At 38.9% G+C, this 564,120-nt stretch overlaps 30 protein-coding genes, 6 long non-coding RNA genes and 2 pseudogenes across 59 annotated transcripts; 18 read left to right on the forward strand and 20 right to left on the reverse strand.

Moving 5' to 3' along the window:
- Positions 1–16,682: 16,682 nt before the first annotated feature.
- Positions 16,683–18,019, reverse strand: LOC144641835 (trace amine-associated receptor 7f-like; annotated as a pseudogene).
- Positions 18,020–22,195: 4,176 nt separating this feature from the next.
- On the forward strand, positions 22,196–25,073 carry LOC144641836 (trace amine-associated receptor 7f-like). Its single transcript, XM_078500855.1, has one exon. The coding sequence runs from the start codon at positions 22,244–22,246 to the stop codon at positions 23,207–23,209; it is 966 nt and encodes a 321-aa protein (XP_078356981.1). The 5' UTR covers positions 22,196–22,243; the 3' UTR covers positions 23,210–25,073.
- A 983-nt stretch (positions 25,074–26,056) lies between these two features.
- Positions 26,057–27,084, forward strand: LOC144641837 (adenosine receptor A3-like). Its single transcript, XM_078500856.1, has one exon. It carries the CDS (start codon positions 26,057–26,059, stop codon positions 27,071–27,073), a length of 1,017 nt encoding a protein of 338 aa, XP_078356982.1. The 3' UTR covers positions 27,074–27,084.
- Positions 27,085–37,434: 10,350 nt separating this feature from the next.
- On the forward strand, positions 37,435–42,279 carry LOC144641838 (C-type lectin-like). 2 transcript variants are annotated; one of them, XM_078500857.1, is made up of 4 exons: positions 37,435–37,609; positions 37,702–37,744; positions 39,622–40,005; positions 40,882–42,279. In XM_078500857.1, exons 1-4 carry the CDS (start codon positions 37,586–37,588, stop codon positions 41,136–41,138), a joined length of 708 nt encoding a protein of 235 aa, XP_078356983.1. In that variant the 5' UTR covers positions 37,435–37,585; the 3' UTR covers positions 41,139–42,279. The 2 variants fall into 2 exon arrangements, with proteins under 2 accessions (XP_078356983.1, XP_078356984.1); XM_078500858.1 differs by having other exon boundaries at positions 39,622–39,921.
- Positions 42,280–43,237: 958 nt separating this feature from the next.
- On the reverse strand, positions 43,238–92,401 carry LOC144643432 (huntingtin-like). The gene is made up of 67 exons (XM_078502686.1): positions 92,207–92,401; positions 91,645–91,728; positions 90,231–90,351; positions 89,667–89,726; positions 88,262–88,341; positions 88,100–88,166; positions 87,071–87,142; positions 86,695–86,836; positions 86,150–86,358; positions 85,724–85,892; positions 83,787–84,675; positions 83,253–83,302; positions 83,054–83,148; positions 82,179–82,280; positions 82,023–82,060; positions 80,538–80,601; positions 80,144–80,244; positions 79,086–79,162; positions 78,512–78,636; positions 78,021–78,281; positions 77,601–77,773; positions 77,115–77,175; positions 76,289–76,639; positions 75,647–75,754; positions 75,462–75,539; positions 74,792–75,039; positions 74,127–74,202; positions 73,447–73,611; positions 71,770–71,825; positions 71,336–71,499; positions 70,616–70,752; positions 70,117–70,230; positions 69,450–69,569; positions 68,082–68,243; positions 64,212–64,374; positions 63,528–63,731; positions 62,953–63,056; positions 62,503–62,606; positions 61,644–61,728; positions 60,795–60,971; positions 60,079–60,155; positions 59,356–59,473; positions 57,972–58,115; positions 57,449–57,535; positions 56,892–57,033; positions 56,061–56,272; positions 54,848–54,925; positions 54,101–54,197; positions 53,153–53,224; positions 52,754–53,068; positions 52,370–52,461; positions 51,621–51,775; positions 51,072–51,140; positions 50,244–50,436; positions 49,432–49,656; positions 48,651–48,806; positions 48,269–48,340; positions 47,442–47,557; positions 47,133–47,247; positions 46,817–46,962; positions 46,490–46,557; positions 45,931–46,042; positions 45,559–45,721; positions 45,389–45,471; positions 44,797–44,874; positions 44,094–44,184; positions 43,238–43,659 (listed from the first exon to the last, which is right to left on the reverse strand). The coding sequence occupies exons 1-67, from the start codon at positions 92,302–92,304 to the stop codon at positions 43,552–43,554; spliced, it is 9,138 nt and encodes a 3,045-aa protein (XP_078358812.1). The 5' UTR covers positions 92,305–92,401; the 3' UTR covers positions 43,238–43,551.
- A 77-nt stretch (positions 92,402–92,478) lies between these two features.
- LOC144643423 (uncharacterized) lies at positions 92,479–99,458 on the forward strand (annotated as a pseudogene). Its single transcript, XR_013568903.1, has 6 exons — positions 92,479–92,572; positions 92,751–92,823; positions 93,294–93,343; positions 94,016–94,272; positions 95,263–95,426; positions 96,135–99,458. The product of XR_013568903.1 is annotated as an uncharacterized LOC144643423 (transcript).
- A 2,411-nt stretch (positions 99,459–101,869) lies between these two features.
- LOC144642214 (protein D2-like) lies at positions 101,870–104,083 on the forward strand. Its single transcript, XM_078501195.1, has 4 exons — positions 101,870–102,064; positions 102,567–102,671; positions 103,431–103,479; positions 103,860–104,083. The coding sequence occupies exons 1-4, from the start codon at positions 101,870–101,872 to the stop codon at positions 104,081–104,083; spliced, it is 573 nt and encodes a 190-aa protein (XP_078357321.1).
- Positions 104,084–106,847: 2,764 nt separating this feature from the next.
- LOC144643424 (uncharacterized) lies at positions 106,848–111,772 on the reverse strand. Its single transcript, XR_013568904.1, has 3 exons — positions 111,324–111,772; positions 110,864–110,989; positions 106,848–107,713 (listed from the first exon to the last, which is right to left on the reverse strand). It is a non-coding gene; the product is annotated as an uncharacterized LOC144643424 (long non-coding RNA).
- Positions 111,773–112,849: 1,077 nt separating this feature from the next.
- Positions 112,850–137,041, forward strand: LOC144643442 (protein D2-like). The gene is made up of 4 exons (XM_078502698.1): positions 112,850–113,189; positions 134,900–135,004; positions 135,804–135,849; positions 136,533–137,041. The coding sequence occupies exons 1-4, from the start codon at positions 112,926–112,928 to the stop codon at positions 136,721–136,723; spliced, it is 606 nt and encodes a 201-aa protein (XP_078358824.1). The 5' UTR covers positions 112,850–112,925; the 3' UTR covers positions 136,724–137,041.
- A 2,490-nt stretch (positions 137,042–139,531) lies between these two features.
- On the reverse strand, positions 139,532–142,877 carry LOC144643425 (E3 ubiquitin-protein ligase RNF103-like). Its single transcript, XM_078502678.1, has one exon. The coding sequence runs from the start codon at positions 142,875–142,877 to the stop codon at positions 140,952–140,954; it is 1,926 nt and encodes a 641-aa protein (XP_078358804.1). The 3' UTR covers positions 139,532–140,951.
- Positions 142,878–145,406: 2,529 nt separating this feature from the next.
- Positions 145,407–161,389, reverse strand: LOC144643426 (uncharacterized). Of its 2 annotated transcripts, none has more exons than XM_078502680.1 (2): positions 161,245–161,389; positions 145,407–147,385 (listed from the first exon to the last, which is right to left on the reverse strand). In XM_078502680.1, the coding sequence occupies exons 1-2, from the start codon at positions 161,282–161,284 to the stop codon at positions 146,265–146,267; spliced, it is 1,161 nt and encodes a 386-aa protein (XP_078358806.1). In that variant the 5' UTR covers positions 161,285–161,389; the 3' UTR covers positions 145,407–146,264. The 2 variants fall into 2 exon arrangements, with proteins under 2 accessions (XP_078358806.1, XP_078358805.1); XM_078502679.1 differs by lacking the exon at positions 161,245–161,389 and adding an exon at positions 147,874–148,303.
- On the forward strand, positions 153,498–169,676 carry LOC144643427 (uncharacterized). Its single transcript, XR_013568905.1, has 4 exons — positions 153,498–154,341; positions 154,429–154,572; positions 156,279–156,323; positions 169,603–169,676. It is a non-coding gene; the product is annotated as an uncharacterized LOC144643427 (long non-coding RNA).
- Positions 169,677–169,713: 37 nt separating this feature from the next.
- Positions 169,714–177,137, forward strand: LOC144643428 (uncharacterized). Of its 3 annotated transcripts, XR_013568906.1 has the most exons (4): positions 169,714–169,864; positions 171,925–172,638; positions 173,929–174,472; positions 174,548–177,137. XR_013568906.1 is itself a non-coding variant. In XM_078502681.1 (3 exons), the coding sequence occupies exons 2-3, from the start codon at positions 171,993–171,995 to the stop codon at positions 174,006–174,008; spliced, it is 726 nt and encodes a 241-aa protein (XP_078358807.1). In that variant the 5' UTR covers positions 169,714–169,864; positions 171,925–171,992; the 3' UTR covers positions 174,009–174,478. The 3 variants fall into 3 exon arrangements, 2 of the variants coding, with proteins under 2 accessions (XP_078358807.1, XP_078358809.1); XM_078502681.1 differs by lacking the exon at positions 174,548–177,137 and having other exon boundaries at positions 173,929–174,478; XM_078502683.1 differs by lacking the exon at positions 174,548–177,137 and having other exon boundaries at positions 169,721–169,864; positions 171,948–172,638; positions 173,929–174,478.
- On the reverse strand, positions 174,333–178,357 carry LOC144643429 (uncharacterized). The gene is made up of 2 exons (XR_013568907.1): positions 177,131–178,357; positions 174,333–176,035 (listed from the first exon to the last, which is right to left on the reverse strand). It is a non-coding gene; the product is annotated as an uncharacterized LOC144643429 (long non-coding RNA).
- Positions 178,358–178,411: 54 nt separating this feature from the next.
- Positions 178,412–185,489, reverse strand: LOC144643430 (kelch-like protein 3). Its single transcript, XM_078502684.1, has 3 exons — positions 184,312–185,489; positions 180,770–181,000; positions 178,412–179,291 (listed from the first exon to the last, which is right to left on the reverse strand). Exons 1-3 carry the CDS (start codon positions 185,192–185,194, stop codon positions 178,675–178,677), a joined length of 1,731 nt encoding a protein of 576 aa, XP_078358810.1. The 5' UTR covers positions 185,195–185,489; the 3' UTR covers positions 178,412–178,674.
- Positions 185,490–189,310: 3,821 nt separating this feature from the next.
- Positions 189,311–208,112, forward strand: LOC144643501 (mediator of RNA polymerase II transcription subunit 24-like). Its single transcript, XM_078502773.1, has 30 exons — positions 189,311–189,440; positions 190,019–190,101; positions 190,538–190,576; positions 190,864–190,937; positions 191,300–191,405; positions 192,496–192,631; positions 192,822–192,945; positions 193,525–193,615; positions 193,724–193,792; positions 194,343–194,459; positions 194,994–195,142; positions 195,837–195,926; positions 196,648–196,727; positions 196,822–196,847; positions 197,199–197,332; positions 197,833–197,876; positions 199,162–199,244; positions 199,708–199,889; positions 200,386–200,491; positions 201,641–201,753; positions 201,933–201,995; positions 202,106–202,161; positions 203,128–203,180; positions 203,441–203,563; positions 203,892–203,934; positions 204,289–204,410; positions 205,166–205,266; positions 205,884–205,960; positions 206,235–206,380; positions 207,311–208,112. The coding sequence occupies exons 1-30, from the start codon at positions 189,320–189,322 to the stop codon at positions 207,434–207,436; spliced, it is 2,877 nt and encodes a 958-aa protein (XP_078358899.1). The 5' UTR covers positions 189,311–189,319; the 3' UTR covers positions 207,437–208,112.
- Positions 208,113–209,148: 1,036 nt separating this feature from the next.
- On the forward strand, positions 209,149–210,655 carry LOC144641839 (rhodopsin, GQ-coupled-like). The gene has a single exon (XM_078500859.1). The coding sequence runs from the start codon at positions 209,183–209,185 to the stop codon at positions 210,185–210,187; it is 1,005 nt and encodes a 334-aa protein (XP_078356985.1). The 5' UTR covers positions 209,149–209,182; the 3' UTR covers positions 210,188–210,655.
- A 1,152-nt stretch (positions 210,656–211,807) lies between these two features.
- LOC144643448 (uncharacterized) lies at positions 211,808–225,089 on the reverse strand. The gene is made up of 7 exons (XM_078502703.1): positions 224,207–225,089; positions 222,292–223,012; positions 220,695–221,440; positions 219,841–219,986; positions 218,222–218,927; positions 214,959–217,435; positions 211,808–213,172 (listed from the first exon to the last, which is right to left on the reverse strand). Exons 1-7 carry the CDS (start codon positions 225,087–225,089, stop codon positions 212,894–212,896), a joined length of 5,958 nt encoding a protein of 1,985 aa, XP_078358829.1. The 3' UTR covers positions 211,808–212,893.
- Positions 225,042–236,616, forward strand: LOC144643450 (succinate--CoA ligase [ADP/GDP-forming] subunit alpha, mitochondrial-like). Its single transcript, XM_078502706.1, has 11 exons — positions 225,042–225,184; positions 226,349–226,458; positions 226,903–227,019; positions 227,438–227,650; positions 227,837–227,894; positions 228,188–228,271; positions 228,609–228,686; positions 233,575–233,715; positions 234,368–234,417; positions 235,041–235,112; positions 236,044–236,616. Exons 1-11 carry the CDS (start codon positions 225,154–225,156, stop codon positions 236,077–236,079), a joined length of 990 nt encoding a protein of 329 aa, XP_078358832.1. The 5' UTR covers positions 225,042–225,153; the 3' UTR covers positions 236,080–236,616.
- A 650-nt stretch (positions 236,617–237,266) lies between these two features.
- Positions 237,267–268,140, reverse strand: LOC144643449 (vacuolar protein sorting-associated protein 51 homolog). 2 transcript variants are annotated; one of them, XM_078502705.1, is made up of 25 exons: positions 268,083–268,140; positions 267,108–267,323; positions 266,560–266,645; positions 265,717–265,872; positions 265,499–265,572; positions 265,255–265,387; positions 264,402–264,490; positions 264,125–264,213; positions 263,680–263,735; positions 263,079–263,182; positions 262,835–262,949; positions 262,118–262,218; positions 261,733–261,812; positions 260,848–260,981; positions 260,504–260,626; positions 259,983–260,075; positions 259,547–259,651; positions 258,936–258,983; positions 258,391–258,547; positions 258,098–258,164; positions 257,414–257,540; positions 257,019–257,131; positions 256,561–256,639; positions 255,139–255,663; positions 237,267–237,525 (listed from the first exon to the last, which is right to left on the reverse strand). In XM_078502705.1, the coding sequence occupies exons 1-24, from the start codon at positions 268,099–268,101 to the stop codon at positions 255,634–255,636; spliced, it is 2,394 nt and encodes a 797-aa protein (XP_078358831.1). In that variant the 5' UTR covers positions 268,102–268,140; the 3' UTR covers positions 237,267–237,525; positions 255,139–255,633. The 2 variants fall into 2 exon arrangements, with proteins under 2 accessions (XP_078358831.1, XP_078358830.1); XM_078502704.1 differs by having other exon boundaries at positions 263,680–263,720; positions 264,107–264,213.
- A 4,588-nt stretch (positions 268,141–272,728) lies between these two features.
- Positions 272,729–278,059, forward strand: LOC144641841 (uncharacterized). Its single transcript, XM_078500860.1, has 5 exons — positions 272,729–272,885; positions 273,145–273,300; positions 276,026–276,130; positions 276,502–276,709; positions 277,807–278,059. The coding sequence occupies exons 1-5, from the start codon at positions 272,826–272,828 to the stop codon at positions 277,917–277,919; spliced, it is 642 nt and encodes a 213-aa protein (XP_078356986.1). The 5' UTR covers positions 272,729–272,825; the 3' UTR covers positions 277,920–278,059.
- Positions 278,060–282,508: 4,449 nt separating this feature from the next.
- LOC144641843 (uncharacterized) lies at positions 282,509–284,610 on the forward strand. Its single transcript, XR_013568636.1, has 2 exons — positions 282,509–282,645; positions 283,409–284,610. It is a non-coding gene; the product is annotated as an uncharacterized LOC144641843 (long non-coding RNA).
- Positions 282,621–286,320, reverse strand: LOC144641842 (uncharacterized). Its single transcript, XM_078500861.1, has 5 exons — positions 286,068–286,320; positions 284,785–284,940; positions 283,719–283,820; positions 283,400–283,622; positions 282,621–282,763 (listed from the first exon to the last, which is right to left on the reverse strand). Exons 1-5 carry the CDS (start codon positions 286,140–286,142, stop codon positions 282,621–282,623), a joined length of 699 nt encoding a protein of 232 aa, XP_078356987.1. The 5' UTR covers positions 286,143–286,320.
- An 8,004-nt stretch (positions 286,321–294,324) lies between these two features.
- LOC144643497 (dynactin subunit 1-like) lies at positions 294,325–320,408 on the forward strand. Of its 4 annotated transcripts, XR_013568914.1 has the most exons (37): positions 294,326–294,631; positions 296,202–296,380; positions 297,777–298,004; positions 298,825–298,947; positions 300,079–300,150; positions 301,135–301,242; positions 302,300–302,396; positions 302,930–303,008; positions 303,250–303,373; positions 303,479–303,514; positions 303,676–303,780; positions 304,246–304,347; positions 304,856–304,945; positions 305,111–305,233; positions 307,123–307,222; positions 307,313–307,398; positions 307,661–307,788; positions 308,034–308,148; positions 308,733–308,786; positions 309,268–309,399; positions 309,472–309,555; positions 309,706–309,759; positions 310,175–310,277; positions 310,558–310,657; positions 310,928–311,021; positions 311,825–311,953; positions 312,595–312,666; positions 313,932–314,002; positions 314,561–314,724; positions 315,453–315,562; positions 316,160–316,231; positions 316,744–316,905; positions 317,071–317,128; positions 317,600–317,691; positions 319,021–319,116; positions 319,551–319,977; positions 320,029–320,408. XR_013568914.1 is itself a non-coding variant. In XM_078502766.1 (36 exons), the coding sequence occupies exons 1-36, from the start codon at positions 294,478–294,480 to the stop codon at positions 319,686–319,688; spliced, it is 3,834 nt and encodes a 1,277-aa protein (XP_078358892.1). In that variant the 5' UTR covers positions 294,326–294,477; the 3' UTR covers positions 319,689–320,408. The 4 variants fall into 4 exon arrangements, 3 of the variants coding, with proteins under 3 accessions (XP_078358893.1, XP_078358892.1, XP_078358894.1); XM_078502766.1 differs by having other exon boundaries at positions 319,551–320,408; XM_078502767.1 differs by lacking the exons at positions 319,021–319,116; positions 319,551–319,977; positions 320,029–320,408 and adding an exon at positions 318,610–318,984 and having other exon boundaries at positions 294,325–294,631; positions 317,600–317,710.
- A 4,146-nt stretch (positions 320,409–324,554) lies between these two features.
- Positions 324,555–329,041, forward strand: LOC144643555 (putative alpha-ketoglutarate-dependent hypophosphite dioxygenase). Its single transcript, XM_078502856.1, has 5 exons — positions 324,555–324,845; positions 325,710–325,801; positions 326,986–327,145; positions 327,753–327,918; positions 328,599–329,041. The coding sequence occupies exons 1-5, from the start codon at positions 324,681–324,683 to the stop codon at positions 329,039–329,041; spliced, it is 1,026 nt and encodes a 341-aa protein (XP_078358982.1). The 5' UTR covers positions 324,555–324,680.
- Positions 328,078–335,742, reverse strand: LOC144643559 (protein FRA10AC1-like). Its single transcript, XM_078502861.1, has 15 exons — positions 335,701–335,742; positions 335,551–335,606; positions 335,355–335,460; positions 335,199–335,240; positions 334,361–334,437; positions 333,887–333,931; positions 333,406–333,444; positions 332,818–332,902; positions 331,917–331,962; positions 331,468–331,526; positions 331,317–331,371; positions 331,138–331,180; positions 330,326–330,483; positions 329,617–329,722; positions 328,078–329,268 (listed from the first exon to the last, which is right to left on the reverse strand). Exons 1-15 carry the CDS (start codon positions 335,728–335,730, stop codon positions 329,226–329,228), a joined length of 990 nt encoding a protein of 329 aa, XP_078358987.1. The 5' UTR covers positions 335,731–335,742; the 3' UTR covers positions 328,078–329,225.
- On the forward strand, positions 335,616–339,052 carry LOC144643576 (uncharacterized). The gene is made up of 3 exons (XM_078502884.1): positions 335,616–335,754; positions 335,812–336,353; positions 337,861–339,052. Exons 2-3 carry the CDS (start codon positions 336,020–336,022, stop codon positions 338,202–338,204), a joined length of 678 nt encoding a protein of 225 aa, XP_078359010.1. The 5' UTR covers positions 335,616–335,754; positions 335,812–336,019; the 3' UTR covers positions 338,205–339,052.
- LOC144643516 (cytosolic purine 5'-nucleotidase-like) lies at positions 339,047–360,671 on the reverse strand. 3 transcript variants are annotated; one of them, XM_078502798.1, is made up of 26 exons: positions 360,612–360,671; positions 358,343–358,470; positions 358,084–358,154; positions 356,496–356,575; positions 356,167–356,207; positions 355,834–355,873; positions 354,713–354,768; positions 354,530–354,569; positions 353,657–353,705; positions 353,464–353,521; positions 352,584–352,680; positions 351,715–351,768; positions 351,165–351,190; positions 350,646–350,706; positions 350,495–350,530; positions 349,976–350,057; positions 349,716–349,741; positions 349,333–349,399; positions 348,915–348,958; positions 348,753–348,820; positions 348,461–348,519; positions 348,203–348,254; positions 347,793–347,853; positions 347,446–347,503; positions 342,035–342,153; positions 339,047–341,390 (listed from the first exon to the last, which is right to left on the reverse strand). In XM_078502798.1, the coding sequence occupies exons 2-26, from the start codon at positions 358,429–358,431 to the stop codon at positions 341,073–341,075; spliced, it is 1,752 nt and encodes a 583-aa protein (XP_078358924.1). In that variant the 5' UTR covers positions 358,432–358,470; positions 360,612–360,671; the 3' UTR covers positions 339,047–341,072. The 3 variants fall into 3 exon arrangements, with proteins under 3 accessions (XP_078358924.1, XP_078358922.1, XP_078358921.1); XM_078502796.1 differs by having other exon boundaries at positions 360,547–360,642; XM_078502795.1 differs by lacking the exon at positions 360,612–360,671 and adding an exon at positions 359,987–360,538.
- Positions 344,402–346,811, reverse strand: LOC144643564 (uncharacterized). The gene has a single exon (XM_078502871.1). It carries the CDS (start codon positions 345,614–345,616, stop codon positions 344,723–344,725), a length of 894 nt encoding a protein of 297 aa, XP_078358997.1. The 5' UTR covers positions 345,617–346,811; the 3' UTR covers positions 344,402–344,722.
- A 125-nt stretch (positions 360,672–360,796) lies between the features above and the next one.
- On the forward strand, positions 360,797–376,067 carry LOC144643583 (uncharacterized). The gene is made up of 4 exons (XR_013568922.1): positions 360,797–361,605; positions 365,532–365,607; positions 374,507–374,598; positions 375,931–376,067. It is a non-coding gene; the product is annotated as an uncharacterized LOC144643583 (long non-coding RNA).
- On the reverse strand, positions 363,758–379,489 carry LOC144643514 (fibroblast growth factor receptor 3-like). The gene is made up of 13 exons (XM_078502794.1): positions 378,674–379,489; positions 378,391–378,468; positions 376,138–376,524; positions 374,425–374,796; positions 373,678–373,845; positions 372,256–372,366; positions 369,953–370,134; positions 369,472–369,594; positions 368,867–368,937; positions 368,230–368,270; positions 367,951–368,047; positions 367,587–367,692; positions 363,758–365,601 (listed from the first exon to the last, which is right to left on the reverse strand). The coding sequence occupies exons 1-13, from the start codon at positions 378,741–378,743 to the stop codon at positions 365,485–365,487; spliced, it is 1,923 nt and encodes a 640-aa protein (XP_078358920.1). The 5' UTR covers positions 378,744–379,489; the 3' UTR covers positions 363,758–365,484.
- On the forward strand, positions 376,121–383,609 carry LOC144643584 (uncharacterized). Of its 2 annotated transcripts, none has more exons than XR_013568923.1 (3): positions 376,121–376,255; positions 376,915–377,034; positions 381,701–383,609. It is a non-coding gene; the product is annotated as an uncharacterized LOC144643584 (long non-coding RNA). The 2 variants fall into 2 exon arrangements; XR_013568924.1 differs by lacking the exon at positions 381,701–383,609 and adding an exon at positions 377,451–377,611.
- An 18,609-nt stretch (positions 383,610–402,218) lies between these two features.
- On the reverse strand, positions 402,219–436,924 carry LOC144643505 (fibroblast growth factor receptor 2-like). Of its 6 annotated transcripts, none has more exons than XM_078502777.1 (16): positions 436,770–436,924; positions 429,717–430,001; positions 429,175–429,249; positions 428,869–428,943; positions 428,395–428,427; positions 409,529–409,816; positions 408,981–409,358; positions 407,917–408,393; positions 407,507–407,671; positions 406,638–406,748; positions 406,119–406,303; positions 405,663–405,785; positions 405,378–405,489; positions 404,913–405,009; positions 403,965–404,070; positions 402,219–403,419 (listed from the first exon to the last, which is right to left on the reverse strand). In XM_078502777.1, exons 1-16 carry the CDS (start codon positions 436,837–436,839, stop codon positions 403,306–403,308), a joined length of 2,694 nt encoding a protein of 897 aa, XP_078358903.1. In that variant the 5' UTR covers positions 436,840–436,924; the 3' UTR covers positions 402,219–403,305. The 6 variants fall into 6 exon arrangements, with proteins under 6 accessions (XP_078358903.1, XP_078358905.1, XP_078358904.1 ...); XM_078502779.1 differs by lacking the exons at positions 428,395–428,427; positions 428,869–428,943; positions 429,175–429,249; positions 429,717–430,001; positions 436,770–436,924 and adding exons at positions 410,076–410,108; positions 410,645–410,719; positions 411,193–411,477; positions 414,795–414,949; positions 416,322–416,913; XM_078502778.1 differs by lacking the exons at positions 428,395–428,427; positions 428,869–428,943; positions 429,175–429,249; positions 429,717–430,001; positions 436,770–436,924 and adding exons at positions 410,076–410,108; positions 410,645–410,719; positions 411,193–411,477; positions 414,795–414,949; positions 415,977–416,284.
- Positions 436,925–445,887: 8,963 nt separating this feature from the next.
- On the reverse strand, positions 445,888–493,947 carry LOC144643494 (hemicentin-1-like). Of its 5 annotated transcripts, XM_078502759.1 has the most exons (38): positions 493,793–493,947; positions 485,423–485,707; positions 484,881–484,955; positions 484,373–484,405; positions 483,781–484,068; positions 483,146–483,523; positions 482,133–482,192; positions 470,078–470,362; positions 469,653–469,685; positions 469,106–469,393; positions 468,469–468,846; positions 467,481–467,540; positions 466,285–466,569; positions 465,852–465,884; positions 465,298–465,585; positions 464,661–465,038; positions 463,674–463,733; positions 462,478–462,762; positions 462,045–462,077; positions 461,491–461,778; positions 460,854–461,231; positions 459,867–459,926; positions 458,671–458,955; positions 458,238–458,270; positions 457,684–457,971; positions 457,047–457,424; positions 456,059–456,118; positions 454,863–455,147; positions 454,430–454,462; positions 453,876–454,163; positions 453,239–453,616; positions 452,252–452,311; positions 451,056–451,340; positions 450,623–450,655; positions 450,069–450,356; positions 449,432–449,809; positions 448,445–448,504; positions 445,889–447,324 (listed from the first exon to the last, which is right to left on the reverse strand). In XM_078502759.1, the coding sequence occupies exons 1-38, from the start codon at positions 493,860–493,862 to the stop codon at positions 447,236–447,238; spliced, it is 7,542 nt and encodes a 2,513-aa protein (XP_078358885.1). In that variant the 5' UTR covers positions 493,863–493,947; the 3' UTR covers positions 445,889–447,235. The 5 variants fall into 5 exon arrangements, with proteins under 5 accessions (XP_078358888.1, XP_078358885.1, XP_078358886.1 ...); XM_078502760.1 differs by lacking the exon at positions 484,373–484,405; XM_078502762.1 differs by lacking the exons at positions 449,432–449,809; positions 450,069–450,356; positions 450,623–450,655; positions 451,056–451,340; positions 452,252–452,311 and having other exon boundaries at positions 445,888–447,324.
- A 931-nt stretch (positions 493,948–494,878) lies between these two features.
- LOC144643533 (fibroblast growth factor receptor-like 1) lies at positions 494,879–503,006 on the reverse strand. The gene is made up of 8 exons (XM_078502825.1): positions 502,630–503,006; positions 499,449–499,733; positions 498,906–498,980; positions 498,395–498,427; positions 497,803–498,090; positions 497,192–497,569; positions 496,248–496,307; positions 494,879–495,645 (listed from the first exon to the last, which is right to left on the reverse strand). The coding sequence occupies exons 1-8, from the start codon at positions 502,697–502,699 to the stop codon at positions 495,410–495,412; spliced, it is 1,425 nt and encodes a 474-aa protein (XP_078358951.1). The 5' UTR covers positions 502,700–503,006; the 3' UTR covers positions 494,879–495,409.
- A 1,998-nt stretch (positions 503,007–505,004) lies between these two features.
- Positions 505,005–515,809, reverse strand: LOC144643546 (fibroblast growth factor receptor-like 1). Its single transcript, XM_078502846.1, has 6 exons — positions 515,609–515,809; positions 514,094–514,144; positions 513,164–513,451; positions 511,444–511,827; positions 509,860–509,919; positions 505,005–509,280 (listed from the first exon to the last, which is right to left on the reverse strand). The coding sequence occupies exons 1-6, from the start codon at positions 515,676–515,678 to the stop codon at positions 509,045–509,047; spliced, it is 1,089 nt and encodes a 362-aa protein (XP_078358972.1). The 5' UTR covers positions 515,679–515,809; the 3' UTR covers positions 505,005–509,044.
- A 3,806-nt stretch (positions 515,810–519,615) lies between these two features.
- Positions 519,616–521,700, reverse strand: LOC144642215 (uncharacterized). Its single transcript, XM_078501197.1, has one exon. It carries the CDS (start codon positions 521,698–521,700, stop codon positions 519,616–519,618), a length of 2,085 nt encoding a protein of 694 aa, XP_078357323.1.
- A 24,917-nt stretch (positions 521,701–546,617) lies between these two features.
- Positions 546,618–560,361, reverse strand: LOC144643544 (fibroblast growth factor receptor-like 1). Of its 3 annotated transcripts, none has more exons than XM_078502844.1 (7): positions 560,255–560,361; positions 554,650–555,099; positions 551,660–551,734; positions 550,585–550,872; positions 549,521–549,895; positions 547,722–547,802; positions 546,618–547,069 (listed from the first exon to the last, which is right to left on the reverse strand). In XM_078502844.1, the coding sequence occupies exons 2-7, from the start codon at positions 554,732–554,734 to the stop codon at positions 546,882–546,884; spliced, it is 1,092 nt and encodes a 363-aa protein (XP_078358970.1). In that variant the 5' UTR covers positions 554,735–555,099; positions 560,255–560,361; the 3' UTR covers positions 546,618–546,881. The 3 variants fall into 3 exon arrangements, with proteins under 3 accessions (XP_078358970.1, XP_078358969.1, XP_078358971.1); XM_078502843.1 differs by lacking the exon at positions 560,255–560,361 and adding an exon at positions 555,201–555,629; XM_078502845.1 differs by lacking the exons at positions 554,650–555,099; positions 560,255–560,361 and adding an exon at positions 552,198–552,334.
- Positions 560,362–564,120: the final 3,759 nt, after the last annotated feature.

Below are 564,120 nucleotides of genomic sequence, written 5' to 3' on the forward strand. Positions count from 1 at the left end.
TGATTTCAACACTTGCCTTTGTATCTTAAAGGTGACTGGAAGTTCTGGAACGGTCATTACTACAACTACCAAGGAAAATCAGGCGCGAATTCCTGGTTTTCAGCCGAGGGTGTTTGTCGAGACCATGGCGAAACTGTTCATTTGACTTCAATTCACAGTCAGCAAGAAAACGACTTTATTAATTCCCTCTCCTCTGGTGAAGAGGAGCAATGGATAGGTCTCACTAATCATAATAGTGGAGCATTTAAATGGATTGATAGGTCTGCCATTGGAAAGTTTAAGCATTGGGCAGCGGGAGAACCAAACCAGGCAACAGTAGATGAAGACTGCGGTGCAATGAAACCAGATGGAACATGGATAGATGTGGCTTGTAGAAAGCAAAGGCTTGGCGGTGACACACCCTTCGACAGGAGGGCATTTACATGTAAAGCGTCTGGTAAGTATACCTATCGTACCACGTAACACATGTTGGCTGTAGGTTAACGTACAGTGTACACAGGTAATCTAGAGAACGGCCGTAGAAAAGCCACCCACTTAAATCCAGGGAACAACAAGACTAGTTATCGCTTTGGAATGAATGTCGGATATACATGTAGCCATGGACTGCGGTATTTGTAAGCCCAACCAAAACCATTAAAGCTCAGTGAAGAATAATTTTTTTAGATTTTCTAACACTCCGTAATTTATACTTAAAACTTTTAGCAGTTTTTTAATTTGTTTTAATTGAGCGTGAAAGTTCTAGAAAAAAATCCAATTTAACCCCCTTGTCTATGTTAACCCGATAGTTTGACGCCATAGACTAAATTTAACTGCGTAAAAAAACATAGGCGACAAAAATGACCCAGGATTAACCATGTATAACAGACTCTAGTATGTGTACTATAAGTGCTGCTAATTCAAGCGTTAATATTAATGAACTCTATGACAGAAAGGTGTAAAAACTTAATTCCCATGTACATCCGCAGCTTAGCTTGCTCACCAGTGAGGTGTTATTTTGTAAGAACTAACCGTGAGCTTTAAAAGGGCGTATTGAAAATACATTGAGACATAAATCTACAGATTTTATATCACATAATGTCTTATGTTTTCCCCAGGAAACAGAGTGAGTCATGGAAGCTCAACTTCCTCAAGAAGAAAAGTAGGTTTTTACTGTTAAAATACGTTGCATATTAAATGGTAATTCTTTGGTAAATTGTTAATTCAAAATTGTTTGCTGAATCTTTTTTTTAACTTTTTTGTTCTGTAGTTTAATATGTTTGTTAATCAATAATGCGGTCTCGACAAACTAAACAAGGCAAAGACACACATAAGTTTGTTTTTTTGTTTGTTTGTTTGTTTGTTTGTCTGCTTATTCGCCTCTCCGCTTTTGAAATAAGAATGTTAACAGCCAAACAATATTACACTGATTAGCTAATGTTTTCGTTCCTTGTTCATCAAACAGGTAAAAGAATTTCACCAACCTGCGATCTCGGTTGTTGACGTTTATTCAGGTGGCAAATCCACTTATGTCACCTTCTTCACTGGTCTCCACATTATCGCTCCAAATGGCAAGTTTACATCCACAGCTGACAAAGTTAAATATGGCGCCCTCTTGAAATTCGGTGGTTATGTAGACATGACTTCAGGTCATTTGGAACCTTTGCATTCTCAACGACGCCGTGATGTGCCAAACGACATGTCTGGTACAGAAAATGATCAAGACAACGACCTTAGCGGAGTAGCAGATCTGGATGGAGTTGTTGACAAAATCGAAATTCCTCACTATTCAGATATGAGCACAATGGGTTCAACAAGTTCACCTGGATTTTCTATTGAATTCTGGATAAGGCCACGGCGTATGCCTGTCGACTCAACTCCAATGGCCTTGTTTCACAAATCGTCTCGATCAACTGGTTACATCAGTTTAAATTTGCACTTAGATGGTTCGCTTACGTTCAAAGCGCGTCACGATAGGGAAACTAAGTTTTCTTGCACAACAAACATTAAGGACGACACTCACAAAGTTAAAGCTTTAAACTTTAATCACATAGCGATAACTGGGAAGGTTGGTAGCTCACTAACGATAACAGTGAAGGGAGAAATTGCTTGTCAGACGAACAGTTGGCACGGTGTTGTCACTCTACCTGCTTCAAGCGAGGGAACACTGGTGTTTGGGGATAACAGTCACTCCCCAAGTCGGTTGAAAAAGTTCAATGGACAAATAAGCAATATCCAGCTCTTCAATACAGAACGAACAAAGAATCAGATTGCTAACAGCATTAGAAATCCAGATCCAAAAGGTGCTGGTAGTATTGGTTTCTGGTCCCTGAGACAATCAGACGAGATAAACGTGGTTAATTATGTCATTTCTTACTCTCAAGCCGTTTCCCAATTGAAGGTTTTGGAGGACTATGACCCCCCACTGACTGGCCATCCACTGGAAGCAATTGTTCGAAATCAAAGAATTTACATCTTTCGTTTGACAAAAGAAGGCCACATCGTAGTTAAGAAGGTTACACTTAGTTCCAATAAAAGAACAATTGTACCCGTTCCTGGCAATCAAAGAATAATAACATCTACCAAAGCAGAAAAAGGCTGTATAGCAGCAACTCGAGACCATAGTCGAGATCGCTTCATCCTAATAGAATGCTTCCCAGAAGACCAAACTCCCGGAGCTTTGCGTTTTAAATGGAATATATTTAACATAAATAAGCAAGGACAACTAACAGCTTCGACGAAAGCTGGGGTTCGTGGTTCTCTACTTGTAAATGGCATTGGCAGTCTTGATACGCGGCTTTCCGCCAAGGTTGTCGATAACCACCTGTTGCTTACGGCGGGTACAACTTCGAGTGCTTCCATTTTCTTTCTTGACGTTACAATGAGTTCAGATGGTTTCCCATCGACTTCAGTTGACAAACTCACGGCACAAATGGTTGGCCCTGAGATAGCGGATAACGGTGCTACTTACTACGCATACCTTTATAAGGAAAGCAGCGCCTCCTCAAAGCCATTTCTACGACGACTCCGTCCACAGAATGGTCACGTATCGACAAGCTACACAATAGACGTAGAGAACACTAACCCTAGCAACCTCGTAGCAAATGCAATAAGCAGTGACATGCCTGACAACGACTGGTTTTGGTTCTTATTTAAAATCAGCACATTAAATGGTGGAATTGCCATTCAGAGTGGCGAGAGAATTAACATCCAAACGCCAGATAGCAATCCCAAAAATGACAAAGGCTGGAGCTTCGTTAAAAGCAACTGCGATTCCCTGCAAGCAGATCAACATCATGAACAATTGAACTTCTGGATATTTAAAACAAAATCATGCGATCCAGGAAAGGGTGGATATTCAGCTGTATCTGGTGAAATTGGCCCGAATGACTGTATTTTACTTTGGCCAAAAACAGAGCAATTTGAACCTGGATACTACCGACACATTCTTGCACTTCCAACACAAAGAGAAATTGAAAGTACCAAAGTAAGGTTTGGATCATGGTTTGGCCCATGGCGTCTCATGATTCCAACCCAATCTTCACCGGTGCGTCCAATACCAGTGCCAGCTGGCTCGCCCTCAAATTCACCAAGAAACGTTTATCAAGGTAACAAGTACTCTCTTCTTCATTTTGGCAAAGGTATCTCGCTTATAACACCTTCACCGCGCTTAGGAGTAAGGGGTGGTCTTCTTCGGTTTGCTAAAACTACAGTAACACCAACCATAGTATCAAACAACGGAAACCCAGCATCAATTAAACTCATCTTCAGAGGTAATGGGGGATCTTTTCCCCTTGCATCATTTCCTCACGACGAAAGAGCTAAACTTGATGTTATATTCACAACTGTTTATAAAGAAGGAAGCTACGCCCAAAGAAGAATGACTTCAGGACTATTTTACAGTATTGCATATAATCCACCTTCCGATTCTTCATCAGCAGGAGAATTTAAAAATCTTGCAAGAATTGGCGGTCTTGAAAGCCTTGAATATCCAAATCCTCCAACGTCATTCGTTTGGCTGATTCCACCTCCCTTTAAGGTTACCGGGATGTGTGCAGCAATTTCGACAATCTTTCAATTTAATTCTGATGCAGTGAACAACAACTCAGTCGCATCTTTGACCGGGGTAGTCACTAACGCTGTTGGTCCAGGTAGTTTTGGAGAGGGACTGTTTAAGCCATTCCTTTCCGTGCATTTTGACGTTACCATACTGAATGAGATTGGTGAGCGGATACATGCATCGTTTATGCGCAAGATAAGCGAACGTTTTCCTAAACCACCCCCTGCCCGCCCCACGAAAAGACCAGCTAGTGGCAAGCACAGCTGGCAAGAACTTGGCGATTTAGAAGCCTGCGTATCGTTATCTAACTCATCATTTTGGGCGAATAAAGTACAAAATCAAAAAGTTAAAGATAGACTAACACAAGTCTTGCAGTCCAAATGGATGAACAACGAAATTTTCAAGATACGTCAAGAAGTGGCACCGGACTTTCTTCGCAACGCTTCCGCTAAGTACTCGGCATATGGTGGAATAGCGGTCTTAATTGCAACCAGACTTAGAAGTCCTGAGTTTTTGGAAGAATTACTGACCAACGACCAATCGTATATACAGCCTATATTGGATTCACACCTAAAAATCTTAGACTTTATTCGACCAGACTTGGGGATAGCAGTGAGAGAAGACATAATGAGCGCACTCCTGGCGAAAGAAATAGTTGCGAAGGTTTGTTTCACAACGATAAAATACTAAACTATCGACTCAATCCTCCACTAGGAGATGTAGAAAGAAATTTTCCATAATTATAAGGATTATACAAAGGTCTGAGTTTATAAAACGATAAAACATTAAGATAGTTAGAGAGAACATAGGCGGCGGAGCAGGGGGCAGGGGGGCTGTAGCCCCCCTCCCCCAAACGAAAATTTAGGGAGGGCTAAGCTCCCCCCCCCCCCCCCCCCCCCCCCACGTTTTGGTGCTGAAATATCGCGAGCGATGCGTAAAATTGGTTGTCTAGATATTCCGACTCGTGGGAGAGTTCAAATATCTTCGAAACTTTCTTGGACGTCTTCGGGAAACTTCGTTTATCTTCTGAAAAGTTAGAAAAATGATCGCAAACGTTCGTATGGCCTTCGAACAACAATCGGAGAATCTTCGGAAATCTTCGGTCTAGAAACTGCTCGAGAAAACAAAAAGTTGCAAGAATGGAAAAGGGTTGCTTCAAATATGAAAATCCACCGAGTTTTTTTGGGACTGTCTTAGCGCCGCCATGTTCCAAAACGCTCTACCGCCTCTGGAGGAAGCCACATTAGCCACTAAAAATCATCATGTGCAATGGCATGTTCTAACACTGAGGTTACGTCGCTCGGCCTTACCACGAGGTTTCTGAAATACACGTTCAGTAAGGCTGAATATTAATTTTTGTTAGTATGCCCGATTGGCTACTCAGAATCCAGATATCTTCTGCCATTAAAGCTCATTAAACTCCCATCAGAACAAAATTGATTTCCTTTTTGCTAAGGTGACAATTTTCTCAGTAAACGTAGTTACACGACGATTTTACGGTATAAAAGGTTTTGCGAATTTGGAGCCGTAAAGTGCGGTGCTGTTTCTAACGCTTCCCAGTCCAAATAACTTGAAACCACATATCCTTCCTGAGTTCTAAAGGCAACAATGGCGTTAGTTAGAAAGCGCAGTTTTGTCTTCACCTTGACTTATCTAGGTCTCATTACATTCTCTACACCGTCTTCCTTTAACAGTCAGTTTCTAGCGTCATTTAACTACTATAATTTTAACCTTCATTGTCCTTACTCAGCCTTGGACAATACTGCAGTCACTGGACAGAGAAAAACAAAGGGAGGCTATAAGTGCGGCGATTACGGCAATATATGAAGGGCCGAGACCAAAAGAAGAGAAAGCTAAATTGGAAGACGTCATTGATGGAGTACTCAATATCTTTCTTTATCCCCTTACAAGCACGCAACTCGGAGTCTTAAGCAATTTCATTGACATGAGAAAGCTCGACGTCTTATCGGCGGTTGACGCTCGTGCTCTCGAGTTCAAGGAGAACTTTCTGGATATTTTCGTTCAAGAACACTCTGCCGATATTACCGAGATTAACCAAGCAAAACAAGAAAGACGTGAGGCAGTTGAAAACTTCGACTCCCTGCTTGAAAACCCCTGGGAAGACAACCACGAAGAATGGGTGAAAAATTGGAGAAAATTTGAGAAACTTCCTAAGATGAGACAAAAAAGGTATAAACTGCGCGACCTATTTAGTTACCAGCTGGGAAAAGCAGGCCCTTCTCTTACCGAGCTACCGTCCAGTATTCTCCACCAGATAATGCGGAACAATCCTCGTTTTGTCGCGGGAATGTCTCATACGTTTAACTTTATAGGAGCAGTTGGTGCCACAATAAGCATATTCAAAGAAGTGCTTAATCCAGACAGTGGATTTCGTCAAGGTAACGTGACAGATGTCATGTCTGTTGTAGCAACGGCTATCGGTGGCGTAGGATCCGTTAGAGGAACCTATGAATTAGCCAAAGTAGTGAAAGAAAAATTATTTAAAACGCGTCGACCTGCAGACACAGGCTTTACTGACGGTTACAGAACGCCCGAGGAATTAGCTACATTTGAAGAAGAGCTAGCAACAGAAGTTAGTGTAGACCTGAATAACATGGAGAGACAGGCTAGCAGGCTGGCTCGTATGGCGAAGACCAAAACAATAGGACGCGTTTTTACAGCTTTTGGGGTTGTTGCTGACACCATTCTCCTTGGTGTAAGCATCTATGACCTGTACGTGGATTTCAACTCGTCAACCAAGGATTATTGGAAAATAGCAGACGACTTTGCGTTAGCGGCTTCCGCTGGCGTTGGAGCTGGTCTTGGTAAGTGGCGGCAATGAATAGCTATTTTTTGATCGGCCGTATTTCCGTACCAAATGTTTTTTTTAACTGAATTTACTACCGGATGCAATTATTCATTGCAGTTCTTTTCTCATTTACTCCACTAGTTTGACTTCTGTCAGTAGAATACGGTCGTGCGCCCATTTGTGAAAACTTAATTATAAGCAAAACATCGCTCCTCATCTCTATATATACGATTAATAGACTTCTATTTATTTATTTTTAGGTATAGCCGCGTTTATTGGCGTTACAGGTGCTGCGGCAGCAGCTACTGGCATTGGGGCTGTGTTTGTACTTGCGGTCGGGCTATTCGCTTTAATTAGCGAGGCGATAAGAGAGCGGGTCAAAAAAGATCGAGAAAGAAACACACAATGCAATAAATGGAAACAATGGTGTTCTTGGAGCAAAGGCATTTTCGACCATCATGGATTTCTGTACGTTGTTACATTTTCCTACATTTTCCCGTAGTGATAAAATCAGGTCGTTATGTTTCACCCAACGAAAGTTTGAATCTTTTCAAGAGTGTTACAAATGTTTGTCCCGATTTTAATTATCTGAGGGTAAATCATATTCTAAAAATTATTTACCGTAAAGTTCCGTGTACTTTTGATAGGTGCATATGTGCATTTTCGTATATTTCCAGAATATTGCAGATTTCGTTTTTGAGTTGTAGTTATCAGGTGTTATATCTTGTATTGAAATTTTGCTTCATATTTTATCTTGTATTTTTATCGTATTAATGTGCACCGCTCTCTCACTTAGCCTAAGCGCAAACAGGAGAAAGGCTGTTTTGCGCTTTTAACATAAGCGCAATGAAATATGATCTCAATTTCAACTGACTATTGCCCCTAGTGTTCTAAACATTTAAGGGAACATATTGTAGAATTAAGTACAGGACAAACAATCTTTATCACTTGTATACTCTACAGGAAAGATAGTGACGCAGATCCTTGCAGCAAATGCCCGACAAAAAAGCATCACATCTTGCGAATCATACGTTTAAATCCGGGTCTTTTCCCCTCTGCTCTAAAGAGGGCGTTGATCAATGGACTGGATTCTGGAAAAGACGTCAAAGGCCTGGTTCCAAGTTTGGGGAAAATTGAAAAGAAAAGTAGGTTTGGTAAAGTTGTTGTTGATGATGGAGAAAGAAACCCGTTTAACTATCGGTGCCCACCATCATCGACTTTTAACACTTAATCAAGAAAATGATTATGAGAATTAGTAAAATTATCGCCAAAGTGAAATTGCAGCATACAAGCTCTGTGCACATTCCCTCAAGTGGCCGCGGACACTTTAAGGGATGACGATTAAGAAACATTTCAGTGTTAACAGAAACCTAAACATAATGGCCCAGGTTTGTTAAAGATTGCCCCCCAGCGTACTAAAACTGTCGACGAGTGTCTCTGGCCATAGATGGAAAGGGTCGAAATGAATTACAACTTGACAAAGCTTAGGTTAACTTTTTTTAAGTTCTCGCATTTTTGTTTCCAAAATGCGCTAGAAACGATCGTAATTTTTTCATCTTTCGAAAATTAGGTTGATCTCTTGGTGTTCTAGAATTATTTTCTAATTAACTAGAGGTATTATAGCAGATGTATGTACATTTCGCCGATACAAAATATATTAAAAATAAGGTTACAAGCTGTTAAATAACGTTCTCGATCAATATGATCATCTTCAGAATGATGATTTCTGATGATTATATTGATTTAAACAGCTTTTAACCTTATTTTAAAATATTATAGCAGAGTTTCGACGAAAAACAATCAAAATCCCGTAAGTGACACGACCCACAAGGAACTTATCCTCTAAATCTTGTTTTAATCAAGCAACTTCACATCACTGGTCTTTTCACTTGCATGTCCATTTTCATGCAAAGCAAATGCAAATCAAATGGTTGAATGGTTTTGCGCGAGAACTCGTTTTGAAAATGAGGCAAAACGCAATTAACTCGGAATGGGCTAACGTGAGAAAAGAAGGACATTTCCAGTGATGTTTTAGTATCGTTTCTTTACGTTAATTAAAGTTGTTTGAAAATGATCGAGTTTGATTACAATTTTAAATGGCTTTGCTTTTATTTATAAGCTTATTTGCTAAAAATTGTGCGTTTCTCCATAAACTAACGAGTTCACACTTGGACTTGGACTTATCCAAGAATTATTTTTGAGATTAAATATTATGTCTCTTTATTCTTCAGCATATATCTTTCAAAATCGCTTTAATCAATTTTTTTAGAAATTCAAAACTCTTTAATTTTCTGCTTGATCGTGTGAATTTTAACAATAAATTAAATTATGGTTTCTCTTCTCATTCTGCAGCTTGTCCTGCTTGGTTACGCCACGTTTTTAAACGTCAAGGTGAGTCTTATTGTGAAAATATGGTGCGTTTGATTTTCCTTGTTCGGTATAAAAATATATTCTGTATTATTTGTATTTTTTTAGGATCTTACGTCAATAATTTCAAGAATTTTTCCCAAATATGTCAATTGTGTGCATGTCATGGCACAACTCTCCCCATTCCTTTGGAAATTAAACTCGTTAGTTTTCCATAATTTTAACCCACCATAAATAAAGGGGCGTGTTAGATTAAGATTTTTATTCTCGGGTTTTTCTTCTGTTATAGAAAAACGTCGTTGAGATTATTACACGGGAATACAGGGAGATAGAAAACACACCGAAGAAGACCTCTATCAACAAAGCAAACAGTATTTACAGCAATCATTATCCAACGTTCTTAGTTATCTAACATAAATTATTAACTAAACCCATAGACCTTTTTAATCGTTAAGCATTTAATCTGGAATTTAGATGTAATCCTATTTTACCCCTTTCTGCATGATCCAATAGCACAAGAAAACCATTTCAAGGTTGAGTGTCAGTTAAAACTCGCAATAACAATACTAAAATACAGCATTTTTTTTTTTTTTTTTTTTTTTTTTTTTTTTAATATCTTTATTGCCATTTTAACATTGTACAAATGTTACAGTGTAAGAAAAAAAAAAAAGAGCAGACGTAAGTTACAATTAAGTTACGTAGTTTATAAACTGTTACAATTTACATATGAAAATAAAGGTACAGGTACATAGGAAACTAAAGTAAATGAAAAAATATAAAATAAATAAACAAGGAAATAAGCTTACATAAAGTCTTTCCACTTTAATTCGAAATTGTTAATAGTTTTATTTCTAACTGCAATATGTTGTAGAGTATCCAATCTGTTTTTTAGAAAAGGAGGAAAGCCGTCAAAAGGTACATCATCGCAGTCTTGGGTCGTACAAAAGATATAATACTTAGCTACAAGTGATATGTAATTTAAAATATCTTTTGTTTGTATGGCGTTGTCATGCCAGCCGTAAAGGATATCGCGTTCTGAAAGAGTAATTGTATTTTGTTGTTTTTCGGACCACCACTTTTGAAATGCAGTCCAGAAATTAGAAATTTTTGGACATCGGTAGAGTAGATGAGGCAATGTTTGCGGCTGCGTTTTACATAAATGACAAGTTTCAGAGTCGCATAAATTCATACGAAAAAGCGAATACCTGGTAGGAAGTATATTATGGATGATTTTATATTGAAAGATTTGAAGCTTTGTTTCGATCGTAATTGCAAAAGGGAAGTTGTAAACATTTTTTAGGCTTTCTTGGGAGAAACCATACCGTAGAAGTCTTTGTTCAGCAGTTGGAGGTTGGAAGTAATGATCCGTAATAGCTGCATAAACAGAACGGGTGTTAATAATATTGCGTAAAGGAGATTCTTGCGACGCATTTTCGTTTTCAAATTGGTCTTTTGCTGCTTTGATTTCGCATCTCCAGCTTGGTGGAATTGCGTTTATTAGACCATAATAAGTTGTGAACGGGATTTTCAGCTGAAAAGTTTGTTGAAATGTGGTATGCGATAAGAAACCAAAATCATCATCAAGCAAGTCGCTAATAAAGGTAATGCCGCTTTGGTGCCATTGTTTTAAATAGATCATGTGTTTGATTATTAAGATGTTTTTATTATTCCATATAATTTCATTTTGCCGTTTAATATTGTCTTCTGAGATAATATGTTTGTTTTCCTGCCAATGCTTTAATATCACTTGGTAAAAGGGTGGTGCATTGTTTAGATCAAGTTGCCTTGAATTGTATCTGCAGTTTAATAGGAAAGAAAGGCCGCCATGTTGCCTAAAGAAATGTTCAATGAGAATTTTCCAGGAGGAGGAAGAGTTTTGGTGTATCCTGTTAATCCATGAGATTTTTAAAGCGGTTTCCATTACCTTAAAGTCAATCATTTTTAGGCCGCCTTTGTTTTTTTGTCCTATGACTGTAGTTTTCTTTATTTTGGGAGGTTTACCTTCCCAAATAAAATTAAAAATCATGTTGTTGATCGTGTCAGGCAAGTCCTTTGGTAAACTGAGGTTAGAGCTGTTGAAAATTAATTTGGATAAGGCTAGAGTTTTAACGATATTTATTCTGCCAATTAAAGTCAGTTTCCTATTTTTCCAATTATTCAAAACTTTTTCCATACTTCGCAACTTTTCGTCGAAGTTAAGCTTATCCGCTTTTGTGGTGTCGTAGGAAAAGAAGAGAATAAAAAAATACAGCATAATTTTACCCTAATTCTAATGCTTAGATGTATATGCCTGTTATGAGAAACGGCTTATTCGCTTTCTGTTCACATTCAAGCATTTGAATTGTGAAAACAACGCATAATCACGTTATGCGCCATCAACTAGAATGCGTACGGTTCAGGTAAAACAACATCATACAGTGTGTGGCCCACATTTCAACCGGAGAGGACACAAAAGATCGATCTTTTCAAAGATGACCAGAAATGATGTAACCTTTCATTGATTAATTTTCACTTGATTTAATTAAGGCTCGCCGGAATTCATTACGTGTACGTATACCACTGAAATAAGCTACGTAGTGCAAGAAATGGCGGAAACCTCTCGTACAAGTTTCCTTGAACGTTTGATGAACTCGTGCTCAAAAATAGAAATGAAATTTTATTTAAATTTCTGATAGTAAATTCCTACATAAGATAGCATATTTGATGCGACACCGTTCATTCCATGCATTTCGCACTCAACATTAACGATAACGCACTCAAAGAGAGGACTTCTCAGTCTAGACATGTAATTGGAATTGAAGCACTAAAAATGAACAATTATCACTTAGCAAAATTCACTTACCTTTAATTGTGTCATCTCTAATGAGCTTTCTTTTCGACATGCATGAGCTATAAATGCGAAGGAAATATTTAAATAAACCTCGGTAAGTAATCATTTTAAAAGATCAGGTGACAAAAAGACGGGATTTCGAGCTGGTTGGAATTGGGGCCATACACTGTTGAAACTACTAATTCTGTCAGATATTTTGGTTATATAATGATAACCAAGCTTCACAAATAAATGAACCCCATAAATTAGTAAATTAACCCACCGTAAGGAAAAACGTGGCTGCTGTACATTTTACTGCAATACATTTAATACGAACCTAACACAGCATATAGGCACAAAGGAATATTGTGTATGCCAGGTTTGAACTTTTGAGAACTTTCCTGTGCAAGTTTTGTGCGTTGAACAAAAGGTAAATGTTCCAGTCGCCATGTTTTTTTCTACGGAGGGTTAAGTATGTTATATTAGAAGATGTTATATTTAAATCAGAATAGTCGAATCTCTATTATATGGATACCAAAGGAAAAATGCAGTGTGTCGGAAAAATCGGGGGGTTTCGTCTTATAAAGGAAAAGATATAACGATTTCTGGTTCTTTGGGACCAAATAAACTGTCTGTAATATCAGAAGCGGTGTCCATATCATGGAGGTGTCGGAAAGGAGTTATTAGCGACCTTCAGATTGGACCACGAGTACGAGATTGAGTACGAGTACGAGTTTTCAAACCAAATTCGTGTGCCTCCTATAATCACTTAACACACCAATCTTATCCCTAACGTTTATTTATGTGTTAGTCAGCAACAGGGAGGAGTTATAGTTTGGGGGATACAATTGTGTCGAAATTCCAAAGTCGTACTCGTACTCGATCTCGTACTCGTAGTCAAATCTGAAGGTCGCTATTTTTAGCAACGACGACGGCGACGCCGAGGAAAACGCCAGAGGTTTTCAGTGTATCTATTGGTTTAGGAACTAGCTGCAGCTGAATATGTAAAGAAAGCTTTCATTCCCGGATAGAAATACGGAAATTTAGCTGTCATTGTTCACATTCTCCAATATAGGCAAAACTTGGTCATTTCACGTTGTTTTTTTTCGCAGAGAACGGCAAGGAAATGTACCAGGATTTAAAGCGCACGTGCAGAGCTATTATTCGGCTCATTAAACCTTTTTGTTTGGTGACGTTCTCGTTCACGTTGCCGTCGTGGTTTGCTAAAGCTCCCTAATTAACAAATAGAGGCAAGCTCGAGGTTTTAAAAAGGCTGATAGTTAGCAGGAGGCGAAGCCCCGAGCCAGCTATCAAAAGTCAATAGAAACCGAGAATTAGCCGTCTAATTGTTTGTAACCCAGGGACCGATCTATTTTGTGATTTTGGCAATTTTATTTGCGCGCGCTTCCAAGGCAGTCTATCAAACCTTAGACTGCTCTTCGATGCCAATCATATTGCGAGTTTACCTTATAGCAGGTCACTGGGTTATGCTAAATAAAATAATCTTTATTTTGCCAGGAGAGGATGGGAAGAGGAAGGGGCCAGGCTAATAATATCCAACTTCTGTAACTTCAAAAGTGTACAAGCGATTTAAACTTTGTGACTTTTCGTTAAGAGACATTTTGGAGCATTTCGATCTTTTATCTTTTCGTTTAAATACGTTGTTTTTTTATTTTAAATTCTGCAGGTTCGATGTTCGATCTTGTTAATGTTTTTTTTTTTTTGCTTCTAAAGACAAATATTTTTTGCGTCTTTCAAATTTAATTTTTTTCGATTTTTACAAATTTTCTGGCAAGGAGACAGAATTTATTAATTTCAAAGTAGCGTTATGTGGTGGTAATATGACATCAGAACTGGCACAACTGACCACCTCTAATGTAAGACATTGAAATGCTCTTACACACCTCACTAAATTCATTAGCAAAGCTTAACACTTTTGGAGATACATGACCCACGAACGATCTAAACTTTGTTTACTCTTAGACATTGAGTTGACAATACGATAAACAATAGGAGAACGTTTGTTTACAATATTTGCCTCATTAGCATAAGCTTCAGTTTTGCATCGAGGTACAAAAATATAAATTCTTTAGTTTGAAAGTACATGGCACGATTAATTTTCGCTAAAATTTGATGGCCCTGATAGAAAACTCAAAATTTTACAAAAAAAAATGCATGGGCTCATTTGCCCTTTTACCACAAAAATTTTGCAGTTTGAACGCTAATATCCCCTGGAAAAGTGCGTATTTGGGTGTTGGTTTGTGGGGGGGCGGGGGGGAAGAAGAATCAATACACGCAAAAAGCTGAAAATTTATGCTATTAGAGCGACTTGGGTGCTTTGGGCGTCACCGATTATTAAGTTTCACATCTGGAGTCAATTCGTATATAGCACGATACCTTCTCTTCACAGTCATATGCTAATGGGGCAAAATGTAAACAATGTCGTCAGCAACGATCGTCCTATTGCAAAAAGGTGCATGTCGGCCCCATAACCGTGCACGAAAAAAAAATTAAACCTGATATGATATCAGTGAACAAAAATATTTTACGTTAACTAATAAATTGATTTAAGGAGTCGTATAGTGCTACAAAACAAAATTCTTAAAGCAATTATAGAGCAATTATAGATTGCGTACCATTAAACCAAAACCAAAGTAATAACTTTGACCAATCACAAAGGACAGAAACAACCGTTTAAAACCTCATGACAGCACGGACGGCGCAAAGCGCGGCAAAACGTACGTAAGCGAGTCACGAATGGTTTTGGTTTAACTTCTTGTTGGTTGAGAACGTACCGCAGTTTCATAATCATAAAGGGTTGTGATGACAAACTCCAACAAGCTTAAATTACTTTCAAACGTCAAGTGAAAACCGCTCTATATAGCCATATATTATTATACTAGTTATGCAACGCTTTCGAGTGGTACTATGGAACTTAAAGTCTCTTGTATTTTTTCTTAGGTATACACACTAGCCTTTAGGCGAGTGTGTATACCATGAAAATACAAGTGACAAGTGGGATATTCTATATTATTAAAAACTAGCAATGGTATATTGCAATTCCTAAGTTTTGATTGGTTAACAGGCAATGGTATATGAGCTCATATACCACTGACCGCTAATGTGGTAGCCGATACACGTCAACGAAAACAGCTGGGAATCTCAAATATTGCAATTTTTTGGGCGTTTTTAATAAAACAATTATTCCACTCGCGCTTGTTGGATATAAGATCATTATAGCCAACTCGGTGCGTAGTGCCATCTCATATCCAACGCGCCCTTTGTGGAATAATTCTTAAGTGTTGTGTAACTATTTTGTACGATGCCATAGAAAATACGCTTACTAAATTTCGTTGAGAGTAACATCGCAGCGCACGATGCTGTATTTTATATGGCATGGAATAAGATGCTAATAAACTGATCACCATAGTTTCATAAGCGGAAAGTACAATGATAAAATCTTAAGTAGCCTACAAATGCGAAACTAATTTAGTTGGTAGAACGACACCTAAAAGGTGCATACCCGATATTAAATACTTCCCGTAAGTGAAATTGTTATGTAATGATGATAAACTAAGAGCCTGGACATGATCTTTATAAAACACTAATAAGTGTTAAACAAAAAAGCCTTATTATTCATTACGGGGAAGGAAAAAAAAAACAAAAAATGTGATTTTTAAAATGTGATTGAAAATATGATTAAAAAGAAATTAAAAATAGCAAAAATATATTAAGAATAAAAATTGGCGATAATAACTTCAAATGGCGTTTCGATGAATCGTTCATCATTTCCAAATTCTAAAAGTCAGATTCTCTACATTCCACATTGAAGCTTTATAGAGTCTTTAATCATATGCAACGAGACTTTCGCACGCATTCTCAATATATAAAGAACTCATAAGAATCTGACTTTTAGAATTTGAAAATGACGAACGATTCATTGAAACGTCATTGGAAATTATTATCGCTGATTTTTATTCTTAATTGTTTGTCGAAAGCCTCCGTTACTCCGTTATTAAAACAAAAATGTAGCATAAAAACTTGTATCACAATCAATAAAATGGATTTGAAAATCAATCTAAAGGCTCATTCTCTGACACTTCTCTGATACACCCCTAAAGCAGATACATCGTTTTACAATGTTATTTTTTTACAAGATTACACGAGTTTTAAATGTAAGATAAATACGATGGGAAATCGACAGTGGTACAAACTGCGTTACGATGAGGTTGTCACTCTAGCTTTATATACAATTGCCACGATAAGACCGATCTAGAATGAGTTTAAGAGGAATTAGTTAGTTGCATGTTGCAATGGTTATTATACAGAAAATGCCGAAGTAGGTTTAGAGCTGTTTTGTTTGTTAACAGGTCTATGATGTTCGTTGAGGCGGTCTTTCGTTCTACATATGGTTACTCTCATGTCCTTTTTGTGACAACGGTTGCACTGTACCATGTATATAATGGAAAATATAGACGGCAAACTGATCCTGACGGCTAAAGGGGAAAAAAATAAAAAAAGAAAATAAAAAAAAAAAAAAAAAATATAGGATAAATTTATTTATATGTATATAACGTGTTTGGAATTACAGTCAATGTGATGATGATGATGATGATGATGATGATGATGATGATGATGATGATGATGATGATGATATTATTAACAAATCTTGTGTCGCCGATAGAATGAAATGTACAGTCCAGTTGTTACCGACCATGTAATCAATCTTCTAACATCACGCGCCTCCTTTCTCATGACTTGAATTAAGGTATAAAATTCTTCAAATTTCCCCTTCAGTTCGAGAGCAACTTATTAGAGTAACTTTTCTTCAAAATGTCAAGACAACTTGTAGGTCACGAGAGTAACACAAGCGGCAAGTCGTCTTTCAAATTCTTCTTCACTTAAATATACTTGAAAGGACAGTCTGGGTGTTGATTATGAGTCGTTATTTCCTAGCTCTTCCCCATTCAGCGTTCTTTGCTTAAGGAAAATTTCCGGCCTCTTCCTTACCGCACAGTCATGTTAGCTATTCTCTGACTGAACGCGTCTCGTTTCTCTTGAGTCGCCACATTTCAAAGTTCTTTTTATCGCCAGTCGAATCTCTCCAATGCGCCAAAAATAAACCAAAGGATTAAGAGACGAGTTCATGAAACGTAATCGTTCCTGTATATTGCAAGGCAATATATTTGGTAAGACTGGGGCCAGTTAGTTGAATAATACCAGCTGTACAGACATACGGAAAAAAGCAAAGGAAAAGAATAAGGCAAACGTAAAACGTGTTCATGGCCGACTTAGTGGAACGAGCGAAACACAGCTGCGAAGACGCTCTATGTTCAGCTCCGACCTGAGCTTGAGATTGTATTTGATTCCGATGACGCCTCACAACACGATAAATTTTACAATACATTAGCAAAATGACTGAAAATGAGATGACGAAAGCAAATACTGCGATAAAGTAATACGCTTTAGTACTTTGCGTCCATATAAATCCGAACAAACTTGAAAATAACCATGAAAAGGCAATGATCGCCATGGCTTTTTCATTGGTGACGATGACTTGATATCTCATATGAAGATAAAATACCAAATACCTGTCTATACTTATGGCAGTCGCCGTTATGAAAGACGCCCCTGTTAATATAACTGAAAGAACATCAAACGTGCTTAGTAGAGCGAGCGGTCCATCTTCTTTGGAGACAAGGTAAATAACGCTAGAGGCGACCATAAGAGGTTGAGTCACCAAACCGACGAAAAAATCGGTCAACGCAAGTCCAAAAAGCAAAGTGCTTGATGGCGAATGTAAAGATGGCGTCCTCCAAATTACGAATAAAACGATTCCATTTCCGAAAGCTGCAACTGGGGAAAGGAACCCGTTTAGAACGCAGTTTACAAGTTTGAAGTTTCTCAATGTCGCGAGGTTGTCTTTGGTGATAGTAGTTGAATTGTTGTTAACGGGGGAAGTTTGACTGAGGTGGTTGTGAAATTCGTCCATCATAACACTTACTCGTCTTTCATATAGTTCTACATATAACTTTTCACAAACCAATTAACATAAACATAGCAAGCAAACATTATCGAAGTGAAAGTCACAATTGTAAATAGCAGATGAAATTAATGGATTATTTAAATTTTCTTGATGGATTAATTAGGATCACATTGCAATTGTCTTTTTCTTTAAATTTATTTACCCCTAACGGCGTTTTCTGTAATGGAAATCCAAACGTATCTGTTGCTGAATTGTCTTCTAAAAACAATTATTGAGAAAAGTGGTTAGCTCGTATAAACGTCTCTTTTTTTAAATACATTCGTGAAATAAGCGGATGTTGACCATTTAGTTTTAAATGTCAAGATGTCCCTCCAGTGTCATACAATTGAAAAGCACTTATTTATGAGCACTTTAATTTCTTTCATCTATTTACGCGAAGCAAAATTCACATCAACGGAATCCTGTAGAGTTAAAAAGAGTATTAGATAGGAATATACAAAAGAAAAACAGAATCGTTGTTATTAATTTTGTTCATATAATGTTTGGTAAGCTGTCGATAGCGGGCGCCTATTTTTCTCAAATAAAATGCTAATTTTTGTTTTTAAGGCAGGTGGGTAATAAGTCTCTTGCATGCAGGTGTGCGTCATCACACCTATGGCCGCGAAAGGACTGGACAAAATACCAAAGCAGCTTATTCCCAAAAAGATGACATACAACGCAGCCTTTTTATTTATTAACGACGGAGATCAATTACCTGCAGTTCTTCGACTTCGCTTCTTGCTTGGGACCTGAACATCAGGTGAAGAGAAAAATGCTGAATGATTTTCATCTTCCTTTCAGTTTTAACTTAAAAGACCAACGTCTGGAAACCGAGTAAAGTCTTGATTTCGTGGTTGAAGTTAAAAAATCTATTTCTTTAATTTTTGGCTTATAAATGGCTATTAGGTAGGAGAGAAATCGCATGTAGTTTGTTTCCGCAGGAGAAACATATAATTTTTTTAGCTCCGAATTGCAAATTGGCTTAGTTTTTAAACCAACATTTGCTGTCATAAACACTCCTTGCGTTCGCAATTCAGACCGAACAGTGACCGCACAGAGACGTATGATCTGAGGCTGTTTTTTTTATATCATATATCGCTCAAAACAGTCAGATGAGCATCTTCAAACTCAGAGACAAGAAGGACAGTGCAGACTGCAATACGCCAATCAATTGACAGTATGATAACATTTTGTCGTGCCCCAGGTCATGCTCTCGCCACGGTCTGCTGAACACGTCAAACGATCACTCAAGTATGAAGCCAAGTGAAGATTTCTTTTAAGAAATGTCGGAACCGTCACGAAAGCGTGTTCGAACACTAAAGAGTTTTTTCGCTTCCACACGACGCCCCTCTCAGGCAGTTTTAAAAAGGGAAGTTAGTTCAACCGATGGACAACAAAACAAAGGAAAGGAAGTGACGGATGTAACGTGTTACTTTTGTTTTTCTCTTAGATCGCTCAGGAAGTTCTTGCTGCAAAATTGTTACCCTCAAGGCATTATCACGTACAACGTTAACGATGTTTTGAACAGACACAAAAACAAGCCAGACACCCCTGTTGCGACAGTTCCTAAAAAAGACGTCATAATCCTGTTACCCTACTTAGGACTTCTGAGCATCCAAATCACTAAACGCCTTAAATCCTGTGTATCCAACTTCTACTCTTTCGTCAACGTCAAGATCATTTTTCAGAACATTACACACGCCGCATCAAATCCTTCTTTCCGTACAAAGACCGCCTCAACCGTTCTCAACGATCTAAGGTCATCTTCAACGCTAGCTGCTGGGACTGTGACGATGTTTACATAGGAAAAACAAAACGACGACTTCATGACAGAAAAACTGAACACTGTAAGGCGCTCACTAAATGCGACCATCCATCAGCTATTGCTGATCACATATAAACCACAGGCCATAACATCAAATAGGATCATTTTGAAATCCTTGCGTCAGGCAAAACTGACCTCCACTGTAAAATTAAGGAGACCTTATACATTCAAGAACTACAACCATCTTTAAATGCCAATGTCGGCCAACCGTTCCTTTGAAATCAAGGACCTTGTTCCCTATGTGAGTTTCTTTTCTGGATGAGGGCAGAGCCAGGCCTAGGTTTAAAGGAGAAGAGGACCCCGTGTCCGTAGATGTGATAATAGAGTACAAGTATTTTACCGTGGCAGAAAACAGGTACAGATTCGAGTTTTTCTGCCCATTTCAGTTATAGACTATTATATTTGTAATTGTCTTTAAAACTTTGAAGCAGACTAACATGCATACACTCTGGGTATATAAAAAACTTTGTTCATTATGGAAAGGTGACACTGCAAGGTTAAAATTTGGAGTCGTACGTTAGTTCGCCTGGCCTGGAGATTGTTATAACGTTGCTGAACATTTTGTGCTTCAGTCCATTAGCGTTCATAGGTAACTGAAATGGTCTTAAAGATAGCAAGACTACAACATTACAGCTGTCTGCATATTAATGTTGGAAAGGTACATTATCAATTGCAGTTTGCATAATTATCATAGCTGGCCACTTTGGACGGTAGTATATAAAACATGGACAAATAATAAAATTTGTTTCTGTCATCTTTAAAGATGGCTGTGGATTACAGTGCGAATACTCGAACCGGGACAGTTTGAACAAAGTTAACCAATCGCAGCGATAATTGATAACAATGGATGGCGACCTTTTTCGTTAGCGGACCAATGACGTTTAAGAATTGAAACAGTAAGTTTACGACAAAATTTGAAAACTCAGCAACGTTGCAAATAGATGCGGACCTCTCAGGAAACCCTTCTTTCTTTTGATTGGTTAGTTTCGATCCTAAATTTTTAAGAACATCTGAAGGTTCTTACGGTGGTCTTCGAGCTTTAATTTCGAGTTACATCTAAATTGTTAGGGCTTAAAAATAATTTTCCGCCTTGATCAAGTTCGGTCTTGTGACGAAAATATAGATGAGGCGTTAGCATATAAATTCGAATAAAACAAACCTTTATTGACCTTCACTTTTACAACATTATATGGCTCTAACCAAACTCTGCGTTGTGAAAATCGACTAAACTGCAACGCCTTCTAATAATTTTCGCAGTAAGCCTTTTCGCTCTACTTATGCTGGGCTTACATAGTTTCTCAATTTCGAAATGTTCAACAACAGCTCCGACCATTTTTAATCGTGGAGGTGTTGCTCACCTTCTGGGCATAGACGAATTGTTCAAATCATAATCCCTCAAAACGTTTCGAACAAAGTGCCGGCTACTCTTGACCTCAGTCGCGATTAACTGTTGATTCATTCCGGTGTGTTGCAGGTCTAAAACCCGCTCTCGTAACAACTGCGAAGGTCGGCGATCATTGTCATATATTCCCCCTTCACGATTCAATCTGAGTTGAATATTTTTGACAAAAGCCATTTTACGGAATATTTTTGCACTCGAAATGAAAACTTTTTTACCGTTTCGAAACAAAACTAAAAATCATTTCAAATTTGGGATCGAAACTAACCAATCAAAAGAAAGAAGGGTTCCCTGAGAGGTCCGCATCAATTTGCAGCGTTGCTGAGTGTTCAAATTTTGTTGTAAACTTATTGTTTCAATTCTTAAACGTCATTGGTCCGCTAACGAAAAAAGGTCGCCATCCATTGTTATCAATTATCGCTGCGATTGGTTAACTTTGTTCAAACTGTCCCGGTTGGAGTATTCGCACTGTAAACATATAAAATATTACACACATTTGTGTCAGTTCAGTTTAGATAGACGAAGAGAGAGAAAAACAACTTGACAGATATACTAAATTTGGGAGATTATACATTTGTCTGCCATTGGTCCGACATTCCCTGTTTTGTCAGCTGTCAACAAAAACTATTAGCAGAAAATGAATCTCCGCTACTTAAACTGTGTCTCGATAGTCTCCTTATAATCTCATCCATTCTCTGCAGAAAATGATTAAGGAAACAAATAATAATTTAGGCTAAAAACGCAAGCTCATTTACAATAGCTTTTACTAGTTTTGAAATTATACAAAGTCTAAGTTAGTTGCGTTTAAGCGTCACCTGAATAAAGGAAATTTGCCTTATCACTCTGATAGTTTACAGTTTTCTTTATTTATGTTGACATAACTTTAACGTTGATTGGTCTGCGAGAAAGTGTATGAAATGTATGAGGATCGCGTGGTATATTTGTTCCAACCGTGCTTTATGTAAGTGCTCTAATGGAAGACTTTCACTATCACCTCGGACAAACTTATCCCATCAATAATAATTCAACTATAAACGGAGACAACTTCGCTGCATTGAGAACTTTCAAACTCGTCAACTGCGTTCTTAACGCGTTATGCTCATTTACAGCAGCATTGGGAAATGGAATAATACTTTTCGTTATTTGGAGGACGCCATCTTTGCATTTGCCCTCGAAAACTTTACTGTTTGGCCTCGCGTTGACCGATTTCTTCGTCGGTTTGGTGACTCAACCTCTAAAGGTCGCCTCCAGCGTTATCTACCTTGCCTACGAAGAAGATAGTCCACTCGTTCTAAGAGACGTGTTCGATGTTCTTTCGATTATATTAACAGGAGCGTCTTTCACTACGGCGGCAGCAATAAGTATAGACAGGTATCTGGTCTTTTATCTGCATATGAGATATCAAGTCATCGTCACCAACAAAAAAGCCATAGGGGTCATTGCCTTTTCATGGTTATTTTCAAGTTTGTTCGGATTTATATGGACTCAGAGCACTAAAGCGTATTACCTTATTGGAATCCTTGCGTTTGTCATTTCGTTTTCAATCATTATGCTGATGTATTATAAAATTTATCGTGTTGTAAGGCGTCATCGAACTCAAATACAATCTCAAGCTCAGGTGGGAGCTGAAAATAGAACTTCTTCGCAGCTGTGTTTCGCTCGTTCTACAAAGTCGGCCATGAACACGTTTTACGTTTGTGTTATTCTTTTCTTTTGCTTTTTTCCGTATGCCTGTACAGCTGGTATTATTCAACTAACTGGCCCCAGTAGTACCAAATATATTACCTTGCAATATACAGGAACGATTACGTTTATGAACTCGTCTCTTAACCCATTAGTTTATTTTTGGCGCATTGGAGAGATTCGAATGGCGATAAAAAGAACTTTGAAATGTCGCAACTCAAGAGAAACGAGAGGCGTGCAGTCAGAGGATAGCTGACGTGATTGTGCGGCAAAGAAGAGGCCGAAAATTTCATTTAAGCGTGATACGCCAAGTAGTACAGAGTTATGAAATAGCGATTCGTACACCTTGCTTTACATCAGGCTAGGAGTTGAAAGACGACTTGCTTCCTCGTCCTTACGACAGACATGTTATAGGTCACTCTCGAAACTGAGGGAGATATATATCTTGAAGATTTTATACTTTAAACTTAATCGTATATATCAATTTAAAGTGAAAAAGACAGAAAAAGTATATTCATAGTTTCAGAAAATTTCCGAATTCGCAACAAACTGTAGACTTCAGATCGCAATGATCAAGATAAGTAATTGCAATACAGAAAATCGATGACCAAAGAATAGTTCAGAGCTTTGACTTTCAGTACACAGGACTAAACATCTAGCTGATTTTCGTATACAGCTTTCAAATAATTAATCACTGAGAGTTGGTTGGTTTTAGGCACATAAAAATTTTAAAGAACGGTAAAATAAACAGCACGCTTATTTAAGCTTTGGTTTGAATGGAGTATTATGCGAATGCGAAATGTTAGTTCGAAGCTTTACGAATAAAAAATTTAATTTGCTGTAGGTTAAATTCTAAATATATTTAAAGTAAAGCTTAATGTTATTAACTTTTTCATTTTTAGCTTTCGAAAATCGCAGCCAGGTAACAAACTCGTTGCTTTTAAAATATTCAGTCGCCGCACTTTAACTAGAATTGTCGCCTTTCTTATTTGCCTTGGCGAAGGACTTGCATGTTAAACAGTCAGCCGCCAAATTTAATTAATAAGCGGCTTTAATTTTGTCCCAAAACTTTTTTTGCTGTATAGAAGACCTTTATGATGCAAATAGTGTTTATCCATTTCTACTTCTCGGCAAAGATCTGTTTTACAGTTTAACCAAGATAACCAAGAGGAAATATATTTGAAAAGAATTGAGAAAGACCTTAAATTTGATTGCGTAAAAGCGCGCGTTTGCTATCGCTGAGGGTTGGCTTTGAGTCAATAGTGAGAAGTGCTCCATTGTTGTTGCTATGACAACTTGCTCCTAATATCAATACTTATCGAAAATAGACAGGTGCAAAGAGAAAGAAAATCGGTAACAGGAGAACATGTCTTGATGAATCACCAAATTTTCAGAACTGCCTCTAAACATTTTTCTAGAACTACCTCTAAAATGAACGGTAAATGTATTTTGACCTTAGCTTGCACTGCAACCTGTTGTATATTTTTATTTCTCTTTACCCTAAAATGCAAAATAACTGCTAAACAATTTATAAATTATCTCCGTAAAGCATATCAGATATTGCTCTTTCCGGCTTCTCTATTAATTACATTCTTAATGGGGGGTTCATTTCCCGCAAAATAACATTTCATGCCAAAAGGCTAATAAACATTTATGCCGCAGTTATTAAAAAAATAGCGAAAATGGCTAGAATATTCCAGTTGATAAAAGGCATAAAATTAATAAGAATAAGAAATATCTCGAGAAAAGCTCTATTACTTTGATTGCTTGTGGCAACTTTCTTACGTTGGCAGTAAAGTCATTTCTCTTGAAGACCTTGTTGGATAGTCATATTTATCTCAGTGTTATCTCAGAATAAAATGGACTTTGATCCAGTTCTTAAACGGATAATCAAGTTAAGTTATGATGTTCGTTCTGCAAAACGATTTTGACAACTCGATCCGCAGAAAATAAAACGTTTTACAGAACATTTATTTTAATTTTACGATATTAAACAGCGTGAAGGATTAAAGTAGATGCTAGAAGAAATTTCTGTTCTTATCTTTTAAAAGGATTTTAATTTCCGTTTTATGCAATCTTATTTGTCATCACCTATTATTTGTAATGATTACTCTACGCATTGGCAGAGTTGTTAGTATAATAATAACAATGTTATATTGATAACATAATATTATTTAAAATGACCTTGTCGGCATTAAAAATATTGTTTTATATTTTGAACGAATAAAACATATGTCAATCTGACAACAAGAGGTAAGTTTTTATAATATTAAATCTCTTTAGAGTGGTTAAATTTACGCGGTCGAAACATTGAATTCAATTTAATCGATCGCAAAGGCCGCACGTGTACAAGAAAGACCAAGGGTGTTATTCTCCCAAGTCGGTCAAGAGCTATTAAGTGACCATTGATTATAGTGGAGGGGGACAGGGGGGGGAGCCGGGAGAAAAGGGGCGGGAACCGGGATTAAACGAGTAAAATTTCGTAACATTTCATTATATTTCGCAATGGACATGGAACAAACAGGAGAGAACAGCTACGGAAAGGGACAGGAGGCGGGAGTAAAAGGTACGGGAGGCGGGAGGTTCAGACCCCCCTGCCCCCCCCCCCCCCCATTATATGACTCTCCTCGACATTGTTGCCGTGCTGTTTGTTTGTTGTTGTTGTTGTTTGTTTGTTTTTCCAGCTGGGCATATTAACAATGCTCATAATGCCCATGGGCATCACGCGAAGATTCGACCCTGGCTATTAGCCAATCACAGCACACGCGCGTCATATCTTAACAAGCTCTAGCTCTAGCTTGTGTTTATGAAAAAAAGAAGAATTACAAATTGCATGAAACCAACATGACTAAGAAAAATTGAATGAAGACGCCATTAGGCAGCTTAAAACCTTTAAACCCTTCCCTCTATTGTGGCCTACCGGCAATTATTGATTTTTGATCATGATTGATTTCTTGGGTGATTTCCGAAATATGCCTCAGAGGGTTTAATTTGACAAGATAAGCTAACTACCTCAGTCCGTCAGAAGATTACTAATGATTGCATAGCATATAAAGAGAGAAAATAACACGAAAATTCAAATTCCTGTTTCAAAGGTCGAGTGATGGAAGAATTCAACTACTTGGGTCATGATCATCACAATTCAACGATCACGGAAGAAAAATTCGCCTACTTAAGAACCCCTTTACTTGTAAACTGCGTTCTAAACGCGATATGTTCGTTTATAGCGGCCGCTGGAAACGGAGTGATTCTACTAGTTATATGGAAAACGCGATCGTTGCACACGCCTTCAAATAGTCTGCTGTTTGGCCTTGCCTTGACCGACTTCTTTGTTGGTCTGCTGACTCAACCGCTATACGTCACTACCAGGCTGGTTTACGTTATTTCCAAGAAAAACACCCCACTCGCTCTGAGCAACGCGTTCGATGTTCTTTCCAGCGTGTTATCAGGGGCGTCTTTTTCGACGGCAACAGTAATCAGCATCGAAAGGTATCTTGTATTCCGTTTGCACATGAGATATCATGCAATTGTCACTACCAAGAAAGTCAAGGCAATCATTGCAGTTGTTTGGTTGCTATCATGTGTATGGGGATTCGTGTGGATCTACGACCGTCAAGTATTTTATTATTCAGGATTTGTCCTAACCATTGTCTGTGTCATTGTGTTAACTGCGATGTATTTTAAAATCTACCAGATTGTGAGGCGTCATCAGACACAAATCCTGGCACAAGTTCGTGGGGGTGGATCCCGGCAGACAAAGTTTTTATCCCAGTTCTTTTTCTCCCGTTGGAAGCGGTCAGCGGTAAACACGTTTTATGTTTGCTTCTTGATTTTCCTTTGCACTTTTCCGTATCATTGCATGGCAGGTGTCATTCAACTAACTGGACACAGTCTTACCAAGCAGATTGTTCTAGAATTTGCTGGGTCGATTACGTTCATCAACTCCTCGCTCAATCCTTTGTTTTATTATTGGCGGGTAACAGAGATTCGGGAAGCCATTAAGAGGACATTAAAGCGTCGATTTCCCAGAAACAGGACACTGGCACAAGCCCAGTCAACACAGAAATGCGCGAGGCGTAAAAAACGAGTCTCTTCATGGAGACGTACAACGGTAGTTTGACCTTTAGCGCAGCTGTAGCTTTTTGTGTTCCGAGTCCACATACTGCTATTTTTCCCATGTTGCGACGAGTTCAGCTAAACAAGAGTCTAGAAACCCCACTGGTCTTTTCACGAAAGTTTTCCGGTGTTCTTTACGGCACCCATTTTTTTTTCCTTCGAAAACCTAGCCGGCAGCGCGCTAGGGAACTGGATATCAGTAATCGCCTACGGGGTCGGAGGGTTTTGATATGAAAACAACCTCAGTATTATCTGATCCCTTTAAACAGCTGCCATGTTTTCGTGCACACTCCTAAAGGGCACCACGACTCCGTGAACACCTTAACTCCACTGCATCTGTTGTTCCTCGACAAACTGTCTCAGGGGCGACATTTCCCATTTTTTTAATACTACGTTTACCAATTTACGTTATCCATATATCTGTGTGAAAAACCTGCAGATGAATTTGGACAAAAAATGTATGGAAAGCTGAAAACAGCCGTAAAATTTAATAAGTTTTTTTAACGCAGTATTCTATAGTTTGTGATTCATAAATACTGCGCCTTTTTGCACCTGGTTCCAGTTGACAGCGTAGTTAGGTTTGTGAAAGAACAACCATAGACTGATGCTTTGTTTCGGAGAAAAATGCACACGTACTGCCAAATACCTAAACGGTTCGGGCGCGTCTACGCAAGGTATAGGAAGAGAAAAAAAATAACTACGTGTTCGTAAGTTATCTTGGGGTCTCTGGGTGCATGTTCCTCCAAAAGTGGAAATGCGTCATAATGGCAAAACCCATTTTGAAATTTTATTATTTACACGGATTACACATTCAAGCATCAAATGCATTATGGCTGGCGTATCTCCTGCATGAAATTCATACTATACGATGAAATAAATGGCTTCAAATCTGATACTCCATCCTGACATACCTTAACTGAGTGATCTCCCTGACATACCTTAACTCAGATCATCTCGAAATCAAGTGACCCCCAAAATCCTCCGATCCCCCTTAGTCGATAAATAATAAATAGTCCCTTTGTATTTTTCCTTCGGCTCAGTTCAGATTTTGAGAAAAATGTTCCAAGATGAATGAGATGAACAAATTGTTCTCTTCTACCTTCTGGAGTTTAGTTTTAAAACTTCGGAGAAATCTTGTTTATACCATGCCATAGAAAATACAGCCAATCAGAATACAGGAAAGCCGTTGTATATTCGACGGTATTCAACCCAACCTTCCCATCGTACGCTGCGATCTTATTCTCGATGAAATTTAGTAAGCGTATTTTCTATGGCATGGTATAAAATAGTTACACAACACTTTCTCGTGGTATACTATGGAATATCCCACTTGTCACTTGTAGTAAATAATAAAGATGGTAAATTTTAAGCTCGGTAATAAATAATGAAGATGAAGTGTTCAACATGACACGAGCATGGGACAAAGAAAAAATCTGAGTCCCCGACGGGAATCGAACCCATGGCCTCCCAGATACCGGTTGGGCGCTCTAACCAACTGAGCTACGAGAGACTCGTTGTGAGCTGGGCCATTTTACTAGGTTGATAAGTGACACGCGTCCTGCATACTGCTAGGATCAGCAATGTCGAATTCATCAAGTTTGTTCCTCGCGAAGCGAGGCGAGGCCGAGCGTAGCGGGGGTATAATTTTGTCCCTCAAAGGGCTCAGGCGGGATGAAATCTCGTGTGGAGTTTACGGTCATGTATATATATATATATATATTTGTGAGCTTGGTGTCTGGCGGAAATGACGTCACACGGCCGCCGCGCGCTGGTGGCCTAATGGTAAGGCGTGAACGATCAGATCTTCGGGACTGAGGGCGCGGGTTCGAATCCGGCTAGGGTTTTTTTTTTTTTCCTTTTTTTTTTGTGGGTTCGAATCCTGAGCCTTTCATTTTTATCGTTTTTCTTTTCGGATTAAAATAACACTGATTTCCACATAATACTCCCTCAACGCCTATTCAGGCTATAAACCTTTCATCGCCATCAGGGGCGCGCGGGCGGAGGTTCGAATCCTCCTGCCGTTCGTTCTTCTTTTTTTAATGCCCTCAAATAAATGTCCAAACTGCGACTATCCAATAATTGTCGATGATTTTGAAAATAGCCTGCGCTTCCCAACGCTTTATACCTCTTTACGAACCTGAAAGAGCCGCCATCTTCAAAGCGGAGTAGACCCTGGGAACGAGGGTGTCGCGGCCATGCCCGTTACTAATTTTTAACAAATATATCTTCCTGCCTACTGTGGAAAATTGAATATGTACAATGTTCAACTTCAAATAATCCACTCCTTATTTATAACACCACCCCCCCCCCCCCCCGCCTCCCCAACCCAGAGCTTCGCGAGGCCCTGCGAGTCACGTATTACTAGTAGTAAATAATAAAGATGGTAAATTTTAAGCTCGGTAATAAATAATGAAGATGAAGTGTTCAACATGACACGAGCATGGGACAAAGAAAAATTTGTCCCCGCGGGACCGCCCCGTGACACTTCGTATTTTTTTTTTTTTTTAATGAACTTTATTTGACAACACACAAACTTTACAAAAAGAAATAAATACACAGAAAAAGGAGAGGAAAAAAAAAGAAAAAAAGGGTAGTTGCTAAAATTACAATATATTACTTACAGATTTTTTTTTACATACAATTAAGATATTCTACTGCTAATAACTGCTTATACATATTACACAAATTATTCCAAAAAAGTAGTTTACTTGAATTACAATTGACAAATTTAATTACAAACATTCTTATAATAACGGGTCTGAGAAAGAGAAGCCTTTTCTCCTCTCAAGTTGGAAATTAAAGAAGATTTTCAAGTCGAAGTTTGAAGAGTAGTTTAGTAGTGAATTCATTAAAGTTACATTGCTTTAAATTACACTTTTGGCGGTATAAGAAAAATTTGGAAAATAATAAGCAATAATTAAATTTGGATAGCGTTTTATCGTTTCCGCTATTCCAGATTCCAAAGAGAATTTCAGCTACTGTTGGTGAAAATTCCGAAAAGTTTGTGTTATTGAACCATGAAATAACTTTGTCAAAGAAGGACTTTGATACGGGGGGACCGAGAAGTGACGGGGATGCCGCGTCCGCGGGGGAAACGGACGGCGCGGGGCGGGACGCCCGCCAAGCAGGCCGGGACACCGGAAACCAACCCACGGGGGGGGGCGGCCCCCAGAGGCGGGGCACGACGAGCATCCCCGCCGCAAGGGAGTCCCCCCCCCGGGCTTTGATACTTCACACTCGACAAAAGAATGTAGAATGGAGTCGGGTCTATTGCAATAAATGCATTTGCTGTCCTTTTCAATTCCATAAGTATATAGTTCCTTTTTTGTAACAATTGTTCTATGAAGTAGTTTATAATTAAATTCTCTAAGTTTTGTTTCTTTTGAAGTTTTACTTATCTGAGTAAAAGCCAGATCCCACCTAAAATTTTCCAGTTTAAGTTCTGTCTGCCATTTCTTTTGGCCGGTAGGTTCGACATCGGTCGCATTGATATAGAGCCAGTAATAATCTTTACATTTCATTTTGGCTAAGTCTTTAACAGTAGAGTTAGACAGTTGATACAAAGTGTTGCCAGAGAAACTACGCTTGTCAACATGAGGTGCGGTCCTCGCCTTTTCAAGTAGATATTTTGGTATCGCTGAGAGGATTTGAAAAAACTTTAAAAAACAACATTTAATGTTGTATTTTTGTTGAAACACTTGAAAAGAAAGAAACTTTCTATTGTGATCCAGAAGATCTTGGATTGATAGGACTCCTTTTTCTACCCATTCAGGGTAGAATATTGAGTTGCTATCAATTTTTATTTCCTTGTTATTGAACAAAAGCAGGTCTGAACCGTTGTTGGATTGGTATAAGTTCTTAAGTTCTAAAAAATTCACCATGATTTGTCTGTAGAACAGCGGCAGTCCGGATTTCTCTAAAAACATTTTGTCATAGTTACAGCGGAGAAGAAAACCGAGACCACCATACTTTTTAAAGAAGTGGTTCGGAATTGATTTCCAAGTTTCGGACGAGAATGGATCTTCAGTCAGAAGTCTTTGGATCCAAGCTAAATTTAAGGACTTAAACAATATATCGATGTTCGGGGCGCGTAAACCACCCTTAGGATAATCTTGGTACATGACATCTCTTTTTATTTTATCTCGTTTGTTATTCCAGATAAACTTGAAGATGGCATCCTTAATCGTGGGAACATAGGTGTTTGGCATTGAAAGCATCGACGCGGAATAAATCAAGTTAGGAATACCCAAACACTTTACCACAAGGCATTTGCCAAGGAGGGACAGGCATCGGGCCCTCCAAATGTCTAATTTTGTTGTCATGTTGTCAATTTTCCGATCAATATTTTTTTTATTGTTTTCTTTTACATCATAAGAAATGAAGATACCCAGAGCTCTTGCTGGGTCTGAAGTCCACTTTAAGCCTAACGGCTTGGAACTGTTAAATCTCCAAGGGCCTAACCATAGAGCCTTTGTTTTTTCCATGTTTAAAGTTTGTATATAATGTTTTAACCCAATGTCTTAAACAAGATCCAAAATTAAAGGGCTTTAAGGTTTGTTGAATGAAGCCCCATTCTATTGTATCGAAAGCTTTCCTAAAATCCAATAAGAGAAGTATACCAGGGATACCCTGGAGTTCCGTTTGTTCCATGATGTCGTTTATTAATCTAATATTTTGCCCAATATACCTGCCTTTCATGAATCCAGTCTGATTGCTGTTGATTAAAAGTGGAAGAAATTTTTCTATTCTTGTGGCTATAGCTTTGGATGCAATTTTATAATCTACATTTAACAATGTAATAGGTCGCCAGTTCGATAGCTCACGTGGGTCGGAGTTCTCTTTTGGAATCACTGTTATTACTCCCCTGCGTTGGGAGATAGACATCTCGCCATTTTCATATGCTGCATTTAAGCTATTCAATAAATCGTTACCTAAAAGGTCGAAAAAACACCTATAGAACTCGACGGTAAATCCGTCTTCACCAGGAGACTTCCCAGTCCCCATCGATTTCAGGGCTGCCCAGCATTCATCTAAGGTTAATACTCCTTCAATTTCATTACACTGATCTTGTGATAGCATTGGAATATGTTGACTTATGGAGTCAGTAAACTCTTGGAAGACCTCATTTGTAGCATTTTTGGATGAACCGTATAAGTTCTCGTAGAATGATTTTATTTCCTCCATTATTTTTTTCTCGTCGTTAGTTACATAACCCTCTGTGATTGCAATTTCTGATATGACTTTTTTGTTGAAGTTTCTCCTTTCCATATTAAAGAAGTAATTTGTTGGTTTTTCCCCTTCTTGGATCCAGCGGACTTTGGAGCGAAAAATTGCTCCCTCAGCTCTTTTCTCATGAATATTACGAAGTTCAGTTTTCAAATGCTCGTGTTCTTTCTGCTCGGCATCCGTGGTACACTCGCCAGAATCATAACGGTTGGTGAATCTTCGAATTTCCATTTTGATGAGTTCCCATTTCAGTTTTGGATTTTCTAAATCAGAATATTTTTTGATAATATCAGGATAGATGAATGTTATTAAGTTGACAAAATTGTCATCTTTCAATAGCAAGTTATTAAATTTCCATAGGCCTGGACCTCGCTTGATGTTTGCGAGGTTGATTCTTAATTTAACAGCTTTGTGATCCGGCGCTATTGAAGTTTTTGTGCCCACTTCAGCGACTTGACAGGCAATAGACTTCGCAACAAGAAAAAAATCAATCCGTGATTTTAAATTTCGTGCGGCAGACGCGTAAGTTAAACTCTTCTTGTTTGGATGCATTTTTCTAAAAACATCAGACAGATCCAATTCTTCCATCATAGCGATAATTTGATGGCGGTAGGCAGTTGGCCTCCAATGGATACCGCCTTGTTTATCGATGGCCTGAAGTGAGACATTCCAGTCACCTCCTATAATCAAATTCGACAACGATGATTTCGACATTAATACTTCTTTCAAAGTTTTGACGAAATTTTGCTGACTTGTTAAAGCATTCGGTGCATAAATATTACAGATGGAAAGGTTTATTGTCTTGAAGCAGATATTAGTTAACACGATCCTCCCTTTGGGATCACAATAGGAACTTTCTATTTGAATGTCGGACAAAGGATTGAATAAAGTACAAACGCCTTTTTCGTGATTAGTTCCATGCAAGAAAAACATGACACCTCTCCATTCTGTTTTCTAAATTAATTCATCTCGCGGTTCAGAGAACGTTTCTTGAAGTAAATAAACATCGCATTTTTGGTCCTTGAGAAAAGAGAAGATGCTTCGTCTTTTCCGTTGGTTTTTTAAGCCTCTAACGTTAAGCGATATAAATTTAAACGTGATCATTAGAATATATAACACATTTTACAAGATAGCATATTTAACGGTATAAGCGATTTAAAAAATATTGAGAAAATGTAAGCAAACAAAAATAATTTGGTCGTGCGCAACCGAAGATAGTATAAAATATATACAAAGCGGATAAATAGGGGACAAAATCAAATAAAAAAAGTAACATACAAAAAACACACTTGACTGTAGAACTAAGGAGTACACATACGTCATCCAGGGGCAAAGTAGGTGTTGCAGGTATTTTTGGGTTCGTATGCCCTTTCTTCCCTTTCCTAAATGTCATTAGTAAATAAAAGCAAAACGTTATTTAGAAGCTTACTGCTTAAAGTTCTTTAATTTCCTCAATCGAGTGCATTAATCTTGGGTTCCCCATTGGGGCAGTCTTGATAAAGATTTTTCCATTGAGGGACCAAAAGCTAACGATCTTACCGTTATTTCGCTTTTCTCTCGCAGTCTTCATCATTTCCTTTCGGTACTGAGTCAGGTTCTCGTTTATGAAGATCTTAGGTTGACGGTTGTCTTCAGTAGTAAATGAGACACAGTCGGGAAAAATACTGGAAATAGTTGTGCTTCTCAGTTGAGTGCGAGCCTTGTAGACCTTAGACTTTATTTTGTGGTTGCAGAATTTGGCTAAAATCGGCTTGTTACCGTGTTTCGTCTTGATACGATGGGAAATTTCGATGTCATCTTCTTTAATCTCGACGCCAATCGCTTGTGCTATCTTGCACACGGCCTGATCGGTGGACATGTTGATGTCGTCAGGAACACCACAGAACTCTAAAGAATTCTTTCTGGAATACTGCTCCAAGTTGTCGAGGTTAATCTGGATGTCGGTAATATCTTCTGAATGGTCTTGTACGGTTTCGTTTACTTTATTGAGTTTTTTTCGAGTTGAGTTTTTTTCGTATACACACTCGCCTAAAGGCTCGTGTGTATACCAAGAAAATACAAATTACTCGTGGGATATTCCATAGTATACCACTCGAAAGCGTTGCATAACTAGTATTTATCTTACCTTGTTAATTACTTTCTGACCGTCATATTGAATTAAATTCTTATTACAAAAGGAATGAAATTAAATGTCTCTCATTCCTTTCCATGAATAAGAACTGTTCAGTTCCACAAGCGCTCAAGTCTCTTATGATACAAGAAAGAGGAGAAAAAAATCAACGAAACCGAGATCAATGCATAATGTGGCGAGAAATGGTATATTTGACGAAGTTATTTTTCCTCCACTTGCTCTAATTTCGGTAGTTTTTATCGACCTTGCTAGCCATTTGAGACGATAAAAAACCCTATTTTTTTTAAAAAAATAAACTGTCTTCACAGACACTGGTTGGATGTTATGACCCGTGTCTGCGTATATAATCAAATAGTTACAACTTTTAAGTTCTGTATGAAAGATATATATGGAATTTATGTGGCACAGTTCAATGTTGACATCAGGGGTTTATTGGTTTTGCTCTACAGTTTTTAGTTACCTTATTTCACACTCGTCTTTAAAAAGGGAGAGGCGTACTCCTTCTTTATATACATCACTTATATTAAGGTGATTCCACTGAATTGCATTGCGCATCCTTGCTGTGCATAAGTTTTGGCGTCATTTAGCACGCTTACACAGAACACTAGGAGATTCCCTTCAGGCTAAGGTCCGTAGGGAAGTAAATGGTCGTTTTCTCTTAAACGAGCACGGTGAACCCATTTTTTAATGCATTAATTTAAATGTCATACAGTTGTCTACAATATATCGAGATTTAAAGGAAAGTTTAAAATTCTACATCGAGATATTTTAATTTTGATGCCGTAAAAAACACGTTTTTAGGTAGTGCCGTTGTCGTGCGCACGAAGCAAAATCTTTAATTTCTTTCATTATCTTAATTCCTGTACAATAAGAATAGTTTTTAATATAAGATCAAGGTCTATTTTGTTGAGCTAGACTAATTTTTTTACGCAATAATGATTTTTTTCTAGAAACAATAGTTTCCCATTCGGATTACTGGGGTTCCTAATATATACCTTGCGGGTCGTATATTTATTATAATGCCCATCCATTTTACACAAAAAATAGCGCGGTGACATAACATAATTGTAACCTGGACCAAGTTTCAGAAATTTTTTAATACTCCTTCTATTTCAGTGGAATCACCTTAACTTAACTCAACTTTCATTTTATGACAACATTTTTAACACTTTTATTTTATGATAACGCTTTGTATACGAAACACCTCAACACATTTTGCATCTCGATTTTTATCTCATTTTATAAACAGGCCCTAAGATTTTCTTACATGTAAAATGAGATCAGTTGACTATTATCGGCGACACTAACGAAAAACCATAAACGTGCTTAAGGTATCACGGAAGGAAAATTGGCGTTTTCGTTCCAAGTCAAGTTGTGTGCAAACCGTCAATGGGAACCCCAATAAAGTATATATTTTCTGAAAGCTTATTGAATAAAGATTCTAATGAGGGATTTTGTTTTGGTCATATAGACCATAATAAGCAACGTCAGCATTTCGTTTGCAATTATGATGTTGCGCAACATTAGGTTTATTCGAGAACACATTTGAACACATTGGGTAAGGTTTTCTAATTTTCTTTCTTTTCAGCAATCATCATGTGGAACCACGCAAACCGACCGCGATCGCCAGACATTACGCCCATGACTTTAACAGGTGCTCAATTGCAAAGCTGTCATTTGAATGCATGGTACCTTCCTTTCTTCTTAGGTGCTTCCTTCTCTTGATTTTGCGTTGGCTCACAGAAAAAAAAAATCCTCAAAAAGGTGTTTGGCTTCACTTTAGTTAAACTGTATTTTAGCATTTGATGTTCCGCAATGTTAGTAAAAGAGTTGAAAAAAAGTTCGATTCCTTACTATTAATGTTTTGCATGTCATGTTTGCGTCTGCATAATTCATTCCTAATCTGTTTCTTCCTTCAATATAAAAGTCGGCAAACATGGCAAATGCAAGCAAGCCCGCAGTTTTTCGTTCTCTTCCGGACAGAAACATAACCGGCATTAACATTCAAAATTTGGCGGGTAATGTGGCTCACAACCAGGGGTAAAGTCATTGAAGCCTGTAAGAAACCGTTTCACTTGCTGACTTGACACTTATTAACAAGCGTCATGACAGACCTATACACTTTTTCCAACTGTAAGTAAATGTCCCGAGAACAATAGGCATTCTACGTTATGCTGGCTTACTTCGTTTCGCCCCGACTAACTGCCCCTAGGTTTTCAAATATCCATTTATACGGGCGTACTACCCCGAAGTGGTACGAAGCGAGCAGGCGCAATTAGCCATGTTCAAAACGAGCAGGGGACTGGGTACGAATATTCAATATCGATTGCACTGAAAAACTGTGCCCATCATCTGAAAGAGCATCCAAAAATTAGTAACTCGACCAAATTTGAGAGTTATTGGTTTAAACGCAAAGGCATGGAACTCTTTTAAAAATCGTTAAAATAAGAGAGCTTAGTATGGCTGGATGGACAGCTGTCCCTCCAATCCATACTAAGCTCTCTTATTTTAGCAATTTCTAAAAGTGAACCATACCTATGCGTTTGAACCAATAACTCTCAAATTTGGTTGAGTTACTAATTTTTGGATGCTCTTTCAGATGACGGGCCCAGTTTTTCAGTGCAATCGATATTGAATATTCGTACCCAGTCCCCTGCTCGTTTTGAACATGGCTAATTGATGTATGTGACATCACGCGAGCACCTCACACATCCCTCGCACGATTTATTCAAACATCAAACCTTGTAGTTCCCAGAGATAGCTGACAGGTGGGGAAGCGAACGCTCTGGTAACGACATTAACACGAATCACCACCGACAAACACTACAAGTTATACACAGAAGCCCTTCACTGAATACACAATGACCACCGTGGAAACGGTCGTCATCTCAATTTTCATTTTTAGAAAAGAATATTTGACATGCTAGCTGACAAGTTGTCACTGATTTGTCTTTACACTGTCAAGCTGTGTATACGTAATAAGAAACCCGGAACAGGGTAAAGAAAAATTGCCAATCCTGATTACTTTATGGTAAATCACCTTTTTAACGGCAGCTGCATGCCCTGATAAAAAGAAATATTGTTAAGAACAGAGCTGACAACCAAAGAACCCTGATAGGACGCAGTAACACAATATAAAATATAGAAAGCCCCGAAAGGATGTTAGCCTTATTTCTTTGTATGGTAAGTGCTAAATGCTCATGAAAAACGTTTGAAACATGCATTCGGCAAATTGTAATCTGAGTTCTATTTTTCATTTCTTTCCACTTGAATAGTTCTATTTGTCTTCACCGGTATTGGCTGAAGTTTTAACAGAAGGTGAGAATAATTAAAAATGGTTTTACTTCTGTTAGCATAAATTTTTGAGAGCAATACGAGATTCGGCCAAATCAAGAATACACATGAACGCCTTAACAGATTATCTTATTTACAATGTCCTTTCGTTATAGGTGTATACAGTAGATATAGATGTAAAAAGTAGATAAAAATTGCTACTCAAAAAGCAGTACACACGTTTTTTTATTTGCTTCTCAGACCTAGCAGTAGGACTAAAATTCCTATAAAAGTCGCGCTTTTGTCAGCTTTACTTTCATATAGAAATATATTTCTCCAAACAAATATTAGTTTATTACGCCTCGCTTATTTGTTTCTCAGTGATCTAGCGGCAGCACTGAAATTCATTAAAAAGGCCCTTAAAGATGCACGCTTTTGTCAGCCTCCAGTTCAGGAAAAAGAAAATTTCCTAATGCTAAATGACTGACTAAACTAACTGACTTAAATGACTTTCTTTACCTGAGGAAAGAAGCCAATTGCCACAACATATTTAAAAAGCTAAAAATGTCTAAAAATAATCAAGCAAATTTATCGAAATCAAAACGCCGCATTTTCGCTTTTTTTTTGCACACGACTTGGCGATTTCAGTTATGTTGCCCTCGTCGTAATTAAATGTCATCTTGTCAAATATCAGGTTTTGTTTTTAACGCATTTTATTTAACTTAGTGAGATTAATATTCTTTTTAGTCGACTCTTTTACTGAAATGTTGGGCTATTTTTTCTCATACACTGACTGCCACTAGGCATGTAATAACAAAGAGATGGACTGCGAAAACCTTGAATTTCTAATTTCATTAAATGCAGGAGGTGTATTATTCAAGGAGTAGATACCACATTTTAAATATTTCAAACCCTTAAACTGCTAACCACGTCAATGAAGCCAATTTTGTTTTATAACTGAAACGCACGGCGATAAAGCTTCACTATTCAATTTCTGTGATGAAATTGACTGCATTTTTCATCAAATTGATTATCACATTTTGTCGTAACAGACGAAAAGCATCTGTCGCTCTGTTAATTGACCACTTTGCCATACATTGACATTAACTTTCTTTGTCTAAAAAAATAACTGCCCACACGCTGACTGTCTAAAGAAATGGTTGAGACGTTGAGAGTTTTCTGCTGCCTGCCTCATTTTTATTTCCAACTCTTGAATGTGGCTTTAGTAGTAGGGGTCATGAATGGTCCCTCAAAATTAGTAGTTTCAGACGCTGGGGAGCGAAATTCTGACTTCAGTGAAGTGGAGAAAATTCACTTCATATCCCAAAAATCGGCCATCTCGGAATCCCCATTATGGTTTCACTAAATTGTAACTCCAACCGGTCGTGGGTTCCCTTTAAGTGAAGCAACGAATTTATTATTGAAAGAAAAAGGATTTTATCGGTAGTCGTTTAAAAACTTCCACTTATCAAATGAAAAGACTTTAATATTCAAAATGGGGCTCGATCCCAATTTCAAATGTTAATTGGTTTCGTGTCTGGCTTTCGAGCAAAGTAAATAAAAATTTACCGATATTCGTACAATTATGGCCTCCAATATGGAAGGTCACCCGCGGCACTTTCTCCGCGTTATCATTGTGCCACTTGCTTTTCGAAAACTAATGGCCACAACCCAAAAAATCGAAAACGCGTTTGGATTTAGAGATGGTTGAAAAAAGGAGGTGGCGAAGAGAAACAAACACATTTTTTTTCACTGAGGGGCGATTAACTTATATTAGCTTATATTTGCATAATTGTGGCATTATCCACATCGCTCACATGCCATTTTATCATGTCAAGCTCTCCTTTTACCTATCTTCCCTGTGTTAGAAATTTCAATAGCTGAACTCTCACTTGCATTGGGAACACAATCTCCTCAAACAGGTCTGACTTGTCCTGCTTACTGGCTGTACCTGAATGGTTCCTGCTATCGAGCTTACAGCACGGATCAGTCATGGTTTGATGCGGAGAAACTTTGTCGAGAAAATCAAGGAGAACTGCTCAGCATCAACTCTGAAGCAGAACAACGCCTTGTTTACCAACACATGGCCATCAATAAAACACTATGGATCGGCTTGGTCAAGGATCGAAGTTTGGGGAGTTTCCGCTGGTCGAACGGAGAGAGGCTAACTTACGAGAACTGGATACCAGGAGAAGGGAACGTGTCCGGCTCTGAGGACTGCGGTGAGATGACAGACTATAGTATATTTCACGGCCAATGGAACGACAAGACCTGCTCTGAAAAACAGTCATACATCTGCGAGAAAGGTGATGTTTAATCTTTTTTATCCTTTCAAGCAGTACGAAGCTTTTTCGAAAGCTAATCCAGTTTAACACAAATTCTCCCACTACAGAGGAACCTCGGTCGGGAGCACGAGGAGTCATCCCTTAATAGAGTTGCTCCAGAAGAATGAGGTTTGGTTGGTGTCGAATTACCTTTGCAAAAATACTTGTTTTCTTAACTTGGAATGCGGCCATTAATTTAAACAGCTATAAAATGCATGACTTTTTGGAGAGTAAATTAGATATCATTAACTTGGTGCAAATGTGATAACTGGCTCCCTCACACCAACAGAATAATTATGTTTTGTCTATGCGTGAAGGTGAAGTAAGTGTGCAACTATGACTGTGTGGTGGCAAAATATTTCCGAAGTGTTGGTGACACTATCATTTTACAAGGAATGTTCATTGTTTGAATCAAAATTAAAGAGCCAGTGTCGCGAGAATTTTTCTAAGTTTTTGTGTGAACTATGAGGAATTCTAGAATTATGAGGGTGCTCTTACTGATCAACAAAATGACCTTTAGCAACAAAAAAAAGGAAATTCGTTCTCCAAGATGTGAATTAACCGCTTTTAAGAAATTTTCTTTCAGAAAAAACTGTCAAACTTGAAAATGTCGGCCCGACTTCTTCAAGTTTTAGGCCACTTCTTTCCTGCCAGTCCGTAACCACTTTTTAACAATTTCCTGACTAGCACAATACATTTTAGCAAAGCCAGGCCACGTCCTTTTTCCGGGTGAAGCAAAGATTGTAAAAAAAAAAAAAAAAAAAAAAATTGGAATACGAGTCGTCCGCATGTAGTCTAACAGCCGGGAGAAATGTAGCCTTCAAAAAATTAATAACGTGGCGATTTTTTCCAAAACAGACGCGCTTAGTGGACGATATTTCAAGAGGTTACCAAGGACACGGCTGACTGGGCACGTGATAAGTCAGGTGAACCCATCAAGTGACATGGAATGCTTGCTTTGGTGTTATCGTAATAAAAAATGTACGTCCGTCAATAACAGACCCGGGGACTCACGATCTACAAACCTGTGCGAGTTAAATGCTGCCACTGCTGAGGACTTTCCTGGAGATCTCACTGATAGCGGTGAGTTTGACTATTACGAGTACATAGTATAGAAACTGGACCAACCCTTGACTCAGCGTGGGGATAAGTACGGAGGAATGAATGGGCTGCACTCATACAGGATATTACAACCAAGTAGAACGCATACATTAAACAGGCGTGGCCTGGAAATAGTATGCAGTTTCTTCATCAAGAAAATTTAAACCCAATACCGCCATAAAAACAAGCATGACAACGTATGTTAAACGTAGACAGAATTGGTATACCGCTGGTTAGCCAAGGGGAGCCCACCAACATAGAAGCACGAAAATTCCGATTCACTTTAATAATAGAAATTCTTTCCTTTCTGAATCTCTTAGTACTTTGTTTTTTAATTAATAGTTATATTTATCACAACGAAGGCCGTGAATAAAGTGACAACATGCAAGTTAAATAGCATATCAGACGTTTGAAGCGCTCGGAATCTGGTTCTGTACGATAGAAGAGAAGTCTTATACAGTAAATTAGGAGACAGAAGAAATTTAAAATATAACTAGTCGTTATTGTAGAAGTTAAACTTTCATCAAAAACCAAGCCGTATCCTACTAGGTGGTCTTTTATGCCTTCAATCACATCGTCACAATACTAGTTAAAAACATACGTTTAATTTTGGATTATTGCCGTTCGGATGAAAAAGGAGACAACAGTAAAGGTTAGAAATAGTAAAATTATAAATGTGGGCATAAAGTTGGTGGGCTCAAATGTTGGATATCGGTAGCTTTTCAAAGCTACATTGGTTCACAATAGTCAGTGGATGTTTATACTAGGTAGTCAGTTTACAGATCCTTACATTCTCTAATTTTCTAGAGAACGCGCAAGCAAAATGTAAACCGCGGGGAATTTGAACGAGCGCGAACGCTTGCTAAGACAAAGAAAAATAGAACCTTTGTGGACGGACTAATAATCAGGCTTAATGGAAGTTATTCTCTGATTGGTGTTTTGGGTCATGCGCTGGTAGCTACGTTGGTTGCTTCTGTGAAACCAACGTGGTAATCTTCATGGGCAACTTTTGGAAAATTTCAATTTTAACTTTTTCGAGAAGAATTGCAGCGAATAATAATAAGGGATGTAGTAAAGGAATGCTCCATATCGATACTGATACCTTCTGAGAGCAAAAAAAACAACACCTCAAACACATTTTGAGGAGAATGTAAATAAGCAAATAAAATAGTTGAACAACCAGGAAATTCTTGTACACCCACTATTGTAAAAGCTGCAAAATAAAGATCGTCTTGAGAAGAAGTTTTGAATGCATTACCAAAACCCGTACTACTTCTGTTTTGACACAAACTTCTTTGTTTGATGTATGTATTGTAAATAAGTGTTGTTTTTGTGACTGTATATATTTATATTCACAATTAGATTTAGGTAAACAAAGTAAGGCTTTTTACCAACCCTTTGCCTTGTAAATTAAACGCTACTTAAACACAAAACTGTAGTACATGGTGGAATGCTTTCTTGGAGCATAAGGGGTAAATGAGCTATGCCTTACGATGAAAAACGAAAGATCAGCAAAGATATTCAACCCCAGTCTTGTCGATGAGGTCAATATGGTATGAAAGCTCACCATGATGCTAAAGATGTTGTTAATCACACTTATAATAGTATAAAATTGTCTTTTATTATCTTAGATCTTTTGTAATATTTATATCTGATAATAAGAAAATATTTGCTAATACTCATTTTCATTCCAATTAAAATTGACTGATTGAACCTTTGCACTACAACCGTACTTAAAACCATCACGCAAGTGATTTTTACCCTCCCAACCGTTGCGTGATGTCGAGCGATGCGTCACACAACACGCATAGATATTTTTAACCTAGTATTATAAATATTCGTGACACGGCAAAATGCAGCTATTTCCAGCCCAGCCACACTGCATCAAATTGCCATCAAACGAATTTACATGATGGAGTAATTATCCACGATCCATTGATTGAGGTACAGTAAAAACCCGCGAGTAAGAATATTTTTTTAAGATTAGATTTAGCCTAAAATTATTTTAAAATTAAATTTTAAAAAAAAAAAAAAAAAAATATTTTAAAAAAAAAAAAAAAAAAAAAAAAAAAAAAAAAAAGAAAAAAAAAAAAAAAAAAAAAAAAAAAAGTAGTTGCAAACATGAATCACACAACAAGAAAAACATTCTTGTTATAGAACTAGGTAGAATTTCCATCTGGAAGCCAGAATCTCCACCGACAAGAAATTGCAAGGTTACTGAAAGCTTCATCAATCAAATCTGTCCCAGAGCTGACAAACCAGTCGTTCTGGACAAGGCCCCGCTTTGCTCGTTGGATAATAATCCTCTCTCGCGAGCAAGGAGTATCATATGTGTGTTGGGCAGCTACCACCTTCATACTCCCAATTTTAGATTGGTCTTTTACCTTTGTAAGGTAAAATGCCAGATGACTCGATCTGTTGCTGAGTTTATCTCTCAGACTGACAGCACAGTATTAGTTCTCTGTAAGGTGCACTCATTTGAGCGGCGTTTCTAAACGTCGATATCAGGGTCTCTTTGTGAGTCGAATCAAGATTCTGTGGAAAGAAAAACACTGATCAAAGCTAGCTGAGCATGCCGTAAAGAAGGATAACTTAAAAGTATACAATTTTTTTAATTCCAAATTCGAGGACAACATTTTTTCTAACCCACATGAAATGTATTCTAAAAGCAAACTGAAAAAAATGAAGATGAATTGCTCAACAATGACACGAGCATGGGACAAAGAATTACCGGTTGGGCGCTCTAACCAACTGAGCTACGAGAGACTCGTGGTGAGCTGGGCCATTTACTAGGTTGATATGTGACACGCGTCCTGCACACTGCTAGGATCAGCAATGTCGAAATCATCAAGTGTGTAGTAAATAGTAATACACTTTGAAACCTTTTCGAAAAAGACGCTTAGAACGATCCATAATTTAACAAAAAGCTAAAAATGCCAGTGGAAAACAGCCAGTGGAAAATGTCTCACCTGCGTTCTGTAGAAGTCCATGGCTGCCGCACAAAATAATTTAACGTCGATGCTTTCAAGTTTTCCCATTCTTCCCACGATATAAGAAAAGCTAAGCTCATAGTTAAGGCTATTCTCCAAGTACGGGATTGATATGAAAAAGTCCTAACAGTTCATAGCTTGTTAACTGTAGTTTACCCAATCGTTTCCAATTACTGATCACGAACTGCATTGAGTACCCTCGTGCAGAGAATGGACGTTTGATCGGCCAGGGAAAGGGAAATAAGGGGAGATTTCGGGGGGGGGGGCGGGGCCTGTGGATGGGGAGGGTTTCAAAGTACACTACGATTTTATTTAATGTTGCGTAAATGGCCACTGGGGAAATTTATAAATAATAATTGTTTTTAGGTTGGTAAATACCAAGAGGATACTTATTACTAACAGAATGGGTAGAATTAAAATTTCGAAATGGATTATAAATCCACAAATGAAATTCCATTTTATATAAGTGGTCCCAAAGCCCGCGAATAGGGTAAACCCACCAATGCATGCAAAAGTGTTTCTTCTTCAGGCCATAGATTTCTTCTTTTTTTTAGTTTTAACTTAATTTTTTCTTTCCTTTTACGTGAGCCGTTTCTTATGAACATAAAAACACTGAGGTAAAGACGTCATACGAGTTGACACTCTAAAGTAACAATGTACAAATAGAAATGTTTCAGGATACAGGGCTCGAATCCAATTGTTGTTAGAAGCGCTGACAAAAAAGCAAGTGAGACTCCACACAGCCATCGACAGAGGCGTCCTGTTACAAGAAAGAGTCACAAAATATTAGGTCAGTTTTGAATGAAGTAGAATTGTAGCTCATTTTAGTCTTCGCGTTGTTCTTTTTTTGCGTCTAGGGTTAATACTGATCCCTGATAAATGAATATCTACTTCGTTAGTGAAACTTGATTTCTTGCAATGGCAATATCAGTGACTTTTCTACAGAAACGATATTACAGTGCTAAAAAAAATCCATATAATGTATATTACTTTATTGGAAGGAATGAATGCCGTTTTCGTAAACCATTGGAAACTTCCGATTCCAATTAACTACAAATAAGTTCGGATTAATCAATCACAAAACCGCATGTTTGCCGCACGTTGTCACCTCCGTTTACAGGAAAACAACGCTTCTGCCACAGAGCGAAAAGTAACCTGTGTAAGGCAACCCACCCTCCTAAAAAAACGGAGGAAGGGCCTCCCAGACTTTTATGAAAGCGAGAGGCTGTACATCAACTAGCAAAAAAAAAAAAAAAAAAAAAACAATAACATACTGCTGAATAAAACTTCCAAGTGACAGAAGAACCCAGTCTCTCACTTCCGTTTGCTGGCCTTGACTGTGAAGACCCTCGAACACCTGATGAGTAAACCATAAAATGTAACAAGTTTAATCATAAGTATGTTAAATTAAGTTGAATTACACCAACGGCAGCAACTTGTGTACCTTAAACAGAACTTGAGCCATAAGCTCAGGATGAGGCTGCTGACTGGAGAGAAACTCTCCGATCACTTTGTTCATGATTTCCTGCGCGGGGAAGAAGTCAAGTAACAGAGGAGGCAGAACTCTGGCCACAACTCTTGCCTCAGATGGGACACCTTTTCGTATCCTGCACAAAAAAAAAGAATATCTTGAAATTTGTGAAGTGAAAGAGAATTTGATTAAAGAAGAATGAAAAAATTTTAAAAAATTTGTGTTTTTGGTTTGTTTTTATTTTTTGGAAAAGAGACAGCCATATTTTTCGTAGCATAGAAGGCTCTGTCCCTGGTTCATGAACAATAGGTTTGACTGTTAAAAATATAATCATTATAACCCCACCTATCAAAAAGGACCGTAACACGCTCCATGGCAATGAGGAGTATGTCTTCTGTTGGAAACTCAACAGTGTCAGGCTGAGGGTAGATTCCACTCGGTCGGTCCCCAATCTTGCCTGTAAAAACCAATAAATCGTCAACACTTCAAGAAGGCAAGAATTCTTATTTGTGAACTGGAAACATTTTGCATTATTAACTTTTTATTGGCTGACCAATCGACCGATCGATCGATCGATCGAATATTAAATTTAACAAGAAGCTGCCAACAGCTTTTACTCGGGCCATCTTAAATGCAGAGAGCGTTTCGTATACTTTTCCAAGTTTGGCGACGATTATTTCACCCACTAGGCGACCTACAGTTTGCTTGTCGGAATATAACTGATATTACCAGACGATCGGTGCTGGACCGGAACACGTATGATATCGAATATTTGGAATCGAGGCCATCCTTATCAGGACCATCAGGACACAAAAACTAAGAACGCGACCGAATTCTTGACTCGGGGCTACTGCCGAGTAATTATGTCAGTAACCTAAAAATCTTAAAACGGGTTTTACTTTACCTGTGTACATGCACGTGATCAGTAAACTCAATGCAGATATGGCTCTTTGAGGGTTTTGCATGGACAATCTGTAATAAAAAAACGTGTTACTTACCATTGGATTACATTTGAAGAACTAAAAAAACATTTTTGCCTCTAAAAGGACAATTGCAAGGCCTTCGGTAGCTAATGTCTGAATTCAATTGATTCATCTAAAAAGTTAAAAGTGTGACAGATTCTCGTTTTGAACTTGACGTTTGTCTCTTTGAGTATCGTCACTCCGGCTTCTGTTTTTGACACACGATCAAGAAGACCCGATAAAGACAGAGACGCCTGTGAACAAGATACCTGTCAACACTGAGTTTCACCAGGGAATCAGACTCGGCACTTGACAAAGCAAAAGACACCACCAGCCTCTCCAGTCCTCTCATGATGGTGTGATAAACACAGGTCGGTGTGCTATCCTCGTTCGATGACGCGATACGAACAGCACTCTGCAAATGAAACAAGAAAAAAAAAACAATAGGACAATATTAACAATGTGATAATGTATGATAGTTGACATCTTGTGTCACGGCGTTTGACCTCTCCGTTCCCCTGGAAGAATAGGTTTTGTTTCAAAATAAAAACAAGTGGTAAAGAGACCATCATAAGAGCACTGTACCTTCAGGAGATTAGCCTTCAGTTCTTGGTCACTGATTTCATCAGCGTACCTCTCCAGCAAGTAAAATGCAGAAGACCACATGACCAACAAGTGATGCTCCGCTAAAGACACCGCCCTGAAAGAGAACATTGGATGAAAAAGGGATTTAGTGAAGTGCTGCAGTGCAGAGATTAGGAAATGTTGTTTGGAATGACACAATACTGAGCAGATGGATGGGGCTTGCGTTAAACTGAGCTCATCAAGAACTTTCCAAGTACACGTAAATAATTTACGGAGCAAGCGAAGGAAATGTAAGTATTTTTTTCTCACCCTGTCAAAGCAGTTAGCTTCTTGCTAAGAAAGTCGGTCAGGACTGGCAACAACACAGCACTGACAGAGGCCACGTGAAACTCCAGCAGATACATTGCACCATACAAAGCGGAGATCTGCAGAAAACAAACACGTAGAAGTTAACTAACAGAGTGGACATGCAGGTGTAAAAACTACTCCACGATCAACCTTGTTCCCAGGGTAAGAAAGCCTCTGGGAATAAGGTTGTAGTACAGTAATACAGTAAACTGTTAAATAAGCAAAGCCACGGATAGCACATGTTGAATTATTAAGCCTTAAATAATTAAGTTTGATATTCCTTCTTTCAGTATCCAGAACAATTTTACCCATACTTGTTTCTCTTTGCTTTATTACTACATATTAGGATATTTGTTTAAGTTGCACAAGTGCACCTTAAAGATGAATTACAGTCCGTTCTGTGCAATCTCGGCTGCAATGTTTATGTGAGCCTCACAAACAAAGCAAAACTAAAAATTACGTGACAAACTTACCTGTTTCTTCATTATTAACGCCAGAATCCTGCAGAACAAATAATAACGAGAGAAGAACCTTGACGCTATTTCAAACCGACGTTTCAGCTCATCGGAATCTGAACGATGCGAACTGTAATGGCGGACTAAAAACTTCATGTATGCTGTCAACGAAGTGTAACGTTTCAACGAATTCAAAACAAAAACGAAAACAAACCCCGAGACTGCGCAGTACGGACTGGAAATCAGCTTTAAGTGCACCCCAAAAACGTTTTGGCTTAAGCAAGTTCTAGTATTTTGCTGAATATTTTTGCGCAGAAATACTAAGTTACTTACTTGTAGAGGGACGTGCGGACTTCTCAGTGACGATTCTAAAATCTTGCAAACTCTGTCAGCAGTGACACCTTCCTGAAGAGGAATACAAAGGAAGCTGACATCATACTCATACATCATGTTATATTTGACTGGATCAAACCGTGAGTGTTGATAGACTGAACGAATTTAGCATTTTCTAGCGAAAAGACATAATATCGTGGTTTGACCGTACACCATCAGGAAGGCAGTGTCAACAATAAATAAAATCTTCAAACAGAGACTACTGCCTTGATGTCCAAACAAATTCTTATAACTAACATTACAAAAAATGTATGGCAGTTTAGTAGGAGAATTAAAATTCTGAGCTAATGCCGGAGCGGTCCACAGGTCGCGTGCTTCTTACCGTCTTAAGGAATGCTAGTGCTTTACAGAGTGTCGGCAACAGGTATTGTATCAACAGATCATCTTCCGTGGAATGATTGTGATGTAACTCAAGAAGAGTATCCTGAACCCATTCAAAATGCGTTCCATCCACGAACAGGTCAGACAACACCAGAAGCTACAATAAGAAAATAAAAACAAACATCACTAAGATCAAAAAGCATTAAGATTGAAGTTTAAACAATGATAATTTATTTTACTTAATTACATATAAAGCCCAAATTCCACAAAACGTAGGGTGTCTCTAAGGAGGGGGGAGGGGAATGATGGTTCATGTTGTTAGTGCTTGTGCCTCCAATCAGACTGAAATCAGAATGCACAAGCACTTCGAAAGTTGTCCCGTTATGAGGGCACGCCATTTTGCTTAGCAACCTCACGTAAAACTCTGGCTAAGCAACTTATAATGGCGTTTATTCCCCTTACTGTAAAAGAAAACGTGCCTAGCTCCAATTACACGATTTAAGTGCACACCCAATAAACTTAAAAGAGCCGACCAACAGCCTCTACCAAAAAAAAGGTTGTCGATATTTTTAGGTCCTCTCTTATTTCAGCGTAACCGAGTAAGCATCGTAAACTGCGCTGGGTAAAATCATGCGCACAGCTTAACTCCTCATTCTTGCCTCCACCTCACACTTCATGTTCTAAGATCTAGATCATTCTCTTTTGACAAGAATAAGATAACTTTACAATAGTCACTACTCGCATAGCACCCATCCACCACCCCGAATGAAAAAATAACTCACCGCTTTAGTTGCCTCAGATAAGAGAGCCAGAGGAGTCTTGGGTTGGATATACGGTGACATCCACTGTTCAAAGAGCTCGAGAAGAAACTGCTCGCAGGATTTGATGTCAAGTTTTTCAGGTTGAGGCATGCGCGGAAGGGACACTACAACAGCAGTATCATCTTCGCTGTCGTACCTTTCTTGGAGTTCGTTCTGGGCCTGACTGTGAAGAGCGCCCACAGAGATCTAGTAAACACAAACAAACAATGAAAAACAACACGAAGACACAATAGTTTGTACTTTCTACTCAGGGAACCTAATCATGCAAGCTTTTGTGGGATTGGCTCAACGCAAAGCAGGAATGTTCAAAAGAAAACTGATAGACAAGAGTGTTACAGAAAAACCAAGACTTTTGTCTCGATTTCTAAACTCGTCACCATAAGGAAACCAATATGTGAAGTGGGTCTTAGACCTTTCAAGTAAAATCGAGAAACACAACAGTTCTCTAGCCGCGACATTTTATTTTGGAAATAAAATAAAATAGTACACCGGGACGCCATCTTGTTGTCAGTCAACGATTACAGAGATCTAAGCTCGCTATAAGCTGGTGCTTAGTCTCCCTAGATTTTCTGGATTAGAAATTATAATTGAGCCTGTTGTCAAGTGTACTATTATTGGTTGACAGTGTTAGAATGGCCCAAATTGGATTCCAAATATCTTGTTTACACATAACTTTGTACGTAAATCACTTACGAACGTGGTTAGAATAGAGAGGTGTCTCAATTGAGCAGAGATGATCTCAAGAAAGAACTATGATGAGTACTTTATGTTACCTGTCCTAAAGTGTAATTATGGAAGCCCAGCACGCGATCAATGTTAAGTCCGTAGAGCGGGTGATCAAACAGCATTCGATTGGTTATCCACATGCCGCATGAGCTGTTTAAACACTGGAAATTATTTGATCGATGAATACTGGCGGAACGCTCTGGCCTCAATTCCTCGTCGGAGATAAACACCCTGCCAGTTCTAAATACAAAGATTCGCATTAGTACGACGTGCTTGCATTGTAGATGTACGGATACTTTGGGCAAACAAGTGACTTAAGTACAAGAAGACTACTATAGACTGTGATTAACAGTTCTTCTGCCTCTGGATAATGTTCGAAAATCTCATCGATATGCTGACTATAAAAATCACTGAGCAAAATCTATTCGAGAATGATTCTCACAATAAGAAACGTAAACTAAAACATAATTCATAAGCGGATTTTGATGAGTTTTGAATGAGTTAAATCGCATTCTCCGTGAGGAAACAGTACTTAATCTGTAACAGCGCGAGTTGCATTCAACAACATAGAGTGGCATATATAATGAAGATCTTCAGGCAGATTAATTCTAACGGTCGCCGCTAATCATGCACCTAATATTAACGATATACGGCAAGATTTTATCAGAATAGGCCATTTTACAGTTGTCTGCTCAGTTACCTGGCCTGAATGAGAGTGAGGGAAGGTGACTGGATACAGACCTCATGCTTTTGTTGTGTAAATCATGTTGTTCTGATGCTAACTAGTTTGGATACAAAAAGCAGAGAGGTGTATCAATGCAAGGTCACCCCAGCCTCCACAAAGGCCAGGCAGAGGAAGTAGAATGGACTATTACCCTGTACAGCACATAGCAACAAATTCTTCCTCCACCATGCCTCTAACAAAAGTTAGTTTCTTCCCTGCCCTAAATGTGAGAAAAGAACGACCACATCAAGTAAAACATAAACACAGAAGAACGGATAATCCAAATTTTAAAGGACCTATGTGACATATGGCGCATCTCGACGAATCCTGTTCGTCATTCACAATCGGTTTTAATCTATACCAATCTTAGTCATCCTTGTTTCTTTTTGGTTTATTATTGTTTCTTTAGCAAACTATTATTTTGACATTTCGTTCGATTAAAAAGTAAGTTTGCTCATTGTTAAACATAATTTAGTATGTGGTGAGCTTCTTTAAACCTGATGGCTAGTGATATTACTAGTACCACTGCTGCTAGTGATAACCGAAATTAAATTTTCAAGTTGTTGAATTCTTTGTGACCCACACTGGCATTCTTAACAAGAAAGCAACAGCAAGTAAAAACTCTAATTTAATGATCTATTCCTTTCCTAAACTAACTCAAGTTAATATTTCAACCAACGGAGGAATTTAGTATTCACACCTGCTTCCAAGGAAAGGCAGGTCCCTGTGCCTCGGTCTATGAAGATAAGCACTAGTGGTTGGGTTGCCTGGGACTGGGTATAAGGTTGTCTGAAGCAGCAGTTCTGAGATACAGCGGACTGCCAAGCAGCAAGAATGCGTGGACTCCATATCCTCCTGGAATGCAGTAAGAAAAAAAAACAACGCTACATTTCAATCTCTTCGTCAAGAAAAATGCTACAGTTCTATAGGAATTTGTTCATCACAAACAACTAAGGTTATCCAAAACTGTTGAAATAGCGCTGACGAGGACGCTAACACGCAAAACGCTAGACGCTGAACTATTTAACAGGTGACAATATTTGTTTCCATCAACCTCCACACACCTAACTTGTAAAGTGTCTTGCCCAAGAACACAACACAATGACCCAAGCCAGGGCTCGAACCTGGACCTTTCCATCCTGAGTCGGTGCGCTAACCATTAGACCAACACGCCCAACAAGCCCCCCCACCCCCACCCCCAACAAATTAATTTGTACAGAAGGTAAATCAACAGGTTTTGGACAAAATCCCATTAAGCTGGGTAACATGCGAAATCTTCATAGTAAGAAGCTGATGCGACATTGCAGGTGAAAAGTGATATTATCTAATTGCATAATGAGAATTGGAAAACGTTTCCTGTTTGTCTGCAAGGGTCTGCCAAAAACCATTTTGTTCTTATACGGAGAGTGAAGGTAAAGGAAACTGAGGAAAGACTTTGTTGCTACAAACCTCTGTGGAGACTGTATCAGGCAATGGCGGTGAACTGATTACGCCGAGAAGAGCAGCCCATGTTTCTTCAAACTGCTGCCTAGACGTCCAGCCTAAAATGAATTATATAGATACACTTTTAGAGTTCTTTTCTTTTCTGTTCGGTAGTCGAGCCCGGCGACATCTCGTGCGAATATCATGTTTAGTGTAATCTGGGAAGAGACCACACCTGAAGCGTGGCTAGTTTGGAACTCTCGTACTCAGATTCCTCTGGTGGCTTTTACAACCAAACAGTAAAAATGTCCTTTGTCTAACCTATCAGAGTTGAGTGATTTTTTTCTTTTTTGTTATAAAATCTTCACACTGGTCTACAGCAGATAGGATATTGCTTGACAAAGTGCTCACCAATAAAGTTTACTCTTCTCACAAATTCATCTAGCACGTCTTTTTCTTTTAATATCTCTATTGGTAGAGGCGGAAGCTCTGTTTTAAGTGGGCCCTCGGGGATTGGTGACCAACCCATTTTCCACACCAAAGGCAAGGTGCGTGCATAGCTGTTGACCAGCGGTTGTCTCGCCAATCCTACTATTACATCACGAAACGGGCCAATCAGGAATGGAGGGAGAGAGGATTTCCTGCCAGAGCCTGGTTTTACGTTGCCAAGGAGGCGGTGGATCAGCAGTGAGATTTCACCACAAGCTTTTCTGGCGATTTGAATTCCTGCAAAGCACAACAGGAGATTTAAGTAAGCAGCTAGAAAAGGAAGGAATAAAATCGATGGCACAAACTTAGAATCTTCCTTACCATCATCAGTTATATCAATTTCAGCTTCACCCGTGTAAGCGCACTCTTCGTGAGTGTCAGCGCCGCCATCAACTAAAGAAACGAACAGACAAACATAATGATTTGCATTAAACGGCGACCATAAACTCAAAAGTGACGTTTATCAGTCATGCCAAACAAAATTCGAAACCCTGCGCAGCGTAGGTGCTAAACTCGGTCTACCGCAACAACAATTGTACAAAAATTGCTAGACAGAGAGGGGAAGAAGATTGGAATTACAACCTTCAGTTAGGAAGTCACTTTTAAAAAGCTAATGGATCTACATGTCTGTCACGAATTATTAATTTATGTTTGCGATGTACAAAATTCTCTTTGCAGAAAAGAATCGAAAACCTGAAAATGACAGCTAAAGGAACTGTGTCACGGATTTTAGCCACATTTAGATCTGGAAAATGGCAACCAAATTGTGTGAAATATAAAAATAACCACTTAGGACAGTGAAGAAACATTTCAATAACACAGCAAATACAAAAGAAAGTACGGATGGACAAAAACTGAAGAAGATTGAGACGGATTGCGATATAGATTATTAAAATACTGTTAGGCTGAACAGGTTTCAAAGTTGTAGTCTCGGTTGTTTGTAACTTTAAATTCTAATGCCCTGGAGAAATTCTTGGTTGAAATAAAGCTATGATTTTGTTATTTAGATCCATAGAAGTAATTTCTTCGCAGATATTAAGTTTCCAAGCAAGCAATAGACTAAATTCAGCGGTGACACAGTCCCTTTAATTGAGGTAAAAAACAAACAAACAAACAAACAAAAATCACAAAACAAAAGGAAACAAAGATGATGAAGGCCGGCTGGGGAACATTCAATTAAGACAGATTGCTAACCACATTGCTCGACGATCTAAAGAGCGATTACCGACAGTCAAACATGAACTTGCCTCCAACTGTTTTCCCCCTCACCTGCATTTAACAGCACACGCACGTGACTGATGGCAGAGCAAACCAGCGGAAAGAACTCCAGATCTCCGATGCTTTTAGAGCAATCAAGATTAAGGAACTGTAATTCACACGAAAGTTACACCAAGTAAATTAGTCATTTTTACAAGTTTCAAGTAAGCAAGACAAAACCTTGAATTTTAATCTTGTGTGACCGGGTCCTGAGCGCCTTGCCTAGAGTCTTCATTAAGGAAACTGGGAGTGTTGTCGCTTTAGACTAGACAAGATATCAGTGGTGAAAAAACTCTAATGCAAAACTACGCACGATCAATAAAATCCCACATTTTCTGTACATAAGTACTATACCAAAGTACGGGAAAAAGAAAACATTGTAGACCAGCTACTTATCAAAAGAACCATGTGGTTTAAATATTTCTCTCATTTCATCAAGTTTGCAGTACGTTTACCAGTTGAGAGGACAAAGTTTCCAGGTATAGTTCATTAGTTTCTTCATCTCAGCCATATGTCTTGAAGAAAAAAATATTTCTTTGAAACAACTTTATGCATGTAGAATTGGCACAAATTGGTTAAGAATGGACTTCAGTTTCGTTAACCACTGCAAATAATTTCTTGCAGTGTACAGGCCAAACCTGGAGTGCGAATTTCTCTCGAAGGTGCTACAGACAAAAGTTCTCGGCCAGTAATAATAGAACGTGCTAATCAATATATCATTGACAAAAGTCGGCCCTGATTCGTTTGACACCGGATTACCTTTGCAAGGCATTCAAGGTGAGACTTGAGTTCTGAAGAACATGGGCGCTTTCCATTCATAAAGTTGCAGTGTATCATCTGCCAACAAGATAAAAAATATACTCTGAATGTACTCTAACGGCTTACTGAATTTCTCAATAAACGGTTAATAGTCTAATAATAATTGCAATTTGTTTACTTTGAGCTCCTATTTAACCAAGTAACTTGCTGAGGGTCTGTTTATGTGGTGAAATGTTGTCCTGGCGGGAGGGTTACAGTCACTCACCACACCGAGCCACCCTGACCGAGTGAACTTGTCGTACACTTCTTAAAAAATTGCAGCGAGCTCTGTGTTCATGAGAAATCGCAAAACTGGCTTGGGGCAGGGTATCCATGGGTGAAGGGTCACTGGCCTTGAAGGTAGGGTGACTCTGGTCCAAGCCAACATTTTTCCATGTAAACACTTGCCACAGTTCTCGGGGAAGGGAAACTATCCAACTAGGGACGTTTCTCCATATAAACAGGCCTGTAGGCGAAACAACCTTATTAACAATTCAAGTGTATCTTTCACAGGTTGGAGATCCAGCACAGATTGGATAACACAGCGCACGCTCAGTCAATTGGTACTGCCATAGCATGCCGCATCACCATGTTACACGACGCAATTCTTCCTGCAACTTGAAACGCAACGTTTGTTGCGTTGCAAGTTACGAAAAAAATGCACGTGTAACACCCCGTCTTCGCAACCTGCAATGCAACAAAATATTGCGTTGCAAGTTGCAGAAAAAGTTGAACTATCCTCTACTTTTCGCAGCGTTGCTTGTTAACATATCACGCGCAACCTGCAACGCAATTGTGTTGGAATCAGTCAATCGGAGCGCTCAGAGCCAATCGTTGCCACTGAGATTTTAATTATTCAGCAGGCGCGTTGCAAGTTGCGAACAAAAATTGCGCGTATGTGACACCTCCTCTGCAACTTGCAAAATGTTTTTAGTCGTCATCGTTGCGTTGCAAGTTGCAGGAAAAATTGCGTCGTGTAACATGGCCTTAACAAAAATATACGTGTAATCAGCTCTGCAATACCAGAACATTTTTCTCACACGATAATTTTATCAGTAAATTAAACCCTTACAAATAGCCAATATATGGTCACTACATACAGAGTACACGTGATAAAAGTTCCAATTCACAGCCTTATTTTAGAAGAAAAAATAAAGTGCAAACAATTTCTCACCGCCAGTGGAACAAAGATAAACTGAAAAATCATTTCTTGTCCAGACTCAGGAATTTTACAATGTTTGGGAAGCGTAGGAATGGCACTAGCAAAGGCCACAAGAGCCCTAGCGAGGCACGTGACATTCTTGCACCAATCTGTGTCATTACAGAGAGCTGACAGTCGGTCAGAGGCCAGAGTGAAGCATTGTATTTTAGAGGAATTTTCACTGTCTGGAATTAGAACAAAACTGTTAGTACCCTTGCAGCCCCAGGATCAAAATAGTAATCATCGTAACTGACTGCTACAGCTTTCTTTTTATGCTGTTTTTGAACATTTTCTAGTATATTATGACAATATCCTCTTGTTGACGGTTGTTTTACTTCTAGTCACCCGGCCGAACTGAACCAAGAAGACCTGACAATCAACACTTAGTGCCCCAAAAGGCCCCTTGTACGACGCAGTCACATGGTACAAACTCAGCCATGGGACATCCAAAACAAAGGAAGGTGAAGCTTGACTGGTGCGAGTCGCTATGCTCTGAATGTCCCACTGCGAGTTTTGCAGTCCAGCATGACTGATTTTGAACCATATGACCGGATCGTACAAAGTGCTCCAGTTAGTTTTACCAACTTAATAGTTCCTTTGACGTTAAAATAAAGCTATGTGTACATTCATTTACTTGCATGGCTACAGACAGCATTAGACTCTACTCGGTCTTCAACCATTACTAACCAGATCTGCCATGTTTATGACAATAAGGATGGCTAGCGTGGCAACTCTTGGGGTACACGTGCTAATTCTGATTGCATAAATAAGAATAAGGACTGAAAAAAACGTGACACTAATTACCTCTGAAAGTTCGAATTCTAATGATGTCCTTGGCAATATGTTCAACTTGGGAGAATAGAGTGTGTTTGGACACCAGCAATAAATGATCGATGTCCGTGTTCTCAAAGTGTTCTGTATTGCCGTATAAATCACTCGCTGCTTCCTAATAAGATAAAAGAGTAACAAATAAGTTTTGCTTTTGCACTGTTTGTATTCTATAGCTTGCAGCTTGTGGGATCATGATGGACGACCAAGCAACAAATCAAAGGAAACTTTTTTGCACTGTTTGTAATCTAAAGCTTGCAGTTTGTAGGGTAGAGCCCATGAAACAAATACTTATTTTATTGGTCATAGTAGCCCAGTATTAACAAAGAATTTCTTTTGATGCAACGATTACCACCTATTTGGACGAGTACAGCTTTAAATAGCAAACAAGACAAAGTAAAGGACTGATTGACATGATCATTGCAAAGAGAGGCCTTTTAAAGAGAGCTAAAGTAAGAGAGATGGACGATCATCCAGTTTGCGGATGCAGACTAAAGATCTACCCCGAGGAATCTACCCCGCATATCACCTACCTCTGTATTTTGTCTTCTTGCAGTCATCACTAGTGTTCTTTCTATACCACGTAATATGCATTCTTCAAGAAGTGAGAAGTCAAAGTCCTTGGATCGAGAAAGAAAAGTATGTCATTAAATACGTTACAAATTATGTTAAAGAATAGGATCCATGACCACGTGGTTCACCATGAATTTGTTAATTGGAGGTTTTTTACTTCAGTGAAGTTTCTTTAATTCAGTAAGGTGATACCTCATCATCATCATCATCATCATCATCATCATCATCAAAACCTTTATTTACACACGATAGGGTTTAAAGCACAATGCTTGTGGGGTCGTGTATTATACTTAATACCTAGGATAGAAACACCAGGAAGTTTCATTCTGGGCATCCTGGCTCGGGAGAATAAACAATAGTTTGTAATATGCTCGCAACAAAATCGCGACGTGGATCTCACAAAATATCCACACGTGTTAGGGTATATGTTAAACCATCAAAAAAGGTGTATTTATCTTCTATCTCCCACGTAAGGACACCAACCTTATGATTTACAATGTCAGAGACTTCCTTAACATTCAATACACTGAGCATCTGAATCGCTTCGTGTGGGATGTTGGCTTTTGTCTTCTGGTCCTTTGGATGACCAGCGAAACAGCATTGCTGAGCTAGACGACAAAACCATTCCTGTTATCGGCAAAAAAATTGATAAGTCCATTTTCAAAACAAATGAGGTAGTTAGATTTAGATATATAGATTTTATTAGTAAACTCATCGCAGCCGCCGGGGCGGCTGAATTACGAACTACTTTACAAAACTATTTAAAGAGCAGATACTAGTCACATCTTTTTTTTTTTTTTTCATTTCATCTGGGTAACCTGCTTTAAAGGTCAATCTACTTGCTGCTGTTCTTGCCAGATCTCGAAACACGCGAATCGTGATGGTATGTAACCAGGGCTACGACTGCCAGAATATCGAGCAATTCCCGACACAAATTTACAAACCAGAGTGAAGCAGAGAGTCCGTGAGAAGAAAGTGACTTTCACAAGAATACAACAGAAGGACATCTGTCTGGATCGATCTTCCGACATCAAGTTGTCCAGTCCAGTGCACAACATAAGGCTCAATTAGATATCTGTCACTGATGGCCATCTTTTTTAAATTAAGCACAAATATTTCAAGCTTGTCCACCGTAAACAATCTTCCTCAATCTCCTTCAATCCCAAACATCTTTGTTTGGTTTAGTTTAAATTTACCTCTTTGGTATTTCTTATCAAACTATTTCAACATTGGAATCCCGATATCTCGAGCCTTTCAGGGAAACGAAAATTGGTTTGAGAAATCTGGAGGTTCCCGAAATCGGTGAAAAAAAATTGCAGTGTTCGATTGAGGGAAGCAAATCAAAGGGAAATTTACTGATGACGGATTCCGCTGAAAGTTCTAGCAATGAGTGCAAAAATTAGGTACCAAAAATCTACTCCTAGTACGGTAACATTTTGATACTGTTTAAAAGATCTTATTGAAATTCATTTGTCTTAGTGACCCAGTGATTTAACTATAAAGCATTCTCGAGAAAATTAAAGTCAAACCACGTAAAAATGTTCAAAACGCGCGCCACTTTGTTTTGAACTGCCGTGAAACGTCTGTTAATGAAATGTAGATGATTTCAAATCCATTTTTCTCTCGCGGGGTCAACTAGAATGCTAAATTTTTGGCAGGTTTTTGTTAGCTGTACTTAACATGTTACCATGCTAAAAGGTCTTTTTGGTAACTTTATTTTTTCCTTTATTGCTCGAATGTTGGGCGGAAACCATCTTATTTGGCGAGAACGAAGGCTCGGAACTTGGATTCCACTGTATCTTTATTTTTCTTTTAATTTTGCAAGTGTATCATTGTAAAGTAAGAAGTATGGAAAGTAGGCAGTCACCCGATCTATGGTGTAGTTGTTCATGGATGATGCTAGATCTTCACTGCAAGGCATTTCTCTTTCAATCGGTGACCTGGAGGGAAGAACTTTGTTCACCATCGACAACAGGGTTGAATTCCTAAAAAAAAAAATAAACTTAAATAAATAAAGAAAAGTTTTTTTTTTTTATCAAAAAATGTACTAAGTATAAGTAGAAAACAATTTTTGAAGCGAGACAAAAATATTTGTTGGTTGTTTTGGTTTGGGCCCACCATTGTTTTCTTTTTTTTTTAAAAAATGCAATTGAATAAAATGAAACATCCACTTTACGCTGTACAGGTAAAGAAAAGCACCTTTTTACATGTAGCTAACAGGCTACTTTAAAAATACCCAGAGTGAATTGCCAAAACGCAGTCGATAATGTCGGTAACTGCAATTTTAGATAATTAAAAAAAATAGCTGTTCGAGCATTCGCCTTTTGCGGAAAGAAACCTTTTACAATTTCTTTCCCAAGAATATTCGGGGGTTCTCTGGATACAAGTGGTTGATTTGCAGTTCATTAAGGCAGGTGTGCTGTTTTCAAAAAAAAGCAACTGCACTTTCCTTCGGAAAAGAGCTCCATGCACAGACTTGATTCAATCAATTTAGAAACAATCTTTTAAAATTGTAATGCTAAAGACGAAGTACGAGAGATTGGCGCTGATTGTGATCATAGGCAACTGGTAAACGCATTGAAGACTTTACCACTTTACTGCCTTCTTTGATGCAATCATCTGAAAAACAGATCTCAACTCATCTTCCATGAAATCTTGGGAGGGTCCCTAACAAAAATAACAGCACGTCAGTCTCTTTATCTAAGAAAACCACAAGAATCATTCAAGAACTGAACTGTTTCCTAACTTAAATGTTCCGAAGTTGTCCAATTTACCGCCCTTCTTAAGGACTTGTGTGACAGTGTTTATTCTACACTCCCAAGACCTAAAGAAGAACAGTGAAACTGCTCGAAACCTAGGCTGATTTCCAGCCGTTTGGGGGGGGGGGGGGTCCGGTATGTCATCCTCTTCCCAACGAACACAGGCTCACAAAACGGCTGGAAATCGGGCAACTCGAAACCATGCCAACATTAAAATTGGATAACCTCGGAAAAATTACCCTTAACTTCTCAGCAGATACACGACTACTTTGAGGAGATAAAGAGCTATTTTTATACATCATCATACGTCTCGCTAAATTTTAATTTAGCGCATTGCATTCTAAAAAAAAAATTACAATCGCTCGCAGATAATATTCTTTAACTGAATCTCATCTTACTGCAATCTGCAGAAAAGGGCACTTCTCTTGACTTTCTTAATGTTAGTTGGGCTAAAATGTTACTTTAAGCAGCAAAGAAACAAGCTACCACTACAAGCAAAAATCGAACGAAAAGAAACTAAGAAACCGAAGCGGGGCCAATTATTTACCCCTTTCTGTTCATCAATGCACATCTCCAGCTTCTTGCAAATCAGACGTTCTGCCATCCTTATAACAGATTGATGAGTAGAGTTCAGAAAACACTCTGCCAGTATCTTTAAAAGGTAAAGGGATTGTGACTGGTGTACTCCGTTTAGACAGCGAAGTACATCCTTCATCAGGCTGGGCTGAAAGAAAAAAGATACTAGTAAACTTGTTATTAATAAGTTACTCAAGGAATTTTCCCGAGTATTAGTTGCTCTAGAAGACAAAAAAAATAATAAATGGGTGGCTATATCCTTGTGTCTTTGTCATTAAATCTACTGTTTATTTTATAAGCACAAACAATTACTCTATTCCTTATTATTTTTGGGTTTGTAATTCTATTTTAAAAACCGGGTGTTTGAGCTTTCCGATATTTTTACACGGTTTACAAAGAACAGATTCATGGCAAGAAAGGAAAACTACAAAAAAAAAACGTGCAAGTTCCAAAAGAGTTGTAGTTTTAATGTGAAAAAATTCGGCAATATGGAAAAGCAATCAACACCAAATCAAAGTAATTTTCAGTTACTTTAATTTTAATTGACACTCTACGATTTTATACACAGAACTGAAACTTAAACTTGAAAGTACTGTTCAATAGAATTCACTTGATCTGTCGCCCACCAGGGTTTTTACCCAAAAGTTAGAATCACCTTGTACATCATAATAAACAATGCTACATGAAAACACTGATCATTCCAACAGCATTCATTGGAATAATCTCACATCTGACAATGATGTAACCGGCTTACGTCAAGAAAACAGTGTAAAATCCCAGGGCTGTATTACCCTTACACGCATTTCCAAGCTGCAGTTACCTGTTTCATGGTATCATAAAGGGTTCTTGAAGAACTAAAAGAGTCCAACAGGAGCTTGCTTCCTTCTTGGGTGCTGTACAAAATGCTGAAATAAAATGATATCGAATTCAAGTTTAAACAAAGTTATAGAAAGATACAATCCTCGCACGCGAAAGCCACTGGTCGCCCCGCCAGGGGATTACCTTGATGTTCAAAAAATGTTCCTCTGTCAGTGGCAGCCGAAACAGCAACCGAAGCAAGTGCGACCACAAAAAGCAACAACCAAGACGCCAGCAGTCCCTCGACAAAGTCGGAACGCGAAAGCAAGCGAGCTGAAACGAGCAGCGGAGTCCCGCCCACCGGGCCGCGCCGAATGGGCCGCTCGTGTGTTGTCCCCACGGACAACAAAAGACCTGGACTTCTCGCAGTACAACAAAGTTACATAGTTACCATGTTTGAAAACCATACAAGCCACAATGTCAAAATAATTGCTTTTCCTTAGAAATAAACTTCCCTGGACAGCCCAGTTTGTGTCTTCAGAGGCAAATTGCTGTATTTATGTTTTTGACAAAATTTGTCACGAACTTGCACACTATGCTGGGTTGTTATGTAATCAGGTGAGTAACGGCGACGTACACTGTGTGCACTAATAGAGCTGTAATGAACTGAACCTGGCCAATCACAGTGCGTGACGCAAATCTCCGTTATTTTATAAAATGTAAAAACAAATAGGTCATGGCAATCATCTGACTGACTAAACACTAAATTCCCTCATTTTATGTGAATTACAGAAAGTGCATGAAATTCAGAGCAGCATTCATGTTCTAATATGGAATGGAATTTCAACTGCCCATATAAATGAATCAAGATAACTGTTAACCTTAAAAATCCTTGTATGGGTGGTTCCTCTGTCATTTGCACTAGGTCCTCAAGGGACATCCTCAGTAGAGTCCCTGCTTGAGAGAGGTCTAATGATCCTTGCTCCTGTTGGGTACAAAAATAGCTTTTGAGATATTTCACCAATGTCCTGTTTGTCTTTGTTTCATCTGTGAAAAAGATGCAAGGTAGTTAAAAATGAGGTCTCCTGACTTAAACGTTCCCAAAATGAAACGACAATGAAAACTAAGAGCTTAGTTTAACTCTGTTTTAACAAGATTGCAGTTTTCATTCACTGATTTTCAGTGTTCGTTGCTTGTATAAAGGGGCATAAGTTGTAAGTTTAAAAAAAAATACTCATTTACAGCTGTGAAAAATTCTCATTAAAATGTCATTCAATCTTATTCAAATGATAAAGAAGTGCCTTCCAGAGTTATATCAATAATGCACATACCATGTGCTGTGTTATGAGAAGATCACAGTACATCAGTAGCACTCCCACTCGAGTTACATCTTTGTTCATCGTTGGACCTTCCATTTCAACATCACCACCAGAAGCTACAACAAAAAATGGCGAGAAAGTACCATAAGTTAAGCTTTGAGAGTTTTTGAAATTATCAGGGATAGAGTAGTTCTCGATCAACTGTTGGTACAGTTGGCTGTCTATTAAAAATTTAGCTTAGCAGTAATAATCCAGATAGTTATAAGGATCTTCATGCTTAAAGGACGAAATTGTCAGAAATGGTTGATCCATTGGTGAAAAGGAACTGACCCTGCCTTTAGATAGTTCATATTATTCCGACAAACTTTGATTCATGTTACAAAATAATCCACAGACGCTTCTTTTCTTTTTAGCTGGCAAGCACGTGAGAGTAAGAGCAAAGCCACCACCCAGACCCTTGCATTCGCGATCGTTCAAATCCCCTGCAGTATTTTTGCTTGGGCGCCGACAAGCCAGAGAAAATAGGGGGCGTGATCAGACTAGTGCAAAAATGAATACTCATTGAATACCACTTATGCTATTTCTACCGGTGCTCAAACGTGATCCTGTGTCAAGAAATCCACACCAGAAGTGTGCGTCCATGTACTTCAATTGTCTTAACACTTGACACCACTGCAGAACTAGAACTGGGTGGGTGTCCACAAGATGAGACACACTTTCATTGACGAAGTCCACAGATGGCTGAATGATGGGAGACGAGGACGCTACCTGGGACACTTTCTTGAAGTTTGCTATAAAAAAAAGAACAAGAAAAAGGTTCTGTCTTACTCTTACTAATAACTTTGCACTATTCAGGAGCATAGGCCTGGTTCAAACACCGATCTATGCATGCGTCTTTGGAGCAACTAGGAGGCGCAGTGGTCTGTGATGGGTTTGAGCCATAGCCAAGATCATTGCGTTGTGTTCTTAGGGCAAGCAAGTCACTTAAGTTTTTTAGCTTTAATTATTTATTGTAAATGTATGTGTACTTGTGTTATGTTGTGTTGTTGTACTTCCACGTTGCCTCTCTCCAACCACAGATGTATAAATGGGTACTGGTAAATTAAATGATGGGGACTAGCATCCCATACAGGGAGGAGTAGAAATACTCCTAGTCGCTGTATAATTGCTACAGAAAGCGGAGACTTTTAACTTTAAAGCAACAGTTGATTAACATTCAGATAGCGTAGTTAATTTGTTATAATACTATTACTATTGATACAATAACAAACCTGATTTTAACAGATGTGTCAGGCATTTTAACATGCAACCAAACAGCTTTAACAAGAAGACCTCATCGCTTGGTGAATCCAAATTCACAAAGGAACTTCTTGTTACCGTATTAACACGGCTGGCAGTCATTTCAACAACGTGAAAGAGGAACTTAACAAAAACCTGAAAAATGAAAAGAGATATGTGTGAGCCTTTATTTGTACTGAAAATGGCATGCAAAATGTTATTGAATGACTGTGTACCTCAAACAACTACAAAATATAGAACAAATGTTAAATTTGTGCGTTTTTAAGGAAATGAGGATAGGCAGGGAAAACAAGTCAGGATTCACACATGTTTATCAAGAGAGACGCCCTGGCTTTTCCACTGCCTGTGACTAATTAAGGTAAATTCATTTTAACAGTTAATAAAAAATCTTATCTTTTTTGTCCATTTCTTTACACTTGGCTTCCACTTATCCTTTTGTAAAAGTTTCATTATGCTTGTCAAGCATACCAAAAAAGTTGGGTTATTGATTTGTTTTTCTTTTACAAATCCCAAAGCAACCTTGAAACACTCTTTAAGTGGACTTTTTCATGTATTGAGTAGAATTTCTGATTTGATTCAACAATCCTTTGACTATATGAATAAAACTATTCTTAGTGTTTTTCTTCATGTCAGAACCCCTTGAAGTGCCAATCGGCACATAGTGTCATAACTTGGTCAATAATTCTCCAATTTATTTGAATATTTGACACCAAATTTGTCTTCAAAAGACCTGCATTTTGAAAGCATAAAATTGTACCTTCCCCTATTTGTGGCATGATTGAACACCCCTATAACTTTTAAACGTTTTTAATTGACACATAGGTGATGTGCAACATTACTGAAATTAAAAATTGAACTGCAACCAGGATGAGACATATTAAAATGTAAAATAGCGTTCTCTGGTTTAAAAAGTTAAGAAAAAATATGAGCTTTCGGCTATTTTACTATAGCTTTGACGAATGTAAAAAAGATAAAGCGCGTGGTTGGAAATATATGCAAAAAAAATATATGTAAAAAAGCAAATCAAAAGCCCTCTGGGCTTATGTCTCGTTCACTTTTCAGAGTTTATTTAAAAAAGAGATCGCTTTTCACGTCTATTTATTGCTTGCAAAGATATCGAAAATTGAAAAGCGTGTATGTAACATAAAAAATAAAATTCAAATACACTCAGCATCTGGCCGTTGAACAGTTATAGGACCCAAAACAGCAGAAAAAGATGACAGACAGATACTAGCTGTCGAAAAACGCTGTATTGCACTTTGGTCACTAAGCATTCATTCACTGTACACCTATGACTTCCATGTGCTTTCTTCACGATATGAAGTATCGTTTGGTGGTTTATTCGTGACCGCTTAGCTAGCCTGTGTGGATGACATCGATGTATGATTTTGTTAATTCTTATAACCTCTCTCCTGATTAGTAATGAGAGAAATTATTCACGAGCCGGTCTAATTTTTTGTAACGCCAGCTACAACAGCGGAACGGTAATACAGTCTTTTTCGCTTTTTCGGCCGGCCCGCGCAGACTCTGGCCTGCTATGAGAAATCACTAATGAAATTTTGCTAGGTTAAATTTTTAGTTGCCGAATGCGATCACAGATTAAAAAAAAGTGCTCACTGACTTGCGTTTATTTTTAGGTTTTGTTTGTTTTCTTAGTGATAAAAGCGATCACACGAGATTCCCACCATTCTAGTCATATTAGTCAATCAGATAATAGCTACCATTTCGTGAGAACAATTATATTTTGTCATACAGAAAGGGGAAAGCATGTCTAAACAGGACGCCGTACAGAACTGTAGGTATTCGACCGACAATATTCAGGAAAACCTTTTTTGCCTTTCCATTTATTAGATCCGATAATGTATAGACCGATAGTCGAACCAGTTGCCCACTTAGTTCATTATTGACTAGCTAGCTGGGAAGTAAATTGTGTGATAAACTAGTTCAAAACAACTTCCTTCTAACCAGACCGTGCTTTCTTCACGCTATATGAAGTATCGCTTGGGTGTTTATTCGTGACCGCTTAGCCTGTGTGTGATAATGAAGGAGTGTATGATTTTTTAATTCTTATAACCCTCTCCGAATAAAGTGAGGAAAATGTCACTCAGCCGGTCAATGTTTTTGTAACGCCAAAGCTACAACAGCGAAGAACGTATTTTCTCGCTATTTTCGGCCGGCCCGCGGACTGGCAGAGAAATAGAACTGATCGCAGTCGTAAAAGGAAAGATTGTTTGACACGTGATCGCGCCGCAAAAAATATTACTCAAAACGAATCTCACTTAGAGACCGAGCGGCCCGACCGACCTGACGACATCCCGAACCGCCAACTAATGAACTCCCTACCCCGAGAAATAAGATCGACCGCCACGCGAAAAAGCGCGAGCAACATAAAAGGCTTCGATAAAAGTATTGTAGCGTGAAGAGATGACACATTATTAACGTCAAAAAAAACTCGAGACCTCCCAAACCACAAAACCCCCGACGACAGCAAGAGAGACGGGAATGTTGACGCCCAAACCAGGGGAAACAAACGCCACAGTGACAAAGAGCAAAAATTTCTTCACGTCCTTAATTTTTATTGTGCCACAAGGTCACCCCCAAGTAAGGCCGACCAAAGAAAGACACACAGCCAGGAAATAAAGAAAACACGAACAAGAAATCACACTCGACGCGGCGAACACTCCCAAACCGCAAAAAGACGCGCGACGCGACCGGATTCCACCCGCTCAGGCGTCAAGGCCCGCCCCGGCAAGTAGATGCCGTTCACCCCCACCCACGAACCCGCCATGCTCGTCCCAGACGAGCGCACGAACAGTACTCTCTGCTCCTGAGTCAGGTGCCCTCCGGTAGACAGCCAGCGAAGGACGGGTCTGTCCTTGCTGACACTAAAATGCTTCAAGCAGAAAACGTCATCTCTGCGTGCGGCCACTCCTAACCACAGTGATAAACCAGCGGAGTGCGACGTAAAAAAACCGGCGGCGACACAAAGAGGAGGGAACGCGCCCGAGCGCGGCGGCAGCCCCCGGAAAGGAAAGCGAGACACCCAGAGCGCAAACCCGCCCGCCCGCCAGCGAGAAATGAGGAGATCAGGGGCGGGAGAGGATTTTTGGGTGGTGTTTGCTAAGGGGAGAGGCGGGGGAGGGAAGGGATTGTAGATGGATCGGAGAAGAATGGCGGAGGAGTTGTCGGGGCTGACTCTTTTTAATAAAATTAAAAAATTAATTAAATTTAATTAAATAAATAAAATAAAAAAGTCAGCCCGACAACTCCCCCGAATGTGTCATGCAAATGGCTCTCTGAACCCTGTTCGATTCACCACTTCTATTGTTTTTGTTTTTATTCTTTTCACACCCTCCTTGATATATTTCCAACCACGCGCTTTATCTTTTTACATTCGTCAAGGCTAAGTAAATGCCGAAGCTCATATTTTTTCTTACTTTTTAAACCAGAGAACGCTATTTTACACTTTTAATATTACTGAAATTAACCAGCAAACTGAGTTCTGCATAATGACATATAGTTTAGGGGTATACCTACTATAAATGGAAAAACTCATTTTTTGATTTTTTTTTAAATTTTAACCCATTTCTTTCAAAGCTATAACTCTCTTCTTATTTCTTTATTTGTTTTATGAAATTTTCTGATCAACACCTTTCAAATGGTGTATCAAAGTTTGGTCCAAAAAAATTTTTGGACAAAAGTAGCCCTCTGAAGGTATTGTGTAACCTTAATTTACGAAAAAAAAAGACCATTTGCCTTAGGGGCCGGGATAAAGGGTTAATGTCAAAACCCCATGGTAAAGAAGGTCGTGAAGATAACTGCTTGAGAGACATCACACCTACCTCTATGGGTAACAGAGGTTTGTCAATCATGTTGACACACTTGGGTCTAAATCCCGATTGGTCAATTCTTGACAACAGTATATCTTCTGTAACTTGTGCCATGAGAGTTTGTAACACAACAAGTATGGTAGCCAACCAACGACTGAATGCTGCCGGCTCAGTCTAAAAAAGAGTAGATGGACAGCAAAAAGGCAAAAATAATTAATATTATGTTTACCACAAACTAAATGGTTTGAACGGTTAATAAGCAGTTATTTGTCTGGTGTAATCGTCCGGCTCAGTGAGGGTAGTTCAGAAAATGGCATTACAGTGGAACCCCGATATAACGATCCTCGATATAACGATATTCTCGATATAACGATGAAAATTCTATGTCCCAGCAAAAGTTACAGTAAAATGTATGGGACGGGCCCGATATAACGATCTTCGATATAACGATATTCCCGATATAACGATGAGAATTTAGCGGACCGAACGATCCCCCGATATAACGATATTATCAGTACACAGTCACTTTTATTTGCAAAACATCAAATTAATGCAGTAACATACGGTACGAGTCATCTCTCGTTAAAAACAGCTTTGTACGATGATAAACGAAAACGATACTTGTTCTCCCATCAAAATTTTCTCTTTATCCTCCCATCAATAAAAAGTACTTGTTAGGTTTACCCCGATATAACGATAGTTTAGGATATCATATCGGGAGCGATATACGATTCTTCGATATAACGATTTTTACTGCTCCCTGGCATATCGTTATATCGGGGTTCCACTGTATTTGGTGACTGACCTTTCAATGACCTGAGCGTCAGGTCAAGACTTCTAAAGACTTGACTTTAGAGTCAAGAAAAAGTTGTTTGTCAGTCACTGATGTTTAATGTCTGGTTCTTCAAAACTGATTGGTCAGTTTTGAGGTGATGTTATTCGATGTTGAGACTTGTGTTGTCACTGATAACGAACTATGCACGAGTGTTATAAAATTACGTCATTGCATAATCACATAACATCACAAAATGACCAATCCGTTTCAAGGACCACATTACTTCTAAAGTGGTACAGACTGGCAGATGCGTGTGGTATCCCGCCATCTTTCTTCACAAGAAAAACACTTTCAAATAAATTTCAAGAAACGAGAGTTAACTTAAAAGGCTATGGCAGCATGTAACAAACAATGCAAACAAGTCATTCATAGACTAAGAAACCTCGTTTTGAAAGCTAAATTTAACTTAAAATAATAATTAAACTAAAATTAACGATAACTGTGCACAAGTCTTACCACCTGTCAGCTGGAAGGAAAAAACTGTCCAAAGAACCAGGCTTAACTGTCTCAATATGTCAGTCCATGCCTTTCTTTTCGAAACTTACCTGATCTATACTGGAAAACAACACTCTCAGCAGCACGTCTATGGGCCATAATGATCCAGGAGCAACAGCAGCAAACACAGCTTGAAGCATCTCAATACCATACTCTGATTCCACATGGACCTACAGAATTACAACGTAAATTATTAAAAACTAGCAATGGTACATTGCAATTCCTGAGTTTTGATTGGTTAACAGGCAATGGTATATGAGCTCATACACCATTGACCACAAATATGATAGCCGATACGCGTCAACAAAAACAGCAGGGGAGCTCAAATATTGCAAAGTTTTGGGAGTTTTATAAACAATTAATCATTCCACTCACGCTTGTTGGATTTTAGATCGTTATAGCCAACTCGCGCTACCGTGCCTCATTGGCTATCTACCATCTCATATCCAACACACGCTCGTGGAATAATTGTTAATTATAACCATCTGGTCAAACGTACCACTCCAAGCCTGGCTGTTTAAAACCGGTCTTATCTGCTTGTTTGTTTGTTTGTTTGTTTAAAATTGTGTCACTGTGCACTTCAAAGCTCAATTCTACGTTATTAAAACTGGCGATATTTTAACTCAAGTTACCGGTACAGACGCATCAAAGTTATAAAAGAAGAAACAATGTCAGTCATCATTTACAATTAGAAGTTCTAAAAATTAACGTTTTTACCTTTTGATTTGCAAGAAGAGGAATAAGTAGACCTATAACTTGTCCCGACATGTTTTTCCACTTGACTTCCGCTCTCTGGTAGCAGTTAAGAACAGTAACCAACATCTCCAGCACCTATATATGGCAATATCCATGTCAAATAAAAGACTGTTAACAGTCGTGCGTTGATCAGTACTTATTTATATTATCTTTGAATAACACTGAACATCTGACTCACTGACAAAGGGAATGAGAAACTGATTGAGTGACTGTCTGTCTGTCTGTCCGTCCGTCCGTCCGTCCGTCCGTCTGTCTGTCTGTCTGTCTCTCTGTCTGTCTACCTGTCTGTCTGACAGTCTGCCTGTCTGTCTGACAGTCTGCCTGTCTGTCTCTCTGTCAGCTTTTCCTTGTAAGGTGGATTGACTGACTGACTGACTGCGACTGACTGACTGACTGACTGACTGACTGACTGACTGACTGACTGACTGACTGACTGACTGACTGACTGACTGAATCCTACCTCGGGATAATGAACCAGACGAAGTAGCATAGACACCACAACTTCTCGTTGAGTTTCCAGATCTTCTCCAATGTCACTTTTACCAGCAGCTCGCAATACAAACAAGTCGTGGATTATTGGTTGTAAAGCTGGAATACCTACAAAGATAATAAACCCCATTTTTAGAGTCTCAGTAAATTGGATTTTTGAGAAGTAAAGAGTTAAAGGTAAAACTTTCAAAAGTCCATTCAAGTAGTCTTTAAAACCCAAATGATGATGCTCAGACTTAAAAGGGACTGTTTTCACAATAAAGATCGCTATTTTAAAGAAGAGTTCCAAAATTGCTCTTTAAAAATATCTGGTTTGTAGCCAGGCATATTGATTTTTAATTTTTTTTGATAAAATTTGCCTGTTTAAAATTTTTTAGTTTCTCCCCTTTTTTTATATATATATAAAACGGCGCCCTGTTTATTAGAATACAAAAAAAAATATATAAAAAAAAAAAAATTGTAAAAAAAAAGGGGGGTGAAAATAAAAAAAAAAAATAAAAAAAATAAAATAAGGGGGGGCAAGCAAAAAAAAAAATATAAGCTCCTTCCTAACTTGCAAACTGCTGGGTCGTCTTTTGAGAGGAAAAGTTTTAGAGATGAGTTATGGGTTGGACCTATGTGCCTATCACTTCAGTACCTGGAGGATCTCAAAGAAAGTGGTGGTGAAACACAGAAGAGTATGTGATCATACCATGCGTTTGAGCTGGTTGCCCTCCTGCCATAATTCCATCACAAAGCTGAATGATTCTTGGCATTCCCACGATGGCTTTAGCTTGATTGAACTTGGGCTGAAAGCACTCGTATGACAATAACACAAGAAACTGGAAGATATGTGGAAGGAATGTGTCACAGGATCTGTTGGAAAAAATAAAAAGAGAGGTGCTTTGAGTTATGACAGTAAATCAAAATCAATAAGTTATCTCAATTCACTGAAGACTTTACAAGATACCTTCAGTCTATTAAATACTTGTCAAGAGCACAGTCTATAACTGGATGTTTAATGTTTGCAAGTCAAAATATTTAAATGGCAATCTGGAAGAAGTGCCCTATCATATCAACAATTTGAAATGTTGCAATTTTAATGAAAATTATTTTTATCAATGAAATTATGGGAAGAATACTCACTTGATCTGTCCTGCGTCAATATATTCAAACTGTTTCTGAACATAGCTGATGAACACCTGTGTAAATCAAACCACCAGCTACTAATTTAATACTTGAATATCAATATACAAATTCCCATTACTGGTTTTTATACATTTCATCTAGTATTTGTTGGAAAAATAACTCAGTTTAAAATATATTTATTTAAATTTTTAACTAGAAATATGTGTGTTGCAGAACTTTGCAAATGAGAAGCTTTCAATTCTGCTAACAGTCTGTCACTATGGATATTTTCAAATAATCTCAGGATTGCTAATCCGTTTTATCAGTCATATTCACTTTCTGTCCGTTTTCTGTCTTCAGAATATATTCAGTTTGTCAAAGTCTGTAACGGCAAAAAGGAAAACACCTGGAGGAATTAAATGAAGGCCCTAAATGTTGGGGATTCATTAAGATTTTCAGTAGGACGGCAAAAGGTTAGTGCACCTAGGCAATAAAGTATCTATATAACGTCCCGTGGTAGAGATCGTGAAAGCAGACAGGCAAAGTTCTGTTCACAGAAGGTCAACTTCCTCAGTGCCTGGCCATTAATGAAACCCCTGTAAATCATTTTTTTGTGTGCAGTCTTAGCTGGATTTCCAGTGACGCGTATTTTTTACGTGCGTTTACGTGCGTGAAAAAATTAGAGAAAGTATGAACGACTTGCGTACGCATTTACACAAGTCGCAACATCTCTAACTTTTCACGCACGTAAACGCACGTAAAAATCTCGATGATTTGGTAAGTGCAGAATGCAATATGGAACAATTGAAAGTATGATGTTTTATATATGTTCGTGTTTATTTGCTTTATTTTACTTTCGGAAAAACTGTTCACAGGCTACTTGTATTCTTTCCCAGGTGTTCCTTACACTAATCTTTGCAAACGTAACACGAACTTTTTTCGTTTTAACAAATCTTTTTCTTCTTAAAATGCGATAACATGAAACTTTTGTTTTTTTTTTTTTGTTCGATACATTTGTTTAATTTAATTAAGTTACGGTTTAGACTGCACGAAAGACGATTCTCAAAAACTAAAGAAACAAATCTAATCAAAAAACATATTTTTCGACAGGTTTTTAAAACGCAGTTCAGCTAGGATATTTGTTTCCTGGTTATCAGGTGTTCACGTCGAAAATCCCGGTGCAAGTTTTTGCATACCTAATTACGAAAACGCTGTGAAAGTCTCAAAATCTAATTTAATTAATTTGCGGTTTTTACTTGGCGCCAAGAAGTCTGCGGGAAGCCTACCGCAAACACGCAATACAAGCGATGTTCATGATAGTTCCAGAAAACAACGTAGACTAATCTGCGCATGCGTTTGGTGTAAATTACGTTGAGTAGTACCACAAGGAGAGCAAAGGGTTTTCTGAAACAAATATATACGTTTGAGATCTTCATATGAAAGTAACGTAGATGTGCTCCAGGTTTTACCTAGGGGTACGGTCAGGTGCTCCCCACCCCCACCCCCTTCACAAGGAATAATTAATTAATTGATATTAATTAATTAATTGACTATTAAAGTTTACACCATAGCGCTTTAGGGGATTAGGGGTTTAGGGGTTTAGCGGACGACAGCCCCAACAAACCATCACAATAGTGCATTCTGCACTAAAAAGCGTCAGTGGATATCCACCTTTAAAACATGTTTTCATCTCACCTGATCAGCATCCAGTAACGAGTAGTTAACTCTGAGTTTTATGAGCTGAGCCAGCAGACTCAACACCTGCTGTTGTAAGATGACATTACTGGACATGGTGTACTCCTTCAAGGCACGGATCACTAGCGGCTCAAACCAGCGGATGAATGAATGAATAGGAGATTGCTATATGGAAAAGAACAATATAAAATTATTACACTGTCCAAAGGAAAGTCTTGAATCACTGATGGTGAATCCAGAACAACTTGGCCAACTCCCAGGCTTTTTTTTTTTCAAATTCATCACTTGTAATCTATTTCAACGACCGCAATCGTTGATGCTTTTCTGCCTTCTTCCTTTAGTTGACAGTTAATAAGCTCTCATTTTCAGGTTTCCTTTGGTTGAAAGGTCATTTTGTACACTGTTTAAATTTCTATTTAATCTTCCCCTTACGTTATACAGTTGCATGTCTGGTTTACTAAGTCAGTTTGCAAAAAACAGTAATGGGAAAGGGATGGAAACAAAGGCGGATTAAATAACATACATGGGACAGAAAATGTGAAAATATCATGGAAACTTTCTTGCCTACTATAAAAACGTTTCCGAGCACAGGGCAGATAGGCATGGGTTCTAAAAAGACAAAATAATGATAAGTAGATCCATTTTACCTCTTTCTTTTTTTTTTTTTTTTTTTTAACTACCTTGTCCAGTTTGACAGCTGGTCGAACAGTAGTAACAGCTTTTTTCCTGAGCTTTTTAATAAACACTCCAATACCTCTACAGAAAAAAAAAAAAAAAAAAAAAAAATTAATGAACTTTGTTAAACACGTATACAAGGCAATGCCAGTGGCTGTGGTGACTATCGTGCTTACTGTCAGAAACACGGGGCGACTTATGGAACACCATAACAAGCTGGTGATGATTAAGGTGCTGAATATAACGACATTATTGATTCATAGATGAGTTTTGTGTATGACCAATGGCCGTTTTCACACGAGGAGACGGACAAATCGTCCAGACGGACAAGTTGTCTGGCGATTTGTTCGTCTAGTGTGAATTTAAGACGGCTTTTAGATGACTTGTCCGTCCACACGACCAAGTCGTCCTCAAAAAATCGTCTTCCTAGACGGCCAAATTGACGGACAAATTTAGACGACTTTTACGTCCAAAAACTGTCCGTCCCGTTTTCACACTAAGATGATTTGTCCGTCTCAGACAATTTGTCCGTCTAGACGATTTGTCCGTCTCAGACGATTTGTCCGTCTCAGACGATTTTTCTGTCTGCGATTTCCCCGTCTCTAGTGTGAAAACAGCCAAAGATTTGATCTTACAGGAAAAACAATTTAGTGAAAAAAAAATCATTTACCCCAAAGCTTCTGATTCTTTTCCTTTTTCTTTAACCTCTTCCTTGAGTTTCAACTTCTCTAGGGTCTGTGTAATAAGCGCCAATGGATGAACAAAGCAGGAGTGGTAAAGGCTTTCATGCAAGGTCTGTAACTGATCAGTTTGCTCTGGCACTGTCACGTGACTATCAGCCAAGCAGGGAGGCACCAAGGGACTCTGGATCAGCTCTGGTTGGCTTAGGGCATTGATACCAAACATTGCACGCAAAAGCTGTAAAAGACATAAAGACTCAATAAGGGCATGATGTAACCTTATTTGCAGTAAGAGTGAAACTAAGAATTTGCCACAAATAAAACTCGAATATAAAATGTAGTTTACAAACTATTTAGGTCCTTACAGCCCCCACTTCGCTGTTTGTAAAATTGGGCAATCTGATACCCGCCATACATTTTGTACAAGTGATGTGTTTTGTCCAATAAGAGTGCACAGAAAATAATCAGTGGCTTATAATAAGTACTATTTCCAAAGGATGGGATGTTTGTTACCTCGATTGTAAAAGTACTGCTATATATATTTGGGTATAAAAGCCCACTGTGAGACAGTGCAAAGTGCTTTCCCAAAAACAAAATACAAGGTTATTGGCCAACTCTCATTGAACAACTAATGCTAAAATTAATAGCTTATATGTATACCTGTTGCACACATAAGAACGTCTTTCTTGCGTCCAATTTTACACAAACTTGTAAATAGCCAAGTATTTCTTCCACATGCTGAAACAAAAAAGCATCCTCATTACAAGGGACTAAGCAACAACAAAACAAAACAAAACCAAAAGCAATACCCACTGGATTTTAATCGTCTCACTCAAATGACAAACCTTTCCAATATCCGCAAATGCAGTGACTTCAAGAAGAAGAGATAAAGCATCCAAAGTTGCCCCTAAGAACTGACAAAACTTGTCCTGAGCTGGATCCATCAGGGTTACCTATTGAAGATAATTTGTATTGCAAATGTGCGCGTCAGTTTAGTAGATAAATGATGTTGTTGTTGACAACGAAAGAAATGCAACAATAAATTAGATAAAGTAGAAAGACCCACTTGTAAATAACTTGAAGAATAAAATTGTGGGTTTCTTTTTAAAATTTTGAAAAAGCACCTCAGATGTGCCAAGCATGGCAAACAAAATTGATACATGCTTATTAAAATGGGCCGTAATTAGCTAGACAGCGACTAACCTATACATACATGCACATATCACAAATTAGGTTGATAACAGGGAAATTATTTTAGAACGTTTTGTCAGTAAACTGGTGGATAGTTCAATGTCTGTGTGAGTGAATTCGTCCAAGCATGCAAGCATCCATTCATAGCTGAGTACATGCCTATGTATGTGCATGCATTTGCTTGGCATACATGCATGCTGACTTATCAAGTTAAGATTATTTGTTTCTTCACTAGCATTACATAAAATAATGTCAAATAAAATTAATGGTGACACATTGTACAGTTTGACTTTTACCTGATTGTTGGCATAAGCTCCTTTGATGATCTCATATAATTTCATATAGTGAGGCAAATGGTGAAACATGCCAATGCTGCTCTTGGGAGGTGGGCTCTGGGTGTTTTGCTCAGACTCTGTAGGTTGTGCACCACCCCCTTGGGTCTTAGATGGTGATACAGGTTTTTCTGATGAAGTGGCTTGATGCAGATCCGCTTCAGAGAGAGCCCGCTTACTCTTGGTCAGCAGTCTCTTAGGAACAGCTGTAGCAGAACTGGAGCCAAGGGTGGAGGGAGGAGGGGTCTGGGGAGCAGCCACACCGGGAATGGCAGCTGATTGCTGTTTGTCTTTATTCTGGCCTGGGAACGAGATCTGCAATAGAACAAACATGCAAACAGAAAAGAAGCTAGTTAATACAGTGTAAGGATGTGGAAATAAGTCGCCTGCATAGGAAGTATTTTGGCCAAAATGCAGGAACACTTGCTATGGAGGCTTGGGAATAAGTAAAATCACCAAACACCAGAAAGACTTCAAAATCCTTTACTGAAATTTGGCATTTGACATTTTGTTTTGACCTTCTAGACATCTTGAAGCCTTAATACAATTTTAACAAGACTCTTAAGGGAGATGCTTCCAGTTTGTTTGTTAGAAAGGTTTCTAACATACAGATACGCTTTTTGCACATGTTTGTTACATTGTGAAGTCCTTCAAGAGTTTTAAATCACAGCCAAATTTGAGGAGTCGTGTGACCAGAACAGAAAAGACATAGCTCTTATTTTGATACAGTCTAGTAATCTTATGTAACATGGATGTTAAAAAATTTAATTATAGTTGCTATTTACTGTACCTTAAAGGAATGAGCACCAGGGGTTGTGTTCTCAACAACATGAGAACAAATGTTCAATAACCTAAAAATTTCAAAGATAAAAAATTAAATATTTTATCTTGTCTAAAAACTAAAACACGCAGCTGTAGTGTGCTGTACAGTGCCTACTGGTTTGTGTGCTGGAGGTCAGACTTAGAAGTCCGGCATTCGAGCCCTGGCTATTGTGTGTTCTACACGTGATAACAATTATGTGATTACAATGTGTGTCTGGAAAAATAACACATGGCAGAATGACTGCCTTTGTCCCAATGGACATGTTAAATCGAGAACATAACGTAAGTCCTCTCCTGTCCAGATGTACTTGCCTCTTGCCCTCCTGCCCACAATCGCTGAAACCCCTGATATCAACATACAAATTCTTCTTTAAGGTCTCCACACACTTATTTAACCCTTGGTTTGGAGATTAAGAGGAATACACTGCTAGTGCTGAGAAGTAGAGAGCCTAACCTTGCCAAATGAAGTACTAATTTTTCTGCCTGAGGTGCTAAGGCACTATCAGTGAATACACTCCAGTGTTCGGCAGAACTGATAGGCTCATCCGAGGGACCTTGCTCAGAATGCACCTTGAGTGAAACCTGGACACCACTGCAGCCTGCACCAAACAAGATGTTCCCTGCAATCTGTGTGAAATATAGCATGAATAATTCGCACTTTACATGTTGTACACCACTATTTTTTTGTGTGTCTTGGTGTTATGCTCACAAGTTTTAGAAACACTTATAGAGTGCAGGGCTCACTTTGTTCAAAGGGTGGTTAATGCTATCCGCTGGATAAATCGCTACCCAGTGGAGTAGCATGTTTCGTTAGCAGTAATTTTATCCACTGTAATTGTAATTTACCTGACACAAACTTGTCACTGAAACTTACTTGTAGTAACTGCTGATGTGCAAAAAGATCATAAGCCAGCCATGAGGATGTCATACTGCCCACTGCAACTGACAATGGCCCTCCTCCCCCTGTACAAGCAGCACTGGGACTAGAAGGTCTGGAGGGTGCACTGAATGGCCCTATGGGGTGGGTGGGTAGAGGACTTCTACAGGAAAGCAACACACTACAGCTCCAAGCACCAGGGTAGTTTGCAACAGGGAATGTCTCTGTCAATAGTGATAGAACATGAATGCATCCAAGCTGTTGAGATATAAAGAACTTCACGTCAACTAACCAGGCTTATAAGGCAGGGCTTCTACCAAACATATAGAGCTTTGCTTTAACAGAACCTGGGTACCACAGGTGACTTACTTTTGTCTTTCTGCAACTTGTATAACTTTGCAATCATTAAAAGCTTTTAAGAGCTGGGCAATTTCCTGGTGCTTAGTCAACTACATTTTTAAACAAGTGCTAAATAGATACTACCGTACCATACATGTCCGTGATGTTGCGTGATTAAGCTTGGCTGTGATGAGTGACACAGCTCTTGAAAGGTTAGCGTCAATAAGTGACTGGGTATAGGCCTTACACTGGGATTCTTGAATATAGAGACCATCTGGAATATAAAGTAACACCGGCAAATTAATAATTATTATTAAATGCATTGATAACATATGCACTTTAAGGCTTGTGGCATATATTTAGTCACTTTGTTTTTTATTATAGAGAAAATTTTCTTCAAGTCAAAGGAAATCTTACTCGTCTTTTACAAAGGTAATATTATTTCCTAAACCAAACAGGAAAGAGGATTGTGCAGACAAAAAAGATGGACAACGGGTGATATAATTGAAAAAAAAAATTGAGGTAATTCTCCCCAGATTCACAAACTGTGAGACATAGCTTCTACAAAATTATTAATAATGTTTCAATTTCAAGAAGATCAAACCAAGATACAATGTGTACAAGTAACAACCTCAGACAAATAACACAGGTCCTGTTACAATAAGAAGAACTCACTAGTATTAAGAATCAACCATTGACAATTACAGCATATAAGAAACTTACTGATTTGACTCAGAGCAGCAGAAATGACTACGGCTTGTTTGTCATTGTTCAGTGAATAAAAGAGTTGTGGAACCATACTAGAGAATAAAGACAAGGTATTCTTAAAACAACTAGCAAATCACATGAATGCCTTCAGTTCAGTAACTTTTTTTGTCCTCAAGGGTATTCAATACCCCACTTTTTCACTCCAATACCCTGATACCCCCAGCCCCCAGTTTGTCCTAATGCACATGTATGGTGGTGTTCTACTCTCACCCCCACATCTTACATTCTGTCTTATCACATCCAGCACCTGTAAAATTGACCAGTTCTACCTCCTCCAGCCTGTAGATCTTATTTCAGGGAAATATCATAGCATAAGGGTCCACTGCTTGTTTTTCTTTTCAAAATATTTTGTTTATAAGTTGTCTGCATCTTGAATAAATTCATGTTACGTTTGGGTTATGTTACGTAATGTTACATTCTCTTTACATTATGTTATGTAATGTTACATAGTAGTACTAGTACTTCCTACTCCATGACCTACTGTCTTAATTTAGGAGTCTGTATGGGCTCAAGCATGACCAGGTTCCTGCCTCACCCCATCCAGACCCTGGTTATTCAAAGGATGGACATTTGCTACTCATGGAATAAATCACTAGCTCTTTTTGTCCACAGCGGATAGTGTTAACCATCACTTGAACTAAAGGTAGGTAAATGGGTGCTGACAAATTGCTGGGACAGCCTGCAGAAAAAGGGCGGGATAACCTGCAATGCACAAGCATCCCATTGAGGGGGAGTTGCAATCCTTCTAACCATTCCTTATTATATGAATTTTTTTTTTTTAATGGTTTATTGCAAACAAAAAAGGAAAAGAAAAAGACGGCTACATACAATGTTGTTACTTACAGAACTGAAACTTAAAATACAATACAGATACTTAATAAAATAACAGTTACGGTACTTACTTATATATATGGAATGGTATCAGGTTTGACCTTCCCCTTCTCTAAGGATTGCAATTGACTTAAGAATGTTTTTCACCCTCTTTTTCTAATACATGTCCATTTCAGCCATACCTGGCAAAACACTTGGCAGCTGCCTGTCTTACTCGTGAGTCATCATCTTCCAGCAAGTGTAGCACCACATTGTTTACCAGATCTTCTTGTAAATTAGTTTTCTGTAAATGCAACATTTGTAACAAAAGAAGTCAGTCTACTAAACAAAGTAAAACTGACAAGTCATTACTTCTAAGCTAAACTTATAATTATTTTTCAACTTTTAGAAACTATACCCAGTAACTGAGAACCTTATTATAATTAATGAGAAGTAAATGATTGTATAAAAATTCCTCATTTTGATTTAAGGAATTTTGATTTCTTTATTAATATTTTATGTATAAATTCTTTTCTGAACTGTTTATAAGAGTTAATTTATCTTTATAAAAAATATAGCAAATTACATTTAACTTACAAACAATCTTTGCAACCCAGAATCCTGGTGGTGTTCAAACTTGTTTCTTAAAAATGTCAAGAGCCTGAAAAGAGATACACGAAATAAATCATCACTGCTGAAGGTGGCTCAACATTTGGTTAGCACATTGTACTCCCAATCAAGCAGCCTGGGCACAGGGTAATGTCTCACACACAGGAGTATAAATTGTCAGGTAAGGAAAGCCAAGGTAAAGTCTACGTTTGAGCCTACATGTAGTGGCCCATTAGGCCAGAGCTTATCCCAATTTCTATAACTTGAAGAGACTAAAAGTATTTCTACTCCCCCTTAGATGAGATGCTAGTCCATCACAGGGTTTACCCAGCTTTAAATTCACCAGTATCCATTTATACACCTGGCTGGAGAGAGGCAATATGAATAAAGTTCCTTGCCCAAGAACACAGTGTAGTGACTCTGGCTCTAGCCTGGACTGCTTGATCCAGAGTCCAGCGCACTAACCATAATGACAACACACCTCCCAGGGCAACCCGACAACATGCTGAGATTAACACTGTGCTGGACTAAGACAGCAACCCATCCAATAAGAGAAGTAGTACTCTTACATAAAGTTGCTTCATTATTTAGAAACTGAGCTAGTTAAAATCTTAACCTTCTGGCTTTATCCAAAGTTGTAAGCATTGTGGGTTTTAACATTGTGAGGGGTATCAAATGGTCTTTGCGAGCATTTGCGAGCATGCGAGCAGAGCGTTTTCTTTGCGAGCACGAGCATTGACAAAAGTAAGCCTTGCGAACAACGAGTACTATTCAAAAAGCTGCCTCCACTAAAACCGAGCATGCGAGCAATTGTAAAAATATGCGACCTCAAGCAAACGAGCACCCACTAAAATTTTGCGAGCATTCCGAGCAGAGGCCTAATTTTGCGAGCACTGCAAAATTCTGAGGGACCATTCATGACCCCTATTGTGTAAATAAGCAAGGGGGGTAGCCTAATGGTTGGTGCGCTGGACTCAAGTGAGTGGTCCAGGTTTGAGTCTTGGCCGGGGCACTGCATTGTAGTCAAGGGCAAGACATTTTACTCTCATAGTGCCTCCATTTGGATACCAGCAAATTTTACTGGTGGGGGTAACCCATCCGGGGGAGAAGAAATACACCTTGTCACTTCACGCTACAGAAACAAGGATAAGCTCCGGCCTAATGAGCCACTTGGCTCAAATGCAGACTTTACCCTTTACTTTACGAAATAAATCATAGTGCTGAAATGCTCTAAGTGGCTTCACACATGTAGCTCAGTTAGTTTTGTAACTGGCAAAAGCAACACACAGGTTAACATGAAAGTGGTCAATTCTTTTTCTGGGTAAGCTTTTTAACCAATACATGCAAGCTGCTTCAAAAATGTGAAGTTCACTTTCACTTGCCAAGTTGTCTCACACTGTACATTAAAACATGTCAAACAATGACATAATCAAAACTAAACATAAGTTAATTTATTGTGAGTTGGGTTCATACCTGAAGTCCACTTCTTCCAATATGTCGAGTAATTCAACCTATATTTAGATTGAACAAAATTAACCATACCAAAGACTTTTACAGACTGAAGAACATATGTACAACAATCATATTCCTCAGTAGATTGCAAGGCGTACATTCAATTACTATTCATACCTTTACAAGCCAATATGAGTTGTTTTTCAGATTTAAAATTACTTTCAGCAGGTCCAGAGCAACCTTGGAGTGCTTGCTACAGCACAGCAAAGAGAAACAGCTCTGAAAAAATAAAATAATAATCCAGCAGAAAAGAGTGTAAGCCACACTTTTAACTATTATTTTTTCTGCATAGCATGCATAGCATAAAAAGTTGATCAGTCTCAAAACCTACTGACTGCATTATTTCAAAGCTGTATTTTAACAAGAGAATTGAAGGATATTCTGGTCGGTAGTAATTAAGTTTGATATCATTACTGTTAATGAATTCTTATACATGTACAGCATTAACTGATACATGGCCAGGGCCAAAATAATTTTTGGAACGACCGTGACCGCAATGCTCGCATGTCTCGACGAAAAATGAATACTGAAGCAAAGCCACTGCAGCCAGCCCAAGAAGGCAGCAAATAAGGAAGAGACCCGAAGATGACGGAGGACCCCGGCCGATGATGGGGGGGGGAGAGGGGGGGGGGGGTAGGAGGGAGGGGGGCTTTAGTGTTGGCCGAGTGGTGAGGGGGGGCGAGGTTTGGAGGGGCGGTGACCGGCCGTTATTTTGAGCCCTGCATGGCAATGTTAAACCATCATCATATTCCCACGATTCAAAAAGGACTGTCACTTTAACAGCATAGATTATCAGAAATAGGGTTTCATGTGGTAACTTATAAATTTGCCAAAACTTGGCCAGTTAATTTTAGCTGAGGCAAATGGATTATCATATTTTAGACTGGCTGATCTGAGTGCTGTCCCATACTATTTGATAAAATAAATATAGACTGGGTTCATTTCTATAAACCAAATGTTAAATTATATTTTTGCTTAAAAGCTTTTTCTACCTTAAGAGAAATACAAGCTTGTCTTATAGCAACAGGAGAGTCATCCTGAAGAACAGACTTCAGCACTGGCATCAGGTCTTCAAGTGCTAAGGGAACTGAAAAACGAAACTAAGTGTCAGCCATTGTGTGATTAAATTTGCACTTCAATTCAACTTGAAGCTCTGGCAATAAAATAATTAAAACGAAAATCCCAAGTTACCTGTCTCCATTTCCTGACAAGTGTCAATACACCATGTGTCAAAATCAAGCCTAAGGATTAATTCATATAAAAAATCGGTAAGTTACCGGTAAGACTTCCGGTAAACAAATTTAGTTTAAAAAATATAATATAAAAAATAGTTAATGTGTGATTATACATGTATTAACCCAGTTAACTAAAATCGTGACTTCTTCAAGTAACTTGGGTTGTTTGATCACCATTGATTCTTTGTTAACTGAGCCTAAGGCAACCCAAGTTCTCATACAGTCACGTTTTTCTATGCTTTCCAATACTAGGCTGGTGCCCGTTATTGCAAGGAAAATGACCGGTTATAAATTAAGAGTTTAGTTTTAAGGCATTTTAATTTTCCTAATACTTGTTCTTTTTAGTGCAGAATTAAATTCTTTCACTCCCCCTCAAGTGTTTATGTTTATTATCACAGGTCCTGTCTTCAGTGCATGGACAGAATCTGTCTGGTATGTAGTCAAAATAAACAAATGATTAGGGAAATTCTGGCAAAGTTACATTACTTACCGTCCCTTCTCAAGTCCTGTTCTTATAACATTTCCAATCACAGTAGCCAGACTTCCCCGCAGCTGTGGATCTCCATGACCACTGAAAAGAAGAATATCACGAACAAGCTGGGGACTTGAGCTATGTGATACCTCCTCATCTGACTCCTCAGACGACTCAGGCAATATGCGAACTAAAAAAGCTTCAGGGTGCAGCTTAACTGCTTGGGCAATGCAAGAAAGAGCCAGTGATTTCACACTGACACGTACACTGGAGTCTGATAGCATTTCACCAGGGTTTCCAGACAAAAGAAACGAGCACATCAGACGGACACAGTGAATAAGAGGGACTCCTGTGCAGGCCACAGCATCAATCTGAAAACTTCTTTCAACAAGAAGTCTTACTTCCTGGGTTGAAATCGACTCTGTCCTTATGGTGTCGTCATCAGTGGATGACAGTTCACGTTCCAAGCCATCACTGTCTTTGTGCGTGACATAATCAAATGTACCTTGTGACGTTTGAGTCTCATTCCACATCGCACTATCAGTGGTATTGTCATCTGTCTCCACAGCATGACCAGGATCTGATAATGACCTGATCACTCGTCTATTTCCTGTGTTACCTGCAGCGACCTGGTCTGACATGGGATTGAAAACATCTCCCCCTTCCTCCACTGCTTCTCTCACTTGATCATCATCAGGTGCCGAACTACCATGAAAACGCAGGTGATCCAACTCTGCTGACCTCAGCATTTCATCAGCTGTTGCTTGCTCTGTATCCAAATCAGTAGCAACAGAGCTACCAATACCAGTGTCTACAGTACTAGCAGTACTCTCAGCAATGGATGTTGTTTCAAGTTCACCCATCACTGAGCCACCCTCAGATGCTGTCTCTTCAAGAAAATCCAAGTCTTAGGAAAGATGTAGAATGATAGGTTAGAGCTGACGTTAGTGCTTGAATAAACTTAATAAATTATTATTAACAGCTACATTGTCATTAACATGAGAGCACATTTCAATATACAATTAAGTACAAAAATAAGCGAAAATAAGCCACGACGTTTCAAACTCATCTTGAGTTCATTATCTTTTAAAATATTCTAATATACTCTATCACCTCTATTTGCATTTAAACTTAAGTCGACCGTTATTTTACTCTTATCTACTTGATAATGAACTCAAGATGAGTTCGAAACGTCGTGGCTTATTTTCGCTTATTTTTATACTTAATTGTCATTAAAGATGTGAATATTGTTCATCGTGGTGTAAGATATTAGGAAGATACTAAGATAAGCACTGTAAGATACTAGCAGTATTGCAGTCAAAACCTAGTGATAATCATCTCAAAGTGATTTTATTGTGAGACAAATGAATAAACGTTCATTCCTAACATATGTACATTGTAGTTTGTACAGTTGAATGGCTTACAAACAGAGAAAACACTCACTTTGCAAATTTTAAAGGTGGTCACAGCTGTTCACAAGAATGGTTAAACTTACGGGAGCATTTGAATCACAAAGATTCCCTGAGAGTATAAACAGCGTTTCTGAGGGTGGTCACAGAGGAAAGGAAATCAAGGATGGTAACAGAATAAGCTTCTTCCACTACCAACATGCACATTACAGGGCTGCGGTGGCCTAATGGCTAGTACTCTGGTTTCTTTATCAAGTGGTCCACCAACAGGTTCAAGCCCTGCCTGGAGACAATGTGCTGTGTTCTTGACACTTTAAACTCTCACAATGCCTCTTTCCACCCAAGTGTATAAATTAATACCAGTAAATTTAATGCTGACAGTAACCCTGCAATGGACTAGCATACCATCCAGAGAGGAGTGGAGATAATCCTTGTTTCTTAATGCTATGAAAACCAGGATAAGCTCTTGTCTGATCGGCCACTAGGCCTAAATGCACGACTTATCTTGACAGCCTATTATTACATGTAGCACAAAAACTAGCTTACCTTTGTTGAGTATATCTGGACCCACACTTGGTGTTATTCCATCACTTGATAGGAGAAGTGACAGAAGAGCAGGAGGTGGGGTGCGCAGAAGCTGAAGTAGTGTTTCTAGAGAAGCCGTCACAACGTTGTGATTTGAGTGCTTTGTACAGTACATGATCACTTCATAAGCCTTAAAAAAACAACAAAAAAATCAGCGTTCTTGATAAGTTTCATGCACAGTGCACATTAATCATGCTGAAATATAAAATTATTATTAAACTCAAATTTAGTTCCCCCTGAAAAATGTTGGCTGCCCCTTCCCCAAAGCTAGTTAACTGTTGCCCTTTGAGTTACCAAGAATATTTAACAAGTACCAGGTCCCATAATCACATAATTCAGTTCCACTAATGCTGAAAAACATGAAAACATAATTATATCACTGTCAACCTGCAAAAGTTGATTGCTTTGGATCTGTTCATTGCCAGGTACTCCATCCCCAGAATACGATCGCTGAGAACCAAAGCTGCCTCTCAAGCCTTTCATGCCATGTTCACTCGAGGAAGAGTTATCCAAGTTTGGGATCATGTGCCGTAAACACATCAGTACACCAAGATAAACAGTTGAGTCTTTGTCTTCATGAAATGGTAACACCATACCTAGCAAAAAAACAGAAAAGTAAAAGATCATGGCTCCTACAATTACACCGTTCACCGTTCCGGCATAATACATTTCTCTTGGGATTTACAATGGCGTATAATCATCCCCAGAGACAATTGAAAACAATGCTTATCCAAAAATTTTGGGGGTAAACATTTGGCGAGAGATATTAGTTCTCCTGGGGGTTTTCTTATGGAATCGGGAAAAAAGCGAATTAACAAAGTATGCTGCGCAAACCAGCAGCTCCCTACAATCTAATTATTAGGAGCTTTCTGGTTGGAGTGTAGTTATCAATGGCATATTGTGTTGCATACATTATTTTCTGAGTTTCTCACCTAACAGAATGTTTAGTAACCATTCGTAGAAGAAGGTTGGTTTACGTGAACATCGACAAATAACGACAAGGCTACTTGCTGCTGTACGTCTAGCTGTTGCAGATGAGGATCGCAGGTTTGGCAGAAATGTCTTCAGTAGTTGCTGTTTATAAAAAATAAACACAACATTAATCAACTTGAAGACCTTCGTCTGCAAAATAGCTGTTTGCAAAGCACTTTTAATAATATTTAAAATCAATTTGGGCAGTTAAACATTTTATCCTCAATAATAATTTATTTGAGTAAGTACTGGTAATAAGGACCAGGTGTGGTGGTTTTTTTCTATAATTACAATGTTAAGTTTTTAAGACTTTATCAAAACATAGATAAAACCTACCTTCACTTCAGTGTCGCTAGTAAAACTACCCAGAACATTCATGATCTTCTGCATGGCAATGGCCAGTGTTTCCTAAAATGGAAAATTGAGTTTATTTATAAGTTTTTATTCACATTAAAGATAAAATCAGTTGTCCAGTTTAGAAAAGTCAGTGAATGAAGTCTGTGAACAAGCTCCCTCAATAGACCTTTCCCAAATTTTGCTTCAAGCTGGTGACTGCCTGATCGAGTTCCACCGGCTACTTAATTGTATGTCGCCGGTTACTCTGGTCATAGCAATCAGCTCACGACAAACCAGCTTGGCTTGTCACAGTCTTCTCTTCCAGTTGCTGACACCTACTTCAAAACATTTTGAAACCCCTGGAACAGTGGTGTCAAAGTGAGTCTTGGGTGGGCAATTTTAATACAATGACTGCATTTTTGTCTTGAAACCATTGCTCATAGTGATTGAAGCGAATAGAGAAAAGGTCTGTTGAGGTACGTGGGACAAAAAAGGGGCGCGAGTGCCTAGCCTGCTACTGGTCTTGGCTGGCACCACTCATGGTAGACCACACCCACTTACAGTTTTCTTTTCCAAACCTTTAAATGGACCTAAATCAGGAGCCTGTTAACAGGCTAAGCCAGATGGTTCATAGATGCCAGTACTACACCCTGGTTTCCATAACAACAATGAATATTGCTACAACACCAGGATAGATACTAATCTAAAGTTAATTATCCTCTGCAATCTTTTTTCAACTTGCCTTGCAGCTAACATATCACTAGTATGTACCCATTTATACTCCCTGATGGATGGAGGCACTGTGAAAGGTAAGGGTCTTGCCTAAGAGTATTAAATAATCTAATAACCATTAAGCAACCATGTGTGGCCTTTTTATGGGGTAAATAATTACAACTAGTCAATATAAAAGTGCCAAGAACAAGCATCAATACACAGCATATTACATGTTTACTGATCAGGCTTTTAAATTCAAATTCCAGTTGTCTGGCTTTTATTGCAAATTAAAACAACTGTTTTTAGTTTTCGTACCTGGATTGTGTCCTCTGTGCGTATGCTGATACGAGCTATACATGGTAACAAATTAGCAATGAATGGTCTGAAATAAACAAATCGGAATCAAACAAATTATAAATAATTCACAAAACAAATTTTGGCAAGGGTGATAAACAAACAATTATCTCTGAGACCTACCTGCATTTCTGTGGTCTTATTAAATGGCACAGTTCACCAAACCGTGACAAAGCAGCTCTCAAACTTCTGGCAGCACCATTCTAGCATAAGAAAAAATATATTTAATGATTAGATTATGAGGTTGTGATTTCTAGAGGTGATAGTCAAATTGAGGCCTAAGACCAAATCAACTATCACTCAAAGAAATCAAGAGCCAATAATAGTAATTGTTTTTAAATTCTAACTCATGTTCCTTCATATCTAATCAAATTATTTCTTTACATATGAACTAGTATTGATTAAAAGTACTTTGCACTTTAGCAAAATCGTGTGTGGACTGAATTGTCATTTGATACACAGGCACCTCCGTTTATTGATCAATTTTGACATTTTAAACTTGGGAATTGAATTATCCAGTGATATTTAATAAGTTTTTGAACTTCCTTTAAAACTCTAGTAAGAGAAACAAGAAAATGTCGCAATTCTGTAGACGACCTTAATTTTAGCCACTGGACACTGGCTGATAGTGTGTGATAGTGTATGATAGCTCCGCCAATCAGATCACAACATTTGCATAAGTATACTACAGGTAGTAAAATTCTATATTTAATAATAACATTTTATGACCCCTTTTAGTCCAATGCTCAAAAATATAAAATTTTCCCCTCACCGATTGTCATATAATATTATATTTGATCAAAGACAGCATCAACTTGTTGATGATTTCCTTTATTCTCATTACCTAACTGCTTAACATAGTATTGATATGTATGTAAATAAAGGATGGTAACAGGTATATGTTAAGCTTAGACAAAGACAATGAGAAAAATATTATTCAGTCAAAACTACTCAAGCTACTCAGAAAAACATTCTGATTTCTCTCAACAGGAGTGGAAGCTATACACCCTTTTCCGAAATGGCGGAAAATACATTTATTTATTCTTTTGTCTTCATGTTAGGTTTGACTCCTTTTTAGGAGAACTAGGAATTTTCTCTGAGTAGCTTGTGCACTTACTGAATACTAACTTTCTCAGAGTATTGATAATGTGAGGAGAAATAAGAAGCTGATTAACAGGTTAGAAGAAAGTCAATAAAATCATAACTCAAAGTGTGATTACAAGAAAGGTGTTAATCAGTCAGTGACACAAGCTTCTCAGAACAGTAGTCAGACTATGAACTTCCGATCTACTGCATGCTTACTTAATTTAAATATTTAATACCAAATTGATAATTAAATGCACAAATATAGCTATTTTTTATAACTGAAAAATACGGCAAAAACTGAAATCAAAATTCACGTTTATCCAGAGCTAAACCACATACATTAAATGTATCATATTTTTCCCATCAAGAAACATTTTCCGCAAAAATTATGTTTAGTTGTTTGCAACAAATAACTACAGTTAAACACAATGCCATTAAATACCTTCTTGATTTCCTTGTAAAGCTCAACATGTATTCGTCCAAGGTAAGTATCCATTAATCCCTGTAAAGAAAAAACAATAAAAATTAATATGATTGGCCTTGTAAAGACTTATTCTGTTTACAATACTTTAAGGTCAACCTATTTTTTAAGAAAATGTTTTAAGTCCTTTAGATAATCTGGAGATAATTCAACATAACTATCTTTCTTCACTTGCCTATATATGTTACAGATCAAATTTAAATTCAGGTTAAATTTTTTTAACCTACTTTATTTTTTTTTAAACTAGATTTTTTACTAGGTTATTTTTTTCAAACTAGGTAAATTGTTGTATTAACCTAAAATATTTTTTTTCAAACTGGGTTGAATTTGATGGTAGGAGAGGTTAAATACATGTAGAAAATTGTGGAGGGGGATCCAGAGGCAGTGAGGGAGGGGAGGTGTTTTAATTTTAATTTTCCACTTATTATAATATTAACCTATATTATGCAAAAATGATCATTAGATAATCAGTTGATGTTTCTGGTAACACACATCTGGTAACATGTAGCTGAAAACAGTATCTACCTTGATGAGTTTGTTAAGAGATTCACCAGCAACCAAACGAACATCAGACTCCTGGTCATCACAGCTGCTTAACAAAGAGTCTGCTGCTATGGCTAAGATCTTAGGAAATTCTGCCAGACTCCTTATAGAACAAAAAGCAAAACAAAATGTTATCAAACAAATAGTCATACATGTCGTGTAGACAATCAGAATACTCACTACAAAATTTACTGTATATCTACCTTAAAATTACTGTATATCAACTAGGGGTGACTTTTGCCTATTGCGATAGTATTGTGATCTAGTCCAATTACTATTGCAATAGTAGTGACACTTATTGCGATACTACAGGGGTGTCGCTCAGGGCAGGCTGCCAGCTAATTTAACAGGCTGAAGTACATGTAGAACCTAAATCCAGCTGAACTTTCACATGAAAACGAAGACTTAGGTAAACTTTTATAGCTGCTAAGGCCGGAAAAGCCAGCCGGGGTTGTTAAGCCAGCTAAGTGTTTTCTTAGCTACATCCCTGTACTATTGCGATAGTATTGTAGTTAGTGACTTTGTAGCGTTGTAATCATATCTTTCTCCTAGAGGGGGCTGGAGTTAATATTCGAACCATCATTTTGAACGCAGATAGGGTCCTGGAGATGAGCGAAATCCGTGAAATTTCCTTTTATGGCTTGTTATACAGTACAAATTCTGAAACAACGAACAGAAAGCCAAGAAATGATGGCAGAAGGCATTTTTCAATAAAGGAAAAAAGTACTACAGGACACCATTTGAAAAACTATAATCGTAACTATCGATAATTAAATAAATGAAACTATCATGATTGTTATCGATAGTTGAATTTGCGATCAATGCATCACTATTGGAGCACTCCAAATCGAGATACATTAATAGTTCGATGTTTTGTTACACCCCTAATATTACACTATTGTATATCTACCCCTACTGTATATCTACCCTACCCTACCCTAGGATGGCCTATTCCCGTCTCTGGGATGGGACTGAGACAACAGTTTTCATCCTGAACTTGCTAAGCATCTTATCTTATTCCGGCTAACCAGAGTGCTATTCAGTTTAACCAGAGTGTTATTCAGGCTAACCAGACTGAGAGTGACTGTCTGCAAGTCTGCAGTCTGCGTTTGTCACACACCATCTAATGGGCCATTCCATTTAATATTTGCACCCCCCCCCCTATTGAGGGTTAAGGAAATCCTAGGGGGAGGGGGTCTCCAGCAGTTATTAGGGGGTATTTTTCTGAAGGGGGGTATGTGTCAGCACTTTCATCAATAAACATCTGGAGGGGTCTTCAAATGAAATTTCCGATGGGGTTGGGACCAAAAACCCTCAATAAGGGGGGTGCAGATATTAAATGGAATGGCCCAATAACAACCCTGACGGTTCCATCTCTAATTTGCATGATACCAACCTTATAGCTGAGGAGCATATCAGCTCTGGTATGCTGTTTAGATGTGATATTCGTTCTTTTTTAGACAGAAGGCTTTCTTTTTTCCTACAAAAATGTAAATTTTTCAAGCAAAATTGTTCATTAAAGAAAATAAATATGAAACCATTGAGAGCTATTGTACTAAAAACTGTTCTAACTTCCTGCATTGGAATTTATGTTTTTAGAATATACGTGGTACAAATTCAGCAGACAAGAAATTCTTCTGGGGTGCACCAATCAAGTCTTTAGGGTTTTACCTAACATTCTATAGTAGTCTTCTGATTACTTTGATTATTTTGGGGTCCCAAGAAAACTAAATTCTCAACAGGGGAGTGCAGAGATATTACAGTATAATTGCCTACGTTAAAATTTGTTTTATTTGATTTCATTATATTGGTAAGAACTTGGTTTCAAACCAAACCTAACTTCTCGATTTACTTTTTCTGATAAATTCAACTACCGGTAAATATCATAAACAATTAGATTAAATGTGCATTTTATAATAAGACGTGTTATTATTCAAAACAGTGGAGAAAAACCTCACTTTGCCAAGGGATTGGGGTCTGGCACCGGAATTCCTTCTCTAAAATTCTTCAACGAGTCAAAAATCTTGAGCAGCTTATCTGCTGCTGCCAAAGACATCTTGTACAGTTTGTATGCTCCGTTTACAGCTCCTAAATCTACTCTCAAGTGTCATCGACTTTCCACCCCAAAACAGCCGCCATCTTGAAATTCATAAGGCCTCGCTTTCAAGCGACAGGTGACCTCGACCCAGATCTCCAAAAGACTCGAACAACGCCCTTTCTTTTCTTTCATTCTCACATTTCAACTTGCATGCATGCGGTGTTTCCTTTCCTTCTTCTCTCGCTAAAAACGAGAAAATGGAAAGTTCCCAGGATGCCCGCACAGGGTAAGTAATGTGTGCACTAAGTGAAGAAGTGATCGCTCGTTTCTTTGATCGATGATTCGTTCGAATTGGCACTGTTTGTTGCCGGTTGATCGATTAGTGTTGCATCGATTGAGCCACAAAACGAAGGTTAAATTTTGATCTATTATTTCTTATAAGCTTTTACTCCTTTTCTTCCAAGAAGAGAAGAAAACCTTCATTCGATCATTTCCAAGATAGCAGACGGTACAGATAACATTCCTGAATCAGGTTTGGTAAGTGATTAATGGAATATTCATCCGTTTCTCTAGCTTGGTTGATGACTTGTGAAGCTGAATTTTTGGTTCGAATCTTCGATGCACGGCCTGCGCATGCAAGCGACTTTCGTTAGATGACGCTCTATTAACGGTTGACCTTAGCCTTTCATATAGCTATTTGATTAATCAAGTCTACTATAAACTCCTAGAAACTATATTTCGCTCTTGTCGTTTCCTAGAAAGTATGGAGCTTTATGGAATCGTGGAGTGGTACACTTTCTCTCGTTCAACGTCTTTTTACGTGACTCGAATTTCTGAAGCGTTGCGTGACAGGTTGTTGTTGTTGTTGCCACTGTTGATGGTGGTGGTTGCAGGTATAATAAAGTATGATTTTTATTAGTCAGCATAAAGAAGTTACTTTTATCATTATTATAATTTTTTTTTAAATAAAATTGTTATGTACAGTATACATATTTTATCTTCCAAAGGTCGACAGTGACTTTCTTATTGTTGAAACTGAACATGGGAGTTTTAAAAGGTAAATAAACTCAATCTTGACAATTCGTGTTGTAACCCAAAAGTAAGTGTTGTAGATTTTATATAGGCAGAAGGGTAAAGGCACGCAGTTCCAAGACTGCTTATTATTATTTTTCACTGAAAGAACTTACCGTATGTCCAGCTTAGTTTTTTTTTTTTTTTTTTTTTTTTTAATGAATTTGCCAACCCTACTTACAACACTGAGGCTAAATACAGTTCATTACAACACACTACTTATAATACAAATGTTATACAACACAGCTACTTGCACTACAATACAGTTACCTTACTTAAATTACAATACTAAAGTCCAGCTTAGTGACCTTTTTGCCTAGACAAAACAAAAATGTTGTTGGACATGACGTACCGTTGAACTTTATTAAGTTATATTGTCGCAGCTTAAAAGTTCATTTCAAGAGAAGCAGCATTTAATCAAATTATTATCCTGTTCAAGGTAGGTAAAGGTATAGTCTGCATTCAAACCTAGTGTTCCATCAGGCCAGAGCTTATCCCAGCTTCAGTAGCATGAAGCAACTAGGAGTATTTCTGTAGACTGCTAAACAAAAACAAATCTCCCAAAATTCCAGGCAGAGCACACTATAAATTAAGGGAAATAACCATCTTTACAGTATAATAACTGATCAGTTATTTTTGTCTGTGTACACATTTGAAGGAAACCTGAACAGAATGAAGAAGTCAGAAAAATTCCCAAGGATGACATGGAGCCAGGGGTTAAATTTATCAGTGAGGAGATCAAACCAGACATTGACAGTATGGCAGTACAGATTTTTACTGATCTGCCTGAGGACAATCCTTTCCAGCTTACAGACCCTGCAGATGAAGGAGTTCTTGTTCATCAACAAACAGGACCTGTTTATCAGCAGTTAACAGTAGAAGATGCACGCAGTGATGTTGCACAGGCATTGGAAGGTATGTTTGTTAAATACCGTAAAATTCCGGTTATAAGCCCCCCCGGTTATAGGCCCATCAACCTGGAAACAAAAAAATACATCCGGTTATAAGCCCCCCCGGATATAAGCCCCCCTCTACCGGATGACAGTACTGAACAGGGCTAAATGTTGCTTTTTTGTGCGTTTTTAACTTAAAAACGTATTTCGATCAACACTCCCGAGGCTCATTTCGAAACGTTTTTTAGTCCGCTTATAAGCCCTCCCGAATATAAGCCCCTCCGCTTATAAGCCCACCCAAAAACCCTTACGAAGTTGTATAAGCCACGGGCTTATAACAGGAATTCTACAGTATTTAACAATTATTCCCACAGCAATATGGTACATTTGACAATATTTTCAAATGTAGCAAACCAGCGATTACCCCGGTATTTTTAAATGGTATGAAGGTTCTACTGTAAGTAATGCAACTACAGTGGAACCTACATGTAGTTAATCCAGTCACCAACAGGCCACAAAAATCTGGCAGTTGTAAGAGGGTCATTGTATTAAAAAGGTTCTTTAATGAAGAAAAATGACTGACTAAGCTTTTGTTTAGGCCAGAATAAAGTGGTCATTATACCGAGGTCTGTTTTAACAGGTTGCCGTATGGCAGGGTTCCACTGTAAGTTGTTAGGCAAAACCCTTCTAACTGTTAGCACAATATTCAAAATTAAGTTCTCAGGTGAACAAATATGTAATGATGCAACATATTATCCTGTGTGAAAATATGCAGGTATCTTCAAGCAATGTTTTGGGAGCAAATCTTATACCTACACATAGTTAAAACAGACCGCGGACAGGTTCAATTGAGGAGGTCAAGAAGCAGAACATCCACAGTACTTACATCTAATTTTTAGATGTTTTTCCTTTTTCCTTCAGAATGAACTTTGTATTTCTATAGCAACCTAGGAATTAAGGAAAGGTAACCAACTTTCATGTCATTCTTTTTTTCTTTTTTGTCTGTTTTCAGATTCCCTGAATAATGTACAAGTGACTGCCAGCAGCCCTGTCATACCAATGCCTCAGATGGCTCTGGGATTGATCCCCACGACCCATGTTGCACCTCCTGAGCCAGTGTCCGCTGAAAAGATCAATCTGCAATTTCAAAAGAAACTTGAAGACCTGGAACAACAAGTAAGGGGATCAAAACAGTCATTTGTTCTGCCAGAACAATGTGTTGTTCCATACCCTGCCCACGGAAGGTTTTTTGGTTTGAATCCCCCACCCCTCTGAAATTCCAATTAAGCCCCATACTTTGCTTTAATAAAAGCTTTGGCTTTCGAGACCCCCCCCCCCCACCCCCTCGGTATTTCCAATAACCTCCTGTGGGGTGGGTATGGATATTTCTGGAACTGTACAATTTCTGAGGATTGTTGAGGGTGTCAGTTCTCCTGGAGATTTCCAATAATAGCCAGTTGATTTCTGAACATAACCCGAATGTTTCACTTTTCAATTAGCGTGATTTGCGTTGAATTTTCATATTTTGAGTTCCATCAAGTGTACACACTTCTGGAAAGTGGTTTATTTTATGACAGGCAACAGCTTTCTTGTATTTATGTTGTGGTATTTTGTGATTTCTATAAACTGTTGTAACGTGACTGAGGCACTTTGTTAAGCGAATTGATCATTTTCGTATTCTCAATATTGGACTGAAACTAGCATGCAATGGAGGCTAATGCGGGGGAATATCTTTACAAAGAGGGTCGTGCAATTTGTATTTGAAAAGATTAAAGGTTTTTACGGTACTCGCATTATCCTCCACTGCAAGCTAATTCCAGTCCAATACCGAGAATACAAAGATGGTCTATTGTGATATCATAGTATCGTCTTTTCGTCTTTCAGGTCAAGGTTCTTCAAAACCGAAATCTTGCCTTAGAGGAGTCCTACAAGAAGCTCTCAGACCTGGTGGAAGCGCAGAACCATTTACTGGCCAGTGGAGGACCATTCATCCAACGCTTAGCACCCACCACGCCCCAGGAAACCTCCGTTGACACCACTGCAAAGACAGAACCTTCAGAAACACCTACCACGCCCAGAACGCCCATTGTAAGCGGGAAGCCTTTGTTTGTCAATTCACAGCAGCCACTAAGAAGCGGTCTGCGCACTTACGAACTTCCAAGGAGAGTGTCGGCCAAAGAAGTGCTCAACTTGTGGGAACATGGCTGTGATGAGTTTCCACCCTTGAAAGATTGGACTCCTACTCAGAAGCTCAAGCAGCAGAGCAAGATTTCTCGCTGGAAAAAGCTCGTGGACATCTTCAAGGCTGACTATGGTGGTGACATGAAGAGTTTTGAAGAGAGCTTCTCGGACGCCAGAGGAGAAATTCTGCCCGTGACGACCATCTTGTCCTTGTACGAAACCCAGCAGACCCCGGCGTTCCTTGGGAAAACCAAGTCAGACGTCGAGGAAGGTGTTCCTGCTGTAAGTGGAGAAAACATTCACGATACAGACGAAGACGAAAAGAAGGCGGCTGTATCTAAGTCTTTAGATTCTGAAGCCGAAGATGCAGAGGAGGCTGAAGTTCACACTGATTCCAAGTTAGAGAAGGCTGTGGACAGTTGCGTGACACAGCCATCGGCTGAAGTGCGTTACTACCTCCCGAGAAAAGTAACGCCAAATGACATTGTTCGCCTTTGGGAGGAAGGCTGCGAAGAATTCCCTCCGGTGTGTCAGTGGTCACGCGCCCAGAAAATCGGTCAAGAGACTAAAATTTTCCGATGGCGTAAAATCGTGGAGATCTTTAACAAAGATTGTAACAGGAGCTGGGACACCTTCTTCGCAAAGTACGCAAACGACCGCGGTCATCTTCTGGCTATTTCGTCGATCATTGCAAAGTACGATGCTGAAAACGCAACTACGGGACCCATTTTTGACATACCCGAAGCTCGAAGCCGTTTGAGTACGGCAAGTGACGATCAAGATGACAGTTTCGTAGGTGAAACTTCACCCAATGCAGCCGCCTTCAATGGCGTAGGGGGTCAAGGTTGAAGGTTCGAGCCCAGGGGAAGGAAGCAGCCATATTTTGCCTCGCAAGGTCACAGCCAAGGACATCATCAGATTGTGGGAGACAGGGTACGGGGATCTACCCCCGCTTCATCGGTGGACACCCGCACAGAAGGCGGGACAGCGGAGCAAGTTTTCACGCTGGACCAAAATATACGACATCTACAAATATCACTGCAAAGGAGATATGAGCTTGTTTGAATCGAAATTCTCTGACGAGCGTGGCGAGATGTACCCCGTCACCACCATCGTCGCCATGTTTGATGCGTGGGATTCACCGTCGAGCTTGTCCAGTCCTTTCACAGGCGGGCCCGGTCAGAAAACAGGAGAAGGGCCTGAGAGTGAGATCTATCAGCTCCCGCGCAAAGTCACTGCCAAGGACGTGGTGCAACTCTGGGAGGAAGGCTGCGAGCTTTTTCCACCAGTCAGCAAATGGCCTAAAATCCACAAAGTAGGACATGAAACAAAACTTTTCCGCTGGAAGAAAATCGTAGACATATTTCGCAAGGATTGCGGCAGTAGTTGGGAGAAGTTCGAGGAAAGGTTTTCCAACGCCAAGGGGGAACTGTTGCCCATTTCCGCCATTTTGTCCAAATACGATTTGGAAAATGAGCCTCCGTCGTATTTGCCCAAAAGTTTCGTGTCCAGTCTGAATGGTTCAAGCATCGCACAGAAAGACGAGATTGGCGAACAAAGCGATCAGGTACAAGAGCAAGACCAAGATAAAGAGGACGGTAGTGACTCTGAAATGATAGAAGACGATGGAACTTCTCCTGGCAGAAAAGGCGGAGAATTTATTCTCCCGAAGAAGGTCACAGCGCTTGATGTTATCTACTTGTGGGAGAACGGCCTGGGAGATATGCCGCCGCTGTGTCAATGGACTCCGACTCAAAAGGCCAGTCAGAGGAGCAAGATTTCGCGCTGGAATAAGATTGTGGATATTTTCAAATACGAGTGCGGCAGCGACATAAGAAAATTCGAGGAAAAATATAGAGACGAGAAAGGTGAATTGTTGCCGATTACCAACATTTTGAATCTTCACGATGCGCAGGATAAGCCTTTGTGAGTCCAATGCAGAAATACTTGCAGATATTGACATAGTCGTCCAGAGAAATAGGCCATTTCCGAGTTACCCTTTGCCTCTGTTTCAAAACGTGTCTACGTGTGAAACCATTCATATGAAAATGAGTTTTACCTACAGGTCTATTTTTCATGCATATCAAGCTAATTTTCATTTGAATGGTTTCGCAAGGAGACTCGTTTTAAAACATAGGCAAAGGGTCACTCGGAAATGGCCTATCACGAGACCCTTGAGGGAAATGCGCCTGGTGGTGCATACCTCGTAATGTGGGGTCTCTCTGGCAACAAAGTTGCTCAGACGATTGTTTAAGATACCATGCTCCCAGCATGTTGTTTGGCGCTCTTTGAGTACAAATGTTTACTTGAATTCCAGCTGCTTCAACAAGTCGTTCTTATTTACCCCTATCACGAACTGATCTGAAGTCGTTTTTATGCTATATTGAAGATTAGTTCTTAAGGAATCTTCAAAGTAATAGTTTTCTGAAGTAGAAAAACAGCAATAGGGTAAGAGGAAACTATATTAGGTTAAGAATGGTCACGACTAGGGAAGTTTGATACGGATTGGCTTTCACACTGTGAAGTACTGGAGCAGCTAAAGTTTAGCTTCCTTTTGATTGTTTGTTGCTCTTTATTGGCAAAGTTTAACATCGTTCAACGACAACTAGCAACTATTTGCCTTAGTCTTCCCTTTATTCAGTGCGCTGCCAGAGTAACAGGGCGTGTTCAGTAAAATCCTAAAATGAAGACGCTTGCGTGATAGACAAAACTGTTGGATAACAAGTGTCACACAATCGACTTTAAAGAGAAAGGCAGCTAGCACGTGTCGCACAGTAGTGTACAGGCCCGCAAATGATCCCGGCCCGCAAATGATCCCGGGACAGCAAATGATCCCAAATCGGACCGCAAATGATCCCAGTACCGGAAATGATTCGTGTGAATGTGACAACAAAATTTTTGGAATGGTGTGGACTTTATTAATAGTCTATGGATGTAACGATAAACGCAACGATAAAAAGCGGTGAAAATACCGCGCGAAATAACAAAATAAACATGTAACTATTTAAGTTTTTCGTTAAGAAAACGCACCTCAAAAATAAACATGTATCTTCGAAGATGCCTCTGCTGTCCAATTAACCACTTAGAATTTTTTTCCTGTAGACACGAGTTTCCTTTTCCACTTAAAATTTTTTAACTTAACCACTTAGAATTTTTTTCCTGTAGACACGAGTTTCCTTTTCCTTGGAAGCGCACATGATTTGTACGTGCGAATATCGGAGATTATGACACATTTGTAGTTTATTTTAAAACCATTATTTTAAACACATTTTCCTTTCATAATTCGCTCTTGCAAATATTAAATGAAACACAGTAAACGATTAGGTTACCACAGCGTCTCTGGGTAGATTTATTTGCATACCGCACGCATAGAGCTGTCACTTCTGCACGTGCAAATTTCTCACCGTCAATAATCTCCGCCTCTGTACTGAAAGCTACGCGAAAATGTAGTCAGTGTTTTAGAGAATTTTCGGTTGCCTTTAAGATCCAGAACATTGTGAAAATTCTGTGTCAGAATGTTTTTCAGTGACCTGATAAAGACATTCAAAGAAAAAAAAAAGCTACTGATTTTGAAAGAGAGTAGCTCGAGAACAAGAGGCGGAAATGATTGAAATTTATTCTAGACTTTTTGTCTAGACATACATACATACATACATAAACTTTATTTAAGTGTCAATGGTATTTTCATTTTCGCTATGAACGCTGCATGACTGCCTGTGAATGAATGGCTATCAGCTAAAAGCATTTCGCCGTAAATAGATCATCCCTTGATTGGGGGGAGGTCCTAGAGGAGATAGTTTCTGTCGGTTGGGACGTTAAACTTTATTCCGCGTCTTAGGTTAATAATCATTGCATATTTAGCAGCTATATCAATATTTTTAAAGTTATGGTTTTGAATTTAAATTGTTTAAATATTCTCTTGCGTTAATTGTTTTTGTAACTGTTGTATTATAAAGAAAAAAATGGATTAAACAAATTTAAATCCCCTGTCCAAATTCGTTAGTCCACGCATATCCATCGTTTACGGTAAGGCGACCGTTTCCGGTCGGGGGATCATTTCCGGTACAATCTGGGGATCATTTCCAGTCCTGGGATCATTTGCGGTCCAATTTGGGGATCATTTGCGGTCCCGGGATCATTTGCGGGCCGGGATCATTTGCGGGCCTGTACAGTAGTTTTAGTGGTGGTAAACAAGCATCACTCGCAAATCATAATTATTTTGTAGGAGCCTCCATCATAGTGCCACTTTTGGAAGCATTGTACATACATAATTTAGTACTGAGATGCGTACCTTTTTGGGTCAGTCCAGGCATCGCAGTGTTGTAAATTTTACTGATTTTTGTCAGTGTTGATTAACTTGCGTTATATTAATTCATCAGCGTGTACATTACATTGTAATTTTTTTAAAAAAAATTAAGTATTTTTCATTAAAAATTAAACCATTTCGTGGACATGTGTTACTGTACAATGCAATGTTTTACTTAGGCCGGTAAAACTACTCCCTTCCTAGAAATTGTGCACTTATTGGAAAATACAGTCAGTCAGTTTTTAAAACGTCAATGAAAAGCGCGTTTAAAATGAACATCGGTGCACTCTTCGCAGCCCTCCCGTTTCAGGTCGTATGTGGCAGAGACATTGCATTACGACCCAAACAGTCTCCAAAGTTCGCAGACGATCCTTTGCTCGTCAGGCAATCTTTTGGGAAGATTGCGTTATGAGCCCAAAATAAGTCGAAAAAGAGAGATTTATTTTCCTCGAATTCTCTCATAATCGCATTTCAAGAAATCGCCCTCTCTCCACCCAGACACATTTTTCAAGTCAGTGTCTACCGCTTCATAAAACATTACTGTTCGAGAGTCCGCCATAAATTACGAGCTGTTTCAGAAGCGAAAGAAAACCGAGAAAAAGAAATCACTGCGTAGAAACTTTGGTCGCTAATCTTTCCGTGTGTCTCGCCTCAGTTTCAGCACGGTCATTATCCGTTTCCCTTTGGTCACGTGGTGCAACATCACGGCGTCTGTCCTCCCCTGATTACAATTTTGCTGAAGAATTTTCAGGAATGGACACACGTGCAACTTAATGAGAAATTGCACGTATTTTAATTAATATCGTGCGCCCTATTGCACCTTGTGTCCAAGCTTAGTGGCTACTCATGGCCTCTTCACCACCAAAGTGTAGCAAATAAACACCTGTAACAGGAGTGTGCATTTACAATGAAACTGTAAGGACTACTCCGCCACCCATTTTTTTTTTTAACGCGGTGGTCACCTACTGCATTCCCGCGGGCTGATTTTACTACTTTCGCGGCACGTGCGCAAGAAAAACATTTTAATTTGAATATTTTAATTTGAATATTTATCCCAGACCGCAAGTGTCACTACAGAGAAAAAATGGTTTCTTTCTGTGTTTTCCTCGTCGCATTTACCTTTGTTACGGCCATGAAGGCTTCTTTACTTCCTGACGATAGGTATTTTAACGAGGCAGACCCGTGTGATGATTTTCGTTACGACGGGCGAAGACTGCCATTTGCTGAAGTAGTTGTTGGCGAGAGGTTGTTTGACTCAAAAAACTGTGGTATGGTGGTACCAATAGATGAGGTGAACACGGAGATTCCAATAGTGAGGTTTTCAGAGGTACGTACTCTGGCTTTTTTTTGTACTGTTGTACTTCTTGTAGTCGTCTTTTCGCGCTCTAAAGCTTGGTTCGCACCGTCCATCATTGGCGTCAGTCACGACCTCCACGACACACTTTACCTTAGACATGTAAAACCGAGATTTATGACGGTATGAACGGACAGTTTGTTTAGACAATAAAGGAATAATAACAACAAAAAGAAAGACTACAGTTTTCTTGCTTTTTGGTCCTTTTGCTAGTTTATTTTTCTTCCTTGTTGAGGTTCATTAACATAAGTTATGATTAATATGCGCTTGAAATTTTTTCATTTACCGTTATACTTAGCAAATACTTATGCCAAAATTAAAAACCAGCTTGTCAAAATTTGGAAACATACGTCTATACTGACTGGTCTACATAAAAAAGCAGTATTTGTTGATTTGTCTGGTTGTAAAAGAACTAAATATAATTATTGTGTATTGTTGAAATTGGTCAACTACCACTTGTGTATGTTTTTTTCAGGACAATGACACGATGTACTTGGTTGCAATGTTGGACCCTGACACACCCTCATTCGACAATCCTCTCTGTCGCCATTGGGTTCACTTTATTTTCGGCAATGTTAAGGTAAGACAAGAGAGGAGAAAGGCTAAGAGAGTGAATCCCCCATATGAGCCTTATTCCTAAGGTAATCCCTTGTTAAGTTGTTTTTAGACATGGTTCACAGTACAACCGCGGATGTAAACGTGCGTTGCGTGGATGTTCTCGCGCGTTTTCGTAGAGAATGCAAAGGCTAAAACATGGTGGTCGGCGGAGTGGAGATTCTGGTCGTACACTGTGAAAATGCGCGGCAACATCCACCCAACGCGCGTTAACTTCCGCGTAAGTACTGGGTACCATGTTTAAAAATAAATAGTCTAAGAGGAATTACCTTTAGAATAAGGCCTGTATAGGGGATACAATCTCTTACCCTTTATCCTCTCTTGGGTAAGACTTTTCCTTGGTCGGGTGTATCACGGCAGAGATCTTTCATACCCTACCAAACCCACGCTGCGCGATCTGGGTACGAGAAACTGCTCACTTTGAGTGCTAAGTTTTGAATATTCGACAGAGGATGTTCGAAACTCGGGCCAATAAAACTGATGAAGCACCAGCTGTCTCTGATTGGTTTTTAAACCCGATTAACCAATCAGAGACAACGAAAAACTGGAATACTTAGATGCACAAAATGCGACCCCTATCTCAGAAAGCAGTGTTGAAACCCCTACAAGCAGAAAATAGTTGCCGATAGCTTGTCGACGTTATCAAAGCCAGTTTCAGATTACTAAACATTTATAATGGAATACCAATAAATTCGAAAAACTTGTTTGTTTTAAAACCTTCTAGGGAAAGCATCTGGCCTTTGGCAGGATTCGAGGAGGAAATATCTATGGAGGTCAGTATATATAATCATTCTGAACCCCAAATAATCTTTTACATGATCTGAAGCGGTCTAGCAAAGCTAAAAAGCGTGACCCGATGGAGCAAATGTTCCCGCGGGATGCTCGCTTGTTTGTCGCCTCGACCAATGTATCTTCTCGTTGTTCAATTTGACTTGGACTTTAGGCACAGTGAATTTAGAAGCGGTGCAAAAAATAATTTAGAAAAGAGGTCCCCCTGTTCGCGGGAAGACAAAAGATTCTAGGAAAGAGGTCTGGGAAAGAGGTTTGAATGGGGGTCGAGGGACTAGACTATTCACTACCTACTCGCTCTCTTGTTCTCGTGAAATAAGGACTTTGATTAAGATTGATAATTTTTCTTTCTCTTTCCCGCTAGAATACAACCCACCCAACCCTCAGCCAGGACAAGGGCTTCATCGCTTTTATTTCTTCGTGTTCGAGCAGAAAGAAAGGCTCGTGGATGGAATTCACATTGCCAATCGGTGCGGTTTTAACGTTGACGGTTTCATGAAAGACTTTGATCTCAAGCCAGTGGCCATGAATATGTTTAGGTCGGAATACCAGCATATGGTTGTGATAAGCGAGCTTATTTTGACATAAGGAAAATATGAACAACTTCAGTCTTGTTATTACGGTAGCCATGTTGGAAAATCTTAATGTGTGTATTAATTAAAAAGGCGGACTGAGTCACATTGTGAACTTTTAGCCTGCGTGGCTGGCGGGATTTGCGAATGCGCGTGCCGCGGCTCCGCGGTTCCCTCTCTCTCTCTCTCCCTCTCTCTCTCCCTGCCAGTATTCACGCGCACTCGACCGCGAATCCCCCAGCTACGCAGGCTAGTGAACTTTGAGAACTAATACCTTCTTCAAAAATGGAACTCAGTAACTAGTTTGTTAAAAAAACTAGTTTGTAGTAAATAATAAAGCTGGTAAATTTTAAGCTCGGTAATAAATAATGAAGATGAAGTATTCAACATGACACGAGCATGGGACAAAGAAAAATTCTGAGTCCCCGACGGGAATCGAACCAATGGCCTCCCAGATACCGGTTGGGCGCTCTAACCAACTGAGCTACGCGAGACTCGTTGTGAGCTGGGCCATTTACTAGGTTGATAAGTGACACGCGTCCTGCATACTGCTAGGATCAGCAATGTCGAATTCATCAAGTTTGTAGTAAATAAGAAAGATGGTAAATTGTCCCATGCTCGTGTCATGTTGAATACTTCATCTTCATTATTTATTACCGAGCTTAAAATTTACCATCTTTATTATTTACTACAAACTTGATGAATTCGACATTGCTGATCCCAAGGCAGGGTAAACAGTTCTTTCGTGTTCTGAATGATTTACTGGGTTGTTAGTCATGCCAGTTGGTCAGCTGTGATTGGTTTTGGATTGAAAACTCCTTTAGCAAACCCTTCAGATTAAGCTTATCAAGGCAAAGCTATGCAGGTGGAAAGCGGGAAAAATGAAGTCGGTGTTGAATGCGGAATGGCTAAAAACACGACGTTTAAGCGGCTCTGATTGGCCAGGCCACGTTGTACAGGTTTTCCTATCCATTTACAACGCTCAGTATACGCTGCAAACTATGGAAAGTTTTTTGAAAGATCCGAGTGCGTGACATGACAGTGGAGATTGGTGCGAAGGTTAGCCCCTTCTTGCTCCAGTAAGAAAAGGTAGCAAACATTATGCCCACGGCTGGTCACTGTACATGAAAGTTTGTCACGGATAGAATGTCTAAAAAATTGGCCATTTTTGTTGATCGCAGTCTGTCTTGTTAATCTTTGCCAATCAATATACCATCGTTGTTCCCTACTTGGGTGTTTTTCTTGTTCTTTTGGGTAACTATTATTTTGAGATTTTTTTTTTCTCCCATGGCAGAGCTGCTTTGCTAAGAAATTATCAAAGAAAGATCCTTGGCTATTTTTGTCATTGATCCTTATATATTCCTTACCACCAGTATATACTGTTCTAAAAGTAAATAAGTACGATAATATATAGATTTAGGCAAGCCTAAAAGCGGAGCTCCCCAGTTAATTATTTTGCACTTTATTGAAACCTGAATTCAAGCCATTGTACAATTTTAAGGCTAAGAATATAATATTCGTTTTATTTTTTTTTTTTATAAATTTTAATATTGTTACTTACTTTTTTTTACCGTGTCCCGGGGGGGGGGGGGGGGGAAGAGGTACTCCCCAAAATTTACTCAAGGGGTGTGCCACTGAGTCGCTGAGACTCTGGACCTGTTCCAGAGAAAAACGGCTCAATTTGCGACCCTGTTCCAGACAAACAGTGCAAAATAGGTACCCTGTTCCAGACAATATCCACAATGAAAAATATATGAAGATAGATATAAAAACACTAGCGTACATCACAAAGCGCTCACTTGACTTTGTCTGTGGCTTGGAGAAAAACCAATGAGAGGAGCGGATTTTCATAGCTAAACTTGATAGTGTTCCACAGTCAAAAGAGTGATTTGTATACCCTGTTTCAGAGTCAGAGAGGCAAAAGGCACACCCTGTTGAGCAGCACATACCCGTATAGCCCTTATATGGGAGTACCGTATACAGCAACACCAAATAAGCCGAGAACAAACAAAATCAATCAAAACGTTTTAATTCCACCGACAGCATTATGATCCAGAAGTCTGGATGGGAAATTATGCTGCAAAACGGGTAATTATGTAACCTTCGAAGATAAGGAGGGGGTAGTAGGGCTGCATGTTGGGGTAGATAGGCATATCACGTGGTAAATTAGCAAAGCACTTAACATTTAGAGTATATAGGAAATAATATACATCTACTTTAAGAATATGGTTAATTTTCTTTTTTTTTTTCATTCATTTGTTTTTATTTTCACTATTTGCCTATATTTTAATTTTGAATGGAAATGGCAGAGGTCATACATGTAGCAAAGGGTTTACAGCATATTGCCATGAGCTAATGCCAAGCAAACCGGAGTGAAAGCTAACCACAAGCAAACTAGAGTGAAAGCTAATCCCAAGCACACCGGATGAATAAAGCTAACTGCGAGCAAACAGGGGTGAACCTAACTACAAGCAAACCGGAGTGAAACTAACTGGAAGCAAAGAAGGGACATTCTGTAACCCCATCCCACCCCCCTCGCCCCCCCCAAAAAAAAGGATGATAGCACCTTTTTTACTTTTACATGTCTTTTTGAGTCCCCTTCCTCTTAAGGGGTTTCACTTCACTTACAGAAATAAAAAAAACAAAAATTCTGGGAAGATAGAATATTGTTTGTGTGTCTCAAACTCAGTTTTGTTCTTTGATTACGCAGAAAAAATAGAATCATGTTTGCTTGTGTATAAAACTATGCAAGAAAAAAAGCATCAATACTTTGACTGCTCTTTTAAAAATTTGTATGCTTTATTGTACACATTTTTGTGGAGTCATGTTGCCCATTCGTCATGAAGTTCACAAAGTAAGCAAATGAGTCACAATTTGGTTGCTTCATGGTACCTAATGGATACTGCAAATTTAATCTGGCTTTAGAATATTTCACTAATTTTAACATTATAGCTGTTCTTATAAATTGTACGCAGCATACAACACATAAGAATGAAATTGGTATTGCATATTGCTTGCAATCACGATTTTAACCTCTATACTTAAGAATTACACCAGTTTCAGCATTACCAATCCAAATTCAAATTATTACATTGCTTTTTAACTCCACTACCTCCCCCAAGGTCAACCAAAGATCTTATGATATACAGTAATTAGACAACTACATGTAAGTCCTGTGTAGTCGAGGGCTCAAAATATTTGGACACTTACAGGTCATGTTAACCGGCCAAAGAGATTTTAGCTTGGTCACATGTGGTTTCTTACCAGCCAAAACATTGAAAATAGCAATTTTAAACTCCCATTCATTTCTGCTGTTACTGTTTTGGCTGCATAAATTATTCTTAAAAAGATCACTTCATAATGCCCTTGTTACATCTAAAAAGATGTGAAAGAGACAGGTCAATCAAGAAGTTGTTTTCTGAAGTACACTGTAAATACGTTAACATTTAAAATATAAACTTTGCTCATTTGCAGCTTTTCTTGATTTCAATTTACATGTAATTTACTAGTCTCTTGAAAATGGCATCATGAAGACACCCAAACATCAAGCTGGATAATCTTAATCCTTCCTGTTTTCTTTTGATGTCCTTGTCCACATTCTGTTTTTGTGTCTGTGGCTCTGCAAATTCTGAAATTCATGTTAACCCTGAAAAAAGTCAAATGCCACAGATTAAATTAAAATTGATTAATTGGTATGAAAATCAATAATTTATAAAACAAAACACTTAACGCAAGCTTGTATAAAGTGAAGCAAAACTACTGGATGCGAAAGGATACCTTATATATTTAACAGAGATGTATCAGCACAAACTATTTTTTTTTACTGATAACTGCGAAGTCAACTACAGAAAAAAAACCCGGTAACTCGAACTCGGATAACTCGAACAACCTTGCTAACTCAAACTCACTTCCATTTCCCTTGGATTTGACCCCACTTTTCAGTCATTTTTACTCGGTTAAATTCGAACTCTGATAACTCGAAAACCCCGCTAACTCGAACTAAATTTTGTTTCCCTTGAACAAAATTTGGGTCAAACTTTTTACCCTGATAACTCGAATTCCAGAACTTGCAACTCGCAACGGTTGCCCATTGATTATAGCAATGAACAGATCATGTATTTGACAGTCATTTTCCACTCTTAACAAAAGAATGTGTGGTCGCTTTAGAGTTTCTGGCAAGATAAGTTCAATTTGCACAGTACTGTATACTGAAGTGCTTAAAAATCAGTAAACTATCAATTATTAACTTGGCAAATAAAATATTCAATCAACCCCGCTAACTCGAAAAACCCCGCTAACTCGAACTCATTTTCGTTTCCCTTCAGAGTTCGAGTTAGCAGGGTTCTACTGTAAATATTTCAGGACCTGAACAATCGATGAAAATCGATGATCGGAAAATCAATCGATCAATCGACATAGGCGTACGAGGCGGGGGGGGGCGAGGGGGGCTGCAGCCCCCCCAGTGCCAAAATGTTTCGGGCAAAATGCTAAGAATTCGGGCAACAAGCCTAAAAAAAAAATAGAAAATAAGCCGAAAAGTCTAGTCAACATTACATAAAAAACGAATTACATCAACAAGAAAAGTATTGGAAATATACCGAACTTTGAGGTTCAAAAGTCCAAATTTCTAATTCATCTGCGTTCGTTTCCTCTCGCAAATTGCTATAATAATGTTCGACTTTTCTCGCAAATTCTGCGTGACCCCTCAGTTTGATTCAGTTGCAATCAGCTTTTCCAAAGCTTGGGCGCGCACGGTGGATTTAGTAGAAGACCTTGAAACAAAGCTGTTATAAATGTGATGAAGCTAATGCATTCGACTCAAACATTTAGTTCTCAGGGCTAGCTTAAAACTTTCAACGAAATGTTTCAAATCCCATTCTTCCGTAAATGTTTTTGACGCTTTTGTTTTACTTTCCAATGGGGGAAAAAAATTTAAATTGGCTCCCCAAAATTAATTTAATTTTTGCTGAATTAGAGTGAATAAATAAAATATTTTCGAAAAAGAATTTAGTGCATTGACACCTTCCGACAACGCCACAAAATTGATTAAAGAACTTAAGCAAGCAGGCGAAATTTGTACACAAATATATCAATGCACGTTTTTCCATTTTATATGCCCCTTTATTCGGCTTTCAACCCATGCCATTTTTCGACACTTTTTTTCGGGCAAAAGAGTCTCCGCCCCCCCAGGACCGAAGGTGCCCGTACGCCTATGTCAATCGATGACAATCGATTAATTACTGTTGATTGGCATCGATTGGCATCGGCCAATCGATGATCAATCGATAATCACACTTTGGTGGTCGCGAACTTCATCGATTGCCATCGATTGGCATTAAACACACAATCAATCCGAAGCATGAAGTAAATACTTACATATGTTGTTTTGTAAAAAAAAATAATAAAGCTCCTTTCCATTGAGATGAAGTTTACATCATAAGCTTTAATGTTTCTGTTTTTCATTCGAGTTTCCTACTGTTTGCTAGCGCTAGAATTCCAAAGACACTTCGTTATTCGTGACCGAGTCAAAAATGGCGGACGTGACAGGCGAAACTCATCACCAGACTCCCACTGTTGTCTCGTTTTCGTTCCGACGTACGGACGACGTATTTTTGAGTTCTCTCTGCTACTGTTTGATTTGAAATATTTCGGACGAGCGAGAAAATGTTTATGGACTACAAGACAGAGTTTTAGAAAAATTACATTGTACTTAGACAGCGAGGAATTCTGTAAGTTGCGATTTCTATTTACTTTGCCAGGAGTTGGTTCGAAAGCAAACCAGACCGAAAAGGGTACGCTTCGTTGATGGAGGCGAATAAGACTTAAGCTCAAAACGTTTGTTTTAAATAATTATTGCCTTATTACTGTTAAGTTAGTAAGTTTCTCGTTGTATTGACATTTTTTGGAAAGGTTATCATTGTTGTTGCTAATAAAATATAACATACAAGAGAGACCGTGTGTTTTAAAGTAAACATATTTATCAAATACTAGTCAAATAAAAAACGATGGCAGTTAAATGATCGATTGAATTGGTAATCGATGATATTGATAATCGATGAAAATCGATGTTAGTTAATTGATCGATTGTCATCGATTATCGATGAAATGGATAATCGATGACAATCGATAATCACAAAAACTTTAGCGATCGATTGTTCATCGATTATCAATATCAATCGATTAATTGATATCGATTGTCATCGATTGTTATCGATTGCCATCGATTATCGATTCCATCGATTGTTCAGGTCCTGATATTTTAATAAACTCAAAGCATCACTGCAAACCCTTACACTCCCTCTTTAAAAGGTTTGACCTTTAAATACTCCCCCTCCCCTCTACCCCTATATATACATGTACATGCATAGGAAAAACATTGCCACATCTTAAAAGCTTTTCTCTTAACAGTAATACTAAGATTTTTAAAGATACACATTTAATTAATAATAAGTTTGCATGCACAGCTGCATACAGTGTCTAAAATGGCATGAATTTACTCACAAAGATTCCAGTTTTCCAGTAGTCATTAACCTTTGTTGTGTGCATTTTCCAAATTCCACAACAAGATTGTGATTTTTTTATGACAAATATAACATTTACTGTTGACATTCTGAATGAAACCAGCAAAACAGACCTCAAAATCTCAAAATTGTTGACATTGTTATGTAATCCACATGAACGCTCAATAGTGAACAGAACTACATGACAAGTGGATTATTTAATATATTTGGGAACGAAAGAGCTAAGTAATGAAGCTGAAGTTTATTTACTCTGACTAAATGAACAGTAATTTTACCTCCATCATGAATATCAATAAACTGCATACACTGAATCGATCTATTTCACTCGGAGTTAACGAAATTCCAGGTGCTTCGTGCAAACTGACATCACTTTCATTCTCATCTCAGCTGCTCTTCCAGCACTGTAAAACAAAATAATCATATCACAAGCATTTAAAAATCGTAAGCTTAATTTTCTTCGAGATGTGTTGAAGTGATATTCTTTGTGAATTCGTTCCTCGAAGGCCCAACAATTATTTGTTTACATAATCAAATCCTCCTATTTGATCAGTAAAACCTGGTAAAACTGAATTTTAACGAATAGTATTTTTCAACATTGTTCATGTCACAAGCAAATGCTTAGTGGCGAAAGCAAGTAAAATGTGCCGTCAATATAAGCTTACTTTGCGTATAAAGTAAGCTTAAGACAAAACGTAGAGATATTAAATGACGGAAACACTGCAGTTTTGTACTCACCAGTTGGCCGCAGTAGGTACACTCGTCTGCTCGTTTTATCTCCGTTCCCTTGTTCTCCGCTATTTCTTTGCCTGTTTCCTCGGCACCTCTCTTGCTATTTTAGTCGCTTTTCTTCGCTACTTTGCTACCAGGTTCGACAGGCGCTTTGCTATACTTTTTCGCCTGCTTTCTGTCCGGGTTTTCTGGATCTCTCGCGATCTCTTTCCCGTCGCAAATCGCTTAAACCCTGTTTCCTCGAAGTTAAGTTTACCCTGCTCTCGTTTGTAGTCATCGGCATAACAAGGAGCCAAAATAAATGTGTTTGTCTCAAGTTCTAACTTTCAGACTAGCTGTTTAGACCTCACACTGCAAAATTATTTCGCGCCAGTACTGCGCGAGTTGTCAAGACCTTTCAAGATCCCGGATGTGCGCAACACCGTACGTACGCCGCCGTACGCGCCCGCGAGTCATGCCGCTAGCCATGATGACCATGAAAACTCGGATGCAGAGGTTTCCTATTTTATTTCATGTGTTTTTTTTTTTTTTTCATGTGTTTTTTTTTATGGGTATGGTGCTCCGCTCTGCGGCCCTTACGGGCCGCTAAGGAGCTCCGCTATAAAAGGACTAAAAGTAATAGCAAAAGGTACACAAAAAGACAAGCGATCAACTGTTTCTCCAAGATGGCGCCGTTTCAAAAAGTAGTCGACTGGAAATAAGTTGGGTATATGATATGAATTTTATGAGTCGTTAATGGTCTCAATGGTTATAAAGTAAAAAACCCACCTCGAACCCTCGACATGTTTGACGGTAAATAAAATAATTCTGTGTAATAAAACGACAGAAAAAATTGTCACCGGCTTAAAGAAATTATTCAAACTCGATCTGGACACTTCTGTGCCATATGACGGTCTTCTTTTGATAGCTTTTCTGGCAGTGACAAAATTTACCTTTTCTTTCGTTTTAAAAATGGTTACTTTACTATTACATTTTCAAAAATCAATAAAAAAAACACCTTTATAATTTACGGTGTTCGTAACTCTAAAAAATGCAGGTTTTGACGCTTGTACAAGTTGAAAATAATCGCATTACCTCGTCGCAGATCGATGCCGTTAAATTAATTTTTAAAACGGACCGTCCAAACTGAATACAAAAGCTTTATTTCTCACATGATAACACGTTTCGAAAAGATATTTGAATAAAATATAAATAAAGTAAGGGTTCGTGTGAATGTAGTTCAGCTTAAAAAAATCTCATTCTTGTCTAAACGTTAGGGGTTGTTAGGAGATTTCGGTGTTCTCGAATTACGTAGCCTGTAATTTAAAATTATTTTTATCAGGGCATATAAAGTTTCGTGCGCAAAATAACGTAGAAGAGGGTCACGTAGCGAAACAATCTGTCAAGCCGAAACACGAAACTTCAATATATCGAATTAATTTTGCGAAACACGTAATTCAAAGTACGCAACTGGACGAAAATCCTGCGCAACAGATGGCACTATGACGTCATGGCAGATTGAGAGGAAGTGCACAAGTATATACAGGGAACAAGGAAACCTGGGAACGAGAAATTTTTTGTTCAACCGAGGGGAGGCTCGAGAATCGTTTGTCTTCTTGTCACGTGGTTATGTTTGAAGAAAAGATGGCGTTTTGTGGACGTGTGGTGTTTATCCAGGTGTTTATCGTTTTGGTTTTGGGGCTCTCGTATGTTAAATCGGATCTCTCTTTGATTTTGGAAACATGCGAGGAATGGGAGCGTGATTCAGCCCCTGACAGTTTCGAGGATGTGAATTTTGGTGGGAAATATTTACTCACGAAGTCTGACTGTGGTCAAGAAGTTGAGTTAGACAAATTCACAGACGATGTTCCCACTGTAAAATATCCAAAAGCGGTAAGGATTTTACCTTAAACTTGATTAGGAGTTGTAAGCTTATGTAAAGCTGAAAGCTACAACGGCTGAAAGGTCCTTTTCCAACATTAAACTCGATTTAATTTGTTTCCAGTCTAAACGTATAAACTTAAAAAACAAAATTTTTTGTTTAGAATTGTTGTATAAAATAGCTAAATTGTAGTTCCTTTTTATTGTAAATAGCCAAAATTTAAGGGCGTTTATTAATTTTATAATTTATTTTTATTAACTTTATTAGAGGGCTTGATTGATAGACCTTATGGGGCTTTGCATGAGGGCAAGTTGGCAAGATTGTGGAGGGGGTGGGGTGGGGTTACAGTAAATTATAAGCAAAAAATAAATAATCAATAAAAAAACAGGGTGAATTAGGGCCTGTTTACATGGAGGGAGGGTGCCCCGGCTAACCGAGTTACCCGGCTAGAAGGGATGAAACATAGCCCGCCTTTACATGCAGAATTCACAACCCTTCTACCCGAGATGAGACAGCGTCATTGAAGCGTGACACGGCGTGGGAAAACAATGCAGCTCCAAAAGATTGAAGAAAAATATGACTTTTAGTCTTCAAACTTATTTTAATTTGATGTACAAGTTCTCAGAAATTTACTGCGTTCATTTTTGACGAAATTCAATCGAAATTCAACAGTATTTGGCCGCCAAATTGAAATTAAATTTGTTGTTTCGTGAATTAGGATAATCATTCCCACGAAAATTTCGAACTAATTAGCAGTTGCTCAAAGAAATATTTCCAGCCGACTGATAAAACTAATTTTGATCAAATAGCACTGTTTGGGTCCAGAATTTATACGTTTTATGCCATTAACTTCAAATTTAGTTTAAAAACACGCGCGAAAACTTATCCCGGCAAGCCGGGATAGCTCGGGCATAACCGTTTACATGGCAAAAAGCTTTCCCGCCCAGAAGGGTGCCCCGGGCAAGTAGACCGAGTGCCCTGGCAAGGCGGGTTACCCTTCTAGCATGTAAAGGCTTCAATACATTTTCTTAGGAAACGTATGAAAAGTTGGCTCGCCCAGGGTAGCTCGGTTAGCCGGGTAACTCGGTTAGCCGGGGCACCCGCCTTCCGTGTAAACAGGCCCTTACTGGGGGGATGTGACATTTTTCCTTACCAAGGAAGGGGGTTGGGTAATGTTTAAAAGCCACTCCAAGTGATTTTGCTGCACTTGTAAATAAAAGCCCCCTTATCGTGGTTTTATACGATGTCATCTTGATGGGAAGCAGGGCCTGAACAATCGATGACAATCAATGAAAATCAATGTCAATTAATCAATAGTTGATATTAGTTAATTAATATTAATAATTAATGGACAATTAATTGCACAGGTTAGTTTTATCCAGTTCATCGATAATCAATGAGAATCGATCGATTAAACAACACTGATTTTCAATGATTACCAATACAGTAAAAACCCACGAGTAAGAACCTAACATTTAAGAACATGTTAGGATAATATTTGCAAATTAGACGCCCTTTTTTCGACTTTTTTTGCTTGTTTACAAGTGAAAGTAGGAGAATAGCAGTTATGTGGGGCAAAATTTGGAACCACATTCCTGTTAACTTTTAATTTCTCAAGGGATTTCTTTCCGCTGTGGGTGATCACTTGCGATCTCGTGGAAAAAACGTGACTTGTCACATTTACAAACGTTATATAACAATTTTAAAAGTGACATGTCAGCTTTCTTATCTCAACGCACGTGTGTCTGAAAGGCGATCTATAAAAAGCGTCGCACAAACAATGGATTGCGTAACTAACGCTAAAACACGAATAAATAATCACTAGCACTTACATCGTTTAATCAAAGATCTCTTCGAGATATCGACTTTTTTTGCATGAAGTTAGTATGAGTAGAAGGTTTATCCTGGGCATTGTTGTTCGAACATATCATGGAAGAATTCAAACGTCTTTCAGTTCAAGCATTTTTTTATTTTCGCGGAGTAAATGCTGTACTTGTCAGTCGCGACGGCTGGGTGCTTTGCGACTCATATACTTTGGCTTGGTAAAAAAGGTAAACTTTGACGTTTGCCTTTAACATGTTTAACCGAAATAGTTGTTTCCTTTCGAGTTAGAAAAAATTCTACTCGGCTTAATGCAAAAAAATAACGCCTGATCGCAGGTTAGGTTACGCACGACAGAGTTACCTTTTGTCTCGTCACGCAATCTTAACCCCACATTGAGAAGTAAATTTTCGTTTGGATATTACCAAAAGCCGCTTCTCCTCGTTATTCTTTACCTTACGGCTACACATCCCATTTCTAACGACTACATTTCCAGCAAAACAGTTGCTGTTTATTTTTCTAATGGCGATGCATTAACTTCTGAACGGAAGAAACGTTTAACGTTTACTGCTTCCACCGGAAGTAATTTCACAACAGGCTACAAAACCGACACTTAAAAGAAGACCACCAGCTGCAAGTCTACAATGTACAAGACCAGTTTCCTGTTTTAAAGAAATGCCGCACGAAGTTGGACTGTTTAATTTACAAAATGCTCTTTATTAGAAACATAAAGCCGAAACTTAACACGCAATCAGATTCCGTGCGTGCTAAACTGTTTATTTAAAATCTTAATAAGCTAATATATTATCACACCCTAGATCACTATATAAGCCTGAACTCCGTATTATAATTTTAACTTGATAATGATGACATGGCGTCATCGAAACGTCATTCTATTTTCCTATCGCTTATTTTTCTTCTCAAATGTTTCACAAAACATTTTGTTATTCGAAAGCTACAAAAACACTTATAAATATCACTTAACACATTTAATGATGTTGCAATTAGCGAAGCGCACTAATGACGTCACAGAATTTGACCCCCGGTGTGAGTCAAAATTCGGACAAACAAACCGCTCTGTAAGAGCAATGTCCCGGGGGGGGGACTCCCATATGAAACGGACGGGGATGCTCGTCGGAAATTTTGAAAAGAACCCCTAAAAGAGACCAATCTGGGTGTGGCTCAAGCCTTTCTTGACCCCTAAAAGATACCAAAAACTAAGAATGGAGTTTATATTTGTATATTTCTTCGTGTGTAACCCTAAACGAGACCATTATGGCTAAAAATACTGGCGTTTTGGGCGTTTTTCCCGGAACACCCTAAGCGAGACCAAAAGTCCGAAATTTACACCCCTAAGCGAGACGACGAGCATCCCTGTCACTTTCATATGCGAGTCCCCCCCCCCCCCCCCCGGGAGCAATGTATGGTTGGCGGGCACTTTGGAGGCATATTTAGCGATTGTTTCACAAAACCATGGCCAGATTGGCTCGAACTTCGGAAAGCCTTACCTGTGCAACGTAGAAAGCTCAAACCGTGGTTTGAAACAAAAGGTTTGTCAAACAGAGCGATTATTCAATAAATGTGTAAAATGTTTTACTCTCAGTTATTGAATGGATTATAAAGGCCCAATTTGCTGCCGGGATTTGCTGAAAGAAAACATTTATTTTTATGAGAAATGCAAAACGTTTACACTGTTCTTAGTGGCACATTTTGCAACACAACAGAGCTAACCTCAGATTTATGCCACCACAAAATTACACAAAGAAACGCTCGTCCGATCGGTCCCCTTGCCTGACCCGAATATTTAAAGAGGTCAATTTCGTTACACAATTGTCGCGGCAAATACTATTTAATATACACTGTTCGAGCTAGGCAGCTGTAGCACACACATGAGAGTTACCGGTTGTGGCACAACTTGCAAAAAAAACCGCTCGGGCTCGCCTGGCTCGCTGGCTCGCCAGTCTCGCCTCGCTATTTTTTGCAAGTTGTGTCCACAACCGGTAACTCTCATGTGTGTGGGGTCGCAATGCCAAAACTCTCATGTGTGTGGGGCCCGCAAGGCCAGCCCTCTTGTGTGCGGGGCTCGCAAGGCCAACCCTGTGCTAGGAATAAATATCAATTGAACAAATATTTTTAAGGTATATACACCGAAAAATGGCTGCCGCAAGATATTCGTCAGAAGTTTTGCAAGCTATGATGGAGGAAAACCTCCGTGAATTTCAAGAAAACCCCCAAAGAAATTTAACTTTTTTATTGGCCCACACCGATTTTAACGAATGGCTCCGTGTATGGAAAATGAACATACCGGAAGCTAACGAAAACAACAAAGATCTTTACACTTTTGCAAGAAAAAACAAAAAAAAGTTTTATGAGCTTTTGGTAAGCGAAATTGATGACTTACAAAATTTAAAAGCAAGCTTTGGACTTGAAGTCAAATTTTCAAAACAAATAGACGGTGAGACGCAACACATGGAACACTATTTCAGAGAAAGTGAACCACACCTTTTTTTAAAAAACGACAAAGACCAAATAAAAAAAGAGTTTGACAAATTTATTGACAAAGCAAAGGGAGAAATTGAGGGTTGGTCAGAGAACGGCTCTGGGTGGGCCATTGAAAGAATAACAAATGCGTACATCAACGTTGCGCGTTATCAGCCATTGAGAGGAGGAACTTATTTGCCTTTGCCCCCAAAGTTGGCAAACAAGAAAGCAATTATTAACGTGCAAAACAGGGATAACGAATGTTTGAAATGGGCTTTGAGAGCTGCATTATTTCCGCCAAGAGATGGGAAAAATCCGCAAAGAACAAGCAGATACCCAGTTGACGACGGAATAAACTACAATGGAATCGATTTTCCAACGCCACTAAAGCAGATTGACAGGCTTGAGGCGCAAAATAAAAACCTTGCAATAAATGTGCTTGGGTGGGACTCAGAAGACGAATGTGTGATACCTTTAAGATTAAGCGAAAAAGAAAATAGCATTCCCCGTATATTTCTTATGTTGATTGAGTCAGGATTAACACAGCACTACTGTTTTATAAAAAGAGTAAGTGCTTTGTTACATGACCAAACCGGAGATCAGCATAAAAAACACTTTTGCATGATGTGCTTGACAGGTTTTACAAGAGAAGACTTGCTCGAAAAGCACAAAAAATATTGCAATGGCGCTAAAGGCAGACCAACAAGAATCGAAATGCCGGAGAAGGGGAAAAACACTCTTTCTTTTAAAAACTACCACAAACAAATGAAAGCGCCTTACCAAATTTACGCCGACTTGGAAGCACTGCTAAGGCCAATAGAAGGGTGTAAACGTGAAACGGCCGAGGAGCGCCAGAAAAGAAAAGACCTTGGTGAAGAAGTGAAAGACATGAAGCCGAGTTACACAGACAAAACAGAACAGCACGAGGCATGCGGATTTGCTTACACAGTTGTAAGGAGTGATGGTGAACACGAAAAAACATTTGTGTACAGAGGACAAAACGCCGTTGAAGTATTTTTGAACTGTCTTTTAAGTGAAGAAAGAAAAATAAGATATGAATTGTCAAAGCCAAAACCTCTTGTGATGACGGCAAAAGACTGGGTAAACTTCAAAAATGCAACCAATTGCCACATTTGCGAAGAAACGCTAATGAAACAAAACTTTTTGGACTCTTTGCCAGTTTGGATTGGAAACAAAAACGAGCTTAATTACTTTGGGCAGATGCACAAAAAATGTTATTACAGAAAGGAAAAAGAGGTAAAAAACCTGGATACCGAAACCCACTATAAGCTAAAAAAGCTTGAAAAAGAAACACACAAATTAGCAGCGAAAAACCAAAAAAACTGCTTAGCGTGCCACAAGCCGCTTATCCAGCCGAACTACAAGGATGTGGTAAAAGACCATTGCCACATAACAGGCAAGTTTCGAGGAGCCGCACACAACATTTGTAACTTTATGATGCGATTAGATCCGAAAAAGGTCCAAATACCAGTTGCATTTCACAACCTGAGGGGTTATGATGCGCACCATTTAATGCAGTCAATTTCAAAGATTTCAAAAGAGGCACAGAAAGAAGTAAAATGTGTTGCAAACAACATGGAAAAATACATCACATTTTCACTTGGCAAACTGCGTTTTATAGACAGCTTAAACTTTCTTAAAGGAAGTCTTGATTCACTTGTAAAAGCGATGCCGAAGGAGGAATTAAATATAACAAAATCTAATTCAACACAGTCGTCTGATGAAAGTTTTGAACTTCTTTGCAAAAAGGGAATCTATCCTTACGAATACATGGACTCATGGGAAAGATTTAGCGAAACAAGTTTGCCTGAAAAAGAAAAGTTTTACAGCAAACTTAATGATGAGAACATAACGGATAAAGAGTACGAACACGCGCAAAACGTGTGGGAAACCTTTGGCTGCCAGACCCTGGGCGACTACCACGATTTGTACGTTAAGACTGACGTGACCCTGTTAGCCGACGTCTTTGAAAGCTTCCGAAAACTCTGTCTTGAGAAGTACGGGTTGGATCCCGCGAATTATTACACGACGCCAGGCCTTGCTTGGGACGCACTCTTGAAAAAGACAGGCGTGGAGCTTGAGTTACTTACAGACTATGAAATGCATCTTTTTGTCGAAAGGGGAATAAGAGGCGGGATTTCGATGGTAAGCAAGAGGTATGCAAAGGCGAACAACCCTTATGTTGAGGGATTTGACCCGAGCCAGCCAAAAAAATACATAACGTACCTCGATGCGAATAACCTTTACGGGTGGGCAATGAGCAAGCCGCTTCCAAAAAGTGGATTTAGATGGAAAAAGGTTATGCCAACAGAAAAAGAAATAACGACAAAAAAAGAGTATGCAAAAGCTGGATGGATTTTAGAGGTGGACTTGGAATACCCGAAAGAGCTGCATGACGCCCACAACAGCTATCCATTAGCACCAGAGAAAAAGAAAATAAACAAAGAAATGTTTTCGCCTTACCAAAACAAAACAATAAAAAATCTTGATTTGCACCCGCCAGACACCGAAAAGCTTGTTTTAACTCTTGAAGACAAAACCAATTACGTCGTGCATTACCGAAACTTGCAGTTTTATCTAAAACAGGGAATGAAACTCAAAAAAGTGCACAGGGTCTTAGAGTTTGAACAAGAGGCGTGGATGGAGCCGTACATCCGGATGAACACAGAATTCCGAAAAGAAGCGAAAAGCGTCTTTGAAAAGAACTTTTACAAGCTAATGAATAACTCAGTTTTTGGAAAAACAATGGAAAACTTGAGAAACCGTGTAGACATAAGAATAGTGCGCAGTGACGAAAAAAAGAAAATAAGAAAATTAGTTGCAAGCCCATTGTATTCAAGGCATGTGATGTTTTCAAACGATCTGGTTGGAATAGACATGCGAAAAAGTAAGCTTTTTCTTAATAAACCGGTCTACACAGGCATGACCATCCTTGACGTAAGCAAGCTATGCATGTATGACTTCTTTTACAACCATCTGAAAAAGGAGTACGGAGAGCGTTGCGAGCTTTTGTATACAGACACAGACAGCCTTTTGCTTGAGATAGAAACAGAAGACGTTTACGCGGACATGGCAAAAAACATTGACAAGTACGACACAAGCGACTACCCAGAAGAGCATTCACTTCATTCAAACGAAAACAAAAAGGTGTTGGGAAAAATGAAAGACGAATGCGCAGGAAAACTAATTTCAGAGTGTGTTTGTTTGAGGCCAAAAATGTATTCAATAATGACAGAAGACAAAAAAAATATAAAAAAAGCAAAGGGGGTAAAAGAGTGTGTGACAAAGAATAAGATAGATCATGAAAACTTCAAAGATACACTTTTTCAAAACAAGGAAAGCTTTCACGAAATGCACATGCTAAGAAGCTATGCCCACGAGTTGTGTTCGATAGTGGTGAACAAAAAATCGCTATCCTCCTTTGACTCAAAGCGATGGATAGCGGATGATGGGATACATACAAATGCTTACGGGTATAAGTTTTGCGAAACAAAGCCTACATAAACATAACGTTTATAGCTTTTCTGAGCCCAAGGGGCTCAAGCACTAAGTGCTTGGTGGTAACTGTGTATTTGGAGGAATAACAAGCAATTCTTCACGCACGAAGCCGCGCTTTGGACCATCGTGCAAGTAATAAAGAACTGGCTGATTAGGTTTAGTAACAGACCTTTCAATGCTGTAGACTTTTAATGACCAAATCGGATCTGTGGCCCTTTTTACGCCGCCTTCCAGCTCGCCAGGTTGGTAGAGAAAGCGCACATTAACGAGAGAGGGGAGTTTTTTTTTCTTTTTTGCCAACAGGTCTTGTATATTTTGAGGACGGTTTTGACGAAACAGCCTTTTCTTTGATTGCAGTAGCAGGTTTCTTACCAGTAAGACTGGTTACTTCGTTGTTCAGAGCGGCAACAACTTCGGGAAGCCTTTTTACCCACGCTGTCGACCGCTGGCCAGATGGCAGGGTCATCTCGACACCGTACTGATAACCAAACAGGCGCCCTGCCAGTGTTTGATTAAAACGTTCAACAATAGCTTGATCTCTGTGAATGTTAACACGCCCGCGTCTAATATAGGTTTTGTGATTTTCCATTTCTTTAGTAACAGATCCCATGAATTCGCGACCAGGGTCAACTTGCAGCATCTGTGGCCATTTTAGTGCACTTCGCCTGTAAATTGTCTGAAAACCTTTTGCAACCTCAGTTGAATCTTTGGAGGTCAAAGGCTCGGCCTCTTTGAAACGGCTGGCAACGTCAACAACAGTCAGCGCGTATTTGTAAACTTTTCGCCCTCGCGGCAGTTTGTCGTGTGGCAGAAAAAGAAGGTCCGCCTGGTGGACCGCGTTTGGAGAAGAAACATCGAATTCTGGGCGAGGAACGTATCGTGGTGCCGGAAGGTAGATCTGCCAAAGCGCCTGCTTAACTAGCCACTTTTTTGCGGCATCTTCGGAAACCTTGGCAGCCTCGGCTAATTTTTTTATCGCAGCAATTCCCTTCCAGTAGCCCTGGGGGCTATAGTAGACTTTCGAGATTTTCTTCGAAAAGTTTTGCTCCGCAAAAATCTTTGCATCCATGCGTATACAAGAAAAAAAAAGAAACGTTTAAAGAAACCGAAAGGCAGCGTACCCAAGAGCAAGAGCGCCTGCGCCAACAAACATCAGTTCACCTTGTTTCTGCTGCTCGCTTGGCTGATAAAAATCAGAGAACTTGGGTTCTTTCGGAGGAATCATTTGTTTGTCAGGATGTGCCTGGTTGTAGAGTTTGAAAGCGTAGTCTGTGTTCGTAAAGTTTTGTTTCGCTTGCTGTTTGATCTCATTGTTGGTTTCGATCCAGTCGAGAAGCTTCGTGCGGTCGCGAGAGTACTTCGCGTAAGCTGCCTGGTAAGCCTCGAGAGCTTTGTCGTGTCTTTCTTTTTCTTTCAAAGCGGCGTCATCTCCGCCACCCAAAGCTCGAGCAAGATAGTTGCCGCCAATGAAAGCAGCAGCGTTCAAGATAGCTCCGCCAGCCATAATCGCGACGCTTGCCATTTTGTTATTATACTATTCTAATTTTTTTTTAATTGGTTGGGAGAATTTTCTGGTCCTCGAGATACTGTTTAAGTGCAACGCTGCCAGCCATGACGGCTGTGAACTTTACATAGTTCATAAAACTGCTGCTTGGGTCGGATGTGAAGTTTTCTTTTACAACTTTTTTTGCAGCCCAGCCGATTCCGGCGGCGAGACCTGTAATGGTGGCGGCATCCATGAGCGTTTTCACGAGCTTGTTGTCGGACATGGCGGTTCAGTATAAAATAATAAAAAATATTCAATTGAAAAATTTTTTTGTTTATTCTTCACCGTTTTGCGAAGCAAAGTTTGCAACTTCTTCACCAGATTCAACTTCTTTTGTTTTTTTTATACCTCTTTTAAAAATTGTATCCTCATCCTTTTGCACCCGAATAGCGGTTTTAACGCAAGTTTTGGAAAATTCAAACCAAAGTAATGCAATACCAGCCATAGCTGCACCTTTAACAAGGTTGTCAAGAATAAAACCAAGGGACATTGTCGGTATAATAAATGAAAAATAAATGTTCAAAAGAAATTTTTTAATCCATCGGACGGATTCCTCTTTGTTTGCGAGGTCTAATGGCATTTTGGATTGTCGAAGGCGTGTCTGAAGAACGCGTTGCAACCCTTCCAATACTTTCTGCTGTAACTGGTGTGTCATCAGTTATAAGAGTTGGCGGAGCTTTAAATGTTGGACTTCTTTTTTCGTTTATAAAGCCTTTTATGTCTTCGCGTTTCACATAAGTTGTAACGATTGCACCGCCGATACCAAGCAAAGATATCCATTGATTTGTGGTGAGACCGCTTGATTGCGGCTGAGCCTCGGGCGGAGCTGGTTACGTTACGTCCGGTGGTGTTGCATTTCGCTTTGCAGCAGCAGATTTCTTTTCCTTTTCTTTTGCAATTATTGCAGCAGCCTCGACAGCAGCTTTTTTCTGTGCTTCACGAGCCTGTTTTGTTTTTTCAGCTGCAAGCTTGCCAGCAGCCACTCGCTTTGGATTTTTGGCAGGCTTTGTTGCTGGAGTTGTTGAAGTAACTTGTTTCTGTTCTTCTTGAGCGATCGGAGTTTGTTCGAGCTCGGCCATTTATAATAAAAAAAAATAATATTTAAATAGAAAATTGCTCAGCAAGATTTTTTGCTAAGCAATTGCTAAGCATTGTTCAGTAATTACTTAGCATTTTCTTAGCATTGCTCAGAAAAATCTTCAGTAGTGTTTGTGTCCGCATCTTTGGAAGCACCTTCGGTTTCGCACAGCGAAGTGTGCGACTTTGTAGCTTCGTTTAAAACAATGTGCTTTGTTGTGATGAGCGCAGCATTTGCAACGGCAAGAAAGCGGCCGCATTTCAAAGCCAGACCGCCTGCCAAAGTGGACAGCTCTTTGCTGATGATGTAGTCGTTTTTGAGTTCCTTCTGATAATCATTGACGTCCTTGATATTTACGGCCATACCAACGACTTTAGTAACAAGAAAAATAAAGCTGTCAATCAAGCTGTCGGTTGTTTTGGATCCAACGTATGCCTCATATCTCTTTAAGTACTTTTCAACTTCTTTATCTGTCAAGCGCTTCACCTGCTCGTGTGTCAGTTGCACACCGATTGCTTCTTTGGCTTTTCCTGTTGAAACAAGGATTGCAAGCTGTTCACGCAAAGCAGGAATGTCAGGGCCTTGAATGAGTGCCATAGCGCTTTCTGTACTTTCTGGTTCAGCTCCTAGCAGTTCCATTACGGAAGCTAATTCTTGTTCACTTGCAGCGCCCTTGACGCTCTCGGGAGGAGAAGTTGCGAATGGGTCAGCCATTTATTACTCTAAAAAATATGTTCAATAAGAAAATTTTGTGCCGTAAGGGTGGCGATGAGAAATGACAAGATGCGAAAACTTATTTTTTTTTAGCTTTAAAATGATTTCTTTGTAATCCTCATGGGCAAGTTCGCCAGCGTAATCCTCAAAGATTGCCTTCGTGGTCTTGGCAGAGGGGGTGTAAAAGAAAACGATTGCCGCAACATTTTCGCGGAATGAGGATGTTATGCTTGTCAATTTTTGAGTTAACACCCATATGCTCAAGCCTGCGTGGCGAGCAGAGAAAGCAAGATTCACCAACTCCCCTGTTCTTCCTTTTACATCTTTCGAAGCAGCACAGTCGTCGAGGATGATAAGCGTGTTCGTACCCTCAAAAAGAAATCTTGAAAGCCTTAACCAAGATTCCACCTCGTGCTGCTCGCAAATGAAAACAAAAAATCGAATATCTTCCTCAGCAAAGCGATAATAAGTCTTGTTGTGCTCGAAAGTCGGGCAGATGAGCACGATGTAGTCAAACTTGCCTCGGAAAGGGCCACAAAGCTGATTGACCACGTATCTTGTTTTTCCTGAGTTCGTTGGTCCCACAATGAGGGCGTTGAAGGGTATATTGGCAGGATCCATCTTCGTTCGTATATGTACCTAAGGTACACTTTTTCAAAGAAAAAATTATAAAAGCACAGATTCTAACTGCCTGCCAAGTATATTCATTTGGGCGTCGCTGATTACGTAAATGTGGCAGTTCAAATTACCTGAGCCGCTTGCTTTCCTCTCTAGCTCAAGCTGGACACCGTCCTTGGTGTTCACAAGGCGCGTGCCGCTTCCGTGCATCGAGTGGTCAGCCATGGAACGCAGATCAATAAGAAGGCCAAACTTGTCTTCTGTGTAAAACTTTTGCAGAGTCATGTGCTGCGTTTTATTTTTTTCTTTCATGTAGAATCTTTTAACTTCTCCCCAAATGTCCATTCCTTCGATGCCGTTGTTGTACAGCATGTTTGGCGAGCCGTTGACAGTGATGCTTACTTTTGTAAGGTCCGGGTTAATGTACTTTTCCGAGCTCCTTGCACCTTTGTTATATTGCTCAATAAATAGGAGCAAGATACCTTTCATGGACCTCCTCTGCGGGTTGACCCTTAGATTCAGACGTGTGTCGGAGCCTTTTGCAAAAGTCACCACTTTAACACGCTGGATGTGGTCGTAAGCGAACTCTTTGCCGCCCGAATAAGCGCTGAACGCTTCATCTGCAATTTCCTCGCTTCTTATCATCTCGTACTCCAGCTGGATGTTTGTCAACTTGTATTTTAGTTTTGTTGTATCTGAGCCTCTGACCACATGTTCGGCTGCCGCGAGCTTCAGTTCGAACACAAGATCGTTGTATAGTGCCTGAGGATAAAATGCCCCATGGTCAGTTAAAATCTGGTGATCCAGGCGGATGCGGTATTTATTTCCATATATCTCATTCAGCTTTTTTTCTGCGTCCACACCTGAAGTTTTCTTATCGCCAGCATTTGAGCGAATTTTGTTAAGGTCCTCGCTCTGAATGCCCTCTGGCACCCTGTCGTCGCGCTCCTCCTGCGAAAGGAAAAAATCCTCAAATATTTTGTAGATGTCATAGCCAACCGTGTCCTGCACGACGGTGCCTTCGTACTTTACAACAAAATCGTCGACCAGAGCTCGGCTGACGTTGTCAACCAGAAAGTTGTTGGCATGGCCTCCGCTCAAGTCGATGTTGAAGCGCAGCGCCAGCGAGCCGGGCACAATGACCTCGTTTTCGTTCAGCTTGGGCACTGAAACATACAACGTTTCCTCTGGATTGGCTTCTGTGCGGTCAAAAGTGATTCGTTTTACAGCGCGCTCGGCTTTCAGTGCGCCGAGTATTTTCTCTGTGCGTCCCGGTCGAAGGTTTTCTTGAACAGCAGCCATCTCTCGATTGGTTTTATTGTTAAATTGAAAAGTTTAATTTGAAAATATATATAAATTACGTGATGGCGGAAGGTGGTGGTGAGTTTGGATACGAGGACCATGATTTGGACCGAGATCTTGACCACAACAGTGATAACGATGATGAAGAGGAACAAGAGGTCGACACAACCCGACCATTTCAGCCCGGGGAGGCATCCACACCCTACCATGGGGGTGAACAACATGAAATGCAAACGATGCAGCACGAACAGAGCGGGCTGCCAGACACATCCTACGAAGAAACACCTTTTTTGGGAAGCTTTATTCATCAAGATGACAAACCGGCAATGATTGACAGAGCTAAAGATTTTATCAAAAGAAAATTCCCCAAAGTGAACTTCGCAAAATTAGGCCCAATAGGTTTTAGCAAAAAGAGTGGCAATGAAACTACAATTGTATCCTTTGGATCAAAAGGTGGCGAGACCGAAATTTTCAAAAAAGACGGAACTGGCCTTCTCAAAAAATTCACAAACAAGTTTAAAGCCCCCCTTGGGCCAGAAGCGGAATCTCTGATTGCTCAAGACAATGAAGAAATAAGAGAAATGAGACCAAGATTAAGAGAAGCTGAAAGTCAAATACAACAGGCAGAAACAATTGACATGCAGAAAGAAAAAGCCACCCAAGAAGTAGAAGATTTCAGAATAAGAATCGAGCGAATAGATGCCAAGATGGAACAACTTGGGTCAAATGTTGAAAATGAATCAGAATTGCGCAGACTTAAGCAACTGAAAAAAAATCTTGAAAAGGATTTTGAAAACAAAAAAAAAGAAGTTGCTGCTCTTGAAAAACAAGTTAAGCAAATAGCAAAAGAAAAAACACGAGTCGACCAACTAAGGGCAGGCATCGCTGCCAAAGAGAGCGAAAGAAACACTTTGCAAGAAAGGCTCAACGACACAAGAGCGTTGGATGATCTTAAAGAGCAAGAAGATGAGCTCAAGCGCCAAAACGAGGAAGATCAAGCTGTTATAGAGGATGAGAATGCATCCCCCACTAACAAACAAGCTGCGGAAGAAAGAGTTGCAGAAAGAACCGAGGAGCTCGGGCGTTTGCAAACGCAGATTGCAGAAAGAGAAAGGGCGCTTCCACTTCGTGAGAGGATCAAAGAGATCTTCAAAAAATATGGCGTGACAGTAACAGCAATACTTCTTGCTGCTGGTGTCACGATTGGTTCTGTAATTGGTGCCATTACAAACTCTTTGAAGGCCACCGGCAAAGCGTTGGGGAAAGGCCTAAGTGATATTGGCTCAAAGGTAGCATCAGCTCTGCCTGGTCTCATTGGCTCGATTGCGAAATTTCTTTTCAAAACCGCTGGTCAAGTAATTGGATTTCTTGCAGAGCACACCTGGCTGCTTATCCTTGCTGTGGTTGCTTTTCTTGTTGAAAAATACATCAAAAAGAGACGTTAGCGCATAAGGGTGTAGAGCAAAGCTGCTGCTCCAACCGCGCCAACAGCGACAGTTGCTTTGTTTATTTCGTGTGAATCATTGGCTACGGCCTTCGTAGGTTTAGCGCTTTGCGCGTTGCCGTCCTTTGGACGGGGACCGTAAAGGTCCCTAGCTGGTGTTTCAGCAGCGCTTGCGGCGGGTGCCCAATTTTTTTTTGCTGTGGCGCTCTTGTGTATAGGATTTGAAGGGTGGCTGTTTGGTGGGTTGATTTTTGATTTTCCTCCGGCCATCAGTTTAAGAGCTGCTTTTTTTGTAGCTTTATTAACCTCATCATTCACTCCTAATTTCATCCCAACAACAGCCTGCTTAAGCTGGTTATTGTAACCAACAACGCTTTCTGTGTTTATCACCATACGAGCGGGCATCAGCCAGGCACCTGGGCAGACTGCAAGGTTAAGCCGAACCTTAGCTTCGTCGATGGCTAGTTGGTATCTTTGGACCGACTTTGCCAGATCAGGTTGCCTTATAGCGTCTTCAACCAACACGAGGAACTCACTTTGCGCTTCCTTTGCACGGCCGCCTGTTCCAAGTATGCTACTTCGAACGTTCACCTGCGAACCGAGAATACAGTAGACAAAAGCCTCTATCGACTGGTTTACTCTCGACAAACCTGCCTGAGTAAGCCCTTCAGTGCCGTTAGGACAAAACCAGTCTGCCTGTGCATATGCAGCGTCGTCTGGCTCGATGTATTGAATCAAGTTACCTTTGCTTGCAGTTCCACCTTCATCCGAAAATTTATCGTAATCGGGGTATTTTGCTCCAGTTTTGTTTGGTCCAATGTTAGTAATCCAGATATAAACGTTACCAAGTCCGTGGTTTGCGCCTGTTGTGAAACGGAAATCGCTTGACGGGTCGACACCGAACTCAGCGCATATTCTTTTGTAAGAAGCCACGTCGTACTTGTTGTCGAACTGGCTAAAAGTGGGGTCGCCTGGCAAGGCGCTTACGCTCTGAATTCCCCCCATCTGAAACAATATTCGCCTTATCGTGAAATAAACGTGAAAAAGATAAAAATTACGCACAATCGGTGGCAAGCTAAGAGCTGAGTGCTCTTCATCGAAAATATCTCGACTTATACCGCAGCCTGTTGTCGCGCACCATACCGCAAAGTTAAGTTGCTGTGGCCAATAGCCCATATTTTGGCTAGCAAGCCACCTTTTTGACTCTTTTCCTGATGTATGCTTCAGTTTTGTTTTTTGAAAAATCTCTCTTAATTTCGTTGTGAAATATTGGTCTGGTGTGACGTAGATGTTGATTTTGCTGTTAAATATTTTTTTCAAACTCGGTGCGGCTTCGTGAAATCCAACCGCGGGAATTGGCAAAGATGAGCCTTTTGCGCCGCTTGGTGACAGCTGTTGTGGAAAACCGCCTGAAATTTGATTCACCCCCAGTGCTTTTTTCATCTCTGGGCTCCAATATTTGCTGTCAGAGCCAAAAACATTTATCAAATGGCCTTGCCCTGCCTTGTAATAAATGTCTGCCGTTGCTGTGTGGTTGTACGCGAACTCAACCTGTGCAACAAATTTTGTTCGGTCAGCGTTTGGATATTTTGCAAGAAAAGGTTTCCATGCATTGTCTTTTGCCGCTTTAGAAATTGTAGTTGCTTCTGGGGTTTTCATCCACTTCATAAAACCTCTTGTTTTTGCATCCATGGTCCTCTTTTATATTAAACATTTTTTATTTTTATTTAATATAAAAATGGTTGTGCTGACTGTTACCACAAAAGAAAATCCGAACACTGTTTATTTTGACCAGCCTATTCCAAAACCAAGCTATATCCGGCTTTTAAGTTGTTCTCTTTACAACAGCTGGAATAGTTTGGAAAAGGATGGAATAGTTTTTTATAAACAAGTGAACAAGGAAGAGAAGGCGCGTTATATACGGCAAGGAAACTTCTCACTCGATGACATTGGGAGTATTTTTGAAAAAGGATTTCCAGAGAAAAACATGTTTTCTGTAACAAAAGGCATTGCAGGTCGTTCATTGATAATAAAAGCAAAAGAGCCCAATTTAAAAGCTTTTGGACTGAACGAAAGTCTTATTAAGTTCTTTAATTTGCCTGGGTTTGAGAATTACGCAAGTATTGAAAAGGAATTTTTTGAAACAATTGAGGTAAATAATGTTTCAAATCCTAAAAATTACTTCATCAACTGTGACCTTATCGACAAGCAACAAAGCTTGCTAAATGGTAAGCCATCAAGCCTTTTAGCGTTTTTTGACATACGTGGAAAACCGTATGAAAAAGTTTATTACCAAAATACACATTTTAACGTCTTGCGCGACGTTTCTGCTGAAGAAAATGTATCATCTCTGACTCTTTCGATTAGAGATGAGAATGGAAAGCCATTCGATTTTAACGGCACAAATCTTACATATGAGTTGGAATTGAATTAAATTAAATACAAAAATAACTTTTATGTATACGAGACCATGTCATCTGCTAATGTTCTCCCGAGTGCCCCTGCTTATGGTGATCGCGAAGAAACACAACTTTATCCAAGCCTCCCAACAAATGCCGAGAATTTTCGGCTGACTGAAATAAGTAAAATTGAAAAAGAAATATCCGCTGAAGCTGAGCATTACAGGCTTGTGTTAAAAAAATATAAAAAAGTCCGGAAAGTTATTCACTATTCCGTGGTCTGTCTTGGCGCCGTGACGGCAGCTCTGTCTTCTGGAGCTGTTGCGACTTCACTTACTGGTGTTGGAATTGTTATCGGCGTGCCTGTTGCAGCAGTAGCAGGTATATCTGGCGCAGCTTCCACTGGCCTGTCAGTTATCAACAAAAAGCTTGAACGTAAAGTTAATAAGCACTCAAGAATCCTCGCTCTGGCTGTTGCAAAACATGACTCGATAAACAGCTCTGTCTCACAAGCTCTGAATGATAATCTTGTTTCTGACAAAGAGTTTCAACTGATCACACGAGAAATGCAAAATTATCGCCAACTTAAAGATACTTTACGCTCAAACTTTGCAAAAAAACAAACAAATTCACTCCAGCCAGACATCGGAAAAATTCGGGAAGAAATCAAGAGAGAAGAACGCAAAAGATTGGAAAAAAAACTTCTCGAAAGTGCCACCGACATTTCGAAATAAAATTTCAGTCCAATAAAACATTTTTTCATTTTATAAAAGAATGATTGTCTGCGCTCATCTTGTCTTTTACTTTGTGTTTGAATATTTCACGCCCGAGTGTCAAAAAAATATTCGATACATAACCCGCGATGTTGTTAATTGCCTGAACGAGGCAAAATAAAAGGTTACAGCGCACTTAAAGTGACTTTCAGCCGAGTCGAAAGGATTAAATCTGAGTGTGCAAAAAATACAATTAAGTTGAAGCGAACAGCGAGAAATTGCGTGACCCACAGCGGCATGCAAATTTTTTTGTGTGTTTGCGTGCGTGGGTGTACAAAGTCGGCCCGAGCGGTTTTTTTTGCAAGTTGTGCCACAACCGGTAACTCTCATGTGTGTGTAGCTGCAGTCTGTAATAGTAATGGGGATAAATAATAGCTTTATTTAAATCAAACCCGCCCTCAATTCCATTAGAAAGGCGTTTGAATAGCATAATATTTTCGCCCTCTATCTATCATGTGTCGAAACAGATCGGATGGCCGGCGATCAGTGCCGTCAAATTCGGGAAGAATTCTGAACTTCTTGCAACCGACGATCTTTCCGGTGCCTGAATGAAGCAAACATACAAGTGCTATCCTTCGCAATTATATAATTCGATAGTAATTCGCATTCGGCAGCCTGGATAATTTTGCAGTGGAAATCAAGGTGTCATTACCGGATCTTCGACTAATAAATTCAATTTTGGGCCATTTTTTGGATACCTTCAATCTGTTTTTCACTTACTAAAGCAAAAATGTTTGAAATCTATCATTTTTCGAGCCTTTCGAGAATCTCGGCCTCAAATTGTGCCTTTCTCGCCCTTTTTTTCTTGTCAAGAATGCGTCCCCTCCATACAAAACCTTTGCCAAAACTAAAATTGTTGTCCGACTCACGACTCACTGTGGTGAAATCTATTTTTAGTAATTAGTGCGCTTTGCTAGATGATGTTGCAATTCTTAAATTGTGCAACTCAGCAGAAATAATCAATTGTCACGAAATGAGTTCCCTTTGGTTAACTATTAGCAACGTTTTAGTGTGTTCGTACAGATCGTGCGGGTAATGTTTGACCTCCTGACCTCTTTCAGTGCTTTGGCTAAATTAAAGGCACGGCGCCGCACAGTAAAATCTTTAGAAAAGCAGTCACTTGAGAAACACACAAGTCGTGTTTGCGTTAGTCACGGAACGAACGTGACTTGAAATTTCCTTTACCACGTCATCTTTTGCTTTTCAAAACCACAAGCCTAGCCGGAAAAATGCCTGCTTACGCATGCGAATATTTATTTTGTTCCGAATGTTCAATAAAATAACCCAAACCAGTTCATTTAAAAGAAAGCCAAATCACGCCAAAATAAAGAGTAGACTATAAAGGCTATCCCATTGTGTTTCTCCGTTTAGCGTCTTCCGACAAGCTTTTGGTAATTCCCCTGGCGCGATGACCTGTATCCCGTGCTTTGACACATTCTTGCTGAGCTTGCAACTTACGTTTCGATAACGTTTCGATTCTCAAAATACCGTAAACTCAAAACAAAAATTGGGATATCCAGAAAATAAGTCGTTGTTTTGCAATATTTAACACGTTCCGGGTAAATTGTACGACTTGTACTCGCTCCGAGCCAAACGCTTGAGTAAGGACCTGTTTACAAGGAGGCGGGTAACCCTAGCACATAGGGTTACCCTAGCACCTAGGGTTACCCTAGCGCTCCCACATTTCTTCTTTTTTTCATCGACGAGTTTACAAGGCGCTAGGGTTACCCTAGCAGCTAGGGTAACCCTAGCTGAGTGCTAGGGTTACCCTAGCTGCTAGGGTAACCTTAGCGCCTTGTAAACGCTCTGCTAGGGATAACTCGCCTACCCCGGGACAACTTTATTTTGGCTCCAAAAAGCTAAATATGTTTAAAAATACCGACAAAAACAGCGAATTGTGACCAAGAAACATCGTGTTCATTCACAATTTGTCGTACTTTTGCACTGGAACGGAATTATTTTCGAATAACAGTTTCTAACGACAAAATTTTACAAGGTTAACTGAAGCGTAACCGGTGTAAGTTGACCCGGGTAAGTAGGGTTACACTACCTGCGAATTTTGCTTGTAAACCCGGGCTATCTTCTAACCCTCTTGCTAGGGTAACCCTAGCACCTAGGGTTACCCTACCTGCTTGTAAACAGGCCCTAACACAACAATAAATATTTCACACAAACAGAGCGCAGAATATTCAAACTGAAAATAGGTGAATGATTATTTATAGCTACAAGCGAGAGATCAGGTGACATGGGTCTGACGTAGTGGTAGTTTTAAATAGCTTGGACATGTCCAAGTGGTCTTTGTTTTCGCTATGTGATTTTAGGTTAAATTAATATTAGCGCCTAAAGACTTGTACTAGTAAAAATTGCGTTCTTAATCGTTTTAAACTTCGCTGCCTTCGAGCGCTGAACCCCTTACATTCTTAATTGGTTATGTGACGTAAGATTTGGGCTACTCACGTTTTTGATTCTTATATAATGTTTGTAAATTTGACAAGTCACGTTTTTTCTACAAGAACGGAAGTGCTGAAGCACAACTATAGAGTGACACTTTACAAGTCACGCGCTTTGATCACCCACAGCGGAAAGTATTCCCTTGAGAAATTAAAACAGTCCCTTGAGAGTTAACAAGAATGCAATCCCTTCCGGTTTAGATTTTAGCCTATGTAAACGCTATTCTCCTACTTTTTGCTTGTAAACAAGCAAAAAAAGTCGAAAAAAATTAGAAACGCCAAAAATAAACCATACCAAAAAACTCGCTCTTTTTAAAGATATTATTGAAGTTAAAACAAATGCAAGAGATTGGGGTTTCTTTTAGCTTAGGAGCGGTTAAAAATTAGGCCAAATTTGGTCGCTACAAGCGCCATTCTATTTCTTCATCAGCCTAGGTCGTTAGGGACGTGACCTCGCGTTGACAGCAATGTTGCATGAATCAGCTTTACAACATGCGATCGTGTCTACGCAGTTTGAGTGGAATTTCAGTCAAAGACAGCAAAATTCTTTCGTATTTCATCTTCAAATATAATTCGAAAGCATTCACTGTATATATGGCTTTTGTTTAATCCTTCTTAAGCCCACAAAGAAGCTGTCTTGATATCCGACCCTCGCAGAGCCCAGACAAAACGCAGCTTGAGTGTATTGATTTGTTTACGCCGCAATTATATGCCCAATGTTTTCTCCGACAGTAGTCGGAAATATCCGTATTTTTTTCGTGCTTTTTCGTGGAGCAATCGTAATGATACGGCCTTCAACACATTGAACAGTGGTCTACCTATAACAATTCAAATATGGCGTCACAAAAACAAAGCGTCAAACGCATATTTTGCTGTTTCATTTGCTAATTTCGCTGCCGTAATCGACTGCCTAAAAGGTCCTTGCAGATCTCGGTGAAATGTGCACTGTTTATTTGTGTAATGTTGAGGAATATGTGTATAAATACCTGGTGCGGACGAGCCATTTTTGACAAAATTATATGGCTGCATTTCCTCCGCAAAGTTAGGAAATTGTTAACTGAACTAAACTTCAAAGCAACTGTAATGATAAGTTCGAAGAACAATGCTCAGGATCAACCTTCGACTCATACTTCATGCAAAAAAGTCGGTATCTCGAAGAGACTTTGATTATAAGAACGTATTTAGCCTCAAAATTGATTTAGCAACAGGTTCTTTGCGGGTTTTTAAGTGAATCCATAACAGTCATATGGAGCAGTTTTCCATTCAGATGATAGTTTCTTCAAGCTCTGAAGCAGTCTTTAAGTAGTCGCCAGGGTGGCAACTTGTTCTACAATTTAGTCACCAGCTCCAGAGTTTTAGTTGCCATGGTGACTAAAATGGTTGCAACTTGGAGGGTTGTGACATGACAACAAAGTGAAATTATTTCCTCAGTATCTTCCCAGTAAAAACAATGTCTCTCTTTCTCTCATGGTTGGGATGAAAAATCCTTGCTGATGTATAGAGGTCATGACAAATGAAGGATCGACTGTATTGTTTTAAATAAATTTTCATTTGTATTTTTTAAAATTCATTTAAGGAATCTGGTAAGAAGTATTTAATAGCAATGGTGGACCCTGATGCACCCTCTAAAGACAACGCAAAGTGTCGAAGTTGGCTGCATTGGATTGTTGGCAACATCAAAGTTAGTGAAGTTATTGTATCAATAATGAAAGACTAATCTACCATAAAAAAATGTTGTCTTCCTAGAATAGAACATATCGATCATATTTTTCAATACTGGACTGGAACAAGCTTTCAATGGACACTAATGTGGAGGAATATCATTTAAAAGAGCTTCTCATTTGCATTTAAAAGGAATTTTGCATTAGCTTCCATTGCAAGTTAGCTATAGTCCAATACAGAGGTTTAATACAAATATAGTGCTCTTAAGACTGTAGGGGGTCCCTTTCAAAATTCACTCAAAATGCCATGAGTATACTACCTATCTTGAAAGATTACATGACTGTACAAAATACAGAGTATCTCTTAAGTCAGTCAAATTGCTATGTATTATAAAACCTCTTGTAAATGACCAGGTTTTTTAGGCAACCGTGACCTCTTGCTTGCTTGTGTTTACATGAGTGTTTACATTTTCCCTCATTTTAAACCTCTAGTAAGTGATTGCTCCATACCATATTCAAGTTATTGGCTGCAAGTTCACTGTTTTTTTTTTTTTAAATTAAAATCTTTAAATAACTTTACTCAACACGAGAGGGTTGTCCATTGCCATCATCAAAAGCATCCTCAAGTTTGGCGTATAACATAGAAATCCTGCTATATTCATTGTTTTTTGGTTCAGAACTCTCAGATCAACCTCGATTCTTTTCAAAAACTTTGTGATCATAATTATTTTTTTACTGCAGAAAGGGGGGTACTGGCTAAAGACTACATTTAACTGTAAGTTTTGTCGTTGTTAACAATGCGGTGTTATTTTGCTTCAGGGAGATGACCTGGAAGAAGGAAATAACTCTGGTGATACTTTTACAGGTAGACCTGATAGAGGGTCCCCAATAGGTTTTTCGGGATCCGGGATTTGGCTTATTCAAAGGTCGAGATCTGGGATCTAAGATGGATAGAGAGCAAGATTCAGGATTGAAATTATGAACAGTTCACATGAATTGGTGATTTTATGAGGTGGAATTCGGGAAATATTACTTAAAAGAATCAAGATCAGGAAAGTCCCTTGAAAGTTACTTGTATAGAAAATCAAGTTGTTATCTTCGTTAACGCCGCATAAAGCTGCACAAAGTGTTTTATTATGACTTACATGAGTCACCTGGTTTTCCACGTGCCAGTTACATGGAAAGAAAGATATAAGCTTATTGTTGGAGATGAATAGGCTTCAAAAGATTCGAGGGAAAATTTTAGCCGAGATGGCGGGATCCGAAAACCCAATTAGGGACCCTCATGATACATATGTATGGGGGGGGGGGGGGGGGTGGTACTCATGTGTAATAGTGACAGGGAGGGCAAAGGACTTTATCCATGGGGTTTGAAATTTTGTGGTGACTTTTTTCTGATTGACAGATTTTGGTTAAGGACTTTTTTTGGTTTGGCAAAACCAATATAATGGGATTTTATGAAATGAATTGGTATTTAAAGTCGACTGCCAGTATTTGAAATATTGGTAACTTGTTTTGGCTGAAAAAGTGTTACATATCTTTTTGCAGATTACAATCCACCGACTCCACCAGAAGGGTCTGGTCCCCACAGGTACTTCTTGTTTGTCTTTGAACAAGATCAAGAGTTGGACAGTGATGCCAAAGTGGACAAACGTTGCCACTTTTCGATTGATGATTATAAAGAGAAATATGGGTTGAAACAGGTGGCTATGAACATGTTTAAAACAGAAAATAAGTGAAATTAAGAAAAAAAAATGTCAACAAGTAGAATGATATTTTGTAAACGTAGGGTAAAAAAGTACTAGGGAGATGGCCTGGTTAAAAAGTTTCACTATAAGTGGAAGAAAGAAGGTATAATGCATAATATATTAATAAAAGTTGGTTGTGAATATGTCATAAAGCCAGAGGAATGACTTGTCCACTAAGTGGATTTAACTTAATTTTGTAAATTTTTGTCAGGAGATGCATGTACATGTATTTTCCCTAGAAAAAGTTTTGACATGTATCTGTATGCAATACGTGTTATTCCATGAAATAAAAATATATTTTAGATTATACTGAGTTGTCCAACATATTCTTGAGGTATTCTTCTTATTAATGTACAGTCAACTCTCACCTTGCGGACACCCCGCCATTGCGGACACTTGCTATTACAGACAAAATCCAGATTCACTGGACAGTGATTTATTCCATGGACAGTGTCATCCACCTTTTGAAAAACTGGTACCTGAAGTTGGAATCGCCTTACAGTATCAGATTACTAACATACTGCTTAGTAGCTTTTGAATGGCCACACACTCTACTGGTATAGCCATACCAGCAGGGTTTGTACTCATTTGAGGTTTTGAAATTCCATGACTTTCCATGTCTTTTTCCATGACTTTTCAAAGTGTTCCATTGCTTTTTTCACGATCCCATAATACACTTTTTTTACCCCCAAAAAATTTTGCATAAGCATTGTTTTCAAGTTCTCTTGGTATGATTGGACGTCATTGTAAATCCCAAGAGAAATTGAAAACAATGCATATGACCATCAAATTTGTTGAAATATAAAAATAACCTCTTACAACAGCGAAGGAACAATTCAAGTACACACCAAATACAAAAGAAGGTCAGATGGCTAAAAGCGACGAAGATTAAAACAGATTCCGATATGGGGTTTTGAGATATTAGGGACTTTAAGATACCTGGACGGCTGACCTCGAGGACGGTAGAATTTCGCGAGGAGGACTGGGCCGATGTCGACGTTCTTGGCGGGAACTTTCAACGTTAAGAGCCGGCGTGTGTGAACGGAGGACGGCTTCGTTAGTGGATCAATAATTCCTTAGCCCAAAACATGCGAAGAAAAAAATGTGGCGCTTCTAGCCCAAAGTCTGGGACCAGAAAGCACTATTTTCCTTCACAGGGTACAAATTCCAAGTGAAATTTTTGTAGAAACACAAGCAAGAAAGTTCATAATTTCACGCATGTGGCTTCGCCATCAGCGTTTATGCAAAGCACTGCAAATATATTCGCAACCGCAAATAAAACTTGACTTCTTAACTTTTTATCAGCACCAAACCAAGAATACCATGAAGGACCACCTAACAAAGTAACAGAATTAAAAACTGAGATTTTTAAACAAAATCATACAAAAAGCACTCCAGTTCACTGGTGGACGGCAAAACTCTACTTCTCACGTCCTCGACAACAGCTGGACGGAGCTGGACGGCAATGTGCGTGGAGCGGGCATGCGCAATATAGGCTACATGCGAAAAATTATTTCCGGTCAGTCGTCCTCAAGGTCAGCCGTCCAGGTATCTTAAAGTCCCTATTGTTGGGCTGAACAGTTTTCAGTTTATCTTATTTGCTTGTAACTTTAAATTATAACATCCAGGAGACACATTTGGTTGCAGTGAACATATGGATTTGTCATTTAGGTCCATAGAAGTAATTTATTGCAATTAAAATAAGCATTTGGCAAAACTTAATAAAATAAACGTAACTCAGCCGTGACACAGTCCCTTTAACAAGATGTATTATGGGAACAGTGAAAACAGCAAATGACCTAAATTTGACCATTTTGGAAACTTTCAAAAATTATCTTAATTTTGGGTAGGTTTTTACCTTTTTCTTCACAAAAAATAACCTGCCTAATTATTTTGTACAATCAATACCTCTTTCCATGACCCATACTGAAATTCCATGACTTTCCAGGCCTAGAAAATAAAATTCTAAAATTCCATGACTTTCCAGGTTTTCCATGACCCGTACAAACCCTGTTACCATCCATGGCACTGCCTAGGCTACCACAGACTTAACAGTTAGAACTACCACAAGAAAATTTGAATTTAATAGATTTTATTTGAATGGGCTTTATCCAAAGTCTTCAACAAGACAGAACATAGTAATTCAACTACTGGAATAACTTCCTTAAGCTTAAGGTTGACAATGCAACAGTCCCATTCCTATTTTATTAATTTGGAAACTTCACCCAAAATTAACTTTGGTTGAAAAAGTGGTTGCTCCCAAACAAACACAATCTTAGATGCTATCTATACACCTCATATTTCCAGAGTTATTTTGACTGTGCAGAACACACCATCCTGTCTTGAAATTTTATAGTCTTATGTAGTCTCCCTTCAGGTGCCTCACTCCCTCAATTCCCATGTGAACCACCTGGGATTCAAACTAGAGAATTCAATTTTTGATCATGATGTACATTACAACCAATCAGACACTAAATAGTCTGCTTTGTGATCAATATGGAATTTTTCAACTTGAGCTCATGAGCATGCTAACCTTTGGCAACACAAAAGGAAGGCAATGCAAAAAGGAACAGAAAGGCTAGGGCAGGAAAATGCTCCCCCTTATTCACCCTGATTCCTTCACGGCTATTTTTAAACACTTATTATTTCCCCACAATCTTCGAGCCTGAACCAGGCTGGATTACCCCTGTATTTTGCAACACAAACTTCTAACAATAACTAACAGTAAATTAAGTACTTTTTAAACCTAGTGACTATAATCTGGAGTAATTTAGTACCCGGGGGGGGGGGGGGGGGGGTACTCCCATAAATTTCAGATAGGGGTGTGCCGCTAAGGTTCTTAAACCCTGACCCTATTTAAGGATAAAGAAAGCGAAAATTGATACCCTTTTTAAGGCCCAAAACCGAAAAATGACACCCTATTTAAGGGGAGGAGAAACGTTCCGTGACGACCCAAATAACGGCTAACCGCGCACGGCAAGACACAAATCTTTATAAAATCGCTTTTCTAATACCTGAACTGAAAATTCAGTTTTCAGATATCTTTTTCTCGTTTAGCTGGGCGTTTATTTTAGCTGATAGAATTTAGGTACCCTATCTAAGGATCACAGCGGGAACACATTGCCAAAAGGAGCAAAAATGATACCCTATTTAAGGACCGAGAACCTCAAAAACCATACCCTATCGGGCGGCACATACCTATATAGGCCACATATGGGAGTACCCCCCCCCCCCCGGGTTTAGTACTCCCTGTAGACACTCTATTAATAGACTAATATCCCAACCTTCCTAGCCTAGTCCCTTTTAATGTGCTCACGTCTAGTCTTCCTCCAAAACAAATCTGAAGGTGAGAATGCTAGGGAACTAGAATGTACTGTGCCCAATAAAACAACAACAACGGCCAGTGCTATTAAGGGACGGGCCATAATTTTCCTGGAAGGGGGGGGGGTGGGTATGAAAAATATTGAAAAAATTGTTAGGGGCTAAAAAGACAAAATAAATTGCTTGCAAACATGATATGTATGAAAAAATTGTTGCAATAAATTTGTTCGAAAAAAAATGTTTGCAGAGGTGCATAAATTAAAAAAAAGTTTGCCAAGGAAAATTTATCATATTCCCCCTCCAGGAAAATAATGGTCCTCCCCTAAAGCCTGACCTCTTGATGGGAAGTCCAACCTGCTACTGTAACTATTACTGAAAAGGCTATTATGACTCTGCCACTCAAATTTACAGAGCAAACTTATCTGAAAAGAAATGGTTTACACTGTACAATGCTAGTTCCACAAAAAGGAATCATTCAAATGCACTGTAACCTATCCAATCACTAAAAATATAAAATGACACCTGCATAGGCCGTTTTACGGATACGGCATTTTGCCCCCTTCGCATCCTATAATGCTTATTAAAATGATTTATTCTTTTATTGTGATAATTCCGCAATTACCATAATAAAAGAAAAAATATATGTTATAGGATGCGAAGGGGGCAAAGTCAATATCCGTAAAACGGCCTATGTAAGCTAGGCACTCTCAAAATACTTTTCCTGTCGAATAGCAAATAAAATAGGCTTGTAAGCAATCAGGTTTAAACAGTCAAATCCAAGCATCCATCCCCACCTCCCACCAGTGCTAGCATACCCTCAGCATCTGAGAAGATGGTTGCTCCTGGCTGATACATAACAACTAAAAACAGTTTAGTGATAAGTTGCTTTGCAGAAAATTCAGTTAGATGATGTCTCTTGTGATTCATCCGTTGGGAGATTTGCTCCCAGTGCTAGTGGCTTGCGCTTGTAAGCTGGCCAACGACAAACAGGGCAGCAGTAATGACCACTGGTATGTCCTCCACAAAGCCACACCTCAATGCACTTTTGATGGTAGCAGTGACCACAGGGAAGACCAAGTAACAAGCATCCACTTTTGAAATCCTCCAAACATATTGCACAGTCATGTGCCACCAGCATTCCAGCTGGTTTCGGAGATTCTTGGCGACAGGTACTATGCTTTTTGTGCTTTTTTGAGCAGTGCTCTTGTTCAGAGTCACAGCACTGGTTTACCTGGGAACAACAGAATTTCCACACTGGAAGGTTGTTGATGTACTCAGTGGGAATTAACGGACGCAGCCACAGTTCAGGGACTGCAAGGCGTCGTACCAGGAGCTCAAATCCATCTTCAAGACCAGAAGTACTGTAGTCAACTCGTGGCTGCCCTAGGGATGGAAATGTTTGAACAACATTTGTAAGGTAGTGTAGATCTTGAGTAAACCATTCAGTTATAGAAGTTACATTGTTATTTTCATCCTCGAGGCCAAAGTAGCCATTGATTCTCACTCGAATCCATCGTATGAGCATTCCATAGATGACATATCCTCCAAATACAAGCCCCTTGTGTTGTAACACCAAACATATGAAATCTCTCATTACTGCTGCAGCATCAGATGTCATGGCATATCTGCAGTATTTGAGAGCCAAATCGAGAACTGGCATCATAAATGGCAGTTGGAATAGTGTAAGAACTGGCAGGCATAAGATTATTAGGCTAGTGTTATAGAATATCAGTAGCCATGCATAGTGGATTATTCTTTTCAATATCCCTCCATTCATTAAAAACAATCCCATGAAACAGCTCATGTTCACAACTAGCAAAACTGTAACAAAAACATCATTTACTTCTGGATGAATTGTTCTTAAAAATAGTTCCACCGGGCGGTATTTTATCCATTCTCCTTTTCTGTGACCATATGTCAAATTCCCTTCTGGTGTAAATATCTTAAGGCTAGGAAAATTATCGACGTTATATTTTTTAAATTTATCTCGTTTTGTCGTCCAATCGTGTATCCGTACGTGTCCAAATCGAACCCTTCCCGTGAAGTGAACAGACAGTGAACCAAGATACAAGGGGGGTTGTGGTAAGGTGGAAAATAAGACCACATAAACGGGATTTTCCTTCAAACTTGCTTTAAACGTGTCAGTAAATTTCTCGACACTGTCAAACGTTGTTATCTTGGATGACAGCTGTGTGTTTATCCACCTAAACACAAGTTCAACCGACGGTTTCGAATGATATGTTTCTAAGATGACGTTACCCTTTGGTTGATTTCCCTGGGGCATGGATATTACAAGGGATGGCTCATGCCAGCCGTATTTTATGCACAGTCTAGGGTCGTTTTCGCAATTAAACGTTCCTATCCGAATGCCAAATCGAGAGATCTTTCTTTTAAGTGACAACCATTGCTTTCTGCGGAGCAGGGATGTATGACCTTGAGGTATGACATCAACCAGCCAAGTTCCTGCTTTGGTGTCTTCTACTTCTTCGAAGAAGTGAGAAGCTCCAGTAAACTGCAACTCGTCGCTTTCTCCGTTGTCTTCTCCGGAATTTTCGCTGACAACTGAGCAGTTTTCAGCCTCAGTCACCGCTCCACAAGCCTCAACCAACTCGGCAAGTTCTTTCTTCTCTACCAAGCCTGTGTAACTCACGCCCCGTTGTTCCAAAATTGCCTTCAGTTTTCTCACGCTCAGAGCGAACGGATTCAAAAGCTGAGTGGCTAAACACCCCGCTTTTAACCATGTCGATGAAATTTCGAAGATTCGAGCAGCAAGAAAGACAAACAGAAGATAACTTAACAGCACTACAAACAGCTTTGCCAACATGGCGATCGCAGCATAATAACAAACATGCATCGGATCAGGTGTTATATTTGGCGGCAAATTCGCAAAGTTTTCTGTGATTTGATTGGCTGCTTCAAACACGAGTCGCGGCGGTGACAAGCGACTCATGAGCTCAACTGCGCAAACTGATCCAGTGAGGAAGCAAGCAAATTTTATTTTATTTCTTCCGACATTTACAACGTTTTAAAGTTTATAATCGCCTTAAATATTGTTCAGATCAACGGGTTATCATGTTTTAACGATGGAAGTCGAAGAATGGGACAGGATGGACATGAATATTTAAAAAAGTAAGCAGTATAAAGATCTTGACAGCCAAACCGCCTTCAACTTTTCTGAAGCGCTTATAGATGCTTATGTTAGGAAGATTTTTCCCAAGCTTGTCAATTTTGTTTTATCCTTTCTTCAATTTTGCTTTTGCTTTGTGGTAAACTTTAAATTAAGCTCCAATAATTGAGAATTCACTAAAAGCATAAAATCTGTTTGTGTAATTGTTGGTTGATCAGATCATTCAGCCACAAAGTGTGCCGCCATTTTGAATCTCATGAAATCAAAATTGGGATTTACCTTGGTGTGGTGTGAGAACCTCTTGGAGCTATAGTTTTCCTGTTCTTTATTTTTTTAGTTTTGTTTTCTTGGTCTTTTGTTTAATCTTGTACAGTTTTTACACAAAGGACGAGCTTTACATTGTTGCCTCTTTTTCCCTTCCTTGACTTCCTTCCTTTCTTCTTTCCTTCAATTTGTTGTTAGGACCTTGGCTTGAACCAGTGGGTCCCATTTTTAGATAGGCAAATTAAAACATGTTGGAAATAACAGTGTTTGTATGGGAATGCAAATATGTCAAATAATTTCTGCAAAAACACAATTCTGAAAATTAATTATTATCTTTTAGTGCGAGAGATATAGTTGCATCAGAAAACAGGCACTCAAGTTTTATTTTTTCCATATTAATTTGTCACTAATGTAACACAGTGTGACCCTTTTCAACACTGTAATTTTACAAAGTCAGTATTTGACTACCTGAAAAAAATGGTGCCCAAAACAGGATGAGGTGTTAAGAATTTTGACTGAGGTTTAATGACATTGTCACTGTGGAGTCATGGCCCAGTGTATAAGAAAAATCAAGCAAGCAAGAGGGTGCAATTGTGTCTTAATTAAACAATGTGAAAAATGAAGTGCAATGTACAACACTGACATAATAGAAAAATTAAAATAGCATCAAGTGGAAAAATCTCATTGGTTCCTGATGGTCCGGGGGGGGGGGGGGGCATTTATTTTTTGGGGGGGGGGGGATAAAAAAATCTAATTAAATAAAAAAAAAAAAAATTTTTACCCCCCCCTTGATGGGCTGGTAATATATTTTATATGTGATATACTTTTTCTTGTCTTTAGTGTCCACCTTTCCATTTAAAGAAAAGGTAACTGGAATCCTAAACTAACACTGTAGAATGGTAAGTCCCTTGATTTTCTTCTTTCCACATTGTTAGTGTACTGGCTGCTTGCTTGCTTGCTTGCTTGCTTGTTTGGTGCTATCCAGACCCTTGGTACATATCAACCTCATTCCTAGGGTCTCTCTCTTCCCGCCCTCTGGGAGTAAGGCTGGGTACATATAACTTTATGTCATAGCAAGCTATTATTTTTAACTACCAACTCCATATATCCCATACTATTTTCTATAACATAAGGCCACAAGCAAGGTACCCAACCAGAGAAATGAACTCACACTCCCTGTAATGAAAATTATAAATTAGTATCATAGCAACCCTGGATGGGCTTTTGAGCAGCAGGGAGCATATTACAGATATATTTCCGTAAACAGCTTTGACTGTAGCCTATTCAAGGCTGTCAGGTTTTGAAGAAAATGCAAAAGGATGGGTGACTGAAGGAAAAGAAAAACAGGGTAACAGGCTCTTGTCGTACTTGTCTGGCCAGTTCACCCTCATTACTTTTTTTCCTTTCCTTGCCTGTCTTTTCGTCTCTTCTCCACTAACTGATAGCCTGAAACAGGCTACCCTGTCTGTTCCAAGCTCGTTAATTAGGGAACAGCATGAATAAAAACACTGATATACATTGGATTGGACCAGAGGGGGCACTCATCTGTACTGGCAAGATGGGCCATTTGAAAAAAGGGATGAGTTGCAGCTAATGATACATGAACGCGGTACCATTAGCATTATGCACTGGCACTTTGTATGTTGTGAGTGTCCTCCTCTCCAGGGATAAATCACAAGGCAGCTTACCACAGAACATGATTATTCCTGGCTTAATTTGTTCCTTGCTGGGTTTCGGGGAATTTGAGCTCTGTCAAGACAATATTTCTCTGCTGTGTTCATTTCCTTGCTTCTGGATAATTTGAGTGGTTGAATTTTGGGAATTGGCTTATGCCGAGGCAAGGGCTTTAACGTTTTGGAAGTAATGTTTACCTTCACTCTATAATGGCTGTGGGAAAGATTACAAGACTGCTTGTCTGAGTGTATACGTTGTTGGAGTGGACACAAAGAACAGTATTAGAAGTGTTTCAAATTTTTCAACTTTTATTTTTTATCATCTTGTAGTGACCAGCACTGAGTTTATATAGTCAATAACCAGCTTGACTTTACTTTGTTTGTAATATTCTCTGACATTTGAAAAAATTATTCTCCTTGATAAACAGTTGTAAAATCTATAAATGTTTATACAACTGGGTTTAACCCATATGTGAGTACATGTAAATATTAAAAAAAGTTTTCCTTTTTTGTAAATTGATTTCCTATTATGAAAAAAATTATATATAATAATTATATTATCTACTGTACCAAGGAGAACAATTTGACAAAGCGTAACATCTTTACACAAAATATCTTAGATTAATAATTGTATACAGAAACCAGCTGTATCTTTTGTCTGTAAGTTTCATTGTATGAAAAATAGGTCCCTTTGAGTCCCACTGGGACACTGAGTGCCTAAAAACATCTGCACATGAAAATATGTACAATAGGACCAGCCTAATTCTTAATTTCCTCAACTTATAAATACAACTAGCTTTACATAAAGTGTACCAATGAGCACTTGTTCTCGAAGCATTAGCATCATTCTCTAAAACAGAAAACTGTGTTTAGGAAACTTGTGTTAGCTTAAACAAATACAGAGTCCAGCTGTATTCTAACATAATGCTTCTGTGTATGAAAAATATGTTATTAGGCATAATTGTGGCACTCACAGTACCTTGAAAAAAAATCTGCGTAATGAAAATCTGTACACAGGACCAGCCCACTGTTCAATTTTTCCTTAAAATAATATACACAAGTGTTCTTGGAATCACAGAGTATTCAACATTTTAAGAGTTCCTCAATGTCTTAACAGTGCCAGCACTGTTTTGTTAGTGGCAAACACTTAAAAAGAGTTCACTGAGGTCACTGGGACCTGGAGTGGTGATGGCGTCGATTGAGGAGACCGGCTCTGAATGGGTGAAACAGTTCCATTAGATTGAGAAGCCATAGCTTTTCTGGCTTCCTCCTCTTTCTTAGCCTGTTCTCTCAAATGGATCTTCATGTGGCGACGGCGTTCATCAGATCGTGCAAATCGTCGACCACATGTGTCGCAGGCGAATGGCTTTTCTCCAGTGTGAGTACGGATGTGAGTTGTCAGATGGTCTGAGCGGGAAAAGTTCCTCATGCAGATACGGCACTGGAATGGTTTCTGTCCAGTGTGGGTTCGCATGTGGCGTGTCAGTTCATCAGACCTTGAGAACCTCCTTGGGCAGGTGTCCACTGGGCAAGCATAAGGTCGCTCACTTGGTGGTGTTCGTGAGCGTCCATCAGTGGGGTTGGTACGTTTTGCTTTCAATAAAGAGTTACCAGCTTTTGCAGGGCGACCTCTCTGGACAGGCTTGCTTGGCATTGTAAGAAAGTCAGCTGGTGGTGTTGTATGCATGAGGAGTTTGTCCATCATTGCAGTATGGTCAGGCGACATGGTGGCAGGGAATGGAGAAGGGCCACCAAGGATTGGCCACTTCATGTTCAATGTAGCTGTAGCTTGCATAAACATTGGTGATGTGGAGCTTATTGGCTGCTGGATGGGTCGTTGGTAGAAGTTGTTCTGTGCTGTGAATTTAGGAACCCCAGACATGTTCTGAGTGTTGTTTGATGTGGACACTGGCACCTGCTCTTGCTGAAGGTCTTGTGGAGTGGGATTATGTACCTTGTTTTGTCCTGAACTTGGTTCCTGCGACATGGGAAGTTTTGTGTCCTGGAAGAATGAACTCCAAGGTGTAGTCCCGGCCTGGCTGATTAACGGGGTAAGAACTGTGCGGTCGGGAATCCAAAGATTATGAGCTGGCGAACTGTATGGGGAAGCGTGTCCGCTCGGTGGTGGAGTCGATCCAGTCGGTCCTGAAATCACATCATGTAGACTTGGCCCTTTGAAATGGGCTAAGCGCTGTTGACAGGCCTTGATAGACTGGTTTACTCCCTCTTGCTTCACGTCTGGTACAGTGTAGTCCAGATCAAGATCTCCTAAAAAAGCGAGAAAGAAGAAATCAGTGTTAGCGAACTATTGTAAACAAAGCATACAAATTACAACGAACAGCATAAATTAAACATTGAGGCGAAAGCGTTGCGAAGGAAATATTGGGAGCAAGGATATAGACTTAAGCTTACTTTGTAGAAAATGTATTACTTTAGAAAAAAGTAAAAACATTAGTACTAAAGCGACAGGGTCGTAGCCGTTTAACTTAAGGACCGATAAAAATAAGGTGAAGTTGCCGAAGACGAATAATTTACAAACGTAGTTTTGTGAACAGATTCGAAAAACATTTAGCGTCTCTGACGGTTGAAATGTTCGAAAGAAAGAAATGCCCACGATTTAATGTAGAGTTAAAAGTTTGTTTTTAAACGCCAACACTGCGGCACGCGTAGGTGGATTCGCGTTTCCGATGATAACAGACAGGCAACCGAACGCTCGCTGGCTGTTAGATTTAACGTTCGTTATTTTTACTAAGTACCTGGAACAGAAGTGTCGTGGAAATCAACCGGCTCACCAAAAATGTTGGTTGGTTCATCCATGCCGGCCTGAACGAATGAAAATTCCTCGGCGCTGAGTTGAGGAACTTGGCGCGCTAGCTGGGGTGTAAGAAGGCTAGCAGTGTCGAAACCAAAAAGTTGGTCCGTAGCAACTTGAGCAAGGCTGTCCAAAGCTTCAGTCATGGTGATCATCATGTTAAAATATAAGCACTTGTTTCTCCAAACGGTAGAATTATTTCTCTTGTAGTGGTTTTTGTGTCGTTTGAACTGATCAACAGTATAGGTACAGGTCGAGTTATTGGCCAGCAATAACTGCGACTCGGCTTAGACTTCGGGGTCGTTTGTGTTCCGTCGGATTTACCTCCTTCGCTTCGTAGAGCTCGTAGATTCTGTGTACGAACCGAGTGGGCGACTCCTTAAATCTAAAATCCATTGTTCGGCTGAAATGCCGTGACGTGCCAGAATTTTCCAATAATGCGAGACAGCCAATGAGCTTGGTGCTAATTTTAGCCTAAGTGCGTCAGCGCTTGACGCAGATAGATATTGCGTAAATGCGTATTGTTTATCAATAACCGGTATCGTCAAAGCGGTTTGATCGAAAGTGACGCTCGGCACATCGTTTTTTCGTTCGGCATTCGAAAAGTCATCATTTTTACACTTCGTTGAGAATTAAGGTCAAAACAAAATAAGCGAAATTCGAGTGTATAAGCGAAGAAAAGCGAGAGTTCGTTTTGTGGCGTTACGGAAATGCTGATTGATAATTTGCATACGCGTCATCGGTTGTCACCCTGGTTTATATTGTACAATTGTTCAATTATTGTTTGTTCTATGACGTTCATTCGCTGCTGGGTCCTCAGTCAGTCGGCCGTGACCAGAAAAGAATTATCTAGACAGGTTCATGCAAATATGAAGAGGGTTAGGTTTCGAACTCTAAATATTGCACAATTTTTGGATGGGGTTATGCTCTCGCTGGAAAATACGGCTTCCTCGGACGTGCCTAATAATTTATTCGTGAAAAACCTTTCGTTAAAAATTTATAGGTTATTATTGGGATATCTTATTCAAAGCAAAATTTAAAGTAAACCACTTAGATTGGGAAGATCTTTCTTTTTAATAAAACATCGTATAACCTGCCGTTCCAAAAAAAAACATATATATTTATAACTAGATATATTTTAAATATAGTTTCTTTTTTGGAAAGTCTTACTGCGGTGGATTATTTGGACTGCCCGTGCAACAAAGACATTTCTTTTCTTTTATTATAACTATTATTATTATTATTTTTTGAAAAAAAAGCTAAATCGGGAAGTCTCCAAAATATTTCTCGTTAAAAATAAACCATTTTCTAAAAACGGATACCAATTAACGATGTCGTGGGTGCCCATGACAAAAAAAGAAGGATTTGCCGAAGGCTGAATAATAGGAGCAGGTGTATTAGTTTTTTTCTTGGCTTTCCTGATAAAAATAGCTCGCGAACTACGTGAACTGACGTCAAATGCTTGCTGCGAATCCCTGTCTCGCGGTAACAGGTGAAAAATACGGATATCATTAACTTTACACTCATTACTTATTCATAGAATTTGGCAGCGAACGGATGAAGGAGGGACTGCTGATATCGAAGCGCTGAAAAATCTTTCATTTTGTGCATTCGTCGGTCAATGCCAATTTGAAAACTTTCTTACGATTGAAAAGATTTTACTGAAAAGCTGTAGCGGTCATGAATTGCAACGGTATTATGTCGATCAAAAAGGTGCCAATTTTGCCACCTAAATGAGTGCAAAGACTGTATTTGCATTGCAAATCCTCAAACGATATTGATGATGTTTTTCATTTTAGTGTTATCTGTGTTTTGGAGATCCGCCGCACTTGGGGTGGCTTATCAGTGAATTTATCGACGAAAACCAGCAAACAGATTCTAAACGAAATTCTACAGCGACATTTTAACAAAGCACAAGTCGTTTATAACGTTTTTCTTCGAAATTTTTAGTTGAATCAGAGTGATGTCGATAATCAATTAGTTTCGATCCATGAAGCACCATTTCTTTTTCCGTTTCAATTTTTCTTCCATGCTGATGACAAGTATGATTTGAGAACAGTATTATCAGTTTTATTACATTATTTTTGATGTGCTCCGGAACCTATGCCGACCCGTTGTACGTCAAAAGCGTTAAAAAGGTAGAATATTGTTAAATTGAAACAGAAAAAGCCTGCTAATCTACTTGGAAGTGTGCATGTGTGCATGCCAAAAAAGTAAAAACGTTCGTTTTGAACATTAATTTTCTTTAGTGAATGTCAAACATTTCTTTGACTGTCGTAACTGAGGAAATGGTTGTAGTACGTCAACATGATATCCCATGATTTTCTTTATTCTCATACCCTATCTGCTTGACATAACATTGTTACTTTAAGGGGAAATTCAATGTTCATCACACTGACAATTAAAGGGTTAAAGTTAAAATTTGTGATGCCCTTTTTGCCGTCAGTTGTAAAAGGCTTGTTTTACCACTTTGTATGCGATATTTCTTAGTGTTTTTTTTTTCTTTCGACAAGCTGTTTATAGCACTTATTTTTATAGCTCGGGCGCATTTAAAAATATTATAAAAAAAATTAACGATTGCACAAAAATCCCAGGATTCAATTCCGGCAGGTGACCAGCTGCGCCGTTATTTCGTAAAGTGGACATTTTTGACCAAAAAGAATCAATTCTAAATAGCTATACTTTTTTAAAAGTTTTTTGTGTCGTATACTGGATATACTGCATAAAACCTGTGAACTGTAATATTATAAAAATACACCAAAAATGAACCGATTTCTAGCGTAAGCCGAAAGATAAGTCATCTTTAATCAAAAAAAGAATAATTAGTGAGCAAAAAAAGAGAAATGTATGTTGTAAGGTTGTTGTTTTGTTCGTTTTGCTACAAAGTGAAGTCACTGTTAGATGTTTGCGATATAAAATAATAGAATAGCCAATCCATAGTCTTCTTTGATAAAAAAAATTAAAAGAAATATAAAAAAACTTAGGGTCAAAGTCTGTCCGGGGTTTACACACCCTGCACGCGTGAATGGCTTCCTGACTTACAAGCGTGACGGTAAAATCTTCGTTGCGTGTCCAGAAAGTTCTCGAAACCTACGTGAAAACACGAGTATGGCGCAACAATGCTCTTGAATTCAAATTCGGCACGAGCGAGTGAGCACACATGACCTTTACCCGACACGTCTTGACACACCCATTTACGTGTGCATTCCTAAAGTCACGCAGTTTTGATAAGTGTTCTATTTTCGTTTTGCTGTATATTATTAATATTCGTGTCATCACGAACACACTCTCTAGTACTTTGATGAAATTTCGAACGGTCACGCAGTAGCGTACGTTAGCCTCTGCTCTTCAGAAGAGGCATTGATTTGGACTGTTCTCTTCGCGTAGCAACTCGAGCTCTATGTTTGGGTATGTTTGTATAAAATTGACGGTTTTTACTCACAACTAAGACTCATTTAAGCCCCTTGTTTACATAAAGATGAAATAACATTCGGCTTTAAAAAGTATGACGTGATATTGCTGTGTTTAATGTCTCTTTGCAAAAATTCGTTGCAATCTAGTTTGCTTGCATAAATATTTATTCAATCCAGTTGCGAAAGTCACGAGATTGATGAGCGGATTCCTGTCTTGCTAAGAAAATTAATTGCAGTTTCGTCTGTCGAATGATAAATGGAATTCCGACTGTTCAGAACCCTTATGACTAAAGGAATTTAAAATATTTGTTCAATCTTTATACCTTCAGTCTGTAGCTTTAGTTGAAACTGAAATTATTTTGTAGCTTTCAGCTGAAAACTGTTTAATTTACGGAAAGTTCTGCGAGTGCTATCTTTTACAACTTTAGTGTGTGTGTGTGTGTTTTCATAACGGATAAACTAGCCAGTAACAGTAACGGTGTTTTGATGATACGTTAAAACATCACATCAGTTGGACCGAACGCTTCGTGACTGACTGAATAGTTGAATGCACAGCATTTCCAAGTCTGTGGGTGTGCTTTATCGTTCAATTGATAGGAACAAAGGATAGTTACTGGGCAAAGATCCGCTCTTTTAATTTAGATAAGGCACTTTGTGGTCAGCATTTATCTTGTTGCAAAAGCTTTCATTTCTTCCGATAATCATAATACTAATGTTTTGCAGGTACATTTGGTACCCAACTAAAACTTGGATTTTTTCGCGGTAATTGGAGCGCAGCGGTGATATGAAACCGCTTACTCATAAGGCATGTCCTATCAGATAAATTCGCTCTGATATTCCTATGTTCCTTCCATTGACCTTGGCGAGATGGGCAATGCCACCCCAATGGGCCCCTAGCAATGCGTGTCCATATATCGAACAGCTGCGAGAATTTTGCTAGAACGTTTTATTACCACAAAAACGCTTGTTGTACAGGCTAGCGTGCGTTACGGGGTAATGCCCGGGAGCGTTTCTAATTTTGGTTCTTAATAAACATATGTAACTGTTCTAAACGTAAACAATTCCTTCGCATGTAGGTGTTGTGCCCTTTGTTGTTAAAGAGCGTGGCCAAAAATATAGTAAGGGGGCAGGGAAAGCGAAGGGAAACAACTGAAAAAAAAAATTAGAAAGAAAGGTTATGGACTCCGTCGTTACTTTTCTTTCGCCCATTGCCTTAATTTTATGTTTCGTAAAATCCGTGGTTCACAGCCACCCAGAGACCGGCTTTGCACAATTTGCCTCGTCGGACAAGTCTTCAAACCTTTGTACCCCCGTATACATTTCTGTAACTGGCCTTAAACGTTAAACTCGCACGACTGAAATCTCGCTCCTGTTTGCAATTAAAGAACATCTGCAACCATCAGAGAAACTAAACAAGATCCCGTGAATGACTGTCTGTGTATGTAAAAGCACTTTGCCTGCAGAAGGGCGTTCGGAGACAGCTACTTGACCTGCACGGAGGTCAACTTGCGGTACATAGGATATCAGTCAAAATAATAGATTACGGACCGGAAAATAAGGTATTCTGCTATAAAATTGTTACGTTTTGGCCGCAAAAGTTGCGCAGTCTAATTTAGCCGTTTAGTTGGAAATTTGTCTTATTGGACTTCCTTAAAGACAAGCAGTTTCTCAATGAAAAAATAACTAATCATTCAGTCGATCTCGTAGTCTCGCGAATTACATGTTGAATGAATAACGAGTGCTTTTACTTTTGCTTTGCTCCCAATCCTTGGCAGTCTTTCAAAACTTCAAACAAGTTTTTAATCCGTAAAAAGCAGGCAGTTAGCTGACGTACTGATACTATTTTATCGTGAAAACGTAACATTCATAACATTTTCTCAATTTGTTTTAAGTCAATATACCGGTTCACAGTTTTAGTTTGTTTTTGTTTTTGCTGTTGTTGTTTTGTTGTGTTTTTATTTTCTCTTGCCTTGCCGAATTTATACGGAAACGTAAAATCCATGGCAGGAATAAAGGTGGCCAAATCATTTACCTTTTAAGTGTGGAGATGAACATATAAAACCAATTTCTGGTAGAAACTTCTATAGGACACATGTAATTTTGTCCTCATGTAGGCGGTGGAAATTCAGGCCAGTTCCTCCCAGCCACTATTTTTGTATACTGGTTCCCTTTGAAAGACTACAATTTGGGTTGCGATTTTCTGAGTCAGTGCACGGAATAATCGAATTGTTCTTTATTTCATATTAAGTCAATGCCGCAAAAGCCTTGGCTCTCTATTATAACAATTTGACGGATAACGTGGGTGACTCAGTAACCTGGCGGGGACGGAGGTGGCCATATTATGTGCATTGTGTTAACAAAGGGATACCGCATTCGCCGTATCTTGAAATGTATCTCACAGATACAAGGTAATTAAACTGAGTTGCGGGGGCTCGTGTTAGCCGACAATCACGCTATACGTACTGAAATTGAGAAAAATGGCCCCTGCACGAAGCAAAGAAGTCTTTGAACATGTTGAAAAAAGATTGACAACAAAAATCGTTAATTGCTCCTTGTCTTGGCGGCAACTTAATATTGGTAGAGAAGGAAATAACGGTACAATTATTAACAGAGTTTGTCATATCCGTCTGATATGGCCTATCACCTGTTCAACACTGCCACCTGTACAGCGTTGACAATGGCGTTATCACACGGCTTAGTCTAAATGTCAATCACGCTTATGTTTTGAATGCCGTGCTCATGCAAGATGCAACATGTGACTAGAAAAAAACGCGATTCGCTCTCGTGCACCTCTCGGATGAATTCTCTCGCTTTTTGTTGAAGTCATATTTTTGTTGAATTTTTACTGAATGATCTCTTCATTTTGCAACTTTGTTCTTCTATATCAACTTTGCTTGTGACTGATCAACGTACGAGACGTAAATCGGCCTTTAAGGGATCTATACGCGCAAATTGGATTTACACTTCAGTGCGCAGTTCATGGAGATCATTCATGCAAGGTAAAGCTGGAAATGAAGTAGCTTTCTTCTGCAAACATGAACATTGAATCGTCGATTTAGCTTTACCTTATAATGTTATAACTGCAGCAAAAACGGCTAACCTCAAAGTTCTGACATCAGTGTCAGTTGGCGTTGGTGTTGAGTGTGTCGAGGACATCGATGCATTTACGATTCGATTTAGGAAAGCATACGCACATTCATGGAATTTTGTTGTGAAAGCATTTTTATCAGGTAGGACATAAACGTTTACTGATGTAGGTTCATGACAGCACTCCGGCTTTACTTAAATAAAAATCAAGATTAAATTGTGGGAAAATACAGTTTGCATTGTTTTCGTTCGTCATTCAACATAAAAATCTGTGTGAAATAATATTCACCTGAATGCAACAAGACTTTTCTTTAATCGAACAAACTGCACTTCATACGATAAGTTTTGCTATAATATTCGAGGTTGTTGTACAACCATTGCAAAGATACTCAGTGAAAAAGTAATTTTCGCTGTGTAACCCTAGCAAAATATATTTCATTTTCTGATGGACTGATTTAAGCACGAAGCTGTATCTGTTTAGGTTATTTGAGGTTGTAGTTGTGCGTTGTCACATTGCATTACTGTGAATAAGCCAGCAGTTTTCGACATATTCACCTAAATTTTCAGGAAGGTTACAGCATCCAAAGTGGTTCTGATAATTAGAAACTGCTAGTAAACCGAAGTTAAGTAAAAAGTCAGTTTTGGTTCCTTACATGCAGGGCCTGACGATTTAACTTCCTTACGTAATATTATTACAAAACAGCAACTCAGTTCGTCTGTACATCCTCGACACTTCTACCTTTTTGACTAAAAAATTGTTAACTGATTATTTTTTCATAAAACAAAGCATTGGTTTCGATATTTCTGTGTTCATTTAGTAAAATGTTTATCATTCCTTGTCCTGAAATTGATCTAGAATAGACCACTAGTTACTTATAGGGTAAAGATGCTGTTTTCACCTCGACCACAAACTGATTTACGATGAAGAACACTTGAAGGCGCTCGTTGTTGTTCGTTTTGTCTTAGGAACAAAATGCTCTGTAAGTGACAATGGTTTACAGCTTTGATAAAAGCCACGTTCTTAGCTGTCTGTGCCGATACCAGCAAACATGAGCGAGCTAATAAAGACAGTTGTTTAAGTACATTTTAGTGACAGCCATTTGCAGTTCCGTTCCTTACTAAACTAAAATGTCATTTCACTATTGTGTTTTATTCTTGTTTATCAAGCGACACCTGTGTATGTTTTTGCATACATGTTTTCCATTCCGACTATTTACCGAGTAAGGTTTTTATAGTTTGGCTTCAAGGGATTTTCAACTGAGAACCCAACTGCTCGAGCTTGGACTATAGTGGTAGACAACCTAGCCAAGTAACCTGTTTAGTAGGAAATTGTAAATATTGTTTACAGTCTAGTTGGATCATAGCTTTTCTTCTTTCATTGACATTTAAATTTGCAATCTAACGGGTCGTTGTTTCCACAAATCAAGCAAATAACTTCATATAAGGATAAGAATACTTTTATATCAAGGAAAGTTTTTATTTGCCCCAAACGTTTGCTAGTCTCGTGCACTCGCTCACTGAGTCACTGGCTGAGTGAATGCACTGACAACAATAGCATCGGATAGATGTTACTTTTCCCGATCACGTTTGATAGTTGAAACATTGTCTTGAGGTTGGGCGCCGCTCTCTGCTGACAATCGAATTGTTGTTTTTCATGTGGAATATTGAAGTGGACGGATGTTTGTCCGAGTAAACTTCTCTTACGTTTGTAATGGCCGCGTTGATGTTCGTTCTCCAGGGGGTAATTAAAAGAGGGCCGAGATATGGTAGTTTTTGACATACACCTAAACAGAACTGCATCACAACAAAGCCACTGAAATCCTGTTTTTATTGTTCTGCTCTGAAACAGGTGAAAAGCAAGATATTTGAGCGGTTTTCTAAAGGAACTGTCACGGTGGGTAGACCCATGCATCGAATAACTTAACGCAAACAACTCGATCACTATTTGCTTTAGCTGGTGTCAAGACTGAGATAAATTCTCAAACGTAGTCCGAAGAGCGAACGTTTAGGCCTTCGTACCTCAATAAAAAGCGTAAAGTTTGCAGTAAAACTCGGATTTTTGTAGAAACGCGAGAAACGCGCGGTCCTCATCTTACATTGCTTATCCAAGCTTCAGTTTTGTTGTGATGCATGGCGTCGGTCGAAGCAGAACTGTCATTCCTAAAACTCACTAAAGACGGGTTAAAAGAACTAGAACCAGGGTTATACCCACAGCAGGACACAGCAGTAAATGTCTTTTTCAGTCGGCCAGGGTTTTGCTTTCAATGTCAATTTAAATTGGGTGTTTTTACGTGTGTTGTTTAGTTTAACCGGTGTACAGAGTATGCCGAATATTAAAACTACAGTTGCACCCCGTTATTGCGCGGAACTGTCAAGGGAAACAAAAGATAGTTCGAAATAGCGGGCTTCAAAATCCCGATAGTAAAAAAGTGAAGGTCAAATCCAAGGGAAATGGATTTTAGCTCGAAGTAAAGGGGAATTTGAAATAACGGAGTTCCAATAGCGGGGTCTAACTGTAGATGTACACGTGTACAGCATTCATGTGTTCACTTTAGGGGTTGATCGATACCTTGTTCACTGATGCAGTTTATGTGGCGTGTAACTGTTGTACGACCGTCGTTTGATACAGATGGAGTTATGGTCTCTTTCTATCCACTATTTCTGTGAGAAACGTCCGACGGAGGACATGGTCAATTGTTTTGCAGTACATAGAGGGAACTCGGCCGTCAGACAGCCCTCGTGATCAAGTTCCTGAACTGATATTAGTTTGCTTCTAAGGTTCCTTTCCACTCTTGATCAGACTATCAAAACCACGTCTAACGTTCTCTTGTGCTCTTTTAATTAAACCTTCTTTGCGCTTGTTTTTGGAATTGCATAGGTAGCAAATTAAGAGAAGCGGAACCAAAGGGACCTCGATCAATGTCATACAGGCACATGCACTTGTCATCCGAGTAGTACAATGATGTTTAGCGTAAATTATTTGCTATTTTTCGACTAGTAATTTGGCTGCTTTTCAAGTGATATCTAAAAAAAAGCATTTGTATTTCTATCAAGAGGTATAGTCCATGCCATTTTACCGTGTTTCGGTAGTCCAGAAAGCCCCTTTACTAAACTCCTTTACAGTAGTTTGAATTTTAACGTACTGTTCCGGAAAGTAGCTATTTTTAGTAATTTGTTTTCTTTGCAAATTTCAAAACAAGACAATGCATATATTGTTAAACACAGTTAACCGTTAGGAAAGACCGCAAAACTTGGTTCTTCACTCCTAAGGACAATTTCTCTGCGAGACTGTGATATTGCTAGTAATAGGAGCACTTGAGAAGCAGTCAGGATCAGCTCATGGAACTGCATACGACAACTGAGATTCTTATGACTGTAAATTTTTTCAGTGTATTCCGGTAATATCGTTGGATGTTTTTGTGTCGGGTTATATTTTGCCGCTATTCGAAAGCTGATATGTACCATTTGAACGCATACTAACAAAGTAACATCATGATAGTTAGAATTTGTTCCCACCGGTTGTGGGAACAAATGATATCAAGCTAGACGAACAACCTCTATGCATGACGTGTCCTATAAAGTAGTCAAGTAGGATGAGATACTGACGGCTGGTATTTACTAAGTACTGTGCCATAACACTAATGATTAAACAGCTGTTGGCCATTGCTGCAGCTGCTTCGAAAACTTGAACACGAACCGAGCCATTCGCGATATACTCCCATGCAATTGAAAGTCCCGTAATATAATTACAGCAGAACGTGAATGAGGTTTAAAGAGAACTTTGCTTGTGTTCGCGTACTCGTTCGAATGCTGTTTAGAGCAAAATAAACTTTTTGGGTACTTCTGAATAAATATTAACGAAAACAAAAACGTTCCGGTACAGCCGGAAGCATTTAACATCAATCACATCAGTGGTTTTGTACTGGTTTAGTTTGCAAAGTGCAGTGCATGCTATATCGTATTCGTGTGTGGAAATTCTACAAACCTTTTCCGAGCTTTAAGCTGTTTGTCCCAATAGTGTTCATACGTTACAGAGGGCTCCTGATTGAAGATTAATGTTAGTTCAATTTAACGGAGCGAAAAGCCGAATGCTTGTCGAATGAACTCTACTACCTACACTGAGATCGTTCGTCCCTAGGCTCTTACAATAAACCTCGTGGTTGTCTGAGTCGCGTGACCAATTCTCTTGTTACGATTTTGCTTACTTGTTTTCTGATAAAAAAAAAAGATGAATCCTATTTTGCGCTGAACTCATGGTTTAATAGCTACTCATTTCGAAAACTGCCAATGCCGTTTTAAAGGAGCTAACTGCCTTTTAAGAGAAGCACTTTTTTGCCTAGTGGAAAAGTGTTATACCAAATATGACTTTAAATAACTATTTTGAAAACCCAAGTACCCAGTTTAATCATGATGTTCACAATACTGCAGGGTGAGACGAAACTGAATAATCTCGTCAACGAGATCCATATTTTAAATGTAGCGGTTAGTAGTGAGTTAACATCGCGTGAGTATCTCGTGCCATTTACTCAGAGCCGCAATTGCGCAACGACACATCAGCAATTGCTCGCGGTGTAATTAGGGTGATTCTTATCCTGGAGGCAAGGCGGCATGGTAACACACCACCGTTGTGTTTCTTCGCTAGTTCTGTTGTATTATCAAACTTTGTTACTCTCACTCTACACTCTTATGTCCTGGCCAAAATGCTTAGAAACAGTTCCGGATCGGATCACGGTATTGATAAAACTGTCCAATTTGCAGGTAGTAAATATCAGTGGTTTGAAAACGAGATTGATAGAGGAGACCGTTAGATCTTTTTGTTGCTAGTAGGTTAATATGTAGTGTCTTGTATAATCTCTTAACCTTATCGTCGTTTTCAACCAAAACAAAGTTAGAAATAGCCTATTTAAACTTAAAAACGTGGTAAAGTTTGTATTGTATTGTTTATATGCTTTTTGAAGTAGTAAGACATGAAGTTTTTCGTACTAGTGGTAGTTACTATGGATTTCATTGATGACGTTCATAAACTTTAAAATATTGCAGCATTGCCAATAGCCTTTGTTATCTGTGGCTTCTAGCAAACTTGAAGGAGCCTGATTACGTTGTCCGCCTCCTAGCAAAAGAGCTTATTACGTTGTCCGCCTCCTTTTTTTGCTTCATTTTTTTAAAATTTTGGATAGCACTATATACTCGCTCTGGTTAAAAAAAACAACCTGCATGCACGAAACTGAACGGGTCGTTTGGCCAAGATCCTTTTTAATTTAATTCCTCTTTTATCTTTTCTTACCTTTCAAATTTGTTATTATTCGGAAAGTTATCTTTCAAACCCACTCGCATGGGCAATGATTCAACCAAAAGTTGGTTCGACAATCTTTCGCCCTCGTTACAATATCACTATTGGGTTTTTTCGTGGAGTGCATTTTTCCGCTTTATTGTTTTAATGTCGTCAACCCTCCCTTCGCTGTCTTAAAGGCTAATTTTCTATTATCCGAGGACTTTACACCCTTCTGTTCTTGCTGTGTTTCCAATTTTTCCAAATTTTCTCCTGTAATGCTGGTACTTTGAGTTTCAATAAGCTTGCCTGTAAGTGCGTTGGCTGGTGGCTAGTGGCCGCGGCCGGCGGACAGGTGCGTGGCGATCGTAGCAATCGTGGGCGCACACGGAGTCGACTTGAATTTATTATAAATTTATCTTTATGGTATTGAGTTGTTTTGCAGATGTGGCTTTAACAGAAGCAATTGGAATTGGAAGACTGCTGTATTAAAAAAATTAAACGTAGCTTGAGGTAATAAGCCTCCAACAAATTTTGGGCGTGACATGCGAAATTTGGTGCAACCTCTTTTTGTTCAATGTCCTCGTCTTTAAGAATTGAGCAACCTTTGTTGTTGCAAGGGTCTCTGTCAGGTTTTAGCCTTATAAAGAGGATTACGAACGATGAAAAAGCGATATTTAGCGGTTTTTAGTCGAAGACACAAGATCTCCATATATACACCCACGCACGTTAGTTGGATGGACTATAACACATGGAGTGCTGAAAAAGAAATTCTGTCTGTCGAGAAATTTCTATTTGGAATAGTTACCCGGAAGAAATCGCTTCTAGTGAAGCTTTGAACGAAGTTCTTCCAATTTGTCGCCGTGCAGCTAAAGGGAGGATTGTTTTAGAGATTGTTTTGAGCAACGTGTGGGCGAGTTCTGCATATAATTCTCGAGCTACCTTCAAAACAGTTATTCTCTAGAAATTAACTTTGTGCACAAGTGTCGGCTCTTGTGACTTTCTTCAAAGTGCAAATTCGAGTGTATACGGCTTTGACTTTAAACTTTGAAATTATCGTATTAAACGTTTGGACTACAACGAAAAGTGAAGTCTACTCCCTTAAAAAAACAGTAACAGACAGGCTATCATAATTAGTCAAGTAACCTCTATATTTACAACTGATCTGTGTAGTAAAACGTTTCCGATGAACCACGCTCTGAATTCTAGAAACTGTTGTCAGTTACCACGTTGGTGCCATAGGAATGCCCTACTTTATGTTAAGTTTCTATTTACTCAGCTACTGAGCCAATTCTATAGGAACAAATTATATACGAATGATGATCACTCATGCGAAGAAGGACCGGTTTAAACTTGGTAAACTACATCCGAACAGTGGCAGTTTAAAGAAACAGTAAAATTCTTTCGCACAGGTGAAGAAAGTCGATATTTTATAATTTCGTTCCAGAAGCATGCTTCTTTTTCGTAGCACGTAAACACTCACAGTTGACCCATCGTTCGTCCACTGCGACTTATCATTTATGTTATAAAAAAATACAGTAGTTACCTTCATATGCGGGAAAACGTGGATAAGCCATTGCTAACATGCCCAATTAGAATCCTGCGAGGCTGTCACCGTTTAGGTTTTAGCTTCAGTGCTTGGAAACGGGTAGATATTTTTCAGAAGTGCCTTCTCACTATAGAGTGTTGTACCCTCGCTAGGCGAATACCATGCGAAATGAGCCACCGATAGCCCGTGCGTACGATTTTGGTGTTGTAACCAATTATGCATATAATCGTAGGCGTTACGGCTCGTTGAACATTCGTAATGACAAGCGACAGAACTGCGTGATACGCGCGTAGGAGGACAACATTATGCCATAACAAAGCCATGACAACCATTTCCGAGTAAATACGAACCAATCCCGAATAGATGTCGACAAGTGCAGTAAGTCTGTTTGAGAGACATATTTGGTGGTGGTGATGTAAAAGCGCTCTCGTCACAGTATTGGATTCCGTCTAGAAAGGGTTATTAAAAGCGACGGCATAGATGGATTAAAACTATCGCCTTCGCTGTTGCATTTTCTATTTTTACGGAAGACTGATCAAAGCGTTTATTTCTCAATGCAAAAATTTTTTCTTCACAAAATATAGGCGAGTACGGATGCGTGGGTGATCACGTGGTTACAAAGTTGCTTGAGCAAGGCGTCGACCTTATAAAACGATATAAACCGGAAGCTAGACCGGAAGTTTCCGGAAACATTTGTCGCGTATATACAGTTAGAGTTAATTAAACTCTGACAACAAACTGGCCTCTGATTCCGTCTTGGAAATAAATGATAGAAAACTAAAAAGGTACTTGCTGTAAAATAAAAAGAAACAACAGCACAACGCGCTTGTTCACATGTGTTGTCCATGGTATTTCTGCGTTATCTTACATTGCTGAAATTAAATTTGATGAAAGTCGAGTTCATAGGTCACATAAGCAAGGACTGAACTACAAATGAGAAAGCGGCTGGGACTGGTTCCTTCACCTGCTACCATAATTCGGCTGCGGCAATTTCCAACTGAGTTATTGTAGCAGTCAGATCTACAAAAGACAATCAGTTTTCTTCACTGAGATTATTAATATATATTTAGCACCCACAGCTCCGTCGAGCCTCAAAATCACCTGCCGTGCTTTTGTAGATGCTAAGCGCAGTGCTTGACTTAACGGTACAAAGTGCACCTCCGTTAATTACAGTTTCATTGGGTTGACAGTTTCTGATTGCCTGGCTGTCTTGCTTGTCACTGGCCATGCGTTGTCGACGTGTGACGAGCAAAAATATTCTCTCGGCCCACGCAATTAGGCGTGTGCCGGTCTCGCTCATGACATGGGATAAGTTACCGAGTCGTTTTGTTAAGTTATCCGCGAATGTTTTTTTTTTTTCTCTGAGTAAAATTCTCTTTTCAAACAAAACAACGAGACTTCTATTCTTCAAGATATTATTACCCTTTTTCTGAAAAAAAAAAATAACACACTCTTTTCCCTGTTTTCACGAAAACTTCTTCTATCTCGTGACTAACATAGCGCCAGTAAAACCTGCTATACCGGGTCATGTTTCATGATTTTTGCCAAGTCAACAGCATGCAAGAGTACGTGCCTAGCTTACAGTTCAAGAACTAATGGGATAGAGCTTCATCCGACTGATGCAACGATAAGCAGTGATAAGAAAAGAAGGATTACACGAGAACAGTTTTTCAGTGTACTGTATTAGATACTGTTCCGTAGGTACTGTAGAGTACTTTGTTTCTTTCAGATTCTCTAAATTCTCAACTAGTATCATCTATCAAGTATGGCTTCGTTACACTGATCCAGTCATAGTACCGCTGTTACAACAGTATTCGACGATCTCCTTAGTGGGCCTTTTACGCTAAAATAATCGTACAGACAAATGTTACCGCATTGTTGTTTTTTGTAGGCACGATAAAAATCGGGTGATCAATCGTAGCCTTGGCTATCTCCGCCTTTTACGTGGGGGTGTTGATTATGGCTGAGAGTCGATGTTTACTTCCGATTTCGGGCTAGTGGATTTTAACTTGAGGTAAACAATTTCATAGAGAAGCACGTTATTACGTAACGTTGTCTCAAATTGTGCTGATCAACTTGAAATCAATTTCTTGATTTTATTTTAAATGTTACAAGACAGGAACACGATTGAGTAGATGTAGAAGTTTTAACTGAGTTTTTTTTCATGGATGGCGTCCGTTCCGAAAATAGAGCGAAAGCTCCTAATCTGCGATGCATAAAGTATATTCCGGTTTGGTTTCTTTTGTTTTTCTTTTATAAAATGTTATTAACTGAAAAGTAATAAAAGACAGAAATCGCTTGACTTTTAATACTCGAGATAACTGTAGTCAGAAAATTTTAATTTTAACTAAGAAAACATCCGATTTAAATGCCGATTTAAATGTGGAACAGTGGGACTGGTTGGAAGATCAGTTCTGCTTGAAGCAGGAGTCGGTGCAGAAGCACTAGACAAGCACTTTCTTTAGAGTTAGAAGATGTCTGCTATTAAAACTACTGAAATATTTTAGTCAATTTAAGACCCTGTTAAAAGCTGAATTTCTATTCAGCTTTAAGTGAAAATAAAAGTCTATATTTAGCAGGATTTATGAATTAATTATCGGTTTCCGCCGTCGCAGGTACTTAATAATGCTTTTGTGGCTATTTTGGTCCACAATTGAAGACGCTGAAATGGGTGACGCACTAAGCAACCAACAGAGAATATTCATTCATACCGGCAGTAAACACTGCAACTATGTGCTTTGTACAAGGCTTAAAAGCCTTGCATGTGTAGCAGATACCAATGGGAGGAGAAAAGGAAATTGCTCCTCAAAAAGCTCACGTTTTGTGTGGCATTCCCACGCTCAGTACAAGAGTCCCACCAGTTTTGTTCTTGTTAAGACAAGCATATACAGGTAACTTACAATGCTGTGTTGACTATTACTGCGAGAGAGCATATACCTGCTTCTATAGTATAACAATTTTCCCCAATTCATGCTATTTTTAAAGAAACCCGGGAATTTTCTTTGTTTACGCAACATGTCAACACATTTCTTTCTCCGCATCAGACACGATGAGCACGAGATATCTAAGCAAACACCGGAAGCTAAGAAGAATAGGAAATCGCTTTTGTTTGAAATTGATCGTTGATACTCTTCAAGCTAATCTTCATCCCCCTAGGCTAACAACCATAATACGTTGACGTAGTCATTTTATAATAGAGCAGTTCATGTGGTTTATTCTCAATTGCGATGCAACAAAGCCGAAAACGGATTTTATTTATTGCCTTTTTGTGCAACTATTTTTATAGAATGTATTGGAAAAACAAAATACCACAAAAACAAAAAATCAGTTTGGCGGAAATTTTGGTGACGTAAATTGCGGCCTTAAGAAAGACTTACGTCTGGTCGTTCTTTATTTCTTGAAATTGAAGGTGAACAAAATTTGCAAAAGTATTATGTCACTGTTGTATTACACTTCATTATCTTGGTAAAGTTTTACGAGTCGCGGTCTGTTCAGTGTAAGAACGCGAAAATCTTGAAAATCACTGAAAATACTTAAAGCTACGTGAGCGGCAAACTTTAGAGATGACCCCTCTTTGCCTTGTATCCTTCAATACGATCAGACATGACTTCGTTTTGCTTCAGGTCATCTCGCTCAGTTCAGGAAGTGTAGAGACAACAGTATTAGGTTACTCCACCCTTTTAATCTTGAGAGTGTATAAGTGGCAAAAATTTAAGAAATGGATTAGTTGACTGAAGTGAAACAATAACAAAAGCTATATGGTCACGTTTTATTCCTTTCAATTAACTAGGGATACTTCTAGAAATGCATTTCTATCCCGGAAATTATCCTTGGGGAAGACTCAGTCGATGATAATTCTAGATTCATGGCCAAACTCCTGGTTGGCTTCCCTTAAAATTCTCCTGGGACAGCTTAAAAACCTCTTGCCAAATAAACATTCACTTGTTTAATTGTAATCTTACTGATATTGATCTGCCGAAAGACGGGAATTACTTCCGATTCGTATACATATACCATAGCTGAGGTTGAAATCAGTCTTCTGTTCTTTTCACAGTGTATACAATACATGTAGCTAATCGGCGATCTGGCTAATATTTCCCACAGAAACTGATAAAACTAATACGCTTATATAACCAAAACTAATATACAAGCAGTAGAAATGAGCTCTCGATTACCGCTACAAACAGTTTATTTTTTTTATCTTTTTAGCCTTTTTGAGTGTTTACTCGCATTCCTTATCGTGATGTTAATCTTCCGAAGGGAGGGAGATTAATTTCAGCTTATACTTCCTCCGCGACTTGTTTACCTCCACTGAGCTGAGGACGTGCTCTGTCGCTAGCAGCTGAATAAAATTCCTTTATGTACTGGTGTACATAAACGGGACAACATGAAAACAGTGAGTGTGGGTGTCCACATGCGATATATATCAGAATAGTTTCAGAATTCTCAATTTTATACAGTTTTTATTTTGCCAACTTGGTGGTTTGTGTGCTAACTCCAGCATTTGCACGCACGACGATCCACCAAGTAACTGAATGTTCACATCGCCAAATATTAATTTAGGTACTGACTCTCCTGTAGCGCCCTAATTTTTTTGACAAGATTCTTTGACGATTATTTAGGCGAATCTCTTTAGTAGTGGCAGGCGGAATTATGGAAGGAAGTACATTCTTTCCACCCCTCTCTGTTCTTGTGCTGTGAGCTCGTCTCAGTTTTTATTCGTTCAGCGTATGCCATGTTCGACTGCGAGTAGTTCCTCTTTTGATAGTCAAGTAATGCGAACAGAAAGCATGACCAGAGCCCGCTGGTGCTCCCTCCCCCCTCACTGATGTCCACCAGCACATTCTGCTTGAGAGCCTTTTGTTTGGATGTTGCGATTCTAGGCGATTTAGGCGTTTCTGTTAATCGCAGTGGCAGGCGAAATTAGAGAAGGAAGGACATTCTTCCCACTCCTATCTTTTCCATGCGCTTTGAGTTTGTCTCAGTTCTTATTCTTCGGCGTATACCGGGTTCAACTGCGAGTAGTTCCTCTTTTGATAGTGAAGCAATGCGAACAGAAAGTGTGACCAGAGCTCACTAGTGCCCGCCTCCCCCTCACTGATGTCCAGTACATTCTGCTTGAGAGCTCTTGTTTGGATGTTGCGTGACGACCTTTTGACCAGCTGACGTCACGTGTTCTTGTTGTTCAGAACTTGCTGGCTGTGCACTGAAACCCAGGCTAGACAAGCACAAACGAAACGAAACTAAAGAGGCAATGTACGTTTTGCTAAAAATGCTGTATAAACACTCGCCTACGACTAGAGTTTGTTTCCATGGCATTTTTCGTTCTCTTGAACGTCTGGTCGTGCACTGAATCTCAGTCAGTGTTCTAAAACTCAGGCTAGACAAACAGAAACTAAAGAGTTAACAATGTGATTAACAATGTACGCTTTGCTATTAAAGCTGTAGAAACACTCGCCTACGACTAGTGTTTGTTTCCATGGCAGTTTTCGGGCTTGGACGTCTGGTAAAACAATAACAAATGCTATACATGAATGGTCACGTTTTATTCTTTACTATTTAATAACTAGGGGTACTTTTAGAAATGCATTTTTATCTCGGAAATTATCCTTGGGCAAGACTCAGTCGATGATAATTCCAGCTTCATGCCCAAACTCCCGGTTAGCTGCCCTTTTCTCATGCGACAGCTTATAAACAAAAACCGTCATCCCAAATAAGCATTCACTTGTCTAATGATATTGATCTTCCGAAAGGCGGGTTTTTAATTTCACTGCATTACGGTATTACTTCCGAATCGTATACATGCGATACGTGTGTGTGTACCATCACTGAGGACGAAACTATTTCATTCTTTTGTTATATACAATAGCTAAACGGTGATTTGGTTTACCTTTCCTTCAGAAAACTACGGGAAAATGCTTAAACTATATACGAGCACTAGAAATGAGCTTAAGTATTCCGCTACGCCACAGCTCATTCATTTTATCTTTTTAGCCTTTTCGAGTGTTTACTCGTGTTTCTTATCCTGAAGTTAATCTTCCGAAGGGAGGGAGATTAATTTCAGCTTATATTTCCTTCGCGACTTGTTTACCTCCACTGAGCTGAGGACGTGCTCTGTCGTTAGCAGCTGAACAAAATGCCTTTTTGTACAGACTAGTGTACATAAACGAGACAACAAAAAACAGTGAGTGTGGGTGTGCAATCACAGAGACTTTACCCTTTGTGCGATATACATCAGAATGGTTTCAGAATTCTCCATTTTATTTCGCCAACTTGGTGATTTGTGTGCCCACTCCAGCATTTGCACGCACGACAATCCACCAAGTAAATGCATGGCCACATCGCCAAATATTATTTTAGGTGCTGGCTCTCCTGTAGCGCCCTATATTTTTTTGTGACAGAATTCTTTACGATTATTTAGGCGATTCTGTCAATCTTAATGGCAGGCGGAATTAGAGAAGGAAGTACATTCTTCCCACCCCTCTCTGTTCCTGTGCTGTAAGCTCGTCTCAGTTCTTACGCTTTCAGCGTCTGCCACGTTCGACCTCGAGAAGTTCCCCTTGTGATAGTCAAGCAATGCGAACGGAAAACGTGCCAGAGCTCACTGGTGCTTCCCTCCCCTCCCCCTCCTTTACCCCAGCACATTCTGCTTGAGAGCCTTTGTTTGGATGTTGCGATTTCTTCTCTGCTCCTCTGTTTCAAAACGAGTCTACGTGTGAAACCATTCATATGAAAATGAGTTTCACCTATAGGTCCATTTTCATACAAATCAAACTTATTTTCATTTGAATGGTTTCGCACGTAGAAAAAAACAGAGGCAAAGGGTAACTCGGAAATGGCCTATCAAAGTAGCAGGCTAAACTAGAGAACTGAGGAAGGACATTCTTCCCACTCCTACCATTTCCTGCGCTTTGAGCTCGGGTCAGTTCTTACTCTTTCAGCGTCTGCCACGTTCGACTGTAAGTAGTTTATCTTTTGATAGTCAAGCAATGCGAACAGAAAGCGTGACCAGAGCTCGCTGATGCCCCCTTCCCCCTCACTGATGTCCAGTGCATTCTGCTTGAGAGCTCTTGTTTGGATGTTGCGTGACGACGTAGAGACCCTCTGACGTCACGTATTCTTTGGAACGTGCTGGCAGTGCACTGAAACCCAGGCTAGACAAGCACAAACGATTCGAAACTAAAGCGGGAATGTACGCTTTGCTAATAAAGCTGTAGAAACACTCGCCTACGACTAGAGTGTGTTTCCATGGAATTTTTCGTTCTCTTGAACGTCTGGTCGTGCTCTAAAATTCAGGCTAGACAGACACAAACAGAAAATAAAGAGTTAACAATGTACGCTTTGCTAACAAAGCTGTAGTAACACTCGCCTACGACTAGTGTTTGTTTCCACAGCAGTTTTGATTCTTGAATGTCTGGTCGTGCCGTAACTATGGAAACACGGAGCGCATGACCGCTAAAACGTGAATAATGACACCAACTAGGGATTCAATATGCGGATTGCTATTTGCTTTGCAGTGTTGTCCAAAAAAGAAACGCCTTTATTTCATTCGCTTTATGAAAACGACTTGTCGAAGAGAACCAACAAGTAAACCTTAAGTAAATTTTATTTCCCTGAATCGCTTTCGACCGTTGACTTTATATGTAAAAAAAAACAACAACAACAACAAACAACAATCGAAAACGATCCAGTGAACTAACTCTTAAAACGGCGCAGAACGGCGGATAAAATGCCTCACACGAGTCGACTAACATTTCATTTAAGTTAGCTAAAGTATTCGGATCGAGATGAGCCTAAATATGTATTTTTCAGTGCTTTATTCATAACCGCCATAGATTTCTTTAAATTTCTATAGTTCGTCGATCTCGTATGTCAACAGAGATACATAGAGTGGTCTGCCTGTGGAAAAGAGACTACTGGATCATTAATTCTAGGATACAAAGTCATAAGTGCAAAAGTCAATAAAGCCGTGAACGCTTTTTATATCAAAGGGGCTACAGACTTTTTAAAAAAGAATCAAGCGAAAATGATAAGATTAAAAAAAAAACATTTCGCAAAATTTGAGATTTGAATGGAACTTAGTTTTGTAACTATTAGCGAGACCAAGCACTTTTGCGAAATGTACCATCCCAGGCCGTGGTCATTTTGTTGAACAAGACTTTCGAAATACATTGCCACACCCCAGTAATATAAATGGGTACCGAAAAATTGTTAAGGAAACATGACAAGCGTGCTGGGGTTTACCTGTAATGGACTTTAGCAGATTAAGAAAGGTGAAATTCTGTCTTCAAACCACAGACTTTCACTTTTCTTAATCTCGATTTATGGAAATTTTGTTTATGCTATTTTTTTTAGGTTATGTCAGTTTTTCTGTCTTTAAATGAGGTGAAGAATAAGGAAATTAACGACCCTTTTTGTGCAATTTCTGGATCTGTGAATCGCGGCATGCAAATGAGTTTGGTACGAGTAGCTTTGGACTCTTTGTGCTGGCATATACAACGTCAAATTCGCGCATTTAATTTTATGCACGCCCCGATCTGGAAGGCGAGGTGTGGTTGTATTTCATATTGCTGTCGGTTTAGATGCCGTGAAATTGGTCGCTTCTTCTTCAAATCAGGTAATTTAAGCGTAGTTATTAACTTAAGGCTAAATTAATGGAACTGTTTTTCTGTAGGATCGCGAGTACGGCCTTATACTGTAAATGTTAGAAGCAAATTCGTGGCAAGATTGTTTATGATCGCGTGCGACGCCATGTTTTTTGTCAATGGGTTTTTATTGTCTAGGCAAGAAAACTCTTCCAACATGGGGCTTCCTTTTCCAATTTCTGCCTTAATACAACTGGGTTTACGTTAAACTAGCTAGAAGTAACAGCTTAGATCAGGGATCATAACTTTGCAGTAAAGTAATGAGGATTAAGTTCGAAGGTTGATGCTTGCAAACTTTTGTCAGGAGTGAGCTAGTGTTGTTGAAGACAGTATGAGGGAATTCTCCTTTCCCCTGCATTTCTCTGCGTGTTTTTCTGGCGATAAATTCGCAGTCGCGTTTTTATGTAACCATTCGAAGCCAAACTTGTTAAATTTGCTGTTAACTTTGGACCCTCACTTTGCAAGGCCTTGTAATGGTTTCTTTGAGAAGCCATTTATTGACTTCTTGAAGAACCGATCAGAAGTTATTGCACTACTGACTACCGTAGTTATTCGGTTATAAGGCGCACTCGGTTATAAGACGCACCCCAAACTTGGCAACATTGTTATGCTAAGTTTACAAACTGAAAATTCTCCAAAAACACTCGGTTATAAGACGCACCACGAGTTGGAGAGTTGAAAAGATGTAGGGATCAATTTAAGGACAGCTTTTTCTTACAAAATTTGAATGTTTGAATGTTGTTCATACTCCTTGGCACAATCTTCGAGTAATTTTCCACGCTTAGAAAGGTTTCTTTCAAATGAGCATGCTTGTTTTTCTTTGTCTAATTTCGACAAAATGCTGGCATATACAAGTGTTACTGAAACTCGTTTTATATCCGCGATAAAAAACGTTGCGTTTAAACTAAATGTTTCTTATATCTTTAATACTGTAAAAGTCAATAAACAACATTAAGTGTTTTCATTTCTCTTGTTTTAACTGTAAGTTCCAGTAAAATGGCGGTCATAAGATTTTGTTGGGCGAAATACTCGGCTATTAGACGCACCCCAATTTTCGCATGAACTTCCCACAGACAAACAGATTTTTCTCGAAAAAACCGTGCGCCTTGTAACCGAATAACTACGGTACATTTATTTTGAGGTATTTTTGTTTTAAAAACGGTTTTTTTTTTTCAATTGATAAAGTTTATCAAATGACCCCAACTAGGCTTCAAACCCAGACCACTCAATCCAGAGTGTAATGTGTGACCATAGCATGTCTCACGAGTATATACTAGGGGCAGTGAATGGTCCTTCAAAAAAGGCGAGTCGGGGAGAATTTTAGCCAAATTTCAGGGGTCGCGCCCTCTCAAATTTTTCTTTGATCCCTTCTCTGACTCAGAGTCTCAATTTCTTTTGCGAGGCTTAAAAAGGTCTTGGACTTGCAGAAAAGATATCAGTCTCGCAGAGTCTCGCATTTACCATCCAATACCCCTTCTTCTTCTTCTTCTTCTTCTTCTTCTTCCACATTACTCACCTCCTTCAATAGTGAAGATTCTTGTGAGTATTAAAATAAATAACTACTTATACTTCATGCATTAAAATGAAGAAATATTGGAGAAAGATCAAAAATTGGTATTGCTGTACAAAAATAATTCTTGTTATACAAATTATACCTGTGATGTGTTTTCCAGAAAAGTTTTATACCCTTCTCACAGAAATTTTTCTGATTTGAACCTTCCCAGCCCCCTGGAAATTCCAGATTAGCTTCATACAGTGTGCTTTCCTTTGGAAACTTTGGCTTTAGAGACCTTCCTTCTACCTCAAAATTTCTAATAACTGACTTTGCGCTGTTTATGGATTTTCTGAGACCACACATTGATTGTTGGGGTTGAGTTATTATATACATTCAGTAGATAAAGAAAGTGGAACAGACACTTTCCCATGCAATAAATAAAATTAATGTTGCAGTCTTTTACAGATTAAAGTTACTCTCGGTTATTTTATTGTTCATTGTTTTGACATGTAGCTTTTCTCTTTGTTGTTCTTACAGATTTCTCTGTGTTGTCAATCTAGTGCTTGCAGGTGTCACTTAGCTGAATTTTTGTTTGCACCCCAAACATGGATGCACTTAAAAGAAAAGCCAAAGAAACTCTTGAGGACATTCAGCGGGCAGAGAACAGACAAAAGGATTTGTTGCGCTATCAAAGGCAAGCAAAGGAGAGGGCTGACCTGGCAGAAGAGGAGGCAGAGACACTCAAACAGAGGATCAAGGAAAGAAAAGAGGACTTGGTCAACTACTATAAAATGATCCAGGATAAACAACAGGGTCACCAAGCTAAAGAAGAGGTGGCAGAAGAGAGTGAAAAGATCAGAAAGGAACTTGAGTCTAAAGAATTTGAAGTAGGTGACCATCTCGTCATGCTTGAGATGAAGGTCAGAGATAAAAAGAAAAAAGCTGATGAGAGAGAGGAGCAGCTAGCTGAGGCAAAGGTCAGGTACAGCAAAATGAAGTCCGACCTGAGTGAGCTTTTGGCAAGATTGAATACAGCTGAGTCCAAGATCTGCAAGTTAAGTGAAGATTCAGATTCTGACACAGTGAGGCTCATTAATTTAGAAATCAAGCACAAGCGATATGCTCAGCGTGAAGATTATTTTGAAGACAAGATCGAGACCACAGAACAGCAAATCAGGAATTTGGCAACAGAGGCTGTTGCTAACGAAGCAGAAGCTAAACTTCTGGTATCCCAACGGGATAAGCTGAAAAGTAAGAGTTTAGTGCTACATGTATGGCATGATATTACTAATCTTTAGCTTTCAGTCCTAGCTATGACATCTGTAGTGTAAATTGATATTACTGATCTTCATACACTGTACAGTTAAAGGGGCAGTTGTGTCACCAAGATTTTGTTTCTTGAAAATCCAATTATTATTGTCTATCAACTTTATTGGTCTTAAAAAATTTTACAAATAAAGAAAAAGAAAGGACCAAAAAGGAATTGCGCGAACGGGAAAATAGTAACCCATGCGGGGCGCAACCCTAAAAACTAAAAAGAATGGCGATAAAAATCTTAAATTAAAAAAATATATATATATAATAAATATAATTAATTACTATATATTATAATAAGGTGTTGGTATCATGGTACACCAATAGTGGTCTGGCCTTCCTTAAATGTACTGTACTAAGGCGCGTTTACACGGTAGAGAAATTTGGCTACGGACTGTCGCTAAATGGTACGGACCCGACCACTTTTGTAGAGAAACAGTCAAATCAAAATGGGGCCATAGGCGCCTTTGGCCCCGTTTTGATTTGACTGTTTCTCTACAAAAGTGGTTAGGCGCGGACCATTTTTGTGGCGGGTCCGTGCCCAAATTTCTCTGCCGTGTAAACTCGCCTCTAGTCATGAAAATTGCTTTTAAAAAGTTGTGTGGCAATGGATGGGTAGGAAGAAAGTGGCATGAAACTTGAAAAGGTTGGGCCGACATTTTCAAATTTGACAGTGTTAAAAAAATCACATTAAAACCATTTATTACGGTTTATTCACATCTTGGCAAACGAGTAAGGCCTAACTTTTCAAGTAGTTTTCCTGCGTCTTCAACAAATCGATAGTAATAGACGTAGCTTGATTTCTATCTGCATCTTCCTTTAGAAGTTCAAAGATAATGTTTTTCGTGGGTTAAGTTACCAACCGTAAATTTCAGAACAGTTTAGACCAAAAATCTGCGAAATCCCAGTGATGAAGCTCCTTTAATTATCGTATGGAAACCAGGATAAGCTCCAGCCTAATGGGCCACTAGGCTCAAACACAGACTTTTACGTTGGTAGACGCTCCTAGAGCTGCTGTCAGGTTGTCAAGTAATTCTGTGGTACCCATTAAATTTATACTGCTAGATGGAGAGAAAACTACTTTGCCTAAGAATACAACATGGAGTCCCTGATCAGACATACATCAGGCCTCTCAGACCTAACTTTTAGGAGAATATGTTTTTCTTCATATTTCTTGTGCATGGTTTTATTTTTATTTTAAAAAAGTCTGTTTTCTTTTCTTTTCAGCACAAGTAAATTCATGGAAAAAGCGAGTAGCTCATCTAACTAGAGAACTGGAAGATGTTAAAACAGATCTAAACCAGTGAAGGGCAACCACAAATACATTGTAACAAATGCGACACCCAACTTGCTTAGAAAAGTTGGATAGTCACCTGACAAGCGAGGACACTGTAATATAATGAGGAAGTAATATGGTAGTAAGTGTAATGCCAATGAGAGAGGGTTGTGCATGTATTAAAATTGTTTTCTAAGAATCCATTTTTTAGAGGACTACCGCTAGGGATGTTTTATTTTTAATTTTAGAACCGATAAAGACTGTGTTGTTACATGTGTATAAGTATAGCTTCCTAACTGGCTTAACTGGCTTCAGTTAAGGAGACTAGCCAATTGTAATAATAATTATTTTTGCATTTTTATTTGCTTTGGCATGCTACATTGACTTTCACCTGTTAAATTATATGGAGAATTTTCCAGAGTCTTCCTCTTCAAATCATTTACATTTCTTTTGAACTGAGTTAAAAAAATTAGAGTGGTGAAGCTCTACTAAGATGTATAACACCCCCACTCATGTCACTGTGTAGGAAAACATGGCCTTGGCTGGATGACATTTTCCCAGCATATTCAGAATAAGCTGCTTAGATCTACATACATCAACTTCACTGTATTCGTTAAAGTTTGGTCTTAAGCGGAATTAACTCCTGGATAAAACCTCCAAAGGTTTGGTTGACATCCTTGTATGTGACTATTCTTACAGTGAAATCTGTTGAGCAGTACACAAACATGAACTGTCATGTGTTACTGTTTATTATGCTGTACAAAGTAGCTCCAACTGTTTGGTCTGGAAGATGAGATTGAGACCCTAGGATGTGACCTTTCAAATTAACACAGTTGAACATAACCTTATTGTGCTGTACATGTATGTATTTTCAGTATTTGGCCAAAATTAGATTTGAATTCTTCTCGATTGTTGATCCAGACAAGAAAATATGTTTGTCTTAATTCCAGCGTAGAACTCTGGGTTTTGTCAACTCTAGAGTGTAAAATTGCTATGAGGCTTCACTATTTCGCAAAACCAATTGGCAAGTTGGCAATATACCTGTACAGCCACTGTAGTCTAACAGGAACACCAAAAAAGCAATTTTTTTAACAGAACGGAGGATCACTGATGTATCATGTTGAAGCATAAGTGCAGTGATTTTGATAAGTGAAGGATTGTTTATTAGCATTTGACAAAAAAATTAAAATGAAGAAAGCAACTGCTTGAGTTTTACCATTGTAGGTGTTGGAGCTTCTCAGTAGTCACTGTTTAATATGATCATTTGCAACTAAGAACACAGAAACTGTGAAACATGTAACTTGTACTTGAAAAGTACATTCTAGAGTACCTAGTGGTAATGTATTATTTACTAAACATCTCAAAGGCTCTGAATAAATTATACACACATCGATGTTGACAGCAAGGTATAAGAAAAGTCTTGTATGCCAAATGTTAAGTTGTTTCATAAGGTAAAAGAAACAAGTGCTATTTCAGTTTTAACAAATCACTAAACCGGGGTATAGTCTGAGGTTAAGTTTTTGTGACACGTCCGGCTGCGACACAGGCTACAATTCACTGAACTTGCTGTAGTTTTTGATTAGTCAAACAATTTTCCACCCTGAGGGATTCAAAACATTGTTACAGTTCTTTGCAATAACAAATTCCAGCTAACTACTGAACAACAAGTAGAATTTTGTACCCCCCTCATTTCCACTATTGTCAGAATAATGTTATAATTTATCAATTGATGATTAATAATTATTGATGGTATGGGGATAAGGAAAAACTGATGGATTCACTGTCTCAAAAAGTTAAAATGTCATGAATTGCCAGTGCTTTCCACATTAGTTATTTGCCTCTTCTTTCAGTTTTAAAATAATATTTGATTACTCGCCACTCACAAATCACGTTGTATTTCTTATAACTATTGTGTAATTCTTAGCAATAATGGTAAGGTGTGTTAAGTACAGACAATAATGAAATTGTAACTTTGGGTATTCCAAAGCCTTGTAAAAACTAGGTTTTATTTTTCTTTCTTAAATTTAGCAAGATTATGAAGTTTTTACAGTGCGAATACTCGAACCGGGACAGTTTGAACAAAGTTAACCAATCGCAGCGATAATTGATAACAATGGATGGCGACCTTTTTTCGTTAGCGGACCAATGACGTTTAAGAATTGAAACAATAAGTTTACAACAAAATTCGAAAACTCAGCAACGCTGCAAATTGATGCGGACCTCTCAGGAAACCCTTCTTTCTTTTGATTGGTTAGTTTCGATCCCAAATTTGAAATGATTTTTAGTTTTGTTTCGAAACGGTAAAAAAGTTTTCATTTCGAGTGCAAAAATATTCCGTAAAATGGCTTTTGTCAAAAATATTCAACTCAGATTGAATCGTGAAGGGGGAATATATGACAATGATCGCCGACCTTCGCAGTTGTTACGAGAGCGGGTTTTAGACCTGCAACACACCGGAATGAATCAACAGTTAATCGCGACTGAGGTCAAGAGTAGCCGGCACTTTGTTCGAAACGTTTTGAGGGATTATGATTTGAACAATTCGTCTATGCCCAGAAGGTGAGCAACACCTCCACGATTAAAAATGGTCGGAGCTGTTGTTGAACATTTCGAAATTGAGAAACTATGTAAGCCCAGCATAAGTAGAGCGAAAAGGCTTACTGCGAAAATTATTAGAAGGCGTTGCAGTTTAGTCGATTTTCACAACGCAGAGTTTGGTTAGAGCCATATAATGTTGTAAAAGTGAAGGTCAATAAAGGTTTGTTTTATTCGAATTTATATGCTAACGCCTCATCTATATTTTCGTCACAAGACCGAACTTGATCAAGGCGGAAAATTATTTTTAAGCCCTAACAATTTAGATGTAACTCGAAATTAAAGCTCGAAGACCACCGTAAGAACCTTCAGATGTTCTTAAAAATTTAGGATCGAAACTAACCAATCAAAAGAAAGAAGGGTTTCCTGAGAGGTCCGCATCTATTTGCAACGTTGCTGAGTTTTCAAATTTTGTCGTAAACTTATTGTTTCAATTCTTAAACGTCATTGGTCCGCTAACGAAAAAGGTCGCCATCCATTGTTATCAATTATCGCTGCGATTGGTTAACTTTGTTCAAACTGTCCCGGTTCGAGTATTCGCACTGTAAAAGGGTGCACTAGTATTAAAGCAATAAAGCTCCTTAACCCATAAAAAGTGTATTTTCTTATTTACAATAGAAATAATCTCTTTTTCTAGTCATAAATTCATATAATATATTACATGCATCTGACAATATCTCAATCCTTGGCTCAAAATTTCATCTCGTACTGATTTGCATACATTGCCCTCAATTACATGTAGAGTTAAAAAAGTTTGATGCTTCTTCAAAACAGTGACTTCCTACTTGGTATTGCATTATTCCAGAAAACATCCATACCTTTCCTATGGAAGTGTTTTTATAAGGATTTTTTGATTAAATCTCCTAACCCCTCCAGAAACTCCAGTTAGGCTTAAATAAAATTCTGGCTTTTGAGAACTTCCATACCTTCGGAATTTCCAACGACTTTCCATGGGGAGGGTATGGATATTTTCTGAAAATGCACATTCTTAACAGCTTTCTTTGAAGTATACAAGAATTGTAAAGAGAAAATTACATGTTGATCACTTTTAGTTTCAAGTTAAGCATCAAAGCTCTCTTAACAGAATTTTTATAAATTTCAGTTATTTTCTCGCCTTGTAATGTATGTGGAGACAGAACTTAGTTCACTTACTTGATGATCTATAAAGATGTCTGGCATCTTTGCTAGCTAAAACCTTAGGCTGTAAGGGCCATTGCTAACTAATCCCTGTAAAGCTCTACTAAGCTCCCAGGGATAAATAAGTGGGGAGGGGGCCCTTTATTCCAGGCCGGGTTCCTCAAAGCACGATTAAGCTAATCCAGTATAAGCGTTAATTTTGGATTCTGTTTGTTAACTTTTCAGTGAGGATTTCTGTTTATACTATTTGCCCCCCAGTTTTATCGTCAGCTAATCTCAAACTCCACATAACATTAGTAAAAAAACACTTTAATTTATATAAGAGAAATTGAACCCTTGATCAACTTTTGATCCTGGGTTAGTGTTAATCGGCTTTGAACAACCCGGCCCAGGTTACTTTTCCATTCCATTCTCAATTGAAGCCAAATTACATCATGTCTAACTAGCATACAAAAAAAACTGATGTAGTACTGTTCTTGTGGGCGCTAGGTATCTGCCTCCTCCTTAGGCTCCGTAGCATTTCGGGCGAGAAACGGGGAGCGCGAGGCTTGATGGTTAGGCGGCGCAATGCGGCCAGTGCTTCAGGTTCAACAGGCCCACAATTCCACACGCACCGCACTCCGACAAGGAAGGACGTCTGGAGACTAGGCAGCAGCAGCAGGGGGGGGGGGGGGGGGAGGTTGGAAAAAGAGAAAAAGGAGCTCTAATTCCTTTTCTCTCTCTCCCTCCCCCCCCCCCCCCAAGAGCTTGCTACGTAGGCTAACTTTGTAACAGTTTTATGATACTTTTGCTGTAAGCAAGACAACATGAAATGCTGTCTAATATGCCAGCTTGAACCTAAAATCGAAACTTGCGTAATTAAATAGTGTTGAACTCGTTCGTAGTGTCTCTCTCTTGCCGTCCCCTTCGGCGAGAGAGGCTGGAAGGAAAGAAACCTGGGAACAAGGGTGTATTAATCTAGTAATTTAGGCACACGCTACGGCAGCGTATACTCGAGGATGGTTCATGGCTGGTGCAGTTGCTGTAGAGTAATCAGCAAACTTCAGATTCAACTTTTTTACAGAGTTTGTGTCTCTATTGTGGTTATCGTGTCCACCGATGATGAAAAGCTCTTGTGCCCCCTCCTCCCCGCCCAAAACAACTGCCGCGCCTGCTCCACTGCGCGGATCCATTGTATTGCGGATAATCAGCCAGAGATTCAAATCTGGGTTGTACTTCTCTATGGAGTCTAGAATTCCAACACTGTTACTGCCTCCAATGACGTAAATACGATCGCTGAACGTGACCACCGCGTGGTTCATCCGGGACTTGTTCATACTGCTCATATCTGACCACTTGTTGGTCATTGGATCGTAACACTCGACATGCTCGATTTCCGAGATTCCACAGTACCCCCCAACAGCAAAGAGGCGTCCTTGAAGAGATGCCATTCCAAAGTGGCTCCTTGGCAGGCGCATGTTGGCGACCTGGGTCCATTCGTTCTTGATTGGATCATAACGCTCGACGCTCTTGAGTGCAGAACCATTGTGGGACCCCCCAGCAGCATACAACCATCCTTCTAGAACTGATAGTGCCAGAGCACCTGCGGAGATGAATAATGGTAAAAGATTTTTAGTTTTGATATGGTTTCTTTTCCGCTTGCGCTTGCGTTTCTCTTGTTTGTATGAACTCTTGGGCTGGTCTCTTTTTTGTGTCGCGAGTAATACCAGGCTTAAGTCAAGTTAATTTCACGTAACTAGAGAGAATTGTTAAATGTAATATCACTGGCGTTTATATTCGTTTGTCGATTTTCTCCTACGAAGGTCAGCTGCTAGAAAGGAGGTCCATTTACCGGTTGTCGACTCCAGGAGCCCATTGCTCCGAATACTCACCGACACAGCAAAACAGTTGCTGTAGAAACTGCACCACAGTGCAATTAAGGCAGCAAGGAAACTTTCCACACTGCCTTTAAATAAGTAATAAAAAAAGAAAAAACGTTTTTTTTCTAAAAGAAACACTTAAAGTAAGTAACACAAGGACACCAACCCACGGCCTGGCAACGCATGCGTGAGGTACTGGACAGGCTGTGGGTTGGCGTCCGAGTGTGTCACTTGCTATAAATGCTTCAAAGCGATCTTTTTTTTCCGCTTGAAGTCCTTGTCATCATCATCAGTCCTTGTCGTGCCGTTGGACGCATAAGGGATCCTCGGCTACGGGATCCTCCTGGCAAAACATCTCCGTTGGCTCAGGACGCACTTTTAAATATTTATTGTTATTACTGCTCCCCCTCCTGGTCGCCTTTGAATCAATCATTACGAATGATCCGGAAATGTCCCAAAATACCATCCAAAGTACAGCAGCGACGTGGAACAAACTAACAAGATTAACCATTTCTATTTTTGTATCCACGCGCTGTAAACTGATGAAGGTCGTACGACCGAAACGATTTTAGTAAATTTTTATAATTTTATGTCATCCTAGCCAGAAGTCCGTCCTTGGTCTTTCTCTTCAATTGTTATAATTTTTATTATGTATTCATAATTTAAAGATGAATTCCAGTCCGTACTGCGCAATCTCGGCTGCAATGTTTATGTGAGCCCTTATGTGAGCCCACACGAAGGGAATGTTTACAAGCAAAACTAAAAATTCCGCGACAAACTTACCTTTTTCTTCATTATTAACGCCAGATATCCTTGCAGAACAAATAATAACGAGTAGAAGAACGTTGACGCTATTTCAAACCGACGTTTCAGCTCATCGGAAATTCTTGAACGAAACGAACTGTAATGGCGGACTAAAAAACGTCATGTATGCTGTCACCGAAGTGTAACGTTTCAACGAATTCAAAACAAAAACGTAAACAAACCCCGAGTCTGCGCAGTACGTACTGGAAATCAGCTTTAAAGGGCCCCTATTGATACCAGCCAAGTGCTGATAAGACCACCCTTCCTAAGTAAAACTGACTTAATAAATCATTCGTGAACACTACCAACTCGAACGCTACCTGACCTTTGTTCACTGTAATTCCTTTTTTCTAGTTTTTTTTTTTAACTTGTAGCTTATCTCACATTGGATAATTACCTTTGCATTTATTAAGTGACGTAACAGAAGTCCACTGGCCCACACAGGGGTTATAACTCTCCACGGTCACCAGGTCAGCGTATTCCCGATTTATTCCTCCCACGGCATACAGCTGACCGTCAAGGATCGCCGAACCAGCTAACTTTCGGGGAATGATCATGGGTGCAATTACCCGCCATTTCTTTTCGTTGAAGTCAAAATACTCCACATCATTTAAGACTTTACGGTTTTCTGAAATGAACAATATGCACACATTGCAGACCTATATGTTCAGCTTTGGCACTAAGTTTCTTAGGCTGACTTCAAAGAAAACGTCATCTGACGGAAATATATACAGCTTACCTTATTATAGGAATACAGTTGAACCTCGCTAATTCGAACTCGGCTATTTCGAATTCCCCGTTAATTCGAACTAAAACCCGTTTTCCTTGGATTTGCCCTTCAGTCATTTACTATCGGCTATTTCGAATTCCCGCTATTTCGAACTATTTTTTGTTTCCATTGACGGTTCGAAATAACGGGGTTCAACTGTATAACGAAGCATTTTAACAACGCGAACAAAATTTACGCGTAATAAAATTAACGCGAATTGTCGAAAATTTATGTTAACATGCATTTAATAAACGCGAATTCTCGTGTGATGTGTGCTTACATGCAGTCGATTTATAGCGACCTGCGCTATTCAAAGATAAAACAACAAGTCCAACAACGGAACTTAAGGTTTGATTCTGATAAACCATATACACAAAAAAGAAATTTAAACAGACTAAAAAGTGACTAACATTGTTTCTTGGCTCTTTCCATTGCCAAGAAGATGTCGTGTATAACTTATAGTATATAAAGGTGTTTTAAAATAAAGATGCTGTACAATTTGAAACCAGCTTCATCAAAAAATTTAACGCGAAACGGATCTAGCGTACTCATGAAATTGAGGTAGCTTTGGCAATAGGCGATGTTATCAGGGGTAAATTTTTCGGCTGCTGGCCTTGTCATCTTTTTCCAAGTCATTTTCCCTTCTGGTAAACGACCACGGACAGCTCGGCCTATAGCGGATTTCGAAGCTGTTGCCGTTGAGTGTGCCTCGATATTTTCTTTAATGTCCTTATAAGTTATCGAAGGTCTACTTTTTACGAGCAGCTGGACCAAGTCTAGTTCAGGGTCCTCAAGCCTTTTCGGTTGACCCCTAGCAGCAGCATGGCGAGGCAGATTTTCTCCCGTTTGACAAAAGGTCTGCCATACATTCGAAACTGTAACACCGCTCACTTTGTACTTTGATCCTATTGCTCTAAAACTTCCTGGGTAGAACTCTGTTGAAACATCTCCGCCTCCGCTCAAAATATCATCAACAATCAGTGACCTCAAATCCTTGCCAATTGGTTTTCCACGTTCGAAAGTTCTTCCGTGAGCATTCATTTCACTTGAAAAGTTCAAAGCAAAGTTGTTCTGCCCGCGAAAAGAAACAGAATGTCACGTGACTAATCCGGTCGCTCGAAATGGTCACGTGAGCAAGCCCAAAATTCAAATGCGATCGATCGTTTTTTCCGGGGTGCTAACAGTTTAGTGATTTCGGTAGTAAAATAGTGTGATTTTAATTATCAATGACGTAAATTTACGTACATGAAATTATGCGAAATTTTTAAATTTGCGTTAATTACATGTATCGTTAATTTCCTATAATAAGGTAACCTCCGCTAACGAACAACCACAAACAAACACTACATTTTAAACCTCCCATGATACCTCTCAAAGTGGGCAGTTTTGTGGTGCATAGAAGTCTGCTTACATGTCAGCTCCGGCCCGCAGAACTTAATTTTTGGCAGAGTTTACGTACTGGGCAGAACTTAGTTTTACATGGCACACACGTAGCATCATTCGCCATATGCTTACCTTTATGTCTCAGTTTCATAAAGAACCATTTCACTTCATTACATTTTTACATTTTTTTTCTTCCCTTTCCTATTCACATAAGTGCGTCAACAGCTGACAAAGAGATTCTACATCGAGTTATCTCTGACAAGAGACGATCTGCTACAACACTAATCTTACTTTTTGAAACTATTAATTTAGCTGAACAAGGATAACTGGAAACATTCCTCCTATGCACACTGTTTAGGTTTATGCAGTATTATCGTGTTTGTAAACAGAAAACAAGAACGGTGTAAACTTTGAACAAAACGAACAGATCCATCAATAAAAACTGAAATAGGCCCAAGAGAGCACGAATCGTTATTTAATTATACTTGGTCGCCTCCCCTAAGTTTCATTCAATTTTGAATATTGCTGTAATAACTCGTTTATTAATTTCCTATAATTACAATTGTCACTTCAAAATAACCTGACTTCAAAGACTTCTTCCCTCGGGCAGACTGAGGGTTTTTTCCTGTTTTCGTGCAAACCTCTTTGAGGTTAGTGGTCAGGCTCACGGAGTTCTCGTGCGGTTTACATTACTAAAATTCTTACGCGTTTCATGTTTTGAGCTTATATTTTAAATTATTTTTTAAATATTTTTTTAACAAAAAAAAGCAACATTTTTTAAGTGTTTATGTTTAATCCAAAAATGCAAAATCTGGTTTCCGTGATTTTTGAAGCGAAAAGCTAATTTGATTTTTATAATGTTTCTAACATGTAGGCGAACCTTGGCCGGATCATTTCATCAAAACATATATTATGACCTTATCCTCTCTTGGTGATAGATACACTAGTTATCCGGGTTGACCCTTACGCGGGGGGGGGGGAATATAATATGAGCGGCTGATCTATACCCAAACCCATACAAAGCGACGCTAACGAATATTGTATCGGACTTGTGAAAAGAATATGTTATTTTGTTTAATTTTTTTAAGCTTCAAAACAGTAAATTTGTGTACTCAATCAGTCCCATTCTGTATCAGAATTACAAAGTGCTTTATTTTGTATTGGAATTTACAGTGCCTACAGTGACCTTAAAAAGTATTTTTTTCATTAGATCCACTCCTTTTGAACTTCTTTACAAGTGGTATTACATATAAATAGCGAAAGAGGTTGTGCTGGTATTCCGGCTATTGGTATGAAGAAAGGTTGACCCAGCTAGTCAGTGTAGGTTAAGGCAATATTTACGTTCTTAAATAGCTTAGGGCTGCAAGCATGCGGACCGGACCTCATCGCTTAGGGAACACACCAGTGGTTTGTTAGGGTTGCACTGCAGAGAAAAGGTACAACAGAGTCCGAAACTCGAAAACAGTCGAGATCTCAGGACTTCTTTTGGTTAAGGGCTTTACGTGCTTTTGCGGTCCTACTATTTACGAAATTCTTGAAATTCGTCCATCACGCACTTTGTTTTGAAGTGAGTCTTCCGCTGATATAACCAAAAGCGCCCGCGCGGGAGCCCGCGCTGTGCTTTAAATCTGTTTAATTGTGGTTTGACCTTTGTCAATCTTCGGATCGCATGACTGGTTTTCATTTCACTCTCTCAGTTTTGCATAACACGTCTGAGAGTAGAATACTACAAAATACTAATTATCTATGTTTACTATTTGTATTGTGGACCACACGGAGTTCCCTACCTTCACCGCCGACCACATACAACAGTCGACTGAGCCGATCCCGAGGGATCGCGCGCGGGATTCTGTTCTTTGTCCGTCGCTCAGGGATAAGATGATAGTCAATCGCCTCAAGAACAAACTGTCGACACGTTGCACTGCTCATGATAAGTTCCTCTCTAGCGGCCGTGTCCATCAAAAATTTGCGCGTCATCAAAGGAAATCGGACATGGGTCAGTAATTCTTCAAGTTCAGGGAGACGATTTGTCAGATCGTGCTTAATCCATTCTAGCGCTCCGAAAAGCACGACGCTTTCACACGGGACATTGAGTTTGTCGTGACAGAAAAGTCGCACCAGTTGCTTGAGCGTGAGAGAATTGAAATCCGCGAGTTTCAAAATCGCCACAAAGTTGGAGCGAATAAAATTTTCGGCCAGGTCTAGAAGTTCTGTACACCCGTGTAAATCGGCCAAGTTCCATATTTCGAGGCTATTGTTCACGTTAATGCTATGTCTGAGAAAATCATAACAAGCGTTTTCTACGGTCAGAAACTGGAGTAGGCTGGCCGCGGAGAGCAAGGAGTGAACGTTGGAGAAGGTAATTCTCAAAGTTGAAGTGTAGGCAAAGTCTATCAAATTTTTCATGGCCTGCGATTCCACTCCTCGTATTGTTATGTTTTTTTCGTGGCTTTCTTTCATGTCCGTCAAAAACATTGCGCGAAAATACGCGCTCACAGAGGCCAAAACAAGCCGGTGAACGCTGAATTCTTCTCCGTCCTCCGTAGAAATAACCACATCGCAGAAACTGTTCTCCATTCGAAAATCGTTCATTGCGCGAAGAGCCTCGCTCGCTCCCTGCTCGTCTGTGAAGTCGTACAACACGCTTGTATTTTCCATTCTGTGGCCCATTTACGACAGGTCTACGAAAATAAAAGCCTCGTCAAAAGAAACAAGATGCAAATAAAAGCTGATCTTCTTTCAAAGGACATGAAATTCAAATTAGTTCATTGTTGCGGTTTCCAAGAGCTTAGACCTTCATTTTCGGCGCTCTGCTTTAAACAAAAGACATTTTTGTCCGCCTCTATTGTTGTCCGCGTGGCTGACGCGTGGTTCGCGCCTTTTTATCTCGTCGACAGAACATATTGTAACAAGTTCTATTGTTTCCGACGAACCAAAACATCAGCTGCGACCTGCGTCAGCTGCATCGCCTTGGCCACGTGCTAGCTTTGAAAATCTGATCCCAAGGCAGTCCAAGAATATGATTGGCTAAAAAAAGAGAAAACGAGATTTGATTGGCTGTCGCTGTTTTATCCAGCAACAGGTGGCCCAGCGCGGGAAAATGAACTTCCTTTGTTTGGGCGGATATGTTTCTTTTGTTTGCTGTCAAAAATAGGGATTATGTGATTCACTGTCAAGCAATATTAATGTCTGACTGAAGCCACCGGGAGTATCAAATGTGCGTTTTTGTAGATTTTCCCACGTAATGTTTCCGTGTTATAAATCAGATCACGGATATCCGACCCACTATTAAAATAAAATGAAGATTATATCGCCGCGTGATCACGCAACACAAAATATGCTTTGCGAAATTTGTTTCCAAGTTTATTTCCTCGCTGTTGTTTAAAAGCGTCAAACTCCGCTGGGAGTTTTAATGACTGAAAACGATTCAATTTTACTAATTACCCTAAAAAATGAATAAAGTATTGTTTATTTATTTGCTTTCTACAAGCGGACAAACGACTCGTAATTGTCCTTAAAAATAGATTGAAATATTTTCAATGGAAAAATGTAGAAATTGTACACAAAATACGGTCAGCAATATAACTCAAGTACTATATGGCGCCGCAAAGTACTTCACTAAGCATCAGTCGCAATATCATTTAGGTTGGATTTTCTATTTACAAACAAATGTTACATACATAGTTTTTAGATGCAGTATTATCGTGTTTTGTTGATCAAAAACACTCTGTTGCCGAGACAGCCTGGTGTCCATGTACACGGTTTTCAATATCTGCACAAACATCAACCACAAACCGGCCGATTTCACTCCTAATTGAAGAAGAAAAAAACCGCTTATGTTATGATACATTACTACGTAAAAGAGAACGTTGTTTTCGCTAAAAAACTGGGTAAGGATTCCTAACGAAAGGAAATTAGAACACTTTGTTCATTTGTACTATGTTTGCTTGCTGATGCTTGGAAACATTTAGTCACGTGCAAATCAAAGGTTATACTGATTTAAACTTGACTTACATGTAATTTCTCCTTACATTATCGACACAATGTCAAACAAACAGGTAATGGGAGTTAAGATGGTTATCAGGTAATAGATCTCATATTGATGTCACCATCAAGTTCTCAGACCTAATGACACTCCTAGTGAGTCTAAAGGTTGTTCATGAAAGAAAAATTCTCTTCATAGATAACTGATCATGACAGCAGTGGATTTTAAAGGGACCCTTTTTTTTAGAAGAAAGAGTGATTGATTACTTTATTTCTATTTTATACTCCATGTGAATTTTAAATGCTCGCGTGCTTGTTAATTATGCATGCTGATAAACGCGCTCGTGCATGTGTTATATTGTACGCGACAAAAATACAGTAGAACTGTACAATCAATTTATCGCTTGGTTGAGTCCCTAATGGGTTTTCACAACCTTTGATCTCTCACTTTCCTTCACAGCAAGAGGCTCAGACTAAATAGGTGTTAAATGGGTGTAATAAACGGTCTCTGAGGATTCCGTTATGCATCACACTGCGTCGAACATTAAGAGGATTTAGGTTTCGTTAGGTTGAGTGCCAATTAAGACCAAACTCTGTTGGAACGCACTGTTATCGCAGATGGTTTCTATTGAAAAATTAATTGAGGAAATGAAACAATACTCCGCTCAATTAACGCCACAGAAACCGAAATAAAGTATAAAAAAGATTTTTTTGTTTGAGATGACAAATTTACAATGAGCTCTGATACCTACGCTTGAGCGAGCTTTTGAATCATTTTTGTGGTACAGAGTTGATGTCGCCAATGTGGCCAATGTGTTAGTAGGTCGAAGAGGATGTTTCTTTTTGCCCGTACATAGGTTACTTTGTCTTCTGGTTCATCATACAAGATATATTGAAGTGTGCTGGAGTGTTCCTGCATTCTATAAACTAAAAACAAGAAACATGCTGAAATAAATTTCCCAAAATATCAACTCCAGGAGCCCATAATGCTGTCAATTCTTTAAAAGTTTCAATTTTTTTTATTTTTCTCACAAAGGAGTGAAGTCTTGGATAGGGTTCATAATACAATTTCTAAGTTTTTTTATATAAAAGCAGCTTTGTTATTTTCCCAGCTGTTAATTCTGCAACGTAACGAGAGAACTAATAGGCAAAATATTGACTTTCATTTGCGTTGCGAAAATGAAACGAATGAAATTAATTTTCTTCTACTGACAGATTACCCCCTAGCGCATTGCCGTTACCAAAATATGCGTGGAGTAAAAAAAAAAGTGATGATAAATATACCACTGATTACAAAGAGCGTGTCTTCTATGTAGTCACCATACTTCCAAATACAGTAAAAACCCGCGTATAAGAACCTGCTTTTTTAGAGTTTGGCAAAACAGGTTCTTATATTTTGGGGTACTTACTGGCATTTTTTAGCTTCCCTGTGCAATTCTTGATCTCTAAAGACATCCTTTTTGATAAAATACAGTTATTGTATTATAAATAAAATAGTTTAACCCCACATATAAGAACCTTTTGGGGTATTAAGGAAGCAAATTTCTGCCAGGAGGTTCTTAATTTCTAGGTTCTTACACGCGGGTTTTTACTGTACTTGACTTGCCTGTTCACTACAAGTATAGTCTTAATAAAAATTTGGGCGAACTTACAAACCGTTTGCAATCAGCCAATTTTTCATCGATTACATGGCAAAGGTAATGAATATAGCCAAAAATGCCTGGTAAAGTGCATGACAAAGCATGAGTCTTTGAATCTTTGATTTGATGGTTTGATCGGATTTTCTCTATATAAAACACTACTACAGGAAACTGTAGGACTGCACTGTTATTTGGCAAACGGGCGCCTGATTTTGTTTACGGACCACCCCGGTGACGGGAAATCATTCGAAATATTGATCTCCTGTCCGGCTCAGCTTTGGCCAAACCAAGCTGGCCATTGCTCCCAGTGGTTTCTCCTGGAAAACACTCACCCATAGACCATTTCTTGATCATAATAAATCGACATTTTAGGGACTACATTACTTGCAAAAATTTCGGAAGATTTTAATTTCGGACTAAAAAGTGTCTGAAAATGAAACCGTCCGAAATTTTTTAAGCGTACCTTCCGAAATATTTACAGAATAGTAAAACCTGAAAGTACAAAAACAAACCCGATGTGGCAAGGAAGAGTTTTGAGATGGCAGGAATGGTGGAGGGAGGCTGCCACTAAGGAGGGGTCTAAGGAACTAGAACCAGATGATCCTTTTGAAGAACTTGTCGTAGATCATTAAGCCACTTTGAACCCCTAAGCTTTTAGTTTCCTTTATGGAAGGAACTCTAGTTAAGAGACAAGAAAAGCAAGGCTGACACTACGTAGAAATGAAAAAACCTTAACGGGACAACGACTTGCTTTTCTTGTCTCTGTATTTTTATTTTTGGCTGATTAGAGCTGTCGCCAGCTCCTACGTACACAGCAGCATTTTCGTCCGCGGTCCCTTGCTTTCTATTGTCACTTCTAGTTAAGACACTGCGATACGTAACGACTTGATAGTATTTCATTTTGTGCTATTTTCGCATCAGTGTATCTGTAAAACCTTGAGGGCAGTAAAACTATCATTTTCACTGTTTCACTGTTATTTTAGGTTAAATCGTGTTTTGTAAGCGTAAATTTGATTTAGCTTTGTTTCAGCAAAGTGTGCGAAATTTTTTGTCCGAAATTTGTCCGAAATGAGATAAAAAGTATGAAATTAGAAATTATTTGGTTGGATGTTACAGTTGTTCTTACATGATGTATGCAGTCATTGCCAGGCTACCAAGCTGTAAATTCAAAATGGTGGTCAACACGGAGATTCTTCTTCAAGCTTGGAGAGAAAGATGGACTCCTTTACAGTGGCTTGTGGAAGTGAAAAAGTTAGCAGGAAAGGACAGAGAAGAACTTGAGGATTTAGCAGGTTAATTGTTGTTTATGTTTATTGCTAAATCTTTAATGCAATTAAGCAGGCGAAGCATTTGTATTTTTGACAACTTGTTTATATGATGTACTGATGTCTTCGAAACTGAAATGACCCCAATTTCAGTCTGAAGCTCGAATATTTCATTATCTTTTCTGGTTTTTATACATTTCTTTCAATATTAGTTCTCTAAGATTTTAGTACTACAATTCAGTTTTTTTTTCAGATTTAATACATTAGATATTTTTTAAAAATCACCTAGTCCTTTGTTCCCAGCTGTGGAACATAGGTTTGAGAGCAGTGCTGTCCTCTCGGGGGGGGGAGAGGGGGGAGGGGGGGGGAGGGAAGTCGGATTTATCTCGATACATCAAAGATGGGTGGTCATGTAAATAAAGTACAGTTCATCTGCAAGTTATTCTACATGATCATGTTCCTGACTTTAACTGTCAAGATTATTGTTTTTTTTTTTTCTATTAATTAGGTAGGACTTTCTGTATTTTCTAATGTATGTATTTTATGTAAATACACATAACTGTTGTTTATATTGATAAAGACATTTATTATTATTTATTTTCCAGAATGCCTTGTACAACAGGCTACATTTGGTAGTACACCGAGCACATTAATATTATCATACCTTAATCATGGAATCACTACCAAGGTATGATGTAAGAACACAACACACACTGTGGCCAGCCTCGATCAAGGACGTATAAATTGTATGAGGGAGGGTACACAACATAAACAATTATAAACTTACATATCTCCCAAACACACAAGTTTGCACTTGTATCAACTTGTGTAAACATGTGCACTTTGTCTGTTTGCTCAGATCTACCAATGCCTGATTCCCTCTGCGGGGCTCGCCAGCAGGGAGTCAGTAGTTGTATTGATCCAACCATGCGCAAAGCAACGATGAATACAACTACTGTGATTCCCTGCAGGCGTGCGCCATAGAGGGAATCGTCCATTTAAGGCAGTTTTAGAGTGACATTGAACCCTTTTCAAAACATTCAATTTTTATTTGTTATTTAGAAACTTAAGATGTATATATTTCTTAGACCATTACATTACGTTATTGTACAATTTGCTTTTAGGTAATTTCCTATTCGTCAGCCTTGACAGCAGTCCATCAGGTATGAACAAAAGCTTATGTACTTGACTATTGTCTGAACAGTGTAGGAGATACTGGTACAGTGGTAGATATTAAATAATTGATGGACTCAGAGGAAAAGGGGCAGAAGCGATTTTTGGCTCAAAATTAACTTTGCCAAAACAACTTCAAATTTGGCATGTGGGTTTGTTTACATCTATGAAACATTGTCCTGGTTTTATTGGCACTTGCTTAAATTGCTTTATTTTCGAGAAATAATGTAATTAACAATTTTGAGCCTCTCTAACTTTGTTGCTTTACATTCTTTAGTTTCAGAATGTTACAAAGCATAAGTGCCTATCTGCTTTGCTTGATCTTCTTCTCAGTTTTGTTCCAACTATAAGGTAATTTATTGTTTTTAACCTTTCCTTTCTCAAAATATGTTACTTTTATAAAAAAAAAAATTATAATTACATATTTTAATTTCAAAAACCAGTAAAGTTATATTATTTTGAAAAAAAGTAAATGCAACTACAGTCAGCTCTGCCTTGCGGACACCTCGCTATTACGGACACCCCGTTATTACAGTCAGGAGTTTAAGTTCCGGCGATTAAGAATTACTGAAAATAACTCCCGCATACAGACTTTTGGTATTGCAGACACCAAACCATGGTCCCGAAGGTGTCCGTTATAGTGGGGGTTGACTGTAATTCCTATTCCTTCATAAGAGAAGAATATTAACCACCCTTAACCACTTTGTTTTAAGTTGTCCAGAAAAAGATGAAGAATGTCTGAAGCTGGCAGTTTCCTTGGTCAAGATTGTGTATTGGATTTTAATTGTGGTGACAAGGTTGCTGAAATTGTGTTTAGAGGTTTGTAGATTAGTAATATTTTACACATCTATCGAAATAAGAAAATGTACAGTTGAACCTCCTGTAATGTGACCACCTTATTGGTCAAGCCTTTGTGGTGGGCGCTTACAAGATGGCAGACCATAAGTGGTTTAAATTTTGAGTCATACCCAGTAGTCATTTCAGAGACTTAATCCATGCACAAATGTATCTGCAAACTAAGATTGAAGCATTTTCTCAAGAACACATTTACTGGTAAGTAATTTGCAGAGGTTCCAGTGCATCCAGTGCAATTTCCAAGTGCAGTACTTGCAGGGTCAGGATGAAAGATATAATTATCGCGGTAACTTGTTGGTCACTGTTGTAGAGTGTTTTGTTGTTGATTCAGAATTGGTGCCCATAGTGAGGTTGGATCATGTCCCAGGGGGGGTACTTGCAGTATATATGACAGGGAGGTTTGACGTATTTTTTGGGGGTTGAAAATTTACACCCTTGGTATTTTTTTTGGGTCAAGAGATCTGTCATGTATTTTTTTAGGTCTTTTAAAAAGTCTGTTTCATTGAATAAATCAGTATCGAGGTGCTATGTCTTGTACTTTTTGGGGTAGAGAATTTTGATGCCAGGTATTTTTTTTGGGTGTAAAATTTCAGGCTCATGTATTTTTTTGGGTTCGCAATATGAAGCTCCGTCGGACCCCCCCGTCATGTATACTGCAAGTACCCCCCTGGGGATCATGTCAAGTGGAGGGACTGGGAAACTTTTTTGTATTTTGGACAAGTAGTTGCTTGAGAGAGGTGGTCACACATGGAAATTTGACTGTAACTTACACCATTTTTTAACTACATTTTGATCTAACAGCTTGTTCTTTAGCACTTACTTCTGGTTTTAGTAGCATGAAGTGACTAGAAAATCAATATCCTGTTTCCTCTTGTTTAACATTTAAGCATTTTTAACAAATGCTTTGTGGGCATGATTCTTGGGACTTTAGTGAGCTTATATTAATCATAACCGTATTAAACCAGCTTACTGTAGCAGCTTCATTGCCTTATTAAATTGGTTTGTGAATCAGTGATATTAATTTTATTAATCATACTATTGTGTCACAACCCAGTCACTGCGTCTGTCTGGAGGTGCAGATCTCCCATTTCACCTGTCCAATGTTGGAAAATGCAACAGAGCATTTGGACACCTGATGGGGTCATCATCTTACAGAGCCATGGTCATTGTAGGAAAAATGGAAGACCAAGGTTAGAAAATTAATTAACATGCATTTTTATACATGAAGAAATCACAAGACTCTCAATGCAAATTACTTTAAATAAATTAGAGAACTTTTTTTTTGGTTTGGGATGCAGGCTCTTCAAAACTTTCTACACTCACTGATAGTTTGCTGTAAAATTATTTTATTGAGTGAAGTGCCTTTTTGCTTTTCACTAGCCATGGCATCTGAATTAGACAGACAGTTGCAAGCACATCTGAAGGACCTTCTGATGACACAGCCTGAAGGAGTTGTTCCTGAAGTGCAGCTCTATATCAAAGAACTTATGGTTAATTTCAGCAGGTAAATGACATGTCTGTTGTATGGTACACTGTTGTATGGTTCACTATGGTTCACTTTGGTTCACTTTGCTTTGCTTTACTTCACTTCTTTCCACTTTACTTTATCTCACTTCCCTTCACCTTTTTCCTTTCACTTTCCATTACTTCACTTCCCTTTGCCTCTCTTTTCTTTCGTTCTCTTTCCTTCACTCACTTTGCTTCAATTCACTTCAGTGAACACCACACTTCATTTCACCTCATTTCACTTCATGTAACAACACTACACATTTCTTTACTTCATGTCACTTCACCTAATTTCTCTTCACTTCCCTTTCCTTTCATTTACATCACCCTGTTCCACTTCATTTCAATTCTCTTTATGTAATGTGCAGCTCATAATGTTTATCAATCTTTAAAGTTAAAGCTAAAATGAGAAAATCCTAAAATGTCAGTGAAGTGTCTGTTATAAATATGAAGGAACTCTGTCAAGCATTCAACTAAAACATCCATGAATGAAATAATTTATAATTACAAAGAAAATATCAGGAAAGATACAAAACCAAAGATTGTTTGATTTGATCCTTTTTTGCTCATTTTTTAGATTGCAGAGCTTAAACTCATCATCTGGTAGTAGTGACATCAGCCCAGGTCATGTTCCTAACATGTCTGTCCAGATAATCACTCAGTTTCAGGTCAGAACAAGTGCAAGTGGATAAGATTGAATTATGTAACCACATTATTTATCTTTATTATGTACTATAAACTTAACCATTTAACCGTCCATTTCTTTGTCTTTTTAGGTCTTAGTGAGTCCTTCCTATACTCCAAATCAGGTTGCTGATGTCATGGATGGCATTATGCATACTCAGGTACAAGTCAGAGATAAAACTGTATATTGTTATTAATTAACACAATTACTAGGGGTTTGACCCAAGTTACTACCTTATACAGCTGCGTACAGGCTTTTAACCAGGAGGCCGTCCAAAGGGCAGCCACTTTCAACTCCCACTTTCAAAATCCTGGCTAAAAGCCTGGCTGCGTATCAATTTTTTTTACCTTTCCTAACCCTTTCCATTTTCTTAATTTAAAAACTCATTAATAATTCATAAAGAAAATACAAAAGAATTTAATTTTTAATGAGTGTCTTTATATCTGATAAAGACACGGCTAAACTTTACGTCCAATTTTCTAGGCCAGAATAACCCCAAATCTAAATATTAGTGCAAGAATGAGTTGATCTACATTAGAAGATTTTTAAGCCGTTCAATAAATTCGCAGTTCGTGTTTTATGAAGTCTAAAACACTCGGCTGCGCCTTGTGTTTTAAACTTGATAAAACACTGCTGCTCATTTATTAAACATTAAATAATCATTTGAGTTCATAGGTAATGCCTTTAAAATGTTTGTTTCTTTTCTACAGAATGTGGCACGGCATCAGCTGTATCTAGAGTTTCTGAGATCAGCAATAGTGGGCCTGTTAGAAGCTCCTGAGAAATCCATGGAAGCAATATTATGGACAGGGTTTTTGTTCCTGAAGGTAAACCACATAGCTAGCCCACTCCAAAAACTAGAAAAGTAAAGAATAAGCCTGTAATTCAGTTGAAATTGTTTTTTTTTTTTAAGATAAGAAGAAGCCAATCTTTGCTAGTTTTTACTATTAGAGAACTTAATACAAACTTCTTGAGTTTAGCCGTCAGGTTTGGTGTTTGAAGAAGAGGCAGGGAGGTGCAAATGAAGCTCAAACACAACAACTTGCTTATAAAACATGAAATGTGTTATCCTAAACTGAAACCCCAGAAACTCCTCCTAGAGCACACCTCATTTGTGAAGTAAAAGCAAACAAGTACAACAAAAAAAATACAGTCAAACCTCTTTAATCTTTAATATGGACACCACAGGGGTAAGACTGATTGTTTACATTATGAAGGTGTCCATATTATAGAGGATGAGATTATAAAAACAGGTCTTAGGTTTTTGGGTGACTACACTTATATCAGAAAATTTCATTCCCCCAAAAATCCTGATCCCCCCAAAAATAGCAGTTTTATTAACAGTCAGTTTGTTTTTGTAGGTGCCAGTAGTGATACGTATTTTGGAAACAAGATCGCAGCCTGCTGTCCAACTTCAGCCTGGCACTGGTGAGCACTCTACAGCACACAATGCATTTCAACAACTGCTGCAGTTCGCTCCTTTGCTGGATGATGCAGACCTAAAGTGCAGGTAGGTCATTTGGTCTATAGTACACCGTAATATTTTGATCAAATTTTTAACAATAATTGTTGATACAGTCAACTCTCTCTTAACGGACACCTCTATTACAAGACGGACACCTCTATAAGATGAACACTTTGAAATCATTAACGGACACTTGAGAAGAGTTTTTCATCATGTTTTATTAGTGAAAATTCTTCCAAACCTTGTATCGACCTAAGGCAAAGTTAGTCAGCGCCCTAAGGATATGTGTATACCAAGCTTACTAACCAACAAAAACAATGATGCTTTAATGGATTACTTCTCTGCTTACGTGTATGGGCACTAAAGAGGTCGTTTTCTACTTACAGTATCACAGTTTGTAGAAGCTCTCAACTTTTGCTTTAACAAGCGAATATGTTCCTTTTTATTATTTTAGTCTTGTTGCAGTTTGCAAAGGTTTGCTGTATTGTGCATAGGTTTAGCTTTATTATCTCAGAATTACTGGTGTCTTGTTACCTCGACTCTCTACAAAGCGGACACCTCTATACGGCGGACAGCTGTGGCTGGTCCCAAAGGTGTCCATCTTAAAGAGAGTTGACTGTATCAGCAAGCTGTAAATAAATCAGAAAACTATTTCTGTAATTCCTGTTTCGAAACAGGCAGTAGTAAACTCTTCTGTTGTAATGTTTTGTGATTGCTGATTGTACTTGTTGATTTATAGATGTAACTGCTTTAAAGAACTGATTCAACAGTATTGCAAAGACCTCAATCAACAGGCTGCAGATAGGATTGGACAGCTTGTCTCTCAGAGGTTTGTTTGTTTGTTTGTTTTTTTCTCATCCTGACTACCTTTGAATACTTACAGGTTTCTTAGAATTATAAATCACATAGTTTGTGTTACAGTCTTTGCAAGACACGTTAATCTCACACTGCTTCTCATAACACTGAACTGACAAAGTGCAGTCGAAGCTCTCGTAAGCGGACACCCTCGGGACGCGAAAAAAGTGTCCGTAACTGGAGCTGGCCGCTTACGAGAACCGTTCTCGTAAGCGGCCACTAGAGGTGTAGGGGATAGATTCATATAGATGGCCGCTTACGGGAGCTTGCCCAGCTAGCAATAACCGGATGGACGTAGATGACGACAAAACAAACACTGAAAGATGGTACTGCAATTACTGTAAAATCATTGTGTCAAACGGCGATGTGAAGTTGATTGATAAAAACAAGATACAGAGGTTTTTTATAGGATTTTCTTTTGGGTGTCCACTTACGGGAGCTTAAAAACAAAGAAAAAGTCTAAGCCGTAATCTGTGAAAGTGTCCGCGGCCCGCTTACGGGAACGTAAAAATACAGAGTTTGTATGGGAGTTAAAACGGGGTTTCAGACAAGGCGGCCGTAACTAGTAGTAGTTACAAGAGTGTCCGTTAAAAGAGCTTCGACTGAATATTGTTCTTGTGTTATGACTGATAAGGGAAGCACTCAGTTATAACGTATCTTTCTTACGATCTAATTATTTTTGCCTTGCCTTGTAGACTCTTATCAAGTGAAGTACAAAACATGTTAAGTAGCCAGTTATCTTATAACAACCCTGCCCAGCAAATACAGGATGAAGGTTTGTGTATAATGTGATTGAGGCTTCTGAATGATTCGGTCTATTTCTAAAAAACAAAGTTAATGTAATACAGTATTTATTATTTTGGTTTCAGAGAGCAAAATAATGGAAATAATCGAGGTAAGTACCGTTAGCTCTCCCCACCTCCTACAACGTGGACATTTTGAATTGTCATGTGTTTATTGATCGTTTTCTTTTAATTTTCCACAGGAGATAAAGTTTGTTTTCTTGTTCGTCCGTCTGTCTTTCTGTTCGTTGGTTCGTTCGTTCACTTGTCCCTTCGTTCTTTTGTGTGTATGTTCGTTTATTCGTTCATGATCAATGATATCATTATCATCATTGTAACAACATTGTTGACATCATTTTTGTCACCGAATTCATTATCAGCAATTGTTTATTGTTATGAACATGCAGTTATTTCCAGTTTGTGAACTTTGCCGATGCCTTCTCTTTTGACTGCCACCTTTTCAGGCTCTGGAGTCCGATCTCAGCAGCAGGGATGAAAAATTTCTAAACCCTTTGTTGAAAGTAGAGAAGTTTAGATGGATGACTGTTGCAGCAGCAAGTGTGGGAAAACTTCAGAACCTTATCAGAGGACTTGTTAAGTAAGAATTGTACACCTTTGTGTATAATTGGCTGATACAAAAATTGAATTTAATGCAGTGCAGGAATTAATATTGCAGTATACTTTAAAGCTGGTGCACTGTAAGCAAAATGTAGGCACTGACGTGGCATTAGTTGGTAAAGAGAGCACAATTTAATCGGTTTAACGTGTTGTGTTATAGGATATTTTTGCAAGTTGTGTTGCAGTTTGGCCAGCCCATAGTCACTAGTCATTAGTGGGGGTCTTAGTAAAAAAGACAAGTAAAAGTATCTCACGATGCTACACCATAAACCATCTTATAAGCTATATATTATAGAAACATGCTCATTTCTTTTGTTAGCCGGAGATCGAGTGGAGTCAAAACAACACCCAAGTGTACTTGTTTACTTGTAATATGTATTCCACTGATTTGATCTGAATACTGACAAGTCATGACAAGTAAACCTTAGCACAGTCAGCCTAATAAATACTAAGAAGTCTTTTCTTCTTTGTTGCTGCTAGGGTCACCGATCAAACCGTCCATGCTGCTACAGACAAAGAAGATGGTTAGTATTTAATAAGATAACTGTTAGAGCGGTTTTCACTTGAGTGTCGAAAGTTAATTGCGTTTGCTTTGGTTTTGCATTGCTTTGCTTAGTGATTGGCTCAAAAATCTCGCGCCACTTTCTCAGCCAATCAGAACTAAAACCAAAACCAATTGTGACTCGCTCGCGCACGTTTTCCCGCGCTTCGTGCCGGCTTCATGTATTTGCTTAGAGTTTTGATTGGTTCACTGGATTGTCTGTGTCCTTTGTGATTGGCCAGAGTAATTACTTTGGTTTTGGTTTTACGACACTCAATTGAAAACTGCTCTATTTACCAGTTCAGTCCATTTCTTTCCCTGTATTAGGAAAACCAATCTTATTTACAAATAGTTATCGTGAACAGGGCCGTAACCAGACCTTTGCCATAGGCAAGGCAAGATCTTGCAAGGGGGTTCTGGGGGCATGCCCTCCAGAAAATTTTGAAATCTAGAAGCTTTGAAACTCTTTCAGAGACAGTTTTGATGACGTATTTCTTGGGAAAGCTCAATCGTGTTCAGCGGGGGATTATTTTCCCAACAAAACATGTTTTGTTTTTAATTTTGAAAAAAAATCAAGACGAGGCAAGTGCCTCGTCTTGTCTCTTGCTAGGTAAGGCCCTGGTCGTGAAACTAAAACAACAACAAAAATAAACACATACCTGGCCAATCGTGTACAGCATACACAAATTACGCAACAAACCAATAACGTGTCGAAGGAAACCAGTCAACTGGCGCAAGCACGGAAAAACGCGCACGAGTTAACCCAAGTCACGATTGGTTTAGGTTTCGCTTTTGATTGCTTAAAAAAATCAATGTTTGTTGTGATTGGCTGGAACACGGTTCATCAGTTTTTTTTTTTGAACCAATCAAAAACGCTTTTGGGTCTAATATTAACGTCAAAATTCTCCTTATTGTTTTCTTACGTTTTCTTTAATGCGCCTTGGGAGATTTCGGACCTCAGTCAAAGGAGTTTACACACAGTGGAACCGAACTGTCTGCAATAAGAAGGTGTCTCTATTTTAGAGGTACCCGTAAGAAGAGGTTCGACTGTACTTTACTCTTTGGTCTCCTTCGCAGCCGTTTGGGGGGGGGGGGGGGGGGGGCAAAAAAGAGAGTATTTACTCATAAGCGTAAATCCATAGTGTGGCAGGGTTTTCCCTGACTTAACTTTTTGTAAACAATATAACCATAATAACTCACCACAAGAAGGTGTAAATTAAAAAGCATAAGGCAGATGTGATTGATTCTGTTTTTGTAATTTGTTCCAGTCAAAAGAGGAAACATCAGAGGAGAGCTGTTCAACATTTCTTTTTTGCTGTTGTGTCATATTGGACAGGTGTATGGTCGAAAGGTGGGTTTTATTCTACTGTTATAAATTCATCTTACATTGGGGTTAAGCTATGGTAATTTCTTGCTGTAGAAGTTGTGTCTACACTTCAAATGAAAGGTCTATTTAAATATCAGTAAGAGATCGATCAAATTTCTTGCTGTAGAAGTTGTGTCCACACTTCAAAAGAAAGGTTTATTTAGGTACCAGTTTGAGGTCGAACAACAAGAAATTTTTCCAGCCCTTGGAACATCAATTCACTTTTTTATACGGCCTTGATGTCTTTAACAATCTCAGACTTTGTCTGGTCGTGTGTTAGATGCAGTAAGTGAGTGTATTAACAGCCATTTGATTATTTGGTTCGTTGACGATTCCTTATCACAAAGAGCGTTGTACCAAGTAAACGGCTGGGAAGGAGACTAGTGTTTGTTCGACTCTGCCTTTATCTTTTTGATCTTTTTGTGAATACCTTGTTGTTTTTCATCAGGTTGTACTGGACGTTGCTAAGAGTCGATCACCAACTCCGTTTGTTGTTCAGTGGATTTCTCGTCATATTCCAGACATTGACAAGTGGAGATCCTTTATTCCAGATACACAGCACTCGCCCAACCAGGCTGCAGTTAACGAGCTACTCAATCAGTTCTTTAGCAATTCAGCATTTCCTGCAAGGTACAGTCAAATATGCCACAATCATTAAAGGTGCTTACCTCTTCTTTATAGGCGGGACAGTTTATCGATCGAGCGGGTGCTGCTCTTGAAGAAGGGCTAAATGGTTCTTTCTTTCCAGTTAAGAGTGGGAAGTTTCCGTGGTGGCGTATTTTTTTTGTTAACAACAAAACTGTTCCTTCATCGGTAAGTAATTAAAGCAGAGAATACAGCCTTGGTGGTTCTTTGGACTAAATTCAAAATAAATTTAAAAAAAAATTCTTTAATCTTGCACGTTCAGGTCAAATGGACGGGGGGGGGGGGGGGTAGCTTACTGATAAGCATGGTACGTCATTTTATAAAGTGATAGATGGTCTGAAACAACTTGACATAATTTACGAATTAAAAATTTCCCGGAATTGAGCTCCTTCACCAAAATTTAGAATATTTGGATAGGCAGGAGTTTCTTTGGCCTTCATATCTCAGTTAGCATTCTCATGTTCACATATTTATTTTCCAGTCAAGCCAATTGGGATGAACACTGCATGAACGTGTCCAATGCTCTGCATCATGTACTGAAAGCTTGGCAGTGTAACTCTCAAGCAGTACCTCCTGAACAGTTACAGGTAATGCTAGTTCAACCGATGCAATACACCTCACGGAATAATAAGATCCTTTATTTCAACACGATCAGCCATAAAGCATTAGCATGGAAGGGTTTCTTTTTGGGAGGCGCGGTGGCCTAATGGGTATCGCGCTGGACTTCGGATCGAGCGGTCTGGGTTCGAGCCCTTGCTGGGGTCATTGTGTTGTGTTCTTGGGCAAAACAACTTTACTCTCATAGTGCCTCTCTCCACCCAGAAGTATAAATGGGTGCCAGTGAATTTATTGCTAGGGATAACCCTGTGATGGACTAGCATCCCATTCAGGGGGAGTAGAAATACTCCTAGTCGCTTCATGCTACTGAAACCGGGATAAGCTTCGGTCTGATGGCCAATAGGCTCGAACGTAGACTTTACCTACCTTTTATGGAAGGGTTTTTGTTAACCAGTCATCAGAAACATTGTAAGGGCGTAATGATATGAAACAAAAATGTTCTACGGTTGTCAAATGGACCCCAAAAGTCCCTAAAAACCTGTGAAAATAAAATAAATCGTCTTTATTTTACGAGGGTAGCACGTAATAGTCTTGCGACTAACAAACCTGTGGCCCTCGAATTCCCGATCGAATTGGAATTTAGAAGTGTTGATTTTTGTGGAGGGAGGAAAACCGGAGAACCTGGAGAAAAACCCTCGGAGCAAGGACAAGAACCAACAACAAACTCAACCCACATATAAGCCGGGTCCGGGAATCGAACCCGGGCCACATTGGTGGGAGGCGAGTGCTCTCACCACTGCGCCATCCCTGCTCTCCACAACAACATGCAATGCAAAACTAGCTCTTAAGTAAGGGACATCATAATAGAAAGTTTAAAATTATATTGCCTTTCAAGATCTAAATCTAAAAGCAAAGGAATTGTATTCGTCGGAAGAGAGGGGAGGGGCTACTTATCAGAGGGTGTACTGCGTTTCAGATTTGGGGGGTTTATTTTTATTGGGGTGGAGAGATTTGGTTGTTAACTAAATTTTATGTGTTGATCCAGATCGTGAAGTAAAAGAAACGTATCTTTCTTGATGACCGTCTTAGAACGAGCTTTCTCCCTTAAGCCATGCATTTCATGTAACAAGCATTCTCGATTATCTTTGTATTTTTTACATTATTTTTTTTTTTCGCAGAAATTATGCGAGCTTCTCAAGTACGAGGCGCCCGCGCTGGCCGTTTGTGCTTGTTCGTGGAGCTGTGGGCACATATATACTCTGACTGCAGAAGAGAGAAAACATCCTATGCGGTAATACTTCAATATTTCACTTCCACAATCAGTTCTTGAGTTTATTGTGATGGTTTAGTGTGCTGGTGATTGCTAAAAATCCGAAGCACTCTGCTACTAAGGCACTATGGCGCGTTAGTAGTCAGCAGTTTTAGTATGCTTTATTTATCATTTATTATTACTTTTACTTTTGATTTTAGATTAGTCGGTTTTCTTTTGAATCCTGTCAATCCAAAAGGAATGCCTAAGGAATTTGTTGACAGGTAACGTTCATACATTTTACTTTTGTTTGTTTATTCGCTTTAGCTATTAAAAAAATGTCCAAAACCATCTTAATATGTTCACAACTGATCGCACTTACCTTGTTTTTCAGATGTGCCATGTTGTTGGAAGTCATGAAAAGAATGTCGTCCAGTGTTGAAGGCAAAGGTGAAAGTTATTCAATTTAGTGTAAAAATACTACTGACACTTCTGTGTTGCCGTTAGTCTTTTTGTCACCGAAAGGCTTATATCATCGTATGTGGTCTTCCACGGTTAGCAGTGTACTCTAAAGGGGGGTTAAGCCTGGAGCGAAGTGGCCCATACTTGCCGGAGCTTATCCCGGTTTCTTTCCTAGCGGCTACAGAAAAGTGTAGCATTAAGCGGTTGGCAGTATTTCTACTTCCCCTGGATGGGATGCTAGCCCACTGCAGGGTTACCCCAGCAGTAAATTCGCCGGTACCAATTTATACACCTGAGTGGAGAGAGGCACCGTGAGAGTAAAGTGTCTTGTCCAAGAACACAACGCAGTGACCCTGGCGAGGGCTCGAACCCGGACAGATCGCCAGATCCGGAGCTAAGCGCACTAACCATTAGTCCACCGCGCCTCCCAGTGTAGTGTATGTTGTGGTTTAATTTTATCTTTTTTTAAATTTTTTAATTTTTTTTTTTTTTTCCTTTTTAATAAAAAAAAATATAAAAAAAAAAAAAAAAAAAAAAAAAAAAAATTAAAAAAATAAAAAAAAAAAAAAACAATCAGAAATCAGAAATCAGAAAATAACGCGAAAACTACGACAGGTTATGTTTTAGACGTCTTCACAGCTGGCTGGCACAAGATTGTGTCATTTGTGCTTGGCAATTTGTGAAGAAAACCAACGGCTCAATTAATTCTCATAAGTAGTATTCTAACCAATTTTAACTGATTTTAGCTTTTTTTAGGATTTTTCGTTTTTTTTATTTTTTTTTATTTTTAAGTTTCCCCTTTTTTTGTTTTTTTTTTTTTTTTTTTTTTTTACCCTCAAATAAAGTTTTTTTTTTTTAACTCAGAAAGGTAGTTGTTTAGTTGACTCATTTAGTTTCTTATATCGGCGTCTTTTGTTATCGTAATCAAATTTACACTGGCTGTTCCAACTTCAGATAACACATGGGAGAGCGATAATCCGGTATCAGCGGGCAAGCCTGTATCAAAAGTAAGTCATGAAGTGAACACTGATCGTCGCTCTAAGGTTTTTCAAGTTTGTTTGCTTGTTAATTATTAGTTACGCTATATTTGAATTTGCCCAAAGGTAAAGATAGTTATGGACACAGCAAATTGAGAAAACTAATTGCTGATAGCTTAGCTTATAATTTTAACTGAATCTGAAGCTGGCGCTTATTCTTTCTTTAAAACCAAGCGAGCCCTGGTGCCTAGGAAACTTGCGTTTTATCTCGTTATGTTGTTTGTTTCCAGACTCTTGGAACTTTATTCACGGACGTTGTCAAGGCGCGGCAGCTTAGCAGCAAAACACTTGAGCAGTTCAGGCATCTGCTAACAACGGGAGGAAATGAGTGGTTTATTTACAGTATAATCAAGGTAATGCGTGGTTTTAATCTCGTTACACTCGATTCCTCGTGTCCGTGTTCATATTTACAACACGGTTGGTGATTGAACGTGGTGCATTGTAAATGCGGTAATCTGCGAATCCTGAAATCTGACTGGTTTCGAGAACAGAAAGTACCCCCCTGTCACCGACCATGGTCATACAGTATCCTATGCGCCTATCCCAAGCGCGTGGAGTGTTCGAAAAACAATTTCAACATCATTCTATTCTTTACAAAACAAATTAGGAAAGACATTCATGATATGCCGACTGTCGAAGATGTTCAGTTATGATCACAATTCTTTCCTTGTTTTAACTTAGGAAATAATAAAGTTTACACGGAATGAAGAAATCTTATTGGCAGGTTAGTGGTAACCTATGAGCTATGTTTTTGGCATGCGTTGATTTTTTTTTTACAAAAAGCTAAAAATAAAGAAATGAAAACGCGCGTGATGTTTACATGAAGGAGTCGACGAGATGTTCATTATTAAACTAGACACGGGAAGATGCGCAAGAGACTATAATGGCTATATGACCGAATTGGGTGATGGGTTATACAAGAGGAAGTGGGTGATGCCTGTTTTGCATCAAGGTTTAAGTGTGTATGTCCCAAATTGAAATTCACTTCCACCCTTGTCATGCACTGGTTCTAATATCTACTGAAGTAGGTTTCTGACATTTGAATGGCAGTTGTCAAATTATTTGTTTTTATTTTTAGCTGATTTGGCCAGCAGTCTTCTCACGTTTGACGTCGAGGGCCTGGTACCGTGCCTTCTTCAACATGTTCTACCGCTGATCATGAATCATGCAGAAGCTGATATAATATTAGAAGATCCAAAGGTACAATTATTTAATAAGCGTTTTAAGACGGATTCCGCTAAAAGTTCGAGCAACGAGTGCAAAAATACTATTTAAATCTAAAAATACTATTTGAATCTTCTCACTGAACAGATTTGTCTAAGTGACCCGTGATTGAACTCTAAAGCATTCTCGAGAAAATTAAAGTTAAACCTCATAAAATGTTTAAAACACGCGCCATTTTGTTTTTAACTGACGTGAAACGTAAGTTTTAAAATGTAGGTATTTTTCTAATCCATTTTTCTCTCGCAGAGTCAGCTTGAGGGCTAAAGTTTTGGTAGTTCTTTTTTAGCTGTACTTAAACTGTTACCATGCTATGAGGTCTTCGTGGTAACTTTATTTTTGCCTGTATTGCTCGAATGTTCGGCGGAAACCATCTTAAACTCGGTGATGACCTCCGCGTTTCGAATCATTCTTTGTTTTCTTTCATGGAACGTTAAGCTGTCGTTTTCTCTAATAAAAAGTGCAAGTCTTCCAAGTTGAACCAAGTGTCACTTGTTTTTTATATACCATGTCATACTTGACGTTAACATAGATAACACATTTATTTGACTTAAAATCTCTCATAGATTCGCTTATTGTGTCACGCGTTTTTGTTAAGCATCGCGCTTGACGTTTAGTTTGATGTCTACTTAATATGTCACTTGGTTTTCGCTGTTTATTTTACTTTATTTTATTTCATTTTATTTTATTTTTGGAGAGTAGATTGTGATCGTTCTTGTTCTTAATATCCCCAGGGCTGGGCTCTTGCTCGGCTGATGGCACACGCGGTGTGCCTGGGAATGACCATCGAGCAAACACTGTCAAAAGGAGATTTGAACGATGAGGAAACTGAGCGGTAAGAAATGGTCTCCATGTCTCTTTTAAGTATACCATGATTCGTTAGATATCGCAGTTTATTTTTTTTATATAGCTGATATTTTTTTCCAACAGCGTGCACTATCATTGGCTACTTCAAAGACACATGACATCCAACAACATTGCAAAACCAATATCGCCAGAGGGTATCGTCAACGTTGACCGCCGATATGCTTTCACGCGTTGCACCTTCTAATGCCTTTGTTGTGCTGTTTAAGAAAACATTTAATAACTGGTCCCTCGGGAAGCCAGCAAGTTTTGTTTTCCTCGACTCAAAGTGTTTCCCTCGTCTCCATCTCGGCCCTGAAACATTGAGACTCCAGAGACTCGGAAAACAAAAGGAACTGTTTCCCTCGGGACAAGACATTAAGTATTTTAAAATATCGAACCGCTCACCCTGATTGAAGACTGCTTTGCATATTGCGGTCCACCTTTCTTCCTGTTTTAAATGTTGTCCTGTTTCACTTGTTTGGTATTTAGCAAACAATTATTCACCTTAGAGTCGGTGAGCGAAACAATAGGTTTACCTTTCTACAGTAGATATCAATAACAGGAAATTCTTCATATTGCGTTCATATGTTTCTTTTTTTCTTTCAGCCCTGCCAAAATAAAGAGACTAGACAGTTTTTCTCTTTTCAACTCGAAATTTTCGTCACGCGTACAACAAGCTCTTGGTATGTTGATATCGTAAACGTTTAAAACCTCGTCTTTTATTATATTTTGGTAGCAGGGATGGCACAGTCAAATGGTGCGTCCATCATCTTTATATTATTAACTCTTATTATCGCAAAAAAAAAAAACACTGATGAGATCGAACTTAACAACTTTTACAGTAACAAACAAACTTTTAGGGGAGGAGCGTTACTGGTCAATGAATGCTAGGAAGTAAAGAAGTGTTGCGCGCAGTTTCGTAATTAAATCAGTTTTCTATTTGTTTCCGTTGGTCAGTTCGCCTTTGTGAGGATTTCATTGCCACCATGAAAACCAGTGAGGTTGGACCAGTACCAGGGTTACTTGTGTCGTTCCTTCAACAAGCTGTGGCCAGTGTTAGTACCATTGTTGGACCATTATCGGCCTGTTTACCTGAAGATTTGGTACGTCATCTTCTTGTTATGAAGTCTCTATTCCTTTACGATTAAGAATTGACTTCTGGGATGCGTTTTTCTCCAAACTAGTCGTGCAACTTGATATAACGGTTAACCAAAGAGAATAAGCATGTTCCCTTTTGAGCCAATCGAGTGATTTGGCTTATGCGATTTTTCCACTCTTGACCCCGGTTACAAAGTTTCACCACTAGTTCTTATTGGTCCGTTGCGCTGCGCTTTAAAGTGCGTTGTGATTGGTTAGCAGAGTGGCTCCTGAGGACCAATTCTAAATTTTCAAGTCAAAAATGGCTACGACCACAAGAATTAGAAATGGAAAGAAAATTGTTCTGATCTTGTATTTAAATTTTTCATCTGATACTTGAAGAAACGACTAAATACCACTGAGGGGAATTTCGGATTACCGTATTTATTCCATTAAGCGCCCTGGGCGCTTATTAAATTTTGGACCTTGAGAGTGGGCGCTTATTCGAGGCTGGGCGCTTATTACATTTTCGCGATCTTCAGCAAATAGTAAGTTTATTTTTGCAACAAAACAATAAATAATAACAAAAGTGAAGATGTACCAATGAGATTTTAACTGTTCATTGAAAGCTTCTGTAAAATACTAAGAAAACTCGGTCATGGGGGAAGTCTTCTTAGTTGTACTTACTCCTCTTGTAGACTTCAGGTTTTTTATGGGGGGAGGGGGGGGTGCTTATCTTTTCCAACTTTCAGGGCGGGCGCTTTTTCGAGGTTGGGCGCTTAATCGAATAAATACGGTACATGTAACATCAGGACTCAAAGGGTTAAATTGTCGCTATTGTCTTTTGTTACGAACTTAGGGGTCCAATATCTCTTTTTCCTTCCTCTAGTCACCCTTATCACAGTCATGAAATAAGTCTAGTATTTTAACGCTACGCTACGTTTTTCTTTTGCAAGGTAAAGGAAATACTGGAATTATCTCCTAGCCTACAAAACACACCTGACGTACTTTTGGGTTTGTGTAATATGAAGACAACCGAAGGACGACAGCTTTGCGCCAAGGCGCTTTGTAACAGTATTTGAACAAAACAGAGCGTTGGAAATTAGTAAAGTGAAAGCTCTACAGCTGTGCAAGAAAGGCTCTCTGAAAAAACACAAACAAGCTAGATCATGGTAATTTGGAGAAGTAGAGTGATGTGAATAATCGCGGGAAACAGCCAATGGCAGTTTGCACTGTAATCAAGAAACCAGAGCGCAAACACAAGGCGGACAGTTTATTTAAGACACAATTAAAATATCAGTTGTTAAAAACGACGTACTACACTAATATAACCAAAACGTTGGTTTTTTTAATCCGGTATTTCGTCTTCATATGTTAGTCATGAGCGGATACAGCTCTTGAACATGGCTGTTAGTAAGTTACTACCATTTTGTAAATACTGTACATAGTTTGCTAATATAATCCCTTGACCGATGAAACATGGCTGCATGAACAGACTAAAAATATAACGTCAATTGAACTTAGTCTTATCCGCAAATGAGACTTCTTCCGCTGTTCGGGAAATGAGCAAACAAAGACAAAGACCGGACATGTTAGGTTCTTACTCGCGAGTTTTTACTGTACCCGGTCGTAAAAGAAACTCAATTTTTTTAAAAAATATATAATATAGCTTATTCAATCTCGTCCCCTTTCACACCTATATAATGTAAATACAATTTTTTAGGAACGGTAAAATTAAATTATTTAGATTGCTACGAAGCTTTTCTTTCCCGTCGTTTCTTTAACTAACGAAGCTGTTACGTCAGTTTCCCACCCAAAGGTTATCTTATGCTGCTTTTTGTAGCCGCTCACGAAAACCGCGGCGTCGTTGAGTTCTTAAGCCTGCGAATGCAGCCGCCTCTCATTCGCGTCCCGCAACGAAGAGCGAAACACGAAGAGAAACTTTTTCTTCGCGTTTCGCTCTTCGTTGCGGGAGGCGTGGAGGCGGCGCATTCGCACGCTATTGAGTTCTCGGCGACCACAATCCTCCCAACATGACTCCCCACAGTCATTATTGCAGATTGCATTATATGGCCGTGTCTCAAAAGGACTGGGAACTACCGAATTCACGAATTTGATTGGCTAAAATCGATATTGACCGCGGTCTTGGTTTTCACATCTAGACTGGTTACGTTTGCGGTGAGCAAGTTACAAACAAATGTACAAAAACAATGACTGATTTCGGCCAAAAATACTAAACGGAAGAGCCAAACACTTTGACGAAAATAAAAAGTAAAGAGAACGAGAAAACAGGCAAATTTAACTTAGCTCGCAGCAGTCAAAATCGCGAACAGAGACCAGTTTACTAAGCTACTTGGTCTCAGAAGAAGCTTTAATGGAGGCCAGAGAAAATGGTTAGGGATCTGAGCAAATTAAAAACTAAAAAAAATGACCAAACATTTTCTAATGTTCCCCTCATGTTTTGTCAACATCTCCGACACTTTTTTAAACAAGATTTGCCAAGTTACGGCTTTTATTTGGCGACATTTACAACGGTTTTACCGCAATCCTCTGGCCAAGGAAAAGAAAATGGATAAACAGGAAACGCTGCAGTTTTTTCTATTTCCTTCAGTACTTGTGAATTTTCAGTTAGTGTTATTTTAGGATTAAAAAAGCTTTTAAAGTTTTAATAATCGGCTTGATTTGCCTGGTGCGACAGATAACAGACAGCTGTCCATTACATGAAGCAATGCGGGCGGGGAGGGAATGTTATTAGATGAGCTGAAAACAATCTTCACTCATGATCACTAAGAAGGATTACACGACAACAACATCGCATTTCTGCTGAGATGAGCAACGTAACGGCTTCGGCCTCGAACAAGCTGGCAAATGCGCTTTCTTCCCGAAGCACGACTCTACAAGTCATAGAATCCGTAGCTGTCCTATTCATAAACCTCTTCGCGCTCGCTGGAAATACAGCCCTGTATTTGGCTATCCGAAGAAACCCCCGCCTTCGACGAAACACCACCAATCTCTTCATCTTGTCCCTGGCTTGCTCCGACATCCTCATGGCTTTGCTGTGCATGCCGTTTTCGGCTGGAGTCTTTATTGAAGGACGGTGGATGTACGGTCAGCTTGTCTGTCAGCTTCAGGGAGTCGTGTTTTTCGTGTTGGCCTTCGTATCCCTGGAAACTATGGCTCTAGTTGCAGTTAACCGCTATGTTAATGTTACTAAGCCTGCCGTTTATCGCCGGATTTTTACCCGCAAAAGATCCCTCATAATGATTATCTTTTTATGGCTTCTTTGCATAGCTTATGTCGGCCTTTTTGCTGGCCTTAAATGGCCAGCTTTTGTCTTCGACGCCGGAAAGACAATTTGCCATATCAAGATATCGGACCCCGCTTACAGAACCGCTTGGAATACTACAACCCTTGTTATTTTTGCCCTGGTTCCAATGGCCACTTTGTTCATTTGTTATTGGAGAGTTTTGAAGTCCGTTCGCCGGCACAACGCAGAAGCGCTCCGCTCGCTTCGAGAGAGAAGTTTACAAAGAAGCGTCAATGCATTAGAAGACATCAAAATAAGTAAGCTTATTTTGGGTCTCATAGCTGGATTCGCCTGCTGTTGGGTTCCGTCTTACGGCATCGCCTACACCAAACTAGCCTATCCTCCTATCGCAGAGAAGCGCTTCCCTCAAACTCTCTGGGTGTTTTTGGTGTTCAGCTCGAGTGCTATAAACTCTATCATTTATGGAATTCTTAACCGAACGTTTCGGGCTGAGATTCTCAAAATGATAACTTGTCGTAGGCGAGGAGAGATCGTTACAGAAGACAAAGAAATGATTCATTTGTGAAGAAAAAGTGAACTGTATTTATTTTCTTTAGATGACGGTTGCCCTCAACTGTTTTATTAGCTTTTTTTCGTCATTGATAGTAGCATAGTCATACCACATACAAAATGTTTAATTATGTACGTTTCTATTGAGTTGTTTCACAGAGAAAAAGTCATACAACTGAAATATCGCACAAAAAACAACTGAATCGCCTTAATTTTATCGATCGTGAAAAGTAGACACACTAATACGAAAATGGAACAGATTTAATCTAAACGTCAAGTTGAGTTGTCATCTGCAATATTATTTCAATCAAGAATGCGCAAAAAATCCGTTTAGGTATAGCATATTGCGTATTAAAAATTCGTCAATTATGTAGATATTATTTTTACCTTGGGGTTTTTTTACATCCCTATATTTAATCATTGTAATGGTTACATCGGTTTACAAGGGGGAATGAGCAACAACTTAAGGTAAATAGATGGACTTTTGGGGACTTTCAGTTAAATAAAAAGAAAATGTTCAAAGCTATCCAGATGTCGTTACGATGGATGCTGTCTTGGACCGATCCGCAAAACACAAATAAGAAGCGATCAAATCTAGAAAAGAAAATTAAACTACTATTTCCATTTCCGTTAATTAGAACTTTACAATTGCACGAAAGTCAACACGGTGTCAATTTGTACTTCACTATTGATGTCATCGCGGTTGTGTCCGTTTCATATTGCGTCAAGAATTTTTTAGTTTTTAAAAAATGTTTAATAATTATAGTTAAAACTACATTGTTCAAAGAAAAAATGGTTTCAGTACCGACCTAGCCCGTCTCCACAATCTATCCAAACATGTGAGCGCAACCTGTACATAGCAATAATATAAAGGTTAAAAAAATCTTGCGATATCATCGGGCGAACTTCAACAACCTTCGGAAGACCTCGGTGATCTTCGGTTTTCTTAGGAGATCTCTCGTTAAATTCATATATGTCGGATCTTTTCGATTCGTTTTCGGGTTTTCGGAAGAGTTTCCTATGTTAATCCCCTTAAGCTTCGGGAGGTCTTCGGCGATACAAACCGTATGAAAAGCGATACATGACCGGTGACTTTATTAAAGGATTTATTACATCGAAAATACTAAACTTCTAAAGCCATTAAAAATATGATAGCAAAGTGGACAAATACTTGATACTGTTCTTCGATTGGTTTCTAACGTCGTACATTTTTAGTTGGCGATTGGTGCAAAGAGGGACTGCAGCTCTCCATAACAGCTCGGTACGATGGCTTCTAGAACTTGATCACGACGAGTCGATGTGAAAAGGGTCGTGGAACGCTCTTAACTTTTGTCGTATTTCTTCTAGTATCTGGTAACACTGCTAGAAGCCAGGGACTAAGTATTGCTAGGGGCAAAGCATAGGGGATTTGGGTAAAAATTGCCCTTTTAGCAGAGTTTCCTTCGATCTACATAGAAAAACATAATTACACTACTTGTAAAACAGTCCCTATTCGCGTGTGCTTCGGTAGACGCGATGCGCTGAACGAATGAACACGAGAGACTGAGTGTTTTGGGATTCTGGAAACAGTTCTCGCCGATCACTGGTTATCTAGTTTAATTTACTCCAGCGACAGAAGGAATGCCAGCCATGATAGTTATGGAAGAGTTTTTTTAATATCTTTTCTCCGGCCAATTTGGAGAAAGAAAAGTAGCAATTCTGAGTTCTTATTAAACAATCCTTTAATATTTAGCTGGTTTCATTTTCTGTTGTCTGTACAACATCTCGTTTTGTTTAATCATAAATACGACCTGTGTAGTCCCGCAAAATAGGTACTTGGTGTCAGGTGTATAAAGATTGCTACACATCTACTATAACTTTCAATGTCTTTCCTTTTGCATTTGCAATTGCTTCCATTACATTACATTTCCTTCTAAAACAAGGCTAAGAACGGGCCATCTGATAAAGCACTTATTGACTGAGATTGGAAAGCCTGACAGGGAAATACCGAGACCCGGTACGAACATCACACCGCCCGCCAGACATACTCCCATCCGGACCTCCCTCTCAGTCAATACGCACCTAATATATATTTTTAATTTAAAATTTCCAATCCGCGTAAAGCATGGGTTAAGAGAAAATAAATAACGGAAAATCAATAAAACGATCTGGCTTAATATTATTTTCTTTTATAAACAAAGGGCAAATTAAAACTACTATTAAAAATTCACGAATGAACTATATACGATTTCTAAAATCATTACACAAGTCATAATCCATTTTGATTAGTAGAAATTTGCCATGGTCTATTGCAATTTGCAAATTCTGGAATGTCATTGGCTCTCGCATCGTTGTCGACATTCAGTGATCATTTGGGTTGTAAAAAAAGTAAAATCTACTTTAATTTCCGATGTAAAAAAAATAAAATAGTTTTGGGGAATGAGTTTGTGCGATCTGACCATGGCGAATTTCTACAACTAAAGCAACTATACCTCTCTGATGAAAACTGGCCGATAAAATTTACAATTGTGTTTTTCTGACTATTTAAAACAATAATCGAAATTCAACACGACAGCGCTAAGAACTTTTTTCAGTAGTCGCGAATTCCTTATTCTTTGATACTGTAACACATCCCCAGTTCTACGACATAACGCGTTACAAGGCATTGTAACGCACTCCTATCTTTCAGTGTTGTCCTGGTAAGTTCCCAGATTGAGACGTGAGCTTCCAGTTCTTATCATGGTCACACATTCTTGTAGCGATAGTCATATTTCGGATGACCGTCAAAATCAACTTGTCGACCGTTAATAAGTGACTGTAAAAGCCACTCTAGTGAAACGATAGGAATCCCCAGTAGGTCAGCGGCGTGTTTAACACTCGCGGGAAGCTTGTTGTCCTCGCAGATGACGACATCGCACTGATAATCAACGCGACTTGGAAGTTTGGTGACCATCTTACATCCCGCAGCTAGCAGCACGCTGGACCAAGTGTCTTTAAACTGCTGGCTCCCGTGAAGATAAACCTTTTTGACACCAAAACAGAAAGAAAAGGATTTAGAGAGTAGGTAATGGCAATTCTGATTTTTTTAAATATTTTCCAAACTACACCAATCGCCATTAACGGACACCACAGTCCGACAGCGGTCAAACGTCTCAGACAGGTTTTCTTTCAATTCCGGGAAATTTCGGTCATATTGAAAAGAAAGAGCAAGGATAGATGAATAGTTGCTGCGCGCTGTAAATGTGTTTCCATTCCCTGAAATAAACAAGTATTTTTACTTTTTTATTAATGCTCCGCATCCTTACCAAATTGCTTTGGCAAATGGCGCCGACAAGTCCGCATTTTCCTGTTTTTAAACACAGAACTTTTTAGTAAAGCTCCAAAAAATTTATTAAATCACTAGGCTCCTGATTACGTATCAAACTTTGAACAGTGAAAATTAGAACCTAATCTTTGAAGTAGTTTGTTCTCGTATTTTGCAAATTTCTGTCGTTTGACCGCGGTCAGGTCTTGTGTTATGTCGACCTAGATTACACTCCTTCTTATAAAAGCGTGAACACTAAAAAATATGTCTGGAATGTTTGTGTTTAGCCAATCACATGCGAGAACTTCAGACCGCAGAAACCACAAACAGTAAATGGGTTTCCATCGGTCACGGAGCAACTTTAGTTCTTATTTTGTTTCAGGATACACGCTCTGTCTTTTTTAAGAATTTAAAGAACTGCTATTCTTTCGTATCGAGGGCCACATCCAGAACATGGTTTCAGGGATTTTTGAAAGAAAAAAAGGACGGTTTCTCTAGCGACGATATACGACATGGTTCAGTGCATGCAGTATGTTGTAGACATGTCTAGATATAAGATGTAAACACGATAAACCGAATATAAAATACAAAATTGTGGAGTTTTCGTTACTGATTGTAAATCTTTTCGGTAGAACAAGGGATTCGATTTATTTCGGCAAACGATTTCAACCCTTAGGCAATTAGAGGTTCCGTGATCGTAAGACTGCAAACTGCAAAGGCTCCAGACGAAAATTATTCAAAATGTTGGCGTGATTGGTGCAAAGTAAACACCTCAATCGCTCAATCGTTTGATTTTCGCTTTTCCTTCCCGCTATCGTTTCGCTGTTATCGAAGAAACAAACCTTCCTTCTATCAGTGTTTAGGTCTGCTACAATAGTTGGGGTGAGATAAAAACCGGAAAATGCAAGCTTACCTCAGTACAAATTGTAACATGCCATCAGGCGAACGGTAACTGCAGATACGAATTCGTTACAATTTTTGAAAATTGGCGGCAACTGGGGCAAATCGTAGCGTCGGGCGCATCGGTTTTTCAATTTTTTCTATAAAAAAAAATCACTCAAACCTATTCTTCAGTGGAGCAGTGAATATTCTCAAAAAGAAAGGAATTACAGTTAGTGTGTTTACTTGTAAATTGGAGCGAAACGAGAACCAAATATTGTTCCGTGACCGATGGAAACCCATGTGGTTTCTGCGGTCTGAAGTTCTCGCATGTGATTGGTTAAAAGACAAAGAACATTCCAGACATATTTTAAGTGTTCACGCTTTAATAAGAAGCGGTGTAACCTGCTTCAACCTGATGATAACACTTTTACAATGACATAAAATAACTTCATTAAAAAATTCATTAAAAGGAAGTCCAATAGATTGATATCTTCAGGTTAAAACATTAAACTAGGCTGGAACCTGAAAACCGAATTAACCTGCAACAGATAAACAGTGCGCGCATTTGTACACCGTGTGCCCGGGTGTTAATTTATTAATTTATTGAACAAAACCCACTTACCCGCATATCGCCTAAGATGTTTCTACGTGGCCGGCATTCCACGATTTCGCCCAATTCCAAGCTTTCCCCCGCCGGGAGAAGATATCTCTTGTAGTCAAGACGCTTATCACACGCGCAGGAGTCATTGATCCACGTGTGCGACACACAAGGAATTCCAGAAGCGAGGGACTGGAAATACTTTTGAGTCCGCTGGTGAGTGTGCGAGATTAAGAAGCACTCCGCGCCAGAGATCTGGGATTGAGTAAATGACGTCAGTACGACACCGCCTCCAGCTTCGATCTGGCGTTTGAGATGGTCGCGATTAAACTCGATTCTCTCCGATTCGCTGTCGGATTCCTCGGGCTCGTTTTTGTCCCTGGTTACACCCGTCACTAGAAAAGCTAACCCTGCAAATATATTCCTGTTTCCAGGCAGACATGGTGATTCTAAAGGGTCTTCTTTTTCGCTCGACTGCTTACGCGGCGAGCGTCGCGTCGGGACCTGGAATGGCTCATTACCTGCAAGCTTGGAAGGTAATTTTGCATCATACGAAGATGACAGCCCCCTTTTAACTGGTCGTCTTTTACTTGCAGTTACACGATGCTGCTCATCGGAGCTCGACTCACTTTCGCCAATCCTATGCCCCGCTCTTCTCGCTTTTGCTTTGACTTTATGCGACGACTTGTGCGTGGATTTCGGCGTTATATCCGTGCTGGCAGACGCAGCTTTCGTCAGGGGCATAGGATTGCTGGCGTGTGGCGAGGCACGAGCCACATTCCTTCCGCGCGCTTTCTCGTCACTTGAACTCTCACTCGTGTCTTTAGAGCTTGTACTTCCTGACTTGGTGATGTCGTGTGGCAGACTAGCCCCGCTCCCACTCCCACTCCCATCCTTCCTCAGCCTCAAGCTTTGGACCCCAATGCTGAGGCTGGATCCACTGGTAACGTTGAAGGAACTCTCACTCGATAAAATGGCCGCTGCTTGCTGTTCTGCTAAAATAACTCTACTCCGCGGGTACCGTCTCATCGCGCCAGTCTGGGTCTGTATCTCGTAACCGCGTGCGTTTCCGTCTCGATAATGGCCGACGATGACTCCTTCCTCGAAAAAGTCGTCTTCGCCATCACCTTGAGCCATGACACTTTGTCCCGCGGGCAGTAAATCCTTGATGATGAGGTTTTCCCGTGGGATCCTTCGTTTGTCACCGTCATCAAACGTGACCAAGTATCTCCCGTTTTTATACTGCTTTGTAGTGATGACACCTGGATAGAAATAGCTGTCGAGCCATTTGGCCAACACGCGAGTTCCTGGAGTCAGAGATGAATCACTTGAAGAGGTACGTTTGAGATCAGTTTCCTCTTCCACAACAGGCATGGTTGTCTGCCTAGTAACCGCAGGAATTTCAATTGTGGGCTCATCCCTGCTTGGAGGGTCGTCGCCTTTTCCATTTCCTGATTCTTCCGAGCCTCTATCAGCACCGCTCTTCCCAGGCGTCTCTATGACTGCCACTGGCTTAGTAGAAGCCCTTTCAACTGATTTAGACGCGGACCTGGTGGCAACCGGCGATTTATCTTTCTTCATTCGCGGAGAACTGCGGCTTTGCTGTTGCTGTTCTTGCCGTTTTGGCGTTTTTGAAGTGAGCGTCACACGCGAACCACCGAGACTGGAAGTCTCAAGAAATTCATGTACTTGTTCCTTCTCCTCCTCTTTGCTTTCCACCTTTTGATCTCCATCTTCTTCGTAGGTGAGAACTTCTACCACATTTCCTGTCTCCTTATCCACGATGCTGACGGTAACCACTCGTTGGACTTGAGTTGTTACCGTGGTAATGATGCGCTCGTGCGTGATCTGCTGATAGTGCACGGCTTCTGACGAAGCAGTATCCTGTTGTTTCGGTTCATCCTCCTCCTTTCTAGCTCGTTTTGAACGTTCTTCTGATGCCTCGCTCTCGGAAGATTCGCTGCTTTCTTGCCGCGCCCGTTTCGCGCCAGCTCTTTCTTGCAAAGAACTGGGTTTTGCTACTTCTTCTTCTTCTCTGCTAGGACCTTCTTCTATTTTGCTTGTCGATGCTTCTCGAGTTACTGCATTGTTATCGTCTTCAACTTCTTTTCCGAGCCTTATTTCCTTTCTTGTTCCCCGGGGAGAACCCGTCGCCCGGGGAGATCCCTTCCCCCGAGGAGATCCCCGTCTTGGCTTTTTTCTTACTGGTTCCGGTGCCTCATCTTCAGCAGTAAACGCAAACGGGTCGCTGTCGTTTACTACTTCTCTTTTCTTACTTTTCGTGATGGCCTCGCGAGCGCGGCTGAATATTGATCGCGGGGGTGCAGGGGCACTGGGCTGGAGATCAGCTGAGGTGCCTGGTGTCGTGGAAGCCGGAGGAAGGGCAGGCTCGAAGTGAAAGACTGGTTCTGAACTTTCCGAGTCACTTTGTGGTGAACCGAGACGCGGCATCGAGACCGTGAGGGACGGGGGTCTAATCTGTTCCAATGAGCTTGGCGGAGCTACAAAGAAAAAAAAAGGCGTAAACACGGCTCACGGAAAAGTTAAAAAAAAACTTATTAAAGCATATAGAATAACAGAAACGTCGAGCTCGTGCCAAATTAGGTGATTTTGTATCATACAAAACTGGTCTTGAAATGTAACTTTTAAACTGAGCAGCTTGAAACTATAGAATAAAAAAAATCCAACGAAAACAACAAAAATATTTGGAGATGGTCAATTAAAATTGGAAAAACTGAAGTTTGACCATCTGTAGACAATGCGTCCTTGAAATCAGTGACTTGTTTCTAAGGAGACTGTTGTACTGCCTCGGCAGCCAAATAAAACACTTAGTTGATTATCAACTGGAGGTTGATAACTTAGGTAAGCAAACCGCCGTATCGAATTTGAAAAAGCTAACGTTTCCAGCGCCAGCCATTCGTCGTAGCGAGGGCAAACGTTCGAAACTTCAGCTTTTCAAATTCATTACGTCCTCTCCGTTACTGATTGACCTTTGTCAACTTACTAATGGTATCCTTGAGTTCAGTTTCTTTGATTTCAAGACCCTTGCCTGGTACAGTGGAACCTCGATATAACGAAGGGTCAAGGGACTGGCAAAATATGTTTGCTATAACAAGGTTTCGTTATATCGAGGTTCTTTTCCATATATTTTACTATTACTGGGGCGAAGAATATCGTTCGTTATATCAAGGACTTCGCTATATAGAGGTTCGTTAAATCGGGGTTCCACTGTATTGATATTTTGAGATATAAGATGATGATCAGTAAAAAGTGCCCTTAAATTATACCTTGACTTGACATTCCAGGCGTCTCTGTTACCACGAGCAGAACTACATCCGGGATAATACTTCTTCTGCTACTCCTCTCCTCCGAGTCTGGAGTGTCCTGACGCACAGGTCTTATGGGGGGTGGGGTAGTGGATATTAACGGTCTAAGCGGTTCCTTTGGTAGAGAAAAGTGGAACCCTCCTATGCCAGATTCGCTTGAGGTTTCTGAAAATATTGCTACTGGCAGCCGTGGCTCTACCGGTCTTCTTGTTTGGACGTCTTTTTCAGGCGTGCTTAACTGTTCCGCGTTTGCAAGTTCCTCAGTTGCACTTTCCTCTTTAGGAGGAGCAACTCCCCCGGAATCTTCAGCCAAGACGAGTTTTTCAGGAGGGATTACGACATTGACATTATCAGTGGAAGGGTGGGGATCTTCTTTTTCGTGAACGTTGTCAACGGCCTCGCCAACTCTCTCTTCCTCGCCTTGTAATGGATGGCGAGATAACACAAGTTTTTCAGGCAAATCTCTCGGCACCTCTGCGTTCTGCTGTTCTTGATCTTTAACTGCCTCAACACGAGATTCTTTAGGCAGTGGCTTTATCAGCGGAGCCAAGATCGACTGGCTACTCGAGTCTTGTTTCGTCAAGGACGCCACGGTCTCTTCCTTTTGAATTGTTTCAGCAGACTTGTCCTCACTGACGTCATCTATCGTCTCAACGACAGTCACTTCCTGTAAAAAGGAAATTGCATGTCAGCAAATGTACTAAGGTTTTCTCAAGGAGAAAATTTCCCAGGCAACAGGCGACAGGACTCTTTCACAAAATAAAATAACTGACAACATCTGCCTTTCTTTTTACATTGTATAAGGGACGGGGAGGGGGGGAGGGAGGGAGGGAGGGAGGGAGGGAGGGGGTGCTTATTAGTTGGTGTTACCTTATTACAGGAAATTAACGCTTCATTAGATTAATGCGAATTTCAAAAATTCGCTTTAATTTAAGTCGCGTTAATTTTTGTTTCACGTTAATTTCAGCGCCGTTAATAAGTGGAGCATAAATTTCCGCGACCTTAATTTCCATTATTTTGGCCCCAATTTCTAGGTAGAGTCCAGACGCTCACATCTCCTACGAAAAAGCATTATTTCATCGGGGTGTAAATAAACTTGTTGAACTAAACTCGTCCCTGTTGTGCTGAATGGGCCACCCTGCATAAATAAAGTTTACCTTTACCTTTACGTTGTCTCAACAAGCGTTTTTCTTTGTGTACGTCGCGTTAATTTCCTTCATTTTGAAATTTTACCCTCGGCCTCTCTTTCCCGTTAATTTCCTTTATTGGGAAGTAATTTTTCCTTCAATTTGCGTTAATTTAAGTCGCGTTAATTTCAAATACCTTTATTAACACAAGCGTTAATTTCCAATAATAAGGTATTATACATGGAATCATTATTCTTTGTTTGCTATGTCACTGCCCCAAGCATGTCTTGAGCGATAAGCACTTAACAATCCGTTTGCATTCTTGGTAATGTCTGTATAAAACTAGTAAGGTCAGTTGCAATATCTAAACACAGTATCCAAATTTAATTGCCCCTTGTAACAAAAGCCAGGCCTTAAACAAAAAAAACTTTCTCTACTTCTTTTAAACATTACCTGCTGAATTACTTCCATTGGCTGGCTGGCTTCAGGTGCTGCCTGGCTGTCCAGATCTGCTTGTGACTGGGTTAGGTGTAGTGAAAATGGGAATGCCACGTCCTGGGAATCTTCAGGAATTGTCTCTTCTTCCATTGGCTGATCTCCTGGTTTAAAAATGTCAAAAGGTTTGAAATACATGTTCAATACCCACTATTACTGCTCACTCTTAACACTTCATGATTGCCAATTGATGAATACTATTTTTCTTTTTACAGTGCCACATCCTCCCCCAGGGTACCACATAATGTTTATGTGGAGGGTGGGGATGGTCTCCTGGGACATTAGAAAGCAGTTTTGCAACAAAAAACAGCGCTGTAGGCAGGATTTTGCATTTTTTTCACCAAGGTGTGAACATCTAGGGGGTCCAGGGGTATTCCCCCCCCCCCAGGTCATTTTGAAAAATTAAGTTGTTGAAATCCACACTTGCTGCATTTTGAGAGCCATTTTGGCTCTCACACTCTGATTAGGAGGACCTTTGTGGCCTTTAATGAATTTTAAATCCTTATACTTGAGCCTGTGGCTCGGACATTGAGGGAACCTCGTATAGACATTAAAATTGTATTGTATTGTATATTGTATTGTGTGTGTGTGGGGGGGGGGGGGGTTGGATGCACTCATTGCACCACCTGCCAACGGCTCTGGTAACTAAATGTCACAATATTGGACAGGCAACCTTTTTTAACCCTTCATTCTTAACTTGTCCTTTTACATTATTCTGGAAACTACTCAGACATTTAATTTTTATGACTCATGGTACAGATCAAAGTATCAAACAAATAACAAGTTACAGTAGAATATAACTTAGTAACAACCTGCAAGAGCTTGCTGTTCCTTGCTTTCTTGTGTAACAACTGGACGGAACATATCTTCGCTCATGTCAGGCTGTGTGGGGCCAGGAATTAACACAGGGCTTTCCTCTGCACCCTTTCCACCACCAAAAGGATCTACAACAAGAGACGACGGGGAGAGTGACAACTGGACTCCTTGAGATTCTTCTTTGGGACCTGATTCTGCCTTTGAAACAAGAGGCGCAGCTTCAGAATTTTCCAGAAAGCTCACATCCACTACTTGTACAGACTGTTCTTGGTCAGCATTAGATGCATGTGCTTTTGGGTCTGCCTTTGTGCCTTGAGGGCCTGAACTGCTGGAACCCAGTACACTGATGACCGACTGCCACTGCTGCACCTGAGGAGGTTGGGACTCACCCTTGGATTGATCATCAGAGGACGACCCCTGTGACGAGCTGGTATTTGATGTCGACTTTTTCTCATCAGCAGCACTACCTTGCTGGAGAACCTCTTGTTGTTGCTGTTGTTGCCAGCGAGGTAAGACTACTTCATCATCATCTGACGTCTCTTTATGTTTGAGGGATGCTGGCTTTTCTGATTGTTTTTCTTGGCTTTGGGACAAATCAAATGACTGCACTAATGCTGCTGCAGCTCTTGATATTTCTGAGTGTTCTTGAGCTACACTCAATCTATTATCACCCGATTGAACAATACTGTCATTTACTTGATCATCTCTTTCAGAAGAACCTTTGTCACTACTCTTATCTTTCCTGCAGTAATTAAATAAATTGAAAACAAATTATATTCACTGTAACCACATTGTCGCTGAACAATTTGTCAAATGCTACAAAGTAAATGCAATAAATTTCTATTACGTTGTGCTTTAAATTTGGTTAAAAATTATTTACTGGTAACTTAACTTTTCATTTTCCTTTGACTCATTACCATAATTTAAGAAAATTTTCAATCAAACTGGTTTAGAAAATTACAAACCAGAAACAAAATTTAATTAAACTACTAGGTTGGTAGGTTGGAATACATCAGACGAGATCCATGGATTAGTGCACTGTAGGTTGGGTGCAGTGTTTGCTGTGACTAAACAGTCCAATTTGACATTTTCAGAAACAGATACAGACCCCGTTTCTGGCAGACAAACTGTTCTTCTAAACTATTGACACACAAAATTTGTCCAAGAAATTGCGAATAAGAACAGTGGTCACTACAAGAAATTCCGGGTCAAGTTCTGTATTGTTGTTGATTCCAAACACACGTGTCTGGATAACCCAAAATGCATGTTTGGGTATTCAGGCATGCTCTTCTTGACCACAGTATCAAAGTGCATGCATGTGACTAAATGCGGGCACACAATTGATTTATCACATACTTTATGAATAATTAAGAGTTTGAGAAACTGATTTTAAAAACTTTAAACTAAATTTTTAGGTAGCTTTCTGTTTCCTTAATTTGTCAGAGTTTCCAAACTTTGACGAAGGCAACAGAAGGTTGCTGGAAAATTTGGTAAAAAAAAAGTTTTTTTTATCAATTTTATAGTTTTTAGATCAGTTACAAAACAGTTTTATTTCAACAAATAACCAACTCTTTTAGTCTTTTTCTTAGTTACCTGCTAGTCTTCCCTTCTGCTTGCTCCTCATCACTAGCTGTAGGAGAAGACGGGTCCAAAGCTGGAATTGAACTGTATGTTTCTGGTGAAGGCGCCACCTTATCTGATGATGACGATGATGATGTTTCTCTGACACTTGGCTCTCCAGAGAACTGCAAGCTTTTAAAAGCAATGTTATCAATTGGTGTCCCCTGGGAGGGAGGGGTATGAAGAAATCCACTGTGACCACCCTCGACTGGTGTCGAGGTGCGCTGCTTAGTAGTAAGGACTTGCTTGTAAAGTGATTTCTCATGGGCATGTTCCTGAGATCCTCTGTGGCTTTGTCCGTCCACTGGAGTTGATCGGTGCTGCGGAGACAAGAAGTGAGAATCATCTGCTGACTGATGTGGTAGGTGCCCCTTTTCCTGGTGGCCTTGAGAAGAAGCAAACAGGTCTTCTTGTGAAGAGCATACTTCAGGTTCTTCTTTACCATTTTCTTCTTCCTCTGATAATGAGAACAACTTAAAACCAGTAATTTTGCTGTGAACCTTTTCTTCTTTGCTTCCTGCACTACTGGTGCTGGTGTCACTGGTTGACTGTGTACGGAGCAGTGGAAGAAGAGGTAGGTGTTTACGCACTTCTGGGGATACTTGGAGGCTACCACCACTGGTTGTGGACAGACTTGACAAATCCCCATGGTAACTACTGCTGCTGATAGTTGAACCTTGTTCAGATTTATGTCCTATGAATTAGAAACATTTAAGTCCACTGAAGTTCATAATGAGCATGTGTCATGACATATTGAATATAAATGTGTGGCAAATTACAGTAGCTCAATTGGTATCTGGATGATAGATCCAACCTCCCTATGAGACCACCTTTGTACATGTAAGCAACCGATTTTTCTAACATTTTCCTGCACTCAGAAGCAATCATAGCGGAAAGCAACTACAACCACCTTTACAGCAAATGAGTTGAAATTTTCTACTGATTTTTAACCCTTGGTAAGCGACCACCACTTCATCCATTGGGTTTGAAATCTTCGATTCCGGGATTTTTTTAGGTAGGAAAATTTGGGAGGTATTTTTTGATTTAAGTAGGGATTTTTGGGGGTATTAAAAACACTGTAAAAACACGTGGTAGTGTCTTGGCTGCATAGTTTTGCAAAAGTAAACATGTCTTGCTGCTGATTTTTAGGGGGTTGATGTTTGATCCAGGTATTTTTTTGGGTTTTGTTGGAAGCCCTAGGGATTTTTTTGGGTCTGGATTTTTGCCCCCATTCGATCATCCCCGTCACTTGAAATCCCAAGTACCCCCCTGGGCCCAACCCCCCCCCCCCGCCCGCTGGGCATACCCCGGGTATTTGACTTGAGGTTAACACCATATAATGGGGTATTTGATGCAAAACTTCGCCCACCAGGGTCGGACAATTGACCATCAAAAAAACGTTAGTCAGCGGTCTCATGCTAAAGGGTTTCGTCCTGGTTTCATAATCCATTCACTCATTAAACACAAATGTTCACAGAACACCTGTTATTTCATGATTCCACCTCTGTTTATGCTTTGATAGCCTTTCGCCATTATTTTAAGTAATTAAGTGTGGATTCGTTGTCAGAAGAGATTTTATTCTGTTTGTTTATAGCTAAGCTAGAAAAAGCGTTTTCAAGCTACATGGAGCAAAAGTAACATCGGCGTTTTCTTTCTTTCCTTTTTAAAATCTGGAAAGTGTGTGGGGGATTTGACCCTCTTTGAAGCCCTAACGGGCGGGGGGGAATTTAACTATGTAAGCTGTCAACATAGTGGGGAATTTGACCAAAATTTTTCAAAAAGGTCAAATGCCCAGGGGTTTGCCCGGGGAAGCCATGGGCAGTTTTGGAATTGACTGATACATAACTTTGGTTTGCAGAATAAGAAAATAGAATTCAAGCCGTCTTACCTACACTAGAGGAGCTAGTTGACTTTCTCTCTTCTTCCATAGGGGCTGTAGATGCTTCACTCACATCAGCAGCAACATCTCCACCCTCCCCCACAATACCAGTTGAAGCCTGACTGTAGTTATCACCACTACCAGGAGACTCATGTACACTTCCTCCACTCTCATGACTGACATCTGCACCCGACAACCGCGCATCTCGAAACACTTGTACCACAACCTTCTCTCCTTTAAACTGATCACTATTACTGACAACCGTTTCTGGTCGAATCAAGCTTGGAATCGCATCACTTGATGATGACGGCGACGGCTCCTCTGAATGAGGAGATTCTTCTTCATTTGTACTGGGATCCTGGCCATTGTTCTCATCGTCGTCATCATCACCACCACCACCATCACCCCCACCAGCATCTCCTCCACCACCTTCACCACCCCCACCCCCACCGTCATCCCCGCCACCATCACCACCTCCGTCGTCACCGCCACCACTACTATCACTTCCTCCACCCTGTTGTCCCCCATCCCCCTGTTCCCGACTTGGATCCCCTTCTTCCTTTCCGCCACCCTCTCCACCAGTCGTAGGACAAGTTACAGCAACAGGATTTCGAGGTGCAGACAAATCATTCGTCGTATTCCCAGCTGAAGACTCAGCTCTAGTCGCCACACGAAAGATCGGCAGTTGTTTCAGTATCGCTAAATGCTGATCGCTATCAGATCGGCCAAGTTGCTGCGATTCATCGGCCTGGGAATTCTCGACTAGAAAGCAAGGAGGGCTAACATCGAGTTCGTCGGGACTGAAATCCATTAAATCATAACAATAACAACGAAAACAATTTCTTCGTCGAATCAAACCGAACCGCGCTTTACCAGTCTGGGCTTGCAGCATCCCATGGTGCTCTGCAAGCTCAATTTTCAGCTCGCGAAGGCTTTTGGGAAGGCCTCTTTCCAAGATGGCGTTTCGCGTGGCACTTCGGCGATTTGGTGAGCAATAATATTCTGAATATTATATTGCCGCAACTTTATTTCATCACTCCTGGTAGATTGAAAGGTTTTTCATGTTATGGTCTAAACTAGGAAATTGTTTTGTTATTCGCCTGGATAGCTATTAGCCTATTTTTTATGCAGAGTATAGTCTGCACTGAATGGATTCTGGAAAATTCAGCTTATAAAATATAAGCTTATTTCCTATCCCAGTTTCCAGATCAATATTCAGAGCAGATGTCCATCATTTAAAATTGTCCTTAATAGCCGTGAGCTTTCCCCTGCAGAAAATGACACTATTGTTGTTGGGTTTTTAGAAGATAGTATAATTTGCACGAAATAATGTTGAAGCTACTTGTTTTGCAATTTTGTTGCAACTCAAGTTGCTTGAAGTGATGTGTAGTGTAGCATGCCCTGGAACAGTTGTGACTTGCAATGAATTCACCGACCCAGTTGTTTCTGTGCTTCTTATATTTGTGATAAAAAAAAAAAAATTGGCTCATCCTTGGTGTAAGAACCTGTGAAACTCACCGGTGACGTAAAACAAGGAACGAACAAAGCAGAAAAGAGCGTCAAAAACAATACAGAGCAGGAAAACAAAAGCTCCAAAACAAAGAAAAATATCACAGGTTCTTACACCGAGATAAACCCGAAAAATTACAGACCTCCCCTGTCAATGCACCGATTATTTAAAGGGACAATGGGTGATTCCAAAAAAATATCCATACCTACACTGTATACCACGGATGTAATAACCTGCCGGTTATTCAAAAAGACTTGATGAAAAAAATTTAAAAAAATAAAACAGAAAATCTGAATGGAAGGGGTTTGATGATTATGGAATTCCAAGGGCATGGGGGGATAACACATTTTTGGAATTAATTTTCAGAAGGCAAGGGGGGCTAAAAATTAATATGAAAACTGTCCATGGCTGGGTATGGATATTTTCTGGAATTGCCCAATATCGTGAGCAATGCATACATCCATGAACTTTCAATCTGAAACTTGAAAGAGTCAGGCAGATGTTTTGATAACATTGACTTGAGGTTTATCTATTCCTGCATGAATAAAATAGAATGTTAAGCTTATTCATTACATACAATATGGTCGAAGAGACTTTGCTTTTCACTTTTTCAATGATTTCCAATCCTTTCTCTCTCAAAGGGCTCACCCTAGAGCAAGCTGGAATTCGGCATAACTATACCAGTACCAGGAATAATCTTATGATTGGTAAACACACCAAAGTTATATGTCAAGGTTTTACTGGAAAACAGGTAAGGAAAATCTTTCTTAAACTCCTCATGGCACGAATTAATGTTGAAAGCAAGATATGTATGAGATATTTTAACTGGATAAAAAATACTGTAAAATCAAGTTTAAATATCTGAAATACAAAGTTTAAGTGAAATCAAGCTATACAGCAATCTTTTGTGAATTTATTATCTAATCATGTACTGAGGACAACTTCTAGTCAAGACTAATGATTGGGTTTAATTAATTGCATTTGATCACACTTTTGGGCTCTTAACTGTAATTTTCTTTACCATGCAGTTCTTGGGAAGATTTCTTAGCAGATTTGAATATTTAATTTAACTACTACATTTTGAATCCATCATGTTGTATTTTGTTCATCTTTTGTGAGCTTTATTTTACTGTAATTTATTTGTGGATGATTTTATACTGATTTCTAATGTACATGTATGGTTCATTTTAACCAGGGTACCTTTCACAGTGAACAGTCTATTGCTTATGGAACACAGATGGTTGGAGGCGTGTCTCCAGGAAAAGGTGGCCAGACACATTTAGGACTTCCTGTATTTGACAGTGTGCAAGAGGTAATAAAGCTGCTGATGTAGCTAAGTGCTTTAAAGGGAACCTATAATCTTTTACAGGAAAAGGGAGAAATAACATTTAAAAGTAACAAGAAATGAAAAAGATTATGGCTTTTAAATTTCCTGTGTGCCGTCATTTTGGATTTTATGACGTGTAATGGTTGCCCAATTATTTCACATAAAAGATCCTCTGCTTCCTAACATTGGCGAAAACCATTACACATCATAAAATCCAAAAAATTATGGCAGCGCACAGGAAATTTAACAGCAATATTCTTTTCCTCTTTTTGTTTCCTTGTCCTGTGAAATTTGAAATTTAGGTGTTATTTTAAACATTTCAACATCAACTTGTTGTAAAAGTAGAGATTTTCTTTGCATTCCAGCGGTTTACATCGTAGATGTTGATCATTCTTGTCTTTAGGCTAAGGATGCTACTGGTGCTGATGCCACAGTGGTGTATGTACCTCCGCCATTTGCTGCAGCTGCTGTTTTAGAAGCAATTGAAGCTGAAATTGGTTTAATTGTATGCATAACTGAGGGAATTCCTCAACAAGATATGGTCAAAATCAAACACACATTAGAACGACAGGAAAAAAGTAGAATGGTTGGTCCTAATTGCCCTGGAATAATCAAGGTTAGTTGAATTTAAGAGTAAACTTGAATTTAAAAGTACAGTTGAAACAATTTGTTATTTTTAAGAATTAATAAATCACAGTGTAACTGTTAAAGTAGTCTGCCCAAAAGTGTAAATATTATCAATTTTTAATCAAAGCATCTTTCCATTTTTGGGGGTCTAATTAGTAAATTTGTTGCTTTGCAGCCAGGAGAGTGTAAAATTGGTATTATGCCTGGCCACATTCACAAACCAGGAAAAATAGGTTGGTAGAGTGGACTAAACATACATCTTATTTAAGAAACCGCTAAGGTGCAACATACCGGTACCGGTATAACAGTATTTTCTCTCTTTCTTTTATATAAAATGCCTAAGATGATCTGCTAGTAAATGTATGTAGCCTCCAAAAGGGCAATCTTGTAGTGTGTTTGAATTTTAATATTGCACAGGTGACCACATTCAGCAAATGAGAAAGTAAGGCTGTTAATAGTGGAATTAATTTGCCAGTATTTCAGTCTCTGCAGCATTTTTTTACAAGTGTTTGTTTGTTTGTTACAGGTATTGTTTCAAGATCAGGAACTCTAACATATGAAGCTGTTCATCAAACTACAGAGGTTGGGCTTGGACAGTCTCTTTGTGTAGGTAAGAAGCAATATTGAGAACAAATTTGAACTAAGGTACTAGTATATGGCCTACATGTAGCTCCCTTGAGTCTCCTATAGCTCAGTGGTAGGGCATCTGACTAGTATGGGTAAGGTCATAGGTTAGACTTCGATTGGGAGGACTTGGCAAGTTTGCCACGTAGCTTATGTCACTGACTGATTAAAAACTTTTGGCCCAGATCCTACTTGTAAGTACAATCTCAATTTGTCTTAATGTTTGCAAACTGTAGACAAAATGAACAAAAACAATGCATGTCGAGTATGAGTTTCGCAGCAAATGTCCAATACTGTGTCTTAAAAATTTACCTTTACTTTAGGTATTGGTGGAGATCCTTTCAATGGAACAAACTTTATGGACTGTTTAGATGTATTCTTACGAGACCCAGAGACTAAAGGTATGATTTGTGTTGCACATGTTTGAAGTCATCATGCTCTGTCTTTTTCATGTACAGTTGAACCTCTCTGTAACAGCCACTCTGGCCATAGCAGGGAGGTTTGAATTAGAGTAATTGAATGATTACTTGAATGGAAACTAAATTTATTTATTGTGTTGTGTGTTGTGCTTGGTTATACATAAAACTATAAGCTACCCGCCCAGGGAAAATTTTGAAGTTTTATTTTCCAATCTTTTTTCCTAATCATGTTTGTTAGTACTCCTATTTTACAGAAATATCGATTTTGGGACAAAATTCGCACAAGGAGCCGGGAACGATAAAGCTAAAATTTGTGCTTTTACCGGAAGTGAATGGTAATTCGGAGTAAGGAACTGGGACGGTTGTTAGGCTGTGCATCCATTTTTTGCTTTTTCTCCGTAATATTTTGATTCTGGTAGCTGCTTTGCGATGTTGTTTTGACTGTTCGAGCTCTCTTCGCTTCGTGGACGCCATATTTGATTTGAAACTTAGTCCCAGTTCTCAAAAGTCAAAATTGAGCAACCGGAAGTCTGGGGCGAGTACCGCACCTAGCAACGCATAAACAAACAATGTTTCTGCAGTCTGCAAGCCTTTTAGACAGCGGAAATTCATCCAAAATGGCGACATTGAGCTCGCATGGATAAAAACTCTTCAATAACACGGATTTTGGAGGATTTTCACCAAATATTTACCACATTTAAGTAAAATGTGGACTTCCTGCTGAGCAACGTTTCAGAAAATCACATTTTATTCCTCAACGAGAACACATTTTCAAATGAAACTTGGCATGTAGTTCGTACATGTGTAAGTCTACTATCGTGGTCTTGGGAAACGAGCAAGGCTAAAAACTGTGGTTATGGCGGCCACAGAAACTTAAGGTATGAAAAAAATAACCAAAATTGTTTATATCTTTTTGGCAATTTTAGATATTCGATTCCCCAAACACAGATTTTTGCGTTGTTTGATGAAGAATGAAAACACAGTTCAATCATTCGCCTGTTTCTAAATGGCTGCTAGAAAAACTTGAAAATGTAAAATATATGCTGTTAATAATAAAGTTAATTATTAACAAATTGATGTACTATAATGTCAATAAAATGTTGGCAACTCATTCATCAAATAAAAATGACTCTTTGTGGAATGTTTGGTGAGATTAGAGTGAAAATATCCCTATTTTTTGTATTGTCAAAAATGCACTAAATTTGCCTGGGCAGGTACCTTAACCCATTGACGCCTGAAGGTTTTATGCACGCACCCACCCCTAAATACCTGGCTATTTTACGGCATTGAACGCAAACGCACGAGTGGAAAAAATAAACCATATGCGCAGTAAATTCAGACAAACAATTAGTTTCTGAAGTAAACTTTTATTCAAACTAGACATGTTGAAATACCAATTTATGACTAAAAGAGATTCCCAGCATTGATAAATTGATCACAAACGAAATTACAAGATAGCAATAAAATTTTATTCACCTCCGCGCGTAATTTTGGAGCTCGCAAAAACACGTAGACTTTGTACAAATTTTTAAGAAAAATCGTAAAAAAGTCAGGTAAAAGATAGGTTTTCAATCTGTTCAACTGACACTGTCATTAATTCAATAACACTGAGCTTTTTTCTCGGTGCAGAAAAGCGGTAATTCGAGATGATAAAATTATCTTCAAATCACGGCGGCGTGAAAAAGCATAAACAACGCTTACAAAATTACAGAATTCCGACCACTAACTTAACACTAGCACCGCTTTCTACGCATTCCTTTAATTTTAATGTTAATAAACATACACTCCTTGGTATATTCTGAAGCACTGTTATAATTTTCTAAAGCGATAGACATAATTCAAAACAAAGCGGAGCTGAGTATAGCTAACTGTCGTGGGTCGTGGGTAGTGGGTGGAAGTCGTGGGCCGTGGGCGTGGGTAAAGTCGTGGGTGTGGGTAGAAGTCGTGGGTTACAAAAAAGTAAAAAGAAATACTGTACAAACATTTGTGACAAAAATAGCTTGTTCGTGGCTAGTCTGACAATTTGTGAGGATGTCTGTTAAACAAGAAACACCGCGAAACACCCCTGGAACACCAAAATATTTCAAACACAGATAAACAAAATAGTTTTAATTAAATTTTAATAAATTTAAAATATTAAAATAAATAAAAAATATTAAAGAAATAATTATTATCAAATGGAGCATGATCAGTGCTTAGAATTTTGCGATCAGATTGATCGCTTGCAAATGGACTTAAACTGAAGATCTTCGGTAATATTAATGAAAAGTTGCGAAGTCATCCCAAGTCCCAACATTTACGAAGCCTCTTGTCTGAGAAAAGAACAGCGGAAGAAAAGAGTAATAAATACAATATTCACATTAAATTTATTATTAAATTTTTATCTTATTCTGAGTTTCGATTAGCATCTCGTCCTCAAACACTCTCCTCACCCCACAAGAACGGTGACTTTAAAATATTGCGTGACATTGTGCGTTGCAGACTGAGCGGCATTTTTTCCGTGGGAAATTTTGACAGTCCTGTTTGCGGTTAGAAAAGAACGCTTCTGATTGGTTTACTAATAAAATCATGCAATGGCCTCGTGGGCTACGGGCTGCGGATAAGGTATAAAATACGTACTGCGTTTTGAGCGACGCATTTCGAAAGGTAGCTCATCTGGACGGGTAACGCGTCTTGTGCCAATATGCATCTTTATACTTAGAGACGTGTAACCAGACAAACTAAAAATGTACCCATGCTCGTCCAGACAGGCAATGCGTCTATAGTATGAAAATGGCCAATATTGTTTTTTCTCTCAGACAGGGGACTTCGCGGTTACGTTTGAAAGCTTTCTTAAAATGTGCGGTTATGTTCGGGTAATTCTTGAAAGTTTTCGGACGACTTTAGAATTTTTCGTTGATATCATCGGAAGTCTTTAGATTTAGTCCAGCGATCAAACTTTGGGAATTCTGATTGCAAAATTCTAAGAACCTATCAATTCTCTATTTCTTTAATATCGTTACCTTGTTCTATATTTTAAACTTATTTAAATTTAATCAAACCGTTTTTTTATATGTTAAAAAATGTTTGGTGTTCCAGGGGTGTTTCGTAATGTTCCTGGCGGTTAACAGACATCCCAACAAGTTTGTTAAACAGAAAGACCACCCAAGAGTCCTTTGGCTGGGATGAATCACTGCTTCAGTCTAGCCTTGCACAAACTATTTTGTTATAACATTTTTGTTTAGTATTTTTTGGTATTTTTTAGTCTTTTTTGTTACCCACGACTTTACCCACACCCACGACCCACGACTTCCACTTACGACCCACGACAGTTAGCTATACTCAGCGGAGCTAAACAATGAAGAAGCAAGTCTCCCTAAAAATAGGTGTCAGATAACAACATGTGCGCAACAAATCTGTTTGCCTTCAAACGTCTAAAATTCTGCACTAAAAATTGATAAAGAAAAAAAAAGAAACTTTGTTTAGAATTTGTTTTCAGTTAGGATGAAGCCAAGAAATGTGTTCACAACCGTCAAAATATCGAAATTTTTCGAGCCGTGCTGTACTGCATGGCAGAATTAATTATCCACATGTTCATGTCGAAGGCGAAGTTTTAATTTTAGCAGACGGCTTTTGGAGTCAATTGTACACTTAATGGATCTACCGATCCTTCAAAAAATTACATCCAAATTCGAAGCAATAACAGTACATTACCATTTCGTTCTCAGAAGTCTTGAGAAGCTGCATTTAGGCCGTGTTCAAGCCCGTGATTTGAATTCAAAACGCACTTGTAAGCGCCATTACGGCATGTCTTCGCGGCCGTGAAAGGAAAGATGAATCCTTCTTCAACAAGGTTTTAGCACTCTGTACTCCATGGTTTTCCGTTTTAGGGCTACTTAAATATTCTATAGTGTTTCTTATTTCCTTTTTAAGTCTCAAAGATGGTATTTTTTGTGTTCAGAATCAAAAACAAGGCCTTGGAAGTTTGTAAATATGTGCCGCCCGGCGCCATGATTTTCTTGTACATTTTCAACGCACGGAATAAGACAAAAAACCTTCTTTCTAGGACCCCAAGAGTTCCCTAAAAATATGCGCAGAAAGCAGATTCTGATTGGTTTATTTGCCCTTATTATCTGTAGAACAATAGGAGAACCAAAAAGTCTCCAGGGAGGGAGGGAAAGGGCATTTGTCACGATGCGGTTTTCACGGGCGGTTACGGGCGGCACAGGCATTTTAGGGGTGGTTTTCGCACGGGCGGTTACGGGCGGCACAGGCGCCAATGGGTTAAACAAGAAGTTCCGCTATAAAAGGGATGGCACCTCACACATTTCACACTTCTCGGGCGCGAAATGCAAATTTGTACTTTTGCAGTCGTGGCACGTTGTGGTGCAGAGCATCCTTCAAGCTTAACATGCTTCAAAATCTCATGAAACCAAGATATATCATTGACAAAAATATGAAAAACAACTCCTAATGTTGAACAGAATATTCCTAGCAAAAATGAAACACATTTTATCAGTAACAGTTGTGGAAAATATGCAGGTTGTTTGCCAGTTGTTTACGCTTTGATGATTGACTAAGAACTGGGCGTGAGAATGGCCAGGCCAGGTCCCTTTCATACCAGAACTTCTTGTTTAATGGTAGCTTGTAAAATGCTTTCCTCTGCTGTTTAAACCCAAAATTATCTGCCTTGCTCAGCTTAAATTGTAAGGTCCACAGACCGGGTTACAAGGGCGGCCAGGATATTGTCTTTTTGGCGAAGTTCCACCAAATTCTTATAACTTAAATTAAAAAACAAACTTATGGGGATCATTTTTTTAAGGAGAATCAATATCTCAGACTTGGGAAAGACAGGATTGAGCAGGAATTGTGTTGTTTTGTTTCTCTGTAGGTATTGTTCTGATTGGTGAGATTGGAGGTGGTGCTGAGGAAAGAGCCGCTGAGTATCTTCAAGTGCATAACCAGGGTGATGATGCCAAGCCTGTGGTGTCATTCATTGCTGGAGTCACAGCACCTCCTGGAAGGAGAATGGGTCAGGATTATGTAGTGTTTACTTGGATAGCTAGGTTCATAACATTCTCGTCCTCATAGCCCTTTCGTTTCTTTTAGCCAGCTTGGAACGAGAAAATGGAGGGCTCTGGGACTTTTGAATTAATTCTAATTTTTTTGATTGGCTGTTTGGAATAAAGAATTCCTAAACGGAAGTCGAAAACCAAACGACTCTCTCATACATTCCTTTGAAATGTCATGACTGATTACATGAAGACCGGAAGTCCTAGAATCTAGGACTAGAAATTCTGTGTCCCCAGAGCCCTTCGTTTCCTCGCGCCAAGGCCCAGCCGGCTGAGAGAAACGAAAGGGCTATGGGGACGAGAATGGGTTCATAAGTGCACTAACGGCTGTGAAGCTGCAGTTTGGATAGCAGCTCTTGCAAGATCTCACATGAATGGCTCACTGCCCTTCGAGAGAACAACAGCAGGAACAGTGCCCCTGGCCCCAAGAACAATAGCAACTGCTACACTAGAGGACCAGTAGAACTACAATCTTACAAGAGCTGCTACACCACTGGAAGTTGTAGTCCTATGCACGTATTGCAGACCTATGATGCTGGCTAATTTATTATTTACCCTACATTTTAAAGTAAACTTCATGTGGACATTGATACTTTTGTTTTAACACTGTAGGTCATGCCGGTGCAATTATTGCTGCTGGTAGAGGAACTGCTGAACACAAGGTAGAAAAATTAATATGTTACCTAATATCTTAAATTGAAATCTTAATACAGTCATGTGAATGATAATTGCTGCGCTAATTGTATTCTATGTAGTTCTTAATGTAAGTTCTTAGCTTGTATTTTATCTGTATATATTGAAAATATTTTATCTTGTATTTTAACTTGTATATATTGTAAATAGTTTAACCAATTTTAACGGATTTTAGCATTTATTAGGATATTTCGATTTTGTTATTTTTCTTTTACTTTAAAGTGTCCCCATTTAGTGGTTTTATTACTGCTATTTCAGTTTTGACACTCAAATAAAGGTTTAATTATTATTATTATTATTATTATTATTATTATTATTATTATTATTATTATTATTATTATTATTATTATTATTATTATTAGTCTAATTTCCCTCAAGCAGACACCCTTGGGACCTGAAATGTGTTTGCTTAGGAGGGGTGTTCACTTACAGGAGGTTACAAATGTTGTGCATATGGCTTGGACCATGTTGGTGTGCCCACTTACCATAGGTGTCCCCTATGGAAGGTGTCTGTTAGCAGAAACTTGATTTACAAATAGAATTTACACACCATATTGTAAAACAGAACTATAATGATGAATTGTTGTTTCAGATAAAAGCTTTAAAAGATGCAGGTGTTGTAGTGACGTCATCTCCGGCTCAAATGGGTTCCACCATGAAAAAGGTAACGCCTAGAGAGACAGTGAAAAGCACAGCCATGTCTGTTTTACTCATATGATTATGGCATCAGCTACAGGTGCAAAATATCTTCAAGTGGTTACTTTATGTAGAGGTGGCGTGGACTTGGGAAAACTGACAGTAGAATTTCAAACAGAAGTAACGGAAGAGTGTTGTGATTATGGGGCTAGGATACACTCTATTTAGACAAGAAACTTTTTTTCAAATCCGCTTTCATCCCAGGGATAAAATCTTCACTTGGTGACAAAATCATATGTAAGTTAATGGACAAAAGTTATATGCAAAGGTTATATACGTCATGGATCACTTGATGTATCGTGTCTCTTGTAATTATTTTATCTTTTGACCATCCTTTCTCTGGAATTTCTTAGTGTTTCTTTTACCTTTCACTTGGAGCTTAAGGTCATTGCCCTGTATTGCATTGCGCATCCTTATTGCGCAGAATTTACGCGTAATAAGCGCGCGCGAGCGCGCGCACATAAACAAAATGGCGGCTTTTTTCTATGTGGCTTAGTCCGCGAGAGAAGTAAATTGTCGCTTTCTCGTAAACGAGTCTGGTGACCTATCAATTTTTTCTCATATTTTGGGTGTAGCGATCAAGTTCTTTCTGTAAAATGAAAACAGATCAATTCTTGTGTTTAAAAAATAAATTATCGCTAAAAACGTGTACTTTGCTAGTACTCGAAGAGGAATTTTAAAGGAATTATATGGAATATACAAGGTCTTTCTGCTCCTAAATGAATCTGGTGACCCCCCTTTTTTATTTCAAAATTTAAGTTCCCTTAAAGTAATAAACCAATAGGCGAAGTTTGGTTAAAAAATTGTGTTCAGTTCTATTTCAGGGAAATGACCTTAAAGCACTTTTTTATGCGATGTCTCTGCTCATGCCTTTGTGACCTCATTCTTTTTTTTTTCAGGTTTATGCTGAGCGGTACTTTGCCGAACAGATGTAATTACTGATTCAGTCCCCTTTTTAACCACATCTTGCATCAAAAGACTTGCTTTTATCAATTCAATCCGTTTGTGATTTCTTGTGCGACACCATGTGTAGATTTTTTTCATGGTGTCACGCATGGTGTTGTGGAAGTCACGCAGTCGTCGAGGAATGTGTGACAGTTGTATCATCACGATGATATACCCGGTAGATGGACTCAAAACAAATTTCTTGTGAGCTTTATCGCTAAATACTTGACAAATTGAAAACGGGAGTGAAAATTTATTTCAAGGTGCTTTGTTATTGAAGAACACCTTTTCTATTATTTTCCAAACTACTTTGTGTATGCAATGTATGTGCATACCTGTCTGACAATTCTACTTACGGGAACGATCCAGTATTTTATTTGGTCGCTTCCTATTCATTTTAAGGAATGGTTATTCTCAGTGTAAGAGATGTACAGTATGTCTTGTATTCAGCAAGTGCTAATTCTCAACAGCACAGATTCAAATCAGTTATAGAGGCAGCTGACCAATAAACTTGCCGTTTTAGCTTAGTTTTCTGCCATCTGTAGTCATATTATTATACATGTAAACCCCTTTCCGGAGTACGAATCTTTTTTTTCATGTGTGGCATGTATGTCTTCGTACATGTAGATCTGTCAAGTCTGCTATGCTGGCAGGAGTATATTCCCTTGACAGGTTCAGACTATCTCCTACGCAAAAGCTACGTTTGAGTTCGCTTGTATTGTAAGGCAAAGCTTTTGGAGCAAGCAAAGGAAACGTAAAGCTAATTTGGATAGATAACAAGATGGTGTCTCTGAGTGTTCGTACATTATACTGTCTACAAAGAGTTTTTGGTTCAAGGTTGTATTTTTTACCCTAAAGGGTGTTACTTGTCCGTCACTTGTTTGGTACCATTAACGGTTTGATTTATTTTATATTATTATAATATGAACAGGACAAAAGAAAATCACCGACAAAAACCCAAGCAAAGGCGACAACAACTGAACTTAGCTCGTAACAGCTCCAACACCAAGTCACAATCGGGACGATGACACAATTGGGAAGGAGTTTCACGTTTGTGCACCCAAATGAAACAACAGTTCAGACAGTACATCGGCAAAATCCACGGTAATTCATTCTCTGTTTAAATGGCGGACTCATCTAACAAACGTTATACGAAAAGTAAAAGGCGACTCGACAGTTCTTAAAATAATTGTTTTATTACCCGTTCTTTTAAATTTATATTTTAAATTTTATTATTAACCCGTGGTGGATACAACCATTTTTCTGATTGATCCTTCCAAGGTTCTTTCAATATCTAACACGTCGGTCTCACCACAGCTAATACCATGGCCCAATTTTTCATTCAAATAAGCTCTCTTTTCTTTTTTGTCTGTGAACATTCCCTCTTAAATTTTGTGATACCGCCATCTTGATACAGTTAAGGTCGCGGGGGACACCTTAGGCTCATCATTATGCATTTATTTAAAGCGTATGCACGAGGTGCAACGATTGACATCGACAACTTTACGAGATATTTATGACTGGACAAAAAAATGGGCGCGTGCGTGTGATTTGTAAAACATCCCTGTTTCTTTGATATTTTAACCAATTTAAAACAACACTTAGCGATATACGTTTATATAGATTGTAGGAAGTCTTTGAGCTACACATATGGGGAAGCCGGTTGTGGCACTAATTGTGAAAACTCGCTCGGACTCGCCTGGCTCGCCTGGCTCGCCAGCCTCGCCTCGCTACTTTTCACAATTAGTGTCCACAACCGGCTTCCCCATATGTGTTGGGGTCGCAAGAGGCCTTTTTTAACCCTTACACACCAAGTTTTTTAAAAAAGATGTTTAATATACATTTTACGCACAAAATATAGAGCGGTCATTGGTGTGCTAGGAAGAAATTTCAATTGAACAAATAGCACCACTAGGTAAATGGAGCGAGAGAGAGAGCGAGAGGAGCCACCCAGAGAGAGATTCACACTTTACCAAGGACAGCCGTTACCAAGATGCCCAAGAACAAGAAAGTTTTACAAAGAAACAGGCGAAGAAAACGCCGAAATAAGGGAAAAACGAGAAATTACACTACGTGACATACGGAATAGTATAAAAACAGTAGAACTAATTATGAACATGTTTTTAACATCGTCCAATTTTATTGCAAAACAAGAAAAAAAAAAAACCAAAACAAAGCAAATCAAAACAAGTTTGATGTCGGCCTAAAAGATTATTTTGATTGCCAAGTGGGGTTAAAAGTAAAAAGGCCAGAAGTATTTGGCAAAAGTGAAACCATAAAAAAGAAAGAATTTATTTCAATAACACTCACGCTTCCCAAAAACTGGATACAGACCCCCCTCAAGGATTACACAAAATTCTTTTCAAGGCAAGCAGAAGTATACGACTTGGTCTACAATCTGGAAAAAATACCAGAAAACTTAAGGGAGAGAAAGCTGAAATCGTTAACCAAAGCATGGTTAAAACTAACAAAAAAATCGGGAAAGCAGGCGTGGAAATGGTAAAAAAAGGAGGAAAATGTGAGTGGCTTTCACATTCCTAACTTCCTGAAGCAGATTCGCCGGACCCGACAGTGTACCAATCGTTGTATGGCGCCATTGTATTAAATTACAACCAACCTTTAATTGCTGTGCCAGAAACAATTCCAATTGAACAAATGCTCTTATTGAGTAAACGAAGATGGAAAGAGGGAGAACTGGAGAAATTAACTTGAATGTAAAGAAAAACTTGAAAAGATCTCGTGGAAAAGCGTTTACAACATACAAAAAAACTAAAGAAAATGAAAAACAAATAACAATCTTTTTGACAGACGAGCTGATTGAAAAATTAAAAAAATTAGACAGCAGTGTTGTCGCAAACGTTTTAACAAGTTAAACAAAACTTGCACGCTCCGGTGAGTGCATAAATTAAGTTTTCCGCGTATTGCTGCCTCGATGTTGTTGATCTTTTTCAGGCTTTTTTTTTTCTTGCAATACAGATTCTTTGGTATTCTATCTGTCGTTTCTCTTGTGGAGTAACTGTTTGTGTTGCCACTTCTTCCAAAAATTGATAAACTCGAGGATTGTGAAGTAAAACACGTTCTGTTGGCGTTTGGCTCGTCATTCTTTATTATATCCAGGTGTTAGCTTGATTTATATACAGAGTAAAGAAAATGACATCATTAAGCTATTTTTAGTGACAATGACTCACAATTGGCCGTCACGTGCATTAGATCAAAAGAACAATAGTTGTGCACGTGTAAAACAATAGATTTTACATTCCTGAGTGCTTAGAACTCAGATTTTAAGCACACAGGAATGAAAACAACTTACAAAAGTCTAAAAATATCATTCGGGTAATACCCCGACTTTGTACGCCCACGCACGCAAACACAAAAAAAATTTGCATGCCGCTGTGGGTCACGCAATTTCTCGCTGTTCGCTTCAACTTAATTGTATTTTTTGCACACTCAGATTTAATCCTTTCGACTCGGCTGAAAGTCACTTTAAGTGCGCTGTAACCTTTTATTTTGCCTCGTTCAGGCAATTAACAACATCGCGGGTTATGTCTCGAACATTTTTTTGCAACTCGAACGACAATGCTTCCATCACAAAGTAAACAACAAGATGAGCGCAGACAATCATTCTTTCATTAAATGAAAAAATGTTCTATTGGACTGAAATTTTATTTCGAAATGTCGGTGGTGCTTTCGAGAAGTTTTTTTTTCATTTTTTGTCTTTCTGCTTTCATGATCTCTTGTCGTATTTTTTCGATATCCGGCTGTGAATTTGTTTGTGTGCAAAGCTTGAACGTAAAGTCTCTTGAAGTTGACGATATTTCTGCATTTCTCGTAAGATCAGTTGAAACTCTTTGTCAGAAACAAGATTATCATTCAGAGCTTGTGAGACAGAGCTGTTTATCGAGTCATGTTTTGCAACAGCCAGAGCGAGGATTCTTGAGTGCTTATTAACTTTACGTTCAAGCTTTTTGTTGATAACTGACAGGCCAGTGGAAGCTGCGCCAGATACAGCTGCTACTGCTGCAACAGGCGCGCCGATAACAATTCCAACACCAGTAAGTGAAGTCGCAACAGCTCCAGAAGACAGAGCTGCCGTCACGGCGCCAAGACAGACCACGGAATAGTGAATAACTTTCCGGACTTTTTTATATTTTTTTAACACAAGCCTGTAATGCTCAGCTTCAGCGGATATTTCTTTTTCAATTTTACTTATTTCAGTCAGCCGAAAATTCTCGGCATTTGTTGGGAGGCTTGGATAAAGTTGTGTTTCTTCGCGATCACCATAAGCAGGGGCACTCGGGAGAACATTAGCAGATGACATGGTCTCGTATACATAAAAGTTATTTTTGTATTTAATTTAATTCAATTCCAACTCATATGTAAGATTTGAGCCGTTAAAATCGAATGGATTCCCATTCTCATCTCTAATCGAAAGAGTCAGAGATGTCACTTGTGCATCAGCCATAACGTCACGCAAGACATTGGGCTGTTCACTTTTGTAATTTATGTTTTCGTAAGACTTTCCACGGATGTCGAAACAAGCTAAAACAGAAGATGGTTTACCATTAAAGAGATTCTGTTCTCTGTCAACTAAATCGCAATGAATGAAATAAGTTGTGGGAGAATTTAATCTTTTTATATAAGTTATAGTTCCCAAATGCCCCACATTATCGTTCCCAAGTAGTAAATTAGACATACTTTTATTGAGAATTATTTTTTTATTCTTTTCATTTTTAATTACAAGCGGTGTACTAACATCTGTGGTCGTTTCAATATCATGTTCAGCCAATTTCTTTTTAAATAAGCTCACCAACATTTCGAGTGTGTAATAATCAGCTGCAAAGGGAACAGTTACCGTATTTTCTTTTGTATCTTTTACATCTTTTACAAGGATTGTTCCATCTTCTTTTAGATTGAACCAAGTAGGTATATGAGATGACAGGAGCCGGATGTGGCTCGGTTTTGGAATAGGATAATCGAAATTCACAGTATGAGGATTTTCTGTTGTGGTGACAGTGAGCACAACCATCTTTATAATTATCTTTTGAAAAATAAATCTTTAATATAAAATGGCTCCGCCTATTCCGAGAGCTGATGACATTTCTCAATTAACTTTTCTTGATTCCAAAGAAAGAGATTTTATGAAGTGGATGAAAACCCCAGAAGCAACTAAAATTTCTGAAGCGGCAAAAGACAGTGCATGGAAACCTTTTCTTGCAAAATATCCAAACGCTGACCGAACAAAATTTGTTGCACAGGTTGAGTTCGCGTACAACCACACAGCAACGGCAGACATTTATTACAAGGCAGGGCAAGGCCATTTGATAAATGTTTTTGGCTCTGACAGCAAATATTGGAGCCCAGAGATGAAAAAAGCACTGGGGGTGAAACAAATTTCAGGCGGTTTTCCACAACAGCTGTCACCAAGCGGCGCAAAAGGCTCATCTTTGCCAATTCCCGCGGTTGGATTTCACGAAGCCGCACCGAGTTTGAAAAAAATATTTAACAGCCAAATAAACATCTACGTCACACCAGACCAATATTTCACAACGAAATTAAGAGAGATTTTTCAAAAAACAAAACTGAAGCATACATCAGGAAAAGAGTCAAAAAGGTGGCTTGCTAGCCAAAATATGGGCTACTGGCCTCAGCAACTTAACTTTGCTGTTTGGTGTGCGACAACAGGCAGTGGGGTAAGCCGAGAAATTTTCGATGAAGAACACTCATCTCTTAGCTTGCCACCGATTGTGCGAAATTTTTACCTTTTTCACGTTTATTTCACGATAAGGCGAATATTGTTTCAGATGGGGGGGATTCAGAGCGTAAGCGCCTTGCCTGGCGACCCAACGTTTAGCCAGTTTGACAACAAGTACGACGTGGCTTCTTACAAAAGAATATGCGCTGAGTTCGGTGTCGACCCGTCAAGCGATTTCCGTTTCACAACAGGCGCAAACCACGGACTTGGTAACGTTTATATCTGGTTTACTAACATTGGACCAAACAAAACTGGAGCAAAATACCCCGATTACGATAAATTTTCGGATGAAGGTGGAACTGCAAGCAAAGGTAACTTGATTCAATACATCGAGCCAGACGACGCTGCATATGCACAGGCAGACTGGTTTTGTCCTAACGGCACTGAAGGGCTTACTCAGGCAGGTTTGTCGAGAGTAAACCAGTCGATAGAGGCTTTTGTCTACTGTATTCTGGGTTCGCAGGTCAACGTTCGAAGTAGCATACTTGGAACAGGCGGCCGTGCAAAGGAAGCGCAAAGTGAGTTCCTCGTGTTGGTTGAAGACGCTATAAGGCAACCTGATCTGGCAAAGTCGGTCCAAAGATACCAACTCGCCATCGACCAGGCTAAGGTTCGGCTTAACCTTGCAGTCTGCCCAGGTGCCTGGCTTATGCCCGCTCGAATGGTGATAAACACAGAAAGCGTTGTTGGCTACAATAACCAGCTTAAGCAGGCTGTTGTTGGGATGAAATTAGGAGTGAATGATGAGGTTAATAAAGCTACAAAAAAAGCAGCTCTTAAACTGATGGCGGGAGGAAAATCAAAAATCAACCCACCAAACAGCCACCCTTCAAATCCTATACACAAGAGCGCCACAGCAAAAAAAAATCAGGCACCTGCAGCAAGCGCTGCTGAAACACAAGCTAGCAACGCGCAAAGCGCTAAACCTACGAAGGCCGTAGCCAATGATTCACACGAAATAAACAAAGCAACTGTCGCTGTTGGCGCGGTTGGAGCAGCAGCTTTGCTCTACACCCTTATGCGTTAACGTCTCTTTTTGATGTATTTTTCAACAAGAAAAGCAACCACAGCAAGGATAAGCAGCCAGGTGTGCTCTGCAAGAAATCCAATTACTTGACCAGCGGTTTTGAAAAGAAATTTCGCAATCGAGCCAATGAGACCAGGCAGAGCTGATGCTACCTTTGAGCCAATATCACTTAGGCCTTTTCCCAACGCTTTGCCGGTGGCCTTCAAAGAGTTTGTAATGGCACCAATTACAGAACCAATCGTGACACCAGCAGCAAGAAGTATTGCTGTTACTGTCACGCCATATTTTTTGAAGATCTCTTTGATCCTCTCACGAAGTGGAAGCGCCCTTTCTCTTTCTGCAATCTGCGTTTGCAAACGCCCGAGCTCCTCGGTTCTTTCTGCAACTCTTTCTTCCGCAGCTTGTTTGTTAGTGGGGGATGCATTCTCATCCTCTATAACAGCTTGATCTTTCTCGTTTTGTTGCTTCAGCTCGGCTTCTTTTTCTTTTAGATCATCCAACGCTCTTGTGTCGTTGAGCCTTTCTTGCAAAGTGTTTCTTTCGCTCTCTTTGGCAGCGAGGCCTGCCCTTAGTTGGTCGACTCGTGTTTTTTCTTTTGCCTTTTGCTTAGCTTGTTTTTCAAGAGCAGCAACTTCTTTTTTTGCGTTTTCAAAATCCTTTTCAAGATTTTTTTTCAGTTGCTTAAGTCTGCGCAATTCTGATTCATTTTCAACATTTGACCCAAGTTGATCAATCTTGGCTTGAGTTCGCTCGATTCCTATTCTGAGATCTTCTACTTCTTGGGTGACTTTTTCTTTCTGCATGGCAATTGTTTCTGCCTGTTGTAGTTTACTTTCAGCTTCTCTTAATATTTGTCTCCTTTCTCTTATTTCTTCATTGTCTTGAGCAATCAGAGATTCTGCTTCTGGCCCAAGGGAGGCTTTAAACTTGTCTGTGAATTTTTTGAGAAGACCACTACCATCTTTTTTTAAAATTTCTGTCTCACCACCTTTTGCACCAAATGAAACGATTGTTGTATCATTGCCAGGCTTTTTGCTGAAACCGATTGGGCCTATTTTTGCGAAGTTCACTTTGGGGAATTTTCTTTTGATAAAATCTTTAGCTCTGTCAATCATTGCCGGTTTGTCATCTTGATTAATAAAGCTTCCCAACAAAGGTGTTTCAACGTAGGATGTGTCTGGCAGCCCGCTCTGTTCGTGCTGCATCGTTTGCATTTCATGTTGTTCACCCCCATGGTAGGGTGTGGATGCCTCCCCGGGCTGAAATGGTCGGGTTGTGTCGACCTCTTGTTCCTCTTCATCATCGTTATCACTGTTGTGGTCAAGATCTTGGTCCAAATCAGTGTCCTTGTATCCAAACTCACCACCACCTTCCGCCATCACGTAATTTATATATATTTTCAAATTAAACTTTTCAATTTAACAATAAAACCAATCGAGAGATGGCTGCTGTTCAAGAAAACCTTCGACCGGGACGCACAGAGAAAATACTCGGCGCACTGAAAGCCGAGCGCGCGGTAAAACGAATCACTTTTGACCGCACAGAAGCCAATCCAGAGGAAACGTTGTATGTTTCAGTGCCCAAGCTGAACGAAAATGAGGTCATTGTGCCTGGCTCGCTGGCGCTGCGCTTCAACATCGACTTGAGCGGAGGCCATGCCAACAACTTTCTGGTTGACAACGTCAGCCGAGCTCTGGTCGACAAGTTTGTTGTAAAGTACGAAGGCACCGTCGTGCAGGACACGGTGGGCTATGACATCTACAAAATATTTGAGGATTTTTTCCTTTCGCAGGAGGAGCGCGACGACAGGGTGCCAGAGGGCATTCAGAGCGAGGACCTCAACAAAATTCGCTCAAATGCTGGCGATAAGAAAACTTCAGGTGTGGATGCAGAAAAAAAGCTAAATGAGCTCTATGGTAATAAATACCGAATCCGACTGGATCACCAGATTTTAACTGACCATGGGGCATTTTATCCTCAGGCACTATACAACGATCTTGTGTTCGAACTGAAGCTCGCGGCAGCCGAACATGTGGTCAGAGGCTCAGATACAACAAAACTAAAATACAAGTTGACAAACATCCAGCTGGAGTACGAGATGATAAGAAGCAAGGAAATTGCAGATGAAGCGTTCAGCGCTTATTCGGGCGGCAAAGAGTTCGCTTACGACCACATCCAGCGTGATAAAGTGACGACTTTTGCAAAAGGCTCCGACACACGTCTGAATCTAAGGGTCAACCCGCAGAGGAGGTCCATGAAAGGTATCTTGCTCCTATTTATTGAGCAATATAACAAAGGTGCAAGGAGCTCGGAAAAGTACATTAACCCGGACCTTACAAAAGTAAGCATCACTGTCAACGGCTCGCCAAACATGCTGTACAACAACGGCATCGAAGGAATGGACATTTGGGGAGAAGTTAAAAGATTCTACATGAAAGAAAAAAATAAAACGCAGCACATGACTCTGCAAAAGTTTTACACAGAAGACAAGTTTGGCCTTCTTATTGATCTGCGTTCCATGGCTGACCACTCGATGCACGGAAGCGGCACGCGCCTTGTGAACACAAAGGACGGTGTCCAGCTTGAGCTAGAGAGGAAAGCAAGCGGCTCAGGTAATTTGAACTGCCACATTTACGTAATCAGCGACGCCCAAATGAATATAATTGGCAGGCAGTTAGAATCTGTGCTTTTATAATATACGAACGAAGATGGATCCTGCCAATATACCCTTCAACGCCCTCATTGTGGGACCAACGAACTCAGGAAAAACAAGATACGTGGTCAATCAGCTTTGTGGCCCTTTCCGAGGCAAGTTTGACTACATCGTGCTCATCTGCCCGACGTTCGCGCACAACAAGACTTATTATCGCTTTGCTGAGGAAGATCTTCGATTTTTTGTTTTAATTTGCGAGCAGCACGAGGTTGAATCTTTGTTAAGGCTTTCAAGATTTCTTTTTGAGGGAACGAACACGCTTATCATCCTCGACGACTGTGCTGCTTCGAAAGATGTAAAAGGAAGAACAGGGGAGTTGGTGAATCTTGCTTTCTCTGCTCGCCACGCAGGTTTGAGCGTATGGGTGTTAACTCAAAAATTGACAAGCATAACATCCTCATTCCGCGAAAATGTTGCGGCAATCGTTTTCTTTTACACCCCCTCTGCCAAGACCACGAAGGCAATCTTTGAGGATTACGCTGGCGAACTTGCCAATGAGGATTACAAAGAAATCATTTTAAAGCTAAAAAAAAATAAGTTTTCGCATCTTGTCATTTCTCATCGCCACCCTTACGGCACAAAATTTTTTTATTGAACATATTTTTTAGAGTAATAAATGGCTGACCCGTTCGCAACAACCTCACCCGATGCTGCATGTGAACAAGAATTAGCATTAGCTTCCGTAATGGAACTGCTTGGATCTGAACCAGAAAGTACAGAAAGCGCAATGGACACCAGCTTAATTCAAGCGGCTATGCAAGGACCAAACATTCCTGCTTTACGCGAGAAGCTTGCAATTCTTGTTTCAACAGGCAAGTCCAAAGAAGCAATCGGTGTGCAGCTGACACACGAGCAGGTGAAGCGCTTGACAGATAAAGAAGTTGAAAAGTACTTCAAGAGATATGAGGCATACGTTGGCACCAAGACAACGGAAAATCTTATTGACAGCGCGCTAACTCTTTTAACAAAATTAGCAAGTCTGTTTGTGCCCATGAAAAATATTGAAGCTTTACAAAAAGAGCTTAAAAATGACTACATTATAAACAGCGAGCTTTCCAATCTTGTCGGCAGTTTGTCTTTCAATTACGGCAAGCTTCTTGCTCCTGCTTCTGCTGCTTTGATAACAGCAAAATATATTGATTACGACTCAGCAAGTTCATCAAAAAAACAGTCAGATCTTGATGAAATCGCCTCTGAGCGGCAGGGCGCCACGGAAAAAAGCTCCGAAGGCACCTTTACTGAGTAATACTCACAAGACTTCCTAAACAAAGCTAAGAAAATACTGAATAATTAATGAGCAATGCTTAGAAATTGCTTAGCAAAAGATCTTGCTGAGCAAATTTCTATTTAAATATTATTTTTTCATAAATATAATGGCCGAGCTCGAACAACGTGAATTGGAAACTCCTGTTTCTACCTCTTCTCCTGTCACTTCAACAACTCCAGCAACAAAGCCTGCCAAAAATCCAAAGCGAGTGGCTGCTGGCAAGCTTGCAGCTGAAAAAACAAAACAGGCTCGTGAAGCACAGAAAAAAGCTGCTGTCGAGGCTGCTGCAATAATTGCAAAAGAAAAGGAAAAGAAATCTGCGGCTGCAAAGCGAAATGTAACACCACCGGCCGTAACGGAACCAGCTCCGCCCGAGGCTCAGCCGCAATCAAGCGGTCTCACCACAAATCAATGGATATCTTTGCTTGGTATCGGCGTTGCAATCGTTACAACTTATGTGAAACGCGAAGACATAAAAGCCTTTATAAACGAAAAAAGAAGTCCAACATTTAAAGCTCCGCCAACTCTTATAACTGATGACACACAAGTTACAGCAGAAAGTATTGGAAGGGTTGCAACGCGTTCTTCAGACACGCGCCAAACGGGCTCTAGAATTCCGCAACCAACAAACCAAAATGGCTCAAAAAGAGGAATCCGTCCGATGGATTAAAAAAATTATTAAATAATTTTCATTTAAACATTCGATTTTTTAAAGTATACAAAACACGATGACCGACACGAAGATATACACTATGTCTGACCCAATGGATTTTGGAAGCTTTGTTTTGTTGAGTCACTGTGCCAAATGCTTTGAAAAATGCTTCGAAGAAGATGAGGCACGAGCAATAGCTGCTTTTGAAGAGACAAAAGCCTTTTTTAACCAGCTGAAACCAGAAGAATTAAAAAATTTTATTGCTATTGATGAAAAAACTGTGGAAAGTTTAAACAGGCAGTATGAGGATTTAATAAAACTTGAAAAAGAGTATGAAAAAATAGAAAATGAAGAAAAAAGAAAAGAGAAGATTGAAGAAGCAAAAAGTTTGATGTGTGCTGAAATGGAAAAAATCTTTAATTCCATGTGGCATGATGTGTTTGACCAACTAAAGTTTTTAAGCAAGTAATTTTTTGTGTTACTGGCTAACTTTACCAATTAAAGCTTTTTTTTTCTTTATTATAACGATGAAGCTACCGCGAACTTTTGATGAATTTTCATCTTTATTTTTTAAAATCGGTGCTACGTCGATTTCTATTAGTGTATTATGTTTTGTTATAGGCTCTTTAAGAGATGATTTTATTGAAACATCAAGTGGAGTTGAGGAATATGAAGAGGACAACCAACAAGAAGAAGCGCGCGAGCGCCAACGAGTCTATAATGAAGGGTACAACGCAGGTATCGAAAGCACAAAAAAAGTTGCAGCCGGCGCTGCATGAAAAAAAATTTTCAATTGAATACTTTTTTATTATTTTATACTGAACTGTCATGTCCGACAACAAGCTCGTGAAAACGCTCATGGATGCCGCCACCATTACAGGTCTCGCCGCCGGAATCGGCTGGGCTGCCAAAAAAGGTGTGAAAGAAAACTTCACATCCGACCCAAGCAGCAGTTTTATGAACTATGTAAAGTTCACAGCCGTCATGGCTGGCAGCGTTGCACTTAAACAGTATCTCGAGGACCAGAAAATTCTCCCCACCAATTAAAAAAAAATATCATAATATAAGAACAAAAACACACAATGGCAAGCGTAGCGATTATGGCTGGCGGAGCTATCTTGAACGCTGCTGCTTTCATTGGCGGCAACTATCTTGCTCGAGCTTTGGGTGGCGGAGATGACGCCGCTTTGAAAGAAAAAGAAAGACACGACAAAGCTCTCGAGGCTTACCAGGCAGCTTACGCGAAATACTCTCGCGACCGCACCAAGCTCCTCGACTGGATACAAACCAACGCGGAAATAAAAGAGCAGGCCAAACAGAACTTCACAAACACAGACTACGCTTTCAAACTCTACAACCAGGCACATCCTGACAAACAAATGATTCCTCCGAAAGAACCCAAGTTCTCTGATTTTTATCAGCCAAGCGAGCAGCAGAAACAAGGTGAACTGATGTTTGTTGGCGCAGGCGCTCTTGCTCTTGGGTACGCTGCCTTTCGGTTTCTTTAAACGTTTCTTTTTTTTCTTGTATACGCATGGATGCAAAGATCTCGAAAGTCTACTATAGCCCCCAGGGCTACTGGAAGGGAATTGCAGCGATAAAAAAATTAGCCGAGGCTGCCAAGGTTTCCGAAGATGCCGCAAAAAAGTGGCTAGTTAAGCAGGCCCTTTGGCAGATCTACCTTCCGGCACCACGATACGTTCCTCGCCCAAAATTCGATGTTTCTACCCCTAACGCGGTCCACCAGGCGGACCTTATTTTTCTGCCACACGACAAACTGCCGAGAGGGCGAAAAGTTTACAAATACGCGCTGACTGTTGTTGACGTTGCCAGCCGTTTCAAAGAGGCCGAGCCTTTGACCTCCAAAGATTCAACTGAGGTTGCAAAAGGTTTTCAGACAATTTACAGGCGAAGTGCACTAAAATGGCCACAGATGCTGCAAGTTGACCCTGGTCGCGAATTCATGGGAGCTGTTACTAAAGAAATGGAAAATCACAAAACCTATATTAGACGCGGGCGTGTTAACATTCACAGAGATCAAGCCATTGTTGAACGTTTTAATCAAACACTGGCAAAGCGCCTGTTTGGTTATCAGTACGGTGTCGAGATGAACCTGCCATCTGGCCAGCGGTCGACAGCGTGGGTAAAAAGGCTTCCAGAAGTTGTTACCGCTCTGAACAACGAAGTTACCAGTCTTACTGGAAAAAAACCTGCTGCTGCAATCAAAGAAAAGGCTGTTTCGTCCAAGCCGTCCTCAAAATATACAAGACCTGTTGGCTTGAAAGAAAAAAAACTCCCCTCTCTCGTTAATGTGCGCTATCTCTACCAACCTGGCGAGCTGGAAGGCGGCGTAAAAAGGGCTACAGATCCGATTTGGTCATTAAAAGTCTACAGCATTGAAAGGTCTGTTACTAAACCTGATCAGCCAGTGCTTTATTACTTGCACGATGGTCCAAAGCGCGGCTTTGTGCGTGAAGAATTGCTTATTATTCCTCCAAATACACAGTTACCACCAAGCACTTAGTGCTTGAGCCCCTTGGGCTCAGAAAAGCTATAAACGTTCTGTTTATGTCGGGGCCCCAGCCCCCTGCAACAAAAATACGAACATTTTTTATGGGAGTTTCTGGCGTTGCAGCCGGCGTTGCTACTTCTTTTATTGTTCACTCCTGAGTGGCTTTTTATTTATTAAAGCACTCTAGAGAGACCTTTGCTTGGCGGCTAGTTAGTTTTTTCACCCCCTTTTATGAGGCGGTGGGCTCTTTTTTTTGCCCCTTCTCTGCAAGAGCTTCGCTCTCGTGCTCCGCACCCATCCGATAGTGCCCATATGCCAAAGTGTTTATCCCATCTTCCTCTATCCATCGCTTTGAGTCAAATGGCGAAAGCGATTTTTTGTTTACCACTATAGAATGCATCTCGTGGGCATAGCTCCTTAGCATGTGCATTTCGTGAAAGCTTTCCTTGTTTTGAAAAAGTGTATCTTTGTAGTCTTCATGATCTATCTTCTCTTGTGTCACACACTCTTTTACTCCCTTTGCCTTTTTTATATTTTTTTTGTCTTCTGTCAGTATTGAATACATTTTTGGCCTCAAACAAACACACTCTGAAATTAGTTTTCCTGCGCATTCGTCTTTCATTTTTCCCAACACCTTTTGGGTAGTCGCATGTGTCGTACTTGTCAATGTCTTCGGCCATGTCCGCGTAAACGTCTTCTGTTTCTATCTCAAGCAAAAGGCTGTCTGTGTCTGTGTATAAAAGCTCGCAACGCTCTCCATATTTTTTTTTCAGATGGTTGTAAAAGAAGTCATACATGCATAGCTTGCTTACGTCAAGGATAGTCATGCCTGTGTAAACCGGTTTATTAAGAAAAAGCTTACTTTTTCTCATGTCTATTCCAACTAGGTCGTTTGAAAACATTACATGCCTTGAATACAATGGGTTTGCAACTAATTTCCTTATTTTATTTGTTTCGTCGCTTCGCGCTATTCTTATGTCTACACGATTTCTCAAGTTTTCCATTGTTTTTCCAAAAACCGAGTTGTTCATATCCTTGGGTAAGTTCTTTTCACAGTCGTTCTTTGCTTTTTTTCTAAATTCTGTGTTCATCCGGATGTAGGGTTCCATCCAGCATTCCTGTTCAAACTCTAAGACCCTGTGCACTTTTTTGAGTTTCATTCCCTGTTTTAAATAAAACTGCAAGTTTCGGTAATGCAAGACATAATTGCTTTTGTTTTCAAGAGTTAAAACAAGCTTTTTAGTGTTTGGCGGGTTCAAGCCAAGATTTTTTATTATTTTCTTTTGGTAAGGTGAAAACATTTCTTTGTTTATTTTCTTTTTCTCTGGCGCCAATGGATAACTGGTGTGGGCAATATGCAGCTCTTTCGGATATTCTAAGTCCACCTCTAAAATCCATCCAGATTTTGCAAACTCTTTTTTTGTCATTATTTCTTTTTCTGTTGGCATAACCTTTCTCCATCTGAAACCACTTTTCGGAAGCGGCTTGCTCATTGCCCATCCGTAAAGGTTATTCGCATCAAGGTAAGTTATGTATTTTTTTGGCTGACTCGGGTCAAATCCCTCAACATATGGGTTGTTAGCCTTTGCGTATCTCTTGCTTACCATCGAAATCCCGCCCCTTATTCCCCTTTCGATAAAGAGATGCATTTCATAGTCTGTGAGTAACTCAAGCTCTACTCCTGTCTTTTTCAAGTGCGTCCCAAGAAAGGCCTGGCAACGTGTAATAATGGGCGGGATCCAACTCGTACTTCTCAAGACTGTTTTTTCGAAAGTTTTCAAAAACGTCGGCTAATAGAGTCACGTCTGTTTGTACATACAAATTGTGGTAGTCCCCAAGATTTCGGCAGCCAAAGGTTTTCCACACTTTTTGCGCGTGCGCATAATCTTCATCTGTTATGTGCTCGTCAGAGAGTTTGCTGTAAAACTTTTCTTTTTCTGGCAAACTTGTTTCTTTAAATCTTTTCCATGAGTCCATGTATTCGTAAGGATAGATTCCCTTTTTGCAAAGAAGTTCAAAACATTCTTCGCTTTCTTCAGATCCCGAAAAATCCTTTGTTATATTTAATAACTCCTTCGGTACCGCCCCTACAAGTTTTTCAAGCTTTCCTTTTAGAAAGTTCAAGCTGTCAATAAACCTTAAACCCCCAAGTGAAAATGTGATGTATTTTTCCATGTTGTTTGCGACACACTTTACCTCTTTCTTTGACTCTTTTGAAATTTTTGACATTTTCTGCATTAAATGGTGAGCATCATAGCCCCTCAAGTTGTGAAATACAACTGCTATTTGGTCAGTTTTTGGTTTTATTCTCAACTTCAAGTTGCACTCGTTGTGCGCGGCTCCTCGGAACTTTCCTGTTATGTGACAGTGGTCCTTTACTACATCCCTGTAGTTAGGGTGAATAAGCGGCTTGTGGCAAGCTAAACAATTTTTTTGGTTTTTTGCGGCTATTTTGTGTGTTTCTTTTTCCAACTTTTTTAGCTCATAGTGATACTCGGTATCCAGGCTTTGCGCTGTTTTTTACTTTTTGTAAAAACAATTTTTGTGTAGCTGCCCAAAGTAATTAAGCTCCTCATTATTTCCCATCCATACCGGTAACGAGTCCAAAAAGTTTTGTTTTTTCAACGGTTTTTCACAAATGTGGCAGTTTTTGGCGTTTTTTAAGTTTACCCAGTCTTCCCATTTCATCTTTAGCGGTTTTGGCGTTGACAATTCATTCCTTATTTTTTCCTCTTCGATTAAAAGCCTTTTTAGGAACACTTCAACTGCGTTTTCGCCTCTGTAAACCACGGGTTTTTCGTGTTTACCGTCACTCCTTACAACTGTGTAAGCAAATCCGCACGCCTCGTGCTGTTCTGTCTTTTCTGTGTAGCTTTTTGGCTCTAAGTCTTCCAGATCTTCACCAAGATCTTTTCTCTTCTGGCGGTCCTCGGGCGTTTCGCGTTTACATCCTTGCATCTTTATTAACAATGCCTCAAAGTCGGCGTAAATTACAAAAGGCGCTTTCATTTGTTTTTGATAGTTTTTAAAATAAAGGGTGTTTTTCCCCTCTTCCGGCATTTCTATTCTTGTTGGCCTGCCGTTAACTCCATTGCAATATTTTTCGTGGTTTTCGAGCAAGTCTGCTCTTGTGAAACATGTCAAGCACAACATGCAAAAGTGATTTTTATGTTGATGTTTATTTTGATCATGTAACAAAGCGCTTACTCTTTTTATAAAACAGTAGTGCTGGATTAATCCTGACTCAATCAACATAAGACAAATACGGGGAATGCCTTTTTCTTTTTTGCTTATTCTGAGCGGAATCACACGGTCGTCTTCCCAGCCAAACACGTTTATCGCAAGGTTGCTGTTTTGCGCCTCAAGCTTGTCAATTTGTTTTACTGGCGTTGGAAAATCGATTCCATTGTAGTTAATTCCGTCGTCAACTGGGTATCTACTTGTTCTTTGCGGATTTTTCCCATCTCTTGGCGGAAATAATGCAGCTCTCAAAGCCCATTTCAAACATTGGTTATCCCTGTTTTGCACGTTAATAACTGCTTTCTTGTTTGCCAATTTTGGGGGCAAAGGCAAATAAGTTCCACCTCGCAACGGCTGGTAACGCGCAACATTAATGTACGCCGTTTCTATTCTTTCAATAACCCACCCCGAGCCTCTCTCTGACCAAGCCTCAATTTCTCCCTTTGCTTTTTCAATAAATTTGTCAAACTCTGGCTTTATTTGGTCTTTGTTGTCTTTTGTAAAAATTTGCGGTTCTCTTTCTCTAAAATAGTGGTGCATGTGTTGCGTTACTCTGTTTCTTTTTATCGAAAATTTTACTTCAAGTCCAAAGCTTGTTTTTAAGCTTTTTAAGTCATCAATTTCGCTTACTAAAAGATCATAAAACTTTTTCTTGTTTTTTCTTGCAAAAATGTAAAGATCTTTGTTGTTTGTGTCAGTTTCGGGTATGTCCATTTTCCATACTCTAAGCCATTCGTTAAAATCGGTGTGGGCGAGTGAAAAAGACAAATTTCTTTGCGGGTTTCTTTGAAATTCACGAAGGTTTTCTTCCATCATTGCTTGCAAAGCTTCTGACGAGTATCTTGCGGCGGCCATCTTTTGCATATACTAAGAAAAAATATTTGTTCAATTGAAATTTCTTCCTAGCACACCAATGACCGCTCTGTATTTTGTGCGTAAAATGTATATTAAACATCTTTTTTAAAAACCTTGGTGTGTAAGGGTTAAAAAAGGCCTCTTGCGACCCCAACACATATGGGGAAGCCGGTTGTGGACACTAATTGTGAAAAGTAGCGAGGCGAGGCTGGCGAGCCAGGCGAGCCAGGCGAGTCCGAGCGAGTTTTCACAATTAGTGCCACAACCGGCTTCCCCATATGTGTGAGCTTATTTTCATTTAAATTTGAATATTTCTGCAGCTCAGAGTAATCACAAAATATTTGTCATAAACAATCGTGCCCTTTTTCAAAACGCATTGTTCTCACCATAAAAGCGTGGAATATAATTACCATAATTACATCTCTCCTTGGCAAAATGATCGTATTTAGGTCGGGACATCTTCGGAAATCTCAAAGTTTGGACTTTTCCGACAATTTTGTGGCAGAGAATACAGCGCGGATACAGAACTTCATTACTTGCCACTGCAGATAGGTAAACTATGAATACTGTAGTGTGTCATAACAAAGGCGGAATTTTAAAAGAGCGCTTTTAGAAAGAGGTAGAAGACATTAAATTCAAATTTGCGCACTTAAACCACCATAACTTGCTGGCAAACTTTAAATTAAAAAATCCGCTTCTGTTATGACACTCTTGAGGTATTGACTGATTAGCTTTTGACAAGAACACAGTGTGCTGTCTCCTACTCCGCAAACTCTGCCACAAAAGCATGTTTTTCCCAATTTGGCACTAACGAGGCTATAACATCGCCGTTAAATGCAATCTTTCAAATTAAAGATGACATTCACAATCTTTCGTCATTTCTTTATGTCTCTGTAAAATTTGAGCTTAATCGCACCCATAACAGCTGAGAAATAAGCGTTTTTTAAAGATGCAGGTCAAGCAAAATTTCCCTTCATGAATTTATTCATGCATTTGGTATCCCCCGCGACCTTAACTCTCTCTTAACGCACACCTCCATAAGGTGGACACCTCTGTAAGACGGACACCTGGTGTTGGACCCGTCCCTACCGTTTTTCAGTCATTTTACTTTAACTATACTCCCTTTAAGATGGACACCTCTCTAAGACCGAGCTGGAGCCGGTTTCGACGGTTTCCGTCTTAGAGAGAGTTGACTGTATAGTGGCGAATCAAACTCAAGATGGCCACTCCAAGATCGAACATGGCAGTTTGACAACCGAATTGCTTAAAATAAAGGGGCTATTCACATTCCTTTTAGAATGTTTTGGTGGGCCAGGCGATGTTTTGACACCTGCAGACCCGCCGAAACAAAACAAAAACTGCTTATTTTTGTGAAAGTGGATCGTTATCCAAATTTCTTGTCTACCCCTGTGTGACACAGTCTTGGTAACTTCAAACGCGTACGAACACATTCTTCTCATTGTTCCATTGACGCAAGTTTTAATTTAATAAACGCCAGCATTTTCATTCATCCTGTCCCTGTCTTCTCAGCCTCTTTCGCAGATCACTTCAATGACCTGTAAAGTTAAATAACGAAGATCACTATTCTACTCACGTTTTCAGCCAATAACCAACGACAGTGAACAAGGAGCCAGGGGCAATTTTAATGCTCGGTAAAGTAACAGTAGCAGTAGTCAATTTCTCCCTTCCCTCTTATTTTTCGTAACAATTTAGTGAGGAAGTGGCGAATGCCAAATATAAAACAAAGCTGACGAAAATCATTCTCTAACTGATTACATGGCGAATTTAGCCCCTGGCTGCCGGGCTGGAATTTTGTTGCTAATACATGGCGAATTTCAGCCCGGGTTGAACACTTTTAAAACTGTGGCCGCCATTTTCTTTCGTTGAAAACCACCACTGCGCATCCGTAAGCTCACTTTCAGCCCGGGCTGAAATTGAAAACGCGATAACATAAGGTTTTTCAGCCCGTTTGCCCGGGCTGAGATTTCCAGCCCGTTTTCAAAACCGGGCTGGAACTTTCAGCCCGGGCTGTAATTCGGCCCGGGATGAAACTATCTTCATGTAATCGGAAATGTCTTTTTAAGAAGTTTTCTTCTGGAAGCCGAGCTGAAATCTCAGCCCGGAAAACGGGGCTGAAATTCGCCATGTAATCAGGCCCTAAGACCTATTCAATACATTGGATGGTCATCACAAAGCTAACGTGACATAAATGAGAAACCCTGTTCAAAGACGACCAGCCATATTTTATCCTGCAGAACATTTCCTTATTTTGTCATAACTCTCTGCTTTGATTGGTTAACAATTCCGTATCGCTATTACACCGTAACCACTACAATATCGCGAAGGTCCTAAGGAGGGGCGTGGAACAGTTAAAGGAAATAGATTTCTGCATATGCCTCGTGATGGAATGACACAAAAGTCACAAAATCAAGTGAACATTTATCTGTACTTACACTGGGTTCCATTAGTTCTGGTGACAGGCATCTGTTGACAGTACTATTGACGACCTCTTCCAACATAAAGTGAACCAAACTTGGGAGAAAAATAGATGACAATTAACGAAACAAGCAACAAAATTTTGGGGGGTCAGATAGGCACCCTGAGTGGGAGGCGCCATGGCTGTACTCCGTATATGTGTGCTGTACTCCGTATATCGTGGCCAGGGTCTACGTTGTGTTCTTGGGCAAGACACTTTTATACTTTAATAGTGCCTCTCTCCACCCAGGAGAATTGTTGAGAATAGGGATAGCCTGCGATAGTGCTACCCAAATCAGAGTCGGGTTCCGGCGTATTGAGTCACTACATTCCGAAAAGACTCGATGGCTTAGACCATTCCGTTGGATACGAGACGCTTATTGGATCAAAACAATGCTAACCCAACTAGTTAGTGTGAAAGGAAAAGCTTCCTTACTTCTCATCTGAAACGAATCTCCATAAGTACATCTGTAGGTAGTGTGTGTCCACTTGGATCTGTTGTAAACCGTATTTTCCAAACGTCCGAAGTCGTACACACTCTAGGAGAGTCTAGAAAAAAACAAAGACCTCTTCATTAAATACAAAGAACTATTAAAAACAAAAGGAATCTGTGTTTTGCTCGTAAAACCAAAGTAAAAACAACACTACAATGTAGTCAAAGCGGTATTTAAACGATTTTTTTTTCATTTTCCCCTTTATGCGTTGACTATGTCAAACTGTTAGTTTACGTTAGCGGTTGGCGGTAAAAAAAAATCGTTTTTAATCAAACCCCTGGTTATCTAAGAAACCAGGATTTGTGTTAATCTTTGTATGTTCCCATATCTGGCATACCTTTAATCCTATTTTGACAATCCCCGTTAACATGGACACCTTGGAAAATTCCACTGAGCTGAAGATCTCAATTCTTTCCGAGAACAACTTCTGAATGTTGCTTAGTAGACTAGAATCAAACGCCGTGCTGATGGGAAAAAGCACAAGGGATCAGATGGTTAATTCAGCGAGTTATCAATACCTAGTTTCTCTTTACGATATATAATACATTGTCAAACAGACAGGTGAGGAGAATGTAGAAAATCATTAATTGGGAGGTATTTCTTGACTAATAAAGTATATGACTGAATCATTATATGATGCACATCAAATTCTCAGAACATTAAAGAAAAGGACGGCACTAAGTAAGGAAAATTAGCTACAATTCCGAGTAAACGTTGGAAACCTTTTCGCCTTTCACACAACACTAGAGATAAGTACGCGTCACATCAAGAGATGAACACAGCACTGGTCTAGGGATAGGCAACATTGGCGTTCCTAAGTAGCGACTCTGTATAGCCGTAAATTTGGCTCGTTGCGCAATCTCTCCGCGCATGAGAGAGAAAAATTGCGTGATGAGATGGCGTGATTTGTTTTTGATCATTGCGTGATCTTTCCCATGTCACGCCAGACATTCTCATATCAAGAAGGCCATGAAAAAAGTACGTCTTTGGAAAAACAAAGATCGTTCATTTTCCGACTTACCTGGCAGTATAACTCCACTGGTTCCGGCTTGGTTTGGATGGATATGTATACGTAAACTTACTGGAGTCTGAAACAGAAAAACACAGAATCCTACTCTTAGCTAGTATATACTGGTTGTGAAGACTTTATAATCCTGGCTGCGCCATACTGGCCCGCTAGTTTTCAATTGCCTAAAAAAATCGGAAATTCTTCGAGAGCTTCCAAGGAGATTTGCCACTGGAAAACCTACACTTGTTCCTCCGACTAAATACATGTCCTTCGCTAACAGCAGACAATCAGTTTTGCTCACAAACCTGAGCTGTGAGCTTTGCGTACTCCCTCCTCGTACAACTGACCAACTTGTGTATCAATGGCTGTCACGTCTTCAACGATTCGCTTCATTACGGCGCGGACATTGCGAGGTTCAATGGTGTTGAGCCAGTCACGTGTTTCCACGCTCTTACGGATCATCTGAGTGGAGGAACATAACAAACCAAGTGAAACTTTGCTGGACGAATACCCTTTACTTAACCGGATACCGTAAAATTCCGCTTATAAGCCCTGCGCTTATAAAACTTCGTAAGCGGTTTTGTGTGGGCTTATAAATGGGAGGGTCTATATCCAGGGGGGTATATTCGGAAGTATTTCTTGTCTACAGGTAGATGGGCCTATAACCGGGGGGACAATATAAGCGGAATTATAATGTATGCAATTAGACCATATAAACCCTGCAGGAGAGGGCACATACGGCACTGTGCAGCAATAGACGTGCACTGCTTAAGGGCAAACACTCGAAAACGTTAGCAATTTTAATCTAAGGCATCAAAGTGTGTTTAAACAAGTTACATCTAACACATACCTGGGAGATGGTCAGACCTTGCATCCGTACATAATGATTCAACAAACTCTGTTGAAAAGAACAAGCAAAAAAATTTCAATATGAGGTTGTCAAAAGAATAACAAAACCTCTGCCAGCAGCGGACAATTAAAATAAAATGCAAGAAATTGAGTTTTCGAACGGAAAACTGTAACAGTAAACGATGAAGTGCCAAAAAGAGTTCAGTTATTGTGTAAGGCTTTAATAGGGATTGGATGATCAATGCGCAGAAAATGCTGATAGTTGAGCAACGCCATTGCGTGCAATGCTGCTAATAATGGACACAGAAGTGGACATGGCCTGTGCACAGGCGTTAGAAGGCTTCTCGCGGGGAAGGCATGGACATAAAGTGCATTTTGGCATTGCAAGTAGCATTGCATACGACGTTGCACTGTGTGACCGGTCTTTTAATCCTGAATAATATACAAACTTTATCAAATACCCGCTAAGGTAAAGTCATGAAACGTACAGCAGGGTACAGACACATAGGAAGCTACTCCTTAACAGCTTGCGTGGCTTAAATCCACAACCTCTGTATGTAAAGCCACATCTTGAAAGGAAATGGTTACAGTAGCACACACACTTGTACTGACCTGCGCAATGTGTCTGGCTTCAGTGGCGAGATCTGAGACCGACGTTGTGAGACTTCCTCGTCCCAGCTCCTCGTCGACCGGAAATTGCTCGTCAGTAAGACTCAACTGGGTGGAAATGAAAAAAGGTTTGTTAGCTGTATCGCCTCGAGAATCACGAAAATAAAACCCACCAAGAATCCCTGAATGAGATGATTCTCTACACTTTATTTTTCTTGCTTAAACTCAATTATCACTTGTAAGAATGTGTTGGCTGAATTGACGTGGTCGCAGTGTATCTAATTTCTCTTGTCTTACGTTTGACGTTGGTGATTGTAGAAGATTTACAACAATCCCCTATGGCATAAGATATGCATTTATTCTTTTCTTAGTTTTGTCAGTCGTGACAAGAAATACTTGGGTTTTAACTACCGTAATCTTCTCAGTAGTACGTACATACCACATAAGAAATGGTTGATTCTTGAAAATCAAGACATAATCTTGATAACAAGAGAATGAGTGCTGGGGGAGCCGTTCCAACATCACAAAACTCCTGAGAAAGAAAACAGAAAATTTATCATTCTTTTAACGAGCCAAAAGCTTCAATACAGGTCACAAAACAACTCTGAACACAGTTTACAGGAATGAAAAAGTCACTGAGCGGCTATGATGAAGCCAGATGGAAGCAAGTCGTGGGTGAAATTGGTTGTATTTGGCGGCACAGAAGATAGTAATAAACAAGAAAATTATTTTCGAAATAAACTCGCATACCACTCGTAATGTCAATGTGATAGAGTAGGTTTCGATTGAGTTCTTTACTACGCTCTGTGATTGGATTAAAAACTCGCGCCACTTACTCAATCAATCAGATGCACAAACCAAAACCAAACTATCGTTTTCCCGCGCTTGGCGCCAATTATGTGTATCTGCTTCGAGTCTTATTGGTTCACACAGTCTCGTTATCATTCACCTGAAACTGACCTTAGCCGATTGCAGCACGTGACGTATAAACTCCACTACCAGGCCCTCTCGGACATCATCGGAACAGAAAGGTCCCCGGAAGTACGGTTTGACGGCAAATGTGATGTCAGATCCAATGAAGGTCTGAAAAAGAGTCGTGAAAGATATTTCCATTTAATGTGGTTCATTCTCTACCTTATCAACATCGTCTGTAACTTTAACATCATTTAGCGAGCGAATCTGTCTTGATATGGTTGATATTTATGCCACACCCATGTAAAAAGGGATATGCCTGCCTTCGCTTGCTTCGCTTTTGGGTTGTACGTAAATGGGCGCAGATGTACTACATGAATAACAGTACCAACCTTGAGGCTGCTCAGAATTAGCTTCAGCTGATTGGTGAGAGAATTGGTCATGGTAGACAACAGATCGGACAGGGAAGGTGGCTTCTCGTTTCCTGACGGAGTTGCGAGGGACTGTCTGATATCTGTTAAACATACTAAATATACAGGAAAATCGCTTAGTTTATTTAAAAGCCATGTTATGAATGCATCTTTGCTGAAAAATAGGTTAAGGTCAAGTTGGATGACACAAACATACTGGACAAAGAACAAATTTGCTTAAGACATGGTAATGTTTCCGCGTACTTCGCAGAAAGTAGAGCCGTTGCAGCTACTAGTCCAGCAACTACGGTTTGTCCGTTGCATGGAGCACAATGTTTCATGCAGCTTGTGTCACCTTCTTGAAGAAAGTTCCGAGACAAATTGTACACCAGACTGCACTGCATAACAAGCCTCCAGTGATGGACGTAAAAGTTGATGTGGGCCAGCTGCACTGAAAACTTCATTAGGAGTAGCTAGACATGATGAAAAAAAAGTCCCGGTTGTCCTTTCATGAAAATGTCTTGCAACGCAAAGCAGTTTTTAGAGTTTATTTCAGTAAGCTTACCACGTTACATAATGCAACTATCTGTAAATACGCCGAGAAAATGATAGTATCATACTGAAACTTATGGGTATTTTGCCCGCTATAAACCGCAAGACGGCTTGGAGTATCGACTGGAGTAACCCAATTCAATTTCTAGTCAGTGAATACGCCTTAGCTAATCATTGCCCAGTTCAATAAAGACTGTCAGTAACCACTCTTTGATTGGTGTACGGCCTGAAGGTGAGGTGAGAAGGTTATCCTTTGCACTGAATTTCCTGCCCTGATCTTAGTCTGTGAAAGAATATTGAGTGGAGACCACTTACCAGCAAAGTGCTGTCGAAGATTTTTAGCGTAAGCCTTCACTCTGTTATGGGCGGACCGGGCCACAATGTTTGCTCCCGAGCTAAAAAAGAATAATTATGTTAATCAAAAAAAAAGGGGGAAAGAAAACCAATGTAAGGTCTGATAATTTAAGAAAGAATGTCTTGAACAAGAATAACTTCTCTAAAGGTGATTTATACAAAACGTTTGATAAACATTGCAGACAACTTTATTAAATGCCGACCTTTTACCGAAGGCTTAATGGATAGTGAGTGCTCTAGGGGTGCTATTAAATCTAAATTTGAATCTGATAAAATGTTCTCACCACCAGACAAGATTTGGCCCCTATCAAACTTCCACATCAGGTAGTAAACGGATGCAACTTACCGTCCTACACCAATCTCTGGGAGAAGTTTCTGAACTGCCTGGAGTCTGCGGTGAAATCGATCCAAAGCTCTCACCAAAAGAACGTTATCACCGGTATCAGACTAAAAGGGGCAACGAAACATTACTGTGAATGCTAGCCTCATACTCTTTTTTAGGAACAAAATTTTGTACTCTTTCTGGACACAAAGAATTTCCAAACTTCATTTGCAGGATCCTGTTTCGTTTTTGGTATTTTGGAAGAATTTCCCTAACTCCGGTGATTTGATTTCATAATATTTTTCACATGACTCAAGTTTGAGTGGTGAGTTTTCAGAGTTCTAGGATTTTGAAAGACCTGTTCAAATCCTTTAATACCTTATTGTTTAATACTTATTTTTGCGGGAATTTAATTTCGGGAAAATGGAGCAGGCATATTTCGTAGGACTAAATTGTCGCCATTTGGCCCAAAAATACGTTAAAAAAATTAAAAATACAATAAAAAAACGTTAGAAATAAATTTTCGCGGGTCTTAAATTTCGCAGTTTTTTCGCAAAAATCGCGGAAACTAAGTCCCGCGAGGTACCTGTTACTAGTATTACTTTTGTGCGGCTCTCACTACATGAAAAGAACATCTAGGTGAACTGAAAAATTATCTTCTTATGTTGCAGTGTATTTGCAGGCTATGGTGTAAACATCAGTAACAATGCCCTATGACGAAAGCAATAACTAGCCGACTACCTCTAGCTCGATCCTGGCTTCTGTGAGTTTGAAGTATTCACTCATTAAGGATAGAATAAAAGTGGAGAGTTTCTCAGTCACTATCTTGTACAGTTCTTGTTGATCTTGGCCATGCCTGTGTGAAGATAAAGAGTGAAGGAATCATTAGTAAAAAAAAGCAAATCTTAGTCAAGCTTCTGGGGCTTAAACTGATAGCACTCAACTTCAGTTAAGCCCAGAAGAAACATTCAAATATCATTCTTACTCTGCCATCTGTCTTTGAATGAACTGCTCTTTGTAGGATGCAATCACCAGGCAGATTGTACTGAGAAAACCATTACAGCCACAGTCAATAAACTCCAGCAAGTCCTGTGCACATAGCAATATAGGTGTTAAAAGTCACAAGACAACTAATGGAGCATGCCATGCTCAGTACAAGCTAATAGAGGAACTAACCAAGTCTAGTCCAGGATCAGGATAATTGGCAAGCGCCTTTTATAATGTACATTAGGATATGTTATGTACTACTGAGGGACTTTTATGGTCAAGTGTATTTTGTAACATGTGTGCACTCTGGCTTTTCTTTTTAAGATGGTGGGATGAACAATAACTGTTCAATTATTAATAACAGAAACTACTGAGATAATCTCCTCTACAATTATGACATTGTTTTGTACAGTCATGTAAGATTGCCAGAAGACAATTTTTTCACAGGAAACAAACTGAATTGTCAATTGAAAACTAGCTTGTCCAATGGGCTAGTATGTTAATCATTATTTTACTATTTTAACCAATCCTTAAAACTAGTGGAACACTATTTAGTATTGGACACTGATTAAGTACACACTGTGTGACTGTCAACTCACCATTGGCCTCCATGGTTTTGCCTCTTCATCTTGTTCTTGAGCTTTTTCTTCTTCCTCTGTTTACAGAAAAAGTTTGTCAAAACTTATGTATTGCTTAGGAGAGCTTTTTAATAGTGTTATAATAATATTAAATTCTTAGACATGTAAAGCCCTAGGACACTAAACGTATCACTCTAAGGCCAGCCTGGTTCAGTCAATTTTAGCAAAAACAACAACATCATATACTGAACTTTAGTTGGTTACTCCAGTGATATCATGAAAACAGAGGAGATCTCTTACAAATGAAAGGTATTTTCTGTCAGCAGCTTTTGTCCAATACTAACACATCCACAGTGATAACATATCTTTGCAAATAACCATATTTATGATATTAATATCTGAATTCCTGGAGAGCAAATTGAGGGCATAATGATCATACATCCAGAACAGTAGTTGATTATGTCACCTTCTGAAGCAACTGGTGTATCTCCTGATAACTTTAATTCTACTTGTGCCTTGAGTGCCTTTAGATTTTCATCCAGTCTCTCTTGAGCACTAAAGGTGTAATGAATAAAAATTATATTTTGAATGACAGTAAGGGCCAAATTTAGTACCTTGTCGCATGCAACAAGGTAACGACTAAATATCAGGCTAACAGTTTAGTAAAACTGACTATGTTATAGTTTTGGTTCGTGATTTTGCATTCTTGAGTGTATGTATTGCAATCATTCTGTAAATCTTACTGGGCTAAAAATTCATCACACAGTTCATCGGCAGGTTCCTTTAGTTGAAGCAGTAGATCTACACACTCTGCCAACTGTTTGGGTGTTGACTGCAGAAAGAAAAAGACAAAAAAATGTTACTGCTTTGCAACAACATTTACTTCAGTGACTGAAGAGGATGATACCATGTAGCTTCAACTATATTACACACATACACGCAAGCGAATGGGAGGTGCAGTGGCCTAAAAAAAAGTCTGTGTTGAACCTTATCCTGGTTTCCATAACATGAAGCGACACAGAGTATTTCTACTCCCCTCTGGATGGGATGCTTGTCCATCGCAGAGTTAGCCCCAAGCATTATTTCGCTGGTACCAATTTATACACCTGGGTGGAGAGAGGCACTATGAGAGTAAAGTGTCTTGCCCAAGAACACAACACAATGGCCTTGTCCAGGCTCAAACCCAGACCACTCGATCCGGAGTCCATGCACTAACCATTAGCCTTTAGGAGGTGCAGGGGCCTAGCTAATGGTTAGTGTGTTGGACTTTGGATGGAGTGGTCTGGATCAAGCCCTGGCTGGGGCACTGTGTTGTGTTCTAAGGCAAGATGCTTCTCTTTCGCAGTGCCTCTCTCCACCGAGGTGTATAAATGGGTACCCACACATTTACTGCTGGGGGGGGGGGGGGAGGTAACCCTGTGATGGACTAGCATAGTTGGGAAGTAGAAATACTCCAAGTCACTTAATGCTATGGACACTAAGACAAGCTCTGGCCTGATGGGCTACTAGGCTGGAACGTTGACTATATCTATCTTTTACATGTAAGCTTAGATTTTACAACAAATACTTTTTTAAAAGTAAGTTATAAATAATAACCTTTGGATTTCTGAGTTGTTCCCTCAGCTGAACTATCAACTGTTTGACAATTTCATCACAGTCCTGGTGAATGCCATGAAATGATGGCATATGGCTGTAATGGTGAAGGACATCTCTTGCTTTTGTATAATATCTGCAAGTCAAACAACAAGTATTTACAAAAGATAATTAAAGCCAGTTTATATCTCCCATGATTTTAGAAATATCAGCAATTTAATTTTTCATAAATAATTTGCCATAATACCTGACAGCCAATCCATGTTGTTTCATTTCAACACATTTGTTTAGTCTTGATGGCAGCTCAAACAGAAACTGAAGCTGTTCAGAAAAAAGGGAGACTGTCAAAAATAGGTCCACCAGGTGTGAATAAATTTAAAAAAATTCTGCTAATTTAATGACATTGTAGCACTCACTATATATCATTTAAGTCCTGGTACAAAACAGAAATCTTAAGTAGTGTACCTTTTTCAGGAGTGCATGTACTCCAGATAACTTGGTGATCTGTTGTCTTTTCCCTTGAAGTGTACCAGTTATCTTCTCACTGAAGTCTGTGATGGTTGACATGTTTTTTGCCAGCTTATCCATTTCTTCCTCCATTTTCTTGAAATCATGCTTCATCTAAATGTGAAAATATTAATTTTATTCAGAATCTGTCAATGCAATTAATGTTCTGTTAAAATTCAAACTATTTCGTCCTTTCACATCAGTATCCAAATTATTGTTACTGCAGTTCATACGTTACTATAATCACATTGGGAGAACTTTGTTTCAGGTCAATACATCTCTCCTGTGATAGGCAGTGGATTCATTTTTAAAAATTTCTTCTTGCAGTACTGTTGTTGCAATATGGTTTCAAAAATGTAAGAATTATTCATGCTTGGGATAAAAGAATTAAATAATTTCCTATAGAAGGCAGCATGGCTTAGTTGTTTAGGGTGTTGGTGCTATAAATCCGGAGATTCCAGGTTCAAGTCCTCCACCCTGTCACCGCTGGATTTGTTCTCGGTCACTTTGAGTTCAAAACCTCCATCATGCTTTATTACATTATGTATATAGCCAACTGGTGTTCCTCCTGCCAGTTGGGATTTTAACCATGTTATGTTCATTTTAAAATATTGTTTCCTCTGTTTCAGTGTCTTCAGTGGTATGCCTGGAAACTAGGTATCTTGAAGCAAATTAAAGTGCATGACCACTACAAACAAATGTTATTTATTCTTTTATTTATTCAACCACAGCATTTAATGTATATTGCATTACATTATATTACAGTAGTTGGTAGCAAAACGATTATTAATAAATAGTTACCTTTCTTATAGTGTCAGTAGCACTGATAAACTTGTTATAATTTTCATACACCAATGTCTGCATCTCACTGTCTAATGATCTGATTTCTACAAAAAAGAAATATTATAAACTTATATCCAGTTTATTTTCAATAGTGATTATCATCATCATTATCACAAAGCTGTGCTCTTAGAATGCAGGGTGCCCGAAGGTTCTTCTGTAAGAAATCTTGGGTGACCAGCTCTTAAAAGCTTTCATGAAAAAAGGTTATACAGGTCGCCCAAAGACAAAAGTAAGTTGCCTGTGGCACCCGGGCTCTGCTAGAAGACAGCCTGCATCATCATTTTATTAGCCACTTAAGAATTAAAAATTACATAGCATTAACATTATGGTAGGGTGAGGAGACCTCCAAGAAACCACCAGGCCAGGCTTATAGGGGAGACCACCTCGGTTAGCAATATGTTTGTAACTTAGTTGTGATTGTGCAGCTAGGTCAAATCAGACTCATCAGCCTGATCACCGACAGAACAAAAATAATATAACAACACTGGACACAAGGCCATCCTTACGTTTGGAAATATCTGTCTCTTTATCCATTAGCTCAGTTAATGATTTCTCTTTGAAAAGCTTCTCCAAAAAAGCATCAGGCTTGAAATGTGCACCATTGATGTCACAGTAATCAATAGGAGTTGACTTCCCAGTTTCTTCGCCAACTCCATAATACATCTTTAACATGCCACGTCGCTGACGATGCCTCACCCGGGCAATATCCCCCTCTTCCTCTGCTATTTAACAAAAAATGAAAAATGTAAGTCACAGATGCAGGAGTGTTTTTCATGCCCTTGTCATGCACCTCCTGAGGCCCTGCCAGGGGGAGTCCCCGAGTCGCTTGTCTGAATTTCAAAATGCTTGCTGTCGCTGTTTCATCGGCCATTCTAGGCATTTTTGTCACTTGTCGGAATTTGGCTAGAACTATTATTGTTTGTCGCAATTTCATTTCATGTGCTGTCGCTACTTTTTGGGCCATGTCGCTTGTCGGAATTAACCCTGGCAGGGCCTCCCTCCTTCCTTCACCAGGACTAATATTTTCTCCATAAAGAATTTCACTTTTGGCAAGATTTCCGCACAGCCCCCTACATTAATTGTGCATACAATTTTCTGACTGATTCGTTCTTTTCATGATTGCTGTTTATGTATAGTGATAGTATGAAATAGTTGCATACATAATTAATGTAGGGGGCTGTGCGGAAATCTTTCCTCACTTTTTTCCAACTATCGTTCACTTGAGCAAAAGAATAAAATCAGCTCCATAAAAACGATTTAAAGCTTCGTTTATAATAGTCATCTAGTAGACGAACAATGATAACTTTCGTTAAATAAAAATCCCCTGCAGAAAACGTCATGTATAGATAGAAGGACAACTTGATTCCATTTACAAGTAGAAAAACACTTAAAGTTATGAACATGAGAAGCAAGTTAATGACATTTTAGTCAACATCGGTAAGAGATAGAAGAAATATAATGAATCAAAGTTTGATAATTACCTTCCGCTTTGCCCTCCATCTTGAAATTTACTTATTTGGAGGCCTGGTTACAATGGCTACTGTATTGTTTCATGTAAGAACCAATGTAATGTACCGGGTAGTTGGCTTCAGGCTCCTGTATATTTCCAGTGACTGTCATGGACTGTGTAAGCCAATGTCAGCTGTGCAATTACAATGTACTATGAACCTCACTGCAGTCAATGCCGTTATACCGTATTGGGCCAGCGGGATTGTTTGAAAGATGGATCTCTAAGCTGCAGTTCATTGTCTTCACTGCCGTCTTTGTGTTAATGCAATTCTTTAAAGAGGGTCCTGAAGGGGGGTTCTAAATCCCATTTCCCAGCCAAAATTTTGCCTAAATCCCATTTCCCAGCCTATTTTTTGCTCAAATCCCAGTCCCAGCAGTGAAATTTTTGGTAAATCCCAGTGCATGAAAAATCAAGGCTCAAACGCACAATACGTGCAGTAACTGTGTTGTTTTAATTGTCCCAAATCCTGTTTTTATTTCTGCTAGTTGAAATTGGTAAATCCCTTTCGTTTTCTGAAATTTCAACTCAACACATCCGTATTAACGTTTTCTCCAGTTCTTTGAGTGAGCAGTTCAGAGGAATGTCTTATTCACAATTTTCCGTGTGTGTTACTAGGTTAGTAGAGGAATTGCCGTCACATGTTTCGTCCAATCTCGTACCTCGAGTCTTCGTTCCATACTGCGCAATCTTGACGTCACGAGCGACTCTCAAAAGCTCCGTTGCAAGATTGATTTTGATTGGTTTTAAAAACAATAAAATGGCCGTAAGTAACCATCAAGAAGATCGTTGAGTCATGGTTTTTAAAGCTAAGCATGCGCAATTCAAGCGGAAGTCCGATATTGTTGGACTTCCAATCAGAACCTTCCAGGCTCGCTCGTTTCCAGATCGCTGTTCCCTCCCCCCAAGGGAACGACGACCCTGGGTACGAGGATGTGTTTCGCCCATATTGGATTACGCTAGTTTGAGCATGCTCAGTCATAGCTGTTACGCTGAGTAACTAAATCACTGACAGGAAAATTGACCGCTACTTGAAAGACACTTGCGTGCAGGCGTTGGTTTCGTTTCAGAGTTTTCAACATTGTAACTATGCCTTGAGGAATATTAATGAGCCTGAAATATATGTTTTTTTCGTGTACTGACGTGCTTCCCATTCCCATTTTCTGGTTATGAATCCCAGTCCCAGTGACCCAAATCCCATTTTCCCAGTAAAAACATGTGCAAATCCCAGTAAAAATAGGCAAATCCCAGTTCCCATTTTACCCCTTCAGGACCCTCTTTAAACAAAACATATGACAGTGAGGACTTTTGTAGTGTTTAATAGCCAAGGAACTGTGCTCAATTTGATGACTGACTCCTTAGCTTGCTGCTCATGCAGTCTACAATAGCTACTGGATCTCTCACACTGTGGACCTCAGTATTAGTTAGTCAGACAATCAATCAATCAATCACCCAACCAACCTACCAACCATCCAACAAACAGACAAACAAGTATGCAAGCAATGCGTTAATCAAAAACTTTATTTAACTTTGAGTAACTTTATCCACGGTCATTCATTTTTTATAACAATTTTCAAGAAAAGAAACAACAGTTTTAATTTTAAAAGACATGTTTCGACATTCCTATATCATATTCAGTCGCAAATCAAGTTTTTAGAGCTCTGCACTTCTACGTTCGAACAAGAAAATACTTTAATCTGTCTTGATTCGAAAGTGACCAAAAAATTCAGCCTCGGTCACGCTTGGTTGAGCTTGGTGCTTCCCATCTCCATTTTTCTGTTCAGGCCATTTGATTTTCTACATTAAAACGATCAAGGCAGCATTTTACGAATCAATTCTGGAAAAATTTTCGCTCTTCATCCTTCTCCGCCCTCCCATCCTTCACTTTGTTTTAGCAACTTCATTTGAGACGCTTCGCCTGCTTCGCGCCTACTACTGAACGTTTCCATTCTGACTGCTATACGCTTCTATGGCTCTACGTTTTCATTCTAAACTTTTACACTCGCAGGGCCCTATGTTTTCATTAAAAACTCTATACTTCTACGGCTATACGTTTTTATTCTGAACTCCACGCTTCTATGGCTTTGTGTTTTCATTTGTCAGTCATTTTAATCTCTACCTTTTTATGGGTCTACGTTTTCATTCTAAACTGTACGCTTCTATGTCTCGTAGGTTTTCATTCTCTGAACATAATCCCACAATATTGCAGATAAGCTTTAGAAGAATCAATGTTTTAAATTCTGCGAGTTGTAACTTTTTGAGATAAAATCTACTCAAGAAATTTTGCTAATGAATTTATTAATGAGCGAGGATTCTCTGCGTCCTAAAATAAGAGACTACAAAGATGTGACTTGCTTGAATTTGAGAGAATTGTATACAGCTGTTTCGCGAGAAAGGTTGTCAGAAAAAAAAAAACACAAAAGTGCACGCAACAAGACCGAAAAGCTGCGAATGGTGGTTTGGGTATTCAATGAAATTTTACATATTTTCCTGGAGGAAATGTACAAGTTTGCATTTTTTGCACGTGAAGAATATGTTTTTCCACACAGGAAGCCTTTTTTCTGTAGCTTGACTTTTACTGTAGTATCCTACCCAGCCGCTTTTACTGTCGTCACGCAACGCTCCTTCCCGCAAACTGGGTTTGTGGGGCCCGGGGATGAGCGTTGGGGGAGCGTTGCGTGACGACACTTAAAACGGCTACGAGCTACGAGGGGGACTAATTTTCCAGTACTGCTGCTCGGTTTGGGGGAACACCTTCAATGAGCAATTGGAAAGGATCTTAAAAATCCAGAAGCGCTGTGGTAGAATAATTTCAAATGCTGACACGAGGGGCAGCTCTGTTTGAAACTTTTATAAACCACAATGGATCCCAATTGCCGACCTTATTCGTGTCAAAAAACTTTGCATGATGCAAAAGATTGCAAGCGGAATTATCCTGTGTATTTTAAGAACTATGTGCAGTTTTCGGAAAAATATTAATAATGTTATAATAAACATATATAAAACAGAAACAAATCTCGTTACGCCGATTCTTTTGACGCCGTTTCGCGTTACGCGTTTAGAAAAACAGGCTTCGAGTCATAATACATGACAACATACACCATAGACTGTATGCAGTTTGAAGAGCGATCCGGGTCGAATAAACTGCCTGACACAAACTGAAACACACAAACACACATTTTAACAAGCAAGCAAGAGTAAATATGATTTTTTGGGCGCAGTACAAAAGAGACAGCGCTCGATAGTCTTTATTTCTCGGTACATTTTATTGAGTCTTACATGAGAGGAAAAAACATTGTAACGTGCAAGTTCACACGGGTCATCCAACGCTGGCTCGTGGTCAAAACACGTACCTTTATACTTTTAACCAAAGGTTCCTACCCCATCTTGACCCTGTCATTAGCTGAAGCATAGACAGGTGATGATTCGAGTGATGATCTACCACAACTGGCTCAAGCCTAAATTCCTACATGTTTTATTAGGATAAGGAACAATGAAAGGAATTAAACTTGGCCACATTTTCTTTGAAATTGGACTAATCAAGTACATGACACATGACCGTGAGTTGTGTGTGTGACACTTAGAAAGCACGTGCTTCCATATTTCTAACCAGAAAAGTAAAATATCTACTTAACAGTGAAAACAAATAAAATACCCACCCTTGACTCGTCCCAAGTCACTCTTATGCGAAAAATGCAAGACGCGAAGACGGACTCAAAAGACGATTGGGGACGAAAAAGCATAACGATGCGTTGCGTGACGACACTAAAAACGGCTGCGAGGGCTGCGAGGGAGACTAGGGAGACTTCGCACGTGCCTAAACGAAAGCATAAGCACGTGCATGATCAACCACAGGCTAAATTCCTTCATGTTCTCGTTGGGAAAGAAAATTCCTCCATGTACTCGTTGTGATAGAAAACAACGATTAAGTTCTATCTGCTTTAAAGTTCCTGTCTAGAAAGGCATTGCAGTTAACCGCGTTTGCTGTCACGCTCTGATACTGGACTAATCCTGCTAACTGAGGAAAAAAAACAGAAGAGACGCATGACTGTGGGTCGTGTGTGAGACAACAAGAAAACATGTGCTTGCATATTTCTGAAAAAAAAAAATAGCTACTAAACAGTGAAAACTAATAATGATAATTTATGAACTAAGAAACACTGAAAGTTTCATCAACTCGGACAAACTTCCACAATGAACGTTTATGCAAACACTTGTTAAAAGGACTGGGAAATGACCATCTAATTCATTGAAATATAAAAAATTAAAACGCTTAAAACAGTGAAGGAACATTTCAGTATTGTAACACATACGGATAGCCAAAAAAGGTTAAAACGGATTGCGATATGGGTTTTTGAAATATTGTTGGGCTGAACAGTTTTCAAAGTTAATCTTGTTTGCTTCGTTTCTCTTTTGCTTGTAACTTAACTTATAAGCTATGGTTTTGTCATTTAGATCCATAAACGTTTTTTTGGAAAACAATAACTTTCATAGCGAGTATTTGGCAAAACGTGATAAAACAAGATTAAGCTATTAGGTTGCTACTGGAATGGCAATACTTAAAAGTTATAAATAAGTGAATTCAAGCCAAAGATTTCGTGTTTATCAAATCAGTGGTCACGTTTTCTTTAGCTATATAAGTAGCTGCTTTCCACTGTACTCGTACAATGCTTTGAAGTTTCAGCTGGAGACGGCGGTGAACAGAATTTCTCTCACAATGTCTCGCTTGATGTTGCTCCTTTTTGCAGTCGCTTCGATGATTCTTGTTTGTCGCGCAGTAAGTAACACTTTCTTTTTTATCCCAATGTCTTTTTGATAAAAGTTGCGAAAAGTTCATTTACTTTTGAAAGACTAGACATTCTTGAGTAGTAAAACAAGCGCTAAAACCACGTATCGCTTACTAGAACTCGTGAAAACTCGTGGTTTTGTAACCCTGAGAAGATCTGAGAAAAACAGTTAGAAAAGAAAAAGCCGATCAGAAATAAGTAACTATCTAAAAACAATTCCGACATAAAAACTCAACATTCTTTACACAGGATTGGTCGCCAAAGTACTTATTGAAGGTGTACAAAGATGGAAAAGATTATTACCAACAGGTTTCGGTCGATGTTAAGAAAGGATTAGAGACTTTTCACTTGCAAGACGCTTCGACTGGCAAAGATGCAGGAGATATAATCTACGACTTGAAAAGGGTAAGAAAATAAGATTTCAACATAACCGTGTTCCCTTGCACGTTAAGGTACCCTTGACAAATTCAATCAACTAGTAAGTCTGTAAGAAGTTTATGGAGAGCAACAACAACAACAACAACAACAACTTTATTACCAGAAAAAGGACCTACATACAATGCTATGAAAAAGAAGAAAGAAAATATATATATATATATATATATATATATATATATATATATATATATATATATATATATATATATATATAAACGAATAAACAAGAAATAAATTTGCTTCACTTATCCTAGGAGTGCTCAATGCAAAAATATGCAGAGCAAAATACAAATAAGAAGGAAAGTATTACTAGTTACTCGAGTTTCACGCTCAAGGCGATCATCAGACTGAGTCAGTCTACGAGAAGATGTCAGTTATAAATGTTCAAATTCAGGAACGGTTGGAGCGACGCTTCTTTTGATTGGTTGTCGGGAAGAACTTGTTTTCGTGACGGCATTTCGTTACCAGCTCGGATTTCTTGTTTAAAAGGGAGGCATTTTGAGAGGTCAAGATGCAGAGTTTTTCACATAAACACAGGTTGCAGCGAGAAGGATTACCTTTGTATGCTCTTGCCCTTTTGATGATGCGCCAGTTGATTTTGTAGTCGACGTTTCTGTCCTTTAAGTCCCAGATGTGTTTTGAAAGTACAGTGAGACAAGAACAGAGTACAAGACAAGTACAGAGACGACGGTTTAGCAGTCTTTAAGAACATGAATGCAAGAGCCGGCGACAAAGCAAGAAAGGCCTTTTCTAAAGTCATCGGAGACCTTGGATTGAAAATAACAGTGCAAAGCAATCTCAAGGTGGTGGATTATCTAGATGTCACGCTAAATCTGACAACTGGAAGATATTACCCCTACAGAAAACCCGACAACGATCCGTTGTACATTAACGCCAAATGCAATCATCCTCCATCTACAATTCGGCAAATTCCGACATCCATAGGTACTAGAATATCGGGCTTATCCTGCGACCAAGACGAGTTCCACAAAACATCGCAATTGTACAACAATGCTCTAAAATCCAGTGGGTTCAACCAGCAAATCCATTATGTTAAAAATCAAGACCAAGGAAGAACAAAATCAAGAAACAGACCAAGGAACATCATATGGTTCAATCCACCGTACAGTCAGAATGTTCGAACAAACATCGCCAAGTCCTTCCTTTGCCTGATTGACAAGCATTTCCCAAAGTCCAACAAGCTGCACAAAATATTCAATAGGAACAACCTTAAGGTCAGCTACAGCTGCACTACAAACATGGCTAACATAATCAAAAGCCACAATCAAAAAATTCTAAATGAAAGTAACGCGGCCTCCAGTGAGAAGAAATGCAATTGTAGAAACAAAAACCTTTGCCCTCTTGACGGCACGTGCCTTACCAAGAACATTATCTATGAAGCTACTGTCACAACAACTTCCGGAAACTCAAGAACCTACATTGGCATGACAGAACACGAATTCAAAACACGATACAACAATCACAAACTTTCTTTCAAAGACCGAAAACACTCACATGACACTGTACTTTCAAAACACATCTGGGACTTAAAGGACAGAAACGTCGACTACAAAATCAACTGGCGCATCATCAAAAGGGCAAGAGCATACAAAGGTAATCCTTCTCGCTGCAACCTGTGTTTATGTGAAAAACTCTGCATCTTGACCTCTCAAAATGCCTCCCTTTTAAACAAGAAATCCGAGCTGGTAACGAAATGCCGTCACGAAAACAAGTTCTTCCCGACAACCAATCAAAAGAAGCGTCGCTCCAACCGTTCCTGAATTTGAACATTTATAACTGACATCTTCTCGTAGACTGACTCAGTCTGATGATCGCCTTGAGCGTGAAACTCGAGTAACTAGTAATACTTTCCTTCTTATTTGTATTTATATATATATATATATGTCTGAATTTATCAAAACCGGGTCAAAGAAAAGTGACGTCAGTATTCTTGAACAAGTACGTTACTGCGCGAATTGGCTCAAAACGCCACAAGAAAGGGGGAAAAAAAAAGAAATACAGCGCTGAAAGGTGAAGAAGAGAGAGGAGAAGAGAAAAAAAGACTGACATTCCCTTTAGTTTTTATATCATCGAGTTTCTGGCGAGAAAAAAACGCGTTTACAGCGATTTCGCTTAAAACGGTGAAAAATTTCCTTGACCTGGCTTTGATAAATTCAGACATATATAATTGAAACAGAATATGGTAATAACACTCAGAAAAACTAAAAAGCTTATCGAGCTGAGCGTAGTTAAATTACATTAATACTAAGGAGGTGGTTGGCAATAAAGCAAAGGAAAAAAAGGCGGTTAATGAAAAACGTTAAAGCTAACACAAACATTCTATCGCAAAAAAATATATAAAAGCTAAATAAGGAACACGATTTTATATCCACACAATAGTATCGATAGTGTCAGTTATTACAAAGGAAGCACTATCCGGGGCAACATATTCATGTATATATTACATTACTTTCCTTTCACAGGTTTTCGTTTTAGTCCAAAGGTCAAAGTAAATAGCAATGGGTAACTAGTTTCGTACAGCAAGGGAAGAGGTCAGAGGTTACATCCTCTTTATTAGACTATACAGGAAGGCTTCACCTAAAAGGTGTACCTTTTTTCAGGCTGGGTCTATTTTTTCCATCAAAAATTGTACAGGATTGTGTACGTCAATTGAAAACATTTTTATCTGCAGAATTTGATGATTATCCGTGTGCCAGAAGAAAAGGCCTGCTATTTGAGTGAAATATCAACCAAAAATATTCCTATACCAGAAGACTTACTAAAACTTCTCAAACTGGTAAGTTTGACTACTGCATAAGCTTTATCATCATCATCATCATCATCATTAGTATTGTTAAGCCCTGGGGGTGCCCATTTCCTTTTAAGACATTTCAAGGGGAAGGGAAATACATGTCATATATCAGTAACAGCAGTAAGGGTACATATAAAAATTATATTAAAGTAAACATTTTAATGTTTTCTCAGTGCTGTTTTATGGGAGAGGAGAGGGAGTGCTTATTAGAGAATAGCTTATAAGTAAAGGGGTCCAATTTTGCAGTTCTCAAAATGGATTGTCAAGTTACATTGACAATCCAATTTCGTTTACATGTAAATCACTTTCTATATACTTTTTTTGGTCATAACTTTTCTTGTCAACTTCTTGATCAGTTGACTGGCACTGCTGTGAAAATAACCCCTCAGTCTGAAGTAAAGTTGGAGGTTTTTGGCATCCTTAAAGACCTATCAGGTCTCAGCAAGGAGATGGTAGATCTGTGTGCAGGGCTGTCAGTTTACCGAGTCACTAAGGGGGATGAAGATCTGAAGCAAACAAATGATGCAATGGAAGATTCTGACCGAGCCCAAGTGCATGCAAAACGTAAGAAAAACACTTGAGATTTATATTGGATCAGGTGGGCTGAAATTCCGGGGGGGGGGGGAGGCGGCTCCCACATGAAACAGACGAGGATGCTTGACAATATTTTGAATGAAACCTCTAAAGGAGACCAATCTGGGCATGACTTAAGCTTTTTGATCCCTAAAAGATACCAGATTAAAAAATAATAAAATCTTTATTCCTATATTTCTTGGTGCGAAACCCTAAACGAGACCTTGACGGCAAAGAGTTTTGGCGTTAATGTCGTTAATGCCTGGGACACCCTAAGTGAGACCAAAATTCAAAATTTACACCCATAAGCGAGACGACATTAAATTCCTCCTCTTTTTTATTTGGGAAGAAGAAGGCTACTTAATGAATCAGCTTTTTAAAATATAACCTAGCCTGTCATATATGTGTGCACCACAAAAAAAATATTTTGAACATTTTCTCCGCATCTCTCTTTTGGAAAATGTGCTCCTCTTACCATAAAGATTGTGTTACACGGAGCAACTCGCAACAATGATTTTTCGCGCAACACCGCGTCGACTTTTCGTGGTATGTTAAACGAGTCAACTTTTCGCACAACATCGTACAAAATGTACTTGGCAGCATCAAGAGCATGTTACACGAGACGATTTTCAGCGCAACGTCAACTCGCAACATTTCGCGTATCCAAGCAACGCGCCTCCAAGCCATGTTGGACAGAATTCTGGGAAGGTGTTGCGCAAAACAACGACGGCGACCCTGTTACAAGAGCCAACTTTCTAAATATACGTCATCTGTCGTTGCAAGTTTTTGACTTGGGTTCAAAAACTCGCAACGTGTTGTCGAGTAAAATTGTTGCGCAAAAAAGTTGTCCCTGGTACCATGTAACAGGGTGCTCGATTTTTCGCGCAAAAAATCGTTGTTGCAAGTTGTCCCGTGTAACACCGCCTTAATAACTTCATCGTATACTTTATTTATTTTATTTTTTACATATCCTGTATGCTCTATTTGCCTCAGGTTTGGAAACTTTTTATTCTGTAAAGTTGCTATAATTTGTGATGCTATATTCCATACGTATATCTTCCTTATGCACTATTTTTATTTCTTGTCAGGTGCAAAGCGTGGCTGTGGATTGAAATGTTCCATAAAATGCAAATCAGTATGCAGTCTCCTTGGTTGCTATACAGTCTGCAGGAAGAAATGCAGTTTCAAGTGCACTGGATAAAGCCTACTTTCCCCACATTTACCCGCCAAGTGGCAACAAGAGATCAGAAGCTTTTCTGATACAAAATAACCTTCTAACAAGGTTATGCGGTATATACAACGTACGGTAATTTAAGATCGCTCGTTACCTTTATAGGCTGGGGTCAAAGCCAGTTTCCCTAGCATTTTGTCAATGAGGGGCGGTAAAGGGATGGTGGGGGGGGGGGGTAATGCGCACAGTTCACGACTATTAAAAATGGTATATCACGTTTCACGGTAAATAACATCATAGACGAGGAACGTTTTGTGCACTTGGCCTCAGTCTTGCAAAGGCGATTTTGCAAAAATGACTGACTACTTATTCTTAATATTTTACCATCGCGCAACAAAAGGAATCTTCCCTGCACGGCAGGTCCGTTTTCACAGAAAAAGTAAAGAATTCTTGTAAAGTTTTAAGATTATAAAAAATTTCTTGTCTTTACGTGGCAAACAAGTCATTCACAGTTCACGGACTGATTATTTTATAATCACGGATCACGGAGAATAAAAACGTACAATCACGTTTCACGAGACTCCAATTACAGCCAATGACTGAGTCCGGTTGCTGGGGATTTAGCTGTAAGCTGTAAGCAACATTAAACAAAAGAAAATAAAGCCACTTGGTTTGCAACACAACTTGATGCCTATGTGTCAATTTCATTTAAAAGGACGTTTGTGCTGATTGTTTTTACGCATCCTTACTGCGCGCGTAATTTTAAATGCCGCAATGTCACGCCACGTCATGCATCAAGGGCGTGCACTGAGGAAACTTTCTAAACACAGTTATGGCTAGTCAAGAGTAGCCGTTGTGCTAGCTTTGCTTGCAGTGAACTCTCTTAGATGCTCTTAGATGCCCTACTTGTTAATAACGGATCACTGGTTTTTGACGATTATCTACGTTTTGCGAGAAAATGAAAAAATCTATCGATTAAAAGTTTGATTTTTCTTTGTCCCACGCACGTTAGACAGGGGCTGGAGGGAGTGGGAGGTGGGGGAATGATCCCGTATTCCCGTTACTTTTTCATAATAATTCTGCATCCCGCACTTTTTACATCCCTTTCTTGAATCCCGTTTTTCCTTTCCCCAAAAATACATTAAAAGCTTATAAATCTAAGATGTAGATTGGCCCTTTCGATTAATATGTTGAATTTACGCGCAAAATCTTGCGATTTCTCAGACACATGTTCTTCCAGCAATAAGCCCTCCAGAACATACTGTATAATTCCGCTTATAAGCGCCCCGGTTATAGGCCTATCTACCTGGGCCAAGTTGTTCGAAGGGTGAATAACGCTATCCACTGGATAAATCGCTATCCAGTGGATAGCGTTATTCACCCTTTGAACAACTTGGCCCTGTAGACAAAAAAGCCCTTCTCTCCGTTTACTGTTCCAATATTTGGAAATTAATTTTACTCATTATAAGTTTTTTAAAGCTTAATTCAAAAAAAATAACGAAAATCGTATTTTGATAAACGCTGTTGTAGCTAATTTCGAAACAGTTTTTTTTATTCCGCTTATATGCCCTCCCGTTCATAAGTCCATCCAATACCCCTTACGAAGCTGTATACGCCCAGGGCTTGATAAGCGGAGTTTTACTGTAAGCCCATAGACCCATTCCAAAAATGGCCTGTATTAATTTTTGTTGCCCAGAAGAAAAAAAAAAACATTTCCCAGCCGAGTTAATTCACATAACTTTGTTCTCCAGACCCCCCTTGTTATTATAAAATAAACAATTCTCGCAAAAATTTGTAACAGTTATTTTTGAAAGTGTATGTTGCTTAGCATACGAAACGTCTAGTTCAGTAAAATGCGTTTTTCATCGTGTTTATCACCGCTTGTTGTTTTATATTTTTAATTAACCTACGATTGCTTATTGGCCATTTCGAAGTTGCGCAAGGAACTTGGACAATTTTCTTATTTTTAACCCATTCTCGTCACCACGAGAAACAAGTGGCTATGGGGACACATGACTTTAAGAAAAGGAACAGCCAATTAAATGGGAACCGTTTTAAAATTCCTTTGTTATACAATTTTGATTTGATTGACTAGATTTGAAACTTCCTTTGTTAAAATCTAACCAATCAAATCACGTGTCCCCGTAGCCACTTATTTCTCGTGCACAGGTTTCGCCAGCTAAGAGGGACAAGCAGCTCTGGGGACGAGAATAATTTTAACTAATCCATAAACAGACTCCACCGTATGCAATTTTTTATCGGTTTTGTAACAACTGTAAAATGCTGCCATGGACCTACTATTTGGAAAAAGGAGAGATGAAAATCACCCTATTTGCCCATTTTTAAGAGTATCACAGAAATAATAGCATATGCACGAAGTGCAACGACTGACATCAACAAGTTAACGAGTTATTCATGACTGGTTAAAAATTATGGACACGTGATTTGATGATTTGGCGTGTGGCACGGGACTGTGAGAAAAATTTTACTCAAAAGTAACATGTAACAAGTGGGCCCTGAAAAAAACCCCGATTTCTGTGTTCTATAAAAGAAAGAAAAAAGTGGGAGCAGTCTTTGGACTTTTCCGACAATTTTGTGTCCAGGAATTCAGAGCAGATATAGAACTTCATGAGCTGGCACAGCAGAGAGGTAAATTAGGAATACTGTAGTGTCACGACAGAAGCGGAATTTTAAAAGAGCAATTTTAAAAATGATAGAAGGCATTATTAAATTCAGGGAGGACAAATTTTGTACATTTAAACGATTATAAGTTGCTGGCAAGCTTTGAATTAAAAAAAAACCGCTTCTGTCTCGACACACTAGAGGCTTTGACTGATCTTTTCTTGACAAAACCACAGAGTGCTGTTTTCTAATCGATCCGCACACAAATCAGATTTTTGGCGCTTAAATGGAGTTCTAGCAGCGCCGTAAAGCACAATCTGCCAAATTAAAGATGACATTCGTAAACTTCCATCATTTTTTTATTCTCTGTGAAATTTGAGCTCAATCCCACTCAAAACAGCTGAGAGATATAAGGGTAGATTACAAAAAACGAAATTACCTTATGAATTTATTCATGGCAAGGTGTCTTCCCGCGACCTTAATATATCTACACTGATTTGACAAAAGGTAGACTTCGGGATCTGTGCTTGAAGGTCGACGTAAAGGCCCGGTAATACGGGCAACACTTTTGTTCAACTTGTCTCGCAACATTGTTGCATTGCAAGTTGAACGAGTTGTTGGCCGTAATACTACCGCGCGCTCAACTTGTCTCGCAACAAATTTCGGTGTTGCAAGTTGAAAAAAATTGTTGCAAAAAGTAGAACTCTGTTCTAATTTAGGCAACATGTTGCTGCAACTTGCAACACCGAAATTTGTTGCGAGGAAGTGAGCGCGCGGAGTAATACGGGCAACAACTCGTTCAACTTGCAATGCAACAATGTTGCGAGACAAGTTGAACAAAAATGTTGCCCGTATTACCGGGCCTGTAGTCAACCTTCAAGCCAGCCTCGCGCGGGAAAATTGAGGGAAGTTCCGTCACGGAAGATTGTGCCAAGTAGCTGAGTCAAAGACCTAATAGCCCTAGGGATCTCAGGGTAAGGCATTGAATGGCTGGCTTGCCAGAGGGGTTGGCAACAGACTTGTGGGCTTATGTTCTGGAAGCCTTGTTATCGGATGGATTTTTGCGTCTGAGATTTGGCAAGCTCATTTATGGCAGGGCTTGTTACTATTTTACTTTTTTTGTGGGGGGGGGGGGGGTCTCGAATTGTACAGTAGCAGTCACAATGGATGTAGGGTAAGGGAAAAGAAAGGGGGGGACCTCTCTTCAATCCCCACCCTTTTTTGTCTATTTTTCTCCCACCTTACCCCTCCCACAGTATGCCTGCGACACATGGTTTCTAAAACGCAGTGCCAAAAAAATCTGTAGATTGTGAATTACAGGCCAAAAATCAAATTGTTTTTTTCTTAGTGTAATCTAAATTAAGAGTGGAAAGAGTTGTTATAGTTATTAGGGTTTTTCGGAAAATGATTGTCTAAACTAAAACTAATTCCAAATGTACAAAGTTGGAGAGTGATAGTCCGTGATCATAGTAGTGTGTGGCCTTACTTTATGAGTATGTATGATCATCTGTAAGAAAATTATATATCCAAGTTTTTTACTTGTAGATAGAGACCATCTGACAATGGTACGGCATGGGCTACAACATGATTTGTGTTTTCTGTTGCTTCGTGCTCTTTCAATCTAATCGGCTTTTAATCTACTCTTTCAATTTACCATTCTGCCGTTCATTCTTCTTGGATTTGGGATAATTTTCCTCTGTTCTGCCATTTGGTCATTCCGTCGTTCCACGTTTTGAGGTCTGGTTCCCAAAATATGACAGTTAGAAATCTTCCTTAGCAACAAATTGGTAGTTAAGAGCATTCCCCGCCCCCTTAAATTAAAATGACACATAGGCATCACGTTGTGTTGCAAACCAAGTGGCTTTATTTCCTTTTGTTTCATGTTGCTTACATTAAAATGCTTACAGCTAAATCCCCAGTTAGCCAGTTACTCCAGACCTGTCAATGACAGAACTCTTGACAAACTGACTTTAACCCCAGCCTGAAAAGGCAGCAAACTAAAGTTACATTGTATATAGCGAATAACCTTGTTAAAAGGTTATTTTACATCAGAAAGCTTCTGATCTGATGTTGCCACTTGGAGGGTATATTATGCAGGGTAAACAAGTTTTACCCCAAAATCTGCCAAACCAAGGTACACACTTTTTTGCATACAGTCCTGCATACTGGATAGCACACCCAGCCGCACTTGTACTTGCAAGAAAGGGAGCAAACCGTCTTACAAACGTTCTTCCAAAATCCACGTTTGGTACCTAACAAGCAATGAAAGTACTGCGTATTACATAAAGTTCTTGGGGAGAAAAAGAATCATGAAAAATCTATGGCAACCTAACTGATTTGAAGACAACCTCATTTCCAGGGTCTCTCACTTCCCGCCGCCCTCAAGAGCGAAGGGAGAGAGACCCTGGGAACGAGGTTGATTTGAAGAGTGCTCTGTTGAATAATATATAGGAATTAACCGCATGAATAAAAGGCTTTCAAAAATAAGGCATATATAAAGAGATTACACTGTATGATACAATTTTCATGGTTACTGGAGCACATTTTGCAAAACAAAGGAATGTATAATATTTATGTAATTTATAAAATTTGTAGTTCTGTGCCTTCTCAATTTGACATTGGCAAATATTCAAAACGAAAGTTTTGAGGTGCTTGCTATGTATGACCTGTAGGCTTATAGCTACTTTCTTTGTAAATTTTAATATTTTTAAAAAAACTAACACGGATTTTTGGAACCTTTGATTATCAAAATATATAAATCCCTTCGAGACTGGACATTACTGAAGAAAATAATTTTGTATAGCGCAGTTGTGGAAAAGTGCCCAATTAGTGGCAGTCACAAGATTTGTATTGTGTGATCCAGTACATATCTCAAGTGTTTTTCTTACGTTTTGCAGGCACTTTAGCCGGGTCAGAAACAGCAGTCTCTGCATCATTCATTTGGGTTGTATTCTTCAGGTCTATATCTCCCTCAGTGACACGGTAAACTGGCAGCTTTGCACACACATCCACCATCTCCTTGCTCAGGCCAGATCGGTCTTTTAGGATGCCACCAACCTTCAACTTTACTTCAGATTGGGGAGTTATTTTCAAAGGTGCTTTTCCAGTCAGCTGTTACCAAGAAATAAATGAAGAGAGTTACGACCCAATACATAAAAGTGGCGCTTGTTAGAACTGACTGTGATTAAAAAGCTAGGTCACACTTACCAGGTTGAGAAATTGTAGCAATTCCCCTGGCTTGGGAATATTTTTGGTTGACTTACTCAAAAAGCAGGCTTTTTCTTCTGGCACTCGGATCATTGTCAAATTCTGCAGATTTTTAAAAAAAAAAAAAAAAATAATCAAATTGACTACACAACACAACCCCTTGCAAAATGTTTGGACTAAAAGGAAGAGGTTCTTGACGAAGTGCGTGCCAGCAAGTCATGCAAGCCATTCCGCTAGCCTAAACAACGCTGGTAAGCTTGAGAACACTATACTTCCCAGGGGAAATCCAAGTTCCCTTGTTCCCAACAAAATTTTCCTTGTGTTCCCGTGTTCCCTAAAAGCATTTTGTTGATTTTGGTGTTCCCAGTTCCCTAAAAAAGGCTGCTGTTCTCGTGTTCCCAGTTTTTTTTTTTTTTTTTTTTTTTTTGGGGGGGGGGGGAGGGGGGGTCCCATGTTCCCAAAAAGTTAATTGCCACAGTGTTCCCTTGTTCCCTGAGACCCCTGCGGGAGCCTCTTCCTATATAAAGTTGCTCAGTGGCGTGCATGGCTCGCTGACTTGCACTTTTCGCACTCAAAAGAAAAACTCTGAAAACTGTAAAATAAATTTAATTATAATTTGTTATTTGCCCCTAGAGTCACGGCCAGTCAAGGAAAGTGGTTAAATTATCAATATTTCAACCCAGCTAGCTCTGTAAACACCATTATTAAAAATCAATTTTTGCTGTTCTCCATTATTACATTTCTTATAGCACTAGTGTAGAGAGAAAAAATTTCAATGTCTCCTTTTATGTGTCGCTCAAAAAATCTCTAAGATCCAACTGGAATATGTTAAGTTAATAAGAACTTGTAACTGAGAGCTGTACAAAGTATTAAAAGCCACATTTCTCACTGACTCTTTCTTTCATTATTTTGATCCCAACTTTATAAATTCAATATCTGTTGATGTTGTGACAAGAAATTTGAAGATCATCTGCACTTTTTGGGCTTTGAAGGGTTATGATGTTGAAACCTCCATTTCTATCAATACAAAGATAATATTTACACTGGGTACAACCATGATAATTACCCTTTTGAAGTCGTAGAGGATATCTCCTGCATCTTTACCAGATGAAGCCTCGCGCAAGTGAAAATTCTCTGTTCCCTTCTTTATGTCGACCGAAACCTGTTCATCAAAATCTTTTCCGTCCTTGGATACTTTTAATGCGTATTTGGGTGAGGAACTCTGTAGAGTTTAATACAAAAGCGGTCTATGTAAAATTGTCAATGTAAATTGCTGCCAGACTGCAGGCAAATTGCTGAGGTTTTGCAATGATGGAAAGCGAAAGGCAAATCCCAACCAGCTAAACATTAAACTGGACATGCCAACTAGTCAAAATTGTACGCGCAGACTCAGCAGTCCTGCATCGTTTATCTTTTAACTTGAAAGTTTTATCAAATCAACTTAAAGTTGTACTAATAAAGATAGCCTGCGTCCATAACCCGTTAACTTGTGCAGGATGAAATATTTTTCAAGTAAAGGCATTGATTTGTGTGTTAAGCTGTTTGCGAAAATCAAACTTCATTTTTAAATCAATATCACTTGTAAACAAAACCTATTAGATAAAATATTTCTTCACTTGCCAAACGTGTATTTACTCAAAGCGATGCCTATATGTTTATTTCTTCAAAGCACTTTAATCTTACCTTGTTTTTAAATATACACTTTTCTTTCACAAATGAAAAGGTTTAAATCAGAAATGAAAAATATTTTAATAATAAAAATTAACTATAATACAAGATCATTAAAAAGATTACAAGATTGTAATTTACTTTTTCACATTAAAGATTAAAGATACAATGCATGATATACAGTTTTCGGATTTCATGTTTCTATGACTTCCAAAGATCGTTTAAACAGATCCTGTTATTCTAAAGAAAAATCACAAAGTAACTAATTTTCGAACCAAAATGGTAAAGACCTCAAAAGAAAATAATATTTTTTGTCCTCTCTTGTCGTTTGTAGCGAACATGTTCGTTTCAATTGTCACGAATTGTTGTCCAAATGTTTCATCGTTTCTACTTAAATGGGAAAGAAGTAAAACCAACTGCACTTAAAAAATCTTCAAATTCTTCAAGTATATAACATTGACGAGCCATTCGCGTGATGCAAAACAGTCGTAGGCTCATAGAGCCCTTTGATCACGTTTAACGTTCACGGGTTAAGTATAAAGGGTGAGGCTGAATTTTTAGTTTTTAGTTAGTCTACAGTTTGTGCATTTTATACTAACCGAAGTGAAAGTTTTCAGAATTATAATTGACTTAATTCAAGAGCACATCTGGTTGCTTTTTAAGAAACAAAATGTTACTTACTTTTTGAAAAGTTCCTGCACGGGAAACAATAATCATCGATGCGACTGCAAACAGTAGCAACATCAGGCGAGCCATAGTTTTCGGTTCACTGCTTTGCACACCAACAGAAACTTGAGGGAAGTACACAAGTCGACTACTACAAGTCACACTGACTAGTGCTGAAGAACGCAGCCAGCTTTAAGCAAATCTGGCTATTGTTTAGAAAAACGTGAAAATTCTCGCACGAATTATTTATAGCTCTGTTTGTACTGTCTTGAACGTTCGAGCTAAACATGTTTTACCTAATGTCAACATATATGTTCTGACAAACTGCTTATTCATGTTCCGGCTAAATTAAAAAGTCGATTTAATAGAAGATTTAGCAGAGATCGACATAATTTTGACCAAAACCGTGAAAAATCGCTAAATTTAAATGTGGTCACTAAATAAAATCGTACAAAAAAATTGTTAAATCCAGTAGCCTCTAAAAACATTAACCTTACGAAGTACACGAACATCCATTCCGGAAGTTTGCGTGAGTTGATAGAGATGTCAGTTTTTGAGTGGTTTGCAATGATAATCTGAAAACATCCTTGATAAAAGTCCTGTTTACAGAGCCCTATCCTACCCCGACCAAACCGCCATTTTTTTACAACATGGCCAAAAAATACAATCTCATTAAAAAAATTAAATCTCACCAAAAAATGAAACACACATTCCCAAATATTAATTGCGTCCTGCAAAATGTGATTAATAAGCTACAGTGTAAGATATGTGTCTTTTTCTAACCTTAAACTGAGTTAACTTGGTTGGGAAAGCAGAAATCAGTGGCAGACCCTCGCAAAACCGATCAATATGGGATTCTTTGTTCTTTGATCTTGTCGTACAGTTAACGGCTAGATGCTAATGCAGGCTGTTGCATTTTATGATTTCTGAAGGGTCAGTATGCATCACTGCAACACTGCACAAGATTTCTAGATTAATATTGTACGTTTCCTGGAGCCCATGACGTTTCGCTATGTTGGCTAATGGAAGAAAATAAAACCCTGGAAGTCCGATTTCTTCCAAAACTGTAACCACCACAATACTAATAATAGTATTTAGTAACATTTATTACTTATATTGCGCTTTTATCTCTACAAACACCAGTTAGACTACAGCGTTGTCAGTTCTAAGCATTACCAATGAAGACTATGTTTTAGAGAGGATTCGGTTTATCTCTACTATCATGATACTGAGCGAAAATTCACAATTTTGGTTTGCTAATTAAGGCAATGGAAGATACTGAAGTTAGTCCTATATATGCCAAATATGTTGCGGTAGCCCTTTGATCAAGCCAAATTAGACAACCTTCTTTTTTAAGAAATGCACTAAGAAAGAGAACAATTCAGTTAACTTTGGAGTTTTACTCACCAGGCATCGCCACGAAACAAAACAAAACTGCTTTTTGTACGGGAATGGCATTTGATTTTAGATGAATTTTCTATATTTTTTAGGTAAGTCTTGTTTTTACTGAATGGTTTTAACACTGTTTTGTTTCTGTTGGAAAGTTTAGATCTTCACAAGTATATTGAAACCCTAACTCCGGGAATTGTTAAAATAGTAATTAGTTGGAGACACATGCGATTGATGATTATAGACATTATAAATCTCTCCTTCATTGCAAATGATTTTAGTACCAATTATTTTCTAATTTTCTACGAAATGTACTAACAAAGATTTGATCCCGTCATGAAATTAAACAAACCTGGGTATTATACTAGTTTTGTTAGCGGAGAAACATGCGATTGGTGATTACAAAACTCTCCTTTCATTGAAAATTATTTGAGTAGCAATTAGTTCCTAGTTATCTACGAAATCTACTAACAAAGAGAACAACTTAACCTCTAGATTTGATACTAAGTATTATACTAGGTTTTTTAGCGGAGAAATCATGCGATTAGGGATTAAATATAAAACTCTCCTTTTATTTCAAATTATTTTAGTGCAAATTAGTTTGTAATTTTCTTCGAAATCAGGAACTAACATATTTCAAATATTTTTTATGCCAATAATTTTTTAAAACATAAACTGTACCAACAAAGAAAATAGTTGGAGATTTGTTTTATTATTCCACCATGAAATGACTGAAACAAAACTGTGTTTTATACTAGGATTTTTAACGGTGAAATCATGCGATTGTTCATTGAAAAACTCGACTTTCATTTTTAAAAATTTTCAATTTTCGGATTTTTATCCCGTCATGAACTAACACAAGACTGAGTTTTATACTAGCTTTTTAGAGCGGAGAAATCATGCGATTGATCAGTAAAAAACTCTCCTTTTATTTCAAATTTTTTATGCCTTTTTTTTACACGAAATGCATTGGTAAACAAAGAAAACAATTTTATTCCGTCAGGAAATGAAACATACTAGATTTTTAGCGAAAAAAAATCAGGCTATTGAACAGTTAAAAAATCTCCTTTCATTTCAAAGTAAAAGACCTAACATTACACACCTTTGATGGAGTTCCCGACTACCAACGAAAGCAACATCAATGCGGCAAAAATGATAATCTTTACCACGAAAGAAGCCATGGCTGTCTTCTCCGGCATAATTTTTTTCTCCGACAAAAAATCGAGGAAGCTATAACAAGAGTCAATGCACTGAGTAGAGTGACGAGTGGTCGTGAGTGAGTCAGAAGGACTTGTAAACTCGCGATCGTATTTACTTTACCATTGTCTTCAAAAGTCAGGGCTATCGCGGGAAGGAAGCAAATGTCAGTAAAACAGGAGCCCAAGAAAAATTGAAACAGCGGCGGTATCAATCTATTCACGAATTCTTGCTTCTTGAGCTGTGTACAGAATAATTTGAAAAATAAGGCTTGATGATGAAGGAATCGCGATAGAGTTACGACCAGTTACAGATAATGCTACATTTACGAAAGCATCAGCCTTGATTGTCACTTCCCCCTTCTTATCGTTTCCGTTCCTAAACCCATGACCCTGAGTCAATAAAACTCGCTGTTTCATCGTCAAATATGTCACGGCGAATAAACATCTTTATGGTAATTTTAACGCTTTCTGTTTTTCCATTGTGTAATACATATTCGGTTAAATAAAGAAAAGATTTCAGCTGAATCTTTTTTCCTGCACAGTAAGCGCAAATCTTCACTTCGAATTTTGCTCTCTTCAACAAAGAGGTATGTCGAGGTATGAAAGTAATGAGAGGTGTTCTGTGCTTTAAAAGTAACTAGTGCAGGAACAACGGGTTTGTGATACCTTAGCAAATATGTTCTGAGTTCGATGCTACATTCAAAAACTCGAATTCATGACAATCTGGACTGATTTTTCGTGATTTTCGTTTCGTCGAGTTATCAGGATTGAAAAATAAAGATAATCTGTGCAAGTGATCTCTATAACTCGCGAATGCGAGAGGATAATGTCGAATAATAGCGGATAATGAACTGTAAAGTACAGTACCTGCATGTTAAACTATTCAAATAACGTATTCTGCCAAAATAAATGGGTATCGGCGACATCTTCATGGGCATTTATTTGCATTTAACATAGATTGAAGCTATTATTCTGATTATTCGAGGAAATGCGGTTGCCTTAATGGTTCCTTGTCATTTTTCCTCTTTTGTAGAAGCATTTCAAAGCAGACAGGATTGATTTTTGGCTAAAGCCGGTTTTATTTACGGCCCTATTGTAAAATAACTGATTTCCATTCATCCAGATCTGTATAAAACCGCGACAATTTTAACCAGAAGTGAATGTGTTATTATTAATCGGCGGTTGGGTTCTTCTCCTGCGCAGGCCAGAACTCTGAACTAGAAGAAAAAGTGGCGCTTTAAATAGCGAAATAATCGGGCCTTTCTCTAGACCTCTACTGAACTAATCTAAACTATCACCGCCTTTTGGAGATAATAATTAATGAAAATAATCTTTTTTCTTTTTGCGCTAAAACTACTATTTTCTTTAAATAACGAGAATTACACTGTCATTTTCAAACTTGATACCCTCAAGGACCTGAAGGACTGTAAGCCAGCCAACAGTCTCGCGACATAATTTCTACGAAATGTGACAAATTATTTACAATTATAACAAATTAAGGTCATTAAGTAATAGTCGCAACTAAAAAAGAAAGCATTGACATGTTTGAGAATTCTTACAACCCAAGTCAAGTCTCCTTTTACATTTCAGACTAGACAAAGTGAGAATCTGAATAAGAAACGATATGAAGAATCCTCTAATATTCAAATACAATCAGTAATACTCTCATGAGATCTCATGATGATTGAAGGCGAAATCGCTCGCACACGAGGACTTGATTTTAATCAATATTTGTGAACATCATTCTGGAAGAAAAGCCGCCACTGTAGCGAATTTTTTTTGCTATATTTCACACAAGCGCTAAGAGCGAGACGATTTCTGAAAAAAAAAATGCGTGGCGAGCGTGTCACTTTGCCAGCAAATTCGTTCACTGTTCGAAACTCTTTATAAATTACTTGCGCTTAATTCAAACCAGGAAGTAACCTAACTAAGCCGAAAAATAATTTTCAGCGACAGATTTGATATTTGAGACTCAGAGTGTTTTATTTCTTTTTCGCTCACTTCAGAAACTGTTACATTAATTCCGCAATATGAACAGAATAAAAAAAATTTTTGGTTTAAATTGAGAGAGAATGTGATAATTATAAAATATTAACGTTTTCATGAGAATTTTGAGCAAGAGGTACTTAAAATATTCGAAAAATTCGCGCCCCAATAAGACTAAATTATAACCCCTTTTGGAGAAAATAGTAAAATCGCTATTTTTAATTTCGTGTTAAAACTGTTATCTTCTCTTAAACCAGAAGAACACTATTTCTTTTATCAGTCTCGTCATTCTCAGTTCTCAAAATTTTTGCTCCCATTTTATAAAAATGTAAGCAAGCACACATTCCCTCGTACTTATTGTTACAATAAATTACATGTAAGCGGTAGTCTCGAGATAGTCCCAGAAACGATAACAGTTCAGTACTTATAATCCAAGCTACCTCCGCTTCATTTCAGACTAGATCGAGCTGAAAATCTGTAAAACGTCAATATATAGAGATTGCTTTAATATTTAATACATTTAGGGAATGATACGATTGAAGGCGAAATCGCGCGCATACAAATTAACTCTTCAGTGACCATTAACGTTAGATCAGTTTCTTTTAACGCGGCTTATTGTTTATCAATCTTTACAAACATCATTCCGGAAGAATAGCTGTGACTAAACGAGCGAATTTTTACTAAATTTAACACAAGCAAAACGTTTTTCTGAAAAAATAAATCGTCGCGAGGGGAACGCGGGATGCATGTACACGTGTCACTTTGCCAGCAAACAATTCCGACTCGTCCTTCAGCAAATGCTCAAAACACTAATTTGATAATTCTTAGACCAGGAACTAACCGAGAAACATAACGCTTTCTGTCTGAGAGTGGTTAATACCTTCCATTCACTCCAAAAACCATAATACAGAAACATGAACGAGAACAGAATAGAAGAACATTCGGTTTAAAGAGATGATGTTTTTATTGAAATATTCAATTTTTAGAACTTCAAATGACAACTTTGAACAAGAGGGAAAAAGTGGTGCTTAAAATATTTGAAATAATCGCGCCTCCCTCGACCGGATAGTCGCCTACGTTTGTAAAAAAAATATCAAAGTTATCGCCCGGCTTTTATCATGCTCGTCATTCTCGAGCTTGTTTCCCCCAAGAAATTTAAATATATACAAGACTACATTCCCTTGTAGTTATGAATCTGTATAACTCAGTACGTTTCCCCTTTTATATTTCAGACTAGACGAATTGAGAATCTGAATAAAGAAAATATATGAAGATTCCTCTAGTAATGCTCTCATGACGATTGAAGGCGATTTGCGCGCACACAAACTAACTCTTCAGTGACCATTAATTAATGGTAGATGATGATATTTTCTTGTTAATCAATCGTTTTGAACATCATTCTGAAAGAAAAGCCACGACTAAACCAGCAAATTTTGACTAAATTTTACACAAGCAAAACGGATTTCGGAAAAAAATGTCGCTTGGCGATCGCGGGATGAAATTATCAAATTCATGTATACGTGTTACTTTGTCAGCAAACAATTCCGATTCGCCGGTCACTCAGCTCTGTTGTTGAATGCTCGAAATCCTCGTACCTATAAATCACTTATTCTAAGATCAAGAACTAACCGAAATAAGCCGCAATATAATTTTCAGCTGTAGCGTTTTCGTCTGAGAGTGTTTTATTTCCTTCCATTCACTTAAAACTTTAATGCAGTAATCGGAACAAGAACAGAATAAAAGGACATTCGATTTAATTTTAAATGTTTTATTGAAAATATTAAATTTCTGGAACTTTGAACACGAGGAAAAAGTGGCGCTTATATATTCGATCGAAATAATCGCGCCTCCCTAGACTGAATAACCCCCTCCTTTTGGAGAAAATTATCAAAATAATCGTCCGGCGAATTTTGACTAAAAAAAAAATTGTCGCGTGGCAAGCGCGCGACAAAATTAAGGTCATGTATATCTGTCTTGATTTAATAAAAGGTGGCTACAGTCTGGCTGTCAAGAAAATTGAATGGGGTTGAGATTTTTTTTTTTTTTCTTTTAAGGACATGGGAGATTATTTGGCTTACTTTCAGTGGAAATGAAGTGCTTTCAATTTTATACTCATCATGGCTTTTATCCCTTCTACCTACCTACCCCCCCCCCCTTCCATTTACTTTTGGTTAGTTTACCCAGGCTCCAACTCGCCATATCTACCGAACTTTGAATTCTAATGGCGCGCGCTGACTTGTAGAACAGAGGTGATCTAGTTTTTCATTTTGCTGTCTAAAGGAAGTTTGCCGGAGGACATCATTAAGTCCTATGAAGGTGGAAGTCTAACGATTTGCAAGTTTTGCGTCGGCTGTTATTGTACCTTAGAACAAAGCTTTAACGGGTTGAACTCTTGACTCGGTACAGTTTTGCTAGGTACAAATAGCGTTGTGCTTGCTTTAGACGGCAAAGGTCTTCAGCCACATCAACTAGGACTCGGAACTAGACTTTAGGGCTGATTTGAAGGCGGTCATGGCGATATTCGGCTTGAACTCTTCCTTGGCTGGAGACTTAGAAAAATTCTGTTGTAATGTCCGGGGGTATTGGTTCCCTTTATAACGATTTTTTCCACATCCGGGGTATTACATTGTGAATAAGATGGAAAGGTTGCAAAGAGCGCAGCTGATGGTCGAAAGGAAATCACTTCAAACCCTTATGTGAGTAGAATTCTCTTCATTCGATGATTATTTTGCCGTTTGGCTAAGCTAGCGATCAGAGGGGCCTGTGATTCGATAGTCAGCAGCAATTCGATATGCGGGGTTTCCGGCCGTGAATTGACATGAACTATGACCGAATGGTCTCGCTGAGTCATGAATTATTTAGTTATTTTAATCCCGAATTCGTTGAAAATGAAGCGATCGTCGATGTAAAATGCTTTCTGATAGTTCATTTTAGACCATGCATGGATTTAGAAAGCTTTAGTCCATCTCTCGCTCCGGCGCTTTAAAAATTTGTTTTCATTTGTTGTTATTTCATGTTGTAAACAAGTTAATTAAATTGGTAGAATTCATGATTTGAACAAAATGCCGTAAATGCAGTCTTTTTGGTTCATAAAGAGATTTATTAGAGTAATTTACGTTGAACATGAGCTACAACTAGTCGATTCATGCAAAGCTTCTTGCAAAAATATGTCTTTAGAACTAGAGCTGTGTCAAAATCTTTAGACACCTTTTATTAAATCAAGACAGATATATACGTGTCACTTTGCCAGCAAACAATTTTCGACGTTACTCGGCTCGTTGAATGCTCCAAGCCCTTGCACGAAAATCACTAGTCCTAATACCAGGAACTAACCGAAATAAGCTGAAATATAATTTAAGGCGATAGCGTTTTCGCCTGAGAGTGTTTTACTTCCTTTTATTCACTTCAAACTGACCACAATGTATCAATAGGAACATGGACAGAATGAACGAACGTATTGAAAATATTATTTTTTCTATCTTTTATTCACATCAGGTTTCCCAGCTTCGTTGAGGGTTAAAAGCAGTTCCAATCCTCTTTGATTTTCGGGAACAAGGCAAAAAATATTACGCGCGAGAATGGTCGCGTGGAAATCCTCGAGGAATTCTTTCGCGCTTCAGCGCGCGTGTACGCGCGCCTCGATAAAAAAATGGTCTGGGCGGCCTGGGCACGAAAACAAACATTGAAATCTGAGCATGCGTAGTTACCGCGGCCGCCATTTTGGGAAGGAGTGCTCGAAGAAAGAAATGTAGTATATTTCGTCTCTAAATAGTTTTTTCTGTTTATCGAAAAGCTTCTTCTTTTTTTATGAGAAAAAATTGTATACTGTTACATCTTTAATCGAGAACAAAATGTCGGGGCCTAACGCAAAAACTGGAATGAGAGTGGAAGTTGTTGGTAAAGGACTTGTGGGCACTGTGGCTTATGTTGGAGCGACCATGTTTGCATCTGGGAAATGGATTGGAGTTATTCTGGATGAACCAAAGGGGAAAAATGATGGAACAGGTATGTGATGAAACAGTATTTGTTTTCATAATCCGTAGTACTAAGATTCAATAAGCAGAAATTCAATCAGTGGAAATTGACTGAAAGCTAATCAATGAGCTTATAAAATAATATACTGCACTGATGAGGCCCAGAAGGCCGAAACAGTACTGTCTGCAGTTAAAATAATATATAAATATCTTTCTTCGATGGCGATCAAATCAGTTAATTTAAGAGTAAGTGATTTGTGAAACTTGACAATAGATTTGGACAGTTGATAATCAAGTTCTATTTATTTTTAGAGATAAGTTTTTAATATTAAAATAAAGCATTTTTCAAAGCAGACCTATCAACCTGTATGAACTGAAAATCTGAAGATTTTTCAAGCAAAATATTAATATAGTGCAAATCAGCATAAATATAAGCTTAATATGGCAAAAAATTAATAAAAAACAGAAGTGTGCTATTCCCAGGGGGTACTCCAGATTTGAAGTGTCGGGGATGATCCAATGGGGGCAAAAATCAAGACCCCTCAAAATCCCTAGGGCTTCCAACAAAGCCCCAAAAATCCCTGGACCAAAAATCAACCCCCCCAAAAATCCGATGCCGAATTTCTGACCTATTAAATTTTTCAGAAAGGGGGAATGATCTAAAGATATAACACAAAGAAAAACATTATCTAGAAACAGGTTCAGTGTTTGTACTTTATTCGCAGAACTATGCGGCAAAGGCAGGAATCTTTAGATTGTTTTTAATACCCCCAAAAATCCCTACTTAAATCAAGCCACCCCAAAAAATACTTGCCAAATTTCCTACCCAAAAAAATCCCATCCAGAATCGAAAATTTCGAAACCAAAATAATCCTTTGATCATCCCCCTAGGGTGCTATTTTGCCGTGATTAGGAATGTTTCTGACATTTTAAGCAGGTGGCAAAATTTGAAAAGTAGTCTTTGGATAGTGACCATTAATTCCTGAGCAATTTGGGACTGGGAGCATGCTCTCTCCAAAATTTTGAAATTAATTTTAGGTCCTCAGAAGTGTCATTTCCTTAGTTTTGAGCACAAAGTTCCAATAATCTCAGTCCAAAGTAGTTGTAAAATGATTGATGTGTAAAGGGGATCAAGTAACAAGTTTTATTATGCTATCAGAAATCGTTGGCCAAAAAGATATGACTTTTTGTTGTCTTCAATTTATGTTCTTATAAATACATGTACAGTGTATCTGTTTGAATGGCTGAACATTTGTTTTAAATGGATAGTCTAAACTTAGTTAACTAATCTGTCTTGATCAATTAAATTTGTTTTCAAACAAGTAGTTGGTTAATTCTGCCAGCTCCTGGCTTTTAAGGACATCCCTTTGTGAGATTTATAGTGACTTTTAGAACTGCGCCAAAAAATATGAAAATATATTTACTTCCCCAAAAGATTTAGACATGCCTGAATGAGTAGGAAAGTGCTTATTTAATTTCATCTGTTCACTGATTTGATATTTCTTATAAAAGTATAATTAATACAGATCTATGTATGTGTCAATGACTGTTTAGCATTTGAAACTGTTTTAATGTCTTCTGTCTTTATTGAATCATTTTAGTTCAGGGTAAAGAATATTTCAAGTGTGCAGAGAACCATGGAATCTTTGTGCGTCAGTCTCAGATTGCAGTGCTTGAAGATGCGCCAACTTCTCCATCGCCATCCCGCAACTCATCAACACGTGGTAGTCTTGGTGGAGGCACCTCCATTCCACTGCCAGCATCAATGAGAAAAGAGAGGGTATGAGTTTATTTGTATACGTAATTGGACTACATGCTGTCCAATTTGGAAATAATTTGATGAAAAAAATTCCGAGGGCAGCCAAAATTGGACGAGGCCGTAGGCCGAGTCCAATTTGGCTGTCAGAGGAATTTTTTGAATCTAATTATTTCCAAAATTGGACAAGCATGTAGTCCGGTTACATATTAATTATATAGCTTGTAGTCAGTGAATCCAGCATAAACAACAAAACTTATGTCCAGAACGGGAAAAGCATTCAACAATAGTAGGCATAACACAGCACATGCAATTCACTCAGAGCATTGTCTTCACAAATAAAACTTAAACAAAACAGTGCAATTTTATTCACCTGAGTTTGCGAAGCTTGCTACAAAGTGAGTGAAAACACTGCATCAATCAATGAAAGTCGTAAACAAAGTGTCCGAAGAGCTTAACAACTTCTTGAATGTGACATACTCCTTTCCACTATATCGTTCGTACTTCATCGCCGTCTTTTCTTTTCGAATTTCAGCAAAAAACGACAAAGAATTGCATCTAGCTCATGCCTCCTGGCGATGAACATCTGACAGATTTCTTGCTTCGCTTCGCTGCACTTACGGTCACCCAAGTTTTGTACTATTGGAGGTGTTTTGCTCTTGGTTTTTGCTTCTTAGTGTAGCTAGCTCCTCTTCTGACAACGTAGAAAATTTCTCTTTGTTGTTTCTATTGCTGAAAAGCTCAAAAGGAATAGAAAAACGTAGCAAACTTGCTCCATAAAATTCCGCCATTGTCGACTCACAATGCGACCAGTTTACAGCGCTGACGCTATGCTTTGTGCTAATTGGCTAATATCCATCACATGTTGTGTTTTCTTCGATTTGATTGGCCGAGACGAAACTGTCCAATTTATTTTAAATTGGACAGATTGTGAATTTTACCAAAAAATCCTAATTGAAACTATCCAAATTTAATCCCAAATTGGACAGTTCCCAGAAATTAAGGAAAAATAGCTGTGCTGACAATATAGGATTTACTGACAGCTATATAATTATGTTACTTAACGTTGCATCTGTTATGGTTCAATTAACTTTACCCTAGTTATAGTTCAGTTTTATCCTTTACAAGTTTTATATTTATTATAACCATATGTTACCATACACCAGAGCAAAAGGAAAACCAAATTGTACCAAGGGTAAATTTAAACCACAATAAATCATAGCTGTATTTATAGCTGTATTTTAGTATCAATGCCAAAACCCTCTTTTGATTCAAGTCACTTCTCCAAGTATTTTAATTTGCAGGTGAAAAATGTAAGAAGCATATGTACATGATTGTGGCAACACATATCACTCCTATTATAGTGAAACTTGATATTTAAAGACATGCGTATTGATAAAATTACCTCCCTATTTTTCAGTCTTTTGGATCAAGAGGTTCTTTGGAGAATGCCGGCAGTAAACCCTCCCCTCCTTCCTCCAAGTCTGCGACACCAAAAACCAGTACGGCTACTATTCCAGAGCCTGCATTAGATAGTCCTCCTAGCAAGTCCCCTGCTGCTGCTGCCTCTCCTGTGTTATCAAGCCAAAGAAAGGCATCTACAGGGCCAACTGTATCTGCTGATGAATACATGGCACTTCAAAAGAAGGTAGTGGAATGTTGATAGTTTGCTTATTATGTGTCACTGAACTACTGTATAGTGCGTATGGGTATTGGTATTGTGACTTAAGCTTCACAAATACATGCATTGATAGATGAGTTTTAAGAGGATTTTCCTATCAAAGAGCCCCTAGAGGCATTGCATAAGAGTACGGCTTTGTCAAATTTGGATAAATTCGTGAAATACGAGTTACAAAGTGAGAGGAAAAGTTCTTACCCAAGAGCACTGCATGAAGGTTTTGCCTGTGTTTATGCCGAGTAACTTGCAGGAATGTAGCTAAGAAAACACTAAGCTGGGCTAATCAATAAGCCCAGCTGGCTAAAGTTTCTGTTGGCAGCTCTAAAAGTTAACCTAAGTCTTTGTTTTCGTGTGAAATTTCAGACCAATTTTAGTTCTCTTTCAGCTGGTGAAATTAGCCGGCAGCTGACCCTTAGCGACATCCCTGAACTTGTGTTTCATGTTGAACACATTATTTATTAGACCACAGTCTGTACTTCATCTAAAAGATGGTGATTGACATCTTGATGATTATATCATTGAGAGTGTGTTCCTTAATGAATAATTATTGCATTGGATTCTAGGTTTGATCCCTGGTTGTGTCTTTCTATTACACAGTTATTGAGCAAGATGCTTTACTTTCACAGTAGCCCTCTCTTGGTCTAACTAGGAGTATTCTTGCAAACATGGCATGCACCAGTGAATAACAGGGCAACCTGGATTGAAAAATGAATGCTTCGAAAACAAGATTTTCCATGACAGTTATTATTTAGTCGGTGCATGTTCATGCATATATTTCTTTTTTTTGTAGGTGATTGAAAAGGAAAAAGCTGTTGTTGATTTAGAGGAGAAACTAGGGACTCTAAAGAGTAAACGACAGGAGGACAAGGCTAAAATGAAGGAATTAGAGAAATCAAGGATGCAGCTAGAGCAGGTTAGTTCAAATTTATAGTTTAGAATTCTCCCTCTCCTGTACTCTTTGCATGGAGTTGTTATGTGTATGTTGTGGTTTAAATTTTGTTTTTCAGTTTAGAACAATTTGATTATCATTTTCCTTTGTTTGAGATTATGATTCATAATGAATATGAGACAATAACAAATTTAACTGCAGCATGTACAATATCCACAACAGTTGTCCAGTACACTGTATGTAAGCCTCTCTTAGTAGGTACTGTACAATGTACATGTAGTGAATTTATAGCCTGAAAAAGACACAGATCTGTTTCTCTCCTGATGTCTCTGTTCAGACAACCTCTTAACTTTTTGAGATGTACTTGGCTCAGGCTACATTCGTACATTGTATTTTCCCTTGCTTTAACATATTTTCGCTATATCATAATCTAAAACAAAGGCAAATAAAAATCAAACTGGTTTGATAGATTTAAACCAAAAACAAATTTAACCCACAACATGTTAATGTTAAGTGTTCAACGTGGAATTGGTTAAAATTTTTCTCTTGTCAATCCACCATAAATTGTTTATTTTATTATTTATGCATGCATCAAATTTGTCTTTAGCCTAAGTGTTACCTAGTAACTGTTATGTTTATTCAATCATTTGGCCTAAAATTATTATTATTGCTTACAAATTATTTCTTGAGCTATGATCTCTCTATAATATGAAATTTCTTGCCAGAAATGTTTGAAACTTGTATTAATTTCAGCAATAAAACATTTGACAGAGGTTTTTTTTAATAGCCATGCACCTACAATGCCATTTTAGATGTCATGAATTATCAAATGGTGATGTGTTATTGGATTAAATGTCATTGCCAGCTGTTCTTTTGTCAACAAACTATAGGTCAAGTTAGTTTTTATCGCTTACAGTAATAAAATATTGCAGGTTTAGTCACCAAAAACTCCAATTTTATCATAGCCTTGAGCAGCAAATGCTCTTAGCTATTTACTGCTACTTGTGAAATGTTTTGAATCCTCAAGATTTAGTTGTTTTCACTCATTAATGCAGCCCTCTCATCATTTCAATATCGGCTCTTTGTTGCTACTGGTTGCTATTCACAATCACTTATTTGAATGTGTAATTTTGTGATGATGTTTTGCTGCTGTAGATGCAAGAATATAAGACAAGATGGCAAGAAGCACAGAGAGATCTACAAGCTCAGCTGAATGCTACAAAAAAGGTCAGTCAATTTTCCGATATTTTATTAATTTATCAGGTCTTGAAAAAATAAATTTTTTGTAAACTGTGACATTTGAGATATTTTATGATTATATGTGCACAAATCAAGTGCTTCTTTAGCAGCATTTTGATTAAAAATTTCAGCACCTATGTTAAAACCACAGGTCGTGATACATTTTGCAGTGAGCTTAAAACTGGAAAAATTAATATTTCTTACATTAGCTTGTACTACTAGTCGAAAGTAATTCAACAGTCAAGGGGGTTGTAACCTGGACAGGGAAACTAATTTCTAACAGTGATGCTAGTTAAAAATTATTGCTATCAGTGAGCCCTGACATTACAACAACCCAGAACAATCCCCTTTATTTTCCAATACAAACTATATAACAAACATTGATTTGAAATTTTAATTACAAACACAATGCCCCCAACCCATCCCTGCTGGGGCTTAAGAAAGTTCCTGGTTTTGATGAATGGCATAGCAACAAGAAAATAGTTCAGCAATTACATTGTGTACCGATAGTCCCATAAATTATCCACTGGTTACTCTCACTCAGAGAAGGGATTTTTCCTAAGACTCTCCACCCCTCTGAAAATTCCAATTAAATTCTTAAATTAATTTCCTTAAAGTTTTTGGCCTTTGAGACCCACTCCCCACACCCAGGAATTCCAATCCTTCTGTAGAGGGAAGGTATGGAAATTTCTGGAACCACACATTCAGTACAGATTTGAGGATATGCATGATCAAAAAATTAATTATTGAAGAACAATGCTAGCATATTAAAATAAAAAAAAATTATCATTGACTTCGAAACTGATCCTGCTTGATCACTTTTAGAAAGATAATGAGCTGGTTTTAGATTTTTCAAAACTCAATTCTACTAATAATTTTCCGGTGTGTCTAGGTTTTGTAACTCAGGAGGATAATATCACATCTGAAGTGGCTATGGAACATATCTAATGTATCTTTTTATTCTTTCAATAGGAGCTTAAAGAGATTACAGAAAATCGTCAGGAACACAGTGAGGAGTTGACAGAGCTGCAGGAAGCTGTTGAAATGGCAACACTGGATAAGGAAATGGCTGAAGAAAGGGTATTTACTTCAATTTTTACATGAGTCGCATGTTTGATTATGTTTATTGCTTTTAAATGACTATTACAACTTGTATGTGTGACATACTTAAATACAAATTGTTTTATCTACTAAACATCAAATCCACAGTGTGCTTTTGGGCTAATTTAGACAGTTCAACTTTGTTACATGTGGTGTTAGTATTACGGCTGCTGTTCACAACATGCAAAAATCACATAGACAACTTTTATTGTCTGACACTATAATTATTATTGTCATCAGTAGGGTTTTAAAACATGTTTTAAAATCCTATGATGGGTTTATTGTCATACAGTACACAGCAATCATAAGCAAGTTGTAAGTTTGATTTATATAGGCTTGTCATAAGCTTGTCACATACAACAAACTTGCACCAGTTGGCCCTCTGATTGTCACATCAAAGTAGTGAGCATGTAAATAAGACCCAAGTCCTACCATACTGTAAGCTTGTCGCATGCAACAGGCATGAGCAAAATTCACACGTATGAGCCATCTATAATATTGGCACTTGAGGTGTATGTCTTGTACCGGTAGTTGACAAAAAGCTATTATAAGTTTCAATCAGTACTTGTATTGCAAAATAAAGGCAAATATACATGTACATAAAAAGTGCCTTAAAAAATTTAATGTCAGTTTATTAAGAAGATTTATGCAGTCCCTGAAGTTGTCTGCAACCTCTCCATTTTGTCTTGGGTTTCTTTATTTCACAAGAAAAGTCAAAATTTGGGATTAGTTTCTTTAATGTTGTCAGTAATGTTCGCTAAAAAGGTAAAAATATTATTTACAAGGCTAAAAAAGGTTAATATAAAATGTTAAAAAGGGGGGAACCGAACGTTTTCGACTTGTCGAAAACGTTCGGTTCCTTTTTAAAATCTGAGGAACTCTTATTTTGTATTGGTCTTTTTTAGCCTTGTAAATAATATTTGTTAGTTTCTTTAATGTTAGACTAGAATGCTGCTGGGAGTGAAATGGCTACCAGCAAGGTGTTCTGTATTAATTTGATACTAGTAGTATTAACTGTGGTTCATGATGTTTGTAGCTGGAGTCCCTACAGCAAGAGAATGAACAAATGAAAGATAAGCTGGAAGAAGTTACTCTTGACTTGGAAATTCTCAAGAATGAAATCAGCGAAGGAGGTGAGACTTTATTCAGTGGAATACTATTTTATGAAAAAAACACCCACGACAAGAGCGAGTACTGATAATGAAGCGAGTAGTGATAATGAATAACTGCATTGCCCAGAAAAAACTGTCATCAGTACATTGTATGTTGGCCAACGGTTGCTCGGCAGTTGGCCAAATATAAACTGGCAGTTTATGAAAAGTTTTGCCAAGTTTTAGACTGAAGTGTTGGCCACTGTCCTCTTGACAGCATAATGATTGAACTGTTGTTTGGTAGAACAGAGTTTGCTTTCAAGGACTAAAAATGTGCTTTAACCCATCTGTCTGAGTGTGGGTTCTGAAACTAACTTCTACATTCCTCCAAACTGACTTGAATGTCTACATTTTATAACAAAACCTGATAGTTTCTTTTAATTAAAAAAAAAACAGTTACAATGTAAGTGATGTCATTATGGCATGATTATAGCAGAAAGTGCTAAAGACAACTTGACAAAATGGCTTCTCAATCAACTTAACTGATAAACATTTTTAATGTCATCTTTTTAAAGGTATTGAAGGTGCTGCCGCAAATGCACAGGTCAAACAACTTGAGCAGCAAAACAGCAGACTTAAGGAAGCAATCATGAGGTGAGGAATGTGCTAAAACAATTGAAATGACACTGCTATTACATGTATAACACTGACTAGTAAACAAGATCCTATACTGGGTCAAGAGAAACAAAAATTGGGGAGTTTGTAAAATCTGGTGTAGAATTGCAGTATTTGACTGTGGAAAGAGCAATAAGGTTTAGATTCCACTGTGTAAACCAGTGGTTTTTATATACAGTATAGCAATCATGTTAGCTCTGACATTGTTTGTAAACCTCAGGCTTAAAGAGGTCCAAGCAAGTGACAAATCAGAGATGCAGGCATTGCAGAAGCAAGTCAAAGACCTACAGGGTGGAAATACATCACTACAGAATGAAAGAGACAGGCTGTCTGAAGCTCTTCAGGTTAGTACTGTTCAAACAGTGTTTAGTGGGATTTAGATCAACCTGCTCATACATTTTGGATTTAAATTTTTAGAGTTTTACTGATTTCAAGTAATTATGTTTCAGGAAGCTGAAAATTCTTTGGCTGAACTCAAAGAACAGGTGTGTCCACTCAACTTGTATTATTATTTTCAGTTCTGATCAGCTGCTTTGACACTACTTTGTTGGAAGAAATACAAAACATATAATTTTATATATTTAAACTTTAATGCTTGTGTTACATTCAAAACTGTATTGCTTACATTTAGTGTTATTATTGGTAGGTTGACACTGCATTGGGAGCTGAAGAAATGGTGGAAACTCTCACTGATAATAACTTGACATTGGAAGAGGAAATCAGGACTCTTAGGGAGAATGTTGCTGATTTGGTGAGTAATGGCATTAGGCAATAATATATTCTAGTGTGAAATATGCACATACTCAATTTTTCCTCTGCCTGAGAGATGTCTGATTTTTGATCTGAAAAATTTCATACATTACATGTATGACATAGCTCTATAGAGCTAGAGTTCTGTGTAGTGTTTTTGATTGGTTGGTTTCTTTATGCAAAATGTCTTACAACTTGAAGGACAACTAGTCATGGGCCTTAGTAGAGGTACATGTATGCCATCAGATTGACATTTTTTGCGTGCAGGGGAAGAATTTAAGTTAATTAATTGTAGCATTAATAGGAGGATAATTAATAGAACTAATTGCAGTTTGAAGGCTGTGCATAATATTTCATGCAACTTGTCTAACCAGTTTGTTGTGATGCAAATAATTTGCAAAAACCAGTACTTGGTGCAAAAATGATTAATAAAAATAATCTGAAATAATTTCCTACATGCCCATAGGAAGCTCTAAGAGATCTGAATGAAGAACTAGAGGAGAATCATATCCAAACTGAACATGATTTGAGGGAAGAACTGGAAATGAACAACAATAAAGTTCGTGAGGTAAGGTAATCTTCTTATTTCTAAATTAAACTTATTTTTTTTAATTATTGACAGCAATCATCAATATTTATTGGAATTTGTTTGCAATACAAAGCAGAATTCAATGAACAAACAAGGGAACAAACAAACGAATGATGGAGCACCAGATTGATGGACAGACTGACCAACAACATTTTTTTTTAATTTTTAATTTTTTAATTTTATTTTATTTAATTGCAACACACACACAAAAAAGCTTATTTACAAATCAATTGATACAATTACATACATTACTTACAGAAAAAGAAAAGACTACTTACAAAAAGATTACTTACACTACTTACGGGAGAGTAACTTACATTACTAAAATACAATCATAATTTGTTGAATAGAAGAAAAAGAAAACTAACAATACTTACATTATTTTAGTCTATAGAAAAAAAAACTGAGCAACAGCATGGAAACATGCCTCTTTTGGCTGACAATCTTTTGGGTTTTTTAACGATTAAATTGTTTACTTTGTTTTTAGATGGAGCGTATGGTGGAGGCAGCACAGGAGAGTATAGGAGATCATCAGCAAACAATTCTTAAGTTCAGGGAATTGGTGGCAAAACTTCAGGTGAGAGTCAATTCAAATTAAGGTTAGAAAGTTGGAACTTAAGACTTTTTCAGTCTAACACAAATTGGAGAAGGAAGTGACTCAACAGTGCCTGTGTTTAACTCCAGTTACTGTTACATAAAGTGGCAAGGAGTAATGTTCCATGTTTCCTAAATTCTTCAATAGGAAAATAACAGAGCCATGCAGGTACAGCAAGAAGACACAGAGAAACAGAAGATCCTTGACATTCCTTCACCTGAAATGATCGACTTCAAGGTTAAGGCTGCTGAATTTAAGACTTTCACAAAGGTAATGATTTCAAGTAACTAGTAATTTTGCAGTGTTGCGCAGCATCTACAGGGTGTAACCTAACTGTTATGGGTCATTTTTTTTTTTCAAACTAGCTTGTCAGTGTTCTTTTTTAGCAGTTTTAAAAAAATAAAAATGGTTTTATTCTGGGCGGGATAAGAGTGCACCTCTGCCTTGCTCACTGTGAATTCTATAAAACAAACAAACATAACTCAATATAAAATTATTTTTTGGATGTCCCAGGGCTCGAGACTTACGGTAGCCAACTAGCCAAAGACTAGTAGAAATGCAGTTTTGGCTAGTAGGTTTTGGACTTTCACTAGCCAAAATGGCTAGTGAATATTTCAAGTGCAAAGAAACTGCAATTATTAAAGTCGCTCCAGAGAGAAAAGAACTAAGAATGTGCACATGATGAAGTATTGAAAAGCAAACAGACCGCTACAATAACTTTTTTAAGAGTTCTTTAGAGGAATTTTTGTTAGGAAAGCGGTGAGTGACAGGAAATTTTTTCTGCTAAGACATTGAAGTACAACTTCACCGTTACGTTGATTGTAACCTGAGATCATGCCCTCCCTTTATCTATAACCTTGGCGACTAAAAATTCTGGTTTAGTCTCCAAAATGGCTGGCGATTACATTTCTCTGTGTTGACGATTTATAACAGTAACTTTCTCTGACATTTAGTCCTTTCAGAAAATTAAATTGGAAGATCGTTTCTTCTAAAACATTCATATAGTGAAAAGAAGTCAATCTATCATTTTCCTTTGCTGTAAAAGATCCTCACATGTCCGAAAACTTGCCGTGTTAGAAATCGCCTATAATGCATTGCAAACCCTTGAACATTTAGTACGTCGTGAATGCATTTGGATTGTGTCTCATTTTATGCATCGCTGACCGCCATGTTAATTGCCTCGAAGTTTCTTATGGTTCCATACGTTTACCACAAAGTTAGTGGCCACAAAATCCTACATCATATCATCTATTTATTTTAGACCTTGTGATAAGATTGTTTTGTTTATGTTCTTGTGTGTTTGTGTATTCAGTCCTTTTTTAGATTAAATTCCTGCAACGCTTTTCAACTAGCCCCTATTTGATTTTACGATCTGGCGACTCAAAATATGCATTTGGCGACTGTGTTTTACCATTAATTCGCCAAATGACGACTAAAGGATTTCTTTCGATGACTTCTAGTATGTGACGCACATGTGATTGGTAAGCAACACAAGTTAGTATTTTGACACGACGCGCATGTTATGGATATCCGAGGGTATTTTACTGCACAACAACAACAACAACAACAAAAGAAAAACACTACGGATAAAGATGAATACCTGATGAAGTCGTGTCTAGATGGTTTGAGATTTTATTGGTGTGAATTTAAAATAAAATATGTTCCCTCCCTCATGGTGAAAGAAAAAATATATATACTTGAAAAATATGGCTAGTAGAAAATCAATTTTGGCTAGTGGAATCAAAGCTGTCACTAGCCACTTGGCAAGTTAGCAAAAAAGTTAGTCTCGAGCCCTGCTGTCCATCTTATTTTTTCTATTGTATTAGTCCCTTGTTTAGCCACTGAAAAATATAATGTTTCATGATTGATAGTTCTAATTGTTGACTTGTGAAAATAAACGATTTAATTCCATAAACGCAACAAAATTCGATACAATATTCATCTGCTTTTCAACCCGAACATCGAGCATACGTCTCTTTTTCACAACGTGTCATCACTCGGACCTAGTCTCCACTTGGTAGATACACAACGCGCCTTACACAAAATGAACATAAAATTTCAGTTCGGAACAACTTGTATTGCCTGGCTTTGCCACAAATGTGAGCCTGTCACAATTTGACAATGGTTTCTTATTAGGCTATTTTGTGTTATTTTTACAGACACTCGAGAATGAGTTAAGAAAGTTTGAAATACAGCAGGCCAATGAACAGATCAAAATGCTTCACTCATTTCTCCCTGAGTCTTTTGTAAGGAGAGGAGGTAAGAAAACAAAAATGCTTGATTTTCGATGATAAAAAGTAGTGTGAGAGAAATGTTATGGCTCCTTTAATTTGATTAACTGCATTGCAGGTGACAATGAAAGTGTTTTGCTGCTTTTACTTATCCCACGGCTTACTTTTAAGACTGAATTGCTTCAATCACAACTTAGACAAAAGGTAAGCATCAAATTAATAACCAGTCATAATAATTTATATTCTTATGAAAATGATTACTTTTTAGTTATCAAGTTTAACAATTCTGACTCCAGTTGTATTAGCCTGCAAACACAGACGAATTTCCAGCTTTTGTTACATGCTGCCAAAAATTTGGATGTGATAGTTCTATTACTATAATGCATACATATTTTTGCTAAAAATTATTAGGTTTTGGAGGGTTTCTGTTTCAGTCATTTATTGATTTTATTCATTTCTCATGCAGTATGAGATAGCAGAATGCCTTGAAGACCCAGTTAAGATTCATGGGGAAGCTGGAGAAGGACTCAGTTTTGCTGCAGGGCTGATTTATCAGCTTGCTATTCTTCAGGCAGTTGTCAGAAATATTGAAAGGTATATCTAAACTGTAGATTATGTTTCTTCCTAATTTGCATTCAATGACAGCTAATTGGCCTTTATCAACTTTAAGTTTATAGTAAACTAGCTAACAATGAATGTAGGAATATGTTGAGGATATTTTTCTGAGCATCACTTTGCCTTAAAAATAATAATAATAATGTATAATATATAATACTTAAGGAAGCTTAGGCTGTGCCATTGATCTTTTTGTCATGTAAATTTGTTTGTTTTTTTCGCAGAGCTCTTGATAAATGTGATACTGGTTTGTTTAACAAACTAGTGGGTATATACCCTGAACTGGCAGCTCACGAGAGAGCTGTGGATGTACTGATTGACTTGTTCAAGAAAGACCAGGTAAATGGCAAACTTAATAATAATTATTATTACATCTTAGGCCAAACTTTAAAATATGACAGCATAATTATTTTAATCTCATAAATAAAATTGTTGAAAGTACTGATCATATCAAGTCTTACCAGCAAACTTATAGATACAAAAAAATAGATAGCAATGGTGTAATTGAGTACCCGGTAACTTGCATCAAATATGAGAGGAATATGTTGAACGTTACTGCAATATCTCCTTACAGACATTGTATTGGCACTGTGTGACAAGATTTGTCACACACAATACAAGCATCTATAAGTGCTGAAGCTTTTGAATGCATTTTTTGAAGTGAGTTTGAAACCTGTTCTTTTCAAACTTGGTGGGGTAACTAAATTTTGTACACTGACTGAATCTTTTTTATTGGATAATTTCTAAGTGTGAGATGTAATAGTGACATCAGAATTGAGAAAAGATTACCCTGTAGTGATGGTTTCTGACTGTGATGTTTATTGAGTGCTATCCTTACGATTTCTATAAAGCAAAAATACATATAGTATGTATATCATACCATATAGCATTTGCAGTGACATTGTTCTTGTTTGTTATTTCAGTTGGATGAAACAGTTGCCATGGAACCTTTAGAGAAAGCAATTCATTACTACACTGTAAGTATTCCAGCGCCATGCTGACAAGGATTGCTGTCGTAAAACTTAAACCAAAGTAATCACTTTAACCAATCACAAAGGGTACAGGCAATCCCGTGATCCAATCAAAACTCGTAGCAAATACATGTAGCTGTCGCAAAGTGCGGGAAAACGTGTGTGGGTGAGCCACAATTGGTTTTGGTTTCACTTTTGATTGGTCGAGAAAGCGATGTGAGTTTTTTTTTTAACCAATGGCAGATCGTAATAATGCAAAACCAAAGCGAACACAAATTACTTTCGACACTCAATTGAAATCCACTCTTAAATAAGTGTGCTGCCTCGGTAATTGCTGGGACAGCAACAAGCTTTCTACTAAAATGATTACTGAAAACCAGATCTCATGAAGAAAATTGCTGGAATGCTATTTACTACTGGCCTTAAAACACTAATATTAATTCTCTACCCATGCATACCCCTTAATGGATTTGGATTTGTTTTTCAGACTATGGTTCGTTTCCATTTGGCTGGTAACCCTGTGTCACATTCTGAGTTCCTAGCTGATGAACTGAAGATTTTTACAGCTGGTACAGAAGGTGCAACCATAGAGATTGAAAGACTGAAAAAGTTTACCAAGGTGTGTTATTTACGATTAGTCTAAATTACTCTCACATTTATTTCTTGCTAACAAGTATTTTTTGTGTTTCAGAACTGCGATGAAGGAAGTGCCTTTGGTGAACTTGTGCAAGATATGGAACTGAGAAATGTTGAAGTCCAACAGTTATGTAGGAAGGTACGTTGAGAATTACAATTAAAGCAGTGAAAAATTATTGCACAAGCAGCACTAGCAGCAGTGTGCCACTGGATTGATAATGGGTTTCAATTTGTCATATACATGTCTTTGTACATTCCCTCGAAGTTTATACCTTCTTTTATTGTTCAGATCAAAAGGAGAATGCCAGAGGATCAGAGCAGCACGCTGTCGTTTTCTGATAAGGTTTGTAGCAAGTGGCAATCTTTTATCCGTAATAATTACCTAACAAATACTTTGTCAAGTAAAAAAAATTTAATAAGAAATACGGTGGACACCTGGACTTTAAGCAAGGGGTTGCAAGGTCTCACATGAATGGCTTGATACTCAACGAGATAACAATACAAACAAAAGGATCACTGCCCATAGCCCCCCCCCCCCCAAATAGCAACTTTTCCACGTGCAGTAGAGGACCAGTAGAATAACAAGCACACAAGAGCTTGCACTACTGTAAGCAAGAGTTTTCACACCTGTTTTGAGGCGTAAATGCAAAAGCGTGGTATGTTTTCTTGTAACTGTTTGTCAGTTATTTCAAGCAGTCATCTTCTCGTCAGTGTTTTGTCTCGTATCTTGTTTGTGACAAGCTTGTTGTTTTTTCCAGATACAAGAGTCCCTAATTGAATGTGCCAAGCAACAGAGTCTTGAACTAAAGTTCTGCCAGGAACTAGCCGCGGCTGTGGCACAGAAGGCTTCTAGTTTAGCTGGTAAGTTCTGGTGACTTACTAAACCATTTATTTCCTGGGAGGTACTACAAGTAAATAAACGTAATTTGGCACATTTGGATGATGGTATTATAAAGCGCGCATGTTACAACTACATACAGGGCTTTACATACATTAAGAGTGGAAAGCCATGTCAACGATAGCTGGTTTTTGCCCATGGACACCTAACTGCACAAAACCTTTCTTCTCCTGGCACAGTTCAGTAGCTGAGCATTTTAAGTATAGATAAAATTTTGATTGCTTCTTTTCTTCGCTCATACAGACAATGAAAACCTTCTCAGTGGTCAGCTTGATGAGATGGCTAGCGATGTAGCAGTGTTGGTTTTTGAGACAGATGAAGTTCCATGTAAGGATATTGTCAGGTCAGTTGAACTAAATAGACTGAATTAATAAACAAAAAGGTGAAACCAAGACATGGTAGAGCAAGTAAATATTTACAAAGAAAGAAGTTAGAAGTTCAATATTTCTCAAACGCAAAATTCCTTGAAAAGCTCCTATAGTTATCATCATAGTTACTATGAACTTATTGTTACTTACTGTAGCTGTAATTTGCTCACTGTGATGAAATAGCCTTTTCAGATAAATGCATACTTGTTTTTCTAATAAATCCATGCTTATTTTTTCTATTTCAGTCAAACTTTCCACGAAGTCATCTCTTTCTTGTACTCGTTTGTGACCAAAATGCAAGAAGGTGATTATGATGCTGAACCTAAGGAGGAATCTAAGGTATGATACATACTAGTTATGCAACGCTTTCAAGTGGTATACTATGGAATATCCCACGAGTCACTTGTATTTTCTCGGTATACACACGAGCCTTTAGGCGAGTGTGTATACCAAGAAAATACAAGTGACAAGTGGGATATTCCATAGTATACCACGAGAAAGTGTTGTGTAACTATTTTATACCATGCCATAGAAAATACGCTTACTAAATCTTGTTGAGAATACAATCGCAGCGCACGATGGGAAGGTTGGGTTGAATACCGTCGAATATACAACGGCTTTCCTGTATTCTGATTGGCTGTATTTTCTATGGCATGGTATAAATTACTGTTCTTCGCTTCTGTGTGACAAACGCGCCCAGGTGTCTTGCATGACTATCACGTCACTTAAAAGACTTTAAGAACACGAAAAACTGTTTAGAGCATGTAGTACAAGTTTTCTTACCAGTTGCAGAGCTCGGAAAATGCGAAGGCAAAGCAAATGTATTTGACCGTCCATTAGCCTGCAATGCAGACGTTTGTGATGGGCGAGCGTTGCTTAATTTTGTTTGCATATTTCGTCTTGCAATTGATGTCTCAGACGTAGTGGGTGGAGGCGAGAGAATGGGAACGAGGACAGGGAGCCTCACTCCTACTCCCTTGGACGCTTCTTTTATCTCTCCCAAGCCTCTCCCAAGTTCGAATCCAAGATGACGCGCACTCGCTCACTAAAATACGCCTGCAGGCTAACAGTCCACTGAAATAGCACACGACAGATCCAATCTTCTTGTTACTAACCACATGGCATATCTGTGTTTTTTTAAGATGGAGCCGCCGTATCTTCAGCGCGCAAAGGCCTTCAAGTCAGAACTGTTTGATTCAGCTGGCGTGGAAGAGAAACTTCTTCAGAAGGAAAACGAGTACATGGACCTCAAGAAAAACATGAAGCTTAAGGTATTACAACGACAAAATATATTTATTATTTTTATCAGAACTGTAATTAATTACTGAAAAGCCTTTTTTGGAGCGAGAACGGTGTTTTTTAAGCAGACAAATTGGGGTATTGTCTTGACATGACACCAAATTCTTTGAACTGACACCTTAAAGAGTCTGTGTCACGGCTATGTTTATTCTTTTTTTATAAATACATATTAATACTTGCTGCGAAACATAATGTTAGCGAAGAAGAAATGACTTCTATGGACCTAAATGGAAAAACCATAGCTTCATTGCAAATAAATATGTCTACCAGGCGTTACAATTAAAATTTACAAAAAAATGAGACTAACTTTTAAAACTGTGCAGCCTAATTGTATTTCAAAAACTTATATCACAATCCGTTTAATCTTCTGGAATTTGTGTCCATCCGTACCTTTTTTTGTGTTTGCTGTGTTATTGAAATGTTCCTACGCTGTTTTGAGTGGTAATTTTTTTATATATTTGAATTAATTTGGTGGCCATTTTTGTATGTCTAAATTTAGCTAAAATCCGTGACACAGTCAGGTATTCGATATTTCAAGCCAGGGAATGCAACTAAGGCAAAGCATGGTACAAATACTTATCTCCGCATTGCCCTTTCTACCTTGCTTTACCAGAATGAAGAGATAAGTCAGGCGAATATAAGAATTGGACTGCTGGAGAAGCGTCTTGAGAACATCAACAAAGAGGTAGGAGGAACACCCGTTCTGTATAGAGCGGTTTAACTTGAGTGTCGAAAGTTAATTGCGTTTGCTTTGGTTTTGCATTACTACGCTTACTGATTGGCTAAAAAATCTCGCGCCACTTTCTCAGCCAATCAGAACTAAAACCAAAACCAATCGTAACTCGCTCGCGCACGTTTTCCCGCGCTTCGTGCCAGCTACATGTATTTGCTTTGAGTTTTGATTGGCTCACTGGATTGTCTGTGTTCTTTGTGATTGGCCAGAGTGATTACTTTGGTTTTGGTTTTACGATACTCAATTGAAAACTGCTCTATACTCGCTGATTTATGATTCTTAGCAATGATCGAGGAAACAAATGCATTTTTGTTGAGTCGGGTAGCAGCTCTCGCAAGATCTCACATGAATGGCTCGCTTCCCTTTGAGAGAACAATAGAACAAACAACAGGAACAATGCCCCTAGCCACTAAAACAATAGCAACTGCTATATTATTTCAAAAAAACTGTAGAATAGTAGTGAAAGAATTTGTATAGTACATAGTGTAGTAGAGCAGTTTTCAATTGAGTGTCGTAAAACCAAAACCAAAGTAATTACTCTGGCCAATCACAAAGGACACAGACAATTCAGTGGACCAATCAAAACTCGAAGCAAATACATGTAGCTGGCACAAAGCGCGGGAAAACGTGCGCGAGCGAGTCAGGATTAGTTTTGGTTTTTGTTCTGATTGGCTGAGCAAGTGGCGCGAGATTTTTAAGCCAATCACTAAGCGTAGTAATGCAAAACCAAAGCAAACGCAATTTACTTTCGACACAAGTGAAAACCGCTCTATAAGTAATGTATTGTAAGTAGTGTATGTTTTTGTTTTGTAAGTAGTGTTCTTTGTGTTGCAATAAATTAAAAAAAGAAGAAGAAAAAATGCTTCTTTAGACAAAAAAATCAGAACGTCGTAACCCACTTGACGATTGGTTTTGATTTCTTCACTACAAATTGGCCGAACATACTTGTTTGTTCTCATTGCCTAAATCAGAATTTCATAAATTATTTGATGGACTTCTGGTTAGACGAAGTTACGTGAGTTTTTCAACCAATTAGAGAACTCATACAAATTCAAAATCAAAGCAAAGAGCGGACGAAAAAAGCGCCGACAGTGAATAGAAAACCACTCTAGTATTCTTAGTAACAATTCCCTGATTTCGTACTTTAACCGTGCACTGAAAAAGGAGGAATTGAAATAGAGAAACATGACCTTACTGGCAGTACGTTATCTCTACAGGCTGATGCACGAGTGGAATCTTCAAATCGTAAAATGGAACAAGCTAACAAGGATCTCCAAAGAAAGGAGAAGTGAGTGTAAATTATAACACGTGGTCTTGTCTTTTTAACCTTTTCAGTGCTGAGTTCGAAGTTAAATTCTCCACATTGGTGATTTCCCTACATTTTGTTGGATGTTCTGAGGTTGTTTGGCAAGACACTGTCCCGTTCTAGGATAGCAAAAAAGAAAGGAGCGCGAGGAACAGCATTTTAAGGCAGAAACAGTAGCAATAAAGTGCCCGAATGAGTTTAGGATCCCATCTTTCGATAAAAGGGAAGAGGGACTTGTCCCCACCCAGCTAAAATGAGTGCCGTCGAATTAAATGCTTAGGAAACCCTGTGATGGACAAGCATCCCAAACAGGGGTGGGCGAGGGGGGAACTAAAAATACTCCTGGTCGTGTGATTCAACAGAAACTGGATAAGTGCTGGCATGATGGGTTACTAGGCTCGAACGCAGAGTTTACCTGCACTAATGTGGTGATTAGACAAGTCGAGAATCAGGCGATGTAGTTGTACACTTACGTGATAGCTTTCTCCCAATACACTTTCCAAATGTAACACATCTTTTGTGGCCCGCTCGCTTTCTCAGAGAATACGAAGAAACCATGGATGCTCTACAAAACGATATTGACACCCTGGAGCGTGAGAAAGCCGAAATGAAGAAACGTTTAGATGCGTATTCAAAGAAGTCTCTGTTGGCTGACCTTGCTCGCCATGCCTCTTCGTCATCTAGCATCGCGGCTGTTGTAGCAGGTACATAGATTCATGAGTATTTAATCAATTAAACGTTATATGGCCCTGCTCTCGCGAGTCTCCTGTAGCCCAGAGGTAGAACGTCCGACTAGTGTGCCAGCGGGAAGTCACATAGGCTCGGCTGCTGCTTTGAGAACTGGGAATTGTTTCTAATGGCTTGTGTCATTGACTGATAAACAACTTTTTCGAATTTCCTTTTACTACTTCAAAAAGTATGGGAGGCGCGGTGGTGTACATGTAATGGTTAGCGCGCTGGACTCCGGATCGAACGCGGATCAACACGCGTTCGTGTTTCGAACGCTGGCTGGGGTCACTTGTGTTGTGTTCTTGGGCAAGACACTTTACTATCATATTGCCTCTCTCCACCCAGGTGTATAAATGGGTACTGGCGAATTAATGCTGGGGGTAACCCTGCGATGGACCAGGGGGAGTAGAAATACTCTTAGCGGCCTAATGCTATAGAAACTGGGATAAGCTTTTGCAAGTATGGGCCACTTGGCTCGAAGCTTCACCTTATTTAAACAACTCCAAACAGTTAGGACGTTATGAAGCAAGGATTCAAAAATCCTGATATAAGTTAAGGTTATTTACTAGGTGACTTCTCCTTTCAGTAGAAATGGCTTGTTTTCCACAAGGTCATTTATCATATTCAGGGATATCCCTAATCCCTCACTCTATCATAAAGCTCATATTGTTCTGTTTTTTTTTTTTCCCTTCTTAATCACCAGGCGCAGCTGCTGTTAAGGGCGGCGCAGGTTCTCCCCTGCGGGGTGGCCCAGGGGTAGGTCAACAGCCTGTCCAAGTGGTGATCAAGGATTCGCCGATAGTACTCGCCCAGGTAATCTAATACACTAAGCCACAGTTCTATATATCCCGGAAGCCATCTATCCGAAATTCCGAGTCTTATTACCCAATCAGAAATAGCGCTGGCAGTTTTTGTATTCCCTCGTAAGCATGTCCTCATGACAAAGGAAAGAGAAAAGGCGTAAAAATTACTGTTTACTGTTTTAAACATACATCAGCTACTTATAACCCCGATCAGCTAGGAACTTTTTCTTCCGAATGTTTTCAGTGAGGATTTCTTAAAGTAATGAAGCAAATCAAGCTGAGAATTGAGATGATCATGTATGGTCTTGAAGGTCGCGTCAACAGATTTTTCATTTCAAGGCTAGGTTACGCTGGTCGCTTGCTAGCTTTTCTATCATTGCCGCTTCTTCACAACGTTTTAAGCGCGCGTAAGTAACCGCGCGGGAAATGTTTTTATTAACTTATGTAGGGTTTGCACCGAGATCAAGCTGCGTTGCCTTTCAGCCAATTAGATGGACAACAAGGCTCACTGACTTGTGACATTTCACCCGCTTGTGATGACTGATATGTCTTTGCCTTGCGGACTTGCCTTGCCATTGTAGTGATTGTTCCGATTTCTGCTTTGTAGGTGGACTCCCTTAAGATTGCTTTGAAACATCTGAGGAATGAAAATATACGCCTCAAGAGCCAGCAGTTGAAGGTACAATGCCACATGAAAGAAATATTTTCTTGTCAACTATCCGGTAGCAAATTTGGCAATGCTTCACAATTTTCTGCCTTTACCGGCCTCGCCATTTTATCGCGAGACAAGTTGTATGAAATCAACGTTATTTAAAAAGCAAAATCACAACAATCTGCCAAGTGGATTTTCCCCCTGTCTTTGTCAGTCATTGTCATTGTCCCTTGGGCGAGACACTTCACTCCCTCGCTGCGTCTCTCATCCCAAGAACACTGGTGAATATGTTCTGGCGAAATATTGGGGCACTCTGACAAATGCTGGGGGCAGAAGAGAGGGAGGGAGGGGGGAGGGGGAGGGGGGAGGGGGGATGGGGGTGGGGGAGAAACAAACTAAGTCGCTTTTCGCTTTGGAAACGGAAGTAAAGCGCTGTCGCCGATAAGCCACTCGGCTCCTCTGATTTTTAGGATTGGATTGGACTTAACCTTTCTTTTCCCTTTGTCTGACCGTTATACATTTGGTTTTTGTCACCACAGGAACAGCTGGATGACTTACCTAAAATTTACGTACCACCCAGAATTCAGCCTCGCTCAGAACCTTCTGAGGAACAAGGCGAGAAGGAAGCCAGCGAGGAGATGGTACAAGACTCAATACCAAGCCTCAACTCGGTCACGCGGGAAACCAATAAATTGCTTGAGGTAAGAGCTGTCAGAGACGTCACTGCTGTTAGTGACATGGTCGCCTTTAATGATCGCCTTCAATGTTTTAGGCTCAATAACAAAAAAAAATTCAAGAGGTGAACACAGTAAGCTGGTTATTTCAAGGTATTAACTGTAGCGTCATTTGTCGATCTCCTTTGACAGAACCTGCAAAAGATGAGTGCCTTTCCAAAAGTGGTTGACATTTCTAACAGAAAACCAGGTAAGTAAAGAAGACTGGCTGACAAGCGTCAAAAACTATTTGTTTTTTCCTTTTGTCAATACAACTCTAAATACACTTTTTGTTGTGGGTGAGAATTCGTTTCCATTCGAGTATCCAATTCAGGTATTGAGAGTGGAATCATGTTTAGGATTATCTTTTAATTGAAACGACGAAAAAAGGCTCGAAAAGTTAAGTAAGGTAATGTTTGGGTCTAATAATAAATCGTATTAACGCAGATGCCGTTGCGCTACCCGTGACCTGTTGTATATGATCAAAATTTCGAGGTTCTTTGCTTTTTAAGGGCAGGAGACCATCATCAATGCGATGCCCATAGGTAGCTGACTTCTAACTGGACATAAGTGCTTCCTATCCCTGTGTGTCTTCGTTGAGTGCCGACTGCTTTCTTACAGTTTTTAACTTTCATACCAGTCTCAAAAATTTTTAAACTGTTTATGGTTTATTCGCAAACAGGGTTAGTTCCCGCCCTCAGTAAATTGACACCAGCTAATCATTTGGTGGAGCGAGCAGCTATTTTACGGGATCTAAAACGACAGAAAGAAGAGGTGTGTACCTGGCTTTGCCGTTTTTAGTGCAGAATGCACTATTGTGATGGTTTGGTGGGTTGGCGTCTGCTAAACCCCTAAACCACTAAACCGCTAACGCGGTGTAAACTTTTAATCACCAATTAATTAATTAAACAATTAATTAATTATTCCTGAGGAGGGGTGGGGGTGGGGAGCACCTAACCGTACCCCTAGGTAAAACCTGGAGCACATCTACGTTACTTTCATATGAAGATCTCAAACGTATATATTTGTTTCAGAAAACCCTTTGCTCTCCTTGTGGTACTACTCAACGTAATTTACACCAAACGCATGCGCAGATTAGTCTTCGTTGTTTTCTGGAACTATCATGAACATCGCTTGTATTGCGTGTTTGCGGTAGGCTTCCTGCAGACTTCTTGGCGCCAAGTAAAAACCGCAAATTAATTAAATTAGATTTTGAAACTTTCACAGCGCTTTCGTAATTAGGTATGCAAAAACTTGCACCGGGATTTTCGGCATGAACACCTGATAACCAGGAAACAAATATCCTAGCTGTACTGCGTTTTAAAAAACCTGTCGAAAAATATGTTTTTTGATTAGATTTGTTTCTTTAGTTTTTGAGAATCATCTTTTGTGCAGTCTAAACCGTAACTTAATTAAATTAAACAAATGTCATCGATGCCGCCGTAAAACAAACAAAAAACAAAAGTTTCATGTTATCGCATTTTCAAGGAAGACAAAAGTATTTTGTTACAAACGAACAAAAGTGTTGTGTTACGTTTGCAAAGATTAGCGTAAGGAACACCTGGGAAAGAATACAAGTAGCCTGTGAACAGTTTTTCCGAAAGTAAAATAAAGCAAATAAACACGAACATATATAAAACATCATACTTTCAATTGTTCCATATTGCATTCTGCACTTACCAAATCATCAAGATTTTTTATCGTTTAAACTACCTGTGTTTTGGTAGGGAAATGCATACTCAGGCAGTTGTTGGTAAGTAGACAAACAACCGCTCTGTGGGGGGATGGGAAAGAAATCTCTAGAATTGCATTGGTCACAGACTGTTGCATTGGGACATTCGGACGCACGCTAGGAAGAAAGTTCGGTACATACACGAAAAACGTTGGACTTAGATACGAAGTTTGAAATGCTGGTGGGCACTGGAGAAAAAAAAATTGGATTGACAAAACTTTGACTTAAAAAGCCGGAATGTTGCACATATTCATATAATATTGGTTTCCAAGTAAAATTTTGCATAAGACTATGAACTTCGCTAAAAAGAATCAAAGTTGGCCGTTTTACTGGGTCCTAAGTACAACTCATAATCTGTGTCTTCCTTGTAGCTCCAAGGCAAAATACAAAAGTTGATAGCAGCTGAGTACCCAGGAGGAACATCACAAAGTTCTTTTTCATCGTTCTTGTCACCAACCTTTTCCAAGGTAATTTCAAGCTTTGTTTGTCTTTTGCTTGACCTTTCTCTACCCTATATTACCTTAACTGCATTCTGAATCCGAGATTGTAGTTCTTGGCGGGCGAGATTGCGGGAGGTTGCGATAGTTATTTCTTTTTATCGCTTTTTAAGCCCACCCCCCCCCCCCCCCCGTTTCAAACGATGTTCTTGAGCATGGAGGGGGAATTGAACTTCCAGACAGGGGGCTTTATAGGATCTTTACGGTAATTTCTTTCTTTTATTCGTGCTTTTAATTAATCACTAATTGATCCTGCCGTCGTCCGACCGACCGACCATCCGTTCTTTTGTTCGTCTGTTCATGCGTTCTTTCTCCTTATTGCTGCCTTTATCGATTCTGTAAACGAACTGCTAACAAAGTACATTCAATTTAGTAATCTATTAATTTTATTTTCTGTAATACAGGTTTTGCAAGAGAAGGTTCAGGCACCTCAACTGGGGCGAGTCACAATTCCTATGCCGTCACACACGAAATCCAACAAATACTGTGTCACGTTGAAACCGCAGGAATTTAGAACACTTCACACTGCGTTTGTCAGCTAGACACTGCGAATGTGTAGATAAATTATTCAATTTAAAATAGGAAATTATTTAACAGCCGGGAGGTGAAGGAAGAAGTACTTTATCGGGTAGATATCTTCGTTATTGCTAGGTGTTATTTGTGTCGTGTTGCGTGACAACTAGCTGTACAAACGGACCACAATACTGCTTGACTGAGCCCGTGATCCTGTTCAAACCAAAGTGACGTCACAACTTGTTCTGTTGTCCGCTCTGATTGGACAACTGAAAATAGGAAGTCTTTGGTATAGTTTACGAAAGTTTTCCAAAGACGGTACTTTTTCACTCTATTGTTTGTGTTAGATCGTACAGGACACTTGAAAAGGAAGCTACAATGACACTGAAGCGTTTCAGAATATAGTAGCAAAACGAATGTAAAAAGCGTCTTCCTTATGGAAAATTGAGATCCTTTCAAAGCGTTGCTGTCTTAGAGGGAAGTAGTGTCAGAGGTGTTTCCTGAGGTTCCCGAGGGAAAGTTAAACCAAAAGGAAGAGGAGAAATGTAAATGCCAATAAAAAAAAAAAATTCTTGACATTTGTTTTTCTGTCGAGGTCTCAAGTTTGAAAAGCAACCTACTTTTCCATAGGCCCAGGTCAGTGAAATTTACTTCAGTGGGAACTGTACAAAATAGAATCGAATTAAATGAGAAGCTGAATTTTTAGTGAATAAAGTATTCGGAGAGACATTAAAAGAAAGAAAGAATAACATGTCTTAAACTGATTGAGCCCGCAGTTTCTGTCAGCGATGTTGCTAAGCAGTAGTTCTCTCAGTGCTTCTGCGAGGCGCGGGAAATTGTCTCCAGCTTTATTGGTTTGCGCTTGTCAAGGTTGCTGCTAAGCAACGTAGCTGACATTGCCACATCTCGTCATACGCGGGCACCTCCCCATCTCCCACAGCATAGAAGTGAGTAAATTGATGGGCTTCTGCTGTTCGACTATTTTATTAGCAAAAACCTAAGACTGCGAAAATGTGGTCCGCTGACGAGAACTCCAAGGCTACTCTGCCCGGGGGGGGTACTCCAAAAAGTTTTATACGGGGAGGCTCCGCCCCAAGTTCTAACCCCTTACCCTTTTATATACCATTTTTGACGGAAATTGTACCCCTTTCATATACCTTTAACTGAAAAAAGGTAGGGCTTTCCACAAGTTGCTCGGCAACTTTTTGGCAACTTTTCATGATTCGAGCAACTTTTTCCCCTTCGAGCAACTTTTTTCCTCTCGAGAAACTTTTTGCATTTTGAGCAATTTCCAGACCGAAGATCTCCGAAGATTATCCGAGTGTTGTTCAAAGGCAATACGAACGTTTCCGAAGATTTACGAAGTTTGCCGAAGACTTTCGAGGAACATCTGAAGACATTTCAACTTTCGGCTTATTTCGCATTAAAACATTACAAATCTCGTCAGCCTACATGACGTCATTGATATCTTCACGATTTTTCTCAGTTAAAGAAATCCTTGTTATTTCACAAATTTTCCCCTTAATTAATGTTTTATTTAGATACTTCTTTTGCTGTAAAATTGCATAAAACGCTTAGAAATCTTATTCTCAAATGGATATTAGCATATATTTAAAGAAATTCTCGTGATTAGAAGCAGCGTTTTGGATTTTTTGGAGCAACTTTCGAGCAACTTTTATTATCAGAAGCAACTTTTTTGGATTTTTGGAGCAACTTTTGAGCAACTTTTTGAGAAATTACGGGCAACTTTTTGGGAAATCTCGAGCAACTTGTGGAAAGCCCTAAAAAAAGGTACCCCTTTGATATACCTAAGAGACATGGCGTGGACTTAGAATAGCACGTTTTCTTGTCATTTTTATGTAACGCTTAATAAATTAAAATAATTTTATACAGCCATAAATTGCGTCTGTTCGAAATATTTTAATTAAAGGCCCTTATAAATAGCGAAATGACAGATTTCCATACCCTTTCATATACTTAAACTCGTGAAATACCTACCCTTTTATATACCTGAAGCCTGAAAAAGGTACCCCTTTCGGGCGGAGCCTCCCCGTATAGGCCGTTATAGGGAGTACCCCCCCCCCCCGGGCTACTCTGTCTATCCCAAAGAGAGGAACTGCTTGTAGGGGAACCAGCTTGATTGCAAGGCTGGTACAACGGCTGCAGGGCAAAATTTGTTGACCAACATAAATTTTGCCCTTCTGTCGTCGTACCAGCCTAGCAATCAATCTGGTTTTACTAGTATTTCTTAAACAAGAGATCTGGCGCACACAAGCAAAGTAGTTCTATTCTTCCTTGCGTGGTCCCCTTCAAACTGTTTTTGCGTGTATGAGCCTAGGAGTTCAAAATTTAAAGCAGCCTGGCCAACATTCGGGTGTTTGGACCGTTTTGTCGAGGCTCTTGCACAAAGCGCGGAAAAGGGAGAAATTGGAAGAAAGAGGGGGGGGGGGGGGGGAGAGTGAAGGAGGAGGAAAGGAACGAACAAAGCGCGATCGTTGCTAATACCGGGGGGGGGGGGAGGGGTACTCAAAAATGCTTTATGCTGAGAGGCTCCGCCCCTATGATCAAAAAGAAAGTACCTTTCAAAGAAAATGGCAGCCCGTTGACATACAAAACACTGCATTCTTTTTTATTCCCTTGGATCGACTTGGATGAGTTTAATGGCGGCTGGGTGCGTCTGCTGGAGATAGTTTGAACAACTGAGCAACAGGTTTCTTTATTACCTTATCTATACTTCAACTTGTGAAATCCCTGCCCTTTTATATACCTGCAGCCTGCAAAGAGTTGCCCCCTGAGAAACTACTGTACAGCCTCCCTCCCCTTCAGTCTAACAGTACTAAACCAAAAAATAACGTGGACATCGTTTACCTTATGTATAAGGCGGGGGCTCACGTGAAAGCCGTTTTACCATCGTTTAATGCGAATATCTCGTTAGCGTTTGAAGCAATCCAAAAACTCTGATAATTTCACAAATCTATGTCGTGCTGTGTTCTGTGAATTTTTGGGTGAATTTTTGGATTTTTTTTGGAGGATTATTCTTTATAAGATTGCCCTATACTGGTTGTCCCATATTGTCCCAGTTGTCCTAATTGTCCCAAATTGTCCCAGTTGTCCTAATTGTCCCAAATTGTCCCAGCTGTCCTAATTGTCCCAGTTGTCCCGGTTGTCCCAATTATCCCATATTGTCCTAATTGTCCCATATTGTCCCAGTTGTCCCAATTGTCCCAAATTGTCCCAGTTGTCCTAATTGTCCCATGTTGTCCCAGTTGTCCCAATTGTCCCAAATTGTCCCAGTTGTCCCAATTGTCCCAAATTGTCCCAGTTGTCCCAATTATCCCATATTGTCCCAGTTGTCCCAATTGTCCCAAATTGTCCCAGTTGTCCTAATTGTCCCATATTGTCCCAGTTGTCCCAATTGTCCCAAATTGTCCCAGTTGTCCTAATTGTCCCAAATTGTCCCAGTTGTCCTAATTGTCCCAAATTGTCCCAGTTGTCCTAATTGTCCCAATTGTCCCAGTTGTCCTAATTGTCCCAGCTGCCCTAATTGTCCCAGCTGTCCTAATTGTCCCAGCTGTCCTAATTGTCCCAAATTGTCCCAGTTGTCCCAATTGTCCCAAATTGTCCCAGTTGTCCTAATTGTCCCATATTGTCCCAGTTGTCCTAATTGTCCCAGTTGTCCCAATTGTCCCAAATTGTCCCAGTTGTCCTAATTGTCCCATATTGTCCCAGCTGTCCCAAATTGTCCCAGTTGTCCTAATTGTCCCATATTGTCCCAGTTGTCCTAATTGTCCCAGCTGTCCTAATTGTCCCAAATTGTCCCAGTTGTCCCAATTGTCCCAAATTGTCTCAGTTGTCCTAATTGTCCCAATTGTCCCAGTTGTCCTAATTGTCCCAAATTGTCCCAGTTGTCCTAATTGTCCCAAATTGTCTCAGTTGTCCTAATTGTCCCAATTGTCCCAGTTGTCCTAATTGTCCCAAATTGTCCCAGTTGTCCCAAATTGTCCCAGTTGTCCTAATTGTCCCATATTGTCCCAAATTGTCCCAGTTGTCCTATAAATTGTCCCAAATTGTCCCAGTTGTCCTAATTGTCCCAAATTGTCCCAGTTGTCCTAATTGTCCCAAATTGTCCCAGTTGTCCTAATTGTCCCAAATTGTCCTAATTGTCCCAAATTGTCCCAGTTGTCCTAATTGTCCCAAATTGTCCCAGTTGTCTTTTAAATTGTCCCAAATTGTCCCAGCTGTCCTAATTGTCCCAAATTGTCCCAGTTGTCCTAATTGTCCCAAATTGTCCCAGTTGTCCTAATTGTCCCAAATTGTCCCAGTTGTCCCAAATTGTCCCAGTTGTCCTAATTGTCCCAAATTGTCCCAGTTGTCCTAATTGTCCCAAATTGTCCCAGTTGTCCTATAAATTGTCCCAAATTGTCCCAGCTGTCCTAATTGTCCCAAATTGTCCCAGTTGTCCTAATTGTCCCAAATTGTCCCAGTTGTCCTAATTGTCCCAAATTGTCCCAATTTTCCCAGATGTCCCAATTGTCCCAAATTGTCCCGTAAGTGGCGGCCATCCTGAAGTGGGCGTAAAAAAAAATGCCCCTCTGCGGGGAGGGGAAAGGGCTAATATAATACATCACCACCCAAAAAAAATTCGTCCAGCCTCGTCACGCAATCCTTTCTTGGAAACATTGGAAAGGTTAAGGTCACGTTTGGATTTGGCAAACCAACAATGGCTACTCTAAACCATGTTTGGAGCGATTTTACAATACCGGGCCACTTATTTACATATCTCTGAACGCTTTAAGAACGAAGCATAGTAGAAACAAAAGGAACCATTCAAATTCAATGAGATGCAAATTAGTGGCCCGGTATTCTACAGTTTAGCCCCATGTTTTAAAATATACCATTCCATAATTACTTGAGGAACATTCTGATAAGTAGTGCGAAGCCCCTGCCAGAGCCCCGTCACGCAATCTTTCCTTCATTGGCGTCGAAAGATCACGTCTGGGTTACGTTCAAGCCAACAAAATATGCTGCGCTTTACTTGTAATCGTTTCCCGGTAAGAAGCCTCCTTCGGACGGAACACATATGGTCTTTCAAGTTAAAACGAAACTTCATTACTTGTCGAGTTCATTGTAATGAAGTTGAAACTGACAGAGGTTTGCAAGTGCTCACCGAACAACAGAAACAGCAGGTGAGTGTCAATATCTGAAAATTTGTTATGCATCGCCTCCCGCTTGTATTTTACAAATGCTTCCTGTATTCTTCTGTCGAAAGCTTGTAAATACACGGTTCAAGCTTATTGCTTTTAATATCAATTATTACTGTAGTCTAGAACAAGGAGGATTGCGTGATTAGTTATATAAAATTCTGTTGTTGTTTAGTGTTGGGCAATTGCATGTTACTGCTTGCTCTCACTCTCCCCCCGTCCCTTTGGGTATCACTGAATCTGGCACTGTTATATTTTGGTCATATAAGGCAGAGGTTATTTAAAAACCTGGGCTGCACAAAATTATTCTGTGAGAAAAGGCTCTGAGAGTAATGTTCAGTTTTTTGGCTATACCAATGAATCAATTTTTTACAAAACTTTATTAATTAAAAACCCGGGGGGGGGGGATACTCAAAAAAGTTTTATACGGGGAGGCTCCGCCCCAAGTTCTAACCCCTTACCCTTTTATATACCATTTTTGACAGAAATTGTACCCCTTTCGTATACCTTTAACTGAAAAAGGTACCCCTTTCATATATCTAAGAGACATGGCTGGACTTAAAATAGGACGTTTTCTTGTCATTTTTATGTAGCGCTTAATAAATTAAAATAATACAGCCATAAATTGCGTCAAAATATTTTAATTAAAGGCCCTTTTAAATAGCCATATGACAGATAATTCCCATACCCTTTCATATACTTAAACTCGTGAAATCCCTACCCTTTTATATACCTGAAGACTGAAAAAGGTACCCCTTTCGGGCGGAGCCTCCCCGTATAGGCCATTATAGGGAGTACCCCCCCCCCCCCCGGATTAAAAATAATGCTATTTTGATTCAACATATATAGTATGAAAGAGATGGGTATGTAGTTGTCCCAGATGTCTTCAGTAAGGAGCATGTTGCAGAGATGAATGAAGTTTTGGATGGATATATTGAACAGTGAGTAAAATAAGTCCTCCTCTATAATTTCAGCACATGGGTGATGAGCAGGCGTGGATCCAGGGAAAATGGTGACCGTTTTTCAATAACAAGAGTGGCGAAGAAGCCAGCCTGGGGGACATGTTTGATGTTGACCAGTTCCATTGTCCAGGAGAGGGTAGCAAAGGGTTTTTGGTGACACGTTAAAAAGGCAAAATTAGTCCGTGACGCGTGAAAATAGGGAAAAAATTATACTGTGATGCGTGAAAATAGATAGAAAAGGCATGTAATTTGTGAATTCTGCTGTTTCAAGTATACATGACGCATGAATTTGGTGAAAATTTGTACGTGAAACAGGACCACGACACTCCCTTTGCTACCCTTTCCTGGAAGCCTGGATCTGTGCCTGGCGAGAATAAGAAAACCAACTACTAGGTGTAATTGTCTTGTTGTACCATGCATTGTATGCCCCTGATGAAGGTTGGTTTTGTTCAAAGATTGGGCTAAAATAAATTTAACATCAGTCCCTAGCTGTTTCATCAGCCTATATGCATTTAAAGTTTGTTCATCAAATTTAGCTCCCACCTTTGGATGCACGACTCAACTCAATCTTATGCTTCCACACCACATACACAACATGTATAATTTGTACCAGAGAGTATCCATACCCACTCCATGAAAGGCCATTGGAAATTCCGAAAAGGTGGAGGATCTCAAAAGCCAACATTTTTAAAGGAAAGTTATTATTAGCTAAACTGGAATTTCCAGAGGGGTGGGGTGGAGGTTTCAAACCAAAGAAAAATTCCATGGGGGGAGGTATGGATATCTTTATGGAACAACACAATCCCGCAAAAAACTGAACTATCAACTTCTACTTGATTGACTTCTAAACTCGGTATTACAGTGCGACGCGCCTTACTGCGGCCATACAACAAACTTTTTTTACAAGTGTCATCTTGTAATATTTTACGTTTTCACTAGATTTTGTTGATAAATATGTAAAAAGTATCTATTTGATTGTATTCCACTTTACAATGAATTGTGTTTGTCAAACAAATAATAATATTGCAAGAGCACACTTGTAAAAAAGTTGGTTGGGTGGCCACTGTAAGGCACGTTGCACTGTAAAGTACCTGCTTCTGAATGTCCTATATTACTGGTAATTAAACCATTATTTCTCCTATTTTAATATTATCTGTTGCTAGGTCTCGTAAAGTCACACAGACAGACAACCTGTTTGTTCTAGACCCTCTTCACACTCCAGAGAAACCTATTTTACTGAGGCTTCGTTGCATATCCAACCACAGCAAACAATTCAAAGACACTATATGTGATTCTAAGCTGGTAGAAATCGTTTCTGATCTTGTAAGTCTTATAATTTTCTTTAACCTGTTTTTATTTGAACTAATAGACTAATAGGCAGTTATTATCACTTTACTATCCTCAGCAGTTATTCATTCCTAAATTAATTACCTTCATAATGCATAGCCAACTTCCTTAAAAGGACAATAATGAACAGTTTTCCAAAAACTATCCTCATTATGTTAGTTTCAGATCCAGAGCTGCTCCAAAGAGAAGGACTGGGTGGGGGGGGGGGGGGGGTTGCAAGTGAAGAATCTCCCTTTTTGCTTAAAAAAGGAAGGGGAGGGTTGGAGTGAAGGTAGGGCCTCCCTTGCTATAACTGAGAGGCAGCTGTATTTGAAATTAGTGGAAATTTCTTTGCTATAGGCAGGTACTAATCAAGAAAAGGGCTTCAAAACCTACCCAAGTTTTCCAATTTCCCACCCTTCATAGGTTGTAAAATCCATGCAACATACTGGTATTTTACACGACTACCAACTTTAATCCTCATAATGTTGACAGTTGGATTTATAGTGTTGGATTATCTACTTCAAAAGGACCGTAATAAATATTGCACTAGCTGGACTTCATTTTTCAATGCATTCAACAAATGTTTGTTTCTTTGCTAAAGATTGGTCCTTCAGTCCGTTACATAAACCAAGAGAAAGTGAACATGAAGCCACCACAAAGCAGCAGTTCACTCATTAGATGGCATCAGGGTTTTGCATTTTTTCCTTACACCAATGACAGTGTGGTTACAGTTTGCATTGCGATTGATGATTCCACCATGGAGAATGGTAATAAGTCCCTTTAATCAACCATATCATTTTGTTAAGATGGAACTGTAGAGTGCTTTGGAAAAGAATTACAAATTTGATGCATGTACTGAGTCTTATTCTCGGTCAGTGAAATAATTTGAGCACACAGTTCAAGGGCGGATCCAGGATTTTTCTTACTAGGAGGTGTGCACCACTAAGGAATGGTGTAACTGGACTGGTTATGAAAACAAATTTTAAAAAGCATTAATACGAAGAAGAAGGTCGTCTCAGGGGGGAGGGGGTGCACACCCCCTGCACCCTCTCCCTTGATCTGCCCCTGCAGTTGGATACTTTTCAAGTGGCCTTGATCTCTCTGGAAAATGCAAGTGGTCGCTTGCAAAATTAAGGGTTGGCAACTTAATAGGGACTTAAATGTCCTAAATGAGGATAAATAACAGTAGAAACTTCACTTTAATTATTTGTCATGGTTGGAATGGAATCACAGAATCATCTCAAGACGATAAGAAACATGCCTGTTTGAATGCATTTATTTGTTGTCACCTTCTTTTTCTGACTTTTAGAACTCTCTTCACTTTGTTGAAAACAAGGCCATTTAATACGGATGGCTGCTTAACATGTCTACACTTAAATTATAGGGGCTCAACTGCAGTCCATATTTATTTAAAGTGTAACTAAATCCTCTCTAACCATTTAAATAGGATGTCTTCAAGTTATCCCTGGTTCACATAAAGGTCCCCTATACTCGCACTTCCAAGATGGTGCATTTGTATCAGCTGTAACAGACCCAGTGTTAGACCCCAGTTCTGCAGTCCATCTCGAGGTTCCCGCAGGTGGAGTGTCATTTCATCATCTCTTCACAGTGCATGGTTCTTCAGCAAATCTGTCATGCCGATCCCGTCGCATGTTATGTCTTAATTACAGCAGTGCAGATAGTTGGCCCTTGCTTGGTGTTGGGGGACATGAGTTTACAAACCATGGCCCGGTGGACTGGGAAAGATATTGCTCCACTGTGCTAAAAGGAAAACCCAGTGTGTTTCCTCGAATGCAGGCTTTGCCGGTTTTAATTCCTATTCCCTTTGAATCAGGTTATGACATTTTTGAACATGGTAAATCCAGTGATGTAAGTCAGCCACAAAACTAACATGACACATCCAACAATGTTTTCTGTTGGTAAAGATTAAGGCATGATACTTTGCAGTGCTTATAATATAGATGTTCGATTTGATGGCACAGTAAAATCCAGTAGCAGAGATATTTTCAAGGTCATCATGCCACTGCAACAGTTGCTGATCCATATGATCATACTAATTAGTATTTCTTTATTGTCAAAGAAACATATCTTGAAAGTACTCTTCAAATTCCTCTTCCCTGTAGATGAAGAACAAAACCCAAAATCAAGCAATTGCTTAGTTATTTCAAAGACACTGAGAAACATTCTGATCAGGAATTTGCATATTTTAAAGTTAGTTAATTAGTTATTCAAGTTACTTGGTTAGTTAGTTTACTTAGTTATTTATATAGCCTTTAGTTTTATAAATTGTAATTTTTTCTGGTTTATGAATTGATTTTAAGGTACCGGTATTGTAATATTGTATTTTTAGAAAGGGTTACACACCTGGCCACTAAAAGTATTGCAATAAATTAATTAAATCTTTTAAGTATTTGATGTAGAATTTCCTTGGCAAGAGGTGTTTTGTACTTGGTAAGTTCCCATACCTTGTTTTGTCAACAGTAATCTTTGCAGGACCTTTCCAGATATCTTCTCCAGAGCTTGTAGACTTACTGTGGTCAACACCTTGCGATGATCCACTGGCTGCAGCATCTGCAATGTTTTTAACAGTCTTAGTAATTACACATCAAAATTTGAAACCCAACAAAGTTGTGGAAAATGCAGAAAATCCTGTAAAATTTTGATTGGCTAGTTTCAATCATTAAATGTGATTGGTTTTCAGAAAAGAGGCAAAGATATGTATGTAAGCCATTAACCCTTGCAAGCTTTAGAGGGGGAATAAATGACATCATAATATATATACCTCAGTGGGCACCCACACAGCAAACACAGTATTTTATTGCAGTTCTATTTTATATCTTCAGATGTTTTCTTTCTAACTGTGTTTAAATAAAGTTTATATGATATTGATTTTAACCAAATCTTACCTTTTTGTCTACATAATTTCCTCTGAAGGCTGCATGAGATTGGTAACCAATTTTTAAAAGTGAATAATTCCAGGTTTTTTTTTCTTGCATGTGGAGTGCAAGTGGAGTGTTAAGATCATTGGTACTCTAATCATTCATTTGGTACTAAGGGCACCAATCTCAAGTCGGTTTATAACAAATTTTAAAAAATCACCATAAATAACAAATTTGCTTCAAACTGACAGGTGTAACACATATAAACATAAACATGTAACCATCAAATACTTACCACTCTTCACATCATCACCTTCTGAGTCCTCAGAGGAATCGGAGGAGTTTTTGTCTCTATTTCTTTGATTTTTTTCCTGTTTCCTTTTCTTTTTTGAAGAATGTGACTTCTTTGACGTTGTTTTCTTTTCTTTTTTCTTCTGTTTTGCAAGTTTTTTCCTATATGAGAACAAAAAATATACAATGTATTGTTACCATAAGCAACCCTACAAGTTTATTTTTTTCCTCGCCGACTGCTCAAGTTTGGTCGCCAGTAAAAAGTAATTAGTCGCTAAATTAAGCTCACGCTTTCAATCCTTCTTCTCAATTTTAGGTCCAAAATTTTAGTCACCATGGCAACTAAAATGTCTTAACTTGGAGGGTTGTTTAGTCACATTCCTTACGGACTGAATGCACTGAAGACCAGGTCCCTATTTACCCCAGAGCACATTCTATTTAATCAAAGTAACAATACAATTCTAAGACTTGAGAATTGGTACAGTGTTGGTAATTTTATCAATGAACGTGCTTAATTTATTATAAAATTATTAATATGTAGTGCCATGGGAGTGCAAAGGGATACAGCTACACAGCATGCAAGTTTGACGATGATATTGTATTTATGCATAATGTCAAAGAACCAACAATCTAAGTTGCATGCATTTATAGTACATTAAATTTTAGTTACTAATAGACAGTTAAATATAAGATCAAAGTAACCATGTTGTTGGTACTCAGTCTTTAGCCCTTCATTTGCTACCCAACACTGTGCAGGGCAAAGGGGGTGACCTTTTTTTGCTGATTATAGCTCTCACACTGGATCAGTTTACTTACTTGTGATGATAGTTAAGTTTATAGGAACAATCTGGACAAAGTCCTGTGTTAAGTCGAATTTAGAAAAATGATGTTAATGACAATGCAAAGTATGAATCTCTATCAATTGATTTGATATAAAATTTCACAATTATAAAACATGCTATCTAGGGGAATCAAATCATTTTGATCATACTTACTGAGTTTTATGAGAGTATTTTTCTTTTCTTCATGTTCCACATAAGCAAAATTAACCTTAAAAACAAAACACGAATTAATGAATCAAAATTTATTTAACAATAATTTACCACTGACATTAAAGAAGATTTATATGTTAGCTATACGACTTGCCTCCCAGCTGCGAAGTCCCTCTGTTTCTGTACATCTCTTGTCACCACAGATGAATTGCCCTAAGAATTATTATACATTTATATGTAACTCACTTGGGATTTAATTAATCCTATTTAGCTATTTATGAACACTACTTCACTGTCAGAAATCTAAGAAAAGCAACAACTTAGACTCTTTAGAGTCCTAATGCCTACACGTACAGTATTAATAATATTATACTAACGTCCTTAATTATTAGGAAATATTTTGTCCAACTTAGTGACCTTTTATTGGACAACTTGCACTGACCCAGTGCTATTAAGTTTTGTTACCTGTATGGGTCGAAAAGTACTCAGACTGAGGGGATGTAGTCATGACTGAACTGTGATCAATACATGAATACTGCAAACTGGTATCTGTAGCTTGCACATTATGCAGTAGGCTGGCTGTAACATAAATATTTCTCATACCTTTTCCTTCAATCACTTCTTTTTCAACCCTCCACCTCAATGCCACCTGCAGTTTGAAACAAAATAATTTATTGAGTAAATTTTTATACTAATTATTATTAAAAACCATTATCATAATGGATTATTTATTAGTTTGAATGATCATGACATTACAGGATATAAATTTCGACTTTTTAAACCCCATATCCAAAGAAGCTAAGAACAGGCTAGACCTGACGCTACAGTAACTGCACAATAAATAAGTTAGACTTTTTTCAAGTGACAAAGTGACTTTCAGTGTTGACTTAAAGATTACAAGTTTATATCATAATAATCATTTTGATGATATTATCTAACAGAATTAAGACAGGTAGCTTAATTGTGGGTTGCATGTGTATCAGGCCCAGGGGGGTTACTCTGGGGTCCAAGTGACGGGGATGTGCGAAGGATTTTTTTGGGGTCGAAATTTTCGATTCGGGATTTTTTTGGGTAGGAGAATTTGGCAGGTATTTTTTTGGGTGACTTGATTTAAATAGGGGATTTTTTTGGGGTATTTAAATCAAACTAAAGTGCCTTAGCGCGGCCTTGGCAATTTAATGGTAATTTGAATAGGGATTTTTTGGGCGTTTTTTTTTTTTGGTCCAGGGATTTTTTTGGATGATGTCGGAAGACTTAGGGATTTTTTTGGGTTCTGAGTTTTGCCTCCATTCGATCATCCCCGTCACTTTGATCCCGGAGTACCCCCCTGGGGTATCAGGCTACACAGCAATGTTAGGACCATCACAATTTGAGCAGTAAAAAGTTGTTTTCTCATGGCACAAAATGTCATCCCCTAAACACAATTTTAATAACCAGAAGCTCTTATCTGTCTAATGTTTGCCATGTGTAACTGATGTGTTATAATTTTATTTTGTATGATTACCTTGTTTTCCTTGTATCTACTAAGATCAGAGATGCAGTATTCTTTAAACAACTTGTCATAATACTTCTTAGCCAAACGCTTTTCCCTGAAAACAAAAAGTAAAGGTAAAGTTGAAAGAGGTCATCACTTGAAAGTCAAGGTAGAGCTGTACCAACAAAGCTTTAATAACAGATAGTCTCTAAACACCACTTATTAAAAGATACTTGCCCAGAGAAGGGATTCTTACACTGGAAAACTAGATGGGGATGTGCTACTAGACCCTAGAAACAAAGCCTCCCATACAGATGTTCTTTTGGCTCGTCATGCAATCTTCCTCCCCAGTGAGCCAAAAGAGCATCTACATAGGAGGCCGTAGAAATGCTTGCTTTGTGTCAAACCACCAAGTGAACCAAATGTTACATGTATTATCACTATGTTATCTTGGTCTAAATGTCCCTGAACATGGTAAAGCCATGTGTTATGATTTACATTCGTTTCAAGATAACACTATGCACTGTCTCCTTGTTCAGATATTTCTATAAAAATTGATACACTGTTTCAGACTATTAAAAAATATTTCTCCAGTACACCCTCACCCAAAACACTTACCATGTACTCTCTGGGTTATCTTCTTCATGCCAAATGAACCTACATGTCAACACAGAGATTCATAAGTGACAAACATCTATTACAAGCCTTGGTAGCACATCAGTGTCAATACAGCTGATCTGTTACTGTACACTGAACAACTGGGGCATAACATTTATTGCAAATAATCTAATAAACAATCTCCTGGGTGGAAAGAGGCACTGTGAGGGTTAAGTGTATTGCCTAAGAACACAACGCAATCACTCTAACCAGCACTTATACCGAGACCAAGTCCAATGTGCAAACCACTAGGTTGCTTGAACCTCAATCTTTTTGTTTAGTTCTCTGAAACCACCCTGGTGAGAGGCAACTCCTGATAAAATATAATATTGTTATTGTTAACATTTGTCGTTGTTTTCATCACTGTCATTAATTACTATTTGTCAATAGTAAACATAAAAAGTAGTTATGAATTTAATTCATTAACTATTTATCAACACACCTGTGCTCGTCTTTAATAACATCCAAGTCTCTTTTATCCCTTGAGCTTTTTTATCAAATGATCATAAAAAAATAAAAAAAATATCAGACAGTGATTATAAATTATGGCCTTATATTTATAGTGGATGTATTTTGATAATTTAAATATGTCTGAATTGATCAAAACCAGGTCAAGGAAATTTTCCCCGTTTTAAGCGCAAATTGCTGTAAACGCGTTTTTTTCTCGCCAGACTCCAAACTCGATAATATAAAAATTAAAGAGAAGTTCAGTCTTTTTTTCTCTTCTCCTCTCTCTTCTCTACCTTTCAGCGCTGTATTTCTTTTTTTTTTCCCCTTTCTTGTGGCGTTTTAAGCCAATTCGCTGCAGTAACGTACTTATTCAAGAATACTGACGTCACTTTTCTTTGACCCGGTTTTGATAAATTCAGACATAAATACATTTCCTGATTAAAAGGTGGAAAAGTGATTCACAGACCTGTCTCTTTTAAAGTGTTCCACTCCTTTTCCATAATACAAAACATAATCATTGATCATTTTCTTGTGTCTTGAGTACTGGAAATTGTTTTAAAATCATGTCAAGGAAATTGTAGTGATTTAATTAATTCTATAGCTTTTGACTACAGCACTTCATAGCAACACCATCCTTGATACCTTGGTAATTGTGAAGAACAGTTCCCTGTAACCGACTGTCGGTCAACTGTTGGTCGTTTGTCGGTCGTCTGTCGGCCGATTGTCGGCCATATGTCGGCCGTCTGTTGGCCGTCTGGCGGCCGGCTGTTGGTCGTCTGTCGGCCGACAACCTGCCAACAGGTTTTGGCTATGATGTTGGCCAACTGTCGGCCGACAGGCGGTGATGTGTCAGTAAGGTGTCGGCAATTCTTTGCTTAGGCAATTTCTTTGCTACAATTAAGGTTATTTTTGCAGATGCCATTGTTTACATCTTGAAGTTTGAAATTTAACCAATTAAAAATGAATATTTACCTTATTAGAAAGCTTTAAATGCAGCATTTAAAAGTTGCTACATTAACAGACATTTGTATAACTGGGTGGTAAGCCTTCCCACTCATCTGTACAAACTTCTGTCAATTTGATTGTTTTTAAGAAAATATCTTAGTTATTTTTAACATGTTTTCCTTTCATTTGCTACAGTCCAAAGTTGGCATAGTTTTTTTTTTCGGAGTCAAATTAATTTTTGATAGATCAATGCCAATACGGAAATCAAAGTACACCGACACAAACAAAGAAAGACCAATAGACTGTGCTGGAACACAATAAAGACATGAACAACAATCTGCCATACAATTCAAAGATACAGCATCCAGGGCAATGAAATCATATTTTTGGCTCTTTGCTTCCTCCCTGCAATATGACAATGTGAAAAATATATTTTTAATAAATCAGAAGTTCATGTACAACAGATCGAGAAGAACGGTATCAATGGTAATAATCCTTAGATGTTTCACAGAAACCTTTTGATTGGAAACCATGATTGCCATCCGCTTTGAGGGTAAACCATCAGTTGTATTAGACTTCCTTTTGACCCCAAACAGTGCATCATCTCTCCAAGTCTTGTTTCTGTTTAATATATAAATGAACGTCACAAAGATCTGCAAAGATAGAACTGTGATAATTTAATTGTAAACAAAACCTGTTTTTAATACACACCTCTCAGCTGCTTCCTGCTCGTCAAACTCAGATCCATATCCTTCACCATAATCAATCTTGAAAAGAAAATTATTCCAATTTCACATGGTTAGAGACAACATATCATAACAACCTTGCATTTTCACAGAATAATTCGCTTGAAATCCTTACCCCTGATAAATTCCCCTTTCCCTCCGCCATGTTGTTTATTGCCTTTCTAGGTAGGTACTTCATATATGGTAATTATAATGTACCCAAATGGTATTTATAATGTACCTGAAGATCCGCTGACTTGGAGTGACGGCTCAAGAATCCAGATTTCGTTCCCAGATTCTTTGCGAGTGGCTCTACGAGAGGAAGAGCGAGAACCCGGGAACTAACGTTGGATTCTTGTATGTAAATTCGAGAAAATTTGACGCTAAAAATCTGTCAAGAATTACGGATCCATCTGCAAAGAAAGATTCTCAAAGAGAGCAAACGAGAAGAAGCAATGGGTCTCTCAAGTTGGTTTCGTGATCTTGGAGTTCCGTGGAAAATCTCAGTTGGAATTCTTGGTGGCGTTGTCGCAGTGACAGGCGCATATGGACTGTACACATTCTACACTCGGCAGTATTCAAAAGATGGCAACGGTGAAACAGCTGGAAAAACATCAGAGAAAAAGGTTTTGGTTTTGGGATTAGAAGGAGCCGGAAAGAGCACCTTCCTAGCAGCTTTGGCTCAGCATGACAGCCCAATTACTTCCGAGCGGGAAGCCACTAAACCCACGGAGGGCTTTCATGTTGTTTGTGTGTCAACTGAAGGAATCAGTCTAAATATTTGGGAGAGTGAGTATCAATCTTCTATCTTGTAGTGTCATTTCATACAGTTAGACGAAGAGAAATGTAAATCTGAGTTTACAAGGCTGATCTCCACAGATCAGCTTGTTTTTGTCTTGCAAAAAGGGTTTAGTACCATGTAAAATTAATTTTTTACTGTCATGCATAATTTGTATCAAACACAAGTGAAATTCAAAACACACCTTTCTTCTTTTGCACAATTTCATTAAGCTTATTACTTATTTATGTTGTATATTTTTAATTATTTTCATAAACTACATCTGGTTTTGAAATCAAAAGTACAAAATATAAGATTTAGTGTTTTGGTCATTTTTGTTCCAAAAGTTCTGCTGAAGGTTGGGCGAGGTTAACTAGTCTTGTATTTTCCTCGTAGCAAGAAAGTCTGACTAAAATTCCAGATTGACATCATGTAGTTGTCCAGGAATTCATTCTAAATTTTAATCCAATTTGATTATAGACAAAGTTTGGTAAATGCCAAAGATCAAGAAATTTGAAAAGCACTGATCCCAGGGGGGTACTCCGGCTTGTTAATGACGGGGATGATCGAAGGGGTGACTTCATTTAGATAGGGGATTTTTTGGGTATTAAAAACGAACTAAAGTGCCTTGGTGTATTTATGGTGTGATGAATAAACAAAACAAGCGTTCTTTGTGTTATGTTATTGCCCCTCCTGGCAATTTAGGGGTAATTTGACAAGGGATTTTCTGGGGGGTTATTTTTGGTCCAGGGATTTTTTTGGGTAATGTCGGGAGACTTAGGGATTTTTTTGGGTCTTGAGTTTTGCCTCCATTCGATCATCCCCGTCATTTACAAGCCAGAGTACCCCCCCCCCCCTGGGGCACTGATAGATAGTTTTGATATTGTCCTTGGGACAAAAGTGGGTCAAAAACAATATATTGTGAGAGCAATCCACTGATATTTGGACTTACTAACCTGTATTCAAATAAAACTTTTTGGTGTAGTTTCAGAAATTTTCAAAACATGCTGCTTGCAGAAAGTTGTTTGGGTTTCAACGTACCCCTACCCCTGTCTTGTAAGTTTTTTCAATTCTCTCAGAATGCAATTGCCAAAAGTCCACGTTCAGTAAAATAGAGCAGTTTTCAATTGAGTGTCGTAAAACCAAAACCAAAGTAATTACTCCGGCCAATCACAAAGGACACGGACAATCCAGTGAACCAATCAAAACTCAAAGCAAATACATGTAGCTGGCATGAAGCGCAGGAAAACGTGCGTGAGCAAGTCACAACTGGTTTTGGTTTTAGTTCTGATTTTGCTGAGAAAGTGGCGCAAGATTTTTAAGCCAATCACGAAGCGTAGTAATACAAAACCAAAGCAAACGCAATTTACCTTCGACACTCAAGTGAAAACCGCTCTATATACAGAAGTGGTAGTTAGTCTGGGATTTCGTATTTATTCTCATCTGTTTTCTCCTTGTGAATAATAGGATCATCAGACTTGGTATAATACATAAATGTTACTTTTTCTTGGTTTCCAGTTGGAGGAAAATTTCAATCCTACTGGCCTAACTTTCTCACTGATGTCAGCGTCTGTGTGTATGTCATTGACAGTAGTGCTTCTGAAAGATTTGAAGAGTCAAAAGAAGCCCTGTTAAGAGTTCTCTCAGACAACACCCTAAAGGGAGTCCCCCTTGTGCTCCTCGCTTGCAAACAAGATGCAGCAGGGGCTAAACCATCACAGGATGTAGCGTCATTCTTTGGACTTCAGGAACTGTCTTCTAGTCGTAAAACAGGCATTGCTGCTGTTGAAATCTTAGCCAATGGAGAGGTCCGTGGAGTACAAGAGGCAAAAGAACTCATCTTGAACTTTTGTACACATTAGCTCTAGCTGGTTCTTTATTGTGCATTATTGTGTAGATACCTTATGGTCATAGTCTCTTGTTTAATTTATTTCATGTTGACTTGTGAACCAATAGTTAACTGTGATGTAAATACTTTACTGTGTAGTTGCATTCTTGGTGTGAAAGAATGGAATCTTATCCAGCAAGTCTGAAAGGTAAAAGCTTGTGGCATATACTTATCTGGATCTACAACTGAGAACCGTATTTTACACTACATAAAGAGGAGAGTATTCAAAAAATTCTTATAGGGCTGGCCTGATTTGTAGCTCTTGGCTAGTTAACTCAAAATATGTGGTGTGATTTGAATATGGCCAAGTGGGGCATCATCAGTCTCGTTGCCACCAAAAACAACTTGCAAGAATAATAAGTACATGTTGAAGACAAAAGTCTCTGCCAAAGTAGTCACCAACCTCCATTCTAGACTCTGGGGCTATGGTATAGAAGTCACTGATCATGCATTCTCTCCTCGCCGCTTCCTTCTTAGCCGGCAGAGCCTGGGGGACGAGGAACAAGTAGCTCTGGGGACACATGATTTGATTGGCTAGATTTTTAATAAAGAGAATTATTCAAATCTAGCCAATCAAATCAACTGTAGACTGTAAAATCAGTTATAAAGTTCCAGCCAACATTGAAACTTTAAGTACAGCACTTGTGATTGCAATATCTTTTTATTAGAAAATGGAAATCAGAAAGTCTTAAATAAGTGCTCGTATAAAGATATTCCACAATTGGCAGTGAATTTTATGAGGTTCAACCTAGTGAAGTCAGAAAGAGATCAGTTAACTAATATTTTGGTTGAAAAAGTAAACAACAACAGACAACATTGGAATGTTCCTTTGTATTTTTTATTAGGTCTAATGATGTGAATAATGTAAAAACCCATCAAATGATTAACAACAAAGCCATGATCTAACAGTGAAATAGCCTGCGAAACAGACAAATGTTTGGGTCACATGCACAATTGACAAAGCTGCTTTGCCGCTTGCACACGTGATCCAAAGCTGAGCCAGCTCACAGACTAATGACATCACAGTTAAATACCATCATGACAAGAACTAGAAATCTTGTGATAACAATAAACATTACTGGTAATATAATAAAAATAACCCTGCAGTGCACTAGTACCATTTTCTTAATGAGCAATTTTTGTTAACTTGATGCATGCTACTATAAAATAAGCCCACAATCAGGCTATAAATTTTTCCAGATCCTTATTTTGATCTCTTTACATGGGATGCTCCAGTAATAAAAGCTTGTAAAAATGTATAGCCTGATGTACTATAAAATGTGATTGTTGCCACTTGCAAAAAGCTCTTACTATATGTTTTCTAGCCTTGTTTCATAAATGATATGATAAAATACAAGAGAAAAATATTGTTTTATATAGGATTTTTCATTACATTTGGATCAAATGCTCAGCATTAGTAAGATGATCCATCTACTGTGAATTCTACTTGTGTTAAAAGAGACAGCTACTGTTGAACGATAAAAAGGTCTCAAATCCTAGGATTTGAGAATGCATAGCAGACAATTTTAGTTGAAAGATAATGCATATATTTTTTATTACTGTTTTTTTTACTTGTTTTTTCTTTTGTGTTTATTTTTAAAACCTTGCCAAACCCCATAACATTTAAAAACGCTTGAAAAAATAATTAAATATTTAGTTTTTCGTAACTTCAACCTTAAATGTATTACTGTCTGGCAAAAAATCTTTAAAACATAAACACTTGGAAATGGCATTCCACCACACTACCTTTACTATACCACCTTTCATTGCATATTTGTCAGAGAATCTTAGAAGGTGGAATAAAATCTTAAATTGAATTTAAAATAATTAATCTCATATGTTCGATTTACCGGTATTTTAAATTATTTTGTTTACTTTTGAATCCCTTTTGAACCCACAAAAATACATCGTGTGTCTCCAGAAAATATCTGTACCCTCCCTGTGGAAGTCATTGGAAAATCCAAGGAGGTTGGGGTGGGGTCTCAGATGTCAAAATTTTTAAAGGAAATATAATATAAAGCTTAACTGAATTATATCTAGAGGGGTGGGGGATTAAAACCAAAAAGCATCCATGGGAGGGGTATGCATATTTTCTGGAACAATACAATATTATTACCTGCTTGTTAAATATGGTTGCATTCTTTTATTGACAAGTAATTTATGCAAGAGATACACATGCATATCGCTTTAAAAAATAATCATTATAGACCATTAATTTGAGTTGACAATGCTTTCTTTGTTGGATAAAAAAATCAGCCTTTATAAATGCCTTGTTATCTCTTCTTATTGTCTGTTTCTGTGCCAGTGGTTTACAGTGTTTTTCTCATTGAAAAAAAAAAACTATTGATTGAACCTTCATCTTAAGCCTTTCATTCCCAAAAGAACCCAAATGAAAATTTCACTTAGAAAAAAAAAAGTAAAAACAAACTGTACCAGATTAACAATAAAAGTACTACACATTCAATTGAATGGTCAGACAATAGGATTTTGTTGACACTTCAGGCAATATTATTGTGCAACAATAATATTATTGGTAGCAACAGGCTGATTAAAATAACAGTAACTTGGGTAATCAATCTTAAACGTAAGTCAGCGCAACCTACAGATTGTTTACTAATCTGACTTCAAAGCCTAAACCTGTTATGAGCAGCACGGTGCCCTGCTTTTCTTGCATACACTGCTCAGTGTAATATCACTGGTGATAAATACCCATTTACCCTTTGCGGATATAGCATTATTATAATTGATGTTCCCCTAAGCCGCATGAATTTGTGACGCCAAACAGCAACGAGATTATGCACAGCAAGTTCCCATTTGCTTTCAACTTCTTGGATATGACACCTTAATCTGTACCAGGACAATTTTCAACTGGTAGGATGTCTTTTGTGGTCTTTTCTTCGTGAACTGTCTCAAGGGGATCTTCAGCCAGTTCTCCACTTTCTCCTGGTAAATCATCATCGTCGTCATCATCACACCGGCATGGTGCTCGTGGAAGAAAAGCAGAGCCAGAAGAGTTGCTTCCAGTGGAGCTTATTGAGAGTTCCCTTTGAAGAGTGCCTGGTGTATCTTCACTGAAAGAGAAGCCTCGTGGGGCAAATGCACTGCTCTCTGTGGGCTCAAACAGCTCCCCTGTGTGTTCCACTGTGGACTCATGAGGCATCTAAACAAAAACACTTTCTCAGTATACATCAGTTTACATTTTTAAGTTACATCAAATGTTTGGGTGACTTCTGTACACTAACCATAATTTATAAAGACACTGCACATTGATGTGAATTCAGTGGAATGTCAGTGGAAGGTCTAAAAACATGACGATAAGGGTTATGTTCAAAATGTTAAAGATGACAGGTTTCTATTGAAAAAAGAAATAAAAAAAATTCAAAAAATTGGTGCCAAGTTTTCAAGGGATGTAGTGAGGTAAGTATGAGATGTGTGTATGCTCTCTTATTTTTTTCCTCCGTCTCTTACAACCTCAAACTTCTATTGAGAGGGTAGCAAAGGGGGGTTGTGATCCTGTTTAATGTCCAAACTCTAACCAAGTTCATGTGTCACATATATTAAGTCAAAAATCCATAATGATTGTGTCTTTTCTAGCTACTTTAATGCGTCATGGTATACTTTTTGCCCTTATCACATGTCACACATTAACCCTTTGCTACCCTATATTGATTGGCTACACAGTCAAATAGGATCACATTCTTATTGCCCTAGGTCAAAAACCTCATTGCATATTAGGTAAGACATTTGCCACCAACTACCAGAATCTGTAAATACAGACAAGGATGGGTGATCCTTCTCACTTACCAGCTGGGGTGGAGCTCTGAAGAGATAACTGAAGGGATAATGTAACAAGTTTACACATGAAGCTGCATACAAATCAGCATAGCGTGTCGCTTGGCTGGCAAAGAAAGTCTGTCTGTTACCTAAAAGAGATTTCAAAATGGGATTATGAATAAATTATTATTGAATGTGAATGTAAATTTCACTATACACCTATCAATCATATAGATGAACCACAGAGCAGCTTAAAATCAACCCAACTGCACGAGTATGTCTTGTCAAACCAGTTCAGGATTGTATATGCCTAGTTGTCTTCTGGGAACTATGTTACCGGTAGGTAAAGTCTGTTTGAGTCAAGTGGCCCATTAGGACGATTTTCTCCCATTTTCATAGCATTAAGTGACTTGGACTTATTGTACCTCCTTTCTCCCCTCCCCTAGTACTCGTTTTTACACCTGGTGGAGCGGGACACTGTGAGAGTAGAGTGGAAAGAGTCTCTTGCCCAAGAACACAACACAAAAACCTTGGCCAGGACTTGAACGTGGACTTCATTGCCACTACAACTCCCAGAACCACCTTAGCCATACTTAAACTGGCAGTTTTCAGGGTTGCAACAGACATCAGTTTTTAAAATTCTTTGAATTTTTTTTTTTTGATAAAAACAAAATTTCCCAGACCAAATAAACACAAAATGTCAGATATAGTAGCAGCCTCCACTTCATAACAAAAAACACTGCTGAGATCACACTGAAATGTTTCTTCAAGCCATCAATTGTATGAAATCAGTGAGGATAGTTAAATTCCAATTTTCCCTGGCTTTTCTTCGAAATGTCAATTTTCCCTAGCCTGCAAACTCAGATGCATTTCTAGAACCTAAAAGACATGACTCCAGCCCAAAAAATATAAGCTATAATAATAGGTACGAGACACAATGTTTTAAAACAATGCAACTTTATTCTATATCCTTTACTGTTTTATTGTGTGGGTCAATACCACAAAATACCAGTAGTTTTTCTATGTAAAAACATTTTACGTTATTTTTAAAAATACCTCACACAGGTGAAAAAATTAGAAGGAGTATGTAAATTGGTGCATGCAAAAGAGCTTGATGTTTCAAATAAGTTCTCTTAACCTTGTACAGAAGCAGAACATCACACATTATAACCTCTTACTCTAGCCCTAAACACTTTGAAAAAAGAGAATTCTCATGTTCTGCTTCTAGTTTGACATTAATTTTTTATCTGAATTTTTATATCTGCTCACTACCCCAACCACTTTATAATAATTTATACATTTATATAGCGCTAAAAACTATAAATATTCTAAAGCGCTGTTTACTATATGTAAAAATAATATAAAAATATAAAAATTAGAATGAACCTACATACAAATCAAACTAGAAACAGTGTGATTGAAAAGTTAAAACGCTTAAACGCGAAATGCTTTCTTAAAAAGGAAGGAAAGTCTTCAATTGACTTTTAAAAGTCTCCACTGATGACGCTTTGCGAATGTCAACAGGAAGCTCATTCCACAGGGAGGGGCCTGCCTTGGCAAAGGCTCTATCCCCAAAAGTTTTCAGTATTGTCTTAGGGACAACTAGCATATCATGGCCATCGGAACGCAGGTTGTACCGACCAACAGGCTTGGCCTTCAAAAGGCCAGAGATGTAAGGAGGAGCTTTCGCATGAAGGGCCTTGTACACCAGTAGCAGTATCTTAAACGTCACCCGGTACCGAACAGGAAGCCAGTGTAGTCTACTTAAGATGGGAGTAATATGGTCAAATTTAGGGACCAAGCAGACCACACGTGCCGCGGCATTGAGAACCCTTTGTAGACGGTCATATTGGTATTGTGGGAGACCATAGAGTAGTGAGTTACAGTAGTCGAGATGTGAGGTGACGAAAGCATGCACCAAAATCTTCGTTGTTTCCTCCGAAAGAAATTTCCTGATCTGCCGGATGTTATAAAGACTGCGGAATGCCTTACTACACACTTTCCCAATGTGAGAATTCATTGACATGTGGGAATCAAACCATGCTCCAAGGTTGCGCACCATCTTCACAGGTTCGATCGTTGACTCTCCAACTGTAATCTTGTCGATATGAATCTTGGACAATTGCTGCCGGGAACCGATGATTAAAAACTCGGTCTTGGTGTCATTAATCAGAAGGCGGTTAGAAAGCATCCAGGCACGGACATCAACTTTTGTTGACAAATTGTAGAAATTTATGTTGTTATTTGTGTTGTCATTGTCACCACCACTGTAAATGATTGCTTGCTTGAACTGCACTAGAAAAAGATCTTGATTTAAATATTTTTTTTTGCAACACAAACTTTTGACAAGCTTCGTCACTACCACTTAAAGGAAATAAAAAAAAACACTTCTTTTAAAACTGAACTTTTACTACATTGCCCTCCTACCGACCATTTATTCACACTTCGTTCAATGACAATCCTAATGTAATATCTGAGTTGTAAATTACTTGCAAAAAAGTTACAGTTGGAGTTTACCGACAAAAAGCAGGCAGCAATAGAACAAAGTGGGTGGGGCAGTGATATGAAAATTCAAGTCCATTACACAGTGTGTCGATTTTCCTAGTATTTTTGAATGGGATAAAAGACTAATAATCAGAGACTGTACCAGACATGTCTGCTTGTGACAGAGTTGACTGTTCAACGATGTACATCACAAGTCAAGATTAGCTTTCTTTTTTAGACTATTCTGTTATACTTTGGCCTTAGTTCTCTTCTTTCAGCACCAATAAGAAAGTTGGTTAAGTCCTCAGGCCTCCCTTTTCCATGGTGGGTTGGGTAAGAATAATCTAGCAAATCTCCAAGCATCAATTTTGGAAACTTTTGGGCCAGTTCCTCATCAGAATCTCTTGTGAATAGTCTGGGATTTAATTCAAGACCAGCAGAATAAACAGGAGGGAAAATGTAAGCAGTGTGGTGATCTAAGCTGTAACCTTCAGGGAGGTTATACTTGTGAAGGACAGCAAACTTCTCTGGCGAGCCTTTTGTGTTGTGAAGCAAAAAACAGGGCAATTCCAGTAGCAACTTTAAGGCTGATTCCTGAGCCATTCTAAGCTCTTCTGTAATGGTTTTCATGCGGCTATCAAGCTCGCGTTTTGACATCGATATCATCCTGACACACGGATGTAACAAGTGGACATTCTCCATTACTCCATCCTTCTGCGTGCGAATCACCCCGCGTAAATAATTCACCTTCCGATTTTCGTGATCTTCGGTGAAGACGAGAACTGGTGGAGACCGTTGAATTAGCTTTTTCTTCTGTCTAGGTAATAAGCCTGACGGTTTTAAGTATTCCAACCGTTGAAGAATCAATTCAGTTCTCAGGAACAGCAAGTTCGGTTGGTTGAAACGAACGTGGATGACATCCAATTCGTGGTAAAAGGTTTTCAGCGGCTCTAGACCAGAGAGTGGCTTTTTAGCTTTTGCAAAGCATCTGTATCTCCGCAGTTTCATCTTCTCTAGGATTACTGCATCTAGCTCGGATCTCGTGTAATGGCGCTTTGGTACAAAGCACTGTACAAAGCCACCATTCGACCAACTAGCCGGGCGAATTTTGGCAAAATTTCTCCACATATTTCACCAATTTCTAGCCTTGAGCTCTTCTTAAATATTACGCTGATTGTTTCGGGATTAAAGATGAAGGTTTGTTACAAATACGATCGAAAATAGGTCTCGTTTTCCAACAAAATCTCTTACTCCATCGACAAAGATGGCCGCCAAACAGGCACTCTTTCCCAGGTTCTCACGGCCAAAGTTGCTTCTACTCTATGTTATACACCACAAAATGTCCACGGGTAATATTCACTGTCACAACCTCCCAAAAGACAGCAAGAATATTGTTGCTTAGTACTTTGTTGTACTTTTTTCCCCTTATTTTTCTTCCAGGTATTAACGGCCAGACGGGGTGTTTTGTATTTTGAGTGCCTGCCATCCTGCCCACCCACCCCTCTAATTAAAATCTTGTGTATGTTTGGCTAACACTGTCAAAACGTTTCAAACTGATTACCAAAGGTTGAAGCCCTCGTAGGTGACCAACTTTGCCTACGAGAGCTTTAAACATAACAAAGAGATCACAGGGACAGTGCTCTAATGCGACATTGAAACAGATCAAACAGATATCAATCTCAATTTAAGCGGGAGTAGTACTGCTGATTGCAATCAGTCTCTTAACGGTGGCTGTTTACAAGAGCTTAACAACAACAACAAAAACAACAAAAAGTCGAATTCGAAAATCCAAAAGATGGACGCCGCCACTTACGGGAGCTTTTACTTTAACTGAAAAGATTAGCTGAGAATGTAAACATGGTAAACAGGGTTTCGTGAGGGTGTTCGTAACTACAGCTCATCGCTAACGCAAGTGTTGTCAAAGAAAGCTTCAACTGTAGCCTTCAACTACTGCTTCTAAAGATTCGTTTAGCATCGCAAAACACAACATGCAGCGATATGATAGACTTGTTACACTGTACTGTGTTGTTTTAATACAGGATTAATACGAGCTCTCACGAATCTAAGAACAAAGTCTGTTCCAAGGCTAGCCTGTTTGTTTATTACTGTTGGTGGTTAATCTCCGGTTTCTGTACCATAAAACGACTGGGAGTACATTGCATTGCCATACTCCTTTTGGTTGCAATGTATCAGATTTCCTGACCTACTTATTCATCCCACTCATAGGTCTGAGCGCAGGGAGGAACTGCTGACAGTATTGTGTCTTGTCTAAGAGTACAACACAAGGGTAATGGCCAAGATAGAGTTTCTAACTGTATTTCTTATAGCACAAGTGTTGTAAATAAAAACTCATAAAATAAAAAGCTCAGTAAATAAACTCAGTAAATAAAAATCTATTAGGGGATCAGGGAAATAAGATCCCGATCATGGTCCTTAGGCTTAAAAGACGCCATGTTCCGCCATGTTCATACTTAGAGCCAAGCCCAGTCTCCTAAAGACATGTCACTTTATTCATTCAAAACTCTAAGTAACTTTTCATTTAGTTCAGTAACACATTATTTATACAGGAACAAATCGCCAGTTCAGCATAATAAATCAAAATTGCAGATACTGGTTTACTCTAGCTGCTTGGCAACTATTGCTGCTAAGCAACTTGAAATCTCGTGGATATGATGATGGCGGGGCGGGGCGAAAAAGGTGAAATCCTGGAAACGAGGTTGGATTCGTTGGTATAAACCGACGAGCAAAACAATCTGCTTATCAGAACAGAACATGATGAATTCTGACTGCAAAATCTCTGGACACCACCTCCACAAGGATGTGTCAAGAATGGTACTTTGCCTCACAGGATAATATTAACACCGAATTCTACTTCCTAACGTCTTCTTTCAAGAAGTTTGTGAGACGTTTTTCTGATCGGTGGATAAGAAAGCGGCCATGGAAACAATTCAACTTACCGCTGCGGAAGAGACTTCCCATCTGCCCGTAACACGTCTCCATCATGTTAGTTACATCCTGACGAAAGAAAAAAAAAAACAGGTCAGGTCTGTTACACACAAATATAATCGTATCTCTCACGGAGAACACCATAGTACTTCTGGTTTTACAGCACTTAAACTGGGAAAAAGAAAACGCACCGGTCATCTGTCTTTTAGCCTGCTATGAAGGTATTGTCGTGGCTCGTCACGCAATTTTTAACGTTTGCATGACCAGAAATATTGAATCACGAGCCAAAGAGTCCAAAAAGAAGGCCTGTACATGACCTTCCAACTGCACTATCACAAGGTACAGCAAGCTTACTTACCCTGATTGAGTTTTTTATTTCAGTGATATCTGGTTTGTCAGTTGCGGCTGAGTCCAAATTTCTAGGAATAGAAACACGGTGTTAAGGTCTAGTTAATGCTTAGAGGAACCCGAGATTAACTACTGCTAGTCTTCAAAAATACGCGTGACACGGCTGTCATTTCAACCTTTTCAGTCAGGACAAGGGGTGTACATTATGCATCCATGATATCGACATGTTATAACACCAGTAATCCCCATCAGAAACGATTTGGCATAAAACTCGGTGTATTAATCGAAAAGAAGAGCCCCTCACAACTACTAAGTGAATTAAAAGTCTTTCTTTTTCAAATGCGCTGTTCAAAAACTATCACGAGAAACAGTCCTGAACAATCAATTAATTAGACCCAGAACGCTTTTCTGCACACTTACTTGTAGGTGTCCGCTAAGGCAACATCCAAATCACGAAGTTTTTCGAAAACATCTAAAAAGGAATAAAGAGAACATGTCCGTTCTTAAGACTTGAGAGAGATCGTACCACCGCGAAACCGGGACGGCATTTCATTTTAAATTTTGACAGTTTTAAGCGAAGATGAAAGGAGTGTAATCCTACTTAATGTAAGTCTTACGAACAACTCCTTTCAACGATATAAGCGATCAAATCATCGATATCAAACCTTCTGTACTAACCTTGTCTAGATTGCCACACCTCGAGTTCTTGAGTCAACTCTGGAATCACAAGATACGTTCTGAAACATCATGCAGAAAACATATCGTTAATAGCATATACCACCAGTGTGTCACACCATCCTTACATAAATCACCATTTTAAATCACTCACCCTTCAAAAAAATTTTATCACTACTCTGCGACGTTAATGCTCAAAGAAAAAGATTTAACTTCATTTTACAGTTTTGATTCCCTATTATTTGATTTTATGACAAAAAAGGAAATCAAAGAAACTGCTTTTCCGTTATGTTACCTCCACCCTTGCTTTTTCTTGGATTTGAGGATATCACCAAATATGTGGTCCCCAATGTACAGGATGTCCTGAAATGAAATAAGTTACAATTAAGTCTCTTGCAACTCCACAGAGGAAAAATGTTATACGAAACACTGCTAACATTTCGATCTTTTATCTTACCTTTCCTTCGGCTCCGATCAGGTTGCAGAACACATCAGAGGAACCTAAATGACACGGAAAAAAATTAACGATAATTTTTCTTAGCCTGACTATTAACAGGAATTGAAAAGGATCGAAAAAACAAAAAAACATAAAAAAGGGAATTCTTAATTTCACGATTTGTATTTTTTTTGTGTCTGACTTCATGGCTGAATGTTTTTCAACTACTGAACTTGCTGATTTATTAATATCTCATTATCAGAATTGTATCTAGAACATTTAAGGATAAAGCGACTGCACAACTAAACTTTGAGTTATTCCCACCCTTCATAAAGTCACCAGCCACAAGACACAAGATTAGCATAATAATTACTGATTAAAGTTGAGACAAAAGGAAGGGTACATAGATGATTCTTGCGTCTAACTAACAGTAAATTACCTCCAGAGAAGATCTGTCCCTTCTTTAAGTGACCAGAGTATCTTCCAATGCTTAAAGTTCCAGTCTCCTGTGTTATTAAATTAGGTGCAAAGAAACAAAAAAATATATGTATCAATGTCTAACAATTAGAAGTCGTGGATGGCATTAGTGAAATCTTTTTAGAAGTAGGAATTAATTTCCACAACCACATTTCTAAGTTTTGAAGACATGTTTTGGATACGCCCTCGTTGATTTTTAACATGAATTAGAGTTATTAGCACCCCTTAAAGCAACTGGGCCCAAAAAGGAACTGCATGCTAGTCAGATCGTTTTGTTTAGTTCTATTTAAACCTAGTCCAAAACTTAAGCTGAGTTTGAAATGCAAGATATAAAGAAAATCTTACCGTGTCCACCCTCCTTAGTGCTGTACCTGAAGGTAGTAATTGAAATTATAAAAGTTAACATTGAATGAAACCTAGTTTTTTTCTTACCTACTGCAATAGTGCCTGGACACTGTCAGCGATGGCAGCATGCAATGAACCAATTTGAAAAATACAATAAGATTACAATTGTTGCATGCAAATTTATTTGTAAATAACAACCCATTTTTCATTTTTTTCTTTTTTTTGTTTCTGTATAAATGAACAACAAAGCACTCTGTTACCTTCTCCAAAGAAGATTGGTTTCCTTGCATCCACACCAACATAGTCAAAGTAGGATGTCCACTTTTTGGTTATCTTCCCTGACTGAATTGCAAGAAACAGTAAAAGTGAATGCTTCAGCCATGAACAGGACAGAATATTGTTGTCAACCTTCATTTCCTTGCATATCCTAAACAGCTATTACTAGGTCAGAATACCAAAGTTTCTGTCTTATGGCTATAAATCATTCAATTTGTGGCCCATAACTTCTGGTATGAACCGTTAATTAAACATTTATAGTGGACATGGTTGATGTTAAATGCAGGTCTACGACATATTGTACACACAATAATTTTGTTATAAAAGGTTTATTAATAATATTGTTGCAGAAGTGATCAGGTGTAGAGATGGGGTGCATTTTTATACTTTTTATGAGCAGATGTTATAAAACCATTATGGCATAAAAATAATCTATACTTACACTTTTAAAATACTTAAATTTATGATAATGAGTATATTTCAAGCAACATGGCATACAGTACCTCATCTTTTTCATCCAACAAGAAAGACATGATTTTCTGGAGAAAAAGTACAAAAGAAAGGCCTGTTTAGATAACATCTCACTTACAAGTTAAAAAACACCACATGTGACATAAATGCTATTTGCCGTTGTTAACACATTGAGCTACTTACTTCTGTGTACGAATAGCCACTGTTTGTAAGAATAAATGTCTTGCGCCCATTTTTTCTCATTCTAAAATAAAAACGATAGTCAATAAAACCTTCTGCCAGATCAAACAAGATCATATTTAGCTGATAAGTACCGTAAGCTTCTATTACTGTAAGCAGGGTAAAAACAGCCTTTAGAAAATAAATTGTATTTAGTAGCTGAACTTTAAGATATTTAGCGGGCAGTGAGCTATGATTCTGTGGGGCCCTGCAGGGGGATCCCGTGTCGCTTGTCTATTAATATTTATTGCATGTCGCTGTTACCGCTCCATGTCGCGCGGTTATTGAAGAAAATTGCTGTCCTTCGGAATAGTTCATAAGGGTGTCATGTCGCATTTTGTTGGCTGTCACTACTTTTGGGCCATATGTCGCTTGTCGGAATTTACCCTGGCAGGGCCTCTGTGGACCTTGCATTTGAATCAAGCTGGACATGACACAAATGTTTGTAACCCATAATTTCAGACAGAACAGTTTTAGACATACCTGCTTAACATCTTTGCAAGTTTAGGCTGAAAACAAAATCATAGAGACAAAAGAGAACTTCAGTTAATGATATTTTTCACTTAACATTATTTCATCGACTGCAGGTACTTCTTATATCCTAACAAAGTTAAAACAACAATCTTTTTCAGCAACAAAAAACTAGCACATTAGTAAGTGAAAGCGTGCCCCCTCTGATGGCTGATGATTTTACTGAGTAAAAAAAGTTGTTTTGAGATTGAAAAATCAGTGTTTGGGATGGGCAAATGTAACGTTGAATTGAATAATATTACACAAACACAATATACAGTATTGTCTCTATTAAATCCCTTAACATTTAATTTTGGCCTTGTGGACCTGGCAATTATTTGACTCCTGCAGTAAATTGAGCCCAGATGAGGCTTTTACTCATTAGTTTTGACAGACATATATCTTGCAATTATACCCATAGCTTGTCTATACAGATAAATATTTGAGGGGCTAAGTTGCCACTCCACCTTGAAGACCATTGATGTGTAAAATTGAACTAAATCATTTCAAGTACAATACTTACCTCTTTGATTACATATGTGTCAAGATTATCAACAGTGATTTGTTTAAGTGTACCCTACAAAGAAAATATTTTGTTGTTAGATTTCTACGCCTTGCTTATTGCAAAGTCTGTCATTTCATTATCATTATTAATGATAATATTCCTTTAAATACATATATATCAGGTATTAGTAGAAACTCAGCTGTGTTCTATTGGAAATCCGCAAATCTGATTGGTTCTCCCACTGTTTTCTATTCGCCGATAGAAAACAGTCGTGCGCGCGAGTAGCTCTTTAAGCGGTAAATTTCCTTGATTTTTGTCTTCAAAGTGCACAAAATTCTAGGTTTTGGACTGCAATCCTTTAGAGTTTCTACTAAAACAATTAGACTACTCGCCCTCGTTTTCTATGAGCGATAGTCAACTCGGCTGCGCCTCGTTGACTATTTACTCATAGAAAACTCGGGCTCGTAGTCTAATTGTTAAATAGAACAGTCAGATAGTTGGGAAAAGTCAAATATTAAAAAAAAATAGTGTCAACAGTACAGTTCACATCACTGTAATGATAGCATTGTATATTTCTCTTCATTCTTGTCCCCAGAGCTGCGTGTCCCTCCTAGCTGGCAGAGCCTGGGGCACGAGAAACAAGTGGCTGTGGGAACACATTATTTGATTGGCTAGACTTTTAACAAAGAAAATTTAAATCTAGCCAATCAAATCAACTGGTTTAAAATTTTAGGTTTTAAAATAGTTGATTTGATTTGCCAAATTAAAATTTCCTTTGTTAAAGTTCTAACCAATCAAATCATGTGTCCCCACAGCCACTTGTTCCTCGTGCCCCAAACTCAGCTGGCTAAGAGGGACAAGTGGCTCTGGGAACGAGAATGATTTACCTTCAGATGCACCCAGTCTACCGCCGCTCTGACATCTTGGTGTATGCTCTTGTAAGTCAAAAGCAACTCATCCAAACTAATTACACCACTATTTGTTCTGTTGACAAGAATTAAGTTCATCATTAGAGTACTTGTATACAGTAACTTGCATTTTGTAATTGATATTTAATAAAACAAATGTATGTGAAAGCCTATGCTACAAAGTCACAAATTCAAAATATCTTTATTTATGTTCATGGCAATGTTGATTGTTACTCAGTTTCACTTTGATATAACAAACACTTTGCACTGGGGTAAAAAAATTTCAAAATTAATGCCTTTCTAGCCAATATAATTATTGTTGTCAATACAAGAAATAGTTATACCCTAAAACTACACTTTGATAATTATGTCCTGGATTGAACCCAGGTATTGTTTAACAAGTACTGTGTTTCAAACAGTGGAATTCCAAATTCTCGAGCCTCCAGGCGTAACAAAAATTGGTTCAAGAAATTGGGAGTTTGAAAAATCGTAAAACTGCAGCGTTCGACTGAGCAAAACAAATGCAAGGGAGACGACTTTTGGGTTGAGCTAAATAGCAAGGTACAACTGGAGAAATCAAGGGTTTGAGAAATTGGGATTCCATAGTATATATTAACTGGGTTATTGGCCATTTTCATATATTGCTTCAAATTTAACAGAAATGTGTGTTTCGGTGAACTTTTTTCAGCGAGTACACTTTGCGATGCCTTTCATAATGACTGTGCATCTCGTTAGCATTCAAATCCTAGATATATCTCCAAATTTCATAGTGAGAGTTTATTATTATTTTGTAGCTGTTAACAATCGCAATTGCCTTGAGGTAAGTTAAAATATAGTTTTAAAGAATAGTTTTACTTACCGTTTAAAATCTGGACTGTTGTCAAAGTAATTAATTAAACAGGCCAGCAAATGTGTTTCTATCATTAGAAGGAAAAAGACAATTATATTTAATAAAATGTCTTTATGCAGTGCAACACCAAACCTGAACAAAACATTCAACTACTACCAACGTGTTAACTGTTGTTATTATAAATAATTTGCATTACACTTACCTGGCAAGTTGAATAATGTATTCAGTATGAAATATCTTGAACTATCCATCTGTAAATTAAATTTAATTATTTAATCGTTAATAATAATATAAAATAATAATAATTACTCAATAAATATACGATTATAGAAAACAATAATAAGTTAATATTCAGGCAATGATAGACTTGCTCTGGCTGATGTTTTTTGCTGCAAAAAATTGCATCATTTCGTGCGCATTGGGTTGGTTTCTTTTATCGTGTAGACGTCAGTTTCGTGTGCCGTGTGCAGTTGACGTGCACCATGGCGTGTGTTAAAATTGCGGTTTTCTTCCCTTTTTTTGTGGGAATTCAAACTCGTGGCTTTTCATTGCTCTCTTGTTTCTGTAAGATTTAAAATGGACAGGCACAAAAGATTACATTTGTGTTGTTTGCTCCAAATTGGTTTAACTGCCGTTGTGAGAAGGAAACAAGCCTGCTCAAGTGGTAAAAACACAAGCGTGTCTCACGCAGAGCGCGCTAAATCGGCAAGCAGCATGCGCTCAGTAAGTTCGTGTGCAATAATATCTCGATGGCATCACCAGTGAAAAAATCCACCGGTAATGCCACATTTCAGAATTGGCACGCTGCAGGTGAGACAAGTCGCTTGTTCTGCCACGATCCTCCACCATTTTTTGTTTTTCATGCCCACACACGCCCTCCGTTTCTGTATCCAGCGGTCTACTGCGAATCAAACGAGCGACTTGGAGCAAGTCTAGCTTAATGACCCTGTTACCTCCTTTTGGTGATCACTTTTGTTACTTAAGCATCTGTTGGTATTAAATGTGAAGGATGAATAATTTCTCTCGTTTTGAGAAGTGAAAAATATAAATTGGAAAAATTACTACTGGTACTTACCTGGACAAACTTATTTGGGTACAACTTCCTCACTTCGTAACTGCAAGAAAAAAGTAAATAAATGACATCTGCACTTTTCCATAAGTGAGAAATCTACTGTACTGTACTAAGTACTAAGTGGTTACTCCAAACAGTTGCTAAAGCCAACTAAATTCACTCTACATTTCGAGAATTTTCACCTACCCGTTCAAGAAATCAAAACCATGTACACAAACAAGGATATTTCCATAGGTGTCAACCTACAAAATAAAGAAAAAGTTGCTTATTTCATACAGCATAAAACTTCCAACTATTACTGTTAGCAAAATAGAGCATGAAATTTTGGATATTTTGGATAGTTTATTATGGATATAATAAAACATGCTAGTACTATAAACTAAAATGTTGTATTTATAAAATGTCAGAGGAATTGTGTGCACTATGATTGGTCAGTTCGACTTCATTATAGCTCCATAAAGCATGCGGCTTATGTCACGAATTTGAGCACACATAATTTCTTTAAAATTTATAAAAGAAATAAAAAATCTTTCTCCTTGTGCACTGTTGAGTTATATAAGTACAGTCAACTCTCTCTTAACGAACACCTCTATAAGACGGACACCTCCATAAGACGGACACCTGGTGATGGTCCCTGCCGTTTTTCAGTCATTTTACTGTAACTAAACTCCCTATAAGTCGGACACCTCTTTAAGACGGACAACGGACACTTTGAAATCATTAACGGACACATGTTTTATTAGTGAAAGTTAGTGAAATATTAGTGAAAATACTTCCAAACTTCGCAAAGTTAGTCAGTGCCCTAAGGATACGTGTATACCAAGCTTACTACCCACAAACAATGAGGCTTTAACGGATTACTTCTTTGCTTACGTATATGGACACTAAAAAGGTCGTTCTCTACTTACAGTGTTACAGTTTGTAGAAGCTCTCAATTTTCCTTTTAAAACCAAATACGGTCCTTTTATTATTTTAGTCTTGTTGCAGTTAGCAAAGGCTTGTTGCAATGTGCAAAGGTTTAGCTTTATTATCTCAGAATTACTGGTGTCATGTTACCTCGACTCTCTACAGATCGAGCAGACACCTCTCTAAGATGGACAGCTGCGGCCGGTCCCGAAGGTGTCTGTCTTAGAGAGAGTTGACTGTTCTTAGGAATTTTTTAGAACACAAAAAGTGCAGGAAAAAAACTTTGAAAAAACTGCACCTTGTGCTTCTCTATGCACTTCTTTAGTATTCTTAAAAATTCCGACGTGCTGTATATAACTCAACAATGCACTCTGGTGTTATTTCTTTAGTAAATCACACACCTTCAGCAGATTTCCCAGTTCACAGTCGAAGAAGAGACCCCTGAGAAGAAAAAGCGATCTATACATAAAACACTTGTTAATTAAAAAATCTTCAATTTACTTCTGGTACCTATTTACATGCCTACAGCAGGTGGAGAAAGGCACTGAGACAGAACACAAGTTTTGTGTCAAGTTTACCTAAGAACTCAACACAATAAAGACTTTGAAATCCAGATTGAGTCCAATACACAAATTTTGGGAGCTTTCAAAAGTCTTAAGAGAAATTATAAATTTATTTTCACTTTTGGAAAAAGTTAAATGCTGATGAATCTAATTGCATTACAACTAATGTACCTGACTGGGAAGGCTTCATTGTATTCAAATTTGAGAACATCCTGCCAGAGAAGAAAAATATACTTTTAGTCAAGTTATAGAATTAAACCTGGGAAAACAGAGGTGGATTGTACAGAGTAGCATGTACATATATCTCATTCTCACGGAAAGTAACACCACAGCAATACCTATGTAAAATAATTAAAATATTAATATAATACAAAAGAATCATGGGAAAGTTTTTATAAAATGACATTTTTGAAAATCTTGAATATAATAATAATATTGTAATGTATGTCTTGGGAAAATATGCCAGTGAAAATACATTTACAGTTCTTAACTCAAATTACCTGTGGGTAACCAATTGAGGCTAACCTCTCACAGACTAAGTCAAAGGCTTTCTTTTCATAGACTGGGGATTTGTAAACTGAAATAGATCCAAAATGTAAGATCATCAGTAAAATATTATAATAAATACAATTATTTATAATTATTATATATTTATTATATATTTATTATAATTATATATAATTATAATATACAGTAAAACCCGAAACAAAAATGTGCCAAGTAGCTGGGGAAAATGCTGACTTTTTCCCCATGCAGCCATCTTCATACATATACAGCATGTGGCATTGGAGTGTAAAGTGAGATGGGTAGGGATGTGATGTATGAAGACGACTGGGGATGAGTCAGGAGAAAATGCTTGTTTTTATATTGGGTTTGTTATACTCGGGTTCTGTTCCAATAGGGTTATCACAAAGTGCAAGGTAGCAAGGCATGCAATCCATTCCCGTTAGCCTAAATAGCACTTCGGTTAGCCGGAATGGCACTCCACTTAGGACCCGCATGAAAACCGGGTTGTCTTATAGTTTTTTTAAACAGCACACTTTCACATGAGACTGTGTGGACTTAAGTTCCAGGTCTCCTATCTGAGGCATCAAATCTGAACAGATAAATTTATTGAGCCCACATGTTCTTCACCCTGGGGCTGTAGCCTTGTTGTTGAAGTAAAGCTTATAGGTCTAAATGATTCTGAGTAGGTTCAACGTGACCCATGCCAGATTAGTCATGGAGAGGGACATGACAAAGAACAGCAACTGGCCCTCCAGGTAAGAATTTGGGCATGGGACTTACCACTCCACCCCATAAAAACACAAACACTTATAGAAACCTCTGAAACATGCCACATGGGATAAAGAGGCCTTAGTCATCTTTGGGATTAGTGGGAAGTGCTCATGGACAAAATTTTGGATTTTATTTAAGATCTCTTCATGTTGGCATCTTCATGAACGTGTATGCTAAAGCCAGCTGCACACTAGAGGAACTAGCTCAGCTATTCGTTTCACGTGCCTGTTTACTATTCGTTTCAGCTATTCGTTTCACATACCCATTTACTCATTGCACATTTCACAGCAGACAGTGAGGAAAGTGCTTAGCAAGTTTGATTCGGAAGCCGCCATGTTGAAGCATGTGAGCATTCTGTGTGTTATTATTGGTCAGTTGATATTTCTGGTAGAGCAAGTAGCTCACGTCGCCCGCATCCATTGAGGATTTTTCCTCTTGAGACAAAAATATCAAACACAAATGCCATATTTTCCTCAAGGCCTCAGGGGGTAAAATTCTCACAAAAAAATGTCCACACGCAAGAGAAATCTGCTGAGCAAATGGGCACATGAGGCAGTTAGCTCAGCTAGATGCTCTAGTGTGTGGCAGGCTTAATAGACAATGCTTCCATGTATGTCAGTTGTCACATCTGTAAAGCATACTCTAGATTAAGCAACTTCTCCATAATTTAAGATTTATGATTTAAATGCAAGAAGATAGTAATAAACATTTAACATTTTAACTAATCTAACTAATAAAACTAATATTATTGGTTGTTTTACTTAATTAGCTGCATTATAATGTTCAATGTTTTGTTGCCTACAGCTGTACCTAAAGTATAGTCCATGTCAAAGCCAAAGAATTTAATTTTGTCCAGACTAAGACTTCTATTGACAAACACTCTGAAAAAAAAATCACTCACATTATGTCATATATTTTCCAGAAAACAATGTTAGCTGATTAATAAATTTCATCAGGAGGTGGGAGGGGGGGGGGGGGGGAGAGAGGGAGGCAGAGCTCTGATGGGCGTCAAGTCTTATTGACAACCCTGCAGTGTGAAAGCAAAGCAGCACAATATTAATGGACATACCTCTTTGCAGTGTCTCTCTTGAATGCCTTGGAGCCATCAGGGGTGTCCACACTGTTGTTAAGGTCATACGGGTGCGATGCGTAAGGCATCTTTAAATCCAACAATTCTTTAGCAGCAGAACGCTTCCCCTAAAACACAACAGCAGAGATTGCAGTTGTCTCTTCAGTCTCAAGCTTGAAATACTTGTAAGCATTTTGTTATATGGTTCATAAGACAGACTAAATACAGTACAGTTGAATCCTGATAACTAAGAAACATGTATTCAAAGGTAATTGAAAAAGGTTGAGGTTAGAGTTATTGAGGGTAAAATTAGTAAGAAATGACCTGGAGGGGAACTGGAAAAGTTTTGAGTTAGCAAGAGGTTCAAGTTATTGAGGGTTTAAAATTCAACTGTATATGAAATTGGGATGGAAATTTCAGCCCGGGCAAACAAGCTGAAAAACCTCACATAATTGCAAGCTTCAGCCTGGGCTGAAAAGTGAGCTTCGGATGTTAAATGGCGGTCACAAGAGGGTTTCTGTTTAAAACTGGGCTGAAATTGCCATGTAATTACAACAAAATTCCAGCCCGGCCCCTGTGCTGAAACTCACCATGTAATTGGCCTCTAAAAAGCAGTCAGAAGAAGTATATATGAATAATTGAGCCATGAAAGTGCTTGATTACTTAAGATTGATACCAATCCATGTAGTTAAAAAATTAAGCTGTGGTTTATTGTCAAGGTGGTTGAAAAGAGAAAACACGAACCTTGAAATACTTGTAAGGATTTTGATATGGTTCATAAGACAGACTTAATACAGTATATGTCAGTATTTCAAGAAGAAATGACCCAGGAGTCTTTGGGGATAGATGGCCGGGATGGCTGCTAATATAGTATGCACAATACAGCATCCATGATTCATGCAGTTTGGTTTGTCAAATATATTGTATCGACCATCTTTCTAACAATAAACCTACATGTATTTCTAAACTTTCTGCAAACGTTCATAATTCTATTCCGTGATCAGCATTAAGTGAGTTTTATAAAAAAATCCTCACTTAAATTTCTGCTAGCATGCATGCGGGGCAGTAAATTTAATGAAAATTGGAAAATTGTTTGAAACCACAACACAGCAAATTATTAACATGCCAAAACTTTGCTTTGCAAGTAATATCTGATGTGTATAAAATGGTAAATTCTACTAGAATTTGAATATGCTTTCAAGTTTCTGAAACGCCATTTAGAATTTCCTAACTTGTAAAATTCACAGGTCAGCATTTCACACCTAACCAAGCAAATGCATCGTATATAAACCTGCAAAAGCAGGTTCATAATCGCTGTCAAGATTTTATAACATCACTGTTACATAACCGAAATTTTATGTTAAGAGATCCTTATTGAAAAGAAGACGTGTAACATACAACATTTGTGATACTTGAAATTTTTCTGTGTTGACGAAAACATTTCGACAAAATTCAACTGCATCTATAAAGTTCAACACGATGATGCCACAAATTAGACTTGTAAAATTGAATGAAGACGAAATATGACAACTCAGATTAGCCAGAAACTGATGTTTTCGATCAATAAAAAGCCAATGATTTCATCATTTCATTCATCTGAACGACGTGAGTCACGTCATCGCGCGAGCAAATAAAATATCTTACCTTCAGATATTCCTCTACTCCATTTGTGCTGGCAATTGTCTTTGAGTCCGTCATATTATGTTATTATTTAGCTTCACAGGGCTTCGCTGATTACTCGAAATGTAGGCGATTGCGTTTTTGAAAGAAATTATTTGGCTTACTTCTCAAGGAACAAAGAGGTAGTCTGGGCAAGCCAGTTGTTGCTCACGAGTGTAATAGCTAACCAAAACAAGAATTTGATTGGTCCAAACTAACAATAGAAATGCGTTGTTGTCGTTCTCGATCTCACGCAAGTTTGCTTGGTGAGCCAGAAACTTCACCGGCAAAACGCTCAGGTTTTGCAGAATTCTTCCAAGATTTTGAAAGCTTTTGCTTTGTTAAGGATAAAATGGACGCAGGGACGAAATCTCTTTATAGGTTGGATTGATTTTTTTTCGGTGACGAGCTCGAGAGATCTGGGCAATGTGACCGCTGACATGGCTGAACAACACTCGGACAATATTTCGAGGTTGATTGTTCAATCATTTGAAACCAGACAACCACAGATTGTCAGTGCATAATATATAGCCATGTGAACTTACCTTCGATTTCTTCTAAACGATAGAAATATGCATAGTTCAAGCACTAAAATTGTGTTTTCCCTGACCTTAATAGATTCCTCTGCTACGCACCACTAGCCATCTGCAGCATTTGCACAAGAAAGACAACAAAGTGAAACGTCACCTGATTGGTCTAAGTTAATGTTTGTCCAGAATCTAACCAATCACAAGGCTTCTTAAAAATTGCATGCTGAAAAGAACAAAAGGCGGGAATGGAAAAGGTCCAAGGAATCCCTGCATAATTGCGTCATTGTGTTGGCTTCGTTTAGGTAAAACTTGTATACATGTAGAAACTTATTTGTTGTTTGTGTAGGTATTTTTTAATTTTGTTTAAAGGGGTTGTACCATGGGTTTCTGGTTGTACTTAAGGTAACTTTGGAGAGGTTGTACGCGACGTAGGCTCGATTTCCAGCCGCATTTTTGGGAAAATGAAAGACCGGACCCGAGAAGGCGGCGGAAATCGAGCCTATTCGCGACGGCGACCCCTATCCATCGCCACCCCCGGGCCCCTCCCACAGCTCCCACCCCGGCCCCGCACCCCTCAGATGCAATCCCTCTCAAATATTTCAACTTTGTTCAATCTGTGAACTTTTGTTTTAGCATTACTGTATGAAAATGGGCCTGTTGTCACACAAGTTTCGTTGAACTTTTTTTTAACTCTTTTATCTGCTGTTGTTGTGACGTGCAATCTGGTCCCTTTTGATGCAAATCAAAGTTTGGCAAGTTACTAGTTCCCAGAGCTGCTCTATTTTTGTAGCCGATGAAGACTAGGCCCAATTGAAGAAAACCGCGGGAAGATGGCGCGGCCGCGCGGCTGAGATTTTTGACTTGTTGTCCTTGTTGGACAAGTCGGACAAGTCGAGTAACAGTTTTGGGAATTTGTTACGTTGGTTTACATTTTGTCACTGTTTATGTCATTTTATTTAAACAACGAACCGCTCACTGACTCTGAATGAATGACTCGGTTGGCTGATTGAAAGCAGTTCACTTCTGTGAAGGTCTCTTATTTACAAAACAACGAATTTTGAAGACCCTTTGAAGGTAAGCTGAGGTAGGAAAGCTGATAAATAGATAGTAACTTTATTAGAATGTCATCAACCACCTAGATGGGGAAAAAAACTCCCCTACTAATACGGGGATATAACAAAAAAGAGTTAAACTAAAAGAAAATGTTCCTTACCAGGTTGCAAAGTGAGGTGAAGAAACTTATATATAAAGCTTTATAAGAAGCATTTGTTTAATTTCACACTTACAGCATCTGCCAAGGTAAACAAAAAAAATTCTGGCAAACTAAAACTTGAAAAGTGCTTAACCACAAAATGAAAATTATTAATAAGTACATCTGATCAGCAAGGGAAGCACTACCAGTCAAGTTGGTGGGACAATGTTACCCCGGCGGCATTGTCAAAGAAGGTGGCTGATTTTGCCATCTTTTACTAATACTTGATTTCTACTGACGCATAATTTTTTATGTGCCTTTACGTGTGCGTGCCTGAAAAAATTTAGAGATATGTATGAAAAGCTTGCATACCGTTTACGCAAGTCTTTCATACGTTGTCTGTTTTAAATTTTTTCACGCACATACAAATTTTAATACGCCTCGGTGGAAATCAAGTATATCAAAGAACCACAGGATAATCCCAGTAGAGTAGCTTGACAAACGGCACAAAGTAGTGGGTGATTTTTGCCAGCTACTTTCTACTTTTGACAACCTTGCAGGGTACTTGTTAGCCTCCCATGCAGTCATTTTTAGGGACGATCGTGTTTACTCCTCAAAACATGATCGCTCCTAAAAACAACTGCGTTGGAGGCTAGGTACTAATGTTCTGAAAAAGGCAGAGGTGTGGGGTGGGGAGTATGACTGCAGGAATTATTTAAATAATGGAGGTTTTGTTTTCCTGACCTCACATGCATTCAGGCTTTCCACAAAATATTTGAGCTCCAGCCTTTTCATCCTCTGCCTTGCAAAGTCATCCCACTTCCATTCTCCAAAAGCATTTTTGTATTCTATTGAGCTTGCCATGGATTCATTTGAAAAGGTAAAATAGAATTTCTTTTTACTTTCTAACAGTATTTTTTTGGTGTTGAATGACTAATTCACATTGTATTTTATTCATGTTGCCTTTCCCAATAATTCATAAACACACACTGTTAAGTTACAAATGAACAACTCCAGATTAATTTTATTATACAGGGACTTATATATTTACAACTTGTTACCTAAACCTGTACATTTGTGGTATATGTGTTAAGTCCTCATTTAATAAGTTAGTATTGCAGGCATATTATTTAAAATATTGCCTAGCATTGGAAACTGAAATAATGATATTTAACAATGATACTGAAAAATCACGTAGAATATTGGCCAATACTTAGCCAGTGAGGCTGTAGGCCAATGCAAGTTTGTTAAAATCAGATGATATTCTGCAAGATTGAGTATGATAATCGTTTTATTATTCAACAAACTGTCAATGAAAAGCTTTTTTACAGTAAGAAAACTGTGGATCTGTAGCACTTTGTTAGACTTTGAACGACTTTATAAATATCACTGCATAAATATCACAGGATATCTGTTTAATGTAGGGATGACAGATAACAAGGACTTTCTAACCATATATGAGAATCATGACAATTAATATTTTGTTGAATAATAAACCTTGATGGTACCGTATTTACATCGAGATAAGCGCCGCGGCGCTTATTAAAATTTTTGGCGCCTCAAGTGCGGCGCTTATTCGAGGGCGGCGCTTATTTGAGGGCGGCGCTTATTTAAAATTTGAACGCCACAAAGAGTATAAACTTTTACAGTAATCAAAAAATAGCGTCTTTTGATCGTCAGTATTCGTCTCTTGCAAGAGTGGCGCTAGTTGTCCTGACAAAGTTCGCGGCCTTTACAACATTTTCAGAACTACGTATTGTAAGAATGTTGGATGGAAAACTAATGGGCGAACAGTAAAATAATCACTTTGAACTGCAAAACATCGCTTTTGATGGAAAAAATGTCCAAGTTTGTTTAAGAGTTGCTCTGAAGTGCTGTTTTTAGTTGAAAGAAATTCCTCAAATACGCGCTGCATCGGGACTGCGGCGCTTATTCGGGGGGCGGCGCTTATTAACTTTATTGTCCCAAATGCGGGCGCTTATTTGAGGGCGGTGCTTATTCGGGGGCGGCGCTTATTCGAGTAAATACGGTATGTGAATTATAACTATTTGAGCAGGTATATAACTGATGATGTGTTATGAACGAAATATTTTTTAAACAAATAATTAAGTTTGTTATACCGAGCCAGCACTCTGCATTGTATATGTTGTGGTTTAATTTACGCTTGGTAAAAATTTTTGGTATTTTCCTTTGTTCTGGTGTATGGTAATATAAATTATACCATAATGAAATATAAAACAAATGAAAATACCAGATTTTACCAACTGAAGGGTAAAATTGAAGCAAAACATATACCGGTACTTGTAAACCTTATATATGAGATGGTTTAGTGTATAGTGTTGAGAGTTATTTTTACAAGTTGTGCTGTGCCTGGCAAGCTTGTAGGGTGAGTCCAAATACAATTAAGAGAGGAAATTATAAAATTTCCCACAGTACTATGCATTTAACTATATCTTATACCTAAAGGTATTTGCCATCAAGTACCTGATTCTTTGCCAGAGTCTTGCCTGCGCCCTATGTAGTCAGCAGTACAAAGACAAGTACAACTTTCCAAGTGTTATTTTTTTCTCTTTGTCTTTCACACACTTTTTGTACACAGTGTTGATAAATTTTTTAAAACCTTTTACCATCTTCTAACTCCTTAGAAACTCTTAACATTATTATTTTGTCTGTGAGCTAAGGTTTAAACTACACACTTTAAATTTTGTGTATTTTAAAACAGTCAAACATCCACTTATGCCAACCTCTCGATAATAACCACCTTTCTACAATAACCAGGATTTTTTTATCTCAACTCATTGATTTAGACAGTTCATTTTACTTACTTTTAATTTTAATTAAAATTTTAGGCAGCAGCATGGCCAAGTAGTTAGGGAGAGCTCTGGACTTGAAATCTGGTCTGGATTCAAGCCTTGTTATTATTATCAAAATATTGTTGTCTGAGAACTAGCTTGAGAACTAGCTTGGTGTAGTTAAACGCATTGACCACATAAAAACAACATTTACGTTTTCCTTTTTTTTACTCTTATTGAAATGAAACCTTGCTACAATGGCACCAAAGACAGGTGGACATTATAGAGAGGTTCAGCTGTAGGTAAAAATAATAATAAATAAGGGTTTTCATCTTAATTATTTAATTAATTTATTTTTTGTATAAATAATGATTGTAAGTATACCTGATGTACCATTTTTTAATGGTATCAAAGGATTGTTTGTGGAAATTACTAACTTTAATTTAAATTAATTTAGTCCAGACAATACACGAAAGCCACTACTCCCCAATATAAACCAACTGTTCTTGCAAAAAGTACAAAGAAAATTCTGTCAAATTGCCTGGGGCTATTTAAAATTCTTTTTTCAGGCTTGTGGAATTTTTCCATCTATGGTATTTTCTTTCCCTGACTGGCTAATAACATTTTTGTTGTTGGGGGATGAAGTAAGGCCATTAGGAAAGACCTTTGGTCAAGTGTGCAGTGGCTACAGCCTGCACAAAAGTCATGGTCACTTACAGTTAATTTACATCGACCCGGAGTGAGACTCTGAGTGTTGATCTTATACCTATGAACTGTTGTTATCAAGTTTGGTTTCTTGCATGTGGCTTGCCATGGCCACATAGAGTAAGATCATCAACAAGATGATTAGCTGGCTGATCTCAGCATGTGATAGAACAGTTACTGGTCAATGTTGGGAACAGTACTTGGGTCTTTGGGTCTCAATCACTCTCCTCGCGACTAGCCTGTTAACAAGGGCCTAGCTAGTATTTAGACTGTGGTGTTGATTTTTGTCTCTTGTTGGTTTCCACTTTCAGCAGTTTCATCAGGCTCCATGTCAACCTCTGCCAGGCAATCAACTGACTGTGCCAAGATCTCGATGTATTCCTGAAGGTAACAAGTTTATCTCCTTGGTAAATTTATTCAAATATGTATATTTTATAATTTATTCTATAATAATTTACTGCACTCATATAGGGGTAGATACAAAACGTGGGGTAGGCCATGGGGTAGGCCATGGCCTAGGGGTAGTTAATTTTCTAAAATGAACAAAAATATAAAAGTTAATAATAGATGGCATATAAATGTATTTGGTATTATTAGATATAAAATGTAACATAGAATGGACAAGGGAACCTATCCTTTGAGCTAGAAATTTGAGTTTAAGCACAGAAAGTTGATAATCAAGCCAAGTCTTCAAGTCAGGATCGCAAGTCAGTATACATGTACCTGAGAGATCCTGAGGGTTATTGTTGGACTAAAATTTGGTAAATTCAACTGGATTTGTAAATCATGGATTTGTAAAACTTTGATTTATAATTTGTGTATTGCGCCAAACTACTATAACGAGATTATCATTACTTCATAACATCCGAATATTATTTTTAGCAGAAATCCTTGACTGCACTGCTATCTGTACAGCTTCGGCTCTTCGTAAACATGATCAGGTGGTGGAAAATATGTTCCAACTGAATGCCAAGCGTTGCATGATTTGTTTTGAAACAAGTTTTAGACGACATTTTGCATGAGAGATCACAAAATATAAATTTTACGCCGTCGTGTTTTGACAGGCTAAAAAACAAGGATCGAAATCCGCCAATCAAAGCCCGCTAGCATGACCTTTTGAACTTGCAGCTAATTTCTGTGGAATTTTAAAACATGAAACAAACATCACTTAATTGTCAATGGCGGGTTTTGATCCTTGTTTGTTTGTCATGCCATAAGATGATTCCTAACATTGTTTATAAAATGTAAATCTGCCCCCCCCCCCCCACGTTTTTTAACCTATACCCATTCATCTAGCACTATTTCTAGAATTACTCTATAGTGCTTTACAACAACTTACATCACAAGTTAAATTGTGAATTACTGGTATAAATTACAAAAAAATATGAAATAGTTTACAAGTCATTATAAACACAGTTTGGAACGTTTTTCTGTGATTAAATAATTTAACTATATCCACTGGCCAAGGAGAGAGATAGGATAAGGGTAAAAGGATGGATCCTCAAACTTACAGAGGAATTAGAGGTGGGTAGAAATGGCTTGGTAGGGCTTTCATAGCTATACATATTTAATTACCCATATTGATAGGGCATTAACTAATGTCTAGTTACATGTTGGAAACTATGTTCATGTATAGGCTTAGAAACACTGATTTTTTTATCCATAAAGAAACTTAAATGTGCTATGTCAGTCCTGTGGCATACCAACTTGAACTTGGTAACAATTCTCTTTTAGTAATTTGCATGTTAGAGCGGTTTTCACTTGAGTGTTGAAAGTAAACTGCGTTTGCTTTGGTTTTGCATTACTACGCGTAGTGATTGGTTTAAAAATCTTGCGCCACTTTCTCAGCCAATCACAAGTAAAACCAAAACCAATTGTGACTCGCTTGCGCACGTTTTCCCGCGCTGCGTGCCAGCTACATGTATTTACTTTGAGTTTTGATCGGTTCACTGGATTGTCTGTGTCCTTTGTGATTGGCCACAGTAATAACTTTGGTTTTGGTTTTACGACACTCAATTGAAAACTGCTCTATATTTTTTGTCTTTACTGTACATGCTCAATCTTTCTTTGTTGATCAGTATCATTGTGACCTGCACGCTTGGATTAATACAATCAAACCTCCTTGAGTGCCCAACTTTTGTAAGCGGTCATCTTACTTAAATGACAACATTTGTGAAAGAACCTTGTTATCTCTCAAGAGCAAGCACCTCCCATTTGTTCCCACCTATTAACTTAATAAAATTGGTAGATAGCCTGAAAGAGGCGGTTTGGCTAACTATATTTGGAGAAAGCAGATTATAGATACCCAGTTTGTTGGGATCATTTAAGGATCAGCATGATCATCAGCAAATAAATATATTCCATACCTGAGCTGTTTCTGTTGAAAGAATTGCATCTAACTGTTCACAGAGCTCAGTAAATGAAGGACGACTTTTGGCACTTTCACTCCAACATATTAGCATTATTTCATAGCTGAAACAAATATTAAAAGGAGAGAACCATTGTTTAGCACACTTGATACAAGTCATGCGACTAGCTAAATAACCCTCCTAATATTATTATTATTATCTTAACTAGTCTAAGACTCTGTACCTGTACTTCTACTTATTGCACCAAAGTATTGGGTACTGTTTTGCCATTTTTGGGGGGATAACAATAGTATTATAATTGTTAACCTGTAACCTGTCCGCTGTTAAATGCTTTATCTATACATATACACATCCCACTCACATTTTAGGAGGACAGTTTATAGGACATTCCATTCGGTATCCATTTTTCAGTATTGTAAATAATCTTTCAACAGGAATTCCTGGATAAGGTGTACCACCTGTTCAGACAGCAGAAAAGGGTTGAAGATTCAATTATATGAGACTTAAAATAAATTAGCTGCATTACATTATTTAAATGATCAATGCCCATCATTATGCACATCCCCTTACAATCATATGAATCCTTGAACTTTCATTTGTTCATAAATTACCAAGTATTCTGGTATATCTTTCTACCTACCAAGAGTGAAAATCTCCCACAAAAGTATTCCAAATGACCACCTAAAGTACAGACAGAGTCAGATTATTAGAACTACTTGCTAGCTTCATCAGATAACATGAAATTAAAAGTTTAGTAGGTAGCATTACACATTTCAGGAGCTTGTTTATATGCATGAATGTATAGGCACAATATTTTGTAAACTAAGACAAGAATGGACTTACAGAGTTTGTTTGAAAGCTTACTGTAATGAAGTAACATTGTTATCTGGTCTGAGGCATTGTTTACATGGACAAAGTTTCAATTGAAACCTCATAATTTCCACTGCAGTTATGTCTTCTGTTTACACGACGACGATGGAATAATGAGTTATGAAACCCCATCTTTTGTGCAAATGCTGTCAGAAGTGGAGCATTTTGGCTTCAAGTATCTTTTTGAACACGATTGGTGTTTGGGGCTAAAAAAGCGGTGTGCAATTTGCTCTGAATTGTTTCTATATTCCACAATGATCGGACTCCAAGTCAGCATTTTAAACAGCCTTAGTGACTATGTTTTTCTTTGTAACTATTACCCGGGGAGGGTACTTTCCATATAGTTTGTTGTCATAGGCTCTAAGAGTACCTGATACTGTTATTTGGTCTGGTTAATTTGGACTTACACATCAGTCTTTACTGTGTATTGCTGGTCAAACAAGGCCTCTATTGCAAGCCACTTTACTGGGAGACGCCCCTAAAATAAAGTGCAAAAGTGCACATTAAGAAGATATTTCTTTACATCACTGCCTGGGGATTATTTAAGCTTCAATTGCTTCCTGAATATTAATACTCCAGGAAGTTTGTGTATTCTGGGGAGGGGAGGGTGGGGATTTTGTAATACCCAATTTTCCTTTTCTAATACTTGTACAGTACTTCATTCATGCATGTGTATCTGCTGGGGTTGAGGAAATACAGGAATGGTTAAGAGTTTAAGTGGCTTATTGTTCGCACTGTGTTCACTTGGAATAAATCTTTTTTTTTTTGTATTTATATTTAAAATTACTAGCCTGTGAAAACAGCCGCCTCTCACGCTCCGATCCGCTTGCTGAATGTAGCAAGCGGATCGGAACGTGAGAGGCGGCTGTTTTCGCAGGCTATAAAATTACCTGACCATTGTAACTCTGCTCATTTGACAGGTATTAAGCCAGTGAATAGTTACAGGAATTAGCTCACAAGGTTGAAGGAGCATAATGATTGAATTTAAAATAATTACTAAGATAACACTCACATGAGTTGTTCTTCTGTAATAGTCTGTATTGCCAAGGTTTCTAGACAATCCAAAATCTGCTATTTTTATTACAAAGTCCTCAGCAATTAGAACATTCCTGGCTGCCAGGTCTCTATGTATGCACTAGTAAGTTGTGAGAAAAACAAATTGAATTTTAGTCAGAAAATCAAAGATTAAAAATATAGATATTACTTACTAAATTTAAACAATCTTTTGGAAAATTTTTGGAAGATGATATCAAAAAGTTAATATTTTTATTATGTTATTCTAATGATAGCAATAACTTATAAGTACTGATCGATATAAAAGGGTGCAGTCCAACTTGCACCCTCAATTACTCCAGTGCCTATAATCCAGGTCAGCTAATCTGAACACTTTTACCTTTAGGAATAACACATTTGAAAAAGTGGGGTTTCATACAAAAATTATGATAACAATAATATCATTTAGTTATCACTTAAGTTGTTGGAAACAAAAATACCTTTTTAGAAGATAGGTAACTCATTCCTCTGCCAATTTGATATGCTATTGATAAAAGATCCCTAAGAGTTAACTGGGGTTCTGTCTTCTCTGCTGTGGGCTCTAACAAAGATGGTCGACTGTCACGAAGAAAGTCCCTTAAGTTTCCATGTGGACAGTACTCAACAATCAGAAAAAGTGGACCTGAAAGTAGAAAATTTGTACATTATTGCTTATAGTCTTATTGTTGTAGAATTGCCCATTACAAAGAGCCTGGATTGCATCTCTGATAAATTATATAAAGTAAATTCAATTAGATTTTACCTACATGTACTATATACATGTCTAAACACAGTAACACACTCCAGAGCTACGTTTTTGGGATCAGGCAGTTTATTAAGATCCTACACTTACATACAACACGAACGATATGTAAAATCAAAATACAATCTCAGAAATAAACCTACGATAACTAAAGGCACAACGGCCTTGTACAATTAGAAACAACACTGAAAATTATAAAATTTTAAATTACGGAAAAACTACAATACATAGATAAAATCATAACTGCCATGGAAGTGGGAGGGTGGGGAAGCTAGAATGCTGACTAAAAGTGCTATAATAAGCTAATAATTGCGAATGCTGATGCTGTAATGCTCGGTAGTTAGACTAATAATGAAATAGCTAGATTACTACAAAGTATCAAGTACAAAGTATGTTGCAATATCGCTAAGTGACTTTATACGTAATTGAACATTATTGGCTTGCAGTAGTCTTATGACTTTCATGTATAAAAATTGCTCAATCGATAAAATTAGACTGCACCTTGCCTGAACCCAACTGTGAACGTTCGAGTGGTTGTCATGTCTAGATTCATATTAATAGTATTAATATTCAACCTAAACACAGTAACACACTCCAGAGCTACGTTTTTGGGATCAGGCAGTTTATTAAGATCCTACACTTACATACAACACGAACGATATGTAAAATCAAAATACAATCTCAGAAATAAACCTACGATAACTAAAGGCCCAAACCCAAAGTGGAAGGTGAATAGGTTAGTAGTGTGAACTAGAATGTGGGAGTATGTGTTAGGTATGAAGTAGGATGGCTTTGCAGAGCATGTTGGCTGAATGCAGGCGCACAGTTAATGGCATAGTTAAATAAATTAAAACGGTATCGGAACGCCAATCGCCCAGAGCTTTTATCAGTTCAATAGGGACGCCTGATTGATAAGCAAAGGAAGCGCCGCCCCTGCGAAACGAATGACCCGCGTAAAGCTTCGGGTCTACCCCCAGTATGGCAAGGTGGGATCGCAACTTAGAAACAAACGCGCTATAGGTAAACACATGGGGTACTTGGGAACCATTTACCCAGTTAAAAGCTTGAGAACCCATGGAAGTGGGAGGGTGGGGAAGCTAGAATGCTGACTAAAAGTGCTATAATAAGCTAATAATTGCGAATGCTGATGCTGTAATGCTCGGTAGTTAGACTAATAATGAAATAGCTAGATTACTACAAAGTATCAAGTACAAAGTATGTTGCAATATCGCTAAGTGACTTTATACGTAATTGAACATTATTGGCTTGCAGTAGTCTTATGACTTTCATGTATAAAAATTGCTCAATCGATAAAATTAGACTGCACCTTGCCTGAACCCAACTGTGAACGTTCGAGTGGTTGTCATGTCTAGATTCATATTAATAGTATTAATATTCAACTATTTTTGCTTCACCGGTTAGCTCCAAAAATTAGTCTCCTTTCTATTCTCTGTCTGCAATTCACATTATACAAAAACTTTTCATGTAGTGATACACCATTATACATGTATAATATGGCTATTAAAAAAATATTATGGGCTATTAATTGAGCTTGCAATTATTCCATTGACCTGCTCTAAATTTTCACCATAATTTATTAACCTGATCCAAATTCTTTCAATTGACTTTTATGAGGGGGGAGGTACAGAATAGGGAGGAGGAAGAAATGGCCAAAAAAATTAGGGAGGAGGGAGAAATTTTCCCTAAAAAATAGGGAGGAGGATGAAATTGGCACAAAAAGTAGGGAGGAGGGAGAAATTGGCGCAAAAAGTAGAGAGGAGGGAGATTTACCCTCCTGTCCCTCCCCCTCTTTTATGAATTTATATACCATGCCAGGAAAGTATTTGAATTCAATATTACACAAATGACAAATTATGAGACATTGAAGGTGAAGCACGTTTTCATTGGTGTTTTAAGTGAGTGCATAAATTATTAGCAGTAAGCTTATGTGCACTTTCATTTTTAATTTTCAGTTGAGGTACAGTTACAGCCTATAATTACCTTGCACTGTACAGGCCCCAAGAAAGTTCACTATGTTTTTATGACTTCCTATTTCTTTCATGGTTTCCATTTCCGATATTAGGTCAGATAACTCAGCATCAGTGGCATTTTCTGTGTAAAATAGATATCAATAATAATAATAATTTATTAATTTATAGCGCGTTTTTTAACATAAAAAATGATTAAAAGTGCATTACAATATTAAAAACTGAAAATATTAAAAATAAACTAAAATTTTAAAATATACTTAATATCAACATGTCAGTATTGACAAGATAACACAAGAACTTGATATTGAACTCAGTTAACGATTTTTTTTACAGGTTGGTTTAACACTGAGCCTCTGATATTACAACTAATATTGCTACACTGTTATTCTGTTGGTCAGGTCAAGTTCATTATTGTGATATCCTTATAAAGCATGCATGCACTCTACCACATATGCGTGCTTTATCAAGTTATAATGCACGTGACTTCTGTCACAAATTTGATCATGCACAATGTTCCTCAACATTTTATAAAATAAATACACAAACTTGCTCCTCATGCGTTGTTGAGTTATATAAGCACTTGGGAATTTTTATGAACAGTCAAGAAGTGTGAGACGTGCTTCTCACACACTTCTTTCATGTTCTTAAAAATTCCTGCATGTTGAAAAAATATAATATAACTAAGCAATGCATTTTTTAAATCAGTCTTTTTTGTTAATATTATTTTGTAATATTGCATTACTATTTTTCTCCTTTTTTGTTTTCGCACATGTGAAAACAATTGTTTATCAGATAAAATTCTTTACTATTATACAAAATTAGTAGAGTGCTGTCTGAGTAAAACAAATTAAAATAAATTTAAGAGTGGCTGGCAGAGCTCCAACATTATAAGGTCGTTTCATTGAACAGAACTGTGACAATAGATTCTCGTTCAAACTTTGCCTATTGTTCATCGGATGGGAACCAAAATTTTGAAGTAAAAAAGAGGTTCCCCATATTCATTTAGGAGCAGAGTGGCCTTAGCATATACCTTTAAATAATTTTCTTATAATAATTCAGCTTCCAGAAACTTTATTATTTGAGCTGTTAGCTTTACATTGTTGTGGGAGCAGAAAAAATAGGAAGAAAGCAAAACATGAACTAGAAATTTCTTTTTGTCCAGTAGATGTCCTGTATTGTCTTCAAGGCCCAGGAACAAAACATACATTTTTAATCAACACTAATTCTAAGCGTTCCTAGCATGCAGTGATCTTGAGTCTACAATATTATACTTTCACAAGTACTGGCTAAGTACTTTTTCCAGTGTGTGCACTCTGTCACGAGAAATAATTATGTGTAAAATTACGCACAGTAAGGATGTACAATAATTATTATTGCAATACTAAGGAATCACCTTAAGGTTACTATAATCACAGCATTAAAAATATCTAACCTTTCAACATCTTGACAGCAACTGTGCAAGGAGTAGGATTGTTGCCTGGCAGTTCGAAAGCTTCTGCTTTTGCAACGTAACCAAATGCACCTTCTCCAGCTAGGTCCTTTATAAAAATTGATTCTCTAGGAACCTCCCATTTCTCATCTAGTGGATCTTCAAATATTTCTGAAAGAATCAACATAGGTTTAAAAGGCTACTTTTGCAAAGTAAACATAATGCCACTCCACCCCCCTCCGAAGCAGGCCTGCTCTAAAGCCAGTTAAGCTGGAGAAAAAAAAATTGCAGGCCCTGGAATTTGTTCAGAATGGATAATGGTATCCCCCCAGATAAGACACTATCCAGTGGATAGTGTAGTTTGTTTTGTAGCACTTAATCCACTGGATAGGGATTTATGTGATGGACAGAGTTCTCCGCCCTTTGAATAATGGGGGCCAGTCTTGGTGTAAATGTGGTTTTAACAAGTCCTTGGTCAGTTCTTAGTCCACCAAAAACCATTACCGGTATTGATCATTTCTTTTCAGATATATCTCTCACAAATTTAATTACATGAATTTTTAATTTCCTTGTTTTGAGTGTATGATTTTCTTGCTATTGATAGGTGGGAAATTGTTTTTAAAAAAACTAGGACAAAAATTAGGACACTATTTTTTCTCTTTCTTTCTGAAATGATTCTTAGAAACGTCTTACAAAACTTGTTAGAGTTGATGCCCTGTAAATCCTGATGAAGTTCAAAACTAAGCATACCATCTGCAAATGTCATGATTGTTCCACCAGATGCGGATGATGATAGCTGCGATCTGTAACTACTATTTCTTTTTCGTATTAGGGGTATAAGTGAGTCTCTTTGTGTTGCTGCTGACAGATGTCCATTTTGTAACTTAGCTGGAAGAGGAGGTGCACTGTCACGCTCTTCACCAGGTGAATTTGATTCTTGTAGAATTATTGGCAGTCCCTGATGCTTGAGTTCCTTTCTTTTCCAGATAAGTAGGAAGATTATGACAGCTGCGATTACACCTATAAATGCTCCTACACAACCCACAATTACTTTAATTCTTTGGTTGTTCATTTTACTTGTTGTAAAATGTGTTATTGTGGTACCAGTAGTTGTCGGCAACACTGCAAGAAACAATTGTTTTGTTAGTCTATAATTCTTATAAAATGACCAAACAAAATCAGGATTTGGCATAGAAGTATAGTAGTCAGGTCACAACAATCAAAAGCTAAATCATCAAAAGAATTTAAAACAGGAATTTGTGGAGGCCAGGAGGAGAGTTTTTTTTTAATCTTTTTGAAAACTGGAACTGAGGCTTGAGGATTAAGGCTGGGGTAAAAAGCAAAATTACAAGGATGTGGAAGGAAAAGAACATTGTTATAGTGAAAGGCAATGTCGGCAACATGCCTGGGCAACGACCTTTTCGAAAAAAATTGCGTGAGGAGGCTTTGCCCGAGGTCTATTACCCCGCCCTCTTAATTTTCCATTTTCAACAGAAAAGGTACCCTTTTTGTATACCTTCAATGGGGAAATGGTACCCATTTACATACCTACAGGAATGATACTGCATCTCTGAATAACCCCTTAAAATACTTAAATTTGTCTTTTAAATACCTAAATGACAGTTTTCCCTATCTTCTGTATACCTTGTTTTGTCAAATCCGTACCAGCCTGAAAGATACCCCTTCCCATATAGTCCACTATAGGAAGTCCCCCCCTCCCCCTCAGGTCTGTAGCATGAAGTAAGTAGTTGTTGCTCAGTTTTTACGCCCCTTGGATGGGATACCAAGTGTTTTAAGGTTGCACCCCCATGCACACCTCTTTTGTCAGCTTTCCTTCTTGACGGGTCATTAGTTCTTATTTATACATCGGGTTAGAGAGAGGCACTGAGGGAATAAAAAGTGTTGCCTAAGAACTCAGCACTAGAGTATTAGTGGAGTTTAGACACAAAAATAGCTCTTGACCTCAAGTGCAACTCTCCACAATGTGGATAAGGTGGCATTTGTATATAGATAAGAAAATAGAATAGGTTGATCTCAAAATATATGTTAGATTACTGTAGAACAATTCAAAGGTCAAATATTGTTATGTCTAAGTACTATAACAGAAGTGCTGACACTACTTATAAATGACTTTTAAAGACCAAATGAATTTTCTAATATATTAAATTATGGATTAATTGTTAAAAAATTTTGTGTGGGACACTGATCTGAAGTATTTTAAACTTTCAAATTATTGTTTTCAAATTCTCTACACAGGTTTTCCTTTTCTGATATAATTTGTGCAGAAGAATTGAAACAAGCGGAGGAATAAACAAACAAGCATTCTTCAAATGGAGTTGTTCACAGGTGGCTAAATGTCACCTGTCACCTGCAGAAAAGGAAAATCCAGTTGCAGGAACACTCCTTTTACAGGAAGTGATCTATGTACAATATGCTAGCAGTATTCGATCTTGTTCAACCAACCTGGACGTAAAGTGGTGTTCAGACTAAGGAAGGCGCTGCTGTAATCTCTTCCATACTGGTTGCATACAACACAAGAGTACAACCCAATGTCCGCCTGTGTCACATTGTGAATTGAAAGGTATGAAACATGTTGCCCCTCTTCATCAGTGCTTGGTTTAATTTTGTATTTTGAGTTTGTATGTAAAACTGTGAAGTTTCCATAATCAATGTCAAGTTCTGAGACTGCAGAAGGAATGTTGTCCCATTTTATCCAGTCAATTTGGGGTGCAGATAAACCTGCTTCATATCTTGTCTGCAAACACTTAAATTTTGCAGTACTATTTACTGTGGCGCTGACATTCAGTAGATGGTCTTTGGAAATCCTTGGCGCAAACTTGTGATTTGAACCTGCAAAAGGGAAGTAGTAATTAATGACTTGAAGAAGATAATTGGACATATTAACATCAGAGTACCATAAGTTGATTTTACCTCCCAAGGCTCGATTTGATATGTTCTGTCACCATCAAACTCCCAAAGTGGCAAAAATAAAAAGAATGCTGTCATGAGAATAGTGCAAAGGTGCAAAATGTGCAGAGAGAATTACATGTAAATGAGGGTTTATTTATTTATTTATTTATTTATTTATTTTTTTTTTTTTGGGGGGGGGGGGGATTTTGAGCAAATTATGTGATGTTATACTACATTTAGTTTACAATACAGTGAAGAAAGCTCTGAACAGAAAAATGTTCTTGGAACATAACATTTAGAACTGATCAGGGGTTCTTTTTTTCTTCGCAGCTTACAAAATTGTGTGTAACTCAGACACATGGGTATGTTGATGACTGATATATTCTTAGAAGCTGTCCTCACCAGTCATGGAGAAAACTTCTCTGTTATTCAGTTATTTTGATGATCAAGGTAAGCTCTCTTGATCCAGATCGGTAATGTGTTTTTTTTGGCTGTGTATGTAGTTTAGAAATTTGCAAAATTATTTACAAAAATACTCCCAAAACGTTTTATTTATTTCCCAACGTTCTTTTAATTTGATTCGGTATAACTACGCAAAAAATCGATGTAGACAAACTTGCGCATTTTAAGCGCAGTGTCATTATTATGTTATCAAAGATTAGCATAACATTCCAAATTCCCATTGCAGTTAATCCCAGTCCAATCCAAATTTTCCTTGTTTAGAATAACAGGTTATTTACTGCACGTTCTAATAAGATCAGGCCACAATCTCTTCACGTTCACTGTAAAAAGCTTTCCGCGTTTTCTAGTCAATGATTTGGGAGTTGCGTGATTGATGTTTTGTGGTGTATTTTTTTTCCCTAAAGGAAGTAGACGACACGAGGCGAAATTAAAAGTACGCAAACAGCAAGCATTAAAACAAACAGGAACTTTAGATAATCATAGTTGTCTTTTTCACTTTGATGATTGCTTTTGCCTGCCGTAATAAATAAGCTAATTTCCATTTTTTTAATTTTTAAAATCGTAAACAAACCGCCAGAAAGCTACAAAGCTGATAAGCGTGAGCTTGAGCGAATTTAAAAAAATGGAAATAAAACTACCTTATTTCCTTTCTATTACGACATTAATTAAAGAGTTTAGACTTAACTCCTTGGGTCTTCATGTTTTTATTAAAAAATTATACCAAGTAATAGCACTTCAAATTCTTTTTCCTCTCTATAAAAAAGGTTTCCGATTATTACCTTTTATTGAAGTAGATTTCGCTGATACGCTCCTATGCAAATTTAATCCATTCCCGTCAAGTCGTATTTACTTTAATCTGTATAATCGCTAAGAAATGTCTAGAAAGGCGAATTCTATGTCGCAAGTCTGACATTAAACAAACTCGCAATGCTATAAAGGTGAAGTTCTATACAAAGCCTGTCGTGGTAAGTGCATTTTCCTCCAAAACGCCCCTGTCATCACTGCAGCAATTAGAATACCCAACTGTAATTTGTAAACAATACCCACCACGCTGCCTTTATGCAGCTGCGCTAAAGTCTTCTATTTAAATTTATTTATACTCTGCCTTTGAAAGACCCCTTTCTTTCCCATTCAATTTGATGCACTCCAGTTTTAAAATGCACGCATACAAACGAAGAATATCAAGTTTAGGCCGCCTTATCAGCTCCGTCCGGAAGCCCTTCCAATCGTTTTTGATGCTTATACGTAATGATTTTACCCAGCTGCACTTCTCAAGCCAGCTAATTATCGCAGTATTTTTCCTCTCACTTGTACTAAAAACATAACCAAACGTTTGCAGCTTACAGTTTTGAAACTGGGCATCCCTGACGCAGCTTCTATGCTCTTCATGACAGCCATGTTGTTCTGGTGGCTGCGCCGTTGCTGTTCAGAAATGAAAAGAATTGTCGGGTCACTATGACCAGTTTCGTGTCAAAATTACAATAAAACTACAGCAGCTCTTTATAACATAACACTAAAGGTGTGATCAATAGCAAAGTACAAAATCAAAATGTGTGTCCTGGAATATGAAAGACAAAGTTTAAATAAAGAAAACTTGACTGAAAACACGTATAACAAGGAAATTTACCTTGTAATCGGTATCCGACGAGCAAAGTCATGTAAAGCCAGACTAGATGCACGACACGTTTGATGGCCATTCCAGTGCTTTCTCTTGCCTTGTTAATTTCTCTTTAAACACGTCATTCCTTTGTCGTCCTTAAAAAGACCATTGCGACAAATCTGGGTCTTTCAAATTGAACAAAACGGATTTGAAGTTTTTCGCTAATTCCGTCCTCTCCCCGTGTGAGCTCGGCGGTTTGTACGTCGGCTGAGTCACCGTGTCACGTAAGTACTTGTCAATATCGGCGGAAAACTAATGGCCAAACTGTCATGATCATGTTAGAATAGATAACGAACTAACCCAAACCGGGGATCGAACTCGTCGTGGAAAGTTGCATGAAATTCAGCGAGTATGCTAGAACTACAATTATTGCCAACACCTGACAAAGGCAAATTTCCAAGAGTGCATTGTTCCAAGTTTTATTGCACGTCCTTCATTGGGCATTTTTTAGCCGGAGGCGAAAACAGTAAATGACGTTAAGCCCTCATGAAAGGAACCGCTTGAGAGGGAATTATTTCGCGATGAACCAAGAGGATTTTGCAGTTTTGTGTAGTAACTTTTTCCGTGGTTTGTTACGCACAGGCGTTCGAATTCTCACGGCTGGAAATGAAACGCCAACGAAATTATGAAATTCAAAATTAATTGTTGATAACAACGCCGTGTGCCGTTTTACTTCATGGGGCAAATATTGCTAATGGGCAATTAGTGAAGCTTGAATTTTGTTTCTTTTGACTCGACTTGGCTTCATTTAGAGAAAGCTGTAGGGGCTTAAGCTATTATAAAATCAAAGATAATGCCAACGAAGAAAACCCAGAACGAAAATTCGAGTCCACAGACAGGTGTAGATGTGACGCGCTATTTGGTCAATAGTCAATTACCGCGAGCAAGCGTGCGTAAATGGAACTCGTCACTGCTAAAATCGATTTAAGTGCATCGAGAAGTACGCTTTTGATTTGTTTTAGTTCATTGTGCGCATAGAAAAAATTGTTTTCTACTAGCTTTATGTATAGACGTCGCGTTAGAGGTGTGAAACAGATGTCACTGCACTCTTTATCAGTGTTGCTATTAGCAGCGTAAAGTTGGTTTAAAAATTTTTAAAATAAACATTATTTCATGTTTAACACGGATTTCTTTATAACTATGTTGAATGTGCTTTTAAGTTTATGAATTAATGTCTCTAGGAACCAGCTAGGCTAGGAAGGAGTAACTAAAGGATAAAAAGCCGGACATTTCATTGACGTAAAAGATAGGCTAGATACGTTTGTATGTAAATTTGCTACCATTGTCATCTTTGTTATGGCAACACAATCACGGGAAAAATATATAACTGTTATCTGCTCTCGTATCGGGCTCAATAAAAACATTTTTACTTTGTAGGTTTAATATGACAGACTGCAACTAAATATATTTAGTCGTTCTGTTAGTTACACTGGCCGGAAAACTGAAGTACCTCTCAAAATATATTAGCTTTAGTTAGGTTTTCATACATGTCTCGAAACGCGTACCAGGTTTAGTGGAACTTTTTAAGGTTATTATGATTATAAAGAAAATCTTGGGTAGGCTTTAACTCAAAACACAGCTGTCTTTTACGTCTAAAATGCTAAGTAATCGTGAAGGTCTCGTCAGTAATTAAGTCGTTTTGCTGGCTTTGTCACAAAGCCAGCAAAACGACTTAGTTACTGAACTGCTGGGCGCTGCCCTTGTTATGATTCCCGTTTATTCCGTTCTCCACAGGTAGATCATAATCCGCCATCGCATTTCTGAAAAGGTTTCTAGTGCGACGCAAAAACGAGTTTTTGTTTGAAGGAAGCATAAATTTTAACGCTGAAATGAAACATTGACGTATTTAAGTTTTTGAACAAACGTACACGGCAATATTGATTTTAACAGTTGAAAGCGTTCACATCAGACCACAGCGAATTCATTTCCTATGAACGTGACTCGATTTGTGTTCGACTACTCGAGCCACTTGGACTGTTTTAATAAGAATATAACCTTTGATTTCCTGTCTAGGTTTGTTGTGATTGTTTTGATCTTGTAAGGAACATGACTAATTTTTGTGTTTACCCTAGAAGAGAATGGTTCAAAGGTTTCCTTAAAAATCTAAAAATAGCTGATATTACCCTAATCATGTCCTCGAAAATCTACACCACAAAAGAACCAGAAGATTCAGTGCTCTTTTTATTTCGACATAAACACTTGAGACAGGTCAGAGGCCACACCTTGGTGCGGCTGAAAACATGAAAAGGAGATCATAAATTAGTTCCGATCAAGATCCATTGGGTAGCAAACTGGAATTTGTTTTGCATGGGAACAACATCAAAGAAGTAGAACGTTTGCCTTAGAACGCACTTACAAATACAATGGGAAATTCAGGCTTAATTGAAGGTCGAAAAAATCAACGGACGATAAGCGATCTAGAATAGAAGATAACGACAATGGACGTATCAACCTGACGTTTTGGGAGCAACTTTTCCTCTTCGACAAAAACTTGAAGATTCATCACAATAAGGCAGCAAACGTACATACTCCCGGGGTATGGGGGTATCGCAGGGATTGCGTAAAACACGATGGTACACAGCAACTCTTACCGTCAATTGTTTTGGCACTTTCGAAAATAATGGTGCTGTCGTTGCCACCTCCCCCCTCCCAACCAATGTATGCCGGAGACTTGACATGCCTGGCCTCGGTTCCTGGTAAGGCGATTAAAATAACCCAGGATTGGCGGTTATTCCGCGATTAAATTTCTTATTCCAAGGTTAACTAATCAAGGGAGAGCAGGGTGGTCCCGAAAGCAAATTTAACCCCCGGTTAATTCTCCTTCGATTAAACCCAGAGAAAGCCAGTAAAACCGGTATTGAAGAAATGGCTGAGCACTGGGGTGAAAAAAAAAAATAACGGCCCCAACAAACAAAAAACGAAATTATTGTTTAAATAATAAATTTAAAAAGAAGTAGTGCAAAATTTTTATAAGGTCTGACTTTGTCCCCATAGGAGGGCCTGAGGAGCATGCAAGGTGTTTTTCTGCAGTCATGGCCGACACAAAAGAATTTTTAAGAAGCATTCGTCATGTAGCAATTTAATATTGTAATTATTGTAGTAATGAAGCACTTTAAACTTGTAATTTTTAATTTTTTAAATTGTTATTATATATGCACTAATATATAGATAATTAGATTCTCAGATTCTTTTTTAGATTTTTAACTTTTTTTAGTGCTAATCCATAAATTTATTCCGTTAGGAATGTCCTTTTCCGTTAGGAATAAATTTACTCGTGGGTATAAATTCAATCGTGGGTTAGCGCTAATTGCATGATCGGCTTTCCAGGAACCTTAATCGGGGCCTGGCATTTGAACAAACTCGCTTTTGGGCGCTTTTCCTTTCCAATGGGGACGAGGTTGGCATTTAAAGACAGCTAGGGACAGGCCCCATACAGACTCCTTCTACCCTCCTCCTTCACAGGAAAGCGACACATTTCTACCTCCAAATATGTCCTGTATGTTTGAGAGATTTCCAGCCTCTTGTATATGATTGGAGGTGATTTGTAAATAACTTTAGTGCCGTATTTATTCGATTAAGCGCCCAACTTCGAATAAGCGCCCACCTCGAATAAGCGCCCACCCTGTAGGTAGGAAAAAATGAGGGCACAAGAAGAATTTTGATTATTGTTGAAGTTGAGATTAAAATTGACGAAGTACTACTAAGAGACTATCGCGAAGACCGAGTTTTTTTAGTTTTCAGTACTGAAACTTTCAATGAAAATTTAAAATTCAGCTTTCGTACACCTTCACGTTTAGTTATTATACATTGTTTTCTTGCAAAATAAACGTACTACTTGCTAAAAATGGTGAAAGTTTAATAAGCGCCCAGCCTCGAATAAGGGCCCACCCTCAAGGTCCAAAAATTTAATAAGCGCCCAGGGCGCTAAATCGAATAAATAGGGTAATTGCTGATTTTGCATTTAAATTCAGGTTACCAGACCTCCCAGATTCCTCCCTTCCAGACGTAATAAATCGATGACATAGATGAGTAATAGATGGGTAATCGATGAGGAATCAATTGATTAGTCATTGATTATTACCGATGACCAACGGACGACTGAAAGATAGGCCACAAAATTTTCAGTCTGATTAGTCATTGATTTTATCAATATCAGGGCTCCTGTCAATATATATTGTTCGCCTGTTAGGAAAACAAACTTTTAAATCGAAGTGAGAGAGGACCAATTAGTATTTAAGTCCAGTTCACATAATTCACATTTATTTTTAGAAATGGTTCAGATAGAGTATTCAGATAGAAAAATAAAAACTCCGCCTTCGACGGGAAACTCGTCTATTTTTTGTAATTTTTATCGTGGACATAAATCTTAGCCATTGTATCGGTGCGTCCTTTAGATATAATCAACAAAGTCTGCAGGAACAGGTTGCAACATTTAAGCGTATGGGGAACAGGCTGAATTTATTTGTTATTTCTTGCCCCACGTTTTAATTGCTGTCTGATTGCTGTACAGAATCGTAGCACTCCTGCAGCAGTTAAACTTTCTGCAACTAAGCTGGAGAAAATAAACGAAAGAGCCATTCCCTTTGTGTTTAGTGACAAAAACACTCCTTTCAGGGACCTGTTACAAGTCCTTGACCTGCCAACATTGGCCGAGCAACGGAGGTGCATACCTTAACGTGTGTATTTTCCAGACGTTTATAAAAGTGAGACAGAAAACTCGACCTTCCGTCATATGACATGGCTCTTTTGTCAGACGGAGGGCGTTAGACGAGTCTTTCGACGCCTATGAATTCAGTTACTTTTCACGTTAAACCTTGCATTTAGAATTTGTCTTTGCCTATTATTCATGATCGCCACAATCCGTTCTAGTTGTGCCGTACAATGAAAGGGGAATAATCAATGAGTAATCGGCAAAAAGGTATCGACAAGTAATCACGATCACCAATGAGTGATCATTGACCATCGATGATGGGTGTTAGTAATTGGTGTAACGGCGTAATGAAAATCGGCGTAACGAGATTTTTTTGCTTTTTTTCTGTATTTTGTTTTTGTTGTTGTTGTTTTTTTTTTTTTTCAATAAATAAATTGAGTGTTTCCTGTGAACTAAATTAAATTCTTTCTTTGCAGTTTTGCAGACAGCGGTTCCTGGAACCGGTATTTTAAGTGTTTTTTTTTTTAATTTTTCGAATTTTCCACGCGCGTGACGAGCCCAAAGAACGTATGCGAAGGAGGCTACCACACTATAGGCCGTAATATCGTTTATAGCTTTATATTAGCATATTATCTTGACTTTACCACGTTAAACTGGACAAACAAACAAACAAACATACAAATAGTAAATATATCCCGCTAAATGAAATGAAGGATAGCTATATATATTTTCTTAAATCATTCTTTAGGTCGATCTCGGGGATAGTTTGTTTTTTTTTTTTTTTTTTTTTTTTTTTTTTTTTTTTTTTTTTTTTTTTTTTTTTTTTTTTTTTTTTTTGGGGGGGGGGGGGGGAAGCCGGGATTACGAGTTAAGAATTTCGAGTGAGGATTTCTGCTCTTGCCCCATGCGGACTTCCTCGCTTCGATTGAGACAGCAGGGCCTGAAAAGTTTCTAATTTCGGTAGCCCACAACAAGGGGAATTTCCAGTTGGTCACCCAGCCAAACAGGGCTTTTTATAAACTTCGGCGATCGGAAGAGAACCGCTGAAACGAAAATCTCGTTACGCCGATTGTCGTTATTAGTCTGGGAGCAATAGTATTCCCGTGGGAATTTCGTGAAGATTTTTGCCGACTAGTTTAGAAGTGTTAAGGGGGACCTAAGGGACACAATAAATGTTGATAAATGTTGTTGGCAATTTTGTAACCCGTGCAAAGGCCATCGCCTATTTGGCTTAGCATGAAAAGGAGGCTGAATGATGAACTTCACAAAAATGTGGTATTTATTGGTATTTTTGAATAACTATTAGCAGTTTCGATAGTCTGAGATGTCCAAAAGAATATCTTATTAAATTGATATGGATAATCTCGATCACGTGACCATAAAATCGAGGCTGCATTTTCTTGTGGTTCATTGAACCTGGAACCAAAGTCCCTGCCGTCCCCTCGCCATACAGTTTCCTAGTTATGTCAGTAGGAATCAATGAATATCCCGACGTTGGGCAATTTACCGTAATGATTCGTTTTAGCGCCCTCCTCCAATAAGCGCCCCCTTCCGAATAAGCGCCCCCCCCCTTCAAATGTGTTTGTAAATAAGCGCCCCACCAATAAGCGCCCCCATTCTAGCGCCCACGAAGTCATTGACGCCGCCGGCCGCACCGACAGAAATACGCAAATGAACAGATAAGAACTGACACAATCACACGATGTGATACATTTGGTGTCCAAAATTAAATAAGCGCCCGTCCCGAAAAGCGCCCGCCGAAAAGCGCCCCCCGAGGGCCAAGAAGCGCCCCGGGCGCTAAATCGAATCATTACGGTAACGAAATTGAAAGGCTTTGCATGGTCTTGTGACGCCAGTAAAAACCGTCTTTTCTATATATGCAACATGTCTACAGACCCTCCCATTTCCCTCTCTCAGATTGTAGCAAATTCTCTGGGTGAACTTTCTACGCATCGCTACAGTCGTCCATTCCTCTTCCCTCTTTCTCCATCTGTAACCATCTGGCTGTGGCAACCTAGGACTGCATACTCTGTCGTTGTTAAAAGCAATGATCTGGTATTGGGCACAAAGAACTGCTTCATATATGCACTCTGCGTTGGTGGTAGCCGGTTTGATTGAGTCGATTCTTTTCGAACATCTACCACATGAGATCTTTATTATTCGAGATGCTTGTTCTGAGCTAAAACGTCTGGCAAACATACTGCTCTATCGGAGCAACTGTCTTCTATTCTGGATACAGCGTCGTTCCAAGATATCCCAAAGCATTAATTACGTCCTTGTCTGAATCTCTGAAGGCTTTTCAGCGCGCAGGATTATCAGGAAACGAATACAGCCACCTCTCATTCGCTCCCGCTACTACGTTTCGCAGGCTACACATAGTGCTGCAGGCTACGCATAGCACTGCCAAGTTCAATTACACGGTGGTTTTGCCCGGTGCCAGTGACTATGATCAGTCTTTGATACCGTCTGACCTATAAAGGTACTGCAGTTTTGCCATAGTGTCAACAGCAGAGACTCGTAGTTGCAGTTAAGGCCCCGCGTCCACATTTATTATGTTATCTTCGATTTTCTGAGTAGCCGTGCTCGTTCTCTGCTGCGATTCACCTCCGTGCTTGTAAAGAATTCTCATTAACGAGCTCTTTGCGGAACAATTGAGCATTATACCGTCGGTCCGTTGGTTGCAAACATTAATGTCGGTACCCCTATTGCTGCCTTGACAACAATCTCAGGTCAGACTCTTGCATACTATCATTAGTCTTGAAACTCGACCACTTTATCATTGCAAGATACTTTGAGTACCTTCCCGCTGTCTTTCCAATAGTGTAGCAAATTGCGCAGCAAGTGTGTCTGGTGTAGCAAATTGCGTAGCAAGTGAACCTGGTGTAGCATATTACGTAGCAAGTGTACCTGGTGTAGCAAATTACGTAGCAAGTGTACCTGGTGTAGCAAATTACGCAGCAAGTGAACCTGGTGTAGCAAATTACGTAGCAAGTGTACCTGGTGTAGCAAATTACGCAGCAAGTGAACCTGGTGTAGCAAATTACGTAGCAAGTGTACCTGGTGTAGCAAATTACGCAGCAAGTGTACCTGGTGTAGCAAATTACGTAGCAAGTGTACCTGGTGTAGCAAATTACGTAGCAAGTGTACCTGGTGTAGCAAATTACGTAGCAAGTGAACCTGGTGTAGCAAATTACGCAGCAAGTGAACCTAGTGTAGCAAATTACGTAGCATGTGTATCTGGTGTAGCAAATTACGTAGCAAGTGTACCTGGTGTAGTAAATTACGTAGCAAGTGAACCTGGTGTAGCAAATTACGTAGCAAGTGTATCTGGTGTAGCAAATTACGTAGCAAGTGTACCTGGTGTAGCAAATTACGTAGCAAGTGTACCTGGTGTAGCAAATTACGCAGCAAGTGAACCTGGTGTAGCAAATTACGTAGCAAGTGTACCTGGTGTAGCAAATTACGCAGCAAGTGAACCTGGTGTAGCAAATTACGTAGCAAGTGTACCTGGTGTAGCAAATTACGCAGCAAGTGTACCTGGTGTAGCAAATTACGTAGCAAGTGTACCTGGTGTAGCAAATTACGTAGCAAGTGTACCTGGTGTAGCAAATTACGTAGCAAGTGAACCTGGTGTAGCAAATTACGCAGCAAGTGAACCTGGTGTAGCAAATTACGTAGCATGTGTATCTGGTGTAGCAAATTACGTAGCAAGTGTACCTGGTGTAGTAAATTACGTAGCAAGTGAACCTGGTGTAGCAAATTACGTAGCAAGTGTATCTGGTGTAGCAAATTACGTAGCAAGTGAACCTGGTGTAGCAAATTACGTAGCAAGTGTACCTGGTGTAGCAAATTACGTAGCAAGTGAACCTGGTGTAGCAAATTACGTAGCAAGTGAACCTGCTGTAGCAAATTACGTAGCAAGTGTATCTGGTGTAGCAAATTACGTAGCAAGTGTATCTGGTGTAGTAAATTACGTAGCAAGTGAACCTGGTGTAGCAAATTACGTAGCAAGTGTACCTGGTGTAGCAAATTACGTAGCAAGTGTACCTGGTGTAGCAAATTACGTAGCAAGTGTACCTGGTGTAGCAAATTACGTAGCAAGTGTACCTGGTGTAGCAAATTACGTAGCAAGTGAACCTGGTGTAGCAAATTACGCAGCAAGTGAACCTGGTGTAGCAAATTACGTAGCATGTGTATCTGGTGTAGCAAATTACGTAGCAAGTGTACCTGGTGTAGTAAATTACGTAGCAAGTGAACCTGGTGTAGCAAATTACGTAGCAAGTGTATCTGGTGTAGCAAATTACGTAGCAAGTGTACCTGGTGTAGCAAATTACGTAGCAAGTGTACCTGGTGTAGCAAATTACGTAGCAAGTGAACCTGGTGTAGCAAATTACGTAGCAAGTGAACCTGCTGTAGCAAATTACGTAGCAAGTGTATCTGGTGTAGCAAATTACGTAGCAAGTGTACCTGGTGTAGTAAATTACGTAGCAAGTGAACCTGGTGTAGCAAATTACGTAGCAAGTGTACCTGGTGTAGCAAATTACGTAGCAAGTGTACCTGGTGTAGCAAATTACGTAGCAAGTGTACCTGGTGTAGCAAATTACGTAGCAAGTGTACCTGGTGTAGCAAATTACGTAGCAAGTGTACCTGGTGTAGCAAATTACGTAGCAAGTGTACCTGGTGTAGCAAATTACGTAGCAAGTGTACAAGGTGTAGGAAATTACGTAGCAAGTGTACCTGGTGTAGCAAATTACGCAGCAAGTGAACCTGGTGTAGGAAATTACGTAGCAAGTGTGTCTGGTGTAGGAAATTACGTAGCAAGTGTACCTGGTGTAGCAAATTACGTAGCAAGTGTACCTGGTGTAGCAAATTACGTAGCAAGTGTACCTGGTGTAGGAAATTACGCAGCAAGTGAACCTGGTGTAGCAAATTACGCAGCAAGTGAACCTGGTGTAGCAAATTACGTAGCAAGTGTGTCTGGTGTAGCAAATTACGTAGCAAGTGTACCTGGTGTAGGAAATTACGCAGCAAGTGAACCTGGTGTAGCAAATTACGTAGCAAGTGTGTCTGGTGTAGGAAATTACGCAGCAAGTGTACCTGGTGTAGCAAGTTACGCAGCAAGTGTATCTGGTGTAGGAAATTACGCAGCAAGTGTACCTGGTGTAGCAAATTACGTAGCAAGTGTATCTGGTGTAGCAAATTACGTAGCAAGTGAACCTGGTGTAGCAAATTACGTAGCAAGTGTACCTGGTGTAGCAAATTACGTAGCAAGTGTACCTGGTGTAGCAAATTACGCAGCAAGTGTGTCTGGTGTAGCAAATTACGCAGCAAGTGTACCTGGTGTAGGAAATTACGCAGCAAGTGTACCTGGTGTAGCAAATTACGTAGCAAGTGTATCTGGTGTAGCAAATTACGTAGCAAGTGAACCTGGTGTAGCAAATTACGTAGCAAGTGTACAAGGTGTAGCAAATTACGCAGCAAGTGTACAAGGTGTAGGAAATTACGTAGCAAGTGTACCTGGTGTAGCAAATTACGTAGCAAGTGAACCTGGTGTAGCAAATTACGTAGCAAGTGTGTCTGGTGTAGCAAATTACGTAGCAAGTAAACCTGGTGTAGCAAATTACGTAGCAAGTGAACCTGGTGTAGCAAATTACGCAGCAAGTGTACCTGGTGTAGCAAATTACGTAGCAAGTGTATCTGGTGTAGCAAATTACGTAGCAAGTGTACCTGGTGTAGCAAATTACGTAGCAAGTGTACCTGGTGTAGCAAATTACGCAGCAAGTGTACCTGGTGTATCAAATTACGTAGCAAGTGAACCTGGTGTAGCAAATTACGTAGCAAGTGTACCTGGTGTAGCAAATTACGTAGCAAGTGAACCTGGTGTAGCAAATTACGTAGCAAGTGTGTCTGGTGTAGCAAATTACGTAGCAAGTGTACCTGGTGTAGCAAATTACGTTGCAAGTGTACCTGGTGTAGCAAATTACGCAGCAAGTGAACCTGGTGTAGCAGATTACGTAGCAAGTGTACCTGGTGTAGCAAATTACGTAGCAAGTGTACCTGGTGTAGCAAATTACGTAGCAAGTGAACCTGGTGTAGCAAATTACGTAGCAAGTGAACCTGCTGTAGCAAATTACGTAGCAAGTGTATCTGGTGTAGTAAATGACGTAGCAAGTGAACCTGGTGTAGCAAATTACGTAGCAAGTGTATCTGGTGTAGCAAATTACGTAGCAAGTGTACCTGGTGTAGTAAATTACGTAGCAAGTGAACCTGGTGTAGCAAATTACGTAGCAAGTTTACCTGGTGTAGCAAATTACGTAGCAAGTGTACCTGGTGTAGCAAATTACGTAGCAAGTGTACCTGGTGTAGCAAATTACGTAGCAAGTGTATCTGGTGTAGCAAATTACGCAGCAAGTGTACAAGGTGTAGCAAATTACGCAGCAAGTGTACCTGGTGAAGCAAATTACGCAGCAAGTGTACAAGGTGTAGCAAATTACGTAGCAAGTGTACCTGGTGTAGCAAATTACGTAGCAAGTGAACCTGGTGTAGCAAATTACGTAGCAAGTGTGTGTGGTGTAACAAATTACGTAGCAAGTGAACCTGGTGTAGCAAATTACGCAGCAAGTTTATCTGGTGTAGCAAATTACGTAGCAAGTTTATCTGGTGTAGCAAATTACGTAGCAAGTGTACAAGGTGTAGGAAATTACGTAGCAAGTGTATCTGGTGTAGCAACTTACGCAGCAAGTGAACCTGGTTTAGCAAATTACGTATCAAGTGTATCTGGTGTAGCAAATTACGCAGCAAGTGTACCTGGTGTAGCAAATTACGTAGCAAGTGTATCTGGTGTAGCAAATTACGTAGCAAGTGTACAAGTTGTAGCAAATTACGCAGCAAGTGTACCTGGTGTAGCAAATTACGTAGCAAGTGTATCTGGTGTAGCAAATTACGTAGCAAGTGAACCTGGTGTAGCAAATTACGTAGCAAGTGTACAAGGTGTAGCAAATTACGCAGCAAGGGTACAAGGTGTAGCAAATTACGCAGCAAGTGTACCTGGTGTAGCAAATTACGTAGCAAGTGTACAAGGTGTAGCAAATTACGCAGCAAGGGTACAAGGTGTAGGAAATTACGTAGCAAGTGTACCTGGTGTAGCAAATTACGTAGCAAGTGAACCTGGTGTAGCAAATTACGTAGCAAGTGTGTCTGGTGTAACAAATTACATAGCAAGTGAACCTGGTGTAGCAAATTACGCAGCAAGTGTACCTGGTGTAGCAAATTACGTAGCAAGTGTATCTGGTGTAGCAAATTACGTAGCAAGTGTACTTGGTGTAGCAAATTACGTAGCAAGTGTACCTGGTGTAGCAAATTACGTAGCAAGTGTACCTGGTGTAGCAAATTACGCAGCAAGTGTACCTGGTGTAGCAAATTACGTAGCAAGTGTACCTGGTGTAGCAAATTACGCAGCAAGTGAACCTGGTGTAGCAAATTACGCAGCAAGTGAACCTGGTGTAGCAAATTACGTAGCAAGTGTACCTGGTGTAGCAAATTACGTAGCAAGTGTACCTGGTGTAGCAAATTACGCAGCAAGTGAACCTGGTGTGGCAAATTACGTAGCAAGTGAACCTGGTGTAGCAAATTACGTAGCAAGTGTACCTGGTGTAGTAAATTACGTAGCAAGTGAACCTGGTGTAGCAAATTACGTAGCAAGTGTGTCTGGTGTAGCAAATTACGTAGCAAGTGTACCTGGTGTAGCAAATTACGCAGCAAGTGTACCTGGTGTAGCAAATTACGTAGCAAGTGAACCTGGTGTAGCAAATTACGTAGCAAGTGAACCTGCTGTAGCAAATTACGTAGCAAGTGAACCTGGTGTAGCAAATTACGTAGCAAGTGAACCTGGTGTAGCAAATTACGTAGCAAGTGTACCTGGTGTAGCAAATTACGTAGCAAGTGTACTTGGTGTAGGAAATTACGTAGCAAGTGTACCTGGTGTAGCAAATTACGCAGCAAGTGTATCTGGTGTAGGAAATTACGCAGCAAGTGTACCTGGTGTAGCAAATTACGTAGCAAGTGTATCTGGTGTAGCAAATTACGTAGCAAGTGAACCTGGTGTAGCAAATTACGTAGCAAGTGTACCTGGTGTAGCAAATTACGTAGCAAGTGTACCTGGTGTAGCAAATTACGCAGCAAGTGTGTCTGGTGTAGCAAATTACGCAGCAAGTGTACCTGGTGTAGGAAATTACGTAGCAAGTGTACCTGGTGTAGCAAATTACGTAGCAAGTGTACCTGGTGTAGCAAATTACGTAGCAAGTGTACCTGGTGTAGGAAATTACGCAGCAAGTGAACCTGGTGTAGCAAATTACGCAGCAAGTGAACCTGGTGTAGCAAATTACGTAGCAAGTGTGTCTGGTGTAGCAAATTACGTAGCAAGTGTACCTGGTGTAGGAAATTACGCAGCAAGTGAACCTGGTGTAGCAAATTACGTAGCAAGTGTGTCTGGTGTAGGAAATTACGCAGCAAGTGTACCTGGTGTAGCAAATTACGCAGCAAGTGTATCTGGTGTAGGAAATTACGCAGCAAGTGTACCTGGTGTAGCAAATTACGTAGCAAGTGTATCTGGTGTAGCAAATTACGTAGCAAGTGAATCTGGTGTAGCAAATTACGTAGCAAGTGTACCTGGTGTAGCAAATTACGTAGCAAGTGTACCTGGTGTAGCAAATTACGCAGCAAGTGTGTCTGGTGTAGCAAATTACGCAGCAAGTGTACCTGGTGTAGGAAATTACGCAGCAAGTGTACCTGGTGTAGCAAATTACGTAGCAAGTGTACCTGGTGTAGCAAATTACGTAGCAAGTGAACCTGGTGTAGCAAATTACGTAGCAAGTGAACCTGCTGTAGCAAATTACGTAGCAAGTGTATCTGGTGTAGTAAATGACGTAGCAAGTGAACCTGGTGTAGCAAATTACGTAGCAAGTGTATCTGGTGTAGCAAATTACGTAGCAAGTGTACCTGGTGTAGTAAATTACGTAGCAAGTGAACCTGGTGTAGCAAATTACGTAGTAAGTGTACCTGGTGTAGCAAATTACGTAGCAAGTGTACCTGGTGTAGCAAATTACGTAGCAAGTGTACCTGGTGTAGCAAATTACGTAGCAAGTGTATCTGGTGTAGCAAATTACGCAGCAAGTGTACAAGGTGTAGCAAATTACGCAGCAAGTGTACCTGGTGAAGGAAATTACGCAGCAAGTGTACAAGGTGTAGCAAATTACGTAGCAAGTGTACCTGGTGTAGCAAATTACGTAGCAAGTGAACCTGGTGTAGCAAATTACGTAGCAAGTGTGTGTGGTGTAACAAATTACGTAGCAAGTGAACCTGGTGTAGCAAATTACGCAGCAAGTTTATCTGGTGTAGCAAATTACGTAGCAAGTTTATCTGGTGTAGCAAATTACGTAGCAAGTGTACAAGGTGTAGGAAATTACGTAGCAAGTGTATCTGGTGTAGCAACTTACGCAGCAAGTGAACCTGGTTTAGCAAATTACGTATCAAGTGTATCTGGTGTAGCAAATTACGCAGCAAGTGTACCTGGTGTAGCAAATTACGTAGCAAGTGTATCTGGTGTAGCAAATTACGTAGCAAGTGTACAAGTTGTAGCAAATTACGCAGCAAGTGTACCTGGTGTAGCAAATTACGTAGCAAGTGTATCTGGTGTAGCAAATTACGTAGCAAGTGAACCTGGTGTAGCAAATTACGTAGCAAGTGTACAAGGTGTAGCAAATTACGCAGCAAGGGTACAAGGTGTAGCAAATTACGCAGCAAGTGTACCTGGTGTAGCAAATTACGTAGCAAGTGTACAAGGTGTAGCAAATTACGCAGCAAGGGTACAAGGTGTAGGAAATTACGTAGCAAGTGTACCTGGTGTAGCAAATTACGTAGCAAGTGAACCTGGTGTAGCAAATTACGTAGCAAGTGTGTCTGGTGTAACAAATTACATAGCAAGTGAACCTGGTGTAGCAAATTACGCAGCAAGTGTACCTGGTGTAGCAAATTACGTAGCAAGTGTATCTGGTGTAGCAAATTACGTAGCAAGTGTACTTGGTGTAGCAAATTACGTAGCAAGTGTACCTGGTGTAGCAAATTACGTAGCAAGTGTACCTGGTGTAGCAAATTACGCAGCAAGTGTACCTGGTGTAGCAAATTACGTAGCAAGTGTACCTGGTGTAGCAAATTACGCAGCAAGTGAACCTGGTGTAGCAAATTACGCAGCAAGTGAACCTGGTGTAGCAAATTACGTAGCAAGTGTACCTGGTGTAGCAAATTACGTAGCAAGTGTACCTGGTGTAGCAAATTACGCAGCAAGTGAACCTGGTGTGGCAAATTACGTAGCAAGTGAACCTGGTGTAGCAAATTACGTAGCAAGTGTACCTGGTGTAGTAAATTACGTAGCAAGTGAACCTGGTGTAGCAAATTACGTAGCAAGTGTGTCTGGTGTAGCAAATTACGTAGCAAGTGTACCTGGTGTAGCAAATTACGCAGCAAGTGTACCTGGTGTAGCAAATTACGTAGCAAGTGAACCTGGTGTAGCAAATTACGTAGCAAGTGAACCTGCTGTAGCAAATTACGTAGCAAGTGAACCTGGTGTAGCAAATTACGTAGCAAGTGAACCTGGTGTAGCAAATTACGTAGCAAGTGTACCTGGTGTAGCAAATTACGTAGCAAGTGTACTTGGTGTAGGAAATTACGTAGCAAGTGTACCTGGTGTAGCAAATTACGCAGCAAGTGTATCTGGTGTAGGAAATTACGCAGCAAGTGTACCTGGTGTAGCAAATTACGTAGCAAGTGTATCTGGTGTAGCAAATTACGTAGCAAGTGAACCTGGTGTAGCAAATTACGTAGCAAGTGTACCTGGTGTAGCAAATTACGTAGCAAGTGTACCTGGTGTAGCAAATTACGCAGCAAGTGTGTCTGGTGTAGCAAATTACGCAGCAAGTGTACCTGGTGTAGGAAATTAGGGGTGGACCATTTGATTTTTGATGGGGGGGTTGCAGGATTTTTAGGCTGCTAGATATTTTTTTTATTCTTCCAGCCCTGCAGGATTTTTTTTTTAATCTTCAGGTTCTTGCACGATATTTTTTTTAATGGAAATTTGGAACACAAATTTTGAAGTTAACTTGACCATCACCAGCCACTCATAATTGACATAATTCACCCTATGAAAAACCACTTAACACGCAATGCCTTTTAAAGTTTACATCTTTTTTCAAAGCAGTAAAAAGTTTCATCTTTATTCAATGTACAAAGAAATGCATCTCCACTAGCCTGGGGCTAGTGGATTTTCTGTCAGGCTAGTGGATGTTATGCATCACTTACCCACTGGGCAAGCGAACGTTTTTTCCTGCTAATTACGTAACGCTACTCAGAAAAGCCTCCAGACTTGCATGTAATGGTTCCAACTTCTTGGGCATCCAGGATTCTAACAAGGGGGTTCAAAAAATGGGCCACCGAAGGCGGACCCTTCTAGGGGGGTGGGGGCATGCTCCCCCGGGAAATTTTGCAATTGAAGTCCTCGGAAATGCGGTTTCCAGCTTTTTGAGGGATGAATGTGGACGGTTTATTACCTTAACAAATTTTATTAAACAAGGACTACGTTTAAGACTTTACAGTACAAGATCAACTGACTCTTAGAAAATGAAACTGAAATCACTGTAATATTTTTCTCTTCGCCATCTCTCAAAAATTGGATCAACGAGTAACATTCTATGAGGTTGTTGATCGGCTAATTTCTGAACTATAGCATCGTAATCGACAGGCTTTTCGTAATGGCTACTCATTAAAGCCAGGCCCGAGAGTCTCGGTTGTCATCGTCGTTCGAAGGTGGCCCTTGACTAGTTTTAGAGTGCTGTTTGGGCACTCGTTGTCTGCTAATATTATGTCACTGGAATTGTACATGCAATTCGCAACAACAGGTGGATGTTCGGAAAGATGTTTTGAATCTGAATTCATGAACATCTTTGAATCATAATGCCCTTCTGGATCAGAGGGTTCACTTTAATAGGAAATCTAATTGGTAAATCACGCGTCACGCGCTTGCAAAATACCAAATCACGCATTAAAATATGCGATGCCCAGTGTGACTCACAGCTACTTCAGGGGCCGTCATGCGTCACGCAAAAATCCTTTGCCACGCCCTGATTACGGCTGCTCGATATTTTTTTTCCTCTTTAACAATTCTGCATGATATTTTTTTTAAACCAGAAGCACATGCTCGATATTTTTTTTGGGATTTGCACAACCCCCCCATCAAAAATCTTATGGTCCACCCCTTACGCAGCAAGTGTACCTGGTGTAGCAAATTACGTAGCAAGTGTATCTGGTGTAGCAAATTACGTAGCAAGTGAACCTGGTGTAGGAAATTACGTAGCAAGTGTACAAGGTGTAGCAAATTACGCAGCAAGTGTACAAGGTGTAAGAAATTACGTAGCAAGTGTACCTGGTGTAGCAAATTACGTAGCAAGTGAACCTGGTGTAGCAAATTACGTAGCAAGTGTGTCTGGTGTAGCAAATTACGTAGCAAGTGAACCTGGTGTAGCAAATTACGTAGCAAGTGAACCTGGTGTAGCAAATTACGCAGCAAGTGTACCTGGTGTAGCAAATTACGTAGCAAGTGTATCTGGTGTAGCAAATTACGTAGCAAGTGTACCTGGTGTAGCAAATTACGTAGCAAGTGTACCTGGTGTAGCAAATTACGCAGCAAGTGTACCTGGTGTATCAAATTACGTAGCAAGTGAACCTGGTGTAGCAAATTACGTAGCAAGTGTACCTGGTGTAGCAAATTACGTAGCTAGTGAACCTGGTGTAGCAAATTACGTAGCAAGTGTGTCTGGTGTAGCAAATTACGTAGCAAGTGTACCTGGTGTAGCAAATTACGTTGCAAGTGTACCTGGTGTAGCAAATTACGCAGCAAGTGAACCTGGTGTAGCAGATTACGTAGCAAGTGTACCTGGTGTAGCAAATTACGTAGCAAGTGTACCTGGTGTAGCAAATTACGTAGCAAGTGAACCTGGTGTAGCAAATTACGTAGCAAGTGAACCTGCTGTAGCAAATTACGTAGCAAGTGTATCTGGTGTAGTAAATGACGTAGCAAGTGAACCTGGTGTAACAAATTACGTAGCAAGTGTATCTGGTGTAGCAAATTACGTAGCAAGTGTACCTGGTGTAGTAAATTACGTAGCAAGTGTACCTGGTGTAGCAAATTACGTAGCAAGTGTACCTGGTGTAGCAAATTACGTAGCAAGTGTACCTGGTGTAGCAAATTACGTAGCAAGTGTATCTGGTGTAGCAAATTACGCAGCAAGTGTACAAGGTGTAGCAAATTACGCAGCAAGTGTACCTGGTGTAGCAAATTACGTAGCAAGTTTATCTGGTGTAGCAAATTACGTAGCAAGTGTACAAGGTGTAGCAAATTACGTAGCAAGTGTATCTGGTGTAGCAACTTACGCAGCAAGTGAACCTGGTTTAGCAAATTACGTATCAAGTGTATCTGGTGTAGCAAATTACGCAGCAAGTGTACCTGGTGTAGCAAATTACGTAGCAAGTGTATCTGGTGTAGCAAATTACGTAGCAAGTGTACAAGTTGTAGCAAATTACGCAGCAAGTGTACCTGGTGTAGCAAATTACGTAGCAAGTGTATCTGGTGTAGCAAATTACGTAGCAAGTGTACAAGGTGTAGCAAATTACGCAGCAAGGGTACAAGGTGTAGCAAATTACGCAGCAAGTGTACCTGGTGTAGCAAATTACGTAGCAAGTGTACAAGGTGTAGCAAATTACGCAGCAAGGGTACAAGGTGTAGGAAATTACGTAGCAAGTGTACCTGGTGTAGCAAATTACGTAGCAAGTGTACCTGGTGTAGCAAATTACGCAGCAAGTGAACCTGGTGTAGCAAATTACGCAGCAAGTGAACCTGGTGTAGCAAATTACGTAGCAAGTGTACCTGGTGTAGCAAATTACGTAGCAAGTGAACCTGGTGTAGCAAATTACGCAGCAAGTGAACCTGGTGTGGCAAATTACGTAGCCAGTGAACCTGGTGTAGCAAATTACGTAGCAAGTGTACCTGGTGTAGTAAATTACGTAGCAAGTGAACCTGGTGTAGCAAATTACGTAGCAAGTGTATCTGGTGTAGCAAATTACGTAGCAAGTGTACCTGGTGTAGCAAATTACGTAGCAAGTGTACCTGGTGTAGCAAATTACGTAGCAAGTGAACCTGGTGTAGCAAATTACGTAGCAAGTGAACCTGCTGTAGCAAATTACGTAGCAAGTGAACCTGGTGTAGCAAATTACGTAGCAAGTGAACCTGGTGTAGCAAATTACGTAGCAAGTGTACCTGGTGTAGCAAATTACGTAGCAAGTGTACTTGGTGTAGCAAATTACGCAGCAAGTGAACCTGGTGTAGCAAATTACGTAGCAAGTGAACCTGGTGTAGCAAATTACGTAGCAAGTGTATCTGGTGTAGCAAATTACGTAGCAAGTGTACCTGGTGTAGCAAATTACGCAGCAAGTGAACCTGGTGTAGCAAATTACGTAGCAAGTGAACCTGGTGTAGCAAATTACGTAGCAAGTGTGTCTGGTGTAGCAAATTACGTAGCAAGTGTACCTGGTGTAGCAAATTACGCAGCAAGTGAACCTGGTGTAGCAAATTACGTAGCAAGTGAACCTGGTGTGGCAAATTACGTAGCAAGTGAACCTGGTGTAGCAAATTACGTAGCAAGTGTACCTGGTGTAGTAAATTACGTAGCAAGTGAACCTGGTGTAGCAAATTACGTAGCAAGTGTATCTGGTGTAGCAAATTACGTAGCAAGTGTACCTGGTGTAGCAAATTACGTAGCAAGTGTACCTGGTGTAGCAAATTACGTAGCAAGTGAACCTGGTGTAGCAAATTACGTAGCAAGTGAACCTGCTGTAGCAAATTACGTAGCAAGTGAACCTGGTGTAGCAAATTACGTAGCAAGTGAACCTGGTGTAGCAAATTACGTAGCAAGTGTACCTGGTGTAGCAAATTACGTAGCAAGTGTACTTGGTGTAGCAAATTACGCAGCAAGTGAACCTGGTGTAGCAAATTACGTAGCAAGTGAACCTGGTGTAGCAAATTACGTAGCAAGTGTATCTGGTGTAGCAAATTACGTAGCAAGTGTACCTGGTGTAGCAAATTACGCAGCAAGTGAACCTGGTGTAGCAAATTACGTAGCAAGTGAACCTGGTGTAGCAAATTACGTAGCAAGTGTGTCTGGTGTAGCAAATTACGTAGCAAGTGTACCTGGTGTAGCAAATTACGCAGCAAGTGAACCTGGTGTAGCAAATTACGCAGCAAGTGTACCTGGTGTAGCAAATTACGTAGCAAGTGTACCTGGTGTAGCAAATTACGTAGCAAGTGAACCTGGTGTAGCAAATTACGCAGCAAGTGAACCTGGTGTAGCAAATTACGCAGCAAGTGTGTCTGGTGTAGCAAATTACGTAGCAAGTGTACCTGGTATAGCAAATTACGTAGCAAGTGAACCTGGTGTAGCAAATTACGTAGCAAGTGTGTCTGGTGTAGCAAATTACGCAGCAAGTGAACCTGGTGTAGCAAATTACGCAGCAAGTGAACCTGGTGTAGCAAATTACGCAGCAAGTTAACCTGGTATAGCAAATTACGTAGCAAGTGAACCTGGTGAAGCAAATTACGTAGCAAGTGTACCTGGTGTAGCAAATTACGTAGCAAGTGTGTCTGGTGTAGCAAATTACGCAGCAAGTGAACCTGGTGTAGCAAATTACGTAGCAAGTGAACCTGGTGTAGCAAATTACGTAGCAAGTGAACCTGGTGTAGCAAATTACGTAGCAAGTGAACCTGGTGTAGCAAATTACGTAGCAAGTGAACCTGGTGTAGCAAATTACGCAGCAAGTGAACCTGGTGTAGCAAATTACGCAGCAAGTGTGTCTGGTGTAGCAAATTACGTAGCAAGTGTACCTGGTATAGCAAATTACGTAGCAAGTGAACCTGGTGTAGCAAATTACGTAGCAAGTGTGTCTGGTGTAGCAAATTACGCAGCAAGTGAACCTGGTGTAGCAAATTACGCAGCAAGTGAACCTGGTGTAGCAAATTACGCAGCAAGTGAACCTGGTATAGCAAATTACGTAGCAAGTGAACCTGGTGAAGCAAATTACGTAGCAAGTGTACCTGGTGTAGCAAATTACGTAGCAAGTGTGTCTGGTGTAGCAAATTACGCAGCAAGTGAACCTGGTGTAGCAAATTACGTAGCAAGTGAACCTGGTGTAGCAAATTACGTAGCAAGTGAACCTGGTGTAGCAAATTACGTAGCAAGTGTGTCTGGTGTAGCAAATTACGTAGCAAGTGAACCTGGTGTAGCAAATTACGCAGCAAGTGAACCTGGTGTAGCAAATTACGTAGCAAGTGAACCTGGTGTAGCAAATTACGCAGCAAGTGAACCTGGTGTAGCAAATTACGTAGCAAGTGAACCTGGTGTAGCAAATTACGCAGCAAGTGAACCTGATGTAGCAAATTACGTAGGAAGTGAACCTGGTGTAGCAAATTACGTAGCAAGTGAACTGGTGTAGCAAATTACGTAGCAAGTGTACCTGGTGTAGCAAATTACGTAGCAAGTGAACCTGGTGTAGCAAATTACGTAGCAAGTGAACCTGGTGTAGCAAATTACGTAGCAAGTGTACCTGGTGTAGCAAATTACGCAGCAAGTGAACCTGGTGTAGCAAATTACGCAGCAAGTGTACCTGGTGTAGCAAATTACGTAGCAAGTGTACCTGGTGTAGCAAATTACGTAGCAAGTGTACCTGGTGTAGCAAATTACGTAGCAAGTGTACCTGGTGTAGCAAATTACGTAGCAAGTGTACCTGGTGTAGCAAATTACGTAGCAAGTGTATCTGGTGTAGCAAATTACGTAGCAAGTGAACCTTGTGTAGCAAATTACGTAGCAAGTGAACCTGGTGTAGCAAATTACGTAGCAAGTGTACCTGATGTAGCAAATTACGTAGCAAGTGAACCTGGTGTAGCAAATTACGCAGCAAGTGTACCTGGTGTAGCAAATTACGTAGCAAGTGTACAAGGTGTAGCAAATTACGCAGCAAGTGTACCTGGTGTAGCAAATTACGTAGCAAGTGAACCTGGTGTAGCAAATTGCGTAGGAAGTGAACCTGGTGTAGCAAATTACGCAGCAAGTGAACCTGGTGTAGCAAATTACGTAGCAAGTGAACCTGGTGTAGCAAATTACGTAGCAAGTGTATCTGGTGTAGCAAATTACGTAGCAAGTGTACCTGCTGTAGCAAATTACGTAGCAAGTGAACCTGGTGTAGCAAATTACGTAGCAAGTGTACCTGGTGTAGTAAATTACGTAGCAAGTGTACCTGCTGTAGCAAATTACGTAGCAAGTGTACCTGGTATAGCAAATTACGTAGCAAGTGTGTCTGGTGTAGCAAATTACGTAGCAAGTGAACCTGGTGTAGCAAATTACGCAGCAAGTGAACTTGGTGTAGCAAATTACGTAGCAAGTGTACCTGGTGTAGCAAATTACGCAGCAAGTGAACCTGGTGTAGCAAATTACGCAGCAAGTGTGCCTGGTGTAGCAAATTACGCAGCAAGTGAACCTGGTGTAGCAAATTACGTAGCAAGTGTGTCTGGTATAGCAAATTACGCAGCAAGTGTACCTGGTGTTGCAAATTACGTAGCAAGTGTACCTGGTGTAGCAAATTTCGCAGCAAGTGAACCTGGTGTAGCAAATTACGTAGCAAGTGTGTCTGGTGTAGCAAATTACGTAGCAAGTGTACCTGGTGTAGCAAATTACGCAGCAAGTGAACCTGGTGTAGCAAATTACGTAGTAAGTGCACCTGGTGTAGCAAATTACGTAGCAAGTGAACCTGGTGTAGCAAATTACGTAAGCAAGTATATTTGCTGTAGCACTTAGGTTTAGAGTGATCCCAATAAGTCCTCCTGCAACCTTCGTGCAACGGTTGATATAATCGATAGTGGTATCACATTTTATCGCAAGTTTTTGTTCATTTCTCTGTTACCATGAAAAATTTTCTATAGACCTCAAGGCTTCTCTAAGTGACCGGGGGCGGGGGCTGCCCCCCCTTCCCCCCAAGTAACTTCCAGAATAACGATATCAAAACAGCCGCCATGTTGGATTTCAATATTTTTCCAAAACGCCAGAAAACCACCCAAAAGTACTGCGAAGTACTCAAAATGAATAAAACTGTGCTTAACAACCGTAAAAAGGTGAGAATAATTGCATTAAAGTTAATTTTCATTTATAGAAACACGAAGATTACAAATTTGGGAAAACATGCCTGTCAAAATGCCGTTGCCATGGTGATGTCAAGTTCCTGACACAAAATATTAAATTATTCCCAGATAAATTTTAGATATTAAAACCCGCAAAGTTCCTTTCTCCACTGCCAGTTAAAATCAAAACAGTTTCTACTTGCAAAACGTTTTTTATTATTATTTAAAGATTGCATTAGTTATTAATAAACCTGATCACTCTGTGAATATAGATACATCTGTACGTAAAACATCCCCATTTAACTGAGGATGTGCTTTTTTACTTTTATACACAACTTTTGCGTAGTCTTGTTCTCTAAGGGTAAGAATACAAGAGTACTTGCTCTGCTTAGCTGACTTGAGTCTTGAAAATTCTGTACAAATATCCTCGATAAAATTAGGGTTTACTCTGTCTGCAAGACCGGAGTTTTTGTGTTTAAATCAAAGATATGTAGTTATAATATTTCCTTTTAATGGGTTGCTGATGGACTGCGAGCAGTCCCGCAATTCTCTCTTTCATGGATCGTTAACCTAGTACCGAGCTTTTCTTTACAAAAAAAATCCTGGGACCAGGGGAAAACAAGACGGACGGCGTGCAGTCTGGCATTCTTCATGACGACAAGGTTTACGACGTAATCTTGTTTGGCAAGTTAATATGCCAGTACCATGTCCTATGTTGTTATAATGAGGAGTATTTCCTTCCTCTTAGTCTAACTTCCGTGTCAATATATGATATTTCTTTGGTAGAGGGAAGGAGGGTAGGTAAGATAGAAAACGATAAACTTACAGGTAGGTTATTCTTTGAGGAATTCCATATCACTTAGCTAAATTAATATTTTGCTTGCTCAGTTGAGTTTGTTTTTAGATGTAATTTGATTGGAAGTGATGTTCGAAGGAAATATTCGACACTATAATTTCTGATACTCCATCCACACAGAGGCTGAAGCTGTTAAGCTGCCATGGTATAAACGTGGCTTATTGAGGCTTCCAACATTCTTAAATTAACTAAAACATGGTTCATTTAAACGGGGTATACGCATAGCGAAAGGTACCACGATCTAATAGGTCAGGTCTGCTAGTTACATCAACCGCACTGACACTTTTATGTTATATCGTAGTTTATTTCTGTGGTCTTGAGTTACTAAGCTGTTGTGGATCATGGTGTATTAGCCTCGAACCAAGATCTTCGGTGGATGAGGGCAGTTTGCCTCTGTTAACCACGAGTGAAAGCTTGCAATTAAAAACGCTGGCTTAGAAAAGCAAAAATATAAACTTTCCAAAGAGCAGCTTTTCTATATCGTTGGCTTTGCACTTCCTGTTACTGCACACTGCTGCTGGTTGTTATAACTAGGCCTTCTTTCCTCTTGTTCATGATCCGCTTGTAAAGAGCTCCTGAGTAGGCACACAGTGATGGGTAATGTTTCTGTTGATTATGGTTTCACAGTTCTGGTTTGGCGCTTTTTCCTCTCACAGTGAACAACGTGAGAACAAGCTTCTAACCATCTGTGTACTACACTTGCGTCACGGTATAGTTTACTAATGCCATCAGCGTTTCTTGTTAACGAGTTTTACCTATAACTCAGTTAGCTTGAGAGAACAATAGGGACAATAGATTTCCGTTTCTTTCTCCCGGTGTGACTGCTAGCATGAAGACTCTGTTACACCATCATTATTAACGTCAGAATCGTCCGTTATGGGCGTTTCCATGTCTTGTGCTAAGTCGTCAATGGATTGGGCCAAGATTTCCAAATATTCCTGTTAAATGGCGGAAACGTACAGACATTAGCATGAAACAAGAAAAATGTGACAAAGATTTCGCATTTTAGTGTCGAATTATTCCGGTTGTGTAATGAAAACGTTCATTGATTGTGTTGGTTATTACTTCATTGGTCTAAATGATTGAATTAATAATTAATTTTCCCTTCACAGTGATCAAAATCTTCCATGTAGTCCTCACGATTACAAAAATAATTTGCTACACTGAACGATCGCAATTTGAACAGAACGAAAGTTTTAAAAAGACGCACATTAACGGTGACGTAACTTTATTAGGTGTGGAAATACACTCACAGGTACTCCACAAAGAAGAAATAAACAAAAACAAACACAAAAATGCTGACAAATCAACATGAAACAGGTTAAGGGTTGCTAGCAGACAAGTGCACTTCACTGAAGCTTGAGTGGATTTATACGACTTTAATACGTCTTGTGCTTAGAAGGAAAGTAAAGTCTGATTTACCGAAAAAGTGATATTGCTTACTGAGAAGATTAAAATAAAAACCAAAACGTACGACACTTACTTTGCTTGTCATAGATGACAACATGGCATCAAATTGTTTCCTAAGTTCTGTGAACGACGCTCTGTTGGTGGAGTTTTCATCCCAGCAGTTAAGCATGATGTCGTATCTGATATACAAATAGAAAACATACATAACTTTATCGTGGTAGATTTAGTATTCTTTATTGATAACATATTGGCTCAGAGCTTAAACAAAGGAAAAGGGCTATTTTACTACTTGTAAGAGCTACGCTAATAATAGCGTGATAGTGATCGAATGACAATCGTGTGTTTCGTACTGCGATGGTATGTCCATTTGACCTAGGCCTGGCTAATTTAACTGTGCCGAATGAGTAACATTCCCTTAGCAAATCCTTTGTTTGATTGGAATTCTATCTATTATCACGTTAAAAATTGAAAACGCCATTAGACGATAAAGTTTTAAGGAGAGCCTTAAAACTTTAAGTCACTCGGTGACCATTGTGGCTTCCTGACTGGTTGACATATTTTGCGTTATCAATGATAACACGTTGGTCACGAGAACAGGAAATTACTCGACTGTATATCCTGAGCAACTTCCTGAGTGAACCAGCAAGCAAAAGCTCAATTTAATTTAAGGCCAGGAATGTGACCGCCACCCACAAACACGGTTCTTAATCGCACAGAAGGGCAACTAGGATCGGAAAACGCTATATTTGGGAAACAGCTCAGTGCAGGATTTCCGCTGACACAGCCACTAAGCAATTTTAGGTCAACAGATTGCAAAATACTGTTTTCCCGTGTTTAGTGGGGGTGCCACTGCAGCTACAGATAGACAAGGGTAAGCCAGCTTAGAAATGATTGGGCGAATGAGGCTGTTTTGTTCTGGCTTCACGTCTTTCTGAAGATTGTTTTAGACATGATAATTATATTGCACTGTTTCCTGTCTTAAATTTTGTGTAGCAATAGAAATGGAAAAAGGCGAACTTACATATTACTTGGGCAGTTTTGAGGCTTTTGCATCCTATAGCCAGACTTCAGTAGGTCGAACAGCTTTTCTACAGGTATTCCTGGATATGGAGAGCCCCCTAAAACAACAACGTTGCATCTTTAGTTGTAAAAAAAGATATGATTACGTGTTCTTAATATCTCTAGGATTAAAGCATTTGAGAGTTTGATTATTTTCGAGTGCTGGTGAACAAAACGAGTGACTGGCTCTTACTTTATTTGTGACATGTTAGCAAACGATAAGTGATTTATTAGGCTAATCGTAAAGTTTCGTTTCGACGTTTTCTTCCAGAATATTGTAACTTTATTTTTTAGCCGGCCAGATTCTCGTTGCGAGAAGATAGTGGTTGACCTCTCTGACGAAAATAACATCAATGGAGTGACTTGCAAATAAAACCGGTAAAGAACAAGTTTCGGAAACCTTGTATGTTGATGTGGACGGTCTTACCGAGAGTGAATATCTCCCAGAGCAGTATACCGAACGCCCAAACGTCACTTTGTGTGGTGTAGACTCGATCAAACAGTGCCTCGATAGCCAGCCATTTTATTGGTAGCCGACCCTGTGAACATTAAAGTAAGATTGAGAAAATCATTAGTGAGACACTAAACAAATTTAAAAAATTATTCATAGTTGAAGCTAATGCTTTTTTCTTTGCATAACAGTCTTTCTCCTTTTTCATTCAGTTCATGGCTTCGTCTTGTAATCATTTACATTCTGTGTAAAAACACTTACATCGGTGGTTTTTCTGTAGTACTCGAGGTCTCTGACATTCCTTGCCAAGCCAAAGTCAGCTATTTTCATGACGTAGTCTTCCCCAACAAGGATGTTTCTGGCCGCAAGATCGCGATGAACGCACTGCATTTAGAAAGAAGACAATTCAAATCAGCATTACCAGCAAATACATTCAACTCCCATTGCATACCTTCACTAAGACCGTTTCCGGTTCTCGCCGAAAGCCCACAGTGACACGGTGCACACTATCCCCCCTATCTTTCATTAGTTTAAAAAAGTGACAAACGGTTAAGTTAAGGCTAAGGCACTAAACTATAAGCGATTCCTAAAGGCCTGGTTCAGTATGGTGTTTTGAACACGCCCTTAAAACGTCATTTTCTTTTGCGCAAATGTGGTCGTGGCCTTTGGATAAATGTTTCTCTTGATTGGTTATTCTATGATTACAAGACACTCTACCTTTCTTGTTCCAAGGTACTCCATTCCTCTCGCTATTTGAAAAGCAAATGACACAAAATCCCTCATAGTGAGGGAGGGGCCAGAATAACTCTGTCTGCTGTGCTGGTACTCGGAAGGTCTTCTTTCTCTCAAGAATTGCCGAAGATTACCGTGAGGTGCAAACTCGACAACGACAAACAAAGGACCTGAAATACCAGTTTTATACTTGTAAGTAAAGTTTCCGGGCCTTTTTCTGACATGACATAACATAGCATAACATACAATGTACAGTTATGCACTAATCAATAAACAAGCAACAGTGTCCTATCAGGTGTAGGCGAAGGGAATGCCTGCTGGCACTGATGCCAATCTCTTGCAACAAAAATGTCGACAGCAGACAGATTTTAAGGTATTTGTGGATCAAAAGAATAGTAATGAAGTAAGTATTGGTAATGCATTTTCACCAACATTCTTTGCTTATGTGAAGTTTACTAACAAGGAGTAATCGAATACCGTGGAAAGGAAGATAGTGCCTCTCACCATTTTGCGTGCATGCACCAATCAAGTTAATGATGTTCTTGTGCTTTCCAATGTCCTTCATCGTGTCCATTTCGGACAAAAGATCCGCCAACTCGTTCTCAGTAGCATCAGCTGGAAAAGATGACAAAGCATTAACTTTTAACGTAGTTGTATTTGTAATAAGAGTAAAAATACAAATGGTATGGTAAGTAGTCGCAATCGTATTGTAAATAATTGCATTGTAAGCGTTTCTTCATAAAGCAACCCCTGTTATTATTTGTATTATAAGAAGCTGTTTTTGTTAGAAGTTTTTTCTTTGCGTTTAGTTTAAACCTTCTACTGTCTTCATCCCCTTGTTATACGACAAGAGACAAACAAAGATTTCAGGCGAACTTTTAAAAAGACAAGTTACAATATTTATTGCACTTTAGAAATGTCTGTCGGTGTTACTTTATCACGGGCTCCAGACGTAAAAATATCTATGAAACGTTAATGTTCATATCAACGTAAAATGATGAAATTTTGATGTGAAAGTTATGCTTTTTGTTATCCGTCTCATCTTGCCTATGCAAACCGTTGTTAAGACTGGTTTCTTCCAATTTTTTCCAGTTTGTATAGGACAGGCCTAAAATATCTGATACAAGCAGAAAGAGCTAATCAAACATTTGCTCTATCTTTCTCTGGATCTACCTCTATCTACATTTTACAAGAAAGAACTAGCGAATACAGCCGCCTCTCATTCGCTCCCGCTACTAGCGGGAGCGAATGAGAGGCGGCTGTATTTGCAGGCTACTAAAGAACATAGGGCGCATCTGTAGATTATAGCTGGAAAATTCTACTTGGGCGCATTCCTGATTACCTGCTTGCCAGATTATACCTATAAAACATACCTTTGAGCATTTTCACAGCAACTGAACATGTTGAAGGCATGTCAGGCAACCCTACAGCGTCACCTCGCATAACCAAGCCAAAGGCACCTTCACCAAGTTGTTCTCTCAGCGTTATTTGAGACCTGTCGATTTCCCATTCCTCGTCACAAGGCAGCTCATAAAGCTCTGCGTTGAATAGAAATTATACGTAAGTTTAAGATTTTGTTACTGAATCGTTTTTGAGTCAAAAGTTATTTTTTAAAGGGACTGGGGGTGGGAGGGGGATGGTTAAAGGGGAATATATTTCACTTTTCCTGAGTAAATCGTGGTGTCACTCCGCGCTAGCGTAACTTCTGTTACAAAAATAAACAAGCTCTGAACGGGATATTGCAAAACATAAGAGTGATTAAGAATTGATGTCCATTCTTTACCTTCAGCTATGTTAGAGTCAATTCTCGACGAAACTCCTGAAGAAAATCGTGACCTATAGCTTCCAGCTCTGTATTTTAATAAAGGTGTAGTAGAATTTGTAGATCCAGTTGAACTTAATCTTCGCCGTGGAAGCGGCGGATAAGTGAACGTTCTAGTAGTTCCATCAGTTTGATTGGGTGTTTCAGGTTCTGATGGTATAAGGTTTGATGATGGTGGAATATTTTCCATGTCATGTGGTGTCATTTCCATTTGAGTCTTTAAATCATCAGGAACCTTATCCTTTAGTCTCTTGCGATAACAGATAACAAACACGACAACTGATATAATTGCAATAAAAACAACTGATGCCAGAAGTATGATAGCAACTAGGGCAACTTGATTTGACTTTATCTTGTCATCCTGGAGTGGCATGTTCTCAACAGGTGAAGTTGTCCCATTTTGTAAAGGCTCGTCTATTCCACCTGTAGTTGTCAAACCTATTAATAGAAGAGTAAAACAATCTTTGACTTGGCATGGTTTCTATGGATTTAAAACAGCTAAAACGGTTGTAATTTCAGGGGTACTACATTAACAACTTGTAAGCCAGAAAAAGATGCGTAGTTATAAGAGTGAGATGGATGTACCTATTTCACTTTAGTTAGTGGTAAATGTTATGCTCATAATGTCTCTGAAGTCTGGTGATCACTGCTTACATTAAAGCAATAAAACAACGAAGTACTTTAATAAGAAAACACTGGACATAATAGTGAAATCAGTTAAAACGCTGACCCATGTTGTTCAAATTGCCTTATACAAATGAAATTCGTCACATTGGAGGGTTCATTAATAACTTTATTACTTTATCTTAATCTACTTCTTTTCAAATTGATACTTCTGTTTTCCACTTCAAAGAAATATAAGTTTGTTTGCGAGGGAATAATAAAAGAGTAAGGGCATAAAGCATTCACTCAATGATTGCATGGTGACCTATTTTCTTTGCTGCAAAGTGTAATGATACAGAAAAAAGGAAAACATTTGTTTTTTGCACTATCACATCGATTTGCGGTATTAAATTTCTACTAACCTTTTGTGGGAACCGTGGGTTTCACATATTTGCTAAGGAAAGCACTGTTGTAATCCTTGCCTATATGGTTGCTCACAAAGCAAGTGTATAGTCCAAAATCGTCCTCTGTCACATTAGTTATTCTCAATTCAACACCGTAATTATCCTTAACTTGGATAGTCTTGTAATAGTGTGGGTCTATAAGGCGATATGATCCATTCATCAAATCATCGCCAAGTTTCGGCATTGATGTTACCGATTTGTCCCATTTCAGCCATCTAAAATCTGGAAGTGTCCCACTGACAAGCACAATGCATGTCATTGTTGCATTATCCCCAATCTGTACGGTTGTGTTCTTTGGAAGGCTTTTTTCTAAGATCGGCCTTGATCGTGGTTTAGCTGTTGAGAATATGATAGAAATTTTTTTTAAATTAGAATATTTACAACTTTAAGAAGAGAACCTAAGTGATATTGATTTTGTGAAAAATCAGCAAATTTATTGTTTTTACGTTTCCATTATGTATCAGTAGGTGTGTAAATTTACTACATTTTTATTTAGCTAAACTTACCGACAACCTGAAGCGTGTAAGTGTGATTTATACTGCCATATGGATTGGACACTATGCAGGTGTACTTCCCAGAATCGTCGGGCACTAGATCTTTCAGTTTAAGGTACCAAATTGAAGTGTTAAGATATGGGTCCATTCGTCGCTTGGGCATTTTCTCTCCGTCTTTTAGCCATGTGTATTTGAGAGGTGGTGCTCCAGTTGCTAAACACTTTAGTCTGATCGAGTGTGATGCTGGCCATGCCCTAAATGCTCTTTTTAACATACTTGGATCAGAAAAGGTTGGAGCTCCTAAACCAAGAACGAAAATTATATATCACCAGTTAGAGTTGGTACATAAAGCAAACATCTATCAGGTGGTGCACAGAATGCACTTCTCTGAGGTAGAGCCTACATCTTGGCTAACAATGAAGTTAGCCAAATCTTTGTTTGTTTGTTTTTGCACATTAAGATTAGGGCCCTCAAAAAGACTTCAAGTCCCCACCCTGGAATGACCTAGTGACTTGGCCATTATTCAGTTAGATATTTTTTAGAGATTACGGACACTCACTTGATTCTGTTGTCCTATAACTCGTTTTGACATCTGAAAAAAAGAACACATTACTATTAGCCTTAATCTTACAAGATGCCGGTTAATAAGCATGTCACACCTAGCAAGCAGTTGCTTGTTTTTTAATAGGAATTATCAAACGTCTGAAATCTGTATACAAATGCACACATACAGCAGTTTACTTTTCTTTATTACTCCTCAATATACCGTTGCAGATCATGAGCATAAATATATAAAATAAAATAAATCAACTTTGTTTTACGAGGGTTGCACGTAACAGTCTTCGACTGCCGGACAAACCTGTGGCCCTCGGATTCCCGATCGAATTGGAATTTAGAAGTGTTGGTTTTTTCCTAGACTCGATGATTTTTCCTAGACTAGGCATTGAGGTTGGAGTTTATGAATAAAATTCTACGGCAGTGCAACTACTCGAATGAACTTGTTAAGTTGTACTTTTCAATGGTGACGTTCATTTGTAGCAAGTAACAATTTTAATTAATTTGTCAAAAATTGTACTTTGGTAACTTGAAGAGGTAAAGGGTAATATTAACAACGTTCAGCCAACGTACCTTGAGCTCGCGCCTGGGTGGTTGGTACTTGAGTTGTTGATGTTAATTGAGAGGTCGAAAGACTGGCTGAGATTGCTGTTAAAACAAATTAATGTTAGCAATGTTGATCACATTATGCTAAGTGGCTGCAAGAAAACGTGGTCGGCATTGGACTTATTGTCGTTACTGTTTTACCTGATCAAATTTCTTGTAATTTTCTTTTTAAAATTTTCGTTCATTTTCTTAAAATAAAATTTGCAGATAGTGAAGACCTTGAACGTTTTTGCTAGGGTGAGGTAGGGGTGAATGTAACGGTTACAGTAAGTGTAAGAAAAAACATAGACGCGAAAGAGCGAAAACAAATAAAAAAAATTTCAAAGTTTGACCAAAACAAGAACTAGAGCTACAACAGGTTTGTTTGAAAAGTTGCTAAATTCTAGGTTTTAATATGTTAACACCAAAAATTGTTTGAAAGCCTTAAAGTTATTTGCTCTTTTTTTAATTTACTGTTTTAGGAGGTCTCTTTGTCTCTTTTCCGTCTTGTATTCTCTCTGCGTTATTATGCCTACCTTGACGCACAATGAGTGTTAGAGTCAAATTTAGTTTCCCGAGAGCATTTTCAGCAATGCAGGTGTAGTTTCCTTGGTCACCAAGTCTGACTTGCTTGATCTTTATGGTTTTGTTGCTGCTCAAATTCCTTACTCTTTCTGACAGCTGCAAAGGCTTGCCATCTTTGCTCCATGTAATGGTCGGCGGTGGCTGTCCCGTTACTACACATCGTAACCGTTTGACCTCTCCTACCTCAGCGTCGTACTGAAGTTTTGGAGTACCTTGAATGCGCGGTGGATATTTGTCTGTAAAGAAAAATCACAATCCTTTAATTTTTTAAAGCAACTTGGTTTTGTTATTATCTGACACTGAACATTTATTACTGATGTTACCAGCACTTATGTTGTCTTGGTGTGAAACCGATCCATATCAACGAAAACATTACGTTTTCAAAGTTGACTTAGCATTATATATAATAGGCTAATGCAAAGTCTAGGAAGCGGATTTTAAAAGAAGAGCAGTTACCGCCGCTTAAACTGAGAAGAATCTAGAACTTTCCCTGCAGGGCAAAACAGTGCACGCCAAAATATATGACTCCATATATATCCCACGTGTTATTTATGGAAGTGAATTGGCGCAATTTAGACAGTTAAAACTCTCAGTACGAAAGGCATAAGTGTTTATAGACCGCCCTGTATTAGGATGCCGAATACAAAATAGGGAACACATTAAAGTTTACACATTAAAGTCATACGTAATACCCAGTTAATTACTTTGTTTGGCAAACCCAGTTGTCTGTTTCACAGACTAACTGTTTGTACATGTGTAGTTACCTCTAAAATACTAAAAGTTTAGATGATTACATTTGGCTTTATAGAAACGTTATTTTCGGTTTTCTTAATGGTCATTGCAATATAGTTGATTTCTTTTTAGAGAGTATTGAGCTTGTTCAAAATTTACATCGCGCGAAATGTAAATAGTAGTAAATTTGAAAACAAAATATTTATTCAGTTCATGGCGGCGATGGAGAATTAATCAAAATTAGGAATCGTGTGTGTTAATATGCTCCACAGCTTCACTTATTTGTTGATTGCGCCGGAAATTCCCGTCATTTACTTCCACAGACAACACGCAACTGTACTTTCAGTCTGCTTGTACCCGACACAATCTACGTTCTTTGTTTACATTTCCTTTATGGCTTTTTCCTTTATACCAATCCTGTTCATCTAGATCTTTACAAAATAAACGAACTGAATAGTGTATCGAACAGACGCAAAGCAGGCCTTTCGAAATAAAAGAGATTTATCGCTTGGAAAGGTGGTCACCTGATAGGGTAACTCGACGCATTATAAGTCCTATTCAAGTTGCGACGACAGATCAGAGCTTTCTCGCATTCGCTGAATTTTAATCTGTAAAAAGAAGCAAATTGGATGAAAGACCCGAAACATGTTCTTCCATGCCTTGATGTAGATCAAGAACCCTTAAACGTAGTCGGTGGGAGACAAAATTGAGTCAGCATCGTTCATAACAAGTACAAGATTGTATTTTTGCTAACTCGAATCATAATAAGACCTATTCAATTTGCGACGACAGATTAGAGCTTTTTCGCATTCGCTGAATTTTAATCTGTAAAAAGTAGCACATTGGTTGAAAGACCCAAAACATGTTTCTTCATGCCTTGATGTAGATCAAGACCACTAAACGTAGTCGATGCGAGACAAAAATTGAGTCAGCATCGTCCATAACAAGTACAAGATTGTATTTTTGTCTTCTTAGAGCATTGTGTTCCCGCGAGTGCCAGTGTGTTTTTCGACTCACTTTGTCGAATGTAAAAAAAAATGGGCATTCTGGGTTATCGTTTTCTCTGCTCTTTACACTGCTCTTTAAAACGTAATTGCATTTATCATCAAACGTGAAGAGTGTAAACATTAAACCCCAAAATGTTTCCTGTCTATTATTTTCGAGGAAGTGATGGTCATTTCCACTACGCAATGAACAAGCTGTTGACTGAACACACAACAGATAAAATCCGTCAATTTGGGAGCAACTCTAGAAGAGATAACATAAACTGGCCGAGGAAAAAGGAACATGGGAACCGTTTTCACAAGTAGGCTCTGATGAACAAAAGGTTTCTCACACTCGTACTGTGTACAAGTGAATTCCCATTTTCCGCTTTCATCTGGAAGTCTAGTGTTGAGAGAACTTTGCCAGGAGCTATTGAAGATATGTGTTTGATTCTTCATTTGCCAAGAAATTTTAAAAACAACGAACCACATCACGACCTTTCTGCCCTAAATTGGCCACTAGCACCATAACATTTTATTGAAGATTCAATTTTTTAAAGTTAATGTTTCGCAAACCGCATGACATCGCTTGTTTCCGCAAACTCGCACCTCCTGGTAGAGCTCGAGTTTACGTCTTTGAGGTTCTCAAATAAAAAGAACTTTAAAACGGCAAATTACATCACGACCTGCTGATTCGCTTTGATGTTTTTTTTTTTACAAACTCGCACCGCCTTTTAGCAAACTTTGAACTTGCGGTTTATGACAATTTTAAGACAGCAAACCGCGGCATCACTAAGTGTTGATTTTTGCAGACTCGCATCGCCCGGCGTGGATCTACCTAGAACTTTTAAAAAGTTCTCTGTTCCTGGGTAGTAGACAATCTAATAGTAATGTTATTTACATACGTTGAGAGCTAACGACCTTGTGAGTTTTGGACTTTATTCACCATGCTTGAACAACTTCTACTTGATTAACGCATAATTTGCTGCGCCGATTACGATCGATCTTATAATGAAGGTCGCTTATGCGTTATAAACGCGCTCTTTCTGCTTACATCGCTCAAAAGGACAGCTGAATCCTTCAAACTTTAGGCTAAAGGTAGCTTGGCCAAAGGTAGCATTTGTTGAATATTCGTATTGAAAATACGATTACAGTATGTTCCGATATCGGTACGATTTGGGATATTGGCACCTCTCCGATAAAAACAAAGTGCCATAGAACGATCACGAACACAGAATAATCCTCCGCAAGCAAATGATTGTTCCTTTCGAATACCGTTCTACCTAACTAATGACTATAACCTTTGCTTATAAGCGTGTAGAACGCAAATTTGCACCTTGCTTTATGAATGATTAATAAACGTGAGTACGTAAGAAACAGCTGGATAGACCAGAAATATCACAAGGCACAATGGCGAACACAATGGAAATGGTAAACAGCAGCTTAGAGTGACTCGAACGTCTTATTTGCTTTCTACTTCTCCGTGCTTAAGAGTTGAACAAACATTTGGCGCTATATGTCGAGCTATTCAATAAGATTTCCTTTGTCCCTGCTCGCCAGTAACGAGTTTTTCTTGCATGATTCCAATGAATAGAGCCATTGATCTTGACAGTATTACCGAAAATTGATTTTTGAAGCGTGACGAGATCTCGTACACGACTTTTAATGCTGTCCTACAGAACGAGCGGAAATCGCTTTCGTTGTGTGGTGAGCTTGAACAAAGATAAACCAGAGTTAAACAATTTGGCCAGAGTTAAACAAGGAATAGTTAGGCTAGGAACGCGTAGTCTCTAGAATGTGATTGTTGCAAAACAACAAGTATGTAGATATCCACTTACCGGGTTGAGCAGTCTGCGTATTGATAATGAGGTTGACCAACAATATCCACCAGCACCGCTTTGCCTTCATGCTCACATCAACCAAGGTCTTCCTTTACGAAGTAACATTCTGTACGCCGTTGAAAACCGGCGATCGATCGAGCGGCTGTTGGTTACTACGAAAAGAAATGATTTTCCTTGATGAGATGATGCTATGTGTCCACACCGTCGTCTCAAGTTGCCTGGTTTGTTTTAGGGCTGCGCAGACAATTCATTTGCTTGTTGTCAATCTGATGGCACAATACTGACGTAGTGCCAAAGAGCAAAATACTTCACTTTGATGTCAACGTGACAGTTTTCCCAATTTCATGAGACTGATATATCGATAGCGAACAAATCCTTACGGAAGGTTCCGATAGCCAAATTCCCTTAGTAATACAGCGCTAAGCACCGTCAAACAACGACACGAATTCCTCTGTAAGGGAATTTTGATTGGCTTAGTGTTTCGCTGGTCTCGGTATGTTGGCTTTGGTCGAATTCTGTGTGAAATTTCAATGGTTTCAAGTGACAAATGGCCACGCCTCTATCAATCATGTCAAAATACAAAGGCTGTCAAGTACACACGCGTTTCCGGTTGAATAGGGTTCTTTTACCCTTGGGGTAAATTTATTATTCAAGCCCTAATTACTTCATCTTCTTTTTGGAAGCACATTAGCAGAGTCCTTGCAAATTCACTTAACGTCTTGCCTTCTTAGTGGTGTAGACAACCTTGGAAAGAAATCTCAGCGAAAAGCAGAAGTCGTTTGATATATCAGCGAGCAGAATGTTTAGTGAAGGTACAACTGCACAATAGCAGTCTTGGAAAATTAAAAAGCAAATAGTCGCAGGCGACGGAAGACGCTAATCCTTATCACTTACGCTTTTTCCCTCTTGACAAGCTTTGTTTTATTTGCTTAATGACAAAACTTCTACCACTACACGGTATTTCAACAACATTCCTCCATCCTCTTGGGGTTTCTCACTAAATAGCCAATACGTGTGATAACAAACTGTTTACTCGAAGTAAACAATCGCGTCTGTATTTACATGAGTACGGCCACTTCAAGACAAAGGCTGTTGGCAATCGTGGTGGGAATTATTTCATTTAAGTAGTGTAGCTAGAGAACAGTTGCATCTGCTATGCGAATAAACAAACCGGCCTACCTGACGACCTCGCTACCTTGCACTGATTCAAGACTCGGTATAGTTTCGTTCCTGAACGTTGTAGGTAGAGCGAAAAGTGAACGATTTGAAGTAGAATGTAAAACTTTCTGCTGTTCTCCGCTGCACTACAGCGAGCTACGGATCTGCTAAGTGAGATTAGCCGCAAGTTCTTATTCCAGCTGTAAAACTGTAATGCTAATGGGTCGAATGTTTGTGCCCGCGTGTTTTAAATTAACGGTGTCTCCCTCGGAATGTTTTTGTGAACCTGCTTATCTATTCCAATCCTCACCCGAATTGTCCGGATATCTATTTCATCAGCAATTATTTTAACTTGATTTTCGTTACCTCGTTGTTTTAAAAGGCTTATGTAGTTCCTGGTGTCTTGTTATCTTTGTTGGGAAGCTCTTTAAATGTGCGAAGATTGGTCTGGTCGTTTTGGTGTGTTTAACTTTGCAAGCAGGAGGGCCGCTAGAAAGTTTACTGACAAAAATAGTTTTACATGGATTCCTATGAGAAACACGAGATGCAACACCCCTTTTTGTGGGTGCTTATCGCTCTCATCTTTCAGCAATTCAGCCTTGGATTGCTGTTTTGTCAACCTAACCTATACCATATCTTGAAATCATCTGAAATTCATGTAGTTCCACCATAACGGAATTACAGAAATTCTGTTTCAGCGTTACCGACTACCGGCCCGAAATGTGTCCAGGAGCTAAGTTTAAACTTTTTCACGCTGTGAGATGTACACTTAACCCTGTTACGATGCTCTTGAGTGTTGTAACTAAAACCAAGATCGCCACTTGTTCTTTCGATCTTAAATTGTCACTGCTCAAAAATGCCCATTTTGGATCTATTAAACAATGCATGTATAACATTTGCCAAACGTATGGTTAGAATTCCAATATTGAAAACATTAAAAAGCTGTTGACTATTTATACCTCTCGGAAACAATAGAACTGGGCGAGAACTAAAAGGTGTTTTCTTGAGGGGGCATCTTTGGGCAGATGGCCAGTGCTAATGTTTTTTTTGCCATAAAAAAACACCAAAAAACTTTCAATTAAGAGAGCTTTATCTTTAAGAGATCTGCATTTTTCTTACGAAAATCTGTATAAGTTATTATCGAGCCGTTGAAATCTGATAAATTGAAATTGTTTTGTTTTTTAATTAAAAATAGGTTCTTTGACGACTTCAAATACAATGGTTTGTCTAGTGATGAATTATCGGTTCATGTTCCGACAAGAAACGAGATGTCTAGCGTCTCACTTTAATAAACTATGAACTAGCAGTAGGCATGCTGTATGCTTTGTGTATGTGTAACTTATCCAGTGTTGACATTAGAGAAGGAAGTGCTTGAAGTAGTACAACCTTTGAAACGGAAATTACACAGTAAATGAACACGTGCCTTGAGGGCCTACTTTGAATTTTGCGTTCGGCAGCCCACGCTCAAAATGTCCAGATCTTGGACGTTTCTTTGATCACAAACGAACCAATTTAACCTGTGGCAGATCGCTCAACACTTTGATGTCCAAAGAGAGCTGTTAGGCAGGATCGGAATGCGGTTCAGCAAAACCGGTGTTGATGGATGGCGTTTCAGAATTCGTAGCCGGTCACCTGGCTGGCGCCAGAGGGAAATGAGCAGATCACATTTGTGATCTCGGGATGAACTCATTTGCAACTAAAGAATTTGTTTACATTTGAACTTGACTCTTGGAAGTTCATAGTACATTAAGTAAAAGATACTTGTTTTTGTAAAAATTCCGCTTAGTCGTTTCTAGTTCAGCGCACTTGTTTCATGCAAATTAACACAGTTGCATTAAAAGAGAAGTGATAATCTATTTGTGGGAGGAGTTTTTGAAGCTGGTGTTTCAAAGAAAAGAGAGTAATTAGTAAAATCAAGCCTTTATTTCCCGATCATGCTGTAAAATGCTTGTTACAGGTGGTTAATTACGCAAGTACTAGGAATATGTTGGAGCGTGATGTTCGTAAGAATGTTGTTTTATCATTTTTTTCGTCACACATAAGCCATATGAGTAAATATGAGTGAAATGAAAAGGTACGGATTTTAACTCCCGGGTCTTAAACTGTCAATCTTCTGAGAATTAACATGAGAGCAAATATTACTACTCAAATATACCCCTTTGTCCTGTGGGTTTGATTAATTGGCCTATGTTTTAGGGAAGTAATATTTGAAGTGAAAGGCTGCAATGAAGGTTGAAAGCGCATAACAGATTTCCTTGAAAGTGCAGTTATGCGCTATGAGAAATGTTCGTGCAGTATGGAGGCAAATGTCGGATTTCGATCAGGTCAGGTCTCAACGAAATAATACTCTTATCTTGCACGCGATTCTTTATAAGTGGTAAGTGAAAAGCGTGTGCCGCGTACAATGAAGGCGCCTTGCAAACTGCTTTGCACTCCCAGTCGTAATAGACTGCTAGCAGCCCCTTTGCCTCTCAAAGTTTGACGAGCGATTGTAGTTACAACGGCTGCACTTCTAGCGGTAACAGAAGCACCAACAGAAGGACGCATTCATATTTTGGAACTAAAACTAAGCTACGCCGGTACCTACTATCTTACACTTAGCCGCTGCCGGGAAAAGTGCCTCTCCTTTCAGTCTTTTGTTTTAATCTCGGTTCGGGAGCTTAAGATGAGGATAACTTTAGACATTTGGCGACTTTTTGGTGGGAACTGATTGAGGGCGTAAACCGAAAGGAATGAAGCGTCAAAGATTTTTTAAAATCCTTATTTGGATTGTCAACTTGGCGGCGCGCGGGTTAATAGCACTGCATTCCGCCAAAGCTGGACGGTGTCCAGAGCAAAGGATAAGTGGGAAAATAGAGCTGTTCATTCTATGATACACTATACAATGATCCAGCGTCCGTGAGTCCTTTGGAGTTGAAAGAGAAACCTCTCAGTGAAACCGCGTTAATTGGTTGTTTTTTCTTCTCAAACCATCTGCTAGTTTTTCAGGTTCGTGAACTGAAATGAAGACGCAGTTTTCCTAAGCCGTTTAATTAACTCAGTAAGCTGCTAAGCGGTTTCTTAAGTTCTACTTTCCGGCTACGTAATCTACGAAGTCGTCAGTTTATAATCAATCTCGGTCTTGTACAATTTTAACCATCTCTATTCCTCTGTGGTTTGCTATCACCTCTGCTGGTTTTCTACATTTATAAATTTCTTTTCATGGCGTACGTTGCTTTTAAGAAAATCCTTTTGGGATAGCATGACATGTTAACACTAAAAGAGTTTAGATTACCATTTTTAAGCCTTTTATTCTTCCCAAGAGTGATCAGCACCAGATTTATCGTTACATATCAAGCCATCGTCAAAGAGATTGTAATGACGATAGCAAATAATATCGACAATATCAACTACTGTCAGGAAACGAGTACTAGTTAATGGCGGATTGACTGAGCCCGCAATTTTCGTCCTGAAGCCAGTTGCTAAGCAACATGACGTGTCGTAAAAGCGCGGTGATGACCTGACAACTGTTGCAAAGCTCTCGAGTGTTTGTTTTACTTTTTGATTGGATGACAGCTATCGGAACCCTTCAAGTGCCTCTAATTGGACTGAGGAAAATCTTCCCATATTCTCAAAACGAACATTAAGAGCAATTCTAGTCCATCAGTGACTGAAATAATTAAATTAATATTTCGACTTTGGGACTGAACTGACCTTACTTATGGACTGGCCATGCACTATCTATAAGAATGGCAAACGACAGAATTCTCCCTCTCTAAAACGGATAACTTTTTTTATGAATACAGCTATAAACGTTATAAAATTCCCTGATAGGAAAAAAAAGACAAAAATAGTATTCGGTATGTTCCTATCCGCAAAGTGAGCGACCGGAGTAGTTTTGTTTAAGATGGTAGTTGTATATTCAGTTATAATTTAGTCTCCTAAAGGCTGGCAAAATATGGCCTGCCGGCTGCCGGTAATAATCTAAGAAGGTGTAACGTTAAGCACTGTATCTTTGCACCATTTTGGAGAAAACTATGCTCCTATGTTCAAACATCACGTGACATCACACTACTGACACTCTTTATTTAGGTTTACGTCATCCACGCTGATCAACTCATCAAGGAGAAAAGCGCCTGAGAAGGATTTTCTCATCAAATATAGTTATAAAGAAGGTGCAAGCTTTAAATTATTTGTTCGGTAATATAGCCATCTTTTTTTCTTCAAATAAAACTTATTGTGAGTTTCTATCTTGCGAATTACCGGCTGAAAACTGTTAAGACATAATCAAAGCTGATCCAACAACTTATCTTTTTTATCGTCGATACAATATTTTGGTTGGCCGAGGCGTTCTTTCTCGTGAATTTTGGAATGGTTACAAAAGGCCTTAGGGACTTGAGTTCCTTTATACTGCAATAACACGTCGGTTGCCAAATCTGTGAGAGAAAGGGAGTTAAATTCTGTCCTTTACGTATGACAATATTTCGGTTCAATATTTCGGTTTGCCGAGGCGGTATTCCTCATGAATATTGGAATAGTCACAAAAGGGATTCGAGTTACTTTATACTGCAATAACATGCCGGTTGCCAAATCGGTGAGAGAAAAGGAGTTATATCTTGTCATTTACGTATACAGCACTCTTCATATTTTACAATATTTTGGTTGGCCGAGGCGGTCTTTCTTATAATATCAACTGATTACATTCAATCCACGTCTCGTTATCTTTCTAATTTTTATCTTCTTGTTAAAAAAAAGACAAAGAAAGAAAACTTCAATAAATTGATTGATGCTTGATTCAAATTTCGTTCTCTCCCACGTTCTTCCAGAATGAATCTTCACAAAATGAACTTACACGTTTTTTGAAGATCAATTAATTAACGAAGAAAACTCAGTAATGGCCCGCCCGCAAACTTTCCTCTAGTTTATTTTTTCAATTTTTACAAAGTAAAAATCGGTTAACTTTTAATTAAAAATTAAATTTGAGTGATTTAGGGATTTTGGAATTGTCATAAAAGAGACTTCACGGTTGCCAAATCTGTGAAAAAGGTGAATTTTATTTTGTCAGTTATGTATTGCGGCGGTACTGTTTGGTTCTTCAGTGGTCTCTGAATTAACGTTAGAAATTGGTGTGTTTTATGCTAGTTGTTTGAAAGCCCTTTCAGCTCAACTGTAAATGAAACCACAAAGGGGAATAACAACTACTCGTTTACTTTGTGCTCGTTGTTTCTGTTTCGTTTTAGTCACTATGTAATACACTACGTGATCACCTATACCCATAATACTGATAACATTGCCCAGTTAATAGAGATCTGAAAATAAACACACCCCTCTGTAACTGACCCAGTGGAACTCGACCCAGTGGAATATTTTCCCCTACCCAGTGAAAATTATTTTGAAATATGTGAATGCTTGCCAAATGAAAAAGTGAATTTCGTGAATACTCTCTCGCATAATATATTAAGGTGATTTATACTGACTATACTAAGGTACCTTACCTTAGAGTTAACTGCAGTTTTCTTTAAAGACTGTAAACCGCATGTTAGGTCGTCCAAAATGTTTTCCACGATTTCAAAATGGTCTTGCCTCTTCCCTGCTTATTATTGCCTTTCACTAAATTTTTTAACGTAAATATCGTTTCTTTTTTTTATGTCGACAGGTAGATTGGCAAGAATTTAGCAGTTTCGCTGACAAAGATTGATTCGGTAAGCGGTTTGACAGGCATACAATAGCGTTATCTGTACTATCTATATACCTGAGGGCAATAGGCAGGTGTTCCGAATGAACTGTCTTCTTTACGTTTGTCATCTTATTCATCAGCAATGGAAATTTCCACTTTGTTGTCATTCATTTGTATTAATTCGTCACTAGTTGTTTTGGATATCAATAATGTAATTGCTCTTCAGGGCCGGTTATGAATCTTTTACAATTTCGGCACGCATTTATGTTTTAAGATTTTCAACAATTTCCGAAACGAAGTCATTGGTGAAAAATTGAGTGGTAAAGGACTTTTAGTGCAAGCTTTAAGTTTGATAGTTTTAACTGAAAATGCGACGAGGGTGTTTCCGAGCTAGAGATAAATTGAAATACATAATTTGCTGAGCAATTAATTGCAACTACTTTGCATTTCTGATATCTCTTGCGCCGCCTACAAAGTCGGTGCTTTCATCCCACGCAAGGGAGGAACTTAAAAGTCGGTTTTTGATTCTAAAGTACCACTTCAACCTGTCGAAAAGACAATTCAAATACAACTTTTTTATCTTGTGTGAAATATTGGAATGATATGGTGATGCGTGCTGTTATAATTATCCACGTGTGATTGGAGGGGCGGACAAACGACAGTTTTATCAGTCTACTTCCCTATCCTCCGGCTATAATTAAGTTGTAGATGAATTCAAAACAAATTGCATGCAAAGACGCCGAGCACGTACGCTATAAAACAAATAGTACTAACACTAAAACGAGTTGATGAAAGAACACATATCGGAAGCAAAAACGTCGAAAAATTAGGCGAAAAGTGAAAATTTTAGTTCCTTGGTGTAAATTGCAGAAGTCACTTAGTTTATCGTCTTTATCAAATCGAATCAAACGTTCGCTATAGCTCTAAATCGTAAAAATAATGCCTGATTACTTGTTAAATGACAAAGTTCCGTTGTGAATAAAACCGACTGAGTAAAAACCTCTTGCGAAAGACATTGCCTCCGGTCGGCATTTTGTCGTCACAGAGATGTATTATTGAAAATGTGCGGGAATGGAAATTGGGTCTAAAGCTCAATGGATGATCATGTACAAATAAAAAATAATATAAAGACAGTAAAAGTGTACTTTGTTGACATCCAATCCCACCTCGGATGTTTATATTGCATCAAGCAATTATTACATGTCCACGAGATCGGGAAACTAAACACGACGATATCATGAAACTCTCCCTTTTAGTAAATAAATGCACTAATAATTCCTGTTTAAACACAGTGAAGTTTTCCATAGCTGTATTTTTTTTTCAACTCGGTAAAAGATGTTTTTATGTAAAAGTGACTTGATTTCTCGTTGTTGATCATTTGCTTAGTTCTTGTGTTATCTGTAAGCTTTTTTTGTGTATTGCCATTTTAGGAGAAGTTAAACATAAACATACATCTATACATAATTTTATCTCGATTTTCAGATACTTATATGATGCCGTCATATGCACGAACTAGAGCTAGCGGTTTCTTTTTGGGAATGACCAAGTAGTCTTTCTTCTTTGAAGTAAGCTCTCGAAAGGGACCATTCAAAATTCTGATTTGTATTAGTCAGCACTTAAATAAATGTATACACTCAGTTCTTGATCACATTTAACGTAAACAACATTAACTTTTAATGTTCGTTGATAAAGGTCTCGAAATAATTTGAATTCAAAGAAAAATTGGTAAAAGCTCAACTAAGCGTCCAGCCTTTATTGTTTCAGCCTAAGTCACTTACAAAGGTTCATTCTCGTAAACGCCAGCTTCAGTTACGACCAAATTTTGAAATTCCCGAGGTGGTCGCTTACGAGAGCTTTGGCTATGACGTAATCTTACAAAGTGCTTACTTTCTTCCGCCATGTTAAAATCTTTTGCTTATGCTATCTTAAATCTTCAAAACTTTACATACAGACTATCAGGGCCGCGCCATTAAATCACCAAGCGAATTACATGCAGAGGATCGATAGATCACGCACTTCAATTGGTTTATTGGCGACATGAACCACATGCCTGTTGGGAGAAACAGAAAGAGCTGGCATAAACTCCAACCACGTGTGTTTCTTCAACTTTCCGTTTTCAAACTGAGCCGTGTAGCCAAAAATTGGGTCTCTTTATTTTTTTTTTTAAAAAAAATTATAGTTTGCTTCATTTAGCAAATTCGCATAATAAATTCATTTAGCAACAAAACTATGGTGGTTACAACTGAATTGGAAAGTAAAACACACTTGACGATAAAATGATCGCAACTAAAACGAATTCCGACAGTACTACGTTTTTTTTGGTGTTTTTTTTTTTTTTTAATTTCTTTATTTGACATTCACAACTATATTCACAAAGGGGTCACAAGTATAACCGCACCAGTACTAGTACTGGTGCGGTAAAAAGAAGTGTCATTCACACGGTTAAAAAACATCATTGGATAAATGACACGCGTAACTACTTAATAACAGCACACTAACAACGACAACAAGCTTTATTAAGAATTATTTCGGAGGACTTTGGATAGAATGAGTCGAAATCCAACAGCCTTAAAAAAAATTGAGAGATAAGGTGTAATTCACATGGTTAAAAAACACCATTGGGTAAATGCCACTAGTCATGTAATGTTTTTGAATGGTATACTGTAAGATATCCCACGAGTGCCTTCATTTTTCAGTAGTAACGAGTGCGATATTCGCAATATGCCACAATAAGAATTGCCTTACTATTTGATTCCACTTCACTTCCAGTGTTACTGAAGTGTCCTGTACTTTCTGCCGATGATTTCTGATCAATTTTTTGAATATTTTCGAATACTTCCGAAGATATATATCGTTTTCGACGGTCTTTCGACCTTATCCGAATTATTTTATTCTAAACTCGATTTACCGAACCAATCTAAGTAAAACCCCAATGAACGATAGTAAAAATAAGTGGCACTTAAATATCTCCGTTGTTGTGTATAGTTAATCCAGCCCTTCCTAATTTATAACACATAGTTAATAGTTTTATTAACTTAAAAAATATTGTTAATATTTTTGTTAATTTTTGTCATTTATTAAATGCGCTACACAGTTTTTTTTTCTAATTGATTATCTAATAGTTTTATTGTTGCTCGTGTATGAAAAACGCGAGACGGCTTAAAGCAAGATAGCTCGTTGTACTCGGCCTCAGAACTGGGGGAGAAAGACATATTCGTTACGTGGTTTTCTTGCGGGTCCTGATCGTTCAATCGTGTCCATCATTAAAGGCTCTGGTGGTGCTCTCTCCATGATTTTTCGTTTCTGCCAGAAATACCAAACGAGTGTCGCTGTTATAATGAGAACTCCACATAACGGTATGGCCACAAAAATCATCACATGAATACGAGCAGCTTTTGGCTGAGGCTCTTTTCTTCCTTGAAGTCCTGGCCAGAAATGAAAAAAATGATAATAACAAGAAAATTAAAAGAAAAAGAAGGACAGTCTTTTAAGTTTTATGTCTTAAAAGACATAAACTGAAAGTCAGCGAGAAGGAAAGAAGACATTTTTTCATTACAGATGCTGAAACTTCGAACACGTTTGAGGACTGCAAATAAAATGCGCTGGGACGTGTGCAGAAAAACTATAAGGCTCAATCTGCTACAGTAAAAACCCGTGTATAAGAACCTAACATTTAAGAACCTGTTAGGCTAAAATTTCATTTTTAAGCACCCTTCACATAAGAACCATTTTAGGCTAAAATTCTAAAACAGGTTCTTATTTTCAAAAAAGAAAAAATAATCTTCTCAAAAATATAGAATTAAAAAATCTTCTCAAAAATATATTTATAACACAGTCTGTACACATTATAGTTACAGCATAGTTACAAGATTTATTGGGAATTATAGTGAAGGTTACAGTATAGTTTTGATTTTAACGGAATCAGATTAAAATAGTATAGTATTTTGCTTACCGAAGCCTCCAAGAATACTGTTATTGGACATTAAAGAGCAGATCATTTAAAAATTCTACTTTATTTCTTGAACAAAAGTTAAGAACCTAATTAAGAACCTTGTAAGCCTAATTTTACACTAAATACCATTTATATAAGAACCTGTTTAGGCTAACTTGAAAAAACCTAGGTTCTTATACGCGGGTTTTTACCGTATTGATTTCCATAACCTTATCTTTGTTTATTTATTTATTTTTATTTCAGACATCGGCTTCTGCTTTTTTTCACGTGTAAACTGTTCATCGCGCTATGACCGCTATGCTTATCCTGATTTCAATTTGGCCAATTTACCATCGACAATCTACGGAAGGAGTCATCTTCGCACGTTTCATGACTAAACCGTGAAATAAAGCCGTCTTGCCAACTTGTGCAATATTATTTTCAATTTTGAGAATTTTGAAATAGACTTATTAATTAAGGGTAAAGTAATAGATACTCATTCCTATTTCCCTGCATCTACCGTTCATACAAAAACAGTGGCACGGGTACTTTAGATGGAGTGTCCATTGAACGAAGTACCAATTTTGCGAGAAATCATGGAGTTTGACCACTCACCTTCAATTGAAGCATTTCGTGTGTTCTCTTCAGTGATCTTTCCAACTGTTGGTGTTGTCACTGTAAAGATATTTCACATGTTGGCATTTTTAAATTACAAACGCGTTCAAGTACGCACTCTGGTTGGCTAAGTTACTTACTCAAATATGGTTGTTACTGTAGCTCTCCTCTCAACCTCTCCTTTCTTTGCCTCCCAGAATAACATTAAAATAGCAGTTTTTAATGTTCTTCGAACGTTTTCGATCATTTTCAAAACAATTCCCAATTTTGCTGAAGAAAGTCGCAAACTTCGACTATATCCCAATTTTCCGAACTTATCTTTCGCAAAAAACAACGGACAAATACCGATGTGTGGGACACTGCCGAATATGCCACGACCTTCCAGCCTTCTGATTGGCTGCATTTTTCATCTTATCTCATCTCTTATTCGCTTCAGTAAGGTATACGCCGTTGTAAAACGGGTCTTGTAACCTTAGCCAACTTGGTTACTCGCAACAAAGCAGATGCTAAGTCCACGTTTCTTGTCTGTCACTAACCATTTGTGTTCATTGTGAGCTATTTTAACTAATGACACCTAACAACAACTTCTGCCGATAAATGATCTGTCGAGAGTTTTGCTGACATGATTAAATTACTCCCAAAGCAAGTGCAGAGGCCAGTATCACATGAGTAATTTACAACGCGACGCCATAATTGTCCGAATCAACCTGGAGAAGGTTCAGAAAATATCTATACAAATAATTTTTCACTTAAGAGATGGAGAATTAGAAAGGGCTTGCGAAGGGGTGTTGGGGGTATTAATAAAACAAAATTCGTGTAAGCATAAATTGCGCAAAAAAGAAAAACAGCGAGTAATGCAGTAAAGAGAAAAGATCGTACCTTTAAAAATGCTGCACAGCAAATTAGAGCCAACAAAATCGTGCAGCTTGAGAATTCCCCGCCCCTCCCCCCATAACATTTTTAATGGTCCATCCCTAAATTGACTTTGTTGCGATATCAAGCGACTACTAACCTCTATCAGGAGCCGTGGGTTTCACGTATTCACTGAGAAAAGCACTGTTGTAATCATTGCCGATATGATTGCTCACAAAGCAAGTGTAGAGTCCAAAATCTTCCTCTGTCACATTAGTTATTCTCAATTCAACACCGTAATTACCCTCAACTTGGATAATCTTGTAATAGTGTGGGTCTATAAGACGATATAATCCATTCTCCAAATCGTCACCAAGTTTCGGCATTGATGTCACAGATTTTTCCCATTTCAGCCATCTAAAATCTGGAAGTGTCCCACTGGGAAGCACAATGCATGTCATTGCTGCATTATCCCCAATCTGTACGGTTGTGTTCTTTGGAAGGCCTTTTTCTAAGATCGGCCTTGATCGTGGTTTAGCTGTTGAGAAGATGATCAGATAGAACTTTTTAATTAGACTATTTACAACTTGAAGAAGAGAAATGTTTGTAAAAAATCAGCAAATCGGTTAAGTTAAGGTTGTTTTTCTTTTCCATTATGTATCAGTAGGTGTGTAAATCTTGGCTAACCGCGAAGTTTGCTAAATCTTTTTTTCTGCACATTTAGATGTTTTACTTTTCCATTTTGTATCAGTAAAAGTGCAATTCTACTTCATTTGTTTGTATTTGAACTTACCAACAACCTGAAGTGTGTAAGTGTGATTTATACTGCCATATGGATTGGACACTATGCAGGTGTATTTCCCTGAATCGTCGGGCATTAGATCTTTCAGTTTAAGGTACCAAATTGAAGTGTTTAGATATGGGTCCATTTGTCGCTTGGGCATTTTCTCTCTGTTTTTTAGCCATGTGTATTTAAGAGGTGGTGCTCCAGTTGCTAAACACTTAAGTCTGATCGAGTGTGATGCTGGCCATGCTCTAAATGCTCTTTTTAACATACTTGGATCAGAAAAGGTCGGTGCTCCTAAATCAAGAACGAAAATTATATATCACCAGTTAGTACATTAAAGCAAACATCTAGCAGGTGGTGCACAGAATGCACTTTTCTGATGCAGAACCTACATCTTGGCTAACAATGAAGTTTGCTAAATCTTTTTTTATTTGTTTGTTTTTGAACATTTACATCGCTTTGCTCGCGCGCGCGATTTCTCGCTCTCTCCGACTGACTAGAACGCCAAGCTACGCTGTCTCAAGTTCCCCACCCTGGAATGACCTAGTGACTTGCCCATTATTCAGTTAGATATTTTTTAGAGATTACGGACACTCACTTGATTCTGTAGTCCTATAATTGGTTTTGAAATCTGAAAAAAAAAAGAACACATTACTATTAGCCTTAATCTTACAAGATGCCGGTTAATAAGCATGTCACACCTAGCAAGCAGTTGCTTGTTTTTTAATAGGAATTATCAAACGTCTGAAATCTGTATACAAATATTAAATACACACATACAGCAGTTTACTTTTCTTTATTACTCCTCAATATACCGTTGCAGATCATGAGCATGGAACTTAAAAAATAACTTCTCCTAGACTCGATGATTTTTCCTAGACTAGGCATTGAGGTTGGAGTTTATGAATAAAATTCTATGGCAGTGCAACTACTCGAATGAACTTGTTAAGTTGTACTTTTCAATGGTGACGTTCATTTGTAGCAAGTAACAATTTTAATTAATTTGTCAAAAATTGTGCTTTGGTAACTTGAAGTAGTAAAGGGTAATATTAACAACGTTTAGCCAACGTACCTTGAGCTCGCGCCTGGGTGGTTGGTACTTGAGTTGTTGATGTTAATTGAGAGGTCGAAAGACTGGCTGAGATTGCTGTTAAAACAAATTAATGTTAGCAATGTTGATCACATTATGCTAAATGGCTGCAAGAAAACGTGGTCGGCATTGGACTTATTGTCGTTACTGTTTTACCTGATCAAATTTCTTGTAATTTTCTTTTTAAAATTATCGTTTATTTTCTTAAAATTAATTAATTTGTCAAAAGTTGTACTTTGGTAATTTGAAAAAGTAAAGGGTAGAAGTAAAAACGTTTAGCCAACGTACCTTGAGCTTGCACCTGGGTGGGTGGTACTTGAGTTGTTGATGTTAATTGAGAGGTCGAAATACTGGCTGAGATTCCTGTTAAAACAAATTAATGTTAGCAATGTTGATCACATTATGCCAAGTGGCTGCAAGAAACGTGGTCAGCATTGCACTTATTGTCATTGCTGTTTTATGAGTCACACTGATAAACTTTCTTGTAATTTTCTTTTTAAGGTTAAACTAAAATTTTCAGATAGTAAAGACCTTGAACGTCTTTGCTTTTACGTTATGGGTGGATGAAACGTTTACAGTAAGTGTAAGAAAAGAGAAGGACACGCGAAAGAGCGAAAACAAATAAATCAAAATTTCAATGTTTGACCAAAAAACAAGAACTAGAGCTACAAAAGGTTTGTTTGAAAAGTTTCTTAATTCTTGGTTTTATTTTATTCGCACTAAATCTAGATTGAAAGCCTTAAAGTTATTTTGCTCTTTTGAATTTACTGTTTCAGGAGGTCTCTCTGTCTCTTTTCCGTCTTGTTTTCTCTCTGCGTTATCATGCCTACCTTGACGCACAATAAGTGTTAGAGTCAAATTTAGTTTCCCAAGAGCATTTTCAGCAATGCAGGTGTAGTTTCCTTGGTCACCAAGTCTGACTTGCTTGATCTTTATGGTTTTGTTGCTGCTCAAATTCCTTACTCTTTCTGACAACTGCAAAGGCTTGCCATCCTTGCTCCATGTAATGGTCGGCGGTGGCTGTCCTGTCACTACACATCGTAACCGTTTGTCCTCTCCTACCTCAGCGTTGTACTGAAGTTTTGGAGTACCTTGAAATCGCGGTGGATATTTGTCTGTAAAAAATTACAGTCCTTTAACTTTTTAAAGCAACTTGGTTTTGTTATTGTCTGACACTAAACATCTATTACTGATGTTACCAGTGCTTATGTTGTCATTGAGAAACCGATCCATATCAACGAAAACATTACGTTTTCAAAGTTGACTTGGCATTATATATAATAGGCTAATGTAAAGTCTAGGAAGCAGATTTAATAAGAAGATCAGTTACCGCCGCTTAAACTGAGAAGTATCCAGAACATTCCCTGCAGGGCAAAACAATGCACGGCAAAATAGTGACCCAATATATATATCACACGTGTTAATAATCGCGTTTCGAGGATCTCTGCATCTTCCTCCTCCAAGTCGGGAAGAATTTGAATTGGAAAGAAGAAAACTCCTGAGAACGAGGTTGAACCAAGCGACTACCGCGGGAAAAAAAATCGTCCAATGGCTTGTCCGGTGTTAACTATCCAATTTAGCCAATGCTTATGTTCTGACAACTACAATACATATTTGTGCGGATGTTTGTGTAAAAAGAACGTATACCTATACCTTAAAGCATTTAAAACGTTTTGACTGCAGTTTTTCAGTGACGTGCGAAATGAGTTACACATTAACGTCATCGCCCACAGTGGAGGATTGAAACATGGGTGACCTTGACATCAGTAGTGTAGCAGTACTCCAGCAGCTATTGTAAGCTTGTAATTCTACTGGTCCTCTTGTGTAGTAGTTGTCATTCTTTGTGGGGCTGGGGCATTGTTCCTATTGACGTGAGTTTTTTTATGCGTCTGTCCTCTTATTGATGATAAATTTCGTCATGACATTGTCAACGTGTTGTAGATCCACAAGCCGCTGAGGAAAAAGTGACGTCGATTTGTTTTTTACAATAACAAAAAGCCAAAACTGATTTTCAAACGAAGGAAAGAAATGCAAGAGCCAATGGAAGATGGAATTGCCGCAGAATCAGAATTTCATCGCCGTAATTCGGAGAATCACAGGCTCGTAAATTAAAAGTTCAGTAAAAACAGGCCAGAAATACAAGGAAAAATTCGAATTGCTCAACTATCCTTTAATCCAGTGAAAACTGTTCACAAAATAATCCGCTAATACACGGTTCAGCTTCTTGAGCGGATGCGCATGTACTGTAACTACTTCTTTCTATTTTAAAAAACGATATCAAATACAGGCGGAAGGAATGTGATGTGTGATGGGATCACAAATTATATGCGGGATTCCCATTTTTATAAATCGTGCATGGTATATTACCTCGACAGCACGAATTCCCGCTCACCGCTAATTTTCAGGTATGAATCATCAATGAACATCCTCAAATTTTCGCTCGAAGGCTGCAATGGTATCTTCAGTTTTAACCCCTAAATTTCCATTGATTTCCTCATTGAAGACTACTAGATTTTTTGGTACAATTTTGCCTCATCAAGAATCCAGCGCTGAAAAGTTTGACAAAACTTTTGCTGATTGCGTCAGCTTTACGTGTTTCATCCGTCTGTACTCTTATTGACAATAAAAATTAGCCAATTAGCGCGCGAGAATTCGCTCAGTTATTGGAAAATGTTCTCTCGCAGGGTAGCGATCTTGCGAGAGCTGCTATCCGCCTTGACCATTCTCGTCCCAGAGTCCACGATTCTTCTGGACTGCGCCAGAAGGATCATGGACTCTGGGGACGAGAATGTCCCTTGACATGAATAATAATTGCGCTATGTGTCTCGCACGCTATTCTGGTAGTCCTGTGTGTGTTGGGTTTTCTGTGTTGTGTATGCGGTTCGGACCCAAATTTTGGATGTCAGAGTTAGCGCATGCGGTCTACGATTCTGTATATTTTTATTATGTCATACGATAGCGTGTATTACCAAATGTCACACGATTGCGTGAAGTAGCGTTTATTAAAAGCATACAGCAAATAATTGTTTGATTGTTTGGGAGATATGTAAACTTCATCGTAATAGCGTTGAAAACCGAATATGCTGTTGAATGCTTCTTTTTGTTAGAACCATTGTTAACCGAATTTGGGCCGAATTTCAAGCAGCCCGACGAAAGTACAACTTTTTTTGTCATCATCATCATCATCATCATCATCATCATCATCAAAACCTTTATTTACACACGGTAGGGTTTAAAGCAGTACATTTAGTCACAGCAAAAGGTCCATACATTGTAACGTTACAGAAACGATGCTTCCGATGTTTTTTGGAGATAGGGAACAGCATCTGCTAAGTTCTTCTATTAAGCCTTTTTAATACTTTTTACCTTTTAATACGTATTGAACACCGTTATATTGTTGGGCGTATTTTAAAGCGAAATTGAATGCTATTTTCTCGCTTTTGCAAGCTGCTCTGAGTAACAACTTGTGGCGTGTGACTGTGTAAATTTTTCTCTATTTCAGTCGCGAGACCATTGTTTGATTTTTAGGGAGATATGAAAAATTCATGTGCTCTATTTTTATTACGCCATTACGATTGTGTAAAACATTGAATAAGCTATTGAATGCGGTAATATTATTGCAACTGAAGCTTGGGCCAACTTTTTAGAAGCACGACAAAATTACACTTTAGCTTCAGTAACAGCGAAGAACAGCGAAAGGTTTGCATTATGTTACGTTACAGGTATATTAAATGCTTGCAATGTTTACTGGAGATAGGGAGAACATCTGCTTCATTTTATAATTGTACCTTTTTATACTATTCAGCGTTCAATGTGCTCTTGAACATCGTTACATTGTTGGATGTATTTTAAAGCGAAATTGTATACGATTTTTCCGCTTTTGCAAGCTGCTCGAGGTCACAGCTTTCTGTGTATGATTGTGTGAATTCTGCTTTATTTTCTCGTACGGGTCAGGACCATTATTTGATTTTTAGGAAGATATGGAAAATTCATATGCTTTTTTCTACGATTGTTTCTTTAATAATCGCCAAAAATGAAATCCAGAACTCCAAACAAGCCATTCATTAACATACTGTACCTCCAAACTTCAGAAATAACAGGGTCTCAAAGGGGGCGTCCCTGGAGCCCTGGAGCCCTGAAATTTCTGCTTTGGAGCCCGGAGCCTGATCATTTTATTGACTGGAGCCCTTATCCTTTTTTGGCTGTAGAGACCGGAGCCCAAATAAATTTTTTGTGGATCCAAGAGCCCAGCATTTTGAAATTTGATCGCGATCCCAGACTGCATTTTTTCTTGTTTTATGACTGCATTTTGTTGGTTTGTAAATGAGACATTCGTCCTGCGTATTACACAAGAAGATTCTCCCATTCGGAAACTGCAGTCCTTCCTGTGTCTATGAATTGCGATCGTAGTACTAAATTTCATTATGCCAAAACTTGTAGCCACCTCTTGGAAACCATGTTTAAAGGTCAGATACCTATTGAATTCCGCGATTGATGCAGCCGTTCGGTCACGTTTTAACATCACACTCCAACAATGGCAGGCCTTGTCTGCCCCCAGTTCATATAAACAGACGGTTGCATCAAGCAGATCAGCTTCTTTTAACTCGCTTGATGCACCAATCTCAGATTTAAAGAAACAACAGCAAAGCGAACTTCATCTTAGCTTTGACCAAAGATCAACGCCACATGAAAGATGTCAAGATGATACGTGGAATTTTCGGTCACATTGAGCATAGAAATGTGATCCGTTCCATGGCCTTACTGATATTCAAGTTCAGTAAAAACGACAAAAACAAAAAAACTAAAAACTAAAAACGACAAAAACACTATAAACGAAAGAGCGCCCTTCCCAAGGGTTTACGCATCGCTAGTTGCTCCCAGGGGGGCAACGAACAATAACGTCAATGCAACTTATTAGAATTCTGCGAACCTTGCAAAATCCATCATTCTCTGAAGAAGACCGCAGAAGGCGATCGAAAATTTAGAGTATCCTTTTATATTTTTAGTTCTGTTTAAACCATTTTTATATTTTAAGTAAATAGTTAATCCACTTTTAATAGTTGGAGACATGAGAACTGGTTTCTTGGGTTAAAAAAACTCATGAAAACTGGTCGGAATTGTGGACGTTTTAATTTGCGGACTCGATTTTGCGTTGCAAAATAATTGCCAACGAGACAGCCGAGCCAAGAGGCGAGGCTGTCGAGGCGGCAGAATCATAGAGCCGTGTGCGTATGAGTGTATAGGCAGAGAAAATCTTAAGTTCTGCGTAAGGGACTTTTTTTTGACCATATTTGGGTGTAAGTAAACCCCATATTTGGGTTGTATTGTTCTTCCCAACTGGTTCCCAGTCTCTCACTCCTTGCTAGAGAGCAAATGACGAAAATGGCGTCCATGCGGCTCGCTGTTAAAATTTTTAATGTGGTCATTCATCCCTTTACCGATAAATACACCTTTAGGGAATTATAAATCGAAAGAGAATACCCTACAGAATATTCGACCGCCGAAAAAATGAACATCAAGGTCTTCAAAGCGATGAAATAATCTTTCGACTTTGATTTACGATCGAAGAGAGACATGAAAATCAAAAGCGGACTGTTGACTTCAAATAGAGTTTTCTTGACTTATGAGAATGCTGAAGTCGGGTAAATGCTTCCTTTTAGTTAGTGTTGATTGTGTTTATAGTAATTGTTTGACCGATGATTTATTTCAAATCAAATACCGTTTATATTTTATTTGGCACGCATTTTCGCTCCGCGTAGGAATAACACCCGGAATAACATCAATACAAAGCGACGCTCACTAAAATTACTGCATGTCATACACACAAGAAAGTCAAAAGTTTTTTGCTTCTAACGGCAAATGTAATGTTAACTTGAATAAAATTTTTGTCTCCAAATAATCCTTGACCGTTCAAGTTTTGTTTTCTGTTCAAATTTTTCAAGTTTTGCGTAACTGAACATGACACTTCGCATGCGAGACTGAAATCTGACCCGTGCATTACTGTCTCTGATTACTGAAAATTATTTTTAAAAAAGCATCTTAGAAGTTTTGATTTTGGGATTTGATTTATAAGAAGTTCTTGAAATGCAACTATCCCTTTTGTGGACGGAAACATTTTAACCATCGCGTGTTGTATTTAAAAAACAGTGATTAAACCTCATTTATTGCCTACATTTTGTGACATTTTAACATTGAAAAGAATTTAAAGATTTGTCAAGAGTTATCAATCTGTCAAACCCGTAGCCTGCGTAGCAGACATCTGTGTACGTTTTTTAGTGTGTTTAAAAGAGTGCGCGATCGCGAGAATACGCGCGCTGGAAACTACGGCGCCTGCTACGCAGGCTATCAAGCCTGTGTCATTTATGAACACCAGAGAAATAGCACTTTTTTCGCATATTACCTAAAATACAATAGTTCTATCAAAAACCATTCAATATCTGTTCTTATGAACAAACATGAGTATTTCGCTCGTTGGCACTTACCGATAGGTACAACTAGTTTTTAGTGCATGCATAGTGGAGCCCGGGGCCCGAAAGCAGATGATATGGAGCCCTGGAGCCCTGACATTTTCGTCTTGGAGCCCTGGAGCCCTGCATTTTTTAGCCCGGAGCCCTGGAGCCCCAAAACCCCTTTGAGACCCTGAAATAATGTAGTGAAATCGTTAATTCCTCTAGCCAGCACTCACTTTCAGTATGAAATTCCTAGTCGATACGGATATTTTTGGTGCTGAATACAAATTTAATATTTCCGGTCCATGGCCACTGAAACAGCTCACTGGCTTCTATAGTAAAAGAATAGGATGTTAACACCAACAAAGACTAAGGTTTGTATGAAAAAGATATTCGACATGGGTCTCCTTAACGTTTTTAACTGTGTTCCCCTTTGTATTTTCGAATTTCCTTTTTCGGCACCCACTATCATACCGGATATCAATTTCAAAGATAGAGTGAAACGGAACTTCCGAAGACATTTGCCATTCGTATCAATAGACCGGTCACGCTTTGTAACATTTCGGTAATTAAAAAATCGGTTTTGCTATGCTGAAATCTCAACGCAATCGCGCCTGTTGTAGAATATACGTTGTTGTTGTTTCATTTACAATGGTGAGAAGAAGTTATGAATCGACATTATTCGCAAGAAAAGCAAAACAGCCCCCACCGGAAGGAAGTTGGTCACATGAAATTGTCGCATTAATAATAATCAAAACATTTTTGGTTGCTTGCCAGCCAGGTGGGCTCCACCAGTCTGTTTTTAACCTCACTGGAGACGTTCACGTTCCTTTTCTCACTGTCGTGTTTAAATAACGTTATTTTGTCACTCTATACGAATAAACGTCGAGTGAAAGCAGTCGAGATTGCTCGACAGTTGAAGTACCGCCAAAATTGGAATCCAAAGGGCACCAAACACTGTGAACATCTGTGTTGTGTTCAGTTGTTCTTTCTTGTGCAGAAGCGTTTTGATTGCACCTCGATAACTGTTGTGTGCTTGTTAAAATTATGCCAAACTAGTGCAATTTCCGAAAAGGAAATCCTGTTTAAAGTTGTCGGGTGGAATGTTGACTGACAAACAGCCAATCTGCGAGGACTGTCTGTTTCAGTTGTAACTTACAAGCGAAAGGTTTGAGCAAATGGCCGGTCTTTAACATTATTGCAAATACTGTGGTTCAGACTAAAACTTTACTCCATTTGTTTTTCCCGGAGTAGCGGGATTTTCAATCAGCAGGCGTTTTCCGCTTCGAAATTCAGCTATAAAAGCGGAATTACAGAAGTTACAACGGGTATATTTGCTGTGGAAGACTTCAAGCCTTCGTCATGCGCAACTTTCATCTACGTAGTTACCGTATTCAGATTTGTTATCACCAAAGGGTTGTCAGTGATACTTGCCTGCATGTGCTATCGAAGAGAAGAAAGCTATGAGAAGAAGCATCGCTGACGGTTTCTTAGCAGCCTTCATCTTGCTTTTGTGTGTAAGGCCTAAATTTCTTTGACAGGCAGGCTGCCAAAAGCAAATGGGTAGTCTTGTGTATCGACGTGATGTTTTGATAAGACAGCTGAAGGTCACTGATGCGTTGAACTTAGGGGCCAGGCGGTTTGCCTTTGCTAGAAATTTGATTTTGATAAATATTATAGCGTATTTTGTTAAGTTGTCTTTAAAAGGTCGGCAAGTTCCCTGTTCTTTATGTTGTAGGATTGAGTTAAACGTAGCTAAAGTATCCTATTCGGATGAGTCGGATAAACCATAAATACACTAGGACAAAATAAACGCATCCTTGTACCCAGGATCTTCGTTCCCTTTGACCAGCGGTCAGGAACGAAGACTCGAGGTACGACAATACCGTAATGATTCGATTAAGCGCCCTCCTTTCAATAAGCGCCCCCTTTCGAATAAGCGCCCCCCTTCGAATGTGATTTTGTTAATAAGCGCCCCTATTCCAATAAGCGCCCTCATTCTTATAAGTGCCCCTATTCTAATAAGCGCCCCCTATTGTGGATAACTGCTCCTACTGAATAGATAAAGAGATGGTGGTTGGTGAGAGAGCAGTAATGTGACCAAAGCCCAAAACATGAACGTGACAAAGACCGAAAGAGCAGGAGACAGAGCAACCAGAAAAGTGACCAGAGTCCAAAGCCCCAGAAAAGAAGAAAGAAGAGATCGGAACAAAGAGAACCCCAGCAGCCGCGGGACGAACAACCCCGGAAGTGCGCGCAGCACAAAGCTGCGGCCCCCGCGGCCAGGACAAAACCTCTGATTGGCGAAAGGACCGCCGTGCGCCGGGAGTGGACCGGAACCAGACGCGTCGATGAACACCAGAACAGAACAGAAACGCTTCAGTGCCGCGAGGAAGTCCCAACACGCCCGTGAAGGGCACGAAGCTCAGGAAGGAGGCGAGGAGAGCCACAAGACAGGTCTGCCGCCAGACACTCCAGCACCCGAGTCGAACATCACGCAGAGAGCAATCCCCGTCCCGGAGGAGTCGACACGCCGCAGTGCCAGGCGCGAGAGGCCCATCACGGAGACGGATGCTGTGTGACCCACCACAGACAAGAAACACACCAGACCTGCGTCAGTGTGATGCCTGTCGCCGAGAAGTTCGAACCGGCGCACCGCCACGCAATCTCACCGCGTCCGACGCCGGATCGCCAGGACGCCGTCGAAGCGAACAGCCGCGCCGAGCGCCCCAGCAGAGAGACCGCCGCAGCCTCGAGACGCCACCGGGGCCGCGCACCCCAGCCCCACGCAGAAGAGGCCTCGCCCCGGACGCACGGACAGGGACCTCGGACAGTCGACCGAGAGCCCACAGGAGAAGACGGAACCCAACCAGGAAAAGGAGGAGAGCTCCAAAGGACAGAAGTCATCGAACCCCACGAAATGGATCCAGTGTCAGAAGCACGAGAGGAGAGGGGAGGACGACAGAGAAGAAAAACACACAAAAAAGACCAGAGCACCCTCAAACCATGAAAGAGACCGCAGCCAGAACACAGAAAAGAGAGCACGCACAGACCAAGACACCAGAGCAGATCAAAGCCCGACACCTATCACGCACCAAAGCAGAACAATGTCAGAGCGAACGCACGCCGACCCGCACCCAGCAAGCGGAGGAGAGAGGGAAAAAAAAAAAGAAAGACACAGCCCACCACCGACCAACCCCAGCAGATAACAGAAAGAGACAAAGAGAAGGGCCACCCCCCCCCCCAGAAACACATACCCGAGACAGGAGACAATCCCAGCAGAACCAGGCACGCACGGCAGAGGAGAGGCGACCAGCAACAAGAGACAGACAGACAACAGCAGAAGAGCCAGACAACAAAGAGAAGACCCCAAAGGAGCACGCAAGCACGAGCAGAAACAGAGCACGCAGCCCAACACAAAAGAACGAGCACCCAAGAAAGCCAAAGGAGAGAACAACCAGACAGGCAAAACCAGAGTACCAAAAAGACAAAGGGGCAGGCAAAGAAAACGAAAAGAAAAGGAAAGGCCAACAAGAAACAGCCCACACGACCACTCCACAGAGAGACAGAAGAAAGAAAGAAGGAAAGAGCCAAGACGCCCGCCACAGGCAGAAGAAGACCCCAAAGGACCCAGAAAGAACAACGAAAGGACGAAGAGACAGAGGAAGCAGAACCCAAAAGGAACAGACAACGGAGAGAGCAACAAGAGGCGGAAAGGAAACCAAAAGAAAGGAGAGGACGAGCACAGAGAGCAAAGAACAAGAGGAAAAAGAAAAGCCAAAGGACGCCAAAGAAGGGGAGGAGGGCAGAGAAAGCAAAGAAGAGACGAAGGAAGGAGAAGGAAAAAAAAGAGAGAAGAAAGAGAGAGAAAGACGAAAGACACAGAAGAGAGGAGCAGAAAGAAGAAGAAGGAGAACAAGACAAGAGACGAAAGAGAAAAACAGAAAAAAAAACGCCAGAGGCAGAAAAAAAAAAAGGAAAAAAAGGGGGGGGGGAGAAAAAGGACGAAAAAAGAAGAGAAAAAGAAAAAAAACCCAAGAAAAGAGAAAGAAAAAAAAAGCAGAAGCACAACAGGAGACAACAAAACAAGAACGAGCCCGAACAAAAAAAAAGAAAGAGAGAGGGAGACAACACACAGCGCTGCACAGCGAGAGAGAGAAGACGACAAGACACAAGAGAAGCACACACCAGGGGCAAAGACACGACCCACCGGACGAGAGACGACAGAAAGGGCCAAAAAAAAGCAAAGAGGAAACAAAAAAAAAAACCCAAGCAAGAAAAAAGCCACAGCAGCCAGACCCCAGAGACAGACAGAAGCAGGCCCGAGAAAAAGGGAAGAGAGGAAGAAAAAAGGAGAGAAAAGAAACAACAGAGACGAAAAGAAAAAACGACAGAAAGAAACACAAGAAAAAAAACAAAAAAAGAAAAAAGAGAAAAAAAGAAAAAAGAAAAGACAAGAACGACAAAAAGAAAAAACACCAGCACACCCACCAAGGAGAAAGGTCCAAAGACAAAGAAGAGAAAAAGAGAGAGACAGAAAGCAGAGAAGAAGAAGAGAAAAAAAAAGAAAAGAGAAAACAAAAAAAAAAAAAAAAAAAAGAAAAGAAGAAAGGAAAAGAAAAAAAAAAAAAAAAAAAAAAAAAAAAAAAAAAAACACAACCAAAAACAAAAAAAAAAAAAGAAGTCACCCAAAAACAGAAAAAGATAGTGTCAAGTCTACAAAGTGCTACAGATCCACAGTTCTACTGAAAAAGCTTCATTGACAGTTGTGAAAAAAGATACAATCCAGAAACATCTGATAAAACTTGCATGCCTACAGCCTCACTGAGTATGCCAAATCTACGTGACAGTATCAGTAATCATACAGTTCCAAGCCAGGCAAATAAAAAGCCTGCAATACTAACTAAAAGAGGACACAGACCAAAATGTACAGAGGAAAGGAAGAGTCCAAAAAAACTGGAGTAGTAAGAAAGGGGGGAAAGGGACAACAAAAAAGAGACGCGAAAAGGAGGGGGGAAGAGAGGGAGGGAGAAGAGCGGAGAACCCCACCCCACACCTCGAGAAGACGCCCAAGAGGGGAGAAGGAGGAGGAGAGGAGCGGAGGAGAGGACAGGAGCACCGGACGAAGAACGAGGGGAAAGAAGAGAGGACCAAGGAGAGAGGAGAGGACGAAGGGAAGAGGGAGGAGAGAGACAGGGAGAACGAGAGCGAAAGGCAGCGAGGACCGACCGTCGAAGAGGGGCCCTAGGTGGGAGACACAAGACCCAGCCCCTAGCAGGGTCAGGGAGACACAAAGGAGAGCAACGAGTAAAGAGTAGGAAGAGAAAGGAACGAACGAGAAGAAGGGGGGGGGGCAATGGACAGTCGGAAAAAGAGAGCTGGGAGAGGAAGGAAAAGAGAGAGAGAGAAAGGCAGAAAAGAAGAGAAGGAAGAGAGGGAGGAGGGTGGGGGGGGGGGAGGTGGGAGGGGGGAGAAGGGGGGGAGAGGGTCGAATGGGGGAGGGAACAAAGTAAAGAGACAAGACAGAAGAGGAAAAAAAAGGCGAGAAGAGAGAAGCCGAAGAAGAGGGGAATGGGGAAGGAGGAGGAGAGAGAGTGAGTGCGACGGGAAAGAGACAGAAAAGAGAGGAGAGGGGAGAGAGAGGAGGAGAGGAGAAGAGAATCGAGTGAGAGCAGAAGAAGAGGACAAGGGAGGACGGAGGGAGAAGGAGGAAGGAAAGGACCACAGATAGACACACCTCGACCAAAACACCGGAAGAGGCGAAAAAAGGAAGGAACGGACAGAGACAAAACGCAAAGAATCCAAGGAGAAGCACAAAGAGAGGGAGAAAGAGGAAGAAACACCGAGAGAAAGAAGACGAACAGCAAGAAAAGGAAGAACAAGAGGAAGACAGGACAAAGCGAAAAGAGAAGACGGAAGACAGCGACAGGCACAGGACAGAGCAGAAAGAAGCCCAGGAACAGAAGGAGACAAACAGAGAGGGGAGAAAAACCAGAACTGACCAAAAACAGGAACAAAATAAGGGGAGAAGGGACACAAGACCAAAAGTGCGGGGAGAGAGGGAAGAGCGGGGAGCAAAGCAAGCCAAAAGAGCAAAGAGGGGCGAAGAGAGAAGAGAGGAAGGGAGAGGGAGGAAGCAGAAAGAAGGACAGGAAGGAGAGAAGAGAGAGGACAAAAAAGAGACCGAGGAAAGAGAAGCCATCAATGGAGACAAGACGAAAGACCACGAAAGAACGTAGAAAGGAAAAAGAGTGAGAGAGGCACGGTCAAATCACGCACAAAACAGCGCAAAGGGAGAGAAAAAGGGAAGAAGCAAAGAAAAAAAAATTTCGAGAGAGAAAAAAGAGACAAAGACACAAGGGAGACAGAAGAAGGACAAGACGACAAACGAAAGGAAGGACGAACGTGTGAGAAGAGGAATCGGAGAGCAGTGGGCGAGGAGGATGGAAAAGATGGAAAGAGAGAGACAAACAAAAGAAAAACAAAAAAGAAGAAAGAAGAAAACAAAAAACAAAAAGGAGCACAAAGAGAGGAAGAAGAGAAAGAGGAGAACAAAAAAAGGGAGGAGAAACGCCAGGAGAAAAAGGAGAAAAAACAGGAACAGAGTGAGAAGAGATCAACCTGTCAGAAAGAGGCAAACGACAAACAAGAAAGAGAGAACAAAAAGACAGAAGAAAGAACAAGAAAAGAAACAGGAAGCAAGGAAAGTAGAAAAAAGAAGGAAAACAGCGAAAGGACCAAAACAAAGAAAAACAGAAACAAAGCCGCAACAAAACACGGAGAGAGCACCAGACGAGAGTGACGAGAGACGAGACGGGAACAAGCAAAGAAAGTCAGGACGCACAAACCAAGATGAGGAGCAAAGGACGCCGAACCGACGAAAACCACAAAACGGGGGGGAGGAAAGCGGAACAGCGAAAAGCCAAAAAAACAGAAAGAAAGACCAACGACAGGGAGGAAAGAAACGGAGACCCGCGGCGTTCTTTCTCGTGAATTTTGGAATGGTTACAAAAGGTACTTTAGTTCCTTTTTACTGCAATTACATGCCGGTTGCCTAAATCTGTGAGAGAAAGGGAGTTATATCTTGTCATTTACGTATGCAGCACTCTTTTCATCGTCGGTACAATATTTCGGTTGGCCGAGGCGGTATTTCTCATGAATATTGGAATAGTCACAAAAGGGATTCGAGTTACTTTATACTGCGATTACATGCCGGTTGCCAAATCTGTTAGAGAAAGGCAGTATAATTATATCTTGTCATTTACATATGCAGCACTCTTCATCGTCGGTACAATATTTTGGTCGGCCGAGGCGGTCTTCCTCATGATATCAACTGATTACATTCAATCCACGTCTCTTTATCTTTCTAATTTATATCTTCTTTTAAAATAAGACAAAGAAAGAAAACTTCAATAAATTAATTGATGCTTGATTTAAATTTAGTTCTCTCCCACTTTCCTCCAGAATGAATCTTCACAAAAGTTTTAATGAACGTACACGTTTATTGAAGATCAATTAATTAACGAAGAAAACTCAGTAATGGCCCGCCCGCAAACTTTCCTCTAGTTTATTTTTTCAATTTTTACATAGTAAAAATCGGTTAATTTTTAATTAAGAATTAAATTTGAGTGATTTGGGGATTTTGGAATTGTCACAAAAGAGACTTGAGTTACTTTACGGTTTCCAAATCTGTGAGAAAGGGAATTATATTTTGTCAGTTACGCATTGCGGCGGTACTCTTTGGTTCTTCAATGGTCTCTGAATTAACGTTAGGAATTGGTGTATTTTATGCTAGCTGTTTGTAAGCCCGTTCGGCTCAACTGTAAATAAAACCACTTTTGGGAATAACAACTGCTCGTTTACTTTGAGTTTAAAGCTCGTTGATTCTGTTTCGTTTTAGTCAACATGTAATACACTATTTGATCACATACTACCCATAATACTGATAACATTGCCCAGTTAATAAAGATCTGAAAATAAAAAAAGTTCAAAATGTTTTGCCCCTGCCGAGAAAGAAGGTTAACCCGGAAAAAAAATTGCAATAAGAACTATACTGAAGAGCGCCTAGTGGTGTTTGTTCCTAAATTCTTTTTCGGAAAGAGAACGATTTGTTCCTTAGTGATTCTCAGCCGAGCTAGCATTATTCGAGGGATATTATTTGCCGTACAACTCAAATTCAAACTCTCATTACCTGCTAAACAAAAGGGATGGTAGCAGCAATAGCTTTTTACATGCAGAACCGACAGTCAAGTGAATCCTTATATGAAAGTCAATATTAACTACCTCTACGCAAAAATATGTCTATTTTGAACAGCAAAATCCAATCGCCCGAAGGACCTTCTATTATTTTCCATTCATATCAGCAATATCGAGTGCCAGAAGAAAATTGTAAATAAATTATTTCGAAATATGTGAATATTTGCCAAATGAAAAAGTGAATTTCGTGAATACTCTCTCGCGTAATATATAAAGGTGATATATACTGACTATACTAAGGTACCTTACCTTAGAGTTTTACTGCAGTTCTCTTCAAAGCCTGTAAAGCGCATGTAAGGTTGTCCAAAATGTTTTCCACGATTTCACAATGGTTTCGCCTCTTCCCTGCTTATTATTGCCTTTCACTAAATTTTTTAACGCAAATATCGTTTTTTTTTTTATGTCGACAGGTAGATTGGCAAGAAATTAGCAGTTTCGCTGACAAGGATTGATTCGGTAAGCGGTTTGACAGGCACACAATAGCGTTATCTGTACTATCTATATACCTGAGGGCAATAGGCAGGTGTTCCGAATGAACTGTCTTCTTTACGTTTGTCATCTTATTCATCAGCAATGGAAATTTCCACTTTGTTGTCATTCATTTGTATTAATTCGTCAGTAGTTGCTTTGGATATCAATAATGTAATTGCTCTTCAGGGCCGGTTATGAATCTTTTACAATTTCGGCACGCATTTATGTTTTAAGTTTTTCAACAATTTCCGAAACGAAGTCATTGGTGAAAAATTGAGTGGTAAAGGACTTTAAGTGCGAGCTTTAAGTTTGATAGTTTTGACTGAAATGCGACGAGGGTGTTTCCGAGCTAGAGATAAATTGAAATACATAATTTGCTGAGCAATTAATTGCAACTACTTTGCATTTCTGATATCTCTTGCGCCGCCTACAAAGTCGGTGCTTTCATCCCACGCAAGGGAGGAACTTTAAAGTCGGTTTTTGATTCTAAAGTACCACTTCAACCTGTCGAAAAGACAATTGAAATACAACGTTTTTATCTTGTGATATGGTGATGCGTGCTGTTATCCACGTGTGATTGGAGGGGCGGACAAACGACAGTTTTATCAGTGTACTTCCCTGTCCTCCGGCTATAATTAAGTTGTAGATGAATTCACAACAAATTGCATGCAAAGACGCCGAGCACGTACGCTATAAAACAAATAGTACTAACACTAAAACGAGTTGATGAAAGAACACATATCGGAAGCAAAAACGTCGAAAAATTAGGTGAAAAGTGCAAATTTTAGTTCCTTGGTGTAAATTGCAGAAGTCACTTAGTTTATCGTCTTTATCAAATCGAATCAAACGTTCGCTATAGCTCTAAATCGTAAAAATAATGCCTGATTACTTGTTAAATGACAAAGTTCCGTTGTGAATAAAACCGACTGAGTAAAAACCTCTTGCGAAAGACATTGCCTCCGGTCGGCATTTTGTCGTCACAGAGATATTATTGAAAATGTGCGGGAATGGAAATTGGGTCTAAAGCTCAATGGATGATCATGTACAAATAATAAATAATATAAAGACAGTAAAAGTGTACTTTGTTGTCATCCAATTCAACCTCGGATGTTTATATTGCATCAAGCAATTATTACATGTCCACGAGATCGGGAAACTAAACACGACGATATCATGAAACTCTCCCTTTTAGTAAATAAATGCACTAATAATTCCTGTTTCAACACAGTGAAGTTTTCCATAGCTGTATTTTTTTCAACTCGGTTAAAGATGTTTTTATGTAAAAGTGACTTGATTTCTCGTTGTTGATCATTTGCTTAGTTCTTGTGTTATCTGTAAGCTTTTTTTGTGTATTGCCATTTTAGGAGAAGTTAAACATAAACATACATCTATACATAATTTTATCTCGATTTTCAGATACTTATATGATGCCGTCATATTCACGAACTAGAGCTAGCGGTTTCTTTTTGGGAATAACCAAGTGGTCTTTCTTCTTTGAATTAAGCTCTCGTATAAGGGACCATTCAAAATTCTGATTTGTATTAGTCAGCACTTAAATAAAAGTATACACTCAGTTCTTGATCACATTTAACGTAAAACAACATTAACTTGTAATGTTCGTTGATAAAGGTCTCGAAATAATTTGAATTCAAAGAAAAATTGGTAAAAGCTCAACTAAGCGTCTAGCCTCTATTGTTTCAGCCTAAGTCACTTACAAAAGTTCATTCTCGTAAACGCCAGCTTCAGTTATGACCAAATTTTGAAATTCTCGAGGTGGTCGCTTACGAGAGCTTCGGCTATGACGTGATCTTACAAAGTGCTTACTTTCTTCCTCCATGTTAAAATCTTTTGCTTATGCTTTCTTAAATCTTCCAAACTTTACATACAGACTATCAGGGCCGCGCCATTAAATCACCAAGCGAATTACATGCAGAGGATCGATAGATCATGCATTTCAATTGGTTTATTGGCGACATGAACCACATGCCTGTTGGGAGAAACAGAAAGGGCTTGCATAAACTCCAATCACGTGTGTTTCTTCAACTTCCCGTCTTCAAACTGAGCCGTGTAGCCAAACATCGGGTCTCTTTAATTTTTTTTAAAAAAATTATAGTTTGCTTCATTAAGCAAATTCGCATAATAAATTCATTTAGCAACAAAACTATGGTTGTTACAACTGAACTGGAAAGTAAACCACACTTGACGATAAAATGATCACAACTAAAACGAATTCCGACAGTACTACGTTTTTTTTGGTGTTTTTTTTTTTTAATTTCTTTATTTGACATTCACAACTATATTCACAAAGGGATCACAAGTATAACCGCACCAGTACTAGTACTGGTGCGGAAAAAAGAAGTGTCATTCACACGGTTAAAAAACATCATTGGATAAATGACACGCGTAACTACTTAATAACAGCACACTAACAACGACAACAAGCTTTATTAAGAATTATTTCGGAGGACTTTGGATAGAATGAGTCGAAATCCAACAGCCTTGAAAAAAATTGAGAGATAAGGTGTAATTCACATGGTTAAAAAACACCATTGGGTAAATGCCACTAGTCATGTAATGTTTTTGAATGGTATACTGTAAGATATCCCACGAGTGCCTTAATTTTTCAGTAGTAACGAGTGCGATATTCGCAATATGCCACAATAAGAATTGCCTTACTATTTGATTCCACTTCACTTCCAGTGTTACTGAAGTGTCCTGTACTTTCTGCCGATGATTTCTGATCAATTTTTTGAATATTTTCGAATACTTCCGAAGATATCGTTTTCGACGGTCTTTCGACCTTATCCGAATTATTTTATTCTAAACTCGATTTACCGAACCAATCTAAGTAAAACCCCAATGAACGATAGTAAAAATAAGTGGCACTTAAATATCTCCGTTGTTGTGTATAGTTAATCCAGCCCTTCCTAATTTATAACACATAGTTAATAGTTTTATTAACTTAAAAAATATTGTTAATATTTTTGTTAATTTTTGTCATTTATTAAATGCGCTACACAGTTTTTTTTCTAATTGATTATCTAATAGTTTTATTGTTGCTCGTGTATGAAAAACGCGAGACGGCTTAAAGCAAGATAGCTCGTTGTACTCGGCCTCAGAACTGTGGGAGAAAGACATATTCGTTACGTGGTTTTCTTGCGGGTCCTGATCGTTCAATCGTGTCCATCATTAAAGGCTCTGGTGGTGCTCTCTCCATGAATACGAGCAGCTTTTGGCTGAGGCTCTTTTCTTCCTTGAAGTCCTGGCCAGAAATGAAAAAAATGATAATAACAAGAAAATTAAAAGAAAAAGAAGGACAGTCTTTTAAGTTTTATGTCTTAAAAGACATAAACTGAAAGTCAGCGAGAAGGAAAGAAGACATTTTTTCATTACAGATGCTGAAACTTCGAACACATTTGAGGACTGCAAATAAAATGCGCTGGGACGTGTGCAGAAAAACTAAGGCTCAATCTGCTACAGTAAAAACCCGCGTATAAGAACCTAACATTTAAGAACCTGTTAGGCTAAAATTTCATTTTTAAGCACCCTTCACATAAGAACCATTTTAGGCTAAAATTCTAAAACAGGTTCTTATTTTCAAAAAAGAAAAAATAATCTTCTCAAAAATATAGAATTAAAAAATCTTCTCAAAAATATATTTATAACACAGTCTGTACACATTATAGTTACAGCATAGTTACAAGATTTATTGGGAATTATAGTAAAGGTTACAGTATAGTTTTGATTTTAACGGAATCAGATTAAAATAGTATAGTATTTTGCTTACCGAAGCCTCCAAGAATACTGTTATTGGACATTAAAGAGCAGATCATTTAAAAATTCTACTTTATTTCTTGAACAAAAGTTAAGAACCTAATTAAGAACCTTGTAAGCCTAATTTTACACTAAATACCATTTATATAAGAACCTGTTTAGGCTAACTTGAAAAAACCTAGGTTCTTATACGCGGGTTTTTACCGTATTGATTTTCCATAACCTTATCTTTGTTTATTTATTTATTTTTATTTCAGACATCGGCTTCTGCTTTTTTTCACGTGTAAACTGTTCATCGCGCTATGACCGCTATGCTTATCCTGATTTCAATTTGGCCAATTTACCATCGACAATCTACGGAAGGAGTCATCTTCGCACGTTTCATGACTAAACCGTGAAATAAAGCCGTCTTGCCAACTTGTGCAATATTATTTTCAATTTTGAGAATTTTGAAATAGACTTATTAATTAAGGGTAAAGTAATAGATACTCATTCCTATTTCCCTGCATCTACCGTTCATACAAAAACAGTGGCACGGGTACTTTAGATGGAGTGTCCATTGAACGAAGTACCAATTTTGCGAGAAATCATGGAGTTTGACCACTCACCTTCAATTGAAGCATTTCGTGTGTTCTCTTCAGTGATCTTTCCAACTGTTGGTGTTGTCACTGTAAAGATATTTCACATGTTGGCATTTTTAAATTACAAACGCGTTCAAGTACGCACTCTGGTTGGCTAAGTTACTTACTCAAATATGGTTGTTACTGTAGCTCTCCTCTCAACCTCTCCTTTCTTTGCCTCCCAGAATAACATTAAAATAGCAGTTTTTAATGTTCTTCGAACGTTTTCGATCATTTTCAAAACAATTCCCAATTTTGCTGAAGAATGTCGCAAACTTCGACTATATCCCAATTTTCCGAACTTATCTTTCGCAAAAAACAACGGACAAATACCGATGTGTGGGACACTGCCGAATATGCCACGACCTTCCAGCCTTCTGATTGGCTGCATTTTTCATCTTATCTCATCTCTTATTCGCTTCAGTAAGGTATACGCCGTTGTAAAACGGGTCTTGTAACCTTAGCCAACTTGGTTACTCGCAACAAAGCAGATGCTAAGTCCACGTTTCTTGTCTGTCACTAACCATTTGTGTTCATTGTGAGCTATTTTAACTAATGACACCTAACAACAACTTCTGCCGATAAATGATCTGTCGAGAGTTTTGCTGACATGATTAAATTACTCCCAAAGCAAGTGCAGAGGCCAGTATCACATGAGTAATTTACAACGCGACGCCATAATTGTCCGAATCAACCTGGAGAAGGTTCAGAAAATATCTATACAAATAATTTTTCACTTAAGAGATGGAGAATTAGAAAGGGCTTGCGAAAAAATTCGTGTAAGCATAAATTGCGCAAAAAAGAAAAACATCGAGTAATGCAGTAAAGAGAAAAGATCGTACCTTTAAAAATGCTGCACAGCAAATTAGAGCCAACAAAATCGTGCAGCTTGAGAATTCTCCGCCCCTCCCCCCATAACATTTTTAATGGTCCATCCCTAAATTGACTTTGTTGCGATATCAAGCGACTACTAACCTCTAACAGGAGCCGTGGGTTTTACGTATTCACTGAGAAAAGCACTGTCGTAATCATTGCCGATATGATTGCTCACAAAGCAAGTGTAGAGTCCAAAATCTTCCTCTGTCACATTAGTTATTCTCAATTCAGCACCGTAATTACCCTCAACTTGGATAATCTTATAATAGTGTGGGTCTATAAGACGATATAATCCATTCTCCAAATCGTCACCAAGTTTCGGCATTGATGTCACAGATTTTTCCCATTTCAGCCATCTAAAATCTGGAAGTGTCCCACTGGCAAGCACAATGCATGTCATTGCTGCATTATCCCCAATCTGTACGGTTGTGTTCTTTGGAAGGCCTTTTTCTAAGATCGGCCTTGATCGTGGTTTAGCTGTTGAGAAGATGATCAGATAGAACTTTTTAATTAGACTATTTACAACTTGAAGAAGAGAAATGTTTGTAAAAAATCAGCAAATCGGTTAAGTTAAGGTTGTTTTTCTTTTCCATTATGTATCAGAAGGTGTGTAAATCTTGGCTAACCGCGAAGTTTGCTAAATCTTTTTTTCTGCACATTTAGATGTTTTAATTTTCCATTTTGTATCAGTAAAAGTGCAAATCTACTTCAGTCATTTGTTTGTATTTGAACTTACCAACAACCTGAAGTGTGTAAGTGTGATTTATACTGCCATATGGATTGGACACTATGCAGGTGTATTTCCCTGAATCGTCGGGCATTAGATCTTTCAGTTTAAGGTACCAAATTGACGTGTTAAGATATGGGTCCATTTCCCGCTTGGGCATTTTCTCTCCGTTCTTTAGCCATGTGTATTTGAGAGGTAGTGCTCCAGTTGCTAAACACTTAAGTCTGATCGAGTGTGATGCTGGCCATGCTCTAAATGCTCTTTTTAACATACTTGGATCAGAAAAGGTTGGTGCTCCTAAACCAAGAACGAAAATTATAGATCACCAGTTGGTACATTAAAGCAAACATCTAGCAGGTGGTGCACAGAATGCACTTCTCTGAGGTAAAACCTACATCTTGGCTAACAATGAGGTTTGCCAAATCTTTTTTTGTTTGTTTGTTTGTTTGTTTTTGTACATTTAGATTAGGACCCGCAAGAAGTTTTTAAGTCCCCACCCTGAAATGACCTAGTGACTTGGCCATTATTCAGTTAGACATTTTATAAAGATTACGGACACTCACTTGATTCTGTAGTCCTATAATGGATTTTGACATCTGAAAAAAAGAACACATTATTATTACGCAGCACTAATCTTACAAGATACCGGTTAATTATTATGTTGCACCCAGCAAGCAGTTGCTTGCCTAGTGTTTTAGGAATTATATAACGTGTGACATATATATACAAGTACATATCATTACTCCTAAATATACCTTTGCGTTTTTATAAGCATGGAACTTAAAGAATAAAACTTCTAGACTCGAGCATTTTTCCTAGGGAGAGGCATTGACGTTGGAGTTTATTAATAACAATGTTTAATGTGGTCATTACACTTAATTATGGTTTGGATGCGTCCCGCAAATATGACTAGCAAAATCTGCGGGAACGCACCAGCTAGTTTACAGGTATGCCACAAAGAAAAAGAGAAAAAAATCTTCAAACTTTGAAATATACCTTGACGCACATGGAGTTTTAGAGTCAAATTTATTTTCCCGAGAGCATTTTCAGCAATGCAGGTGTAGTTTCCTTGGTCACCAAGTCTGACTTGCTTGATCTTTATGGTTTTGTTGCTGCTCAAATTCCTTACTCTTTCTGACAACTGCAAAGGCTTGCCATCTTTGCTCCATGTAATGGTCGGCGGTGGCTGTCCTGTCACTACACATCGTAACCGTCTGTCCTCTCCTACCTCAGCGTTGTACTGAAGTTTTGGAGTACCTTGAAATCGCGGTGGATATTTGTCTGTAAAAAATTACAGTCCTTTAACTTTTTTAAAGCAACTTGGTTTTGTTATTGTCTGACACTAAACATCTATTACTGATGCTACCAGTGCTTATGTTGTCATTGAGAAACCGATCCATATCAACGAAAACATTACGTTTTCAAAGTTGACTTAGCATTATATACGATAGGCTAATGTAAAGTCTAGGAAGCAGATTTAATAAGAAGAGCAGTTACCGCCGCTTAAACTGAGAAGTATCCAAGAAAATACCAAACGAGAAATACCAAACGAGTGATTTTAACGGAATCAGATTAAAATAGTATAGTATTTTGCTTACCGAAGCCTCCAAGAATACTGTTATTGGACATTAAAGAGCAGATCATTTAAAAATTCTACTTTATTTCTTGAACAAAAGTTAAGAACCTAATTAAGAACCTTGTAAGCCTAATTTTACACTAAATACCATTTATATAAGAACCTGTTTAGGCTAACTTGAAAAAACCTAGGTTCTTATACGCGGGTTTTTACCGTATTGATTTTCCATAACCTTATCTTTGTTTATTTATTTATTTTTATTTCAGACATCGGCTTCTGCTTTTTTCACGTGTAAACTGTTCATCGCGCTATGACCGCTATGCTTATCCTGATTTCAATTTGGCCAATTTACCATCGACAATCTACGGAAGGAGTCATCTTCGCACGTTTCATGACTAAACCGTGAAATAAAGCCGTCTTGCCAACTTGTGCAATATTATTTTCAATTTTGAGAATTTTGAAATAGACTTATTAATTAGGGGAAAAGTAATAGATACTCATTCCTATTTCCCTGCATCTACCGTTCATACAAAAACAGTGGCACGGGTACTTTAGATGGAGTGTCCATTGAACGAAGTACCAATTTTGCGAGAAATCATGGAGTTTGACCACTCACCTTCAATTGAAGCATTTCGTGTGTTCTCTTCAGTGATCTTTCCAACTGTTGGTGTTGTCACTGTAAAGATATTTCACATGTTGGCATTTTTAAATTACAAACGCGTTCAAGTACGCACTCTGGTTGGCTAAGTTACTTACTCAAATATGGTTGTTACTGTAGCTCTCCTCTCAACCTCTCCTTTCTTTGCCTCCCAGAATAACATTAAAATAGCAGTTTTTAATGTTCTTCGAACGTTTTCGATCATTTTCAAAACAATTTCCAATTTTGCTGAAGAATGTCGCAAACTTCGACTATATCCCAATTTTCCGAACTTATCTTTCGCAAAAAACAACGGACAAATACCGATGTGTGGGACACTGCCGAATATGCCACGACCTTCCAGCCTTCTGATTGGCTGCATTTTTCATCTTATCTCATCTCTTATTCGCTTCAGTAAGGTATACGCCGTTGTAAAACGGGTCTTGTAACCTTAGCCAACTTGGTTACTCGCAACAAAGCAGATGCTAAGTCCACGTTTCTTGTCTGTCACTAACCATTTGTGTTCATTGTGAGCTATTTTAACTAATGACACCTAACAACAACTTCTGCCGATAAATGATCTGTTGAGAGTTTTGCTGACATGATTAAATTACTCCCAAAGCAAGTGCAGAGGCCAGTATCACATGAGTAATTTACAACGCGACGCCATAATTGTCCGAATCAACCTGGAGAAGGTTCAGAAAATATCTATAGAAATAATTTTTCACTTAAGAGATGGAGAATTAGAAAGGGCTTGCGAAAAAATTCGTGTAAGCATAAATTGCGCAAAAAAGAAAAACATCGAGTAATGCAGTAAAGAGAAAAGATCGTACCTTTAAAAATGCTGCACAGCAAATTAGAGCCAACAAAATCGTGCAGCTTGAGAATTCTCCGCCCCTCCCCCCATAACATTTTTAATGGTCCATCCCTAAATTGACTTTGTTGCGATATCAAGCGACTACTAACCTCTAACAGGAGCCGTGGGTTTCACGTATTCACTGAGAAAAGCACTGTTGTAATCATTGCCGATATGATTGCTCACAAAGCAAGTGTAGAGTCCAAAATCTTCCTCTGTCACATTAGTTATTCTCAATTCAGCACCGTAATTACCCTCAACTTGGATAATCTTGTAATAGTGTGGGTCTATAAGACGATATAATCCATTCTCCAAATCGTCACCAAGTTTCGGCATTGATGTCACAGATTTTTCCCATTTCAGCCATCTAAAATCTGGAAGTGTCCCACTGGCAAGCACAATGCATGTCATTGCTGCATTATCCCCAATCTGTACGGTTGTGTTCTTTGGAAGGCCTTTTTCTAAGATCGGCCTTGATCGTGGTTTAGCTGTTGAGAAGATGATCAGATAGAACTTTTTAATTAGACTATTTACAACTTGAAGAAGAGAAATGTTTGTAAAAAATCAGCAAATCGGTTAAGTTAAGGTTGTTTTTCTTTTCCATTATGTATCAGAAGGTGTGTAAATCTTGGCTAACCGCGAAGTTTGCTAAATCTTTTTTTCTGCACATTTAGATGTTTTAATTTTCCATTTTGTATCAGTAAAAGTGCAAATCTACTTCAGTCATTTGTTTGTATTTGAACTTACCAACAACCTGAAGTGTGTAAGTGTGATTTATACTGCCATATGGATTGGACACTATGCAGGTGTATTTCCCTGAATCGTCGGGCATTAGATCTTTCAGTTTAAGGTACCAAATTGACGTGTTAAGATATGGGTCCATTTCCCGCTTGGGCATTTTCTCTCCGTTCTTTAGCCATGTGTATTTGAGAGGTAGTGCTCCAGTTGCTAAACACTTAAGTCTGATCGAGTGTGATGCTGGCCATGCTCTAAATGCTCTTTTTAACATACTTGGATCAGAAAAGGTTGGTGCTCCTAAACCAAGAACGAAAATTATAGATCACCAGTTGGTACATTAAAGCAAACATCTAGCAGGTGGTGCACAGAATGCACTTCTCTGAGGTAAAACCTACATCTTGGCTAACAATGAGGTTTGCCAAATCTTTTTTTGTTTGTTTGTTTGTTTGTTTTTGTACATTTAGATTAGGACCCGCAAGAAGTTTTTAAGTCCCCACCCTGAAATGACCTAGTGACTTGGCCATTATTCAGTTAGACATTTTATAAAGATTACGGACACTCACTTGATTCTGTAGTCCTATAATGGATTTTGACATCTGAAAAAAAGAACACATTATTATTACGCAGCACTAATCTTACAAGATACCGGTTAATTATTATGTTGCACCCAGCAAGCAGTTGCTTGCCTAGTGTTTTAGGAATTATATAACGTGTGACATATATATACAAGTACATATCATTACTCCTAAATATACCTTTGCGTTTTTATAAGCATGGAACTTAAAGAATAAAACTTCTAGACTCGAGCATTTTTCCTAGGGAGAGGCATTGACGTTGGAGTTTATTAATAACAATGTTTAATGTGGTCATTACACTTAATTATGGTTTGGATGCGTCCCGCAAATATGACTAGCAAAATCTGCGGGAACGCACCAGCTAGTTTACAGGTATGCCACAAAGAAAAAGAGAAAAAAATCTTCAAACTTTGAAATATACCTTGACGCACATGGAGTTTTAGAGTCAAATTTATTTTCCCGAGAGCATTTTCAGCAATGCAGGTGTAGTTTCCTTGGTCACCAAGTCTGACTTGCTTGATCTTTATGGTTTTGTTGCTGCTCAAATTCCTTACTCTTTCTGACAACTGCAAAGGCTTGCCATCTTTGCTCCATGTAATGGTCGGCGGTGGCTGTCCTGTCACTACACATCGTAACCGTCTGTCCTCTCCTACCTCAGCGTTGTACTGAAGTTTTGGAGTACCTTGAAATCGCGGTGGATATTTGTCTGTAAAAAATTACAGTCCTTTAACTTTTTTAAAGCAACTTGGTTTTGTTATTGTCTGACACTAAACATCTATTACTGATGCTACCAGTGCTTATGTTGTCATTGAGAAACCGATCCATATCAACGAAAACATTACGTTTTCAAAGTTGACTTAGCATTATATACGATAGGCTAATGTAAAGTCTAGGAAGCAGATTTAATAAGAAGAGCAGTTACCGCCGCTTAAACTGAGAAGTATCCAAGAAAATACCAAACGAGAAATACCAAACGAGTGATTTTAACGGAATCAGATTAAAATAGTATAGTATTTTGCTTACCGAAGCCTCCAAGAATACTGTTATTGGACGTTAAAGAGCAGATCATTTAAAAATTCTACTTTATTTCTTGAACAAAAGTTAAGAACCTAATTAAGAACCTTGTAAGCCTAATTTTACACTAAATACCATTTATATAAGAACCTGTTTAGGCTAACTTGAAAAAACCTAGGTTCTTATACGCGGGTTTTTACCGTATTGATTTTCCATAACCTTATCTTTGTTTATTTATTTATTTTTATTTCAGACATCGGCTTCTGCTTTTTTCACGTGTAAACTGTTCATCGCGCTATGACCGCTATGCTTATCCTGATTTCAATTTGGCCAATTTACCATCGACAATCTACGGAAGGAGTCATCTTCGCACGTTTCATGACTAAACCGTGAAATAAAGCCGTCTTGCCAACTTGTGCAATATTATTTTCAATTTTGAGAATTTTGAAATAGACTTATTAATTAAGGGTAAAGTAATAGATACTCATTCCTATTTCCCTGCATCTACCGTTCATACAAAAACAGTGGCACGGGTACTTTAGATGGAGTGTCCATTGAACGAAGTACCAATTTTGCGAGAAATCATGGAGTTTGACCACTCACCTTCAATTGAAGCATTTCGTGTGTTCTCTTCAGTGATCTTTCCAACTGTTGGTGTTGTCACTGTAAAGATATTTCACATGTTGGCATTTTTAAATTACAAACGCGTTCAAGTACGCACTCTGGTTGGCTAAGTTACTTACTCAAATATGGTTGTTACTGTAGCTCTCCTCTCAACCTCTCCTTTCTTTGCCTCCCAGAATAACATTAAAATAGCAGTTTTTAATGTTCTTCGAACGTTTTCGATCATTTTCAAAACAATTCCCAATTTTGCTGAAGAATGTCGCAAACTTCGACTATATCCCAATTTTCCGAACTTATCTTTCGCAAAAAACAACGGACAAATACCGATGTGTGGGACACTGCCGAATATGCCACGACCTTCCAGCCTTCTGATTGGCTGCATTTTTCATCTTATCTCATCTCTTATTCGCTTCAGTAAGGTATACGCCGTTGTAAAACGGGTCTTGTAACCTTAGCCAACTTGGTTACTCGCAACAAAGCAGATGCTAAGTCCACGTTTCTTGTCTGTCACTAACCATTTGTGTTCATTGTGAGCTATTTTAACTAATGACACCTAACAACAACTTCTGCCGATAAATGATCTGTCGAGAGTTTTGCTGACATGATTAAATTACTCCCAAAGCAAGTGCAGAGGCCAGTATCACATGAGTAATTTACAACGCGACGCCATAATTGTCCGAATCAACCTGGAGAAGGTTCAGAAAATATCTATACAAATAATTTTTCACTTAAGAGATGGAGAATTAGAAAGGGCTTGCGAAAAAATTCGTGTAAGCATAAATTGCGCAAAAAAAGAAAAACATCGAGTAATGCAGTAAAGAGAAAAGATCGTACCTTTAAAAATGCTGCACAGCAAATTAGAGCCAACAAAATCGTGCAGCTTGAGAATTCTCCGCCCCTCCCCCCATAACATTTTTAATGGTCCATCCCTAAATTGACTTTGTTGCGATATCAAGCGACTACTAACCTCTAACAGGAGCCGTGGGTTTTACGTATTCACTGAGAAAAGCACTGTCGTAATCATTGCCGATATGATTGCTCACAAAGCAAGTGTAGAGTCCAAAATCTTCCTCTGTCACATTAGTTATTCTCAATTCAGCACCGTAATTACCCTCAACTTGGATAATCTTATAATAGTGTGGGTCTATAAGACGATATAATCCATTCTCCAAATCGTCACCAAGTTTCGGCATTGATGTCACAGATTTTTCCCATTTCAGCCATCTAAAATCTGGAAGTGTCCCACTGGCAAGCACAATGCATGTCATTGCTGCATTATCCCCAATCTGTACGGTTGTGTTCTTTGGAAGGCCTTTTTCTAAGATCGGCCTTGATCGTGGTTTAGCTGTTGAGAAGATGATCAGATAGAACTTTTTAATTAGACTATTTACAACTTGAAGAAGAGAAATGTTTGTAAAAAATCAGCAAATCGGTTAAGTTAAGGTTGTTTTTCTTTTCCATTATGTATCAGAAGGTGTGTAAATCTTGGCTAACCGCGAAGTTTGCTAAATCTTTTTTTCTGCACATTTAGATGTTTTAATTTTCCATTTTGTATCAGTAAAAGTGCAAATCTACTTCAGTCATTTGTTTGTATTTGAACTTACCAACAACCTGAAGTGTGTAAGTGTGATTTATACTGCCATATGGATTGGACACTATGCAGGTGTATTTCCCTGAATCGTCGGGCATTAGATCTTTCAGTTTAAGGTACCAAATTGACGTGTTAAGATATGGGTCCATTTCCCGCTTGGGCATTTTCTCTCCGTTCTTTAGCCATGTGTATTTGAGAGGTAGTGCTCCAGTTGCTAAACACTTAAGTCTGATCGAGTGTGATGCTGGCCATGCTCTAAATGCTCTTTTTAACATACTTGGATCAGAAAAGGTTGGTGCTCCTAAACCAAGAACGAAAATTATAGATCACCAGTTGGTACATTAAAGCAAACATCTAGCAGGTGGTGCACAGAATGCACTTCTCTGAGGTAAAACCTACATCTTGGCTAACAATGAGGTTTGCCAAATCTTTTTTTGTTTGTTTGTTTGTTTGTTTTTGTACATTTAGATTAGGACCCGCAAGAAGTTTTTAAGTCCCCACCCTGAAATGACCTAGTGACTTGGCCATTATTCAGTTAGACATTTTATAAAGATTACGGACACTCACTTGATTCTGTAGTCCTATAATGGATTTTGACATCTGAAAAAAAGAACACATTATTATTACGCAGCACTAATCTTACAAGATACCGGTTAATTATTATGTTGCACCCAGCAAGCAGTTGCTTGCCTAGTGTTTTAGGAATTATATAACGTGTGACATATATATACAAGTACATATCATTACTCCTAAATATACCTTTGCGTTTTTATAAGCATGGAACTTAAAGAATAAAACTTCTAGACTCGAGCATTTTTCCTAGGGAGAGGCATTGACGTTGGAGTTTATTAATAACAATGTTTAATGTGGTCATTACACTTAATTATGGTTTGGATGCGTCCCGCAAATATGACTAGCAAAATCTGCGGGAACGCACCAGCTAGTTTACAGGTATGCCACAAAGAAAAAGAGAAAAAAATCTTCAAACTTTGAAATATACCTTGACGCACATGGAGTTTTAGAGTCAAATTTATTTTCCCGAGAGCATTTTCAGCAATGCAGGTGTAGTTTCCTTGGTCACCAAGTCTGACTTGCTTGATCTTTATGGTTTTGTTGCTGCTCAAATTCCTTACTCTTTCTGACAACTGCAAAGGCTTGCCATCTTTGCTCCATGTAATGGTCGGCGGTGGCTGTCCTGTCACTACACATCGTAACCGTCTGTCCTCTCCTACCTCAGCGTTGTACTGAAGTTTTGGAGTACCTTGAAATCGCGGTGGATATTTGTCTGTAAAAAATTACAGTCCTTTAACTTTTTTAAAGCAACTTGGTTTTGTTATTGTCTGACACTAAACATCTATTACTGATGCTACCAGTGCTTATGTTGTCATTGAGAAACCGATCCATATCAACGAAAACATTACGTTTTCAAAGTTGACTTAGCATTATATACGATAGGCTAATGTAAAGTCTAGGAAGCAGATTTAATAAGAAGAGCAGTTACCGCCGCTTAAACTGAGAAGTATCCAAGAAAATACCAAACGAGAAATACCAAACGAGTGATTTTAACGGAATCAGATTAAAATAGTATAGTATTTTGCTTACCGAAGCCTCCAAGAATACTGTTATTGGACATTAAAGAGCAGATCATTTAAAAATTCTACTTTATTTCTTGAACAAAAGTTAAGAACCTAATTAAGAACCTTGTAAGCCTAATTTTACACTAAATACCATTTATATAAGAACCTGTTTAGGCTAACTTGAAAAAACCTAGGTTCTTATACGCGGGTTTTTACCGTATTGATTTTCCATAACCTTATCTTTGTTTATTTATTTATTTTTATTTCAGACATCGGCTTCTGCTTTTTTCACGTGTAAACTGTTCATCGCGCTATGACCGCTATGCTTATCCTGATTTCAATTTGGCCAATTTACCATCGACAATCTACGGAAGGAGTCATCTTCGCACGTTTCATGACTAAACCGTGAAATAAAGCCGTCTTGCCAACTTGTGCAATATTATTTTCAATTTTGAGAATTTTGAAATAGACTTATTAATTAGGGGAAAAGTAATAGATACTCATTCCTATTTCCCTGCATCTACCGTTCATACAAAAACAGTGGCACGGGTACTTTAGATGGAGTGTCCATTGAACGAAGTACCAATTTTGCGAGAAATCATGGAGTTTGACCACTCACCTTCAATTGAAGCATTTCGTGTGTTCTCTTCAGTGATCTTTCCAACTGTTGGTGTTGTCACTGTAAAGATATTTCACATGTTGGCATTTTTAAATTACAAACGCGTTCAAGTACGCACTCTGGTTGGCTAAGTTACTTACTCAAATATGGTTGTTACTGTAGCTCTCCTCTCAACCTCTCCTTTCTTTGCCTCCCAGAATAACATTAAAATAGCAGTTTTTAATGTTCTTCGAACGTTTTCGATCATTTTCAAAACAATTTCCAATTTTGCTGAAGAATGTCGCAAACTTCGACTATATCCCAATTTTCCGAACTTATCTTTCGCAAAAAACAACGGACAAATACCGATGTGTGGGACACTGCCGAATATGCCACGACCTTCCAGCCTTCTGATTGGCTGCATTTTTCATCTTATCTCATCTCTTATTCGCTTCAGTAAGGTATACGCCGTTGTAAAACGGGTCTTGTAACCTTAGCCAACTTGGTTACTCGCAACAAAGCAGATGCTAAGTCCACGTTTCTTGTCTGTCACTAACCATTTGTGTTCATTGTGAGCTATTTTAACTAATGACACCTAACAACAACTTCTGCCGATAAATGATCTGTTGAGAGTTTTGCTGACATGATTAAATTACTCCCAAAGCAAGTGCAGAGGCCAGTATCACATGAGTAATTTACAACGCGACGCCATAATTGTCCGAATCAACCTGGAGAAGGTTCAGAAAATATCTATAGAAATAATTTTTCACTTAAGAGATGGAGAATTAGAAAGGGCTTGCGAAAAAATTCGTGTAAGCATAAATTGCGCAAAAAAGAAAAACATCGAGTAATGCAGTAAAGAGAAAAGATCGTACCTTTAAAAATGCTGCACAGCAAATTAGAGCCAACAAAATCGTGCAGCTTGAGAATTCTCCGCCCCTCCCCCCATAACATTTTTAATGGTCCATCCCTAAATTGACTTTGTTGCGATATCAAGCGACTACTAACCTCTAACAGGAGCCGTGGGTTTCACGTATTCACTGAGAAAAGCACTGTTGTAATCATTGCCGATATGATTGCTCACAAAGCAAGTGTAGAGTCCAAAATCTTCCTCTGTCACATTAGTTATTCTCAATTCAGCACCGTAATTACCCTCAACTTGGATAATCTTGTAATAGTGTGGGTCTATAAGACGATATAATCCATTCTCCAAATCGTCACCAAGTTTCGGCATTGATGTCACAGATTTTTCCCATTTCAGCCATCTAAAATCTGGAAGTGTCCCACTGGCAAGCACAATGCATGTCATTGCTGCATTATCCCCAATCTGTACGGTTGTGTTCTTTGGAAGGCCTTTTTCTAAGATCGGCCTTGATCGTGGTTTAGCTGTTGAGAAGATGATCAGATAGAACTTTTTAATTAGACTATTTACAACTTGAAGAAGAGAAATGTTTGTAAAAAATCAGCAAATCGGTTAAGTTAAGGTTGTTTTTCTTTTCCATTATGTATCAGAAGGTGTGTAAATCTTGGCTAACCGCGAAGTTTGCTAAATCTTTTTTTCTGCACATTTAGATGTTTTAATTTTCCATTTTGTATCAGTAAAAGTGCAAATCTACTTCAGTCATTTGTTTGTATTTGAACTTACCAACAACCTGAAGTGTGTAAGTGTGATTTATACTGCCATATGGATTGGACACTATGCAGGTGTATTTCCCTGAATCGTCGGGCATTAGATCTTTCAGTTTAAGGTACCAAATTGACGTGTTAAGATATGGGTCCATTTCCCGCTTGGGCATTTTCTCTCCGTTCTTTAGCCATGTGTATTTGAGAGGTAGTGCTCCAGTTGCTAAACACTTAAGTCTGATCGAGTGTGATGCTGGCCATGCTCTAAATGCTCTTTTTAACATACTTGGATCAGAAAAGGTTGGTGCTCCTAAACCAAGAACGAAAATTATAGATCACCAGTTGGTACATTAAAGCAAACATCTAGCAGGTGGTGCACAGAATGCACTTCTCTGAGGTAAAACCTACATCTTGGCTAACAATGAGGTTTGCCAAATCTTTTTTTGTTTGTTTGTTTGTTTGTTTTTGTACATTTAGATTAGGACCCGCAAGAAGTTTTTAAGTCCCCACCCTGAAATGACCTAGTGACTTGGCCATTATTCAGTTAGACATTTTATAAAGATTACGGACACTCACTTGATTCTGTAGTCCTATAATGGATTTTGACATCTGAAAAAAAGAACACATTATTATTACGCAGCACTAATCTTACAAGATACCGGTTAATTATTATGTTGCACCCAGCAAGCAGTTGCTTGCCTAGTGTTTTAGGAATTATATAACGTGTGACATATATATACAAGTACATATCATTACTCCTAAATATACCTTTGCGTTTTTATAAGCATGGAACTTAAAGAATAAAACTTCTAGACTCGAGCATTTTTCCTAGGGAGAGGCATTGACGTTGGAGTTTATTAATAACAATGTTTAATGTGGTCATTACACTTAATTATGGTTTGGATGCGTCCCGCAAATATGACTAGCAAAATCTGCGGGAACGCACCAGCTAGTTTACAGGTATGCCACAAAGAAAAAGAGAAAAAAATCTTCAAACTTTGAAATATACCTTGACGCACATGGAGTTTTAGAGTCAAATTTATTTTCCCGAGAGCATTTTCAGCAATGCAGGTGTAGTTTCCTTGGTCACCAAGTCTGACTTGCTTGATCTTTATGGTTTTGTTGCTGCTCAAATTCCTTACTCTTTCTGACAACTGCAAAGGCTTGCCATCTTTGCTCCATGTAATGGTCGGCGGTGGCTGTCCTGTCACTACACATCGTAACCGTCTGTCCTCTCCTACCTCAGCGTTGTACTGAAGTTTTGGAGTACCTTGAAATCGCGGTGGATATTTGTCTGTAAAAAATTACAGTCCTTTAACTTTTTTAAAGCAACTTGGTTTTGTTATTGTCTGACACTAAACATCTATTACTGATGCTACCAGTGCTTATGTTGTCATTGAGAAACCGATCCATATCAACGAAAACATTACGTTTTCAAAGTTGACTTAGCATTATATACGATAGGCTAATGTAAAGTCTAGGAAGCAGATTTAATAAGAAGAGCAGTTACCGCCGCTTAAACTGAGAAGTATCCAAGAAAATACCAAACGAGAAATACCAAACGAGTGATTTTAACGGAATCAGATTAAAATAGTATAGTATTTTGCTTACCGAAGCCTCCAAGAATACTGTTATTGGACGTTAAAGAGCAGATCATTTAAAAATTCTACTTTATTTCTTGAACAAAAGTTAAGAACCTAATTAAGAACCTTGTAAGCCTAATTTTACACTAAATACCATTTATATAAGAACCTGTTTAGGCTAACTTGAAAAAACCTAGGTTCTTATACGCGGGTTTTTACCGTATTGATTTTCCATAACCTTATCTTTGTTTATTTATTTATTTTTATTTCAGACATCGGCTTCTGCTTTTTTCACGTGTAAACTGTTCATCGCGCTATGACCGCTATGCTTATCCTGATTTCAATTTGGCCAATTTACCATCGACAATCTACGGAAGGAGTCATCTTCGCACGTTTCATGACTAAACCGTGAAATAAAGCCGTCTTGCCAACTTGTGCAATATTATTTTCAATTTTGAGAATTTTGAAATAGACTTATTAATTAAGGGTAAAGTAATAGATACTCATTCCTATTTCCCTGCATCTACCGTTCATACAAAAACAGTGGCACGGGTACTTTAGATGGAGTGTCCATTGAACGAAGTACCAATTTTGCGAGAAATCATGGAGTTTGACCACTCACCTTCAATTGAAGCATTTCGTGTGTTCTCTTCAGTGATCTTTCCAACTGTTGGTGTTGTCACTGTAAAGATATTTCACATGTTGGCATTTTTAAATTACAAACGCGTTCAAGTACGCACTCTGGTTGGCTAAGTTACTTACTCAAATATGGTTGTTACTGTAGCTCTCCTCTCAACCTCTCCTTTCTTTGCCTCCCAGAATAACATTAAAATAGCAGTTTTTAATGTTCTTCGAACGTTTTCGATCATTTTCAAAACAATTCCCAATTTTGCTGAAGAATGTCGCAAACTTCGACTATATCCCAATTTTCCGAACTTATCTTTCGCAAAAAACAACGGACAAATACCGATGTGTGGGACACTGCCGAATATGCCACGACCTTCCAGCCTTCTGATTGGCTGCATTTTTCATCTTATCTCATCTCTTATTCGCTTCAGTAAGGTATACGCCGTTGTAAAACGGGTCTTGTAACCTTAGCCAACTTGGTTACTCGCAACAAAGCAGATGCTAAGTCCACGTTTCTTGTCTGTCACTAACCATTTGTGTTCATTGTGAGCTATTTTAACTAATGACACCTAACAACAACTTCTGCCGATAAATGATCTGTCGAGAGTTTTGCTGACATGATTAAATTACTCCCAAAGCAAGTGTAGAGGCCAGTATCACATGAGTAATTTACAACGCGACGCCATAATTGTCCGAATCAACCTGGAGAAGGTTCAGAAAATATCTATACAAATAATTTTTCACTTAAGAGATGGAGAATTAGAAAGGGCTTGCGAAAAAATTCGTGTAAGCATAAATTGCGCAAAAAAGAAAAACATCGAGTAATGCAGTAAAGAGAAAAGATCGTACCTTTAAAAATGCTGCACAGCAAATTAGAGCCAACAAAATCGTGCAGCTTGAGAATTCTCCGCCCCTCCCCCCATAACATTTTTAATGGTCCATCCCTAAATTGACTTTGTTGCGATATCAAGCGACTACTAACCTCTAACAGGAGCCGTGGGTTTTACGTATTCACTGAGAAAAGCACTGTCGTAATCATTGCCGATATGATTGCTCACAAAGCAAGTGTAGAGTCCAAAATCTTCCTCTGTCACATTAGTTATTCTCAATTCAGCACCGTAATTACCCTCAACTTGGATAATCTTATAATAGTGTGGGTCTATAAGACGATATAATCCATTCTCCAAATCGTCACCAAGTTTCGGCATTGATGTCACAGATTTTTCCCATTTCAGCCATCTAAAATCTGGAAGTGTCCCACTGGCAAGCACAATGCATGTCATTGCTGCATTATCCCCAATCTGTACGGTTGTGTTCTTTGGAAGGCCTTTTTCTAAGATCGGCCTTGATCGTGGTTTAGCTGTTGAGAAGATGATCAGATAGAACTTTTTAATTAGACTATTTACAACTTGAAGAAGAGAAATGTTTGTAAAAAATCAGCAAATCGGTTAAGTTAAGGTTGTTTTTCTTTTCCATTATGTATCAGAAGGTGTGTAAATCTTGGCTAACCGCGAAGTTTGCTAAATCTTTTTTTCTGCACATTTAGATGTTTTAATTTTCCATTTTGTATCAGTAAAAGTGCAAATCTACTTCAGTCATTTGTTTGTATTTGAACTTACCAACAACCTGAAGTGTGTAAGTGTGATTTATACTGCCATATGGATTGGACACTATGCAGGTGTATTTCCCTGAATCGTCGGGCATTAGATCTTTCAGTTTAAGGTACCAAATTGACGTGTTAAGATATGGGTCCATTTCCCGCTTGGGCATTTTCTCTCCGTTCTTTAGCCATGTGTATTTGAGAGGTAGTGCTCCAGTTGCTAAACACTTAAGTCTGATCGAGTGTGATGCTGGCCATGCTCTAAATGCTCTTTTTAACATACTTGGATCAGAAAAGGTTGGTGCTCCTAAACCAAGAACGAAAATTATAGATCACCAGTTGGTACATTAAAGCAAACATCTAGCAGGTGGTGCACAGAATGCACTTCTCTGAGGTAAAACCTACATCTTGGCTAACAATGAGGTTTGCCAAATCTTTTTTTGTTTGTTTGTTTGTTTGTTTTTGTACATTTAGATTAGGACCCGCAAGAAGTTTTTAAGTCCCCACCCTGAAATGACCTAGTGACTTGGCCATTATTCAGTTAGACATTTTATAAAGATTACGGACACTCACTTGATTCTGTAGTCCTATAATGGATTTTGACATCTGAAAAAAAGAACACATTATTATTACGCAGCACTAATCTTACAAGATACCGGTTAATTATTATGTTGCACCCAGCAAGCAGTTGCTTGCCTAGTGTTTTAGGAATTATATAACGTGTGACATATATATACAAGTACATATCATTACTCCTAAATATACCTTTGCGTTTTTATAAGCATGGAACTTAAAGAATAAAACTTCTAGACTCGAGCATTTTTCCTAGGGAGAGGCATTGACGTTGGAGTTTATTAATAACAATGTTTAATGTGGTCATTACACTTAATTATGGTTTGGATGCGTCCCGCAAATATGACTAGCAAAATCTGCGGGAACGCACCAGCTAGTTTACAGGTATGCCACAAAGAAAAAGAGAAAAAAATCTTCAAACTTTGAAATATACCTTGACGCACATGGAGTTTTAGAGTCAAATTTATTTTCCCGAGAGCATTTTCAGCAATGCAGGTGTAGTTTCCTTGGTCACCAAGTCTGACTTGCTTGATCTTTATGGTTTTGTTGCTGCTCAAATTCCTTACTCTTTCTGACAACTGCAAAGGCTTGCCATCTTTGCTCCATGTAATGGTCGGCGGTGGCTGTCCTGTCACTACACATCGTAACCGTCTGTCCTCTCCTACCTCAGCGTTGTACTGAAGTTTTGGAGTACCTTGAAATCGCGGTGGATATTTGTCTGTAAAAAATTACAGTCCTTTAACTTTTTTAAAGCAACTTGGTTTTGTTATTGTCTGACACTAAACATCTATTACTGATGCTACCAGTGCTTATGTTGTCATTGAGAAACCGATCCATATCAACGAAAACATTACGTTTTCAAAGTTGACTTAGCATTATATACGATAGGCTAATGTAAAGTCTAGGAAGCAGATTTAATAAGAAGAGCAGTTACCGCCGCTTAAACTGAGAAGTATCCAAGAAAATACCAAACGAGAAATACCAAACGAGTGATTTTAACGGAATCAGATTAAAATAGTATAGTATTTTGCTTACCGAAGCCTCCAAGAATACTGTTATTGGACATTAAAGAGCAGATCATTTAAAAATTCTACTTTATTTCTTGAACAAAAGTTAAGAACCTAATTAAGAACCTTGTAAGCCTAATTTTACACTAAATACCATTTATATAAGAACCTGTTTAGGCTAACTTGAAAAAACCTAGGTTCTTATACGCGGGTTTTTACCGTATTGATTTTCCATAACCTTATCTTTGTTTATTTATTTATTTTTATTTCAGACATCGGCTTCTGCTTTTTTCACGTGTAAACTGTTCATCGCGCTATGACCGCTATGCTTATCCTGATTTCAATTTGGCCAATTTACCATCGACAATCTACGGAAGGAGTCATCTTCGCACGTTTCATGACTAAACCGTGAAATAAAGCCGTCTTGCCAACTTGTGCAATATTATTTTCAATTTTGAGAATTTTGAAATAGACTTATTAATTAGGGGAAAAGTAATAGATACTCATTCCTATTTCCCTGCATCTACCGTTCATACAAAAACAGTGGCACGGGTACTTTAGATGGAGTGTCCATTGAACGAAGTACCAATTTTGCGAGAAATCATGGAGTTTGACCACTCACCTTCAATTGAAGCATTTCGTGTGTTCTCTTCAGTGATCTTTCCAACTGTTGGTGTTGTCACTGTAAAGATATTTCACATGTTGGCATTTTTAAATTACAAACGCGTTCAAGTACGCACTCTGGTTGGCTAAGTTACTTACTCAAATATGGTTGTTACTGTAGCTCTCCTCTCAACCTCTCCTTTCTTTGCCTCCCAGAATAACATTAAAATAGCAGTTTTTAATGTTCTTCGAACGTTTTCGATCATTTTCAAAACAATTTCCAATTTTGCTGAAGAATGTCGCAAACTTCGACTATATCCCAATTTTCCGAACTTATCTTTCGCAAAAAACAACGGACAAATACCGATGTGTGGGACACTGCCGAATATGCCACGACCTTCCAGCCTTCTGATTGGCTGCATTTTTCATCTTATCTCATCTCTTATTCGCTTCAGTAAGGTATACGCCGTTGTAAAACGGGTCTTGTAACCTTAGCCAACTTGGTTACTCGCAACAAAGCAGATGCTAAGTCCACGTTTCTTGTCTGTCACTAACCATTTGTGTTCATTGTGAGCTATTTTAACTAATGACACCTAACAACAACTTCTGCCGATAAATGATCTGTTGAGAGTTTTGCTGACATGATTAAATTACTCCCAAAGCAAGTGCAGAGGCCAGTATCACATGAGTAATTTACAACGCGACGCCATAATTGTCCGAATCAACCTGGAGAAGGTTCAGAAAATATCTATAGAAATAATTTTTCACTTAAGAGATGGAGAATTAGAAAGGGCTTGCGAAAAAATTCGTGTAAGCATAAATTGCGCAAAAAAAGAAAAACATCGAGTAATGCAGTAAAGAGAAAAGATCGTACCTTTAAAAATGCTGCACAGCAAATTAGAGCCAACAAAATCGTGCAGCTTGAGAATTCTCCGCCCCTCCCCCCATAACATTTTTAATGGTCCATCCCTAAATTGACTTTGTTGCGATATCAAGCGACTACTAACCTCTAACAGGAGCCGTGGGTTTCACGTATTCACTGAGAAAAGCACTGTTGTAATCATTGCCGATATGATTGCTCACAAAGCAAGTGTAGAGTCCAAAATCTTCCTCTGTCACATTAGTTATTCTCAATTCAGCACCGTAATTACCCTCAACTTGGATAATCTTGTAATAGTGTGGGTCTATAAGACGATATAATCCATTCTCCAAATCGTCACCAAGTTTCGGCATTGATGTCACAGATTTTTCCCATTTCAGCCATCTAAAATCTGGAAGTGTCCCACTGGCAAGCACAATGCATGTCATTGCTGCATTATCCCCAATCTGTACGGTTGTGTTCTTTGGAAGGCCTTTTTCTAAGATCGGCCTTGATCGTGGTTTAGCTGTTGAGAAGATGATCAGATAGAACTTTTTAATTAGACTATTTACAACTTGAAGAAGAGAAATGTTTGTAAAAAATCAGCAAATCGGTTAAGTTAAGGTTGTTTTTCTTTTCCATTATGTATCAGAAGGTGTGTAAATCTTGGCTAACCGCGAAGTTTGCTAAATCTTTTTTTCTGCACATTTAGATGTTTTAATTTTCCATTTTGTATCAGTAAAAGTGCAAATCTACTTCAGTCATTTGTTTGTATTTGAACTTACCAACAACCTGAAGTGTGTAAGTGTGATTTATACTGCCATATGGATTGGACACTATGCAGGTGTATTTCCCTGAATCGTCGGGCATTAGATCTTTCAGTTTAAGGTACCAAATTGACGTGTTAAGATATGGGTCCATTTCCCGCTTGGGCATTTTCTCTCCGTTCTTTAGCCATGTGTATTTGAGAGGTAGTGCTCCAGTTGCTAAACACTTAAGTCTGATCGAGTGTGATGCTGGCCATGCTCTAAATGCTCTTTTTAACATACTTGGATCAGAAAAGGTTGGAGCTCCTAAACCAAGAACGAAAATTATATATCACCAGTTAGAGTTGGTACATAAAGCAAACATCTATCAGGTGGTGCACAGAATGCACTTCTCTGAGGTAGAGCCTACATCTTGGCTAACAATGAAGTTAGCCAAATCTTTGTTTGTTTGTTTTTGCACATTAAGATTAGGGCCCTCAAAAAGACTTCAAGTCCCCACCCTGGAATGACCTAGTGACTTGGCCATCATTCAGTTAGATATTTTTTAGAGATTACGGACACTCACTTGATTCTGTAGTCCTATAATTGGTTTTGACATCTGAAAAAAAGAACACATTACTATTAGATCTTACAAGATGCCGGTTAATAAGCATGTTACACCTAGCAAGCAGTTGCTTGCCTAGTGTTTTAGGAATTATATAACGTGTGACATATATATACAAGTACATATCATTACTCCTAAATATACCTTTGCGTTTTTATAAGCATGGAACTTAAAGAATAAAACTTCTAGACTCGAGCATTTTCCTAGGGAGAGGCATTGACGTTGGAGTTTATTAATAACAATGTTTAATCGGTGGTCATTACACTTAATTATGGTTTGGATGCGTCCCTCAAATATGACTAGCAAAATCGGCGGGAACGCACCAGCTAGTTTACAGGTATGCCACAAAGAAAAAGAGAAAAAAATCTTCAAACTTTGAAATATACCTTGACGCACATGGAGTTTTAGAGTCAAATTTATTTTCCCGAGAGCATTTTCAGCAATGCAGGTGTAGTTTCCTTGGTCACCAAGTCTGACTTGCTTGATCTTTATGGTTTTGTTGCTGCTCAAATTCCTTACTCTTTCTGACAACTGCAAAGGCTTGCCATCTTTGCTCCATGTAATGGTCGGCGGTGGCTGTCCTGTCACTACACATCGTAACCGTTTGTCCTCTCCTACCTCAGCGTTGTACTGAAGTTTTGGAGTACCTTGAAATCGCGGTGGATATTTGTCTGTAAAAAATTACAGTCCTTTAACTTTTTTAAAGCAACTTGGTTTTGTTATTGTCTGACACTAAACATCTATTACTGATGTTACCAGTGCTTATGTTGTCATTGAGAAACCGATCCATATCAACGAAAACATTACGTTTTCAAAGTTGACTTAGCATTATATACGATAGGCTAATGTAAAGTCTAGGAAGCAGATTTAATAAGAAGAGCAGTTACCGCCGCTTAAACTGAGAAGTATCCAGAACATTCCTTGCAGGACAAAACAATGCACGGCAAAATAGTGACCCAATATATATATCACACGTGTTAATAATCGCGTTTCGAGGATCTCTGCATCTTCCTCCTCCAAGTCGGGAAGAATTTGAATTGGAAAGAAGAAAACTCCTGAGAACGAGGTTGAACCAAGCGACTACCGCGGGAAAAAAAATCGTCGTATGGCTTGTCCGGTGTTAACTATCCCATTTAGCCAATGCTTATGTTCTGACAACTACAATACATATTTGTGCGGATTTTTGTGTAAAAAGAACGTATACCTATACCTTAAAGCATTTAAAACTTTTTGACTGCAGTTTTTCAGTGACGTGCGAAATGAGTTACACATTAAAGTCATCGCCTACAGTGGATGATTGAAACATGGGTGACCTTGACATCAGTAGTGTAGCAGTACTCCAGCAGCTATTGTAAGCTTGTAATTCTACTGGTCCTCTTGTGTAGTAGTTGTCATTCTTTCGGGGGCTGGGGCATTGTTCCTATTGACGTGAGTTTTTTTATGCGTCTGTCCTCTTATTGATGATAAATTTCGTCATGACATTGTCAACGTGTTGTAGATCCACAAGTCGCTGAGGAAAAAGTGACGTCGATTTGTTTTTTACAATAACAAAAAGCCAAAACTGATTTTCAAACGAAGGAAAGAAATGCAAGAGCCAATGGAAGATGGAATTGCCGCAGAATCAGAATTTCATCGCCGTAATTCGGAGAATCACAGGCTCGTAAATTAAAAGTTCAGTAAAAACAGGCCAGAAATACAAGGAAAAATTCGAATTGCTCAACTAACCTTTAATCCAGTGAAAACTGTTCACAAAATAATCCGCTAAAACACGGTTCAGCTTCTTGAGCGGATGCGCATGTACTGTAACTACTTCTTTCTATTTTAAAAAACGATATCAAATACAGGCGGAAGGAATGTGATGTGTGATGGGATCACAAATTATATGCGGGATTCCCATTTTTATAAATCGTGCATGGTATATTACCTCGACAGCACGAATTCCCGCCCACCGCTAATTTTCAGGTCTGAATCATCAATAAACATCCTCAAATTTTCGCTCGAAGGCTGCAATGGTATCTTCAGTTTTAACCCATAAATTTTCATTGATTTCCTCATTGAAGACTACTAGATTTTTTGGTACAATTTTGCCTCATCAAGAATCCAGCGCTGAAAAGTTTGACAAAACTTTTGCTGATTGCGTCAGCTTTACGTGTTTCATCCGTCTGTACTCTTATTGACAATAAAAATTAGTCAATCAGCGCGCGAGAATTCGCTCAGTTATTGGAAAATGTTCTCTCGCAGGGTAGCGACCTTGCGAGCTATCCGCCTTGACCATTCTCGTCCCAGAGTCCACGATTTTTCTGGACCTGCGCTAGAAGGATCATGGACTCTGGGGACGAGAATGTTCCTTGACATGAATAATAATTGCGCTATGTTATCGATACGGATATTTTTGGTGCTGAATACAAATTTAATATTTCCGTTCCACTGAAACAGCTCACTGGCTTCTATAGTAAAAGAATAGGATGTTAACACCAACAAAGACTAAGGTTTGTATGAAAAAGATATTCGATATGGGTCTCCTTAACGTTTCTAACTGTGTTCCCCTTTGTATTTTCGAATTTCCTTTTTCGGCACCCACTATCATACCGGATATCAATTTCAAAGACAACGGAACTTCCGAAGACATTTGCCATTCGTATCAATAGACCGGTCACGCTTTGTAACATTTCGGTAATTAAAAAATCGGTTTTGCTATGCTGAAATCTCAACGCAATCGCGCCTGTTGTAGAATATACGTTGTTGTTGTTTCATTTACAATGGTGAGAAGAAGTTATGAATCGACATTATTCGCAAGAAAAGCAAAACAGCCCCCACCGGAAGGAAGTTGGTCACATGAAATTGTCGCATTAATAATAATCAAAACATTTTTGGTTGCTTGCCAGCCAGGTGGGCTCCACCAGTCTGTTTTTAACCTCACTGGAGACGTTCACGTTCCTTTTCTCACTGTCGTGTTTAAATAACGTTATTTTGTCCCTCTATACGAAGAAACGTCGAGTGAAAGCAGTCGAGATTGCTCGACAGTTGAAGTACCGCCAAAATTGGAATCCAAAGGGCACCAAACACTGTGAACATCTGTGTTGTGTTCAGTTGTTCTTTCTTGTGCAGAAGCGTTTTGATTGCACCTCGATAACTGTTGTGTGCTTGTTAAAATTATGCCAAACCAGTGCAATTTCCGAAAAGGAAATGCTGTTTAAAGTTGTCGGGTGGAATGTTGACTGACAAACAGCCAATCTGCGAGGACTGTCTGTTTCAGTTGTAACTTACAAGCGAAAGGTTTGAGCAAATGGCCGGTCTTTAACATTATTGCAAATACTGTGGTTCAGACTAAAACTTTACTCCATTTGTTTTTCCCGGAGTAGCGGGATTTTCAATCAGCAGGCGTTTTCCGCTTCGAAATTCAGCTATAAAAGCGGAATTACAGAAGTTACAACGGGTATATTTGCTGTGGAAGACTTCAAGCCTTCGTCATGCGCAACTTTCATCTACGTAGTTACCGTATTCAGATTTGTTATCACCAAAGGGTTGTCAGTGATACTTGCCTGCATGTGCTATCGAAGAGAAGAAAGCTATGAGAAGAAGCATCGCTGACGGTTTCTCAGCAGCCTTCATCTTGCTTTTGTGTGTAAGGCCTATATTTCTTTGGAGATGTGAAGTGGATCAGGCAGGCTGCCAAAAGCAAATGGGTAGTCTTGTGTATCGACGTGATGTTTTGATAAGACAGCTGAAGGTCACTGATGCGTTGAACTTAGGGGCCAGGCGGTTTGCCTTTGCTAGAAATTTGATTTTGATAAATATTATAGCGTATTTTGTTAAGTTGTCTTTAAAAGGTCGGCAAGTTCCCTGTTCTTATGTTGTAGGATTGAGTTAAACGTAGCTAAAGTATCCTACTCGGATGAGTCGGATAAACCATAAATACACTAGGACAAAATAAACGCATCCTTGTACCCAGGATCTTCGTTCCCTTTGACCAGCGGTCAGGAACGAAGACTCGAGGTACGACAATACCGTAATGATTCGATTTAGCGCCCTCCTTCCAATAAGCGCCCCCTTTCGAATAAGCGCCCCCCTTCGAATGTGATTTTGTTAATAAGCGCCCCTATTCCAATAAGCGCCCTCATTCTTATAAGTGCCCCTATTCTAATAAGCGCCCCCTATTGTGGATAACTGCCCCTACTGAAGTCATCGACGTCGAATAGATAAACGCATGAACATTTACCGTACCGTGTATATATTTGCTGCTAAAATGAACAGTTCTTTTAAAAGTAGCTTTCAACAATTTGCTACTGTTACAGTTTCTGTCATTGTTAGTTATCTTAATACTTCTTAAAGTTTTGTTTTGAATATTTGGTTGTTTCTCGAAAAATTAAATAAGCGCCCTGTCCCGAATAAGCGCCCTGTCTCGAATAAGCGCCCTCCCTCCCGCCCCGGGCGCTAAATCGAATTATTACGGTACCTGTTACGCATCTGTTTTTAAAATGACATCTGGTTGCGCATGCTCTAATGGGCAACCACATTCCCTGGCTCGTTCCCATTCTCGTCCCCAGAGTCCACGATAATTCTGGTCTGTGCAAACCAGAAGGATCGTGGTCTCTGGGAACGAAAATGGCCCGTTCCGTATACATTTGACAAACTTTTCCCCTCCCCTCTCCTCTCCACTCATCCTCACAACATCCCAGTTTAATTTAGCCACAGGTAGCCCAAGCTCCTAAAGGAGTCGTCAACATATAATATTGCAAAATAACGTTATTATTAAAGTTTGCATTGTCTGGGAATATAACGATCGTAAAAAATAATTCAAAATGGGGGGAAAGATCTAATAAAATCGACTTACCTGCCCTCTTCTGTGTATATCGTGTGTTTCTATGACATTTTGAGGCGTTTAAAAAAGCGATTCTCTGTTTTCCTCTCCAAAGATAAATTACCCAACTTCTTCAACTGTAAAAGTTATGGGGAGGGGGGGCGGTGGAAGAAAATGTTTTTCGAGACTGCCGCTAATTTTCTTTGGTAAACGGTCGACGCCATTTCTGTTCTAGGCCTAAATAAGGCAATTATAAGACCTGAGTTAGATTCACACATAGGTTAGGGGAAGGGTCAGCTATAAACGATGTGACAGTTAAAGAAGGCATCTTATATCATTAAAAGTGGAGGTTTTTTTCCGGTTCAACCTGATGAAGTAGTAGTGCAGAAGAGATGTTAGAATGCCGAAGGTTCCGGGCTCGATTCTGTGCTGTGGAGTGCACTTTTTTTGGCGAAAATATTTTCGATGATGCTACACTATGACCTCTGCTGGTTTTCTGCATTTATAAATTTCTTATCATGGCGTTGGATTCGATTTTAAGAAAATCCTATAGGGATAGCATGACATGTTAACACTAAAAGAGTTTAGATTACCAGTTTTAAGCCTTTTATTCTTCCCAAGAGTGATCAGCACCAGATTTATCGTTACATATCAAACCATCGTCAAAGAGATTGTAACGACGACAACAAAGAATATCGACAATATCAACTACTGTCAGGGAAGCGAGTACTAGGTGATGGCGGATTGACTGAGCCCGCGATTTTCGTTGCTAAGCAACATGACGTGTTCTAAAAGCGCCATGATGACCTGACAACGGTCACAATGTTCTCGAGTGTTTGTGTTACTTTTTGATTGGATGACAACTATCGAAAACCCTTCAAGTACGACACCATCCTCCAAATGGACTGAGAAAAATCATGTTAATATTCCCCGGTCCCCATATTCTCAGAACGAACATTAAGAACAATAATTAATATTTCGGCTTGGGACTGAACTGACCTGACTTATTGACTGGCCATGCACTATCTATAAGAATGTAAAACGACAGAATTCTTCCTCTCTAAAACTGATAAATTATGAATAAAGCTAGATACGTTTTAAAATTCCCCGATAGGAAAAAATAGAAGTATTCAAAATGTTCCTATCCGCGAAGTCGAGGAGTAGTTCTGGGCAAATTTTGTTTAAGATGGTAGTTGTAATTTAGTCGCCTAAGGCTGGTAAAATATGGCTTGTCGGCTGCCGGTAATAATCTAAGAAGGTGTAACGTTAAGCACTGTATCGTTGCACCATTTTGGAGAAAACTATGCTCCTATGTTCAAAAATCACGTGATATCACACTACACCTTTGAGGTTTACGTCAAACTCATCCACGAGAACCAACTCATCAAAGAGAAAAACGCCTGAGAAGGATTTTTGCACCAAATATAGTTAAAAAGAAGGTGCGAACTTTGAATTATTTGTTCAGTAATATAGCCATCAAGATTTTTTTTTTCAAATAAAACTTATCGTGCGAATTACCTGAAAACTGTCAAGACATCATCAAAGCTGATCCAACAACTTATCTTTTCTCTCGTTGATACAATATTTTGGTTGGCCGCGGCGTTCTTTCTCGTGAATTTTGGAATGGTTACAAAAGGTACTTTAGTTCCTTTATACTGCAATTACATGCCGGTTGCCTAAATCTGTGAGAGAAAGGGAGTTATATCTTGTCATTTACGTATGCAGCACTCTTTTCATCGTCGGTACAATATTTCGGTTGGCCGAGGCGGTATTTCTTATGAATATTGGAATAGTCACAAAAGAGATTCGATTTACTTTATACTGCGATTACATGCCGGTTGCCAAATCTGTTAGAGAAAAGCAGTATAATTATATCTTGTCATTTACATATGCAGCACTCTTCATCGTCGGTACAATATTTTGGTTGGCCGAGGCGGTATTTCTCATGATATCAGCTGATTACATTCAATCCACGTCTCTTTATCTTTCTAATTTATATCTTCTTTTAAAATAAGACAAAGAAAGAAAACTTCAATAAATTAATTGATGCTTGATTTAAATTTAGTTCTCTCCCACTTTCCTCCAGAATGAATCTTCACAAAAGTTTTAATGAACGTACACGTTTATTGAAGATCAATTAATTAACGAAGAAAACTCAGTAATGGCCCGCCCGCAAACTTTCCTCTAGTTTATTTTTTCAATTTTTACATAGTAAAAATCGGTTAATTTTTAATTAAGAATTAAATTTGAGTGATTTGGGGATTTTGGAATTGTCACAAAAGAGACTTGAGTTACTTTACGGTTTCCAAATCTGTGAGAAAGGGAATTATATTTTGTCAGTTACGCATTGCGGCGGTACTCTTTGGTTCTTTAGTGGTCTTTGAATTAACGTTAGGAATTGGTGTATTTTATGCTAGCTGTTTGTAAGCCCGTTCGGCTCAACTGTAAATAAAACCACTTTTGGGAATAACAACTGCTCGTTTACTTTGAGTTTAAAGCTCGTTGATTCTGTTTCGTTTTAGTCAACATGTAATACACTACTTGATCACATATACCCATAATACTGATAACATTTCCCAGTTAATAGAGATCTGAAAATAAAAAAAGTTCAAAATGTTTTGCCCCTGGCGAGAAAGACGGTTACCCTGAAAATAGATTACAATAAGAACTATACTGAAGAGCGCCTAGTGGTGTTTGTTCCTAAATTCTTTTTCGGATAGAGAACGATTTGTTCCTTAGTGATTCTCAGCCGAGCTAGCAGTAGACGAGGGATATTATTTGCCGTACAACTCAAATTCAAACTTTCATTACCTACTAGACAGAACGGATGGCAGCAGGAATAGCTTTTTACATGCAGTATCCACAGTCAAGTGAATCCTTTTAAGGTGGCCCGCGGGTATTTGTGAGGCTGACAGTTCCCTTTTTTAAGCGCGTTTTAAAACGGGAAAACGTGAAGCGATTGCTTAGATTTTTGAGATTTTTTTTGAGAAACGCGATTTGTTTAAGTTATGAGCGATTTTCGGAAGCCTTCGTTTTTGACCGTTTTTAATAAAATGCGATTATTTTTAAAATGTCACCGTGAATTTTTTTGTAATTACCCCAAAACGCTGCCAAACAGTTAAAGTTTACTCACAACAACTTACAGGAAAATCCACTCCGTAGATTTCCTGAACGAGCGACATCTTTATTTTGCCTTTAAAAAGTTCTAGTCGCTTTGTAAACCCCGCATTTCGAATGAAATTATACTGTTGTTTTCGAAGAGAGGTGTTACTTTCAAATCGCTTCACGATTTCCCGTTTAAAAACGCCCTTAAAAATACATAAATACCCGCGGGCCACCTTAAGCAAGTCAATATTAACTACCGCTAGGCAAAAATATGTTTATTTTGAACAGCAAAATCCAATCGCCCAAAGGACCTTGTATTATTTTCCATTCATTTCAGCAATATCGAGTGCCAAAAGAAAATTGTTAATAAATTATTTCGAAATATGTGAATATTTGCCAAATGAAAAAGTGAATTTCGTGAATACTCTCTCGCATAATATATTAAGGTGATTTATACTGACTATACTAAGGTACCTTACCTTAGAGTTAACTGCAGTTTTCTTCAAAGCCTGTAAACCGCATGTTAGGTTGTCCAAAATGTTTTCCACGATTTCACAATGGTTTCTCCTCTTCCCTGCTTATTATTGCCTTTTACTAAATTTTTTTAACACAAATATCGTTTCTTTTTTTAAATGTCGACAGGTAGATTGGCAAGAAATTAGCGGGTTTCGCTGACAAGGATTGATTCGGTAAGCGGTTTGACAGGCACACAATAGCGTTATCTGTACTATCTATATACCTGAGGGCAATAGGCAGGTGTTCCAAATGAACTGTCTTCTTTACGTTTGTCATCTTATTCATCAGCAATGGAAATTTCCACTTTGTTGTCATTCATTTGTATTAATTCGTCACTAGTTGTTTTGGATATCAATAATGTAATTGCTCTTCAGGGCCGGTTATGAATCTTTTACAATTTCGGCACGCATTTATGTTTTAAGATTTTCAACAATTTCCGAAACGAAGTCATTGGTGAAAAATTGAGTGGTAAAGGACTTTAAGTGCAAGCTTTAAGTTTGATAGTTTTGACTGAAATGCGACGAGGGTGTTTCCGAGCTAGAGATAAATTGAAATACATAATTTGCTGAGCAATTAATTGCAACTACTTTGCATTTCTGATATCTCTTGCGCCGCCTACAAAGTCGGTGCTTTCATCCCACTCAAGGGAGGAACTTTTAAGTCGGTTTTTGATTCTAAAGTACCACTTCAACCTGTCGAAAAGACAATTCAAATACAACGTTTTTATCTTGTGTGAAATATTGGCATGATATGGTGATGCGTGCTGTAATCCACGTGTGATTGGAGGGGCGAACAAACGACAGTTTTATCAGTGTACTTCCCTTTCCTCCGGCTATAATTAAGTTGTAGATGAATTCACAACAAATTGCATGCAAAGACGCCGAACACGTACGCTATAAAACAAATAGTACTAACACTAAAACGAGTTGATGTAAGAACACATATCGGAAGCAAAAACGTCGAAAAATTAGGTGAAAAGTGAAAATTTTAGTTCCTTGGTGTAAATTGCAGAAGTCACTTAGTTTATCGTCTTTATCAAATCGAATCAAACGTTCGCTATAGCTCTAAATCGTAAAAATAATGCCTGATTACTTGTTAAATGACAAAGTTTCGTTGTGAATAAAACCGACTGAGTAAAAACCTCTTGCGAAAGACATTGCCTCCGGTCGGCATTTTGTCGTCACAGAGATATTATTGAAAATGTGCGGGAATGGAAATTGGGTCTAAAGCTCAATGGATGATCATGTACAAATAATAAATAATATAAAGACAGTAAAGTGTACTTTGTTGTCATCCAATCCAACCTCGGATGTTTATATTGCATCAAGCAATTATTACATGTCCACGAGATCGGGAAACTAAACACGACGATATCATGAAACTCTCCCTTTTAGTAAATAAATGCACTAATAATTCCTGTTTCAACACAGTGAGGTTTTCCATAGCTGTATTTTTTCAACTCGGTTAAAGATGTTTTTATGTAAAAGTGACTTGATTTCTCGTTGTTGATCATTTGCTTAGTTCTTGTGTTATCTGTAATCTTTTTTTGTGTATTGCCATTTTATGAGAAGTTAAACATAAACATACATCTATACATAATTTTATCTCGATTTTCAGATACTTATATGATGCCGTCATATGCACGAACTAGAGCTAGCGGTTTCTCTTTGGGAATAACCAAGTGGTCTTTCTTCTTTGAATTAAGCTCTCGTAAGGGACCATTCAAAATACACTCAGTTCTTGATCACATTTAACGTAAAACAACATTAACTTGTAATGTTCGTTGAGAAAGGTCTCGAAATAATTTGAATTCAAAGAAAAATTGGTAAACGCTCAACTAAGCGTCCAGCCTCTATTGTTTCAGCCTAAGTCACTTACAAAGGTTCATTCTCGTAAACGCCAGCTTCAGTTACGACCAAATTTTGAAATTCCCGAGGTGGTCGCTTACGAGAGCTTTGGCTATATGACGTAATCTTACAAAGTGCTTACTTTCTTCCGCCATGTTAAACTCTTTTGCTTATGCTATCTTAAATCTTCCAAACTTTACATACAGACTATCAGGGCCGCGCCATTAAATCACCAAGCGAATTACATGCAGAGGATCGATAGATCACGCACTTCAATTGGCGACATGAACCACATGCCTGTTGGGAGAAACAGAAAGGGCTTGCATAAAGTCCAATCACGTGTGTTTCTTCAACTTCCCGTCTTCAAACTGAGCCGTGTAGCCAAAAATCAGGTCTCTTGAATTTTTAAAAAAAATTATAGTTTGCTTCATTTAGCAAATTCGCATAATAAATTCATTTAGCAACAAAACTATGGTTGTTACAACTGAACTGGAAAGTAAACCACACTTGACGATAAAATGATCACAACTAAAACGAATTCCGACAGTACTAGGTTTTTTAATGTTTTTTTTTTTTTTTTAATCACTTCAGTTTTTTTACATTCACAAGTATTTTCACAAAGGGTTCACAAGTATATCCGCACCAGTAGTTGTACTGGTGCGGGAAAAAGAAGTGTCATTCACACGGTTAAAAAACATCATTGGATAAATGACACGCTTAACCACTTAATAACAGCACACTAAGAATTACTTCGGAGGACTTAGGATAGAATGAGTCGAAATTCAACAGTCTTAAAAAAAGTTAGAAATAAGGTATAATTCACATGGTGAAAAAACACCATTGGGTAAATGCCACGCTTGGCCTGGCTTTACAAACAGCACATTATAGACATTAAAAATATTCGATATATATATAACTGATAGTAACGAGAAGTAACGAGTGCGATATTCGCGATATATGCCACGATAAGAATTGCCTTACTATATATTCCATGTCACTTCCAGTGTTAGTGAAGTGCCCTGTACTTTCTGCTGATGATTTCCGATCAATTTTTGAACACTTCCGAAGATATCGTTTTCGACGTTGTTTCGACCGTATCCGAATTATGTTATTCTTCACTCGATTTACCGAACCAATCTAGGTAAAACCGCAATTATGAACGACAGTAGTTGCAAATAAGTAGCACCTAAATTATCTCTTGTTGTGTATAGTTACTCTAACCCTTCCTACATAGTTTTAACTAAAATAGTTTCATTGTTGCTCGTGACTATATGAAAAACGCGAGACAGCCTAAAGCAAGATAGCTCGGCGGACCACTCAGAACTGGGGGAGAAAGACATATTCGTTACGTGGTTTTCTTTCGGGTCCTGATCGTTCAATCGTGTCCATCATTAAAGGCTCTGGTGGTGCTCTCTCCATGATTTTTCGTTTCTGCCAGAAATACCACACGAGTGTCGCTGTTATAATAAGAACTCCACATAACGGTATGGCCACAAAAAGCATCACATGAATACGAGCAGCTTTTGGCTGAGGCTCTTTCCTTCCTTGAAATCCTGGCCAAAAATAAAAAAAAAAATGACAATAACAAGAAAATTAAAAGAAAAAGAAGGACAGACTTTTAAGTTTTAGGTCTTAAAAGACATAAACTGAAAGCCAGCGAGAAGGTAAGCAGAAATGTTTCATTATATTACAAATGCTGAAACTTCGAGCAAATTTGAGGACTGCAATAAAATGCGCTGGGACGTGTGCAGAAAAACTAAGGCTGAATCTGCTATTGATTTTCCATAACTTTATCTTTATTTATGTATTTTTATTTCAGACATCGGATTCCAGTTTTTTCTACATGCAAACTGTTCATCGCGCTGACAGCTATGCTTATCCTGATTATAATTTGGCGAATTTACCATCGACAATCTACGGAAGGAGTCATCTTCGCACGTTTCATGACTAAATCGTGAAATAAAGCCGTCTTGCCAACTTGTGCAATATTATTTTCAATTTTGAGAATTTTGAAATAAACTTGTTAACTAAGGGCAAGGTAATAGATACTCATTCCTATTTTCCTAGCTGCATCTACCATTCATACAAAATCAGTGGCACAGGTACTTTACATAGAGTGTCCACTGTTCGAAGTACCAATTTTGCGAGAAATCATGGAGTTTGACCACTCACCTTCAATTGAAGCATTTCGTGTGTTCTCTTCAGTGATCTTTCCAACTGTTGGTGTTGTCACTGTAAAGATATTTCACATGTTGGCATTTTTTAAATTACAAACGCGTTCAAGTACGCACTCTGATTGGCTAAGTTACTTACTCAAACATGGTTGTTACTGTAGCTCTCCTCTCAACCTCTCCTTTCTTTGCCTCCCAGAATAACATTAAAATAGCAGTTTTTAATGTTCTTCGAACGTTTTCGATCATTTTCAAAACAATTCCCAATTTTGCTGAAGAATGTCGTAAACTTCGACTATATCCCAATTTTCCGTACTTATCTTTCGCAAAAAACAACGGACAAATACCGATGTGTGGGACACTGCTGAATATGCCACAACCTTCCAGCGTTCTGATTGGCTGCATTTTTCATCTTATCTCATCTCTTATTCGCTTCAGTAAGGTATACGCCGTTGTAAAACGGGTCTTGTAACCTTAGCCAACTTGGTTACTCGTAACAAAGCAGATGCTAAGTCCACGTTTCTTGTCTGTCACTAACCATTTGTGTTCATTGGGAGCTATTTTAACTAATGACACCTAACAACAACTTCTGCCGATAAATGATCTGTCGAGAGTTTTGCTGACATGATTAAATTACTCCCAAAGCAAGTGCAGAGGCCAGTATCACATGAGTAATTTACAACGCGACGCCATAATTGTCCGAATCAACCTGGAGAAGGTTCAGAAAATATCTATACAAATAATTTTTCACTTAAGAGATGGAGAATTAGAAAGGGCTTGCGAAGGGGTGTTGGGGGTATTAATAAAACAAAATTCGTGTAAGCATAAATTGCGCAAAAAAGAAAAACAGCGAGTAATGCAGTAAAGAGAAAAGATCGTACCTTTAAAAATGCTGCACAGCAAATTAGAGCCAACAAAATCGTGCAGCTTGAGAATTCCCCGCCCCTCCCCCCATAACATTTTTAATGGTCCATCCCTAAATTGACTTTGTTGCGATATCAAGCGACTACTAACCTCTAACAGGAGCCGTGGGTTTCACGTATTCACTGAGAAAAGCACTGTTGTAATCATTGCCGATATGATTGCTCACAAAGCAAGTGTAGAGTCCAAAATCTTCCTCTGTCACATTAGTTATTCTCAATTCAGCACCGTAATTACCCTCAACTTGGATAAACTTGTAATAGTGTGGGTCTATAAGACGATATAATCCATTCTCCAAATCGTCACCAAGTTTCGGCATTGATGTCACAGATTTTTCCCATTTCAGCCATCTAAAATCTGGAAGTGTCCCACTGACAAGCACAATGCATGTCATTGTTGCATTATCCCCAATCTGTACGGTTGTGTTCTTTGGAAGGCCTTTTTCTAAGATCGGCCTTGATCGTGGTTTAGCTGTTGAGAATATGATTAGATAGAACTTTTTAATTAGACTATTTACAACTTGAAGAAGAGAAATGTTTGTGTAAAAAATCAGAAAATCGGTTAAGTTAAGGTTGTTTTTCTTTTCCATTATGTATCAGAAGGTGTGTAAATCTTGGCTTACCGCGAAGTTTGCTAAATCTTTTTTTCTGCACATTTAGATGTTTTACTTTTCCATTTTGTGTCAGTAAAAGTGCAATTCTACTTCATTTGTTTGTATTTGAACTTACCAACAACCTGAAGTGTGTAAGTGTGATTTATACTGCCATATGGATTGGACACTATGCAGGTGTATTTCCCTGAATCGTCGGGCACTAGATTTTTCAGTGCAAGGTACCAAATTGAAGTGTTAAGATATGGGTCCATTCGTCGCTTGCGCATTTTCTCTCCGTTTTTTAGCCATGTGTATTTGAGAGGTGGTGCTCCAGTTGCTAAACACTTAAGTCTGATCGAGTGTGATGCTGGCCATGCTCTAAATGCTCTTTTTAACATACTTGGATCAGAAAAGGTCGGTGCTCCTAAACCAAGAACGAAAATTATATATCACCACTTAGTACATTAAAGCAAACATCTAGCAGGTGGTGCACAGAATGCACTTTTCTGATGCAGAACCTACATCTTGGCTAACAATGAAGTTTGCTAAATCTTTTTTTATTTGTTTGTTTTTGAACATTTAGATCGCTTTGCTCGCGCGCGCGATTTCTCGCTCTCCCCGACTGACTAGAACGCCAAGCTACGCTGTCTAAAGTCCCCCACCCTGGAATGACCTAGTGACTTGCCCATTATTCAGTTAGACATTTTATAGAGATTACGGACATTCACTTGATTCTGTTGTCCTATAACTCGTTTTGACATCTGAAAAAAAAAAGAACACTATTAAGTAGCACTTATCTTACAAGGTACCGGTTAATTAGCATGTTGCACCCAGCAAGCAGTTGCTTGTTTTAGAAAATATCAAACGTCTGACAGCTATATACAAGTACATATAACACACTTCTAGACTCGAGGATTTTTCCTAGAGAAAAGCATTGACGATAGAGTATGAATAGACGATGGAGTTTATGAAAAGAGAAAAACATCTTTAAATGAGGAAACGCTAGTATACAAATTACTATGAGTGAAAGGTTTACCGAATGTTAAGATGTCTTGATTAAAATTTGTTTGAAAATGTGTAACTACTCAAATGAAAGCTGTTAAGTAGTACTTTGCAATGCTGACATCCATATTTCAAATTTGTTGCAAGTAACAAAATTAAATTAATTTGTCAAAAGTTGTACTTTGGTAACTTGAAAAAGTAAAGGGTAGAAGTAAAAACGTTTAGCCAACGTACCTTGAGCTTGCACCTGGGTGGGTGGTACTTGAGTTGTTGATGTTAATTGAGAGGTCGAAATACTGGCTGAGATTCCTGTTAAAACAAATTAATGTTAGCAATGTTGATCACATTATGCCAAGTGGCTGCAAGAAACGTGGTCAGCATTGCACTTATTGTCATTGCTGTTTTATGAGTCACACTGATCAAATTTCTTGTAATTTTCTTTTTAAGGTTAAACTAAAATTTTCAGATAGTAAAGACCTTGAACGTCTTTGCTTTTACGTTATGGGTGGATGAAACGTTTACAGTAAGTGTAAGAAAAGAGAAGGACACGCGAAAGAGCGAAAACAAATAAAACAAAATTTCAATGTTTGACCAAAAAACAAGAACTAGAGCTACAAAAGGTTTGTTTGAAAAGTTTCTTAATTCTTGGTTTTATTATATTCACACTAAATCTAGATTGAAAGCTTAAAGTTAATTTTGCTCTTTTGAAATTACTGTTTCAGAAGGTCTCTTTGTCTCTTTTCCGTCTTGTTTTCTTTCTGCGTTATCATGCCTACCTTGACGCACAATAAGTGTTAGAGTCAAATTTAGTTTCCCAAAAGCATTTTCAGCAATGCAGGTGTAGTTTCCTTGGTCACCAAGTCTGACTTGCTTGATCTTTATGGTTTTGTTGCTGCTCAAATTCCTTACTCTTTCTGACAACTGCAAAGGCTTGCCATCCTTGCTCCATGTAATGGTCGGCGGTGGCTGTCCTGTCACCACACATCGTAACCGTTTGTCCTCTCCTACCTCAGCGTTGTACTGAAGTTTTGGAGTACCTTGAAATCGCGGTGGATATTTGTCTGTAAAAAATTACAGTCCTTTAACTTTTTAAAGCAACTTGGTTTTGTTATTGTCTGACACTAAACATCTATTACTGATGTTACCAGTGCTTATGTTGTCATTGAGAAACCGATCCATATCAACGAAAACATTACGTTTTCAAAGTTGACTTGGCATTATATACGATAGGCTAATGTAAAGTCTAGGAAGCAGATTTAATAAGAAGAGCAGTTACCGCCGCTTAAACTGAGAAGTATCCAGAACATTTCTTGCAGGGCAAAACAATGCACGGCAAAATATATGACCCAATATATTTTTAACACGTGTTAATAATCGCGTTTCGAGGATCTCTGCATCTTCCTCCTCCAAGTCGGGAAGAATTCGAATTGGAAAGAAGAAAACTCCTGAGAACGAGGTTGAACCAAGCGACTACCGCGGGAAAAAAATCGTCGTATGGCTTGTCCGGTGTTAACTATCCCATTTAGCCAATGCTTATGTTCTGACAACTACAATACATATTTGTGCGGATGTTTGTGTAAAAAGAACGTATACCTATACCTTAAAGCATTTAAAACTTTTTGACTGCAGTTTTTCAGTGACGTGCGAAATGAGTTACACATTAAAGTCATCGCCTACAGTGGATGATATAAACATGGGTGACCTTGACATCAGTAGTGTAGCAGTACTCCAGCAGCTATTGTAAGCTTGTAATTCTACTGGTCCTCTTGTGTAGTAGTTGTCATTCTTTTGAGGGCTGGGGCATTGTTCCTATTTACGTGAGTTTTTTTATGCGTCTGTCCTCTTGACTTACTGACTGACTTATTCCTTTAGGCTCCTGGTGGAGCAAAGGGCGTCAACAATGCTTCGCCACCGAACTCTATTTGCTGCCGCCTTCTCTGCTGCTTTCCAGCTGATGTTAGCTTTCTTTGAGTTGTTAGTGTCCATTGGATTCCTGTCTTACCCTGATCTTCCACCTCTCTCATAATCCAATCGACCACCATGATGAAGATAATCGGAGACTGCAAACAGCCTTGACGAACTCCTGTGCTCATTTTGAAAGATTCTGTCAGCTTGTCTGTCCTCTTATTGATGATAAATTTCGTCATGACATTGTCAACGTGTTTTAGATCCACAAGCCGCTGAGGAAAAAGTGACGTCGATTTGTTTTTTACAATAACAAAAAGCCAAAACTGATTTTCAAACGAAGGAAAGAAATGCTAGAGCCAATGGAAGATGGAATTGCCGCAGAATCAGAATTTCATCGCCGTAATTCGGAGAATCACAGGCTCGTAAATTAAAAGTTCAGTAAAAACAGGCCAGAAATACAAGGAAAAATTCGAATTGCTCAACTAACCTTTAATCCAGTGAAAACTGTTCACAAAATAATCCGCTAAAACACGGTTAAGCTTCTTGAGCGGATGCGCATGTACTGTAACTACTTCTTTCTATTTTAAATCAAAGAGGTCTATGACCTACTCGTGAATGCGTTAGATATATTTGAATCGTTCCTTTTAACAGTATAGTATCGATGGAAAATATTCATTATAGGGATTAATAATAATAATCAACTTTATTTAAAGAGGGTGAACATATAACAGGACGCTTAGGTATAAGTATTACTTTTTCATTTTTTTTTGATTGCTTATTAAACCGATGGCTCAGTGGTACAGCTCTGCGTTCTAAAGCGGGTGACCTGGGATCGACTCTCGTACCCTGTGGCTAAAATTCTTTTTTCCTCCTTATTTTTTTTTCACGGATATTATATACATATCTGTCTTGTATAAAGTTTCGATACTCTTTTACTGATTATATCCTTTAATAAATCGTGCCGTGCTCAAACCTTCCAGTCTTTCAATAACACATACATAAAGTCACTGGTCATCGTTTCCGAATGTTCGCGATTATTATATGCGAAAAGGCAATATTTCATCGTTTGGGAAACGATTGTTTCTCATTTACAGGGGTGAAGTATTTTCTACACGTATTTCTTTGAAATGATACCTTTGTAAAGCTGTATTTTTATTCACAGCCGAGGGAAACGAAATTTAGAAAGCTAAGCGCCCGTGAGCATACCTAATTTGCATAATGTTAACAACGATGGATGGAAGGATGGACGGATGGCTCAACTTCCCCCACTATACTCGTTCATTATGCATTCACGAGTAAAAACGATATCAAATACAGGCGGAAGGAATGTGATGTGTGATGGGATCACAAATTATATGCGGGATTCCCATTTTTATAAATCGTGCATGGTATATTACCTCGACAGCACGAATTCCCGCTCACCGCTAATTTTCAGGTCTGAATCATCAATGAACATCCTCAAATTTTCGCTCTAAGGCTGCAATGGTATCTTCAGTTTTAACCCATAAATTTTCATTGATTTCCTCATTGAAGATTACTGGATTTTTTGGTACAATTTTGCCTCATCAAGAATCCAGCGCTGAAAAGTTTGACAAAACTTTTGCTGATTGCGTCAGCTTTACGTGTTTCATCCGTCTGTACTCTTATTGACAATAAAAATTAGCCAATTAGCGCGCGAGAATTCGCTCAGTTATTGGAAAATGTTCTCTCGCAGGGTAGCGACCTTGCGAGCTATCCGCCTTGACCATTCTCGTCCCAGAGTCCACGATTCTTCTGGACTGCGCCAGAAGGATCATGGACTCTGGGGACGAGAATGTCCCTTGACATGAATAATAATTGCGCTATGTGTTTCGCACGCTATTCTGGTAGTCCTGTGTGTGTTGAGTATCCTGTGTTGTGTATGCGGTTCGGACCCAAATTTTGGATGTCAGAGTTAGCGCATGCGGTCTACGATTCTGTTTATTTTTATTATGTCATAAGATAGCGTGTATTACCAAATGTCACACGATTGCGCGAAGTAGCGTTTATTAAAAGCATACAGTAAATAATTGTTTGATTTTTTGGGAGATATGTAAACTTCTTCTTAATAGCGTTGAAAACCGAATATGCTGTTGAATGCTTCTTTTTGTTAGAACCATTGTTAACCGAATTTGGGCCGAATTTCAAGAAGCCCGACGAAAGTACAACTTTTTTTGTAATCATCATCATCATCATCATCAAAACCTTTATTTACACACGATAGGGTTTAAAGCAGTACATTTAGTCACAGCAAGAGGTCCATACATTGTAACGTTACAGAAACGATGCTTCCGATGTTTTTTGGAGATAGGGAACAGCATCTGCTAAGTTCTTCTATTAAGCCTTTTTGTCTCGTGTCGTATGACGTTGTCATGACGACACGAGATAATTCTACAGGGGGAAAAGTGCATTCCATGCGTGTTTGCTTTCTGAGGCCGCGGAATTTTCCCGCCATGTCAACATTTGCTTTGTGAGGCCGCGGAATTTTCCCGCCATGTCAACATATGCTTTGTGATCTGAGGCCGCCGGAATTTCATATCAAAGAACAAATAATGTTTCTTTACAAAGGTCGCAACTAACGTGCTGGTTTATCAAACTGTAGGTTAGGAGTATTTATTGTAAAGGGCTTATTATGTAAAAATACAGGCACGCTAAAAAGAGATGACGTTTTTTTCTGAACTTGCAGCAAACGAGCAAATTTTTAGTGGTCCAACAGGCAATAAAAATGGAGGAGAAATAAGGCGCCTTTTAGTGCCTATCCGCTAACGAACTGGCTAGTTAAACCCTACCCGGACAGAGGACGCCTGACTCAGGAGCAGAGAAAGTTTAAAACCTAAAGTTCGATGCGCTACGATCTGTAGTGGAACGAGCATTTGGCATGTTGAAAGTTCGTTGGAGAATTGCGTTGAAAAAGGTTGAACAAAAAACGAGCATCCTAAAAAAGACTATGATTGCTACGTGACTTTTGCAGAACATTTGTATTGAAAGGGGTGACCTTTGTGGCACGAATAACAACAATTTAATAACAGAAGATAAACGATTAGATAAAGACAATTATTTTGATGCCAAATCTTTAAAAATGTCAACTGTGGCGTTTGTTTGTTCCATTTGCCTGGTTTGGGCGTCACGGAACATTTCAGCCGATCGTTCAAATCTTGCGTTGTGCTGTTCCATACTCTGCCAGTCTGGAGTCGAGGGGGAAATTATATTTGATGAGTTTTCTTAGGATTGAAGAGCAGAAATGTCAATCTAAAGCGCAGAACATACATTGTTTTGTATTTTTTTGACCCGAAGATTGACCTGAGTCAAGAGACACTACATGTAGGTTCATATATCCTGCTGTGAATTCCACGCTACAATATAACACAACTTTTATAGACGACAACAACAGCCTTTTCAGTGGATGAATGAAGCTCTAAAGAGGAATACACGTACATGTGACACATTTTTTTTCTTTAAATTAGCTGTACGCTTTTCAATTTTGGATATATTTGAGCTGCAGCCAGCAGTTATCAAGAAAAATACAGACAAGTTTTACGTTCTTAAAATAACATTCTAACCTTTGCGACAAGATTGTACTGAAAATCAATTAAAATTTATCGGGGTTAAAGAGGGATTGTAATCTAAGCAATTAGTTGGCGGTTCGGGATTGAATGTCAAAGTACACATAGCACATGTCGTTTGAACAAAAGGTTTGAATCGTTTGAATCGTTAATCGATTAAATACCCAACCATTTTAAAGTTATGACCAGTTATCAAACAGCGTAGCTCTGTGTAGAAGTTAAAGTCTCTCTTTAAAAGTGAGATTTAATAACGATTTTGTGCGAGTTAAACACTACTTGTTTATTGCGTACGTTCGCGCGAAATCACGTGTCAAACAAGATCGAATGTTTCCTATTTAGCAGAACCTAGCAGAGTCAGTTTCATTCAGTAGATTTCATCCAATAAGCAGGCCAGAGTCTAAGCGCGGGCCGGCCGAAATAAACGAAGAAAATGACTGTAATTTACCCGTTCTTCAGCCGCTGTTGTAGCTTTTGCGTTACAAAAACATTAGGACCGGCTCAAGAGTGACCAAAATCAAATTTCTCCTCACAATATCAATACTAAATCAGGAGAAGAGGTTATAAGAATTAACAAAATCATCACCACTCGCATGTCATTATCACACAACAGGCTAAGCGGTCACGAATAAACACCCAAAGCGATACTTCATATAGCGTGAAGAAAGCACATGGAAGTCATACGTTAAGTATACAAGGAAGTTGTTTTGAACTAGTTTAATCAGCACAATTCTAACTTGCCCAAGCTAGCTAGTCAACTAAATCGAAACTAAAGTAAAGGGCACACATGTGGTTCGACTACTACGGTCTATTACATCTTTGAAATCGGATCTAATCAAAAATGGAAAGGCAAAAAAAGGTTTTCCTGACATATTGTCGGTCGACATACCTACAGTTCTGTACGGCGCAATCCTGTTTAAGACATGCTTTTCCCCTATTGCTGTCCAAAATCATAAATTGTTCCCACGAAACGGTAGCTATTATCTGATTGACTAATATGACTAGAATGGTGGGAATCTCGTGTGATCGCTTTTATCACTAAGAAAAACAAACAAAAAGCTTAAAAATAAACGCAACTGTCAGTGCAAACAGCATCTGTTTTGTTTAAATCTGATGATCGCATTTTTCGGCATTTACTAAAAAAAGAAAATTTAACCTAGCAGAATATTTCATTCAGTAGATTTCATCCAATAAGCAGGCCAGAGTCTAAGCGCGGGCCGGCCGAAAATAGCGAAGAAAATGACTGTAATTTACCCGTTCTTCAGCCGCTGTTGTAGCTTTGGCGTTACAAAAACATTAAGACCGGCTCAAGAGTGAACAAAATCAAATTTCTCCTCACAATATCAATACTAAATCAGGAGAAGAGGTTATAAGAATTAACAAAATCATCACCACTCGCATGTCATTATCACACAACAGGCTAAGCTAAGCGGTCACGAATAAACATGCACCCAAAGCGATACTTCATACAGCGTGAAGAAAGCACATGGAAGTCATAGGTTAAGTATACAGTAGAATGAATGCTTAGTGAACCAAAGTGCAATACAGCGTTTTTCGACAGCTAAGTATCTGTCTGTCATCTTTTTCTGCTGTTATTGGAGTCCTACTGAACTGTTTAACGGCCAGATGCTGAAGTGTACTTTGAATTTTACTTTTTATGTTACATACACGCTTTTCAATTTTCGATATCTTTGCAAGCAATAAATAGACGTGAAAAGCGATCTCTTTTTTAAATAAACTCTGAAAAGTGACACGAGACACTAAGCCCAGAGGGCTTTTGATTAATACTTTTTACCTTTTAATACGTATTGAACACCGTTATATTGTTGGGCGTATTTTAAAGCGAAATTGAATACTATTTTCTCGCTTTTGCAAGCTGCTCTGAGTAACAACTTGTGGCGTGCGACTGTGTAAATTTTTCTCTATTTCAGTCGCGAGACCATTGTTTGATTTTTAGGGAGATATGAAAAATTCATGTGCTCTATTTTTATTATGCCATTACGATTGTGTAAAACATTGAATAAGCTATTGAATGCGGTTCTATTATTGCAACTGAAGCTTGGGCCAACTTTTTAGAAGCACAACAAAATTACACTTTAGCTTCAGTAACAGCAAAGAACAGCGAAAGGTTTGCATTATGTTACGTTACAGGTATATTAAATGCTTGCAATGTTTACTGGAGATAGGGAGAACATCTGCTTCATTTTATAATTGTACCTTTTTATACTATTCAGCGTTCAATGTGCTCTTGAACATCGTTACATATTGTTGGATGTATTTTAAAGCGAAATTGTATACGATTTTTCCGCCTTTGCAAGCTGCTCGAGGTCACAGGACCATTATTTGATTTTTAGGAAGATATGGAAAATTCATATGCTTTTTTCTACGATTGTTTCTTTAATAATCGCCAAAAATGAAATCCAGAACTCCAAACAAGCCATTCATTAACATACTGTACCTCCAAACTTCAGAAATAATGTAGTGAAATCGTTAATTCCTCTAGCCAGCACTCACTTTCATTATGAAATTCCTAGTCAATGCGGATATTTTTGGTGCTGAATACAAATTTAATATTTCCGGTCCATGGCCACTGAAACAGCTCACTGGCTTCTATAGTAAAAGAATAGGATGTTAATACCAACAAAGACTAAGGTTTGTATGAAAAAGAAATTCGACATGGGTCTCCTTAACGTTTTTAACTGTGTTCCGGCCCCTTTGTATTTTCGAATTTCCTTTTTCGGCACCCACTATCATACCGGATATCAATTTCAAAGATAGAGTGAAACGGAACTTCCGAAGACATTTGCCATTCGTATCAATAGACCGGTCACGCTTTGTAACATTTCGATAATTAAAAAATCGGTTTTGCTATGCCGAAATCTTAACGCAATCGCGCCTGTTGTAGAATATACGTTGTTGTTGTTTCATTTACAATGGTGAGAAGAAGTTATGAATCGACATTATTCGCAAGAAAAGCAAAACAGCCCCCACCGGAAGGAAGTTGGTCACATGAAATTGTCGCATTAATAATAACCAAAACATTTTTGGTTGCTTGCCAGCCAGGTGGGCTCCACCAGTCTGTTTTTAACCTCACTGGAGACGTTCACGTTCCTTTTCTCACTGTCGTGTTTAAATAACGTTATTTTGTCACTCTAAACGAATAAAAGTCGAGTAAAAGAAGTCGAGATTGCTCGACAGTTGAAGTACCGCCAAAATTTGGAATCCAAAGGGCACCAAACACTGTGAACATCTGTGTTGTGTTCAGTTGTTCTTTCTTGTGCAGAAGCGTTTTGATTGCACCTCGATCACTGTTGTGTGCTTGTTAAAAGTATGCCAAACTAGTGCAATTTCCGAAAAGGAAATCCTGTTTAAAGTTGCCGGGTGGAATGTTCACTGACAAACTTGTAACTTACAAGCGAAAGGTTTGAGCAAATGGCCGGTCTTTAACATTATTGCAAATACTGTGGTTCAGACTAAAACTTTACTCCCATTTGTTTTTCCCAGAGTAGCGGGAGTTTCAATCAGCAGGCGTTTTCCGCTTCGAAATTCAGCTATAAAAGCGGAATTACAGAAGTTACAACGGGTAATCAGGGTAACTTTCATCTACGTAGTTACCGTATTCAGATTTGTTATAACCAAAGGGTTGTCAGTGATACTTGCCTGCATGTGCTATCGAAGAGAAGAAAGCTATGAGAAGAAGCATCGCTGACGGTTTCTTAGCAGCCTTCATCTTGCTTTTGTGTGTAAGGCCTATATTTCTTTGGAGATGTGAAGTGGATCAGGCAGGCTGCCAAAAGCAAATGGGTAGTCTTGTGTATCGACGTGATGTTTTGATAAGACAGCTGAAGGTCACCGATACGTTGAACTTAGGGGTCAGGCGGTTTGCCTTTGTTACAAATTTGATTTTGATAAATATTATTCCTCGCGAAGCGAGGCCGAAGGCCGAGCGTAGCGGGGTGTATAATTTTGTCCCTCAAAGGGCTCAGGCGGGATGAAATCTCGTGTGGAGTTTACGGTCATATTTATATATTTGTGAGCTTGGTGTGTGGCGGAAATGACGTCACACGGCGCGCGCTGGTGACCAGGATCTTCGTTCCCTTTGACCAGCGGTCAGGAACGAAGACTCGAGGTACGAGAATACCTAACCCGAGATACCACTTTTTTGCAAGGGAAAAAACGCCTGATCGCAGGTTAGAGAATACCGTAATGATTCGATTTAGCGCCCTCCTTCCAATAAGCGCCCCCTTTCGAATAAGCGCCCCCCCCCCCCCCCCTTCGAATGTGATTTTGTTAATAAGCGCCCCTATTCCAATAAGCGCCCTCATGGGTGGAAGAAAATGTTTTTCGAGACTGCCGCTGATTTTCTTTGGTAAACGGTCGACGCCATTTCTGTTCTAGGCCTAAATAAGGCAATTATAAGGCCTGAGTTAGATTCACACATAGGTTAGGGGAAGGGTCAGCTATAAACGATGTGACAGTTAAAGAAGGCATCTTATATCATTAAAAGTGGAGGTTTTTTTCCGGTTCAACCTGATGAAGTAGTAGTGCAGAAGAGATGTTAGAATGCCGAAGGTTCCGGGCTCGATTCTGTGCTGTGGAGTGCACTTTTTTTGGCGAAAATATTTTCGATGATGCTACACTATGACCTCTGCTGGTTTTCTCTATTTATAAATTTCTTATCATGGCGTTGCATTCGATTTTAAGAAAATCCTATAGGGATAGCATGACATGTTAACACTAAAAGAGTTTAGATTACCAGTTTTAAGCCTTTTATTCTTCCCAAGAGTGATCAGCACCAGATTTATCGTTACATATCAAACCATCGTCAAAGAGATTGTAATGACGACAACAAAGAATATCGACAATATCAACTACTGTCAGGGAAGCGAGTACTAGATGATGGCGGATTGACTGAGCCCGCGATTTTCGTTGCTAAGCAACATGACGTGTTCTAAAAGCGCCATGATGACCTGACAACGGTCACAATGTTCTCGAGTGTTTGTGTTACTTTTTGATTGGATGACAACTATCGAAAACCCTTCAAGTACGACACCATCCTCCAAATGGACTGAGAAAAATCATGTTAATATTTCCCGGTCCCCATATTCTCAGAACGATCATTAAGAACAATAATTAATATTTCGGCTTTGGGACTGAACTGACCTGACTTATTGACTGGACATACCTTTCCTACATAGCCGGTTAATAGTTTCATTGTTGCTCGTGACTATATGAAAAACGCGAGACAGCCTAAAGCAAGATAGCTCGGCGGACCGCTCAGAACTGGGGGAGAAAGACATATTCGTTACGTGGTTTTCTTGCGGATCCTGATCGTTCAATCGTGTCCATCATTAAAGGCTCTGGTGATGCTCTCTCCATGATTTTTCGTTTCTGCCAGAAATACCACACGAGTGTCGCTGTTATAATAAGAACTCCACATAACGGTATGGCCACTAAAATCATCACATGAATACGACCAGCTTTTGGCTGAGGCTCTTTTCTTCCTTGAAGTCCTGGCCAAAAAAAAAAAAAGACAATAACAAGAATATTAAAAGAAAAAGAAGGACAGACTTTTTAGTTTTATGTCTTAAAAGACATAAACTGAAAGCCAGCGAAAAGGAAAGAAGAAATGTTTCATTACAAATGCTGAAACTTCGAACAAATTTGAGGACTGCAATAAAATGCGCTGGGACGTGTGCAGAAAAACTAAGGCTGAATCTGCTATTGATTTTCCATATCTTTATTTATTTATTTTTATTTCAGACATCGGATTCCGGTTTTTTTCTACATGCAAACTGTTCATCGCGCTGACCGCTATGCTTATCCTGATTACAATTTGGCGAATTTACCATCGACAATCTACAGAAGGAGTCATCTTCGCACGTTTCATGACTAAACCGAGAAATAAAGCCATCTTGCCAACTTGTGCAATATTATTTTCAATTTTGAGAATTTTGAAATAAACTTATTAATTAAGATCGAGGTAATAGATACTCATTCCTATTTCCCTAGCTGCATCTCGTTCATACAAAAACAGTGGCACAGGTACTTTAGATAGAGTGTCCACTGTTCGAAGTACCAATTTTGCGAGAAATCATGGAGTTTGACCACTTACCTTCAATTGAAGCATTTCGTGTGCTCTCTTCAGTGATCTTTCCAACTGTTGGTGTTGTCACTGTAAAGATATTTCACATGTTGGCATTTTAAAATTACAAACGCGTTCAAGTACGCACTCTGATTGGCTAAGTTACTTACTCAAACATGGTTGTTACTGTAGCTCTCCTCTCAACCTCTTCTTTCTTTGCCTCCCGGAATAGCATTTAAATAGCAGTTTTTAGTGTTCTTCGAACGTTTCCGATCATTTTCAAAACAATTGTCAATTTTGCTGAAGAATGTCGTAAACTTCGACTATATCCCAATTTGCCGAACCTATCTTTTGCAAAAAAACAACGGACGAATACCGATGTGTGGAACACTGCCGAATATGCCACGACCTTCCAGCCTTCTAATTGACAGAATTTTTCATCTTAGCTCATCTCTTATCCGCTTTGTAAAACGGGTCTTGTAACCTTAGCCAACTTGGTTACTCGCAACAAAGCAGATGTCAAGTCCACGTTCCTTGTCTGTCACTAACAATTTGAGCTCATTGTGAGCTATTTTAACTAATGACGCCAAACAACAACTTCTGCCGATTAATGTTCTGTCGAGAGTGTTACCGTCATGATTTATTACTCCCAAAGCAAGTGTAGAGGCCAGTATCACATGAGTAATTTACAGCTCGACGCCATAATTGTCCGAATCAACCTGGAGAAGGTTCAGAAAATCTCTATAGGGGTGTTGGGGGTATTAATAAAACAAAATTCGTGCAAGCATAAATTGCGCAAAAAGAAACAGCGAGTAATGCAGTAAAGAAAAAAGATCGTACCTTTAAAAATGCTGCACAGCAAATTAGAGCCAACAAAATCGTGCAGCTTGAGAATTTCCCGCCCCTCCCCCTCATAACATTTTTAATGGTCCATCCCTAAATTGACTTTGTTGCGATATCAAGCGACTACTAACCTCTAACAAGAGCCGTGGGTTTCACGTATTTACTGAGAAAAGCACTGTTGTAATCCTTGCCGATGTGGTTGCTTACAAAGCAAGTGTAGAGTCCAAAATCGTCCTCTGTCACATTATTTATTCTCAATTCAACACCGTAATTATCCTTAACTTGGATAGCCTTGTAATAGTGTGGGTCTATAAGGCGATATGACCGATTCTCCAAATCGTCACCAAGTTTCGGCATTGATGTTACAGATTTGTCCAATTTCAGCCATCTAAACTCTGGAAGTGTCCCACTGACAAGCACAATGCATGTCATTGTTGCATTATCCCCAATCTGTACGGTTGTGTTCTTTGGAAGGCTTTTTTCTAAGATCGGCCTTGATCGTGGTGTAGCTGTTGAGAAGATGATAGAAATTTTAAACTGTTTAGACTATTTACAACTTGAAGAAGAGAAATAATTGTGTAAAAAATCAGAAAATTGGTTAAGTTAAGGTTGTTTTTCTTTTCCATTATGTATCAGAAGGTGTGTAAATCTTGGCTAACCGCTGCATATTTAGATGTTTTACTTTCCCATTTTGTATCAGTAAAAGTGCAAATCTACTTCATTTGTTTGTACTTGAACTTACCAACAACCTGAAGCGTGTAAGTGTGATTTATACTGCCATATGGATTGGACACTATGCAGGTGTATTTCCCTGAATCGTCGGGCACTAGATTTTTCAGTTTAAGGTACCAAATTGAAGTGTTAAGATATGGGTCCATTCGTCGCTTGGGCATTTTCTCTCCGTTTTTTAGCCATGTGTATTTGAGAGGCGGTGCTCCAGTTGCTAAACACTTAAGTCTGATCGAGTGTGATGCTGGCCATGCTCTAAATGCTCTTTTTAACATACTTGGATCAGAAAAGGTCGGTGCTCCTAAACCAAGAACGAAAATTATATATCACCACTTAGTACATTAAAGCAAACATCTAGCAGGTGATGCACAGAATGCACTTTTCTGATGCAGAACCTACATCTTGGCTAACAATGAAGTTTGCTAAATCTCTTTTTATTTGTTTGTTTTTGAACATTTACATCGCTTTGCCCGCGCGCGCGATTTCTCGCTCTCTCCGACTGACTAGAACGCCAAGCTACGCTGTCTAAAGTCCCCCACCCTGGAATGACCTAGTGACTTGCCCATTATTCAGTTAGACATTTTATAGAGATTACGGACATTCACTTGATTCTGTTGTCCTATAACTCGTTTTGACATCTGAAAAAAAAAGAACACTATTACGTAGCACTTATCTTACAAGGTACCGGTTAATTAGCATGTTGCACCCAGCAAGCAGTTGCTTGTTTTAGAAAATATCAAACGTCTGACAGCTATATACAAGTACATATAACACACTTCTAGACTCGAGGATTTTTCCTAGAGAAAAGCATTGACGATGGAGTTTATGAATAGACGATGGAGTTTATGAAAAGAGAAAAAAATCTTTAAATGAGGAAACGCTAGTATACAAATTACTCGGAGTGAAAGGTTTACCGAATGTTAAGATGTCTTGATTAAAATTTGTTTGAAAATGTGTAACTACTCAAATGAAAGCTGTTAAGTAGTATACTTTGCAATGCTGACATCCATATTTCAAATTTGTTGCAAGTAACAAAATTAAATTAATTTGTCAAAAGTTGTACTTTGGTAACTTGAAAAAGTAAAGGGTAGAAGTAAAAACGTTTAGCCAACGTACCTTGAGCTTGCACCTGGGTGGGTGGTACTTGAGTTGTTGATGTTAATTGAGAGGTCGAAATACTGGCTGAGATTCCTGTTAAAACAAATTAATGTTAGCAATGTTGATCACATTATGCCAAGTGGCTGCAAGAAACGTGGTCAGCATTGCACTTATTGTCATTGCTGTTTTATGAGTCACACTGATCAAATTTCTTGTAATTTTCTTTTTAAGGTTAAACTAAAATTTTCAGATAGTAAAGACCTTGAACGTCTTTGCTTTTACGTTATGGGTGGATGAAACGTTTACAGTAAGTGTAAGAAAAGAGAAGGACACGCGAAAGAGCGAAAACAAATAAAACAAAATTTCAATGTTTGACCAAAAAAACAAGAACTAGAGCTACAAAAGGTTTGTTTGAAAAGTTTCTTAATTCTTGTTTTTATTTTATTCGCACTAAATCTAGCTTGAAAGCCTTAAAGTTATTTTGCTCTTTTGAATTTACTGTTTCAGGAGGTCTCTCTGTCTCTTTTCCGTCTTGTTTTCTCTCTGCGTTATCATGCCTACCTTGACGCACAATAAGTGTTAGAGTCAAATTTAGTTTCCCAAGAGCATTTTTAGCAATGCATGTGTAGTTTCCTTGGTCACCAAGTCTGACTTGCTTGATCTTTATGGTTTTGTTGCTGCTCAAACTCCTTCTTCTTTCTGACAACTGCAAAGGCTTGCCATCCTTGCTCCATGTAATGGTCGGCGGTGGCTGTCCTGTCACCACACATCGTAACCGTTTGACCTCTCCTACCTCAGCGTTGTACTGAAGTTTTGGAGTACCTTGAAATCGCGGTGGATATTTGTCTGTAAAAAATTACAGTCCTTTAACTTTTTAAAGCAACTTGGTTTTGTTATTGTCTGACACTAAACATCTATTACTGATGTAACCAGTGCTTATGTTGTCATTGAGAAACCGATCCATATCAACGAAAACATTACGTTTTCAAAGTTGACTTGGCATTATATACGATAGGCTAATGTAAAGTCTAGGAAGCAGATTTAATAAGAAGAGCAGTTACCGCCGCTTAAACTGAGAAGTATCCAGAACATTCCCCTGCAGGGCAAAACAATGCACGGCAAAATATATGACCCAATATATATATATCACACGTGTTAATAATCGCGTTTCGAGGATCTCTGCATCTTCCTCCTCCAAGTCGGGAAGAATTCGAATTGGAAAGAAGAAAACTCCTGAGAACGAGGTTGAACCAAGCGACTACCGCGGGAAAAAAATCGTCCTATGGCTTGTCCGGTGTTAACTATCCCATTTAGCCAACGGTTATGTTCTGACAACTACAATACATATTTGTGCGGATATATGTGTAAAAGGAACGTATATACCTATACCCTAATGCATTTAAAATGAGTTACACATTAGAGTCATCGCTCACAGTGGAGGATTGAAACATGGGTGATCTTGACATCAGTAGTGTAGCAGTACTCCAGCAGCTATTGTAAGCTTGTAATTCTACTGGTCCTCTTGTGTAGTAGTTGCCATTCTTTTGGGGGCTGGGGCATTGCTCCTATTGACGTGAGTTTTTTTATGCGTCTGTCCTCTTATTGATGATAAATTTCGTCATGACATTGTCAACGTGTTGTAGATCCACAAGCCGCTGAGGAAAAAGTGACGTCAATTTGTTTTTTACAATAACAAAAAGCCAAAACTGATTTTCAAACGAAGGAAAGAAATGCAAGAGCCAATGGAAGATGGAATTGCCGCAGAATCAGAATTTCATCGCCGTAATTCGGAGAATCACAGGCTGTAAATTAAAAGTTCAGTAAAAACAGGCCAGAAATACAAGGAAAAATTCGAATTGCTCAACTATCCTTTAATCCAGTGAAAACTGTTCACAAAATAATCCGCTAAAACACGGTTCAGCTTCTTGAGCGGATGCACATGTACTGTAACTACTTCTTTCTTTCTATTTTAAAAAAAACGATATCAAATATAGGCGGAAGGAATGTGATGTGTGATGGGATGACAAATTATATGCGGGATTCCCATTTTTATAAATTGTGCATGGTATATTACCTCGACAGCACGAATTCCCGCTCGCCGCTAATTTTCAGGTCTGAATCATCAATGAACATCCTCAAATTTTCGCTCTAAGGCTGCAATGGTATTTTCAGTTTTAACCCATAATTTTCATTGATTTCCTCATTGAAGACTACCGTAGATTTTTTGGTACAATTTTGCCTCATCAAGAATCCAGCGCTGAAAAGTTTGACAAAACTTTTGCTGATTGCGTCAGCTTTACGTGTTTCATCCGTCTGTACTCTTATTGACAATAAAAATTAGCCAATTAGCGCGCGAGAATTCGCTCAGTTATTGGAAAATGTTCTCTCGCAGGGTAGCGACCTTGCGAGCTATCCGCCTTGACCATTCTCGTCCCAGAGTCCACGATTCTTCTGGACCTGCGCCAGAAGGATCATGGACTCTGGGGACGAGAATGTCCCTTGACATGAATAATAATTGCGCTATGTTATCGATACGGATATTTTTGGTGCTGAATACAAATTTAATATTTCCGTTCCACTGCTTCTATAGTAAAAGAATAGGATGTTAACACCAACAAAGACTAAGGTTTGTATGAAAAAGATATTCGACATGGGTCTCCTTAACGTTTCTAACTGTGTTCCCCTTTGTATTTTCGAATTTCCTTTTTCGGCACCCACTATCATACCGGATATCAATTTTAAAGACAGAGTGAAACGGAACTTCCGAAGACATTTGCCATTCGTATCAATTAGCCTGCGTAGCAGACGCCTGCTACGCAGGCTACGTATCAATAGACCGGTCACGCTTTGTAACATTTCGGTAATTAAAAAATCGGTTTTGCTATGCCGAAATCTCAACGCAATCGCGCCTGTTGTAGAATATACGTTGTTGTTGTTTCATTTACAATGGTGAGAGGAAGTTAAGAATCGACATTATTCGCAAGAAAAGCAAAACAGCCCCCACCGGAAGGAGGTTGGTCACATGAAACTGTCGCATTAATAATAATCAAAACATTTTTGGTTGCTTGCCAGCCAGGTGGGCTCCACCAGTCTGTTTTTAACCTCACTGGAGACGTTCACGTTCCTTTTCTCATTGTCGTGTTTAAATAACGTTATTTTGACACTCTAAACGAATAAAAGTCGAGTTAAAGAAGTCGAGATTGCTCGACAGTTGAAGTACCGCCAAAATTTCGAATCCAAAGGGCACCAAACACTGTGTTGTATTCAGTTGTTCTTTCTTGTGCAGAAGCGTTTTGGTTGCACCTCCATAAGCATACAACAGTGACTGTTGTATGCTTGTTAAAAGTATGCCAAACTAGTGCAATTTTCGAAAAGGAAATCCTGTTTAAAGTTGCCGAGTGGAAAGTTCACTGACAAACAGCAAATCTGCGAGGACTGTCTGTTTCAGTTGTAACTTACAAGCGAGAGGTTTGAGCAAATGCAGTATATGGCCGGTCTGAAACATTATTGCAAATACTGTGGTTCAGACTAAAACTTTACTCCATTTGTTTTTCCCGGAGTAGCGGGAGTTCAATCAGCAGGCGTTTTCCGCTTCAAAATTTAGCTGCAAAGCGGAATTACAGAAGTTTCAAGGGGTATCTTTGCTGTGGAAGACTTCAAGCCTGTCGTCATGCGTAACTTTCATCTACGTAGCTACCGTATTCAGATTTGTTATCACCAAAAGGTTGTCAGTGATACTTGCCTGCATGTGCTATCGAAGAGAAGAAAGCCATGAGAAGAAGCATCGCTGACGGTTTCTTAGCAGCCTTCATCTTGCTTTTGTGTGTAAGGCCTATATTTCTTTGGAGATGTGAAGTGGATCAGGCAGGCTGCCAAAAATGGGTAGTCTTGTGTATCGACGTGATGTTTTGATAAGACAGCTGAAGGTCACTGATGCGTTGAACTTAGAGGCCAGGCGGTTTGCCTTTGCTAAAAATTCGATTTTGATAAATTTTATAGCGTATTTTGTTAAGCTGTCTTTAAAAGGTCGGTAAGTTCCCTGTTCTTTATGTTGTAGGATTGAGTCAAACGTAGCTAAAGTATCCTACTCGGATGAGTCGGATAAACCATAAATACACTAGGACTCCATCACATGAAGCGCATCCTCGTACCCAGGATCTTCGTTCCCTTTGACCAGCGGTCAGGAACGAAGACTCGAGGTACGAGAATGCATGTAACGCATTTATTATTCATTCAAAATATTTCTCAGTTTCTGATTGGCTTTCAATCCCCGGTTAATACTAGCTATTAAACGTGCTAGCGCCGATCAAATTTAAAAGAAGGTCCTATTATACAACGACAACTGTCCTACATAAAAAATTAACCGATCGCAACCTCGTTCCCAAGGATCGCTGACGTCACACGGCAACGGCTCTGATGCAGAACGACTGAAAAAGAGGGAAAAAGGCAGGATTTGTGCAGTACGACGAACAGAAAATTTCCAAAATATTAGAAGACAAGGACAGATTTAACACGACAAAAGCAACGAAGGCGAGTCAATCAATTTTCAAAGCGTATCTTCAAGAAAAGGTTTTTCGAGACTCAATGTTACAGCCGCTGATTTTTTTTGGTAAACGGTCGACACCATTTCTGCCCTAGTTTAGGCCTGGGAGAGGTTGAACCCCTAATTATTAGATAAAATTAGGCCTAAATAAGGCAATTATAAGACCTGAGTTAGATTCATGCGTAGGTTAGGGAAAGGGTCAGCTATTAACGATGTGACAGTTAAAGAAGGCACATTAAAAGTGGAGGATTTTCCGGTTCAACCTGATGAAGCAGTAGTGCAGGAGAGATGCTAGAATGCCGAAGGTTCCGGGTTCGACTCTGTGTGGTGGCTTGCACTTTATTGGCGAAAATATTTTCGATGATGCTAAACTGAAGTCACCAGTAAAAAGTAGGCCTACTCTGGGACCCAAAATCGCCCAAAGTCGCCTTAAGTCACCCTAAGTCGCTCTAAGTTGTTTTATTGATAGTATAGATATTTTCTGTAACAATGCTTTATGGTGTACCATGATAATTCCCATGTACATGTATACCACAACTGCACTTAGGTCGGTCACCTAAAATTGCCTAAAGTCGCTCAAAATTGCCCAAAGTCGCCCAAAATCGCCTAAAGTCGCCCAAAATCGCCCGTAATTTTGGACAAAATAAGCCTAAGTCGCCCAAAGTTACCGGCGGCGGTCCCAGAGTAGGCCTAAAAAGTACTGTTAAAATGGTATCGACTGTTTACGAAAGGGAACGTACGTCTTAACTGTACAGTTGGACACCAATTTTGGAATGTTTACATTTTCTCAAAGTACTGAATAAGCTAGTCCATAAAGAAAATGGGAAGAATTACCACGTTCACAACAACGCGAAACCACTTATACCCTTACGTGGAAACTTACAAACGTAGTAACCTTACTGAATATTAGCAAGGAAAATTTCCCTTCACCTAAATTTTTTTAAAATATTCTGTGGAAAAAGGTGTGGGTGGAATAGAATGAAATACTTTGAAATACTTTATTAAAGTGTCTGAAGTATTTAGCTTAAAAAAACTAATTGTGGACACTATTTACATTATTATATATCTAAGCTATTTAAAGTTAAAATATTTACACTTAAATTCTAAGAAGAAGAAAAACTGAAAAATCGTACTACATACATTAATAAATAAATAAATCAGTAAATTACAATAGAATATAAAATTTTATCATAAAAGTAGGTAAAAGATAAAAATTTCAGTTAAGAGTTAAAAATTAAAAATTTAAAAATGTATATCGGCTAGCTGCATATGTCACATTGACACTCAGTTTGTATAAGACGGGTGAGGTCTTTTTTTAAAATACTGTTTTTAAAACTCGTGACATTATGTTTTTCTCTAAGTGTTTCAAGGAATAAAATTTGCTTATCGCCATTTTAAATAGTGTGGTTATAAAAGAAAGAAAAGAAAGGAAACGGTTTTCGCTGCTAATTCACTTAGTTCTAAATGTAGTTTGGACGTTCTCCAACGATGAGCGACGACGACTGGAAGGTAGAGTTACTCTAAGCGCCATCTCTCGTGCATGCTCTCCCAAATTCACATCAAAAACTCGTACACACGTTTAGCACCGGCTTTAATACAAAGTTAGTAACCAGCAATACAAAGTAAAACCGGCTACTGATTTATATAAATGACACTTCGGGATTAAATACATACTAGTTATGCAACGCTTTCGAGTGGTATACTATGGAATATCCCACGAGTCACTTGTATTTTCTCGGTATACACACGAGCCTTTAGGCGAGTGTGTATGCCAAGAAAATACAAGTGACAAGTGGGATATTCCATAGTATACCACGAGAAAGTGTTGTGTAACTATTTTATACCATGCCATAGAAAATACGCTTACTAAATTTCGTCGAGAATACAGTCGCAGCGCACTATGGGAAGGTTGGGTTGAATACCGTCGAATATACAACGGCTTTCCTGTATTCTGATTGGCTGTATTTTCTATGGCATGGTATAAATATTAGTAATACTTGTACAAAAACAACACTTCCATGGGCACAGTCCAACCACTTCTCTGAGGGGTGTGCACGTAATTGACCAAGACTCCAGCAGTTGGTGTTTTAACAATGTTACATTTCCTTCTAGTCCAACATTGTCTGTTTGTCATTTTTTTCTGTTCGTTAAGTACTCAATTTAAGGTCTAACTTTTTTTTCCGTCCATAATAGCTTTGGCCGCCAGATGCCAAAACGAAGGTATTTTCAGTTGCGTGCCGTTGTTAGCCTGTAGATGAACCGACGGAAATAGACTGGTTAACCTTTTGAGCAAAGCTTAAAAAAGAACTTGAGTCGTTTTGAGGTTTCAAGTTGTTTCTTCTGGAATAGCGCTTGCTCCAAGAACAATATCAAGTTTATCAATATGCTTTATTTTTCAGTTGTTTGCGTCAACAAGACGCTATATCTATATGAACGCCAAGGACAGCCTATTGTACACTTAGGACAGACTTTTGCAGTTTTCATATAGGTGACACTTTGCACAGACTTATAACTACGAAACATGATTCATCTTCTTCCATGATCAAAAAGCTAGACTACGATTAATCTCTCATTTCTCTCCGCGACATGATTCTCTCGCGCGATGGCTCCATACTACAACGTCGTTCCCAGGGTCTACCCCCCCCCCCCCCCGAGCAAGAACTGGCATGGGTGCTGGGGGAATCCCTGGGAACGAGGTGGGCTCTGCTAATCAGTCACAAATGAGCAACTACTTACTGTGTACATTTGAACAAAAAGTTAATTAGCGCGATCCCCGAATCATTGCAGAATAGCTAAAACACCTTACAAATGGAACACTTTTTAGTTCGAAAAGAGGCAAATATTCATAGAATAATTACAACATACCATGAGGTGGCTCGAAGAAGATTTTGATTAATTAATATTTAACAATTATTCGCCGAAGGCGAAGTGATTATATACTACTTATTAACCGAGAGTGAGGTCATTACAGGGGAATCTCAGACCGAGGCCTTGATGTATTGACCGAGCGATAGCGAGGTCAATACATCAAGGCCGAGGTCTGAGATTCCCCTGTAATGACCGAACGGACGAGGTTAATAAGTTATTTATTATATGGCCTTTTAGCGCTATTCTAAATTGAAATATCTAAAAAACACCGAGGTGAAACTCGCTCTCGCTCTCTATAATCACCTCGCGCGGGGTGAATATAGCCTCATAAGCTGAGCTTCTCGACCAATCAGAATGCTTCAATTCTTATAATCACCTCTGAAATTATACTAAATGTTTTTAATCACTTTATTTGACTTTAACAAGTATATTCACAAAGGGTTCACAAGTATATCCGCACCAGTACTAGTACTGGTGCGGAAAAAAGAAAAGATCTAGAGTGTAATTCAAACGGTTGAAAAACAGCATTGGGTAAATGACAAACTTAACGCACTAAGAACTATTTCGGAGGACTCAGGATAGAATGAGTCGAAAACCAACAGTCGTGAAAAAACAAAGAGAGAAAAAGGTTTAATTCACGTGGGTAAAATGACAGCACATCATAGACAATAAAAAATATTCGAAATATATAACTGATCAGAAAAATCCACAAACCTGAGAGACCACTCAGACCCATTACCAGCAGTATAGGTAGCCCCACATACGCTGTGTCCAAGCACCTTGTTTCCATTCTATCACCTCTCCGAAAGAACAGATTTTCAGTCAAGAACAGCTCAGATTTTGCGCAGCAGATACGCCAGCATTCCGTAACGAACGATGAAATAATAGTCTCTTATGACGTCAAGTCCTTATTCACTTCCATTCCTGTGAACCTGGCTCTAACCATTACAAACGAGAGGCTCCACCAAAATCAACATCTGGCAGATCGCACAAATATGTCCATCAGCAACATTATGAAACTATTAGAATTTGTTCTCAAGGAAAATTACTTCAAGTACGATAACATCTACTACAAACAATCTTTGGATGTGCGATGGGCTCCCCAATCAGCCCTGTGATAGCCGACCTTGTAATGAAGTAGATTGAAGAGATCGCGATCGCGATCGCCACAGCCCATCACCCTCCTAAGTGGTGGTTCCGCTACGTGGATGACAGCCAGGCGTGCCTCAAAAAGGAACACGTGAATGAGTTTCATCAACATCTGAACTCTATCAATCCCAACATACAATTTACTGTTGAACTTGAGGACACCACGGAGCAGGGACTACCCTTCTTGGACACTATCACAACGAGGAGTGGTACACAAATTGAAGTGAATGTTTACAGAAAGTCAACACATACAGACCGTTACCTTGACTTCAATTCTCATCACCCTGAATGCCATAAGAGATCCGTAGTTTGCACACTGCTACGAAGAGCAAAGAACATTCCTTCAACACAGAAAGGGAAACGAGAAGAAACGAAGCGAGTGAAGACCGTATTGCGCGAGAACAACTACCCATCATCCTTCATAAACAAATGCGAGAGATCACTGTCAAAACCACCAGCTGATTTACCAACTAACGGCTTCGTGGTACTTCCTTATGTTCAAGGCATCTCCGAAAAGATTGGTCGCATCTTAAAATAACAAGAGGTTAAAGTCGCCTACAAACAGTTAAAAACAGTTTGTTTCCTCGCCCAAAGGGTCAAAATGATGTTGACCGCCCAAACTCTGGCGTAGTCTACAGAATCGGTTACACCAGCTGTAATTTTGTGTACTACGGCCAAACGAAGCGAGCACTGAAAACCCGGATTGCGGAACACAAAAGGGCCGTTGCTATGTTCGACCATGACTCTAAGGTCTCCTGTCACGTCCACGAAAACAATCATCAGATGGATTTTAATGCTGTCGACGTGGTTGGACATGAGCCCAATTTTCACGAGCGACTATTTTTGGAAGCCTGGTTGTCAATTAAGGATCCGCACTCTGGGAACGACCACATTACAGTCCCAGAGGTCTACAAATCCTTGGCACGCGCATGAGTATCGCGCCACGTTCTTTCTGAAACTTTTTCACGTTATTTTTGCAGCGCGCGCTCTTAACGTGTTGCTTTTTAAATCGCGTGTAACAGCTTCAGTATTTTAACTGATGAAAGCTTAAGAACTAGCCGAAACGTCTTTTGAAAGTAACATCAAAAAACAGACAGCGTCAAAACCACAAACAAACTATGTCATCACCTGACTACAATTACACAATTTTTGATCAGACTAGTCATGCAATGTTTTTGAGTGGTATACTGTAAGATATCCCACGAATGCCTTAATTTTTCAGTAGTAACGAGTGCGATATTCGCGATATATGCTACGATAAGAATTGCCTTACTATATACTCCATGTCACTTCCAGTGTTAGTGAAGTGCCCTGTACTTTCTGCTGATGATTTCCGATCAATTTTTGAACACTTCCGAAGATATCGTTTTCGACGTTGTTTCGACCTTATCCGAATTATTTTATTCTAAACTCGATTTACCGAACCAATCTAAGTAAAACCGCAATGAACGACAGTAGTTTAAACAAGAAGCACCTAAATTATCTCTTGTTGTGTATAGTTACTCTAACCCTTCCTACTTATAACATAGTTACATAGTTGCTCGTGACTATGAAAAACGGCGCGAGACCGCCTAAGCAAGATAGCTCGGCGGACCACTCAGAACTGGGGGAGAAAGACATATTCGTTACGTGGTTTTCTTGCGGGTCCTGATCGTTCAATCGTGTCCATCATTAAAGGCTCTGGTGGTGCTCTCTCCATGATTTTTCGTTTCTGCCAGAAGAACCACACGAGTGTCGCTGTTATAATTACAACTCCACATAACGGTATGGCCACAAAAATCATCACATGAATACGACCAGCTTTTGGCTGAGGCTCTTTTCTTCCTTGAAATCCTGGCCAGAAATAAAAATGATAGTAAAAAGAAAGTTATATACACAATAAAAGATACAAACAGACAGCAAGAGAGAAAGAAGAAAGAAACTCCAGTCTTCAAAAGGTTCAATTGTTGAACAAATCTTTCGGACTGCAGATAAAATGCGCTGGGATCTGTGCGGAAAAACTAAGGCTGAATGCGCTATTGATTTTCCATATCTTGATCTTTTTTTATAATTTTTTATTTTTTGATTTCTGACATCGGATTCCGTTTTTTCCTCATACAAGCATTGTATATCGCGCTACATGTTTTTGCTTTTATGTTATACTATTTTATATTATATGACGGATTTACCATCCGCGTCAGTCTACGGAAGGATCCATCTCGGCACGTTTCATCACTAAACCGTGAATTAAGCTCTCTTACCAAATTGTGCAATATTATTTTTGATTTTGAAAAAGATTTATTAAAAACAACGTAATAAATACTCACTCTTATTCCCCTACATCTACCCGTCATGCATGTCACCGGCCCTCAAGATAGTGTCCACTGTACGAAGCACTTATTTTGTGCGAAATCATGGAGTTTGACCGCTCACCTTTAATTGAAGCAGTTCCTGTGTTCTCTTCAGCTGTTTTACCAAATGTTGGTGTTGTCACTGTAAAGATATTTCACATGCTGCCATTTTAAAATGAACAAACGCCATCATGTTCGCACTCTGACTGTCTACGTTTACTTACATGATTGCAAATGTGACTCCCCTCTAAAACAGCAGAGATTGTGACGGTCATTCAAACGTTCCTGATAATTTTTTAAACGATTAAGCTTTCTGAGGACTTTCGTAAATTCCCAAGTCCAAGATCTTTCCTATCTATCCCAATGTTTTATCTCACACTCTGACCACTTGTTCAATTTGCCGAAACCTATCTATCACGGGAAACTACGGATTAATTTCGATATATGGGGCACTGTCGAATATGCAACGACCTTCCACCGTTCTGATTGGCTGTATTCTTCATTTATCTTTTCTGTTATTCGCTCCATTAAGGCATACACTGTTATAAAACGGGTCTTGTAACCTTAGCCAACTTGGTTACCCACAACAAAGCAGATGTATAGTCCAACTACCTTGTCTGCCACTAATAATTTGAGCTCATTGTGAGCTATTGTGACTAATGAAACCCAATAACAGCCTCTGCCGAGAAATTTGCTGTTGCGAGTGTAACCATAGTTAGTAGTATACGCTACTAACTATGGTGTAACCGACATGATTCAATTGCTCTCAAAGCAAGTGTAGAAGCCAGTATCACATGAATAATGTACAACTCGACGCCATAATTGTCCAATCAACCTGGAGAAGGTTCAGGGAAACTTTATACAAAGGCTCGTACCCACTCGTTACTCGTTTTTTCGCTACGCTCGAAGAGGTTGACGGGAATGAGAGAGAGAAAAAGTAAGCTTCGCGCTTTTCCTTCGCCCTGCCTTTGATGCATTGCGCGCCGCTCAAAAAGCGAGAGAAGCGACTGGGTACGAGTCTGTCTATACAAATTATTTCTCACGTAAGAGATGGACAGTTAGAAAAGGCTTGCGGTGGGGTGTTGTGGGTATTACTAAAACAAAGTTCGTGCAAGCTCCACCGCGGTCAAACGACAGAAATATGCAAAAAAATAAGAAAAGTACTGCAGTTTAAAGTTCGATACATAACCGGTATCCTAAGGGTTTACTAAGTTTTTTGAAGCTTTACTAAAAAAGTTCTACGTGTTTGAAAGTAGCGATATGCGGACTTGTCGGCGCCATTTGTCAAAGCACCTTTGGTTCGGATGCGAAACATTTAAAAAGTAAAAACACTGGTTTACCTGAGGGAATGGGATTATGCTTTCACTCGGCAACTATTTTTTATCTATCCTTGCTCGTAATAACACTTCAATTTGAACAAAAAACGGCAAAATGGAAAGAAAACCTTGCCTGAGACGTTTGACCGCGGTGAACGTGCAAGCATTAATTGCGCAAAAAAAACAGCTAGTAATACAGGAAAGAGATAAGATCATACCTTAAAAAATGATGCACAGAAATTAGAGCCCATAAAAATCGTACAGCTTGAGAATTCCCCCGCTTCCCCCCATAACGTTTTTACTGGTCCATCCCTAAATTGACTTTGTTGCGATATCAATTAACTACTTACTTCTAACAGGAGCCGTGGGTTTCACGTATTTCCTGAGAAATGCACTGTTGTAATCCTTGCCGATATGGTTGCTTACAAAGCAAGTGTAGAGTCCAAAATCGTCCTCAGTGACATTAGTTATTCTCAACTCAACGCCATAGTTGTGGTTGTGCTTAACTTGGAAGATCTTGTAAGAAAGGGGATCTATAAGGTGATATGAACCCTTCTCCAAATCGTCACCAAGTTTCGGCATTGATGTCACAGATTTGTCCCATTTCAGCCATCTGAAATCTGGAAGCATCCCCATAATGATCACAATGCATTCCATTGCTGCATTATCCCCAAGCTGTACAATTGTGTTCTTTGGAAGGTTATTTTGTAAGTAGGGCCGTGATCCTGGTTTAGCTGTAAAGAAGATGACGAAAATTTTAAATTTGAATATTTGCAATTGTTAGCAGAAGAACAAAACGTTATAGTGTTAGTGGGGAAAATGAGTGTTGCATATAACAAGCACAATGGTAGGCCGTACGAGTACAGCTGTGTGTTTTAAAAAGTCCTTTCAGGGTGAACTCGAAATATTGCTTTTTTCCTGCTGATTACAACGGATTTACTTTATTATTACTTTTTAAAATTTGATGATACATCAATGTCGTATACTGAGTCAGATGTTAAAACACTGTTTCTCAAGAGAGTCGCAGATTTCTGACTGTTGCAGTTTATACGTGCCCGGTCAGATTTAAAAAGTAAGCTTTTTCTCCATTAGTTTAGACCGACATCTATCGAGCCATTATATCTAATAATAATAATAATAATAATAATAATAATAATAATAATAATAATAATAATAATAATAATAATAATAATAATTTATTAATTTATAGTGCGCCTTTTTTGTTAGCTCTACGTTGGCTTGTTAGCGCATTTGGTTAGAGCGCTGCACCAGTATTGCAGAGGTCAGGGTACGAGTCCGGGCAAGCCTGATCTTTTCAGGCTTTATTTTCGCAACTGCTCAAGTTGTGTTCATAACTGCGAGGATCTTTTCTTCATTTGTTCTTCATCCACAGTTCAAATATATGATTTCATTTTAAAACCTTAAAATATTAAAATATACTAAAAATATTAAAATATGCTAAATATATACATATTGTTGACAAGATCTAAAGAATAAAAGCTAATTTAAAAAGATATGTATTAAGACGAGATTTAAAAATAAAAATAGAACTAATTTTTCGCAGGCTAGCTGGGAGCGCATTCCAAAGTGTAGGCGCAGATGCAATAAAAGCGTGCCTGAATTCATAGAGCGCAGTGAATAGCGTGCGTGCTTTCTTTCATTAATTAAATCACTTATATGAGCTGGCGCCATGCCATTGAGAGCCTGGAAAGTTAAAAGTAAAATTTTAAAATGAATTCTTTATCTAACAGGTGGCCAGTGCAATTCTTGTAAAACGTGCGTGATATGATCATATTTGCGACTCGAAGTTAGCAGCCTAGCCGCCGTGTTCTGCACGTGCACTCTCTGCAATTTAGCTATTTCACAGTCTGGTAGTCCATAGAGAAGTCCATTACAATAATCAATTGTACTGGTAACAAACGCGAGCAAAACCATTTTTAATTTATTTTTAATTTATTTTTTTTATTTTTCTATAAGTTATCATACCTCGAATAAATGCTCTAGGTGCTTACGGCCACCTCCGAGACCGGGCGTTTAATCGAGAAAATTAAAAAAAGGGTTAAAACTCACCAACAACCTGAAGCGTGTAAGTGTGATTTATACTGCCATATGGATTGGACACTATGCAGGTGTATTTCCCTGAATCATCGAGCACTAGATATTTCAGTTTAAGGTACCAAATTGACGTGTTAAGATATGGGTCCATTTCCCGATTGGGCATTTTCTCTCCGTTCTTTAGCCATGTGTATTTGAGAGGTGGTGCTCCAGTTGCTGAACAATTCAGCCTGATTGAGTGTGTTGCTTCCCATGCTCTAAATGCTCTTTTTAACATAGTTGGATCAGAAAAGGTTGGTGCTCCTAAACCAGGAAAACATGAACAACAGAGTCCTTATGACCACAAATTCAACCGGACATACATCTTACCTTTGATTTAAGGTCACTTAACATCTACAGTCTTCTAGTTGTGGTGGCAACACAAATTTGCCCAACGCCTTAGAACGATACTGATAAGTTGCATGGCCGTTTAAAACATCTAAAGGAAGTGGCTTAAACGAGAGGGCCTGGGTATGATATCTATGTAACAAAATCTGATATCTAGTGATAGATATTGACTTTGCACTGAGAATTGACAAAAGCCAAAGGGAAAAAAGCTCGGCTTGCAGCCTGCAGGTGATTTGGTCAAATACGAAAGTACAGTAGCCTACCAGGGATCACCTTATTCTGCTCAAAATATCATACCCAGCATGGTCGAGGATGGTTTTGGATTTTCCTCTGATTGGTTGAACAGGTGGTGCGAGTGATGCACATCAAAAAAAAATTCTTAATTACTTTCAGTATTCAACTGAAAGCCGCTCCATTCTCATTCTCTCTTGGTTCGATTGGATACGCCGGGAGCAATGAAATCCACGAGTGTTTGCATGACGCAAATATTCCAGCTTGAAAATGAAAGCGGTTCTTAAAGTTAGAGTCTGTACAGTACTCTAAGTGCTGTGTACATACCTTTTGCTTGCATCTGGGTGGTTAATGTTAATTGAGTTGTCGAGGGACTAGCTGGAAAAAAAGAAAAACGATATATAATTAGTTGCCAAAATTTTAACGGTCATACTTTTGAAAATGTATGTAGCTTAGCATACGAAACGTCAAGTTTAGTAAAATGCGATTTTTCATAATGTTTATCACCGCTGTTTGTGTTATATTTTTAATCAAGTTACGATGGCCTAAAACCAAGAGTCTATATAAAAGAAAAACACCGCAAGGTTTTATTTTATGGTACTGTGTACATAGTTTTTTATGGTACCCAGTATTTCGTTTCCTTCGCGAATGAGCTTTATTTCAAACACTGAATAACAACCTACATCAAACTCGTTTCTAGGATGTCCTTGGTGACCTTGACAACATTCTTGTGTAGCAGGCAAGGTCTGTGAATGGTTCGCCACCCTTTCATAGAACAAACAACAGGAACAATGCCACTAGTCCTAAAACTGACAATAGCAACTACTACACCAGAGAACCAGTGGAATTACAAGCTTGTAACGAGAGCCTCTTCATTCTCGCACCTCGAGTCTTCGTTCCTGACTGTGCAGGCTAAAGGAACGAAGACCCTGCATCTAAAATGACGACCAATACGTTTGCGTTACTGCCATGTGATTGAATTTCACAGAGAGAGTGAAACGGAGCCTCCGAAACCATTTACCATTCGTGACGGTCACGCTTTGTAACATTTCGATGAAAAAAAAAAATTAACTTTGCCATGCCGAAATCTCAACGCAATCGCGCCACTCGGTAGAATAGATGTTGTTGATTTCATGTACAAGGGTTAGAAGACGTTAAGAATCGACATTCAAAAGAAAAGCAAACCAACTCCCAAAATTGCGTGACACCGGAAGGAAGTTCGTCACATGAAATTTCGCATTAATATCCAAAATATTTTTGGTTTCTTGCCAGCTTGGTACGTTCCACCAGTCTGTTGTGAACCTCGCTGGAGACGTTCACCTTTCTTTTCTCACTGTCGTGTTCAAATAGCGTTTATTTTTTCACTCTACACGAATAAAAAGTCGAGTAAAAGTAGTTTAGATTGCTCTACAGTTGGAATACCGCCATTTAGTGATACGCATTTGTAATTCAAATTAAGGGCACAAAACACGGTGAAAATCTCTCTTGTTTTCAATTATTCGTTCTTGCGCAGAAACAGTTTGATTGCACCTCTACAACTGTTGCGTGCGGGGTAAAACTTTAAAGTAGGTCAAACGAGTGCCATTTCCGAAAGGGAAATCCTGTTTAACATTGGTGGAATATCACTAACAAAGAGCAAAATTGCAAAGTTACAAGCGAGGGTTTTGAGCACATAAACTATCACTATATAGCCGGTCTTTCATCATTTCTAACTGAAACTGAACTCCTATTTTAGTAGTGGGAGTTTCAATCAGTAGAGGTTTAATTTTCTGCTTCAAACTTTCATCTACGTAGATATCGTATTCGATTTACTATCACCAAAAGGTTCTTAGTGATACTTGCCTGAATGTACCGTCGAAGAGAAGAAACCAACGAGAAGAAGCATCGCTGACAGATTTTTACCAGCCTTCATCTTGCTTCGAGTTTTGCTTTTGTGTGTAAGGCCTTAATTTCTTTGGAGATGTGAAGTAGATCAGGCGGGCTGCCAAAAGCAAATGGGCAGTCTTCTGTGTCGACGTGATGTTTTGATAAAACAGCTGAAGGTCACCGATGCGTTGAACTTAGGGACCAGGCTAGCCTGTTCCAGGCTCTCGGTAGTTGGGGAAGAGCGAAAAACGCGGGCGAGCGAGGAAAAATGCGAGGGGAACAGGCTAGGACCAGGCGGTATGCCAGGACCTAAGAAGAAACCAAAGCTGAATGTTGGCCGACAGTGACAAGGGATCCTTCGAACAAATGAACCTACCCGTTGCCACTAAATTTTCTGTACCCTTCCCCTGCATATTTTACTTGGTTTTACCATTTCTCTTGCGCACTGAAGCTAGAAAAGGTGAACGAACGTGACTGTCACGCTATTATTGCCTTTGAATTCCCGCGAAGATCATTTCGCTCGCTGTCACGGTGAACGCTAACGGTATGGGTGCCGTCATTTCATTGGCCGGCGGCATATCCTGTTGACATAAACCCGACATAAGAGCGTAATAGACATGTTTACAAATCTCCAAATAGCGAAAACTCGCATATTGTTTCTCGCAAGAATACTATCTCTTTGAATGAATTAATAGGGTATGTAGAGTTGGCCGATTGTAACGAAATTAGGCCAGAAGATTCGCTAAGTGTTACAACAACAGCAACAATTTATTGAGGTATTTCCATAAAAATACATGGCATTACCTACTTACACTTTAATAAGAAATTATAAAGATATATAACATGGAATCAGAAATAAAACAAAAATGTGATTTTATCATTTGGAAAATAAAGTTTCATGTCAGCAGCAGGATCAATGCTGTTACAAAGAAAAAAAAATTTTGCATTAATATCAAACTCGTTAAAAATACTTTAATTGGCGGTTATTTCATTAAAGAATTTTAAACGTATATTATCATATAGCTTGCATGAAAATAGGAAATGCATTTCGTTTTCAATTTCATCCGAATGGCAGAAAGAACAGATTCTCAAATTAATAGGTGTCTTGGGTATTGTGTGTCTACCAGTTTCGATACGTAATTTGTGATTCCCTAGTCGAAATTTCCTAATGGCAGTTCTGTGATGAGGATTGTTCATTGCGTCCAGAAAACCAGATTTTTTGGTATCTGTTTTAAATGAATAATAAAAGTGTAATTCATTTTAGTTGATGAGCTATTAACGCTTTGCTAATGTTCTGCTTAATGTGAGAAGTAAAGAGCTTTCCGTTGTTTTCATTTAATGTGATAGAGTCCGAGTTGTATTTATTGCATAGCTGATTAATTTTAAGCATTAGACCTGTCTGTGTTTTATCAGCCATCTCCTAAGAAAGCTGTAGACATTGTTTAGCGATGTTATTTTCTGGTAAGCTTTGTACGTCTCCCGGGGGGGGGGCACCCGGTATATTTTTGGGTGGGGGTGTGCCGCTGAGAATTTGAAGCCCTTACCCTATACCAGACCATGTTCAGCTGATTTTTGCAACCCTATACTAGACTAGACACCAAAAATCCCTACCCTATCCCAGACTTGCATTTTGTTAGAACTGTATCATTATCAGTGTTTTAATGGAAAACCATCTGTGAACAACGATGCCGCGATGATTTTATTTACGTATAGCAAAGCCCCTTTCTCTTCCGAGTTTCTGGACTATATTCGTCATACCGTCGATCGGTTTCCCGGCAAATGCTACCCTTTTCTAGACCAAAACTCTCTGATTTCTATACCCTATCCCAGACTAAACTGCTTGAAAACCATACCCTTCACAGCGGCACATACCTATATAGCTCATGTATGGGAGTGCCCCCCCCCCCCCCCCCACGGGGTACGTCTGAGCCGTACAGTAAAATAGGGGGAAAGAGAGAATCAAAGAGTTTATTAGTGACACTAAGAGACAATTTTGAAAAATCCAAGTAACGACGAGTAGCAAAGATGGATCTTCTTGTTTTATCTTTTAAAGTTTGATTTACAGTCTCTAAAGCTACCGTTTGCAGAAAAATTTTTACCAAGGTAAGTGTAATTGTTGACAATTTCAATTTTGTCATTGTTTATTTGAAAATAATGTTTGTCGAGTAAAGATTTCCTACATTTCTTTTCACCTTCACCTTCACCTGTCCCCTGGCGCCAAGTTGGCGCATAGGGCCTCCACATGTGCTCTCCATCGATTCCTGTCTTGCGCTCTCTCCAGGACTGCCACCCTGCATTGGACCTCTTCTTTTCTACTGTGCGCCGCCAGGTTGTTTTTGGCCTGCCTCTCTTTCTCTTTCCCTCTGGGGTCCTTGTCAGGGCTGTAACACAGTCATTGTCAGGTTGTTGTCTGAGGATGTGTCCAATGAATCGCCATCTCCTTCTTCTTACCTCCACTCAACCTCTCTACGTTAGCCCTTTCCAGTAGCTCTCTATTACTAATCTTATCTTGCCATTTAATCTTCATTATCCTCCTCAGGCATCGGTTCTGAAACACATCGATTTTCTTAGCACCACCTTCGTTCATTTTCCATGTTTCGCAACCATACATGAGAACTGGTTTGACCAATGTTTTGTATAGCCTGATCTTCGTCTTCCTCGACACACTGCTGGAATTCCATACTCGATTTAGCTTCACAAACGCTCCCCTCGCTTTCCCTAGCCTAGCCTTGATGTCTTCTTCTCCTCCCCCTTGCTTACATACTGTGGCTCCTAGATAGATAAACTTCTCTACATCTTCCAACGCCAGACCATTCACTGTGATGGCTTCATTATTCTTTGCATTGACTCTCAAGACTTTGCACTTCCCGACATTTACCCGAAGGCCTGTCCTTTCTGCATTTTCTACCAGCCTGTTTGTTTTCAACTGCATTATCGGAGATAATCGAATCGACTGGGTGAAACACACTCGCCTTTTGGGCGTCACTATCGATGGCCGGCTGGCCTGGTCACATCATCTTACAGATGTAAAAAAGAGTTTTGTGAACAAACTGAACCTCTTAAAGAGGAGTTCGTTCTTAAGGAGAGAAGCCCTTCTGGATTTGTATTATAAGGTCATCCTGCCGGCAGTTCTTTATGGTCTTGTCGTCTGGGGCGGTTGTGTTAATGCAGAGCAACTAAATTCTTTGGAAGTGCTCCATTGTAGGGCGGCCAGAGTGATTTACAACCTGCCCCGCGATATGCCATCCGCTGAAGTCTACCAGTACACGAAATGGAACACACTAAACTACTTATACAAAATCCGGATAATTAAACTAATTTACAGGGTGGTAAACGGTGAAGCACCAGCTGCATTGTCACACTTAGCGAAAAAAGCCAGGGTTTCTTACAGCCTCAGAAGAAACAATAACATCGTGGTCCCTAGATTTAATTCATACTTTGTAAAAAATTCAATTGAACATAGGGGGGCCATCCTATGGAATGCTGTTTCGTCGTATAATACAGGATCCCAATTTTCGGTTTTCTATCGAAAAGTGAAAAATGACAATTATATTAAGGAGCTTAATTTCAATGCTCAGTCGGTTCAGTCGCTCCCTAGGCATTACAATGACTTTAAATGTTACTGATTGTTATGTAATTAATTATTTTTATAGTAGATACGACCCAATTTAGTATATAAGCATTTAGTTGTAATTTAGAAATCTATTAGTTTATTAGTATTTTGTAATATTAAGTATAATACACGACCCCACAAGCATTGTGCTTTAAACCCTATCGTGTGTAAATAAAGGTTATGATGATAATGATGATGATGGTTGAGGAAATTAAAGCTACATCGTCAGCAAAGTCTAGGTCCTCAAGTTTTGATGTAAATTTCCACCTCAGCCCGGTTCCCTCCTCTTTCACAGTATGCCTCATTACCCAGTCTACAATGAGCAGAAAAAGAAAGCCAGACATTGTACATCCTTGCTTGACACCAGTCGTTAGTTCGAGCCATTCTGAGGTTGCTTCTTCCTCCGCAACAGCACATTCAAAGCCATCGACAGCGCTCTAACTATGTTGACGATCTTCTGTGGGATACCATACTGATTCATTATCATCCATAAGCCGTTTCTGTGCACTGAGTCAAACGCCTTCTCGAAATCTACGAAATTGATATAGAGAGTTGCCTGCCATTCATTCACTTGCTCCAATATATTGCGTAGGATGAAAATTTGCTCCGTCGTTCCTCTACCAGATCTAAATCCAGCCTGTTCCTTACGGAGCCTGTTATCAATCCCCATGCGAATGCGATCAATTACAATTCTTCCCAATATCTTGCTAACAACTGGTAGGAGAGTCACTCCCCGCCAGTTCTTACACTCCCTTAAGTTCCCTTTCTTCAGTATCTTAATAATGAGCCCCCTCTTCCATTTACGTGGGACCTTTTCCAGACTCCAGATCGTGTCTATAAGTTCTTTCACTCTATCGGTTGTAAATTCAAGGTCTGCCTTCAGTAGTTCAGCTGTTATCATATCTTCACCAGGGGCTTTACCATTCTTAAGACTCTTTATTGCCCTTCTTATCTCAGCTTTGCTCACAGGTCCCGTGTCAATGTCAGCTATGTCCTGTTTTTCACAATCTTCTTCATTGATCGGGTAGGCTGGCTCCATGAAATGCTCTCTCCACCGCTTCCTTCTATCCTCATCGCTGGTTAAGGCGTTACCATTTCTGTCGTTGACTACTGTGCTCTGCCTTGGTTTGTCGTTGCAGATCGTTTTAGTTAAGTTGTAAAGAGTCTTCATGTGTTGCATATTCGCTGCTTCCTCTGCTTCTTTTGCTATCCCTTCTGTCCAATTCCTCTTGTCCCTGCGTATTTGCCTCTTCACTTCTCGGTCTTTGGCTTTATATTCTACTCGCCTCTTTTCTTTCAGTCTCTCGGAGCTGGTTCCATCAAGTTTTAGTTTAATCATTTTCCTCTGCTCAATCAGGTCCCATGATTCTTTACTGATCCATGGCTTAACTTTCTTTTTCTTATATCCTAGAACTTTCTTTGCTGTCATATTGTAAGCCTCCTCTATGATACCGTTAGCCTTCTCCAGCTCAGCTTCTGACCGATCTGTTTCGTCATCTTCCAGCTCCTCCCTCTGCAATATCTCAAACCTGTTCCTTAGTTCCAAACAAAACTGCCTCCTACACACATCGTTCTCCAGCTTCTGAGTATCATATCTCGTTCTCCTAATTCCACGTCTTTTAGGAGCTGCTTTTAGCTTTAACCTCAGTTTGGTGCAAACCAGGTGGTGGTCACTGGCGATATCAGCTGATCTTATGGCTCTTGTGTCCAGCACAGATGTTCTAAATTTCCTGTTGATTAACACATGATCTATCTGATTGCAAGTGCGTCTATCAGGGGATATCCAAGTTTGTTTATGGATCTCCTTATGAGGAAATATCGTACCTGTGATCACTAGGTCGTTCATGCCGCAAAACTCGCATAGTTTCTCGCCATTGTCGTTCCTGGTTCCAACTCCATGCTTACCCATTACTCTTTCGTATCCTTCTACATCGCTTCCTACCTTTGCGTTCAAATCTCCAGTGATAACCAGCAAATCGTGCTTCGGTGTTTTTTCCACTATTGCCTGGAGCTTCTCATAGAAATGATCTTTCACCTCTTCATCAGTGTCATTAGTGGGGGCATAGGCATGTATCAGCGTTAACTTGACATACCTAGAGTGGAATCTGGCTCGGATTATTCGCTCATCTATAGGTGTCCAGTTGATCAATGCTTTTGCTGCATCTTTGTTTAGCATGATGGCCACGCCATGTTGATGAACTTCGTCATCTCTGCCAGAATACACTATCGTCTCACCTGTAGTGAGAATGAACTTCCCCGATCCACACCATCTGCTTTCACTTATACCCATTATCTGCAACTTAGCCTCTCTCATTGCTTTCGCCGCTTGGGCTGCCTTCCCTTGTGCATACAAGGTTCTTACGTTCCAGTTTCCTATCCTCAACTGTGTTTTTGGGTGCACTAATGTCGTCCTCGGCTCCAGAGTTTCCATGCGGCTTTCGCTCTGGAGCGTCATGTTGTGTGCCACTCGGCCCCCAAGATTCGATAGATTGCCTCTAATGTGTACGGTTTCTGTAATCATTCATTTTTTTACGAGGTTAGGTGATTAGCCTAACGCCCAACCCCCAACCTGGAGGACCAGGAGCTGCCCTTCGTCAGGTCTCTATCCCTTGACCAATCCGGCACGGTTGAACCCACCAGGGACTAAGTCCTCACCGGCATAGCTCTTGGGGTCACTGAGACACGCAAGCTCTACCACCACGCCAAGGTGACAAGCCCAGGGTAGAGAATCAAGGTAAGTGTAATTGTTGACAATTTCAATTTTGTCATTGTTTATTTGAAAATAGATGTTTGTTGAGTAAAGATTTCCTACATTTCTTTTGGAAGATGACAACTTTCGTTTTCTTTGGGTAACGGACAGCAGCCAATCATTACAGTATTTTTCGAGAATGGAAAGTGCCTTCTGCAGGACTTTAGCTAAGTGAGAGATTAATACTAAGTCGTCTGCGTAAAGCAAACAATTTAAATTAGAGTCGTTAGGTAGAGCGATAGGATCTGTGTCTTCTCGGTCTAGTAAAAAAGGTATTTCATTTAAGTACAAACTAGTAATACGTGACTCGCAGGGCCTCGCGAAGCTCTGGGTTGGGGAGGGGCCGGGGGGGGGGGGGTGTTATAAATAAGGTGTGGATTATTTGAAGTTGAACATTAATTAAATTGTACATATTCAATTTTCCACAGTAGGCAGGAAGATATATTTGTTAGAAATTTTATTTCAACGGGCATGGCCGCGACACCCTCGTTCCCAGGGCCTACTCCGCTTTAAAGATGGTGGCTTTTTCTGGTTCGTAAAGAGGTATAAAGCGTTGGGAAGCGCAGGCTATTTTCAAAATCATCGACAAATTATTGGATAGTCGCATTTTGAACATTTATTTGATGGCATAAAAAAAAAAAGAAGAACGAACGGCAGGAGGATTCGAAGCCTCCGCCCGCACGCCCCTGATGGCGATTAGGCCCAGACAGATTGTGCTCGGCAACTTTTGAGCAACTTTTGGCGTTTGGAGCAACTTTTTCCAATTTTAGCAACCTTGAGCAACTTTTGGCTTTCTGAGCAACTTTTGAGCAACTTTGTATTGATATGCCTAATAAGAATCACAAAAATTAACATGTGGTTGAAATTTTGAAAAGGAAACATCTATTTCTGTAAAAACATTGATACTTTGCATACTAGCAGGGAACGGGTGTTGAAGAGGTGTTGAGAGGACATCATAAGCCCACCTCGTCCCCAGTTATTTTCGGTTCACTACCACTGCCTGGTCTCCCAGGCTTTCTTGGCCTGGTTGCCCAGCGTCGGCAGCGTGTTCTTCCTCAAAATGGCGGACGGCGATTTAATAGATTTAATATCGCAGGACACCGGAGAAAACGAAGTTGTTGCACAAGAAGAAACAGAATCTGAGGAAGAAGAAGATCCAATTTTGATTGCGACAAATGCTGGCGCGAGTCTTCGTGCCCAAGATATACACTTCAGATTAATATATTAAACTTTCTTAAGTTCCAATTATCCAAAAAGAACAATGATTGATGATTTTTAATAATATTTGTATGAAATATTGATATATTAAAGTAGCAACTTTTGAAGTTTTAGTAGCAACTTTTTGGGTTTTTGGGCAACATTTTAGCAACTTTTTGGCTTTAAAAAGAGCAACTTTTCATGATTTTGCGAGCACAATCTGTCTAGGCCTAATGGCGATGAAAGGTTTATAGCCTGAAAAGGCGTTGAGGGAGTATTATGTGGAAATCAATGTTATTTTAATCCGAAAAGAAAAACGATAAAAATGAAAGGCTCAGGATTCGAACCCACAAAAAAAAAGAAAAAAGAAAAAAAAAAAAAAAACTCTAGCCGGATTCGAACCCCCGACCTCAGGTCCGAAGATCTGATTTCAAGTTCGACGCCTTACCGTTAGGCCACCAGCGCGCGGCGGCCGTGTGACGTCATTTCCGCCACACACCAAGCTCACAAATATATTTTTACTAGTAGTAATCAGCGATTAGGGGAATGCGTTCGAGTAAGGCGTGAAAGGAGGGGTAGTTTTTGGTGTTGACTGAGATTTCCCCTTTTTCCTGTACAATTTGTTGGTAATGGGACAAAAGAGGAAGGTGAAATGTTTGTAAGAATAATTTAACAACATTGATGGCGAATAAACTGTGAACAATAACTTTATTTATTCCAAGAATGAATGACAATTGCTTGTCTTTGAATGTGTGTTATGTGTAACACACAAGTATGAAAGTAACGACACAGTTCAAAGTTCAAACTTAAACTCAGCTGTGGCACTGTTCCTTTAAGGTTACAGACAACATTATTAACCGGGCGGAGACTGGGCCGGCCCGGTTCATAAATCGCCCGGAATTTTGTCGTTGTCGTGTCGGTAAATCGTTCCAGACCCGCTCGGCCGCTTCCTTGGGCAGGGTTCAAATCACGCACTTTTGATATTTATTCTGCAGGAGCTATTAAACCAGGGCCCGGCTATTAAATCACTCTTCTATTTTAAATTTTATCTAAAACCCTGATTTCTGTTAAGCGTGAAATATATATTTTTTTGTTATTCAAGCGTTTGGATTGCGAAACCGGTTATTGTTTTGACAGCTCCAAACCGCTACGTCAGTCACGCAATGTTTTTGCAGCAAGCTTTACGCATAGCTGCTTTTTAAAAAAAACGGCTGATAGCCAGAGCATTTTTGAGCCGGAATACTTTGAAGATGCTTTCCATTCAATAGGAAGAATTATGTCCATGCATTTTCATCCGTGCACAGTTGAGCTGGCAAAGTCGCGTATCAGAGACGATTGAATTTTTGCACAGCAAAATAATCTTATTTTGGTTCTTAATGTAAAAGCTTTACTTACACACTTCCCAAGACTTCAGTAAACAAAATGGTAATGTATAGTATTTCTACGAACTATGATGGTATTTGTGAAGGGATCCGTAAAGCCAGCAAGTAAAACAAATGGTCTGCAAAATGAAAATGAAATCTTGGCGCGGGTAATTTAATACATGTAATTAAATTCTCCCACGGCATGCAAAATTTCACGGTTTTGAAATTTTCTAAATCTTTTTGCCTTTAAAAATGTTTCTTGACCCCATCTTGAATAAAAATTAATCAAAAACTTTTTTCATGTTTCTTTATTTTTTCACGTTTGTATTAGTTGCCTTTTTAGGCTTTTGAAACGAACACGGCATCTATTTATAGATTGAGGCACCGTGTGATGTTTTTAATACACATATTTGCTTTATTTGTCGTAGTAGTTCACTACGCCGCTTTAATTCTTGGCCAGGATTCAGATCCCGCACTTTTGATATTTACTCTGCAGGAGCAATTAAAATTTCAGTTTATCTAATACCCCAATTTCTGTTAAACGTGAAAGATATATTTTTGTGTTTTTATTCAAGCGTTCGACTCAAGCGAGTACTGGAGTCCGAAACCGGTGATTGTCGACAGGTCGAAGCTTTTTTACATCAGTGACGCAATGTTTTTGCAGCAAGCTCCTTCATTTAAAAACGGCTCCAGACTCTACTTGAAGATGTTTTTCAGTTAGCAAGAATTGTGTCCATTTTGTCCATTTCCATCCGTGTACAGTTGGGCCGACAAAGTCGTGTGTCACAGACGAATTGAATATTTACACAACAAAAAAACCTTATTTTGTTCTTGATGTAAAAACTTTACTTGCACACTTTTTAAGAACTCAGAAAACAAAATGGAAATGCAAAGTAATAATATAATAATTTCTTCAAACTAGAATGGAATTTAAATCGGTAAAGCCATCGTGTGAAATAATAGACGGCAAAAATGAAAACTTGCCCTTTGGCCCGTATAATTAATTAAATTTTATCACGGCATGCTATTTTCACAGCTTTCAAAATGATCATGACTAATACACCACACGAGTACTACGAGCAACATACGGGTAACATACGAGTAACACACGAAACATACGGGTACATACAGGTAACATACAAGTAACATACGGATACATACGAGTAACATACGGATACATACGAGTAACATACGGATGCATACGAGTAACATACCAATACATACGTGTTCATACCAGTTCCTTTTTCATTTCCCTTTATTTTGTTTTATTTTTCATTTTTATCAGTATGCTCACCCACCCCCCTTCCCGTCAACAAGGTTGCGTGACGAGCCCAAAGGACAAAACGTATTGAAGACGTATCAAGAATTTGAAATGTTATAAGGTCAATAGCTCAACTTCTTGAATTCACTTATATACGATCTTACCCGTAACATACGAGTAACATAAGGACACATACGGGTGCATACCAGTTCCTATTTCATTTCACGTTATTTTATTTTGTTTTTTATTTTTCATTTTTTTGTTCTTTGTCCTTTGGGCTCGTCACGCAATCTTTTTGGAGGGGAGAGCGATGGAGAAACACGTTACATCTAATAACCAATAATTGATTTTTCGATTATTATTCGATTATTATACTCGTTTGTTACCTCAGTATGTACCCGTAATTGCCCGTATGTTTTGTTTTGTTTTCTTGTGTTGCATAAAATAAAAATGAAAAATAAAATGAAATGAAATGAAATAGGAACTGGCATGCACCCGTATGTATCCGTATGTTACTCGTGTGTATCCGTATGTTACTCGTATGTTACCTGTATGTAACCGTATGTACCCGTATGTTCCGTGTGTTACTCGTATGTTACCCGTATGTTACTCGTGGTACTCGTGTGGTGTATTAGTCATGATCTTTCAAAATTTTTAATGCAATTCAAATGTTTCTTCGCCTCATCTTGAATCTTTTTTTCACATTTAGTTGGGATTTTTAACAGCATCTGTTATCTAATACGTGTGATCTAATGCATGCCCTTTTTTAGTCTTTTTATTTTCTTTTGTAATTTTGTTTAGAAGTTTTTCTGTTATTCTTGATATTTGACTCGTTTTATTCGTTTTTTTTATTACTTATGTGACTCGTTTTATTCGAGCATTCGAGTCAATACTGTAATTTTATGGTTACTCCTCTCTTTTTAGCGAGAAATATATAATATATATTTTTTTGTTTTTCATTCAAGGGTTTTGAGTTTCAGTCGGAACCGAACGGCGATGGAGAAATGACCTGCAATGAATCACGCAATCAAGAACTCGCGTTTTCGTGACTGCTTCCCAAAATTGACGTGAAGAGCTTGCATGTTTGAAAGCTAAAAAGCTTTCTTATCTTGTTGTTATTCCCATTTTTTTGGTGTGATACATTTTTAAAAATGTTTAAAAGCGCTTCTTAGTTTTTAACGAAATCTTTCTAATAGCCCAATTTCGATATATTAAAATTCAGCCTAAAACAATAAACCTCAGGACGCGGCTCCGGGGACCAAACTATAGAATTTGTAGGGTTTATTCCCCGGAGCCTCGTAGTGATGTCTATTGTTTTAGGCTAAGTTTTAAAATATCGAAATTGGGCTATTGTTTGTTTGTTTTGTTCGGAGATCACTTGTACTGCCGTTTAACTGGTTTGAGTTCATTTATTCAAGATTGCACACAAAACGTTTTCAATACCTAGGTTATTCAGTATTCAGAAAAAAAAAATAAAAATTTGAAAGCCTAAGCAGGAATTTGTCCAAGCATGGAAAAACAATCCACAGACTTGCGTGTTACTCAATATAAATTAAATGCTATTTTAAAAGTTTTTGCTGTACTTGCCTAATCAAGTAGTTAAACATTAACCGCCCGGTTTTAAGCATTAAGCTTTAAGCGTCTTGTTTTATATTTGAAACAGCAACATGTGAATTCCATAGAAAGCAATTTTACTTGAAACAGCAATCTATTGAAGTATGAATTAATATTGCAGAATTTGCTTTCAACTAAAAATAATTACTGCCTGGATAATTACATTGTCACACCAAGTTCCCGGTGTTGACATTTGCTGAATGTAGTCTTGCCAACTATTGTCAGAAATGCTCTGAACATAAAATTCTGGATGATTATTCAAGTGCCTAATACCAGCAGCACGAATTTGAAAATGCAACTCTGCAGTTCCATACAGTTGGTGTGAAGCTGACCTAAAAAAACAGTCTCCACTCCCACCAACATCATAAGTACGGTGTTCGAGGAGTATCATTATAAAATCTATCACATTTGATTATTTTGTTGATGTTTTGGTTTTCGTAATTTTTTACTTTGATTGATTGCATGGGGTTTTGATTTCCAAAACTTCCAGCTTTGATTTATTTTGTTAAATTTTTGATTTCGCGAATGAGTTTTTGATTTCTCAAGTGGCGCTTTTGATTTCTCAAATGGGATGTTTGATTTCTCAAATGGCGTTTTTGATTTCTGAAATGAGTGTTTTTGATTTCTCAAATGGGATGTTTGATTTCTCAAATGGCGTTTTTGATTTCTCAAATGGCGATTTTGATTTCTCAAATGACGTCTTTGATTTCTCAAATGTGATGTTTGATTTCACAAATGGCGTTTTTAATCGGGCGGGGCCTGGGCCCGATTCATAATCTGTGTCAGATTCTGTCGTTTTTTTTTTTGTCGGTAAATCGTTCCAGAACCTCGCGGCCCAGCCGATCCCTTGGTCACGGTCACGCAAGTTTTCATTACTTGCGAAACATTACGTTCAAATCGTACAAGTGTTACAAAATCATTCCCGTCTAATTTTACGAGTACTCTATGCTCTGTTAACGCGAAATATATATATATTTTTGTGTCCGGCATTTAAGTCTTGACTTGGAGCGAGTACTGGAGATTCGCATTGCAAAATCTTGCTTTCTTTGCCATGTCCAAACTATTTTAATATTGTGAACGCAATACCAATTAATAAATTCCACGGCTCAGACACGCACAATTTTTACGGCTTCAAAACTTTCGAAATTCAAATACTTTTCGAAACATTTCTTGGTCTTATCTTGAAAAAAAAAAATCAATCTGAAACATCTTTTTGGAGATTCTTACGTTTGTCTCAGAGCGAGTACTAAATATTCAAATTGTGAAAGCTATTTTCGTAGTAAACACTACGTCATTCACGCAATTTTGTCTTCGCCGGAAACTGCAAGCGTCACTGCAGTGCACTTTTTTCAGCCAGACTCCACTTTAAAGAAATTTTATGAGGAAGAACTGTTTTATTGAAGCGTTTGACTCAGAGTGAAAACAAAACGCCGTATTACGTACCCGGACTGTACTGAATACTGCAAAACAACGCAGTTTGACATGTACAAGTGGTGCAAGCTAAATAAAGAACCATTAGGTCATGACAGATTTCAAAACCGTAGCGATCAGCCGATCACTCGCGTTTAACATGAACACTCTGCTCTCTGAAATGTATAATTTTGTTTCATTCCATATTTTACAAGAAGAGAGGGCTGAATATAATCACATAGAGAAAACAAAGACCGCTTGGACATGTCCAAGCTATTTAAAACTACCACTACGTCAGACCCATGTCACGCGATCTCTCGCTTGTAGCTATAAATAATCATTCACCTATTTTCTGTTTGAATACTCTGCGCTCTGTTTGTGTGAAATACTTATTGTTGTGTTACTCAAGCGTTTGGCTCGGAGCGAGTATAAGTCGTACAATTTAGCCAGAACGTGTTAAATATTGCAAAACAACGACTTATTTTCTGGATATCCCAATTTTTGTTTTGAGTTTACGGTATTTTGAGAATCGAAACGTTATCGAAATGTAAGTTGCAAGCTCAGCAAGAATGTGTCAAAGCACGGGATACACCTCATCCGCTAAACGGAGAAATACAATGGGATGGCCTTAGTCTACTCTTTATTTTGGCTCTTTATTTTGTCTCTTTTTGTGATTTGGCTTTCTTTTAAATGAACTGGTTTGGGTTATTTTATTGAACATTCGGAACAAAATAAATATTTGCATGCTAAGCAGGCATTTTTCCGGCTAGGCATGTGGTTTTAATAAGCAAAAGATGACGTGGTAAAGGAAATTCATGTCACGTTCACTCCGTGACTAACGCAAACACGACTTGTGTGTTTCTCAAGTGACTGCTTTTCTAAATATTTTACTGTGCGGTGCCGTGCCTTTAAGCCAAAGCACTGAAAGAGGTCAGGAGGTCAAGCATTACCCGCACGATTATAAACTGCTTGCAGTTCTTGTTGATTTCTGAAATGAGTGTTTTTGATTTCTCAAATGGCGATTTTGATTTGAGATTTCTCAAATGGCGTTTTTGATTTCTCAAATGGCGATTTTGATTTCTCAAATACCGACAACTGATAAGATCGAAATTTGATCACCGGCAGCTCGCGTGACAATCTGCTTCAGCGAGGTCAACTATGGCTGCGATGTCAGGCCACGGAACTCCTGAAAATGGTACATTTTGTTGATGTCAATGTTTTTAGATCCATTTTGGTCGTTCACAGTCACAGTTCATCATTAGTTTTACAGTAACAGGTCTAATTTACGAACCATTATATTAAGCACGCTTTCCATATGATCTGGATCACCAGTTTCGATATCGATCATTGCACGATCGCCATCCATCATACGGGCTTTGGATATGGCTTATTCGTTAACTTATAATTTCTGTTTGCTTCAGATCTAAAAGATTACATTCTAAGTCATGTACGGTCATTGAAGAGTCTGGACATTATTAGGGAATATATCTGGAAGGATTATGGCGTGAACTGGAGGTAAGCGATAAAGCTCAGTGAATCAAAGATCTCTTCGAGATATCGACTTTTTTTGCATGAAGTTAGTATGAGTAGAAGGTTTATCCTGGGCATTGTTGTTCGAACATATCATGGAAGAATTCAAACGTCTTTCAGTTCAAGCATTTTTTTATTTTCGCGGAGTAAATGCTGTACTTGTCAGTCGCGACGGCTGGGTGCTTTGCGACTCATATACTTTGGCTTGGTTAAAAAAGGTAAACTTTGACGTTTGCCTTTAACATGTTTAATCGAAATATTTTTTCCTTTCGAGTTAGAAAGATTTCTACTTTATGCAGAAAAATAACGCCTGATCGCAGGTTAGGCTACGCACGACAGAGTTACCTTTTGTCTCGTCACGCAATCTTAACCCCACATTGAGAAGTAAATTTTCGTTTGGATATTACCAAAAGCCGCTTCTCCTTGTTATTCTTTACCTTACGGCTACACATCCCATTTCTAACGACTACATTTCCAGCAAAACAGTTGCTGTTTATTTTTCTAATGGCGATGCATTAACTTCTGAACGGAAGAAACGTTTAACGTTTACTGCTTCCACCGGAAGTAATTTCACAACAGGCTACAAAACCGACACTTAAAAGAAGACCACCAGCTGCAAGTCTACAATGTACAAGACCAGTTTTCTGTTTTAAAGAAATGCCGCACGAAGTTGGACTGTTTAATTTACGAAATGCTCTTTATTAGAAACATAAAGCCGAAACTTAACACGCAATCAGATTCTGTGCATGCTAAACTGTTTATTTAAAATCTTAATATGCTAATATATTATCACACCCTAGATCACTATATAAGCCTGAACTCCGTATTATAGTTTTAACTTGATAATGATGACATGGCGTCATCGAAACGTCGTTCTATTTTCCTATCGCTTATTTTTCTTCTCAAATGTTTCACAAAACATTTTGTTATTCGAAAGCTACAAAAACACTTATAAATATCACTTAACACATTTAATGATGTTGCAATTAGCGAAGCGCACTAATGACGTCACAGAATTTGACCCCCGGTGTGAGTCAAAATTCGGACAAACAAACCGCTCTGTAAGAGCAATGTATGGTTGGCGGGCACTTTGGAGGCATATTTAGCGATTGTTTCACAAAACCATGGCCAAATTGGCTCGGACTTCGGAAAACCTTACCTGTGCAACGTAGAAAGCTCAAACCGTGGTTTGAAACAAAAGGTTTGTCAAACAGAGCGATTATTCAATAAATGTGTAAAATGTTTTACTCTCAGTTATTGAATGGATTATAAATGCCCGATTTGCTGCCGGGATTTGCTGAAAGAAAACATTTATTTTTATGAGAAATGCAAAACGTTTACGCTGTTCTTAGTGGCACATTTTACAACACAACAGAGCTAACCTCAGATTTATGCCACCACAAAATTGCACAAAGAAACGCTCGTCCGATCGGTCCCCTTGCCTGACCCGAATATTTAAAGAGGTTAATTTTCGTTACACGATTGTCGCGGCAAATACTATGTAATATACACTGTTCGAGCTCGGCAGCTGTAGCTGCAGTCTGTAATAGTAATGGGGATAAATAATAGCTTTATTTAAATCAAACCCGCCGTCAATTCCATTAGAAAGGCGTTTGAATAGCATAATATTTTCGCCCTCTATCTATCATGTGTTCGTGTTGTAAAATAAAGGTTGAAAAGGTTTAAGTTCACTTTTACCGCGTAGATTCAAAGCCAAAGGAAAAATGAAGTAATGTTTAAAGCGCGAGCACAAGAGGTACTGTATTCAAAGTGTATTGTAGGTTATCATGTTTAAAATAAAAGTTTAAAAGGTTCTAGTTCACTTTATACCGCGTAAATTTGTAAAATAATTAGAAAAATCATCAAATCGGAAAAATAGGTAGAATCGCGTAGAACTCGGAGAATCGGAAAAATCGGAGAATAGCAATCGGAAGAAATGTATAATCGGAAAAATCGGAGAATCGTGTGGAACTAGGAGAATCGGAAAAATCGGAGAATAGCAATCGGAAGAATCGTATAATCGGAAAAATCGGAGAATCGTGTAGAACTAGGAGAATCGGAAAAATCGGAGAATAGCAATCGAAAGAATCGTATAATCGGAAAAATCGGAGAATCGTGTAGAACCGCCCACCGGTTAGCTCAGTGGTAGAGCGCCGGACTGTTGTGCGGGAGGTCTCGGGTTCGACTCCCAGACCGGACCAACACTCAGGGTCTTAAAATAACTGAGGAGAATGTGCTGCCTTTGTAATAGTAATAGTAAACTTGTTGGAACTGTCTTTATGGACCTTAGTAAGGCCTTTGACCTAGTTAATCACGATATTCTTCAATCCAAGCTTTCTAAATACCATATAAGCCCTAAAGCCCTAGAATGGTTTACTTCATACCTCTGCAACCGCTCACAGCAATGCTCCATGTCAGGTTCATTGTCCAGCCCTCTAGAACTCAAACTAGGGGTCCCACAAGGGTCCATATTAGGGCCTACTCTCTTCTCCATCTACATCAACGACCTACCACTATCACTTAAGAAAGCCGAAGTAGATATCTACGCAGACGACACAACAATCTGGTCAAGTGGTAATACTTGTGAGGAGATCCAACAGAAATTACAGGATACGTTAGACAGTGCAGGAAAGTGGTTTAAAGCTAATGGTATGATGCCAAACACAACAAAGACCAAACAGTTACTAATTGGTACAGCCCAGAAGGTCTGTCATGCAGACAAAAACTCTCTGGATCTGTTCCTGAACAACACCAGGCTAGACGAAGCCACTGATGAAAAGATTCTCGGAGTAAAGATTGATAAACATTTAAAATGGGACAAACACATTGACTATCTAATTAGTAAACTAAATTCCAGAATTTGTCTCTTAAAGCGTGCAAGATGTTATTTAACAACTCATTGTAGGAAGCTGCTATATAATGCCACTATCAAGCCTATCCTTGAGTACTGTTGCACTGTATGGGGTAATTGCTCCAATGAGAATTTAATTAGACTACTAAGAATCCAAAAACGGTGTGCACGATTAATACTTGATGCTAAGTTCTCTGATAACTCTGTGAAGTTATTTACTAAATTAGGATGGCTCCCCATAGACGATATTATACGTAGCAGAAAGCTTTATCTATTACATAAGATTAGTTTTGGACACTGTCCAGATTATTTCATTCCATATATACATCATCTAAAGGACACGCATAGCTACAACACCAAAGCTACAACAAAGAACAACGTAGTTATTCCTAAATACAAAAGAATTTCAGGTGGCAGGACCTTTCACGTCAGCGCAACCCGCCTCTGGAACAATGTTGACGTCTCTATTCGTAATTCTGCATCGCACAAACAGTTTACAGGAAAACTACACCAAACGCTACTAAAACAAAATGCTGGACTAGAACATTTTAAAATCAGTAGCACTTTTTAGCTCTTAGTGTATTAAATTAAGTTTAAATTTTTATCATTTAGTTAGGTTTATATAGAACATTTTAAAATCAGCAACATTTTTTAACATTTTTTAGTTCTCATTGTATTGAATTAAGTTTAAATTTTTATCACTGTCTTAAGTATATAACATGTAGTTAGGTTTATAATATGTAGTTAAGTATGTATTATGTAATTAATTAGGGAGGGCCATATTGCAAACTACTGGGCCACCAGTAAATTATGTTACCCTCGTTAAATAAAGTCTTTATTATTATTATTATTATTATTATAATTACATCTGCAAATGGTTAGACATTCTAGTCTTCTCGGATAAGGACGATAAACCGTAGGCCCCGTCTCCTGCATCTTCAGTGTTATAATCAGCAGGGGACGTTAAAGAACCCACACACTCATCGCAAAGAGTAGGGCATGAAGTTCCCGGTGTTGTGGTCTGTTCTATTCCATGGGTTGGTGGTGGGGTGAGATCATACACATGGACGGATAGCGGCAGCCATAGGCGCCTTATATATGCTGATGTCCGATCTCATCCCTTAATTCTGTAAATTGTAAATAGTTACTGAAAAGCCCTGTTGGGAGCTGACTATTAAAGTTTACATATTTACAACTAGGAGAATCGGAAAAATCGGAGAACAGCAATCGGAAGAATCGTATAATCGGAAAAATCGGAGAATCGGAAAAATAGGAGAAATCGCAAAATCGCAAAATAACAATCGGAAGAATCGTGTTGAACACGGAGAATAAGAATAATCGGAGAATCGGAAGAATTGTACGTCACAATTCATATTTTACTATTCTCCGATTTAGCCATAATCGCACTCTTCTGAAACAGATCGGATGGCCGGCGATCAGTGCCGTCAAATTCGGGAAGAATTCTGAACTTCTTGCAACCGACGATCTTTCCGGTGCCTAAATGAAGCAAACATACAAGTGCTATCCTTCGCAATTATATAATTCGATAGTAATTCGCTATCCGCCGCTTAAATTTCTCGGCAGCCTGAATAATTTTGCAGTGGAAATCAAGGTGTCATTACCGGATCTTCGACTAATAAATTCAATTTTGGGCCATTTTTTGGATACCTTCAATCTGTTTTTCACTTACTAAAGCAAAAATGTTTGAAATCTATCATTTTTCGAGCCTTTCGAGAATCTCGGCTTCAAATTGTGCCTTTCTCGCCCTTTTTTTTCTTGTCAAGAATGCGTCCCCTCCATACAAAGCCTTTGCTAGACTTTCTCAAAGTCCTTCTACGCGCGGTTTAGGTATGTCGCCATCTCGCGACTTCGTCACTCGCGGTCGTCGCTTCGCGACTCACTGCACTGCACTGCGCGTCGCTTCGCGACGCGTGGCTCGCTTCGCTCGCCAATAGAGGGCGACTTGGTGCAAGTCTAAGCCTTTGCCAAAACTAAAATTGTTGTCCGACTCACGACTCACTGTGGTGAAATCTATTTTTAGTAATAGTGCGCTTTGCTAGATGATGTTGCAATTCTAAATTGTGCAACTCAGCAGAAATAATCAATTGTCACGAAATGAGTTCCCTTTGGTTAACTATTATCAACGTTTTAGTGTGTTCGTGCGGGTAATGTTTGAACTCCTGACCTCTTTCAGTGCTTTGGCTAAATTAAAGGCACGGCGCCGCACAGTAAAATCTTTAGAAAAGTAGTCACTTGAGAAACACACAAGTCGTGTTTGCGTTAGTCACGGAGTGAACGTGACATGAATTTTCTTTACCACGTCATCTTTTGCTTTTTAAAACCACATGCCTAGCCGGAAAAATGCCTGCTTACGCATGCAAATATTTATTTTGTTCCGAATGTTCAATAAAATAACCCAAACCAGTTCATTTAAAAGAAAGCCAAATCACGCCAAAATAAAGAGTAGACTATAAAGGCTATCCCATTGTGTTTCTCCGTTTAGCGTCTTCCGACAAGCTTTTGGTAATTCCCCTGGCGCGATGACGTGTATCCCGTGCTTTGACACATTCTTGCTGAGCTTGCAACTTACGTTTCGATAACGTTTCGATTCTCAAAATACCGTAAACTCAAAACAAAAATTGGGATATCCAGAAAATAAGTCGTTGTTTTGCAATATTTAACACGTTCCGGGTAAATTGTACGACTTGTACTCGCTCCGAGCCAAACGCTTGAGTAACACAACAATAAATATTTCACACAAACAGAGCGCAGAGTATTCAAACTGAAAATAGGTGAATGATTATTTATAGCTACAAGCGAGAGATCGCGTGACATGGGTCAGACGTAGTGGTAGTTTTAAATAGCTTGGACATGTCCAAGCGGTCTTTGTTTTCGCTATGTGATTTTAGGTTAAATTAATATTAGCGCCTAAGGACTTGTACTAGTAAAAATTGCGTTCTTAATCGTTTTAAACTTCGCTGCCTTCGAGCGAGTTATGTGACGTAAGATTTGGGCTACTCACGTTTTTGATTCTTATATAATGTTTGTAAATTTGACAAGTCACGTTTTTTCTACAAGAACGGAAGTGCTGAAGCACAACTATAGAGTGACACTTTACAAGTCACGCGCTTTGATCACCCACAGCGGAAAGTATTCCCTTGAGAAATTAAAACAGTCCCCTGAGAGTTAACAAGAATGCAATCCCTTCCGGTTCAGATTTTAGCCCATGTAAACGCTATTCTACTTCTTTTTGCTTGTAAACAAGCAAAAAAAGTCGAAAAAATGGGTTGTCGGTTCCATCCGGCGCGCGGTTGTCCACTCTAACCACCCCCTCCCCCCCCCCTCTCCTCCTCCCTCTCGGACCAATGGTTCGGTTGTATTCGATCGCTTCATCTGACTGAACAATGGTTCGGTTGTATTCGATAGCTCCATCTGCTCTGATGTCGTCTACACCGTGCAAATGTTTAACGCAAATGCGAGCCTCATCACTCGATAACGCCGTGTTCTGATCACAAGTAACGATCAAGTGGCTCAACAGCCGCCGAGCTACATAACTCGGAAAGTTTGTTATTTGATCACAAGCCATAATCAAGTGGCACAATGGCCGCTGAGCTATACAACACAGAACATTTGCTATTTGACCACAAGCAACGGTCAGTTTTGGTCGCAGTTCAGCGACCAAAGACGACAGAAGAGGCGATTCTTGTACGAGAACGAAAGTAAACAGTTTTACTAAGTACACAATCTAACGACCAAACGAAATGTTCTAGCGAATTCGTGAAGCACGCGTGCAGAACAGCGACCAAAGACGACAAAAGGGACGATTCAATGCAATCAAAGATCTCTTCGAGATATCGACTTTTTTTGCATGAAGTTAGTATGAGTAGAAGGTTTATCCTGGGCATTGTTGTTCGAACATATCATGGAAGAATTCAAACGTCTTTCAGTTCAAGCGTTTTTTTATTTTCGCGGAGTAAATGCTGTACTTGTCAGTCGCGACGGCTGGGTGCTTTGCGACTCATATACTTTGGCTTGGTTAAAAAAGGTAAACTTTGACGTTTGCCTTTAACATGTTTAATCGAAATAGTTGTTTCCTTTCGAGTTAGAAAGATTTCTGCTCGGCTTAATGCAGAAAAATAACGCCTGATCGCAGGAAAGGTTACGCACGACAGAGTTACCTTTTGTCTCGTCACGCAATCTTAACCCCACATTGAGAAGTAAATTTTCGTTTGGATATTACCAAAAGCCGCTTCTCCTCGTTATTCTTTACCTTACGGCTACACATCCCATTTCTAACGACTACATTTCCAGCAAAACAGTTGCTGTTTATTTTTCTAATGGCGATGTATTAACTTCTGAACGGAAGAAACGTTTAACGTTTACTGCTTCCACCGGAAGTAATTTCACAACAGGCTACAAAACCGACACTTAAAAGAAGACCACCAGCTGCAAGTCTACAATGTACAAGACCAGTTTTCTGTTTTAAAGAAATGCCGCACGAAGTTGGACTGTTTAATTACTAGTAATTATTAGAAACATAAAGCCGAAACTTAACACGCAATCAGATTCTGTGCGTGCTAAACTGTTTATAAATCTTAATATGCTAATATATTATCACACCCTAGATCACTATATAAGCCTGAACTCCGTATTATAATTTTAACTTGATAATGATGACATGGCGTCATCGAAACGTTGTTCTATTTTCCTATCGCTTATTTTTCTTCTCAAATGTTTCACAAAACATTTTGTTATTCGAAAGCTACAAAAACACTTATAAATATCACTTAACACATTTAATGATGTTGCAATTAGCGAAGCGCACTAATGACGTCACAGAATTTGACCCCCGGTGTGAGTCAAAATTCGGACAAACAAACCGCTCTGTAAGAGCAATGTATGGTTGGCGGGCACTTTGGAGGCATATTTAGCGATTGTTTCACAAAACCATGGCCAGATTGGTTCGGACTTCGGAAAGCCTTACCTGTGCAACGTAGAAAGCTCAAACCGTGGTTTGAAACAAAAGGTTTGTCAAACAGAGCGATTATTCTGATTATTCAATAAATGTGTAAAATGTTTTACTCTCAGTTATTGAATGGATTATAAAGGCCCGATTTGCTGCCGGGATTTGCTGAAAGAAAACATTTATTTTTATGAGAAATGCAAAGCGTTTACACTGTTCTTAGCATAATATTTTCGCCCTCTATCTATCATGTGTCGAAACAGATCGGATGGCCGGCGATCAGTGCCGTCAAATTCGGGAAGAATTCTGAACTTCTTGCAACCGACGATCTTTCCGGTGCCTAAATGAAGCAAACATACAAGTGCTATCCTTCGCAATTATATAATTCGATAGTAATTCGCTATCCGCCGCTTAAATTTCTCGGCAGCCTGAATAATTTAGCAGTGGAAATCAAGGTGTCATTACCGGATCTTCGACTAATAAATTCAATTTTGGGCCATTTTTTGGATACCTTCAATCTGTTTTTCACTTACTAAAGCAAAAATGTTTGAAATCTATCATTTTTCGAGCCTTTCGAGAATCTCGGCCTCAAATTGTGCCTTTCTCGCCCTTTTTTTCTTGTCAAGAATGCGTCCCCTCCATACAAAGCCTTTGCCAAAACTAAAATTGTTGTCCGACTCACGACTCACTGTGGTGAAATCTATTTTTAGTAATAGTGCGCTTTGCTAGATGATGTTGCAATTCTAAATTGTGCAACTCAGCAGAAATAATCAATTGTCATGAAATGAGTTCCTTTTGGTTAACTATTAGCAACGTTTTAGTGTGTTCGTGCGGGTAATGTTTGACCTCCTGACCTCTTTCAGTGCTTTGGCTAAATTAAAGGCACGGCGCCGCACAGTAAAATCTTTAGAAAAGCAGTCACTTGAGAAACACACAAGTCGTGTTTGCGTTAGTCACGGAGTGAACGTGACATGAATTTCCTTTACCACGTCATCTTTTGCTTATTAAAACCACATGCCTAGCCGGAAAAATGCCTGCTTAGCATGCAAATATTTATTTTGTTCCGAATGTTCAATAAAATAACCCAAACCAGTTCATTTAAAAGAAAGCCAAATCAAGCCAAAATAAAGAGTAGACTATAAAGGCTATCCCATTGTGTTTCTCCGTTTAGCGTCTTCCGACAAGCTTTTGGTAATTCCCCTGGCGCGATGACGTGTATCCCGTGCTTTGACACATTCTTGCTGAGCTTGCAACTTACGTTTCGATAACGTTTCGATTCTCAAAATACCGTAAACTCAAAACAAAAATTGGGATATCCAGAAAATAAGTCGTTGTTTTGCAATATTTAACACGTTCCGGGTAAATTGTACGACTTGTACTCGCTCCGAGCCAAACGCTTGAGTAACACAACAATAAATATTTCACACAAACAGAGCGCAGAGTATTCAAACTGAAACTAGGTGAATGATTATTTATAGCTACAAGCGAGAGATCGCGTGACATGGGTCTGACGTAGTGGTAGTTTTAAATAGCTTGGACATGTCCAAGCGGTCTTTGTTTTCGCTATGTGATTTTAGGTTAAATTAATATTAGCCCCTAAAGACTTGTACTAGTAAAAATTGCGTTCTTAATCGTTTTAAACTTCGCAGCCTTCGAGCGCTGAACCCCTTACATTCTTAATTGGTTATGTGACGTAAGATTTGGGCTACTCACGTTTTTTATTCTTATATAATGTTTGTAAATTTGACAAGCCACGTTTTTTCTACAAGAACGGAAGTGCTGAAGCACAGCTATAGAGTGACACTTTACAAGTCACGCGCTTTGATCAACCACAGCGGAAAGTATTCCCTTGAGAAATTAAAACAGTCCCTTGAGAGTTAACAAGAATGCAATCCCTTCCGGTTCAGATTTTGGCCCAGGTAAACGCTATTCTACTTTTTTTTGCTTGTAAACAAGCAAAAAAAGTCGAAAAAACGAGACTAAAATATCGTTGCACCAGTTTCCCGGCCGAGACTTGCCCCTGCAAAAATCAATCGGGGCGGCCAATTTGGAGTCCATACACCTGCGCGCGCATTACGGCTCGATTCATTCCGCATAACAGTGCACAGGCCTACCAACTCAAAAGACACAGGACGCAAAACAGAATTAGGCTTGCGCTCTCCTTCGTCGAACGCAATGACCGTAAACTCCACACGAGATTTCATCCCGCCTGATCCCTTTGAGGGACAAAATTATACACCCCGCTACGCTCGGCCTTCGGCCTCGCTTCGCGAGGAATTAAATAACATGGACGAAAGAATGCAGCCTTGACGTACACCTTTCTGATAATCGAAAAATTCAGTCCTTTGATCACCATACGTTATAGAACATTTGGTTTTTGAGTAAAGATTACTAATCAAATCGTAGAAATTTCCACCAATCTTATAATGTAGAAGTTTGTAGAATAGTCCACCATGCCAAATCGAATCAATAAAACAAGTGTACAGTTTGCCTCTTGCTGTATGACTGACATATTTATCCACTAATGTTCTTAGGGTAAAAATATGATCTGATGTGCGATGATTTGGTAAAAAAACCGATTTGAGCTTGATGTAATATGTTTTGTTGAAGTACAGTACATGTTTTTTCAACCTGGCATTGAGGACCGAGGTAAAAAGTTTTCCGAGACAGCTACTAATGCATATTTCCCTGTAGTTAGAAAGGTCGTTTTTATCTCCCGATTTATAAATTGCCCGGCGTATCAAATCGAACGTTCGGTTTTCGAAGTCAATCGAACGCAATCGAACTTAACGAACGATTAAATTCGATTTTGTTCAGTCACGAAGAAACGAACTCACAAAAAATAAAGCAAATCGAACCAAATCGAACCTCGATAAAGTCCGATGACGTTCGAAGTCGGGGAACGACACCAAGCGAGCGGACCTGACGATTGTATCGGGAGCCGGGTGCGGTAAAAGGAAAACACTAAAAATTCTTCCAGGCGGCTGTTATTTTTATCATATAAAGTTATATCGAAATTTTCTAAATACGGTCCACGCGATCCCGAGCGCGCCGATTAGATCCCCATACGAGTTTATAGGCTACTACGAGGATTGCCGATTTTTTTTTTAGGAAAAAAAGAAAAACGACATCACTTATCCATTCTTTTTACTCGCTCATTGGTTCCAATCTTTAGCTACAAGTTAGCTCGACGCTTAATCGATTTCGTTCATTTGCGAAATCGAACTCACAAAAAAAATTGTTGTCCGATTTCGTTCGATGACCGAACAAAATCGATTTAATCGTTCGATTAGATTCGATTGAGTTCGATTGAGTTCGATGAAAAATTTGTTCGATTTCGTTCGATTTGATACGCCGGGAAATTGGTGTAATTAATCCTTCGCACCAAGTGCTAGGAAAGAAACCGCTTTTCAGAATAAGATTAAATAATTTGCAAAAGGCAGTGATAAAATATTGCATTCCAGCTTTTAGCATTTCATTGCGGATCTTGTCAGGACCAGGGACTTTCTTTGATCGAAGTAATTTTGTCATAGATTCTATTTCAGCAGGTGAAATAATTATATCTAAATAATTGTGGGTGGTTTTTGTTTCTTCTAAACTGGAGATTTTCTCCCCTAAAGTATTATTGCGAGGTAATCATGATGAGGTATTTATGGACGAGTGAATCTTAAAAATGGCTATACAACTTGTCAACAGGAATATCATGATTGTTGGATGAGGTGTTGTGGCCTTCCTTCATTAATTTGAGGTTATCCCAAAATTTATGACTGTCTTTGTAATTAACAAGGTCTTCAATTTGGGAATTTAGATGTTTCGATTTTTTCCATTTAATCAATTTCTTGGTCTTTATCAAACCATAATTTATGTTTCTTTGTTTTCTTTTTAGGACAAGCGACTTTGAGAGATCGTAAACATGTATCAGTTATAATTTTAGTGAATTGTTCTGTTGCCAAATCTATTCCTTTACAATCAGAAGCAAAGTTAGTCTTCTCAAAGTTCGATATACGCAAAAGAACATCATCTTGTTTTAAGGCATTGCGGAAATTTTCAAAAGATGATTGATCCCTGAGATGAACTGTTTTGGATTGGTAGTTTTGGAAGAGCCTGGTGTTTGGAGATTTAACCAGCAGATGAGTTGAGAATGATCCGAAAATATCAGTTGTCGGTTTTTTTACTATAAAATTATTGATCAAATTTAACAGTTCATGGCTAACAATAGAATACCGTAAAATTCCGGTTCTAAGCCCCCCCCCCGCTTATAACCCCCCCCCCCCGGTTATAGGTAGGGCTTTCCACAAGTTGCTCCTGATTTCCCAAAAAGTTGCTCGTAATTTCTCAAAAAGTTGCTCAAAAGTTGCTCCAAAAATCCAAAAAAGTTGCTTCTGATAGTAAAAGTTGCTCGAAAGTTGCTCCAAAAAATCCAAAACGCTGCTTCTAATCAAGATAATTTCTCCAAATATATGCTAATTTCCCTTTGAGTGTAAGATTTCTAAGCAGTTTTATGCAATTTTACAGTAAAAGGAGTAACATACTAAGGGGAAAATTTGTTAAATAACAAGTTCTTAATTAAACTGAGAAAAATCGTGAAGATATCGATGACGTCATGTTCGCAGAGGGGTTTTTGTAAAGCCGAAAGTTGAAACGTCTTCAGATGTTTCTCGAAAATCTTCGGCAAACTTCGTAAATCTTCGGAAACGTTTGTATGGCCTCTAGACAATACTCGGATAATCTTCAGAGATCTTCGGTCTGGAAATTGCTCAAAATGCAACAAGTTGCTCGAGAGGAAAAAAGTTGCTCAAAGGGGAAAAAGTTGCTCGAAATATGAAAAGTTGCCAAAAAAGTGCCGAGCAACTTGTGGAAAGCCCTAGTTATAGGCCCATCATCCTGGAAACAAAAAATTCATCCGATTATAAGTCCCCCCCGGGTATAAGCCCCCCTCTACCAGATGACAGTACTGAATAGGGCTAAATGTTGCTTTATTATGCGTTTTTAACTTAAAAACGTATTTCCATCAACACTCCCGTGGCTCGTTTCGAAACGTTTTTTTCATTCCGCTTATAAGCCCTCCCGGATATAAGCCCCTCCGCTTATAAGCCCACCCAAAACCCCTTACGAAGTTGTATAAGCCCAGGGCTTATAACCGGAATTCTACGGTAGTCTATGTACAGTGCTGATTCCTTTTAGGGAGTGATAAGTTATTCTTCCAAAAGTATCTCCGGTCGTTCTGCCATTCACGATTCTCAGATCACAAGTTTTGCAGAGTTCTAGTAGTGATTTCCATGTTCATTTACTTGGGGGTCATAAGTTTTCCTCTTTCTGACATTATGTCGTTGGGGAGGAGGGACGTCAGGTATGTGTGTACCATGATCAATATCAACGAAATCTGAAACTTGGGTCACCTGTTAGCATAATAAGACCCTCTGCACTAAATTTAGTTATGTCTTTTTCAAGATCATTAAAAATGTCAGAGTCGAAGTAGGGGGAGTCCTGGGGGGGGGGGGGGGGGGTATGTAGATAGCTAGCACATAAAAAGATTGATTGATCTATATTGAAAAAATCTTTTTCGAGTTTGATCCATATGAAATTTTCACGGCCTGAAATGAATTTGATGCCCTGCTTGAGGGTAGTTTTGAAACCAAGGGCAATCCCCCCGGAGGATCTTCCATTTTTCTTTTTGTGGTGTTTTCTGCTTGGATTTGTAAAAAGATCATAACCGGGTAAAGTAAATCGGTCTGATCTCCAAGTTTCAGTTAAAATTATTAAATCACAATGCTTGAAGGAAAGTAAAAATTCATCATTTGATAATTTGTTTCCCAAAAAGAATTTTTCGGATAAGCCATGAACATTCCAGCTAGTGATAGGGATAAACTTCACGAGTCTATAAAAAGATTACCAATAAGAATTAAGAAAAAGCCTGACACACTTTGAAAGACTGATGCTTGCTGATAAACATTGTGCAGTACTTTTGCAATAGTGGTTGTGTTTGATACCCGATTAATTCGGCAGAATGACACTACGTCGTTATCTCTTTACCGGCCTCTTTCTTTTCAAAAATGGCTCTGCCAACCAGGAAATTTTTTTTCGAATTTGACAGTTCTTTACCTTTCTATTGATATATAGTTTGTGGTAGTTTACTTTAAAACAACGCGCGAACGAATTTTTTTCCGAAGGGCACCCGCGAAGGTAAGGTCGGTACCTTCCCTATTCCGTATGTTTTAGGATTGAGTCAAACGTAGCTAAAGTATCCTACTCGGATTAGTCCCATAAATACACTAGGATTCCATCACATGTAACGCATCTGTTAAATGACATCTGGTTGCGCATGCTATAATGGGAGACGGTAATGAAACACTTCCGTGCTCCCCAACAAGCAGCTCCAATAGAAGTCATCAGGAGGAACCATGGCAGCCAGTTTTGGCCCCCACTCCTCAAATGCCTTCTGCCATGGAGGGACCCTCCCTAAGGAGCCTTCAAAAGAGCTGGTACTGACTGGGAGATCATGAGTTTAAAAATAAAAAGTAGCCAGATATTACTAGCATAGCCACACTTTGTCGTCATGCTTCAACCAGATGAAATACGAGGCTTTCTCTGCTGCCTGTTGCAGAGCAGCTACCAACGTTCTCAGTTCGTTCCCAGTGCTCTAATGGGTAGCCACATTCCCTGGCTCGTTCCATATACATGTAAGAAACTGGGCAAACTCTTCCCCTCCCCTCCCCTCCCAACTCATCCTCACAACATCCCAGCGAGTAAAGTAACTTTTAACCTGTACATGTTGAGCAACTTTGGTTGTTACAAGATATAACTGATGTTATCTGCTAGATCATATAAGGGCCGATTCGCACTAGCGGACAAGTTTGAAATGTCATGACATTTTTGACAAAAACAACATTGTCACGACAAGTCAGAGACATCTTGAAGAAAACAAAAGATGAAATTATCAAAACAGTTGCTTTACACGTGCTTCTGGCATCCCTGTACATTTCTCAGCACGGCCGTCTTGGGCTATCATCAAATATTCAGTACCACGCGGTAAAAAATTCTAAAACAATTCGCATTTTAAGTAAATGTACACGTGTTCTCATGCAGTGGAATAATGAGTCGTCTCAAGATAACTTTTTCTTTTCTCATTCTTACAGTGGGCAAACACTTCGCTTATAATCATGCTTTGCCTATCGCGGAAAGATTTTGCGGCTGAATTATGATAGTGAGAGCCACATCACGGTGCATGCTACCGCAACTATTTTTGAGTGCGTGTTGTTTTTAGGTGCAATTTGGGCTAAACACAATAGCCAATCAACAAAGTATTGTTATCTGGCATTAGGGGGAGCATGGGAATGCGACTTGTCATGAATTGTCCTGCCTTGAGGCAGGAAAACGGCCCCTTTGAAGATTTGTCCGCTTTGAAAAAGTTTGCCTTTGTCCAACAAGTCGTTCGCTCTTGTTTTTGCGATTGTTTGAAAAAATGTATCGCGCGTGCAACGCGGACCAATCATAGGACAGCTGCTTCTTTGTTTTCCTGAACTGTTGGACAAGTTCTAGGTCTCAGAAAACGTATTCGCACTTGTTTTCTGTAACAAGTGACACATAAATGATGACATCTACCAATTGTTACAAAATTTGTCCGCTAGTGCGAATTTGCCCTAAGCGATCATTTGCTGATTTTTTAAATAGCGCAACTTCTTCAACTGTAAAAAGTATGGGGGGGGGGGGACGGTAGACGAAATTGCTTTTCGAGACTTCCAGTGTTACAGCAGCTGATTTTCTTTGTTAAACGGTTGTCGCCATTTCTGCTCTAGTTTATACGTAAGTTAAATTCACGCATAGGTTAGGGAAAGGGTCAGCTATTAAATATGTGACATGGAACGCATGTTATATCATTAAAAGCTGAGTAGAGTTTATTCCGGTTCAACTTGACAAAATAGTAGTGCTGGAGGGATGTTAGAATGCTGAAGTTTCCGGTTCGATTCTGTGTGGTGGCTTTTAGTTTTTGGCGAAAATATTTTCAATGATGCTAAAGTCACCAGTAAAAAGTACTGTTTAAAATGGCATCGACTGTTTACTACTACTGCCTTACTTGTACGGTTGGACACCAATGTTTGAATATTACATTTTCTCGAAGTACTGAATAAGTTTACCTGAAAGTATCCCGTGGAAAAAAGTAAACTTTAAGAGTTTGTGTATTGTATCTACTACGTTTCTTTCAGTCTTTTGCGTGGAATTGAATCAGGGAATGGAGATTGCTAATCGCCAGTTTAAGTAGTTTGGTTATAAAAGGAAGAAAAGAAAGGGAATGGATTTTTGCTGTTAGTTCATCCAGTTCTAAATGCACTTTGAAGGTTCTCCAACAATGAGCGACGACGATTGGAAGGTTGAGCTACTCTAGGCGTCTTCTCTCATGCATGCTCTCCCAAATTCACATCAAAAACTCGTACAGACGTTAAGCACCGGCTTTAATAACCACAAATACAAAGTAAAACCGGCTACTTATTTATATAAATGACACTTCGGGATTAAATACATAATAGTAATACTTGCACAAAACTGAACAACGCTGCCATGGGCATAATCCAACCACTTTTTTAAGGGGCGTGCGCGTAACTGACCAAAAGTCCAGCAGTTGGTGTTTTAATGTTACATTTCCTTCTAGTCCAACATTACCGAAGTTATCACAAGAGAGATATGCCTCTTTATGGTTAACTAGATCTCTATTCCTGGCTTTGTCGCTGTTATTTTCTTGTGGTACAAGTGGCACCAAAGGAGAGCAAGTGTTGTAATGACAGCCCAGGTGCTTAGCACACCTATAAACACACTCAAGGGTATCTTGGCTTCTCGGGATCTGGATAGCGCCAGTTTGGGCGATGGTTTCTCCAATGAGGAGTTGTTTTCTGACGATTGAACAAAAAAATGAAACTGAATTTTTAAAATCCATGTTGTCAGTACCTTTTCATTAGTTCCTTATCGTGCCTTCTTTTTATTGTTGTTACGAGCATCACCCTCTACTTACTTTGTATAAATCTTTATCCTCTAGTTACTTTGTGCAGACGGACGTTTATTTTTTTCTTACACTGACAACTGATCAGTAGTATAATAAAAAAGGTATGGTGGTATGAAGTCGCTAATGCTCCATTAAGACAAAAATTGCTCGTATTGTTTAAACTGCTGAAGCTGTGAGTATGGAACTGAGGGATGTTCACTTTGCCAAAAACCAGTAGCTTTGAAACCTGCATTTTCTTAGGTTGTGCTACTGCTTCTATAGGTCCATATGTACCCTTTTTTATAACTTCCGTCTAAACAAAATAAAGTGCTGTGCGAACTGGGAACTCTATTGTTCACGAAATTTGGCATTCTATCGTCTATCGGCGTTAAGACGAGAGCTATCAACTTTTAAAGGACCAATTGAAAAAAAACGTCCATGAGTTCTGAGATTGAACGATGTTTTGTCTTTTTGAGTGCCTTTATTCTCACTGTTAACCTCACCACAAACACAGCCAAAAAGAGCTCAACAGAAAACAAAATCCATCGCCAGTTTCAACTTACCTCTGAACGGTGGGGATGCCGTGTTGTGATGTTTCGCAAGGTAGTTTTTCACAGGATCTGCTGTCGTTTCTGAAGTCGAATCTGCCAATCAATGATAATATAGTATCAAAATAAGGGTGCATTCCACAAAATGATCAGGGAAATGTTCACGAAATGAGTAGTTTTGAAGTTTTATAAGGGAGCCCATCCTGGAATAGCCAATTGCCTTTGTTCAAAGAACGTACTAGTGAGGCAGTCGCGATGGGCTTCTGTTGTTTTTTATGAGTAGGACTTTGGACCGAGAGGTTCCAGATCGGGACCTTGGCTTTTCCTCGTTTTCCGCATAAATAGTTTTGCAACACACTACACTTTCACAGTGTCTCTCTTCCCGCAGGTAAAAAGGGGACCAGCCAATGGGTGGTGCAACCTGACACAATGGTAATGATAATGGTGTCCTGAACAGTGAGCAACTCTTTAAGTCAAGTTTAGACAGGTAGTCATGCTCGGTCTTTTCACGGACAATAAAGAATTTCATCAAAAACATCAAAAGAGTTTCCCACAAACATTAGGAGCGAGTCACGTTCCCTGAAAGGGGCAACGAAATTTACAAAAGAGAATTTAAAGTTGTAAAACAAAAAGAATATTTTGGTTGTGAAAGAATAAAAAGACGCATGAGAAATTGATCTAAATATGTGAATTACATTTCGTTTGGCCCTGTAAACGCAAAAACGCAAGTCACATTTCGTTTTAACGCAACTCAGTGGCACTTCTGTCACATCGACAAGATGCTTCGCTGCGTATGCAGAGAGGGGAACAAGAGGAGATGAGTTGCTGCGGACACTTCTCTTTTTAAAGTTCAGATGACCTGGCGGCCCAATTTTCGTATCCACTTGCGATAACCCTCGTGTTCTACAAGATCGAATTATGTTCTTTTTCATGAGATTTAACATGGTCGCCAAATTACCGAGCAGGTAATTTCTGTTCGGGAACTGTTCTGGATGAACTTAAAAGACTCTCCAACAATTCCTCTTTGGCAATGTCGACAATTGATTTTAATCTAAACCTTATTATAAGCCATCACTTTTTGAATTTTTAATCAGAGTTATAGGGGTTTTTCCGAGACGTATTTTGTTACCTTAAATACGATTAAGATTACCCAGAAAGAAACTATTTAGAAGAACAGGAAGCGAATCTAATATCCTTTTAAATTAAGCTGTCTATGGCCGGCAAAAGTGGTTAATTAAAGGGATATAGCCCTGGGCCAAGATTTTTACCTTATTACCTCAATCACTTCTGTCACTGTCAATTAACGGTGAAAGCATACTTTTCAGTGCAATGTCTTAGCATAATGCCAGCCGAACCAAACAACAACTTCATTGAAAGTAAAACCTATTCTAGTTAAAGGGGCACTGTCAAGGGGACTATGCTACATGTTTGGTCAAATCGGTGCCAAATTATGACTTAGTACCTTCACGCATTTACGAAATGCGCCTAGAACAACAACCTGAAAATGATAAGTATATTGTTAAAGTGTTCAGCGATTTTTTGAAAATACAAGGACAGGATTTGAAACAGTTTGCCATACTTTTTCAACTTGAGATCAACTAAAAACGTTGTGCATGATAACTCCTCTTTAATAGCTTCGATGCACTAGTATGGTGATGTTCCCCAAACCTAAGCCATTATTCAGTTTTTAGGCCCCACTAAAGTAAATAAAAGTTTTACACTTTCGAAGTCATACTCGTGCTGTAAGCAAGTGAACGATTTGGCCGCTCTCACAAAACACCAAAAACTGGACGCAACCAGGACGTAATTCTTACCTTGCAATACTTTCCATCTGTCTTTTCTCTCGCTTAAAAACGCACTCCTGTAGTCGAAACCAAGATGGTTACTAACGTAACACGTATACAGTCCAAAATCTTTGGGTTTGACATTTTTGATGTTCACTTTAACGCCGTACTTTCCTTCAACATGAACCGTCTCGTATTGCACAGGATCAACAAGGGTATACGAACCACTTTCAAAATCAAGTGAATTAGGATACGTACTCGGGATAGCATCCCATCTCACCCATCTGAAATCCGGGAGTGTTCCACTGATAAGGACGATGCAAGTCATTGATGCGTTTTGTCCAAGCTGAACGCTGGTGTTCTTAGGGGAACCGCACTTCAGAATAGGCTTTGTTCGAGATTTTTCTGTAAGAGAATGAAAAGTAGAGGGGGTTTAGACTGGGAATCGTGACTTTAGAACTGAGCTACCTTAAACATGAAAATGATAACAATGATCTTAATAATAAGCCATCCAATACCCAACAAGGATGGGTTGTGAAGGTTTACAATCGTTTAAAATCGTATTGTTGCTTCCTCTAGTACAAATGACAACCTAATAACCCCAAGTTCCTACTCAAACTATTTGCGATTTAAATGTGTTTTGTAAATTTTTCTGTTAAAGGACTGAGTAGCTGAGATTTTACTACGACGTAGCACGGCATCTAACCATCCAATCGCAATAACTTTAATTCTGCATGCAACGTTTAAAGTTTTGAGTATAGTTATCTTCATGTAACTTTCACGAATATAGTGTTTTTAGTTAAACGGCTTCTGCAACGAAGGATGAAAAATTTCGTTGTTATTGACATTGTAGCTGAACCAAGCGCGCAAAACACAAGATGATGTAAACGAAGCAATGAACCGTTCTGTTATAGAGCGTCTCGGTATTCGTTCTAAAGTTTATTGGGCAATCTCATTTATCCAGTTCCCGCACAGAAATGTTTCGATAATAATGTGCTCGAGTCAGTTGAAATTCTACTACTGAGACATGAAACCAATGCATGTTTGCACAGTGCTTACGTACTTCTTAAGGCTTTTATACTGTTTTTTCTTACCTACAACTCGTAGTGTATAAGTATGATTGATAGAGCCATAAGCGTTGGATACCACACAAGTATATTTCCCCGAGTCCAAAGGCACCAAGTCTTTAAGCTTCAGGTACCACATGTTTGTCTTCAGCCTCGGCTGTAATCGTCTGTGTATTGAAGGATCGCCGTCCTTTAACCACTGGAATCTCAAAGGATTTGAACCATTCGCTCTGCACTTGAGTCGAACACTGTGACGTGCTGGCCACGCAATGAACGTTTGTTGTATTCTGACGGAGTCGACAAATCTGGGAGAAGCTGTACAAGAAGGAAATTAAATCAGGTGAATCAAATCAGGAAAAGGACGAAGAAGGGAAGCGTCGCCTTCCGAACATTCTCGGAAATGTTTGAAGTGATTTAAAGTAAACAATGCATGACTAATAACTAGGGTTCAGCCCTTCGTCCACTTGCACTGTCTTATTGCATTCTCTATTACTAATAAGTCTGTCAGCACTGAAAACATGACGTACAAGAAACAAAGCAAAACAGAAAACAGGGTCAACCAACAAGCCGAGTCAGAGGTTGCCTAAAGAAAACAGGAAATCTTAAATTTTGGCAGTGCATTCTCGTTTGTGGGTTTTAGAAAGTGCTGTCAAGATTTCAATCATTTCGTCAAAGGCATACCTTTAATGATTGAGATTTTATGACAAGTGCTCTGTTGTTTGCTCCCCTAACTCTCACTAAGTCAATTGAGGAGTGTCAAATAGTGCTAGCCAACATAAAGCTTATATCGCTGCACTTCCCGAGTGCACCTTCGACATGTGCGTTGTGCAACTGCGGTACAATCTCGTGTCAATCCCGTCTGCGAAACAACAGTATATATGACCTAATTGTGTATTTTCTGGAGAATTTGAACCAAGACAGTAAATTTTGCAGTTTTTTTATTTGAACAAAACGTTGTCTTTACATGTTTAGTTGTTCGCATCAAGTGACAGACTGGATCAGTGATATCGTAGTTATTCAAAGATAGTACAGGATAAGTAAAATATACAATATTTCTCCACTGAGTCGTAGTAGCTCATTCCCTAATAACTTATTAACTGACCTTGAGCAGCTCCAGAATTCCTATTTGAAGAAGCTGACGATGTTGTTGACACATAACCCATCGACTTGCTGCCTCCTAAAGAACAAGAAAAGAAACTTATGATTTGAGTGCGTATGTACATGTGGCTATTTTCTTGTAAACACCGCAAAACTTAAAACAATTGTCTTTTCAAATGTTTTATTGATATGTGGACAAATTAATGTACAAAGATGGGACGAATCTGTAACCGAACTATTATAAAATGAACCCGGTCTCTGAATAGATCCTGCATCGGACTGTGAGTTTTTTTTTTAATTTTTTTTTATGCTGATGTTGTTGTTTTTGTCGTTCTTTCTTAGTAAAAAGTCACCACTAGAGGTATGATAACAGTAAATAGGTTGGTATTTTTAACACTTTTAAATGGAGTATGTGAAAGCCCCAGAACACATAACGTTTAAAGAAAACAAACTTCTTTCATTACAAACAAGTGAAAGGTTACAACCTGGGCGGATGTTCTTATCTTAATAACAACGGTCAGTCACTGTTTGTTCGTACGTACCATAACGAGTTCTGCTCGGTGAAGTATTTAAATATGGTAGAAAAACACTCACTCCAGAACAGGCAAATTACTATGGCGTTTTTTGCATTTTCGTGTCATCCTTCTTATGGACGTGGAAGCATCCATAGATGAAGGCTATATATGTAATTGAGAGTGTTTACAGGGGAACAAAGGAACTATTGAAAAGAGACTGGAAATTGATAAATAATGTGTCTGCGCATTTGATTTGATAAAAAGACCTATCTTGTATCATGTCAAATGAACAACCGGGTTTTATAACATTTGCCTATCGTCAGTTTCGTTGCGTAAGGCTCAAGGTTGATTAGATCAGTTGTCAATTGTTCATAGAACCTTGGGTTATGGGATGCATTCACTAGCAACTGTAAATTAATGAAATCTGTATTTCTACAGGGTTTTGATAAAGATGATAACGTTCGTGCAAACTTAGTGTCACCCTACTTTTTTTTCAATCAACAGCGTGATTCCAAGATTAACTTTATTCGCAGTCAGTCTCGAACTGAATGAAACGTTTACAGAAGTTCCTGATTTGAAACGATTAGAACGCGTATTATTATTCTTTTCTTCCTCAGGAAAGAGGAAGTACTCTTCTTCTAAAGCTGATTTGTCTTATTAACTGCCAAATGCACGGTAGTTTTCTTTCAAGACATTAATTTCTGGTTATTTCTGGAAATAATTGCAAACAAGTGTTTCAAATCTGAAACAACACAAGATAATACGAAGAAATGTTATCACTGCTAATGCGACATCTTGACGCTTACGAACATTGATTAAAAGGCTGATGCTGGGCTAAATCAAGGAACAGAGATTTTGATGTTTGATAAAACTGGCCATGTTCCTTCAATTGCCGTAGCAGTTTCTAGTTGAAACGTGTCCTATATATTGTTCAACACTCAGTGAAATCTAGTCTTTCTTAAGTGAACTGCAGAGTAAAGAAATTAAAACTTTTACAAAAGGTCAGAAAATTGGTCAACATCTTTTCGAGTGTTACTTATTGCCACTTTACTTCTGAACAACCATGTGATTCTTATAAGGAATGAAATCGTCTATAAGTTGAAACAGTGTCATCGTCAGTGATATCCGAGTTTATCGAGAACTTTAACTCAACTCTCTTGCACTGACAGAACTTTGCGGGTTTTTGGCATATGCGGTTGGCAACCGAGTCGCGTGTCATTAATAGGAGTAATAATGTCCGTGGCACGTGTGGATTACAAAGCGATTGCTTGATTTTCATGTCGTTGAACAGAAACTGAACACGAGAATCATTGTCTCCTCAAAAGGATCATCCTCTTGTTGAAAACCAAAGAGACTATTAAGTGGGCAGATTCTAGCAGTCGTTATGGCTTAACTAACGAGCAGACCTTACAGAAACATTGTTGTTGATAGTGTTGATCTAACCATCATTGTTTTGGTCGAAGACAGGCCTCAAGGTATAACAGATAATGTTGACAGGGTGTGCAAAACTATCCGTTTTGAAGTATCCTTTACGGAAATTGGAGGGCAAAGGACTTGGACAAATTAAGATCATTGTAGCGTCGTTATGAATGCAAGTGTTCACGATTCTTAGCTGATGTCCTGCTCTTTAGGAAAGATTTGTAAAGTTAAGAATTCTAACAAGGCATGGTACAGTGAAACGGGCTACGATCTTACAGTCGAAGCTGTCAGATTTTGTTGCGAAAAATTTCACGCCCCTCATCATATGTTCCCCCGCTGATCCTGATCTAACATTCATCCCTTACGTAATTAATTTTGTTCTAGATCATTCGTTCATCCCGCGCAAAAGGACAAAATATCTTAAGGCTGTTGGTGAAAGCCGCAGAACGTGACCAGAAAGGCAATAAGTTAACCTCTTTTTTGTGTAGAGACTTATTCGATGGTGTTATATTTGTATTTCACCAATGCTCCGTCTTGGACTTTGAACATAAACTATTTGGGAGAACTCTCCTTTATGTGCCTCCTGCTTTGTGGGAAATAAGACGTTTTTGGTCCTAAATGATAAAAATATTTTGACTCTAAAAGAACAGCATGGTCCCATCAGGAAAACAATGTACAGACAGTGCGATGGATGGCAAACTATAGGTGTGAGCACCTTTGGTACAGATCGCGCTCCTACGCCACCCAAACTACAGTAACACGTACACTTTGTATGAATGCCAAAAAACAAGTAAACTCACCCGCAGTTCTATTCGCTGAATACTTATTTTTGCGTTTACAAGACATTAAAATTAAAGGGAAGTTTTTCACCCATTGGCAGTTGAATCGCACGCACCTCCCTGGCGCAATAAGGACAGAGATTAGGGACATCCGCGTCATACTGAGAACCATCGCCTGAGGGAGGGTGTCTAAATATTATTACTTCTTTGATACTGTGATGCAGTTAGCAAGAGAGAGTAAACACAGAGCGAGTAATCTAAATTATTTATTCTTGTCATACCTGCCGCATCCGTTGTGATTTGCATCGCGAATGTACATGCAGCGAAAATGACTCTCCAAACAGCTCTTTGCCCCATGTTGTACATCTCGCCTTGATGGCAACTTGGCTGGCTTATCTTTACACCAGCTCTGTAACGTGTTTATGTTTTAAGAGTTTTCTGCAGCTTGTTTGTATTAGAGTTGGCGCGCTGCAGCCAGAAGTGCGACCAGATATCGTGCGGCCTGGCGCCAGATGGCGGAACCTTAATGTTTTATCAGGAAGGAAGTTATCTGTGTTACAAGCTCATTCCTCGGCACTGGGATGGTTAAGATCTCTCAACTTCCTAATGTTTGACAAGGCCTTCCTATTTTAGAACGTTGAAGAGCTCACATGCAAGTACACGGTTGTGGAAAGCGAGAGATGTTCAGCACGGCTGTCTTCGTTGCACGAATTGACGTAATGTTCCACAACCTGCAGGTTAAATACCATTGGTCATATTTACAAACAGGGGATTCAAGGGATAAACTGTTGAGATAAACAAAAAAATGTTTAGATTCCAGCTGTCTGCTTACCGTCTTGGCTAATTTCAAAAGGCTGTTGTTATCTTGCCCAGAATGAGTTAATTCTTACGTGGGTGATGTCATTAACTGTGTGCTTACTGGGAATAGCGGCCTCGAGTTTTGCACCTGATTTTGTTGAAAAACGCCGAAACTGTTTTGTAATAGATCGCGTATTTGGAGGCCTGCTGGGACAGTGTATCATTGCCCTTAGCTTAGTTTGCAAGCGTCGTTTCAGGTAAACGGCTGGTAACAAGATCTGCAGATATCACAGCGTTCAGTTCCGATGCAGACTAGATATTAGCTTGTCTTGTGCGCGATCGATAAAGGAAACATTGCTATCAGATCAGCTTAACTATCGAATGGAAGGGATTACTTTGTCCTGATGAAAGCAGGCGGTTGCTTTTAAGTGGACGAGCTATATAATGGATTTTATTGTCAAGAAAGGAAATAGTTGAATTCCTGTACAATGACACGCACATGGAGCGCAACTTGAATTATCATCCTATCCGCTTATTCAACCCATATTATTTTATACAACTTTAAAATATCCGCACGTCCGACCACCAAGCTTTCATATCCTACAAATAATTGCATCGTCGCCATTTCATGGCGGCAAAAAAGGTTAAAAATCATTACAAAGTCTTCGTGCTTTTTAGAAGCGATTTTACATAAGGGTGTCAGTCTTTCAACGTTTCATTGTCACTGGACTTTGCGACAAGTTATTGAAACGTTTATAACCACTGACGAATGATTATTTTCATCTAGTGTAGATAACGTGATGCTGTGTTTGACAGCATCAACGCTACAATTCGAAAGAGTTGTCTTACCTTCAATCTCAGCTCAGTCTTTGACCGACGTTACAAATCGGTAATGGACATTCAAATAATCAAATGCCACTCCGTCATCTTCAAATTGTTTATTTTGGGTTCATTTTGTTTTTCATATGTTTCAAGAAAACAGAAAAACAAAACTGAATCATTGACATCCTGACACAAAGGGTATTTTTAGCTTTTCGTAAATCTATAACGGCTGGTGTACACTGAGTTAAAAATGGAATCAGCCACGACAACGTGTATTAAAGTTCATTGTTGTTACAAGAAACACAAGCTTGATTTATGGGTGTTAAAAAACAAAGCTTTAAAGAAAGATTTATAGTCCTCGCTTTCTCTTACAGAAAGTATTTAATACTGAGATGTGGTGTTTTTGATCCAAAACTAACACACACCAGTTTCATTCAAAGTTGTTATTGAGTGAAAAAAAAAGAAGCAGCACAAGTCGTCATTTTCAAATCATAACGTTTTTGAAGTTTAAAGATTTAACAAGCAGAAGAAACCAAAACCTGCTGTAATATATGACCATATATGGGCGGAGTTGTTGCAGTGTCAACTCGATGGAAAGTGGTTTCAGTTTTGCTTTCCATTCAATCAAAAATCTTCTCCCGAGGCAGGATATTTTTTCAACATGTCCTTTAGGATTTCATCGACATCGATCATCCAAGGCAAATTTGATACGTAGTGAATCAGGCTGTCAACATTTGAAACGCGTCCAAACAAACCAAATAGTCATGTTTTTGTTATCGCGTTGTTGTTTGTTCTTTTATTATTTAATTGAACAACTTCCTCCATTTGTTTTTTACTTATTCCTGGGGCCCAGTATAATGTTTCAGAAAGTATTCAGAAGCAAACAAAATTGAATTGAAACGCAATTAAATTCATCTAATGGATTAAAGGTTTGTGCTCTTCATTAACCTGTTGGATTTCCTGCTCTAGCAACGACGTAAATTACAAGGTATACACTTGTTAAGCTCATTGGAAAAAAACACAGTCTTGAGTAAGCGGCTTTTTATAGTTAGTCTTATGCGGCGTTATTCCCAACATCAACAAAATATAAGCTCCGTAACGGTTAATCTCATAATTGATGAAGGACATCCGAGATCAACAATTTCTTCAGTTACCTAAAACGGTAATTTGCCTCTTCAGTTATACAAGATAAAAAACGGCTGTTTAAAAGCGGTAACCGTTTGTAGTTGTTCTTGTTGGAAACGACTCAAGAACGTTGGTTAATCGATCACGAATGCATACGCAAGTACCTTGAAGTAAAACTACTCTAAGATGAAAACTAAAAAGAAAATGGCGGACAAAGAGATGCAAGCTGCACATAACACAAATTCACAATACCTACGGCGATTCCAAACATATCCATTGTCTGCCGTTTTTCAAGTTAGAAAGGAATTCGTTCAAGGAATATTCGCTCCGGGCTCCTGCTCCCTTAGAGCAGGAAATCCAACAGGTTAATGAAGAGCACAAACCTTTAATCCATTAGATGAATTTAATTGCGTTTTCATTCAAATTTTGTTTATTATTGTTAAAAGAAGCCAGGCCCTCCTAAGGAAGTGTGGGAAAATTTATCAGTATTGTATCATTCCAGCCGTAGTCAGTCTTTCTTTATTAGCTTTTGTTAGATGTTTGAATTCGCTACTGTATTTTGCTGATCAGATCCATCAAGATCCGGTACCTTTGTACTGTCCGTTAGCCCTTGCCGAAATTTCAGAGTCTCTTTTTTGCGTGTAAGCTGAGTTTATCAAATTCCATCGACCGAGTCTCTTTGTTAAAGGAGCTACGTCACCGTACAACGCATCTTGATCCGTCTTAATCTTTGTCCGTCGTCAAAACCATCCTTGTTTATTTTCGCGTTTTTACTACTCCTTTGTTGTTTCTCCACGTTAGAAACTATTATTTTGAGGTTTCCTTCAATTTTAAAGTAATCACAAAAAAGACTTAAAATATCGTGACGTTGCCCCTTTTAGAGAGAAAATCTTTTAACCCGTAATGATTTGAACTAATGAATCTTGCACGGAAGAACATTTCTCACTTCATCAAGTATTTTCGTGATCGGTTACTCGTGTTTCCTATCTAAATCAGGACTCTCAAGGCTTCCAGTCGATGCCACGTTTGAAATATCAAAATTCACCTGATTCCAAGCCTGACAAATTTTCAGACTTATCTAAGAGTTTACAATATTTAGCGACTAAGAATTCGGTGAAAAATAAGTCTGCCGAAGTTAAAAATCGCTTCGAAATTTCAGGTGGATAAAATCTGGCTGTAAAATTTGAGAACTCGATTATGAATCGTGGGAAAAACAAAACGCTAAATTTAGTAGCCGCTAAAAATAGTGACGAGATTTGTATAAAGTTTCTTTTGTCACTCAATTGATTCCCGTAAGAGATCAGTATGTATACAGAAGGTTCACCAGTTAGCCTTAGAGTCTGTTAAATTGAACATCGAACATGGCTTTTCTGTGGTGTCTGTGGCGCTGAATGGTATATCCCCTAGCCATTTTTTGATTTTTTTTTTAAAAACCTTTCCTGTATTTAGGATTTTGAGATAACAATTGAAGTCACATTGATGTTAGGGACTTTCAGGTACGCGATCGATTACATCTTTTTAAGCCCAGATCGTGTTTTCTAAAAAATCATCGGCGTTGCACGCCAATCTCGTTAACAGAACCTTCGCTTCTACTTCTCAGCGATAGGAAAAAGCGAAGTCTATGGCATTAGGACTGCCGGTTTGAGAATAGAAAGCCATACTCTTGCTCTTACTACGATGTTAAGATCCCTAGTGAAGAATGAAAACGCCCCCTTTCTCCTAGGAATCCCACCTGCCCCAATTCTACTGGACAATATTCAGACTGCGATCAACTATCAGCTGATCAACCAAGAGAGAAACGGTCTATTTTAAGTATACCCCAGTAACTGATATACTTTAAACCTAGAATATAGATGAAACTGATTTATTGATGTGATTTGTATGATATTTTTAGCTGCGGTTCACAAAAAGCCGCAAGCTTGCCTCCGGGTCTAACAAGCGATAGAGAGCCCCTGAGGAGCCAATCAGATTACGAATTGGCCAGTAGTGAGCCCTCAAAACATACAACAGAGACACTGAAATCGTGCAAGAAAGGCCAAAATATTTAGAGCTGCTTGACAGAGGTGTAAGAGCCAAGAATGCAACTAGCAAACGACTTTCTAGATACACAACATTCCATTCTTGCATTCTTATTTAACGACACCAAGTATTTCAGTCCCGGAAGCTTGGCATAATTTATTATGTCCTTATGATTGTCATGCATTTCTTTTAAAAAACTCGTCTTACGTTTCTCTATTCTTGTCGCCCGTTGGTTTGACAATGTATTGATGTTGTAAGCGGAAGGATTGTTGTTGTTGTTTTAATAGATTTCGGATTTACTCTTGCGGACATGAAAAACGGGGTCAATTCCTTCACAAACATCCATTGAGTTTCATTGATCATTCCACGATCAAATAATTAAAAAAAATAGCTAGTTTTGCCTTTATGCCTTGTGATCGTTTTGTAAACCGTAGAAACTCTCAATTACAAAATTTTCCCATATCACCTCACTATTCCGAAGTGCCAAAGTTCAAATTAACAAAAAAAGACGAACAAATTTCATCTCTTAAACTGATCGAGGAACAAACAACGCCAGATGAAAGTACAAGAGAGCTTTCAAGAGCTTTCATTCGAATGGTGACACACTGGAGTTTCACCCATGCACAGACCAAAAAAATTGCATTTTAGAGCATCATCAATTGACTGAAGTTTTTAACTATGGGTTGAAAGCAGCAGACCACGGATTTCCGTAGGTTTACCTCATCAAACAGACAAAATAAACCACTTGACTAAGATTTTGGAACACTCAAAAAAACTTGCAAAGCACACGTGCCTTCGTTTTGCAATCTACGGCGGTCTCGAACTCTTCTCTTGCCTGTTCATACAGCCGGCTGATACCGTACTACTAGCTGCGCGCTATGGCGATGAGGTCTAGCGGAACAATGCGGGTACTTCGCGCAGCATCTGCTCATGAAGCTCAGTATAACTGCTTAAATTCGATAAATTTGATACCAATAATGAAATTAATCGTAAACGCAGCTCAATTCATGCTTTTCTTAGTTCAAGCGATATCCTGGGATCTTAGCAGTTCAAAGCAATTCTACCTCTGTAAAGGAAATGTGTGAAATTGTCTGTCAAGACATGGAACGTAAGTCAACTTACCGGCCTATTTTTCGGTATTGGAACTCAGCGAACTGGTGACGTGAAATCTGTCACTGCATCGCGTCAAAGGCAGCTTTTATAGCCTTTTATGCCAGATATATACTGATCTGTTGGCCAGATAGAACATACAGCTCAGCTTAAAAGATTTGTCAACAGATATAACATAGGGTAAATAAGTAAGTTTCCACAAATATTTAGCTAGATAGCGGAAACGTAGGACTGAAAGATTACGGTCAATCACGTACGTATGCATGCAAGAAACGCTGGCGATTCCGGCACTGGAGGATCTCTCCAGAAATTCTGTTTGTATAGCGAATAGAGAAAACAATGCACCTGAAAGTGTTTCGAGCAAAGTTCACTGCCTTTTGATAAATTACTGATCGCTCATTGTTTTGCGTGATCCATGTGCTTGTAGCTGTAATTATCACCCCAGTGGTGGTAGCTAAGCAGGATATGGATACGTTTTAAGATTTCCGTAAATCGTCAGCAACTCACTGTTAAATATGTAAATTGTTTGTAATGGGGATTAGGTCTGTTCTTAGTCTCATGTACAAGAAAGGTCTTTGCTTCGACTTTTTTTCACGACTAGCACGAACTGGTGAAAATGTGGGGGAAGATGACTGTAGCTGCAAAAACAAAAAGCTTTTTCTGGACGTGCAGAAATGGACATTTTTACCATCGCTGTCATGCTTGTCAAGTTGAAATCGAAGAGAATTTGCGTTGAGATGTCCTCTTGAGAAAACGAATGCTTTACATTGGTCTGCACTGGCAGTGTTCATGCTTTGCTGCGTGTTTTGGGCTTGTGTGGTCGATTGTTTCTTGCTGTGCGGTTCTTTTTACAAAACCCAAACGGAAGGAGAATCTTCACAAAAGCCAGCGAACAATATTCTCTTCTGTAGGGTCGATTAACCCTTTAAGTCCCAATTGTGACCAGACTCTTGTTTCTCTCCACAGTATCTCCATATGACTATCTTGTACAAGTCATGAAAATCCGAAAAATGATCATATTGAAAAATTACCTAGTTTGCTTCTTATGGAATCCTCGTCATAAGTATTTAAAAAATGTGTTTTTGATTGCTAGGGAAAATTTCCAATGTCCAAACTGGGGCTCGAGAGGTTAAATACGAACAAAATGCCTTATAATTTAATTGTCTCAAGAAAAACAACAAAAGAAGGCTTACGCTTAGCTAAACCACATCAGTCAAGGCTGTCTTATGTTCTCAGCAGCCCATCACATTAGGCTCCTGACGGTCTCCACTTCGGTGTTTTTATTTCTGATAGACTGACATAATCTCTGCCAAACATTCAAGTGCCACTTGGCCTTGCGCTCGGAATGACTGGATTTCGAAATTTGCAGACTTTCGTAATTTTTATTTATTTTTTACTCACACTTGCGCTACTTTACATTTAATATAAAAGTATGGATTGCATATGCATTACAATGTTTCTTAACAATACCATACACAATTGATCATGAGTTAACTCAAAAGAAAAGAAAGGGAAAAAAGCACACACTTGTAAAATGAGGCACGACTTCTCCCTGAAGCACAACAGACATTTCGTAAGTGCTGTATATTCGTTTCCATCATTGAAGTTTTAGAAATTTATCAGAAAAGGAAAAACAACCTATATTAGAGTGGGTTTTTGCAGTCTATGAAAATAGGTAGTGCCCAGACCCCAGGAGTCATGCTGTCAACCTCGTCCCCAGGGTCTTCTCTGCTTTTTAAAATGGCGCCATTTTAAAAATCGTCGCAGAAAAAGCCATATAGATTTGGAACGTCATCCACCATGGGTGAACCACCACGCGGGTACCCACCATGGGATGAACCACCACACAATGCACCGGAACCACCACACAGTGCACCAAGGACTGGGAAGGATACACTTCGCGTGACAAGAGGAAAACACGACTGAGAGAAGTCGTCTACCGTAGTAGTTGCGTTGTTTCTTGTCAGTATTCGTAATAGCATAATGTTCGAACCATGGTCATGCGAGGGCAACCAGTGAACACGAAAAGCCCAGATGCGCGGAAGATGTCACACAGAACACGCCGGAGAAACCTAAACACCGAGCCAAGTCAAGCGAAACGCCGACACTGGAGCAATCAGCATAACGTCCCACAAGGTCAGCCGAGCTACGCAAGACGACGCACCGCATCCGTGAAAGACCACACTGACGCCGAGAAGGGACTCATCCCCGTTCCCTCCCCAACAAAAGCCCGCCGCGCCCAGAGGAGGGGGAGGGAGGACGCCTGGGGGACGAGGGCGGGGGAGAAGGCCGACGAGCGGCGGCGCGACCACGCCGAGCGGGGGAGGGGTGTGAACTGTGGGTGATGATGCGAGGTGAGGGGGGGACAGACGTGTGTGCACAGTGTGGGTGTGTGGTGGTACGCCTGGTGGGTAACGTTCCAAACCCTGCTCGAAAAAGCTCTGGGGATGAGGTTAACGCTGCAACATAATAGCCGTCATCTTGAAAACGGAGAAGACCCTGGGGACGTGGTTGCACAATAATAACCAAAACATGGCATTTTATCATAGCATTTCCGTTTAATGACCACCGTCATCATCTAAAAGGGAATTTGGGTGGCTTTACAATGTTATTTTCTAAGTTCGTACTCGTATTTCCGACCGTATATAATTTTCTGAACCCTAAGCCACACCTGACCTATAATAGAAGGGTCTGATTGATCTGAATGACCTGCATGCTGTCAGTTAGTTAAGGACGTTCAGTTCTGTCTATAATACATACCAACTTTCAGAAAATTAAGGCAAAATCCGTGACCCTACTTGAGACTAAAGAGGCTCAAAACTATGCAACTTTGGCTTGGCAAATGCATATCCACACCATTTAGCTTATATAGCAGAAGAGAAACATTGTTCCTTGGTTGCATGTTACGTAGTTATTTTTTAATAGTTAAGTGACGTTGATACCAAGAGAACATTTTAACATTTAGCGGATGGAAGTAAAGCGCGTTTTCGCATAAGCTGATAATAAGCACTTTTAAGTGCTTAAAAGTGAGCTTAAAAAAATTTGAGCTTAACTTAACTTAAAAGTGAGCTTAAGAAAACTCAAAAGACCTGCATGCAAACGAGAAGAACAAGAACACTGATTGTGTACAGGCTCAACTTTAAGACCTTCGCTTGTTTTGGACCTAACCTGCAAGCCGGCTCTTAATGGAGAGGGCAGGGGTCTATTCTTCGAGCGGTCTATGACTGACGCAGGGGGGGGGGGGGGGGAAGGGAAATCGAGCGACACGGCGAGTGGACGGGAAAAAGTCTTATCTCGCACCAAACCCCACACGATTGCACCCTTTCAAGTTGTTCGGCCCTCCCTCTTACCTCTCATCTAGTCGGAACAGGAAACCGAAGTCAGATTATCCAAAGGGCTAAAAGTTATTATTTTCTCCAGCATTTGTACCCGAAGAAGGCTGGTTTGGGCAGCCGAAATATACGGTCCAAAAAATTATCATTCTACGTTGTATCGGCCTCTGCTTTTAAATTCAACTTAATGAGACCTCAAACAGTATCATATCCCCTTCCATACCAACCTCGTTCCCAGGGCTTTTTCCTTGGTGATTTGGAACGCCCGTTCCAAATCATCAAGGGAAAAGCCTTGGGAACGAGGTTGCTTCCACACCTCTAAGTTTATTCCTTGGCTTTAATGCATCCTGATTTCTTGACATGTAAAGTTTCTTTAGTTTTATTTTAAGTGTCCAAAACCCTATAAAGAAATATTTTTGCGCAAAAATATTTACCTTTCTCTGAGAAAAATGCCGAAAGTATTGTTTTTGGTCGATACAAGAGAATCTTCAAAAAGCTCTGGGTGTAGTACAATTCATGATGTCAACCCAGGGAAATAGATCGCTC

Source organism: Oculina patagonica, chromosome 2 (genome assembly GCF_052425735.1).
Source record: "Oculina patagonica isolate OP01 chromosome 2, crgOcupat, whole genome shotgun sequence".
Classification (NCBI taxonomy): Eukaryota; Metazoa; Cnidaria; class Anthozoa; order Scleractinia; family Oculinidae; genus Oculina; species Oculina patagonica.

Excerpts from the sequence above, each read along its gene's own strand:
- LOC144641836 (XM_078500855.1), top strand. The coding sequence starts at position 22,244 with ATGGAAGACTTTCACTATCACCTCGGACAAACTTATCCCATCAATAAT.
- LOC144641837 (XM_078500856.1), top strand. The coding sequence starts at position 26,057 with ATGGAAGAATTCAACTACTTGGGTCATGATCATCACAATTCAACGATC.
- LOC144641838 (XM_078500857.1), top strand. The coding sequence starts at position 37,586 with ATGTTAGCCTTATTTCTTTGTATG. Across the intron at positions 37,745-39,621 it reads GGCTGAAGTTTTAACAGAAG|GTCTGACTTGTCCTGCTTAC; the intron begins GTGAGAATAATT and ends CTCCTCAAACAG. Across the intron at positions 40,006-40,881 it reads GTCATACATCTGCGAGAAAG|ACGCGCTTAGTGGACGATAT; the intron begins GTGATGTTTAAT and ends TTTCCAAAACAG.
- LOC144643432 (XM_078502686.1), bottom strand. The coding sequence starts at position 92,304 with ATGTCTTTGGCAGCAGCAGATAAGCTGCTCAAGATTTTTGACTCGTTG. Across the intron at positions 83,149-83,252 it reads TTGTCAGGAAATGGAGACAG|TTCCCTTAGCACTTGAAGAC; the intron begins GTAACTTGGGAT and ends TTCGTTTTTCAG. Across the intron at positions 69,570-70,116 it reads CTCTTCTTGCAAATCAAAAG|GTCCATGTGGAATCAGAGTA; the intron begins GTAAAAACGTTA and ends GTAATTCTGTAG.
- LOC144642214 (XM_078501195.1), top strand. The coding sequence starts at position 101,870 with ATGAAGGCTTCTTTACTTCCTGACGATAGGTATTTTAACGAGGCAGAC. Across the intron at positions 102,065-102,566 it reads CAATAGTGAGGTTTTCAGAG|GACAATGACACGATGTACTT; the intron begins GTACGTACTCTG and ends TGTTTTTTTCAG. Across the intron at positions 102,672-103,430 it reads TTATTTTCGGCAATGTTAAG|GGAAAGCATCTGGCCTTTGG; the intron begins GTAAGACAAGAG and ends AAAACCTTCTAG.
- LOC144643442 (XM_078502698.1), top strand. The coding sequence starts at position 112,926 with ATGTTTGAAGAAAAGATGGCGTTTTGTGGACGTGTGGTGTTTATCCAG. Across the intron at positions 113,190-134,899 it reads CTGTAAAATATCCAAAAGCG|GAATCTGGTAAGAAGTATTT; the intron begins GTAAGGATTTTA and ends AATTCATTTAAG. Across the intron at positions 135,005-135,803 it reads GGATTGTTGGCAACATCAAA|GGAGATGACCTGGAAGAAGG; the intron begins GTTAGTGAAGTT and ends ATTTTGCTTCAG.
- LOC144643425 (XM_078502678.1), bottom strand. The coding sequence starts at position 142,877 with ATGTTGGCAAAGCTGTTTGTAGTGCTGTTAAGTTATCTTCTGTTTGTC.
- LOC144643426 (XM_078502679.1), bottom strand. The coding sequence starts at position 148,087 with ATGATGATCACCATGACTGAAGCTTTGGACAGCCTTGCTCAAGTTGCT. Across the intron at positions 147,386-147,873 it reads CCACGACACTTCTGTTCCAG|GAGATCTTGATCTGGACTAC; the intron begins GTACTTAGTAAA and ends TCGCTTTTTTAG.
- LOC144643428 (XM_078502681.1), top strand. The coding sequence starts at position 171,993 with ATGGATGCACTTAAAAGAAAAGCCAAAGAAACTCTTGAGGACATTCAG. Across the intron at positions 172,639-173,928 it reads CCAACGGGATAAGCTGAAAA|CACAAGTAAATTCATGGAAA; the intron begins GTAAGAGTTTAG and ends TTTTCTTTTCAG.
- LOC144643430 (XM_078502684.1), bottom strand. The coding sequence starts at position 185,194 with ATGGGCCACAGAATGGAAAATACAAGCGTGTTGTACGACTTCACAGAC. Across the intron at positions 181,001-184,311 it reads GTATGTGGTCGGCGGTGAAG|AAAACCGTAAAGTCTTAAAT; the intron begins GTAGGGAACTCC and ends TGTTCATTTCAG. Across the intron at positions 179,292-180,769 it reads GTCACTTAATAAATGCAAAG|GTGCTCTGGCACTATCAGTT; the intron begins GTAATTATCCAA and ends TCATCTCCGCAG.
- LOC144643501 (XM_078502773.1), top strand. The coding sequence starts at position 189,320 with ATGGTGGTCAACACGGAGATTCTTCTTCAAGCTTGGAGAGAAAGATGG. Across the intron at positions 195,927-196,647 it reads GGACAGCTTGTCTCTCAGAG|ACTCTTATCAAGTGAAGTAC; the intron begins GTTTGTTTGTTT and ends CTTGCCTTGTAG. Across the intron at positions 202,162-203,127 it reads GTCCAGTGTTGAAGGCAAAG|ATAACACATGGGAGAGCGAT; the intron begins GTGAAAGTTATT and ends TTCCAACTTCAG.
- LOC144641839 (XM_078500859.1), top strand. The coding sequence starts at position 209,183 with ATGAGCAACGTAACGGCTTCGGCCTCGAACAAGCTGGCAAATGCGCTT.
- LOC144643448 (XM_078502703.1), bottom strand. The coding sequence starts at position 225,089 with ATGCTGCAAGCCCAGACTGGTAAAGCGCGGTTCGGTTTGATTCGACGA. Across the intron at positions 223,013-224,206 it reads AACTAGCTCCTCTAGTGTAG|GACATAAATCTGAACAAGGT; the intron begins GTAAGACGGCTT and ends TCTAATTCATAG. Across the intron at positions 217,436-218,221 it reads GCCTGGAATGTCAAGTCAAG|CTCCGCCAAGCTCATTGGAA; the intron begins GTATAATTTAAG and ends TTTTCTTTGTAG.
- LOC144643450 (XM_078502706.1), top strand. The coding sequence starts at position 225,154 with ATGGCGTTTCGCGTGGCACTTCGGCGATTTG. Across the intron at positions 227,895-228,187 it reads TCACAAACCAGGAAAAATAG|GTATTGTTTCAAGATCAGGA; the intron begins GTTGGTAGAGTG and ends TGTTTGTTACAG. Across the intron at positions 228,687-233,574 it reads ACGAGACCCAGAGACTAAAG|GTATTGTTCTGATTGGTGAG; the intron begins GTATGATTTGTG and ends GTTTCTCTGTAG.
- LOC144643449 (XM_078502704.1), bottom strand. Across the intron at positions 262,950-263,078 it reads ATTCAAAGACAGATGGCAGA|GCATGGCCAAGATCAACAAG; the intron begins GTAAGAATGATA and ends ATCTTCACACAG. Across the intron at positions 257,541-258,097 it reads CAGTGGAGTTATACTGCCAG|CACGGCGTTTGATTCTAGTC; the intron begins GTAAGTCGGAAA and ends TTTTCCCATCAG.
- LOC144641841 (XM_078500860.1), top strand. The coding sequence starts at position 272,826 with ATGTCTCGCTTGATGTTGCTCCTTTTTGCAGTCGCTTCGATGATTCTT. Across the intron at positions 272,886-273,144 it reads TGATTCTTGTTTGTCGCGCA|GATTGGTCGCCAAAGTACTT; the intron begins GTAAGTAACACT and ends TTCTTTACACAG. Across the intron at positions 276,131-276,501 it reads TACTAAAACTTCTCAAACTG|TTGACTGGCACTGCTGTGAA; the intron begins GTAAGTTTGACT and ends CTTCTTGATCAG.
- LOC144641842 (XM_078500861.1), bottom strand. The coding sequence starts at position 286,142 with ATGGCTCGCCTGATGTTGCTACTGTTTGCAGTCGCATCGATGATTATT. Across the intron at positions 284,941-286,067 it reads GTGCAGGAACTTTTCAAAAA|AGTTCCTCACCCAAATACGC; the intron begins GTAAGTAACATT and ends TAAACTCTACAG. Across the intron at positions 283,821-284,784 it reads TCCTCTACGACTTCAAAAGG|AATTTGACAATGATCCGAGT; the intron begins GTAATTATCATG and ends AAAAATCTGCAG.
- LOC144643497 (XM_078502766.1), top strand. The coding sequence starts at position 294,478 with ATGTCGGGGCCTAACGCAAAAACTGGAATGAGAGTGGAAGTTGTTGGT. Across the intron at positions 300,151-301,134 it reads AGCTGAATGCTACAAAAAAG|GAGCTTAAAGAGATTACAGA; the intron begins GTCAGTCAATTT and ends TTCTTTCAATAG. Across the intron at positions 308,787-309,267 it reads AAGCAATTCATTACTACACT|ACTATGGTTCGTTTCCATTT; the intron begins GTAAGTATTCCA and ends TTTGTTTTTCAG.
- LOC144643555 (XM_078502856.1), top strand. The coding sequence starts at position 324,681 with ATGCTGCGCTTTACTTGTAATCGTTTCCCGGTAAGAAGCCTCCTTCGG. Across the intron at positions 325,802-326,985 it reads TTGGATGGATATATTGAACA|GTCTCGTAAAGTCACACAGA; the intron begins GTGAGTAAAATA and ends ATCTGTTGCTAG. Across the intron at positions 327,146-327,752 it reads TAGAAATCGTTTCTGATCTT|ATTGGTCCTTCAGTCCGTTA; the intron begins GTAAGTCTTATA and ends TCTTTGCTAAAG.
- LOC144643559 (XM_078502861.1), bottom strand. The coding sequence starts at position 335,730 with ATGGCGGAGGGAAAGGGGAATTTATCAGGG. Across the intron at positions 333,932-334,360 it reads GAACACTTTAAAAGAGACAG|CTCAAGGGATAAAAGAGACT; the intron begins GTCTGTGAATCA and ends TTGATAAAAAAG. Across the intron at positions 331,372-331,467 it reads AGGGACTTCGCAGCTGGGAG|GTTAATTTTGCTTATGTGGA; the intron begins GCAAGTCGTATA and ends TTTGTTTTTAAG.
- LOC144643576 (XM_078502884.1), top strand. The coding sequence starts at position 336,020 with ATGGGTCTCTCAAGTTGGTTTCGTGATCTTGGAGTTCCGTGGAAAATC. Across the intron at positions 336,354-337,860 it reads CAGTCTAAATATTTGGGAGA|TTGGAGGAAAATTTCAATCC; the intron begins GTGAGTATCAAT and ends CTTGGTTTCCAG.
- LOC144643564 (XM_078502871.1), bottom strand. The coding sequence starts at position 345,616 with ATGTGGAGAAATTTTGCCAAAATTCGCCCGGCTAGTTGGTCGAATGGT.
- LOC144643516 (XM_078502795.1), bottom strand. The coding sequence starts at position 360,040 with ATGACGGACTCAAAGACAATTGCCAGCACAAATGGAGTAGAGGAATAT. Across the intron at positions 358,471-359,986 it reads GAGTAGAGGAATATCTGAAG|GGGAAGCGTTCTGCTGCTAA; the intron begins GTAAGATATTTT and ends GTTGTGTTTTAG. Across the intron at positions 356,208-356,495 it reads CCTCAATTGGTTACCCACAG|GATGTTCTCAAATTTGAATA; the intron begins GTAATTTGAGTT and ends CTTCTCTGGCAG.
- LOC144643514 (XM_078502794.1), bottom strand. The coding sequence starts at position 378,743 with ATGGCCATCAAACGTGTCGTGCATCTAGTCTGGCTTTACATGACTTTG. Across the intron at positions 373,846-374,424 it reads AATCATGACATTTGCAGATG|AAATATTTGAAGATCCACTA; the intron begins GTATGCTTAGTT and ends TGATTCTTTCAG. Across the intron at positions 368,048-368,229 it reads GTGGGAGATTTTCACTCTTG|GTGGTACACCTTATCCAGGA; the intron begins GTAGGTAGAAAG and ends CTGTCTGAACAG.
- LOC144643505 (XM_078502777.1), bottom strand. The coding sequence starts at position 436,839 with ATGAAGGCTGCTAAGAAACCGTCAGCGATGCTTCTTCTCATAGCTTTC. Across the intron at positions 409,817-428,394 it reads TTATAGGACTACAGAATCAA|GAGCTCCAACCTTTTCTGAT; the intron begins GTGAGTGTCCGT and ends TTCTTGGTTTAG. Across the intron at positions 404,071-404,912 it reads CAAAACTGCCCAAGTAATAT|ATACGACATCATGCTTAACT; the intron begins GTAAGTTCGCCT and ends TTTGTATATCAG.
- LOC144643494 (XM_078502759.1), bottom strand. The coding sequence starts at position 493,862 with ATGAAGGCTGCTAAGAAACCGTCAGCGATGCTTCTTCTCATAGCTTTC. Across the intron at positions 484,406-484,880 it reads CACCCAGGTGCAAGCTCAAG|ATGTCAAAACGAGTTATAGG; the intron begins GTACGTTGGCTA and ends TTTTTTTTTCAG. Across the intron at positions 461,232-461,490 it reads TTACACACTTCAGGTTGTTG|CTAAACCACGATCAAGGCCG; the intron begins GTAAGTTCAAAT and ends TCTTCTCAACAG.
- LOC144643533 (XM_078502825.1), bottom strand. The coding sequence starts at position 502,699 with ATGAAGGCTGCTAAGAAACCGTCAGCGATGCTTCTTCTCATGGCTTTC. Across the intron at positions 497,570-497,802 it reads TTACACGCTTCAGGTTGTTG|CTACACCACGATCAAGGCCG; the intron begins GTAAGTTCAAGT and ends TCTTCTCAACAG. Across the intron at positions 495,646-496,247 it reads ACGAAATGCTTCAATTGAAG|GACTTCAAGGAAGAAAAGAG; the intron begins GTAAGTGGTCAA and ends TTTTTTGGCCAG.
- LOC144643546 (XM_078502846.1), bottom strand. The coding sequence starts at position 515,678 with ATGAAGGCTGGTAAAAATCTGTCAGCGATGCTTCTTCTCGTTGGTTTC. Across the intron at positions 511,828-513,163 it reads TTACACGCTTCAGGTTGTTG|CTAAACCAGGATCACGGCCC; the intron begins GTGAGTTTTAAC and ends TCTTCTTTACAG. Across the intron at positions 509,281-509,859 it reads AGGAACTGCTTCAATTAAAG|GATTTCAAGGAAGAAAAGAG; the intron begins GTGAGCGGTCAA and ends ATTTCTGGCCAG.
- LOC144642215 (XM_078501197.1), bottom strand. The coding sequence starts at position 521,700 with ATGACGCTCCAGAGCGAAAGCCGCATGGAAACTCTGGAGCCGAGGACG.
- LOC144643544 (XM_078502844.1), bottom strand. The coding sequence starts at position 554,734 with ATGTACAACATGGGGCAAAGAGCTGTTTGGAGAGTCATTTTCGCTGCA. Across the intron at positions 549,896-550,584 it reads TTATACACTACGAGTTGTAG|AAAAATCTCGAACAAAGCCT; the intron begins GTAAGAAAAAAC and ends ATTCTCTTACAG. Across the intron at positions 547,803-549,520 it reads CAGATGGAAAGTATTGCAAG|ATTCGACTTCAGAAACGACA; the intron begins GTAAGAATTACG and ends ATTGATTGGCAG.